The sequence below is a fragment of the Arvicanthis niloticus genome, chromosome 4 (assembly GCF_011762505.2).
Source record: "Arvicanthis niloticus isolate mArvNil1 chromosome 4, mArvNil1.pat.X, whole genome shotgun sequence".
Classification (NCBI taxonomy): Eukaryota; Metazoa; Chordata; class Mammalia; order Rodentia; family Muridae; genus Arvicanthis; species Arvicanthis niloticus.
In genome coordinates, this window is record NC_047661.1 from 76,944,217 (window position 1) to 77,409,295 (window position 465,079).

The 465,079-nt window shown below is 43.4% G+C and overlaps 5 protein-coding genes, 1 long non-coding RNA gene and 1 other non-coding gene across 37 annotated transcripts; 5 read left to right on the forward strand and 2 right to left on the reverse strand.

The window, feature by feature from the left end:
- Positions 1–24,322: 24,322 nt before the first annotated feature.
- Chd1l (chromodomain helicase DNA binding protein 1 like) lies at positions 24,323–75,331 on the reverse strand. 3 transcript variants are annotated; one of them, XM_034499466.2, is made up of 23 exons: positions 75,198–75,331; positions 67,813–67,925; positions 66,999–67,105; positions 66,446–66,560; positions 65,466–65,497; positions 61,809–61,890; positions 57,973–58,135; positions 54,835–54,990; positions 54,161–54,253; positions 52,840–52,936; positions 50,887–50,960; positions 49,744–49,854; positions 46,189–46,303; positions 45,152–45,305; positions 43,588–43,756; positions 35,142–35,290; positions 33,528–33,691; positions 32,796–32,998; positions 31,678–31,776; positions 29,343–29,413; positions 27,055–27,169; positions 26,144–26,252; positions 24,323–24,673 (listed from the first exon to the last, which is right to left on the reverse strand). In XM_034499466.2, the coding sequence occupies exons 1-23, from the start codon at positions 75,304–75,306 to the stop codon at positions 24,595–24,597; spliced, it is 2,679 nt and encodes an 892-aa protein (XP_034355357.1). In that variant the 5' UTR covers positions 75,307–75,331; the 3' UTR covers positions 24,323–24,594. The 3 variants fall into 3 exon arrangements, 2 of the variants coding, with proteins under 2 accessions (XP_034355357.1, XP_076789108.1); XM_076932993.1 differs by lacking the exon at positions 54,835–54,990 and having other exon boundaries at positions 24,447–24,673; XR_013109977.1 differs by lacking the exons at positions 24,323–24,673; positions 26,144–26,252 and having other exon boundaries at positions 27,098–27,169; positions 32,800–32,998.
- Fmo5 (flavin containing dimethylaniline monoxygenase 5) lies at positions 75,068–122,528 on the forward strand. Of its 4 annotated transcripts, none has more exons than XM_076932995.1 (9): positions 75,068–75,215; positions 90,598–90,774; positions 96,656–96,844; positions 98,643–98,805; positions 100,017–100,159; positions 109,546–109,745; positions 113,334–113,686; positions 116,757–116,829; positions 118,695–120,431. In XM_076932995.1, exons 2-9 carry the CDS (start codon positions 90,640–90,642, stop codon positions 119,038–119,040), a joined length of 1,602 nt encoding a protein of 533 aa, XP_076789110.1. In that variant the 5' UTR covers positions 75,068–75,215; positions 90,598–90,639; the 3' UTR covers positions 119,041–120,431. The 4 variants fall into 4 exon arrangements, with proteins under 4 accessions (XP_076789110.1, XP_034355358.1, XP_076789109.1 ...); XM_034499467.2 differs by lacking the exon at positions 75,068–75,215 and adding an exon at positions 75,389–75,407 and having other exon boundaries at positions 118,695–119,110; XM_076932994.1 differs by lacking the exon at positions 75,068–75,215 and adding an exon at positions 90,355–90,481 and having other exon boundaries at positions 118,695–119,110.
- A 3,459-nt stretch (positions 122,529–125,987) lies between these two features.
- Prkab2 (protein kinase AMP-activated non-catalytic subunit beta 2) lies at positions 125,988–142,084 on the forward strand. 3 transcript variants are annotated; one of them, XM_034500449.1, is made up of 8 exons: positions 125,988–126,152; positions 126,371–126,548; positions 130,079–130,245; positions 131,234–131,327; positions 131,528–131,648; positions 134,259–134,392; positions 135,027–135,095; positions 138,095–142,084. In XM_034500449.1, exons 2-8 carry the CDS (start codon positions 126,396–126,398, stop codon positions 138,170–138,172), a joined length of 816 nt encoding a protein of 271 aa, XP_034356340.1. In that variant the 5' UTR covers positions 125,988–126,152; positions 126,371–126,395; the 3' UTR covers positions 138,173–142,084. The 3 variants fall into 3 exon arrangements, with proteins under 3 accessions (XP_034356340.1, XP_076789112.1, XP_034356341.1); XM_076932997.1 differs by having other exon boundaries at positions 126,147–126,242; XM_034500450.2 differs by lacking the exon at positions 125,988–126,152 and having other exon boundaries at positions 126,413–126,548; positions 130,056–130,245; positions 138,095–138,319.
- Positions 142,085–150,476: 8,392 nt separating this feature from the next.
- Positions 150,477–150,548, forward strand: Trnaq-cug (transfer RNA glutamine (anticodon CUG)). The gene has a single exon. It is a non-coding gene; the product is annotated as a tRNA-Gln (tRNA).
- A 10,659-nt stretch (positions 150,549–161,207) lies between these two features.
- Positions 161,208–353,165, reverse strand: Pde4dip (phosphodiesterase 4D interacting protein). Of its 23 annotated transcripts, none has more exons than XM_034499719.2 (48): positions 352,582–352,780; positions 308,190–308,245; positions 307,208–307,359; positions 284,506–284,616; positions 254,259–254,335; positions 251,025–251,148; positions 250,664–250,839; positions 250,237–250,354; positions 224,266–224,397; positions 223,178–223,297; positions 222,864–222,956; positions 222,544–222,756; positions 221,091–221,249; positions 220,137–220,250; positions 219,812–219,949; positions 218,509–218,688; positions 217,275–217,469; positions 214,466–214,636; positions 214,208–214,289; positions 213,379–213,470; positions 210,185–210,301; positions 209,869–210,006; positions 209,217–209,329; positions 208,014–208,141; positions 197,696–197,784; positions 190,884–191,116; positions 188,217–188,649; positions 187,105–187,297; positions 185,955–186,071; positions 184,321–184,846; positions 182,698–182,933; positions 181,267–181,318; positions 180,060–180,283; positions 179,341–179,439; positions 177,062–177,247; positions 173,447–173,698; positions 172,565–172,696; positions 171,828–171,947; positions 170,137–170,326; positions 169,525–169,649; positions 168,251–168,484; positions 167,037–167,153; positions 166,002–166,228; positions 165,045–165,188; positions 163,947–164,085; positions 163,651–163,697; positions 162,836–162,887; positions 161,208–162,202 (listed from the first exon to the last, which is right to left on the reverse strand). In XM_034499719.2, exons 1-48 carry the CDS (start codon positions 352,761–352,763, stop codon positions 162,060–162,062), a joined length of 7,491 nt encoding a protein of 2,496 aa, XP_034355610.2. In that variant the 5' UTR covers positions 352,764–352,780; the 3' UTR covers positions 161,208–162,059. The 23 variants fall into 23 exon arrangements, 22 of the variants coding, with proteins under 22 accessions (XP_034355610.2, XP_034355609.2, XP_034355617.1 ...); XM_034499718.2 differs by having other exon boundaries at positions 179,341–179,442; XM_034499726.2 differs by lacking the exon at positions 352,582–352,780 and adding an exon at positions 329,444–329,818 and having other exon boundaries at positions 179,341–179,442.
- A 10,031-nt stretch (positions 353,166–363,196) lies between these two features.
- Sec22b (SEC22 homolog B, vesicle trafficking protein) lies at positions 363,197–384,817 on the forward strand. The gene is made up of 5 exons (XM_034500553.2): positions 363,197–363,416; positions 369,527–369,636; positions 375,126–375,286; positions 377,092–377,238; positions 382,822–384,817. The coding sequence occupies exons 1-5, from the start codon at positions 363,342–363,344 to the stop codon at positions 382,974–382,976; spliced, it is 648 nt and encodes a 215-aa protein (XP_034356444.1). The 5' UTR covers positions 363,197–363,341; the 3' UTR covers positions 382,977–384,817.
- Positions 384,818–416,435: 31,618 nt separating this feature from the next.
- LOC143442072 (uncharacterized) lies at positions 416,436–426,588 on the forward strand. Of its 2 annotated transcripts, none has more exons than XR_013109979.1 (3): positions 416,436–416,698; positions 417,526–417,707; positions 425,872–426,588. It is a non-coding gene; the product is annotated as an uncharacterized LOC143442072 (long non-coding RNA). The 2 variants fall into 2 exon arrangements; XR_013109978.1 differs by having other exon boundaries at positions 416,436–416,694.
- The last annotated feature ends 38,491 nt before the right edge of the window (positions 426,589–465,079 follow it).

The window sequence follows — 465,079 nt, forward strand, 5'->3', positions numbered from 1 at the left end:
CTATAGACCAGGTTGGCCTTGAACCCACAGATCTACCTGCCTCTGCCTTCCAAGTGCTAGGATTAAAGGTGTGTACTACTATTCCCTGTTTTCATATATGATTTGAAACCTTACAGTATTTGCTCCAAATCTTTCTCTTGTCCTTTATGCTATTATTATTATTATTGAAACCTTACAGTGTTTGCTCCAAATCTTTCTCTTGTCCTTTATGCTATTATTGTCTTGTATTTTGTTTCTGTGTTCTAAACGACACTACGTTATTGTTCATAGGCAGTTGTTCACTGAAGACCTCATATGCCTGTTTTAATTGCCCCACATGGACTCCATTTCTGAGAGTGAATACAGTGATGTCATTCTGGTTTCTCCTGGAAACTATCCTGGGTGGTTTTTCATCATGCAGTTCTGCGTCTCATTTTTAATTATCTCATCTTTTGTTTATCTGAAAATACGTTCAAATTTAGCTTTCATTTCCAAGTGATAATTTCACTAGATAGAAAATTCTAGGTAGACAGGGTATTTTCCCCCTCCTTTCCCCTTGTGAAAGCTGCTGTGTTGGCTTTGAACTGACAGAATTGCTGATAGTCTTTAGAAATTCTAATCTTTGCTTTTCCCATTTTTGTCTATGTGTATAACATCTTTTCTAGTTTCCCTCTTCAGGTTGATGATATGTCTGGTTTTGGGTTTTTTTTTAATTGTGATATGTGTTGAAGTGGCTCTGTGTGTGTGTGTGTGTGTGTGTGTGTGTGTGTGTGTGTGAGGTTCGGTGGGAGTCTTTTTGTTTTTAGTTTTTGAGGCAATATCTCACTATGTAGCCCAGGCTAGCTTGTAACTTTTGATCCTCCTGTCTTTGCCTTTTAGGTTCTGTAACTTCATAGCCATAACGTGTGTCACTTTCATTTGCTGCTGTTTATCTGTTCTGTGGGGCTGGGATCCGACCCAGGCTCTAGCACATTCTGGGCAATGCCCCCCCACTGAGTCACACAGCTCTCCCCTGAGACACTTCATTCTGTGTTTGCAGCCTTTACAAACACCAGACAATGTTGAGCCATTCTTTTTGGCACAGGCTTCTGAGAACCTCTGAGACTTTCACTGAGACTTGCCCACCTGATGCACTTGGGACAAGTCCTGCTGCGATGTCTTTCCAAACAACATTCCTTCCTGAGCTCTCTTAACCGTCTCACAGGAGAATGTTCATGTCTGATATTTTGCATACTGTTTCTAGGGCTCTCTTTGTATTTATATATTCTATTTTTCTGCTGTATTTGTTTTCCTTTACATTTTTGAGCACATGTGTATTTATAGCATCTGTTGTAACATTTTCCTGTTTGATCAACCTCCCGTATCCTTTGAAATCCTCATGTCAGAATTCCCCCTGGTAGCCTTGGTTTTCTCTTGAGTGTGGAGTATGTCCTGTTTTCTTAGAAACTGCAGACTGACACACTGCTGGTTGCAGTTTTTCTATTGGGAGGAAAACATTTTTGAACTATACTCTTAGTCATGGTGATTTGTTCAGTTTGATTGGTTAGTTGTTTTTTTGTTTTTTGTTTTTTTTTTGTTTGTTTTTTTTTTTTTTTTTTTGTTTTCGAGACAGGGTCTCATTATGTCACTCTGGCTGGCCTAGAACATTCTGTGTAGACCAGGTTGCCCTCAAATTCAGAAAATACACCCCTGTCTTTGCCTCCCAGGTGCTTAGATTAAAGCATGTACCACCACATCTGGCCCAGGTTGGTTCTTTTGAGGGTTTGATTTTATGTTCCTCCAGAGTGATTAAATTCTTTCATACTCTTTTCTCCAAGGCTGTACTGACCCCACTTCCAAGGCTGAGCCTGTCTAGAGTCACAACTGGATGCCGTGGGGCTCCCTAAGTGGCTTGTCCATCCTTCCATTCTCAGTTGTTGAAGAGATTGTGATTTCCAGTTCACATAGCATAAACGCAGCTATATGCAAGTGACATTTGTCTCATGTTTAGTAAAGAAATCAGCTTTTATGTGTTTATGTGCTCAAACCTATATTTTATATTCATATGATACATTCTTATATTGAGACCATGTGATCAAAGGACATTTGTGCATTATACTTTTTTTAAAAAATGACTCAGTTATGCCTGGGTATGTATGCCTGAGTGTATGCATGTGCATCATGTGCATGTAACACCCAAAGGAGGACAGTAAGAGGCATCAGATCCCCTGGAACTGGAGGCACAGGCCTCATGTAAGTGCTGGGAACTGAACCAGGGTCCCTAGAAAGAATGGCAAGCTCTCTTAGCTGCTGAGCCACCTTCTAGCCCTTTTGCTTTTATTACTATTGTCAAATGATTTTCAGAAGGGTTTGATTCCCAGCAAAGGTGTAAGAAAGCAACCGTCCTCTTGTCTACAGTAGACACTGGTACTCCCCTGGCAGCACAAGTGGGAATTACATATTGTGACTTTAACTTGTTTCCTTGGTGACTTGTTTCCTTGGTATAGCAGAGCAGTAGCTCTGTTTACTAGAACTTTGGATTTATTTATTATTTTCCCCTTAGAATAATGTCTTAATTAGGGTTTCTATTGCTATGAAGAGACACTGTGACATGCAACTCTTATAAAGAGAAGCATTTCACTGTGGCCATCTCACAGTTCAGAGGATTAGTCCATTATCGTCCTGGTAGCACACATCCCTACATGGTACTGGAGAGATAGCTGGGAGTTCTCCATCATATTGTCAGGCAGCAGGAAGAGCATGAGATGCTGAGTCTGATCTGAGCATCCGACACCTCAAAGACCACTCCCAGTGACACACTTCCTCCAACAAAGCCACAACTACTCCAGCAAGGCCACATCTCCTAATAGTGCCTCTGTCTATGGGCCTATGGGGGCCACTTATATTCAGAGCACCAGAGATACTTTCTTATCTGCTCTAGGTTTCTATTTGTTGCTTTTTAAATCAATATTTTAATCATTAACATTTTCACAAAAAATCATCCACTTCCCTTTTGCTATAAGCTTGACATTGTTGTGAGGTATCCACCAGAGAAGACTACTCGGACATGAGGTCAACCCAATAGAAAGTCTTTATAACCCAGACAGTGAGAACACTGGGTTTGGGATCTCAGTGAGGACCTGAGCCTTTCTCGGGGGTGAGCTTGTAAGCACAAAACATATACTGAGTGCCACAGAAGCAACATGTTTCTCTCGGGGTCTTACAGAGACATCCTTGTCTCATAAAGAGTGGGTCCAGTCCTTTGAATCCTGAAGAACAACCTCGGCTAAGGAATATAACTGGGCTTCCAGATAGGGAGAAGAATTTTCTTGATGGCCCAGGTCTATGTCTACTTGGGCACTGATTTCCTTAAAGTTTTATCCCCCATAACTAGGGATGAAGTTCCAGCTACAGCGAAGTCTGAGGTGCTTGTCCCACCAACAGTAGAATGACAACGGAGACAGCCTGCCGCACATGAGAAAGCCCAGAAACTACAGTTAGGTGAGCCACGCCCTTCTCAGTCATTATAGTTGAACACTTGTGGGATAGCACGCACAAAGGCATAAAGGAGTGTGTTCTCCTCCAGTGTAATCAATTTAGCAGCTGTGAAAAGGAACACCGTATAGTGGCCAGCAGGCTAATAAGGACATTCTGTTGGCTGGAACCTGTGTCCCAGCAGTCTCCCTGGTGGGTCCCTGACAGCAACACCACTCTGCTTGTCCTCTCTGAGTCTGTGGCTGTCTCTGCTTTCTCACGCTTGTTCCTCTTCTTTCTCAGTGAAGCTTTCTTTTATTTGTCCTCTCTACCTTTCATTCTATCTCATATTTCAACTTCGCCTCAGTCCATTCCTTCTTTCTGGTTACTTGGATGTTCACTTTAACCCCTTATGGTGAATACTAAATTATTTTACCTTTAACTTTTTAAGTGATAAAGATATTTAATGTTAAGTTCTTCTCGGAGAACTCATGATTGCTTGGCAGTACAGATTGTAGTGGAGAATGGTTCAGATTTGATAGAGGTGTGTGCGTTCATGCGTGTGTGCGTGTGCATGTGTGTGTGTGTGTGTGTGTGTGTGTGTGTGTGTTTATTCAAGGATTATCTTAAATGTGTTCTTATAACAGTTGGCCATGTGTGTGTCTGTGGGTTCAATTGCTACATATTCAACCAACCTCAGACCAGAAAAACTGTCTGCTGTGATCAAGTACAAACTTTTTCTGATCCCTATTCCTTAAGCAATGCAGTATAATGGCTATTTACATAATGTTTGTATTATACAAAGGTTTATATGAAGTTTAGACAGATTTAAAATATGTAAGAGGATATATGTGGTTTATGTCCAACTATGATGCCACCTTGTATAAGGGACTTGAGCATAAGTGGATTTTAGTATCCATGGGGATTCAGGGACTGCCCTGAGATACTAAGGGGTGATTGGGTTTTTGTTTAAGATTTATTCTTATATTAATTTATTCTTATATTAATATATATATATGGGGGGTCTGTTTCAGTGTGTGCCTCATGTTTTTGGTACCTGCAGAGACCAAACGGGAGTGTCTGATCTGGAACTGGAGTTCCAGGCAGTTGTAAGCCATTTCATGTGGATATTGGGAATTGGTACACTGAGCCATCTAGCTGGCCTAGAATGGCAGTTCTTAATTTATCCTGTCATGGTTTTTATCTCTAATTCCTGAGGAGTGTAGTCAGAGAAGATGGAGTATTTTCACACATCTCTTTTTGAAACAGGGTAGCCCACGGTGGTCTTGGGTGGCCCATAGCCAATTGTAGCTGAGAACTTCTGATCCGTCTGTTTCCACCTCTCAAGTGTTGGGATGATTCATGTCCCACCAGGACCAGCTTCTCATTCCTCCTTCTCTTCTTTTTTCCCCCTTTCCTTCTCTCCCTATTCTCTTCTTCCTTTTTTAAGTTTATGGCTTTCTCTAGGGTCAATTACACAATCGAAGTTTATAAACATCACAGAGTATATTCTGTATTCTCTTTTGAAGCACTGTAATTTCTAAGTAGTATCTATTAAAGTGAGTTCACTGGTCACATTACTAAATTTCTCCAGATTCTTTTTGTCTAGTGATTCCACTAACTCTGAAAGATTTCCCTTCTCCTTTCTTTCGTTGTTCTTCTCCACAATTATATTTTTACCCTATTTCCCTGCATTTCTTCTCTTTCTTTTTTTTTCTTCACATTTTTAGCTGCTGTTATTTTTGGTACACACTAATTTTCTTCCATAAAGTATACATTTTTATCTTTATCTTGTTTGGCGATTTTAATTTCAGTACTATTACTCTGGAACAACTGCTCTTCAGATGCCACCTGAGAGTTCTCACAGATGAGAATTAATGTCAGATACCAGGTATAAGTAGGTACCCACACTTCTCTATCTGACTTGTCTATAATATGGAGGTTTCTAAAACTCCACTTCAGGCTTGACAACTCAGGAGAATGACTCACAGAATTCACCAAAAGCATGGGTCAGCAAGATGGTTCAGTAGTTAATGGTACTTGTCACCATGCCTGACAATCTGAGTTCCAGTCCTGGAGTTTCCATGATGAAAAGAGATTGACTGTCTGACCACCACCTCTATACACACATGCACACACACAGGCTCACACACATATACATACATACACATACAAACATATACACACATATATACACACATATACACACAACATATATATACACACATATACACACAACATATATACACATATATACACACATGTGCATACATATATGTATGATGTATGTATATATATATATACTCATATATTTATATATATACACACACACATATATATCCATATGCATTAAGAAAAATAAAACTCTACACTTACACTTACATTATGACAAGAGACAAAAGATAGTCCAAGAACATAGCAAACACAGGGCCTGGTCTGGGAGGAGGGGCTTCTCTTGTGGTACCAGGCGTGTTACCCCTCACAATGACTTTTCCAACCAGGAAGCTCCTGCAAGCTTCAGTGGCCTGATCTTTTATTCTCCGTCATTCATTATATAGGCAGAATTGATTAAATCACTAGCCTTATGATTGAAGTTAATCTCTAGCATCCTTCCTCTCTCCCAAGGTCAAGTCACTGAAAGTTCCAGCCTTCTAATCATGTGATTGGTTCTCTGACAGTCCCCATTTTGAAGCTATCTAAGGCCTCCACCTGGAGTTGCCTAATTAGCATAACAAAGACATTCCTATTACTCAGAACATCTCAAGGGTTTTGAAACTCAGTGCCAGAAATTGGTGACAAAGACCTTTCTCTCTCTCTCTCTCTCTCTCTGTGTGTGTGTGTTTGCGTGCGCATGTGACATTTCTTTGTGCATGTCTTTAATTTTGCCTTTTTTTTCATATAAATGGTATATAGGGGGCATTTTAAATCGTATCTGACACTGTGTTTCATGGAGAGACTCAGTGTAGCACACACTGGCTGATGGGTTGACTGTCTTGCTCTTGTATTCAACAGTGAACTTGAATCTTCTTCTCTTCCTAATGTTGCCAGTTGTATTGAATTGTTGTTTGTTCTTTTTTTGTCCCATGTTAATTGGTTTTATTTTTCAGTTCATTTAATGACTACCTTTTCTTTCCCAGCACCAGTAATCAAAAGATAGTGTTCTATTTAATTTTCTTTGTTTAAGGAGAAGAAAACAGGCCTAACCTAAGGTTCTACACCACCTAACTAAGCCGTAAGGTGTTTACTTTGTAACGAATCAGCTACACGCTCTCCCACAGAGTGAATAATATCCTTTATGAGGAAAGCAATTTGGAAACACCAATCCTTAGTCCCCCTTGGTTTTGTTTTTTTTTTTTTTTTTTTCTTTAATTGAGAAAAGAATTTTTTCTCCACTATATTCTGATCACAGTTTCCCATCTTCCAGCCCCTTCCAGGTCCTCCTCAGTCCTCACCCACCCAACCCCAAGCCCTTTTTTATTCTCATTGGAAAACAAACGGCAAACAATAAAACAGAATTAAGAAGAAAAAAAAATTAAAAACACAAGAAGCACACACAACATAAAAATAAACAATATATAATATACAAATGGCAAGAAAAAAAATGCCCAGACAAAGCAACATGAGACCAAAATCTACAAAATATCGTTGAGATCATTTTGTATTGGGCATCTGCTGGCACAGTCCTGCACAGAGGGTCCTGGAGAGAACACACGCCTCCTTTTAAACAGTGGGCATGGATAGTGAGAGCTCACAGCGCCCTTGGCTTTGCTTTGTGCAACCTTTTCTGCATCTAAAGTGTATTTCCTCAGCTTCCCGGGGTTCAACCTTGTAGACAACATGTTTTCCAATGATGAATTAATTACTAATCAGAGCCAATTAGACCATTGAAGCTCAGTTTTTTTTGTACTTTCGTTCTCTGATACCCAGTGAACTGTTTGATTCTATAGTTTCCTCAGTCTTATCCCCAAGAAATATGAAAATAATATCGCTGCCATCATTTTTACCTATACCTCATAGGCCATCCTCTCTGATTTACTCAGACTATTCAGAATATTTTTTACTAGAATTTTCTTTGCAAAATGTCTCTTCTTTCGAATGTCCTTATCTATCCCTTAAATTGTACATTTCCAGAGATTACCACTGTTGTATTTTATAAGAGCCAGGATACCTTTAGTAGAACGTGGTATGGTGAGGTGGAGGGATGCCTCAGAGAGTCAATGCTGAGACTTCCCTTCCCCCTGAGGTACCAGCCACGTGACAGGTATAGTGTAGACTAGAGTTTATTAGACAGGGAAAGACACACACACAGAGAGGGAGGGGGAGGGAGGAGAGACTATAAGCTGAGCTTGCTTTCTCTTTTTCACTCTGTCCAGGAACCCAGCCCCTGGGATGGTACCACAAACATTTAGTATGGGACATCTCACCCCATTGAAGCTAATCTAGAAACACCTTCAGAGCCATCCCTAAAGGACTGTGGGCCTGTGTACTGGAGGCTTTCAGTGGAGATTTTCGGCCCGGTCAGGTGCTAAGGTTCAGGCAAAGGGGAGAGAGTAGCCCAGGGAGGAGGAATTGCCTCTGCTGCCTCCTCTGCTCCAGCTGCCTCCACCCCCATCTCTGCTCTCACCGCCGCCTCCACCCCCATCTCTGCTCTCACCGCCTCAGTTGCACCTATTGCTCTGCGCTGAGATGGCCAGGCTGAGCCGGTGGCCAAGTAGCCAGCACGGAGTGTGGGGAAGCTCCTGAAGGCTTTTCAGGAGAGCAGCTCTCATCCCAAGTGGCATTGTTACAGTTCTTATGACAGACGCTCTTAGACGACAGAGTAATTCTCTCACACCTTTATTCCTTCTGGATAGGATTCTTATATACAGTTTTGGGGTGGGTCAGGGTCTGGCAGTAGGTACTTTCTATTGGCTTGGTCTGAGAACTTGGGGATACCTTATCTACATGTGGGAGGGCCTGGGGTGCTGCTCCTGTATGACCGGATGGGCACAGACCTCTCTGTAGGTGGTTGTGGGGGTGAGGCTTTAGCTTTGTGAAAGGATCCAAGGGCCCAGGAGCTTGGCCAAACTCCTACTGTCCCTTGCAGGGGACCCTGCACCAAAACATATTACTTTTAAGACACAACTTTCTACTCTCTGTCCTCAAAGGTCAGGGACATTTCACAAAGCAAAATGAATTAAAACCATTTTTGGATTGTTTTGAAGGACAACTTCAAAAGTCCCCATAGTCTTTAACCATACTAATACAGTCTCTTAAAGAATTTAAAATGGTACAGAGTAAACAACCCAATTCCAAAAGAGAGGAATGGGGCCATAACTAGGAAAGATTAAAGCAAGATGAAAACCCAGCAGGGAAAACACAAATTTCTGCATTTCCAAGTCTGTCATCTAGAGCTCATAGTGGCATCATCATGGGTCCAAAGGCCTAGGGGCACTCCTGCCACCCCACCCTACCTCCTATAATGCATGTGGCCTCTCTCTTGGTTCATGCTGTGCTTGCAGCTTTCCTCAGAAGATGTCCCGGGATTCCGGTGTCTCCAATATCAAGGTTTCCATTGCGACTTACGATGTACCTTCACACAATGGCTCCTCAAGGACTCCATGCAGGATTCCAGCCTTGCCCCGCACCATCTTCAGAAATGTGGGACAAGCCTCCATGATCTCCATATTGCATCTTTCATGTCTACAAAAATCATGTGGATTACAATACCAGTTCTACCGCCAGCTCAGGATGCAGTCTGGCTCCTTTGGACCATAACAGCAATGGCGTTTGTGTGCTGACCCTGGAGAAGCAACTCTCTAGGAGTTGTTTTTAATCAGTGTCTAAGTCTCCTCTGAGTTTCTCCCACTTGGCCTTCTAGTATCTATCCCCATCTTATCCAAAGTTAATTTATCATAAAATTTTAGCTTAAACATTTTTTAGTTTTGTGACAGGACCTTCTCATGACTGATACCGTGTTAGAGGCACCATTCTGACCGTAAAACCCAGCATTTAGGCCTCAACACTTGCTGGAATGGGAACAGAGACCTAGTCCATAGTTCCAGGAAAGTCCCCAAGTAAAAAGGTCCCTACATGTACAAATCTTGCTTTTTGACTTCTGTAGTTCTGCTTCTTGCTAACTGAAATGTGACAACCATGATAGAGTTTTCGTGCATAAAAGACAAAGAGCTGTAGGGTTTGGGCAAGTTCCCTGTGCGTCTGCTGACCGGCGATAAAGGATTCACTGTTGGCTTTAAGAGTGAGTGGTCATGTGGTGGTCTTTGGTGGGCTCACCCTGAACAATTCCCCCCACTCCTCTTCTAATATCTTAACGCCCGTAATCAGCTTGAAGAAGCTAATGAAGAGTCAGCGCCCCTATTCCCTGGGTTTGGGGACTAAGGTGGTAAATGTTGGGCTGTCTTTCTAGGGAAAAGTAGTGGTTTTGTGGGAATAGAGAGGATTAGCTAGGGTTTATTGCATAGCCATAACCTAATGGTAGAAATATGTACAATTATTATCAAGATGAGGATATAATTTCTTAAATGGCACCAATTTACTTTGATTAAAAATTTTAAAGTTTTATTTGGTACAAACTTCTTATTGATATAAAAGTGAGATGAATATTATTACTCTCATAGGCATTGTACCAGTATAACACACTTAGGAATACAAGGCTTAGACCCAGTCCTTCTTTAACTTTTTTAACAGATTTGAGATGGTTAGCCTGTTAGTTAAGGGACTATAGCAAATTCATGGCTTGGAGTTTATTGTTAGGGTGTTTTCTGTGTTTTATTTAGAAATAGCTGAGTGGAGTTGATGGACAACAGTCCAGATTACCTCGCATGGATAGTTGGTTTTCAAAACGTCAGAAGTCCGCAGAATTGACATGACAAACATTTCTGTATTAATGTTCATTTTGATTAGAGACCTATCTGCTCCTGACAGCTTCCTGTATTGAATTCTAAGAAGAAATTGAGCATCTTTGGAATTACCTCAGTTGTGGTGAAACAGCCACTAGACAAGAATTGCCTCTTTCCTTCTACAGACAAATTACTGTCCAGAAAAGGACACACTTGCAGAATAGTCGACTGATTATATCTGCCTAGGCAGAGTAATTGGCCCTTAATAATTCTGCAGCACTAAGGTCTGTCAGATGACCCTGGGCCAGAAGGCGGAAGAACAGATGCTCCAACTTCTTGTAGTAGAGGAAGTGTCCAGGTGTTCAGCGGTCTCTATAAATTGGCTAAGGTTTAGAAGCTATGCTTAGTGCTTCCCACAATCATAATTAACACAGTCATTCTGGATTTCTGACGGGGTTGAAAACTTATAGTCTCATAGCCAATCCTGGCTATTTACCTTGAGAGAAAAGATTTGAGTGGATGGTTTTCAGCTGACATTCATTCTAAAGCCAAGGAAAAAGCCAGGTTCAGAAATAAGTGTTTTAGTTAGGATAGATGACAGAGGCTCTGGTTAGTCAACAGGATGATGGACTGGGTATTAGGACTATCTTGTACCTCACTGGTACAAATAGGCATAATTATGCTCTAGGTGTATTTTTGAGAGAAAAGTTTTATTTTAACAGGAAGGGTGCTATGTTGGAGGAGCTAAGGTGGGAGGAGTACTGAGAGGAAGAGAAGGAGTGAGGAGAGGAGGAGAAGAAGGAGAAGAAGGAGAGGAGAAGCTGGGTGATGAGAGAAAGAAAGAGGGGGGAGACAGGGAGGCAAATGTTCATGTGTCTCCACCAGTCAAAGATAGTTTTTATATCTAGGTTGGGTAGTGGGTTACACCTCTGATTAAGCATTACCAAACTTATAAAGCCTTTGATTAACATTTTGTAAAAAGTGTATAAATGCAAAAAGGAAAAGTGGGCATGGGATAGGGGTTTTCTGGGGGGGGGGGATGGGGAAAGAGGACGGCATCTGAAGTGTAAATAAAATATCCAATAAAAAATGGAAAAAAACATTTGGAGGTATAGTTTTTTGTATTCAAGTTGTTCTTTCTCTTTTCTTTACCATTTCTTTCTTTCTTTCTTTCTTTCTTTCTTCTTTCCTTTCTTTCTCTTTCTTTCTTTTTTTTTTTTTTTGCAAGTTGTGGTAACAAATGGCTCTTTCTGAATGTTTATAAATTCTTCCCTACCTCTGGTTTCTAGTTCCTCATTAGAGCGTTGTTCATTTCTGCTGCTCTCCTGAAGCTGGCTTATTCTCACTTTTATATCTGCCATTGTTCTAGTTTCATTCTGTGGTCGTGATAAAATGCCATGAGGGGAGGGAAGGGCCTTTTCATGCTATAGGCTGCAGTCCATCATTGCGGGAGGGCAGGGTGGGAACTTGCTCAGGAATTCATTTTGGATGGCTTTTACACAGGCTCAAACTTAGCTAGCTATTCTATCATCTCAGCCCACGGAACGGTGCTGTCCACAGTGACCTAGGTCCTCCTGTGTCAATTAACAACGAAGACATTTCCCTGGAGATGTTCTCAAGGCCAAGTGTGATATGACCAACCCCTCAATTGAGACTTCCTTCTCAGGTGGTTCTACAATGTGCCAAGGCTGTAGTAAAGCTAACTAGAACAGGCATTATGGGTGGAAAATTTGAGATCAGCAGGAGACAGGAAGGTTGCTGACACTTTGGGTTGGTGGAGTCGTTTGTATGGCAGCTCTCATCAAAGCACCTTATGACTCTCTTCCTGCTCTGAGAATTTTCCAGCCCCAGATTGGAGAGCATTCATCTGGGATGCTCAGCAATCTCCTGTTGATCCTGTTTGACAACCATCATGCTGTATGACAACCATCATCCTGTATGACAACCGTCATCCTGTTTGACAACTATCGTCCTGTATGACAACCATCATCCTGTATGACAGTCATCATGCCTGCTAGGTTATTAAACGACACAATTCCCATGTCCTGACTCATAACTAATAAGTAATTAGTAGCAACATTGTTGGTAGATAATTTTATTTGCTATTCTTTTTAAAACTTGAAATTAATTTTAATGACTGATGATTTTTTTTTCTGAGATAAGACTTCACTATGTAGCTCTAGTTGACCTGGAATTTGCTATATAGCATGGATAAATTTTGCTTAATTTGCTTATTTCTGTAATTTTCACAAAATGAGAATTTTGTGACAATTGTTCTTTTATTCCTTCCACAAGATTCTGAAGGAATCTTTCTATAGTCCATCTATTATTGGTGGCATGAAGAAAAGGGCATTTTAAAAGTGGGTCATAATCCATTACTATCATTATTTATTTTGATGTTCAAATTCAGAACGTGGCTATTGGGGGCCATTTCAAATTGTCTTCTGGAACCTTTTTGTGGGAAATATTTAGAAACCAAGATTTGACCTTTAGGCTTATTCACCGTTCTCAGTGTCATCATCTATTGGCCACACAAAGTGAAAAGTTGAGACAATGTTGAAATTCTACATATATTTCATGTATATAATTCAAAATCAAATATATAAGTATTCTATATTTTCAAACTGTTAATTTAAAAGGCCCCAAATAGTGAAAACAATCATTAGTAGAAAGAAGGACTGATTTCCAAGTCCAAATTACATTATAGAGCCATCATACGGTACTGGCACAAAATGGACACACAGGCCACCAACTGAGGAGAAGATCCAGAAACAAACCTGCACAGCTACAACAACCTAATGTTGTCTCTTTATAAAACTGTCAAAATATGTAAGTGGAGGATTCAGCTTCCATAGTAAATGGAGCCGGGAAAGCTGGATTTCCAAACATAGATGAGTGGAACGGACCCATATCTCTTACCGTGCAGAAAAACCAATTAGAAATGGGTCAAAGCCGTATTTGTAAGATGTGAAACTGTATGTGAGAGCATGTCAAGATATAGGCACAGGCTAGGATTTTCTGAACAGGGCTCCAATACTACAGGAAACAGCTTCCCCCATATACACACATATCTGCTCATTGACAGATGGGATTGTGTAAAATGAAGATGCTCCTAACAGCAAAGGAAGCAGTCACCTTAGTGAAGACAGTCTGCAGAATGGGAAGAGATCTCTGCCAACTGACATTAGATAGAAAACTAATATCCAAGATATATAAAGTGTACAAAAAATAAACACCCTCCATGATCAATCAGTAAGTGGTCATATGAATTAAATGGCAATTTTGCAAATAAATGCAAATGCTTAGTAACCATTTGAAAACATGGCTAACATCCTTATCCACCAGAGAGAGTAAGGTTACAACTGTTTGTGGATTTCATCTCCCTCTAGTCAGAGTGGGTATCACCAAGAAAACAAATGACAGCAGATGCTGGTGAGGATGCCGGAAAGGAACAACCTCTGCTCCTGTTGCTATGAGTGTGAACTGGTGCAGCCACTGTGGAAATCAGCAAAGGGTTTCTTCGAAGCACCACAAACTAGAACTACTATGTGGTGCAGGAGTATCAGTCAGGCATGCGTCCAAAGATTGCCAAGTCAGCAGTCTTCAGACATGCTTGCACATTCATGTTTCCAGCTACACCATTCACAATAGCCAGGACATGGAATAAGCCTGGGTGTCCATCAAGAGATGAATGAATAAAGAAAGGGTTCACATACCTAATGGGACTTTATTTTCACATAATGAAAAATGAAAACATAACATTTACCTAAAAATGGATGCCTCGAGAAATCACTGAATAAGCCAGATGCAAATACTGCAAATACTGTATTGCAAGTTTTCTCGTTTATGTAGAATTGATATTTTTTAAATTTTATGCATGTGAAATTAATTATATTTTATGTTTATGGGTCATGAGACTACAAAGGAGATCAGGAAACAGGAAGTAGAGCCCTTACAGATGTGGAATACAGTCTAAAGTACACACAATGAGGAAAAAGAAGGGGCTGTCTAGTTACTTTTTTTGCTGTGAAGACACCATAATCAAGGCAACTTATAGAAGACAGAGATGATTGAGGGCATAGCATGAGTCTATGACCAGCATGTTGGGGAACATGGCAGCAGGAAGGCAGGGCACTGAAGCAGCAGCTGAGAGCTCACAAAGCATCTGTAAGTAGAAAGCAAGAAGAGCTAACTAAGATTGGTGTGGGCTTTTGAAACCTCCCAAACAATATCAATGTCTGTCCTTTGCTGAATCTCATAATAGACACAAAAATGATTCTCCTTTTACACAGAGATCATTTTGTTGTCTTTGTGATTCTTGTGTCTCTAATTTTTGTCTTTCCTTTTACATTTGCTAAAACCCCCAGGACAGTGTGAACTCACCAAGGAGGTAGTATTCATACGTATCTTTGTTTTGTTCCTGACATACTGAAAGTGACATTAAAGCTTCCTTGCCAAATATTTATATATATATATTTGGGTTTTTGAGACAGGGTTTCTCTGTGTAGCCCTGGCTGTCCTGTAACTCACTTTGTAGACCAGGCTGGCCTTGAACTCAGAAATCCACCTGCCTCTGCCTCCCAAGTACTGGGATTAAAGGCGTGGGCCACCACCGCCCGGCTCCTTGTCAAAATATTAATAGCAGTGATGTGTATTTATTTCATTGTTTAGGCTGCAGCCATCAGTGTATATTTTCTTTCTTTCTTTCTTTCTTTCTTTCTTTCTTTCTTTCTTTCTTTCTTTCTTTTTTTTTTTTGGAAATAAGGAATGATTCATAGTTTGTCGAAATCCTTCTCAAAATCTACAGTGATAAAACAATTTCTCTCTCAGGTATGTTAGTAAAAGAGTTAATGTCGTATCATATGATAACAAACTCACCTAAATCTGCAGCTATGTGAACAAATGAGTTAACAACAATTAAATTTGTCGTATACATTTGTAAATGTGAGGTGGCATTCCTTGATGCTTTGCTATGTATTCCACCCTGTCTGGTTACCCTTCCCAGTTCTTGGCTCCTGCTGTGAGCAGGAGTATTATACAACAAGAGCAGTAATTAGTATTGTATAAGACAGCAGCTCTTCCCGGCTAGTGCAGGATTGCTCAACACATGTGCAAGCTTTCAGTGGTAGTAATCAAAATCACAAGGTATGTCTAAACCACATTGTGATTCTGGGTTGGGATAAAGATAGATGTATGTAAGAACTGGATATTCCTCCTTCTGCTCACGCTCATTAGTTCTCTCTCTCTTCCTCTTTCCCTCTCTCCCTTCCTTTCCCTCCCTCCATCTCTCTCTCCCTCTCCTTCCCTTTATCTCTCTCTCCCTCCTCTCTCTCTCTCTCTCTCTCTCTCTCTCTCTCTCTCTCTCTCTCTCTCTCTCTCTCTCTCTCTGGTGTGTGGTGTGTTTCACTAAGTAGCTGAGTTTGAGTTCATGATGCTATCTCCTGATTGCTGAGACTACAGGTATGATACCACCATGCCCACCTAGACATTCTATTTTTACTGTACCTAGCATCTATAACGACTGCACCGAAATGGCTGTTTTCTCACTGTCCATGTTAGTCATCTCTTCCTTCGTAGCAAACAGCAGTAAGATTCAGAGGCACAGAGCAGTCCAGATTTATTTCACTAATGAGTTGGTCTACGAGGACTCCCAGGAGGCTGTGCTTCAGCCTTTATGAGCTGGTGAAGAAGTTTTTAATATGAACAAATAATATGGCTGTACAAAGTACCAGCTGAGAATCAGCCCCTCTGCTCCCAGAATTACATGCACGAAATATCCAACTGATGAAGATGTGAAAATGAGAAAAGGTTGGTATCTTATGAAGGATTCACTAAAGATGAGTAAGAAAAAGTTTCCGTAATGGTAAATAGAAAAAAAAGATAATTGTAAAATGATTGGGGGAATTATTCTCTTAAAAATAGAAGGGGATAGAATATATGTAATATGAAAGAAGAGGGCTCAGAATACTGGGAGCTTAGTTAGGGATGGGGTGAGTAGATGAGAGAGAGGATGGGGTAGGGAGTAGGTTAACTAAAATATGTATATATTACCTTAGGTTTAATACCCAGTATAAATATATATATACTGATATATACAAATTATATATTATATGTAATATATCACATATATTACATATAATGTATGTATACATATATACCATAATCCATATATCTGGATATATATTCATATATATACACATATATATGTATATATGGATTTTAAACAGATGTACCCTGCATACATGGACAGTGCTGCTCCCAGAGACATCAGTTTTTAAGTGAATATCTCAGTGCTAAGCATGGAATATATTCCTCTGAGTTAATAGCCAGGGAAGCATCAGAGGTCTCTAAAACAGCTAATTATTGCATTGGTCTTAGCAGCCCATGTAACTAGATGTTTATATCTTATTGCTGAAGACACCACAAGCTTTGGTTACAGGACATAAAGAAATAAATCTTGAACTGACCAGGAAATTTCCTACCAGCTGAGTAGCTTTCATACTGCTAAAAGGTGTTATTCAGGCTACGGAGGAGAAAAGACATCAATGGTCTTACTCAGTGCTAGACCTGATATTCAACAATACCAGCTTGCTAGCAAGAATGTCCCACTGGTGCAGCAGTGGCATCAAAGGTTATAGAGGTAACCAACCTACTTTCTGATTGGATTTGAGTCCATAGGAGGGGAAACACATATGATATTGTAAACCTGGTCAAAAGCCCATGGTTTGCAGGTTCTAGGCCCCAGATGGTCATGTTGTCAAAATGTCTTCTAAGTATTTATGTTGCTATCCACATATCTGTGCTACTCTCAGCCTTAGTTAGAGAAGCTTTGTTTTGCAGTGAGCAGTGGTTAATGCAAAGACATGTAACTGGTTAGAGTGCTGAGAACAAATGACTGTTGTGTGTTCAGCACTAAGAGGGATAGTGAGAACTCACCCATAGCTAAGAGGCTATTGGCAGTTAGCGGCTGCTAGGGAACAAGAGTCTTTTTCCCTTGAGGGTATGTTAATCCCACCAAACAAGAGGCATCCAGTGCAGGAGACAGTGGGTTTCTATAGCCCCAACTACTGTAAGACTAGGGATTTTTAAAGGCTTGGGAGATTTCTAGAGGAATTTTTTGTAACAAAGAAACTTGGCTGGACATTTCAAAAGTATTTGGCAGAACATCTTGTCAGGGTGGGTGTTAAGGTATAGGGTACAGAACATGTCAAGTTCCAGAAAATGGGTCAAAAGCCAGTCAAATCCAAATTTTATAGAACACAGGAATGAACCTATTTTGACCTTGTAATAAGATGACTTCTAATCTTAAGATGGAGCCAGACTTGCCCATCAGGTGTAGCCAGTAGTAATTTGCCCGAGCTGCAGTGAACAGCCCCATGTCCGTTTGTCATGCACATATGGACAGGCTAAGTGGACTTCAAGGGACATTAAGAAGAAAAGATCGTGAAGTTGAGAGGGAGATGTGTTGAAGGGGCCTGGGGGTAAATGGAAGGGAAAATAGTAGGTACACATAATCAACATTCACTGTAAACATACATGAACATTTCAAGGAATAAATAATAGTTTTTCAAAAAACCTAGAAAATGCACTTGGTAGATAAACTTGATGCTCTGATGACTGGTAAAGTATGAAGATCAATTTTCTTTTTAAATTTATTTGGTAATTGGCATACACAGCAACAGACCTCCCTATGACATTTTCATGTGTACTTAGCTTTAATAGATTCCCACGCTGCTTATTTCCATCCTGGTCCTCTGGATTTCTCTCCTGTTCCCTCCCCCATACCTGATCCTGTTACCCCTTTCCCGTCCCCACCTCTCTCCTTCCACCTAAGTCCCTCCCTCCCTCTGCCTCCTGTGATTATTTTGTTTCCCCTTCTAAGTGGGATTGAAGCCTCCCCGCTTGGGCTTTCCTGCTTGTTAAAATTTGGATGATCTGTGGGTTGTATCCTGGGCATTCTGTACTTTTTGGTTAATATCCACTTATCAGTGAGTGCAAACCACGCATGTCCTTTTGGGTCTGGGTTACCTCACTCAAAAGTTCATTTTTTTTTATACGTGAATCAAATGCTATTGTGTATATGTACATCTTCACCATCTAGTCATCAGTTAATGGACATCTGGGCTGATTCCATGTCCTAGCTATTACGGTAAGAATAGCAACAAACATGGAGAATGTCTCTGGGGTAGGACACAGAGTCTTTTCAGTATATGCCTGGGAGGATGTAACTGAGTCACATTGTATTCCATTTTCCCTTTCGATAATTCTTCACACTGACTCCCTAGTTGCTGCATATGTTTATGCTCCCATCAACAGTGAATGAGTGTGTTCCTTTCCTCTGCATCCTCATCAGGGGTGTTGTCAATTGGTTTCCTTATGATAGCCATCCTGACTGGCAGAATATGGAATCTCAAATCAATTTTGTTGTGTGTGCACACATAAGCACATGGAAGTCAGGGAACAACCTGAGGTGTCATACCTCAGGAGATACAGTCTACCTTGTTTTGTTTTGGTTTTTGGTTTGTTTGTTTGTTTTTTGCAAGGGCCTCTCATGGGACTGAACCTAACCAGTGATGTTAGGCTGGATGGCCAATAAACCCCAGGGAGCTCTTCTCTACATCCCCAGTGCTTAGGTTATAAGTGTTTGACACATCTGGCCGTGTGTGTGTGTGTGTGTGTGTGTGTGTGTGTGTGTGTGTGTGTGTGTGTGTGTTTACTACTTGAATTTAGGTTCTTATGCTTTCATGGCAAGTTTTAGGTTGCAATTTCCTGATGGCTAAGGATGCTGAATACTTTAAAAGTAATATTGGCTGCTTGTAGTCCTTGGGAACTATCTTTTCAGTCCATTGACCCATTTCCTAAAAGGCAGTTTTGGGGTTTTTTGGTGCTTAGTTTTTGCTGTTCTTTAGTTGTTCTAGATACTAAACCCATATTAAGTATAGTGGGGAAAGGGGTCTTTCCCGTCCTGCAGGCTGTTTGCTGTTGATAGTTCCTTTTGCTTTTGCTATGCACAAACATTTTAACACCACGCGATCCTAATCTTGTGCTCCCGGAGTTCTCAACACTCTTGCCCGTATCTATATCTTGAAGTGTTTCTCATGTTTTCCTTTAGGTATTCATGCATTTACAGATTTAAATCATGTTCTTTGGTTCACATTGAACTGACTTTGCTAAAGTTGAGAGATATAAATCTAAACTGATTTTTCTACATGTGGAAATTCAGGCTTGTAAGCACCATTTATTTAATAGGCTATTTCAAGCGCATTTTGGGAACTTTGTCAAAAACTAGGTGGTCATAGCTATGTGGGTTTATTTCTGGGTATTTATTTTCTCTATTATGTTCCATTTACCAAGGTGTTCATTTTATTCCATTAATATATTATCTCTGTCACTAGAACTCTGTAATAGAGTTTTGTTTGGTTTTGGAGACATGGTCTTACTGTGCAGCCCTGGTTGGCCTGGAACTTCTTTCTTCTGTAAGTTGTTTTTTGGTCATGACCTTTGTTACAGCAATAGAAAACAGTTGGTCATATGTCTTTAGATGTTTCTAGGTTTTTCTAGCTCTTTGGAATCTAAGTTTTCAGCACATTCCATAATGATCTAGATTTCATTAGTTTGTTACAATGTTCCCTTTTCTTTCTCCTTCCTTTCTTTCTCTCCCAACCCTTTCTCTCATATATGGTGTATGTTATACAAAGTTGTTCTTCAAGACAAACAACTACCAGCATGTGGACTTCAGCTGTGTTAACTTGCAAAAAGATTAACCCCTCATAGAAGGGCAGGGGAGGTCACTAGACCCTCAAATAAGTGTCCAGCTGCCTCCTTCTATCTTTTGTATGCAACTCTGCTCTAACTACATGTGGCTAGACTAGGAGAGAAGGGCTCCATCTATGTAGCTATGGAAAAGCCATTACTCCTCCTAGATTAATATTGTCTGGTGTGGCAGAAGGGCACCAGCAGTAACCTCTCACTGTGCTCTGTAAGGCAAATAAACTCACTGGTTTCTTAGTGTCGTTGTACCTGTTTGTCATTAGAACCTTAGGAGGAAGGTTAGACATTGTTTACATCTCCCTGGGAAGACATTTTAGTAAACTGTGTGAGGAGTCTGAAGGGATGGATGACCATGCACACGCATGAAGGTCAGAGCAGACACTGGGTAGCTTCCTCTATTGCTCTCTACCTTACTGGCTTGAGACAGGGTTTCTCACTAACCTTCATTCTCAACATTTTGAGCTAGACTGGCTGACCAGTGAGCTCTCTGACCCTGCTTGTCTCCATAGCCCAATGGTGCTGCCTGCATGCACAGCTGTGGATGCCATCCTACATGGGTGCTGAGGCTCTGAGCAAGTTATCACACTTGCAGAACAAGCACCCACTGAGCCAGAGCCAGACCATGTGTGCCCTTTCACCTCTAAATGTAATCATTTGAGTCTTCTCTTTCTTTTGGTTAGTTTAGCTCTGGTTGTCACTCATTTATCTTTTCAAACAGTTCCTTGATCAATTCTATGCACTTATTTCCTGTTTCATTCATTTTGCTGTAATCTTTACTACGGCCTGAGGCATGTCACTAGGTTATTTAACATCTTTCTGATCATCTTACAGCTATAGACTTCTCTCTTGGGACTGACTTGGTTGCATCTGGTAGACTGTGATTCATTAGATTTTAGGATTTTTAAAAACACTCTCCTGATTTCCTCAAGGAACTACTGTTCATTCAAAAGTGTATTGTTCTGTCTCCAAGTATTTGTGCACTTCCCAAGTTTAGCATTGATGACATTGTCGGACTTAGTTTTTTGAGTCATGTCTTTTGTGAGTAAAGGGTCTTTGCATTCAAGGTTACTATTGAAAGAGGTTTGCATTACTGGTGATCGTGCTGCTTGTTCTAGCTGGCTGGTTTATTGGTGATTCTTCTTCCAGAATTGGTGGTTTCTCATTTGCTGTGTTGAATGTGCTTCTTTCCCATCTAGCCTCTGTTCATTCTTCTCGTGTGACATATTACCCTTTTTTTGTTCCATTGGGTGAACCTGTCTTTTTCTTCTGTGTATAGTACCCCTTTAGTAATTGCCATAACTTACACAAGTTACACAATTATTATTGTATGTGTATGGTATTTTGCCTGAATATATGTCTGTATGCACCTCACAATTTGCCTGGTGCCTTAGGCCAGGAAAGGACATTGGATCCCCTGGAACTGAAGCTACAGACAAATGTAAGCCATCATGTAAGTTCTGGGAATTAAATTCTAATCTTCTGAAGAACAGTGTTCTTAACTTCCAAACCATCACTCAAGCCCCCTTATGATTATTTTAAAATATTTTAATTTTTATTTCTCCACCAATCTAAAAAGATAGCTTCACTGAGTTGGTTATTTACTTTTAGTGTATGTAATATTCATGCTTTCCTGGTTTTAGGGTTGATAAACATCTGAAGTTATTCTGATATTTCCTTACATGTGAGTTGATATTGTCCTCTGATAGCTCCTGTAGTGTTTATTTGCTTATTTTTTACATACTGACTAAAACACATCATGCAGAGGTTCTTATCTGGTTATGTCTATTTGTGCGTTTGGATTCATCCTATGTTTGGATGTCTATAGGTTTGAGAAATCCTCAGATATAATTTCATTGAATAGGGACACCAGCAGCACATACAGTGTGACAAATGACACACAGTAGCCAAACCTGCCAAAACATAGAAGCCAAATCTGCCAATACCTTGATCTTGGACTTGTGACTGGCTATTTAAACCATCGAGCCTGTGACATTTGATCATAGAATCTCCCAGAAGCTAACACATTGGGGAAAAAAAAAAAAACAAAGCAAAACAAAACAGTGTGACATTAAAAAAAAAAAAGTAAATATGGTAAAAGATAAACAGATTATTTTGTCACGGAAAAGTATCTTATCACAGAAGCTAAGGCAAGAGTGGTTCAACAGGTTAAGAAATAGTTGCAGTAATGAACTCTACTGGGAGGCCATGGTGACACTCAAATAATAAAGGATTTTGTGACTCAGAAGTCACTGGTATCCTTTCTACTGATTCTCTGTTGGGGGAGTAAAAGGAAAACCTGCATGCATGAGGAGTGTGTGAGTGCGTGCATGTGGGAGTATGTCTATGAGTATGTATGTATGTATGTATGTATGTATGTATGTATGTATGTATGTCTTTGTGTGTGTTTGTGTATATGAAATGAAAATTTAATATAGGAACATTTATATTGAGGTATTACTGGAAAGAAAATGAGAAATCATTTTTCTTTCATTTTGTAATTAAAAAGTTTTAATGGGAAAGACAACTTCTGTGTATAGACCTTTGGAGATTTACTTTCTGGCTGGTGAATGTCCTTAGCTTTAACCACCATTTCTTCCTGAAACGAGATTTCAGTTAAACTGTACCTTGTAACTAGAACTGTTTCCTGTTGTGACTTCTATTGGGTTGGCTGGCCATCTATTTTTAGCATGATTATGAATCTGTACTTTAATGCCATTGATATGTTAATGAAGCACAGGGAGAAGTTTTAACTGGCTATTGCTAGTCAAGGGATCACAAAAAGTGACAAGTTTCTCTATTTTCAGGTTTTATACTTAAGTATGTAATCTGTTTCCAGTTTATCAGTGATGACAGAGGCCTAATGCATTTCTCATACTGGGGGCTAGTCATTTCCATACCATTTCAACCAGCACTTGTGTGCCTCAAACTGTTTCATATGATGTGGAAAAGGAGTAAGGAAAGATCTTTCTCAAAGCCCTTGGTGTATAAGTAAGGAGCTAATTGATACACCAGTATGCTCATTAGATGCCTATGAGGCGTCTGAGGAACCAGCCTGTCTCCATTTTGTAATCAGGAGACATTTTGATACTCTAGCTCAGCTAGGTTTCTCTTTACTATAACACTTATGTTTCTGATTCCTGGAATCTGACCACTTTGACACCAGCCCCACAGTGACAACAGCCCTGGCAGTTTATCTATAAACCCACTCCCTGGGGAGTTCCCAAAAGGTGCTTGTGTGCAAAATCCCTGACCCTGCAGTTTTGCCCTACAAAGAAGGCTTGGGAAACTAGCCCAGGGCTGATCTCTTGAGCCCCACTCTAGGGAGAGAAAGCTGCCGGTCGCCTCCCATGTGTACAAATAAAACTTGATTTGATTTGGACATAATTTGAGTTGGTGGTTTTCTCCTCACATCTGTGGGATTAACAGAGGTATTTATTTTTACTGCAGCACATATTAGCTGACATGTTAACTGGGGCTGGTATGCTTTTACATACATGTAGATAGGGTGCATTGATCAAACTCAGCTGCATATACCCTCTTGTCTATAATTATTATTCCACTTTTTATAGGGTGGATATTCTGTAGCTTCTGTCCCTGACAGAGAATAATGTACTTACCTTCTTGTGTATTGTTTACTTAATACAGTAACCTCCAGTCCCTTCCACTTTGCTAGAAAATGATAAAATTTCATTCTTCCTTATGGTGAATAAAATTGTATTCCTGTAATACACTGCATTTTCTTCACCCACTCACTTCTGGTCACCTAGTGTGAGTCCGCTCTTAGCTTGAAGATAGCTGTCGAAAGCCAAAGCTTCACATACAAGGTGTGATGAACCCCAGCTTACATGGCCTTCCCTCCCAAGATTCCTTTTCCAGCGGTTCTCTGTCCTAGGCCTTCTCCAGTACCACTCACAGGCCACACTGTGCCAGCCAGGAGCTTCATACTGAAACAAAACTGGATTTGCAGGTGGAGGAAAGGACATTCTCAGGGTTTTCTAAAGTTACACTTCAGGCCAATCAGCTTTCTTCAGGATCCCACGAGCAGTGGAAAGAAGGGCAGGGTCCTGCTGGTGCGGATGGATGGAGAGCCTGTCTCCGCCCTCTGCCCTGGTGTTCTCTTTGAAGGCAGGAGTTGGCTGAAGTGGCTTCTTTCACCCAAGGCCTCCCCGCTCTGTCTTTACTCAACTCTCCCTAATCACACAGCTAGTCCTTCCTTCGGTACATCAGTCTGGTGAAGGGTAAGAAAACTAGACTCAGTAAGAAAAAAAGCAACACAACTATTAACAATAGGCACTTTATTATTTTACAAACTTAGGCAATTTAAAGCCAAAGGGCTTTCTCATATAAGCTGTGCACTCCTGTATTACAGGTACTGGATCACAGGAACACTTCCAGGGGAACAAAATTAGAATTCAGAAAAGACTAGCCCAGAAACTCCAGAGTGGAGAATATGGCCAAAGACAGCCTTGTTTCCTGAAAGCTAACAGTCACTCTGGGGGCATGAATCAAACCAACTGGTTGCTAAAAACTGGACCTAATGCTGGACTGGTTGCTAAGGAACCAGTGGTGCTGAGGTGGGGGATGCAGGCTGTGGATGGCAGGCAGCAGCCTTACTTCTGGGAAAGTAGTATCTGCAGAGATGGTTAAGGAAGGCATATCTCACCATGATAACTCAACCTTGCCCTAACTATTAGTGCTCGAGTAATCACTGCAAAACACTTCATGCCTTTTCTTCAGATCAGAAACTCTTCTACTATTGTTAGAGCTCGTGACTGTCATGGATATGTGGTGTAAGTTCCTGACATTGAACAAGCACATAAAACCTGACTTCTTTATTAAGGTTTTATAGGGACATAAATCCTTTAGGGGCCACATGGAGTGCACATATTTCAGTAAGGATCTAGGTAGAAAGATAGACTTTCTGTATACCAAACCTAGAGGGTAATTCTGTTGTTTCTAGCCACTTTGGACACAGCTTAGTTTAAAATTGCTGGCCTATGGAGCCAGGTGTTGAGAAGAAATATGATTGTAGCAAACGCAGATGGAGACTTAATGCTCACATGGATTTCGCGCTGCCTCTTAAGAGTAAATCAGAAAGGGGTGGTGGTGTAGCTCAGTGGGTGGTGTAGCTCAGTGGATGTGTGCCGCCCTAGCATGTGTAAGACCCCGGGTTGGATTTCTAGCACTGTAATAAAAACAAAAACACAAAGAAGAATACATCAAAAAGGCTCTAAAACAAGTGCTCACTTGTTTAAGTTAACTTTAGTGAATAGAGTTAGGTGCTTAGAATTAGGCCTCTACTAAGACCTGAAGGGCCTCAAGAGATGTGACAAGATGTTATCAAATGTACTATTAACTTTCCCCTAATATTTACTACCCTATCTATCTATCTATCTATCTATCTATCTATCTATCTATCTATCTATCTATCTATCAAGACAGGCTTTCTCTGTATACCACTGGCTGTCCTGGAACTAGCTCTGTAGATCATCAGACTGTCCCCAAATTCAGAGTCGTCTACCTCTGCCTCCTGAGTGCTGAAATTAAAGACAAATGCCATCATACCCAGCTTCCATATATCCTATTTTACTGAGAAAAAACCCCACTTATTAAATATATTTATTTGTGTATAATATGTGTGGTGCACGTGTGGCAGTCAGATGGCTACTTTCAGGAGTCAGTTGTCTCCTTCCGTCTACTGTGCATCTGGGGACGGAGCTTAGGCCATCAAGCTTTGGAGCAAGCATCTTTATCTGCTGAGCCTTGTCTTAATCTATTTCAGCAAATACAGAAATGCTTGGGTATATTTATTTTCTTGGGTATATACTCTGGATCATACAAGTTAGAAAGTGTCTCCTAAAGGGGGGGGGGGGGCATGGGACGAGGTGTTCTAGGGAGGGGAAATGTGGAAAGGGGATGGCATCTTAAATGTAAATAAAATATATATTTAAAAAAAAAGTGTCTCCTAGTTATGTCTCACTGAAGAGGGACCGGGTGAAGGACAAGACAGAGACAGCCTTGGATTAAATAGCAATACCAGGAAATGCAGCATGATTTTCCTCATTGTTTGAAATATGTATAATCAGACCACAAAAGGATACATGTAAGTCGGGATGCCTCGTGTAGCCAAATGTTTCCGAATAAGTCTTTCGGTACCATACCAGTTAAAACCCTTTGTAGCATGTCCAATTCGTGGAAGATGAACACTTGCTATTGAAAAAAATAGATTATGATAATCATATGATAATTATGTAAAAACATGATAAAATAAAAATATATGCAGGAGAAAATATTGATGGTTTCATACAAAGTATACAATTACAATACCAAAAGTATTCTATGTAGGAAATGAAATGTAGAGAGAATATCTGATGTCTGTATGGATGTGGTGCCTGTCAATAATACAACTGATGGCCAATGGCTTAGGCAGGAAATAGGAGGTGGGACATCCGAGAGGAGAGAGAATTCTGAGACAGAGCCAGGTGGAAAGATTTGCTGGGAAGATGTGAGGAGACGGACACATGGTACCTGAGCACAGGTAACCAGCCACGTGGCAGAGTCTTCTCGGAACAAGAGTCTGGGAAGAAGAATCAGACCTAACATCTACATGAAAGAGGGGAAAAGCAGGTTTTTCTGTTGAACACAAGAACCCACAGGTTCTAGAAGTAAGTGGGTGGGTTGGGCACAGATTCTGACTGATGGGTAAGTCATAAATTAATTAGCATAAATTCTCCCAAAAGCCAAGGAATTCCACAAACACCGACATACACTAGGCTTGAGCAGACAGAGGAGGAAGCTAAGGACTGCTTTGTAACCATGACAACATTGCCCATTGGATGGACACAGCCCACAAAGGAAAGGGCTATGTAAATACAAAATGAAGTAGGTGAGACCTTTGGTTTGATTTTACCAGGCAGATCAAGGGAAGTCTTGACATTTCTTGCCTCCCTTCAAAAGTCACAGCACATGTCTGGACAGAAATCCTCATCCTGAGCACAGTGGGAAGGCCTACCTTTCTTTTTCTTTGCTGCTAAAAATATCTTCTTTAGGCCCTCTTCTAGGGCTGCCATCTTAATGCCAGACAGGACATTGGTGCGATCACGGTGCTGAGCCACAGCCAGGGCCAACTGCAAGAGGAAGCACAAGGCAGTCACACCGCCAGCAAGTGTGCCAGCAGCCACTGAGGAGCAGACTGTCACAGAGGACCAGCGCTCAGCCCAGCCCTCCTGGATGCTGCCTGGGCAGCAGTGTCCTACAACATATGGCACCTGTATTATGCCATGGTAACTTATGTAGGCTTTTCTTTCTTATTTCAAGATAGGGTCAAGCCAGAGTCCAAAACACAGACTTCCCTAACTGTTTTCCAGGAAAGAGAAACTGTGGAATCTTGGCTGATATTTGTCAGAGTTCTGTATTTCAGCCCTCTAACTGGGTGCCCATCAGTTCCACAGCCCCAGGACAAGAGTCATCCTATCTCCATCCTAACAACCCCTGTGAAGACAGTGACAAACCCTCCTGCCCTCCGAGATCCTCCAGGGAACTGCTGAGGCCAACACAATCCACCCGGACATGCGGCTGTACACTGCAGCATCCTTATGCAGTCCTGAGTGAGACTAAGCCCAGGCTGGGTAAGCATGCGGCCACCGCCACATTCACAGCCACCAGCCTGAGCCACTGGACTCTGTTTCTTATGCACAGATACCTTTGTCCCCTTTCTGCCCACTTCAAGTAGCATTGTAGAAATTACTGAGGTTAGTCACACAGGCCTTTGAGTGTGAGCATCTCTTGGCCTCACTTTCTAACTCTTTTTCTAAGTCAGCAATGATCTGGTTCAAACTTCATGGATTTGGCTCTCAGACAGAGTCAGGTGGATGTGGTTAAAAATAAAACTCACTACAGATACTCCAACTGACAAGCAAGGAGGAGACACTTAAGATGCAAAGCAGAGGAGGTGTGGGCTGCTTCCTATCTTCTGCTGGCTAGAAAGCATAATCCTTCACACAAATTTCTGTATAAACAAAAATGATAAACCCTGAGAATTTTACATCATACTTTCGTATTCTACTCAGGAAATGCTTTGGGGCATATTCTATGAGCCAGCACTGCATGGAGTACTAACAATAAAAAGAACAGAAAGAGGCTGCAAAGCCTATGACCCGAGCTTGATTCCCAAACATCCACATGGTGGAAAGAGAATGGACATCTGCATGTTGTCCTCTAAACCAACAGGCATGTGCACAGGCAAGTACACATGTGCGAGCTTGTGTGCATGCACGCGCGAGCACACACACACACACACACACACACACACACGAGGAAATTAGAACTTGTAGAAAGGCATCAAATATGTGCACACATAGAGGATGGACTCTGAGGGCACAGTGAGAAGGTGGCTGGTCATGCAATGCTATTAGAAAGGCCCCTAGGCTCCTGTCTGCAAGCATGGCAGAGTATCATTAATAGTGTCTCTCGCGTGGAATGTGTCTCGAGTTGGGTCAGTCATTGGTTGGCTGTTCCCAAAGTTTCTGCTCCATCTTTATCCTTGCACATCTTGTATGCCTGAAGACAGGAACCTCACATAATTGTCTCCTCAGAGGCTTCATCTAGAAGCAGATGGAGGCAGATGCAGAGACCCACAGCCAAATCTTAGGTGGAATTTGAGGAAGAGTAGAGATAGAATTGAGCAAGCCAGAGGGGTCAAGGACACAAGAAGACCTACAGAGTCAACTATGGACCCATGGGAGTTCAGAGCCTGGGCCACCAACTAGGGAATAAGCAGAGGCTAGACCCAGACCCCTACACATCTGTAGCAAAAGTGCAGCTTGGTCTTCATGTGGGACCCCAAACAAGTGGAACCAAGGCTGTCTCAGTCTCTGTTCCCTGTCACTGGATGCCCTTCCCTTACCTGGACTGCATGGTTGGGCCTCAGTGGAAGAGGATGTGCCCAGTCCTGCTGGGACTATTTGTCCCAGGGTGAGGAGGTACCAAGTGGGGTTCCCCTTCTCGGGGGTAATGGGGGAAGGGACTTGTAAGGGTGAGAGTGGAAAGGGAGGGTTATGATCCGGATGTTAGGTGAATAAAATCCAAAACAAAATGGATTGCTACCCCATGTAATCACGTTGTCCCCAGCAACACTCGCAATACATTTCTAAGGCTGAAGCCACCTAGTAGGTGGCATAGATGTGGCAGTCCTAACGAGCTACTGTGCTACTGCACAGGCTGGACAGTGGGCAGGCAAGGCTGGACAGCAGAGGTGTCAAGAGCAGCTTCAGTCCTGGCGTGTGACAGATTTTTACTTACCAGATCTTGTCCTTTGTCTCGTGACTCTTTATCATCGATAGGAAATAAAAGGACATCGCCCAAACTCAGGTCTGAGGTTTTTAGAGAGAGTAAAGAGAACATTAAGCTCTTGAGGGGTTCATTTTCTAACTCCAACCACAGTTTTGTTATTATCTTGCTTTCTGAAACATGATCTCACTGTAGCTAAGGCTTTCCTTGAACTTGCAGCAATCCTCCTGCCTTGCCCTCCCCGGTTCCAGGCTATAGGCATGGGCCACCATGGCTTGCTCCATTAGGTTTGGCACTGCAGCTCTGTCTGAAATTTTTTCAGCCTTTCCCCTGACTTGTCATCATCTGCGGCAGGTACCCAGCTGCTTCCCTCCAAACTCTGGTCCTCACACGTTACTAACCCGGTGCCTCTGTGGTCATCAGAGAAATTCGGAGAGGCATGAGGTTGGGGGAGTCCCTGTTTGTCTTAAATCACCCACACACTGCACTCTACCATTTCACCTGTATATTTCCCTCTCTCCGAATCAAATCAAGCCTATACTCTAGACAAATGGGCCAATTTAGTTCTGGGCTTTAGAGACTCAGTGTGAATTTTCTGTTCAAACAAAAATGATAAATAACCCTAATCTTTTAAGTCATTCTCTGGATCAGACTTCCCAAATAAGCAGGCTACCTGTGAACAGTCTCTATCGCGTGGCTAAGCTTCCCTTCCCCCTTGTATAGTGACTCTACCCTGGGCTGCCTGGGGCTATCACTGCCTAGATCCTGCAGTCATTGGGCACTGGGAATGCTAAGTCTGGGGAAGATACAAGAAACTGAGACAGCACTGGAAACTCTATGGTCACCTCTCTCCAGCCATGTGAACTCTACTCATCTTCTCAGACCCAAGGCAATGCTCTCAGCCTTCCCTGGTGGCTCTAGCCATGCTCATCGGCTCTGCTGCCCTGCTTTAACCCCTCTTAGAGGTGATGGCACCGTTCCCCTCCCCTCGAGTTACACTGAACATTATTCTTTAAGTCTGTGTCGCCACAATTTAGACTTCAAACTCCTCCCAGTGTTCCAAGGTAATATGGCCACTGATAGGGGTGAAAGCCACTAGCCATTCTGATTCTACTCCATTGATACTGTGGGTCTCTTTGACTCCATCACCATCTCTTTAATTGTGCAAAGTGGGTATCTCTAATCTAGAAATCCAAATTCTATGTGACAGTTTTGAATTCAGATTCTCATATGACACCAGAATAGGAAGTAGCCCACTTGACTTCCTGTGGTGGGTACATTTAAAACACTGTTGTGTGAAATTACCTTCATGTTGCTTATTAAATGTATGTGAAACATATGAACTTTTTACTTAGACTTGGATCCCAACACCACAGACTCATAATGTACACACACATATTCCAAATTATTTTTTAAATCCACAATTTGAAACATTTGTGGTCCCAAGCATTTTGGATGAGGTCTACTCAACCTTAGCTCAAAACTACATTCTCAAGTTCCCTCTTTTCTCTAACAATCCCTTCCTCTTCCTGCCTCAGTGACTAAGTGGCTACATTTCCCAGGCTACATTTCTGTGATCTCGTTTCTCCCTCACGACTACAATCCAGGACTTTTACACAGGGCCTCCTCCATCCACATCTCAAACTCCCCTCTCTCTGGTTCTCTGCTTTCCCAACTGTCAGGTCAGGATCCAGTCCTGGAATGAATTCTCTCAACAATCCGTCACTAGAGCCAATATTCACTCCATCTGTTTGCCCCCAGACAGGGCAGAAGCATGAGCTAAACCCAATCTCTAAGAGCTCTGGCAGGTGTTCCTCTTACCAGGGTTCTTATCCCCTCAGTTACCTCAGAAAAGAACAAGGAAGCCTTCAACCCTGCCACCACACTGTGACTGTTGCACATAAAAGCAGGTCCCTTTTCCCGCCTCTGGTACCAAAAACTGATACTGGCCATCAAGTCCACCAGTCCTCAAGTCCTCACACACCCTTACACTTCTGTCTTCAGGGAGTGCGCTAGCCCTCCTTCCCCACAGCACCGAGTCTGAGCTGCAGTGAACAGTTTAAAAGTATGTCCGATTTCTCTCTACTGGGTCTGATGTTCTTCTAGGGAGATGGTCAGGAGGGTGAGCAGAGACCTGGTCTTCAGCCAGAACACTTGCATCTACTATTCTTATAAGAAAATAAACTGACGGGATCTGCCTCAAAGCCACACACTATGGGCAAGCGATGGCAGGAGCCAGGCCCCTGCTGGCGTTTCTCATCCTGCAGGGCACCCTAACACGCCAGATGCATTGTTTTAAGTGTCCTCTCCTGCCCTTGAGCCTCTCCTCCTCTTCTCTGCTTCTTACCTTCCATTTTCCCAGCCAGTTCATATATTTTTCTTGGTTCAGCTGACCTTGCTTCCAGAGCTGTGAATAAACCACCTCTGCCCCAGCGGCCAGAATCATCTGACAGGAGAGAGAAAATGTCCATCTATAGGAGGCCGGTCCAGTCCGTGACTGCAAACCAAGGGCACCCAAATAGGCTTGGGGGAGAGTGATTCTGTAGACAAGGAAATGTATCTAATCTCCTAGGAATACTCTAGAAGGTATATAGAATATACTGTGCCAAGAATGGTCAAAACAGGAATGTCAGAAATGAAGTATGAAAGGGAAGTTCTGGCGCCTGTGAGGGATGCAGACTCCAGAGCAGACGGACAGAATGGAGTGGACACTGATAAGCCAGCCTGCAGTGCACACTTGCACATGCAGTAAGGAGGAAGAAAAGTGGAAGGACTCAATTCAAGCTGGCGCTAGTCCATCTGGCTTAACCTTATATTTATACTCACTTACTCTACACACACTGGCTCGTATATCTGACATGTCACCCACTGTTGTCACACCAGGCACCTACCAGTGAACCACAACAGAAGTCCCAGCCCCACAGGGCTCACTTTCCAATGCAATGAGACATTCAAATAAACCAATGGATGCTACCACATCGGGTGACGAAATGCATGCCAGAGGAGAATAGGACAGAGTAAGACAGAAGGCAAGGATGGAGACCTCTCCACTTAAGGGGCCAGGGAAGCAGGAGCTTGCACATGCTCAGTGTGGTTGCTGGGGAAAGAGGATTCCAGGTGGAGGAAGTTAAAGTGTGCCGGCCGCACGAGGAACACACTTGGAGTTTTGCTGTTCCTCACAGGATGGATTTACTTTCTGAGTGTCACCTCCTTCCACCCTCTTAAACACATAGTGCAGAGGATAAAGCTGATACCAATAGCCCATGTGTAAAAGGAAGCTGGGGCCTAAGGAGGTTGGATAATTCAACCCAGTAAAGAGTCAACTCTCACTGCTAAAAGCCACACCCCCAACCATACAATGCTGCACTGGGAGGACCACTTTTAGGTCACATTTGACCTTACCCTTCCAACTTCTGGGCATCATAAAGACAAGGTCTCCTCAGAGTCCCAGCCTACTACTCGTACCTACACAGTGCACAATGACAGCATCTTCTTCACCAGCCTGGGGGTGGGTGACGTCACCACTAACATAGTTAATGGCGGTTGAGTCTAGATCTTCATACTCTAGCTCGGCAGAAGGCTCATCTCTGTCCTCGAGGTCCTCGGGCTCACTGTCCTCCGAGGGCAGGCAGAAGGACTGATAACCATTGGATTCCCACCAGGCCATCCTGCACCAGACCAGAGAGAGGAATTAATGATCCCTTGGATCATCTACTCGCAGGAGGTGACACGTGAACTCCCTCTGACTGAAGTTTTCTCCCTCCGTGTAAATAAGCAAGGTTTACTGATTACTGGTCTAACTGCCTCCCTACTACACTCAGAAGAAGCCATCAAGTTTCTCAGAGCCTGACAACCTGAGCTCAATCCCAGGAACCAATAGGGTAAAGAGAAAGAAGAACTGCCAGTGAGTTGTCCTCTGTGCTGTGGTGCGCGCGCGCGCGTGCACACACACACACACACACACACACTATAGATAGATACAGATACACAGATAGATAGGCTCTTATCAGACAGAATGCATCCTCACCTTGGCGCTGAGGACTAAACGTAAGGCCTCATCTTTAAAACTGTACTCTGACTCCAGTAAGAGCTGCAGAGCAATCAAGGCTTCCTGGCCTTAGCACCATGCCAGCTGTGGGCTCACTGCACAAGACCCCCCTCTTAGCGACAGTGACCCCCAATATAATGCAGACAAACTTCTTCCTGTGCTCAGCCTCCTCCTTCTCCTTCTTCTTCTCCTCCATTAGTTTCTTTCTCTTGGCCGCTGCTTCCTGTCTTTTCTTCCGTCTGTCCTCCAGCTCTTCTGGGCTTAGAATCTTCTTCCTTTTGATGGGCCTTTCTGCAAGGCCTGGGATAAGAACCTTAGACATGAAGACCCATGGTCAGGAAGCTCAAGGCCTGCCTGCTCCTCTGCAAGCTCCATCTAAAGCACTCTGCATGGGTGCAACGGAAACAGCGCATCTCCACCCTGCCTGTGCGGTGGGCACTGGCTGAGTCACTGTGGTTTACTGCTAAACATGACACCTCACAGGCACCGTGGCCACTGAGCACCAAACTCTGCCAAAGCACTGAGGTGGGCAGAGGCAGTCACAGTCACTTCATGAGGAACAAAGCACTTTCAAGTAACTTTTCTTTCTCAACTGAAATCATAGCTTATAGAATGCCAGTCCTACCTTAAATAATTTTAGTGCAACTTTGTACAAATCATTATATGATTCCTTTTGAACCAGGTTGTTTCAGTAACCTCGTTACTTAGTGACAGCTCTAGAGAACATACATGAAGGCCAGACACTGGAACATCACATGTCGTTTATGACTGCCAACCTACTAATGAATGAATGAGAGCGTGGATGAATCAATGAATGAATGAATGAATGACTTAGGGTCACAAAGGCCAACAGCAGGCATGGCATCTTCTTGTAACAATGTGATTCCTACAGGGTGCCTTAGAGGACCAAGAGCTGCTTTTACCTGCATGAGGTCATAAAATATACATACTATCCTAATGCATATTTGGAGGCGGCAGGGTCTCCTGTAGCCCAGGCTATCCTTGAACTTACTTATAGAAATGGTCTGTCCTTGAACTCCTGGTCCTCTTGCCTCCAGTTCCCACATGCTAGGATTATAGGCATGCATCACAATGCTCAATTTCCAAACTTTTTGAATAAAATTTTTATCTATTACTTATGTGTATGTGTGTGAGAAAGGGAGTATATGTGTGTTTAAGTGTGTGTTCACACATGTATGAGTGTGTGCGTGCATGGCACAAGTGTGGAGGTCAGAGGACAACTTTTGGGAGTCAGGTCTCTCTTCTCCCAGGCTCCTAAAGTCACACTCAGGTGGTCAGGCTAGCACAGCAAGTGCTCTTACCTGCCGAACCATCTGCCGGTCCTTAATGTCTTTCAAAGACTTATTTATTTCATATTTTATGTGTATGACGGCTTCACTTGCATATATGTATGTAAACCATGTGTGTGCAGGAGCCTGTGGAGGTCAGAGGGGAGTGGTGGATGCCCCTAGACCTGAGTTACAGGAATGTGAGCTGCCATACAGATGCTGGGAATCTGGGCCCTCTTGAGAATGGTAATGGCTCCTAACCAGCGTGCCATCTCTCCAGTTCCTCCCCTGTCTGACCAATGCTTTTAGAGCATTTTACAGTCATTATTCCAGAGTGCAGTTCACTTACTACACTCAATCAGCACAGGCTTGTTCCTTAACAACCCATCCTAAGAAAACAGAGTGACTCCAGCATCATCCTTTGCCTTCTTAGGGACCACAGTTTGGAAGAATTGTAGACGTGCTGGTTCTTACATTGCCTTTATTGCGGAGGGTCCGGCCCCCATGACTTGCTTTTTCTAGAAGAGTTTTCTGAAGATTCACCAGCTGTTCAAATGACTTCCTGTCTTCCTTACTGGGCTCCTTAGAATAGTCTCTACCTTCAAATAAGTACATGTGGTTTTCTAAAAACACAAAACCAAAAAAATGGATGTCAGGCACAGGGAAACAGATTAATACTATTCAAAGCAGCTACAAGGGAGAACAAGGGAATGGGCCACATTCTAAAAATGAGACAAGACCAGCTTATGACCACACCGCTTCCTTTCCTGTCATGAACACCTTTGGGTCCTGCATAGCAATCCTGTATGTTCTCTTTTCATAGGACAGAACACAGTTCATGGCCCCGTTGGTCCATTCTTGATGACCAAGGACTGGGGAATCCCTTCACCCTGCCGAGCCTCCATCCAGAATGGGATGAATACACCATTCTGCTCCTCAGCACACATCCCACTGACATGAAGGTTCCTTAGTGAATCCCCGCTTTTAACGTCCAGCACACATTTAACACTCTGCCCACTCCCGATAACACTGAAAGAACAAAAGGCAGATCGTTGGAGAAAACGAAGCATCGCAGAAATGATCCCTGCATTTACAGCTCTGAAGCTCCCACACTGCACCTTCCTGCCTCGCATCAGCTCCCTGGCTAACAGAGGCTTGTGCGGGGACCCACAGTTGAGTACTGAAGGAGGAACCTGCTGATTCTGAGACCCGAGAGCTCTGCTCAGTAGATGACTATACAGAGAAGACATTCTTGAGCGGCACTCAATTCTGTGAGGTCTCTGTTCTGTTTTATTTTTAGGATTTCACTTTTAATTGTGTGCATCAACGCACATGTGGGTTTGTACACATGAGTACTGTGCCGTGGGTGCCAGAAGACGGTGTCAAATCCCCCCGAGCTGAGGCTGCAGGCAGCTGTGAGTTACCCAGCACAGGTGGCAGAAACCGAACTAGATGAGCAGCGAGTGCTCTTGACATTTGAGTTTTGTAACTGTGTAAAAGGACAAAGCACACATTTATAGGCCGTTTTACAGATAAACAGAGGCTTGGTGAGGATGGGTGAACATTCAAGATCAGGAAACAAACGAGAATCATCCGTGATCGGCACCCACAAACAGGTGAGGACAAGAAACTGAGGTGCACTTAACAGCACACGTTACCAAGCCATGTATTTTCAGAGCACTGGGAAGTCAGCGATAAGTATGTTTTCCCTGGAGAGTACAAAAGCAAAACATTTCCATCCCCAAGAGATCAATTGCTTCACACTTGTACCAAACTCTAACCAGCTGTAATTCTAATTGGCATTTGCTAATTAAATCAGCAGGGGGCTTTCAGAGAGATGCTCCATCAACAAGTGGAAAAGAAAATAAAGACCTGAGAAGTGTCAAAACACAATCAACATATGTAGCTGCATACACCATGAAATGCTAACTTCTAACATAAATGTGCCTTTTAAAAACCCTGGCATTCAAGATAAACCGATCATACTTGGGATTTTCTACTGGGGCTGCTTTAATGACTGGTCTTTCATATCCACTGATGCTGCTTTAAATCCTGCACCCTCAGGCTGCAGCCAAGAGAGGTTGAAATCACACCCCAGACCATCGGTCCTCAACCTGGGTCTCAACCCTTTTGGGGGTTGAACGACCCTTTCACAGGGGTTTCCTATCAGATATCCTGACCCTCAGATATGTATGTTACAATTCATAATAGCAAAAATTAAAGTTTTGAAGTAGCATCAAAAATAACTGTCCGGTTGGGGGTCACCACAACATGAGGAATTGTATTAAAGGGTCACAGCATTAGGAAGGCTGAGAACCACTGCCCTAAACCCTCATGTGTACCCGGCCAGTTCAGCCACCTACCACACAGGAAGTCTAGACCCATTCATCAAAGATAAGCTTCCAAATGTTAATTCTATGGGGGAATTTTTTTCCCTTAGCAGTTGGCCTGTCTAAAAATACATAATTTTTTAGCAGTCGGATTGACTTAGAAGTGTAATGATCTTTCTGAAAACATGGCAATTTTATTTTGTTCTGGCAAATGTTGGAAAAATAAGCTGAAATTAATCTAAGTGAGTGAAGAAATGGATGTAAGCTTTGGCATTCAAGGTAATCAAATGTAACTTAAAATACGGCTCTGCGCAGCTATTTCTCCCTTCATCTGAAACCTCTAAATGACAGTAACGGGGTTTTAAGAAAGATCTATGAGGCGATGGTAAATGGAACCGCTCAGCACTCTCCGGAGAGCGTGGAGTGGCTGATGGGGGCAACAGATTAACATGAGCCAGGGATGCAGAACAGGGGCGCTCAGCCAACATTACCCATGAGGACAGACCCTCCCGACCCTCCAAAAACTTAGAATTCACAAGTGCAGAGCATCACAGGTGGGGCCTTAAGAGAACATTTGCACACCCAAAACAGAAACACTCAGCCACGGATACACCCTTCTTTTCAGCTTAAACCAAAGACTTTATGTCAACCCTCACTCTTCAAGGATGATATTAGAGGATTTGTCTCTTCACTGGCCAATTAAACACTTCAAACATGAGTGTGTAGGATGGCTCCCTCTGTGCAAAATCTGGCTCACCCATGTTGGAGTGGGGTCCTGGCAGCATCACGGCAGGACTACCTGTTAGCCTCCTGTCACTGTACCAGCACCCCAGCTAGACCACCAATGGACACCAGGCGTGTTCTAGGAGACTATGAACAAGAATGAAAAGGTTCGAAAATGACAGGGGGGCAGAGAGAGAGGGAGACAGAGCAACAACAGGAAGAAACAGAAGCAATGCAGTGGACAAGAGGGTAGGGGATCTTTTTCAAAATATAACAAATGTCCTCTTGGTAATACACATTCTAGATCTGCAACAAATGTTCTCAAAGAAGAATCAGGGACAATATCACACCCTTGAAACGACAGCAAGATACAATTAAATTGGAGAACAAGAAAGCTTCTTGAAGATTACAAATGGGATGCTATCGTGTGAAATTTAAAGATCAAACAATGGCAAGGGTCAAAGAGCAGTGTCCCCTGGAGTGACCAGCTGTCTGAACTCTAATTTCTCCACACATCCCATAAGAATCTCACTAGTGCACACCTGATATGAAGTGAGGAACTGGGAAGTACTATAAACTCCCATTTGTGAGTCAACAGAGAAATGGCCATCCAAACCAGTGCCCCAGCTCCAAAGCCCCAGACACATACTGCAGAGGCCAGCTCGAGTAGCATCAGAGGTAGTGAGACAGACTGAGACCTGGAGCGGCAGAGCAATAACCACAAAGGAAAATTAAGAGACTATGAAGTAAATGTAGGCAGACAGTTTGGAAGTACCATCTCTGTGTGTTTGGAAGGCTATGGGGGTAACTGTCCCCTTCTCACTGTGCTGCAGCGAAGGGAGAGAGAAGGCAAGTGGTGGAAAATCAGCTTCTGGAGAAGCCAGAGGGGATGCCCAGCCTACCTGTCGCCTCAGTTTATAAGGGCCCAGTCTCAGGCAGAAGGCAACCTGAACTAGAAACATCGACTTCCCGTCGCTGCTGGTACAGGAAAACAGTGACTGAGCATAGCCATGAGACATCGGGGAGCATTCTTCACGCAGAAACACTTTAGTGGGCTAGAAATGTCGCTCAGTTGGCAGAGTACTTGCCCAGCATGCACAGAGCTCTGCATCCAATCCCTAGCAGCCCAAAAGCCAGCATGCTGGGACATGCCTGTAATCCCAGCACGAAGGTGGACGTGGGAGCATCAGAATTTCAAAGCTAAAGATCCTTCACTTCAATGGTGAGCTTGAGGCCAGGATGCTGGGGTACACTAGACCCCAAACAAACCAATGTACAAACACTTCAAATCCAAAAATTTGGAACACTGACCACAGTTGGAGTGGGGAGAAAACCATGCACGCACCTGTGTCTAGTGCACAGCACAGTCTGCACTGCTCATAAGCGCATGTTGGATTTACAAGGTAAACCTCAGGGCTGAGAGATGGCCGGCACTTAAGAACACTTGCTGTTCTTACAGAGGATCTGCTTCAGTCCCAACATTCACATGGAGCTAACAACTGTCCATAACTCCAGGAGGATTTTGTGACCTCCTCAGGCGGTGCATGCATGAGCTACACAGACATATATGCAGGCAAGACACTCACTCACATAAAATAAAAATAAACAAATCTTTAAAATAAACTAAAAAGTAAGCTATTCAGTTTGGGGTAAGATAATAGGCTAAAGGCTGTCTCTGTGTGACAGCAGTCATAGAAAAAGACTTTATCCCAAAGACAGAACTGGAGGAGGAGCTTTGGAAATTCAGGAAGGAGGTGAAAGCCTTCCAGAAAAGAGCTGAGAGAAGAAAAGCTGCATAGAAGAGAAGCAAAGCCCCCAACAGGTGAGGGGGAGGGAGGTAGGAAGGGCAGAAACCTCCTCACAGAGGTAAGCTAGCTGACCCTCCAGACAAGACTACAGCTCTTGCAAACTCAGCTACAGACTTTGGTGAGATGGTAACTCCTCCAGCCACAGCTCAACCTCAGAGAGAGACCATTATATCACACTTGGAAGGCAGCAACCTGAATGACATCTTGAGACTCCATTGATAAAACAAACAAACAAACCAACCAACCAACCAAAAACCTATTCGATGGGTTTGAGCTGAAGGAACATGCACAGGCGGGGAGCTTCAAGTTGGCTTGCCACAACCCAGGTGAGGGAAGGCCCTGAGAGGCAGCTATGGCAAGCTGCAGGGCCAGCCACTGACAAGCAGACCCATGCAGGTGGCAGAAGGCTGGTTCAATGTACAGGGAGAGACAGTCCTGCCCTCCCTCGGTGGCAGGACAGATCTCATCAGCTGAGCTTACCTTGGATCGACAGCTCTGAAGCCAGCTGCCAGATCAAACTCTGAAGTTACGTATTAGTCATCTACTACGCTGTGGCCCAAGATATCACAACATAGAAACAAGAAACAGAACAAGTGAGGCAGCATGAATCTCCCAACAATCACGAGTCAGCTACTGAACTCAAAGATACTAAACTACAGATATTGCCAGAGAAAGACTGCAGACGATCAATGGCCTGAGGCAACATTCAAATAGAGGATCCAGGACTGGAGGAGAGTCAGCCACACAGAGGGAAGGTCTCAAAACAGATGAGAAAAGCAGTGATGTAGGTTAAAAATAAAATTGAGGAAAGAGATTTTGAACAAGAAAAAAAAGAAAGAGAAATGTTGAAAATGAGAAATTCAATGAATCAAATAAAGACACAGAGGATTCAACAAAACACTAACCAAGCAGGAAGAATCTCAAAGATGGCAGACAGGGTCAACAAACACAACATCCAGGGTCTGGGGAGATGGCCCAGGGGTTAAAAGCAGCTGATGTTCTTCCAGCAGACCCAAGTTCGATCCCCAGCACCCACACGACGGCTTACAACCATCTATAACTCCAGTCCCAGGTGATCCTATACCCTTTCTGGCCTCCTCAGACATGTGCTACACAGAAATCCAAACACATAAAATAAAAATAAATAAATCTTAAAAAAAAAAAAAAACTACATTCAAGCATAGAGAGTTGAGTTTGATCCTCGCACTTACAGACAAGCTGGGCATGGTCCCCCGTACACCTGTCGCCCTCAACACTGTTGGGGACAGAGAGAGGAGAACTGCTGGGCCTTGCTGGCTGCCAGCCTAGACAGAAAAGTGAGTTCCAAGTTCAGGGAGAGACCCTGCCTTGAAGGAATAAGGCTGAGGGAGAATCAGGGAGACACACAACGCCCTCTTCTAGCCCCACATGTGCATCCACACATCCATGTGTATATACGCACCTGTACCCCCCCCACACACATCCATACAAACACACACACACCCATACATACACATACACAGTATACAGATCACACATATACACACACCACACACAGACCACACACACATCACATACACTCACACCACACACACACATACACACACCACACACATACACACACCACACACAGACCACACACACATCACATACACATACACCACACACACACATACACACACCACACACAGACCACACACACATCACATACACACACCACACACACACATACACACACCACACACAGACCACACACACATCACATATACACACACCACACACACACATACACACACCACACACAGACCACACACACATCACATACACTCACACCACACACACACATACACACACCACACACAGACCACACACACGTCACATACACACACACCACACATACACACACCACACACAGACCACACACATCACATACACACAACATACACCACATACACACCACACACACACATACACACACCACACACAGACCACACACACATCACATACACACACACCACACACACACATACACACACCACACACAGACCACACACATCACATACACACAACATACACCACATACACACCACACACACACACCACACACACACACCACACACACACATACACACACCACACACAGACCACACACACATCACATACACTCACACCACACACACACATACACACACCACACACAGACCACACACACGTCACATACACACACACCACACATACACACACCACACACAGACCACACACATCACATACACACAACATACACCACATACACACCACACACACACATACACACACCACACACAGACCACACACACGTCACATACACACAACATACACCACATACACACCACACACACACACCACACACACACACCACACACACACACACACACATACACACACACACACTACACACACACAGGTGTGGTGGAGTGAGGAGCGTGAAAGATGGAGGACACTTCAAGGCAAGCACAAACAAAGGTAGCTCATGACCACCAAGCCAGCACTGCAGAAGGTACTCACAGGAATACTCTACACAGAGGGGGAGGAAGAAAGCCTGGCATGAACACCAGGAATGAATAAAAGTCCTGAGAAGAAGAATAAAGGAGAGCGGGCGGGCTGGGGTGGGGGGGTAGGGAGGAATCCCTCACACCCACAGTACACAAGCAAACCCTAATACTAACACAAGACAGAAAAGAACAAAGAACCAAGAGCCAACAAAATTACAGACGAGTAACCATCTCAATAACAACCGAAAAGCAAATGAACTCAACTCACCAAAGAGTCACAGATGCGCTAGCGGGCAAAAAAATAAAATAAAATAAAATAAATCTAACCATCCATTGGCTCCAAGAAAACACCAGTCTGAGATAGCACAATTGTAGGTGGAAGTGTGGCAGAGAAGCCAACCAAAAGCCAGACTACAGACCAAAATCAGTCAGCAAAGAGGAAAAGATCCCACTGGATACTGAGGGAAGCCACTCATCAGAAAGGTAAGACGATTTCAATATGGACACCAACACTGGGGCTCCCAATTTAATATAAACAAACAGTACCAGACAGACAAGGTCAGTCAGGACCTGATCTGATAATAGTGGAGATTTCAGTAACCCACTCCCCTCTCCAGAGAGGTCAACCAAATTAAGACAGCAAAGAGACCTCAGAGTTGACCTGTTCCACAGAACAAATGGAAGAGTTCATCCGACAGGAGCAGGGTACATCCTCTGCAGCCCACGGGATGGTCTCTAAAACTAATCCACAAACCTAACCTCCCTGCTTGTTTGTGGTTGTTTTTGAGACCTTGCCCTTGCTATGTAGCCCAGGCTGACCTCTAACTCAGAGATCCACCTGCCTCTGCCTCTGCCTCCCAAGTGCTGGGCCACCACCACCTATTTAATCTTTTACATCTTACCAAATGTAAAAGAATAATAGTTATGTCTTGAGATCGTAGTTTGGATCTATAGACCTAGAACTCAAAAGCTAGAAAAGTAAACTACACAAATACATAGAAATAAGGGAAAGAACAAACCTAGCAAAAGAGGTGAAAGAATTATACAGTGAAAATGTACAGACATTAAAGAATGAAATTCAATAAACACTAGAAGATGGAGACCTCTTATGCTTGCAGATTGGTGAAATTAATATTGTAAAATTGGCTACCTTGGCAATCGACATATTCCCTGCAATCCCCACCAAAATTTCAATAACATTTCTCCCAGAACTAGCAAAAACTTACTAAGATTTATAGAGAAGCATACAAACCCCAAAGGCCTAAAGCAATACTTAGCAGAAAGAATGGTAAAGGTGTCAAAATACTCAAATCTTATTGCAGAGCCACCATTACAAAACCAGCATGGCACAGACTACAGAAGAGGACCCAGATGAAGCCAGTTACTGTATAGTTACAAAGGCCAAAAACACTCAGAAAAACCAGCCTCCATAACAGAACTCTGGGGAGACCAGAGTTCCACAGGAGGCCTGAGAGGTCCACACTTCTGACCCTGAACAAAAGTCAACTCAGAATGGATCTCACACTGTAAGACCTGGTTCTCAACTCACTTCCTTCTTCTTGTTCTCTGCTTCCTCCTTCTGCTGCTGCAGGCAGAGCATCAGGGGTCCACTGGCCATCTTTGGTTTCTCCCAGGATGGATTTGAGGTCTATATCCTCCATGGAGCTCCCCTCAGAGGACAGCAGCTTATCCAAGCCGAATTTGAGTATCTCACTTAACTTGAATGGAGAAAACAAAAGTCTAGTTAATTCTGATGAAAAGAGCCATGGAGATGCAGGTGAATAACTAGGACTTGTTCCTTCTGTGAGGGACAGCCAGCATTTCCTGTCCATTACAGGTGACACATACCAAGCTGGCTCTAACAGCTGTGTGATGGGTAAGCAGATGGGTGATACGGGACTACCAGAGTAACTGACTTTCCCAGCCTCCGTAAGGATATACTATGAATAAGCTTCCTATGTTCTTTGTAAGAATAATGGTCACTTAAAGCATTTCCTAGAGCACTTCCCACCTACTCGTCCTCACTGGCTTTTCCAGGAGCCTCAAGAGAAGACAGACTCAGCTGGCCTCTCCCTGCTAACACTCTGGATCTCATCCTTGGCTGACTCCTCTGGTGATCTGCTTTCCTACCACAGCGCTCCATGGATACCATGTAGCAAAGGCTGGTTCCAACACCTGGCCAGAGACTCTCCTCTGCTTCCTTCCTTCACCTTTCCTTGAGTCCCCTCATCCAGTCACTGTGACATCCACACAAGGCTCGGACGGCATTTCCTAGCTCGCAACTCTGCATACTCTCGAACAGGGACTCGGCTCCCTTGCCTCTTGCCCTTTGTGTACATTGTTGTACATAACCAATGCCACTGGCTTTGCATTTGGACTAAACCCCAAAGAAAGCCAACTACCTGTGACAGGCTTCAGAGGAAAGATCTGCACTCAAGCCTCCAGACACACCGGGAGAGCTCATGTTGGTTAGGGTCACTGAGATGAGAAGAGCTGCACCAGGAGTGGGCACAGCACTTCCTGTGTTTGCATCCTGGACCGTACAGAAAGGGGCTGTGCACACACATCATGGCTCCTGCCTTTTTACTGTAGATACGACGTCACCAGCTGCTTTGGGCTCTTGAGAATTTGGCTTCCCTGCCATGATGAATTTGAACTGGGAGCTAAAATAAACCTGTTCTTTAAGTTGATTTTGTCTGGTGTTTTGTCAAAGCAAGAAGAAAAGAAACTAAGACAGAGGTACAGAATTGATTGCTATAATTACCTTGGGTTTTGTTTGTAATCCTCTAGTTTTCAGTGTCCACAGACATAACTAATAGAACCCTCACTTTGACAAAAGCAAAGAAAATAAATCCCTGAGGTTATGGTATTTGCTTCAAGCCACACAACCAATGGCTGATGCGGCTTGGATTTAAATCCAGGTTAGACAGCCCGGCACCTGTCTTCCCCTACCCACGTGTGTGTGTGTGTGTGTGTGTGTGTGTGTGTGTGTGTGTGTGTGTTATGTTCATTTTTTACCTCCACAGTCCCCTGCACATAACAGGCACCAAGGCAGGGACAACTTAGCCAGATACGAAGTCCTGATGAGCCTAAGAATAAGAACAGATCCTAACCTGGAAGTCGGCCTCGGCTGAAGGTTTCTGGGCTCCTAGTGTGAAATGGCCTCCTTCTATGACCATGTTGGTAAGCTGCAGTTTGGAGGCCGCCTTCCTATACACGATTTCTTCCACAGTGTCACGGCCAATCAGCCGGATGACTTTAACAGACCTGTGAGCAAGTCAAACAACAGCAGTGTGACAAACATGTACAAAGTCAGGAAGAGACACCTGAATGGAAGTGAAAGCAAGCACTGTCCACGGGGCATTATTACAAGGACACTCTGATTGGGCCCTGAGTACTCGCAAGATACAGCTGGCCTACAGTTACCTCTGAACCTTTCCAAACAGTAGAGGCGAGGATGCTGAGGTAGGGAGGAAGGTATGCCATCTGTGGCCAAGGAAAACGTCTCAGGTGTGTTACCATCCTCAGGTAAACGTCTCAGGTGTGTTACCATCCTCAGGTCCAAGATCCTGTCTCCTCCCAGCTCCTCCCACCCATCCAACTCTAGGCCTTCTTTCTTTCTTAATTAAAAAAGGGAGGAAAAAAAAAACAGGAAAAAAAAAAAGCCACAAGAAACACATACATATGTGCGCATGCATACAGACACATAAACACACATAAGCAAATAAAACCCATAAAAACTCAAAATTGGAAACCATAACATATAAGCAAAAAACCAATAAGATAAAAAAATGCCCAAATAAAGCAATATGAGACGTATCTACGAAAACACTATTGAGTTCATTTTGTGTTGGCCTTGGTCTTATTTCTTTATTTAGTGAGGTGGTTCTTAGCTCACTGAATAAATAACTTCTAAAGATTCCCTCTAATCCTTTCATAATCTCGGTTTTTGTCCAACAAAATGAGTCTGGACTACAGTGTGACCCAACCAATGCAGTTGCAGGAGCCGGCAGCGATGCTAGGCTCACACTGGGGTCTCTCCATTCCCCATTTGGTGCTGTCACCAAGGACTATGTTTCTCCCTCCTGCCCAGCCCAGGAGTGTCTAACAGACCAAGAAGTGGAAAACCACTAATGCTCAACTCACTCACTTGTTCTGGCCAATTCGGTGAGCTCTGGCAGCCGCCTGCAAGTCATTCTGCGGATTAAAATCACTGTCGACAAAAATAACAGTATCTGCAGCAGTTAAGTTCATGCCCACTCCGCCTGGAACAAGGTGAGAATGGTGTCACCCAGGACACAGACAAGGACCGGAGCATAAGATGGTCCAGACAGGCTCTCACTGATGAACCGAAATCAGTCAGACAGATGCTCGCCCACAGCTAGAGAGCCTGGCATGGTCTCACTTGCTCCCTTTAACCTGCTATGGCCTGACTTGGGAGGACTGAATCATCACACACAGCAGAATAAGGGAGCACTGACAAGCAACAAAGGAAGATGCTAAAATCAGGAGCGTGAAGCAGTTCTCTATCACCCCTCCCCATTTAAAAGGTGGCTGCATTTTGCCTGGGACAGTCTGCAGAGAAAAGGACACATGCTCCTTTCTGAAGGAGCTGTGAGCACAGAACAATCTGTGTGAACATTTGTAAGGGAGAGCCCTTAACCCACATTCCCAAGCCAGGCTAGGTAGCAAGATCTCTGATATGCGGAGAAGGAGGGCTGTTGTTGCTCCTGGGCAGAATGAGAGACTGTGTGCTGTGCCCATGTCGGGTTCCCCCCACATCCTGTGCAGTGTCCCCTACTCCCTACAGAAAACCTTAGCCAGGTGTTCTGTAACTGTGCCCACTCTGACCAGACCCAGTGTGACAGAACCACAGCCACTTTCTGGGCTTTCTTTGGTGCTGCAGGGAAAGGGGTGAGACTCGACCATGGGCTCCAGGAATTAAGAGAATGGTGAAAGCACATTACCGCCTTTTCTCTTTGATTAATGTCAAACTAATACAATACTATTGCTCTTGTGGGTCATTAGAGAGCACAGCTGAAACAAGGGAGCTTGATGGGCTTATTCCGAGAGCTTGGATTAAAGGTTACTTCTCAGAAGGACCACTGACTCCCAGCTGGGTCTCAAGACAAGTCAGGCGGGAATACTTTAATTAAGCTTTCATATAAAATCAAACCTGGAATAAAGAGGGGATAATGACTGATCACTGAGTGGTGCCAGGTTACCAAGCAGGGCTAGTACACAGGCACCATTTGCTACTTCTGAGCAATGTGCACAGACCCTCTCTTAAACCGACACAACAACCTATGGGCTCCGGCCTTTCATCATCACCTGTTGTTGATACGGAGATGGAAACAGAGAAGTCAAAACACTTACTCAAAGTTGCACAGCTAGGAGATAAAAGAGCTAAGACTGAGTCTTCCATGCCTGGCTCTTGAACCTGTTATGTGCATTTTCTGGGCTTTTGTGGTTGCCATTATAGGTTTTCTTTTGGCCTGCCTTCCTTCCTTCCTTCCTTCCTTCCTTCCTTCCTTCCTTCCTTCCTTTCTTTCTTTCTTCCATTGTCTGGGCTTTTGTGGTTGCCATCATAGGTTTTCTTTTGGTCTGTTGTTTTCCTTCCTTCCTTCCTTCCTTCCTTCCTTCCTTCCTTCCTTCCTTCCTTGGTTTCTTGGTCTCTCTCTTTCCCTCCCTTCCCTTCTCTCTCTTTCTTTCTTTCTTTCTTTCTTTCTTTCTTTCTTTCTTTCTTTCTTTCTTTCTTTCTTTCTTTTCTTCCTCTCTCTTTTCTTTTTTGAGACTGGATCCTATTGTGTTGCCCAGGATTACCCAGGATTAGCTTCTGGGCTGAGGCAGTCCTTTATACTGAGGTTCCTGAGTGCTTCAGGCTGCTCCATGACGCCAGCTCCAGAGCCTGTCCTTGTTCACCACACTTTAAATACCTCCCAGGTACTTGTCTCATTTAGAAATTTGCAACATCACCAGTGGTGGTCTGGTGATTGGAATTCACACTATGCTAAGGTATGCTCCATCTTCCCTGGGTTAACTATCAAAATGCAGTTCTTCTCAACAAGGGTGAGTTCCCCTTCCTCTGCAGTGCCAGGAAGGCGCCTAGGGCCCTGTACCTGCCACACAAGCATGCAAGCTACACTCAAGCCCATGAGTGTTATCTTTTTAGTAAGTCTGATTGTAATTGTTTGAGACATATTCATGAGGTATCACTGCCCCCTGGTGGCCACATGACTCATTCACAGAGACACGTGAACACTGGACAGTGAACCACTAAGCAAAAAATGCTGCAGACCTGCAGCAAAAACATGACAGCGAGTCCCACTGTCTGCTTCTGCAAAAGGAAATGTCCAGGTGCTTCTGCTCCTACAGGATCTCCTCAGGGGCCTCCAAGGAAATCAATGACAATGTGTTTGGCTCGGCCTTCGTAACCTCGGACATTTCAAACAAAAAGCTGTTCTCTGAGCAGGGAAATGATGAAATCTTTAAATATCACAAATAGAACTGTGTTCCTGCTATGGTTGGCCTGACCCTTTAAGTTTCTCCTCAGACTACTAGAGACAGATGATGATATAAACGAAGGACTGAGATGCAGGCTGTGGCCTTGGGAGAAAGGGAGGCCCAGAGGATCTGATTACATTGAACACTGTCTTTATTAGATAGATTAGGCATACTCTGGCAAAATAATGTCTTTGCCATGGGTCCTATCTAGTGCTTTTTCTATATGCCCTTATTACACTAATCACCCAGCGAATGCTTCCTAGTAAGACTGACCCTTTTCACTGAGATGCTGATCACTCTCTACTAGAGGAACTTGCATCTCTGTATTCACATCTATTCCAGGAGGATTTCGCTTTGTAAGAATGAGGTGATGGGGGGCTGGAGAGGTGGGTAAGAATGCGCACTGCTTTGCAGAGAACACGCTCTTGCTCATGCATAGATGGTGCTCACACTACCTGTACCTCCAGTCCAGGGGACCTGACACCCTCCTCGTTCCTCCAAGTGCACCTGCATGTATATGATGCACATAGAAACAAGCAGGCATATGTACGTAAGTAAAACATTTCCTTACAGAAATAAAATAATGAAGCTAAGACTATGAGTTAAAGTTATTTAAAGATGATCCAAATCTGAAAAACAAATCACTTCCAAAAGCTAATGTCAAATTATTTAATAACACATAGAAAGCACCTTCTTCCTGATGACAAATGTGAGATAATATTTATGACTGAAGTTATATATATATATATATATATATATTCATAATTCTAAGTAGCTAGCAATTGCTATAATCGCATTTTAAGCTTTTGCTCTGTTAGAGAGGTATTCCTGGAGGAAGGAAACTAGGAGAGAGGCTCTCTCACTCCCCAGTCACAGCTGGGAAGAAGACACGCATCCACACATGTGGATAAAACTTCCCACAGAACTCTCTCTGGACACTCCCAGGCCAGGAGTCAAAGCAGGTTAGAATGATTTCTAAGGACCTGAGTCCCAGCTCTTTGACGGACCACAGCTTGGGTATAAGGTCCCATGCTAGAAGTCCAGCCCCTCCATCCCCCACGGCAACTGCCTCAGTTCCCTCCTTTTTACCCCTTACTAATGGCCGCACCTTTCAGAGATGTCGGGAATGTACTAATGGCTGGGAAGTAAAAGTTCTCTACCATATCAGTTGCCTGCTCTCATCAAGAGCTGTGTGGCCTACCTGCCCGGGTGCTCAGGAGAAAAACAAAAATGGGCTGTTTTCCAAAGTTCTTAATGGCCAGATGTCTCTCCTCGCCTCTCACAGAGCCATCCACACGCTCGTAGCTGTAGCCTTGACAAAGAGAAGAAAACGAGGTAACCTATTAATTCTTTTTCAAGGATTCTAGGAAACAAAAAAATCAGTCAATCTAAAAGCAGACATAAGTTTTACCCTTTTCATATACAGACAAAAGCCCTAATTCTAATAATTCCCATGGGAATTTAAGGAGACAATACTATCATTTTACAAGAGAACACATCATAACATATTCACGTTCTTTTAAATGCACTTGAAGTGGTGTGAATATGTAGTTTTGACAATTCCCAAGTGGTCCTGAACGGTCGCTCCATGGCAGACTGTGCTTGGTAAGCAGAAGTGTGGGAGCAGGTGAGGGAACGTGTCTGCCAGCTCAGTGTTTGCCTTTCTCTGAAACTGGAGGGGAGGTGGTCTCCTCCTGTCATCACACTCCAGACCCAGAGAGCACTCTGAACATGAACCCTGCTTGTACTCTAGGGATTCCTAAGAGCCCTAGGTAACCCACAGTATTTGAGGAGTATCAAGTATTTGTCAGAAGCTCGGTCTGGACTTAATTGCAATTGAACTCAAAACCGTAAGGTCTGGAGCTGACACTTCTTCACCGGGGGCTTGAGGTCAACCAAAGTTACAGCCATTTCCCATTAGCTCACATGTTAAGCAGAATACTCAGGCGATAACCCCACCCCTTAGTGTTAAATAGTAAGACCTGGCCCAGCCTCTCCCCTGATGATTTGTGGAATGTCTGTATTTACATCTGTCTAGTGGTTCTAGTAAGTGCTCAGCTGCTGAAATGAATGTTTCATGACCCCGAGTTACTGAAACTTGTCTATTATACATGTGGCACTTCCCCAGCATTTGCCCCAGTGCCCATAACCACAAACCACATGACCAGTGTGAACGTGGCTGATTTCCGGCCATCCATCTCCACATGCCGCAGTGTTTACTCCACACATCTCCTCTGCTTTTGATTCTGAATAATGTGTGGCGCCATTTTCTCTCTGTAATTCCCATGTCTTGTATGACTGTTACATATGTGATTCAGGTAATGTGGTGGGCAAGAGGAGTCACCTCTGTAATCCATGTAGTCTTGCAGAATATCCAGCATGTGGGTCATTTGGGAGAAAAGTAAAACCCGGTGGCCTCTGGCAAGAGAAAAAAAAAAAGGTGACAATTCTAGTAATATTTAAGGTACATTTCCCTCAAGCAAAATTCTTTGGTAAAAAAGGATCCCAAGTTTATAAATAAATGAAATACTAAGGTATAAACATAATTTAAAGCCTTCTTCAGAAACTCTAACTACTTTCTGTAAAGAACACAAGTAAACCTGGTGCTGTCCCCTACAAAGTGGCAGCTCTTAAACTACAGTGAAGGAACCCCCAGGGGCACTGTCAGTGCATCCCAGGCTATGGGAAGCTCCAGATGAACCAGGGACCTCACTGGAATGTCACCTCATTCAACTGAAAGAAATACAAGCTTTCATGGCAAAAAAAATAAAACACAGTATTTATAGAGAGCAAACTGTAAAATTCAAACACATATACACACACTCAAAGACCTTGAAAACCATGGTCAGTCACCTATCACTAATCTTACTTGGGGAGAAAATCATTTTTATTTAGTTATTTTGGTTGAAAATTCAGAGATGATTCCTTTAGAAAATGAGCAGATGACATTTTAGCTCCCAAGATACTTGACAAAAAAAGAAGAAAGGTAAAGGGTGGATTAAGCATGAAGTCAAGGGATAGAGAGGTGGCTCAGCAGTTAAGTTTGTCCAAGCTGGGCGGTGGTGGCGCACACCTTTAATCCCAGCACTTGGGAGGCAGAGGCAGACGGATTTCTGAGTTCCAGGCCAGCCTGGTCTACAGAGTGAGTTCCAGGACAGCCAGGGCTACACAGAGAAACCCTGTCTCGAAAAACCTAAAAAAAAAAAAAAAAAAAAAAAAGAGTTTATCCAAGAGGACCTGGGTTTGATTCCAAGAACTCATAAAACAGCTGACAACTGGAAGTAACTCCAATTCCAGGGGAGTCAACACCCTCTTTGGGCCTGTGTATGGCCACACCACTGCACATACATGGTACACTGACACTATAACATACATGCAGGCAAAACTGCCAACACATAAAATAAATAGACCTTTAAATAAATAAATAAATAAATAAATAAATAAATAAATAAATAAATAAGGAGAATGAAGTCACGGGCTAGGAGTGGGTTGCTGGGGGTGGGGCATGGCTCAATAATAAAGTACCTGCCTCACAAGTACCAGGACTGAGTTTTCTCTCTAGAGCCCATGTGAAAGCTGTTGGGAGTGGTGACACGTACAGCATCTCAGCACTGGAGCAGCAGAGGCAGAGGACCCCTAAGCTTGCTGGACAGCTAGTCTGGCCTAATTGCTGAGCTCCAGGCCATGGAGACTGTGTCTCAAAGGATGTAGGCAGTTTTCTGATGACCCTGAAGCTATCCCTTTTCTTCATGGAGAACAAGCTGAAAACCAAGCAGCCAAACACTACTACATAACATCTTTTGATGCCCAATGTTTGTCTCTGAGAAAATGTCCCCCAAGTGTCCCTTGAGTTTGAACCAGGACCCAAAGAGTACCTGAAAGGAGTATTAACTGAGCCCCTGTGACAAGCTGCCAACAGGCGACCATGGAAGAAAAGATCAGTGCTGTCTCCGTCCAGGTGAACAGAACAAGGTCACAGTGATAAGGACACAACACACTGGTGAGTCAGACAGCACATCAGAGGACACTGCCAATGCTGAATTAGGATCCTAATGGTTCCAGGAATCCTAACCAGAGGATGTCCAAGCAGGATGAGGAGGGATGGGATGGCAAGGGCCAGCACCAGCTGCAGGGATGGTGGAAGCCTCATCAAGGCCCTAAAGAAAGGAAACTTGGACCCATCTCAAGAAATGGCTCTTCACCATTTCGTTTTAAAAGTAGTAAATGTAAACCCACTGTCTACCCAGAATACAGAAATGAATGCCAGCAGCCTGTCCAGGGTAAAACCATTGCCTACCCAGAATACAGAAATGCCAGCAGCCTGTCCAACAGGTGAAGTTTCCCACTGGCCTCAACCAGGTGCTCTCCAACTTCAAAGGGCTCTGGTTCCACACCTAGGAAAGAAAGAACCCATTTCCAGGATTGTACCTGGCTAGAAGCAGACTCCCTGACAAGGAGAAATGAACTGTGGAGAAACACTGTGGGAAACCCAAACTGCAGCTCTGGAGGACCACTGGTTTTGATTCTCCAATGTCAATAACTATGAGAGAAAGAGAGAAAAAGAGAGAGAGCAAGAGAGAGAGAAATCAGCAGGAAAAAAGCTTAAGAACATGTCTACCTTCTCAGAGAATAGACAGGACGAACACAGGGTAGGGACTATGACTAGATATTGGAGTAAAAGAAAAAGAAAGAAAAGCACAATCTAAGAGGACATTAGAAGAATATAAAGAAACCTGCATAGATAGATGTGTCAGATGATACTGATATAACAAACTGAGCATAAACCCACCTCCTCACTGCAGACAAAGACACAAACAGCACACCTCACTGTGGGACACACCTAACTAAAGGGCACACCTCACTGAAGGGCACACCTCACTGAAGGGCACACCTCACTGAGGCACTGAGGAGCACACCTCACTGTGGGACATACCTCACTGAAGGGCACACCTCACTGAGGGGCACACCTAAATCAAGGGCACACCTCACTGAGGGGCACACCTCACTGAAGGGCACACCTCACTGAGGCACTGAGGAGCACACCTCACTGTGGGACATACCTCACTGAAGGGCACACCTCACTGAGGGGCACACCTCAATCAAGGGCACACCTCACTGAGGGGCACACCTCAATCAAGGGCACACCTCACTGAGGGGCACACCTCATTGAGGGGCACACCTCAATCAAGGGCACACCTCACTGAGGGGCACACCTCATTGAGGGGCACACCTCAATCAAGGGCACACCTCACTGAGGGGCACACCTCATTGAGGGGCACACCTCAATCAAGGGCACACCTCACTGAGGGGCACACCTCAATGAGGGGCACACCTCACTGAGGGGCACACCTCACTGAGGGGCACACCTCAATCAAGGGCACACCTCACTGAGGGGCACACTTCACTGAGGCACATCTCACTGAGGGGCACATCTCACTGAGGGGCACACCTCACTGAGGGGCACACCTCATTGAGGGGCACACCTCATTGAGGGGCACACCTCACTGAGGGGCATGACTCACTGAGGGGCACATCTGGATCAAGGGCACACCTTGCTGTGATTTTAGTGATGACTGTTAACAGAACAGTGAGGAGGGGCCATGCACTACCCTACTTACCATCAAACAGATATGGGTGGTCCACACACTTCCGAAGCTGTGTTAGGATATTCTGGAGTTTGACTTTCTTTGCTGTCTCGTTCTCAAATGCATCTGAAATCATAAAGACATGGAGACATATCTGATCACGCATGCCTCAGATCCGTGTGACCTCCCGCTGGACTGAACACATGTGTGAGGCTTGCTTAGCCATTCCTCTCGTTAACAAGGAACACTAAACTGTAAGATGACTTGAGCACCTCGACTATTCCTTTTCCAACCTTTACACTTCCCACTGTAACTGCTCCCAAGTCAGGGCGCAGACAAGGAGGAACTCAAGAGACCTCCACTTCTGCCTCTCCTCTCTCACTCCCAAGCCTCCTGGTGAGTTTGAGTCAGCAGCATTTTGCAGCTCGTTAAGTGTCCAATGGGCTGGAAAGATAGAGGATGCTCAGAAGTGCTTGCTTTAAGGCGGCAAGGGAAACAGGGCCAGAGGAAAGAACCAATCAAGCCTGAGCTACTCTTAAGAGCCACAACTATACACACTGCAAGCCCCGCCTACCTGAGAAGCCCTCAGAATCTAAGACTCCACCCCTTCTTGTACTTCTTGTACAGAGGGAGGGAGCCTGACTACTGAGCACTTCCTGAATGAAAGCCACAGTCTCTCTCAGCTTCTGACAGCCACAGCCCCATACCCAGATCCTTCATCAAGATGGCCTTGTAGTACTTTTTCTGCAGTGCTGACAAGCCATGGTATATCACGACCTCTGTCTTCTTGGGAAGCTCCGTGGCTACCTGAGCCTTCACTCGCCTCAGGAGAAACGGCTGCAAGAGTGTGTGCAGCTCACTTGCTGCATAAGAAAAGAGAGGTAAGAGTGTAGAACCGAGGCACTCCTCGGCTGGCTATCTGAGTTGGGGCGGTCATTGTTCATACTGCAGGTGACCCTAAGTTGAAAAATGCATTTAATATTCTGAATCTACCAAACATCATGGCTTATCGTAATCTACCTTAAAAAATGCTTGAAAAAGTCTTCAGTTAGGCTAAATAAAATGAATAAATACAGTGCTGAGAGCCAGCAAGATAGCCAATGGGTAAAGGTGTTTGCTGTCAAGTGTGGTGACCACAGCTTGATCCCAGAATCCACATGGTAGAAAGAAAACACTGACTTCCACAAGTTGTCCTCTGATCTCCACACATGTGCTACTGTACACACACACACACACACACAGAGAGAGAGAGAGAGAGAGAGAGAGAGAGAGAAAGAGAGAGAGAACAAATAAATAAATAAATAAATAAATGTAAAGCTATAACGCTGAGCGTGTCATATAACTCACTGGCAGCTTTCCTCAAGCAGTTCTGTCAATGCAGGCACCATGCAGCCTCACTCTCCTACTGACTGACTGGGAAGCTTTGAGTGCTGATGCCTGCCCAGCCTGACTGGAGAAAATCTTACCACATCACTACCCCAGGAAGACAGAATCTTTGATGGTTTTTACAGCTAAGCAGTATGCTGGTGGGTATGTGTGCCTTGCGACCTTTATCTAGTCATCTATGCTGGCTGCTTAGCTTAGTTCTAGCTTGCCCACTATGAGGAGTGCTGCGTGTGGGCGGAGTGCTGCTGCGTGTGGGCGGAGTGCTGCTGCGTGTGGGCGGAGTGCTGCTGCGTGTGGGCGGAGTGCTGCTGCGTGTGGGCGGAGTGCTGCGTGTGGGCGTGGTTCCGTTCCCTTTGGACATGCTGTGGATTGCTCTATGTATGGTAGCTGTGTTTTTTAGCTCTCTGCAGCACCTCAGGACTGTATCGTTTACACTGACTTCTATTTATCCCATCACTCTCCACGCCCTTACTGGCATTTCTGATTTTTTGTCAGGGAGGAGGTGAATGGTACTTCATTGTAGCTTTTTTTGTATTTTAATATTTATTTGAATTTTATGTGTATTAACATTTTGCCTGCATATATGTAAAGGCACCATGTGTATTTAGTACCTACAAAGGTAAGATGAGGGTGTCAGATCCCCTGGAACTGGAGTTACAGATGCTGGGAGCCTTCATGTGGCTGCTGGGAAGCCAACCTGAGTCCTCTGGAAAAGCAGCCAGTGATTTTAAACACTAGGTCCAATCTCCAGCCCTCACTGTGGCTTTGATTTACATTTCCTAACAATTATTGATACTGAGCACTTAAATATATATATAACAATAATATGTTTTATAGCTCAAAGTAATCAGAAGAAAAGCATTTTATATAAATCTTTACTGATTTTCTTCTTTGACAATGTCATGTACATATACAACGTACTCTGGCAGAAGACAGCATTTGAAAGCATTCATCATAAAGAGATGATGCTACACCAGTTACCTGGGCTGATCACTACCCAATGTATCTGTGAATCAACACACTACACTGTGCCTCATAATCTGTACAGATGCTGGGTGTCGACAGCAGGTCAAAAATTGTATACATTTTCCACTGAGATTGTACTGGTCCACAACATAAAAACCCCAAGCCACACCACAAAGGGAAAACCATCTGTACTCCCTCCTCCTCCACACAAGGGGAGGACCACCTGTACTCCCTCCTCCTCCACACCACAAGGGAGGGCCATCTGTACTCTCTCCTCCTCCAGCTCGTAACCCAGGAACTGGGAACACTTAAGAACTCTATTCTCATATTCTCTCTCTCTCTCTCTCTCTCTCTCTCTCTCTCTCTCTCTTTTAAGGTTTTTCAAGACAGGGTTTCTCTGTGTAGCCCTGGCTGTCCTGGAACTCACTCTGTAGACCAGGCTGGCCTCGAACTCAGAAATCTGCCTGCCTCTGCCTCCCAAGTGCTGGGATTAAAGGCGTGTGCCACCACTGCCCAGCTAAGAACTCTATTCTCACTAAGAATCCTGGGTTGGGAGACTTTCCTACTTTGAGGGTGTTTTGTATCTATCCTATTGATCAGCGTTAGAGCCTAGAAAGGTGAGCAAGCAGCTGTGCCCATTTTAATATCAGAGTCAAATAGGGCTCCAAGAGCCGCGCCCCTTATTCAAGGCCACAAAGCTAACCACCAATGTTGTCAGCATTCAAATCTGTTTCTTTTGGCATCAAACCCTTTGTTCCCTCACCAGGTATCTTGAACTTCAAAAGTCATCCTAAATCAGAATCACATGACACGTTAAGATTGCTGGATACAGAAAATAAACACACGGGATAAATAACCAGCTAAACTGGAATCTCACATAACAATAAGCAACACTGTAATACAGTATGTCCATGTAATACATGACTGGCTGTCTAAAACTCACCTGGCAACTCTAGGCATGGGAGTTCTGTGGGAGAAACTTGCAGTCCAGGATTTCTGCTGAGAAAAGCTCTTCCAACTCATACTTAACCAATACATACAAAATCATTATAGCATATAAGCGTTCTAGGGTACTATCACTGGGACATTCAGATAATTCTATGGGACAGAGGGGCAAACGTAAAAGAGAAAGCTGCCACATGCATGAAGGACTCGCAACACACAAACACACACTTCTCATCCCTTCTCTCTTAAACTCATGGTTTTGCTGCATGGTTAAAAAGAAACCCCAGCGCTATAGGACACTGAATGACAGTATGGCCTGTGGTAGGCATCCTCCAACCTCTTCCAAAAATGAATTAAATGAGGCCCAGAGAATCAAGCATAAGGGACAAATGAAGACAGTGAGGCATCTAGCGTCGGCCTCCTGCGTGTGGCTCCTTGCCTCCCGGGTCATCCCGTTGTCTCTCATCTTTTCTATCTACAACTGTTAGACATGACGGTAGCTTCTGTGCCAAAACCTCTTGAGGATGATTAGGAAGAGAGAGACCTGCCTGATTTGGACTCTTTCTCGATGTCCTGGTAGCGCTGAACAAAATCTTCCACCTGCTCTCTGCAGAAGAGATCCGGCTCCACTACACAGAGGAGGGAGTAGAGCTCTTGGAGGCTGTTCTGGATGGGAGTTCCGGTGAGCAGGAGACGGAAGACCACTGAGAACTCAAACACACAAAGCAATGAAACTAAACCCCCGACACCGGAGGAAAGACTGGGTTACAACAAAGAGCAGCCTGTCTTAGTGGGAATGACAAAGGTACATGACGCCGGCAGGCTCGGTGTCAGGCTGCATGTTCTATTTGACAAAGGAAGTGACTCCAGTTTCAACTATTAAAATAGTCCTACAAAGAAGACAGCACTATAATGATTCAAGCTACACCTCTTCCTGCATGAATATTACAGAATATAGGATACACTACTGCTACTCAATCTTACAGAGTTAAACTATGGGTTGCACCCTAAATGGGGGAGCTTACCAAGACACATGAGACACGTATGAGTGTGTACATGGAGATGGAGAAAAAAATGACACATCAAGCCCTCCGCTACAGGTAAGAAGCAAGAGCTACACTAAAACAGTGCCTTTGGTAAACCTTATGGCATATAAGACTTCTGGATGTTTCCAGATACTGCGCCACATGACAGTTCCCAACAGTCAGGAACAAATGAGAAAGCAAAAATTAAAACTTCCTTATCAGTAATTAAATGTTAGTAATTAGTGATGACATTAAAAGTTAAGAAAAACAGAACGTCAGACTAATCCTCCCTTGGGACACCTCCTACTCCTCAGAGTTCCTTTTCATGCTTCCTCAATAGATCGGCTCGCTTTGCTCAAAAAGAGAAAGAAAAACATTAACAAGAGATATTGAGTCAAGGATGGTCAACCCCTGAGCTGACATAACAGGAGCTATCAAAATTAATGTAATAAAATAGAAAAGCCATATACCATATATGTCTGTTATTTTAAATGTCAAAATACAGTGGGCACTATACAGACATTCACACATACACATATGTACATATAAGATATACTGAAGTGTTAATTCAGGAGTGGGTCATGCCATCTTTCCCTTTCCTTATCTTTCTAGATTTTGGCTGTAGGGGATGTAAGACACACTGCTTTTATAGTAAGAGAAGGTGATGTGACCAATTAAAACTTACTACAGAAGTCTTGGCAACCTCCTTGTGTTTTTCTGAAATGCTCTTTGACTATCTACCCATCTGCCTCATTCTGCTTGTTGGACAATATTTTTAAAGTACTTCAACTAACTGGACTGAGGTTTGGGTTTGGTTTTTTTTTTGTTGTTGTTGTTGTTTTTTGTTTTGTTTTGGTTTTTTTTTTTTATAGTAACCAGAATTCACAAGGTGTATTTCAGTAAAGAGTTGAGAAGATCAAAAAACACAGGCTCACACAGGTAACCCCTAGTCATGATATTTAGGTTTTCCTAGGACATGAGTAAAAATTTTGATTTAAAGTAGAGTCCTTTTTGCATCAAAACTTACAGCTGGGAAATAAAAATCAGAAACAATCTGCCTTTATAGAACTTCACAAGATTTGTGTATAAAATAGTATGTAAGTACATTCCTTATTAAATATTAAGCATTTTTCCACATAATGGCAACTTTGGTTGGTAAATGCACTGTAAGTTTGATATATAAATTCTGGCACTAACTCGGTTTTCACATTTAGATCACTTCTGACTTTTGTAAACAAACTGAAACCAGTATTAAAATAGACAGATATAAACCAGACAGAATCCCCTTTCTCACCTTTCAGTCCAATAAATAAATGGTTTTGTTTGTTTGGCTTTTTGTTTCTCTCTCTCTCTCTCTCTCTCTCTCTCTCTCTCTCTCTCTCTCTCTCTCTCTCGCTCTCTCGCTCGCTCGCTAAAGATGGGTTCTGACTATGAAACCCTGACTGTTCTGGAACTCACTCAGTAGACCAGGCTGGCCTCAACATAAGAGATCTGCCTGCCCCTCCTCCCAAGTGCCACCATGCACCACCTAAATAAGTGTATTTTCTTTTCAACCATCCACTGATCTGCAATCCAAATCTCACCTAAAAGGACCTAAAAGGAGCGCTGACACGTGCCAGCAGAGTTCTTTCACGCCATCCTCTGAGCCTTAGTTTCCTGATGAGTAACAACTGGGGGCTCTGAAGCCACAGCAAGATGGATCTTCCCTCGTCAAATCCACAAGCCCTGAGTTCTTTCAGTGCCTGTCTTTCTCACCGTATGTCAGTAAACTGACACATGAGTTTATGAAGCATTCTCTTACAAGGATAGAGACCTAGAATATGACTGACAATTGCTATCACTCAATGTGCTCCCTCCAAAAGGCATGCCACAGAGTGGCAGTATTAGAAGGTGTCCCTCTAAAAGATAATTAGGCCATAGCAGCTCCTTCTGAATGGAATCAAGGTCCTTTTAAAAGAATCATTAAGCTAGCCCTTCTGCCATATAAGAACACAGTACAAAGTCCCAACATCTTGATCTGACTTTCCAGCCTTCAGAACTGTGAGATAAATAAATGTCTGTTCGTTCTGACCCAGTCTGTGGTACTGTGTTAAAGCAGCACAAACGGACTAATGTGAAAACCTCTTGGGAAAGAGACACTGTTAAGGGTCCCTAAAACAAAGACAATGGTACCACAGAGCAAGAGGGCGCCCTACAAGGGGCAGCAATCTTCACAGAATGTATCTGCTTTTAAACATCCAAAACTGCAACTTCTAGGCCAGTAACTATAGAACGCTGATCAAAGGTTTTCTTTCAAATGCCTCTCTGGACAGGATTTATTATGGGATAGTACCAAACTTCATCACCACCAAAATGTGGAGTCTCATGAATGAACAAGCCTTTCAACTAGGAGAAAGACACTTTTCACAGGCATCTCTGTGAATCACAGCAAGTCATCCCCATGTTTCCAGAATGGTGTGAGAGGCCAGGAGAAGATGAGAGCAATGCATCATACTTTATAACAGCCAAAGAGCGCAAGCGTGCAGAGGACGAAGGTGACACTGAATGGTATGGAACTGGTCTTCCTGTGGGCCAGTAAATTCTCAAAACAGGCACAGTGGGAAAGAGGTACAGTAGGCCCAATGTATCTGCTAAGTAAACAAGTTTATAATGAGGTCCTTTCTGCAAAGAAACCAAGATGATCAAAGACAGGTGCAATGCTTCCAAAAGTGCAATGCACTTTCCTGGAGTAGGGTTGCATTGGATAACCAGATGTTAACAAACACTGTCTTACAAGAGATAAAAGGAAAGACATTACATATTCTGTCTGCCAACCCCCCTAACCCCCAAATAATCATTTAGCCCTGCCATAATCTGACTGAAAGAAAAGTTTCAATTATGTCTACACTGTTCAGGTCTAACTATTTTTTACAAAAAGGCCTGGCTACACAGCCCTCTTCCACCACTCTCCCAAGTACTGCCATTACAGGTTAACCTGGTTAACATTCTTAGGGGGAGGGATGAGGAAGCAGGGCTCCAGAGCATTGTCGGGGCAGTGACATCACCATGCATGATACTGCAGTGGTGGGTAGGTGTCATTATATATTTCTCCCAACCAAGCAGCATCTACAATATCAAAAGTGAGTCTGTGAGTTTACAGATTCTGAGTGATAATCTCAAAACTGTCCCAGCATTTGCAACAAATCCACTGCTCTGACTAACCGGGGATGTTAGTAATGAGGGAAGATATGAATAGAGGGGGTTGGGGGTGTCTCTGCACCTGCTGCTCGACGTTGTTGTAAAACTAAAACCACTCTTTAAATGACTATCTTAAACAGCAGGCATCTGGATGAAAACCAAGGCCGCCCCTGTGAACTTACCTCTGAAAGCGTCCTGTGCAGCAGGGAGCTCTGGTTTTTCAGTCTGTGAGCTTCATCCACAGCAAGAACACTCCAAGAGAAGCTGTGAGAGAAAATCCACTTTCAGCTTTGTGCAGCTCAGATGCAGCTCACAATTGCTACAGAACTGCAACTACTGTGAGAAGGCCTATCACAAGCCTGGCCTTAGAGACACGGCCGAATCACCTCCCTACTGACTGGACAGCAGCTGTTGCATGAGGGGTACATGCAAGGAGCCTCCCCACAAGACAGAAAAGATGGAGGGAAGGAAGGAGCCAAAGCCAGAGAGAGAAGAAACATTTATAACCAAGTGCCAGGTACTGAACTTGTAGCTCTGTGTGTTTAGTTCAAAAGAACACGATAAACAGACAGGACAGGGCCAATAGGAGATGAAGGCTCAGAAAGGTTAGGCAATTTGGTCAGGCTCACCAGAGCAGAACTGAGAGTCAAACCCGTAAGAAACATTAAAGAGACGGCTGTGCCACAGAAGACAAAAAAGCAGGATTTAAATAAGTCCTGAACAGAACCAGGCACAACAGAGATGGCCCTATTGTGTCCTCCTTCGTTGACCCTGAGGTCCTCTGTGACTACTGTAAAGAATGGTTTGCTGTGTGTACGTAGCTAGAACAATTTATCAGTAAGTTCCAGTCAAAAAGCACATACACATACAACATGCATGTGTATATTTCTATACTGCATGTGTCTTACTGTGCAGCTCCAACAGGCCTCAAATTTGTAATCCTCCTGCCTCAGCCTCCCAAGTACTGATTACAGGCATAGATCACTACTACACTTTGCTATAAAAGCACATTTTGACAAATACTTTGGGAAATCTGTTGGTCTTCCCCAGATATGGTAAATATATATTCATGAGTATGTTCTAGAATATATTAGTTAAAACTGCAAAAGGTGAAAATAAATATGTATTAATAGATGATAAACCATATGGCTATATGAAAAGGCATATATGGTCACTGTAATACAAATGTTAGCTGGGTGTAGTGGAACATATCTGTAACCCTAGCACTTGGGAGGTAGGCATACAAGAATACCACAATTGTGAAGCTAGCCTTAGCTACACAGTAAAGCCAGTCAGGGCTATATGCAAAACAGTTTCCAAACAAAAAAATTAAAAACCAACCAAACAAGACATGATTATTGTATATCTTTAAAAATTACAAAAAAAAAAAAAATCAAACATAAGGTAAAATGTAAAACATATTAATATTAAGACTGTTAATTTTGCTTGTAAGCACCACAGAATATCACGTTATATTTTTATTTTTTAGATGTATTTATCTGGGGGATGGCACATATATGCCATGGTGTGTATGGTCAGAGGACAACTTGCAGAAGTTGACTCTTTCCTTTCCCATGTGGGTTCTCAGATAGAGATCAGATCCTCAGGTTGGTCTGCATAGGAAGAGTCTATCCCAAAACCAGACAGATAAACCATGGGGATGGGAAGAAAATTCCCCAACAACAGACGGAGAAGAAATGCAGGGGCCTGTGTCCTTTATCTCATTTATCTTCCACAGATGGAGGAAGGACTAAGGCCCCAGGGAGAGCACAAGAAGCCCAGGAGCCCAGGAGCAGGGTGCACTCAACATTGATAAAGTGTGAACATTTCTATGGTTGGACAGTGGCCCTGAGAGAAGGTGAACCACTGCCCACAGGACAGTGTCACCACAAACGGGTAGCCCAGTTCCCTTTTTATACATGCAAATATCCAAAAACGCGTATTAAATGAAACAGGCTACAGGGTGGTGAATGTTACACATTAAAAGAGAGAGGGTCACATGACCATCAAAGGATGCTCTCAAGAGGCTCCTGGAGAGAAGAGGGAGTACAGGGAATCCCAGCACCCAGTACAGTAAAGTCTAATTCTCTTGATTCAAAGACTGTGTACGTCTGTAATCCGAAAGATTCCAAGCTGCTTCTGCTGCTCCCATGCACATCTCTGATGTCCATAATGCATCTCTGTAGGACAGACACTACAGCTCCCTGCCACTTCCAGTATGTACAGCACAGCAATGGGAAAAGTAATCTTAGCTAACGCTTTTAGGATACACCTGTGCTGTGGGAGTCAACATCCTAAGTGTCCCTCATTCATTATGTTCTTAAACCCTCCTACCAGTGTGCTTAGAACAGATGATGAGACAGAAAGGCAGCACTTCTCCTGAGAAATGCGACACTTGGTGCAGCTGCATACGTAAAAGGAGGGTTGACAGCTGAACGCTGGCGTTGAAGCCCTGCTTTGACATTTATTAACATTAGCTGTAAAAACAGCTAATCTTGGTTGTCAACTTGACACATCCAAGAAGGGGGAACCTCAACTGAGCCACTGCCCACATCAGACTGGCCTGTGGCCACATGTGTGATGCATTTCTTAACTGCTAACTGCTATAGGAAGGCCCAGCCCACCGTGTGTGGTGCCAACCCTGGGTCTGCTATATTAAAAACTAACATTTTCATCTGTAAAGTGAAGAACCTGCCTGCAAGGAGATTTACGAATATTTAAATATTTAAATATTTAAATTTGGTGGGTGGGTATGTGTGTGTGTGTGCTCACATACAGAGGTGTGGTGGTTTGAATGGGTATGGCTTCCATTGACTCACGTTTGAATGTGTGTGTGTGTGAGAGAGGGAGGCTATGTGCAAGCAAATCCATGCCATGGCAAACCCACGGAGGTCTAAGACTCACCAGGTATGGCCTAGGTTACTGTCCTTTAAGATTTCACATTCACTGCCTGTTTTTTAATTACATGAATGTGCACATGAGAACAGGCATGTGCAGAGGCCTGGGGCATCAGATCCCCTGCACCTAGAGTTAAAGTTATAGGCAGCTGTGAGCCAGTACTGTGGGTTGTGGGTGCTCACTCAGGTCTGCTGAAAGGGCAGCAAGCATGCTCACCACTGAGCCACCTTTTCAGTCCCTCTGTACATTTCTCACTAGTAACTGGACTCTGTCTTCCCAGTGACAAACCCTTAAAGGGGTCAGGGACCTGACTCGGCAGGTGAAGGCTCTTGATGGGCCTAAATTGGGTCTCTGCAACCCAAGTAAAAAGCCAGATGTGGAAGTGCATCTGTGGTCCCAGCACACCTATGGCAAAATGGGACCTAGAGAGATGAGAATCAGACAGAAACTCAAGGGTCAGCTAGTCTGGAGTGTGCTGCACAGTGGAAGAAGGAAAAGACTCTGCCACAAAACAGTGGAAGATAGAGAATCAGCTCACACACAGGCAAGCACACAGATCCAGACACACGTGGTAGGGGAGGTTAGGCGAGCAGGCACAGACCACTTAGAAAACAAAGAAGGGGTGAGACACTGAGAACTCACGGCAGCACACCTGCCTAGCATGTGCAAATCCCTGGCTTCAATCTCTAGGACTCCCTTCCAGTAAAACTATTAAATTAGACAAAAGGGAAAACAGAGAAAAGCACACATTCCTCTGGTGGAAAAGATACTATGCTCACTTAAATAAAAGAAAACGTTAAACAGAAGCCATAAAATCTATGTTAGCTATCAAGACTTCAAAATAAGACAAACACAGAAGAGGGCAGAGTTCCACAGTATGAGGGGAACACATGACTCTCACGGCTCATGCAATAGTTTCCGGGGCAGCACAACCTACTCACGATTTTAGAAATGAGGCATCTTTCAAGCAAATCTGAAAAAGAAAGGAAGACAAATTTAAAAAAGGCTGGTGCTGAGAAATTCCAGGGCTGACAAGCCACTTTCCTGTCTTGGGGACACTCTCCAATGACAACAGTTCTGCCTTTCCTTCCCTAGTGAGACACAAAGCTGAGTGTCCTTTAAGTCCAAACAAAAGAGAGTCTGGTAAGGGGAAGATCTCACTTACAAGGCCCAAGTCTTCTCCTAACAGGAACTAAGAGACTACAGCCAAGTGTGCTTTGAGGCAAGTGCACACAAGCCAGAGTCACTGGAAGGAGAGAACTTTAGCTGAGAAAGTGCCTCCACCAGAGTGGTCTGTGGCCAAGTCTGGGGAGTGTTTTCTTGATCGATGATTGATATGGGGGTGCCCAGCTCACTGTGCTGGGACTAACCCTGGGCTGGTGGTCCCGGGTTCTGTGAGAAAGCAAGCTGAGCAAGCCAGGGGAAGCAAGCAAGTGAGCGGCACTGCCCGGCGACCTCTGCATCAGCTCTTCCTGACCTGACTTCCCTCAGTGATGGACTATTACTTGAAGTATAAGATGAAATAAGCCCTTCGCTCCCCGTGTTGCCTTTAGTATTGCTGTCATCAGAGCAAGAGAAACCGTAACTAAGACACTAAGCGTCCCCCATTCCCATGTTACAGTTACAGACATGAGCGAGCCCCTTTCCCTCACACTTCTGTTCATCCAACAAGAGGTAGCTTGAGTGTCACCTCCGCAACCACTCGCCATGAAGCAGAAGGGACAGAGAGAAGGAAACTAACCAACACAACGCCCCACGATCCTTCACTTCTGCAGTCACAAAGTCCCTTTGAGAATGTGGTGAAGGGTCACTTCTTGCCCTCCAGACCCCCTAAAGTATGCTCTGTTTAAACAGAATCCGAGTGGTTTTAACCACGTCTTTGGCCCAGGTTAGGAGTTCTTGTAGAGAAGCAGATGGCTACCTCATAGGTCGTCAGCAGCGCATTAAAACCTGACTCCTGTTTTAGGTCCTGCTGAAGGCGGGCTCTCTCTTCCTTGTCACCTGTGTATGTCACACAGGAAAGACCTGGAGCAAATCTGGAGCAAAGAAAAGAGACAGACAGCACAAATGTTAGAGTGAGCCATGGGACAGTGTGGGTTACCAAGCAAACTACACTTCATAAGGCAATGCAATGTGCAGACCCTAGGAGGCCTGGCACCCAGAAAGAGTCCTGGGGCCTCCAAACCGTGCCTAGGGTCATGGCTAAGCCTCAGGTAAGGCCCTGATGAAGGATAGCTTTTCTTCAGTGCAATAAACTTCATTAAAAAATGAATACTTACCTTTAAGCTGCCAAACAGAAGTGATAAGACCTGGACCCTCCTATCCTGGATCCCCAGTATCTACCTACCTTGCTTCAATTCAGACCTTTCTAGAATAAACTCATTAACTGTATAAGACGCTATTATTTTATCTTATTTTTTACACCAGCCAGAATATCTTAAGCAATGCAAAGAATAAAAGTTCATCTAATTTACCTCCCCATCTCTTCTTTCCAGTTGCTCAAAACAGACAAGGGACAAAGAATCAGAAACGGCCCTTCGTCGTTCAGTCTCCCCACCAAGTAAATGAGGAGAGCGATAGTCTGGAACAGAGGAAAAAATTAGTTCTGATCACATTTCCTCATGAGAAATAACCACAGAGTCCTCACAACGACTAGAACACATGTATATGTGCATATACGCGCATGCGTGCATATGCACATATACATGTGATTAACTCACATGGTATGATGTAACTGAACTGTTTATCAACCCAAACCCACAAATGACATGTCAACCCAAGGCAGTTTTGCTCATCATCCTGATGTCACCTGCCTAACAGAGTCTTAACAACAAGACTCTCCAGGTCTCTATGCTTTGCGTTGCTTCCTTTAATGGCATTAGTTACCTAGTGAATTTAGAAACCTTATTCACACTAAGCTATCCTGAGAGAGACCCAGGAAGCAGATACCACACAAAACACTGCTAAGGAAGTCATAATTAACTTGATGCTAAGACAGGTAAATTATTAATTTTTTTAAATAGAGAAAAGCCCTGGACTAGGGCCACTGGCTACTCTAATTAAGCCATGCTTCTCTGAAACACATTTAAAAAAAAAAAAAAAAAGTCAAACAAGGGCAATGGTACAATTTTAAAAACTCAAGCTAGAAATCACAACTCTAAGATCACAATCCTTTAAGAGGCTACTTTCCGTAGTTTACGCCCTAGTAAGAAATACACTGCTGCGGTGAGCACGTAGAGGACCCTGAGCTGCGTGGAGGTGAGCTGCACGCCTTCTACAGGAGCATACCTGGCAGGTCTTCCCCAGGCCCATCTCATCTCCCAGGATGCAGCCATTCTGGCTATGGAAGCACTGGACTAACCAATTGACTCCCTCCAGTTGGTAAGAGCGTAGATGAATCCCTAGAAATAACAAAAAAAAAAAACAAAACAAAAAAAAAAAAAAAAAAAAAAAAAAAACCACAAGCCGGCGGAAGAGCAGAAATTCCAGCAAGCTTCAGGTTCTATGGTGGCCTCACCTCTCACACTGAAAATCAGGCCAGCCACCTCCCCGCTACTTTTTATGCAGACGTGGTCACCATTTGTCACTCATTCAAACTCCTAAGCATGTTGTCTTTGTCACCTAATCCACCTGACAGAAAGTCAACAGAGTCTCACATCCCTACTAGAAACGAGCATTCCTAACATAGCTCATCGGCAAGCAGCACACGGGATGTGCATGCTAAGGAGAGATGCAGACAGGACTCTGTCACACCTTCAACACGGTACAGTGCATCATCATGAAGAGTATTTCACAGTGTGTTGATGTGAAATGTCGTCCACTGGTTCATTTACTTCAACATTTGGGCCCCAGCTAGAGATACAATTTTTTTTGGTGGGGGAGGGGAGGTAGTTTTAGGGAGCTTAGCTGGAGGAAGTGAACCAAGGCACCTAGAGAGCAGACCTTGGGGCTACAGCCTGGCTCCACCTTTCACCTAAGCTTACCAGTGTCATAATACCCCGAACTGCCTCCTCCTACTTCCATCTCTGGGACCTGCTCCAACTACCAAGCATCCTGCAATGGACTTTTTCTCCACATCATAAGTCTGAATAAATGCTTCCTTCCTTAAATTACTTTTGTCAGATATTTTGTCACTGAAAATTGGCACCAAGAAATGGGGTCACTGCTATGATCAATCTGGCTTTGTGATTTATAGAACTGTTTTGCAAGATGGAGGTTAACAGCCTAGAGCTGTAGGCTAAAGAAGCCCTAGTACCCTGTAACCTGGATGCTGCTGGGCATTCAGAAAACCAGAATGCCAACAGGAGCTCAGGATATGGATCAGGGAATGGGTGTTTCATGGGGAGAAGACTTGACCTGGAGCATGCTGGTAAACTAACCCAGTTTCATTCTGCCAGGATCCTGAGGCTGGATCCCAAAGTAATGGTTTAAAGTGTTAACAGAAGGAATTTCAACACAAGTCAGCATTTAGACTGTGGCATGGACTCTGCTTGCTACTTTTAGTCAGATTTACACTAAGAATCCAGAGATGAGAGGTGCAGAAATATGAAAAAATACATAGTTTGGCAAAGGAGGGTGGGTGAGCAAATTTAAAGTTATAGATAAGACAGAAGAAGGTAAGACTAAAGCCCATTTGAAAAACTTTCATTTAGAGACTCTTGCCTGTAGCGACATAGTTTCCCCCTGAAAGTAGGGAGGAGCTAAGGTGAGAGGAGTAAGGAGAGGAAGAGGAGGAGCTAGGGAGGCAGAGATGGAGGAGAGATGGAGAACCACGCATGTATGGGAGCAGTCCTGGGTAACAACTTATATCTAAGTTAGTTAATTGGGATACACCTCTAATTGTGTGAGCATCTTGTTATTGAGCATTACCAAGCATATAAAGCCTTTGGATAATCTAAGCATTAGAGTCTCATTTCTACTGAGTACTGGGGATGCCTTGTGGAGATAGTGTGGTAGATTGGCAGAGCCATCTCCCACGCTGGCGTCTCCTGGGTGACAGGGCTGTCTCTGGCAGCCTGAGCCGAGCGGCAGCATATTCTCAGGCCTAGGCTAGCCGGGAAGATGGCGGCTGATTAAGAACAAGCAAGATCAGGCACCAGTGCAACACTTACCTTTCAGACCATTAAAAAACTTTAAAACTCTTTCAAACGAGAAGGCATCATTACTTTTTACAAATAACGTGCTTTGGTTTATCCTGTCAACTTGATAAGATGTGGCTAAATCTCTTAGAGTGTCTGTAAGGGATGATTGGGATAGGAAGATCCACCCTAGCTGCCACAGCAAATAAAAAGAAGAAAGGCTCGTGGGCACTAGCAATGGCTACAGAAGAAGGATCCAAGAGATACAATGTTGCTGGTTCTATGGATGGAGCCAGGGAGCAAGTCCAGAACCCACCAGCCTCTGGATGCTAGAAAGAGCAAGGAAATCAGTTTCCCAATCAGGACCACTGGCCTGCGGTCGCCCAACAGTGCTGAGTATGCATTCTCTTCTGTGCTGTGGAGTATCCACCAAACTGAAGGCAGCAGACAAGGCTCAAAGGATACGAAGGGGCTGAGCACAATGCAGCCCAACTGGAAACTCCAGACAGAAATGTAATAAGGACGGTTCCAAGCTCTTGGAAACTAAACAACAAACTTACAAATCTCCTAAACAACCCATTTCATAAGTCTCAGGGGAAAGAACTACACCAGTCTGAATGAAAATAGAAACCTAGTATGTTAAAACTTACAGAACAAAAATTAGGTCAAAAAAGATCACAGGCTCAAATGTAAAACTGAAAATATACAGAGGGGTGGGGTGGGGCACAAAGTCTTTAGGCTAAATAGACCACACAAGTTCTTTTTTTCCTTTTTAATTTGTGCATAGCGTACATGCGTGCATGTGTTCGTGCAGGCACATGAATGGCAGCACACTTGTGGGGGTCAGAGGGCAACTCTTGGGAGCTGGTTCTCCTACCACCTTGTGACACAAGGACCCACACTCGGGTCATGAGTGTAAGCACACTCACCCATTGAACCATCTTACCAGCCCAAACTGACACCAAACAGACAAACAAAAAAATTACATAAAATAAATCTGATAAACTTGAGCAAACTAATTGTTTTTGCAAAATCATACATGTAAGAGAAAATCCTACTATCTAGAATATAAAAAAAAAAATCAAAAATGAAGTGAAAAAAATGGGTGAAATTAAAAATTGGGTGACCAAAAAGATAAAGCAAATAGGGATATTCACATTCAAACCACTGAAAGACATCACCAGCACGATTAGGAGAACAAAACACCCGGAAAGGTAAAACAAACCGTGGCATCCATAGTGCGACCAGACTACTCCAGCACAGCTGGTAAGGGTAAGAATTAACACTGACACGTTCTTTAAATACGTAAGCAACCTCTGACCAGGCACAGCACCTCCTTGTGGTTGTCACAGGGAAATAACTTATCTTCACATACAACCTACTCACAAAGGTTCAACAATGGAGGAAGGTGAAAGCAAAAAACAAACAAACAAACAAACAAACAAACTAAACTAAAATCAGTGCTACAGAGATGGCTCAGTGGTTAAGAGCACTGGCTGCTATTCCAGAGGTCCTGAGTTCAATTCCCAGCAATCACACGGTAGCTCACAACCATGTGAAATTAGTATAGCTATCAACAGGCAATGGGAGAGGCTTACAGCAGTGGAAATGTTCTCCATCTTGGCTGTGTAGACAGACATCAACTCCTAGCTGACATCTTCGTTGGTATCACTGGGGAAAACTGGATAGAGCCCACAGAGAGCTCTCTGTATTTCTTCCTGCAATTGCATGTGAATCTGTGACTGCCACATTATAAAAGTTTAGTTTTCTTATTTTAAAATGATTTATTTTGAATTATGTGTGTGTTGTGTGGCTGTGTCTGGTTATGTGCACATGAGTGCAGATGCCCACAGAGGCCAGAAGAGGGCATCAGATGCCACGGAGCTGGAATCACAGGCAGTAGTAAACTACTTCACTGTCTGTGCTTGGAGAACTTGGATCCTCTGCTCTATCTGTAGGGGGTCTCTTCAGCCCCTAAAAGTTTAATTTTTAAAAAATGAATAAAATTATCAATACAGAGATAATGACACTAACATTTAAGAGTCAAATGCAGAGATAGAAATTATCCGAAGTTGTTTAGACAGAAAAAGAGTTTAATACAGAGAATTAGGTCCCTGTAACCTTGTTGGAAAGACTGGAGGACTGGCCTCAAGGTTGGCATCTAGATAGTCAGTTCCACAGAACTGCTGGCCCACCATGTCTACCTCCATGAATAGGAAGCCAGAAAACCAAAAAACAAACAAACAGAAACCCAGACCATTGCACAGTCAGCTCCAGAAACTAATCACCTTCCACCTCAATCCACACCAACCCAGATGCTCCACAGGTAAGAGCCCAGAGAAAAACTGGAAACACGCATCCGCCTCCACTCCAAACTGTCTGTGGCTCTCCTGCTCCAAATTACATGCTTCCTTTCGTACAGTCAAGTCATAAGGGAACCACGGGGATCTGAGAAATACACTCTGTTTTCTAATCTCTAGGGTCTGGGTTACTCTGTTGCTCTCAGTCAGAGGACCAAAATGACAGGCCAAACAAACAAACAAACACACAAACCAAAAAAGTCCTAAGGTGCTTTTTAATCCAAAGATACATAAACCAATTTCCACCATTACTAATCACCAAATAAACATTCTGGTAAACAATAAGCTATTTGAACTTCTCAAATTAGAAATTACCAGTGTTGCTCAGTGTAAAGAAACATACAAACATTTTGCACTCTGTATTCTAGATACACTATAATGAGGATTTTAATCCACAGCTATGAGTTGGACAGTTGGCTCGGGAGTTAAGAACACTTGTCGCTCTTGAAGAGGACCCAAGACTCCCAGGACCCATGTGGCAGCTCACAACTATCTGTAACTCCAGTTCAGAGAATCCAATACTCTCTTCTGACCTCCATAGATACCAGGCACTCATGTAGTACCTATGCATTCATGCAAGCAAAACACTCACACATAAAATAATAAATCTGAAACATTAAATTCATAACTGTAATAAGTATTTGGCTGTGATAATATCTACATTTGATATCTATCCCATGCATTCAAACCTGCAACCTCTTGTCTGCTCACTTTCTTTTAACAAGAATGCCCCTGCACATATGGCTCCTCCTGGGGTATTACATGCAGCTAGATTTGATCTGCACAGATTTAAATCAGATACAGGTGGGGGGGGTGGTAAAGATGGGGGAGAGTACTCTTTTGGAAGGGAGGGGAAAGACCTGCTCAACAAAAGGGAAAACATGCCCTTTACTGGAAACCTAGCTAACTACTCAGAAGGAAAAAGAAGGGTAAAATAACAGTACGGTGTCTAAAAAGGCAACAGAGAATCATACCATTAATTATCTAAAACCAAAACAAGCCCATAACAATGTAAATCTGTGTATATTTATACATATGTAGCTTTAACAAACGCTTCTCACCTGGGCTGACAATGCTCCCTCCCAGAGCCAAAGACCACCTAATAAAAAACCAAATATAAGACACGAGAAGCCCTCTTTTGAGTTGTTAGGACTGTAAACTAAAATTTCTTCTTCTTCCTTTTTCTTTCTTTCTTTCCTTTCCTTTTCTTTCTTTTTTTTTTTTTTTTTTTTTTGTAGGTATAAATTATTTTATGAGCACATACTGGAAAGAAAGGCCTGGTTTTCAATGGATTGGCAACTCTGAATACTGTATTTATTCTAGGGATCAGAAAGGGCAACTATAAGCTGCTGTCAGGGCTGTCCAGGGGATTCCCAAAACATACAGTGCTATTTATTGACCTTGGTTGCATGCCCAGAGGTGGAAGGTAAAGTCCCTATTGCTGAAACACTATGGACTTGAGAAACAGGAATCAGAGAGTCCTGAGCTGTGACTGGCCTGAATACCGCCTTCCTTAGGGCTGACTTTCATGGTACCAGGACACACCATGCGAGTGTCCAAACAGGGGAAGCTACTAACAGTCTTCCCCAATCATGACACCTATGAACCACATCACTACTACATGGCACACTAACCGTAAGGATGCAGTAGTGGCATGATACCTTGGTGGTAACAACAGCTCTCTAAGTGGACATAAGACCTGCCTCACCCCCATCAAGGAAACTTTTCTTTGCAATAAATTGAGATCAATAGAGAAAACCACAACCAATCAAAATGCAGAGTTTTGTACCCAGTCCCAATGGATACGTCCACAAAACACTCCCACACCTAAGGCTCAAAGGGCACTGTGGAAGAGGAGACAGAAAGCTTGCAGGAGTCAGTGGTGGAGACTTTGCTGTGAAATTGTATCTCCAAGGAACACCAGATGTTTCCTCCACAGTCTCACCAACATGACTGCCCACACATGTGGATAACACCAATGAGCATGCCAAAATGGGCAGAGAGAAGCCCTTGAGGCCTCAACCCTACACAAAGAACAATAGGCAACTAAGAAAAGCTAAGAGAAAAAAAGGGATCTTCTCTAGGGAAGAGTACACCAACTGGCTGTCCAGTGCCAAATGGTCAGCCCTGAAAACATACATACAAGTAACATTAAACACACTGAACAAGTTATATTTAAGAATAGTTATTTATATAGGTATATGCATACAAGTGGAGGGAGGAGCCATGGATTTAAAGGAGAGAAGGGAAGGGAGTTTGAGAGTGTTTGGAGGAAGTAAAGAGGGGGATGTAACTATAATCTCAAAAATAAACATTTTAAAGTTGAATATAAAAGAAAAATATTGATACGAACTGCTTGTCTTTCTCTTCAACCTCAGCGTCATCTGTCCCTCCTCTAAGCCGACAGAACTTTTTTTAAAGATAGGGTCTCTCTATTATATAGCTCTGGCTGTCATAGAACTAGCTATGTAGAGCAGGCTAGCATTGAAGATCCACTTGGCACTGCCTCCCAAGTGCTGGGTTAAAGGCGTGCGCCACCGCCTGGCAGAAATGCACATTGTGTTGCCTTTCCAAACCCTCACCTTTTGGTGGTACTTAGCACGTGTAAGTCAAGCGCTTCCTTATACTTTCAAAAGCACTTATCCGCTAGTTAAGAAACTGGTCCTAGGGCCGGTATTTATTTTGCTTATCTGCTCCCCATTTCCCACAGTACGCTCTCCACAGCAATAAATAACGACCACATGGTGACAACTGGTCATTCTAACTTTCCGTTAAACCAGCACTGCATCTGATACATAAGGAAAGGAGTCTAGGGATGTTGAATAAAGAGGACGCCGCGGGATGCAGTGGCTCCGGGTCCACTGGGGTCTGCACATCTAGGTCTCCACATCTGGAATTTACAAACCTGAGGTCTCCATATCTGGAGCCTACACACCTGGTGTCTGAACATCTGGGGTCCCCACATGTGGGATCCCCACACATGGGACTCGTAGTGGCAAGTGGGCTTAACACGAAAGCACAAGAAGTAAAGGACAGGACAAACTGTGCTGGACAGCTTTGAGAAGTCTTTAGAGCTGCAACAAGTGAGTGCGCATGCCCATCGGCGGGGAAACGGAGACTGGGAGGAGCTAGAGTGGCCAGGAAGCTCCTGGGTCCCGATCGTCCCCGCGTATGCCTGCGCCCCCGCGCACCTTCCCGGCTCCCGCCCGCCCCCGGGCCTCCCTGGCAGGCTCACCAGTCAAGCCCCACTGCTGTAAGTCCTGCTCCTGCACCCGCGTCCGCACCGGCTCCGGTCTGTACCCGGCCCGCAGCGCCTGCAGGAAGCGCGGCGAGTCGCTCGCCATCCCGAGAGGCCCCGCGCCTTCGTTCCCGCGCACGCCGGGTGCAGCGCGCCGCCGCCAGAGGGCGCAGCTGGCGCGCGTTCCCAAGCCGCAGAAGCACGCAGGTGCGGAAGACGCTGGTCTAAGTCCGCTTCTGCTACTGGGGCTTAGAGGCTGCTCTTGCTAAAAGCTCTGACTCCTAACTTGGGTTCCGTGGTAGCTAACAGCAGGCTCAAAGCTTGGCAAGCCCGCCTCTTAATTTCTTACCTGTCTCCTTTAAGCTTTGGGTAAGATGCCTGAGCAGCTTTCCATGTTTTCAGTTAAGATGCGTTATGCCTAAAATATGGTGATAAAAGGCCTCTGAGTCCTGCATTTACCTAACCCTTTTCCTCCTCATTTATGACTGAAAAACCCAAAATAACATTAACTTTATCTCTTAAGATACATTAGTAAAAAGAAAGACCGCGATGGTACAGTCCTATAATCTCAGACTGGGGAGGCTGAGGCAGGAGAATTTGTAAATTCAATCTAACCTGGCTTGCATAGCAGGAAGGTGTCAATAAATAATAAATATCAAATCTCAGTTAGCAGAATGCTTGCCTCGAATGTACCAAGCCCTCGGGTTGGTCTCCAGTGCCCTGTGAGTTGGGCATGAGGGTGAGCACCTGTAACCTTAGCTCTGCGGAGATAGCAGCAGGACAACCAGAAGCTCAAGGTCATCCTCAGCTACACAAGTTTGAAACCAGCCTAGGGTGCATTAAACTTTGTCTTAAAAATAAAGTGTGAGAGCTTCCACCCCTTCAAGATTCCAAGAGTAGCCATGCAAACAGAACATCTATGTATGATAAAAAATAATAATGGCCATATTGTCCTATGAAGGACCAAGGCTGGCCCCACTATGCAGAAGTAGCCCTCTAATGACTAAGGGACTTTACCCATCCCATTAAACAGACTTCTCCAGGAACACACAGAAGCAGACCAGAAGTACTTATCAACCAGATCAAGAGGTGGGATGTCAGATACACCAAAGTCACTGCATCCCTCTGGGATCAAGTCACCACTAGTATTACACTGATTACATTGGGGTTAAAGATTAACTAAACGCAGAGAAACCATTCTCAGTGGGTACTCAAAGATTTTTGTTTACAGTATGAAATACTAGTGGGATCTCACAAGAATATAGTGTGTTATCTGTCCCTTACCAGTGGAACTGAACACACTTGCCCCTGTTTTCCCAACAGAACTCTATTGAATACATTCCTTTCTTCACTGTTAGTTTTTACATTTGATTTTGGGGGGAGGGGCAAATGGCTGGGCTTGGTTTGTTGAGAACCCCCCAAATCAGAATGCTGAAGACACCTCTGGCCATACTCTTGAATCCCCAAGTCACCTGAAATGCTCACTGAGAGCTTGGCTTTGAGAGCCAGTTGTTTAACCAACACTGCGACCTATCATGTGCCAGATTCCCCTGTGCTGGGGAAATAGAATTCAGTTAACAATCCAGGCAGACAGTGCTGAAGCTGTAGCCTGAGGCACTCCAGGTCTCCTGAAGTGCTCTCCCCTCACTTGTAAGCTGGTTCTTGTCTTCACTTAAGTACAGAAAACAGGTTCAGGAAATGTCTGTATGAGTCGAAGTTTGAAGATTTGGGGTTTTTTTGTTGTTTGTTTTTATTTAAGAAAGTAGATGAGAGAAGAGTATCAATTTAAGGTTAAGATATTTTGGCCTTACGCATGATTTAATTAGTCGTTTGATGTAGTTCCCCTGGGATGGCTCAGAGAATAAAAATGCTTGACCTGCATGCCTGAAGACCTAAGTTACATCCCTGGGACCACATGGTAGGAGGAGAGAATTGACTCTCACAGGGTTAGCGCACGCACACACACACACTGTGTCACACTCTCTTCCTCTCAGTCTGATAATAAATAAAATTAAAATTCCAAAGTAGGCACTAGATGCCGAGCGATCAGTGTGGTGTATCGGGGCTGGACCGATCTGTCCGCCAGCCTGTCTATGGCAATGCTTCCTCAAACCTGTGTGAGGAATGAGTGACTTGCAAGGGCTTCTCTGGAGTGATTTTGCACCTAGTCTCTGTGTCTCACTTCATTCTTTCCTCTGTGTTCTAATCTGCTAAATATATCTGCTAAAGCAATGCTGTCAACCAGTTTCCCCTTATTCAAAAGCATTCCTATTTTTTCCTAGCTTAAAGTAATCCAGAGATAAGAATCTAGTTTTAAATGAAGCAGACTGCTGATACATTGGATCTAGCATTTAAAACACAGCTAAGGAAAAAAAAAAATGGCAGCTGGGAAATTCCAGGTCTGCGCATGAGGTAACATGAAAGTTTTACTCTGGATCGTATATGAAATGAACCTACAGAGGGCAAGTATAAGAATGGAGAATATCCTTTAATCCCAGCACTTGGGAGGCAGAGGCAGGCAGATTTCTGAGTTCGAGGCCAGCCTGGTCTACGGAGTGAGTTCCAGGTCAGCCAGGACTACAGAGAAACCCTGTCTCGAAAAACCAAAAAAAAAAAAAAAAAAAAAAAAAGAACGGAGAATATATGGTTAGTCAGCTTAGCCATCCACTCTTCAAAAATAAGACACAGATGATGAGCTGTTTCTTATTAAAAACAAATTGTCATCAGCTAAGCATAGGAAGAGCTTGCTTAAACTTTGTTATTAATTAGTAACAAAAAGAATTATTGCTTTGGGGTTATGATGAACTTGTAGAGAAGAAGATAGACGGGAGATGCTTAGTCAAGTATGAGTTTCAAAAGAATCATAATCAATAATCCTTTGTAATTCCTTTTGTGTAATGACTAGTCTGTTCTTGAAGAAGATGATCTTATGGAGATTGTTAGAGAGTATAACTTCTGGCTATGAGGCAATCTTTTGTCTTACATGGAGGATTTTTGTCTTAGATGGTATAAAAAGTCTAAGAGAAAAATAAAGTTGCTGAAGCTTTCCCCATCCACCAACATGCATGCTGTGTATCTGTATGTAAAACAGTTGGAGCTTTGCACCATCTGCCCGGTGTGAGTGTGAGTGTGTGTGTGTGTGTGTGTGTGTGTGCATGTGTGTGGCATATATACATACCTATTGTAATACATGTGCATACATGTGTAACATACAAATATAGATGTGTGCACATATACATATATGTACATATATATATGTGGCCTTTTGAGACAAAAGTCTTGCTGTGTAGCCTAACCTGGCTTTGAACTCATGATCTCACTTCCTCAGCTTTCTGAGTGCCAGGATTGAGGACATGTGCCACCACACGCATGATGGACTATCATTCAGTCACTAAAGGAAAGAAATTCTGTCCTTTACAACAACATGAATGAGCACAGAAGGCTCATGTTAAATAAAATGGATCTGGCACAGAAAGACAAATACTGAACATTCTCAGTTAAATCAGACACCAAACATCTTGGTGTCACAGATACAGAGGGAGAATATTGGATATGTGAGTGTCTTAGTTACTTTTCTGTTGCTGTGACAAGACACTAAGACCAAGGCAACATACAGAAGGAAGGCTTTATTTGAGATTCTGGTTCCAGAGGGATAGCAATCCCTTACCATCACGTGGCACTCACATCTTAAACTGAAAGCACAGAGATGGAGTTATCAAACTAGAAATGTGAGTCTTTAAGTTCTCAAAGTCTTCTCCAATGACTTACTTCCTACAGCAAGGCCACGCCCCCTAAGCCTCCTCACACCGAGCTGCCAGCTGAAAGCTATCTGGGATATCCCATTCCAAAGGGCACATAGAGAAGAGATGGCGTAAGGATGGACGGACAGGGTTACAGAGGCATAGGAAGAACAATCTTTAATGTTCTTCTGCACAGTAAGGTGCCAGTGCTTGACAAAAATTAAAGATTTCAAACGAACCAGTAGAAATAAGTATGAATGTTCCCAGCAGAAAGAACAGATGTTTGGGGTACTAGAAATGCAAGTTTCTTTGTTCTGATCGTTAGACATTGTATGAACAACTGAAATGTCTCAACATATTATGTTTGCATTATGGTTACTAAACAGCCTGTCCCGGTTAAGCCAGGTGCCTGGAAGCAATTTCAAATGTAAAACCTGTGTTTGATAAAACTTGGCACACAGGGAAGATAGTCCCTGGGTGGGCAAATCACGGCACAGAAAGCTTAAGAAATATGATGGTGAGATTCTCACGAGTCAGCCTTAACTGAAAGATAAGTCGAGTCCTAACCCGGATTATACAATCATATTCATTTTAATTCTTCCTCTTATTCCTCCGCTGATAAAGGCAAGCATCTGGCAACAGCAACTCAGTGAAATTAGCGGTCATTAAATTACCCCTTTGATAACCATAGCATTTGCAGCTCCTACAAAACAAGCATGATTAAGCACAGGTCATCTCCAGGTTATGTTTGCTCTCCGTGTCCTAGCTCTGTGGTGTAACAGTGGTGTCACTGGCAGCATCCAAAGAGGCAGACACAAGGCTGTAAAGGCTACAACCACAAACTTTGTACAAATCTTTACTTTTGGACTGAAGATGGTGTCAATGCCCTACAATGAATGAGATACTTCAGTTTTCCTTTTCCAAAAAAGGGAAAAACTAACTTTAGCGTGATTATACATTTGTGGCATCAAATAATATATAATAGTTTTTGAGGGTGTTTGGTTGTTTGGTTGGCTGGGATTTTTTTGTTTTGTTTTTGTTGTCATTTTTATTTTGTTTTTTGTTTGTTTTGTTTTTTGGGGTGTTTTTATTTTATTTTATTTTATTTTATTTTATTTTTGAGACAAGGTCTCACTACATAATCCTGGTTGTCCAGAAACTCACAATGTAAATCAGGCTTGTCTCAAACTCACAGAGATCCACCTACCTCTGCCTCCTGAGTGGTGGGATTAAAGGCCTGCACCACCACATCCAGCTAACATATATTTTAATAGGCTGTCTTTTATTTATCCTGTGATACTTTCACACACGTAAGCAATACACCTTAATCATATCCCCTCAGTACACCAAGACTTCCCCCTCTCTACTTCCTGCCCTCTTCTTCCTCCTTCTTTTTGAAATCCATTGAGTCTAATTAGTGTTTCCTGATGGAATGCAGTGACCCTGTTGACTTCATCTTGTGCTGGTCTTATGCAGTGAGCTCATATGACCATACCATACCCAAAAGACAGCATTTCACAGCACCCTTGCCCATTGGATAGAGGCAGTTTAACAATGTGAGCAGTTAGTAGGGCAACAGTTTCCTAGATGTCCCACTGGGGTCTTTGACATCCCAAACCACAGACTTTTGACCAAGTGTGAATTCCCTCCTGTAGAGCAGGCCTCAAATCCAATCCAAAAAAAAAAATCAGTTGGTTACTCTGGCAACCTTCATACCACTATTGCATCAGTGACCAAATCTTGTCTGTTGTAGAAAACAACACATAATACATTAAAAACCCAGTTACTTCAGAGAATCGATCCTCTTTAGAAAGGGCATTGCGCTGGAATATTATCAAGTAAATGTTTGAGGACATAGCCTGGATATTTGAGGCAGCTCTGAACTGAGACCTACCCTCCAGACTTTCATTTTTCTGGTTTCTTTTTTTCCCTTAATGCCTTTGACTATCATTCCTTGCCATCAAATCAGTTCTATACAGTTTCATGTTCTCTGTTCTTTGTTGAGCATCGGTCTGTGTGGTCCACTTTACAAGCTACTGAAAACGTCTGAGTTTGTTGACTTGGGAACTTAGCTTTCCAAGCATAGTTCCACATAAAGAGCAGGTTATCTAAATCATAAGGCTCAATGAAGGCAAATTGGTCCCCAAATGTCCTTGGGCACTTGTTTCTCTAACCAGGACCACAACCGTAAGGCTTCTTTCTTCCAGCCTTCTTTTTCTTTTTCCTAATCAACAGGAACCCTGAGATGTCCTATGCCTTTATTCCATAGAGCCTGAGTTTTAGGTTTGAAAAATGAACACACCTGGGACATACATTCCTATGACACAACTAGAGTGTGGAGCTCAGGGGTGCTCCCATCTTCAGCCCCAGAACTGTCCAGAAATGCTATGTACAAAAATCTTTATAATCAGGCAGTTTCAGGAATTAAAAAAGGCTTCACAAAGCCCATGTGGCATAGTCATTTAAATGAACAGAAATAATGTTACCGATCATATCAGGTGAAAATTTGTTTTACAAGAAACTAAAAGTGAATTTGAATGTCCAAGGGTAGTGTGAAGGACCCAAAGACTTCAGTTGAGAATCACTCAGTGTCTGAATTTCACCAGTGAAGGCAATGAAATCGGAAGTTAAGCCCCATTGTCGAAGTTCACTGGGAATCCCATTAGCTGTGGGATATGGGGGAGTGTCCATAGAGATAGTAGTTTCCCTATTTTTATAGCCTATAGGTATGGATGCTGAACACATGCACACTGATGGGGTCATGGATAGCCAGATTTGGCACATTACTTCTTTTCAAATGTCCACGTTCTTCTCTGTAATGTGGTTGAGCCTCCAAGCCCTCGCTCATGTGACTTTGATGACTTCACAGTGGGAATGAAGCTTCTGGGGTACTGCAGGTGTTCATGAGAGAGCCCAATGCGTCCAAACCCAGCTTTTCTGTGTTCATTTGTCTGTTGTTTCCTCATTCCTTCATCGCCCTCAGTCAGGTCTATCGCTGGAGCCGTGCTGGAGGCAGCAGTTTTTCTGTAGCATGAGTTGTAGTTTTAAATATGCTATCTTAGATGAAAACTATCCTAAGCGGTAAGGGTTATGCTGGTAAAACTTTCCTATGCCAGTATAAACTTATCTCACTAAAAGGTATAAATACATATAGCTCTGGAATTAGTATGGTTATCATACCATAAGAGACCTTTCCTATACTGAATATATATGGAACAGTTTCAAAATGTTCACTGCTAATGCCAATCTAGGTAGGTGCCAGCTCATATATTCACTTCAGGTAGGTAATAAATATTCTACTCATTTGCAAGGTTGTTGGTTTTGGCTCCTAACATTTATGTACTTATTTGTTTAATGTGCACATGCCATGGTACATGTGGAGGTAAGAGGACCACTTGCAGGAATCAGTTCTCACCATTTACCACATGGGGCCCAGCGATGGATTGATCTCAGATTGTCAGGCTCGACTGTGAGGGCCTCTAATGCACTAAGCCGTCTCCGTGGGCTCTACGTCTCGTTTCAGAAGTGATAAAATGAATGAGAAATGTTGACCTCCTGAAAACTGCTTAGTGGTACAGTCCTCATGGGCTGACAGCTGCGGCGAAACTCTAGCTCACTCGCAAGTTGCGATATATACAGTTTTGCTCACCGGTATGCGCAGCTGCTTCTGCAGGAATCTAGCGGGCAAGTTGATGGGCTTACAGAGCTTATGCTTGGGATAAAAGCTGGCTAGTCATGCTCCAGGAAAGCACACCGTTTCTCTCCACGTAGGGTGCAGGAGCGCTCTGGTTCACTTCCCCAGCTCTGAATAAACCAACCTTTTGGTTTGCAGTCTTATGAGGGAAACATATCTTATGGTATAAAAGTTCTTTGGCTACTTATCTAGTTGAATACCATTTGATAAACTGGTTGGCCAGCCTTTTTTTGTTGTTGTTGTTTAAAAAAATGGTTATCCATATACTTCATTTTTTTTTTGTTACGATCAAACATATTAGATCTTAATCCTTTGGTGAATATGTTATAAATATGTTTCCATGTAGAAAATCATGACATTGCCTTGATTTATCCCTTGTTAAGTGTCCCTTATGTGGAGAAGTTTGGATTTCTATGCGTAAAACTATTTTCATAGTTACTTCTTTTTAAAATCTTTTTATAGCTTTTATCTTTTAGTAATAAAAGCTTTTTATTACATCAATATTTTCTTAATTATTTATCTAGGGCTTTTTGCTTTAAACATCAGTCTCTCAGGTTTGATTTTTACTTTTTATAAAATCAAAATCTAATTTATTTCCCAAGTAGGGAGCAATCATCTTTTATCCCAGGGACTTAAAACCTTTATGCTGTCTCAACTCCCTTATGTTCGAGTGTGTCCTCAATAGTTTTATTATATGCTTTACTTTCTCCATACCAATACCTCATCATTTCAAACATTATAATGTTGTGGTTTCTTTTGAGACAGCTTTTTTCAGTTTTTGCTTAAAAAATATTGTAATACATTTTTTCTTAAATCTTCAGTATAAATTTGATAATCATTAAGGTACATTTTAAAAATCCCACTGGAATTTTAAGGAAGCCAACTTGACATTACCAATAATGTTAGAAGAAAGGGAGGCTTGATTGTCTTCACAGTACTGAAGTTCCTGGTTGAGAATACAGCACATCCTGCTCTGTGATTTTCCAAGTTTACTCTTTTCCTCATAAAGTTTTTTAGTATTTCTCTTTGGAATATCCGTAGGACTTTTATAGTTTTGCTCGCTATTGTCAACGATCCCCATGTTTCCTTACACTTTCTGGTTGGTATAGATGAAAGTCATAGAGTCATGTATGTTGGTGTTTTCTGTGATAGCTGTGGTTGGGGTATTGTCAGGAGTTTGTTGAGTCTACAGCAAGCAGCAGGAAGACAGTGGTGCATCAGATTAGACATTTGCATCGTTTAGCAGAAACTAGCCAAGGCTGCCTCAGGGACTAAAAATTAGTCAGCGCCTCTGAGCCACCGAGGGTCCCAAGCAATACACATTTTGGGGGAGTGTGGCTTTTGCAGAGAAGGTGTGTTTAACTGGTCTGTTGTTTCAGTACGTCTTTTTTTGTTTGTTTGTTTGTGTTTCTTTGTTTGTTTGTTTTTTGAGTGCATTTTGGAAAATAGGGTTTAATTTTGGACAAGTGAATCCAGGTAGTAACTTTATGGAATTTGACATATTGTCTCTTTCAATTGACTAAAAGTGGTACCTGAAAGACAGCCATCACTTGATTGTTTGGGTAGGGGTTTAGGACCATATAGATGGCCACAGATAAACTTTGAAAAGTCAGTTGAGACTTTTGAGTGTCACTCTCAAATATACTCTCTTAGTATCTTAGGTGCTTGTTGTTAGATCATTTGTAGGTGACTTAGGATCACAATTAGGGGACATTTCCCTCTCTATTGGCAATTCTCCCTGTATTATGTGCACTGATTAAAGTCCAGTCTTTGGAGACTCCATGATCTTCCTGATTAAGAGGACAAGTGACATACCAGAGAGGCCCCATAGTTCCCTAGGTCTTGATTGATCCCGGAGGGCAAGGGTCAGTCTATCAGCTATCCTTTTTGAGTGACTCATCTCCATGGGGTAAGCCTATAAGCTTTAGCAGACAGTTCTAGCAGTCTGTACTTTAACGTGTATGTGATATTTAAATAAAGCCTTGATTTAAAAACATCTTGATTTGTTTGTTGTTGTTGTTGTTGCTCTTGGATTGTTTTCCCAAGTGGTTAAAAAACCTAACACATTTAGCAAAAACACAAGTAATTACCTTTATTAGGTATACATTAAGTCCCTTTTTGTAAATGTTACCATGAATGGATCAACATAACCTTAGGAACTTTAGTAACCTTTAATCATTAACCATATCTTATCTTTAAGTTTCATCCTCTATAAACCTTGTATAACTTAGATTCCCTGTGAATCGGCTTTATACTTTTGGGGGAGCTGTTTTCATTTTTAATTTTTAGGACAAAAATCTTATATAAAATGTATCTTTACTTAAAATATTTGCCCTTTTCATCAAAAGTATAATCTTCTATAATACCCTTCACTATATCTCTCTTGCCTACTTACTTTTTTTAATTTTATTTTTTGTAAAGAAAAGTTGATTCTAAATTACATACAAAGCACAATGTAGCAAATTAAGAATATCTGCACATGTATTGCTAAGTCTATAAGATGCTATGTCAAATTTAAAGAAGTAACTCATAAAAAGTGAGGGATGGAGGCTAAAGAGATGGCTCAGTGATTAAAAGTCTGCTCTTCCAGAGGTCATGAGTGCAATCCCTAGCAACCACATGGTGGCTCACAACCATCTATAGAGCGACCTGATAGCATGCAGGTGTACATGCAGATAGAGCACTCATATACAGAAAACAAATAAATAATTAAAATGTTTTCTAAAAGTGGAAGGGGCTTTGTGGGGTGATGGTGAAGCTGGTAATGAATGAGCCTAGGTGTACCCACAGACAGTTATGGTCTGTGTGATCTGAAGAACGATTTATGATAGTCATTTTGGTTTTGATATGATATTTGATAAATTGACATGATAGATATTTTGGGTTTGAATGAGTTTCTCAGGTACATAGCTGATGTAGTGAATGTTCTATTTCTGTGAAGAGACACCATGACCAAGGCAACTTATAAAAGAAAGCATTTAACTGGGGGCTTACCATTTCGGAAAGATGAGTCCGTGACCATCATGGCAGCAGGCAGGTAGACATGGGACTAGAGCAGTAGCTGAGAGCTTATATTTGATCCACAAGCAGAAAGCAGAAAGAGAGAGACCGGATCTAGAGCTTGGATCTAGGCCCACCTCCAGTGACACACCTCCTTCAATGAGACCACACCGCCTAATCCCTCCCAACACTGTCGTACCAACCAGGAACCAAACATTCAAACACAAGAGCCCCTGGGGACCGTTCTCATTCAGACTTCCATAATAGCAAGCTGAAGGGGAAGAATGATTAGGGAGCGAGAGGTATAAAGATAGTAAAACATTGTCAAATTGGTTGCTCAAATATCTAGCAGAAATCAACTGGGAAGACCCATTAAATCATTTAATATTTAATTTAAATAATTTAACTGGAGTTTTCAGTAGGGTAAGGCTCTTAAGTAAAGAACAAATAACAAAAGAAAGTTAAGATCATCAAATTGGAGGCTTACAAACATCTAGCAGAAACTGACTGGGGAACCTCCATTAAGGCATTTAGCTGTCATTCCTGATAGAGTCTCAGACAGAGCAGGGTGTTCTTTATGCTGTCAAATAAATGAACAAATAGTAGCAGGGATAAGGATACAGTATAAGAATGTATGAGCAATTTAAGGGCCAAATATAATATTTGTTTTACTATATATTATGTGCATTATAAATTATATTCTATATTATTTATAATTATATTATTAAACTAAAAGGCTAACTTCCTCTAAAAACATGGTCCCCCAACTCCCATTTCAGACTCAAATGTGTTTGTATTAAAGTGTTCTCCAAGGCCCCTTGTCTGGGAATAGGTTGTTCCCCCAACTCTGTAACAAAACAACAACAACAATACCAGCCCCAAAATAAAAACACCATGCCTTTAAAACAACTTCAAGGGGCTTAGGAGAGGTTTAGTGGTTAAACCCTTGCAAAAAAAAAAAAAAAAAAAGCTAGAGGACTGGAAACCATGTCAATGCCAGGATGTCATGGTGGTCTGCCTGTATTTCCAGCCACAGAAAGCAGAGATGGGATCCCCAGAGCAAGCAATTAGCAACACTAACATAGCAGCAAACTGTGGTTTCACTGAGAGACCCTGCCCCATCGGATAAGGTAGAAGCGTAATCAAGGACAATTCTCAGCATCAGCCTCAGGCCTCCGCTGTTGGGGTTTGAACTGAGGATATAATGTATTTGTAATGGGTATGGATACTCTGATGTTGACAATCCTCAAGAAGGAATTTGGAATTGCAACAAATGTAAGGAGGAACACAGGAATGCCTGCGGCCTTCATCGATTTCTAGAGAATAGTTAGGGTAAAGGCTGTTCCTGTACCTCAGACTTCTTGTTTTAAGACAAATAGCATTGTTGTGCTTAATATCACCTTGAACATGCTGGCTATGAAGCTGGTTTCCTTGCTACTAACTCTGTAAATAAAGAACTATAATAATGAGAATGAGCCTTGTCGCACTAATTACACTCAAGTGTTTGGTTGTCTTGGGTTCCCTGGCTTCCCACTCCAGTCTCCTGGCATTAATCAGGAGAGGTGACTCTTCCACTCCATATTCACACTCGTCCAAGTGCGAGCACACACACACACACACACACACACACACACATGAATTTACATGTAAATATCCACACACAACATGAAAAATAAAAACTTAAAATATAAGCCATTTCTAATAAAGGTTCTTATTGTTCATCTCATAATATAAAAGTAAACTTATAAAAGAAAAGTTCAGCCATAAAATATTCATCTTTACAAAAAAAAGTTTAATAAATAACTCTAGTTATCTGCCTCAAAGAGAGCACTTTGAACTCTCAGTTGGAAACTCCAGCTGGCTAATTTAGTGGAGTTTTACCAGTCTGTTTCTGCTAGATATTTTAAGCATCCATTTTGATGGCGTTTTATTATTGTTCTTTCACTTGAGCACACTACATACTTGATATAGTTACTCATTCAAAGACAGCAGTGTGACTATTGTAAACCATTCTCCAGACCACACAGAACACTTGCTTTTATGTTCTGCCTCTTTTAAAAAATAAGATTTATTTTTATATGTTTGAATGTTTTGCCTGCATTTATGTAAATGCACCATGTGCATGCTTAGTATGGAGGCCAGAAGAGGTCAAGAGCAGCCAGTGTTCTTAACCACTGAGCTATCTCTCTCTCCAGCCCCTCTGCCTCTTTATTGAACCTTTTTTATAGTTATTTAGTTGACTTTGGGGCAAGGGTTAAAATTTTATGAGCACTTACAGTGATAGCCTTAGCATTCTCTCAAACTTAAAATATGTTCTTACCATGGTCAGCATCTCAGGGCCTCACTTCCTTGTCGGGGCTGCAGGAGAGAGATGTCTCCTTGTTTGTTCAACCCTCTGCACTGCTTTGGTTTCTACTGCTTTTCTTTGTCTTCAAAGCCAGTAACATAGCATCCTGCTTTCACTGGATGGTCTTCTGGTTCTCTAGTCAACTATTTCCCATGCCTCCTTTTCTAAAATGCATCCCTGTCCTGGCAGTGGGACCACTCAGGTTGTACACAATGATCTTCCCACCTCAGGAGCTTCGCTTACTCCCAACCAAGAGGCTCTTTGTCATATAAGGTAACATTCAGGTTGTGGGGAGCCGGGATGTGGATTCCTTTGAGGATCATGTTTTCAGCCTACCACAGTGTCCATGATGTATCTCTCTGTGTTCTTTACTTATGAGTTTTCTCTCCCCCTTCTCTGTGGAACCAGGTACCTACAACATGACATGCAGTAGGTATTTCGGGGTGTGTGTGTGTGTCCCCTGAACTACCCATGATTGTTACAAACTTTACTATTGTAACAAATAAACTTCCCGATGGCAAGTCGGGGTCATACCAAGATCAGTTTGCATGTGAGGCTGCTGGCTTCCACAGCTATCCTTCAGTCAAGACTCAGACTCACTTTACACGGAGACCAGCTTACAAGAAGTGGCCTCCGAAGGGGGATAGGTATTGAATGGATGTAAGCAAAATGCAGACTTAGCAAAAAGAATTTGGAAATAAGAAAGAATAATGGGAACCTGGGAGATGACTCAAAAGTCAAGAATACCGGCTACTCTTGAGAAGACCTTGGGTTCAGTTGCCGGCAACCAACCATCTGTAACTCCAGCTCCAGAGGATCAGGTATAGTCTTCTGGCCTCTGGACACACTAGGCATGTACATGCTGTTTAGACAAACATACTGTCTAAACACTTATACTCCTACAATAAAAATCAATCTTTTTTTTTTTTTTTAAAGATTACAACATAAAAGTGCTCTTTCTTTGACCTTTGTAGGTGAACACAGGTACTATGGTTAATCTTCATTGTCAGTTTGACAGGCTTTAGGAGATTTGTGGACACAAGCTTTAGGAGATTGGTGGACACAAGCTTGGGAATGTTTGTGAGAACATTTCCAGAGAGAATTCAGTGTGGGGCAAGACCCATACGGATTATGGGCAGTTCTATCCCATACGGGCTTGGAGGCTCCATACACCCACTATTTGGTAGAGTGTCGTAGGTTCCCAACTCTTCACCTTTGCTATGATTCCATACTTGGCAGGAGTATTTCTGAGACAGCAAAACGATTCTCCAAGTCAATGAATTATTTTCTTAAATTCATTTTAAAGTAGTTGAAATAAACGAAGTGATAGCTTAGTTTAAAAAGCAGTTCAACTAACATAAGAACGGGAAACAGCTGGTGTTAGGCAAAAAAGAACAACAACGAAGTGATGGAATGGGAGAAGGGCTTGTTGCTGAATTCCTCAGGCGAGAGCTGTTTGCAGAGGTGAGCCGGTGCTGGAGCCAGCCTGCTGCGGTTGCGTAGCTGACCTCTCAGCCTCGCTCCGTGTTTTCCAGCTGCACACTGGAGCCGATGATATAGTGCTTGCCTCTTGGGTTTGCTGAAAGAATTACATAATTGATTTCCTTTAGGTCATTTGAACCATGCACAGTAAACCCTCATGTTGACCCCTGGTCTGGAAGGGGGATACTGAATCGTCAGAGCCAAGGACCTGCGTTGGTTGCAACCAAACCATGTCGAGCAGAGTAAATACACGGAGTAGTGTTATACAAGGCCAATAATGACTCAAGGCTTCAGACAGGATTCGTGCTGTCTACAAATGTACATTTGTATGCTGCCGCAGTGCATGAATCCTATAGCCATTATCTTGGCAGTTTTACCCTATTTTACTTTTGAAATTTTTAAGTTACATTTCAAAATGGAAAATTCGGGCGAGAAATCACTTTTTCAAAAGTATGCATTTTATTGAAATTATCTGCATATGCGTTGATTTCCAACTTTGACCTGGAAGCTCTTCTGCCTAGGAAGCACAGTGCACTTGTCACTGTCTCCCAGCTGTCACCTAAGCACACGACAATCTCAAATTCCTACTGTAGTAGTGGGTTCAAAGATCTGATCTCTGAAGTAGGGAGAGAAGCCAGGACAGAGCATCTGTTTGAAAGGGACTCTGGGAAAGGAACTTTCTTCTTAACATTGTCACTTTGAAACAAAACCAGGAAGTTTAAAGTGAACAAACACTAAAAGAAAAGCAGGTAGACAGGGAGCCTAGAGGGTCGCTCTCCCTATGCGGGTGCTGCTGGGAAGCTATAGATTAAGACATATATAATATTATTGTGTTCTTCCCAAAGCATTTTGAGCTGTTTCCTTTGTGTTTACCGAAGAAGGGAGCACGCCCTTGGATGGGCGGGATAAGAGGTGGGACGGTACAGCCCCTCCCCATTGGCCACTGCAGTGTTTATCTGAGGCGCTGCTGCTCTGCCCTGAATTGGACTTCGAGCTTGTTGAGCAGCGCCTTGAGCTGGTATCTCCCAGGGCCACGGCCCAGACACGCCTCTTGTTACATTTGTTTGCGTGTCTCGCCCAGATCTTTCCTGTGGCCTGATGTATGTTCACTCTCTTTTGTCATTCTTTCTTTAGGACAAGTGCGGCTGATCCAACCAGCGAAGCACTCTGGTGACCATGGCCAAGAAAAGGATTGCTGTGATTGGATCAGGAGCAAGCGGGCTCACCTGCATCAAGTGCTGCCTGGAAGAGGGCTTGGAACCTGTCTGCTTTGAAAGGTCTGGTGACATCGGAGGACTGTGGAGGTTCCAGGTAAATCTCCTGAGCCCTTAAGACTGAGTTCCCCTTGTGGTCCCGTAAGGGCTGCTGCGCAAGGCAGTGATTTGAATTCCTCCTGTGGCAGCGGTCAGATTTTAGGTCAGCTTCTCTCTGTAGGCTGGCTGCAAAGTGAGATACAGATGGCACTTATTTTCCTTTTCTATTGCCACAAAAACGGCACACAGACCAGGGTTTTTGTTTGCGTGTGTGTTTCTGAACTTCGCTGCTAATCAAAAACGGGAAACAATCCGCAAAGTGGCAGAATAGCAAACGTTAGAAGTTCCCTGCTTGTCCCTGGCTCCTGAAATAGATACTGAGCCAAGTGTCTGTTTGCAACGCCTTCAATCTTCTTCTCTATTGTAAGCAATTCCTGGAATGGGGCTGGAGAGATCATGCAGCAGGTAAGAGCACTTGAGCTTTCAGAGGACTTGAGTTCAGTTTCCAGCATCCACAGGACAGCTCACCAGCACCGTAAGCCCAGCTCCAGGGGACCTGACACCCTCTTCTGACCTCAGACACCAGATGTGAACATATCACATAAACATGCATGTAGGCAAAACACTCACACATATAAATAAAAATAATTAAATCCTTTTTTTAAATCCTGGGGCTGAGGAGATAAATTTTTCTAGAAAATGCTAAGTACTTGTTGCAGGAGCAGGTAGATCTGAGTTCTATCTCTAGCACTCACAAGGAAGAAGGGAGGGAGGGAGAGATGGAGGGGGTAAGAAAGGAAGGAAAGGAAGGGAGGGGAGGGGAGGGGAGGGGAGGGGAGGGGAGGGGAGGGGAGGGGAGGGGAGGGGAGGGAAGGGAAGGGAAGGGAAGGGAAGGGAAGGGAAGGGAAGGGAAGGGAAGGGAAGGGAAGGGAAGGGAAGGGAAGAAGCCTATGGAGCAATATGCCCTTGCAATCCCGACTGTGGGGACAGTTGCAGAGATAGGAGGAGACCTGAGACTTTCCAGCTACCCAGCAAACCAGTCTTCTCGCTCCAAGCTCAGTAAAATGTCCTGTCTCAAATACATAAGGTGGGGAGCAGCTGAGGAGAACACCCAGCATTGACCTTTAGCCTCCACATGTACTGCAGACAGACAGACAGACACACACACACAGAGACAGACACACACACACACACAGAGAGAGAGAGAGAGAGAGAGAGAGAGAGAGAGAGAGAGAGAGAGAGAGAGAGAAAGAGATAGAGAGACAGAGACAGACAGAGACAGGGAGAGAGGGAGAGAGGACATGTACACACGCACACACACAAAGTAATGCAAACAAATTTCCTTCTCACTTGAGGTAACCCTGACAATCCTAATCTTTGAACAGAATATAAAAATAAGATTACCCTGTTTGCTTTAAACTTTCCCTTTCCTGGAGAAGAGAAGGTCAAATTCCTTGGCCTTTGCTCCTGTCTCTAGCTCTCTCCTTCAGTATACTAGGTTTCATTTGGACCCTACACATATACTACTGGGCAAAGTGCTAATACGAGTTTAAAATACCAGCTGGGCATGGTGCTGGATGCCTTTAATCCCAGCACTGGGGCAGCAGAGGCAGACAGATCCCTGTGAGGTGGAGGCCAACCTGGTCTACACATGAGTTCAAGGTCAGCCATGACTATGTAGACAGACCTTGTCTGAAACAAACCCTGTCATCTGGAGTGGCTGTTGTGCTTATTAAGTGACTGTCAGCCACCTTCTTGGCCTTCCAAGCTGGCACACTCTGGACTTGCTTCTTGAACTCAATTTCAGAGTAGTGTTGAAGTCCCATGAGTGTGTTTCATTTCTGATAAAATTTAGCAGTGCCAGCCACATCCTTAAGGGCCACTGCATGCTGCTCCACAGTGTGGCTCTGGACAGAGGCGCCATCCACTCTGTTAGCCATCACTCCTCATTCAGATGGGGAATGGATCCCCTAAGGAGACCCCCATTTCTCTATCACAGCCTCGGGCTGAAAAGCTTGTTAATTAGGTTGTTTGTTTGTTTGTTTGTTTGTTTTATAATCAATAGAAAAGTCTACTTTTGAAACCCAGTAAGATTTCAAAAGGATTCCAGTAAGGGTAGGGGTTGAGAACACTATTTTAGCCTCAAAACCTGTGTCTGTCATCTAGGAATGTGACTTAGGGGAAATCACTTAACTTCTTTGTGTCTGCTGTTTCTTCAAGAAAGAGTTTACATGGTGCCTACTTCATAAAGTTATTGTGAACAGGAAGTAACTAAGTGTGCCAGTCACTTTTGACAGTGCTGGGTAAACAGTCTGGCATGCCAAATATTACTCAGTGGGCATAGATTGGGACATACACACTTGGTACCTCTGCTAAGCACCAGTGCCAGGTTTAGTAATTCCAAAACAAGAATGAAATCCACAGATGAAGGGCGGAGGCTGGGAGAGTATCCAACATTATGCCAGAAAATCAGGTTTGTGATTTGTATTGCTAATGTGTCTTAATTGTTTTCTGAAGAGCTAATGACCTTTATTTATTTTCTGATTGTCCCCTTGGCAGAATTGTGCCACTTTATGTAAATCAGTAAGCCAGGTTTTGTCATAATGCCCTGGCTTCTGTTAGAATAGCCACATCTGCATAGCTCAACATTATAGTCCAGAGCTACTCATGATGCCTGGCATGTGTAAGCTGGCATGCATGATGCCTGGCATGTGTGAGCTGGCATGCATGATGCCTGGCATGTATGTATGAGCTTCCCAATATGTCTACATCGGTTTCTGAACCAGGTGCCATGGCCCATACCCCTTATCACAGCACTTGAGAGGCAGAGGCAGGTGGGTTTCTGTGAGTTTAAAATAAATAAAACAGACAGACTTTAAAATACTAGCTGGGCATAATGGCTCATGTCTGTGATCTTAGCACTCAGGAGGCAGGGACAGGCAGATGTCTGTGAGTTTGTGGCCAGCCTGGTATACACAGGGAGTTTCAGACCAGCTAGAGGTATATAGTGTGACCCTGTCTCAAAAACATACATACATACATACATACATACATACATACATGCATACATACATGCATACATACATGTTCCCAAGAGCACACTGTCCTGCTGTCTGCTTAGGATGCTCCCTGACACCACAAACCTTCATGCTCACACTTGGCCACCACATAGCTGTGGAAGTTGAGGTTCTAGACACTCATGGCTTACTAGACACTTCATATACTTAGTGATTTCCTGAGAATCCATCTACTGAAATCCATTTTTGTCACCCCTTGCTTATTATTTGGAGTCTTGCTGTTCTTCTCTCGATGCCATTAAGTTAATTGATCAATCAATTGCAGATATCTTATATAGACTTGATCTCAGCACTTTGGTGGTCTACCCTGGGTACCCCATATCCAGTTAAGAATGCTCGAGTTCCCTTTTTAGTGTTGAGACCCTGAGACTCGGGCGCTTTCTTTCCTTGTCCCTAACACTACTGATACTTCCCTACTCTTCCTTGCTTCTCCAGACACCGTCCTCCTGAGTCTCCTACTGCCGCTCTTCTGTCTCACCTTCACTAGTATTGCCTCCTTCGTGTTACAGAGTAATACTTTTTGATACTAAATTTTATGTTTTCTTCTGGTATGGTGGCTCACATCTGCAACCCCAGCTCTTGGGACCTTGCCTCATTTCTCTATTGTTAGCATCGTACACTAGTGTGACACATTTATCATAATCAGTGAGACAGTACCCATAAGCCCATGCTTTGTTGAGACTTACTTAGTCCTTCTGATGCCCTTTTTGTCTGTTTCGGGATCCCCCTAAGACTTGGTAGTTGTATTTCTCAAGGCTCCTCTTGGCTTGGATGATTTACCTTTTCTTGCTTTGTTCCTTTTCCTTCCTTGGTTTTGTTATCCATGGTGAGTTTGAGGAGGACGGATTGGGTACTTTGTAGAATTGCCTCCTTTGAGGTGAAGTCCTTCTTTTGCTGTATCGTGTCAAGGGTAACCATTCTTGTTATGATTGGCCCTGTTTGTGTTACAGCTTTCAGTGGAGTTGGTCAGGCTTGGCTGGTGTAAAGTTCATCTTTTCTGCCTTTGGAAGAAAGTTACTATGGCCAACCACACCTAAGGACTATTGGCTATTTCCAGAAGTCTCTAGAATCCACTTGTTGATATCTATACAGTGCTTGCTGGGATGCTGCCAGGGACTGCCCTGTGTTTTCAGGGCAAGGCAGGAGGAGCAGGATCTTCACAGTATTGACTCTTCCAGTCCATGAAGACAACAGCTTTCATTTATGTCTCTCTTTGATTTCTTTATCTGTGTTTTGAGGTTTAGTCATATTTCTCTAGTCAGCTTTTAATACCTTAAGCATTTAAGCATGGGCTTGTACATTTTTAAAGTTCAGTTTTTCAGGGGTTCATTTCTGACATTTCTGGCAGGTAGGTTACTACCTTGTTTATGTTTTGAGGGTCTTGCTCTGTAGCTCAGGATGGCCTTGAATTTATTATGTAGCTCATGCTGATGTTGAGTGTCGGCAGCCTTCAGGTCAGCTTCTGCGTACTGAGCTTACAAACATCAAGCGGGACTATGTAACCGGTGTGTGTGTGTGTGTGTGTGTGTGTGTTCGTGCGCTCGCGTTTGCATGTGTGTGTACATATGTGTGCTTGTACAGTTCATATGTATGCAACCTTAAGTGTTGCTCCTCAGTCATGGTCTAATTTTTATGAGAGTCTCTACTTGTTAAGAAAATGAGAATGTCTGGCAACAAGCCCCGGGGCTCAGCTGTCTATACCTCTACGGTGTTGCAATTGCAAGCATGTGGCACCACACCAGGCTTTTTCTTTTTCTTTTTTTTAAGATTTATTTATTTATTATGTACACAGTATTCTGTATACATATACTCTTATATGTATATGAGAGGGCAGATGTCATTATAGATAGTTATGAGCCACCATATGCATGCTGGGAATTGAACTCAGGACCTCTGGAAGAGCAGCCAGTGCTCTCAACCTCTGAGCTATCTCTCCAGCCTGCCCCACCAGGCATTTCTTAATGTAGGTTCTGGGGAGTAAACTTAAGTCCTCATGCTCGCAAGGTGAGCACTGAATCCACGGAGCCATCTCTCAGCCCTGCTGTCACTTGTGTTTGCCTGCTTTTGTGTGGCCTGTACTTGCAGGTTTAGAGTTTTATTCTTTGGGACTCGTTTTACGTAAACATTCATATAATTAGCCGCAGAATTGGTTTTCATTTCCTCTTTCATGACTTGTAGGGCACACAGCTAGGACATCTAGTACAATGCTCTCTGAAAGTGGCGCAATAGAACATCCTTGTGTTCCTACTCTAATCAAAGCACTGAGTCTCTTACTGTTAAGAATGCTGTTATTTACTTGCATGTTTTAAATTGTTTTTTATTGGCTTGAGGATGTGTCTCTCTATACTAGTCTGCTGAGAGTTTGACTTTCTCATGAGTGTTTTATATTTTAATAAAAATGAAAGTTCTACCTGTATAATAAACTATTTCCCTATTCAAACTACATGTATAAATTATATATAATTAATACAGTGTATGCAAAGGAGATATATTAAACAAGGGAGAGATTGTACAGTATGTAATTATATAGACATGGGTATAATATGTATATATATGTATATGTATATGTATATGTATATGTATATGTATATATATATGATGATTAGGATGAACATTTAATTTCATGGTACATATATTACTTTTTCGTTTAAAGTTATAAAAGGCCACTTTCAATGTTCATACATAGACTTAACATTGTAGGTGTGTGTGTGTGTGTGTGTGTGTGTGTGTGTGTGTATGTACGTGTGTTTCACTTAGATAAGTTTTAAAATCTTCATTGGTTACTTATATTTCATGTAGTTGATTCTCAAGTTACATAAGTACTTCGTATTTTTTTTTTTTTTTTTTTTTTTTTTGCCACAGGAAACCCCTGAGGAAGGAAGAGCCAGTATTTACAAGTCTGTGGTCATCAACACCTCCAAGGAGATGATGTGTTTCAGTGACTACCCCATTCCAGATCATTACCCTAACTACATGCACAACTCCCAGGTTCTAGAGTATTTCAGGTTGTACGCCAAAGAATTTGACCTTCTCAAATATATCCAATTCAAGGTAAGAGGTTTTGTTTTCTTCCTGTTTGAAATTGTTCCTTGGGTCAACGAATTACGAAGCCTCATTTATACCTGTGTTATCTGTTGAGACTAGCTTGAAATAGACATAGATTTAGACAACACAAAGACTCTACTCTTGCCCTTGTGGTACTTGGGAAATGTCCAAGGAAAGCTCTCTGTCATATACATCCTGCTGAAGAAACAGGAAGCCACCTGCTAGGGTGTTTACCATGCCTCCCTCTTATGCTGGCTTTAATAAAAACAGAGAGAAGGGCTGGTGGGAGTCAGACCTCTAAAATCTCCTTGTTCACCATCACTTAGCTCCTTGATGCTTTACGATGTGCTATTTTATGTGTCACAACAACCCAGTGAAGTGGTTATTGGGAAGCCAGCGGGGAAGCAGAGAAGTCCGCTTTCATGAAAGGGAAAAGCACTGAATGAGGAGCAATGCCTTGAATGGTGGATTTTGCTCTACCACAGATTAACTTGTGCTGTTAGGCAAGTGTGTTTCTCACCTTCAATTTCTATAAATTCCCTTGCTTACAAACCAACATGATTATCCCAGATTGTTTCTCGTTCCTTCTTTTTCTGAAGTTTCCTGGCATGTTTCTATAACTTTGAATTGTGCCCATTAAAAAAAAAAGAAACATATTTATTACGTCCGGCAAAAGCCCAGACCTTCCTGGATGTTCTGCTAAGTCATGATCAGTGTGACACTCAATGGCAACTTTCAAAGCCTGGCATTCGCAGCCCATGGATTGTCCTTTGTATAAGAGACAGTTCTTGTATAAGCTTGGCTCTAGGCTAAGCAGTAAAAATGCAAAGACAAAAAACCCAGAGAAAATTATATTATATACAGAATTAATAAAAATGAAGAGGCACGTGCTGAGAGCTCCCCATCGCTGCTCAGAGGCAGTGAATTCCTGGAGACATGCGGTATCAGGCTCCAGGGAAGGTTGATTTCAGAGCAGATTACGTCTCGGCTGAGTGAAGGATGAATAGGAGTCTTCTAAGTGAAGAAAGAACAAAAGTGTGATCCAAGCAGAGGCCCTGGCCTGTATAAATGCTCAGAACAGAGAGAATGCTGTGTGGGCCAAGATGGCGGAGCTAGTTGGGATCTCTTTCAGTCCACTGAGACTCTATGCCTGAGGCTTCAAGAAACTTGTCAGAACACATTCTTTGTGTACTTAAACTGTACAGAAGAACCTTTATTTATGTATGTATGTATTTATTTATTATTTATCTAAAAATTATGCCACCAATCATCTCATCTCACAGCCTCTTTAGAGCCACTATAGAAGTTATCTTTAGAAGGCAGAGGGAGACTCCATCACATACAAGGAGGGCTACTGGGATGGTGTTCTAGTCCCAGTGAAGGGAGACCTGTATCTTAGTCATGTGTTAAAAGGCCAGCCACTCCTGATTTGCACTGGGAGAAACAAAGATGGAGATGGTGATATCCAGGGTGGAGGAGGGATGGGCCATTAATGCATGCATCACTAATGCTTGGGAGAAGCCCCAAGCATTTTTTTAAGGAAACTATAGAGCCTTAGGGCATAGACCAAGAGACCTAGCAACTTATTTTTGTTCTAAGAGCAGAGGGCAGTGCATTAGATAACCTCTTCAGTTTCAGAGCCTGCCTCACTGACATCTGTGGAGTGTGTGAATCAAATATTCATACAGAAGCCCTATAAGTGATGGTGCCTGTGATAGTCCTTTGTGTAACATTCTGTAGGGAGTTGTCTCAGGGGACACGTACACTCTATAGGCTGTGGTTACAGATCTCTGTCACTTTTTAGACTACAGTGTGCAGTGTGAAGAAGCAGCCTGATTTCTCTACCTCAGGCCAATGGCAGGTGGTCACTGAGTGTGAAGGGAAGAAGCAGGTGGATGTCTTCGACGGAATCCTGGTTTGCACAGGTCATCACACGGATCCTCACCTGCCCCTGGAAAGCTTTCCTGGTGAGTAACCCACCCTGAGGGAAGATGTTGCAGCCATGGCTATGATAGGACCTCTGAGGATTGGGAGGGGTGTGATCTCAGCGATTCTTACTATGGGGTTTAAGCATAAAGTCTTACTCTAATTAAATACAGTCCCCTGCGTTTTGTAATTTATAGTGCTGCCATTTTGAAAGTGGAAAGGATTATAGTTTGGCAGGCTAGAGGAAGATCAGAGGTCAGTCTGTCGTCATGAGGCGCAAATGTCATCTTTGTCAAGGAATGACTACAAATACAACGTTAGCCCCTTAACACTTAACAGAGCTGAACTTGTCCTGTTGTCTAGTAAGGGTTTCCCACTGTGACACTGACGCACGAGACACTGTGTATGGTGAGGCTGGTGTACCAATCTACTACACTGTCAAATTATTTAAAATTATAGCATATATACTTGTTAACTACATAATACTGGGCAGTAAGTAACTTACTGGTTATACATTTACAGTACTATATTTTGCATAACCCTATGTATTTGAGATTTGTGCTGTACAATCTTAGACCATACTATACCAATAGCAGCCTCACACACTCATGTTTCCTGTATCTTTTGACTGACCTATGCCATCTAGGGTGTGTATAGTATCTGTCCAATGATGAAATCCATCTTTAACCTGCTTCTCAGAATGACTGTATTTCTGTCCAATAGCACACTACTGTGTTTAAACTCATGGTGATTATGTTTTTCCAAGGACCAAAAAGAAGGCTGGAGTCCTTGATTTTCACTAATTGGAATTAGAAATTTTTCTTCGATTGAAGTAGAAAACAATGGAAATATTGAATTTCTAAGAATGAAGCGAAAGCTTAGAGCATTTCATTTCATGTTTCTGGCCTGGACTTTTCCCTTTAAAAATACATTCTACATATGTTCAATGTGCACATAGGAGTGTGAGCTGAAAAGATAAAGAAGGGAGGTTTCTGAGGCCGTCTGGACTTGCCTCTGCAAATTCAAAATCCAGATGATTTATGGTAGGGAAATCGCCAAGGCAACAAGAGAAGAAAGAAGCAAACGTGTTCAGAAAGGCAAGAAGAGTTGCTTAATAAAGGAGAATGTGGGAAAATAAGTTTAAACTTTAAATTCCACGCAAGAGAACAAAACCCATGCTTTGACAAATAATATCCTTCGTACAAAACGCCCCCCCCCCCCCCAGCTGTGATTATTTTTTCTTCTCTTCTAGGAATTGAGAAGTTCAAAGGAAGGTACTTGCACAGCCGAGACTATAAGAACCCAGTGGAGTTCACTGAGAAAAGGGTCATTGTAATCGGCATTGGGAATTCTGGAGGGGACCTGGCTGTGGAGGTCAGCCACATGGCCAAGCAGGTACGCAGCAATGGCTGGTTCACTTTGCTTCACTCTTACCAAGGAAGTAGGCCCACCAACGAATATAGAGACCACACATGTCCCCACCAGGCCAGCAGAAAACACATGGGGCTTGTTCGCTGCTCAAGCTTCAGATTTAGGGTTGACGTGACATATATAGATTCTATAAATCAAACATTTCAAATGTTCTAATGAATTTCAATGTATTAAGGAAGTTAAAGATTTATTTTCATTATTGTGTGTGTGTGTGTGTGTGTGTGTGTGTGTGTGTTGTATACACGTGAGTACAGAGCCATCGGAATCTCCTGAAGCTGGGCACCACAGGTAACTGTGCACCCGACTTGGGTGCTGAGTGCTAAACTTGGGTCTTCTGCTACAGCAGCAAGTGTTCTTAACCATTGAGCCATCTCTCCAGCCCAGCACAATTTTGTGAAGAGAAATATCCTCTTGTGTTTATGTAATTATGTTCTAATAAGTGTAGCATTAACTCATGGGGTAACATGGGAAATCACCTCCCTGATTAACAGTGCTGAGAAGAGGTGTGATGGGGCGGAGTTGCTGAACAAAACTGTAGCATTGAGGATTTTCTTAAAGTAATTTGAAGCATATATGTAAAGAAAGATCATCATCAAATTTACTAAAAAAAAAAGTAGGCATTTCCCTATTGCCAATAAAGTAATAACTCGATGAAGGTAGACTATATTAATTAAATAATTTCCTTACATAGTCCCTTTAAAATAAGGTTTATAAAAATATTGGCTATTGTAAAAAGGTAAAGATGGGAAGCTGAAATTAAAGCATAACAGGCACTAAACATTTATCGAGTGCTTCCTGTATCTCACCGTTTACAAAAACACCATTTCTCACAATAACCTTGGGATATGTGTTTTTGCTGTCACTGTTGAGTAAATGGGGAGCTTCTTAATTCCACCTCTGAGCACTGACCTAACCTGTTCAAAGGCGTGCAGCTTACACACAAAACCATCTGGTTCCTAGGAATACGCATGTGCTTTCATCAGTGACATCCAGAAGCATTTGATACACGAGCTCTTGGGTGAGAATGTCCGTGTGGAGGAAAAGATCCTCCCTCCGCACACAGGCAGCCCACTGAGAGCCAACACAAAAGACCTTGAAGCAATGTACATTTCCTTCAGCTCTAGAAGCCACTGCAGGCCAGGAGAAGTAATAATCTTGCTGGCAATTGAACATAGCCTGCAGTCAGTTTTGAACCTGGACTTTGGCCAGTGGGCACAGGAAGGCTGTCTCCTATAGTTCCACTAGCAGTCTTCGTGTTTTCAACAGTCAGGGAAATCGTTCTTAGCCACTGCGGGAAGGTCAGTTTTACCGATCTCTAGCTAGCTCTCAGGCTGTGTGATTTGCTCTCTCTCTGTGCCTCTCATCCATAAAGTGGGGCTGGCAGTGCCTTCCTTAATAGTTACTTGGTTGATTAAATTAAAACGTGAAAGACTGGTCATGGCGCCTTACATACAGGTAGCAAACATCAATAAGGAGTGATGCAACATGCTGAGAGATGGTGCACAGGCTATACCTTCTGTGACGTGCTGAGAGATGGTGCACAGGCTATACCTTCTGTGACATGTTGGAGATGTACAGAAGGCTGTACCTTCTGCTCTGCAGAAACCCAAGAGCTTATAAATAAGCGAGATAGATATTTACAGTATTTCTAACAGGATTATTGGTGACAAACAATATAATATAAACTACATGAATGATAAACAAGGTTTTGTAACACTGCAAGCAATATCAGTGGTGAAAATGACGGACGGTTTTGGATTAAATGATGTTACTTTCAGCTTTACGGTTTTATAGCTATGGTTTTTCTTTTAACTGCTTTACAGTTATTTGTTCTGTGTGAGTTAGGAGTGGTACACGTGGAGCAATGCATGTGGGGGTCAGAAGACAACCCACAGGAGCTGGCTCTCTCTTTCCACCATGTAGCTCTTAGGTTGCTGGGCCTGGCCGCTGGTGCTTTATGCACCAAACCATGTCTCCAGCCCCACCTCTATACTTTCTAATGAGTTCTATAGGTGGCAGGTGCTAGGAAAAGTTCAGGAGATGAGACTGAAGACCCCCATACTCGGGAGACCCTTCCTCAAGCCTCCGGAATCGCGACCACCCAAAGATCACAAGAAACCATACCTGGATGCAATCAGCAGAGGTTTATTAGGGAAAGAGCTGGCAGCCAGCGGTCTGACCAGGTACTCGCGCTGGAGTCAAGGTCCGACCCCCTCGGCCAGTCCTTGGAGGGTTTTAAAGGGAAAAACCACAAACCAGGGGAGTGGGATGGGGTTGTTAAAGATACAAAACATGAAAACAGTGGAACAATTCAGAGGTATTCACTCTAAATGATTAGTGTCATGTGGAAATCGCCCTGCATTCTTCTCAAAAATGTGGTTTTTACCATGCCATTGTGCCCTATCCGGCCATTTCAGATTGCTATCTTTACTTTTTCCGGCTATAGGGCTAGGGCCCCACCTAGGTGGTAGCATCTTTATCTGTAATCAGGAATGCCTTCCTGCCTTGGGCGAGGCTTGAGGAATGTAATCCAGCAAGTGTCCTTCACCTGGAATGTGAAGGCCTGAAATCTTATTTTCAGTTCTGTAAGGCAAAAAATCTACACATATTTCATAAAATGGCCTTTATAATTTTTCACTCTACATTCCTCACTTTTTCCGATTTGGCTATGTTTTTAATCATAAAAACTCAATTATTAATAAGTCTATTCTCACCCCACTTTTTCCGATTAGGATCTTTAGAAAAGTTTAAACTCCAGTGTCATCATAATTACCATTTTCTTGACCCAAAGTCTTATATTGGTGGCGCAACACAAAAAGCTGAACAGCATTTATCCTTTCTCTAACAAAAGTTACTAATCTATTTTAAATGTAGGGGCCTATGGTTAAGAGCAAAAGTAAAATCACAAGGGGTCCAACAAGGGAGGATTGAACCAACTCTCGAATCAACGTTGCTGTGCCTCTCTATCTTGTCTCTGGTCTAACTTTTTTTCTGAATTTACTCTCTGGTCACTCTTGAATGGTCTACATAATAGTAACATTTTTTCTTAGAGCAGCACACAGACTTTCTCCTTTAAGAAACAGCAAGTTTAGTAACAACTTAACTTTGTTACTGACTGTTCTAGGGCTCTCAAATCCACATCAGTGGCAGCTCTCAGCTGATGAAAGTAATGAGGTGTCTGTATCAATGTAGTTACACCTGTCTCTATACCTATGGCCACTCCTAGTCACAATGTAACAGCTAGAGTCAAGGAAAATAGGCTGTCTGCAGAACCATCTAGGGTGTATCTCAAACTCAGTTCAAGAGTACCTGCGGGATCTAGCTGGACAAGTACACAATAATCTTTGTTTTCATCAAAGATAGCAGTGGAAACACATGGTGTTAACCCGGAGCTGTAAGTCTACCATTTATCAATTTTAGGCAATAGGTATCTGTTAGCAGGGGTTCTTGGGCTCTATTCTATTGACTAGGGGTTTCAAAACATTTCCTTTTCTTTGTAGCACACTTTCAAAGTTGTCTTCTGACTTTTCCACATTTTGTGGCACATAGCTGTCTACATATACATAAAATCACATATATAATAAAGAGAAATTGCAAAAGGAACAAATCTATATAACTCTAGATTCACATTTCAACTTCAATCTTGTAATCACAAGCTGTCATTTAACCTTGGGTGTACACACACTAAGTCCCACCCTCCAAGGCAGCATTTTCCCTGTGCCTCTGGGGTGGTCTCAGGAGTCAAGGCCTGCTGCTTCTTTAGCCTTGTAGAATAGCAGAAGACCTGGAGCCAAAGAGTAGGGGGTTGTTCAGGCATCTGGATCTTCTCCAGTTGGCATCAGTCACAGGTGGTGATGGTGAACTTCAAGGAGGTCGGATGGTCCACAGCACCAGGAACAGTCTTTTAGTAGCCTGAAAAATCATTTCTCACACAAAATGGGCATTCTGGGTATGGAGCAAGAACAAGGGACACTCTAGCCAGCGCCAGTTCCCAAGGGTAGTTTAATTTTAGGGTCCTGTATATTCTCTCTACCTGTCCTGAGCTTCGGAGACAATATAAACAGTGGAGCTTCTAATATCTCTGACAATTCCTGACTTACCTTAAAACTGCTATCTGATCTAATTACCTAGGACACTTGAAACCTCGAGAAGGTCCCTATTCTAGGCTGTTTTCTCCTAGGTATTTCTTATCTATTCTAAGTCTTATTATTTCTCTGGCTTAGAACCTAAGGTCCCTTATACGCTTTAAGTCTCTTAGCTGCTTGGTTGCACTCATATCTTAAGAGTCCATCTGTGTATTTAGCCTGGTAAATCCTTTGCTTTCTGGGGAGTATAGTTCTCTCTTCTTGTGTGCGCCATTGTCTATTTTAGGCCCCAAACCTGGGAGGGCTCCTGTATCAAGCCACTTGATCTGTCCGGTTGTTGCCTCAGGCTGGAGTCTCCTCCCTTTTTGGTATCCTGGGCAACAAATATTTACAGCTTCCGGTTTCATCAGGGTTTCCTCTCTTGGCATATAGCCTTGCAGGCATGGACTGTGGCAAAAGCATACCTGTTGTCCATGCAGATGTTGGCTTTCTTGTCAGCCCCAAGTTCCAAGGTTGTTCTCTGCACCGATGATCTCAGGGGTGGGGAGTCAGCCCAGATGGCATGTGTCCACCACAGTAGCGCTGGCTTGTCTCTGACCAGCATGGAGAAAACTGCTCCCGTCTGTAAAGCACGTTACCTCGGCTCCCGGCTGGAGTCAGTAGGAGGAGCCTTTCCTCTACCCGTGAGTTCTTGTCAGTTAGTTGCAGCCTGTCTGGGCCCCAATCCTGGGGAGTAAGTCTCAACCCGACAGAGGGTAGGAACAGTCTAGGATGACCATAAATGAATGGGATACCCAGCCCATCTCTTAGTCCACCATTTTCGGGTAGTCCATGAATACCTTTTGACCCATTGGCCTGGAGGAAGCCCCTGTGTCTATCAAAGGTTGGGTGGCTCCAAGCTGCCCCGTCTATCTCAATAGCCGTCTTCACACAGAGCTGTTATCTTCGCCACTTGGGGTGTTTTTCGAGGCCTGGGATTTTCTGGCCCTGGCTTCTATTTGTTAGGGCCCTCTTGGACCCTGAAGCTGGCTCCTTTACTTGCAATGCGCACACTGGTCTTTTTCAAAGAGTTTTATCTCTCTTTGATTGGAATCCCTTTTTTCTGCTTTCTGTAAATTCTTTCCTGTCACCTTTCTCTTTCTTCACCTCTCTCTAGTCTCCTCTATTCCTCTCTATTCCTCTGGACTCACAGCAACTGATCTCTATTCTTCTTCTCTACTCTTTTCTTCTAGACTTACACTAAACCTTCTCTATTCCTCTTCTCTATTCCTTTCTTTTAAATCTTCTCTCACTTGCTATTACCATCAATCATTTTAATATGTAGTATACTTCCTAAATCTTTCAATGACTTATCTTGTAGTCTCTGTAGCCTCTGGAGCCTTGTCTACACTGACAGAATGTCTCTATGAGCTAGTCTAGAAAGGCTGTGGGTAACTTATCTGATCTCTGCTTAACCTCATGTGTCCTGATCAAACTTAGTGGGGTCTCATATAATCTTCTCTCTCAAGACCTATCAGCGGAATCTGGCGTGGGCCTCTGGGTGTCCCTTACCTTCTGTCACATGGAGGTCTCAGTCAAATCTGCTCCAAATTGACCTGCTGCTGACCACGGCCTGATCAATTGACGGGGCCCCCAATCTGAAGACCAGAACCTGCAAAGGTCTTGTGAAAGCAAGGCTTTTACCTTATTTATTGCTTTGAACTCTGTGTAGACTGATGCATTTGTGAGGCTGCATGACTGCTGTTCACATCACACTAGAGACCATAACCTAATTCAGTCTGCAAACAGTACCTTGTCCACAGGTGTAATGTGAGCTCACCTCTGAAGCTCTAAGAAAGAAATCAAATCAGAACAAATAGCTTTATCTATAGCATTTCACAGTAAGGACTATTACGATGTTAAAGGTTTACACAGTATTAACAATTTTTAAAAGGCAACTCGAGTAACATTTGACACTTATTTGAATTTAACTTTTAACAAAATAGAAACTTTGGTCATAGTTCTATAAAAACCTTTTGAAGAGTTATTTCTGATTACAACAAGAACAATAAAGTAAACATTTTTTATGTCTAACGTAAGAGCACAAGTCTTCACCACTTCTTTAATTTTATCTTGTCAGAACTCTCATCTTTGAACCAAATCTTAATGAAAATCTCATACAAATAATGAAATTGTCTCAAACAGTAATGGCTAAAAAATTTATCAAAACTGAAGGAGATATATATATATATATATATATATATATATATATTCCTGACTCATATATATATATATTTCTGACTCAGGGCAGCCTATAACTTTTAAGCTGTAATTTTAGAAAAAAGCACTCCTTTACTTATAAAACTGGGAAAAATCATTATCAACTTCCTTATTACAGAAGCTAAAAAACTGCTGGCCCCCTTTTTTTTCTACTTTCTGCTGGTGCCCTTCTCCTAGCCACAGAGCAGGGCGAATTATCAGTTTTTCTTGTGTAAATCAAGACTGCCTCACAAGTAAGTTTTAAACTAAATTAAGTAAGCAGTTTTAACCAGTTCTTGTCTCTCTTTTTTTAAAAAAAAAAAAAAAAATTAACTCTCAGGTGAACAATCTTGCTGTGGCTGTTTGTCTAGCTGTCCTGGCTCCACTGCCAGGTTTTTTTCTTTTTTCTTTTATCACCTGGGTTCTCATCTATCTTCATAGGCGGCAGGTGGAAAACCGCCATTTGTTGCACTAGTGACCTCAAGGTACCCAGTACAGCCAGGAATACCAAACTAGGTAGCTGTTGCACGCTGTTGCTGTGCTGGGGAACCACGAGTTGTAGCCCGCCAAGTGCGGGCTGGGTGAGCGGGCTGGGTGAGGGCACCCTCCATGTGCTGTTACCTGAAGCATACCCTACATGCGGTAGGCGGGCTGTAGGAACACGAACCGCGAGCACGAACCGAGGTAGCTGCCCCTTATTAAAGGACCTGCCCGCCTTTCTGCAGTTGTATTCTTGTACCGGCGGCTTCATTTCTCTCTCTGCCGGCAATCATGTTACCTATTTTTAACTCAAGATGTTTAACACAGTAGATTAACAGCTAACACACAGATGATTTGCCAAGAAAAGACACACACATATAAAAAAACAACACAAATAACTCACCCCTCTCACGTGTAGTACATAAAACACAGATAGCTCACCCCTGCCACGGGTGGCACAAATAACACTTAACTACATTTGGTCACGACCCCAGATGGAGAAGGATTCCACGTCTTCTCCCAAGTAGGAGCGCTCAGTCTCTTGAAACCTGACAGTCAGATCCCCTGACCTTCTGGAAGGCCTCTCACCTTCCAAGTAAGACTCCAATAACCAGACAACGAGGTCAGTCTTCACAGATTCAGATTTAATAGATTCAGACAACTTGGTCAGCCTATGCTGGACCAAGTCTAACAGATTTCTAACATACCAGCAATGAACAACCCAAAAATAGACACACTGCCATGAGAGCACAACTACCACGGTGGCCATTTCTGACCTTTTCTCTCTAGTTTTCATTGTTAACACACAAAAAGACTAACAAAAAAACCCGTCTCAATCGCCAGTGCCAGCCAAGAGGGATTCCACGTCCTCTCCGGCACCTAGATGCAAACCTGTGCCAGCCTAGAGGGATTCCACGTCCTCCCCGGCACCTAGATGAACCCCCAAACATCTCTGGGGGTGCAGCAGCTAGTGACTCTCCAGCACGTCTGCTAATCACTCATTTGTCTCCTCTCGAAACAAAAATGGTTTACTGCCCCTCACGAGACAGAAACAGCTGCCAGTCCAAACCGAAGTGCACTTTTCAGAAACCAAATAATTCAGACAGACGGGCACAAACAACTTAGAAACCAAATAACTTAAACAAACCTAGACAAAACAGCACACGATTTAGGCAACCCTAGCACACGAGAAATCAGACGATTTAGGCAAACCCGCACATGAAAAACCAGAAATCAGTACATGAAAAACCAGGCAATTTATACAAAAGGTCACACAACAACCAGACAGAAAAAACCGCGGTGTCCCTTTACCTCCCAGTGTGGTTCTTGGATTAAGGTGGTCGCATATCCCGGACGAGCCCCCAAATGAAGACCCCCATACTCGGGAGACCCTTCCTCAAGCCTCCGGAATCGCGACCACCCAAAGATCACAAGAAACCATACCTGGATGCAATCAGCAGAGGTTTATTAGGGAAAGAGCTGGCAGCCAGCGGTCTGACCAGGTACTCGCGCTGGAGTCAAGGTCCGACCCCCTCGGCCAGTCCTTGGAGGGTTTTAAAGGGAAAAACCACAAACCAGGGGAGTGGGATGGGGTTGTTAAAGATACAAAACATGAAAACAGTGGAACAATTCAGAGGTATTCACTCTAAATGATTAGTGTCATGTGGAAATCGCCCTGCATTCTTCTCAAAAATGTGGTTTTTACCATGCCATTGTGCCCTATCCGGCCATTTCAGATTGCTATCTTTACTTTTTCCGGCTATAGGGCTAGGGCCCCACCTAGGTGGTAGCATCTTTATCTGTAATCAGGAATGCCTTCCTGCCTTGGGCAAGGCTTGAGGAATGTAATCCAGCAAGTGTCCTTCACCTGGAATGTGAAGGCCTGAAATCTTATTTTCAGTTCTGTAAGGCAAAAAATCTACACATATTTCATAAAATGGCCTTTATAATTTTTCACTCTACAAGACAAATGATAGGCCTTGAAAAATCAGCGGTGTCCTCGTGGAGGGAGCAGATTTGATGTGAGACCCAAAAATGTATAGATGTAGGAGGGTTCATGACAGTAGTCCTCTTCCTGTGGGTCGTGACCCACTTTGACATCAAATGACCCTTTCACAGGGGTCATTCTAAGACTGTCAGAAAACACAAGAGATTTACATTATGGTTCATAACAGTAGCAAAATCCCAGTTATGAAGTAGACACAAAAATAGTTTTATGGTTGGGGGGGGTCACCATAGCATAAGGAACTGTATTAAAGGGTTGCAGCATTGGGAAGGTTGAGAACCACTGCTTTATAAGAAAAGGGCTTGTTTAGCAAGTAGCAGGAGATCACAGTGAGATGTGTCCGCGGCCAGATGTGTCCATGGCCAGTGCACGCACCAGCTGACCCGTAGGAGTGCATAGGAAGGAAACAGCAAGGTGTCTTGCTTACAGGGCTACATGGGACTAAAACACTAGTGAGTTTGAACTTAACTTCAGGAGAATGGGGCTGCTCTTGAAGGACTGTGAGCCAGACTGATCAAAACAAACTGTTTCCTTTGCCCCAGGTATTCCTCAGTACCAGGAGAGGAGCTTGGATTTTGAACCGTGTAGGGAAACATGGATACCCTGTTGACCTGATTCTCTCTTCTCGAATTATGTACTATTTGTCAAAGATCTGTGGTTCATCAATAAAAAACAGATATATGGAAAAACAGATGAACCAGAGGTTTGATCATGAAATGTTTGGCCTGAAGCCTAAACACAGGTATGTTTCCAGGATGGGAGTGGGGCTGGAGATGGCCAAGGCACAATGACAAGGGCCACTGGCATGGGCTCATAGTAGCGCTGCCTTTACACAGGCTTTAAGAACATCCATAGAATCAGAAATCCTTTTTCACACTTGATGCTCTGTAGGATTTTAAGCTTATTCCTCTGACAGCGGCTGTTGTGTCGAGGTGTCAGTTCTTCACATATGTCCCTCAGTGACAACAAAACAGTAGTGGAGGGTAGGACATTGTTTGCTCACTCATCCAACAAGCCTGCTGTAAGCCGGGCATTCACCACCCTGTGCATGAGCTAAGCAGGGAAAAGAACATATTGGTAACCCTAATACAAACAGTATCACCTTGCCTTTGGAGAACTTTCTGTAAGCATAGCGCTAAGTGAGTCCTGTGCTCTCTTTCCAACCTTTCAGCAGGCCTATTTTAATGCCCATTTTCTAAGTATAAAATACAAAATAGAATCTTATGAAAACAAAGTAACTTGTCCAAGGTCAACACAAGAAATGACGTGTACTCCAGAAAATTGATGCTCCCTCAAAAACACCAGTAAGGAGAAAAATAACAAACATGATTTTTGAACATTCATACAGAGACAGACCTGGTGGTGTAGGATTAAAATCCTAGCTACTGAGAAGGCTGAGGCAGGATGACTCCTAGGCCAAAACCATCCAGCCTGGGCAACTTAATGAGAAGAGGTGAAAACTACAAACTGGTTGAGAATCTAGCTTAGTAGTGGATGACTCACCCGGGATGAGTGAGAGTCGGCATTCAGTCTCCAGGACTATAAGGTGTGTGTGGAGTAGGGGGGCTGTGTGACAACAGCAAAGCCTGGAATACAGTGGAACATAGAGTGAAATTATAATACAAAGAATGGACTTGGAGCAGTGACAGAGTTCAAGAGTAAAGGCACTGGCTGCCAAGCTTGTGATCTGAGTTTGACCCCCAGGACCCACACGGTGGAAAGAAAGAATTGGCCCCTACAAGTTGACCTCTGACTTCTATATGCCACTGTGGCACACACACACACACACACACACACACACACACACACACACGCATACAATCACTCGTTGTTGAAACTTTTATGGGAGCATTTCTAAAGACTAATTTTAAATGCTTTATTTTTGTGCCTTCTTTTAGCTTATCTATTTATTTGGGGAAGGGGCAGAGTCACATGCAAGGTGCACACATCTGGGCCAGGACACAGCTTGTGAGGTGCACACATCTAGGCCAGGGCACAGCTTGTGAGGTGCACACGTCTAGGCCAGGGCACAGCTTGTGAGGTGTACATGTCTAGGCCAGGGCACAGCTTGTGAGAGACAGTCCTCTCTTTCTACTGTGTGGGCTCTGAGGATCCAACTCATGTCATGAGGCTTGCCCCAAGAGATATTACCCACCGAGCTGTTCCACTGGCTTTTGTTTTATTTTTGTTTAAGTTTTCAGATCTACAGAAAAGTTGCACAATTAGCAAATACTCGTACATACCTCTAACCTAGATTTCCTATTTGAAGTTTGCTGTATTTGTTTTCTTTTCTGTCCCCTCTTGAAATATCAATAGATCCATGTCTACACAACATACACATATACCTAGGTGCATATTTTTTAACCACATGACAGTAAGTTATAATCATTAAGGCATGTTGCCTAAAATATTTCAGCATGTATCACATAAGAAAAAGAACATTTTTGGATATATCAATAACACAGGTATCAAAGTCAGAAAATTTAAAATTGATAAATGCATTTAAAATATTGGCATATTAAAATTTCAACAGTTCTCCCAACAATATTATTTATAGACTTTTAATGCTTTCTAAAATGTATTGCTCACATCACTCCAGCCTGTCATATATTTATAATTTCTCTTACTCTGAAATAATAATTCCAATTCTCTTTTTTCAACATAGACCTTTTAAAAAACAATAGTGATCACTTCTAAATTATGACTTGCATAGTGGTTTTTCCTTTGTTATATTACGTTGAGTATACTCATTTTCATTTCATGAGTCATGAGAGTTTCTTTGGTTTTCTAAATAAGGCTCAGAATGAAGCCAGTACAAAGCCATTTGATCTTTTTTTTTTGTTTGTTTTTGTTTTGTTTTGTTTTGTGTTTTGTTTTTTGAGACAGGGTTTCTCTGTATAGCCCTGGCTGTCCTGGAACTCACTCTGTAGACCAGGCTGGCCTCGAACTCAGAAATCCACCTGCCTCTGCCTCCCAAGTGCTGGGATCAAAGGCGTGCGCCACCTCTGCCCGGCGCCATCCACATATTTTAAGTGGCACTGGAAAGAGATGATGGGGAGGTTAAGAGTACTTTCTGCTCTTGCACAGGACTGGGGCTCTGCTCCCAGCACCCACATCAGAGGCTCACAACCCCTTGTACCACTAGTTCCAGAGGATCCAATGCCTCTGGCCTCTACAAGAGCTAGGCATACATATGGTGCATATACATACACACATGTCCTCACACATATACTTTAAATGATAAATAAATCAACCTTTAAGAAAAATATCGAGAAGCAGGTAGCATAATAGTATCTTTAAGAATGTCCATTCTGTGGGCTGGAGAGAGGGGTCAGTGATTAATAGCACTGGCTGTTCTTCCAAAGGACCTGGGTTCAATTCCCAGTTCCACATAGCAGCTAACTATCTGTAATTCCAGTTCCAGGGGATCTGAACCCCCTTACAAAGCCATGCATGCAGGCAGAATACCGATGCGCATAAAGTAAAAATACATAATAAATTATTTGAAAGAATGTCCATTCTAAAGAATTCTAAAGAATGCTGTGGAAAGCCGATGGGATGGCAGTGTACAGACAACTGAGCATTCCAGGGGGCGAGAAGGAAAAAACTGCCTGGGGGAGGTCAGAGGTGCATATGGAAGTAATAGTTTTGTAGTTTACACAATTGTGTAGATGGCTGATTTAGAGACACGGATGGGAACAGTTTGGAAAGAAGAATGAGAAAAAGATGGTGTAATGTAGAAAAGAGTCTTCATAAACGATAGAATCTGCAGATTAACTAAAGCAGGTTAAAATAAAAAGACTCAAGAAGAGGCTGGAGGATGGCTCAGTGGTTAAGAGCCCTGACTGTTCCTCCAGAGGTCCTGAGTTCAGTTCCCAGCAACCACATGGTGGCTCACAACCATCTGTAATGGGATCCGATGCCCTCTTCTGGTGTCTGAAGACAGCAACAGTGGCCTTTGGAACTGGAAATGGGACTGAACCTAATATTCACGGTCTATCTCTGCCTTTTCTTGAGCGTTGTCTGAAAACTGTTGGTCGGTATTCTGACCATGCCTCAGAACATGGCTGTTACCTGAAAAATCACTTATATACTCCTCAGATAATTTTTTTTGCCTTTCATTCCTTTAATACCCTCCCATCCCAAGCTATCCAGCACTAATGTCCTGATCTCTGCCAAGCTAGTATAAGGTAGACCTTCTGCAGCTCCCTTGGCCAGACAGAAGGATGAGCAGGTGTGCCTTGACCACAGAGCAGAAGATGACATGCTGACTTCTCCCTTCCCTCCTCCTTGCTCACCTCACCTCCTTGTCTGCCTTACCCATTTACAGGGCTCTGAGTCAGCATCCAACGGTAAACGATGACCTGCCCAATCGTATCATTTCTGGCTCCGTGAAGGTGAAAGGGAATGTGAAGGAATTCACAGAGACAGGCGCCATATTTGAGGATGGCTCCAGGGAGGATGACATTGATGTGGTCATCTTTGCCACAGGCTACAGCTTTGCCTTTCCTTTTCTTGAAGACTCTGTTAAAGTTGTCAAAAACAAGGTGTCCTTGTACAAAAAGGTCTTTCCACCTAACCTGGAAAAACCAACTCTTGCAATTATCGGTTTAATTCAGCCTTTGGGAGCCATTATGCCTATTTCAGAGCTCCAAGGACGCTGGGCCACTCAAGTGTTCAAAGGTAAGTGATGATACACACGGACAGCTTGGTGAAATGCATTAGCTATACCTATAGAACCGCTTTTAAATACCTACAGGGCAGGTATGATTTTAACAGTGCCAGGCACGAAGCTAGTGCCAGAAAACTCGTTTTCAATGGATCTAAAGTAGTAATTTATCTGCAGATACACATCAAAATCACATCAGAAATGTTTCTTAATTGGGCATGCTTTAATCCCATTCCTTAAAATGCTCAGTTCAGAGGTGGGGTTGGTTTAAGATCATTGAGAAAACTGTTCTCCAGGTACCTCCGATGTGCACTGAAGACTAGAATCTACTCATCTAGACTGTAAACAGCTGGTATATATGTGCAACATTAAATGATTCTTTCATTAGAGATAAAGTCAAATATAGACTAGCATGACTTAATTTCAGCCATAGACAGCAGTTCTTAGCTTGTGGGTCAACCCCTTTGGGGGTCAAATGACTCTTCCACAATAGTCTCAAATCAGATATTTACACTATGATTCATAACAGTAGTTAAATTACAGTTATAAAGTATCATCAAAAATAACTTTATGGTTGTGGGTCACCACAACATGAGGAACTGTCCCAAAGAGTCACAGCATTAGAAAGGCTGAAACCACTGAACTAAGAGATGCTTAGAGAACCCTCTAGAATGTGGAATATTTGATTTCTCAAATCCTCGATCCCCATCCCCTTAGGCCCCTCTTCCAGCTTCAGCTCTGTGTGAAGAGGCTTCAGAGTTTAGGACAATAGATTCGGTGTGAGTCAGCAGGGTGATAAGCCTTTCTGAAGACCTCCTGAAATTCAGCATCATTATGGAATCCTAACGTCCGAGGATAATAGAACTGTTCTTTTCTATTCGGATTAAAACCCATACCTGAAGATACATTTTGGGAAGAAAACAAAAAGCAAGAACATAATGAACAGGGGAAGAGATAAAAAGGGCCTAAGCAGGGCCAGAGAGAAGGCCCAAACGTTAAGAGCATCTGTTGCTCTTGCAGAAAACTCCAGTTCATTTTCCAGCACCCACATGGTGGCTCACAAATATCTACAACTCCAGTTTCAGGAGATCTGATGCTGTACCTGCAGGGACACCAGGCGCACACATGATGGATGCAAAGACGATAGACAGACAGACAGACAGACAGAGAACAATCAGACGCATAAAATAATAGGACATAAGGGATTTGAAAGCACACCATCTGAATGCATATGAAGTAGCTAGAGATGTTTAGGCTATAGAAGTTAAAACCTGAGGAAGGATGAAAGTTTTCCTTTTAAATATTCAAATGGATGGCCCATAGAAGTGGATTTACTCAGTATTGTTTTGAAGGGTCAAACCAGAACCATGCGGTGAAATTATGATGGATGCATAATATCAGTCTGAGAAGAAGAACCTGTCAGCCAGTACCATTTCAGAATAAACAGATGGCTCCTGAAATTGTGAGGCGTGCAAGGAAACCAGAAAGGAGCCTCTGGCTGGCTGGCTTAATTGGGTGGGCGGATGGTGCAAAGCAGTACAGAAGAGGGAGGAAACACTAAGGTTCTTTATATGGTTGCACTATTAGAACTTGCTGCTATTGCTGTTTAATTTAAAATAGTCAAGAGTTTTTGTTGGAATTGCAGCTTTCTCTCCCCACTGAAAACTCCTCATGGCTGATGGTTGACCAGGTTTTCCAATTCTATTGTTTCTCAGTTTCTCCCAGTTCTATCCAGTGGGTCCTATGCTATCTGAGAACACTGGATGAGCAAAGTTTAAATACGGTTTTTAAAATTATGTTTAAACATGGGAATGCTTAGATAAAAATAGAGGTAATGAATCAAGAAAGAACTACATCAGATTATTCTACACATCTTTGTCTGTCTCAGCTACAGAGTTTTTAAAAATGAGCTGGCTGTCTCTCAGCCAAGAAATAGGCCTCTGCTTTCATAATGTGTGACATTATTAAAAGTAAAACTTTTGGTTAAATCAGGAGAAGTGACTCGGAAGTCAACTCTTCACATGAGTTTCTTGAACACCCTAAGAACCTGTGGTTGAAGCAGGAAGCATTACAGTGTCTCTTTGATATCTGAACTGTAAGGACCAAATGAGAGGACACATGGAAAACACAGAAGGGATACTGAGTTTCTGGATCACATGTTTAGAGAGACTACCAAAAAAAAAAAAAAAAAAGCGTTGGGCGTGCTTAGAAAAGGGAAACCCCCAAGATGGCAGAGGATGTGAACCCTGGTATACAGGGACTTAGGATTGACCTAATCATGAAATGACATAAAAGAGTTGTTGTTTCTTGTTTTAAGACCTGCCAAGTGTTGAAACTCAACCCTTACCCCAGAAGCAGAGTTAGGCCCAGTGTTTCAAGTTGCATAAAAGTAGATTTGAGGGCTATTACAAAGAATATTCCAGCAAAAATAAAGCACACAAACAATTGTGCCATGTTTTTGGAATAGATAAGGTCTCCATGACCACACATGTTTATGGAGAAGTGAGATAACTGCTTGATACCAGTCTTATAGAGGAGAATATTGCATTAGGGAAGCTCTATTTCAATCTCAAATTAAATGTTTCAGAGTTTTATGGAGTGTGCCTAGTGCCTACTTTTCTGTGAAAAAGACTGGTTGGTCTGGAGTTATTTTGGCTTAAATAGTATTTTGACTTTATCTAACTGGTACCATATATAAAATGTATACAACATTCTCTCTGCACATATGCCTGCAGGCCAGAAGAGGACATCAGACCCCATTACAGATGGTTGCTGGGAATTGAGCTCAGGACCTCTGGAAGAGCAGTCAGTGTTCTTAAACTCTGAGCCATCTCTCTGGCCCCTTAAGGCATCTTTTTAGTGCCTGAAAGAACTTTGGATTTGGGAGCATTTCCAATTTCTGCTTCCCAGACTTAGGGTGCTCAACGTTTACCATCACATTTTGACAGACAGGACCAAATGCATTTTATAATCTCTCCTGAGGCCCTGTAGCTCTTTGAATTCTCCACAGTGTGGTGACTGCCATCGGAATTGCTGCTCATTCTGAAGTAATTAAAGCTTCTATTGTAATGTTTTTCTCTTTAGGGCTAAAGAAATTGCCCTCGCAAAGTGAAATGATGGCAGAAATAAATAAGGCTCAAGAGGAAATAGCAAAAAGGTAAGAAATCCTCCCAGGAAGACATATGGTCACTTTATGTATTTCTCAGTAAGGAACATATTGTGCTATACTTAGTTTCCGTGTGTGGGCTTAAGGATTTCTATTACACAGTGACACGGAGGGAATGGTGGCACCTGAGGTTTGCATGTACACAGGAAAGGAGAGAGATTCTGATGGGGCATGTTTAAAGGTTGTGTTTAGGGCCTAAAAGAAGTTGGGGAGAAAAAAAACTATACCCGGAACATTGGATGTATTGTTTGGTGAGGGTCACTTAAATGCTCACTGTGCTGTCAGCTGAAAGAGGAGATTATACTAGAATAACCCTTCCCTATCTTGAGGGGCAAACAGTAAGCCTTTCTTTGACAGCTCTCTTACCAGGGGCTCTAGCTCCCACCTGCTGACTTGTGAGGTGGAGATGCTGGATCCTCTGCTCTCATCCTTTGTCCTAGCTCCCTTGCCCCATGCCCATTTTAACTCCTTTGGCAACCCCTGAGGCTGCTCTCTTGAAGGGCTTCCACCACCCACTTCCGGCAGCTCTGTCCTCTCAAGACTGAGGTGGAGACTTCTGAGTGTCCTTTCTTCTTGGAGTGTTTTCTCTCCCTTTCGTGGGGAACACTAACCTCTTATTTCAACTTTCCTGCTCTCTTTCCTTTGGCTTGATTTTTCTCACGACCATCTGGCTATGTGCAGTCCCAGGGATATCACTTAACTGATACTGAGGGTCAATTTTATGCCCACATGTAGCATGGGGATGATTTGCTCCTTGTGACAACCCTGCAAGGTGAAGTTAGTGATTTCCCTTCCCTGAACCATTGTGAGTGCTACAGCTCTCCAACTCTGGGGTAAGGGAATGCTTGCCCATAAAGTCCGAGCTACTGGAGCACCCAGGGAGCCAAGTTCCCAAGTCCTTCCCTGTATCTTCTCTTCCAAAATGTAGTCTCATTTCTGTAATTCCTACGTGGCCATCCAAGTGGCCCTCTGACATTCTGTCTCACTGGCTCTACTCAAATTTATTTCCTGTCATTTGTTTCTGTCCTTCCTTCTGAATTCCTCAGTCTTTGTTAGCTTGGCTTGGCTTTTCCCTTACTCTGCTCTGTCTCAAAAAAAGTTGGTTTTCCATTCGCTCTCCAGATCCCCTTTGTTCACGTTGATATCCCTGTTGGCCACATTTCCCTACGGAGAACTTTATAACCCTTTGTATACCTTTTGTATAATCACTCCATCTAGAGGAGCAGTTACTCTGCGTGGAGGGGGTGTCATCCCCTCTCATCTTGATTTCCAAATCAACATCAGTCCAGAGAAGCCTTATTCTGTGCACCCTGCTAACTCTTGTCCTCATTAAATAACTGAGGACCCCATGCTTAAGGAACTGTGTGGCATTCCATGCCACATAGCATAGCACCCTCTGGACCTCCCGGGCTTGCCTCTCCGTATCCATCCGTCTCCACTGCAGTAGGCAGTACCTAGATTTGCCATGCCTGTACTCTGTGCCCATACCTTCCTTACTCCATCACTGAGCTGGTGCCTCACTCACAATGCTTCCTTTGTTCTTCCGTTAGCTTGGTCCTCCGGCCACAGCCCTCTTATCTACCTTCTCTCTGGAGTTCCGTTTCCCCATCCAACCGAGAACATTTTCCTGAAGGCTTATCCATGTCTGACCTTCTTGAGCAGTGTTTATGCATTAGAGTCTAGTGCATCTTAAGGTCCTTAAAGAAGGTAACATATGCCCTACCTCTTTTCACAGTTGTCAGCACAATATCAAACTCCCAAATAGCTGCTCACAAAGCACCGATTGGCTGATTAGTTGCCATCTAATTTTTGCATGAATTTCTGACAGCCTGGGACTTCTGTCTTCTTTGCTTTAGGTATGTGGACAGCCAGCGTCATACCATCCAGGGAGACTATATAGACACCATGGAAGAGATTGCAGATTTGTTGGGTGTCAGGCCTAATCTCCTGCTTCTGGCCTTCACTGACCCCAAGCTGGCATTACAGTTACTTCTGGGACCCTGTACTCCAGTCCAGTATCGCCTACAGGGCCCTGGAAAGTGGGCGGGAGCCCGAGAAACTATTCTCACCACAGAAGATCGTATGCGAAAGCCTCTGATGACAAGAGTGGTGGAAAAGGACAGCTCTGGGGCATCACTGGTGACAGTGCGTGTCCTCATGCTAGCTGTCGCTTTATTTGCTGTCATCCTGGCTTATTTTTAGATGTGGCAGCACAATGCTCCAGCTTCCACTGGAAAGCCCCACCTAGTGACACCTTCAGAACCTCACAAAATTGAACACTCAGCACCATACTGCACAGGAATCAATCAAAAGCTCTCTCTCCTCCCGCCCCCTCTCTCCCTCCCTCAATCACTAATCTTTCTTATTTTTCCTTCTGTGATACCAGGTTTTCATTAATTAATTTATCTCCCTCCCTCTCTTGAGCCTCTCATCTCTCCTTCTGGTAATTCCCAGACCGTGAGCTCAGGTCCCCTTCATCATCTTTGTAGGTCATTAGCGGAGTTCCCCACTGCTTGACTCTGTTGTGTTTCTAACATTGCACAGCTAGCCCTCCTTGAATGATAACCCACCTTGAGCATTATCAAGCACATACTGGCTAGAACTTGACCTTGTAAGCAGAGCCCACATGTCTATTTCAGGAATTCCCACAGAGGGCAGTCCAGAAAGAACCATTTAGTGCTGAGGGCTGGAAGTCCAAGATCAAGGGTGTAGACTGCCCCATCCAGCAGGGCATTAAGCAGGGGTCCGAGGAGGTCACTTGAAAGAGAGAATGGGGAAACAGGCAGATGCAAAGAATGACAGCTTGCTATAGGCTGATCAAACCGTAATTTTTACTTTTTCACACAGGGGTTATATACACAAAAAGGCAGGATGTGGGGAAGGGGATGATGCAGGAGCATAGGTGTTCAGGGGAAGTACAGATATCTTCCAGAACAGGGCATCGGCTAGGTGAAGGTTCAGGGAACAGGACACTATGACTCTGCCTATGATTCACTTGTCCTTATCTAAGTCGGTACTATCCACCAAGGCTACCCAAGGTCTATGACTATCCACAAGACTATCCATAAGAACTACTTGTTTTTATCCAGGCTGGTAAATTTCCACCAAAGCTGCCTGTTAACAAGATCTTATAGCCGTCTGTTCAGTGTTTTTCCATAGAGACCAAGACTTTGTGTGAGCAGGCTGACTTAGGCCTATGGCTGATTTTAGCCCTTCAGTGTATAAGCAAGGCTGTTCCTGACAGCAAACAGTGAAAATTTCCTGGCTTCAAGATTAATACATTGAGGGTATGATATAGGCAAAACAGAAAATACATTGTTAGCCGACATGGGGTACATGCTGAATAAGTGCTCGTTGATATTGATGAAATAAGGTGGCATCTCTAAGTCAATCTAATAAATGGCTGACTCCATAGAACTCTTAATGTGATCCATTATCAATTTTAATAACATTAATTTTATAAATTAACTATTAAGTTTAGTAACGGAATACACCCATCTTTAAGGTGGGTGCTGGGGATTTGAACTCAAGTCCACTTGCCTTCACAGCAAGTGTTCTTACTGACCAAGACATCTCCCTACCTCCTGCTTCTATTTTCTTAAAAAAGAAACTACCAGACTGAACATAGTGGCACATACCTGTCATTCCAGACCTGGCAAGGGGTCACCACAAATTCAAGACCAGCCTAGTCTACATAGTTAGTTCCAAGCCAACCAGATTTGCATAGCAAGAACTTGGCTCAAGCAACAACAAAAAATACAAAATGAGAAAAGAAATTGCTCTTCTAGGTTAAAAGTCTTTTAAATAATTTGCAATAGGTTGGTTAAAGAATTTGAGGCTTTTAGTTAGCTGTCCTGGCCAGATCTTGAAGGGCTAGTATTAGGATCTAGCTGAGGAAGTAAGTAAGTGCCAGCGGTTGAGGTGAGGTCAGCAAGTGTGATTATCCCCGCCCAGCTCCTTCCTTCCTTCAGAGTCTACATGATAAGAATCAATGAGCTCTTCCACGTCTAATATTAGATAGAACTAATATTAATGAATATTGTTACCTAGGGGCATTTTGCCTAGACCAGTTCTTCCTATGTGCTACAGTGTAGTTCAGAACGGCAGGAGCGGAACTGAACTGCAGGATTTAAGAAGCATTAGCTCTCAGAAATGCTTGAATTCCCTGAGGATAGGTACTGGATGTGCCAGGCAGTGTATCTTCAGAAAAAAAACAAAAAACAAACAAAAAAAACCCTGCGGTGTAGTGTGTCTATAAATGGACTGTTACCAGTTATTAAAGTGGGGGATAATTTGACCCGCTGCAGGAATAAATAGCATTGGAATAGCACAAATACTTGTGAGCAGCTGTGCGAGACTTCAAACTCTTCCCTAACTACATACGGATTTGGACAGCTGCCTAATATTTCACCCAGCATACTCTCCGAAAACTTGAGCACTGAGCCCTGGCCTGGTTTCTGGGACCCCTTTCCTTCCCCAATCCTTTAGAAATGGAATGTTAGTTATTATTAAAATGGGTCTGGGATTTTTTTTTTTAAATCTGAAGATTGATTTTGTTCAAAAATAAACTGAAGCCCTGAATCTTAACTTTTCTTCTTTTACAATGTAAAGTTCTTCTTCTTTGGCTTGTATAGATATAGAAGCACTACACACACCACCAGGAAAGTAGTCTCTACTTATGGGCACTGATACCAGAGGCTTCTTTCTAAACCTGTACTTTTAAATCAATTCTACTTTCTCATTCCACTTAGAATATGTAAAACTACAAAAATCTCATTGATTTCTAAACCAAGCTGAAGGTAAGACTAGAATAGGACCTTGAACTTAAAACAACTGAGGATACAAAGTGTAGTTACTGATGAACATGTACTGGTTCATCAATTTACACATTTTTGCTCTTCTGGCCATATTAAAAGATTACATCACTTACCCAACCGTGATAAATCTGATGAACCAAAAGATATATTCTTGCAACACCACAGAACAAAGAAATGGCTCAAATGGACTGAATAACCCATGTCAAAGGGGCATAGGAATCATTTCAAAGTGGCCCCAGTGGCCAAATTAGAAAAAAAAAAAAAAGATTGAGCAATAAATAACCTTCTATTGGATTATAACCTGAAACACAAAGATACCTCAGTCTATGCTGTTACAAATGATTGGAAACATTACTGGGATGGGATACGTAAAGCTCCCACACAGAATTTCAAATAATTTATATTCTTGCCCCTCAAGGAAATGAAGTAAAGCTCTCTTAGATGCACCGCATAGATTAACTTCCTTTAGAATTCTAGTGTGTGTGTGGGGGGGTAGGGGGTTGGGGGGGGTGAGGGATAACTGCAGAGGAGAAATCAAACTACCTCAGTCAGGTGTTCACATCAATACACACATTAGCAATCACTGGCAGTTGTATGCATGAGGTGACCTCTGTGGTGTTTCTCCTTCAGATGATAGCCCAGCCTAGACATGAGAAAAGTACCAGGCAACCTCAGGATGATCTACAAATACCTTACTACCTTCTAACTGTTGAAATCATCAGAAGCCAGTGTGAGAAGGCTTCCTAGTATACCGGACCCTTGAGGGAGGTGGTATCCATGGCGAGAGTCCAAGAAGAGAAAAAGAGATACTAAGTAAAAATTGGAGGGCTAGTAATAATTGTGTGCTCTGGCTAAAAACTGATGTATCAATATAAGTCTTAAATTGATAAACACACCACCATGACATGTTTCCATGAGGAAAACTGGGTGTAGAGCTTGCAGAACCTCTGTTGTCTTTGCAACTTAAATCTAAAACTGTTGTTCAAGATTTTTGTTTGAGTTGTTTTGTTTTTAAGTTCAGAGTTTGACCTGAACTACACATGAGTACTAAAAATTTCTCAGATGAATGTTGTATAGTCAGAGATGTCTCGGTGGTTAAGCGTTACTTGCTGCTCTTGCAGAGAACCAGGGTCTGGTTCCCAGAATCCACGTGGTGCTTCCTGTCTGTAACTCCAGCTCTACGGTATCTGACTCCCTCTTCTGGCCACCATGGACACTGCATTGTGTGGTGCACATGCATGTATGCATGCAACAATACTCTTAACAAATAAAATAAAAATTAATAAATATTTTTTTAAAAAAGAATATAGGCTGGGACAATTTGTTTAAATGATTGTTTCTTCAACTGTGCTCGGATTAAGTTGCTCTAATAAACCATAATATAACTTACTACAACAATTTTGTTTCCTGTGATAGGTAAGTATAAATTATAATTGGGGGCTTTGGTGGTAGAATGTTAAGACTTCCTAAAATCACTTAGATGAGTTGCTCCTGGAGGCTGAGCACATTAAACCAGTAGTCCCCAGCACAAACAAAACAAAAACCAGACACACATGAAGGACAGGTTATACATAAACAAGGTATTTACTATTAGTTTGTCTTGCCTAACAGCAGGATGGACATAAATCTACTCCAGACTTTCATCCTGGAACTCCCCAAGGCACGATGCACTCATTCTCTGCTGTACTGTTTTTAATAAACTCCCACTTTTCAGCTGAATAATGCTCAAATGTCTTCAAGACATTCAGTTCATCTGTTATCCCTCCAGGAACAGCTACCTGACCCAGGATGTGGCCTCTGTGCTCTCACCTGATATTCAATTCCTCAGTCACCTTTTTTTCCAAGTTTTTTCTTTTGGTTTGGTTTGGGTTTTTTCCAGACAGTTTTTTTTCTGTGTAGCCCTGGCTGTCCCGGAACTCACTCTGAAGACCAGGCTGGTCTCAAACTCAGAGCTCTGCTTGCCTCTGCCTCTTAGAGTGCTGGGATTAAAGATATGCACCAACCGTCACCCAGCCCACAATCACATTTGTTGGATGTCCTTATCACATAACACAAAGACAGAGATTCCTTTACGTCATCCCTCTCTGAATTAGAAATTAAGACAGATGCCTTGTCTTTAGTCTTATTCCCAGTGCCCAGTATAGTGCCTGGAGCATAGTGGGGCCTTAGTAAACTAATGATAATTAATTGAATGAACATACTTAACAAGAGAGATAAAAAATGAATATGTTTTAAAGGATTAAATTGAATAATGAATTTCACTCTTCTAAAAGATTAAAGAGTGCTTAGTGCCATTTAGAATCAACTTTGGGGCAAACTGTTTTTGCAGAAAACTCTCTGGAATAAACCACTGATGTGAATCTGGGTAGGTCTAATAGACTGTATGGCTTGAAACAGGTGTTGGTATACAACTTATTTCTTCAATCAAGCAGGTCTTAAAAGGTCAAGACCTTAAAACAGAAAACAGGACTTGTCTCCTCCTCGATTCTCACGATGCACCGATTCCTGCTGATGGTTCTTCTTACTTTTCCAGTTCTCCAGCCCCCTTGAAGCACCCACTACCTCTCCTGGCTGGAGTTATTTACAGAGCCATTTACTCCCCTTCGTCCAGTGGAGACTTTAGCACCTATCTCAATGCTGTGTCTATAGACACAGTCATTCCTGAAGGTGATTTTACTAATATCTACGTAATTAGTACTCCACCAGTCCAATGTATTAAGTAGGATTAAGTTCAGCTACATTTAATAGAAAAGTGGTAGACAGTAATAAAAATATCTAAAATACATCATTTATGATATGATTTGATAGCTGCATAGTTCCTTTTTCTTTTCTTTTTTGGGGAAGGGGGATGGGTGAGACAGGGTCTCACTATATAACTTTGGCTGTCCTGAAACTTGTTCTTTAGAGCAGGATGGCCTTGAACTCACAGGCATCTGCCTGGCTCTGCCTTCTGAGTGCTGGGATTAAAGACATGCACCATCATGCCCAGCTTAGTTCCCTTTTTTAAATCCACTGCTTTTAGCTACTTCATAGTCTAAAGTGGCTGCTGGAGCTCTAGCCATTTTATGGACATTCTATACACAAGGAAGGAGAAATTCTACTTAACATTTCCACCTATCTACTACCTATTAGGGAGGCTAAGAAATGCATCACTGTGGAGACTCGAAGGTTAGAGTCAGTGCTTTAGTAAGGAGGAAGGAAACTAACTCTCTTTGCAATCTCACTGTTCCTTTTTATTATTTAATTTTCAAAATTTTTAATCTATATTTGAGTGTTTTGCCTGTGTGTTTGTATGTGCACCCGAAGGTGTTGGATCCCCTGGAACAGATGGTTGTGAGCCACCTTGCCCTTGCGGGTGCTGGGAACCAAACCCAGGACCTCTAAAAGAGCAGCGAGTGCTCTTAACCACTGATCGATCTCACCAGGCTCCCCTATGACTTTCTTACTCTAATGGCTTTATGGTCGGCCTCATCTCTTGATCTTGTCTAAGATACTGCCAGTGCTAAATGACTGCAAGACAATGAAATCCCAGTGGCAAGCATGCTACTCTCCAGGACACCTCTCACTGTCTCAGCTCACTCACTCAGCTTCTCCTGTGCCTAGAGTTCTTGACCCCACTGGGCCCTCCATCAGCCTATTTTGTCTTCTCTTCTAGCTGACTGGTTTCAAATAGTCCAACAGTATATTCCCAGCCTACCTTGTGCACTCAATTCCTGTTGCCTCCTCGACTTAACAAACTTCACCCATTAGCTGTATGCATGCATCCACACAGCTAATAACAGTAAGAGAAAACAGCACTTTGATGAGTTGGAACCATATAGAAGTAAGCCTTCTGCATTACCTACCATCACGTGTCTAGTCAATTCTCTGTCCCATTCTTTACTTCATACCTCCTGGGATAACTAAAAAGAGGTTGCTTTGTAGAGGTGTACGTGGAGTATGAAAACCATTCGAATGTGGATCCGCTATGCACCGCTGTCAAGCCGTTTGAGGTGTCATGTTAAAGTGCACTTCTAATTCTGTACCTAGGGCACGAGGAGGCCTCGGATTCGGCTTTTCTAATAAGCGCGTGTCCCATGAATAGACAAACTGCTTAGGAAGACAAAACGCCCCACTATCGATCACCGGGCGGGCTGTTCACAGCATTAACCCCAACCCCGAACCCGACCCCGACCCCACCCTCGGTCCCGCCCCAAGCCGGAGCTGCGTACGCACCCACCACAGAGGTGGCCGTGGTGCTGGTGCCTAGAGAGGCAGGCGACCCAGGCTGGAGAGGGGGCGGGGCTGGAGCCGGAGCGCAGGGGCGGAACAAGAGGCTCGGTGGGCGGGGCCAGAGGCAGAGGCGGTACCGCGTCGCGGGCCTTGTAGCCATTTTAGGAGGAAACCCAGTTCGCTGGCTTGGGGCGCGGTTTCAATTTCAATAACTTTATTGGTCTCCTTGTACGCCGAACAGCCGGCGTGCGTGTAGCCACGCGAGCCCGGAGCGCATCCCCAGAGGTGAGCAGCGTGGGGGGGTTGCGGGACCCGGGCTGTAAGGCAGCGAGGGCTCCCGGAGCGGGTTCTCCGAGTGAGGCGTCCGCGAAGCCGGTAAGGGAGGGGACCCCGGGCGCGGTCTCCTGCGGCGGGGATTCCCTTCCCGGGCGCAGGGGCGGGGCCGGGGCGCCCCTGACGCGGCCGCGGGGGTGTTCCCCGCCTGGTGTCATTCCCCGCTGCAGGTTGCCCCCGACTGGAGCTGCAGCCATGGGAAACACCACCAGCGAGCGGGTGTCTGGGGAGCGCCACGGTGCCAAGGCTGCTCGAGCTGAGGGCGGCGGCCATGGCCCGGGAAAGGAGCACAAGATCATGGTGGGGAGCACTGACGACCCCAGCGTCTTCAGCCTGCCCGACTCCAAGGTGAGGTAGCGGGGCTGCCGGCTGCTCCGCCCTTCTTGATTATTCCTCCTCATTCTCAAGGGTTATGGGCTTTTTAATTAGAAGGCTATTCCGCGGACAGAGATGTTGGGTGCTAATTCCTCCTAGATACTACCTCAAATTAGGATAGAGGCGCGGAGTTGTTTTCCTGCCGCTCTGAGTAATCTGTGGGCCAACCTTTTAGGACGAATACCAAAGACCCATCCCCTAGCCGCCCCATCCTTGGTTCTACATGCAGGCTGCCCTCTTCTAGAGCTTGCAGGATGTATAGGTTGTGAGCGCGGGTGGAAACTTCGGAGGGTGCGTTGTCTGAGCTATTGATACGGGCTCAGTTTCTCACATTGGCCTCAAGATAGCTAGATGATTTCTTCTTCCTGAAAATGTCTCTGGGTAGGTCTCATTCTGGCTCTCAAGTGCTCTGCACCTCCTCTTCGATCCTTGTCCACCTTTGTGTGGCTCTGAGCAGCCATCACTTGATTACTTGACTACTTTCCCCTAGTCTTGAGGGTCACTACAGGGCCATCATTTGGTTAATGGCTCAGATTTTTTTTTTTTTTTTTTTGAAACGTGGCGTTTTAAAACGTAGCTGTGCGTTTTGCACACCTGGCTGCGCTTCATAGGAGAGCAAGTTACTTCCCTTCACTCCTCAGAAGTATTTCAAAATGTTGCTCGAGGCTCAAAACCACCCTCTACTGCCCTGAAGACTTTGTTCTTAATTCCATAGACTTTGAGCCAGAGGCCACTTTTAGTCAAAAAAAAAAAAAAAAAAAAAAAAAAAAAAAAAAAAAAAAAAAAAAAAAAAAGCCAGATGGAGCTGACAGCAGTGTGATTGCTACCCTAATGTTCCTAATCACTTTTAGAAATGTCAGCATTAAATACATTTAATTTCTCCTGGTAGTGAAAAAGAAAAACCTGCACGTGGTGATGGGGTGGTGGAATGTGTCTGACATTCATTACTTCCCAGTAAACTGAGGCTTAGGATAGTAAATACTTTTATTTACCACTTTGACAGCACCTGAAATTTGGATTATACACCTTATTTTCTTGGATCCTGATTGAGCACACCGTTAGAAAAGTGAGAGTCATTGAACCGGCCATTTCTTGGGGTTCTCTTTTCCCCGTTTCCTCTAAGATTCCTCATCATTTGGGCCCTGAACTCAGCCTAGGTTTTCTTCTCAAAGCGTATCCAGGTGACAGACAGGCCTTGTGTGTTTGCTCATGCCTACATCGATGACTCAGGATTTGGGTACAGTCAAACTGTGACTGCAGTCCTGAATAAGAGCCAGGCTGCTCTGTGTGAATTTAGGCCTGTTCTAGATCATTCTTTCTCTCACATCTTGCCGTTTGTGAAATGAGAAAAGTAGTTCAAACAATTATCCATGTCTTATCCAGATTGAAAACTTTATCGTCATGTATTCCCCCCAATCCCCCCCCTCCACTGAATTTCCTTAAACATTTGCAGGCTGTAATTTAAATTGCTGGTTTGCTGCTGTTCCTGATGGTTTCACTGATGGTTTAACTCGAGTAAACAGTTTTTCTGTGGTCAGCTGCAGTCGCTCCTACCACAGAAATGTCATGTCATAAGTGGAAGGGCTTTGCTCCAAAGCCAGGCATATTAATAGTTTGGAGCTTTCAAATCCTAAACTGAAAATCCTGAAGTCATAAAAGTAGTTGGTAGGAGCAGTGGGGTTGGGAGCATCTTTGCTTCAGAGGTCAGGCTTATTAAAGTGGTTCTCAGTCCTATTTGTACGACAGGATCCCCTGAGAATGCTTTAAAAACCTTATGGGAAATCTGACACACTTATACAGTGAACAGTGTGATGAACTGTGTATATGTCACCCGGTTTAAACGGTGCTGAAAGGTCAGGAAAGACTGTTCCTCTGTGATCCAACCACTCCCCTACCAGCCACTCTGAAACAGATTTCAAACAGGTGTTTCTAACATTTAGGACGTACCTCAAAAGGTGACTGCTTAAAGTTGACACGGAGGTGGTTCACACCTGTGCTTTCAGCTGTTTCAGGGGCAGAACAGGAGGATCCCTGCCAGCCTGGACTAGAGTGAGAATTTGACCCCCAGAGAAAGATACGAAAGGCTTTTCCTTGTTAATTGCAATGTGATAGGAGTGTTGTTACCTGAAGGCTTTTAAAAAATATATTCCCAAAATCCTTTGGGGGAGTCGGAATCTGAGGGTTGTTTTTGGGCATATGTAAACATTCCCAATCCAACTATCAGCCCCCTTTGATAGTATGGAGGCCACAGCTTTGTCTAATCCAGTCCCCTGAGTAATGTAAAGGTCCTTTCCTTTTCCTTGTCCATTTGCCTTGGTTTGTATTTGTACTGTAGTCCTAAGGACTATTGAGACACAGACTGGAGGGTAAACTTTTTTCATTTTGGAAAAAGCAGGGGAAAGCCCATGAAAATAAGCTAGACTTTTGTTACTCTAACCCTCATTATTTCATTTGTAATGTCTGACCTGCTACCATGCAGTCTTACTTACCGGTCAGTGAAGCCATCCCAAAGGAGGGATTAGCAAACTTTCTGTAAAAGGCCAAATAATACAAAGTTTAGAGCCTGTGGGCCGTGCAGTCTGCCGTCATTTCCCAGGTGTACACAGTAGCAGTGAGCTATAGATGTCAGGTAAACATGAGGGTGGCTGTTTCTAAACAAAAGCTTTGTAAAAGCAGCATGGCTCGTGGCTGCGGTTGGCCCACGTCTGTCCTGAAGGATGGCCTTGGAAAGAAACTAAGGGATTTGTTTTTCTCAGAATCCTATAAACCCCATTTAGTAATGGATCTGCTTTTGCTCAAGGAAGCTGCTTTTGATGTTGTCCTCCTAGAGCTCCAGAATGTCTTGTATCCTCCTGAGGTGATTTTATGACCTGGCATAGGTAAGCTAGTCAGGTTTCATAATCATTTCAGCTGTACCAGGTCAGTGATGCGGTTTCCCAATGTGTGTCGACTGACGGATGATGGTGCTGGAGATGAAACTCAGGGCCTTGTGCCTGGCAGGAAAGTGCTCTGCACTGAACTACGTCTCTAGCCCTTAAAATTTTAATGTCCTATTGTATAACCAAGTAGCTAAAACAGTGTTGTTAATTACTTAAGAATTTTGGTATCTTTAACTTGAATTGTAATTGCCAGAGACAGTTTGCCTCTGAAAAACATATAGCTGACTTAATTTTTTTTTTAAAGAACCATACTTAGCTTTCTACAGTTTCTTATGAGGTGTTAAGGAGCGTATCCTAATTGCTGCATACAAGCTAAAACTGGTAATATGGAAGGAAAGGTTTGGAGGTACTTGTTTGTTTGAAGGTTGATCCAGAGGTTCTACAAGGAGAATGATGTGTGCCAAAGTTCTTTTCTATAGTTTGTTCATACCCTGATTTAGTTGTTGAATTTGGGCTGTCTGACTTTAGTTGAAGCCTAATTTAATGCCCCTTAAAAATCTTTGGGACCTCTTAAAAACCCTTGGGTCATAATTTATTCTAGGGATGACCTACTCCTTCTTACAGCTCCCCGGGGACAAAGAGTTTGTACCCTGGCAGCAGGATTTGGACGATTCTGTGAAGCCCACCCAGCAGGCCCGGCCCACCGTTATCCGATGGTCCGAAGGAGGCAAGGAGGTCTTCATCTCTGGGTCCTTCAATAATTGGAGCGCCAAGATCCCACTGATTAAGAGGTGAGGACAGGCATCTCTGTGGAGTCTACACCGTGCAGGACTAGATACCTGACTGCCTTTCTTATGGAAGAGAGTGGGCCTCAGGGGAGTTTCTAACAGCCTTGTGTGTGCACGCTTCAGGACTGTGCTTCTCAAGCCATTTCTTGTCTTCAAGAAATCTGGAAATAACTAATCCTGTTGCTTTGATTTCTGTATTAAAGCAAAATACATTGTGACATTGTAGGTATAAGGCCAGTTTATTGCTGGCACAGCAGTAGGGAATGATTTAAGTGATTGTCAGAGTGACCCTTTATGTAACAGGTCATTTTCCAGAAAAGGCTCACCAAACTATGGGAAGAGTACCCTGAAATATTTCCCAACCCAAACCTACTTTTTATGTTATGCATACTTGTGAAGACCCTGCTTTGTGTGTAACGTGTGTTTGTGTGTACATGTACACCCATATGTGCATGTGAAGGCCACAGCAAGACGTAAGACCCAAGTATCTTTCTCTATGGCTTTCAGCCTGTTTCCTCAAGACAATCTCACTGAACCACAATTTCTCCATTTCAATTAGCTTTACTGGTCAAGAGTTTCTCAGGTCTGCTTGTCTCTCTCCTCTCCCCAGTGCTAGAGTTACAGGCGTGTGTAACCATGCCCAGCTTTTTCCGTGGGTACTGGGGATCCACACTCAGGTCTTGAAGCTCACAACAAGCACTCTTAGTGGCTGAGCCCATCTCCCTAGCTCTAAGAAATCTAAACATTTTGTCAATCACCCCCCCGCCCTCCCCCCAAGTGATCAAGAACAACAGTAGTGGGAGAGGTTGCCAAGCACTTGTGTTGACTGATACAGAAGAGAATGGATTTGTACTGTGCAGGGGTGAGGTGAGCACAAGAGCTGTAGCTTAGAAACATACGAGGTCATTGCAGTGGCCCCATCGCCTCCTCTTACTTTTTCACACTCTGTCTTCTTTAAGGAACTTGACTGGCCTTCTGTTTTCTTCTCTAGTCATAATGACTTTGTGGCCATCCTGGATCTTCCGGAGGGCGAGCACCAGTACAAGTTCTTTGTGGATGGACAGTGGGTTCATGATCCATCCGAGGTAAGGCCTGGATTTGCAATGGAGCCTCAGTGGCCTCCTTATGACTTACTGCCCTCCAGTTCAGTGAGCAACAGGCTCCCTACTAGAGACTTGTTATAAAAGTAGGGGTGCAGTTGGGTGACAATGTAAATTTAAAAGGGAATCCAATTTCATTTCATTTTATTTACTTATTGTTTGTTTATATTTCTTCACTGTTTCAGCCTGTGGTTACCAGTCAGCTTGGCACAATTAATAATTTGATCCATGTCAAGAAATCTGATTTTGAAGTATTCGATGCTTTAAAGTTAGACTCTATGGAAAGCTCTGAGACATCATGTCGAGGTAATGTTGTCCTATTGCTTCCTCTTGCTGTGTCTTTCTTACAATGCATATTCCTTCCCCAAACTGGTTTCTTGCTTTATTTTGCATTTTCATGTTTTCTCAGGAATCTTATAAGCTCACACACACGTGTGTGCACATGTTTGCACACAAATCCTGTGGTATAATGTCTGCCTTTCTTACTCTGATAGACTGTTCTCCATTTTACCTTTATGTAACCCACCAGTAGTCTGCAGTCTCAAATGCTGTTTCCAGTAAGATTTCCCACTATCTGTGAGCATCTGGTGATATTACCTGTAGAGGCTGGGTACGTCTAGTTTGTCTTATTAACCTGAATCAGCTAGTTTGGGAGTTCACCTGGCAATTATGATTTTATGAGAGCCTACAACCATAATTGTCACTGAGGGTGTGTGAGAAAAAAAAAAAACCCAAAACAATAGTTGTTCTACATAGAATTGAATCTACAGAGAAAGTACTGTGTGTTTTTGTTTTATGTATACTACTTTCCCCGAGGCCTTTCTTAGTGCTTGCTCACTCTAGTAGCAGAGGCACGTTGTGCAAACTCACCATAGTCACTGTCTTGTTCCTGGATGATGGGAGATGTGCCTGCCTAGAGAACTGCATACTTTATCCACTGAGCAGATCTCTTGTGTGCAAAGAGAATGAAACAAGGACTCTGGTTTGCACTGCCTGCCTTGGCTACTAGTCATGCACTGTGCACCAGCTCCCAGCAGTAAACACGAGGGCTTAGACCCTCAGTGGACCTCAATCATAATAACTGAGGCAGGCCCCATAGCAGAGTCTCTAGGACAAGGGACAGATAGTCCATAGCACAGTAACTACCTACTTAGAATTAGTGCATAAACTCAGACCGTTAACGTGAGCATTCTTACTGGCGGGAGTGGCAATGATCTTAAAAGCTTTAAGTTCTGAGGCCGCTAGATCTGTGCTTACATTATGATCTGCAGAGTAACCAGTGAGCATGCGACAGTCAGTCATAAATATGTAGCTGAAGGACAGCACACCTTAGCCTCGCCTGGTTTCCTAACCCATAGAGCGTTTATTAGGAATGTGCACATAGTGGGTGTGGCCATTTTGTGATTTTTCAATGTCCAACTTGTATGTTTTAGTGTAAAGGACAACTTGTGAAAATTGTCCTGTGGTAGTTCCCAATAGTGTTTTGTGGATAAAGTGACCAGAACAACCGAACGTGCTTTGAAAAGTTTCCTGTTCTGTTTTTGAAGTTTTGTTTAATAACACAGCATTGTTTTGCCTTATATGTTGAAGCAAATCTGAGTTATTAAAATAAACTATTACTAAAATGTTTTCTCTGGAGCTGTAAAATGTAAAAATTTTAAAATAATGAAAACATAGTTCATTTAATTTTATAGATTTTACCCGAATGCTTTTCATCTTTTAAGTATAATCCAGAAACCACAAAACACATCTTTTTAAATTGTTCAATTTATCCTTTTTTTTTTTTTTTTTTTTTTAGTATATTGAGTTTTAGAACCATTGTCACCTCAAAATAAGGACTATCTCCATCCCTTTGCCCTTTGCCCTTTGTCCGTCATAAAGCTTCTGCTATGTGGATTTGCCTGACAGTTTGTATCAATGTAACCGTGCATTGTGTGGCTTCTTTCACTTTACCGGCTTCCAGGGCCCATCCCTGTGGAAACATGTATCGGCTTCCAGGGCCCATCCCTGTGGAAACATGTATCGGTACTTTGCTTCTGTCTATGACTGAGCAGAAGTCCCCGGTATGACAGTTCCTTTTTGCTTCTCCCTCCGTTGTTGGCAGACATTTGGGTTTTGCTTCCTCTTTGGAGCTCTCATAGGTACTGCTTATGAGAACTGTGGTCAGGTTTTTGTGTGGCTTATATTTTATGTAAAGTGTTACACCCAGTAATGGACTGTAATGACTGGGTTACAGAGTTTGTTTAGCTGTTTGAAGACAACCAGACTGTTTCCAAATAGTGTCTGCACTATTGTACATTTCTGTAGTTTGAAGCTTGGAGTTCCCCTACATTTTTGCTAGTACTTGCCATTTCAGTGGCAGCCATTCCAGGGAGTATGAAGTGTGGTACCTCAGTGTGTGGACATCTGCACTTTCTTGACTATAGCTGCATTCGTTCTGTCTGCTGTGATCATTATAGACTTAGAGTGTGTAACATTGTTGTCTGTCACTTTGGTAGGAAAAAATTGAAATATAATTTTTTCACACTGAGTCCACATCATCTTAACCACTCTCATTTTTATTTCCTCAAAGCATTGTAAATTAGGAAGATATTTACCTGTGGATGAGCAAACTGACCGAAACAAAGGATCTGTCCGAGGTCACATGGCTGACAAGTGTTGTTGGTTTCCTGGAGCCTAGGTCCTGGCCGCTCAGCTCTTCCGTACATCCTGCTGCCTTGTTGGGAAGCTTCCTGGTCCATGTTCAGACATTTCCTTTCCAACCTGACAGCCCCAGCTCTAGCTGCAGTAGGCCACAAGCCATTATGCTCCAGGACTTGTGCTGCGTTTAATATTAATGACTGTGTGATGACAGCTTCCCCATGCATTCTCACTAACCCTTCAACTTTCCTTCACATTTGCATAAATATTTTTCAGACCTGTCCAGCTCACCCCCAGGGCCTTATGGCCAAGAAATGTATGTGTTTCGATCTGAGGAGAGATTCAAATCCCCACCCATCCTGCCCCCTCACCTACTCCAAGTTATTCTTAACAAGGACACTAATATTTCAGTGAGTATCCTGAGCAGGTTGCTAGATCATCTGGGGGTCTCTAGGACCATCAGTGTCAAAATTAGTAACCTTGGGCTAGAATTAAGACACGCGTGTCATTAGGATAGTAACCCATGTGCACAGCAGCAGCACGATGGAGTCCTTTTTCCCAGATTGAACTGTAACTTCTTTAGGTACCAATAGCAGAATTTATAGATGTCTGTCTTTCTAGCTAAATCAAAACCAAACTGTTAGAGTTGATATGTATTATGACTTCTATTACAACACAAGATAAAGGGTACTCTCACTGGGGAAATAGAGAAATTCACAACTTATATTAAATATTTTTAACCACGATTTTACTTAGTTGATCGTTTTTAGGAAGATTTTTTTTTCCCTTTAACCCAAACCATACATATTTCTAAGCAAGGTTTTTCTTTTAATTCTCTTAAAGAAAATTAGTGGCTGTTGGGGCTTAGCATTTCTACCCTAGACTGGGGAGTTTTAGATTTTATGATCTGGGAACGTGTGACTTGTAGGAGACAAAGTATTCCTAGTTAGAGTTCTCAACAGTCCAGAGAGCTCTGGGGAAGAGTAAGCTGTTTGTTTTGTCTGCATTTAATCACATTTGGCGGGGGTGTGTCTTTTCTCCTAGTGTGACCCAGCCTTACTTCCCGAGCCCAATCATGTTATGCTGAACCATCTGTATGCACTGTCCATTAAGGTAAGTGGTGGCCCTGGTCTTCCACAGCCTCCCAAGTGGAAGGGTCAGGGTCCCTCAAGCTAGTCAGTGGTAACTCATTTGCTGCTGCTTTTAAAGCTACACTTAGCACTGATGGTCAGATTATAGACGAGCTGTCTCTTCCTAACTCGCAGGCTGTTGGATTTAAACCTCAGTCTCTGGTCTGTGCTCGGGCTGAGCTGTCAGTAATGGGTCCTTTCTGCTTTTGAGTTCCCTCGGGTGGCTGAACCCTTTGTCTCATCTGTTTACTTAAGCTTGAGTTCATAGTGACTGGATTCAATCTGCAGAAAATCAGGTTTAGCTTCCTTCAACAAATGCCTGAATGAGACATAAAACTTTACCTTTTAAAACAGGGAGTCAAGCTCCTTGCCATGTCCTAGTTGTATATACCCAGGTGTTCCCATCCTTATGTGTCAGGGGCATCTCTGTCTATACACTAAAGGCCTGGAATCAGCCATAGGCCTGAAGACAGCGGTAGGCCTAACATGCATGCCTGCTAACACAGTCTTGGTCTCTGTGGAAAAACCTTGAAACAGCTGGCTAGAAGCTATTGTAAACAAGCAGCTTCGGTGGACAGTTGCCAGGCTCTAGCCATAGACCTTGTAGATAAGTAACCTCGATGGATTATTATTATTATCCCTAACTTAGATAGGGACAAGTGAATCATAGGTGGAGTCAGAGTGACTTGTCCCTTGAAGCTTCACCCAGCTGACACTCTGTTCTGGAAGATATCTGTATTCCCTCTAAACACTTATGCTCCTGCCTCATCCCCTTCCCCCACATCCTGCCTTTTTTTTTTTTTTTTTTTTTGGTTTTTCGAGACAGGGTTTCTCTGTGTAGCCCTGGCTATCCTGGAACTCACTTTGTAGACCAGGCTGGCCTCGAATTCAGAAATCTGCCTGCCTCTGCCTCCCAAGTGCTGGGATCAAAGGCGTGCGCCACCACCGCCTGGCTGCCTTTTTTGTGTATATAACCCCTGTGTGAAAAAGTAAAAATTGCAATCTGATCAGCCTATAAACAGGTTGTCGCCATTCTTTGTGTCGGCCTGTTTTTCCTTCACTTTCTCTTTCAGGTGATTTCCCTGGACCCCTGTTTGATGCCCTGCTGAACACTTATGTAGTAGGAAGGGAGTCATGTGACTGGAGGTTTCCTGTCTTCCCACCCCTGCACTAGAGTCCTTAGTGTCTCCAGTGCTTTAATGTCTTTGTGTCTTGGCTGGTGACATAAATGTGTAGTTCTATGACTGTCTAAGCTGAGCCTCATGAGAACTACTTGGAGCAGTGAGCCGTCAGATTGAGTGCTCCCATCCCCAGAGAGTGTGCATAAGCACATACAGGGCACTCCCAGTAGTCTCCCTATAAGCTGCTCGTGTTTCTCCGATGTGCAGCTAGAGCAGAGAGATCACGGATGGGGCTGACTTTAATAGACTGGCTCTATAGAAAATCTTAATTCGCTGAATTTCATCTTTATGGGAGCCTTGAGATGTTAAGTATTGTTTTTAACCCCTGTTTCATAGATAGAGACTAAAACTCAGCGAAGTCAGATGGCCAGTGAGTATAAGACAGGCCTGAGGTTCTGTCCTCTCGGCCCTTGCCTGTCTGTCATCACACAGGTCTTCTCAAGGGTGCCTTTCTCTCACCTGCTCGCCAGTCTACAACTCTCCTGAACAGGGCTGCATCTGCTGGCTTCCCCCTTGTTAGGCCATGTGTCAGCTGTCATCACAGTCTAACCAGAGTGCGTGTGTGGGACACGTTCATCAGAGACAGTACAGGATGAGTAAGACAGCAAGCCGCACTGGTCTCTGCATTGGACTTGGGGGGTTCTTAGAGATCTGATTGTGTTTTGTCTCCTGTGACCACTCTGTAACTTTCAGTTGATGTCCCTTGTCATTTGTCTCTTCTGTGGCACACGATGCTCTTGAATACATCTTGACAGTTGGTGTCTTTGCTCCTTTGAATGGCTTCTAGTACAGGTGACAGTCCTGTTGGGTCTTCTTGACTTTGGGTTCTCTCAGTTGTTTGGCCGTTTGGAATTGACCCAGCAGACTGGATGTCTAAGAAAGTCTTCTTTTCCTTTGAGGGTGAATAGGAAATTCCACAGTTCTTTCCGGGTCAGAGAGGATGTTTGCAGTTCGTCCTTGGCATTAAGTGGTGATTGGACCTGCTTTGGGGCTCACAAATGAAGGTTGAGAAGGATCATTGTCTTTTCTTACTACAGTTAACATTTCGTTCTGGGAATGGTTGCCAGCATGTTTGGTTTTGTTGCTAGGCTTGCATCCATTAGTATAGTTTGGAATGAGAAGGGGAATAAAGCAGTAAGTCAGTATTTCTTCACGACCTTGTATGTGTTGGATACTTTGTCTGGTTTCTATTGTAAGCCTCAGAGCCATCAGTTAATAGCTAATGCCAGCTATTATCTTTTGTATGAAAAAGTTAAAGGTGGGGATGGAGGGACAGAGAGACCATTGTATAAATTATTCAAGGATACCAACCAACAGGATCTAGATTGGAACTGAGTTAGATTTGACAGCAAAGCCAGCCTCTTTTATTTCAAGTTGTCTCTTTAAAAGTAAATGTGTTGGTTAATGTTGTCAACTTAGAAAAAAATTAGGACAATCAAAGCTATGAGTCTGAGCATACTTATGGGGAATTGTATTGAATACATTAATTGGCATACGAAGACCCATCTTAAATGTGAGCACACCATTCCCTGGACAGGGTATCCGGGACTGGATAAAGTGGGGGAAAGCATGCTGACCCAATATACACCCATGCGATGTGCTCAGCTGCTTCAGCTTCCTGACGACTTGGCTGCCCTGGCATGATGGACTGTAATCCAGAATTGTGAGCCAAAAATAAACCTTCTGTCCCTTACAGTGTTTTTGATGGAGTATTTTGCCACAACAGTGAGTGACTGAAAGAGTGAGAGCCAGCAGCCACCCAAATTAACAGATCAGCTGTGTGTGCTTCTTTTCTCTGCAGGACAGTGTGATGGTCCTTAGTGCAACCCATCGCTACAAGAAGAAGTATGTCACCACGCTGCTCTATAAGCCCATCTGAAGAGGACATCACTCCTTGCCGCCAAGGATTCTGGAGAAGCATCTCCCTTGCCTTTGAACTGAGCTGGCCTCCTCTGAGGCTGGCAGGCTGATTTGTTTTGAGGCTGATGTGTGTGTCAGAGCCTCTGATAGGGTGCTCTGCTTTGCATTTGATTGCAGATGAGAGCTTTATGAGTTCATGGAGTTTATTTTAAGAAACACAAAACCATATATATGCATATGAGAGGACGGTTACTGGAAGCCTCCTGGCCCAGCTGTACACGTTCTCTCTGCCCATGGGTAGTCGCCAGGGCCTGCCTGGGAAGCTGTGGCTGCAGGAATGGGTATACCAGAAGCTTCTTTTTCTAAAGTGAAAGAATAGCAAACTCTTAGGATCCTTGTTGGGCAAAGGTTCTGGACCACTGGTGTCCAAGGGTCAGCTGTGTGCCAGGCTGCTGCCCTACTTAGAGCTGCCTCATTTCAGGGTGGCTTTCCTTGCATGGATTGATTCTGTATTCCCACACTATGTGACACAATCTACTGTGTTTTTATATGACACTAGATGCCCCACAAGAACCCTCCTCATTTTATGTACCCCATTTAATAGCATCCCTCAGATCTCATACATGATCCAGTAATGCAAAACTCACTGGGCGAGGAACCCTTTTGAAAAGTTTGTGGGATTAGACTCACCTTAGAGGCTGGAGGTGTCAGGGTCTCCTTTTTAGCTCAGCAAAGGCCTAACCCAGTGTGTTACAATTTATTTTAACATCTAGAAAAAAGAAATGCAGATCTTTGTGTTTCGGTGTGGTCCTGTATTTTGGCTGCATGGGCCTGTTTCCGGTTTTTCTTTATCAGAGCAGTCCGTAGATAGGCTTGGAATTAGGGAAACCTTCCATATCTTTGATCCCTGGAAGATTTTTTTATGTGCCTACATTTTTTTAATTAAAAAACAAAAAGCATATCCATCCATTTTAACAGGCTATTAAAGAACCTCAGGCTTTTGACAAATGGTCAAGATTTCCCTCTCTAGTCTAGGCAAGTCTACAGTCTTGGGTTAATATGGCCAGCCATGTGTACCTCGCTACCCAAGCACGACTCTAGACACAAGTTCATACAGGCTCATTGGATGCTCATGCTAGATTTCCCTACCTTTAAAGATGTGTAAGGCAAGGAACTACTCCCGGTATTCATAACCATGTACAGTATTGCTCTTTGCACCAAATATTAACGAAGTTTTTTTTTTTTTTCTTTTGCCTCTTCCTTTTAAATGTGTTTGATGATCGAGTGGGGTCACTGATAACCACTGAGAAGTATTCCAACCTACTCAGGATTCAAAGAAAATATTTTTCCAAGTATCTTGACACTTCCATTTTACAGATAAATGCAAGTCAAACATGAAGCACTGTTTATGGCTGAGAGACTTCATGTCTCCCGAGATGAGCCAGCCACATTGAAAGGGACCTCTTGGTCAGCTCAGCTACCTCCTGGCTTTCCCACATGTTGGTGGCACAGCAGTCCTCTGCACACCTTTGAGACCTCTGATCACAAGCGTGACTAGGAAGATGGGGTGTTTCACAGGAAATACAGATTGTTCAATGCCTTGATAGATGAGTCCCAGGAGTACATGCAACTTCAGCCATCCAAGCTGCCTCCTTCGCCTGAGACTTGTGGAGAACCCTCGTGGTCCAGTCAGCTTTCTGAATAGTGTGCCATTTTGAAAACCAAGGTCTCATCATGGTTCTTTATCAACTCTAAAACTCTTCAGTTACACTGGAAGGTTTTATTTATTTATTTTCTGCTTTTCCTCAGTGCTGATTTAGCAGTTGGCCACCTAGGAGGATTCAAAGCCTTGATTGTTTCACAGTGGAAGTGTTTATCTGCACTTCCTGTTAACAGTGGGAGCTGGGATTGCCTGTGCATTTGTGTATTAAGTTTTTACTCCACACAGTTGAAGCACTAGGGGGTGGGGGAAGCTGTCTGCAGTCTCTCAGGCTGCTGCTCCTCAGTCAGTGAGGCTGTGGTGGTAGATCAGCCGGTGCCGATAACCTTCACATTCTTCTCATCTGGAAGTGAAGGAGACAGTTAGAAGGGCTGGCTGGTGACTTGCCAGCACTGGCTCTGTCACCAGGAAACACTTGTGAAGGGACAGAGGAGGGTACTGCTTTTCTCTTACTTTAAGAGACAGTTTGTTTTCTACAGTAGAAAGTTGGGCAGAATTCAGAAATAAATCAAGGCAAAACTTTTTTTTCTTTCCCTGTCTATGGGAATTTTGCAGGGTCAGTTGGCAGAGTAAAACAGCACCTAAGGAGGGCTAAGACGGAAACACTGGTAGTGCAATCGGTAGCTATGGGGAAAGGAAGGCAGTGAGGAGCCAGAGGGTGTGAGAAGGAACCTGAAGGCTCAGAACCCCTGCGAGAGTTCAAGCAGACACAGCCTGGATGCTTGGAGTTCATTGTACAAACAGGTTAGCAGCCCAGAAGCTGTCTTTCTCGTCCTGTTGCCCTGTTCTCTACCTTTCCTCTGCATTCTGTTTGACTTTTCGTATCAGTAAGACAGGTTCACCAGGGTCTCAAAGCAAATGTGACCTAGACAGTGTGAAGAGCTTTTGCGCCATGGTTATTAGCTTCCTGTCAACTAGACCTGAGAAGGATTTAGCCAATGTAGGCCACACCTCTGAAGGGCACAACTAGCTTCTTCAAGAGCCCTGGCCTCTTGGGTCTGAAGAACAAAGGAAGAATCCCCGTTTCTGAGAGGAACCTTGACCCACCCATCCCTGTTGGTTTTGGCTTCTTGTAGATCTAACAGATCTTATGTAAACCTTTTGAAAAGTGTCACTATTGCATGCATGCTGCTAAAGTGATGTGACGTGAAAGTGGGGAACAGGGCTTTTAAATGTTTGACCTCAAAACAATATGCAATAGTCCCTGTGTGTGTGTATGTGTATGTGCACGTGCACATGTGTGTATGTGATATTCACTCTGTTCTCAGAAATACTTTGTCCTCATATTCTTGTGATTTGGGGCTTAAGAGCAGATAAATATTTTGTTCCTGTGTTATAACTGATCCTCAAAGCCAAGTTCTTGCTGACTACTGTTGGCTGCAGACTCCAGTTACTCATGAATATGAGACTTGGAAGAAGGACGGACTCTGGGTCTAGGCATTTGTCTTTAAGTGACAGTCACGACTGGAGATTGAAGGACTAATTTCTGCAGTGAACATAAGTTTGGAGTAAAAAAGCCAATTATTTTTTTCAATTATAGGAAAGGAAAAAATTACAAGTCTCTTGTAGGATTCACTGCCTCTAGGATTTGAAACTGGATCTGTCTCAGCTTGTGCTTTTTCTTACCATCCTTTGAAGTAGCTTCATTCAAAATTAAAATAGTAATTCCAACATTATTGGGGTTGGTTTGAATTAAGTGTGGCACAGAACTTTTGCAGTAAGTTTGATGTAAAATGCTAAGTATTAGGGATTTGTAGGTGTCGCGTTACATACTCGAGGGACACTTACAGTAAGTGTTGTAGCAGGTGTCGGTCATGTTGGGTTCTCTCTGAGCACTTTCCTCAGCTTTGTAGGACAGCCAGACATCAGTGTTAATGTGTCCTAAATTCTGTGCTGGGAGGCCCATGTGAGGCATATTTGAACTTGGCAGGTGCTGGTTGTTTACACGAAGCACTTTGAGTTATAAAGCAGGCTGACCTAATTTGAAGGCAGGTAAGTGAGTGTGAGTCTCCAACGGTGCTGTTGGTGATCTTCGATGCTCACATGCAGAGCTGCTTCAGTGTCTCACAAACCGGACACAAGTCAAGACTTTAAAGCTTCTCTCCACATGTGTGACTCAACACCAGACTCTGCCTGAAAACTGTTTAACACACAAAAATGTTGGTTTGTTTTTCCATAAAACTGTTTAATAAAAGTGTTATATAGCAATAATATTTGAGTTACTTACTGATTCTATTGTCAGAAGCCTGATAAAAACCAAGGTATTATCAAAACCTGAAGAATGTGAATTGTCATGATGAAGTCGAAACCATCACTGGAGGGACACGGCTGCCATTTGTCCCCCTTTTTCTGTCCCAAGCCATGCTAACATTAATTACAGGACTACGACTCTTAAGTACTTGTTTCCAGCATTTTCTACAAACTGTGTTTAGCTCTCATCCTGTGCTGGATTACCTGAGATCTTAGGCCAATGATTGTTACCCCTGGATGCTCATTATATCCCCAATGGAGAACCTAAGCCTATTAATGGCTGCTGCCTCCAACTGAGTTAAGTAGAAATCTTAGGTGTGAACCCCACATGGATGAACTTTTAAAATTCCCAGGTGATTCTAATAGACACAGGGCTGGGGACCACTCTCCTGACACCTCCCTACTTGTCTACTAGATTTTATACTGTATTCTAACAGCAGGTCTCTGATGTGGTTTGTCTTAGGGTTTTACTGCAGTGAACAGACACTGTGACCAAGGCAACTCTTATAAAGGACAACATTTAATTGGGGCTGGCTTACAGGTTCAGTGGTTCAGTCCATTATCATCAAGGTGGGGAGTATGGCAGCATCTAGGCAGGCATGATGCAGGCAGAGCCGAGAGTTCTACAATTCATCTGAAGTCTACTAGTGGAAGATTCCCTTCCAGGCAGCTAGGTTGAGGGTATTTAAGCCCATCCCCACAATGACACACCTACTCCAACAAGGCCACACCTCTTAATAGTGCCACCTGGGCTGAGCATATACAAACCACCCCATGGTTTTTTGTTTTTTTTTTTTTTTTTTTTGTGGGGGGGTGTCAATACATAGACTACAATGTTTGCTTTCTGTCCTTTCATACAAGTAAGTATATAGGCACATTTTTTTGCAACCTACTTTAATAAGGGTTCAACCTCCCCTCTAGCCCACCACCCACTAGAGATAGTGGAAAAGAAAGGTTATTGGGACATGGGGGAAGTGGACCTTTTAAGAAATAGTTCTTTGGGGGCGATTCCAATCTTTGATGTTCTGTTTAGTCCATTAGCAAACACCAAACATGAATCAGCAGCTGCAGCCCAGTCCACTCAGCAGATATCACACATGAATCACCAACAGTAGTTCAGTCCAGAAGAAACTGAGCCCCACCAGTCGGCTGAGTCTGGAAGCTGCAGAAATCTCACAAGAAGTTCTTTGGTGAACTCTTTGTGAAGCCCCCACAATTGAGCTCAGTAATGCAATGCAGAATGAACCAATACATGCATGTAGTCAGCAAAGACCAGCAAGGTGGAGCAAAGAAAACCAATGCTCGAGCTCCCACTCTCTGTGGGTTGTGTTTATATTCTTTCTAAACATCATGCATCCTTTCACTTGTGTCTGCTTCAGCAAAATATTCTTTTACCTGTCTGCCTCAGCAAAACATCATTACAACCCAAGTCTCCAGAAATTTCCACTGGGAAAGGGGTGTCTGTGCATTATCCTCAAACTGAGTCCCCCTACATTGAGTCAACTAAGGTCAGCTTTCTTAGGGAGACAATGACATGGGAGTGAAGAGAATGAGGGAGGAGCAGCGCATGGCCAGGTATGGAAGGCAAACCTACACTAATGAGTGTAGAAACCTACACTAAGAGTGAACTCAGTTAACCACATAACAGTCCATTCCAGAGATGGCCTACAGACTAGACAGCAGGGAGTCTTGCTTGTGAAAGAATGATCCTAATGTCGTATATCCTGGTATATAGAAATGACTTTAGGTGGTGCCAAAATTCTGTGAGGGCCAAACTTGTGATGCCATGTGCTTTCTACATTGTCTTTGACCTTTGTGGCTTTCTTTTGTTGTATCCCTTCTGTCCCCACCCCACCTTTGGTTCTGTGGCTCAAAGGTATCATTAGTCCTTTTTTTTCCAGAGGTGTTCTTTCTTAGTGCTATTCTGGACCAGGGAGATGGTTCTGCAGGTATGGGTGCTTGCCACCAAGCTTGGTGACCTGAATTTGGTCCTCAGACTCTACATGGTGGGAGGGAAGAATGAACTCCTGCAAGTTGTTTTCTGATCTCAAAATATTATTTTGATCTCAGCATACTTTTTTGGCAGTTCTGAATCTCTCATGAAGGTCTGTGTGAATGTAACATGGATTTTTGTTTCTATTTCTGAAAAAAAAAAAAAAATGGGATTTGAGAGGTTGCCTTGAACCTGTCCGTCACTTTGAGTAGTGTTGGTCACTTGCTGGTAGTGTTGGTGACAAGGTGACAACACATCATGTTCATCAGCATAGGGTGACCTCGCATTTCTTCCATGTCTCCCAGCATCATTTTTTAGGTTCTGTGTTATAGATCTTTGGAGTCTTTTAATTCATATTTTATTTATTTCATGCTATCGTAAGTGGACTTATTAATTTTATATAGTAAAATATGTATAAAATTTTTATATAGTAAAAACGGTATAAAACTGGGTTTTTTTTTTGGTTTGATGATTTTTCTGTCTTGTCATTTTATTGAATTCTTTTGTGCATGTATGTAATCCTTAAGATTTTCTGTATTTTACATTACATCATCTATGAACAGGCAATTTCACTTCTTTTCCAGTTTCTCTTTGATTCACTCCTTCTTTCCCTTCCCTGTCTCCCTGTCTTCTCCTTAAAAAAAAATATGTGTACACACACATGCACACACACACACACAAACAAACACACACATTTTGTATGAGGCTGAAAGACATCTAAGGAATATTTTATTGTTGTACACAGGGTGAAATAGTATATATGGTGGTAATCAAGGAATGTAATCAAGGAAATCAATAAAATAACTTTCAAGGAGTATTTGCTAAATTCATCTTTTTGCTTCAACTTGGCTCCAATAGGTTTGGTGAGAAACACCTAAGGAATGCCAGTAGAAATTAGTTCTTAGTGTAGGAGGTTGGTGCTCTTCTGCTTACATTCAAATGCTAGATTTCATACCTCAAGAACCGATTTCTCTCAGTATATCAGCTTTTGTTGTGTAAATCGTGCCCCCCAAGTTATCCATGATTGGCTAATAAAGATGCCTACAGCCTATAGCTGGTCAGAACAGAAGTAGGTAGGGCTTTAGTTCCCTTGCTTGGAGTCTCAGGCAGAGACCACAAAGAGAGAAGAAAAAGTTGGAAGAAGTAAGAAGGGACCATTGGGTAGGTAGATCATGAGTGCATGGCCATGAGGACTGGCCAGTTGGAGTAGGAACGGCCCAGGCAGAATCTGACAAGTGATATCTCAGGGTTACTGACAGGGAAGCAGACAAAATAGCATAGAGGCCTGATACCTGCCCAGCTCTAGTTCTGTAAGGCTTATTATAAGTATAAAGGGTTTGGGAATTGAATGACCTAAGGTGGGGTAGAAACCCCCAATTAATATTTACCACAACAAATTAGTAATGACCTTTCATTTTGTAGAGTGAAAAATTATAAAGATGATTTTATAAAATATATACAAGCTTTTTCTTTACCCCTAGACCTGAGCAAAAAGAATGCAGGTTCCAGAAAGCAGAACTGAATGTAAGATTTCAGACCTTCACTGCCCCGGGATACATTAACATTCCTCAAGCCTCAGGGAAGAAAACCCACCTGTGGGTGGGGAAGGCCCAAAGCAGGACCCCTCCCCCCCTTGAGGTCTTCCAGTGTTACAGCCTGCTGATGTTCAAAATTTGTAAAGCAACCAATCATGTGTAACTGTGTGAAAATTCTTCCCTTTCCCCACCCTGTGCTATAAAAAAGCCCCTCAGCTTGCTGGCCTTTTGTCAAACTCTACTCCTGCGTGGGTGAGCAGTTTGACCGTTGGCTGCCAGCTCTCTTCCCTAATAAATTTCTGCTGATTACATCCAGGTACGGTGTCTTGCGAGTTTGTGGGTGGCTGTGACTTCCCGAGACTTGAGTAAAGGTCTCCTGAGTTTGGGGGTCTTCTACTTAAGTAGTTACTGAAGTCTAGAAGCGTGCTTACAGAATAGAGGCTTTAAAGAGACTGGGTGTGTTGTAGAAGGAAGGAGAGGTTGGGACAATACTCATCTTAGTGTCTGATATAGCAATCAATAACATTTATACTCTAATCATTATGGTACTGGATGCAGCTCTAAGAGCTAATCTTACACTAATATTATATACAATGGGTTTCTTTTAATGTAAAAGGTGGGAGTTTTGGTTTTGGTTTAGGTTTTATATGGAACACTGCTTCTATATCATCCGCACTCTCCATCCACCCCTGGCTGCTTTTCAAATTTCATGACCTCTTACTTTATTATTGTTACAAGTATGTACATGTAACACACACACACACACACACACACATTCTACTGAGCCAAGTTATCTTTTTTTCTATCTTTGTGCTAGGGACAACCACTTGGAATTGGACCACCCATGTGGAAACTCATGCCTGGAAGAAACTGACCTTCCCTCTCTCAGCTGCCACTGACTACCCGTAGCTTCTCATCTAGGGGTGAGACCATGTGGATCTGTGTTGGCATGTCAACTGGTGTCATTATGTTGGCTCTTGTTCTGACAACCATATCGATAGTCCTGGGTACATTTTCTCTGTCATGTCCAGGGGATGCTATCTAATGGTAGACACCCTGGGCCTCTGTTTCTTACAACCAATTGTTCTGCTCCCTGTTCTGTGATCTCCATTGAGCCTTAAATGTAGGGGTGGTGCTGCAGCTGTCACCAGAGGACACCACTGTCCCTTTCTCTCTTCATTTTCACCAACTGTATATCTCTGTAATTGTCTCCATCTTTTGCAAAAAGAAGCTTGTTTGAAGGGAGTGTGTGAAAGCTATGCTTACCTGTGGGTATAAGGACAGGTAATTTAGAAAACAGTAACATTACATTAGTTTAAGAAACTGGCAGTAGTGGGTCCTCTGTGGTCCATGACCTTTCCAGGCATGAGTAGCTAGCTAGATTTATAATACGAGGTATGAATACCCTCCTGATGATTGGGTCACATGTCCAATCAGACAGCTGTTAGTTAGCCCTAGATAAAAGGGCCACTTCTGCATCACTGTGGACATCTTGACAGGCCAGTCAGACATTTCTCTCTATAGCTTTCCCCTTTAATATTTCAGACTGAGTCTCTTAGTGAACCTGGAGCTCACCCGTGGCAAAAGACTAGATGGCCAACAAACCCCAGTGGTCATCCTGTCTGCCTCCCCAGGGATAGAACCCTGGAAGGGAACACACTGTCATGACAGGGTTGTTTTTTTTTGTTTGTTTGTTTGTTTGTTTGTTTGTTTTTGCTAGGGATCCAAACTTGGGACTTCAATGTACTTCAGAAGCCCTTTACCAACTGGGGTTCTCTTTCCAGCCCTGGGTCATGCTTTAAAATAATATTTTTACTCTATAGAATTTCACACATGAGTATGACATATTTTGATCATATTCATCCCCAGTGCTCCCAGATCCATCCCCAACTCCTCACTCTCTCCCAACTTGTCTGTTTTCTTTACTCTCATGGCATTTAATTTGTGCCGCCTGTATACCTGTGGGTATTTGGACCATTCAAATGAGTGTGGTAGATCTCCAGGAACCATACCCTTAAAATTGGGCTCCCAACTGCCAGTTGCTTCTCAGCCAGGGGTGGGGACTCATAAGGCTGTCCCATTTCATTCCGGAATGCTGCCTGCCTTGATCTGTTGCTGGCAAATACAGCTGTCATGAGCTCATGGGTTCTGTCATGTCTGGAAGACACTTTTGGTCTGGTCCTCCCTGTCCATTGGCTCTTATGATCTTCCTGCCTCCCTTCCTCAATGGTCCCAAGTTTTGGGGGCAGCTAAGTCATCATAGATGTGGGAAATCAGCTCCAATCATGACATCAGTAACTCAAGCCCCGTTTCTCAAATAGAAGAAGACAGTGGCTTTGAGAGGTGGGTAGAAGAAGGCTGGGGGGGGGGGGGTTCCTATAGAGGCTCTTTAGCCACGTGGCTAAACCATCTTTTGATGCTCCAACTGGCCACATGAAGTTAAAGGTGTGCTCCCCGTGTCTTCCCAGCAATCTGTCACATATTCAGGATTTTCTCCTTGGAGAAACTCTTCTTCCCAGATGAAATTATTTCCATATTTGTGAACAATTAAGCCACCTTTGTTATATTTTCTTATTTTCTTTCTTTCTCTTTTAAAATACAACACGTAAATCTATTCGCTTTGTTAAGTCACTCATATAATAAAATAATACTTTGAGAAAAATTGAATTTGCCGGGCAGTGGTGGCTCACGCCTTTAATCCCAGCACTTGGGAGGCAGAGGCAGGCAGATTTCTGAGTTCGAGGCCAGCCTGGTCTACAGGGTGAGTTGAGTTCCAGGACAGCCAGGGCTACACAGAGAAACCCTGTCTTGGAAAGCCAAAGAGAGAGGGAGAGGGAGAGGGAGGGGGAGAGGGAGAGGGAGAGGGAGGGAAAGAGAGAAGAGAGAGAGAGAGAGAGAGAGAGAGAGAGAGAGAGAGAGAGAGAGAGCACGATATTGAATTCTACTCCTTTATACTTCCCCAGGTCAACCACTGTTGACCAGATAAAAACTGTAGCTGTGATTCCCTGTTGTTCCTGTTTTTTGAGAGAGAGAAAGAGAGAGAGAGAGAGAGAGAGAGAGAGAGAGAGAGAGAGAGAGAGAGAGAAAGAGAAGCAATTTAAGCATGGAAGGTTTTCTTTGGTCTAGTGGTCTCAGAGGTTCCAGCCCCATGGTTAGCTGGCACCTTGCTTTCAACCCGAGGTGAGGCAGGATCATTCCAGCAGTCAGTGCATGATGGAGCAGGGAGCACATGGCCCTGTGGAGATGCTCAGTCTATGGCCATCAGGAGGCAGAGAGCTGAGGGAAGGGGGAGGGGAGGGAGAGGGAGAGAGAGGTGGGAGAGAGTCTTCACAAGGCATACCATTCAAATTTGCCCCTCACTGACCCATTTTCTCCCACCAGGCTTCATTTCTTAATACTCCCTTGAAGAAATTCATATCCTCAGGATCCCTAGGGTCCCAAGTCCACCCCTCAAAAGTGCTAGAGCCCAGGTTTCCCGTGAGCCTTAGGAGAATCGAGGGGTAGATTTATAGTCCAAACCTTAGCACCTATTGAAATTGACTAATATAACTCAGTCTAAGAGGAAAATCGATAGCCTCAGTGTCTACTCCCACACAGACTCTAAAACTCTGTCCTCTATTCAAGAATTAGGCAGAGGCAGGAAGTTCAAGGCCAGCGTGGTCTACAAGTTCCAAAACGGCCCTGGCTGTTACAGAGAGACGCTGTTTCGGGGGAAAAAAAGAGTTAGTAGTGCCCAGATGTTGGCCGTGCACAGGTCTGGGTGGGAGAGACTGTGCCATCGGGTGTTTACAGGTCTGGTGGCAGCAGTTTGAGGGTCTGTGACCTCTAGGACTGTATTTGGAAAACTACCCACATTCTGAATACTAAAATGTAGATGCTTTCTCTACTACCACCTGGTGCCAGGAAGGAAGCGCATGTGCCCCTCCTACATCGGTCTTAGGTGTAGTTTGCTGACCTTTTCATTTTAAAGTGGGAAGTATCACCCAGTTTTCTCCCCATCTTAATGGCATCACAGGCCCCACTGGCCCCGCTCTGTACATGTGCTCATGTAGCCACCAGGGGGCGCTGAGAGGAACTGCCACCAGTTTGAAAGGCACACTGCTCAAGCACAACTCTGCAGTTCTAGGCGATTTGGCGAAGTGTCACCGAGTCCCCAGCTCTGACTCTGTCCCGTACTCACCTAAGGCCAGTGCTGCCCTGGCCCCAGGGATGCCCAGATCGTTTCGCTCTGTCTATTGAACAAACCCTACGGTGTTCTGACCAGAGATGCAATGATGCTTCTCCAGTGGGTGCCCCGCCTTTCTTTCTTTCTAAGGTTACAACTTCCCAATGATTTGTGGCCTGGGCTGCGCGAGGGTTGGGGAGCACGAAAGACAGGGACAAGGACTGAAGAAGCAGAAAAGAGGTGGGGGCTGGAAGAGAAATTAGGGGGTCGGGAAATAAGTCATTGGAGCTTTCTGGACAATATGGGGCGGGGGACTACAAACAAAACAAAACCTTTTTCAGGGGTGGACCCGGGAGCTCCTGCTCAAGGGATTGTTTGTCAGAACTAGAGACCAGCAATACAGGAACAAAAGGCCGTGAACTTCCCTGATCTCAAAGTGTTAAATCCACTTTCTCATTCTCTGAGAGCTTCTTACCCTGTCACATCCCACTCGCCAAGAGCGGAACAGAACGAACGTGAGTGCGTGCGATCCTTCCGGTTGTGAATTAGGGTGCTCATCCTGACTGTAGGAAAAGTGCTTGAGGAAAAAATCGTGGGGTGCTATGGAGGCTGAGAATGGATTTGGTCACCTATTGTGAGTCAGAGCATCTCTACATATATGGTTCCATGGTGTAATGGTTAGCACTCTGGACTCTGAATCCAGCGATCCGAGTTCAAATCTCGGTGGGACCTTTCTCTTTAGTCTACACAGGATCCATTTTCATTCTGCTCATAACCCCGGCTTAGCACAGGAAGGAAAGGGGAGCAGGCTCTGGGCATCACTCCTGCTCTAGGTCACGTGCAAGTCGCATTTGGGTCCTATCTCTCAGCTCAGATACAACAATCCACATCGTAGCTGCTCGAACTCGACACCACAGTAGGATAGCTAGTCCTCTGCGACCAGATTGGCCCGGGTCTCGCCGTATCGCGACTCCGCGACCCTCAGGTCTGCCATGTTTTCAGGTGAGCTGGGGCCGAAAGGGCTCCCATCCCTCCTGGCTGCCGGCACACCCGCGGCTCTCTCTCCTGTTCTTGCACTGGATGAAGGGAATTTAAAGGAGCTAGCCCTTAGCTCCGGTCTTGGGTTTGAGCAGTTTCAGTGCATTTCAGTTCATTGAACTTCTGAGATTCTTTTGAAACCAGCAGAGGCCGCTGTTGTCTCCTAAATTGAGACAAAAAGAGCTGAGCTTGGATCGCAGCGCCCCAGGTGGCTCCTCCCTGCGCCACCAGTCTGAAATCAGTAACAGCAGCTTCTGCCAGAACTCTGCCCCAGGAAAATTCATTCCGAGAAGGCCGTGGGAATGTTAAAGGAAGATTTAAATAGCCGTCAGCTGTAGGCGCCTGGAGAAATTTAAGTAATCGATTTCCTGTGGTTGGAATTTGGGGTAGTTACGAAGTACTGAAAAGTATAACTGCTGTTATAGAGAGTTCAGTCAGAGGATCAGAAAAGAAATGGGAGGTCCCAACAAGGTGGTTGAGAGAGCTGGGGGAGATGTTTAAAAAGTCCCAATACTTCGGCCAAGAGAGCAGAAGACTGAGTCCTCTCCCCCAGGTAACCTGGAGCGCAAGAATGGATAGGTCTCCTTACCGCAAGTAAACCCTATTCCCCTATATAATCTGACCCAGGGCCCAGAGTCTGTGAAGATCCGAAGTAATGATACAGGCCAGGTCCTCCTGAGACAAAAAGAGAGAAACTTCGAGAAGATTCCGGAGGCCCCTTACTTGCCCCATCTCTGCATGAGATAGCTTAGGACACTGGTAGAAAAAATGTAGCCAATAGTTACGAAAGATTTTGCATAATCCTCATTACAGGGTTTGGGGAACAGCCTGCTCCAGGACAGACATTTTGAGGGTGTTCTAGTTTGCTTTTCTGTTGCTGGGATAAAACCGTTCTAAATAAAAGCAACTAGGGGGAGGAAACGGTTTATTTTGTTTCATTGATCATGGAGGGAAGTCAAGATGGAAACTTGAGGCAGGAACTTGAAGTAGAAACTGTGGAGAACAGCTTACTTGCTGGCTTGCTCTTGGGCTCTTATTCTGCCCAGGCATACCTGCCTAAGGTATGAGCCATCATCCACTGTGGGCGGGGCCCTCCTACATCAACTGGCAATCAAGAAAATGATTCACAGACACGCTCACAGGACAATCCAATCTAGGCAACTTCCCAAATGGGGTGGGGGTGGGGCGGGGTAACCTCTGTCCTCCTTGACACATTGTCAAATTGACTACCAAGATTAGCCATCACTGGAAGACACTTGAAATAAACGTGCTGGAGTCTGGGACAAGAGAGCCCTTTTCACTCCCATGGTCCCATTCAACAAGTATAAACAACACAGTCGCTTCACCAGTATAGTGTGTACTATAACACACGCCTGCTATGGTCTGCAAAGATGTCCTGGCCAGCAACTTTCTCCATGGATCGCTCCTAACTGAGAATCGTATTTCTGTGACTCCCGACTCCTGAGGAACAAGAACTTGGGTATGCAGTTGTGGGTCACAAATAGGAGAGAGGAGCAGCAAGGACACCGGGACCACATGGGCTCCGGATCTGGGAAACTTCTTTACCTCCTGAACCACGGGACTCTGAAGGGAAACAATGAGCATGCCTTCAAGTCCAGTCCAGGCTTCACAATAAAAGACAGCAGCTTCAGTTTCCACTAAAAGAAAAGGTCCTACTGAAATTTGAACATGGATCGCTGGATCCAGAGTCTAACATTTACACCATTACACCAAGGAATCACAGTCGCAAGTAGCTTCTGATTGGCTGTAGGTATGCAAATCTACCCCTCACCCCACCTCACCCCCGCCCTTAGGAATTTCCTCCCCAAGCACTTAGCCTGGTCCAACTGGATCCAAGCGCTACAGAGACACAATAGTTGTCAGCCATCCCGCTCTTGCGATCAGCATTCCTTCTAGGCTCCGCCCCACAGTTACCTGGCAATGGCCAGGTATGCCTGACTCAGAACAAAAGGGGCTGTTTGCCTCCTCATTCTCCACTCTCTTACCCTTACTCTCTTCCTTCTCTGTCCCTTCTCTCCCTATTCCCCTTCCCTCTTTCTCTCCCACTGTCTCTACTTCCTCAACTCTCCTCCCCATGGCCTAAATAAACTCACCGCAGGGGGAAGTGATGCCCCAGCATGGGCCCGCAGGGGCACCCCCTTCCACCTCACCATACCACGCCTCTACCAAACATATTCCTGGTTCTTCCTGGTTCTTCCTTCTTTTCTTTCTCTTTCTTTCTTTCTTTCTTTCTTTCTTTCTTTCTTTCTTTCTTTCTTTCTTTCTTTCTTTCTTTCTATTGTTGTGTTTTAAAACGCAACACTCGCTGCCTGTTCTTTAAGTTTGCCTCTCCGCCCCCCGAATGAGAACAAATACTTTTTGGGGACTGGACACAAAGAAGAGTGTTTTAGGACGTTAGCAAGGCTCCAACCTGTTCATATTGCTGGAGCTTTCTGATGTAAAATTCCTGCCCCAAGCATCCCTTGCTTTTTCTTTGTAGTTGTCCACTTCCCAACCCTCAAATGGCCGCTGATAATTTTCGGAGCAGGACTTGGACTTTACAGGATTCCAGTCTCCCCATCCTCCCCACCTCATTTCCGGTCTTTTATTTCCGCTTCCACGTTCCCCACAGCTTCGGGTCCATCCCCTGTCCTCCTGTTCTTTTTCTCCGAGAGACCCTGTGGTGAGGTGGGGGAAAGGGCTACAGGAGAAGATGGGGAAGAATGTGTGTTCTCTTTGCCCTACCTTTCAGGTCAACCCCAAACAGGCAATGTGCTGTCATGAAAGGCGAAATCAACTCTTAAAATTTTAGGAATTTCACAACCACAGAAAACTCCTTGCCCTGCCGAGTTCTCGGGAAAGAGTATGGGCGCCTACTGTCGAACAATTGGGGACAGCGCACAAAATGTGGCTTCACCTGGGCAGGTTCCCATGGAAGCCCGCCTAGGGACATATCCAAAGAAAAAGGCCTGGTCGCCCTTATTAGAGATGAAGGTAGGAGGAGGTGTAGGCACTCAGCTAGCTATAGTCTCTTATCCTGCCTCCTGGGGCCTGCAGCCTTCATGCTGCTGACCCCTGGGGGTGCGACGGTGTGGGGACGGCAGTGGGTGTGGGTGTGTATACAGTCGGTAGTGGTCACAGCTCCTACACATCACACTGTGTCCTTGGCATGCCACCCATGACATTCAGAGTGGTGGTCAGGAGCAGGGCATTGGACCTAAGGAAAGAGTAGTGCTCTTTACACACTTGCTGCCTTCCCTGTCGCCCCACCCCCAACACAGACACACACACAGACACACACACACACTATTGCCCTCCTATTTCCTTTTCTCTCTCTTCTCCATTCAGAACCACTCTTCCTTCCACCTGCTGTCTCCTCTAACTTTCTTGCTTCCCATCCACCCGGCACTCCCGGGCTAAGGACACAGACGAGGTGGTAGGCACCTTCCCATTTTAGACAGCATCCTCTAGATTTCCCAGGAAAATTCGGTTCAACCGCTGGTAAGAAGGTTTTAAAGAATACATTCTTGTGAAAACTTTCACATCCTCTAATTTGGAGATTCTTAAGAATTAAAACTTGGAAAGACTAAAGTGGGAATCTGTTATTTTAATATTTATTATTTACATCTATGTGCAAGATGGTGTCAGGTCCCCTGGTGATAGAGTTACCTGCAGTTGTGAGCCCTCTTACATGGATGCTGGGAACTGAACTCTGGTCCTTGACAAGAGCAGCAAACACTCTTAGTGGCTGAGACATCTCTTTAGCTCCTTTAGCGGCATTTTTGATCTCCCAGGACCTCGGTCATAGAACACTTGCTGGATGTTAGGTGCTGGATCCAAGTTGAGGAACACATTGAGCTGTCTCTCCCCAATGCAAAGAATCCTTATTTTCTCCCCTAAGATTCTCCAGTTCCATCTAATCACGATATCATTTCAAAGTAGGTGGCAGATACAGCACCAGATCAGAAGTCCAAAATCTCATCAAAGCCATCTGTATCAGGTATGAATGAGTTTTTCTGAGGGTATGTTATAGTTCTGTCCTGGAGAGGGACTACTTTTCTTGACTACAGGCTCTCTCCTTTCTTCTGACTTTTTCTTTTCTTTCTTTCTTCTTTCTGTCTTTCTGTCTGTCTCTTTCTCTCTCTCTTTCTCTTTCTTTCTTTCTTTCTTTCTTTCTTTCTTTCTTTCTTTCTTTCAACTCTGTTAAGTCCAGTGTGATCCCAGCCTCACTGTGCCGTCAAGGATGGCCTTAAACTTTTACTTTAAGATCCATTTGTTATGATTTTGTGTGTATTTTCAAAGTTTAGATCAAATAAGTTATAAAAAATTAGATAATTTTTAATACCTGCAGTGAAAGCAAGACCAGAGGATGGTGACAGGTATGTGGATATAGCTAAACTCTTGGCTCTGTGACAGGCAAATGATTGACAAGGAGTGCCCTTTGTCCTGGTGGAAATAAAGCAAGGCCTGTTCTGCTGATCTTTGTCCTATCCACACTCTCTAAATTAATGAAGCTCGGCGGGTGCAGGTGCTGAGCTCTTGGGGTGTAAAGAATTCACCAGTCCACACTGAAAGGACCTTAAAGTTCTAAATCCTGCAGATGAGACATTAACAGCAGGCCCAACCAGTAATGGGAGGATGGGGATGAAGGCTGGAGACAGTGCTGGACTCTAGATCCTGGAATTTGGGGACAAGAATCTGGAAGAATCTCTCAAGACAGTACCCCACAGTTGAAGGTTGCCAAGCGCTGAGTTGTATTCACAGATCATCTTCAGACAGCCACACAGAGAGGAGCTAGAAAAGCACGAAGGATACAAAATCGGGTGGTGTGAAGGCTGTTCCTGGTTGTCAGCTTCACTAGATCTGGAATGAACTAAAATCCAAGTGGCCAGGTACACGTGTGAGGGATTTTTTTTCTCTTTGTTTCTTTTTGTTTTTTGTTTTGTTTTTTTGTTTGTTTTTAGAGACAGGATTTCTCTGTGTAGCCCTGGCTGTCCTGGAACTCTGCAGACCAGGCTGGCCTCGAACTCAGAAATTCGCCTGCCTCCGGTTCCCAAGTGCTGGGATTAAAGGCATGAGCCACCACTGCCTGGCCCGGATTTTTTTGTTGTTGTTGTTCTTAATTAAATCATTTGAAGTGGGAAGACCTACTTTCAATCTGGATTTTTTTGAAGAGGGAAGATCCACCTTTAATCTGCACCACACCTTCTGGTGGCAGCTCATATAAAGAACATGTCACTTTCCCATTAAACTTCTCTAGAAAACTCCCGCAGTGGCAAACCCAGAAGTGTGTCTTCTAGGTGGTTCCAAATCTAGTCAAGTAAACAGTGAAGATTAACGACTGGAAAGGCTGAGGCACTCAGCCTCCACTACAGGTTCTTAGTCCCTCGGGCCTGAGCTATGGTTACTGTTTTAATGTACGCCAAAATAATAAACTATATGTGTATATTATGTATTCATCCTATAGGTCCTGTTTCTCGAGAGAACCTTGACTAATGCAGGGGTAGTATTCAAAGAAGAAAACCTGTAGAGTACAAGAACTCTTGCAGTCCACTACTGGCCTCCCGGACCCCACCCTATGTAGTACAATTAACAATCAAAATTATTGTACAATGCCAAGAACTTACTTTTGAAGACTTAAGGAGATATTCTCATAGTGGAACTGTCAATGTTTTTGTTTTGTTTTTATTTTATTTTTTTTTAAGTAACTTTTATTGGCCTGATGATGTAATGTCATCTGGGGGCTTTCCGCCTCCTTCTGCTAACCTAGGCCTAGTCCTGGAGGCTTTTAGCCTCTGTACAATCTAGTCTAGGCCTAGAATTGGTCTAGCCTCTGAGACTTACTGCTGAATAAGTTCACCGCTTCTTAACTCTGAGTTCTGTCTGGCTGATCTTCAACTCAGCTGATCTGGCTCAGACTCTGGCCAAGCTGACTGACTCAATCTAGTTTTCTCTCTGCCTCTTTTCTAATCTTCTGGCTCCTCATTCTCTCACTTGTTCAGTCTTTACCTGCGTCTAGCTTGTTCTCTCTTCAGTCTGTCTCTGTAAAACTCTCCTGGTGAAATGCCTCCTCCCTCTCTGCTGCTCTACTCTCCCTCTCAACTCTACTGCACTGCTCTCCACTGACTGGACTGTACCCTGTCCTGCACTCTCAGTGTGCTGTCTGTCTCTCCCTTAAGCAGCTTCCCTGTCCTCTCTTCTCATGAGAGTTGAGCATATTCTAATCTGTCTAATCTTTCTCTGATTCGTCACTTTGTCTGCCACTCAATTAGACATCACTTTTAAACATGGGTGCTTCCTTCTACAAACTAACTTTACCTTCATTGTTTGGGATTAAAGGTGATTATTAAGGGTGTGTCTATATTCTAGCCAGAACGGGGTTTCTCTGTGTAGCTCTGGCTGTCCTGGAACTCTGTAGAGCAGGCTGGGCTCGAACTCACAGAGACTCTCCTGTTTCTGCCTCCTGAGTGCTGGGATTAAAGGCATGTGCCACCACTGCCGGGCTTCTGTTAATGTTTTAATAACCTTTTATTCACTGGGCTTTAATTTATATTTTTCTTTCTTTCCTACCTTGGGGAAACCTGAATTCAGTTTTCCTACTGAAGCTCAGGAGGTTAGTTAAGAGAAGGGAGAGAAGTATTCTTCTTAAGTCAGAATTTAAAGGCCCTTCTTACCCAAGGGTGGCCCTGCCAACCTTCAGATAGGGCCACCAAGAGCAATTGTCAAGGGCACAGAGCAGCTGAGCTTCTAATCCTAAAGCTCAGCTGGGTGAAGTGACCACAGGATTTTTTACCCCAGGCTGCCTCCAAGTACTCATCTCACATGATACTCCACCAGGAAAGGGACTGCTCTCCTGCTGTCCACTGCATCTGGAGCCTTCAGGAGGAGAGGAGAAACACCCTGGGGAGAGGCTAGGGTGTTCCTGCTCTTGCCTTCCTACCTGATGTGACTTAGCATCTGGGCAGCAGGCAGTGGCTTCACAGGAAAGAGAGTGTCATGTGGGACACTTATTAGAATGAATAGAGTCTGGGCTAAGAATAGAAGTTTTCCATATTTCCATACTCTGGCCTTGCTGAGGGCAAGGAATTGAACCATCTCTTCTTCTTTGGCCTCTCTAAAATGGTTCATGCATGTATTGCGTAGAAGCCATAGCATTCTGACAGTCTGTTCATGAACACACTTTAAGAGAGAAAAATTCAAACACGGCAGTGGGATTAAGGATTTGAAAAACCCAGTAGTGGGATGGGCTAGGATGTCAGACATGGATGGCTTAACAGGTAACACAGTATTTCCCCTTATTGAATAAGAGCCAGATGGTTGTTAAGTGGCTCGGCTTCCCTCGTTTCATGCAGTGGTCTATCGAAGCTTGAAGGTAAGCTGTGTGTATGATGTCAGGGTGTGCTGGGAGGATGGAGCATACTGATCGATTCCATGTGTTGACACTGATGATGATGATGAAGAAGAAGAAGAAGAAGAAGAAGAAGAAGAAGAAGAAGAAGAAGAAGAAGAAGAAGAAGAAGAAGAAGAAGAAGAAGAAGAAGAAGAAGATAATGATGGGTTCTGGGTAACTCTAAATGACCAGGGACCAGTGAGCCCACGTGAAAGATTGGGGAAGGGTTTATACAAGTATGGACCATGAGGTTAGAGCAGCTGAGATTTCAGAATCAAGGGTCAAGGAAGACGGCTGATTGCAGGGCTCCAATGCTTCAAGCACAGGTGGTGTGGTCTTTCTGCACTGGTGAATCGCAGGAGTCTGATTAAGGTTGACAAAGCACTCACCCCCTAGCTAAAATCCAGAGGGATGGCATTTCTTCCTCTTCCTCTTCCTCTTCCTCCTCTTCCTTTTCCTCTTCTTCCTCTTCTTCCTCTTCTTCCTCTTCTTCCTCTTCTTCCTCTTCTTCCTCTTCTTCCTCTTCCTCCTCCTCATCCTCTTCCTCCTCCTCCTCCTCCTCCTCCTCCTCCTCCTCCTCCTCCTCCTCCTCCTCCTCCTCCTCCTCCTCCTCTTCCTCCTCCTCTTCTTCTTCTTCCTCCTCCTCTTCTTCTTCTTCTTCTTCTTCTTCTTCTTCTTCTTCTTCTTCTTCTTCTTCTTCTTCTTCTTCTTCTTCTTCTTCCACCTTTGGCCCAAAGCCATGGAAAAGTAAATAGATTTTTTAAAAGGCACACAAAACCCCCCAAATCCCACACTTGGTATATGGACTTTTGTATCTTTGCTATATGCTTCATATTTTTATGCTATTGTCAATATTTAACTATCTTGGAAAGGTTTTATATTGAAATTGAATACATTGACGGTATACCTATTCTGATATGTATATACAGGAGAACTATTGCTACAGTGAGCTATTAGTATGTCTGTTTTTTTATCACCTTTATTTACTTACTTATTGATGTATGCATATGATCTTGTGCTTGGAGGTTAAAGATAACTTGAAGTACAGTTCTCCCACCATGTGGGTTCTGGAGATGGAGCCCAGGTTGTCATGGCTTGTTGGCAAGAGCCTCTACCCACTGAGCCATCTTCCAGACCAGTATGTCTATTTTTTTTTTCAGTTGCATTGTGTGTATTTGTTAAGAACACTTTGACCTAAGGTCTGCATATTTTGAATGGAAAACATTAACTCTAGTCCCAATGCTGTCCTATGGATCTCTAGAACTTGGTTTTGTGAAACTGAAGCTGTGCATCCTTCTGATGAAAATTTCCCTGTCCTCACCTATGATGACCAACACTCCATGTCCTTGGGTTGTGAGTGCTGAGGTCAATGAAGTGCTGGGTACATCAGCAGTTACAGAGACAATTAGAATTAGTCAGGGGGCTCTGATGTCATGAGTGGACTGGCTCCTCCTCAATGGATTCATAATTTCATGGCTTTTTGGGGGAAGCTGCAAAGGGTCGGAGGTAGAGCCTAGTTGGAGAGAGTGGGTCATCCATTTGAGTATTGAATCCCTTGGAGCTTGCACTGTGGGGGCTTGTGAGCCATCATGTGGGTTCTGAGAACTGAACCTGGGTCCTCTGCAAGAAAAGCAAGTGCTCTTAATGCTGAGCCATCTCTCCAGCCTCTGGTGTTTGTTCAGTTAGTTTTTTAAATTTATTTTTATGATTTTAAAGTATGTGGTGCAGGGGTGGCATGTACACATGAGCCTGCAGAGACCAGTGTCATTGGATGCCCCTGGAGCTGGAGTTATAGGCAGTTGTGGGCCACCTGACATGGATGCTGGGAACCAAATGTATGCCCTCTCAAGAGCAGTGCATGTTCTTAACCACTGGGCATCTCTCCAGCTCTGCCTCTGGGTTTCTTAATGATAGCTTCTCTCCTCTCCCCCTCCACTTTCTCCTCCTCTATTTCCTCCTCTGCTTCTTCTTGCACTTCCTCCTCCACTTCTTCCTATTCCCCCTCCCCCTCCCTCTTTTTACTAGGCAAATAATTTTATTAACCCTTTTCCAAACTTTATTCCCAGGCTTCTTTAGCTTAATTTGCCCCACAGAATAAATACAAATTTTATACACAAAAATTGAAAAGGGTGGAAGTGTCCAGGGGCTTGGGCTTAGAATACTAGAGATCTAGATTTTATCAGATCCATAAGACAATTTTAGAAGTCGTCATGATTTAAAATAGCAGCTCCTATTGCTTCTGAAAATGAATCCAGAAGTTGCCTCCATTCAGTTTGTCTCGTTCTTAGAAGTCTCATCAAAATTCTCCACAAGATCTGGAACTACTATAACTACTTCTCCTCCTCCTCCTCCTCCTCCTCCTCCTCCTCCTCCTCCTCCTCCTCCTCCTCCTCCTCCTTCATCCGCATCCTCTCCAGTAGCAAATGGTGCTTTTCCATCAGCGGACTGCTTGGGCAGCTTCAGTCAGTCAAACTGCACCGAGCTGGTTTAGGGTGCTGGGAAGCACTTCTGTCATCTGCTCTGTCTCTGAGGAGCCTGTAATGGTGAAGGCTGAACTTCAGGGTTGTTAAAATGAACCACTGATCCTTGCTTTTTAACCATGTTCCCCTCCTCAATACCAGAGATGTATTCATACCTAACTTCTTTAAGAAGAACTGTGATTTTTTTTATTGCCTACTGCGGCTGCTCTGTGGCCCACCTTCTTCTTTCTGTGGATGGTGCCTTTCCTACCAACACACACTTGTGCCTGCAGTTTGGTGCATTTTTCCTGGTTCCTGATTGTTTATTTTTTTCTTGTTAAAGTGGAATCCATGGGGGGGGGGCACTAGGGTTCACACTTGAGGTCTCCAGCAGACTCTCTGAGATAAGGTACACGCTGGGGGACACAAGATGGCAACATGTCTTTCATATTCTGTATCCTTGTTCTGAGGACTGGTACAGAAATGAGAAGCAAAGGAAAATAATTTCTTTATACACAGTTTGCTTTAATAGCTATCGGAAAGACTGCTTAGCGTCTTCCCACCCACCGGTCTGCACATCATGTTGGCCTTCAACACACAGCCATAGCAACATATATAAATCTATATTATACATTTATACACACACCCACATCCTATGAGCACTGTGGAGACAGAGTCTTCAGTACAGAACAGGCCTGACCCATGCCATTAAAAGAGGCACTGGTGTGCTGTACGCTAGACATTCAATCAATAGGCATGATATGTGGCCACCAGTCCCCAGTTCCCCTGAGGGAAGTTAGGATTACAGGGGACAGCAGACTTAAGGAAGTCGGTTCAACTGGAGATCGAGTAAGAAACAGAAGGTGCTAGGCTAAGTGCAGGGCACCTAGAAGTTACCACGTTCACTATGTAGACTCAAAGACTTCTGGTGTGGTGGTAGAGACCAACATACTACTGGGCTTGGCCCACAGGGCTGGCCTAGCTCAAGAATGAGTCTCTGAGGGGAGTTTGGTGAACCCCAACAATGTCTGGCAGGGCACTGTCACTCAATGGTGTGTGCTTTTACAACTGTCTGAGGAGCATTGGTGTTGGGACCACACATTCTGTTTGTAGGCAGTGAGGTCCTAGTTCCCCTGAGTTGGCTATCTTGAGGACAGATGCTGAGGTGGGCATTGTGCCGCCGAGGCTCTCTAGAAGCAGTGCCAGGAGGCCTTCTACACAGTCTACATGAGTTTTGCTCAGTGCTGGGCCCAGTGGGCCTTAGCTAACTGTATTCATTGCTTGCCAGGATGCCACTTTCTTTCCTGCCTCTCCCATGTGGACCTCCAGCAGGGGAGGAGTGGGACCAGGCATTCCTCAGCAGACAGGCAGCTGCACAAGAAGCGGGCAGGCCCACCCTTCCTGCTCCTTTAAGGGCCTCTGGCTCTGCCTCTTGCGTGGCTCCTGGAAGGCAAGGGTCACAAGGCTGGAGTGCACATCAGAGCCCTGAAGGATTTCATCTGCAGACAAGAAGAAAACCGACCTAGTCAGCATGAGTGTTCAGGCCTCACTGGAGACAGGAGTGAGAGGCAAATGTGGCTGGAAGGCAGGAACCTGGTTAGGAGGGCAAGCACAGAGGGTGGGGTGGGAGTGCTGGCCTGGAGAAGCTCTTAAAGCCCAGATTAGAGGGAAGATCTCACACTCCTGGACTCTTGCTGCTTATACCTCTGTACACTGAGTGGCCAGACCCCACCCAGCTCCCTTCAGGAGACAGTTCATGTTCCAAATCAAGTAGTCTGAAGCAAATAAGCAAACAGAAACCAAGAGGGTCTTTAATATCTCCCAAGAAAGAAGTGCTAAGCAAGACAGGAGCCCATGCGGGAGGAGAGACATTCAGCAGGAAGCCCTTCTGGTAAAGTGTATGTCCCAGTTATCTGAGATAGGGTGGAGCCAGCAGGGCCTCTGGAGGTGAGCTGAGCTGAGTTCTACCATTACAGACTTGGGGCAGAAGAATCACAGAGATGAAGGGGCCAGCCAGAGCCACACAGGCAGTTAGCAACAGGCCTAGTGCTGAGAGCCTTCCCAGGGGCCTAAGGAAATAGAGAGGAAAGCTTCTACAGGCTGAGCCAGCGTCGCAGAGGATGCTGGGTTACCTTTGCTGGGACAGGAATATGGCTGCACAGAGGCATTCTCGTAAGTGTTGTGCTACAGAGGCTCGGGAAAGAAAGGAGTCGTCAGAGAAGGAAGGGAAATTAGACCAAGACAAAAGAGTGCTACATCACAGCCCAGCCCCCTTTCCTTAGCACTGCGGCAGATTCCATTAGGAAGGTCTGAGCAGATGCTCAGTTGCTCTGGCAGCGGCAAGTCTACCCTTAGAGAATAGCTTCTGATCCTTAAGCCACAGCATTTGCACCAAGTCATCCCTCTCACTGCTTCTGGGGGAAGAGGCTGCACTTAACATTTGTGATAATCTCACAGAACTAACTCCTGCCAGGGATTGGCCATCTTTCCCCTTAAGAGGCAGTGTTTATTTTCAGGTTTTCTTCTACATCAGTGAGACGAGATAAAGATTGTTTGTGATCTTTACAGACAAGGATGCTTCCCACCTCACAGTGCAGTGGGGGCAGTTTGTAAGGCTGTACTCTGCTTTCTTTTCCATAGAGCCCCTGAGGAAATGTGAGTGCATAGTGGGTCTCACAGGCAGACTCCAAATGCCTCTGCCCTCATGAGGCAACTGCATTCCATTTGCTGGCCTACCCATCCCACATAAAGGGCAGAAAACTAGAGAGAAAGGGAGAGAGGACAAAAGTTGAGGGTAAACAGAGAGGCCAGGGGAGGGAGGTGGGGCTTGCTGAGGGACCACACCCTACACCTCTTAGAATGTCAGCTAGCTAGGGGCCCACAGACAGGATGAGAGTGGTGGGCTGAGGGCAGACTCTCTGGCTGGGAGCTACAGTGTTGTCCTTACCTCTAAATTAGTCCGTGCTTTCTTCAAGACATCATGGGTCTTGGTCACTGGAAACATAAAACAACCCCACAGACATGGAAATTACCAGATGAGTCTGGCTTGCTTGGTGCATACGCCCTAAAGCACTTTCTCTGCTACTGGGTGTGGCCTGTTGCTAGCCACGCCCCCTCTATCCCCACCCTTACTTCTCAGTCCCTCCTCTCTCAACAGTCCTGAGTCCCCTTGGTCACTGTTCATCTGCTGCAAGACTGGGTGTCAGGAAGAGCCCTCCCTTAGTGTCCTCTAGGGACACCTACGATGGCTCACGATGAACTGTTCCATGCTTTTCTTCCTCTGGTTGGCCCTCTTCAGGCGCGCAGCCGTGCTCTGAAGGAGCTGTTCCTGTTGGGATACTTGGGTTCTCAGGTCCAGGAGTTCTTTCTCCATCAGTTGTCCCTGAGGAGAAGGGACAGACTCAGACAACATTCACCAGGTTGAACATACCCTGGGCTTGGCAACCTTTTGTCTTCTCAACCTTTTGTATTGAATTCCTGTCATTAAAACTCCCCTAATGCCAGCTGGAGACAGCTGGGGACCAGGCCACCAGACAGAAATGGGGAGGGAAACTGAACCCTGCTGGGGAGAGCCTTGCTCTAGGCCAACACCAAATCCCAACTGCAAGCCAGAGCTCTGTTCGGTCCCGTAGAATAGCCTCAGTTCCTTATCATGAGAGTGACACTCAGGGATATTATATCTGAAGACATGGGACTGGCCAGAGGACAGTGGGACAATCTGCAAATATCTGCCATCATGGAGATATGAAAGCACCTTGAATTAGCACAGTTGAGTCCATAGAGACACCAGTAACAGTTATCTGCAGCTGGAGCCTAGGGAAGATCCTGAAATACCTCTGTCCAACAGTCTGCTGGCCACAGCCCACCTAATAGACAAGCAGACCTCAGGAGGTGGCTGGCTTTCCCAGCCTGACCCAGAGACACAAACTGTAAAAACTGTTGAGATTCCAGAGCATGACTAAAAGAGGCCATTTGCTCACGGTGGTGTTCTATGGCTTTTTGATCAGGTGCACCTTAGGGATGAAGAGTGCCAAATGGTGACCGACCAGCCAAAACAGGATACAAGACCTGGAAATGTCTGCATGTCTAGGCTGACTGTAGCTACTTCTCATACTCTTTCCCTCTCTCTGATGTCTCATCAAGAGTTGGAAGGTGGGAAATGAACGTGTTTGAGCTGCAGTGACTGAGCCATGATGGCTCTGAGGCTCCAGGATGCTCCATGAAGATTCTGCCCATCCCACTTTGCCATATAATCCCAGACCACCAGGAAAGCCAAAGGAATCAGGAGCAGGGCAGGGCCATACTGGCATGGAAAAGTAGGTTTTAACCAAGGTCTCTTACCTCTTTGCCTACCAGTACAGGACCATGCGAGTTTGGCAAGGCTGCTCTCCAGAACATGGTGAGCAGGGATGCTGACTCTTCTAGGGTGTGGCTCAGAGCCCTGGAGCTGCTCCAAAGCTCATGGACACTTGTGTTACCTGGTACCTGGGGAAAGAAGACAGGTAGTTGTGAATATCATTGGAACTGAGGCATCTTGTTGCTCCAAGCATGGGGCTCAAATCTCCTGTGTCACCAAACATAGGAGTCAGGCCTGCTGGAAATCCTGGATTTTCCTTACAGTTCCGGGAGAGCTGGTCCCTTTACCTGAAACTCTTACCCCAGGATACCCTACAAGCTTTCAAAACTCATCCCTATGTTGCATCCTCTAAGAAACTGCACCTTCCTTGTCGGTAAGGCAACCACAGAGGACAGACTGCTCTTCATACTGTGTCTATGGTACTCTACTGTACATATCAACAAGGGACTCTATCTTGTTCTTCAGTACTGGATCCTTGTAGACAAGGCTTATCCTACACAAGCACCCATGAGTGTCCAGCTTCTCAAACAACATCGTCATTGGTGCCTACTCTGTCTCAACTACTAAGCGCACTATAGAGCTTTGATGGCTGCCTCCCCAGCTTCGTGTGAACTCCGCTCAGTGTGAACGGGGAAACCTGGGTTATCAGGTTTGCTCCCTTACATATATGTAAGTTCATATGGATGCCTGTCCACCGGACTGACTTCAGTCTGTCTAGCTGTGGCTTTATGCCAGCATTCCTATTATAAAGCACAGGGTTTTCTGGAATTCTCTGTCAAAATATCAAGTCAGCAGAGTGAAAATGGAAGACAGAGAAGGGCCTGGATGGAATAAGCATAACACTTCCCCCGCTGCTGGGAGATGGAAAACATAAAATAAGGGCTGTGCAAAGAAGGTGCAGCCAGAGTGCAGGAATAACTAAGAGGTTCGGGGGTAATTACCTCTGTGCTCTGAGCTTCTCGTCCAGGGATGCTGCATGCTGGCCTCATGAGAGACAGTATCTTTTGGACCAGCAGCTTGCCTTCCCCAATCTGCTGTTGTAGAGCATTGTAGTCATCAACATGACCGATGACATATCTGCCATGTTTGTTGGCAAATGGGCCATCAGTAGCCTCATCCTCCAGCCTGGGAGGGTTCTTCATCACTGCAGGTTCATCTGGACCTAGCTCTGACAAAGAAGCAAAAGTAGGATCCATTGTTACATATAATAACAACCTCAGTTCGAACTCCAAAGGGATAATGAAAGAGGCAAGAAGCAAGTCATCCTTCAAAACTACAGGATGGCAGAGTCCACGGAGCAGTCAGTGTTCTGTATAATCATTCTTATGTCACTTAGACACATCTTTACTGGGTTGTGGTAGTGCCATCAGACAGAATTTAAAGTTACCTGGGAGACATGGCCTCTGGGAATGCCCGTGGTGGATCATTTTAATGACATTAACTTATGTGGGAAGACACATATTAATTGTTGTTAGGACCATTCCCTAGACAGGATATCCTGAGCCAGATAGAGTGGGGTAGGGGCTCTAAGTGCTAGCATACATGTGTTCCTGGATCTCTGATTCTGATGTCAGATGCTATACAATCATCTCCCTTAAGTCCCTGGGACACCCTTGCTCTGGTGGCGTGTAATAACCTGCAGTGGCAGTGAGCCAGAAGCACACTGTTCTTACCTGCTTTGCTTTCTCAGGAAACTTTGTCATAGCAAAAAGAAAAGACATTGTAATATCTTTCAACAGGTGAAATATTAAGGGTAAATACTGTTAATGAGTAGGTTTCTGGGTAAAGGATGACGAATACAGGAGCCCGACTCAAGGGCAGGGCAATGGCAGAGCAACCAAGGCAGGGGACTGTGCGTAGCATGAGGCTGAGAAAGATCTCTAGGCACAGGTGTGGCAGGTCCAGAGAGTCAACCAAAGGTTATTTGTGTCAATAATTTCCCATCACCACCCGAGTCCTTTCGTTGCTGTATTTACCATCTGTCCTGGTGATGATGGCAGGGTCTGAGCTAGGAACGGAGCAAGAAGAGCTGGAGAGGACCATGACTGGAGAATTCAAGCCAACATCCCGGACCGGAGGGGAAGCAGCTGAACCTAGGGGAGGAAACAGCTACCATGTCAGGTCTGCCAAAATGCTGCACACCGAGCCGCACAGCACATGCACAGCCCAAGACCAGCCTCAGGGAAGCAGCACTCATAGGCCACAGCACAGGGAGCCGGCAGAACACCTAGCGAGTGCTCGTCTATTGAAGTGAATGTTTCATGAGAACGTCACTTCCAGTTGAAAAAAATGGTAGGAATTTTGTAAGTCTGATTTTGCATATAATTTTGCATGTAGGGTCTAGTACCATTATGACTTCAAGTGAAATACAAATATGCATTTGTGCATAATATAGATGTTAACATGTTGACACAGGGCAGGGAGAAAGGCTCAGTAGGAGAATACTTGACACAGAACTGAGAAAACAAATGGCTTATTTCCTGAAGAATGATGGGTTCACAAAGGTGCAGTCAGAAGTCTGGTTGTCACCCTGGATGTTGGTAACTAGAGCAAAGCCCAGTCATCTGGTCCTGATCCTGACCCCTAGACCCACTAACTCCTGCTTGCCTATTAAATGCCTTGGGAGTCAATTTTCTCATAAGAAATATTTCAATGAAATTCAATCCTGAGAAATATTTCAATGAAATTGCATATCTGAGAAAACTAGTAAATTTTAAAGCACTATATAAATATAAGGATTCAATCCTTATTGTTTCAAGCCCTTGACAATTTTTTATTCAATGCTACAGATACTCTCTCTCTCTCTCTCTCTCTCTCTCTCTCTCTCTCTCTGTATACATACACACACACACACACATATTATGTATAATAACTCCCATTTTTCAAGTGGGGAAAACTAAGAGTTAAACACTTAAGTGTTTGAATACTTTGCCCAAAGTTGACAAAGTAAGCTTCAGACATCATTACCTCTGTGCCCTGAGCTTCAAGTCCAGGGATGCTGCATGCTGGCTTATAAGAGGCAAACTCAGAATCTGGAGACAGGTCTGATCCTAACTCTCAGGCTGTCACTCGAGAGACCCCAGAGCATCTCTAGATTCTGCCTGACCCTCATGGATTGGTTCAGCAAGACTGTCCCCTGTCCCAGGGACATCCCAGAGCAGAGAGCTCTGGCTTCCCTCTTCTTCCCTACCTTGGAAGAGTGGCTGTGGGTTTGCGGGCTCCACCTTGGCTGAGAAGCTCTGGCCAACAGGGGAGGGGCTGATGTTGGCTTTGCTGGCCCCACGATCCATCTGCTGTTCCAGTTGCAGCCTCAGGCGGTTGTTCACTTGAATGCTCTGCTCCAGCTGTCCTCTCAGCGCTCGAATCTCTGCCACCAGGCAGCTTAACTCACCCGGGACTTGATGACAGGAATCTAGGCTGAAAGCTGAAAGAAGGGAGGGAACCTAGTGGCACTGACCATGCATGTCCATGTAATAGTCAAATGTCGCTCTGTGACATTTCTTTCTGGCAAGGGTCCCACTGGAGTCTCAGGAGCTTGGCCACACGTCTGTGAGATGCAACCCTTTTCATTCAGCACCGGGGAACACAACAAGGTGGCATATAACTAGCCTGGGATTTCTCTGAGGGTCAGATTAGTCATGTATGCCCAAGGGGGTTTGGACTGGCAGGTGAGAATAACTACTGTGTTGTCCCCCTGTTAAACTTTGTCCTCAGACTAGAAAGCAGGTCAGCACTGAACTAAAAAGGAGTGAATGTTGAGGGAGGAGATTTGACGGATTCCATATGCAGAGAAGATAAAGCGAACACATGGGGCTTCTGGGAACAGAACACGGGAAGTCAGTCAGGTCTTAGACCTGGGCTCAAAGTTCCTAGGTGAAGTTTCATGCCCTGCTCTCTCTCTCTCTGTGTGTGTGTGTGTGTGTGTGTGTGTGTGTGTGTGTGTGTGTGTGTGGTTATAGTGTGTGTGGTGATAGTGTGTGTGGTAGTAGTGTGGGGGTGTGTGGAGGAGGGGCAGACAGGATGAAGCAGCTTCAGAGATGAAGGTTCTAGTGTAGTTTTTCTTCCTCTAGTTAACTTTTGATTGTTTTTGGGGGAAAAAAATCCCATCACCCATTGCCCTTATCTTCCTGTTGTATCTTTTACTATGATTTTTTAAATTTTGAGATTATATTATTTCTCCCCTTCCCTTTCTCCCTTTCAACCATATAACCACCCCTTCCAGTTCATGACCTAATTGTTGTTACACACACACCTGCTCAGTCCACATAATGTTACTCATGTGTTTGCATGGCTGACCGTGATGTTGGATAACCAGCTGGCGTGTTCTTCCCTGGGGAAGACTATACCTTAAGTAGATGAAGTGATTCTTGCGGTCTGCCCTTATGCGTACCCGGGCTTGATCTGCTCATGTCAACAGTGCCTCACCCTCGGGCTTTCCCAAGAGTGGTGAGAGGACCCTCATACCTTTCAAGCCCTTCTTAGGATTTTCGCAGAGGGACTCGTAGATCTGGAGCTCTGACTGCAGGGACAGGGAGAGCTGCTGTTTCTCTTCGCACTGTTGTTGCAGGAGGGCCAGCTTGTGCTGCAGCCTGCCAAGGAGAAGCAAGGGTTCACTGCCCATGTGGGAGAAATGAGCTGTAAAGTAGGTTAGCCTGAAGTCGGAGCGTTAGCTCTGTGTGAAGGCAGCAGGGTCAGCACACTACAGGCCCCTCTCTGCTCTACAGCGCTCTCCACGCTGACAGGCAGATGCAGGGCTTCCACTGGATAGCAACTTGCAGTTTATGGAGAGAGTGATGTCATGCATCTAATGGGAAGCGTGGGAATGCTCTCCTGCCAGTCTCTGACAGATGGAAACATCTATGTTAGGATTTCATGTCTTTACTTTGTAGTATAAAAAAACCTAGACTTTTTTTTTTTTCTTTCCCCCAAATAGTCTTCCTTTTGTTCCAAGTAACCAGTGAGGCAGGAATAGTGAAGGAGAAACTTGGGTTTCCAGAGGAGGAAACTACTAATTTGTCAATGTTCCTTCTGCACTGAAAGTGGGGCCATTCCTATCAAGCCCCCCCCCCCCCTTACCTGGAGTTGTTTTCCTGGAGGGACAGCCTCTCTTCTCGGAAATGCACGATCTCAGCCTGCTTCTCCTGCAAGTCTTCCAGAAGCTGCTGCCGCTCAGTCTTCTGCTGTTCCAGCTCCTTCTCCAGCTCTTGAAGCTGGGATCTTGAGGAGAGCAGAGCCTCCCGCAGGTGGTCCATTTCCTGGGAGTGTCCTGATGAGCAGGACACAGGGGTATTTATGTCATGGCCTAAAGCCCATTAGAAAAACAAACCCAAACACACGTGAGGCCAGGGGAAGGAAGGTCCTGTGTGGCTGTGCAGTCTGGCTTAGTGAACCCCACATACTGGGGGTTCAGTGGGAGTGGTGTTTCTTTGTGGTATCTGACCCTCCGCTGAAGAACACCTGCCCTGGCTCCTAGAGGAGACAGCATGTTCCCGAAGCTCAGAGTTTTCTAGGTGCTCACGTGTTCAACTGTACATCTTCAGTCTTATCAAAGACCAGCACTGATTTCTTGTTTATGGTTTTGAGAATATACTGTTTTTGGCATTTTAAAAATGTAGACAGTTGGTGTTTTCTGGCCATGTGACATCTTTCTGGTCAAAACTCCTTGAAGAAGATCTATAGGGACTCTTTATATAAGGCTGGTCCTCGGGTACAACTGTGTTCATTTGGAACTCTTAGTATTTCCTATCAGTGAGGCTGTCCCCCTCTGTCCCAGCATGCACTGGTAGAGCAATCTCTCTGCCTTGCCCTCATCCGTCAGTCTTGGTGATCTTCCAGCAGGGGCCCTGCCTCTCATGTCTTCTTGAACTGACTTAGTACAGAAGTACTAAGAAGCTTCCTTAGGAATGGCTCTTCTCGTCCTTTGCCTGCACAAGGATTCTTTCATTCTGGACCTAATCCTTTCATATATCGCTCTTAGTCTTTTAATGGCTGTTCAACAGCTATTTGTAAGTAAGAATCCTTTGTTACTGGGTACACATTGATTTAATCACACCAATTACTACTATGTAATTTTCCTCCCAGGCCACATGGGCAATAATGCCCACTTACAGATGACCACTAAGTAGGATTGGGAAAGTTCTAGAGGACTCAGAACCATAGGAGGACCACCCGAGAGCAGCCTGCAGGGGACTGGAGGGAAAGGCAGAGGAACAGCAGAACAGGGCTCAGACAGCTGCCCAGAGCTGCACTTGTTCCAGGATGCATGAGAGAAGACAGACACACATGATCCCTGGTTTTGTGGCTCCAATCAGCTGTAAGCAGACAGAAGGGGGTAGATTCCAAACCCTGGAGGCCAGGGTTATCTTTTATGGCTGTGGTTCTCAACCTTCTTAATGTCATGACCCTTAAATACAGTTTCTCATGTTGTGGTAAGCCCCAACCATAAAGTTATTTCTGTTATTACTTCAACTGTAATCTTGCTACTGTCATGAATCATAACATAAACATCTGTGTTTTCTGATGGTCTTAGGCAACCCCCATGAAAGGGTCATTAGACCCCCACACACACAAAGTGTCTTGACCCACAGGTCGAGAACTACTGTCTTAGGAAGTAGCCCTTTGTAGACAGATTAGCAATGTATATATTGGACTGGTAAATTAGAGGAGCTGTTAACTAAGCCTTCTCTTTGCTTTTTCCAATCGGTGATTGCCCTGGCGAGGGTAGACAGTCCTAGGAGGAACTGTAAGTCTGCTTTTGCACAACCTACCTCTGGAAGCGTGACTGAGCCGTGTCTGCAGGCTTTGGTTTTCTTCCCTTAGGGCTCTGTTCTCACTGAAGAGCTGAGGCATGGACTCCAGTCCCTGACCATAGAAGTGAGAGGTGGAACCTGTCCAGGACAACACACACATGTCCCGTGTAACAGGTGCTTCTTTCCATTCCCTCAAAGATCTGCTGTCGCAACCCAGCAGCAATCTCGGCCCTCGAGGCCTGGGATTAACTTGAATGCAATGGCTGGATGCTGAGCAGTGTGTGTCTGTTTTCAGAGCATGCGGTCTTTGTGTGCACCCAGCACTTGCAGCCACTATATTTGTGTAGGAAGCTTCTCCTCCCTCACTAGCCGGGGCTGCTGTGTGGAAGGAGCAATTGCGTGTACAAAGAGTGACGTCGTGTGGGGTGGGGGAGGTAGGGACCAATGGCCTTCTGAGTGAAGTGGGTGTGGGTGGCTCTTCATAGACCTGCCTCTACTGGTTACCAATCACAAGGACATAGTGAACCAGCCAGCTGCATGGAAACAGATTAAGAACAAGAGACCAGATCTTTGCCTGAGGAAAGTCAGTCTCTGAGCTCAGAGTGCAAAGCGGAAATAACCGCTCCCCATACCCTCCAACCCTCGCCTGGCTGTGACAAACAAGTTAATTAAAGAGCATCAGACTGATTAGAAAAGTGCGTGGCTCTGTCTGGAGACATTCCCTTCAGTCGGGACAGAGACTGGGCCTTGCCTACCATTTTCTCGGGCAGTGGAGCTGAGCCTGTGCTGCAGCTGCTCCCGTAGCCGGTCATTGACACATATGGACTCCTCCAGACGCTGGCGCAGGCTCCGGATCTCACCTAAGTGCTCTTCCAACAGGTCGGCTCCTGCAGCCATCCCAGGACAGGGCAGAAGCAGGAGACACAAAGCTGGTTACTAGGGTGAGGTGAGCTCTGCCGGTCGACAATCCAGCCTGCCCCTAATGTTGCCTTCCTTTTGTCCACAGTGTGTCCTTCCACACAGTCAGTCAGCTCCACTTAGTGAGATGGGAGCTTAGAAAGCCCAGGGGCCTCTATCCACGGCGAAAGGGAACTCTGTATGACCGAGAAAAATAACTGACAGATCTAACTGAGCCCAACTGCCATCTGGAAAGGCAGATTCGCCTCTCTGGGGGTGACAGGGAGGCCTTACTGCCTTTTTTTCAGTCCCTTTCCCTGATTAACAAATCAATAGTTTTTAGCAAAATCCGCCCTTTTCCACATAGAGAGAAGGCCTAAGGTAAAAACCACATGTCTTCAACCTACCAAGCATAGCTAAGGGTTGATGCTCAATGCTTCCCCCTGTCACTTTTTAGTCAGGCAGGAAGAAGGAATCCCCTGCATGGATCTAGGACCCCGAAGGACCCTGGAGAGGCAGCACTGCTAGCTTACAAATGGAAGGGTTCACTTCCGGCTTTCTCCTGAAAATTCAGTTTCTTGCTGTTGGGACCGCGCTGCATTGTGCTTTTTGCCTTAGTTGCACCCCTCTACTTATGATGACTGGGTTTTGTACATAGAACATATTTGAGGGGTAGAGAAGTTGTATCCTTTCTATTTATTTCCTGACTGAGGAGAGAAAGTCCGAGCTCTGTACACTACCTGTGGGTTTGGAGTTTAGCTGGTACATCGAGGAGCCTGAGGACAGCTCCCCAGAGACACTCCCTTTCTGAGGCCTCATCATGTCCCACTGGCCGCTGCTACCCAGGTATCCAGGCTCCAGGATTCTGCCCAGCTCTATGGTTGCCCTTGTTGGAGAGTGGGGCTGAGCAGGGTTGACGTAGTGAGGAGAGCTAGCTTCTGTATGGTTGCTGAGCAGCGTGGATGTGGAGGCGGGAGGAGCAGTGCTAACACCTGGGCAGACAGAAACACAGTGAGAGATGGTATCAGCGGCCAAGAACAGTAAGGACATCGAGATGGCTGAGAATGGACCAGTAGCGGTAGACACGGGAGTTAGGAGGGAGGTTAGTACCCCAGTTCATCACAGAATATCCGTTAGAAGAAGACTCAAAGCCTCAAAGCCTGACTTTCACCCTCTGCATTTCTGAGCGGGAGACACCCAAAGGCAGAGGATGATGGAGGGTCTGGAAAGCCCAGGGACTACACTCCACATTCCTACTGTTATTCCTCATGATCGAATCCAGGAAAGTTCTGGAAGTAGGAATCATCCCACAGCTAGAGATAAAGAATGTGATAGGCTATCTAACTGGGGACACCTCCAAATGGTAGCAGCGGTTTGCCTGTATTTTCCATTGCCCAAAGCTAAACCAGTCAGTCTTTCCATGCCTCCTTCAGGGAGACAGGGGATATGACTTTTCCAGATTGAAGAATTCTTTGTTCAGGCTTGAAAACCCTCTGTGTAAGAAAAAGTATGATCTGTATCCCCTCCAAAGTCATCAAATCTCAGAGCAATGGTTCTCAACCTGTGGGTTGCAACCCCTTTGGGGATAAATGAGCCTTTCACAGCGGTTGCATATCAGATACCGTGCATATCAGATATTCGCACTGTGGTTCTTAACAGTAGCAAAATTACAGTTATGGAGTAGCAACAAAATACTATTTTATGGCTGGGGTCACAACAACATATGTTAGGAAGGATAAAGACCACTGCCTTAAGGAATCATCAAACATATCCTAAGGAGGCAGTGGGACCTCCTCTTTCCTGGGATGATGCCTTCAAAGACCCTGTAAAAACACAGGCCTCTCCTTGAGCCCTTTAAGCAGAGGCAGGAATTGAGGTGATGTCCTATATAGCCTGTTTCTGGTCTATCTAGGGAGTGTCTGAAAGGAGGGTCCCCATGTGGGGCTTAGATTACTGCTTCTGTTTTTTAAAGCCAAGAATAGGGAGGGAGTGTTGGGGGAGGGGTGCCGAGGGATGCACAGGACCATAGCTCACAGTGTGGAAGGCTGGTCCTTCAGTGGTTATCAACACAGGCAAAAGCAAACAGGAGTGAGTCCATCATTTCCTCCAAGCACATCAGACTCTGGCAAGGATTAGGACAACTACCACTGCAACTGACACATTTTTATCCTCAATTAGAACTAGTTCTCACATTGGGCTACCTGCTAGAATCACCTAAGGTAAACACACACACACCTGGGCTACCACAGATAGGTGTAAGATACATATTGAGTACTGGACATTTAGGGAAGTCATCTCAGGAGATTTTAACAGGCTGAGAAGGATTGTGGTAGGCCTTTCCTCCCCCCGTTATTCTAGCCACTAATTAGGGTTAAAGCAGAGGAGACTAAGGATTTAAGCATTTATACTTTTTAGTGGGGACTTAACAAAGATATGATTTCCTATTCCTTTCATACCTGATGCTACCTTAGCCCTAAACAAGGCAAGGGTCATGAGACGTTTTAAGTCGATTGGTACCAGTGATCAATATCCTTGTGATCTAGTTTCCTCTGATTACACACCCAGAGCCCCTGCCCTGTCGCATGCAAAGACATCATGCTAGGAGCTCTTAGCCCCACACATACCTGGGAAGCTACTGTGTGCCAGTGTCTACATGGAAAAGTGATCCACAGTAGACAGTGAGCACTGGGTGATGTTCCCTCAGACATGGTCCCATGCCTTCAGATTGGAAAAGGAAGGGCTAAAGTATTCTTTACAAAGGCTGGGACCATCTGAACCAACATCAAGGGCCTGAGACTGTAACTCCAACCCACAAAAGACCTGTTTTATGCACAGGGTTCTCTTTCCATTTTCTTCCTTTCCACAAAGATCTGTTGACAGTCATAGAAAGGTACAGAAAAGGGGGATGGAGAGAAGGAAATAGAAGCCAAAGAATATTTATGCCATCTCAACACGAGACATATTGCTGTCAGAACTGCTAACAGAACAGTCTTAGGTCATAAATCCTAGACCCTCAGCTGGTCTCTAAAGAGAAAGGGAACTCAACTCTAAAGAACCGCCAGTGTTTCCACTGCACTCAGCCCATAGCCTAAGCAGCAGGGCATCTAAACTACCCTAGTGCAAAGGTGTGGGGGAAATCATACACCAGGAGCAGAAGACAGGCTCCAAGCCCATCTCTCGTCTCTCCCACTGGCCATTACCTTGAGTCTTAGATGCCTGCTCTAACTCCATGCACTTCATGGGACTCTAGTGAGGTTCAGGCAAAACTATAATAGTGTTAGGTAAGTCCTACACTGTTGTTTTAGAGAAATCTGGTAACAGAAGGTTTATTCCCTTAGATTTCATAGGCTACAGAATTGGCAATGTTTCCTGAATTGGCATTTTTGTAGTCCAGTGGATTCTGCAAATCAAGCTGGGTGTGCATTACACAAACTATCCATTTTGGGGGTTGACAAAAAACAAAAACAAAAACAAAAACAAAACAAACAAACAGAACAAAACCCAAGCTGATCCAAACTCCATTAGTGGTTTTTCAGATTTAAACTCCAGGCTGTGATCTGTGGTCAGTCAATACCCCAGCTGTGGAGACCCTGCTCACTCAAGCTCTGGCACAGGCACAGAATGTGACTTGAGCATAATTCTCAAACTCTTTCTAGTTGTTTTTAAAAATCATTCCTCTTTCTACACCTAAAGTGATTATGTGCATCTTCTTACACTGAAGCATCAGTGCACACACCCAGCAGATCCTTCTATGAACTCTGCAGTCACTTATGATTAACCTCCTATGGAGTCAAAGGATAATTCACAACAACTGTCACAGCTTGAGCTTACAAGTCTATCCATCTCCATGTCCCATTTCCTTTTGGGGGATGTAGAATGAACCTTGAACAACAAGAAAAGAGGCTCTACCTAACTCCTTCACCTCTGAATCTTGACCTCACCCTTTGTATGCTAAGTTGTTGGTTTTGGACACTTAATTAAGAGCAGCAAGAGATATGACAGTCCCCATATCTTTAATAGCTATGTCACCCCACAAAGGCAAAGCATAGCTTCTTTTTCCCACCTGCCAGTAAGTATTTCCCAGTCTGCCAGGGATGCACAGTAACACATAGTGTTAGGCCAACTGTTAGCAGTCTGTGGGTGCCAGGTCTCTGAATACCTCCCGTAGCTGATGTGCACACGCCAGAGACAAGAGCAGACGCATTTCAGACAAGAAGCAAGCGAGCTTTCCCTCAATGTGCCACCTGTGACACATGCCTCATTTTCCCCCTTTGCCACCATCAAGCCAAAGCCATGCGGAGCAACTTCGAGTGGGCCGCCACTCATAAACACACCAAGGCAACAACAGTGCTCACTTTCTCCCAGCTGCTTCTGCAGCATCTGCAGCTCTTGTTGAGCCTCTGCCAAGGACACCACCGGTGTCTCACAGCAACCAAGAAGGGGAGGCCCAGAGAGGCTAAAAGGCAGGAAGCTGGGCAGAGTGGAGTGCATTGGTGCCTGGGAAAGGCTAGCCGGCTTGGGTATGGAGTTAAAGTGAAAGCCTGGAAATAAAGAGTTAGGGAGAGGGGAGACATCATTAGAGAGAAAGCAAGAGAAAAGCAGAGAAGGTCAACCATTCCCTAATCAGACGTGGGCCTGTCATGTGGCCAGCGTTTGCTGTGGTGTGGGCTAAGCCAGCAAGGCAAAGTTACTCTTAAGTAGCAGCCTGGTAGGTCTCTCCTCCTTATCCCTTTGCCAGGCTCACCTGCATATGTAGCCTTTGTTCAACATGGAGGCTACAGAGGCATGACTCATCCCTACCAAACATCAGGATGGCTATGCTTATTTCCTGAAAGGCTCCTGTGGTGCTGGTCCTAGCATGTACTAGCGCTGTCTGGGAAAAGACTATCCATTCCATTTATCTAGAACTCATATTCTCTCTCTCTCTCTCTCTTTCTCTCTCTCTCTCACTCACTCTTTTGTTCTCTCACTCTCTCTCTCGCTCTTGTAACTGCATCAGGATCATCCTGGGGAGGGCAGACTAGACCAGGCATTACTATTAGGTATAGTGTGGGGATTTGGTGGAAACAAACTTTAGAAACCTAAAGCAGTATGTTCATTCATAAGATGAGAGATAGCCATGGGGGCATGGCTGAGTCAGTAGACTGCAAAGTTGTCTGAGAGAACTATTTATCATTTTTATTAGCTTATATTCATTGAGTAGGGGGTGGGCTGCATTGTGACATGTCTACATGTGTGTGATATACTTTGGTCATATTCTCCCAGGATACTGTCTTGTTTGTCCTCCTTCCTTTTCCCAGCTCCCTTCTTCTTAAAAGGTTCCACCCCTCCTTTTTCTCCTTTTCTTTCTGCCCCTTCCTTTGATAAGACCTTACTATGCAGTACAGACTAGCCTCAAGTCATCATGATACTTCTAAGTGCAGGATTAAACTTGTGCATCACCCACTCGTAGTACGTACAGACCTGCCTTAGTGCAGAGCAGAAATAGAATGATAAACCCTGGGAGTAGAGCCTAGAAGTTTAAACACAAAAACAAAACTACAAAACAACTTTTCCCTTAGAGATCTATGTAGTCCAAATCTTTAAAAACACTGTGAAAATCTAATCTTTTAATCTAATGTTTTCCCTTTGCAGTGGGGAGCAGGGCAGAAAGCAAGACTATCTTGAGGAGGAGGCCTTATGTACAAGACAAGACTACATCTATAATACATCATTGGTCCCATGGTGCTGATACTGCATTAGAGTGATACTGCACACAGCCAAACTGCCTAGAGATACAGCCCAGGGATCTTTTAGGAAGGCATTGTGGTGTTAAAAACCAATGACCATAGGCTCCCTTTGAGCTGAAAACATTTCAGCAGGTTGTCTGTGCTGGGGGATCTCTTGGTCCAGCTGCTACTCTCTCAGACCCAGAAGCCCATAGCCCAGGCGCAGGTATATAGCCTTCTTGCTCAAGACTGTGGTTGGACTGCCCTTGGGAAGGGTGAAGGAGTCAGAAAATAGGACCATGCTTTTCTGGGACTCAGACCTCATCACATACTACATGAAGGTAGCCAGCCATGGAGGAAGGCAGGGAACAGGGACTAGCCTTTCTCTGCCATCTCTGAAGCAGAACTGTGAGTGATCAATGAAACCTCTGACAGCTATGCTGGGATGCAGAGTGAATACACCCCTTCTGTTGTCACCAAAATACACATGTACCACTCACAAAGCCACTGGTGGTGACGTAAATAAGCAGCATTTAACTCTGAAGTCAGCATCACCCATGGAAAAAGCACCGGACTGGGTAACTGGAATATGTATGAAAGTAGTAGATCTTTCTTTCTGTGTTTTGGCTTTGTAATCCTAGAAAAATGTTGGCCTCTGCTCCCCAGGGTGAGTGAGAGAAAGAAATGAAGGTGCTTATTTGAAAAAGCCAGCTATTAGTCAAAACCAGTCCCAGATTAAAGCTTATTCCAGATGTCTTACTTTGTAATTTTTAAAAACCAGACACAGCTGATAAATGAGAATGACCTCCTGATTTGGGTAGGACGTGGTAGATTTCAGCTCCTAGCAGTTTCCACCCTTCTCCCTGAAGGAAACCAAGCAGGCAGCTGAGAGGGATGAAGCTACCACCCCACTGGCTTTTGCATACCTGGATGGGCCTGGCTGGCCTCCTTAGGGGGATTCTGGGGAGTTGGCAAGCTGATGGGGCTGCTGCTGGACTCGCCCTTAAGCCCCTGAGATGCACTGGCTGCTGATGGGTTAGAAGACAACACAGTAGAATGACTCAAGAGATGGATGGAGTCTATAAAACCCATGAAGGAAAGAAAATGCTTGGTGTTCTACAGAGAACTGGAACCCAGGCCTTGTAGTATCCAGGAGTACCAGAGGCTGGCTGTCATGGAAGGCCCCAAGGACAAGGACCTTTTGCAGTATTCATTTTCTTTCAGATAGCTCCTTCAGTAAGAGAACACTGCCTTTGGGGGACAGACAGAGTTCAGAACCTGGAAATCCTGACGGAGTTCCCGTGGCAGAGGCTGTGGGAGCCCACGGATACTCAGAGGCCACTGCAGAAACTGCAAGGACATAAGGCACTCCATTTTGAGGAGGTCTATTAGACAGAACTGATGAGAAGTAAAGGGTGGCCACCATCTTCTCACTTAGAATTACATGTCATCATGTGGCTGATGGCAGGACTCAGAGTGACAGAATTACTGGTAGAGTCAAGGACAGACCCTGGGGAGCCTGTGCTTGGGACTTGGTCCCAGAGCCATTCAGCCTGCTACACACCAAAGTGAACTATAAGGCCTGGATCCCAAGGTCTCCTCTCAGTCTAGACTGCAAAGGTACCACTCTGACAGTGGAGGCTACCTGAGTGACTGGGTGAGGATTTCTTCTCTTCATAGTGTGTGTACTCGCTGGCTACATCCATGTCAGAGCAGGCTTCGATGTCATCTGACAGGAAGGAGGTGCTGCTGGCAGAGCGGTGGGAGTCAGACACGGCATGGCTGCTGGGGGGTGAGAGAGACCGGGTATCCAGCTTGGCCTGCAGGACTTCAATCACTTTCTCCTTCTCCTGTAGTTCCCTGCTGAGCCTGGTATTGGGGAGGAAGAGGCCACAGGTGAAGCCAAGGTGACCCAGGCCAGCTAGTCTTCACTAAAGCCCACAGGGAAACCCACACGTGCCAAGGGCACCATTCTGGGCATAGAGTGTATGTGTGCCATAAATGGATAGGTGGCAGAGCTATGCAGTAGACAGGCCACATGCTGAGCACCAGCGGGGGGGGGGGGGGGCACAGCTAGTCCCTTAAGGTGTGGCAGCATAACGGGTGGCCGCTAGACAGCGGCAGTCTGAGGACTATTAGCATTTCCAACATGTGTAAGAATCAATGGGAGCCTTGAAAAATGGAACAAAACATCGGCACAGTATCTGAAGCTAGGACAAATGGTGTCGGTTGGTTGGCTCAAGTGTAGGCCCTTTATGTGTCGGTGACAGATGAGAAACAAAACCAAGAGCAACAGATGATGTCCCTTCCTTACCGCAGGCATTTTGAGAAGGGCTCTCAGGGGCTAAGGCATAATCATGACACAAAGAACTCAGACCAGTGGCCACAAATGACCCTGAGCCAGAGTTCAAGGACATTACAAACTGAATCTTTCCCCTGAGGACCTGCTGCCTTCCAGGGATCTACATCATCTGGGCCCCTTTCTCTGTATACTCTCATGGGATTCTTCTTTCTCCAAGGACACCAAGTGACTACTAAGCTAGCTGTCATTAAAACCCAGGTCAGGCTGACCTTGCAGGAAACTCATGGGGTGGGAAGCAGGAAGAGGAAGTGGACTCTTGATACACACATGGTTCAGTCATGGGTCAGAGTGCTTCTAGCTTACCATGCCTGAAACATCACTGCGGCAAAAAAAAAAAAAAAAAAAAAATCATATCAAAAGAAAAGAATCTGGAAACTAGTGAGTGAGTGTTCAATGAACTACTGCATCAATCTCGTCCACTTCCCCGCTTCATCTGTGAGCGTGGGGCTCCCCTGACTGGATCCCTTTACCAGACTGCCTTCAAAATTACCTGAGGGCCAGTGGCTCAAGCCCAGCTTCTTCTTTTTCACTCTTATGATCCTCTGAAAATCAGATTTAAAAAGTAACAAGTTAAATGGATTTCATGTCACATCTTAGAAAGCACGGGTCCCACTAGGACACGGAACAGCGACTATGGCACACGTAGGTTCAGGAAAGTTATTTTCTGTCTCTGTGTGTGCACATGTTTACATGCACATATGTACGTGTGTGCATGTATAAACATACATATGTGTCATGTATGTGCACATCCATGTGTATGCATGTACATGCATATGATGTATGTGTACACATGCATGTGTATGTGTACATGTAGGGTTAGGGTTAAAATGTGGTTTATGTGTGCTGTGTGTGTGCATGTGTATGTGTGTAAGTGTGCATGCTTGTTGAGGCTGGGGAACAAGCTTGGCTATTATTACTCAGAAGAGCCATTCACCACTTTTTTCTTTTTTTTTTTTTTTTTTTTTTTTTGTTTGTTTGTTTTGAGACAGTTCCTTACTTAACTTGGACTCATCAACTAAGCTAAGCTATCTGGCCAGCAGGCTGAGGGGACCCATTTGCCCATTTGTCTCTGGCTCTTCAGGGCCACGGTAACAAGTGTGTGCTACCATGTACAGGTTGTTTATGTAGATTCTGGGGATTGAACCCAGGTCTCCTTGCTTGCCAGGCTATTTATCCAGCCCTGAGTTATGTCCTTTTCATCAGCATAAGTTAACTATACAAATGATAGACTTCATCATAAGATTTCCATAGATGTACATAAGATACTTTAATTGTAAAGTCTTCTGTTGCCTACACTTACCCCCACCCCTCCTGCTGGGCCATTTTCTCTAATCTCCTCCCACTGCTATGCTTGCCATTACTAATATTTTTAGACTGTCTCCTGACTCCACTTGTGAGGGAACACCCATGATAACACTTCTTTAGGGTGGTGAGCAGGTAGTTCACCTAATCTCACCGGGAAGACTACCCATGACACAGTGGTCACAACCATGACTTCATACGTCTAAATTGGGGCTAAAATCTGAATATATTTTTCCCACTGATCACAAGATACTTTCCCAGCTGTTCTCTGGAGTTTTCCAGCCTCCGTTCTGTGGCAGACTGGCTCCCATATTCAAGGGCATGTAACCATAAAGTCTTTCATATCAGCCTTCTTTTGTATCTAAGATGACAAGTCCCTTTTCCTGTAGGTTGACCCAAACTCCTGATTTTTTACCCTAGCTTCCTGAGTCCTGGGATTTCGGAGCATGCCAATATGCCTGGCTGTATAACTGTAGCTGCCATGCTTGGTGCTGCTCACTGCAGTCCTGAATCAGACATGGCCCTCAAGACATGAAGGGACTCTGGACTCTGGAATAAAATGCTGTTGTGGACAAGTGGTGGCCGCCTGAGCCTAGGACTGTGCCAGGGGCTGACTTACTTGTGCTGAGTTTGCTGGTGAGCCTCTCTGTCAGCTGACCTCCTTGGGCTAGCTGCTCCCGGAAGCTCTGGCCCAGGTAGTAGTCAATGTCGTTGCTCCTCAGGAGGTCCTCAAAGGATTTTACAGTGTCTTTTGCATGTTGGGTGAGAAGGTAACATATCCCTCGCCCTTCTCGTATTTTTTGACGCAGATATGACAGTTCTCGGGCTTGATCCTGAATCAAGGAATCATATTTTCTAGTTCAGGAAAGAGAAGAGAGGGGAAGAATGAAAAACTGTGAATGATAAGTTCTCGGGGCTCCTCAGAGTCCTCTGTGAGAACATACCTAAGAAACTCCTGGCTGAGAATCGTACTATCCATGGAAGATTTTTAAAGGTAAATTTCATGCTGAGAAGCTACTGCACCCAAACACTCAGAGGATGTCATTGGTCTTAGCTACTCTAGAATGTTACCTTATGCTCAAAATTAAACCATAAATTCCATGGGAGTGAAGAAACCCCCTCATTTTATGTCTTACGCAGCTCCAACATGGTGTGGACACACAGTGGCTACTCTATAAATATTTAGAATTTCTTAAATCCTGGGCCTCTCTAGCGCCTTCTCTATCTTCTGGTTCAAATCTCATCAGATACATGAATTTCTTTTATGTTCTGATACTGTGGCAGATGGCATTTTGCAAAGATATAATTACAGTCTCTCATGCTATCTGCTCTCGTTGAACATGGCTCTGCCAGTCCTCCACCATCGAGAAAGGTTATTCTCTACATAGGAAGGTCTGGAAGGTTCTGTCCTGCGTTAACTTAGATAACTCAATGGAGGCTTCACCATGCCAAGTTGAGGAGTAGATCTCCACCTGCCTGGCAAGATCTACTTCCTGTTCTAGATACTAGCTTTCACACAGAAGCAGCACCACCACAGACTACCATACTATGAGAAACCAAAGTCAGAGGAGAAGTTGTCGAGGCCAAAGAGAGAAGCCAGAAGCCTTGTCATGGATAAAGAATCCATGCTCACCTCAAAAAGGCGTTCAGAGCACTCTGGCCTCAGCATCTATCTCATGGCAGCCACGTGGGAGACTCAGTAGAATCAAGTCAGCCCAGAGAATCATGAGAGACAGTAAAGAGACAGTCTTGGAATTGTTACTTAGTCAGGACAGAGGCTGAGCTATATGCCTGCTAAGTATTTTTCAGCATAGTGTAAATTGTGATAACTGAAGCTAGCATTGAGAGCTTACTATATGGCAGACACTACTCTAAGCCCTTGCAATAGTTCAAGTAAGCCCAATGACTGTCCTGGAGTTGGGTTCCCTTTTCTCTCTACTTTGTAGGTAAGCCAATAGACTGGGAACTGTTGCAAGCTTTGCACAGCTCCTAAGTTGCAGATGTAGGATTTCAAGTCAGGCATCTGGGACAGTTTCACCACTACCCTATACCTTATACCATTGTCCTGTTGTTAACATCTGTAACAGGACAGCCCAGAGATCTGCCACCACCATCCGACGTGGCCCATAAGTCCTCTTCTGGTTACCTGGATGCATGCCCCCTTACAACTGCCAGGGCTGCCCTGGTCAGGGTACAGACTTAGACACCACTCAAGTTGAAGGCCTGAACAGTTCCCTCTTACCCAGGCCACGAGGCAGATCTCAGCTCCTCGGCCAGCTTCCCCTCTAGTCCAGTTTTGGGGAGCTGGGCCTCCAGCTGGGACACTCTCTGGATGAGATTCTCTAGATCCTTTTTGGCCTGGAGCCCTGGAGGGTAAAAAGCCCCAGTGCCATCCGACAGCCACCCCTCATCTTCATCAGTGACGCTGTGGGGTGACGCTCCCTCAAGGGTTGCCACAGCTCTTAGCTTTCGGGGTCTCTCCAGACTCGACGAGTAATCGCTTGTGGCAGACAGGGACCGGACCCTGCTCCTCAGGTTCTGAATGACCTTGTTGGCATTCTGTAGCTGGGCTTTCAGATCTCGGATGTCCTTCCTCAGGAGAGAACTGTCGTCTGGAGTTCCTTGGGCCTGGAACTCCTCTTGCTCCCCCAGCTTGTTCTCCAAGGGCTTCTTTGCAGGTGGGCTGACCACAACAGGGGCCGGGTACCCCTGCTCAGAGCACAGCCCGTCCAGGAGCATGGGCCTCAGGTTATTGTGCTCCTCGCACTCTGAAAGAGACAGAAACATCTTGAAGAGAAGCTGGACATGCTACTGTGGACGCTCTGTTGAGGGGGGCGGGCTGGTCACAGGAATAAGTCCTGGGATAAAACCTGGAGCAGTGCTTTCTTTAAGTCTGGCTGTAGAGAGACATTCACATTTAACATTTCTTGCTGAACAGCCCTGTGAGCAAGGTCTAGTCATTTTTGTAATCTTGTTGGCTGGAGAACCCCAAATTCAGTGGCAGGGCGGTGAGTGGGTAAGCTAGCTAGTCACAGACCATGTACACTGAAGGCCCAGGATTCAAACCTTCTGGTGTCCTGTGTCCTTAACACACGAGTCAGTCAGCATCTCTTAAGTGAGACATTAACAAGGCCTCATGTATGTAAAATGACCACAAGGCCTAAAGAACAAACCGTTTCTATAGCGTTTCCTGACAGTGCTATGATTTAAAACCATTGGGTCAAGACAGTGTGGAAAACAGGCCTAGAAAAATGTGACCATCAAAACAAGTTAGGATAATTATTGCCACAAGGTGGGCTAGGGTTGTGGCAGCCAGTATGACAGGAATAGTCAATGTTTTACTAGTAAAATGTTGGTCAGGGTGTTTTACTAGAGTTCATTCGTTGGCGTGAGGACCCAGTAAGTAGAGAGCTGCTTTATTGCTGTTTCAGCAGATGAGGAGTCTGAGGCACAGAGAAGTTCATCAAAGAGGGTTTGCACCAAGCGGGCTGATCTCCAAACCCCTGTTTCTAACTGCACAACCACACTGCCTCAGCTGCAATTCTGTAGGAACCCTGTAGTTCCTAATATCCCTTTGTGAATACAAAATTACAGCTTAGATATACATTAAAGCTCACAGATCTCTAATCAATAGGCCTAGGTATTTTTTTTCTATAATACCAGTTGAGTTGATTTTTTTTTTTTTTTACTAGCAGTGTGTCAGAAACCATAGAAACTCAAACTGATGGCCTCATTTTGAAGAGTTCTCCAAAGTTCCTGTCCTTCTGTGGCCCTGGGTCTCCTTCAGCCCCAATTTCCTTGACCCGGCGCTCATCACAGGTGGGAGTGGCACTGCGCGACTCTGGGGAGAGAAGGCAGCCCCCACACTGCACTCACCGGGGCTGGTGGTCTCCTCACGCTCAGCTTCATTCTCACTCCGACCACAAGTCTCGTAGCCCAGGTCTTGAAGGTCCACCTGGATCTGCTTGCTGTCGTGCTTCACCAGGGATTCGCCTGTGTTCCGAAAGAGACAGTGGGTGCTACGAGGTGTCTGGACATCCCACACGTTCCTTCAACCTCAGTGGCACATTCTCCAGTCAACAAGTCAGGGGAAGACTTGGAGAGATGCCTTCTGGACCCCAGTGAGAGAAGATAAAGCCTGCCATAGCTAGTTGGCACTCTTCCCACCAGGGTGAGCCTGTGCTTGCCCATGGAGATTCTTCTGAAAACCGAAGCTTAGTTGAGAATAGATGTGGGCAAGTCAGGAACTGCATGCAATCATATCAGGAAGCCCCCGTGAAACCATGAGGCCCCTTATCCACAAGGTCTTTAGTTTCAAAGGAGCTAAAGCGATTAATAGTCCCAAGACATCTAGTCCTGCCCTGTCCATTAAGGTAGCATTATAGCGAATGAACCAAAATTAGACTTTCTAAGTTCACATGCCCAGTATCTCTGTGAACAAAGAGTGCCCTGTCAGTATAGCAGTTTCCCTTGGCTGAGTCCAGAGCAACAGACTCAGGATTCTGAAGAATCTGTTATGGTACAAAGGAGAAAAGAAACCATCACATGGAGATCCAAGTCAGTTACCGACAGCCCGGAGATCAGCAAGCCCAGATGTTAGTATGTTTTTATTTTACGTGTAATGAGCACTTTGTCTACATGTACCTATGTGCACCATGGCCATGACTGGTACCCTCAGAGACCAGAAGAGAATGTTGGATGTCCTGGACTGTAGTTACAGAGGGTTGTAAGACACCTTGGAGGGGGGGTGCTAGGAACTAAACTGGAATCCTCTGAAGAATTACCAGTGCTCTTAAGTCCTGAGCCATCTCTAGCCCCTTCACTGTAATGTTAAAATCCCGTATTCTTCCTTTATCTTTTATATCCGTCCATCTACAGATTGGAGTAAAATATTCACCACCACAAATCTAAGACTGTGTATCATGGCTGAAGTGTTCACAGGTTGGGGTTGAAAGACAGAATGTGAGAAGCAGGTGATTTCATGGATAAAGGACATGGAAGGTGACAGTGAGCTGGTGACACTCACTCAATACAGCCCTGTACTTCTCCAGCTGGTTTGCCTGGGCAAACACGGTGGCTTCTGAGATGAGCAACTTCTCCTGGAGATCTTGGTACCGTTGTCTGCACTGAGCCAGCTGGGAGCGCAGGTGTTTGGTGGAGCCCGGGAGGCTAAATTCTAGCTGAGGTCCAGAGTCTGGGGCCTGGGACTTGTTCTTCAGCTGCAAAAAGACCCAATCAAGGATCAGAACAGTCTGAGGTTACCCTCTATGTGGTAACAGTACCCCTCTGTATGAGTGCTGTGGACTGCGTGCATCCACGTGTTTACCACAGCAGTTCTCCTGCCATCAGGCAGTTCTCAGTGCCAATCAAATCCAAAGCATCTTGTAATAAACATTTACTCAATTTCTTGAAAGAAAAAGTTGGAAGTTTCTACTCCACCCTCTCTACATTTCTGTCCCAAGCATCTTCTCAGAAGCCTCTGAATTCTCCATTTCACTGAACGTAAGGCAAAGTTCCTTCCCTCAGAAGGATCCCAGTGATCTCGCTCAAGGACATGACACATACCACTTTGGAACGGTAGAGGACGCAGTGGTAAGAAGATAGCATTGAACACCAATATCTAGGCTCCATCAAGAACCAGAGCATCCCAACAGCAGGGCAGTTACATCTAGTGAAAAGCCACCATGGCTGGTCTGTGGTGGCACATACCTTTAACTGCAACACTCAGGAGGCAGAGGCAGGTGGGTCTCTGAGTTTGAGACCAGCCTGGTCTACAGAGCAAGACACCCAGAGTTACACAGAGAAGCTCTATCTTGGGAGAGAGAGAGAGAGAGAGAGAGAGAGAGAGAAGAAAAGCATTGTCCCGGTACATTGAGTGCCTGGAGGGCAGACATCCACTTATAACATTTATAACTGCCATCGCAGTCTGTAACATGGAGTTAAATGCTCAGACACACTCATGAGATAGTGTGAAAGCCTTTCTGATGCTGAATGGGTGCCTCTGATTACAGAGCCCTGCTAGTGGCCGCAAGGCACTTCCCCCCTCGATACTCCCTGACCCACACAGAACAGTGTAAGGTAAAAGCCGAAACCCCCTTCCTCCTTTGAGTCTCTCACCTCACCCCTGCCCACACTTACTTGGTAGCCATCCACTGAGCCAGCTGCCCTAAGCGCGAGGCTCTGGGGTCTGGGGCTCGGCCTTGAGGTCGGATTCTCCTGCTCTTGCTGCTGCTGCTTCCCTGAGGAAGGCAGGCCTGTGTTCATTCTGTCCACCTCCCTGGCCAGGCGCACGAGGAGCTCTGGCATCTCTTTACTGTTCCCTTCCGTGCTGCTCAGGACCAGCTGTTCTTTGAGGAGGTTGATGATGTTGTGGGCACTCTTGAGTTTCCCCTGGACTTTCCTAAACTCAGCCTGAAGGCTGTTCTCGTTCAGACCCCCTTTGGCGACCACAGTCTCCACCATCACCTCGCCCTTCTCCTTGTCTTCCTCGACCTCCCATCCATCAGACATTGCTTCTCCCATCTGCTCTTTCAGCTCTGCATTCTCAAGGCAAAGGCTCAGCATGGTGTTCCTGTGAGAGACACACGATGAGGGGCCAGGTTTGTCAGGGTCTGCAGCTCTTCAAAGACCTTTCCACCCACATCTGAGTGCATGAAACACCCAGAGCCATTCAAGTACATATAACTGAACTTCAGAGACTTGTAACAAGCCCTCACTTCATACATGAGAAGACCCAGTGAGGGGATGTGGGAAAATGGCTTACCAAATGCTTCCCTAGCCATTTGATGGCAGCATTACTAAGAGATTGTAAAATAGGCTCCTGGTCTATTTGTCTTTACTTAGCCATATAGTCTCACATGCTTAGTGACCTCTGGAATACATAAGCAAACTTACAATATTAAGGTTTTTGTTTTTAAAGAAAATAGATCCTATGACAAATTAGTATCATGGATTTCATCATTGCCTTAATTATCACTGGTTTAAAATCACTCAGTGGTAGAGAATACAAAAAATAATACTAATCAGACTGAAACAAAATGTAGTTATTTATTTGCTCTATGTCTGGTCCATGCAGTAGGAGATGACCTTCCAGAGGGCAGATGTTGCATTTTTTCCTATTCATCCTATTCTTCTGGGACTACCACACGTGCCTGCTACATAAAACATCTGTATTTACTGAGGTAATAAAACTGACTAAATTGAGAGTGTTGAGGTAGAATACATAGAATACATGGTGGGGGGCGGTAAGAGAGAGGGAGGACTTACAGCCTAAAGATTCAGTACTTGGGTGTGCACCTAGACTAGATTTCTCAGAATCCCAGTCTTGGAGTTTCAAGCAGAAATTGTTAGGTGTGGATTCATGGGAGAAATGAATGGGACATAGAACTCAGATTTTCAAAAGAGAAAAAAAAAGTGTAGGTGCATTGCCAAAGTTGGCATGCAGAAAAGAGAAAAAAGGAACATGTATAGAAAAGAATATTTAGTTACTTTTACATATTTACATTTTGGGGTGAACGCTGATGTTTTCACACTATAAACTAATGAGCTTAAAGCTTAACAATAGACTGAGTGTTTAAGAATGAGTGGAGGCTTTAAACAACGTAGACTTTCAGGTTAATAACTCTATGGAAAAATGAAAATAACCTGTGAGCATATCTATACATGCATATATAGAGAGAATTAAGAATTAATTATTATTTATTAATTATTAATATATCTACAGAATTAAGGGATGCCCTGTTGCATGACATCACAGCTAACTTCACACACATAAATGCCCAAGGAAAACTCACATTTTAACTTAGGTAAAGCTTAAAGAAAGAATTATCAGGATAATTTAACATAAAAGAACTGATGTCTGGAATGACAACAGATTTAATAATAAGTGTTGGGTACGGGGGATGTGACTGCATGTGTGCGTACCCAAGTGGACCTGGAGGTTGACATCTGGTGTCTTCCTCTATTGATCTCTGCCTTATCATTTCTAGACAGGTCATCACACTGAAACTCTACAGCATCAATGTGCTTTTCAACATTACAAAAAAAAAAAAAAAAAGTCTCCCTTCAACCAAAGTAGCCAATTGATAGGTACTTGTCATTTTTATAATATTCATGAAATGGCAAAGATTACTTACTGAGGTCTGCATAGCCACTGTGGAAGGCACTGTGTGACACAGTTCTTGCCCCTGGACCAGAGCCAGCAGAGCGTGGACTTCCACAAGTGTTGACAGCTGCTAGGTATGAGGCTTGTTTGTATAATAATGTACATAATCTACTTTATGTTCCTCCTTTCAGGAGATGTTCTCTCTCTAAGGTTAATGACTCCATGATAATTAGAAGCAGCATGAGTCCAGGAGGCAAGGGTGTGTCTATATCCTTAGCAAAATGGTAAATGCTGTGACAGTTCTTAAGGCTGGGGGAAAGAACTGAAAACATGAATTCAAGAATGTGTAATTTCTCAGCTACGTAAAATATAAGGATGCAATATGAATTATATGAGAGGCTTCATGGACCTAAAAGATGAGAGGCAGCTGCTCTATTAGCCAGCTTGTCAGGAAGATATTAAAGGAGATAAAGAGATTTTGGGAGTGGTGATCCCAGGGCAAGATCTCTGAATTCATTTGCCATTAAAAAATGTATTTTCGGTCTTCTTCTAAGAACCAAGGGGCTAAAGTCATAAGTGCTAGTTCATGGGATACTCAAAAGGGAACCTAGATGACACTGGTGCAGCCCCAATGCTTTGGGTGCAGAGAGTCAAGTTCTTGACTGTGGTAGCACATGGTCTGAGGGAAAGTTGGGACATACCTGATGTGGGACACAGAGGAGAATCCTGCTTCCTCAATTTGAGCCTTTAGCTCCTTGAGTTCTGTCTCAGCTTTTCTCTTCTCCTCTAAGTGCTGGTGGATTTCAGCCCTCAGGTGGAGCATTTCCTCCTGAAGACACCTGTTACTGTCCTCTCCTTCTGGGGAAGAAGGCTGAAGACATATGTTCTGGGTCTCCATGGTTGCCAGGCTTTTCTCCAAAGCCACCTTGATGAGCTGAAAGAGAATCAGTTTTTAAAGAAGTTAGGCCACTGGAGTTCACCCAAGAATACAAGCAAGGGCAGCTCCTAATGGAAACAAAAGACAAAACTGAATGGCCTCTTGTTTAAGGCAGTCATAAGAACCCTGGGATTGGCCTGGGATGCAAGGATACAAGTAGGAAGGACTTGTTATTGGACAAAGAAGAGAATCCAGAGATGGTTAGATGCACACATGGACACACACACCCTGAATACAAACAAATGAGGGTTAACTTGGTCTAGCAGATATCAATACTGCAATGCTTGTCTTCATAGAGGTTGGAGTCTCCTGATAGTCTGCATCTACATCAGGGTGCTTTACTGACCCTAGAGCACAGCACTCACACCTTGACTGTGAAGATCATGGCCCAAGATGCCAGGGCTCGATGGCTAAGTCCCTGCCTGCAACTCAGACTCTAAAGAGAAGATGAAGACTCAGGGCTCTAAGGAGGCAGCCAGCAGCCAGTTCCAGAATTAAGGTCATGGGGCCATAGGCAGGGGAAGCAAGGCCAGTTCTACCAACAGCAGGAGAATCACACTGAGGGGTAGAGGGAAGCCACCCTACTGGGTACCCAGTTTCCCTTTTCTATTATCACCCTTGTGATAATGAAATTAACTAAATTCTTTCTATAAATCTAAGTATGACAGAAGAAAACAAAGTGGAAATTTTTACAATGCCTTTCTTCTTAAGGATTCTCTTGATGATGTTCCAAAATGTTTCATTTAAAACTGACCTTAGGGTGCCTTTTCTCAAGTGAGAAGTTGTGAGTGTTTAGACTTTCTTATCATACACGTGGGACTTATCTCTATTATTCCTACATGTTTAAAAGGGCATTAATACAACTCAAAATCTGGGTGTGATAACCTATGCAGTGTATGACTACTTTAAAGTAAGGACTTCCTCTTCCCTCCCTCCTTATTTTTTGCCTTATAGCTCATATTGGCCTCAATCTCATTAATACCCCAGGCTGTCCTTGAACTTTGGGCTTTCTTGGTTCCTCCTCCCAAGTGCTAGGTTTACAAGCAGGTGCCACAACACAAATCTTAACAGTACTTCCCATACTTCCCAGTCACTCTGGCTTCTCCTTCCTCTCAGTGACACCATTTGGAAGTTATACTCAGTTTCAGACCAATCTCCACTCCTACTCCCTATCACCCCCACAGTAATTTCTGTTTTCTTTTAATATCGTGATTCATGTTTGTCACTTACAAATTTATTCTGGTTATACAGAGTCATATCTGGTTATACAGAGCCACTTACAAAACTATTAAAATAGTTAAAATGCCTCTCTATAAACCATGTAGTGCTCACCTGACTAAAGATGATTCATGTAATTAATTATGTTTTATGCATTCATTTAGGTCACTAACATATTGAACAGAATAAGGCCAGAGCAAGGTGTATGGGTTAGTGATTGATGAAGCAGCTTGCGTGGTCTGGGAGCTCTTGATCTAGGCTGGTCCTCTTAATAAAGCTAGGTTATACCTATGCTGCAGGTTTTTGGTAGCAGTCATATATAGCATACATGTAATGCTATCTAGTACCACCGCAATTGAAATTGTCGAGTGATATGCCACCATGTAGAAGAGAGGCATAGACACAGCTATAGGCATTCAATCCCATCTGGGCTTTCTGAGTCCAGTTATGACCAGACTACAGACAATATCTGTCTCTAAGAATGCCGCCAAGTGTAGTCAGCTGCAGCCATCTCTACAAGTACCACCCAGGGTTTATAAAAAAAAAAAAAGGATTAGGTATTGGACAGGACACTTTTGAAGGCTTATTACCATGATCTTCATGTCATAACCATGTGCAGTGCTGGGAGTGGTAGCCCATGCTTGTAATTACAGCACTTGAAAAGCTGAAGCAAGAGGACTGGAAGCAAGGCTAGCCTGGGCTAAATAGTGAGGCCATTTCAAAGGTCCCCAAAATAACTAATAGGTAGGCAAAAATAAATAAGTAAACTTTGTAATCTTATCTCTTTATATAAATTATTTGCAATGAACATAACAAAAATCATCATTAGAATTGAATAGGGACAAAATAATCACTCTTTTCTTACCCTTATGCTTAAAAATAGTGTCCAGCCTTAATGAGGCCTATCCATTAATAAAATAATTTCCTCTGTGTGTGTGTGTGTGTGTGTGTGTGTATTTTATTGAGTTCAGCATAGAAATTTCAGCAAAGAAAGCATTGATTTCATGCTTTCTTTCAAAGAAAAACATTTTGGCTCATGAACTATGGATGCCAGATGGCCCTTAAGGCTCATGTGGTCTGATTTCTCATTTTAAAATAAGGAAATAAATTATTGCAAATGATTTATAGACCCAGAGGTGTCCAATACTACGATATGGCAATGTGACATATTATAATCTACAAATTTGCAGGGCTGCACTCACGGCTATCCTAGGGCGTATGTATGGGTACCGGCAGAGTGCATTAGGTAGAGCTCTGGTCACTGTCTGGCCTAACTTGGGTTTTCACAGCTCAGAAGGAAAAGGCTTTGCTTGTTTGTTTTACTTACTTTATAATTTAAATATAAATATATGGAAAGTGCATTGAGATCTAGACTCCTTATTAGCGTTTACCATCTATGAAATGGAAGTATTACCATTCTTTTCCTCAAATAAAACTCGTTGTGTGTGATACTAGTGTGACTCCTCTGGGTCCAATTTTAAATCATAATCCTCTTAGTGGTTTTTCATATCATCTAACCCCCTTGTGCCATCGCTTCTCTGGAATTTAACATTTTTGAATGTTTCATAGACCTACTTCAGATCTGCGCTTTTGCTTGAATGGAGCTGCTTGGCTTTCACCTTCTCACTTCATATTTCTCACAGAGAAGGTCAATTCTCAGACAATATTAAAGATATTAGGAAGCCATCATTTTTCAAATCAGTGTTGGTCATCATTAGGGAAAGTACTGCTATGAGGAGCGATCACCTCATGTGTATCAGAATGTTGATGTGTATATTTTAAGAAAGACAATGTGCAGGAGGTTCTGGGTTCTTTCCTCAGAATCACACATACACACCACACACATGCACGCACATGCACACGCACTCACACGCACACCACATACACGCACACACAAGAATATGGAGAAAAGAGTAAAAAAAGAGCACTCATTCATTATTAGGACGATAAAACACTAGACAGAACCACTCTGAGGTCCAGGATCTCTACTTGTGGGTATACTTCCAAAGGAGCTGAGGTCAGCATGTGAATTGATATGGGCACTCTCACTATTCACAGATGCTACAACATGGAGCCAATCTCGGTGTCTATGAATCCAAAAGCAAAGACAAATTAGTAAGTCTTAAAAAGAGGGGGCTATCCTGTTATTTTCTTAAATCTGGAGAACATTAGGCTGTTTCGGTAACTTCTTACCCCAATAAGCCTGTATAAAAAAACACACAACTTTGCGGTAATTTCTAACTTCAAATAAACAAACACACAACCCAGTTGTTATATGTATAAGCTATATGCCTAGATTGGGCAGATACATCATTATACTAACTTATTCCCCAGCTATGAGACCCCTTGTTACTTGTGGCTTCTCCAGGCCATGTGGATCTGCTCCATATTGACTTCCACCTTCTCTTCCTCCATTCTCTTTCCTGCTCCCTCTCCTCTAAGACTTCTAGTCCCACCTTTCCCTTCCACTGCCCTGTCACAAGCTCTAGCCTTTATGTGACCAGTTAGGATGGGGATAAGGGTCACATGAGATCACCTGAGTACTGTAATCCACTCCTAGTTGGGGAAGCCCCTCTTGAGGATGCAGAATTAACATCAGGATACAAACAGCACAGGGCACCCACAACATTAGGCTATGTGAAACAAAGCTGCTCACGGAATACAAATACCACCCCATCTTCCTTACATGACTTACACGTGGGGTCTAACACAGCTGAGCCAAGTGAAGTACAAAGAACGGTTGGTGGTGGCCAGAGTTTTATTTTCCTCAAATAAAACTCAGTGTGTGTGATACTAGTGTGACTCCTCTGGGTCCAATTTTAAATTACAATCCTCTACAACATGTAGGGAGGACGATGCAGTGGGGACATGAAAAGTCACAAGGCTTCACCAGACAGAAGGAATGGGCTTTGGCATCAATTGTTCAACACAGTAACCATAGTTAGCATCAAATATAAAGATAACTAAGTAAATTTCAAATATCTCATTAAAAACTAAAAGTAGATGAGGTATTGATTAACTTGGCTTAATTATTTTACTATATATGTGTATATCAAATCATTACATTGTACTCTGTGTATTTCATATGATTTGATGATAAAATATTACTACTTTAAAATAGCTTTTCTGAAAGAAAAGGTCAGGTCTAGTTTCCTGTCCTCTTTGTACGTGGACTTGACTACTGATAAGCTTTTTTCTGCATTGCAAATGTCCAAATGAACATCAATGGCTGACTCCTCTCCAGTGTCCTTTGTGGCATCCCCTAGGCACTGATTGCAGACTTTACATCTTTTTGAGACTGTAATTTTGTGAGTAATACATCTTGGGAAGATGACTATCGTGGCCAGGCTTTCTGAGTTAATTGACTTCCTAGAAATGAGGAAACAAACTTGGCTTTCTTTGATTCTTGCCCAGGAACACAAAGCCAGCTGTGTTTGTTAGGGAAAGTGTGTAGAGCTAAGTTAAGAGGAGTGTGAACCCAACAATAAAGTTTATCTCCTAAGGATACAATAAGAAAGAATTCAGACACTAATCTTAAAAGGACCATTTCCCTGGAAACAAGCAAACAAATCTTTAGAATCTGGACACAACGGTAGTTACGGCAAAGCAAGCTTTATTTAATTGGTAACAGGAGAGTCACAACTCAAACCCCACAGAAGATGAACTGAACTCACAAGGAGCTTCATATACAATGTTGATCACCAAGGCTCTTCCTACCCAAAGCTGGGAATCAGTTTTCAAGAAAAGGTGATAGGAAGAAAATGGTGCTTACCCAAAGATTCCTCATCCAGAAGGCATGCTTGTCTGTCTGTTAAGAATAGGGCCCTGATCTGAAGGTTTGCTAACTTACAATTACACTGAGCACTTCCTGGGCCAAGTACTAAGACAAGCGTCAGAGTAAACGTCTACTCCAGGGTGGGTGTAGAAGGTACTGACCTTCTCAAAGTAGAGCCCGGTCATCTTGGTGTGAAGCTACAGGAAAGAAGACTGTGGGAGAAATGGCTTTACAAAGCGGTATGCCTGAAAGACGTGCAGCAGCAGGAATAGTCAGAGCACAGCAGTCCGAATCTGATGGTCATAACATCAGTGTCTTCTGTTTATTTAATCTGTTGCTATTCCTGCCCCACAGCCATTATAACCATTGTGTCTGTTCAACATCCCAATCAGTTTTAGCGTAGACTTCTGTCCATCTTGTATATTCTCTCACCCAAAGGTCCTTGATGAAACCGGGGAGGGAGGGGCAGAGACATCTGTGCACCCAGGCAGTGGTACATGTAATTAAAACTGCAGCCCATTAGTCTGTGAGGAGGACTCAGAAGAAGCAAACCGAGAAGAGCAGTTAAAGCAAAATGTTTGAAGGAAGAGTAAAGGGTTGTCATGGCTACAGCAACCTAAAGGAGATCTTGATAGAAAGTAAAGAAACTCGTGATGATGCCTGGTGTCCCAGACAAACTCAGATCCTCAGGAGACCCAAAGGGTGCCAGATCTTATTCAGTTAGGGTCTGTGCACATTTGGCCTCTTCTTGTCAGTTTAATGGATGTCTCCTTTTGTCTCACACAGAAAATGTGCAGGCAGACTTGCAAGCCTCATTTCTCCTGTAAGTGTTTCTAGTAGCCCCAAGGAAGATAGCACTAGGAAAGTCCAGCTTCTTTCTAGCAACGGTCCTCTATCACTGCCACAACTTAAGAGCCACAGGCATTTAGATGTGACTGTTAATTGTCACCAGGCAAGGGAGAGACACTCAGTTCCAATCATCACTAAAGGTGAATTAAGCTCTGAGGTCTGGGACATTCAGTCTTGGCCTTGAGGCCTTAGACTTTCTCTGATGGTGGGCCAGTGCCAAATTCTGAGGCTTGGCAGGGCTGGCTATTGGGTAGCCTGTCAGAACACACAGCAAAACTCTCTTCTATTTCACTGAGAAAGATCCCTGCCATGGAGGCATTCCAATCCTCTGGGAGTTTCAGCCAGCACTCTTGTTAGACAGGCTCGAGGCCTTGCTGTTCCCCAGACAGCTCTTCAATGCCTCCCTGTCTTCTGTTTCGTCTTTTGCTCATAAAAGCCAAAGAGGTTTGGAAGCATCCATTGTCTTGTAAGTAAGACTTCTTCTGCAGCTAAAGCTACAGACAGTAAATAGGGACAGACGTAGGTAGGAAGGGATAAGAAGCAGAAATAAGAAATAGGGGTAGTAAAAAACAAATAGACTGAACAGAGAAAGCGAGGGAGAACAGGGAGCAGAGCGGGGAGTGGGTTACATAAAAGATGTCCTCTCACTCCCAGCGCACAGAGGCTGAAGGTGAGAATCAGATCCGAGACTGCACCTTCCACCCTGGAAACCCTCACACCTGACACTGACTTACTTGCTGGTGGCTGTTGTGTGCAGCCTCCTCCTCAATGCTGTCTGTGAACTCCGTGCTTGTATCTTCAGTCTCATCGCCTGCAGTAGCACCTGGAAGAAAGTCATGAAGAGAAAGGTGACTCCTTCACAGATGGCTCCCAGACAGCAGGTACAATTACATGCTTTGCCATCTACCTCTGATTTCTTCTGTCCTTCGTACTCTGGGCCCTTCAATGGAAGGGAAGACGGAACCAGGCCTTCTCTTATGTCAATGTTACTTTCTTTCTAATACTAAGGCCAAACCTCAAAACAAACTCGCTTTGACTATCCAGCTACACTTCAGACACCTTTAAAGTAGCTCTTCCTCTCCCCTGTTTGAATTAATTCTTCTTCATTACAGAGTAATGTCCTCTTAACATGGCCAGACATTGCTAACCTTTCTCCCATCACTGACTGCTAAGCAGAGCCCTTGTTTCCTGAGATGGGGGCAACTCCTCTCCTCTCACACTCCTCCACTGTTGGGATGGTGTGTGTGTGTGTGTGTGTGTGTGTGTGTATGTGTATGTGTGCGCACGTGTGTGTGTGTGTGTGTGTGTGTGTGTGTGTGTCTGCATAGGGTGACAGTATCTCTGAGGAAGTCATCTCTGAGGTCCTGTGTCTCACAAAGGTCCAGATCAGGATGTGAGGCACAGGGTGACCCAGGGCTTTCTAATTTTTTCCTCTAACCACCCCTCCCCCACAGTGCTCTCTCTCTCTCTCTCTCTCTCTCTCTCTCTCTCTCTCTCTCTCTCTGTCTCTCTCGGTGCTAACATCCTTTGCCTGGAAAATTCTCTGCACTGCTCTGCTCAAATGCTATAGAGTCCATCGTCCAGTGATGTGCCTGTCACCCTAGAGCACAAGCACCTATATCCTGCTGCAAGGAACAAGAAGTTGCAGTTAGAAGTCTGGGCAAAGGTCCAGGCTGGTGCTGGGCAAGACAAACTTCACTGAGGATGATGGCCTTGTTCTGTATCTGCACTGCTTAAGAGAGAAGATTGTGGTCAGGAGTTTATATTTAAATGGCCACATGTGACTAGTGGCTACAATATCGGATGGTAAAAACATGTAGCATTTATTCCTTTTAGAATTGATTATAATAAAAGATCATCAATGAAATTCTACATTGAGAACTGTGATCCACACTGCTGATTTTTCCCCCTCAGAACATCAAAGAATATCTATTTTGATACTTTTGTATCTCACAGAGTTTGCCAAGTTAGGAAACATTTAATATCTAGTTCTGTCCCACCTCAGCAACCAAACTGTTAAAATCCTCTTTTATCTACTGAGTGACCTGGGGCTCAAAGAGACTCTATGGTTAGTCTAAGGTTACAAAGCTGGCTCTGTCAAGATTTGGGTCAGTCAATCAAGTGTCTGGACTCAGGATGGCAAACCTGAATTTCTTATAGTGGCAAATCCAATTGCTTCTTCCATGACCAAAGAACTCGGTCCCAAGCTCAGATACTTAGCGATGAAATGTGGACACGAAGGGTGCCATTCACAGCTAGAGTGGCTGTACTTCTTACCTATCTCAGGAAAGCCCAAACTACTTCTACACACCAAGCAGAAAGTGGGCATCTCACATCTACCTTCCAATTCTTAGTGCCTGCAAGTCTGTGCAAGTGCATTTTCAATGGCTTGCTCATCTCATCAACAGACTAAGAGGTAGGTGGTAAGTGTGCTGTTCTAAGAGCCTAAGGCCCCAGGCTTCACTGTGAGTTCTGCTATACTCTCACAGGAGAGAGAGCAGGATTCTATTCGGTAAAACAACCAACCAGGAGGCAGCTATTCCACTCAGCATCTTTAGAGACCTACTGCAGCCAGCATACAGTGAGGTTTTTCAACTACTCCCTTAAACGGCAGGACCAGCTGGTAAATAGAGGTGAATGAACATCCTCCCTAAGCCTGAGCTGCTTCAGAAACCCTCTACAACCTGAATGCCAAGCTATTGATGACATCTGGATCATACTCATTTTAACAAAATCTGTCCCTGTCTAATAGTTGATGTGGCATTTCTCCTCCTGCAAAGAAAATAAATTCTCCTACTCAGTAACAGATCAAGAAAGGAACTTTGCTTATTGTTTCCATTTAGAGCTAGAAAATTACTCTGAGAAGCTCTGTGAGGTCAGCATTCCCACCTCACTCTTGCTGGGCTGGGCTGTCTACTCTGTGCTGAGTCCATATCCCTAAGTGACCATGCACTAGGTTCCAGGAGGAAGGTGCGGAAACTTCCAGCGGCTAGAGCCACATTTTGACTACTTCTCTAAACCACTGGGACAGGACAGGGTGCCTTGTTTCTGCCTTCATCAGAAATTAAATACAAGTGAAAGAAAAATATGCCTGAGGCTAGAGAGATGGGTCAGTTGTTAAGAGCGCTGGTTGCTCTTCCAGAGGTCCTGAGTTCAATTCCCAGCAACCACGTAGTGGCTCACAACCATCTATAATAGAATCTGATGCCCTCTTCTGGCATGTAGGTGTATATGCAGATAGGGCATTCATAGACATAAAATAACAAATCTTTTTAAAAAGAAAATAGAGAACTATGCCCACTTACACCAACCCTCTACTACATGTAGGTTTTGTTTCTCTCTCCTGTAGTGGAGTTTAATGGTTACTCTGCTCTTTGCTGAAACTAAAAATGCTGGAAATGTGTGTTAGAGAATAAAGCCAAAACCCAAAAGAAAATGAGTAAAGTGAGTGTGTTGTCTCACATAAGGTCCGACTCAGAAGTGGCCATTAGACAGCCCTCTTTCTGTTATGAGTTCAATTTTTTAATGGATGAAATTTTTTCAAGGCTGCCATGTGGCTCAGTGTTAAGAGTCCTTGCCTGGTAAGGCCTAGGTTTGACGCTTACCACCACATAAAACCAGGCCTGGTGGCACACACCTGTCACTCCAGTACTTGGAAGGTGGCAGCAGGAACATCAGGAGGAAAAGGTCTTTCTCAGCTATACAGTTTGTTTGAGGCCAGTGAGACCCTGCCTTCACTCCCTGCCCCCACTTCCAAGAAAAAGAGAAAAGAACGTTTTGTAAAGGAATCCCTTTTCCAAGCCTTTTTACAAGGCAACTGAAGACTACTTTCATGACTCTCTTGGGAGAGTTCAACTTTTTTAACTTTTTAGTTTAAGTGGAAGAGACCAACACTTTCCAAACTGAGCATCTACTCAGTTTTGATAACGTGTGAGATTCTGAGAGCTAATGACTTGCCCATTTCCAGTAACCTTGCCTCTCTGAGATGAAGCTTGACATGGCAGCACATGCATGTGACCTCAGCGGACGCTCTCAATGTGCGCGGACAATCCTAGGCTCCAAAGCACAGAGTGGAGGCGACGCCGCGCTCTCCATGTGTACTTATTTGTTTTCTACCAGCAATATGATTTTACAAAGTACGCAGAAATAAAACAAGGCTCTATAAGGTAACACTTTCACTGTTACTGGAAGTTTAAGCAGTCTGCAAACACAAGGTATTCTCATCCGTGAGGCAGAAACTCACACTTTTGTGGTATTTTTAAAGTGAAGGTGGCATGGTGATTAAGAATGTGCCAGACCATCTGTTGGAACCTGCTTTTGCCTCTAGTTGTGTGACTTTAATTAGGGATAGAAGTTGCTATCTGTTCCAGGCAGCTCTTGTGAACTTCAAACAACTTCAGACGTCAAAGGGTTTGCTGATGCTGCATACTTAGAAGAGTGCTTGCCACACTGTGTAATCACTAGGTATCACCCTTAAACAGTATCATTTTGCTATTGCTGGTGAACTGAAGTGGTCCTTGGGCTGAGAGGCTGAGGGCTAGCAAGGCTGGAGGCCACAGAACCTAACTAAACCTAGGCAGCAGGGCTCAGTTGTAGCCCTGATGTTGCTGATTCTACCTGCATGCCTTTCTTTCTGAATTGCTGCTTCACAGGATGTGTGGGAAAGCCCAAGCTGTCAGGGATACAGTATGATCCCTTTTGAAAAGCTGCCATCGTCAACCATCATCAAATTTAGAACTGCCTTGAAATGCCACTACACATGAATAAGCTTCATAGAGAAATTTATGCATTTTCCTTTTAACTCTTAGTCATGTGAAAACTGGAGAGGGTCAAGGCACTCTCCCCAAATTCCAGTCTGTGGTCATTATTTCCCTGAAGTTATTTATAAGAGAACAGCAGGAGTGGTGCCTTCCCACAGTAACTTCAAACATGGCAGGGTCACGTGTAACTTATTTTGAAAATGAATTTGCAGAGTTGACGCTCCCAGTCAGCGTTAAGTGTGCAGGCCAACTCTTTCCCTGAGGAGCCTGCCTGGCCCTCCTTGGCCCACCTCACTTTTGGTCCCAGGCACTCTGCCATGCCTGGCAAACTCACATTATTGGAAAACTCACATTTTCATGTCATGCTGAAAATGTCTTGCTGGCTCAATATCATGATGCTGCATGAGAATCAAAACTAAGATTCTCGATAAAGCTGCAGTTTCTCCTGCATCCATCCCCTTCAGCACAGCATTGATGTCAGGATTTTTTACAGTTCTTAGCTTCTGCTGAGACTTTTTTTTTTTTTTTTTTGACAGATGCTGGTCTTGGAAAATAATTAGCAGAGCTCTTAACAGCAGCCAAGCCTCTTTATAATGTACCTCTGTCTTTCAAATGTGTGCTTCCTAAGAGGGCTGTCCAGCGTGAATAGTACTAAGAAGCTGTGTTAAATGACTGAAAAGCAAATTATAACCAAATGACTATCCAGGGTACAGAATCTCAGTAGGACTTCTGTGTCTTTTTCATTAGGTTGTTTATTCAATGTCTAACCTATCTCAAACTACCAGGACATGTATAAATGAGGGGCATCCTGATCAGAAGACACGCCCACAGTTTCTGTCCTATAAAGTGACTATCCTGTCAAGGAATTCTCCGTATGTGGTGTCTTCTTCAAGGAACAGAAGAAGCATGCTCTTGGGACGTTAAGAGACGGTGCCACCCACTACAGCAACTGGCCCTCAAATTGGCCTGCATTTACTACTTCTCCTCAGCAAGGAGGGTGCGAACAGACTTTTAGGGTTTAACAAACCCGCTGCACGGTTACAGAAAAGTGCAATGCTGGGTTGTTTGTTCGTTTGTTTGTCTCGCTTTCTTGAGAAGAGAAAACTCAGGTTTCCTCTTCTTTAAACAAACATGCATGTATGGGATCTGGTTCAGACTTGGAATTTTAGTACAATGATCCATAGACTGTCTCCTATAAAGGAAAAGAGAAAAAAGATAAGAGCTTTCCCTATCTTTTCTCACAAATCTTTAAGAACGAAACCAAATAGCTTCTTTGGCCTTTGATACTTTTATTGGATCAGTAACAAGTTTTGATGTGTCTCAACTAAATCACCTGATATCCTAACACACATATAAAAAGCGGAGGCTCCCCAGCCCAGCCATCTACAGTTGACCAGCACAGTTACATGAAGACTGGGCTGAGTGAGTGAGCTTAACCTGGCGAGGAAAGACCTGGAAATAACTGAGTGCCAAGTTTCCTGATGATGTGACACATCCTTCATCTGAAGTTGTTAATCATATTTCCTCAACAGCTCCCAGAATCTCATGTGATAAAAGCAAGTAACATTGCTTTTTATTGTTAAATAATACCTCACACATTGAAATGCACGGCCTAGCGAGCAGACCCGTCTGTGTCCGTGCTCCCAAAGCTCTTAGCTGAGCAGTGAATCTCAGCTGTACAAAGCAGGTAGAGTCTTAGCCACCAACAGCAAATCTACCTGTCTCTGTCAAGGTCTAAGGAGCAGGGCTCAAGTGTCTACCACTCCTGCTTCTCAGACTACCTCAGAGTAAACATTTTGCGATTCTGTTGGACATTCTATTATTATTTTTCCAACTTTAGCATAAGGAAGGCAGTATAATAAAGACTTTAAATTCTGAAACTTGATTTTAAACAATGAGAAAGGAAAAAACCAAGTGTATCACTTTGTAAGTTGAATTATTTATACCTGAAATCTGGCAAGACCTCGGTTGTGTAGTTTTTGATTTTCCTTCCATTTCTCACTCTCTGCTGCTGGTGATGCCAATGCTAAGTTTTATTTGGAAAACTCATCCTGGCTTGTGTGATTATATAGAAAAAACTGAGGGGACTTACCTTCTGTCAGTGCTCGGGGGGCATACAGGTCATATGTTCATGTTCTAACTATAATGAAATGCTTTAATTAAACCATTGTTGCAAATGGCAATAGAGCAACTTCAGTCCATAAGCCACAATGTAGTGAGATCTGAAACTCCTACCCTAGAGAAATCATTGCCATGTTCAACCTACTCATGCTTCTTTGGTTTCTGTTACTGGATTGCCATAGATGGACGTTTCCAGATGCATTCTTTTCTCTAGAGTATAAATAGGTCTAGACTACCAAAAGGAGGAGAGAAGTTTGCTGACCTTCTACCTAAGAGAAATGAGGAAATACACGCTTGCAACTCTAAACAGGCACACTAACTCCATTTGGCTCATGACAGCCCTTGAGTTACAACATGGCTTTCCTAGTGTCATAGGAAGTCTGTCCCCTTTTCCTGGAGGCCACTGCCCATGAACCTGTTAAATACAGCTGAGGGTTTGGGGGAGTTCCGAATGTGAAGATTTTGTGACTCCTATAAAAAGATCATGAAAGCAGAAATTTCTCACAGGAGTTTTCTGAGTAGGTAGGCCTAGTTTTGAGAACTGCGGCATTCAAAGGAATGTCTGAGCAATGGGATCAGAGTTTTGCAGTGACAGCTTGAGAAAAACAAACTTGGCTTAATAGTCAGGTGCGTCAGAGAGCCAATCAAATGCTACTCCTGAGAAGGAAGCAGGTGTCACTGCAGTGTGACCTGAAGCTTCTCTTTCGGACTATAGATCTAGTGTGCGGATTAGAAGGGAGAGAGCTGAGTCAAATTTCTTGAAGTATTTTCATTCTCTGACCCCAGCTCTCACTACCTACATACTGAACTAGGCACACAAACACAGTGGTCGGACTTTATGCATCTCCTCCTCAGAAGCCATGCACATAGAAACTGTAAGTCCAACCTACTAAAAACCCTTCTAAGAAGACTCTTTGTGAAGAAGGTGGGATGCTATGTGGGTTGATTTCCTTTATCCTTAAGAGGTCTCCTTCTGTAGATCATATAGCTGAAAATGTTTTAAACTATAAACGAGGATGATGTGCTTTCCCTACGACCAGCTGCACTGAACATTTGCTGCTGCCTTTACCTGAACAAAGGGATGTGGTATGGAGGCAGATGAGGCAGAAGTGGGGGGTGGGGGGTGGAATGAAAAGCAAGCATGCATCATGCCAAAGCGGAGGAGGGCGTATTAAATAGACCTGTTATAACTTGGCTAAGTTGCTAAAAAATGGGGTGTCAGAAAGACATTGAACACTAGAAGCCCACCAACAACTGGATTTATACCTGCAGCTCAGTGGTCCAGCACTTGCCTAGCATGCACAAAGCTCTGAGTTTGATTCCCCCCAAATCAGATACACAGCAACGAAAGGAGAGAGTTTAGAGAAATCATGTCAAAAGGACTTACATTTTATTCCTTAATGAATCATATAAGCCATTTTCAACCCAATAGTTCTAAAAACTAGACTCATCTACCTGACCCTTCACAACCATTACTCTGCAGATATTCCCCACTATTTATAAGGAAATATGAGAGAAGTGGAATCTATCAATAATGGATTTTTCTTAATTAAAATTCTATGGTTCTAATTAAACAAAAGCTAAGAGAAAAATCTACTTCATTCTTTTTCTTTCAAGAAATTTCTTATTGGAGCACAAACTTCTATAAGAACTTAATGCTTTAAAACTAAGTTTATTTTATTGTAACATTTAAAAAATTCAAACAAAGGCAGACAAACTCAGCTAACAGTCCATACTCCTACAGAGAACTGAAGATTATAGCATGCTAAATCCAATTATATGATATGAATGACGTGTAAAATCAGTACCATACACCTGTGGCTCACACAGTACAATTCATCCGAATTGTAGTCGGTAGCCAGGTGTCAAATTATTGCACAAGCTTGTGGGCCCAGCACGTTCCCTCCAGGCAGCAAGGTCTCCACCCCATTCTAGCAACAGGACCAGAAGGTCAGTACCGGATTTTATAGTCACATTTATGGAATCAATAACAATTTACTTGTCTATCAGCCTACTCTTGTTAGAGGCTGGCAGACGCACTAATTATTAACCTTCATTATTATAATCACTGTGAACCCTTAGAAGCCTAGAGTTACCTACAGTTGAAACTTAATAGCAGCTTTGCAGAACTTTGTTGTCTATTGGTAAAGTTGGGTAAACAGGTTTCCTAATTCCTAAGGTCCTTGTAGTGACCTTACAGGCTGGTCTTTAATTGATTGACATGTCTAGAGCTCAACTCTATTATCCTCTTCCTTGTTAAAGTTTTGTTCAGGCAGGCCTTAGAGTGACTTAGAATGGGGGACTAAGAATATCTGATGGTTCTGCTCATACTTCCTCTATCTTTAACATTAAATAATCCCTTCTCCCCGTAGGGGCTGTTAAAACTGTAATAGCACATCCACTATAAGGAAAGGCATGGCTATCAATCTCTGTGAACCAGTCCATCAGAAGAGTTCAAGGTGCTTCTCTGGTAGAATATTTTCTTCCTGTCCACTTCAGACTGACTGGTACTCATCTGTTAAAGACACAGCTGAGGTTACAGAATCTTGAATAGAATTTGGAATGTAACACATGCCATGTCAACACAGGGATGTAATGTCATGTCAAAAAAAAAAAAAAAGAAAAGAAAGAAAGGAAGGAAGGAAGGAAGAAAAAGGGAAAGTTCAGTCTGTCTTAGGAAGGGACTCAGTCTTTCTCAGGGTGCTGGAAAGCCTGAATGTTACCTCATACCCTTCAGCAGTAGGAAAGGTTCTAGTGCAGAATCCACAGCCCCTTGCAAGTAACCTGTTGCTTTTCATATTCTTGACATTTAAGATGCTAGAAATGAACTCTTCAGTGTCCTTTCTCTATCTGTCATGCTGTCCCAAGAAAGTAGAGATGGTCAGTAAAACCTATGTGTGGACCTCTGAGGCCTCCTTCTGATGACCTGAACATGGCAGCATCTCACGTCAACTTCTTACTTCACTGTGAAGAAATACTCCCACCAAAGCAGAGGCCAATGAAGGATGCCTCCCGGCTCACCTCCTAATGAACATCCAGGAATTATACTTTCTCTAATCTTGGGATACTGGAAACCATTGCTCTTAAGGGGGATGCTGACAGGCAGGGGTGGTAGCCAGGCCTCTAATCCCAGCACCCAGAAAGTAGAAGTAGGCTCATCTCTGAGTTCAAAGCCAGCCTGGTCTACACAGTGCATTTCAGGCTAGCCACAGTGAGATCCTGCTCCAAACAAACAAATAAAATACCAAAAAAAACAAAGCCAAAATTAAAAAAAAAATGGAGGGTGGGAAATATCACATAGAAGATGATCTTTGTAGTCCTGGCTGTCCTGGAACTCACTCTGTAGACCAGGCTGGCCTCAAACTCAGAAATCCGCCTGTCTCTGCCTCCCAAGTGCTGGGATTAAAGGTGTGCGCCACCACCGCCCGGCTGGGAAACTGTTTTTTAAAGTCATGTTCTGACTAACGTGAATTAGTATAGGCTTTTATGAACTAGAACGTGCTGTTCACTGATCTGATTTCATCTGTGCCTCTGAAGAAGCCTTTTTGAGGGCAAACTTTAGGAACACTAATGTTCTCTGCTTCTGAGGTCCACCCACATCCTCCCTCCAGTTCTGATTTTCCTTACTAGGGTTCTACCCCTCTCCAAAGTCACTCTCATGGACTCTCAAGCTCTCCCTCTAAACCTAAAACTCATACTTGATTCCTTTATTTGATTAAAAATTGCTTTCAAAGAGTAGGGTTTGATTGGATGGCAAAAATAACACACACACATGCATTTGATGACATGGGACGTGTGGAGTGGGTGGTAAGATGGGGGAATAAACTTTATTGGCCTATGGAAGGGGTAAAGGAATGAGGACAGGCCAGGGAGAAGAGCAGTGTGAATGGGAAATTAAAATGGAATGATTTAAGATGTGCAGTATGCTGCATGACCTCTGTTTAACTAAGAGCCAAGTCTGTGCAGGAAGTAAGGAAGACTACAGCTGCTTCCCTTTGCCGCCACTGACAGCAGTCCTAGCATTACCATTAGTAAGTCACACTCAGTTCTGCCAAGTCAGATGCAACTTTCTCTGGTTAGTATAAACGGTCTCCGTCCCGGGCTGCAGTGTGACCCGCCAGTGCTCAGAAGGCATGCTTGTGACGAGCTCGCACACTTTCCAGTTCCCCACCTCCAATGGCGGCCAGGGTCTCCAGCCTGCTTAAGCGCTCCAGGCTTCTTCCAAGAACTTCTTCTAGTCGACTGCGTAATACCTGGGCCCCTTCCAGTTCCACCTGCAGAGTTCGGTCTCTCTCAGAGCTGATTAAACATGCCACATGGAAGGAAAACGGGTTAGCCATCAACTATAATGAATCCATTCATTTCAGAAGAGCCACCTATGTCACTCCGGCTATGAGACTTCCTAAGGTAACTAGTCTCCAGGGCACGATCAGTGGATCAATGTAGCCTCGGTGTGGCATCTGTGTTCACTGCTGGGGGCTAAGCAAGGCCTGTACCTTTCTACAAAGCTTGTCCCTTCAGCTAGACTCTGGGCCACTTGCACACAGAAATATAGCAACAGAAGAGAAATTTTATTATGTGACTGAGAGCTTTGGACTGGAAAACTAAAAACCCAAGAAAAATTAAATGTCAACTGAATCAAGAATGAGCTGAGGCTGGGGAGGGCTGTTCTGTCACCTGCACCACACTGATGCTGCTCTGAGAGACCAGTTCCAAGGACGAGCAGTATCTCAGGCGCTCGGTGACACCTTCCCTGGCTTTCATTTTCCTGAGGTGGAAATAAAACACTCCTAAAGCCCAATGAGAAACTAGGGAAAACGGAATAATGATTTTAAAAAATGTTGAAAGAACAAAAAAGGCCAGGAAGGAAGGAAGGCAAGAAAAAACCCTGAAGATGCTCTGAAACGAGCCACAAAGATAAAGCACACATATGGCCAAATTGAGAAGTGTAAGAAAATATGGCCATCAGGTGCTTACAGTGACGCTGGGTGGAGTCACCCACAACACACACAACTTCTTCACTGTCATTAAGCCAGTGTTAGTGCGCTGACACTAGCTGCAGCAGAGCAGGTGTTAGAAGGGCACGGAACAGAAATGGGAAGGCGCCCACAGAGCGTCCTCTCTGTATGCAAGGCACTCGTCCATACCCCTGACCTATCTTCTTGGGTAATCTTTACAGTACTAATGGGAAAACCTATTTCTAATTTAACACGCAGATGCTGAGGCTCAGGCCAATCCATACAACAAATCACAAAGTGGGTAGCGTCCTTTCTTTCTCTCTTTAGCACCTTAAACATCTGTACTTAATAAAAAAAACAAAAGAAGGAGAAAGAATGACAGTTGAGAGTAAGTGAGCCAGGCAGCCCTCTCTTACTTCTCTGGTTGGGCATGGAACTTGACCAGGCTGCTGTAGAGTTGCCTCTCAGCTTGCAGGGCCTCGTTGAGCCGACTCCGTTCATCCACTAGTCCTTCTAACATCAGCAGCAACTACGGAAGGAAGAGAGGCAGCAATGTAGAAATGGTAAAACGAGACCTGAAGCCACAGTGAGTCCCGAGAGACAAAACACGGGACGTTAGCACACACTGTGAGCAACTGTCATCATTATTACTCCAGCTGTCTATAGTTTCAAATCAACAGTATACCCATTATCGTTTTATATCTTAAAAACTATTAGTCAATTTTAAACATGAATGGGGGTGGGGAGACAGACAGACATAAAGAGAGAGAGAGAGGAGATGCAGAAACACTGGGAAGGAGCTAAGCTGCAGAGGTGAAGGAAGGCACCGATGAGCAAGAGGGAAGCAGTGAGAACTTAGAGGCAGGTATCATTGTGAGCCATAAGCCATGCCAAAGACTAGCTGTGGGAACATGTAACAAGCAGAGAGCTGTTAGTGCCAGACTGGCATGGGGTGACTCAATAGACAGAGTCTGGCAGGCGCAGCCCAGGTAGACGTTCGGAAGACCCTGTCACTGAGAAGGTTAGACATGGAGAAGCTACAGAGGGACCTGTGTTCCAATAACTTACCTGCTGTCTCTTGTTCCCTGATACTTCCTGACCCTGGGATTCCACTGAAGCAACTTTTTCCCGAAGAAGTAAGACCTCTTGGGTCAGGCGCTCCATGGCTGGTATATCTTCAGGGTCAACCAGTTGCATTTGCAGGTCCTAGAAGAAAAATAAGCAAATGTAAAAACTGTAATAACATTACTCAGCAGAGGACCAAGGGCCAGATCTTTCTGCTCTACTTCAAGGCCAAAGAATTCAATGTATTCCCATCTGAAGCTGCCCTGTAGACAGCCGAGCTACAAATTACTCTAGTGGTTTGTAAAAAGCTTCAAAAGACCTTTATGAGGTCTTCTTTTATCTGTATCTTCCTGGTCAGGGACTCCAGGTCAGCAGCCTGCACCTGCAGCTCCTCCTCTTGCACAGCCATCATGGACTGCAGGGCAGACAGTTCTATCTGTGGAGAGAGGAAAAACCAGCATGAGAGTCAAATGTTTTCTCATGTCCTATTACAGTCAACCAGTACTACAAGAGAAAACCGAAAAATAGTGCTGTGGGTCAACTCAACAAAGCATGAGTGTGGGACAAAGGTTGCTCTAAAAGAAACTGCAAGAGTGTTTTCAATAATGTCTTCTATTACTGTAAGTAACAACTTTAGTTAATGGCTTCACTGGGACATTTAGAACTTGGTTACAACTAGCAGAAGCAAGAAGAAATAGAGTTTATGTTATGTAAACACCTCTGCTAACACAAGAAAACATGGCAGACTTAGAAAGCCTGCATTTTATACCCTTTAATGATTTACTAAGGTATTAGGCAGCTGCAGCTGCTGACATCATCAGGGATCACCAAACCACAGGCCTCCTGGTACAGAGCATGCAGCCAGTACAAAGAAACCACCACCAGTTACACTGTAGACAAAGAAACCTCACCACCAGTTACACTGTAGACAAAGAAACCACCACCAGTTACACTGTAGACAAAGAAACCACCACCAGTTACACTGTAGACAAAGAAACCACCACCAGTTACACTGTAGACACTAAGCTCTCAGTGTTGCATCCCTTCCCCCAAATGACAAACCTGATAACAGAGGTCATTAAACTCCACAGTAACAGCAGCCCCTGATAACATTCACTGTGCACCTCCTACATCCCAGGCATTCCTGCATTCCTTGCATGTAGTTCCCTCAACACACCTACTGATCTGAACTCTAGTACATTCCTACTTCAGTACCTGCCACTTGACTGCACAGCACCCAGCTCTGTGCTGAGCAGGAGCCTCCACTCCTACTTCTCTGTCAGCCTGCAGTATCTTTCCCAGGCCTGTGGTCTCTGAAGGGCTAGCCTGCTCAAAAAGCCTTGGTGCCCCCATCTAAGGTGATCCTCATGTATGTTACTTTTTCCTTGTCATGTACTACAATGTTACCTTGTATTTAAATTAAATTAAATTACCTTATAATCTATAATTACTACACTTAAGCTATTCATTTGTTTAGTGTCTGTTATCATCCTAGAGGAATTAATTACACAGATTCCCTTCTGCTTCCCTCAGGGCAAGCTGCCTGTGACTGGATAGGTCAGTTCCAGTAATTCAGAAATACCTGATGCTGGCGGCAAGTTCTGCTTCTAACACTTTATATCAATGGTAAAGTTGATAAAGTGTCTGCCACTGATTTTATTTTTCAGAATTTAGAAATGGAGGCATGTATGACAACTATTGGGCCCCCTTCAGAGATTACCGTGATTACATATTTCAATATTCACATTGTTAAAGAAAATAACAGGGCTGGAGTGAAGGCACACTGGTTAAGAGCACTAGCTGCTTTCCTGGATGACCCAGGTTTGGTTCCCAGCACCATCATGTCAGTTTACAACCATCTGTACCTCCAATCCCAGGGGACCTGATGCCCTCTCGTGACTTCTGCAGGCTCCAGGCACATATGTGGTGTACAGACATACATGCAGAAAAAAAGTACCCATATAAAGAAGGTAAAAAAAAATTAAAACTAAAAAGAAAAAGAAAATGATCAACAGAAGGAAGAAAGTATTCAGCAGCACGCCTGAGGTCTGCAGACAGACCGACATGGCTTTAAGTCATAGCGCAAGCTGCCGACAGGTTTTGCATTGAAGTTTCGTTTCCTCATCTGTAAGTGAGAGTGTTTCCAGGGCCACAGAGGACTACAGAAAATATCTTTAAAATTCTTGGCATATGGCAGAAAAGTCGGTGAATGATGGCTCCATTGCTGTCACCAGACAGTAAGGGAATGTTTACAGACAGTAAACATGGCTGTCAAGTGCTCACTGTCAGAGGAGATATGTAATGGTTTTGGGCTCAGAAGTAGGTGGTTGACTAAGGATACATAAATTTGAGCAATAGAAAGTATTTATTCAAAATACATATTCACAGTTTCTGCTTTTTTATGACCCTCAAAATAAGTCAGAAGCAAAAAAGAAACATTAATCTAGATTGGAAATGCACAAGGAAAAGAGAAATGGTGTGTGGGGACCGCAGTGCCTCACAAAATGTCACAGAGTCACAGCAGAACCAGAGCAGGATGGGCATCTAGGGGATTCTTAAAGCGGTAATTCTAAAGTACTACATCCTCATGCCTCCAAAACTGAGTTATGTAATATAAATCTGTGAGGAAAAGACACGGCAATGAAAGCAAGAGTCACAATCCAGACATTGGTGTTACAGTAGAGATTAAGTCATGACAAAATCTGAGAAGCCGAGCTTTCTAAAGTCACCCTAGGGATGCAGGACCCTCACTGACCTAACTGGATTCCCACATGTGAGTATTCAGTTCAGTCTGTCTATCTGTGCAGGGCTAAGCTGTCTTCTAATGAACACCACAGCTGGATATGCAGCTGTTTGCACCAGGAAGACTGAGGGTTCTTCTAAGAACGTGATTGACAATGCCACTGACAGGCAGATCACAAACAGAAGGGGGCGGGGACATCTGTTCTAGGAAATGACTCCTTAGGAAGTATCTGGGGTATTAAGGCTTGAGTTTAAACTTCAATTTAGGCATTATGCTAAGCCACTACATCAAATTTAAAATAATTCACATTTCTATCTTTTTACCCATAAACTAGGGATGACAGCACCTATTTCACATGGAGTTGTGAGCTCGGGCCCTTGAACAGCACAGTACATGAAGAACGCCCAGTACACAGTGTTGCTTGTGCTCACACACCCCTTGTTTACTGTGTGCAAAACTCACGGGTCTGATGTCATCCTTCTCAGCAGGAATCACAACCTGTCTGTTTGGCACAAATACTTTATAATTATTTTATTTGCTTCCCGATAGGAGGGACAGACAAAAAGATATGGCGCTTCCCAGGACAGTGAGAGCATGTTGTTGAGGGAATGAGGGGACATACAACAATTCCTGTTTCTCTCCAAAGGGAAGAAAGAAGCACCTTGAATTTGGAGTCAGGCATTCCATGTGGAGAACTGCAATGTTTACAACATAAACCATTTGAGAGAAAGCCTAGGGATCGGTGAGCCGGCCTCGCCGGGGAGGCTTACCTGGCTTTCTCTTTCTTTTTTGGCCATGAGCTCGAGCTCCTCCTTGGCGTTGCTCAGTTCTTTCTCCAGCCCTGCCACCGTGTCCGAGTCTCCTGAAATGAATGCACAGCCCTAGATTTAACCACTGAGACATGCTGTGACCTCTGCTGTCCCATTTCTGAGCGGCTTACTCTAGAACACATCTCGGCACTAAAGACAAACGTCATGTAGCCACTTTGATCTGTAGCAGTATTTGTAATGGAAAACCCACAGTCAACCAACATGCTAAAAACAGCAAGCAGAAAAGACCATCATGTGTTCACCCGGCACCCACTACAAAGCTGAGAAAGAACGAAGATGAAGCTGGTGAACTCACTCAGATTTCAAGGATTGTAAATCTAGATGGCAAAGACTGCCATCTAGGGGAAGGGGGAATAACACACCCATCCACCCAAATCATCTAAAAAAAAAAAAAAAAAAAAAAACATACACAAGAAGGAAAACCCAAAACCAAAATTTATTATCCTCAGAGGGTGAGCAGAAATGAGAGAGAAGCAGGCATGTGTATATGTGCCTCCTGAGTATATATTTTTATATATTTAATTCTGGAAGTTAACACTTAATTTTTAATATATAAGTTGCTTTAACAATGAGTGTAAAAAGAATTTTAAAAAACTCCATGTAAGTTTGGACAGTTATTCTTGGAAGTGATGTTGTATGTGTCTCCAGATTTCAGGGGAATCCAAATTGGTTTTCTAAACTATCATGACGTGTCCTGGCCAAATCTACTAGACAGCAAGGGAGTGCAGAAAAGCAAAGGGAATCTTCATGAAGCAAACCTGGCACTTACCCAGTGTGGACCGGGGTATGCTGGCTTCCTCTCTGGCAGTCAGCGAGGTGCTATCATCTCGAGAGGGCATCTGCATAGAACCCTGAAAATTGGAAGGGTCGCATTACATGTGGGGTCAGAAAGATACAGGGACTCTGATCATGGTGGCAGGCTTGAAATAGTCTCACGTAGTTTGCAGATGAAATGCCCAAATGGCTGCCTTAGATGCAGCAAGGACCTGTAGTCGCCATGGCTAACAACAGAGCCTACAATTCTTACTTGATCAGTTTGTTCTCCATGGTGGGGGCCGATGGAAGTCACTCCAGCTGGCTGGTTAGAGATGAACGTCTGTGATGACGCCATTAACTCTTTGCCTCCTAAATACTGGCGCAGGGCCTGCAATTCCGAGTTTCTTTCCATGAAGGCTTGTACCATTTTTTCTGCAGCAGCCTGGTAAGAAGGAACCACAATGAATGTTACCAAACATATTATAATAAAATAAATACAATTTTAAATTTCCCTACACATTTCTCTATTTTTATTTGATATGTAGGAGTGTTCTGCCTGCATGCATGTCTGTGCAGTCATGGACGATGGTGAACCACTTGAAGGTTCTGGGAACAGAACCCAGGTCCTCTGCAAGAGTAGCAAGTGCTCTTAACCACTGAATAACTCTCCAATACCCACTAAATATTATTTCTTATAAGCCAACCATTTATTTAAAGAAAAAAATCGCATGGGACAGTCAATGGGCTACTAAAAACAAACAAACAAACAAAGTTGGAAGGAGATGGGGATACATCTGGAAGGAATCAGGGGGAAGAGTAAAGGGTAAATATAATAAAAAGATGTTATTACATTTTCAAAGGGAGAGATTACATTTTAATATTTTAGAAAAAGGGTAGGAAAAAAAATCTCCTCAAAAGAATAAGCAAAAGAAAAAAAAAATTGGGCCTGTCAATACTTTATCACAGATTGGGGAGGGTTGACAGTTAATGCCTACTTGGGAGATGAGATACCATTTCTTTCATTTCTTTGGTGCAGTTACTGATAAACTGCCCTTGCTTCATTAATCAATCTCCCACAATTAAACTCAGTAGCCACACACAACCAAGACTTGAAAGTAGGAGGGGGGCTCACTCAGAAAACGGTACTGGTGGGAATGGGAGGTGGAGAAGAAAAGAGAGTAAGGGGTGAGAATGACTAAAATTCACTATATAAATTTATAAAACTACCTACCAATAGAAAGAGTAAAATCATCAAACTAGTTTATTTCTAATCCCAGTGGCCTGAGACGATGACGAGACAAGGAAAGACCTGGACTTCTTTGCGACTGTTATAGTACAGAAGTGCATTTACAGCTGGCAAGAGCCCGGTGACCTGATTCTGATCTCTGGAACTCATAGAAAGGTGGCAGGAGAGAAACTACTCCACAGAGTTGTTCTGTGACTTCCATACATGCACCACAGCACATGTGCCCACACATAGCTCGTGCATACACCCAGGGACACACACAATAGCCATTGTAAACTTTCAGGGGTTGAAATAATGAATTGAAACTACAGTGGCTAAATTACAGAACCAATTTCTCTCTGGGAAGAAACCAACTGTTTAGATGAAAAGCTGTGCCGCTATCATAATTTCTAAATGAGAATTAAAAAAAAAAAAGACCTTTTTTCTGTATGTAAAATTTTAAGGTATGGACAGAATCACTTGAGAGGTATCAACATACTGCCAATGTTTCCTATGAAAAGTCTCCCTGAAAACATAACAGCACAAACAAGGTATGTGGCCAGTACAATCCTAGGACAGTGTTTTGTCCTTGCTCCAAGTGTGCTCTGTGAACCACATTAGAATCACAGGTTCTCAAGCCCCTCCTGTCACTTAATCTCCTTTTTGAAAGACTTTTCAGGTCAATCTTTTGCTTGGGCAATCAGAAAGGCAGACCCGCATGGACACCACTAGAGGAGCGGCTGAGATGCAAAGGCTGTGTATGTCTGTGACGTCCTCAGAGCCAGCAAGATCAGCTAGCCATGGAGAAAAAGATATGCAAGAATCAGGAAAAACTAGAAACTGACCTTCAAAACTGGGTGTGGTAGATCACACCTGTAATCCCAGCACTTGAGAGGCTGAGGCAGGAAGACTGCCAGGAGTGAGGGCGGCTTTAGCTATATATAAGCTCCAGACCGGGCTGGACTACAGTGGGAAACCTTATCTTTAAAAAAAAAAAAAAACTGACTTTAAAATAGTGTGCACTGGTATTCTGAGATTGATACAGCCTTTATCATCCTGATATTACCTTCTCTCATAATGGCTTTCAAAATATAATTGTTTCCACCTAAAATAACTCAGATTTTATAAGAATTAAAAGAAAATGTGGGCCAGTGAGATGCCTTAGTAGGTAAGGGCTGCTGGCTGCCAAGATGATGACCTTAGTACAACACTTGGTTTCCAAACGGTGAGGGACAGAACCGATGGCCCAGATTTATTCTTTAAATCTGCACCAGGATACATGCTCCCCAACAGACAAATAAATAAAAGTACAACGTTCTAAATTATGGACTGGATGTGGTGATAGACACCTGCAATCCCAACATTCTACAGGCTGAGCCAGGAGGATTGCTAATTTGAGTTTGGCCTGTGCAGTGAGTTCCATCCAGCCTGGACTACAAGTAAAACTCTGTTTCAGAGAAAGAGAGAGAGAGAGGGAAAGAAGGAGAGAGAGAGAGAAGAAGAGAGAGAGCAGAGAGAGAGAGAATATATGTGAGCATGCTGAGTATAACTTTTCCTGTATCTTAGATAATATTTCAGTATTCCATTCCCCTTTCTCTCAAAACAACCAGAGAAAGCCAAAATAATGAATACATGTACTATCTAGGTCACTTTCCAGACATAATGTTCAAAACTATTTCATTCTTACTGATGTGGAACTGCAGTTCATGGATTGAAGGCAAGAAACTGAGTTGACTATAAAACGAGTGTCCAAGTCAAATGCTTCGGACACTTCCTGTCTGCGGGCCACGAGCATCACTTCCTGTCGGCCGGCGAACATCACAGGCTCCTCATCTGGCTCTGCACTAGCGCTCACCTGTCTCTCCTGCTCCCTGGTGCCCATCGACTGGAGCAGTCCCTGGATCTCTGTCTCATGCTCCACAGCTTGTTTGTTCCGGTCACTCAGAAGGTCCTGCAGCATCCTTTCCTTTCGCTGCAGGCGTTGGCACAGTTCCTCAGCTACTTCACTCTGACCAGGTCCAAGTTTACGGAGCAAAGTTGCACTGAGATCCTAATGTGAAAGGGACAGCATGAATTTCTGGAGGACAGAATTTTCTGTACTTCACGTTGAAGCACCCACCATAAAAACATTATAAGGTTCTTGGGAACAGTATAATGTCTTATCTTGGTTGTTTCCTCAAACCTACAACAGGCCCAGGACTTGAAAGGCTGGAAATACATACTCAATGAATGAATACTAACAATACAGAGACTCCCTCCCACCCCCCAGACTGCTTATGCCATCATTTCTGAAATAAGTAGTTTTCCTTTTGCTCAGCATTAACACACCAGTTAATGTCAGATGGAGCCACACCAGTTAATGTCAATCGGAGCAAGTGGGCACTTGGCTCAATTACTTCCTCTGCAGTATAACTTTAAAGAGGGAGTTAAAAAACACCATGGGCCAAAGGGAATGATAATTTGGGTGAGGCAGCACATGCCTCCTGCAAGCCCAGGCTCTTGTGAGCCTCAAGTAGGAGGCTGCAAACTTAAAGCCAGCCTGGCTATAAAGCAAGACCCTGTCCAGGAAAAACAGAAGAGGACCAAGGAAACTGTACTCATAAGAGAGTAATGCCACTACAGCTCCTAGTCCACACAGAATTACAATATATGGTGCTTAAACCGTAGGGCCCTACAGGCTGTCCTGAAGTGGCTATGTCTCTGTGATGCTGCTCCGACAAGGTAGTTAACCTCAAGCATCTAAGTCCTTGCTTTGAAAGTGGAGTATGACCCATGAACTTGTGAGGTTCACTAAGTTAATTTCCATTAGGCTCTTAAACCAGTGTCTGACCTAGCAAGTACATTCTAACTATTATAATATACGTAAGTTACAATACAGATGCATTTTAAGATCTAATTAATTTCCATATAGCTTCTGTGACAATGATAAATGACATGTTAAGTTTATAGTTGTAAAAAGAGTTCCCAGGGAAAGGTAGCTACTCGCCCAGGCATAGAATATAATTAAAGACTTGGGTTGCTGGCTCTGCAGGCCTGAGGGTCCTGACTATGCATCCCAAGCCAATGCCTTCCGGTTAGTGGAGCCTTGCCTCTACTTCTTTGTTCCTGTCGTGCAGAGATGTCTGCAACTGCTGAATGATGCTCTCCTGTTCCTTCTGCCAATGGCCAAATTTGGTTTCCAGTTCTTCTTTCAGCCATTGGAGGTTTTGGCAGGTGGCAGTTAACTGCTCCACTTCCAGTCCTCTGGCCCTCAGGAGACTCTCCATGCTCTACAAGGACAGACACAGCAAACATAAGCCAAACGGGCACCCCACGCTCCTCAGGATAAGAAATTAGTCCCTCTGGGTGTGGTGGCACAAGCTTTTAAACCCTCATTCCAGCCCCTAGGAGGCAGAGGCAGATGGATCTCTGTGAGTTCAAGGCCAGGCTGGTCTATAAAATAAGGTCCAGGATAGCCAGGAAAGAGAAGACAGAGAAACCCTGTCTTGAAAAATAAAAGCTTTTAAACCCTCATTCCAGCCCCTAGGAGGCAGAGGCAGATGGATCTCTGTAAGTTCAAGGCCAGGCTGGTCTATAAAATAAGGTCCAGGATAGCCAGGAAAGAGAAGACAGAGAAACCCTGTCTTGAAAAATAAAATCAAAACACATACACACACACACACACACACACACACACACACACACACACACACACAGAGAGAGAGAGAGAGAGAGAGAGAGAGAGAGAGGCAGACAGAAAGAAAAAAGACAAAAGAAAAAAAAACTGAGACCTGTCTGATACTTTTTGGAAGAAGAGAAAACATAGACTGTCATATTGTCATACCAGTACTTTTTTTTTTAAATCTGGTTTGTGGAGAGGTAAATGTAGAATGCATGATAGAATAGGATTGTGGGAGTAGTTTCTCTAACAAAAAAGTGAATGGCCTCTTTAAGAACACACAGATGGTAGGTACATAGGATCTAAAGTAAGTATGCAGAAAAGCTACAAGTATACATTAAGAAACCAAGCAGTTATGTGTACACAGGTATCTACATAGTATCAATGGGGGGAACACAATATAAAGTATGTGTGTATACACTTGCCCCCAGCGGTGCTCATGGAACAGTGTGTGTGCACATCCACATTAATAGTCAAGAATGAGAAGTCAGAACCACCCAAGCCCCAACCACCATCCACTACTCCCATGAGTCCGGAATGAAAATGGAAGAGAAGGGCCAGAAGCCTCCCACCAGCGGTGGAGCATGGGTGAATGCTACTTTTCTCTGGTTTTTAATTTTGTTTTCCTTTCAAAGGAAAACAATACTCTGTGTTACAGAGAATGATGGAGGGGCTGCTGCCTCAGGCCTAGAAGGCATCGGGAGTGGGGAGAGTGGGCTGGGTTTGGCTCTTACTTGCATGGTAGCTTCATTGGCGGACAGGACACAGCGCAGTCTCTCTAAGTCATGGTCTCGGTCTCTCACAGCGAGGCGAAGCTGCCGCAGCTCCTTGTCCTTTCCTTCTAGAGCAGAGAACTTTTCATCTATAACGCGCTGCAGAGAAAGCAAGGCTCCTAAACACGGGAGGGTTCGCCAAATGACCACCTTCATTCACTTAGATCCCAACTGTGAGAACTGGAAGCTGAACCCCCAAAGCAGTCATGTGTCATGTAGACACCATCACAGCTAGAAGGAATGGCAGTGGCGGGCGGGGGGTGGGGAGGCACGACTGGCCACGTACCTCTAGAGCAACAGCTCGGTCTTGTATTCGTTGCCGCAATTTCTCAAGAAACACCTCATTTGTGTCTAGAGTTTTGTCTGTGTTATCCCGATACTGTAGGAGCTCCTGAAGTTCCTAGTGAGACAGAAGTACTTTCCTTTATTCCTTTATCTCTTAACTGAATTTCTTCATTTTCCCAAGAAATTTGTTGTTTAGTACACACTCACAAATGAGTCAGAGATAACAGAGATGTAAAGTATTAATAATTCTGCAACAAATGGATTAGCTGGTGAGCCAGCCCTCTCAGGGAAACAGAGGACACACTGCTTAAAGGTGTTAGTAAAGAATTTGAGTCAAGCCTGGTGGAACACACCTGTTAGTTATCCCAGCACTGAGGACACAGAGGCAGGTAGATCTCTGTAATTTGGAGGTCAGCCTGGTTTACATAGCTCTGGGTCAGCCAGGGCCACATAGTCAGATGCCATCTCAGAACAAAACAAAACTACCAACAGCAAAAATATATTTCCCAAATGAAGGTGTGGCATGAGTACCTCTGTGAGGGAGTGGGAATCATATACAATAGTATGTAAAAATTATTTACTCTGAAACTTAGAAGATTCAGTGTCCCCAAAGCTTAGAGTAGGTGACAGAGCTGATCATGCCTCTTAGTGCCCTATTTCCCCCCCAATTTTCGTTTGATCACTGAATTCTGTGGATGTTTCTGTAAGAGATCTCTCCTGCCATGTCTTCATGAAGCAGAGTGTCCACCTCAGAGGTGTTGTGTTTGCTGAACTCTGCCTGTGCTGTTTACATTCACACAGTTCCGTGCTGGACAGCACGCTGCTCATGGACTGTATTTTCTTCTCATTGTGTTTGTTTCCAACTCCAGCAGTCATAAGTGGGCACAGGTGGGCCCTGAGGTGGTATGAGCAGGCATTTGAGAGCCCAGAAGGCTGCTTTCATCTGAGGACTTACCTGAATTAGCTGCTCTTTGTGACTCAGACTGTGACTTAGGTGTTGAATGTTTTGTCCCTGGGTTCGAATCTCATTATATTTTTCCGCCTCCAGAATGTGGAGCTGTTGGCTCTTTCTGTGCAGTTCTCCTTGGAGATGTTGTAGAGCCTTTCGTAATTCCTGAAATAAACAGAGCATGTTTTTACGGTAACCTTTCCATGTGACCATTAGATGTGAAGGTCTCAGCACTCTCAAGGCAAGTTGGGCGTGATGGCACCTGCCCATAATCCCAGCCAATGTCTCAGGGCAGAAGGATCTCAAATTCAAGGCCAGCCCGGGCAAAATAGCTCTATCTCATTTCCAAACAAAACAGACAAAACACTTCAAAGGCGTATAATAAAATATAACATAGCAGAGGATACCATCATTTAAATTGATACAGCAAAGGTATAGAGAATATAAATCAAACAGGATATGAAAGCTTCTAAAAAGTATGGAGGTGAAGGTAAATTTGGTATCACAGTTCAGTGATCCCAGGGCAGTGTGTGATTTCTGTCTTAAAAGAACAGCTCTGTCATCTACTAGGTGAGGTCTGAGCTGTAATCCCAACCTTTCCCTAACGAACTCAGCTCCTGAGTCTGCACTATCGCTTACCAAAATATCTGGAACTTTAATATTTCTAAAGAAAATCCAGGGCTCGTAATTAATTTCTGAACTACTAAGATAGCACACAAAAAGGATCTTTTCAATGCAGAAAACAAACAAAGAAAAACAGCATGTGCTCCACACTAACAAGACAGAGGACTATTTAAGGATTGTCTAATGTGTATATATATTTACATTCCATGACTAATTATGCACGTAAATACCCTTCTCTACTTTACCCAATGACTTTTCCAATTTAATTTAATTAATTTATGTATTTACTCATTTATTTGTGTGTGTCCTACTTATATGAGTGCAGGCATGCACGTGTGGAGGTCAAAGGACAACTTTCAGGAAGTAGTTCTCTCCTTCCGGCATAGTTCTGGGGCGGAAACCCTTGTGAGTCAAGCATGTTTCACTTGCTGAGCTACCTCATTGGCCTCAGCTGACTTTATCCTTTCAGAATAACCTCAGCGATCTCCTCCTTCATGAGGCTTTAAGCCCTCTGACTTCTTTCCTCAGACCCTCCTGGACATAGCTATGGGAACATAAACCAGAGTCTTTGGGAGTATTTACCCTACTAACATTCTGTCGTGTGACTGCCTCTCCTACTAAGTATGTTAGTTAAGAGGCAGGGTCTCTGATATCCACCTTTGTACTTCCAGGACACAGTCTGTTCATCTGGTGCATGACCCGGGGGCAACAAATACTGACCACATTAGACAAGGCCACCGATGCAAGGGTTTCAGGTTCAGCACAAACTGTCCTGCTCACAAGTCACTGTGGGGCAAAGTCAGCCCTGAGGGCAGTAGAACGGTTAATGATTTACCTGGTTATGTTTCCAAGCAGCTTCCTTCTGTTGCTCTCTCTCCTGAGCTGCAGCCTCCACAAACTGCATGCATCGCTTGCCATCAGCCAGCTGGCGTTCTTTCTGGCGTACCAGCCTCTGGAGCTTCTGTATTTCAAGCTGGCTGCAGAATAGAGCACTCTGCAGATCAAGCAGGGCCACTTGTTGCTGAGCAGGGGCAATGCCCTCTGAGCTCTGAAAAGAGCAGAATCATAATCACAATGACAAGGAGGATAGCAGGGAGCCCCCAAGAGACCTGTGCAGCCAGGGCAGCCCCACTCCTGCCTGTGGCCCTGACTTACATGGAGCTGTCCGAGCTGGCTCTGGTGCAGCATTTCTCGAAGCTTTGCCATCGTGTCGTTTTGACCTTCAATCACCTGGTACAGCTCCTCAGTCTGAAAATGAGAGGATAGCGTGCTAAGGTTAGCCCACGACTTATAAATTACTTTTCTCTCCTGTGCAGATGATAGTAACAGAAGCTTTCCAAAACACCTACGTAGTGGACAGTTTTCCATAGTAAGATTTGTTGGTCTGACAATAGTGACATCTACAAAATAGTGAGCACTTATCTATGTCACTAGTTTCCCCACAGGTCTGGGACCACGTGGCATCTTACCTCACTTTCCCTGCTTTTTAGCATTTCCTTGAGGCTCTGGATTGTCGTATCTTGCTTCTGAGATGACTCCTGTGCAGATTTTAGCTCACAGCTCATGTCATTTAGTTTCTCTTGAAGAATCTGGATTGGGCAGAGAAATACATTAGCTCCATGATGACTTGTAACCTCGAGGGCCATCACACTGTCCGGCCTGTGCACCTCGGGTTTAAAGAACGACGTAGGGTGTATTACCTGACTTCTTTCCCGTGCATAGTAACCATGAGACTATGAAGAGAGGCAGCAAATATGCACTGCTTCCTTTAATGCTCAGACACCTCAGTTCTCATGTATTGCACACATTCTTTATGTCAACAGCCATAGTATTCTCTTGACGCTCCCATATGACCAAGGAGTGCCTGCTATCTAGTACAGGACGGACTATTATAAGAGCAGATATTCAAGAGCCCCTTTGGGACAATTGCCTTGAAATCAGACATTAAAATCTATGAGCTAACAAGGGTAAGAAGTTACACTAAAATTTAAAGCACAAATTTAATGTGTCAGAGCCTTACTGTAGAGTTAAAAGTTACATGGAAGATCTGATCTCATTCCCATAAGGCATCAGAAAATGTGGTATGTATGGGATAAGCTAAAATCCTGATAAGACAAAGAGAAGGGTTGGGCAAGCTATGAGGATCTGATTTTAATCCCAGCAGCCACATAAAAAGCCAGGCTTGGAGCTGTGTGCTTATAATCCTAGCTCTGGGAACAGATGGATCTCTGGCTAGCCTAACTTAAGCCCTGGGTCCTAGTGAAAGATGGTCTCCAAAAATACCCCAAGGTAGATACCTCCTGAGGAACAATACCTGAGACTGATCTCTAGTACACATTCACACACACACACACACACACACACACACACACACACACACCCCTACCTATCTGGATACATGCAACTCACACATACAAGAAAGGAAATAAAGATACAAATGCAGAACTATACTTCTAAATGAGCCTTTCTGTAGAGAACTGGGGATGCCCCAGCATCCATCTCCCAGACTACAACACAGACTCGGGATGGAGCTGGACTACAGCCAGTTCTGACATACCTTGTTGGTGGCCTCTGTTTGCTGGATTTTGTCCTGGAGTTCTGCCAGGTGGGAATCAGACACAGATGGCTGGGTTGTAGGGGTCTCATTTAGGTCTGGCTTTTGTTGCGTGGGTAACCCTTTAGGCATGGGCTAACAGGGAAGACAAGCACACTGAGTAAATGCAGACAATAAGCCATTTGACTTTCATGTTCAAACTGGGCCTTCTTTTTCTGAAAGTTGGAAACCACAGTTGGGGCATAAATGATCAGGTGACTTCCTGAAGACAGTCCTGCTACTTGCTGGTAATGCCACTTCACTACCATCCCAACATGCTCCTTCCCTCCTGTCCTTGACCTTCCCCACCCATTCACAGGTAAAGCAAGTATCTCAGAATTTAAAGACAAGGGGGGACTTAATAGAGAACACAGCTACAACCAAATATTTGCCTCATTCTATGCTTAACCAGGAGATTAATGAAGGCATCAAAGGATCAAAGTTATAGTCCAATTACCTGTCCTACAACAGGCCTATTTCCATTGTTGGAAAATCTGGCAAACTTTTATTTTCTGATATGGGTCATACATTAAAGAACAGCATTTCTGGTCACCAAATTTCCTTTGTTTGTACTGCAGTTGATAAGAGATGTCTTTGTCCTTAAGAAATACATATGGTTATATCTAGAGTAAATGACTTATTTGGAAGTTAAAAAAAAAAAAAAAAAAAAAAAAAAAAAAGTAATGTACCCAGGCACAGAGCAGGAGTAAAAAGGGAAACTGTAACAAAAATAGCAGCCCTCGCTAAGTCTAAGTCTGGGTGAGGAAGCATGGGAGGTTTTCATACTTTTTTTTAATTGTCTCTATAAACCAAAATTATTAAAAATGGAAGGGGAAAGTAAACATAAAAACATAACCACAACATTCTGGAAGGCAGTGTACTTTCTAAGAATACTCAATACTTTAATGCTCTTAAAGGGCACTGGATGAATTATATCAAACTCCACCTGAAGATCACAATGAGCTAAGATAGTGGTACCTAAGGAGTTCCTGGCCGCACTAAATCCTCCCTCCTCTGCCAGCCCCTTCTTCCTTAGGAAAAGAAGTGCTTATTTATGTTTTTCTTTTCCTGGGCTTTCAAACTTTCCGACCTTCCAGAGCCTGGGGTTACAGCCGACTTTAAATACCTTCCTGCAAGGGACTGAGCAGAGGAAGTGAGGAGTTTTGTTACCCCAGTGCTGGTTACTACTTTGTTTCTAACACTATAAACTACAGAGTGCTGTGGGTGGGGAGCACGATGCAGGAGGATACTTAGTTCTGGCTCCCATCAGTCTTGGTTTATTGAGGAAGTAAGTGGTCATACCATTAGACTACTCATTTTGACAGGTCATAAAAAAAGGCTCTTGACAGAGATGAAATTTATTTGGATCTGCAAAGGATGAGAGCTTTGATGCTAGCTAGGACGAATGAGGAAGAATGTTCTAGCAAACCAGAGGAATGGGTAAGGTTAATGGATACAAAATATCGACTCTGTTACTTTTATAAGCAATGTAAACTTAAAATTGACAATTCACATTGAAAAACCATTTTTTGTTTTTTGGGGTTTTTTTTTTCCTTGTTTTGTTTTTGTTTTGAGACAGGGTCTTATAATCCAGGTCTGGCTTCAAACCCCAGAATCCTGCTTCAGTTTCTCAACTCTAAGATTACAAGCCTGCATCACTGCACCCAGCTTTGAATCATTGCTAAGAATTAAAAGGGTGCAATGAATTCAAGAAAAACAGGTACAAACAAGGATGTTTTATTACCTTCATAAGCCCATAGCTATAAAAGTAATAAAAGGCTATTTTAAAAGGCTATTTTGTCCCTGCTAAATGAATTGATAAAACAAAATCTTAAAATTAAAAGGCAAGATGATCAGAGAGGTATTGAGACATAGTCTCAAACATAAACAAATGTCAGGAAATGGAAGCAATCTATAGAGTTCTGGAAGCTGGTGGACTGACTCACAAAAGCACAGAGACTTCTGACAGCATCCTCCAGACGCTGGACTTCAATGCTTGCTTTGACAAGAAATGGGAGTGAAATGGGCCCATTTTCCCTGGTTATGCCTACAGCACATTCAACTTCATCTACTCCTTCCACACAGATGTGCTGAGCACTAACTAGCAGATATTATGTTGGAGAAGGGAATATTGTATAGGACAAAGTGACTTCTCTTGAAGATTCTTCAGAGCTTGGGTTTGGTGGCTACAAGGTAAATATGGAAAGATGGAGTAGACTGTAGGCTTGGCAAGTCCTATGCAGTAACATAGGAAACCATACAGAGAATTGGTGACTGTTACTTTATATTAACTAGAAAGAGCCTTCCTCCTGAGACTTTATATCAACTAGAGAGAGTGGTCCTCCTGAGACAGTATCTGAATGGAGATCTGAAGGGGAAGTAGCCAGTTATTCTAAAAGAAACAGAAACCAAGCCAGGCAGACAGAAGAGCTGATGGAAAGTGAGCCTGGCAAAGGAAAGGCGAATATCTAGAAGGGTACCCCAGGAGAAAACCACTATGAGCCACCTGTGTAAATTTTCATTTTCTCAGAGCTTCCCTGGATAAAAGGTTTTTTTTTTTTTTTTTTTTTTTTTTTTTTTTAAAGTGAACTTAGTTTTGACAATTTGTCTATGCAAATATTTCTAAAACATTACAAATGCGGTCAATATAAAAATAAGATTTTTTTCAGTATTTCAAATTGGAGGTCTATTTTATACTCAGAGCACATTTCAACTCAGGCTGGCCACACTTTTGAGTGTGAAAGGGGAGTCACAAGCTGGTGGTGGGCCTTATTAGAACACACTTGGCAAAGGGGAGGGTAATGGGGTTCAGTGTGAAGGGAGGCACAGCCCAGGTCTTAACCTCCTGCACAGCAAGGGTAATCAAGCTGGATTCATCCAAACTGGATAAGACCTGTCTACAGTGTTTTATATACTTACATTTTGGTTTTGGTGCTGCTGGGTATTGAACCCAGGGCCTTGTGCAGCTATGTCCCCAGCCCTGACTGCAGTGTTTTCTAACAGAAGAGCAACCATATTTAAGTTTTTAGAAGCTCACTGCAGCTGCTCAGTGGTGAGGGGCAGTTACCCGGCAGAAGAGAGATCAGCCAGAATGCAGGTGAAAGGTGCTGGATTATGAAGACAGCAATGGAAGAGATAAGTGGATGGGTCTGGCACAGCTAACATGCTGTTGCTCCAGACAACTGGAGGTAGGAGAAGCAAGGGGGATGACTCCCAGAAACACTTGAGATATTTGTTGTGGTGAATATAAGAAGTCTCCCCCGAAGCAATGTAGATTATGTCACACACATACCACAAGAGATGACTGAAACAGATACCATTCTAATGGACAAATAAAATCGTCAGTGATTCAATGGAAAAGCAGCATCTATAAGACCTGGTTCTTGTTTCCCCCGTGTAAAATCACTCTCCAGTAATGTCATGCTACACATTTGAAATCTCACCCACAGCAAGCACAACTGAAGACCCAACTCCAGGCCTGGAGACAGAGCCAAGCTGTAAGGCATGGCTATAGCATGCACCAGACTGCAAGCTCAGTCCCTAATCTCTAGTGCTGGGTATCAGGGAACAGTTTCAACATTAAAATGGCAGGAAGACAGTGCTATTTGTCCACTTTAAATCAGAGATCTCAGAGCTCTGAAGGGAGCAACAAACTAGCCAGCCACCCTGATTCCACTTCACATACAAGGAAATGGAAAGCTATTAAAAGGTAGATTAAGCTTTCAAGTCACACAAAAAGTCAAGAATTACCCAGGGAAAACTAAATTACAGTTAGTGATGCAGCTTTTATTCCCATAAACCCAGGGCTCCCCATAAAGTTAGGAACATTTTAGGGAATCAAAGGCTTGTGCTTAATGACTAAGACCAATAAAAACAAAACCAAATTAGACCAGGCCTGACTCCTACTTCCCCATCCAATGTTCAGCAGCTGTCTTAGAAGCAAGATCATTTACTTGTGTATGTGTATATATACATACATGTTTATATTCACATATACATCATTTCTCTGCTTATGTATACATAAACACGAGGGCATAGAAGTGGCAATTTTAAAGCCAAAGAATGCCACAGGCAAGGAATCTGCATCTCATGTGAACTATCTCAGCATGAGTCACAAGAAACTTCAGATTCTGTAAATGACTTACTTAAAACATGAGAGGTCTTCATTTCGCCTTTCTTCATAATATGTTCTTTTATTGCAGAGAAAATGCCTTTTCAGAGACACCCAAAGGGCCTTTACTAGGTTCCTCTGGGTCAGGAATGTCCACTAAGTTCTTGTAAAGTACCAAGCACATAAGCTTGGACCCCGGACAATTTACAGAGCCGGAGGTCAGTGGTCCTTAGTTTAGTAGCATCAGGGTCACTCCCAGATGCTTGGCTTCTAAGACCATGACCTAAGCACAATGTCCTTTCAGATTAATCATTTTCAAGTCAGAGTTGGTATGCATGCTTTATCAATCTGAAAAGGAAAGCAGAGTCCAGGCCCAGTGCTGCCCGAGGCTGAAAGGCATGTTTTTACCTCTGGATTAACGGCATTTGCCTGGCATGTTCTTATCCTTACAATAGTGAGTCACAGATCTCAAACTGCTATTGTTTTCTATCCTGCTGTTACTCATTAGAGACAAACAAGAACCATCAGCTAGCATAAAATTAAAGGCCCAGCCTATGGCTATTATCTAATGTCTACATTTTCTAAAGGGTCTGATCTGCCTAAATAAACAACTAAGGTATTAAGTGGGACAAATTCACCATAGTCCCCCAAAAGCAGCCCTTGGCCTTGTAAGGTCTGAAGCAAAAGTGTGCTCCTTGACTTTAGATACAAGGAGCCTGGTAGCTCAGAGCTCTTCGTGAACTGCTGTTTACTAAGGGACCACACCCCCCATCACAGCTTTTCTATCTCAGGGCAGGACAATAAAGAAGGAAATTACTACCCAGAACAAGACCTCAAACCTTCGCACAGATAATCTGAAGAGCTTGGGTCTTCCAGGCATAAAGTCCACAAATGGCAAATAAGTGATTTGCATATATCAGTAAGCAAGACAAATATACCGTTGCTATTTAGCTTAATATAAGCAAGGAGAAGTGGGTCTGGGGTTAGAAGGAAAGCAAAGCTCTCGGGAAGAATCTTCAGGCTGGTAGCTAATACACATACAAAGGGTTAAGTGGAAGATTAAACAAAAGAATCAAAATGACTAACAGAAAGGTCTACCAGGTTTCCTTCCCACTGTAGGAAAATTTTGCTTTTGAGGCTCTTGATTCTACCAGCTAAAAAGAAAACTACCCAAACCATGCATTTATTACTCTTCATACATAAGCTCAGAGAAACTGATAAAAGCCGGTCTGCCCTTGTCCCACCTGGCTGTGGTTTTACCGAACACCATAATAGCCCTTAAGGAGATTAAAAAGCAATCGGACTTAATCAATTAGATTAAGATCCAGAACAAAATAGGTATTTTGTTTACAAACACTTTGAACTCCGTGTAACTATTTTGCCCTGCATCTTTAGTTATTGGAGACAACATAGTAAATAAAACTCTTTCTTGAAGTTCAGTGCTATTTTCTCTTACCTCCCAATGTCTTATAATTCACAGAGTAAAGAATGGAGTCATGTGACGACAGAGAGGCACTATCCCATTAGGCTTAACGCTCTAACATTCACAGTTACTGTAACAAAGGGACTTGATCTGAGAGTATAATTACTATAGTTTGCACACTTATTCAGTTTTCTTTACGGAAACCCTGAAAATCCTCCTGGAATCCTTGGATACAGAAAGCAGGTTCTTGGTTTAAAATAGGTTAAGGTGATGTGCTTCGGGCAGTGGAATTAAATGTACAGAATTAAAAGGTCTTGACTGAAACTAGTGAGGGAACTTTGGCTCAGCAAGGCTCTTATTCAAACAAACTTTCCAAAATTCTTAATGAGGGGTTCTTGAAAATTCTTCCCAACTCCAAAACTGGCTAAGTCTGGGCAAAATACCAAAAGATATTTTTTCAATTAAATACGGAGTAAACAAAATCTTGTCCGAGGAATCTTCAGGTCTTCAACTTGCTGTGGTATTGGCCATGGTTGATAGACGAAAATATCTTAGATCCCCATCGTAACCAGTCTAGTTTTAGATATTAAATTGAGATTTATATGAGTGTTCAATTTATAGTATCTATGTCCAGTCACAGATACACTGTTTGAGCCAAACATAGCAGTGGGGATCCATTGGGGGGAAAAAAAATACCCAAGTGCTGGGCATATATAATGCTTAACATTTCACACAAATGAAAGTACTTATTTTTTCTTTTTAATAACACTTTCATATGTGTTATTTCTGATAATTTTGCATAAATTAAAAAAAACATTTATTGCACTTTCTGCTAAAGTTCTTATTGGTATACAAAGTTTACATGCAGCCTAAATATGCCTCAAAAATCTCACTTAATTGGAATCTCAACTTCATTCATTACCAGACTGTAAGTTTCTGAACCCCTGTTGACTGAGGACTAAGCTTCCCTAGTGACTTCTAGATTGTCCACCTTAACAGTGAGTAGTTCTACAGAATGAATGTGCCGGGATATTTAACAAAGTTAACTGAATCTAGCATTTACTGTTGCTATAGAAATGGAGGAGCATCTGCCAGGTCCCTGTAAATAGCTGAATTTAAAAGGGCGCTGTGGAATCAGTTGGGTGGACATGGATAGCTTAAATTGAGTTCAACTGCCATTCTCTAGTCATTGAGAAAGTCAAGGCTGGGGTGAGTGAACCCTTCCTTAATAACAAATACCGTCCAGTAGGGCTCAGTAGAAAAGCTGCCTGTACAGTTTTCAGCATAACTTTACAAGTGACAACATTTGAATCCTAAGTATCTTCCATGCACAAGTCACCATTAGCTCTCAGATGATTGTTAACTATAGCGAACACTGCCAGGATGTTCTTTCTAATGCTTTCCTGATGATAGGTTTCACTCTATGTGCTAACCATTTTAAGGCATCTGGGGGATGAAAAGCTTAAAGCTCCAGGGAGAACTTGCCAGGAACCTAACTCCTTTACAAAAAGACAATGGAAAGAATATCATCCACAAATCTAAAAACAAAACCCAGCATAAATCAAGGGGTGGCGTGGGGGATGGCTTCTGGTGCCAACAGTGAGACAAAGGTCGTCTTTCTGCAGAAAAAGAATCTTTACCTTTTGTTACATATAATTCTGACAATAGGAACTGTTAAACTGATCACAAGCAAAAAGTATAGCCAAAATAGGCTCAACGGTTAATTTTTGTCAAACCTAAACCACTATTATCCTATTATCTTCAGAAAGGCACTATCGGTAGCCATTGTGTATACCTGGAACCCGATGGGCAAATACTCATCACAGAGATCATCCCACAGCTCCTGTAGGTCTGAAATCTCCCAAGGATAACTCACAGGTGTCCTGTAAAGGGGTTTCAAAGGCCTGTTAAGGAAACTGGAACTAACTCCATTTGTCATGATATGGCCAGGCTTGGCTCCAGGTAGGATGGATTTCACTGGAATAGGAAGCTTGCTCCCTCTGGGACTCTGAATGGGCTTATAATCAAGACCTTTAATCATGCTAAGAGCTAGCTCCAGTTTGTGGTTACACAAGTGCTGTGGAGCCTGTTCATCAGAACAGTAGTCACATTTTACAAGTTCTTTCGGACTCCTCTCCGTTTCCTCATCTTTCTGTTGTGGAGGACTAGCCTGGACACTAGCATCCAGAGATTCCACAGAGGAACCTGGTGTCCCTTCCTCCATGCTTTCTCCATCCGGGGGTACTTTTGTGCTTGGTAAGTCTGGTGGCCCAACTTCTGACAATGCTGGTTCTTCAGTGCAAATGCTGGTAGACCACCTGCTAGAGGGGGCATAAGAAATACTTCTGGCCACTTTTCGAGGCACCTTACAAATGGCTTCATAGTCGGAATCTGCAACCCGCAAAGCTGCACAACCACGGCATCTCCTGGGTCGGTTTCCGGGCCCTTCAGAAGCATGACAGCTGTGTGAGTCGTTAATCTGATCCTCATTTTCTACCCAACACTCAAACCCTGAATAGGCAAAGTCTTCTTGAAGCAGTGCAGCGTACCTCATATCTGGCAAGCCGGAAATGTCTACCGTCCCACTCCCCGCCTTGTTCTCCTCGCCAGAATCATCATTATTCTTCCGATACATACTGGCAATGCAGAACTTGAGGCGATCCTTTTCCAGAAGCAGCTTCTGTAAGCGCTCAAGAGAAAGGGCTTCGATCCTAGCAATGACAGTATCGAATCGATAGATGCGATCGAGCATAAAAGCACACTTGCTGCAAGCAAACTCGCCTTTGCCATCACGAGAGACATCTTTGCCTAGGACGTGCGAAAGCAGAACCTGGAGGTTGAGCTTGGACGCGGTATGGAAGATCCAACGCCGCTGGTTTCCACACAGCTCCCGGGCACAGATCCTGCAAATCTCTTTCATCTTCACTCCTGGAGGGTGCGGAACTTCTCTGTAGCGGCCACAGCTGCGGGTTGCTCACCGGCTCAGGGATGCGGTCCTCTTCCCACCTGGATGGTCTGGAGCTGGCATGGCCCAGTCCCAGGTCCTCACTGGGCAGGGGCACAACTCAGCGCGCGCAGGCTCTGGGTACCACAAGAGCAGCCCCGCCCCTCGGGCAGGGGGCGGGCGCGGGCGCAACACCGACGGGGATGCTGAGTGACAGGGTACAAGCTGCGCGAGGTCGCTGCCAGGGCCCCCACAGCTGTCTCTCCCGCGGGCCGCCTTGTCCTCTACGTCCTCCGGGGCGGGCAGGCTAGGCTCCAGGACAGTAGTGTCGGCTCAGAGCTGACGCAAAGCCCGGGAGATGGAGCATCAGATTTCAAGATGGCGCCGGGGTAGGCGGCCTTACCAAGACTCCTCTGGGAGTTGTAGTCCGACCGCTGCAGCTCCGCGCATGCGGGCTGGCGAGTACCTCGCTTAACCCCCAATCCAGTCTCTCCTGCTAGCCCGGTAAAGCGGACTTTACTCGGAGTGGAGAATGCAATGTGAGATATAAGGCCAACGCCTGGCTTTACTCTGCTAAGATCTCTCCAAAGACACGCCCTGATCCTTTCAAGGAATCTCCCTCCTCTGCTGGATGCCTTGAGGCTCCTCCCAGGGAGGAGAAAACCCAGTCCCCTCCCTGTCTGTCAACTGCCAGTGCCACGTACACTGGATGTGGCTTGGCGGTGCCACTAGGTACCGCTGCGCCACCGCCTTCTGCCGCCGTCCCACCTACTTTCCTAACTCTGTCTGACTCTAGGGTCAGAAGGCCACAGGCTGCAGAGGTGGTTAGGGAGAGCCTGATAAGTAGAGGCGGATTGAAAGAGCTTTGCCGAGGCCAAGCTAAGGTTGGACCTTACCTACTACTGGATTGATATAAGAAAAGAGACTAGTGTTTCTATCAGTGTCTATCAGGTGATGTGTGGATAGCCTAAGTGTTTTGTCCTTTAATGAACTGGTGAGTGGGGAATGGACAGTGTACTACGCAAGCACCCGAGAGTCCAGAAAACACCAGGTGACTGCATCTGATGATCAAGGTTTTAAAGATAGCCAGAGAATGGGCTTTGTCAAGCTTCAGGCCTCCTGAGAGATTATCACAAGTTCTCTTTCAGGTTCTGGTCAACAACTTTTTTTGGAAATGGAAGAGGGGAGACAGACACTTCTTTGAAAGTGTTTTCTATTCAAGAACTTCAGAATTAGGGCTGGAAATTCACTGGCATAGTTAGTACCAGGTTTTACTACTATACAGTTAAGTCTCAAGTCTCCTGACCCTTTCCTATAGAACTTCATGCACATAAGAGAACCTGGAGCAGCAACTGGATGAGATGCAGGTACACAAACTGTTGCCAGTAAGAAATTCACTTCCTGGCTTTAGAGGCAAGCACCAGAAGAAGAACGGTATCCCCAGCAACCACTTGAACTTCCTCCAGAGCAGGAACTCTCGGGTCCCTAACTAATGACTTTTAGATTCAAAAATGTGGGGCTGGGCCTATCATGATTGTTCTAATCACCTCAACAAAATCCTGTAGCTTTGTATGCTGCATAACTTTGCATATACAATTTCATCTAAGGACACAGACTCTGATCCTCTAATCCATCCCGTAAAATGGGACTCCAAGTAAAAGCAGCTGCATTTCTTTTTACCCTTAACTTATGTGAGCTTGAAAGTCAAAAGAAACTGAGCATCAGTCTTTGAAATCTACAACAATCTATTAAAGACAGAGTTTCTGAATTTACTATGACCGGTGGACAGGCAGAGAGCGCTCTACTTCCTCCTACACAAAACACTCCAAAATTACCCTGAAAAAACGATAGTGAGCTTTCATAACAGAACCAGCCTTCACATGATCATTGGTGTTTAAAATAACTCGATCATAGTCAAAAAGAGGTCGTGCTGTGTAGATAACAGAGCTAGAAGCTAAAATAAAACTTAGAAGAAACATTACAACACGTTTAACAGTTTACGAGCCTTATCATTGTCTTCATCACAATTTGTAGTCACAGTAGCTCCTTTAAGTAAGAAAACAAAATGGAGTAGAAGGAACTAGATGAAGACATTTTATTCTATGCTACGAACCATTTGAATTTAGGCCAATAAATATTCGGGTATCACCTTTAATTTTTATTTCATTGAATTTTTTTTTTTAGATTTAAAAAATTGTTTGTGAGTGACTGTTTTGCCTGCATGTATGTATATGCACTACAAGTGTGTCAGCTGCCCCAGGAGTTCAGAAGAGGGAGCTGGTTTCCCAGAACAACACTTCCAAATGATTATGAACAGCATACGGGTGCTAGGAGCTCAACCCAGGTCCTCTGCAAACACAACAAGTACTTTTAGTACTTGAGTCATCTCTCCAGCCCTAACCTTTACATTTAAGATAGATGCCACAGGTAAAGCCAAAGGCTGCATCAATGTAGCACATCAGGTTCTACTTAGATCTAAGCCATAGAACTTGAAACTGAAGGGAAATGCTCGTAACTTGCATGATATACATATAGTATGGACATCTTATGAGCAAAGATTCAAATAGGGATCTACAAATTAATAATAATGGTTATATCTGGAGAATAAAAAGGATACTTATGTTCCTTTTCCATCATTTGGAGTCTATAATTTTTTTACAATAAATATATAACATTTTGTGATTTAAAGAACGTTTCTTTAAAACAAGGTCGGATACCAGGTTTGGTGGCACATACCTTTAATCTCAGCACTTGGAGGGCAGAGGCAGGCAGATCTCTGTGAGCTTGAGTCTATATTTTCAAGTTCTAGGCTAGTCTGGGCTACATAGGGAGATCCTGTCTTAAACATGTTCTTACATAGTTGTGAAATACTATCCAGCAGTGTAAAAGAATTGGCTATGATATGTGCTTCATGCGTGGATCTCAAAAATGTGGTAATGAGAAAAGCCATATACAAACGAAACATTCTGTGTGAAATGTAATTGTTTCAATCATTTGAGGTTTAAAAAAAAAACGAATAGAAAAAATCCATCTATTGTGGTAGAGGTCAGGAACGATTTCAGGATGAAAGAGTGAAAAACTAATTTCAAAGAAAAATGTGCTGGTTAGTTTTATGTCAGCTTGGTACAACCTACAGTTATTAGAGGAGGATGCTCAATTGAGAAAATACCTTCATAAGCTCTGTCCATAGGCAAGACTATGGGCTATGACCCTTTGGGGGTCAAATGACTCTTTTGCAGGGATCGCCCTAGACCATCAGAAAACACAATGTTTACATTATGATTTGTATAATGCAAACATTATGTAGCAAAATTACAGTTCTTAAGTAGCAATAAAATAATTTTATGGTTGGGGGTCACCACAACATGAGGAACTGTATTAAGGATTGCAGCATTAGGAAGGTTGAGAACCACTGCTCTAGGGCATGTTCTTAGTGATTAATGGGGAGGGCCCAGACCATTGTGGGTGGTCCCATCCCTAGGCTGGTGATCCTGCTTTGGAAGAGTTGCGGATAGAATTGAGCTAGCATGAGGGGTCAAGGACATCACAAGAAGACCTGCAGAGTCAACTAACCTGGGCCCATGGGGGCTCACAGAGACCAACCAAAGAGTATGCAGGGGCTGGACCTAGGCCCCCTATGCATTTGTAGCATGCACAGCTTGGTCTTCATGTGGTGCCCTAACCATCGGAGGGGAGACTGCCTCTGACTCTGTTGCCATTGGATCCCTTCCCCTAACTAGATTGCCTGGTTGGAACTCAGTGGGGGACATGCACTTAGTCCTGCTACTACTTAATGTCCCAAGGTGGATGGTACCCAAGAGAGTATTCCCCTTCTCTGAGAAGAAAAGGAGGGAGTAGTGGGGGAGGGATCTGTAAGGGTGGAGCTGGGAGGACAGGAGGGATGGGGGTCCTGATTGAGATGTAAATTGAAAAAGGAAGGAAGGAAGGAAGGAAGGAAGGAAGGAAGGAAGGAAGGAAGGGAAGGAAAGGAAAGCTGGCTGAGTACACCATGGGGAGCAAGCCAGTAAGCAGCACTCCTCCATGGCCTCTGCATCAGTTTCCGCCTTCAGGTTCCTGCCCTGACTTCCTTCAGTGATGAACAGAGATGGGGAAGTATAAGCTAATAAACGCATTCCTCTCCAGTTTGCGTTTGGTCATGGTGTTTTATCACAGCACTAGTAACCCTAACTAAGATAGAGGACGAAGTTTTCTGGGGCAGTAAAGATTTTCTGTGCCATGTGAGTTTGTGCGGGTTCCAAAGCTCATTGAGCACTTAGAGTTGTAGGTTTTTATGGTAGTAAAATTTCAGCTATGCATTGCCTAAATAATTTTAAACTTTTAAACAGAAAACAATCTCTTTAGCACAGAATAGCTTTGAAAATTGGGAAGATAAAAGTTCGGAAGACATTCTATAAAGGACCCAATCTAAATTTTAATTTCTAGTTCTTGTTTAATATAAATTTTAGAAAAGAATTTCATATATACACGTATCCCATACATATATGACTGAAGCAATGTATGCGATTAAGGTGAGACGGAAGATTTTTGTGATGCTTTAATATAGGATGATTACTTCTAAAATTTACAGAAGGCACATAATAGAAAAATTAGAGAATGGGTTTCCTAGTATGCAGTTTTAAGTATGTTATCAATGGGTTATATCAGTAGTTTGTAACTACTGATATAACAAACTGGGTGGGGCGGTCCATGCCTACAATTCTAGCAGATAGGAGATAAAGGCAAGAAGATGAGGAGTTCAAGGCAATCCTCAGCTACATAGTGAGTTGGAGGCTAGCCTTGACTACATTAGAACCCTGTCTCCGAAAAAGAAAGAAATAATTAAAATAACTGATGAACACATTTATAAGCACTTAGTAACTTAAAAGTTACTACTTAGATGACTAACCTTAGGTGAAGTCACTTACATCTGTCTGGACCTTAGATTCCTAGTGAACAATATTTTTCAGAAGGTATCTAGGAAAGACTAAGACATGCAAATGAGTTTTCTGGAGATGGCCCACCATTTTGCATGGTCTTCGATGGGTGAGCTCTGTGATGCAAGGTCACCAGAGACTTGATTCCAGGATTGCTTCTTGCTGTCAATATGCCCTTTCTGTCACTATTACAAAGCCTAATGATTCCTGGGCATTAGCCCACCCTATTGAGCAAATTTCCTGCAGAGCTGATATGAAAATGTACTTCATATAGTAATAGATAACTTGATGATTTCATAATTCCTGATAATGGTTTTATAAAATTCCTAAATTTATACAAGTAATTTCAAACCCTCTATAAAACAAAGCTACAAATCGAGCTCTGTAAACCTTCCTGTGTCACGGGCTAATTGCACTAGAATAAAAAAGCAAGACTGAAACAAATTTGTGACCAAGAAAAAGCATTTCTTGTAGTCAGGTTGAAGGTGAAGCCATAGGTATGCACTATGATAAAGCAAGGCCATGTGAAACTGTTGCTTTGAATGTATAATGTGCCTATAGAATGAAACACTGCTTTGAACTTACTATCAACATCCTTCTGTAACCCCTGTTTTGTATAACATTTTATTTATGAAGTAATTTTATAAAGAACTTTTATCTAAGAAGGTATAAATTGACAGAGAAAAGAATGAGTGTGCATCTCTGGCTCTGCTTTATCTACCAAATATATATATATGTATGTGTATCTGTGTGTGTGTGTGTGTATGTATGTATTGTGTGTTTATATGTATGTATGTATGTATTATGTATGTGTGTGTATTTGTGTGCGTGTATGTTTTTGCTGGGCATTCTTGCTAGCCCCAGATAATTAAGTTTAATTCAGTCAGTAGTGTTGACCTCATAAATCACCTGTCACTTTGGGGGGGGGGAGGGAGATCTGCTATCAGCATGATCCCAATAGCCAATGACATATCCCCTTTTGCAACCTGCCTCTGTTGACTCTCTGATGTCAAACCTGGCTTTGACAAAAAATGACATTTTTAATAGAAACAACAGTTTCACACTTTAGTGTCTATCAGATACATGGGGTGTATGGGGAGAGATGGTATTAAAATCCAGATCAGATTGCTTGGACCTAACCCTTGGTGTTTGTATTCAGTAAGTAGATCTGGGGTGGGTCCTAAGAACTTGCATTCCTAACAAATTCTGAGATCTTGCTGCATTTGGTGCTGCTGCTGGTGCTGCTGCTGTCTTCTGAGAGCTGTGCTTTGAAAAATCACTGAAATAGAACTACCTTAAATTGGATTCAGGTTTAAAAACAAACAAACAAACAACTTCAGTAAAAATATCAGAAGTTCTATGGGGGCTGGAGACATGGCTCAGTGTTAAGAGCACTTACTGCTCTTGAAGAGGATTCTGGTTCAGTTCCCAGCACCCAGATGATGGCTCACAACCTTCTGTAACTTCAGCTCCAGGAAATCTGTTGCTCTCTTCTACTCCCCATGGGCACTGCACACATGTAGTGCGTAAATATACATTCAGGCAAAACACACATACACATAAAAATTTTTTTGGTAGAAAAAAAGGTCAGAAGTTATAGAGGTCAATGAAAAAATTTATCAAAAAATACTTATAAAATTAATGTTGAATTAAAAAAAAAATACCCCTGTTGAGGATTGTGGCTCATGGCAGCATGTTATCCTAATACGCATGATGTTGGAGCAGGAAGTTTGGCACTGATTGAAAGCCAGCCTGGGGTTACATTGTGAGTTCAAGGCCAGCCTAGGCTACAGGGGCCAATCCTGTCTCAAAAAATTATTAAAAAATAAAAGGGAAAAAAGGAAAGAGGGAGGGAAGGAGGAAAGGGGAGGGGACTATATTACATTGTGGTGAACAAGTATTCTTTTGTGTTAGCATTTTATTTGTTTTGTTTTGTTATGGGTCCCTCCCCATTTATGTACTAGAGTCTCAGAAGTTTCTCTTGGAACCAGTGCCATTTTGTATCCACTGTGTGGCAATAGAGCTGTCAAGTTTCTAACCTCTAATTTTGGCTTAGGAGGGAGTTTCCAAAGAAAGGAGAAGTGGGAAACCCCCATGTTCCAAACCAGCTGTACTGGGTTCCACTGCCCTAACGGTTCTAATCACTAAAAGCTCTGCCCTGCCCCCAAAATGGTTCAGGCATATAAGATGAAACAAACAGAAAAAAGAAATTTGATGTGTCCAAGGAAAGCCACAAAAGTTAAGCTTTGTGACAACACACAAACTGGTACATGGCCTTGAGGTGCTAGAAATACAAAACAATGCTGCTTCCCAGCAACTAAGGTAACATTTGGAAACTCGGACTTTAAAAGCAGGAGACTTCTGGTCTGTCTGCGGACTGCAGTCACTCATGTTAGCATTCCCAACTAAGAGAAGTAAGTTTCTCTTGTTTTAAAGCTATCCAGTGTAGCTTTTCATTACAGTAGCATAAATGGATTCAGACAGCACTTAGATCAGTATCTGTCTAGATATTAGTAAACAGTCATTGAATGAATAAACCAGTGTTTTCCCTTTTTGTCTCCATTTACTTAAATCATTTGCATGCTTTACAGACCAAGCTCTTGGCTGCTTACCGCAGTCCACAGTCTTCCTCCTTTCTATGTTGCCTTACATTTTCCCTGCTTTAGTGATTTTCATGTGATAATTTCTGAGAGACAAAGACATACAGTTTGTGTATCTCTTCGTGTCAGAGCCCTGGGCATTCCATGCCAATCCTGCTGATGGCACTGTGTGGAATCCCCCTCTCTACCTCCTCTGCAGCTCTAAGTATCAAAGCTATGGTTGCTTTTGCAGAGAAAGTCTTACTCCTGAGACCTGTTACTAACAAAGGTTATGACTGGAAGGGTGATGTGGAATGAGGGTTTATATATGAGTATCCAGTTCAACATTCATCAGCTTAACAAGAGGAACTAAAAAGCTTCTCGAAACACACACACCCCCCCTTCAAAAAAAAAAAAAAAAAAAAAAAAAAACCAAACCTCCTTATATGAAGTTGTCTGATGTTCTCCTAAGCTATGAATCCCTGTAAGGGTTTCCTTCTCCTCCGTGAGCATTCAAAACACATTCTTGCATTAGCTTCCACGTCAGATCTCTCCATGGAAACACTAGAATGTTTACTATTTTAGGAAACACGCCAGGCTGTAAGCAGTGCTGTTTACATTAGTGGAAAAGAGGCATGAATGTACAAGCTTGAGTGTCTGCAGATCCGGGTGGGAAGGTCCTGTGTGATTAGTGAGCACACCTCCCCAATTCTGCTGCTCCGTGTCCACAATGAAATCACGTGCCTACAATGTGCTTATCTGTTATTAGAGAAAATATGGGAAAAACAAAGCAAGAATTCTTTCCAACCTCTGTTTGCAAGCACACGACTTTCCTGCTTCTGTAGCCCCTGGTTCTGGTTTGTTTGTTTGTTTGCTTGTTTGTTTTTGTTTTTTTTTCAAGCTTTGGAACGAAGCATCTCCTGTTCTGTAAGAAAAAATATCAATTTCTGGAATGGCTAACAGATTTTCCCTATGACTATTGCTCCTTTCACTGAGAAAAAGAAAGGGGCTCTGTTAACTGTCTTCACTTTCCCAACTGCCCAGGGAAAAACAGGTGGGTGAGGTACAGCAGCTACTGAGTACCCTGGCTCCAAGCTGTGGCCCTGAATGAACACCCAGAAGGACTAGAGGCAAACCTGGAGGGGTGCCATACTGGCTTGTCACATTTATAGAATTATAAAATAATAAATAAATGGATAAAGTTAATAGATTATCTAATAGAAGTTTATAAATATTGTGGTAAATAATTTTACTAAATGGCTGTCATGGGACAGAAAGGAAACACAGCTAAAAAGTTAGTAAGATTAATGTAATCAAATAATAAGCTGCAGAAGCACCTGTCTTTTTATTTATTTTTTTTTGTTTTAAAATTTATTTATGCATATGAGTGCTCTATTTATTTGCATGTGCACCTGTGTGCCAGAAGAGGGCATCAGATCCCATTACAGATGGTTGTGAGCCACCCACCATGTGGTTGCTGGGAATTGGACTCAGGACCTTTGGAAGAACAGTTAGTGCTCGTAACCACTGAGCCATCTCTCCAGCCCCAGAAGTACCTGTCTTGGTGTGATGTAATGCACATTATATTGGTCAGTTGACACATACTATTTAAGTGTATTGAACATGAGCTCAGAAAAAAGAAGCCCTTCTTGTCTCCTCCTTCTGTTCCTGGGGCAGGCTGACCCCACAACTCTGTAGTGGGAAGAGAGAGTGAGCAGCTACGGATGCAATGGATACTGTGTCTGAGAACAGCTAGAAGAAAACCATTTCCAGCAGAGGTTATTATTGTTTGTCCCATAAAAATGGAGCTTGGAGGCACATTTCTAGAGAGAACCGTCTGCTCTCCCCAGGGCCTTTGCTCAGAAACTCTACCATAACTGAGCAGGGCACCAATTTCACACAAATCTAGCACATCTGGGAAGAGAGAATCTCAATTGAGAAAATGCCACTAGAAGATTGACCTGTAGGGAAGTCTATCAGGGTGGTTTTTCTTGGTTAATGATAATACTGGATGCCCCAGCCCATCGTGGGTGGTGCTACCTGTGGGCAAGTGGTCCTGGGGTCTATAAGAAAGCAGGCTGAGCAAGCCATGATGAACAAACCAATAAACAGCATTCCTCCATGGCCTCTGCTTCAGATTCCTGCCTTGACTTCCCAAAGTGAAGTTCTGAGAGTTGTAACATTAAATTAACCCTCTCTCTCCCATGTTGCATTTAGTCACAGTATTTGTCACAGAAGTGGGTTTATGCTGGATGCTTCAAGTGCTTAGTTAATTGGATGGTGTTTTGTTATCTACCCACTACTTCTATTGATTTTTTTTACTCTGCTTACTATGTACTTAGTAGATTCATTCATTCACAGCCATGGTAGATCATTCTTAGGACCATAGAGAACACTAAAAGGACTAAAGGTGTTAAAGTGAAACTTCTTGTACTCACATGGTACAAATCCACCCTCCCATGCTGCCACGGTACATGAGAAGTGCTTACGAATGAGAGCTAGGGTACCAGAGCATCCTTAACCCAGACTATTTAACCCTAGAAGTGCAGGGCTGTGGACTCCCCTTTCTTCTAAGGGCCGCATGCCGACCACAGTGGTTTCGATTGTGAAGACCAGGAGAACTGTGGCAGGGATGTGGACACCAGCTCAGGACTAGAGCATCTTTGTCCTTCAGCATCAGCTGGAGATTATGGGATGGCTTTTCTGTCAATGAAGGGGATTCTTTAGCCTCTGGAAATCAGGATCGAAAGTTTAGATATGAAATTTTGGCCTCCTTCAGAGCACACTGTCATGGTAGACAGAGGTGTGGGTGTAATACAGTGGAGTTGTGACATCACTGCTGTCAGCAGGCAGGAGAACAGCCACAGCACAGGCTTCAGACATCATAAATAACAGGCAGGGGTCAGTGCATGCTACGCCGAGAAGAGGGAAAAGGTGGTTATAATTATTGTATCTTTTAACCCTATCTAATTCACAGAATGCACTTGGTGAAGCAGTTAATAGCCATGGGCAGCCATCCCTTGCTCTCATGAGGCTGCATCAATTACCTGCATTCATCAGGGCTGCCTTTACTAGAATACATCTATGTGATTCTTATTTTCTTGCTTAAAAAAAAAATCCTACTGCTTTTCTCAGTGTTTATGGGGTTTTTCCAGCTATGTATCTCAGCCTTCTGCCATCCTTATGAAGTGCTTGCTAACAGCAATTACTCTTAAATTCTTAAATCCCTCCCAAGCCACCTTACACATCTGCCCTGCCAAGAAAAATTATAGCAGTTACTTTAATCACTGCCGACAAAAGCGAGTCAGCAGAAGACGGATTTATTTTGTTTCAAAATGGAGTTTCAAGATGGAGAAGGTATAAAGGCCGGAGTGGCTCTTGCCCATGACAGTGGGAGCATTAAGCAGTTTGCTTACATCTTAGTGGGGTAGGAAGCAGAGAGAACTTGGCCAAAGGGTGGGCCAAACTATAGCTGAAGGCCTGGGCCCACAGTGGCCTACTTCTGCTAGCCAGGCTTTACCTCTTAAAGGTGCTAGAACCTCTAAAAAAAAAAAAAAAAAAAAAAAAAAAAAAAAAAAACTCCACCATTGGGAGACTGTGGGGAGGAGGCAAAGCTTCGTAAGAATCTGTACTGTTGATATGCGTACAGCCATGTCATAGTTGCCAGCATCTCAGACTCATGAAAATGGCAAAACCTCCCCTAGGTCAGGCTCACAAGAATGACAAGGACTTCCCCTCATCCTAGTATGAATGTTGATGAAAGATTGACCTTTAGCTAAATCATTTAAGTAGGTACAGAAAGTACCAGCCATACTTCGTCACCCTAGGTGACTGTAGCCCAACACTGCTCCCTTCAGCGACCCATATGAGACTAGCTAACCTAATTCCTTGATCATGCAGTATATAAAAACTGCACCAAGTGTCTAGGCAGCTACTCATGCTGCTCTGTCCAAGAGCACAGCTAGCTTCATCCCAGCTTCATGTCACTGTGTCTGCCATGTCTTCCTTCTCTGCCATCCCAGTCAGGTCTAGTCCAAAGCTGTATGGGTCTCAGCAGGAGACTAAGAGTTTAAAGCCATGAGCCTGCTGGAGATAGTTCAGATTCAAACTGTACCAATGGCATCCCTTCCCCCCCTTCCCCCACCTGGTGTATTTAGCCTTCACAGCCTGATTTAAGGGGTTTCCAGGTGATTGTCTCTTCCAGTCCTGAAGACAGAGCTGACTGACCACAGTCACTTGTGGGTTCTTTCAGAACCATGTTCATATTTCTATTCCTGTTTATTTTAGTATTACATGCCTCTAAAGCTAGCTTCCCTAGACTCTAGGACAAGCTAATGTGCATTTTGGAAACCCACGGGGTTGTGGGGCTTGCTGTAGTTGTTATGAGGAGGAAGAGGAGGCAAGAGATTCCCATGACTTGTGTGGACAACCCCTTGATTCAAATTCCAAACGACTCGACTGTTCCACTGGCCATTGACAGAAGCATCCACGATGTTTGTAATCACCTGAAGCCAAAACTAGATTTGGTTGCATATGTGAACAGAGCGCAAATAGACATTCAATTTCCCATTAATTACTCTACCAAGCAAATCAAAGGAACTTTGTGCCTTTATTTGAAAATTTGCCACTTTCTCACATAATCACCTGTTACTTTGGGATCCCCAACATAGCGACCTGGGTCATGTGGCATCTGAAGCTTTATAACTACTAGGTAGTGTTTCAGAAGCACATCAAGATGGTCCACATTATGGGATTTAATTCACTTTCCTACCAGTTGCTGATGCCATTGTGTCTTAGGACGCTGCGTAGCCTTGTTCTAAGCATGCCTTTAGAGTAGACTACAAGTGATTTTGGCTTTTTGAAATAACAATCTGCTGCTTTTAAAATCCAATGTAAAAACTGGTACCCAGCCAGTCCCCATCACTAGTGTTACAAACCACACATTCAGCTACAGAATTGTTCTAGGTAATAAATAGAGGTGCCTTTTAGTGATGAGGGAAATACTTAGTTTTCCATGAATTTAACATAAAAAAAACACTTTAAGTTTGTCATGTTTAATGTGTAACTTTAAATACATGTTTTACAGGAATCTACAAGCTTTTGATCTTTAAAGTCACTTTATTTTTAGAATTCTTACATTCTTCAAAAGAAATGGCTCATAGTTTCTCCTATAAGCTTCAGACTTTCTTTTTCTTTTTTTTTTTTTTTTTTTTTTTTTTTTTTTTTTTTTTTTTTGGTTTTTCGAGACAGGTTTTCTCTGTGTAGCCTTGGCTGTCCTGGAACTTACTCGGTAGACCAGGCTGGCCTCGAACTCAGAAATCCGCCTGCCTCTGCCTCCCAAGTGATGGGATTAAAGGCATGCGCCACCACTGCCCGGCCGCTTCAGACTTTCTACGCTCACTACGGACTGTCCCACAAGACTCCAGACAAACCTGACCTATTCAAAGTGTTACTCGTCTTCCTCAAGGGAAGGGCAAACGGCAGATTGTTATAACTGCGGATTTGTTTTTATAGAAGTGATAGATTTATTATGATCATTTAACATACATTAGCTTAACATTGCACATTGAAATGGTTGCTTCAAGGACTAGATGGAAGTATTGTCTGTCCAGGCCAATGTTGCTAAAATCGATTTAAGAAATATTATTGAATACAAATAATTGCCTTTCAGTTGGTCTCATAGATATTATTATTATTATTATTATTATTATTATTATTATTATTATTATTTTGATTCTGAGGCTGGCTCCAAGTTTGCCAAAGATGGCTTACAACCCCATCCTCCTCCCTCCTTGTCCGAACTTCTGAGATAACAAGTATGTGCAATCAGGCATGACTGTTTTTGATCATATTCTTGAAACAATCCGTGAGACAGAGCTTTTTGGAAAGTAAGTATTGATAACCACAAAAGCTTTCAAAAGATCATTTCTCTTGTCATGTTAATGATTTAATCCTTTGTAAAGGCAACAAAGAATTACAGAGCATAACACGGGGCTCCTTTTAACTCAAGATGTTGAATTACTCCAAACAACAATTAACATCTTTAAGAGTGTAGCAAAATGGGCAGAAAAGAGCCACAGCTGGCCAAGTATAGATTAAATAAACTAGAGACTGTGCTTTTGTTTTGTCTTGCTTTGTTTTGTCTTGTTTTGTTTTGACTAGAAAGCATTGGGAGCTTAGGAAAATCTCAAATCAAAAGGCATGTCCTTGGCTTCAACTATTCCATTTTCAATATTGTCTTGGGCTATAGGATGGAGCTTTTTACTGTACTCTGATTCAGCTATAATGGGGAGAAGGTGTCCTGCACTGATAGTCATAATAAGCATACCTGACAAGCCCTCCACCGGTTTCTCTATCATAGTAAGAATCCTGATGTCTACCCTGCCTCCAACCTCTACCACCAGAGTTGGTCCATCCCTGTAAATGCCTGGGGTAGACCTGTACTCTCTTGCCAATTGACTAATCCACACAAGTTCTTCTACCATGCAGCTCCATTCCATATGTTTTATCCATAGCCCACTTAGAGCCATCTATCCTCTTACAAAAGCAAGTCCACATGAAAGCCCAGTCCATGGATCACAAACCACATTGATACTGATCAGCCATCCATATTGAGAAAATACTTCCCCGGTGGTCTCTCTGTGTTGTGTCCTCAACAGAGAGTCTTAGTCAGACCCTCTCAGGCAAGTGTTTGGATCTGGATTTGTCACCTTGCCAGGCGTCTTCTGTGATTAGATGGCAATATGCTGCATGCTGGATATTCTAATGTATAGGACCCACTTCCAATCATGTCCTAGGAAAGCAGTATGTGGATCTAGTGTGGTCTGTGAGAGTGCCTCACTGGCATAGACCTGGCTTCAGAGCATCTGGAAACCCCTGATGGCCTGTAAGATCCCAACCTGATCTCCAATTTAACTTAGCAGGAGTTTCCATTGGAGACTGTGACTTAGAGAGGAACTCTGTGCCCTCCAAGTCATCTTCTACATCACCCACCTCAGCCATGTGCTCCCCAGAACTAGACCGAGGACAAGTCTGGAGATCAGGGCTGAGGCCTAGTCACCTGGGGTCTGGACCATGAGGAGGAAGAAAGAGGAGAGTGCTGTGCTTTGCTTGCACTAGCTGGCAGGCTCCAGCAAAATGCACATTTTGTGTTTTGTTATCCCAAGAACAATGTAAAGCTATGAAAACGTCCAGAGATTGTTTATATTGCTGAAGCATAGATACATTCTAGAGCTCACTTAGAAAGTCTGGCTTTAGTAAATTGAGGCCAAATGGAGGAAGGGTGCCAGGTCTGTGGTTACTTCCAAGAACAACAATGTAGTTGATGTTGCAATTATTTTCTCCATAGTAGAGGCATGCTCTTCAACCCCAAAACCACATGCTATGTTCTAGGTAGTTAAAGGCACTCAGCATAGCTGTGAGAATTCTAAGACTGTCCCCATAATGCTCTGGTATCTATCTATACCTTTGTGTAATTGTCATCCTTTTGAAACATTAAAGGGCAAGATTTGCTTCTAAACAACATGCAGGGAAAACATTCTCAGAGTCTTAGCTTCAGCAATTGGACAAGAGAAAGACATAAAAGAAATACTAATAGAACAGGAAGAAGTCAAACTATCCCTATTTGCAGGTGGCATCATTCTTTACTTAGCAGACCCTATTGAGTCTTAGAAAACTCCTGAACCTAATTAACACAGGAAAGTTGCAAGATGCAAAATCAATACTTAAAAGGAAAAGAAAAGAAAACCCAGAGGCTTTTTACAAAGTCTAGTCCCTAAAGAAGATTTAGGAAAATTATTCCATTCCACCACCTTAGAAAGCAGGTATTTAGAAATAAATATAACCAAAGAAGTGAGACATCTATGATGGAATTTTCAAGTTATTGAAAAAAGAAATCACAGAAGATATTAGATATTGGAAAATATTACATGTTCCTGGATAGAATTAATATTATGATAATGTCTATACCACCAAAATTAACATACAGAATTGATCTAATAGCTATTAAAAAATTCCATGTTATATCACACAGGTTTAGAAAAAATAAAAGTAGAGTTTATATAGAATCACAGAAGAATAGACAAAGCAATCCTAAAGAGTAAGAGCAATCAGTGGTGGTGATATTACAGTACTGGACCTCAAATTATACCATAGAGCTATAGTGACAAAGACAGTCTGGTCCTGCACGAAAAGACAGTTCAACCAATGGAACAGATTAGAGAACCTGGAACCAAAATGGTAAGTATATGCTTACTTAATTTTTGATAGAAGGGGCAAAAACTAATTAGGAAAAAAGATAACCTATTCAACAAATACTGGCAACCTGGATTTCCACCTGCAGAAGAATTACATTAGATACTTATCTTTCATATAAAAATCAATTAAAAATAGATCAAGGACCTCAATTGAAAACCTGAGACACTGAAACTTTTAGAAGAAAACACAGGGGTACTCTTCAATATATTGAAATAGGCAAAAACTTTCTTTTTTTTTTTTTTGAGATTTACTTATTTTTACTTTGTGTGTGAGTGTTTACCTACATATATGTTTGTGTGTATATATGTATGTGAAGTGTGCACAGAGGCCAAAACATGGCACTGGATCCATCCCTTGTAAAACTGGAATGGTTGTTAAGCCACCATGTAGGTGCTGGGAACTGAACGTGGGTCCTAGGAAAGAGCAGTCAGTGCTCTTAACCATTCAGCCATATTTCCAGCTTCAAGAACATTAAAAAAGAAGAAGAAGAACAACACAGGGACTAACCCTAAATATCAACAGACAGAGCAACATGAAAATAAAACTGGCCCAAGTCATACGAGGATGTGAAGCTAATTGTTCTTCTAGTTCCAACTCTGTCATGGATAATTTGGGTTTGGGTGGTGGATAAGTACATAAAATATATTCAATTCTGAAAGTGTAAAACTTTGGAAGCTTCACACTTTCTTTTGAATGCTAATTCTAACCATATATAGTTTCGTTAAGTTGTATAAACTTTGGTTTAGTTAGTTTTGATATGTAATGTTTTATTTATTTGAAAGTTTTTTTTTCTTTCTTTTCTTTTTGCCTTTTTTACAATAAAGCTTATTTTAAGAGCACATTATTTATGGCAGGAAACCACTCGGCATTGATGAGAGAATTCTAAAGTTTTCCACATAATTCCCTGGTATCTATCTATCTCTTTGTGTAATTTCCACCCCCTTGGAGTGCCATAGAGAAAGATTAGCTTCTAAACAACACCGTGGGGCAAGCACAGTGGAATGTCACTGCACAACTGGGCTACAGTCCATGACAAACGTGAATTTTCAAATATAATGTAGATTCCTAACCAATTGGCTTTAAAAACATTTGTTTATTTTTCATTATGTGAATCTGTGTGTGTGGATGAGCGTGTTAGAGCAAGTGCTCACAGAAGCCAAAGGAGTTCTACTTTCCTGAAGCTAGAGCTACCGGTGGTTGTGAGCTGCCTGACATGGGTGCTGGGAACCAAAGTCTGGTCTAAAGAGCAGTGAGTACTTTCAACTCCTGAGCCCTCTCTCCAGCCCCATAATTAGCTGACTTTAAATTAACCAAAAGGTGGGCCTGTCCTAGTCAGGCGAGCCCTGGAAAGAGACAAAGGAGCAACAGTCTTTACTCTGGCCGGTGATTGCCGATACCTTACAGAAATCAATTCTGCCAGTGACACATGGAGCCTTAGACACACATCCTTTCCAAGTTTGGCCTCTAGATAAGAAACCCAGCACATATCTGGATTTCAGACTTACAGGATCCTAAACTGAGACCCAGCTGAGCTACGTCTGGGTTCCTGACACAAAATCTTGCAAGATAAAGGTATGTTGTGATCTAAGCTGTGCAGTGTGTGGTGATTTGCTGTGTACCAGTCAGTAACAACATGGTGCTTAATCAACTCCGAAGCTGGTGCCCAGGCTACCCAGCCTGAACCTTACCTGCACTTCCATGCTCCCTGGCTCCTCCAGCAGATGTAACAGTTGTTGTTTCTCTTGAGAAAGCTGTTCCACAAGCCCCTCCTGGGCAGCCAAGCTCTGCCTCAGCTCTTCAATTTTCCTGGACCAAAGAAACAAAAGGAATCTCTTTTTGCAATCATTCAACCATTCCATTATTTACCTGTTTCTACATAGGCTCCTGCCACAAAAGTGTTCCCACTGGATACCATTGAAGAGCCAACCTTAATAGGCTCCAATCCTATTAAGCCTATAAAATCTGGTCCAGAGAGACATGGCATTTTAGAAATGAAGAAACCCCCCCCCCCACTATCTGTAATCAAAGGGGAGCAGCATGGCTATAATGTGCTCCACCAACTTGGGGAACATAAAAAAGGCAGCCCAGGAAAAGAAGACCACCAAAAACACCTACCTGTCCCTCTGAGCCAGTGCCTCAGAATATTGGTCAGGCTTCACCTGGTCTCCTGATGCATCTTCCCTGTTCTTGGCAGCATCCTTCCACCTCTCTGAGAGCTCCAGATTACACCCCTTCTCTGCCTCCAGCAGAGTCTCCATCCGTGTGGCTTCATTCTTTGCAAGCCTGGATTCCTGAAAAACGCAGGGAAGCTGAGTAGTGGAAAGTCCCATCCAGGACAAGAGCTCTGAGACACAGGGACATCTGATAGACTAGAGAAGCAAAGTAGAGCAGACGGGCCAGAATAGATAGGGTAGCCCAGAGGAGGCTTTAGGGTCCCACTTGCCCTTGTCTTTGTGACCCTGTGGACACCGCTCACCTCCTGTAGCAGCTGGATCTTGTTCTCCAGGAGTTCATAAACGTGTTCTGTCTCCTGCTGTCGGTCTTCAACCTGGCATGGGAGCTCTGCCTCAGTCTGGCTGTTGAGATCCTCTGCATCAGCCCTACAACGACAAAGCATTTGCTAATTTGAGCAAACACCAAACTTCATCTGCAGACTCAGATCACTCCAGCCATTCACTTGGACCGGGGAGGAGAAAGAGAAACACTTGCTCTGCACTGTTCCCAAGAACTACTCTGCCCAGCCTTTTCATCTGACCTTTTAGGACCTCTAGCTTCTTTGTTGCCTATCAAGGAGGGGAGGCCTGCTGCCCTGAGACACCATGACTGCTATAACTTCAAGAGGAGGAGCTCATGGGGAAGGTAAGGAGTCAGCAGCTAGGGCCACGGTCATGGACTTTCCCGTTGAACTGCTCTCCTAGAGGGATTTGCCAGCAGCCTGCTTCCTTGCTGTTAAATGTTCATTCCATTAGGTTGCCAGGACGTGATGTCCATGTCCACAGAAATGCTTTCCTTTACAACCAGGAATGCACAGAGGACCTGTCCTGAGTCTGGGCCAGCTCTATATAGTTCTATCTAGTATTCATGGTCCCAGGCAGAGAACAGACATTTAATCTGCATGCACTCAAGTTTTGACTGCATGTGGCTTCTCTGATATCCCTAGGAATGGCTGTTCAAGCACCAGCATGAATCGGGTAAGGTATCAACAGTTTATTTATAGTGAACAACAGCTGTCCTTGGATATCTGAGGATTAGAAATTTGGGGGTCAAATCAGGTGCTGAGTTATCTTAATTCCAGTTAGGTTTTGTTTGTGTTTTAGGTCATTTTGTGAGAACCACGAGCCATCTTCTTGCTCTTAGAGTGAAGAACTGCATTAAATCACAGGCTTATAAACCACCACCAAGTCTAACATATTTTAGTATATAGATCAGGAGGTTGTCTCCGTGGAGATGCATTGGACGTCCCCAGATATTATGAAGTTCCTTGATTTATCATCATCCTTGAGATGGCTGATCAGTGCCATCTCAGAGGCTAGCCCCATCTTCTGGTGGTGTTGTTGTATAGCCTTTGTAAAGTAGGAAGGGACAAAATGCAAAGAAAGAACCCAAGGATCCAACAATGGCAACTTTTGTGAATCAGCTTTTCTTTTGGCTCTGGACTATATGTTTTCATTATTTTGAGATCAATTCTACTCCCCACATCCCAGCCTTTCATGTTTCAGAATACTATGCCACCTTTATCATAGTAAATATAAGAATAATATAAAACTTTGAAGCATAACAGAAATCCCAATATGCATTGCTTTATTGTTATTCAAAGTTTTCTAGAGCCTACAACAGCAGGCAAGTTTTCTTACTGAATACTGCCAAAGACTCGACCTTCACAAGAAAAGCCTTTTATGTATTATTCAGGGGGCTTATTTATTATTTATTTTTGTTATTTATTGCCAACATCTTGCATATATACGAATATAAAACTCTGATTTCTATCTTATTTAGCTATTCTAAAGTCCACGAAATACTATAGATACAAAAGGTAGATCAGATCAGATCAAACATATTTGGATTACAGGTTATATTATAACACCATCATTTAAAACTGCCCTTTAGACTATAACAGAAACTACACAATTATAAAATTAACTTTCTTTCCATTTATTGAGACAAAGTTTCATTGAGTGGTCTCCTTCAACATGAATTTGCTACATGGTCTGGCTGACCTTAAACTCCATATCTCTTGCCTCAACCATCCCAGTATTAAATTCACAGGTGTGTACCATGGCACTTGGCTAGAGCAGCCATCTTGACAGAATATACAAAGGGAAAAAAGATCACATTTTCTTCTTGTCAGACTCTGATCTTACTCTCCTAATGAAAGCGTGTTTTTAAGAGTTTGGTAGCAACTCTCCAAGTTGGTTTGATTTTTTTTCCCCTATGCATAATAAAGCAAACATACTGTCATAGATGGCTTCAGTTCTCAGCTTGACACACCTGGGAAAAGTAAATCTCAATTGAGGAATTGTCTCCATTGGATCAGCCTGTGAGGATGTCTTCAGGGACATTTTGTCCATTACTAATTGATACAGGAGGTAGGTGGTACCATCCCAAGGCAGGTGGTCCTGGGTTGTATAAGGAAGGTAGCTAAGCAAGCCAGTAAGGAGTGCTCTTCCATGATCTCTTCAGGGATCCCCAAATCCCTGCCCAGCTTCCTCCAGTGCTAACTGTTGCCTGATAAAACAAATTTCTTCTGATCCACAATTTATCACAGCAATAGGAAAACAATCGGACACACGTGTTTGCCCCACGAGGCTTGTTCTATGAACATTCACTTAGCATTCATGTTTTTTTTTTTTTTTTTTTTTTTTGAGACAGGGTTTCTCTGTGTAGTCCTGGCTGTCCTGGACTCACTCTGTAGACCAGGCTGGCCTTGAACTCAGAAATCCACTTGCCTCTGCCTCTCAAGTGCTGGGATTAAAGGCGTGTGCCACCACTGCCCGGCTCAGCATTCATGTTTTTTCTTAGCTTTTTATAGCAAGAACAATATGGAGTTTATTCTTTTTAACAACTGTGTAATAGGCCACAGGACAGATACACTGAAGTATCTTCAGCCATTGCCTTATTAATGGATGATTGCTTCACATTTTCTGTCATTACAAAGAAATGATGCAGATATATTCTTGGTTCTATCCTTTCATGAGTGTCTTCAGTTACAAGGAATAGAGTTCCTCTAGGGATTATCTGATTTTTTTTCACTTTGAAAGTCAATAAACCACACCAAAAATGATGTCATAATCCCTATTTTCACAGAAGAACATGAGAGTAGCCATTTTCCCTGAACATTGTGCTTTGGATCTTATTAGACTGGTCATCTCTGATAAACGCTATTTGCTAATATCTTAACATTCACTTCCTCCTGCTTAGTTCTTTCCTATTTAACAGGACACTTACAGTCTTGGGTCTGGGAGACCTGCTCATTAGTGGCAAGGTGTGTCTGACCACAGCAGACGCATCTGAGAAACAGACACACCCAAGGGAAAGAAAACATGAAACCCATAGCTTCAGATGGCAAATTAGAGCCTACATTCAAATGTGAGGGGGAAGGTCCAGGGCTTTGGTTCCAAACTTGTTACTCTCCAGTGAGTGAGTTGGAGCGTGGGCAGGACGGAGCTTGTGCACACACACTGCTCTACACAGAGCTCAGCTCACAACTTACCATGTTTTATCTAGATGCTGTTTCCTGTCCTGGAGTTCTCGTTTCAGGCTCTCCAGTTCAACCTTCAGCTCGATGTTCTGAAAAGCAGACAGACACTCACCGTCATTAGCTGCTCTCTATCCTGATTCCTGTTTGACTTTGGCCCTGGTCTACAGCATCTCATCTCAGTCCTTTCCAGAACCTCTGACACATGTGGAAATCCAGACAGATTAGCAAATGGACTCTCGAGTTTCAAGATTTCCTGTCTGTCGGCCACTGCCTCTGGATAATCAATGCCCGCCCCCAACCCCAGACCATCAGCTGTGTATAACACTAGAGGACAGATGTAGAGCAAAGCAAGATTTCCTACTGATATAGAGGCTACATTATTTTTTTTTTTGTTTTTGTTTTGTTTTGTTTTTTGTTTTTGTTTTTGTTTTTTTTTTTTCAAGACAGGGTTTCTCTGTATAGCCTTGGCTGTCCTGGAACTCACTCGGTAGACCAGGCTGGCCTCGAACTCAGAAATCCACCTGCCTCTGCCTCCCAAGTGCTGGGATTAAAGGCATGCGCCACCACTGCCTGGCCTACATTAGTCTTTAAAATATAAGGGGTCTAATTATGTGTGTATGTGTGTTCATGTGGGTAGGTGCACAGGTATGTGCAGGTGCACATGCATGTAGAGGTCACAGGGCATCAGGTGTCATTCCTCAGGAGCCATCTGCCTCCTTTGAGGTAAGGCTTCTCACTGGTTTGGAACTCTCTACTAGGTTAGGCTAGGCTGTGCGGCGGCTGGTCTCCAGAGATCCACCCGTCTTCACCTCTCCAGCAGTAGAATTATCAATGTAAGATGCCACACATGCCATTTTAATTTTATTTTACTTTTTGGCATACATGCTGGCAATCAAACTCAGGCATCATACTTACATGATGAGTACTTTCCCAACTAAGCTGTCTCTCCAGCTCTGGGTTTAATTTTTTTTTTTTTTTTTAAGGAAAAAATGTTTGTATGAGTTTTAGAAACAATATTATAAAAGTTTATTATGAAATTGGACTTTTATACATATTAAGGTGAGAGTGGTGGTAAATCTATGTAGGGAGCAATTGTTATTAGGGTAAGTCAGCTTGTTTGGCTTTGGTCCCTGGGTCAAGCGACTGAGGTGCATAGTTTATGTATCAAAGTGGACCTGGCTTCCAGGTTCTCCCAGCATCCCTTAGTCCCCAGGTATATCCTGCCCCCAACCCTGAACTTTCCAGCCCAGGGGCTGGACTCCTTTTCCTCTATTGGCTTCTCCCTATATAATCCAGACATATTGGTCTCTCCTTCCTCTCCCTCTTCCCTCCCCATCTTTCTTCTCTTTTGCTTCTCTCTGCACACGCTTCCTTTCTTTCTTTCTCTTTTCCTCCCCCCACCCCATTTCTTCATGACTACTCCCCTGGTCTCAATCCTTGAGGCCAGTGAGAGCAGTTTCCCAATAAACCTGCCTTTAATATTATGTGATGTGGCTTGAATTGGTTTATTTCACTGGCAAAGAAATAACCTATCAGCAGCAACCAGCAAGATTTTGGCAAACAAACAAAGGAAATAAAGCTATGCCTGTAAAGTATGAACAAGGATTTGGTGATGCTTGCACAGTGCATCCCTGTAAGTTAAATAGCCTGCTGTATTCGAGGAGTGGGAAATCAATACAGAAAACATTAGCAGAAGCAGGAGGTGGCTCAGTTGCTAACAGTGTTCACTGCACAAACATGAGGACCTGAGATCAGATCTCCAGCTTCACATAAAATAGCTGATGTGGTCATGTGTGTGCCTGTGGCCCCAACATGGGCTTAGGAGGTGGAGGGCTGAGAGAGAAGATCAGAATGGAAGCACAAACTTGAAGATCTTGGGACTTGCTGCCAGCCTAGCCTGAATGGTAAGATCCAGGTTCAGTGAGAAATCCTGTTTCCTCCAGGGACTAAAATATCATAAAAATTTTATTTGATATTTTAGGGAATATCATATCACTGATCGAGAAGGACAGCAGACTTTCTCCTTTGACTTCCTTATAGGGCATGCACTCCCACATATACACACATACACACATACATGGATCACACATGCGCACATGTGGAATACACAAAAGGAAGAAAGCAAGCAAGCAAGCAAGCAAGCAAGCAAGCAAGCAAACAACTGGTTTGTGAAAGCCATACCAAGAAGACAGGAGGGGAGCTATTGCCAATCAAAGACTCTCCAGTGATGTCGGAAGATACGCCCATACAGTCTCACCAACACGTCTGCCTAAGCATGAGCTGAACAAGGGCAACACAACAGACATGCTAACAGGAATAGAGGGAGACCACAGACCTCTCAGCTCTACACAAAGAACTACAGGAAACTAAGGAATGCAGGGAGCTGGAGAAATAGTCTTCCCCGGGTAAGAGCAAACACCAACTGGTTCCCCAATACCAAACGAGCAGTCCTAAAACATACATATAAATAGCATTATATAGACTGAACAGATTGTGTTATTATAGTTAGGAGCTGCTGGACTATGTTCCTAGCCTCTTATAATGGTGTGTTAACACATATGTCATACATATGATATTTATAATTGTAACCCCCAACAGTGGCAGCAATATCATCAGGGGACCGTGGTAGTGTTTTTAATGACATCATAGTATTTCAAGTCGATTTGGTACTCCGAATGTGATGCTGAGAGACAGGACCCCTAAATTGACTATTATTCCTGCTAACAGCAGACCCAATTGTTGAACTTGCTCAATTTTGTTAATGTTTCTCTGTTCAGAAAAAGACAAAGAATGTTTAACTCTTCTTAAAATGTTTGTATTATTATTAATGTTTGTGTTTGATGTGTGTATGGGCATGCATGACATAATACACACATGGAGGTAGAGGACAATTTTGTAGAGTTGTTTCCTCTCTTTCTACTTTTACATGGATTCTGGGGGTCAGACTTGGGTCTTCAGGCTTTTGTGCCCAGGGCCTTTACTCTATGAGTCATCTTGCTAATTTGACTTAAGTCTAATACAAAGAAAACTTAATCTATGTTTTTTGAGGTACTGGCAAGGTGGGTTTTCTGTTTGTTTTGTTCCAGTTTTTTGTTTTTTGAGACAGGCTTTCTCCCTGTACTCCTGGCTGTTCTGGACTAGGCTGGGCCCAAACTCAGAGATCTGCTTGCCTCTGCCTGGGCTTAAAGGTGTACACTACTCAGCTGAATAATGCTCTTATCTCTGGCTAACTTAACTAAGTCAGGGAAGTCTAGATGTTTGCTTACCCACCTCAGATAGATAGGTTTAAAAAAGCTTAAGAAAATAAAGTCTCATGGCTGGAAAACTGAGGTAAATGTCTGGTATACATAAATAACCTGACAGGTTCTCTATCTCATAATGTCTGTCACAGAGTCTGCCACAGGCATAAACTGATCAGCGGACAATCCTCTAAAACGTCTTTTGCAAATATTTTCCACGAAATCTCCAGATTCTAAAACAAAACACACCCACAAGGAATGCAGGAGCGTGGGAGGCCCTACAGACACCCAGTGGGAAGCCACAGAGCACCAGCTTCACACAGTGACTAACTAATCACTCTGGGCCTCGGTTTCCTTCGGGCTTTCGTGGGTGCTTTCTTCATCAGTGACTACCCATGTGAAGATGTTCACCAACCAAGACTTTGGCATCTATCCCCTTTGGGTCCTTTATTTTAAATCTAGGGGATTAGAAAGCCAGGAGGGTAGCCTCAAGGTAAAGGCAGAAACAAATGCAGTTCTACACTGGCCTCACTATTTCAGAGATCAGCTCTGAAAACAATGCTCACTCTTGTCTGGTTTAGTTCACTGTGGGAAACCATAATTAGAAAGTGTGCTGTAGGGAGTCCAGCCTTAAAAGTCGTCATGGAGGCAGCAGGTATGATGGCCAAAAGCCAAAATACTTATAAAGGCCAGAAGAGAGCTGGGCAAAGCACCCGGCCTCAAGTCCTCATAGTCTTCTCTGTCAAAGGGACTAGAGTGGTCCCAATCTCATACAGATATTAACACGACTAAGTGAAATAATGTATAAACAGCCATAGTACTGGCATGCTGTAAACATTCAAAAAATGTTGGCTATTACCAACAATAACTTAGGTAATGAGATTGCTGAAGCTGTGGTTCATAATCACATATTAGATTAACATTGCAGCATAGAAAGGAGGGGAAATTAGTCCACTAAAAGCTGGATGCCCCTGGCACAGGTTCCCAATCTGAACACTGTCCACTTTAGTCTTTTAAGATAAGTAGTGAAGAGAAGTTAAAAAGGTGGGGAGAAAAAAGACATAGAATTACGAGTCACATGTAATTCATGGCGTGGTTTACTATATTTGTCTACACTTCATGAGTAAGTATTTTGTATACTTCCTATTCTGAGTATAGCTTAAGTGGGTCCCAAACTACACTTGCTTATCAAACAGCAAATCTTGTCAGCACTGTATTAAAATATCTAGGCAAATTTATGTACTGAAGAAAAAGAAACTGGGGAGGAAGGCACCTCTTTTACTGTGTGCTCCAAAAGGAATATCCACCCAATTAGCTCAAGGAAAAATGTCAGTGCTAAAGCTTACGTTAAATGAGAAAGGCACTAAACGACATCACAATGTCAGCATTGAGAATCAGAGGCCAGGGCTGACACACTTAGCAATGACTTCAATGACGCTTGCCGTGACCTGCAGAGTGTGTGTAAGATGAAGCTTCAAGACCAGAGTCTCAGCAGCAATCTACCTTAAACACAGCACTCTCTAAAATGACTTCCCTCACTGCATTTATTTCCTAGTTCAACCAGGACTAAGTTAAAAACACAAGAGACCGGTCAGCTGACTCTTTCCACATTTTCAATTTTAACTTTAAATGGATTTAAGTGCTCATAAAATTCACAATGTAGTGATCTCTCTTAAAAATAATATTTTCAAAAACTTTCCCAATACCATTCAGGGCAGAATAAATCCAACAAACAAGCCAGCTAACAAGGGATAGATGGACAAAGGAAAATTACCTACCCAACAGCCATTTTCCCCCACTCCCATCCCTACCACGCCTACCTCATACCCACTCCCCACCAAGGATCTAGGGAAGGCTACTTTGTTTTAAAGATGTAAGGTTTGTTATGTTCCCACATGTTTTTCTATCCATGCTTCCTTGTCTTTGTTCGCCCTAGTGATCTATAAGCAAAGTCTTCTACTCCTTGCAAACATGATATACTGACTATATAGTATCTTTGCATGAAATAACACCTATTTAAAGCTCAGGGCAAGAGGCACCCTGGGTCCTTAGAGTTTCTTGCACAACCAGTCTCCCATACTAAAAATTCATATTCCAAACTCAAGTTTTGTTTCATGAACTAAGCTCTGCTATGTAAGGCAGGGATATAGGGTAATGCTTTGAGATTGAGTGAAAAACTTTTAATATGAAGTCTTTTAACAATTTAGGGCCAGGGAGATGACTCAGTGGTTAAAGTGCTTGCCTTATGAGACTGAGGACTAACTAAAGTTCAAATCCCTAGACACTCATATAAACCATAGTTGGGTATGGCGGCCCTCCTGTAATTTTAGCCTCAGAAGACAAAGACAGGATTTCCCCAGAGCAAGCTCACTAACAAGACTAGCCATATGGGTGAGCTCTGTGATTGATTGAGAGACCTTATCTCGATGAATAATGCAGAAGAGTGATGGAAGGTGATTTCCTACATCAAATGCAGGCTTCCATATGCATGTCCAAGCACACATCCATACACACACATACACACACCCACAACCCATATGCACACCACACGCACATACATAAAAAGTGTAAAATTAAAAAAATAAAAAGACTTTCTGTTTTAATCTGGGAACAGTCTCTGGGTGGTGCCCTACACACTCACTAAAGACAGAAGGATAAATAAACAGGATTCCAGAGTCTCCTTCTCCCTCTCATCTCCCTCTCTTCCCCCCACCCCTTGAAAGGCCCTGCTCTCCTTCTGTGTACTACATGGGATCTTGAGGCACCGAGGTCTCAAGATCTGAACATGAGAATTTGACAGGAAATTGAATATGAACTGGATAACAACTGCCATCAACGAAACCCTTTTTAAACTCTCCAGAGATGATGATATTATGGTGTTTATGTTTTAAAACAAAAATCATATCAGAGGTCCACTCTGACAGGTTGCCAGGCAAGGTCAAGCAATGCCTGCGAGCTGCTTTAGGAAGTTGAGAACAGGAGACATAACATTGTAATGAGACCAGAAGAACAAGGTCCACTGGGGAGTGTTGAAGCTGAAGACATGGGACATGGCCCCTGTACATGGGGCAGGGACAAAAAAAGCTATTTTTTTTTCTTATCTTTGTGCACATTTAGAATTTCTCATCAAGTCAAATGGCTGTTTTCACTACAAAAAGATAAAGCACTTAAGATTCTTTCCATTTTTTTTTTTTTTTTAATTTCTGGAATAACCTAAACTAGAGTTAAGGCAAAGAACGTTTGGCTCCCCACATCAGTATCTTTAAACCCTCTGAGTTACATAGAATGGTGGCACTGAGTCTATTTCCTAATATTGGTGAATAAAAAGAATAAACCTGCCTCTATGCTCCATGGGGCTACCTCCTCCAAACATGAGGGCTTCTACCGACTGTGAAGCCAATCATGCAGCTGTCCTTGGACGCTACCAGGGCTCTGCCTGAGCCCCCTGGGCTGTGGTGTTTGTCTCCTTCTAAACCTGACCTTACTGGGATTTACCTCAAGCTTCCTCCTGTCCAGGAAACTTCCTGCAGTACAAGCAGAGCATAGTTCAGTATCCACACTGAGGATGGTGTCAGAGGCCACATGGGCAGCAGGAGAAAGCCAGGACCTGTGGCTGTCCAACGCCCATTTCTAGACTGTGCCCACCTCAGTCTTCCTTTTGTCAGTTATTTTAAACATCTGACTTTCCCTCTAGGCTTTGACAGAAGTTCTTTGCCCTTGGTATCTCTCCATGTAAATTTAGGGAATGAATACTTAAAAAATATTTTGTCATCTGTTTTCAATTGTATTTTTGCTTGGGTAGTAAACTGTAGTGTCCTACATATTTGTGTGTGTGTGTGTAAATAAAGATGCTATCTACAAGATCCTAACCACAGGGACCATGTGATCACACACACACACACACATATGTGTGTGTGCATGTATACATATATAAATTACATAATATATGTTCTATTTCTCTATGTACATAATACATAATCTTATATATAATTATTATACAGTAATATATGTAATACACATGTAACATATGTTATATACATGTGTGTATATGTTTATACATGTTTAATATGTTATACATGTGATGCATATAATAGATATAGCATGTAATATATATAAATAGCATATGTTACATATGTATGTATGTATATTTGTAATTTACTATATATGTGATACATGCAATATAAATGTAACATGTAAATATTATAATATATGTAACAACATGTCAGTGTACAGGATAAAATCAGTGAGTACGTTATTCACTGATGATTAAAGTTGCCACTTTCCTTGGCCTCACAGTTGTGAGCTCAGGGAGTTCTCTGTGTAGTACAAGGTAAGTCAGGGTCAGACCGCAGGGAACCTACTGCACATTTACAGACAGGAGAAGCCAAAGAGGAGCAGGGCTTCCACAAAGTGTCTATTTGAGATAAAAATAAGCATAGCAGAAATCCCACCCTAATCAATTATTTAAATTAAAGAAACTCAAAAAGAAATATTGTAGTGGTAAGAAGAGTTTAGGGCATTTATGAGACCCTCCCACAGGTCTGTCCACCCCGGTGAGAAGTAGCCATGAACTGTGAGCTTCCCCTCTCTAGAAACGTAAGGTTCATAAGAGCTCCTCATACACAGAATAATTTCCCTTTTCAGACTTCTCTGATCACACTGGGCAGATCATATCTGCAGAATGTGGTAAAGCAGACGGCATTTTCTTACGGAGTTTTATCCTCCTGACCGACGTACAAGATTTTAGCAGTTTCTGAAGGAATTCTTTTATGAATAAAATTTCCTTCTATTCACAAATTTTTTAAGCAAAACAGAACTCTCATAGGTGCAGATATCTAGTTCTGTTATTAGTGGTGTGACATTAGTCATCCCAAAGCTTTGTTTGTAAATGTTTGAGTCATTCAAATTGCAACCGAGGATATGTAATATCCTACTTGAGACATAATCCCACCTGCTCTCCCTGTGACCTCTACGAATGTGAGACATCCAGGCAGCTGGCTTCATGTACAGAACATTACGTTTCTAGACCTTAACAGAATAGAAGACTTGGTTTATAAAGTACAACTCCTGCCTTCCCACAGAGTCTATGTTTACCATCTTTCAGTTGTATACTAAGGTCCAGGTCAGGCATAGAGGTTGCTCTAACATGGGACAAGTCTCCTTCTTTGCCAGGGAAGGGACAACAGTGCACTGTCTTCAGGCACAGTCACACTGTGCAATACCAGGGTGGTGCCCAGCCAGAGCCGGCTTGAGTATCCAGTCTCCCAAGGAGATGGAAAAAAACAAGTGGAAAGTTTGCTTTCTACAACAGTAGGCCCTGTGTCCAAACTGTGACACTCTGTTCAGGACACCGTCTCTCAAGTCTGCCAGTTCTTCCTGGGGTCCTAAAGCCATGCTGACTGGCTTTGATTAGATCAACATAGATGTTTACATCCAAGAGCACTGACGTCCTAAAATTAGGTGCTTGGGTAAATGTGGCTAGGGATTAGGGTGTGTGTGTGTGTGTGTGTGTGTGTGTGTGTGTGTGACGTGTATAGAGACAAAGCAAAAGGGAGAAAGCAGGGGTAGGGGAGAGAGACAGACAAGACAGAAAAGTGGCAGGGGGCAAGGTAGCTGACTTGTAAGATGTCAGCATTTCCTTATTCTCCTCCCCCACCAAATACTTAATCAGCTTTTAGATATAACAAGTCTGACACAGCCCTCACAGAGTTTACAGCCTAAGTCTAATTAAATAGTTGATTTATAGTAGAACTCAATAAGCCAGAGAAGAGCCAGCATCAAACGGCTGCACAGAACGGTGCACAGGTGGCAGATACAAACAGCAGCAGATACACAACTTAAGGTGAATTCACGTGACTCCTGACTTCATCCTCCAACGAGACACCACTAACCCACAGATGAGGTATCATGCTTGGGCTGCTCTCCCTCCCAGCTCTAGTTTGGGATATAAATATGAACTGCAGCACCATCAAGGGAAGGTAAGCCTCCAGGGCTGAGGCAGAGGCATGGAAAGATGGCTATCAACTGGGGTGTAAATACCGACTCTCACAGATTCTACTACATTGAACCACAGAAAAATGTAGAGTCAGCCATTGTTCACAGCTATCTCTCCTCTCTCCTCTAGAGATCACTTCAGGGACTTTAGTGCAGTCCTTCAGGTTTTAATTTCAGGTATATCTAATTAAATAGGATGAAATGAGAATATTGGCATATTGAAGGTATTCAATAAATGTAGTTTCCACATAGTCAGAGGCATGAATCACAGGTGAAATAGCCAATTCTGAGCAACACCCAGTTTGGGAATCCAATTAAAAACAGATTAAAATGAGGTATGCTTGGAATTTGATGGTAGTAGAAGCTACACATGTAGGGTATACATACATGTACATATACGTACACAGTATACATATATGTATTTTAGCTCATAATAAAAAATTGGACAGGACACTCAAGGATTTCTTAGCTACCCTTTGGCCCATGTATATTGCTCTAAAACATAAGTTTACTTTTAATGGAGAATACATGAGGAAAAGTGAGATGCCCTGATTATTTTATTTAGACTCTGTACCCAGAGGTCCCGAGATACATGCCATCTTTCTCACACTGACTGGTATGTCACGGTATGTCATAAGCTATTCATTTTCTCTGACCACTCTGTTAGCCTCTTGGTTAAGTCCCAGAGCCTTTGTTGATCTGTCCCAACCAAGCTGGCAGTGAGAAGCCGTGCACACAAATACCGATGACCTCAGTGGGCCTCTCCCCTCCCCAGCACATTCCTTAGCAGGATAAACCTCCCTGACTTGGCTGGAGTCTATGTTCACAAATAGGCCCAACTGGGCTTAACTTAGTAACTTGCAGGCCCCTGGTAAGGGCTGGGGTGAGGCTGGAGCCCCTGCAATCCCCCAGGATGCTTCACAGGAGACAGGCGCCTGGCCCCAGTGCAGGAGCTGAAAGGGATGCTCGCAATGATGTATTTCTCTCAGCTGTTTAAGAACTGCATTTCCCAGGAACCACCCTTTGTTTTCCTTTTATTTCTCCTCAGGCAGTGGGTTTAGGACTTACATGGAGTATAATGATTATGTTAAAGGCTGGGCAAATTGGCACGTACCTCTTATCTCAGCACTCGGGTGGGCAGATCTCTGTGAATTCGAGGCCAGCTCGTCTACATAACAATTTCACGCTAGCCAGGTCTATGCAGTGAGACCATATCTCAAAAACTGAAACAACCCAAACGTAAATAAATTGGCAAACATGGCCGGCTGAATACTTTTAAGTTCTTGATGGGACCTGATAGGATCTAATGTTGTACTCTAATCTCTGAGTCCGGCCTTGAAAGCATGGCCTGGCCTAATGCAAATCTTCTGTTATCTATCAGGCAACTTTTCGAACTCAAGCCTCTCCTGGAAATCTGGGACAGTGGTTACCCTACAGATGACCCACAGCTGGGCCACTCAGCATGGCAGGCACAGGCCGCCCACGGCTAATAGTACAACTAGTAACTAGTAACTAGTAACTAGTGCAAATTGTGTGAGGACAGTTCACAGTGGATTTTTAATACTAATTATCACAAAGGAATATGCAAGCTTAAAAAACAATTAAGAATTTTTGTTTTTTGATCTTACATTGAACCTTACGATATTTAAATACATTATTACCGTTAATTTTACATGGCTCTTTCCAGTGTTTTATTATTTTTACTTTTACTTCATGCACATGTGCTTTGCCTGCCTGTATATCAGATGAGGGTGTCAGAGCCTCTGGAACTGGAGTGACAAACAGTTGTGAGCTGCCATGTGGGTGCTGGGATTTGAACCCGGGTCCTCTGGAAGAGCAGCCAGTGTTCTTAACTGCTGAGCCATCTCTCTAGACCCCTCTGTTCAGTTTTTTAAAATGTGGTCACCAGAAAATTTCAAATGGCATGTGTGGCTTCTATTGTATTTCTTCACATCTGTAAGTACATTGTGTGTGGCCATGTTTGGTGCCTTGCCATTAATCCTGTGGTCCGATCACACCAGAAACAGTTACTTATATAACTTATTAAGCACTTTGTGCCTATTAAGTCTTTGGTGAAACATAAATAAACAAATGTTGCCACTCCACCACTCCCGCTGCTGCTTGTCCTCTGCCCAAAGAGCACCTCTTCTCTGACTGCCTGTCTCTCAGTGTTGCAAAACAGGTTAAACAAGTGGGAGGCTTCCAGGGTCTCCAAAGGCAGCAGCACCCTATCAAAACAGTCAGTTCGGTCAACCTACACCAGGCCTTAATAGTAAATTCCTTTCAACCACCACTTACAGAAACAACTCCAGCTCATTAGGAATGAGGCAAAACTGCTGGGTGACAGCAGAGAGGGCCATGACCTCCCTCTCAGTGTTCGGACACCGAGTCTGTGTGAGCATAACATCCCTCTCAGCCTCCAGTTGCTGCTTCACTATGACTAGCACATCCAGTCTACAGAAGATAATGACATATTTACCAAATGAGCGGCTGTTGCTCAAACTCTGTCAAGTCAAGGATTTCCACTAGCTAGTGGCCCTTTTCTCAAGTTATTCGCGTCCTAAATCTACCAGGCCCTCTCGGCGCATTTCCAGGAGAGTCAGGTTCTGTTGGACTTCTCCCAGCACCCAGGGACAGGGGAGGACATAACAAGATGGAGAAGGCAGCTTCTTGCCCACTCTTTCTACGAAGCTGTGTCACCTGCAGCTTACTGGGCATTTATAACCTCGCCACTCAGATCAGGGGTTTCTCTTCTGAGCTTAGTAAAATTTATGTTAAAAGCTATTGAGGATGCTTGGTGCTGATCTAGCCTGCAAAGTATAGTCTGTGGGGAGATCTAAGAAACCTATACATTTAAAATAATAATAATAATCACCATCATCACAACCACCAACCCCACCACCACTACCATCATCATTATCTAGGGGCTGAGAGCTCAGCGGTTAAGAGCACTGACTGTTCTTCCAGAGGTCCTGAGTTCAATTCCCAGCAACCACATGGTGGCTCACAACCATCTGTACTGTGACCTGATGCCCTCTTCTGGTGTGTCTGAAGACAGTTAATAATATATATATATATATATATATATATATATATATATATATATATATATAATTAATTTAAAAAATTTAATTTAAAAAATCTAGCAGCTAGAGGTTAAATGATATGTGCCAAATAGTTATTCTGAACTGTAGTCAGTTGAAGAAATTAGATGGAGAGACAAGATTTGGCACTGTGTTGAAGAAGAAAGGCCCACCTGGGCAGGTGTGGTCTGGGCTGGACTCTGTTAGGTAGGATTTGTGCACACAGAGAGAGAATGTACATTCCAGATGTGAACAAGGATGTTTCAGCTTGGACGAGTCCCCAGAAGGAGGAGGAACACCTCACTCTAGGAGTGTTTTTGAAAATACATTTGGAGGAACAAATAAACTTGTGACAGGTCTTGTCTGTCACATCTGCCCATGTGCCAATACCAGCCCCTACATACCCTTTCTCTCACCACAATCCTTTTCCAAACCTGAGAAGTCTTATCTTTTCTCTTCTATTAATATTTCTACTATCTACTGATAAATTCTATTGCCATGTGATATCTGGGCTCTCTTCACATTTTATAAAAACACTTCTGCTGACCCAGGACCCTTACCAGTTACAGTCGGGTTCTTTTGTCTCCTTGAAACACAACTCTTTAATGTACCTGTTCATTTTCTCTACCTCAGCAACTCTTCTTTCATTTCTTAAGTGCACTAAACTTAGGCTTTGCCTGCACTGCTTCGCCAAGGCGGCTCTAGTGGAGATCATGGACGGTACTAAAGCCAAAGGTGAGTTTTTAGTCATCAAGCCTCGAAGTTTTTCAAAGCTTTGAGCCCTCCCTCTTCTCAGTTTTTTTTTTTTTTTTTAATCTGGCTCCAAGGACCACACCCCGGCTACTGGCTTTTCTTCCCACATGTATTTTCTTTTTCTTCCTTTTCTCCTTTTTGCCAATGCTTATCAATGTGGGTGGCCTGGAACTTAATCCTGGTTCTTTTCCTCCTTAGATGCGCCCAGTCCCTTGGTGACACAACAAAGTCTCAAGGCTTCCAAGACCATCTGCATGCCGACAACATCACAATTTGTGTCTTTAGCACAACCCTTTCCCCTGAAGTCCTGACATAGACCCAAGCACTTGCTTGTTGTGTGAAATATCTAACAAATATCTCAAACACAAACATTATAAAATTGAATACCTATGCTTCTACCTCAAACCTTCTCCGTCTACAACCTTCCCTGTCTCAGTTATGGCAGCTCTGTCATCTCTGTGGTCCTCATCAATTTCTGTCTCTCTCTCATCCATGTAAATCCCACCGGTTCTGCTGCCTTTCCCACTTCATCCTATGCCCAGTGTTGCTTTAGTTTGAACACACCATCAGTTCTCAGAACGGGCTACAGCAGATGTTTCCCGGTTGCTCTCCTGCATCCTACCCCAGCCCTTCTATACCCTGCTTACAAAGTTAGAACCAGATTTTATCTTTTCCAAGGTCAGAGTCAGCTGCCACTTGTTAGATTAATCCTCTCCCTACCCTATGTGACTCAGTAAAGTCTAAAATCATTAAAATGATACAATCGCCACCAATCTTTAGCAGCCCCATCTCCTCTGAGCTCACGTTCTTTCCCTGCTCACGCTGCTTTGGCCACGATGACTTGTCTGTTGTTTACTAACCTGGAAAATTCTTCCCTGAGTCATCTGGTCAGCCAGCTTCCTCATCTTCTTCTAGTCACTATTTAAAAGTCACTTTTGGGGCAGTATCTTATAAATTGGAATACGCAGACATTCTGTGACCTACAGTTCCATATCCAAGTGAACCAAAAGAACATGATGTTCATAGTAACCTTATCTTGGTAGGCAATCACTGGACACGCCCTATATGATCGTTAACAAACGAATAAACACATCATTTGCCTTTATTTTTCAGAGGACGCAATGAGAATGAACGCACTATTGATACAAATAACATTAACGGATGACAGGTTGGATGAAGGAAGTGAGAGGTGCTCTTAGTGACGGATCAGGGACTCCCTGCAGCCTAGTGGTGTAAGGGGGTTAGTACCGCTGGGATGTACAGCAAGTGGCCATGGATGATGGGAATATTTGATACTCTCATTGTGTGATGGCTGCTACCCAGTTGTTAACACTTGTTAAAATTCACTGAACTACATCCTTAATTTTAAAAAAGAAAGAAAGCCAGATAGTGATCTCTGTGGGTTGAGGCCAGCCTGGTCTACAAGTTACAGGACAGTCAGGGCTACAAAGAAAAACCCTATCTCAAAGAAAGAAAGAGAGAAAGAAAGAAAGAAAGAAAGAAAGAAAGAAAGGAAGGAAGGAAGGAAGAAAGAAAGAAAGAAAGAAAGAAAGAAAGAAAGAAAGAAAGAGAGGGGGGAGGGGAGAGAGGAGGAGGAAGAAAGAAGGGGAAGAACAGGAAGAGGGGAGAGAGAGAGAGAGAGAGAGAGAGAGAGAGAGAGAGAGAGAAGCAATGGATAAAGGAAGTGGACATGCAAACAGCCAAGTACAGAGGACAAGGAGCTCAGAATGAAGACCACCCAGGATATCCTCCTTGTCTCAGATCAGGCTGGAACACTATAAATGCCATGCGGTAAGCCCAGGGACCAGGCCCTCCACTGGCCACTCACTTGTATCTTTACTTCCATTTCTAGCCTAACTCTACAAACAAGTAACAACAACAGACGTGGATGGCAGGAGTGTTGGATAGACTGTAATGAGGGACCCACTGTTCTCAACTCCCAGAGTCATGCTCCCAGTCTCATGCTTCTGTGTAATTCCCTCCCTTTTGTCCAGGCAAGACCTGGGACTCGTTTCTTAGCCAACTGGATATGGCAAAGTTGAGGGAGAGATACACTTGGGACTTTGTTAAGTTTTTAGACCATCATGACTGCAAATGGAGGCTTAAGAGCCTCTCCTTTGAGACTTGAAATAAGCAACGATGGAGGGTGTGCACACAGGACAAGACACAATGAAAGTCAAGGAACCTCCAGGCAGCCTTAGCCTTCCTCATGCTGCGACCCTTTAATACAGTTCCTCACGTTGTGCTGACCCCCAGCCATAAAATTATTTTTGTTGCTACTTCATAACTAATTTTGCTGCTGTTATGAATAGTAATGTAAATATCTGATAGGTGACCCCTACGAAACTGTTTGACCCAAAGGGGTCACGACCCACAGGTTAAGAACCACTGAGCTAACATTTAGGAAGAAGCCAAGGGCCTTGACTCTACAGCCACAGGAGATAAATTTTGTTGACAACCTGAAGGAGCTCAGAGGATCCTTCTCTAGACAACACTGCAGACTGACCAAGTCTGTGGCTGTTAGGACACTAAGCAGAGAGTTCAGCTAAACGTCCAACCAAAGAGGACTTTCAAGAGCTTGCACATGAGGTTTAGACTCTGAACCTCTGAGACCTGTAATCTAAGTAAAGCTCTTTTCATTGTAATGTTCCAGCCTTATGTATTTAGTTACAGTAACAGAAAAGGGACTGGTATCAATACAGAGCCTTTTACACTGTGCAACCCCCCTTTTTTTCTTTTTCTCCCCTAAGAGGATTTTCACTTTCATGGTTATTTACTTAGAACATTTACTGTACATTGCTCATCCATGATAGACAAACTCGATGAGGTATTGTCTGCTTAGTGCATTAGTATCTACCAACCCTCTCCAGCAGAACAACTGCTTTGTTTGTGTGTGTTTTGTGTGTATGTGTGCATATACATGTGTGTGTGTGGATGCACACTTTTGTGTATGTCAGAAGACAATCTCAGGGGTCATTCCTCAGGTGCTGCACACACACACACACACACACACACACACACACACGTGCACAAACACGCACATGCACATGCATACACATAAAACCCTAATGTGCCAACTTAAGTCATCTTATTTTTATCTTGGCAGGGACAGGAAATAGCTAATTACTACCTGTCAGAGAAACTGAAATGTACTCTAAGCTCAAGACGGAAAAGAAAAATCCCAATTCTACTATCCTTTTCTATTTTGTTTGCTTGCTTGGTTTGGTCCAGGCCCTGGCCAGCCTTGGTTTCTTCTACCTCAGTTTCCAAGTAACAGGGACTGTACAGGTACACTGTCACCCCACTTTGTGATCCCAGCTTCTGTTTGATTTTAATACAGTTTGAACCCTTCCTGTTTCCTCTGAATTCAGGGTACATAGCCATAGCAAGGACAGCCCTGGCACTATTACATTCCATTTCCACCTGATTCACAAGGTAAAATAAGGCCAGCACCATCTTTTCCCACAAACCCATGACTAAGATGTCCACCTCCTCCTGCCACAGTCCTGGCAGAAGCCACTATGTCACAGGTATCCCCTTACCAAGCTCTTTCTCTTTCAGTCACTCTTGATTCAATGTGAGCTTACCAATGAAAAACATCATTTGCATTTGAAAGAGTGGCAAACTTTAAATTCTAAATAACTCTTAGCTTATTAAAGTGTAGAATTAGGTCGCGTAGCTGCTGGGATACAGGCTGCTATGTAGCTGCGATTAAATATGGATAAAATATATAAGCGGGAGCCTGGCACTTAGTATTCTCTAAACCCCCCTACTTCCACCCGTGGAGTTAAAATGAAAAGTATTTAGCATTTTGAGGTGGCAATGAAGCACAACCTGGGTTTAGAAACCCCTTCTGGAGCTGCAAAGATGCAAATGGGTCATTTTCTACCTGACTGCTTGTTTTCTTTCCTTTTATATCCAGGCCCTTAGGTACGAGCTAAAGTCTCTGGCTTCTTTAAGAGGTAGAAAGAAAAGAGAGAAATTAGGAAGAAGTTCAGGACCACATCCCAAAGCCTGAGAAATAATCCAATTGTTAACTGATGATACCACTTTGAAAGAGCAGCAGTTCATGCAGGGCTAGCTGTGGCAAACCTAGCTTTCCCAGGGATGAAGGAGCCCCTTCTACTCTTCCCTCCTCCTTTGCAGACAACACAGGAATGCTACTACAGTCTCAGCTATAGAGTGCTCCAAGGCACCAATGGTTGGGTGGCAGCCTGGGCTTCCTCATGGCCCAGGTTAGGAAGGGTTAGAAAAATAGGGCTTAGAGAAGACACTGTTTCTCACCTCTTTGTTCCTCACAGGTTTGCTACCTTCCTGGATTTCAGAGCCAGGAAGACTCTAGATCCAGCTCTGGGCCCATTTATTTCTGGCTTGGGAGCAGAGTGATGATGTGGTCCCCTGTGACATCAAGTGTGGACAAAACCAAGTTTGCACCTATGCTGAACAGAGATATTCAGTTTGACAGGAGAGTGCCAAATGGGGATGTGAGCTGGAGCATGGTTGAGAAAGGAGAGGACCTGAGACCTTCCAAGGAAGGTGATGTGCAGAGGAGCTGACCTCAGGTCCTCTAGCAGGCCCACACTCTTTGTGCTAAAGATTATAGCATTGCGTCTGTCTGCTTCCCCAATATTAAAGATTTCCAAACCTCTCTTGGGCTGTTTAAGACCTTATGGACATAAAGACATGACTCCTATGAGGCAGCAGAACTTTCCAGAGAGCTGGGGGATGGGAATCTGGCATTACAAGGTAGCTTGTGCCTTTTATTCCCTCCCAACTTTCTCAAGCCAGGTTTCCAAATAGTGGGTATGGAAGTTGCCCAGTGAGGCCCAAAGTCACTTCTACAGTTGCTTGGCTAAAAGCCACCTGACTAACGCTCAGCTATCATCAGAACGCTATGTACCATGCCTGCCTTCCAGTATGTGATCGGATTAGCTGCTATCTGGCATGATAGGGTGTGCTCATTTCCAGTGTTCACCTCCCCCACCTATCCTGCGCTTTCCCCATGTACGATGTAGCCTCATTTCTCTGAGCAGTTGAACTTGTTTAGATGAGGTGAGACTAGCCAAAGCAAAAAAGCAAAGCCCACATAGCTTTTGAAAAAACACGGACAAAAGCCCCGGGGAGAGGCCACACAGGTGAAGAAACTACAATTTTCTTTTGACATCATCTGTGAATGAGTCTAGCGCCTGTTGTGTGTGTTCTGTTTTGGCCTGTGACAGGCAAGGAGAAAGAAAAACTAACTTCTCACAAGCACAGACATTTCTTGAACTTTTGTTGTAGATTGAAGAGTTTGTTGTAAGCATCCTGGCCAGGAAGGAGCTTGTGTCTCCTGGATTTCAGTCTCAGCTTGATGCCTAAATAGTCCATGTTGTACACCGTGAGGACATGATCGCTCTAAGGTACAGTTGAAGAGAAGGGTTTTAGTGAAGATGTGAGAGAGAGTACAGCCAGAGGTATGAAGTCTAGAGCAGGGAGAGAAGGTAACAGACCAAATCTGGCCATAGACAGAACCAGGCTGTGAGAGGAGAGACGGAGACAGAGAGGAAGAGGAGCGAGAACACGGAGGAGAGAGGGCCAGCAGCACATGACTGAATGGAATCAGAAGCTGTGGGAAGGGAAGCCTGTGAGCTGGAGAAGTTTAGGGTAGGGGTGAAGTGTGAGGAACTGAGTGAGCCTGGAGGCCCGTATGCGCTTTGAATGCCAACAGACACCTCAGTTAGCCATTTGTCCTAAGTCTTTTGAACCTGATATATGTGACATAAGGCAAATTACCTTTGTCTCCTTATCTTTAAAATGAAGGGTTCACTCATCACGGGGAAGCTGAAAGCCAGGCAAGTGGCAACTCTTGCTAATATTTTTATAAGGAAGTTTTTCTGCAACGTGGAGAGTTCCTCTGGACTCTCTCTAGCTCCAAACAGCGGTCATGTGCTCTTCCTCTCCCATCTTCCTGGCTATTCAAACATACCAAGGCAGCCTTTTCTCCCTCTTCCTCCTGCCTAGACAAGATGGTGATCAGCAAGACCTCACTTCCTGCTCACAACAAAGCATCTACCTGTGCAGCACCGAATCTCCCAAAACCACATTAAAAAGACCCAGCTCTGCCCACCTTGTATTACATCCAATAGGAAAAACTGCTTCTGAAAGCGCAGGCTCACAAACCCCAGGCTTTCTCCTAGTAACGATACTAATTATAACTCTGCTACCTGGTAACAGCACTGGCTTCCCCAGCATTGGCTGAAGCCATCCCAGTCCTGCTGGCACCACCTATCCTAAGACATTAGTGTGTGTGGGAGAGAGGGAGGGAGGGAGGGAGAGATGAAGGGAGGGAGGGAGGGAGGGAGGAAGGGATGGAGAGAGAGAGAGAGAGAGAGAGAGAGAGAGAGAGAGAGAGAGAGAGAGAGAGAGAGAGAGCCCTGCTAGGTATCCAGCCTCACAGATCTCCAGATCTCCAGGCATCAATCCGGGTACAGCCCAGGGAGTTAAACACAGAAATGGGGGGGAGGGGGAGCGGGCTCAGAAACAGTGGTTTGACCTAGCTAGGCATCTCACTCCTAGCCTGTCCCTCCTCCCAGTCAAGCATGAAGTCCTATGGGTAGTTTATGTCCTAATCAGAGGTCCCTTCCCTCTGTGCCCACTGCCCTGCCCTCACTTGGCCCCTCCCTTTTGTCCTCCTTTTTTTCTGTTTCATCTCACTGAATTCGACATCCCCCCTTCCCCCAGCAGGGGCATCAAGCATGGTCCCTGCAGTTTACAACCCATTACAGGCTCCTCTAAAAAGGCACAAAAGACTGCCCTATACATACACATTTCAGTCTCATCCTGTGCCTACTACTTAAATCCGGCAACACAAAATGACTTAGGATTCTGTCCACACAGCCAGCAATCCATTTGCCTCCAGCTTTAGCTTGTGGCAGATCCTCTTCCTTGTACCCCACCACTGACGGACTAACAACTTTTATTCCTTTTTGAAGTTCAGGGGTCATCTCCCCAGAGAATCCTTTGTAGATTTCCCCTCCATCTTCTCTGTTCACTCGGGGTAGCACTGCCTTGCTTGAATTCCTTTGCGCTTTGTCCGTTTACCATCTCATCTCGGATGTTTACTTGTCTTCAAAGTCTTAATGCCCGGCTCAGTACCAGAAGTATAGTAGACGCCTTATAAAGTCTTACTGAAGAGGAGACTGGTGGACTCACGGGTCCCCAGGTTTGTCTTCTACCTGCCTTTCCAGTGTCACCTTCAATCACCACAAGCCCTCCCTGCCTCACATTCCAGCAACACAGAATGCCTGGAAGTGAGCCACGCACAGTGTTTATTCCTGTCTCTGCCTTTGTCCATTGCCTCTCTGGTCCAGAAAGCCTTTACTCCTTCATGAATTACAGATAGTTGTAAGCCACCATGTAGACCCTGAGAATCAAACCAGTCGTCTGCTCTTAACTACTGAGCCGCCTCTCTAGATCCAATGTTTGAACCCTTAATCTACCTTTTCCTAACTGCAGAACCTTGGCCAATTCCTGTGAGCCTGAGTTGCCTAACTCATCTCCTTCCCTTTCCCAGATGTAAACATGCTGCAATGGACTAAACAGAACTGGTTATTACTGTCATGGGTACCTGTAGACAGTGCTAGGGAGAGCCTACCTTCTCCTCATCTACACTGACCTCTGTGGCCACCATTGCCAAAGTTAATGCTTTTCTTCATATATGGAGCAGAGTTGCCAACATTTTTCTATTCTATTGTTTGTATGTATGTAGTGAATGCTGTGTACATGCTCATGTATATGTGGATAAACAAATGTGTGTTCATGTATGAATGTATATTTTGCATGTATGTAATGTACGCTTCTGTACATGGACATGTGTACGTGGATAAACATATATGTATGTGTGCATACTTGTGGAGTCCACAAAACATTTTCTTTATTTACATCTACCTTATTCTTTAAGATAGGGTTTCTCACTGAACCTGGGGCTCACAAATTTGACTAGGGTTGGCTAGCTAGCAAATCCTCTAGTCTCTTGCCTCCTCAATGCCAGGAGTACACTGCAATGCCCAGTGGTTTCTTTGTGTTTGTTTGGTTGGTTGCTTGGTTCTTTGGTTTTTGAAGACAAGGGTTCTCTGTGTAGCCCTGGGAACTGCTCTGTAAACCAGGCTGGCCTTGAACTCAGATCTGCCTGTCTCTGCCTCCAGAGTACTGGAATTAAAGACATTCACCATCATGACCAGCCATTGTTTTAATGAGATTACTGGGGACTGAGGTCAGGTCCTCAGGCTTGCATAACAAGCACTTTACTGACTGCGCAATCTCTCCCAGACACTCTTAATTTTTTTTTCTTAACAACTTGCTTAATTATTGTTAACTTTTGGAAAATGTTTTAGTTGTAAACATTTTAAGACATGTGTATGACAATGAATATGTACCATTAAAACTTTTAATAAGGAAAATATGTGATAGAAAAGAGACAAAAGGTTATCGTAGCTAAAGGTTTTATCTACTTATTTAGTGTGTGTGTGTCTGTGGGCGTGCGTGTGCACGTGTTTGACACACACACAAACACACATGTCAGCATATGAAGGCCAGAGAATGACATTGGCTTCTTCAGTCCTTCTTCATCTTATCTTTTGAGGTCTCTTTCTGAACCTAGAGCTCACTAATTGGTCTAGACTGGCCATCCAGAAAGCCCTAAGGGTCATCCTGTCTGCCTTCTCAGCATTGGGAGTACACATGTGTGCACCTAGCCAAACTATTTAAAGACAATTTCCTGGAAAAGCATCCATTTTACATGTGTGTTCTGCTCCATGCACTCTGTGGGCTGACTCTTGAAGACATTGGTATCTATTGATCATCTTTCGGGGAGTAAAAGTTGGAGGAGGTAGAGAGTATCCATTAAACAAATATCTATTAAATATTTGTAACTGATATTTGTGTCCTTGGTTAAAATTTTTTTGGAGCTTCATCCATTAGGACTGCACATGTGTGCACACACACACACATGCACACTCACAGAGAGAGAGAGAGAACAAATGTTCAATGAAAAGTTGGAAGCCATACATATTGTAAAATGGTTCATCTGTATGAAAATAGAATTAATCAATCTAAAAATTACACATAGAATTACTACATACTCCAACAATTCTTGTCTGGTCTGGAAACCCATCTCAAGCAGACATTTACCAGCCTGTGGTCACAAGAACCTTATTTACAATGGCCAAATGGTGGAAGGAGTGGGCATGGAGACATGACAAATATGTAATGAACTGGTATTTAGCCTACAACACAAGGAAATTCTAACACACGCTACAATGGATGAGCCTGGGGGGCATTACATGAAGCAGTCACAAAAGGACAAATGCATCATTTCCCTTATATGAGACAGTTGGGAGATCATGAAGACTGAAAGCACAGTGAAGATGGATGGAGAGACCAGGGAATGGGAAGTTGATGTTTGATAAAGACTGTTTCAGCTGGAGTCAAGTTCAGCTCTGCAGATGGGAGGGTGATGTTTGTATGACAAATAGTGTGATGGCACAAACTGCATACTTAAAAGTAGTTGGAAAGCTCAATCTTGTTACATATTTTACTATTATACATTTGTGTGAGAGAGAGAGAGAGAGAAAGAGCATGCAAGAGAAAGAGAGCAAGAGAGGAGAGAGAGAGAGAAAGAGAGAGAGAGAGAGAGAGAGAGAGAAAGACAGAGACAGAGACAGAGACAGAGACAGAGACAGAGACAGAGACAGAGAGTGAGTTTAGAGGCCAGAGATAAATGTTGGGCATCTTCCTCTATTGTTACTCAACTTATTTTTTTCAGAAATCTCTCATTGAACCTGACACTTACTAATTTGGCTAGACTGGCTGCCGGTGAACTTTGGGAGATGCCTCGTACACCAATTCTTTTCATGTTGCTCCCAGCACCTCTGCATCCCCTCATCTGCCACTACTATCACCTTCTACCACCCCAACCCCAACACTGGAGCTACAAACATGGGCCTTATCAGAATTTTTCTTGTAATCACTGGGAAGCAAATCCCAAACTAAATCCTGGAGCCTAATATAATTCAAACCCCCGTTTACTCGCCCTCTTGGCCACAGTTACATAATTTACACTTCTGACTGCACTTATTCCAAAACCATTCTTCCTAATAGCTGTGCGCATCAATAGCTGTGCGCATCCAGATTTGCACAGCAATAGCCAAGGGATGGTAATGTTGAAAGAATGGCTGGTTCAAGTTTCTAGCTCGGATGCTCACCTTGTTAACATTGCCACTTTTGCTGTGTGCCCACAGACATTCCTGCATTAAGTCAAACATCTCTTGATACCATACACTTTCTACAGTGTTAGCTGCTAGTGGAGAAAGGCGTTCACACATAAATAAAGATGATAGTAATAGAGCCTACTGCAGATGTGTGCACGGGTCTCTTGTAGTAATAAGAGTGATAACCTGCACCAGGTGTCATGATGTGGTTTCACAACTATGAGACCAACACAGAACAGACATTCTAGCTCATTACACTCCACAGCTATGGTCCAACAGGCTGTGGTACTGAATACCAAGCAACAGAAGTACAGCGTACCTAAACATCCAAGCAGAAGATACAGTCCAAAGATAGAGAACAGGAATCTGTATAGGGCCTTTATTGTAAGTGGAGCTTGAGGGGCTGGAAGGTGGGTGTGGTCAGTGGGTGAGAGGGAAGTCACTGGGAAGGCCTGACATGCTACTCAACACCATTGTGGACTTTATGAACTCTATATACTTGGGTTACACCAAATTTACCTTTAATTCTTTTAATTAATAATTAGCCTCAGCTTATTCTAACTACTTTATAAACTTTTAATTTGTTTTATTTTGCTCTTTTGTAATAGCAAGGTAAAATATAAGCCTACTATATGGTTGTACAAAAAATTTATATTGTTAGTCTAAAAGCCTTTTTCTATTTTAATTGTTTTCTTTTTAACCCTTTCTATTTAAAAAAACAAACAAAGAAACTAAGACAAAAGCACACACATTGGCCCAGGCCTACTGGAGTCAGTACCATCCATATCACTGCATCCCATCTCCTCCCCACCCCCAGCTCCCACCCCACCACCCCACACCCCCATCCAGCCTGTCCTTCTGGAATATCCTCAGGGCAATAGTGCTAACGGAATTATCTGTCATCTCACGATAAAGGACTTCTGACATCATCCCTGCAGGACCTGCCTGAGGCTGTTCTTAAGTTAACCTTTCCATTTTGGTAAGTAAAAGGAGATTACTTAAAACCAATGGTAAAAATTATAGTAGCCAAGCATTGTGACCCATGCCTTTAATTCTAACACTCAGGAGGCAGAGACAGGTGGAGGTAGATCTCTGAGTTCAAGGCCAGCCTGGTCTACGCACTCAGTGCCAATTCAAGGCCAGACTGATCTACACAGTTCAATTTCTGGACATCGAGGGCTATACTGAGAGATCCTATCTCAAAAAAAAAAAAAAAAAACAAGAAATAATAATAATGATAGTATAATTATATTATATCATTATAATATGTAGTATATTACTATCATGTATTACAGTGCAGTAAACACACAAGGTAAAGGATGATCTTCTGTTACTCTAGAGCATCACTATGGCACAGGATGCACGTGCTATGCTCTTATACACCTGGCTGTGTCCCAGGTTGGTTCATACCAGCATCATTACGAACATGAAGTATCATCTTAAACTACCACAGAGTCTATGACTTCGGTAGGAATTGCTTAGCTTCATTCAAAGCTAATGGTGTGTATTTGTCTAGGTTAAATCAGGCAGAGAGTAGCAGATCCAAGGTTCCATATCAGGAGCGTCACATTCACAGGTCAGTAATATCGTAATAGTAGGAGAAGGACAATTTGGTGAGCAATAAAGTCAGGAGGTTGCTCACCATAGCTATAAAAATGTGCTATGTACAAGCCTCTAAGAACAGGGTCATTCCATCTCAAAGATGAGGAAACTGGTCTATCAAGATGGCTCAGCCAGTGAACGTGCTGTCACTAAGCCTGACAATTTGAGTTCAATCTTTTGGACTCACATGGTGGAAGGAAAGAACTGAGTCCTGCAAGCTACACACACACACACACACACACACACACACACACACACACACCAAAATATCATTTAAAAACTTTAACAGTGAGAAAACTTAAGAGGTTTAGGTCTGGAATCAAGTAGCTCAAAGCTCATAAAGGAATGAGACACAGCTTGCTCTACCTCTCTCTAAAGGCCAAATTCACTCTCATCTTTCAATGTTATTAATACTTTCATTTTGGGAGAACATCTCTTGACAAAGGAAAGTATAGCTGGTCAGATGGCTCAGTGGTTTAGAGCACATGCTGGTCTTCCTGGGGACCCAAGTTCAGTTCTCATCACCCAGACTGGGTGGTTCTCAGTTCTAGAGGGATCCAACATGGGACCGCTACTCATGTGTGTGTGTATAATAATATATAATATATTAGTGTATAATTAAAATCATAAATAAATATTTTAAGAGATAAAAATAAAAGTGCAAAACCAAACTTATCTGGGTGTAGTTAAGTTAGATTATCTACAAAAATGTGCAAGTTGTACAATAATTCTTTAAAGAAAACCAATGATTATAAAATAAAACGTATGTACTTTGGAATCTGTAGTTATACATTGATTCGTTCTGGTCCAGGATGACAATATTCCTTTTCACTTCACTCTCTACTCTTGGACCCAGCTTTGTCACATTTGAAATTTCATCTGTAAAATATAACCCTCAGGCTTTTGAAAAGCACAGAAGTCTGAGCAAGAAAATAATCATCACGGGACCAAGTACTGGAGAGTTTCAGAGTGCCGTTGGGAGACCACATGTTGATCATACAGCAGTGGATCTCACACATTCCAGGGCTGGGCACATTTCTAGTGGCTGCACACTCAGCTAGTAAGAGAAGATGCAGGATTAGGTAATAAATGATCAGGTCAGCCACGATGCCACCCAGAAATTACTTACACAGCAGGTGTATCCAGCAATGCCACGAAGCTGTCCTGCACAGAGCAGGTCATACCCGTCTGTGGACAACCTGCAGTGTCATCGCTCTTTTCTTTGATCTGATGTTGGGAGCTATATGCCTTAGTGGTTACTCCTTAGCTCGATTCATATAGTCAAAATAGTAGCCCACTCCTTTGCCTGCAGAACTGAACCTACAATTACTACTGGCTACCATGAGGGGGCAGTGGTCCCTAATCCCATAGATGTTTGTTCCTGTTTAATCTGTACTAAGGGTAAATAGCCTCTTAAAAATGTTTGGGGGCTGGAGAGAGGGCTCAGCAGTTATGAGCACTGACTGCTCTTCCAGAGGACCTGGGTTCAACTCCCAGCAACCACATGGCAGCTGACAACTATCTGTAACTCCAAGATCTGTTACCCTCACACAAACATACATGTATGCAAACACCAATGCATATAAAGTAACAAATATTTTTTAAAATGTATATATGAAGTTAAATTATTATTAATATTTACAAAATCTTAAGCTTCAAGGATACTTTACTTAATATTCAATCCATAGTAGCTAGTTTCAAAGAATCAGGTTTTTTATGTGTAACTCAATACTCTTTAATAAATGTATGGTTGGTATAATTTTTAATTTTATTTTCTCAGTTCTTTAATAGGCCTAGAGGAGGGAAACGCTAGAGCACTTTTAAAATTTGCTTTTAGGTTGATAATTTTAGACTTTGGCATAACAAGCTTTTACAACTAATCTTACTGAAAAAAAAAATCCATATAACTTCCTTCCCAATAAAGCATTTATCCATTTCAGCCGCTCCCTCACCCTGTCTCTGTCTCTGTCTTCTTATCGTTGCCTTTTTGCCTCTCTGTCTCTTTGTCTCTCTGATGTCTCTGTCTCTCTGTCAACTACCTAAGGAAGACTTGCCACTTGGAAAGAGAAACATGGACCCTCTTCCCAGTCCTGTTCTCCCTGTCTCCCAGAAGTTGTCATGGTGGAATGTTTAATCATCTCACATTGAGATAGTAATTTTTCCCTCTTCAGTACCAAAATCTAAAATAAAAATGCAATAGACTTGTAGTACATATGTTCATAAGCACTGGTTTTCTTTAAAGAATTTCTTGTGCAACACTCACAAACTTTTGCAGAGAATTTAACTTAAATGGGTGTAGTTTTATATTTTTATTTTTGAAGAAATATTTGTCTAACATGAGACAAAAATCAAGCTAAGTACAGTAACAGATGTCACCAGAACCATGGTGACTTACCCCGTGGTTCTAGTTACTTAACTACCAATTAATCTTCCCGGACTAAAGGAACTGTGATGCAAATAACAAGCATGAACATAAGAGGCACCATTACGGTCATATTATAAAGAGCAAATCTTTATTTCATTCCTAAGATACCATAATAACTACTAGCAAGTATACAATGGTTGTCCTCTTCTGGAAGTGTGATGCTATTAAATTTAGAGAGCAGTTGATAAAAATTTTATGTCATCTTCATGGCTGTTATTTATCCATACAACAAATGTGTCTGAGTGCCTACAGCATTATTCTGAATGTCAGTTCTATGGAGGCTGGGACAGGCTTGGAGAAGCTACATAGCTTGTTTAGTGGCTGCCTGGGGCTCCTGGTGCAGTGTCTCTGAGTCCCTGGTTCTTCTGTCAAAGCAGAACTTTGCTGTTTTCTATCACTCCCTCATCACTACAGACTGGGCTATACTCTTTTTCACCTATGATGTTAATAATTTTTAAATGGCAAGTTTAGAGGCTGGAGAGATGGCTCAGTTCAATTCCCAGCACCTGAGAGCTCATAACTGTCTCTAACTCCAGTTTCAGGGGATCTGACACCATCACAGAGATATATATGCAGTCAAAACACCAATGCAAATGAAATGAAAAGAAATATATATTTTTTAATGGCAAGCTGGATACCTGGACTCATTACTACATTCCCAGCACTCAAGGGGTTGAAACAAGACAATCACAAGTTTGAGGCCAGCCAGGATACACAGTGGGATCTCACCTCAATGTGTTCTACCTTCCAAATAAAAGGACATTTAACTGAAGTCTTCTTTTAAAAGCAGGATCTCCTATAAGCCAGGTTGACTTCAGACTCTCTATATAAACAAAGATTATCTTTTGCCTCCACCCCTAGAGTACAAAGATGATTGATACGCACCTCTATGGCCAGATTATGTGGTGCTATGGCTCAAACCCAGGACTTAATGCAGGTTAGGCAAGCACCTTACCAGCTAAGCTGTCTTCTCAGCACTTAGCCTAGCCTTTAGGGCAGTGTTTCTCAGTCTGTGGGTCTTGACCCCTTTGGGGGGATCAAATATCAGATATTTACACTAAGATTCATAACACTAGCAAAATTGCAGACATGAAGCAGCAACAAAATAATTTTATGATTGGTGGTCACCACAACATAAGGAACTGTGTTAAAGGGTCTCATTATCAGGAAGGTTGAGAACCACTGCTTTAGTGGTTTCAAGTAGCTGTAACCAAATGGGAAGGGTAATATGACAGGCAGGTTGAATAAAAATTGAGGAAGATGGGGGGGGGGGGAAGGAAACACAGTGCTTTTAGGTTGCCGGAACGATGTGAAACAATGGCTATCTGCCCACTCTGCCCTCACAAGACCAAGTAGAGATTGGTCATAGCTACCTGCATGGGATCCACCAGAAATTGTCCTCTCCATCAGTGACTTTGTATTGTGACTCTTTACCCGTACCCAGTGGCAGTTGCCATATCCAGTCAATCACACTTCTCTACACCCAGAGGATTACTGAAGAATCATTTCTCCTTAGCCAGTGCAGAGCAGAGAATGAAGCTTGATGATTCAAGCAGCCATCACCTGACTGAGGGAAAAACAACCCTTTCCCTCCAGGGATCTAGAAGTTGCCACTTCTGCCTTGTTTTGGGGACAGTTCAGGCACGGAAAGACTTCCTCCTTCTATGCAGTGAAGAAATCTGTTCACTCCTCCTACCCCGAGGACCACACAGCCATGCATCCTTCCCCGTCTGCATTCTCAAACTATCAAGTCCCCTGTACCTCTAGCAACTTCCCGGGAGACACACTCACTATACAGCCATGGGCAAAATGGAGGGGAGGTTGGAGGGGGTCTCCAGGAGAGTAAGAAGGGAACATGGACATTTTAAAAAAGGAAAGAGACTAAAACCCCCAGAATCAATCAGTTTGCGCTGACCAAACTGACCATAGACATCACTCAGACATCACCTCCACCCCTTCTCAGATTCACCAGTCCATATTAACTGAATTGACCAGATAATCATGCGTGCTCTCACACAGTCCAGCTGTTTCTCAGATCTAAATGCTTAGCTGGTGGCTTCTAGAGCTTCCCAACCTCCCCAACAGGTCAAGGCAATGCCCAGGTAGCTCTCTGATGTGGACAGGTGGGTATTTATTGGGAACTCTGGTAAAATCGGAGGCAACCAGCACTAGACACCCAAATACTTCAGATCCTCTTGCTTAGACCCCAAGAGGCCTGAGGAAATCAGTGTAGGGACCGGCCAAGAAACTTAATCCTTGTGACCCATCAGGACTCGAAGTTCTCTTCCCAACATGCTGTCTCATCTCACCCTCAGCTCTGCCAACCAGCTCACAGCAATCATGTCAGCCCTCCACCAGGAGGCCAACTCTCCCTCCTCCCTCCCTCCACTGTCCCATGAGCACCCCTTTTTAACCATTCTACAGCAAACAGTTCCTAGGACTAAAATGTCTAATACTCTTTCAAAACGTGGATCTTGCCTGACCACCTTCAAATGAAAGCATGAATTTCTCAAGGAAAAATTCTCCTTGGTGGTTTCTCCACACCACCATATTTTCTCCCAGGACCCAGACAGAGCTGGAAGAGGTCTTTAGGAGACTGTGTGGCCTGAGTCACTTCCCCCAGGCTCATTTTAACATGCAAATTTCTGGGCCTCCCCACCCAGCCCCTAAAGGTGAGTGTCTGGGGTAAACACAGGATTTAGCCCAGGTGTGTTGCAACAGGGTTTGGAGCCTCTGGCTTTGCGTGGCCCCCTCCTGCAACACTGAAAGAAGGAAGAAAGCCGGGCCCCAGGGAGGGCAATGGGGCTGTCCGAGGTCACAGGGAAAATACCCAGATACAGAGCCTTGTCCATCGCGGAGCAGCAGGACACCAGTCCTAGACAAGCAGTCCCAGGTGCGCTCGACTCACTCACTCACCCGCTTGTAGACGTCCTCCCGGCTGACTTCATACTTCTGTTGCATGCGCTCCTCCAGGAAGTAGATGCGCAGCTTGAGGCTGAAGTTCTCCTTCTTCAAGTCATTGAGGTGCTGGGACAGAGTACGATATCCATTAGACATGGTGGGCGACCCATGGGGAGGAGCATGCCCGATCGCCCCCTTCACCCCAGGAATACGATGCAGCCTTGCCGCGGCATGGAGCGAGCAGGCTAGGACGCTGTTGAGGCTGTGGGACCCCCCGGAAGCTAAGGCGACATGGCCGTTGTTGGTGCGCTCCAGGACCTGGGACTGGGCTCTGGACTCTGGGTGCTGGAGAGCAACAAGCTTTCTTTTTTTACCTCGGGGAGATATTTGCGGAATCCCTGACGGAGGAACACGCTGTGTGAACTCAGACACAAGTGGCAGTAACCCGACTCCAAGTCAGGACAGGGCTGTCAGCTCCCTCTCCCCCCCCCCCCCCGCCACACACACACACACACACACACACACACACACACACCTTCCCTTCCCCCCCCCCCCCATGCCCCCTCCCGCAGCCTCAAGGCCCAAGGGGCAGTTAACAGCTTTTTGGAAATAGAGGGCCTGGCAGCTTCCCTCAAATCCTTCCCAGAAAGAGGGAGGTTAAGGTGGTATAGGGGTTGCAAAGGCAAGAGGGAACTGGAAGGGCAGTGGCCTGACGGGTGGGGGGTGGGGGGGAGCAGACTGAAACTGTGGAAAGAATACATGTCCACAAAATGGCCCACAGAATAGTGACCAGAGCCAAGCGACGTCTGTCTATCAGGTGTAAATCTTTAAGTGCTATGGACCGGAGAGGCGTCCAATTCCCTTTGTGATCCAGAGCTCAGCCCCCAGTGTCTTCAGTCTTTCTCCCTTGCCATTTTCAGTCCCCGGCTGTAGGTTTTCAGTCTTTATTCCCTGCTCTCTGCTCCCCACACACATCACACACCCGCAAAAAGAAAGGGTGGATTTTAGCTGAGAGGGACCTTTACTTTTTCAGTGAGCAAAGGGAGGGAAGCCCAAGGCGTCCTCCTTCTGAGGGAGGGAGTGTGGGAGTGTTTGGGGGGGGGGAGGCAGCAACATCCCAACTACATCCCAGAGACCAGAGATTTCAGCCACTTGCTGGTTCCCAACTCCCGCACCTGCCTAATGGAGCCGGGCCATCATCACCAGATCCTGCTCATAACACCAATTAAGATCCTTGAGTGACAGCTGCAACATTAGCAGGAAGTGTTATTTATATCACATCACATGGGACTTTGAAGGTGACTGGGAGACAGCCCCATAGCCCAGGTCCCAAAAGAGGTTTTTGATTTGGTAATACCAAGTTAGAAAATTACAGTTAACATCTGAGATAAAGGAAATTAATTTTTTTAATATTTATTTCAAGCGTCCACTTCTTCCCTAACCTACCTACTCTCCATCTTTCCCGTTCTTTCTGGACCTTCATAATGATCTCAGTCAACCTTTCCCAAGTATCCAGAGGTCACACACAAAGGTGAAGACAGCCCCCCAAAACAGAGTGGCCACACAGTTGGTCACCACACGTTAAAGTGTATTCTATACTGTAATCTTACAAATTTGTGCCTTTCAAACTTTTTATATTTTGCATTGCAACACACACACACACACACACACACACACACACACTTATTCAATTATGTACTATAATCTGACATTTTCGATTTCTCTTTCTGGGAGTGACCTGCTGAGCTAACTTACTGAATAGTGGATAAGTCTTACCCTGTAGTTTGGAAAACATTGACTCTAAGGGAACCTAGAATGAAGAATGATTAATTACTACTGAGATGATAGCAGCGAATGCTTCACCAGCAACTGAGCTTACACTTGGCCATGAGCAACAAAGCTTGAGTAAATCAGGTGGCTTCGGCAGTGCAGAATTAGAACTGTGCAATGGAATTGTCTACTTTTCTAAAAAGACAAGATTGTAAGAAGGGAACATGGGTCTTAATAATGGTAAGACAAAAATACTTCATATTAAGAAATCTACTCATTTAAAAATCTGCACATAAAAATTCTACATGTCCATTAAATTTTTAACGTTCAGAATAAATGAAGTTCATTGAGATTTAGTAACGATGAGGATAAAAGCCAAAGCTCAGAGCACACTTTTCTGAGCACTGTGCTATGTTCCTGTAATCTCAGCTTCTCGGGAGGCAGAGGTAGGAGGATTACTGCTTCCCAGAAGTTTGAGGTCAGCCTGGAGAACATAATGAGGCTGTGTCTCATAGACACTAACAAACTTTCTGGGACTAGTTCTGTTACTAAGTATCTGTGTGACCTGAGGGTGTACCTCTCTTGACACAGAACTCTCCTCATCTAGAAAGTGAAATGACTGAGAAAAGGTGGGTAATGGTTATTATCACTTTCATTTTGCTCAAAGGGGTCAGATTATAGACAGTGTGTAGTTATGTTTTGACTGTCTACTTGAATCCTTTTTCTTATGGATATAAGATCTCAGACACACCAGAAGAGGGCATCCAATCTCATTATAGATGGTTGTGAGCCACCATGTGGATACTGGGAATTGAACTCAGGACCTCTGGAAGAGTAGTCAGTGCTCTTAACCACTGAGCCATCTCTCCAGCCCCTGAATCCTTTCTCTTGAATCACATACAATAATTTCATAAAAGGCTTTAATTAAACAAGTTAAGGTATGTGAGACGTCAGGGTATTCCACTGGAGCTAAGATGTTTCCAGCACTTATTTCGATTCCCTTTGCTCTCTTTCCACCCCTCCTGCCCCTTTACTGGGTGGGTGGGTGGTTTGGTTTGGTTTTGGCTGGTGCCTTCATGTCAGTACTTTCTTACCCTTCTAGGTTTTCTTTCTCTACAGGCTTTCTCCCTTAGAGAGTTTAATCTGTTTTTAGTGTTATGCTTTTATCTCCCAAGAGACCCCTAACTTCCTCTTCTTGCCCAACACCTAGCCCACACACCCAAAAGTTTGCTAGAGAGTGCAACTTGAACCCCCCAGCCTCACAACCAACTTCATTACAAACACACTTCTGTGTGAGTCCAAGCATGTCAAACAGGCTTCAAACTGTAGCCAAGGAAATGCCTTCGAAACTCAAATCTTGTCAGAACCCTTCATGGGCATCTCACCCATCTCTTAGGCAAAAGAGAAAACTAGATCACATTTCTTTAAGACACTCTACCTCTTCTTTCAAGTCTTAGTTGGAATTCCATCAAATTCATACTTTCCCTACCCTGACTGACTTCTTTCAAACTCCCAGTCAGGCAAACACTAGCATTCACCAAGTGTTCATATGCTGCCTTTTGATGTTGCTTTTATCCTCTTGGTGGATCGTTGAGATTATTTAGAACCATCTGACTTCCCACATAAACTGTAATCTCCTCCACTCATCTACAGCCATCGGAGTAAATGTCTACTAGTTATATGTCTGTTCTTAACTCATGCAACCACTGAAGAGCGCTTCTGCCGAACAGTCATCCCACAATGAGGCTACAGGCTGCTTACAATCATTTCAATCGGAGTAGAGTGGTTTGGGGGCTGGCAAGGACTATTTTGAGTTTGCGCCTGTACTCTCTTGGCTTGGTATTTATAAAGTACTCCCTAAAATAATCGATGAAATTAATGACTAAATATGTATTCTCTGTTTTGTGATATGATTTACTAACCCACTCTCTTATCAACGAGTTACGTTGCCTAGATTTTCCTCCTAATGTAGATTTCAGGAGAATGACAGGTGCCAAGAACTTTCCTACTTCAAGCATAAAAGACTAGGACACACTGCTCGCCTCCAGCTGACCTTATAATAAATACACCTTAGCTAACCCTGCCCCTCCTCCATGCCTCCCTGACTCCTCTAAGTCACACATTAACTAGACCTTCCTTACTTCTCCACAGTGCCAGACACTGTCCTTCCCCTTCCCTCAAAGCCTTAAAATAGATCCCATTGCCCTACTGAGTGGTTTGAAGCCCACCCCTCCCCTTCAGATCCCAGTATGCTATCTTCTAGCATTAAAGAAATCTTGTGACCTCAAGAAAATAATCTGCCTCCATATCTCCTGTTGAATTTGAAACTTGGTAAAAGTATTTTTTAAAAATAGTTCTGAAGAAACCACACTTTCTTAAAATGGTAGTTGTAGGAAAATTATATCTTGTTCACTTACGTTCCGAAGTTCACAGGCCCACAAGACCTTTTTCTGTGAGGTTTAGATTAGCTCACTGGTAGAAATCACCACATGAACATTAACATCTCATACTTGTGACATCTAAATTTGAATTCTTTATCATTTATACAAAACGTTCTTTCCTCATTGGAACCAATTCCAATGTGTTGCAAGTCAAGATTTGCAGTTGGTGAGACTGAAGCTTTGAGTCGCTCCTGGCTCATTCTCTTACAGACACCATCTCATGTGACTGCAAATCTCACTGTCTATAACACACATGTATTATAAATACAGATCACAGATGCCATGTGCCTCCACCACAACATCTCTTCCACTGTGTCCCAGATCCCATGACCTGTCCCCTGAGTTACTAGAGCAGCCCCCTTTCCCGGTGTCCATGACCTGGTGATGGTGGGTCATCTTTAAAGTGCAGGCCCAGGTGGATCTGGGTCCCCTCCTCTCCCATCCCCTTCCCTCCCCTTCCACCATTCCCTTCCCTTCCCTTCCCTCTGCTGAGTTCCCACATGTACATGCTGTCCCAGCTACACTGGCTCTTCTTGTTCTTCCTCAGGGCTTCTGAGATGGCTGGTCCTTCAGTGTGGTGTGCTCCTTCCCTAGATAGCTGTCAAATCTTCTGCCTATGACATGCCCCATTTAAGACTAGAGCTCACCCCACCCTCAGACCAGCTCTCCTTATCACCCCAAGAGTCCATTCCATTATAATCTCTTAGATTCTGCATTGACCCATTTACCTTAAATTTCTTTCCATCAGCATGCACTCTCCAAGAAAAAACTGGGGTGGGTCTGCTTTACCCCCAGTACCAAAAATGATGCCTAGTATACAGGAGGCACTCAATACACGAGTGCTAATGAAAGAACAGACTGATAATTAAATTACTAACTTCTATGTTCTCAGTGGGTTTGATTAGTCTTAAATTCCATCTGCATCCCTGACATCATTTCTCCTTAGAAATAGGTTGATATATATATCTCCAAGAGTTCTGAACCCATGAGTATGTGAAAATTACAACCTAAGGACACTGTAAGCTCCACAAATAGGAAGAACAAAATGAAGTAGTCAGGGGAGCTTGTCCAGGAAGGTTCCACAGAGAACTGACACACCATTCTTCTTAAAAAAATAAATAGTCTGATCTGGATGGACTGAGGCAGCGTGGAGAAGCCAAATGTAAGAGGACAGAAGGCTGTGTAGGCTCAAATCTAGGACCCCCACACCTCTAGGAGAGAACCCTGCTAAGGAGACTAGAGCAGTAAGTCAGGCGTCAAGAGTTTCCTCTTTGAGGCAGGTTCTAATGGGGAGAGTTCTAATGAGGGGATGAGAAGAAAAATGGTAGGTTAGGGAGAGCTAGGAACTGCAGGTCAGCAGGCTCTTTCCTTTTCTGTCTGTCTGTCTGTCTGTCTGTCTGTCTGTCTTTTTTCCTTTTTTTTTTTTTTTTTTTTTTTTGCTTTTTGTTTATTTGTTTACTGCTTTTGTTTCATAGCTTTTCAAGTAAAACCCCACATACCAGGCTGTACTGCCCTAGTACTTCAGGACCTCCAGGCTAGTGTGTCTGGAGAAGGTCCATGTTGCTTAGGACAGAAACCACAGGTTCTAAGCATGTCCACTTAGCTCTTTCTTTTGCCCTCAGTACACTTCAGATGCTTTACTCTTCTTTCAAAACATTTTCCTTCCAGAGATAAATGGGTCTCCTCTGTTCCTTCCAGAGTTTCCTCTTTCTGTATCTTTCAGAATATATTGGTCCAGTCTTGAAATAAGACTGTAATAATGACTCCATCGATGCCAGCAGTAGGAAGAGGATTACCACCCAGCTGTCGTATGTCATGCTCCATTAACATAACCAACTGTCAAGTCAGCCTTTAAAAAACTCAGCTTGACATTTGCTTAATCATATTCAGACCCCCCAGATAGCTCCTATAATGGAATTGCTTGAAAACATATTATTCTCTTAGCAATTTTTATCCTAAAAACATGTTCCTCTTCACTAGGATTGATTGAGCATCTGAATAGACTTATTCTTTTCAACTGTAATATAAATTCTATAATTTAAACTCAACTAACTGGATGTCAGTGATATTTCATATTTTGTGTTGTTTGAGGGAAGAACATAGCCTTAAATGGCAAACTAAGAAATGAAAAAAAAAATGTTTTTAGCATCCCTGTGTGATGTATTTAGATTACCTGGGATATGGTGTGGACCAGCTTTTAAGGGAATTTCCAGAAAGGCTTAACTAAAGAGGGTAAACCTACCCTGAATGTGGGAAATACTACACCCACCATGTTCTGGGGCCTCAGTCTGACTGGAAAGGAAAAAAGTAGGGACCAGCTGAGCAAAGCATCCGTCTCTCTGCTTCCTGCCTGTGGGTGGTGTATAACCAGCCACCTCATGCTCCCTTAGCAGCCAGGGCTGCTCTTATTGCAACATCCCCTCTCAAACTGTGAGGCAAACTCTCCTTCCTTCATTCTTGTCAGGCATTTGGTTATGGCAACCAGAAAGGTACTTACTATACCCCTGATAGCTAATTATCTACTTATTAAAAATAATATGAGATCATATGTGAATAAATCTATATGTAACACTATGAAACTGTGCAAAAACCAATCACTTTAGAGCCAAGGACACCTAAGTTCAAATCTGGGCTTTGCTATTGTGTGAGTTGGGAGAGCCTCAGAGAGGTTGAGAATGGAAAAGCTGTGTGTGTGTGTGGGGGGGGTCCTCAGGGGCTCCCAGGAGGATTGCAGCCATGTTTGCAGTGGTAACTTCTAGAGGATGGTTATTTTAACAATTATCTCATTATCCTTTATGCATTCTTGTTGCTTGTGAGACAGTTTATAAAAATAAAACTGCCCTAAAAAAAGCAAAACTAGGAATTACAAGGAGGCAGGGGCAGGGAAAACATCCATTTTATAAGGATCCATTGTCTCTTTAGTAGCATTAGACATTGTGAATTTATGGCCATATATCACAAGTTAGTAAGTATTTCTGTTATGAGAGTAAACTTCCTGTTTGGAGAAGGACTTTGATGGGACCACTGATTACTTGCCAGGGGCATTGCTCAAAGTCTTCGAAGATCAGAAAACTTTTAAGATCTCTGACCAAGGCTGGTGAAATGGCTCAGTGGTTAAGAGCACTGACTGCTCGTCTGGAGGTCCTGAGTTCAAATCCCAGTGGCCACACGGTGGCTCACAACCATCTGTAATGAGATCTGATGTCCTCTCCTGATGTGTCTGATGACAGACACAGTGTACTTACATATAATGAATAAATAAAAACCTTTGGGCCGGAGAGAGCAGGGCCAGAGTAAGTAGGAAAAGGGAAGGGGTGGGGAAGATACCTTTGGGCCGGAGAAAGCAGGGCCAGACTGAGCAGGAAAAAGGAAGGAATGGGGAAGAACTCTGGCCAACTTGATTCTTCCGTGTTTGAATGTTTAATTGCTGTGATTCCTTAGATACAATTATACAGTGTCTGTTACAACAATCGTCTTGCATAGGATTTGTGATGTAGATAACATTTTTGTGAACATTATTTCATTACATCCTTAATACCACCTTTGAGACACAAAAGCAAGGATGACAACTCCAGACCACATTTCCCACAGTCAGGCTGCTCCTTATTGCACAGTTATCAGGACCTCAGCCAGGACACCTGTGACCTCTGTGAGCCTATGACACACCTGTGACTAATGAGATACTTCCTCTTCTGCCTCAGGCCTCCAACCTTTCCAAATTGCATCTTAACTGTAAGTAATTGCCTCTGTGCCCTTGGGAGAATGTCTTGAGACTGTTCATATTTTTAAAAAGAAATTCTTCTATTTTCAAGATGAATACACCAATGTCAGCTCTCAGAACACTGTACAGCATTACTGTATAACCTAGAAACCCTCTCCTCCTTACAAATCCAGAGAATTAATACAAATGGCTCCATAAAACATGGGCATAACACTTACCCCAGCACCGTTCATGATAGTTCAAAGTGGGAATGTTCAAAATGTTCTTAAACTGACAAATGCATAAGAAACTTAAGATATCCTATAACAGAACACTATTCAGCTGCAATGATGCACTACCATATGGGCCAGTCCTGAATGCACTTACTGTTAGCATTTTGTCTAAGCTCCGCCCCACAGTTACCTGGCAACAGCCATATATGCCTGACTCACTATAAAGGGGGCTGCTTGCCCCCTCTGCTCTCTCTTGCTATTCCGTTCTTGCTCCTGCTCTGCCCTCTTGTCCCTTCCTCCCTTCCTCCCCATTCCCTCTCCCACCTCTCTCTCCATTTGCTCATGGCCAGCCCTCTACTTCTCTACTCCTCTTCTCAGCTCTCTCTCTCTCTCTCTCTCTCTCTCTCTCTCTCTCTCTCTCTCTCTCTCTCGCCTTTCTCTGTCCCTACTATCCTCTCAACTCCTCTCCTCATGCCCTAAATAAACTCTATTCTATACTACACCATCTGTGGCTGGTCCCTCAGGGGAAAGAGATGCCCCAGTATGGGCCCCCCAAGGCAAACCCTCCCCCACATCTGACTATACCTCCACCAAACATATCCCCTCTCTATCTTTTTTATAAACACATCACTTACTAATGGGAAAAGGCAGGCACAGAAGGCCAGATGTTGTATAACTCCACTGCAGGAAATGCTCAGAATGGACAGTTCTAGGAGAAACACTAGACTAGTGGTTTTCATGGGGCAGGGGCAGGGGCAGGGGCAGGGGCAGGGGCAGGGGCAGGGGCAGGGGCAGGGGCAGGGGCAGGGTAAAACATGGAGAGGCTCTAATGAGCATGAGGCTTGTTTCTGGGAAAATATTCTGGAATTAGGTAACAACTGACAACTGCACAACTGGAGTTGTACACTCGTCAAGGATAAATTTTGTGTAGTACTTAAATTGAGTTTTAATAAAGCTGCCATTCCAAAAAAAAGAAAGAAAGAAAGCAAAGCCAGAAGAGAAACTTGCCGAATTCTTTGCATCTTAGAAAAGATTCTTTTATTAATCACAAATAAATTAATTTATTGGTGATAGATAAAAGATGTTAAGTGTTATTGGGGCTGGAGAGATGGCTGAGCAGTTAAGAGCACTGACGGCTCTTGTATAGAACCTGGGGTTTGGTTCCCAGAATCCACAGGTGACTCAGAACCATCTGTAACCCTAGCTCCAGGGGGTCCAGCATGCTGTCCTATAAGGGCACTGTGTGCACTTGGTACACATATATAAAATCAAACCCAGTGAATACTAAATAGTTGATCCTAAATGGCTCACAGGCTCTAACAGAAAGTCTACCTACATATCCTTAAGTGGCCTTCAATATCCATTAGCTATGATTTAGTTTTATCATAAGGAAGTTTTACTGTAATCTTCAGATAAAACAGTCTAAAACAGAAGCCACTCTACATTTTGACAAGAGAAAAACATACCCACTAGGCAATCTGCATGAACATGTAAGGCATTTCCCCAGGACTAACAATCTAACAAGGAGAATCAAAATCATGTAATTTGTTCTTGCATTCCCCAAACCCCTTCACAGCAACACATGGTCTCTGCTCAGCATCCCAGATACCAGCTATGAATTCTACAAGGACCAGGCTTCTTTTCCCTTTGAGACTGAATAATAGGCAAAGAAGAGATTGAAGCCACCATATCATTCCTGAAGCTCCAGAGTCATTTAAATGCCAAACTCTGAAAACCATTCTGCTTTCTGCCCTACAACTCAGAAGCACACTGGTGCCCACGCTCAGCATCCTTCTCCAGAAATAGCCAGCCTGAAGCCAGGAGAGCTCATGCATAAGCCCATCTCTGGCAGCGTCCTCACTTGCATAGAAGATGAGGGTTCAGATGATGTCCCTTATGCCATCCCCTGCCACGCTCACACACCCATGCCACCCACAGTCCTGGAATAACACAGTGTCATCAATCCCCTCACACCAGAGCACTGGGAACTATATAAAACAAAACAAAGCAAACAACTTCCCTGGCCACCAGAAATAGATGGCCCAGCCAGAAATAACGCTGCCAGAGACAGTAAAGTGAGCAGCTCGGCAGAAGTGACAGGCGGGTTGCAGTGATCTAGCAGTAATCAAGGACTCTGGCTCCAAACTAGATCCTCTACCAGTTTAACCCCGTCAACGCTATCAGGACTTGGGGTGTGTTCACAGTGGGCTCAACTCAGAGAGCTCATTTGCTGAGCTTCTGCAGTAAAAGGGAAGCTACCAAGCAGTGCTCTCACTTATGCCTCAAGGTTTTCAGTAACCTTGGGGCTGAGGAGGTAGTTCAGTGGGTAAGAGCACTGAAAGGGAGAGGACTTGAGTTCAAATCCACAGAACACATGTAAAAGCCATGTAGATGGCTCTGTGTGCCTGTAAGTTTTGGGTTCATTAAGAGACCATGCCTCAAAAGTAAGGTAGAGAAATAGATACCCAACATTCTCCTCTGCCCTCTGCACATGTGCGCGTGTGTGCACACACACACACACATACCACCCACATTGCATCGAGATTTCCAGTTGCTCTCTTTCTCAGTGGCTGGTATAACCTAGCACAGCATGCCTACTGTATATCAGATGCTCTTAATCTCCCTATCTGGCAGTGAAAAGACAGAATAGATTTTGCTACTCTACCAGAGGAGCTGGGTTCAATGCCCAACACCCACATGGCAGCTCATTTTAGCTTCATGTTCCAGGAGCTCTGACACCCTCACAGGGACATACATGCAGCAAAATACCAATATATATAAAATAAAAATAAATTTAAAAAGGGGAGGGAGAAGCAAATCTGATTTCAACATTTCCCTGGTAAACCATTTTAAACACTTCCCAATTAAGACTGGGTAAATGTCAGAGTCTTTAGATAATCAAGGGACACGCAGACTTTTCTGTTTCCTTCTCTAGTTTCAACTCCTCTCCACATCCCCTGTCAGCATGCTCTCAGGCTGTTGACTAACTCTAGTTCCTTCCTTCATCCACAGCCTGGCTCATGCTTTTTCTTCTGGAAAATTCCTCATTGGTCCCTTCATAATCCACATCAGTCTCTAACCTGCCTTTCTCCTGTTGAGCAAAATTAAAACAAAGAGCAGGCCCAGAGAACCCAGGCACAGTGACCATTGGGTCTCCCGAGCAAAAGTAACCTTCATTTTCAGATGTAGCAGAAGCTTAGCTTTTGTAAAGGCCATTATTAAGACCAGAACCGAAGCTCACCCAATCAGAAGTGTCAGTCAACCAAAATAAATGTAGGAAACTATACACATGGAGACTTTCTAATGGAACAGATCAAGCAAGTTAACTTTGTGACTGCAACTAATAAAAATAACTTCCTTCAGTTCGAAATCACTTGGTTTCCATATTCTCCTTGTAAGCATTTCTTTGACATTTTGCCTCAGGAACAGGAAACCCCTTATACCAGGGTGTTCTCACAATTGAGAATTACTCCAAGAGAAAGTCAAATTTTTGTTGTATTCTCTTTTTAGACAGTCAAGTGCAGTTTTCTCTAGGAATCTTCCCCTACACCATGCAGAGATTCATTCTAAGAGCTCAAACTACTTTGGTTGAAACTATTGACTTCTATCATAGCAACGATTACATTGCAGTGTGTTTTAATTTGCACACCAGACTATTGTGTTTGCTCTGTAGTTCTTAAGAAAAAAATTGAATAATTTTATATGTAGGATAGAAGCGAAACTTTGCTGAAGGTCTATGGAATGATCACATCACATTTGAAAAGAAAAAAAAAACAATTATGCTTGTGGATATTGAAAGTTTAGAATTTTCTCTTCTCATCTAATAATGTTCCAGATGTCTGAAGACATCTGTGGAAACTAAACCAGTATAGTCGAGATGCTGTAGTAACGAAAGCGTAAAGCCCCTTTAGAAAATAAAATGCAGTTTTCCAGAAGCATTAATGTTTCAAGGCTGTGATTAGAGGGAAACTGCAGACTTTAGCATGACCCAGATTCACCTAAATCAGCACAGGATGCTCAACTGTAGTAACACAATTCCCTGGATAAGATTCCTTCCTATTTTGGTTTAGTCTTTCTTCTCTCTCTCTCTCTCTCTCTCTCTCTCTCTCTCTCTCTCTCTCTTTCTTTCTTCCTTCCTTTCTTTTTTTCTTTCTTTCCTTCTATCTATTTTCCTGCTATAGATTTTGTGACTCAAGAGGAAAAGCTTGCCAGGATGGGTGGAACCTCATGAGGCAGACTCACTGTGGTTAGAGCCAGCAGCCTGCCAGAGAAAGCTGGTCTCAATGTACAGCTAGAGAATACTGTTGGTGGTTTTGAGGGCATGTTCATATTAAAGACATCATGGTTGGAAAATAGGTAATCAGGGAAAGGCAGTGGAGGCCTGCTCTTGATTTTATAGCCAAAAACACACACCCTTCTTGAGCTCTTTCATAGCTCAGACTGTAGCAGCATATTTTTCCTGCAAGTTGGGAGGAGCTAAGGTGGGAGGAGTAAGGAGAGGAAGAGAAGAAGGAAGAGGAGGAGCTAGGGAGAGGGAGGACCTGAGAGAGAGGGGAACATGGCTGCAGACATGCGCATGTCTCTAACAGTCAAAGATAGTTGATATATCTAGGTTGGGTATTGGGTTACACCAGTAACTGTGTGGGCATCTTGTTATTGAGCATCACCAAATATATAAAGCTATTGGATAATTTTTAAACATTAGAGTCTTATTTCTGCCGGGTACCGCGTGGATGGTGGGATGGTCTGGGCTCAGCTCAGCCTTGTGGAAACAGCATTGGTGTCTCTGGCCGCCTGAGCTGTCAGCTTGAGCCTGAGGCTGGTGCAGCAACAAGAACACACCACTGCTCATAACCTCAGGCCTAGCCTAGTCAGGAACATGGTGGCTCAGTAACTACAAGCCAGATTGGATGCCTCCGATTTGAAATATTACCTCAATTAGTGGCAACCAATGTTTGGCACAAATTCACTAGAAATTAAAGTTTATTACACCTGAGAGTAAACGTTGTATTTTAAAGAAAGTGAGTGAGTAAGCGCTGAGATAAGTCACGTGGCTCCTAGCACAGGAACCCTGAACAAAAAAACTGCTTGTCCCTTGCTGTGGAGAAATTCAGGTTGCTTTTTGTTAGAAAAAGAAGGAAATAGCTTACCTTTAGGTCAGAGAGATTTGAACTGTTAATTAAAATTGAGATTATTTGTTTTTAAGATAGATTTAGAAATAGATTTGTCCAAATCATGTGGGTATTATCACCCGTGGTTTGGAACTTAGGGAAAATTGTCACTGACTCTAGAGTAGAGAGTACAGTGTATAAGTGGAGGCTGCTCTGGAGTGCGGAGCCAAACAGATAGATGATATAAATAAAAAACTGTTCTAGGCAGAGAGCCAAACAGAAAGATAGCGTAAATCAGGTGTATTCAGATGATATAAAATTTTATTACCTCACAGGAGACTCGGGTTCAGTCTAACGTGGGCCCCATGGGAATTCTGGGTTCATTTCCTGCTTGGCAAAATAGGGAAGGCCTAAGAATAGGCACATACAGTATTTTAGTTATTAAATTGATTTTATTTTCAAGATGGGTGTGACTTCCAGTTTTGTGGTTATATTTTTCCTCTGGGAAAGAGGTCAAGATAAAGTTTTTTCTAGTTACTGGCTCAAGGATATCTGCTTTGAGAAAAAAAGGTTTTGTCTGTGTGTTTTCAGAAGAGACAAATAAGATATTTCTGTCTTCCAGAATTATATGGATTAGACATGACAGAGGCAGGCTGCCAGAAGACTAGATTCCAGAATTCAAACACAAAAATTATCTTGATACTAAAATTTGTTTTGAGAATCATATATTACAGAAATACACAGCCTTGGTGTATATACTCATCAAGCAAGCTGAGCAGATCTGCTCGAACCTCTGATGTCCTGGAATGTCAGCTGGATGCAGTGAAGACACAGACGACAGAGGCTTATCAATTTATCGTTCTCCCTGCCCCTCTTCTAATATCTCAATGCCCATATTAAGCTTGAAGAAGTTAATGGAGAGTCGGCACCCCTATTCCCTAAGCTTGGGGACTAAAGTGGTTAATATCAGGCTGTCCTTCTAGGGAAAAGTAATGGTTTTATTGGAACAGGGAGGAATAGTTAGAATTGATTACATTGCCATAACCTATTGGTAGAAATCTGTATAATTGTTATTAAGCTGAAGTTATAGTTCTTAAATGGTACAACATTTATTTTGATTTCAAATTCAAGGATTTCATTGGTATAATTTTCTTCTAGTAAGTCAAAAATTGGTAGGTACAAGGCTTAGACCCAGTCCTTCTTTAATTTTTTTTTTTTAATGGATCTGAAATGCTTAGCCTGTGAGTTAAGGGCCTATAGCAAATTCATGGCTCTGAGTTATTGTTAGGGTGTTTTTTAGATTTTAATTAGAAATAGCTGAGGGATTTAATGAACAACATTAAATCATCAAAACATCAGAAGTCCACAGAATTGACTTTACAAACATTCCTATATTATTGTTCATTTGATTAGAGACCTGTCTGCTCCTGACAGCTTTCCTGTCTTGGATTCTAGAAGAAATTGAGTATCTTTGGAGTTACTCCAGTTGTGGTAAGACAGCCACTAGGCAAAAAATGCCTCTTTTCATCTATAGACAATATACTGTCCAGAAAAAGGACACACTTGCAGAATAGTCAACTGATTATATCTGCCAAGACAGAGTGATCAGCTCTTAAAAATTCTTCATTACTAGGTCTGTCAGATGATCCTGGGCCAGAAGGCTGAAGATCAGATGCTCCAGCGTTTTGAAGTATAGGGACTATCTAGGTGTTCAGTGGTTTCTATAAATTGGCTAAGTTTTGGAAGCTATGCTTTGTGCTTCCCATATCTTCAGTTAATTCAGTCATTCTGGATTTCTGATGGGGTTGAAGACTTATAGTCTCATAGCCAACCCAGGCTATTTTGAGAGGATGGTTTTCAGCTGACATTCATTCTAAAGCCAGGTCATAAGCCAGGTTCAGAACTAAGTCTTTTAGTTAGGAGAGATGACAGAGGTTCTGTTTAGTTGGCAAAAATGATGGACTGGGTATTCAGTTTATCTTGAACCTTACTGATACAAATTGGTATAGTTGTGCTCTAATTGTATTTTGAGAGAAAGTTTTTTTTTTTTTTATTTTAACAGGAAGAGTGATATGTAGTGGCATATTTTCCCCAGAGGTTGGGAGGAGCTAAGGTAGGAGGAGTAAGGAGAGGAAGAAGAGGAAGGAGGAGGAGGAGCTAGAGAGGCAGAGATGTAAGAGGATAGAGAACCATGCTTGGATCGAGAGCAGTCCTGGGTAACAACTTATATCTAGGTTAGTTAATTGGGAAACACCTCCAATTGTGTGAGCATCTTGTTAATTTGAGCATTACCAAACATAAAGCCTTTGGTTAATCTTTAAACATTAGAGTCTCATTTCCACTGGGTACCGTGTGGATGGCAGGATGGTCTGGGCTCAGCCCAGCCTTGTGGAGACATCACGGATGATTGGCAGAGCCATCTCCCACGTTGGCATCTTGTGGGTGCCAGGGCCGGTGTCCTGGCTCACCTGAGCCGGCAGCCGGAGCCACGGCAGCAGCATGTTCCCACTGCAGCTCATGACCTCAGGTCTAGCCTAGCTGGGAACATAGCTGCCTTGTATCACAAGACAGATTGGGTGCCACCGTTTTAAAATATTACCGCAAGATCAGACCATCCTGATTTATGTATAAAGGCACACTGTACACTCTCACCAATGGAAACCCCTCTCTGAATGGTCCTCACATCTCCCAAGACACTTGGAGCCAGTGGCATTATTGCAGCTCTACATGATTTGGGGCAAGTTATTTGAACTTTGGTCTCTTCGCTGGTATAATGGACTTAATATGAATATCTATCTCCTAAGTTAAAAGGACACTGTCAATAGGACAAAATGGCAACCAATAGATTGGGAAAAGATCTTTACCAACCCCACATCCGATAGAGAGATAATATCCAATATATACAAAGAACTCAAGAAATTAGACTCTAGACAACTAAATAACCCTATTTAAAAAATGGGGTACAGAGCTAAACAAAGAATTCTCAATGGAGAAAACTCAAATGGCCAAGAAGCACCTAAAGAAATGTTCACCATCCTTAGTCATCAGGGAAATGCAAATCAAAACCATCCTGAGATTCCACCTCACACCAGTCAGAATGGCTAAGATCAAAAACTCAAGTGATTGTAGATGCTGGCAAGGATGTGGGGAATGAGGAACACTCTTCCATTGTTGGTGGGATTGCAAGCTGAAACAACCACTCTGGAATCGGTCTGGCGGTTCCTCAGAAAATTGGACATAGTATTACCTGAGGACCCAGCTATACCTCTCCTGGGCATATACCCAGAAGATGCTCCAACATATAACAAGGACATATGCTCCACTATGTTCATAGCAGCCTTATTTATAATAGCCAGAAGCTGGAAAGAACCCAAATGTCCTTCAACAGAGGAATGGATACAAAAAATGTGGTACATTTACACAATGGAGTATTACTCGGCTATTAAAAACAATGAATTTGAGAAATTCTTAGGTAAATGGATGAAACTAGAAATTATCATCCTGAGTGAGGTAACCCAATCACAAAAGAACACACATGATATGCACTCACTGATATTTGGATATTAGCCCAGAAGCTCGCAATACCCAAGATTTAACTCACAGACCACATGAAGCTCATGAAGAAGGAAGACCAAGTGTGGGTGCTTCAGTCCTTCTTAGAAGGAGTAACAAAATACTCAAGGGAGCAAATACGGAGACAAAGTGTGGGACAGAAACTGAAGGAGGGGCCATCTGGAGACCATTCCACCTGGGTATCCATCCCATGTGCAGTCACCAAAGGTAGATGCTGATGTGAATGTCAATGCATGCTGACAGGAGCCTGATATAGCTGTCTCCTTAAAGGTCTGCCAGAGTCTGACATATTCAGAGGCAGATGCTCACAGCTAACCATTGAACTGATCAGGGGGTTCCCAATGGAGGAGTTAAAGAGAAGGAGCTGAAGGAGGTGAAAGAGTTTGCGACCCCATGAGGAGAGCAACAACGCCAACCAACCAGAGCTCCCAGGGTCCCCTGGGAGCACATAGGGAAAGACCATGGCTCCAGCTGTATATGTAGGGGAGGATGGCCTTGTCAGGCATAGATGGGAGCGGAAATCCTTGGTCCCAAGAAGGCTGGGCGCCGTGGGGGGGGGGGTGGAATTCAAGGGTGGGTGGGGGCACATCCTCATAGAAGCAGGAGGAGGGGATGGGATAGGGTGTTCTTGGGCAGGGGGGAAATCGGGTAAGGGGACAACATCTGAACTGTAAATAAAATATCCAATTAAAAAAGAAAGAAAGAAAAGTGAGCCAGAACTAGTTGAAACAGCATGTTACAGATCTTGAAAAATCTTGAGTATATAGAGAGTACTCCATGAACATCAGTCATTATTATTTGCTAGGGACATAATTCTCTTAATTAGTCTCATCAAAAAGTATTTTTAAAATCTCTGTTTCCTTCTCTTCTTCTATCTCTCTGGTTTTGTCAGTGCCTGAATGACGTTTTCCCTCCTGCTCCATCATTAACACACAGATACCTGCTTTAAAATCTGTCACTCATGATAGATACAGGGTCACTGCAGGAGAGCCACAGATCTAAGGGAAAAGTTGATCTTCAATAGTTTTCAACAAATTTAATGCTGAACATTTATTGAATACACGTTGTATGCTACATTACTCTAGATGCTGTAGACTGGCTGAGGGCAAGCACAGAGTCTGAATTAGAATATGCTTTACCATTAGAGAAACCATCCTAACAAACAAAAAGGAGAAACATGATGCCTTAGTCAAAACTTGAAGGATAAACAGGTGTTAACCAGGTGGAGAAGGAAAGAAAGGTTTGCAGGCAGAGAAACGACCAGAAACAAAGACATAGAAGAAGACAGCTGTGCATCACACACATGGTCGGGACTTTGATTCACACAAAGAATGTGTGAGATGATATTATGATATGAAAGGAATTTCCTGCTTAGCTGGGAAGATCTGATAGAATTCTAATCTGTATCAGCTTTAACAGAGAAACTTAGAACTTCATTTCCAGGTGGGACCCTTCCTTAGCACCTGATACACAAAGTCAGGATGGGCAGTTCCTTTCTGAGCCCTCCAGGCAGTCATTATCCACCCCCAAATAAATTCCCTTATTATTGATGGAAAGTAGAGAATGAACACACAGAAAAGAGAGCCCCTGGCTCATCCATCAACTCCTTCTGCCACATTTATACATTAACATCTATGATGGTTTGAATAGGAATGGCCCCCGTAGATTCTTTTGTTTGAATGCTTGGCCCATATGGAATGGCACTATGAGGCATGGCTCTGTTGGAGGAGGTGTATCACTGTGGGGGCAAACCTTGAGGTCTCTATGCTCAAGTTCTGCCCAGTGTGGAATCAAAGTCTTCTCCTGGCTGCCTTTGGCTCACAATGTAGAACTCTTGGCTCCTTCTCCAGGACCAAGTCTGCCTGCAGGCTGACATGCTTCCCACCATGATTATAATGGACTAAACCTCTGAAACTGAAAGCTAGCCCCAACTACAGAGTTGCCTTGATCATGGTATCTCTTCACAGCAATAAAACCCTAAGACAGAGTAATTGTCATTTTCCCTGACTAATTATGTTCTGGCTCCATAGCACACCAGTGTTTACATTTTGGGTCTGCTGGATCTTACTTTGTGTCATGCACAATTATTCGAGTATATTTCATGTGCAGTTTGAGCTTACTGAGACGTTGGCTCTGGAAGTGGGGTTGCTCCCCCACCCACTTCAGACCCAAACACATTCATCATGCCAGTTGTCCTCTGAGGGCCCTTGTCTAGGTTTATCTAGGCCTCCCTGACTCTGTGACAGGGAAGGAGAAGAATAGCAAAACAGCCCAAGAGGAAGAACACTCTGCCTTTGAGAGCAGCTAGAAGATAAACCATCTCCAACAGAGGTTATGATGGTTTGTCCCTTGTTATAAAACTCCCCACAGAGGGAAAGAGAAGCTAAAAATGTATCCATGGGAAATTCCTATGTGAGAAGCTCATCCCTAGAGAAAGCTCAATCAAAACCCCCAGCTTATTGCCTCAACCTCCCCAGTCAGTTTCTGCTGGATGTTAGAGCACCTGAGTTGATGATCATATCTCTAGCTGTTGTTATTTGTTCATTTACCAGGGATTCTCATCCAGTGTGCTCTGCCAGGGATCAATATTGGGAACTCTAAGACCACCTTAAGGGGCTTCCCCACTTGACTGCTGCTGGATGTTTTCAGCATCCAATTTAATCATGTTTGCTCTGTCTGTCTGTCTGTCTGTCTGTCTGTCTGTCTGTCTATCTATCTATCTATCTATCCACCCATCCTTCTACCTACTTACCTATCTATTAATCTATCTATTGGTAAATCTCTCTTGATCTATCTCTTGATCAATCTATCTATCTGTCATCTATCATCTATCTATCATTGATTTATCTATCTAATTTATCTATCTATCAATCAATCATCTGTCTCACTTGCTATTTTTCTCTTTGGTCTCCTGTGTATATAATAAATATAATAAATTCACTCATTCAAAACAAAACTATGGCCATCAGATATTGTACTGGCTACTTTTACATCAACTTGACACAGCTATAGTCATCTGAAAGGAGGAGACTTCAATTGAGAAAACATTTCCAGAATATAGGGCTATAAGCAGGCAAGTCTGCTGGGCATTTTATTACTTGGTGGTTGATGGAATAGGGCTCAGTTCATTGTGGGTTAGAATTCCCCTGGGCCGGTAGTCTTGGGTTCTACAAGAGGGCAGATTGAGCAAGTTATCAAGAGCTAGCCAGTAAGTAGACTCCTCCATGGCCTCTGCATCCGCTCCTGCTCTATTTGAGTTCCTGTACTGACTTCCTTTGAAGATGAACAGTGATGTGGAAGTGTAAGCCAAATAAACCCTTTTCTCCCCAAATTGCTTTGATTGGGGTGTTTGATCACAGCAATAAGTAGTACAGAACATGTTGAAATCAGAATAACTCCCGTGTAACTCCCTAGAATTCTTGCATCAGAAAACATTTTCAAAGGAACCACATTACTGGTAAATCACTGTTTACTGAGCCAGCTCCTTTAATGTTTCTTCTTTTCTTGTTCGGGCTCTCATTTCTTACCTCCTTCTAGCCTACCTCTCATGGACTCAATCTATGTATAGCCTTCTTCCTTTCCCCTAAATGCCCTCTTCATTTGGAATTTTATATCTCTGACCTGAAAACTTAAACCCAGTCAGTGTACAACATCCATAACAGGTGCCCTCTGTGAGAAAGCCCTTCCACAGTCCTTTAATAAAATTTGACACACTCTCTCTGTATCTCAAATTACATGGTCCTTATTGTTAAAGACCATATTGTTAATTGCTGCATTACTATGTTGTTAGTCATGCAATGCATGGACTTCCTAACACGGGAATGAAGGGCAGGGACACTATCAAATGCTTCGTGTTCAAATCAGGATGACTCCTAGCTGCTCATACCAAGCCTGTGCTACTTTGACATGTTCCACAAGCTCTAGAGGGATGAAGCCCTGTCTGGTCCAAAAGCTTCCACATAGCTCTCTCAGGAAGCCCCTACCCATCCTTTATGCCAAGGCCATGAAATACATGTTTTAAAACTTACAGAACACGTCCTGATGTCCTGATTTTTTTCCATTTTTAGGGTAGGGCACTAGAATGTGTCCCTAACTTTCAGCAATGCTTTCCAAACTGATGATTCCTTTGATTGCCAATTCCCCGTGGAAGTGCTCAGATGTACAAAATAGTTGTGCGTGTTTAAGGGCGAACACACATATTAGCACTCCATGAACCAGCAATTTAGTTTTGCTATTTCTTTCTTAACACATAGAGGCAAGGGTTTTAAATGCCTCTGCTTGGCCTTTTCTTTGAACCACAGCCTTATATACCTGTCAGTGATTCTCAGAGTTGAGAAGTAAGGACTGATCCCTTATATAAAACCTGAACTCTAAAAGCAAAGGACTCAGGCGTTATATCTGGAGTTCAGCTGACCTTGCTAGTCCCCCAACTCACAACATCGGTGATCCGACATCCTCACTCCTAAGCTCTCCACTACCTTTCACCAAAAGGAGTTACACCACACTGAGCCTTTCAGAGGTGCCCTCACAGCTGCTGAGATGCTCTGCAAAAGCACCTGCCCTTTGAGCAGCAGCAGATCCAAAAGGTGAGGGAAAGGAGGATGTGAAGGTGCTACCACGCCTACTCCCACCACCATTATCACCCACAGAAGTATCTGGAAGGATGTATTTGTGGTCCTAGGGAATGTCTGTAACTATGAGTTGAGGAAGGACAGAGTAATGCATGGTAACACAATTGCTTTTGAAAGCATAATTTTATTGTGCTATGTTCATAGCTATCCCTTGTGGACTAAAAGGAAACCCATTGGTTTCCTGAAAACCTATGTACAAGTACTCATGAGATGCCCGCTCCCTGGGTATCCCCCAGAGGGCACCAAAGACCTGTTTCTTTTTTTGGAACATGGGTATGAAGCTTTCTGAGTGCCTCCTCTTGGGTGGTATAAATACAGGTTCTATTGTACAGACTTCTGAGGGCCAACCTGGCTTGCAGGGAGCTGGGAATCTGCATTGTAGCGTTGATTTTTGCTCTTGGCCAAATCTATGGATATTTAAGAAGTCCATCTTAGGATTTCTCTGTTGCTGTGAAGAGACACCATGACCATGCCAACTCTTATAAAACAAAACTTTGACTCGAGACTGACTTACAGTTTCAGATGTTTAGTCCATTATCATCATGGTGGGAAGCATGGTATCATGCAGTGCCAGCAGATTTGGTGCTGGAAGAGCCCAGAGTTCTACATCTTGATCCCCAGCAGTAGGCAGCAGGAAACTGAATTTGTTTCACACTGGGTGAGCATTTAAGAACTCAAAGCCTGCCTGCCTCCATATTGACACACTTCCTCTAATAAGGCCACGCCTCCTCCATTATGGACACACCTCCTTCATTAAGGCTACACCTTCTCCATTAAGGCCACGCCTCCTAATTTTGCCATTCTAGTACGGCCAAGCATTCAAAAACATGAATCTCTGGATGCCATAGCTGTTCAAACCACACAGAGTCTGAAGCAACTATACCTGATTTTTGTTAGAAAGCAAATGGCTCTCTTTGAGCTCCCTGAGAGAACAGACAGTATCTAGCTTTCTGGCATTGTCCAAGCTGGCAATAGAGAAAATTGTCCTGGGCTCACTATGTTGCAAGTACAGCTTTCTCCAGGTGTCATTTCCCCTTCCTGGGTTCATCTAATAAATGAACTAGAAAGATGACCAGTAAAACAGAATTCACTAGTATAAGCAATTGATCTTCCACGGGCTCTAGCAAAGAGCAAAAAGCATATACTTAGGGTGCATACATTCTTGAAAGGGTCACCATTATGATTACTAAACCATACTCCAAATATAGATCATATTTTCTTTTCTTTATAAAATCCTGATTCCATGCTTCTGTCTCACCTTCTCAAAGTCTCGAAGAGCCTGGGTCTGCACCAGAGGGGGCTTCTCAAATGCTCTTAAGGAGTGTGCCTGCCCAAAGGGGATCTTCTCAGCACTTCTCCAGGTCTGCGACTGAACCGGAGGACCTCGATCTTTAGTGTCACTGAGAAAGGCTGACAAGGAAACAGAACAGTAAGAGAAAGAGCATACATAATAAAGGCAGCATGGCTGTTCTAACTGGCACGTTCCAGCAGAAGTTCTGCAGAACACAAAACAACTATAGGTCATATGGAGAGAATTCACACACGATATCGTACGTGGAGCTTATTATTCATGGTCTCTAGTGAGTCCTGAGACATAGCTTATGTCCATGCCTCTTTGTGATAAGATGGCCATACTCCATCTCCACCCAAGTTGACCAAGTAACATGAACTGACCAAGAAATCACACAAGAATTATACTACATGCATCAGGAAACGAGGCTGTCTGTACTTTGATTTTACAACTGAAGCATCTCTGACTGGCACATGTGCAATAGTGAGTGTGCTGATGTCATGATAGCATTAATAAGAATAGTAAATGAGATTTAGGAAGTGCTTATTTCTAGACAAGAATTTTGATCATTTAATCTTATCTCCGAGAGTGACATCATTATTATACCCATTTTAATGGGGGCATCAGAGTAAAGATTTCATTTTGATGGCATGATTTATTTTACTCATTTGCAAGCAACTTTAATTTTGCAATCCTAGCCTCATTAAAAGTACAAAGAATTCACAGAAGTATTTGCATTATGATTGACTACACTATAATATATGCTGTTTCCTAGCATATATAATTACATACAGGGGATTTCCATCTAGGGAATTATATACTTCAGTGATGTGTGCAAATTTGGAAATGTGTGGAGACTCCCATTATGAACTGGAAGAGCCCCAAATCAAGGGAATGATAATCAGCAAGAAACAGTGATGAGAAAGGGCACAGTCCACAGCATCCTTACCTGCTGCACTGCTTGTTCTGGGTACCATCTCTCCATCATCTTCTCCAAAATAATGTCTGTGAAAGAAAACATACATTAATTCATGTAATTAATAAGGTACGTGACACAAGGCTCACTGTATTGCTGAGATACGAGACATCTGTGCACTGGCCTCACCCATTCCTTCACCGGTACTCATTACACTCTTGCCACAGGTCTTAACTGCTGTTGTGGTCAGTGATGGCAAAAGCATAGAGAACTTAACTAGTGTAAGGGATTGGTGAGAGAGACCTTTCAAACCAGATAAGGAGGATATCAACCCCGTGAAGAGCAGGAGCAAAAAGAATATTCTATCAGGAAGCAACAGCAAGGGTTCAAGGCCAACACATCTCTGATGTGTTAGAGGGATGCAGGGAGCAACCAGACCAAGTCGAACCTTCTTAGAGAATAAATAATGATAAAGTATCAAATACTTAGATTTCACATAGATTGTTCTGGATACTGAGTGAGGCTATGTGAAGTGAGAAAAAAGAAAATGGTGTTCTAGTTCAGCTCTCTGCTGCTGTGATTAGATAAGTTGTGTCAAGTTGATGAGGAAAAGTAGCCAAGGTCATATGGGGGGGGCATTGATACCTCAAGTAAGAAGTGTGAGGGTTTTATAGGAAAAAGGCAGTGGTGAAGGAAACCCAACACATAATGTTTACACAATAGAACTGACACAAAGGGGGCTGGGATGTAGCTGAGTTGGTAAAATGCTTGACTAGCATGTATGAAACCCTAGATTTGCTCCCTGCACCCAGGAACAAAGCACAGTGGCTCTTGCTTGTGATACCAGAACTTAGGAGGTAGCAGCAGGAGGATCAGAAGTGTAAGGCTATCTGCAACTGCATAGTAAGTTCAGGGCAAACCTGGGCTATGTAAGATCCTGCCTCAAATAGAGAAAATAAAATACTCAGCAGACATTCTCTCTCTCTCTCTCTCTCTCTCTCTCTCTCTCTCTCTCTCTCTCTCTCTCTCTCACACACACACACACACACACACACACACACACACACACCACACACATGCACACCACACACAACAGACACACACCACACACACACACACCACACACACTACACACACACCACACACACACCACACACACACCACACACACACCACACACACCACACACACCACACACACACACCACACACCACACACCACACACACACACACACACACACACACACACACACCACACACACACACACACACACACACACACACACACACACACTAAAAAGCAAAGTCCATTCATGGAAACATTAGTAATGATATGATCCAGGAGCCAGAGCTTTATCTGCAAAGTACAGACAAGCACTGTCATCCTTTACACAGAGAGGACAAAGATCACAGAGAACAGTCAATAAGAACTTGCCAAATGCCTACTTGCTGTTAGGTGCTGTGTTTTGTTTGAGTTTTTGTTTTGGGTACTTTAGGAAGTACTAGAGATTCAGCCCAGGGCCTCCTGCCTGCTGACTTAGTGAGCACTGAGCTATAACTCCCAGCTCCCAAAGATCAGAGTTTTATTGAAGCTGAAGAAATAAAAACAATATCAGAAAATAACAGTAAACAAGATTCAACAATAGATTTTAGTTTTCAAAAGGGATGACTAGTCCAGTGAGGATAAAAATATTTAATTTCATTTAGGGGTAGCCTGTGAAAATAGAAAGATTTCTGTTTTAGTGTAGGAGTACTTGGGGACAAGTTCTATAAAAGGGCAGTGTAAACGGAGGCCACGGCCACTCGGAGGTGTGGTTGAGGGGAAGGTTTCTATTGTAGCTATGAGGGAGAGCACAGCCAGAGGCATCTGGAAGAGTCCAGAGCAGAGAGAGAAAGTGCTAGATTGCACATGACCAGCAGGCTTGGGAGGAGAGGAGAAAGAGGTAGAGGGAGGGAGAGAGGAGACAAAGGCAGAAGAGGACCAAGAGAGAGGGGACCAAGAGAGCCCACAGCCAAAATAGTGGGGTTATGAGGGAATGAGAGCCCGGGAGCTCATGAGCTGTAGAGGTTTAAGGTAGGGAACATGCAGGGGTGGGATGGGATGAGAACAGTTGGGAATTACCACAGGTACTTGTGTTGTTGAGAGAGCCTGGAGGCCACCACCCACATCTGGTATGCTAATACCACAGAAATGCAGTGATAAGGATTGGGCTGCTTTGCTAGAGGGGAAGGGAAAGGGTACCAGAATGTGGGGGAGTGGACTTTTCTTTGGATGTGACAGCGAGGAGACAGAGAAGATGGATGTAGGGAAGAGGTGGGTGAACAGGTAAGCAGAGGCAGAGGAGGCTGCAGTATTTAGTAGACAAGGCTGCTCTGTGGAGCACTGAGTAGCTGTGGGGGTATATGAGAAAAGACTCCTTGAAGTTGATAGCATCAAATGCAAAGGCCTTTTCTGGGAGCAACTAGAATGCCAAACAGATGCTCAGAGTGCTGGGCAGAGCGAGGGGAGGGGTCACGGACTGGAGAAAGCCTCTCAGGACACTGGAAAGCATTAAGTCACTGGGGTTTTATGAATCAGAAAGATCATGGATGGGTGGCAAAAGGTTTAAAATTGCTGTTGGCTACTGTTTGGACAGGCTGGGTGGGCACACAAGTAAGGCAGGGGCGGAGATGGCTACAATTGTTCTTCGGAGAGGCGCTTTGATATTGAATGCATTATTCTTTATGCAGTTGGGCATCCCCAGACAGTTGTAAACAAAGGGACTCTATAGACAATGCTTTCCAGGGTTTCTCCTTTTAGAAACCAGACAATAGTCAGAGGGAGACAGAGAGGACTCTGGCATTTGTTTGAAAATTGGTATTTGCCTCAGGGAAACATCACATAAATCTTCACTCTGTTAACCAGATGGGCATGATATCAGACATGACACATTTGGAATGCACACAACTGGAAGTTCTCTATTAACCAAAAGTAGATCACCAGCCTCAGTCTTCCCAGCCCTCTGCCTTTCTTTTATCATTATTAAAAAGTCTCCCTTCCAGGGAACCACGCCATGGAAGAGAGGAATGTATGCACCACTTTTAGATTCCTTCCTGTCAAAGTGAAGCTGGAAAAAAGATGTCAAAACTATTAAGCAGAATAATGGCTTGAGATTTGTATAAGGGGAAATTTATCATTATTGGTTGCTACTCACTGAGCATGTGCGCTCAGTTCAGAAAGGTGGCTGTCCTGCTTTCAGAGGCCCAATCAACCCTCAGGCCAAATCCACCCATCAACCTCATTGAGGTGACCCACTTCTACATTCCCTTGAAAAACAAAGGGTCTACCTCTTCACACAGGGGCTAAGGTCCCCCCGCCCCCCCCCCCCACACACCACCTTTAAATAGAACAGACCAGGATTTTCCAGCTTGCCACAGCCCTGCTCCTCCCAACCTAGTCCCTCACAGGTTCCTAAGGCTGACGCCTTGGTGCAGACAAAATGCAGATGGAGTTTTACTTCTGCTTTCAGACAAATGAGAAATCTCTCCGCTTCAGCACGCAGTTCATTAGCTGTGTGGAAAGCCGCTAGCTTGCTTATATGTCATTTTTACCTTTCTGGGCTTTTATTTCCTCAAATAATTCACACAAGCAGAGTATTAGTTTCTATTTTCTTATCTAATTACGGAGTCTATTGTGACAGCTTGGATCTGAACTGCGCCCCCCTACCCTCCCCCAGACAGCTCCAGTGGGTGGCAGTACCAGAAAGAGACATAAACTCTAGGAGGTGGGCCTACTTAAGGAAGTAGGTCACCCTGCATATATCTTGTCCCCAACTGTCTCTCACTCTTTCCTGCTTCCTGTCCAATAAGAGGAAGGCAGCTTTCTTCTCTCACACCTTCATTCTGTGATGTTCTAGCTCACCAGAGTTCCACAATAGAACCCATCGATCATGAACTTAGCCTCGGAATTGATTAACCCAAATAAATCTTTCCTTTTTAACTTGTTTTTGTCTAACATTTTGTCTCAGTGATAAAATACTGACTAGTGCAAAATTTCACAACAAAACTCATTTTAATTATTTTCAAGGATCTAAGGTACTTTCCAGACATGCTCTTACCCAATCCTCCTTGCTCTGCACAGTCCAGATTATAGACCAGGGGCAGGTTGCAACAAAGCAGTGGGTATCACCCCTCTCCAATGCCTCACCTCCCCCACCCACATGCACACACTCGACTCGATGCCTGCCTGGATGGATCAATAACTGGAAGGATGGAAAGGCCAGCTTAGATGGGACTGAGTTAAAAGGCATACGCGTAATCTCTCAGGAGAGTTTTTTAAAATCACTTTAGCTCTATTAGCAGCTCAAGTTCTCTCTTGTAAGGCCAGACAGGAGGCACTCTCCACTGCTGGAAAAAGGTTGGGAAGGAATTTGATGCTTCCCAAGGGAAGGAAGGAACCCACAGGGCAAAGACACTGAGTATGTGTCTAGAGGGTCGCCATTGGAGACATCTGATAAGCCCAAGTGCAGAGAGAATCGAGGGAGAGTAGAGACAGACCCCAAGCCTGCACACGCATGCAAGCGCACGCACCAAATAATAAACTACACAGGTATGTTCTTCTGTTTCAGCCAAGACTAAAAAAAATAAAAAGAAAGAAAGAAAGAAAAAATGTGTATCCCTTCTTCTAACTTCTTAAATCAAATTGTTTTAGATTTAAAAACAAAACACAAGTCCAGGAATGGCTCAGGATCAGCTAGCATGCTGTTCACCAGGGCACTGAGAGCTCTCCCACACAGATATCCATATATCATCATTTCCCTGAGATGCTTCGATCTTTTCAAGAGAGTTTACTTTTCTGTGTAAGTGAAGAATACCCCCACCTTTCTCTTTCTCCCTAACCTCATTTTTCTGTTAATAACAAGACGATTCCATGAAAATCACGTGCACTGGTGACTTGCCAAGACAATGTCCTGTTTAACTGGAAGAACCAAGAACCTCTGAGCACAGCCCACTCACGGGCTGTTCAGTTCCTTGATTTCTGTGTGCCATCTCACCCAAATTTTCTTGATCAGCTGATAAGTAACTGGTGTGATATTAGACTCAAGCAACTCAGTGGTTTTCCAAGGCCATTAAGGTTGGAGATTATCAGGACAACTATCTGCCACTCCCTGACACTCTGATGCTGTCAAGTTGAATGATGGCTCTTTTTAGTCATTTTGGGGAATGGTAGCTTCGTTTACTTGAAGGAATATCCAAGATGCTTTACTTGAAGGAATATCCAAGATGCTTTACTTGAACACAGCTCCTTTCAAGATCCAATAACACACTGGCCCACTAGTGTAGTTTCTCAGGATACTGGGGAGCAAGGTGGGGGCCCAGGATCCTTCCTCCATAGCAAAGAGCAACACCATGATGGAATCCACTGTGCTGTATTTCCTACGGAGCAGATGAACCCTCATTTGCCAACTGTGCTCTTGGTACAATCATCTAATCCCATTGATCGAATATTTAGAGTGAAAGGATTTTTAGTGTTTTTAGGGTAACACCATCCTGTTACCCATCAGCTTCAACAACTAGTTTCTTTTTCTTTTTTTCTTTCTTTCTTTTTTTTTTTTTTTTTGGAGACACAGCTTTATTGTATAGAAGCTGGGCCAGTAGGTTTAAAATAGGGACACATTATCAAGGGCACAGACAAGTCTCCAGTTCATATGTGAGCCAGTTACCCATATACATTCATCTACAGTTACCCATATACACCTAGACCTCTCCTCAACTTCAAATGTGCTCATCCTCTTCACATCAGTCATTTCCTTTTAGGGTCTGCCACTGTCACAAAACAGAACCCTTTCCAGAACACGAGTCACCAAACAGCCCTAGACAGCACTCCCTCAGTCGGACTTCCCCAGGTTCCCAGAGTTCCACACGGGTATCATCTTCCATGCCCCATACACAGGGGTCTGTATGAAGCAGCACAAGAAGCTGACCCAGGCCAGCCAGAAAGCCAGGGAGTATGGTCTTCTCAGTTACTATGTTCCCCAGGTTGAGCCCCGAGATGCTGACTTTCGTACTGTGCATGGAGCTATCAGTGTGACTCCACCAGCCCCTACATTGTTATCAGGTGAACCTTGGTACCCATGGTATAGCTGGCAACAGCCACCGGAGAGATAACTGTCTCGTCTTCAACAACTAGTTTCTTAATACACAGGAAATTGTATTTGGGACTAACCAAGATCGTGTCCAAGCCCACTTGGAAGGTGTTGACGATAGTCTAGGTTCCACCATCCTCTTCTCTTCACTCTAACCTATTGGACTAATTACCCTAGGGTTGATTTTTCTTCTCATAGGAGTGGAAAACGACCCCAAATATGGCTGTTCTCAAGCTCCTTCCCCCAGGCCATAGGCTTGGAGGCAGTCCTCAGTATCTATCTTCCTGGCCCTCCCCTCACCATTCACCACCACCTGTGCTCAGCACCTCCAAGACAAAGGACAAAGACTAGCTTTTCTGACTTTCTGGTTCAGTTTTATAAACACATTTTGGAAGCAGAAAAGTAATATGTACAGCAGAAGCCTGGAACTTGGTTGCTATTTCTTACAGGAATTTTGTGTATATGTTGGTGTATGTGTGCAGGTAAGAATGGCTTGTGCACATGTGTGTTTGCTCATGTGTATTCGAATGCATGCGCGCGTGCGTGTATGGAGAGCAGTGGAGTTCAACATCAGATGTTTTTTTCTCTATTTCTTTCCAAATTTTTTAGAGAAAACAAGGGGCAGGGTCTCTCACCGAAACTGGAACTTGCTGGTTTACTTCATTATACAACATGACTAGCAAGTCCCAGGTCATGTGTTCATAAAAAGATAACAAGATAAAGAGAATATGTTCTGTGGAGGTGTGGAGAGGTGTGGGGGAAGGGGATGTCTCAGTGGGCCCATGCTGAGGCATCTCTTCCCACTGAGGGACCAGCCACACACCAGTATAGTATAGAATAGACTTTATTAAGGGCATGGGGAGGGGAGTTAAGAGGGTAGGTAGTAGAGACAGAGAGAGGCAGAGAGAGAGAAAGAGAAAGAGAGAGAGAGAGAGAGAGAGAGAGAGAGAGAGAGAGAGAGAGAGAGAGAAATAGAGGCTGGCCATGAGCACATGGAGAGAGGGGGAAGGGAAGGAGGAAGAGGTGAGAGAACAGGGAGAAGCAAGAGCAAGAGAGCAAGAGAGAGAGGAGGGGGGCAAGCAGCCCCTTTTATAGTGGGCCAGGCCTACCTGGCTATTGCCAGGTAACTATGGAGGTGGAGCTTAGACAGAATGCTGTCACCAGGAATCCTCCAGTCTGCATCTCCGGCTGGTGTTATGCCATACCAGCACACTTGGCTTTTACATGGGTGTTGGTGATCCACCTGAGGCTCTATGCTTCCACAGCAAGCATTTCCCAGTGGAGCCATCACCACAGCCCTGTCTTTAGGGTTTCCAACCTCATAAGCATTTGTGGAGAAGTCTTTTCATGCACAGCACTAGAAATAAAATAGAAAATATGGATCTTGTCATCCTAAAATAGATTCTGAGAGTAAGGCACATGATTCAAAGAGATAACTGAAAATAAAGTCTGTCAAGGGATTTCAGAACAGAGATGAGGCAGAAATACAATCTTCACAGGGACAGGTGTCTAAGAAAGCCATAGAAAGCAGAGAACATGGATTGAACCTAGGTCTTAAAGGACAGCTGTGTGTGAGGCAACATGAGAACAGGCTAAGGACAGGAAGACGAAGGGGGTGCTCAGTGGTTTGGTTCCCCGGCCTATCCATAAATGGCTCTCTAGGGCTCATTCCCACCTCTGTGCTACCTTTCCTTTTCTTCAAGCCTTTCTCTTGACTCCATGTTGATGGAAACATTAATGAGAACCAAAGGCAGAAAACATTACGAGTCTCCACTCACATACTGCATCTTTACCTGACCGCTTCAAACATTGCTGTGGTTTAGATCTCAAAGGCCTGAGAAAGGTCAATATGCTAAATTAATCTTGCTCACCAGCTTGTGGCACTGTTGGAAGGTGGTGAGATCTCAGACAGGAGGGGCCTGGTGGAAGGGAGTAGTTATATTGTATGCCATACGGCAGTGGTATGAGTGGGGAAGGACTCGGTTTTCTTCAAAGGGCTGGCCATTTTGAGTTTGAACATGTTCCAGTGAGTATCTGGGCAACACAAGTTGAATTTTTTCCCTTGTGTGTGTGTTTGGGGTGGGGGGAGACCTAAGAGAACTCAAATAACCAATAAAAAATTATACTGAAAAAACTGAAGACCTTGGCTTGCTTTCTCTCTGCACCCCACAGTGAGCAACTTTCTCTACTATATACTCTCACTGTCCCCAGGCCTAACGCCCTAAATAATCACAGATTAAAACTACTGACGTTGGAGCCAACATAACCCTTTCCTTTTTAAAGGCTGGTTAGCTCAGATACACTGTCACAACAGTGCAGTGATTAACACAGAAAACTGATGCAGGGAGTGTGGTCATTAACGTAGCAATGTCTGATGATGCAGCTCAGAAGCCGCAGAGAAGTTCTCGTGAGAGTTTAGATCAGGAATGCAGTCCATAAGGACAGTGCCGACTGGGTTCCAGGTGAAAATAAAGACTTTATTGGGAATTAGAGACTGTCGATATTCTATCAAATAACGTGTGCACTTACATTTTATCAATGGCCTGGGACTCTGTGAGAGGCTGAGTTTAAAAACTTCATTTTCTCCTTGAGTAAGTTTCAAGGCAGTGCAACAGTTGCACGGAAGCATGGGTAATGCTGGCTGTTTCCACCAAGGTTTACAGCATGAACTGGGACCAAAAACCAACTCAGAAAGATCTGAAAATTTTATACTTATTTGAAGAAAGAACAGTTAAACTTGTAAAGGGTTCCCAAAACTGTAAGTCATAATAAACCTTTCTTGCTTTGAAACTGATTTAAAGCACATATATGTGTGTATGTATATATGTATATATATGTGCATATATATGCATATATATATATATATATATATATATATATATATATTTAGTGGAATTTGCCACTATAAAACTAAAGCAACATAAACTTTGAAAAAATATTTTTAAATGACTTTTTGAGTAAGAAAGGATCGGCATAATATTTATAGTACTATAAAAATGCCTATAAATATAAACTAAAAAAATTCCCTTTGCTATGTCTTGCTAGATTCTATCTGGTTCAAGTAAAAGAAACTTTTTAAAGGTCAACTTTTCATATTTTTATTTATAACCACATTCAACCCTGCCAAAAGCAAAATGGTTAGAAAGAAATAATATTTGTGCTCTGGGTTTGTGTTTTAACATATGACAGGTTCTGGCCCTGAAAACTTATAAATGATAGGATTTTACAGTTACTGCTAACTTGACAATAAAGACACCTACAGGTAATAGTCTTTGAATTGCCTGTGCATAACTTTACAAAGCAACACATTTTCTTACACTGGAATACTGCTTAATGACCATGATAATGATGATGGAGAACCGTCACACCCATGGCTAAGGCTGTGGCTACAGGTTAAGGGGTGTCATCCAGCCACATGCTGTAAAGCAGACAGCCTCACTCTGCTTCTACAGGTGAGGAAGAGGCCTGGAAAGTAAGATGCATTCAGCAACACCATGCTGGGGCATGAACTTAAAAACTGAACTGGTATGACTCCAGACCTTGAAAAAGTATCTAACATAAACATAAACTTATGTTATTTTCAATTATGTGCATATCCATGTATCTGTGTGTGGGTTTGTGCGTGTGAATGTAGTTGCCCATGGAGGCCAGAAGAGGGCATTAGACTACCTGGATCTAGATTTACATGTGGTTGTGAGTCACCCAAAATTGGTAGTGCAGTCTGAATTTGGGTCTTCTGCAAGAGCAGCAAGTGCTCTTAACCATTCAACCTCTCCATCTCCTCCAGATTTTTTCTGTGTGTGTGTGTGTGTGTGTGTGTGTGTGTATGTGTGCCCTATTTATATCCATGCATGAATGCTTCCTTTGTGCTTGCTTTAAGTCCAGTGATAGGAATCCTGAGCAACTAAGAGAAAGGCAAGTTGAGCTACCTGCTGTGCCAAGAAGATACAATGGAGATTCAAAACAAATTTGTTTCTCGGGACAACAACTTATCTATGAAAGACAGCCTACACTTGTATCTGTTCTAACAAATGATATATAACAAATAAATTAAAATCCTAAAAGAGAAGTGCTGAGCATGACTTACATGTCTTATCCTGAAAAGTGTCTCCAACCAAATTTCTCTGGAGTATTTACATCTTCCCTGAACCTCCACATGATAACACTGGGTCTCATTTCCAGCAGTCAAAGAGAAGGAACTAAAAGGCATTAAAGTTGATGGAGACAGACATAATCAAAGTGGAAAGCCGTTAGTGAATGTCATCTGAGGCCCCCTTTTCACATGCTAAGACAGACAGCAAGTGTATCCTCTAGGCTTCAAATGTTGCCAAATACTCCTACCCCACAATTTGGCATGGGAATCACAAAAAGACACATTCAAATGCAAATAGGACAGAAGTCACAGATGCGGAGCGAGGGACTATTGTAAAATAAACACACTGAGATCATCATTTTTCTTATCTCCAGACCCATCATTATAATCTCTGCAAGCGAGGATGCTGAATTAGCAGAGCCCCTCACAACACACAGCACGTTAGTGGGAGCGCCCCAACATGTTACACATGGACTGACTTGCAGAAGCATCCGCTTCTCTCCAGCACAGGCTGCAGTTACAGCCTTCATTTCATACAGTCTCTCCATGAAAGTGCCCATGACCAAACGCATCTCCAGGAGGCGGTGTCTGAGTGCCCATCCTCAACTGATACAAGTATCACCTACAGCAGCATGACTGTATGACTGCACACAACCTCCATGACTTAGGATTTGTCTGCCTGCCTGCCTGCCTGTCTGTCTACCTGCCTGCCTGCCTGCCTGCCTGCCTGTCTGTCTCCGTCTCTCTCCCTCCCTTCCTCCATGAAGGGCAGTATATTTGCATGCTGTCACCTGTTGCAGTTCAGAGAAATGATTTAATACGCAGAAGGTGATTATTTTCCTCACTTTGCCTTATAAGGCCATCAGACATTCAACTATTTAACATGTCCCCTTTCTCTTTGAATCAGCAAGGAGACAGGTGACACATCTGGACATTCTTAACAAGATGCATTAAAATCACCGCTTTGGCTTTGGCCAGATCACCAGGGATGGTCTCTCTGCACACTTCCAGAACCTACCTTCTGATTTCTCCTTTAGGTCCTGCCAGCGAGTTCTGTGGTCCTCAGTTTTCACTAATGACTAATATTCCCAGGCCCGGGCTATGGCAAGGGAATTGGTTCACAGTGTTATGCTGGCTGGCTGGTTTTTTTTTTTTTTTTTTTTTTCTACTTACTTTTGATTCATGTGATCTTTCAAAGTATAATTTCTTTGTCAATCTTTAATGATTTTAAAAGATCTACATCATCCTTATAGAAATCTCAAAAAAGAAAAAAAAAAAGAAAACAAAAGTCATTTGTTAAATGACTATGCACAGACCACATCATTTAAAAAGATTTTTGTGTTTAATTGTTCTTCAGTTTTGCTCCTGTAAATCTATAAATGAAAAATCACAAGGAGCAGATGATCCCTAGATAGTTTTTACTTTTACATTTGTGTGTGTGCATGTGCATATATGTATGTGTGTGTGCATGTGTACATGTGTGCATACTATGGCACACTTGCAGAGATCAGCGCACAACCTACAGGAGTTGGCTCCCTCCTGCCACCATGGGTTCCAAAATTAGAACTCAGGTTACCAGGCTGAGTAGTGAATGCCTCTCCTACCCTCTGAGCCACTCTCCAGTCCTTGCTTTTATTCTCATACTATTAAAATAAAAGGTTGTAAGGAGAGGCTGAAAAGGAATCAAGAATGCTTGTTCTTCTTTCAGAGGACTCAGATTCAATTGCCATTCCAGTTCCAGGGGATCCAACACTCTTCTGGCCTCTATAAACCCCAGGCACATGCATGATGCACAGACATACAGACATACATGCAGGCAAAACACCTATGTAAAAAAAAAAAAAAAAAAAAAAGGGTTTTTTAAAAGACTGTTCTAAGGGATGTTCTTTCACAGGAAGAATCCAGAAAAGTAAGAGAAATGAAGGGAGCAAGTAGGAAGATGAAGGGGATGTTTAAGGAAAATTATAGATTATTCTGAAATTATAAAAAATAAAACTAGAGTCTGTTATCGCCATAGGCTTGATAAAGTACTAAGACAAAGTTTATAGAGTTCTAAGGGGAATTACAACATTCACCAAGGCTTATGGACTATTAAGGTACTAGAAGTTCTAAAATAGTACTGAGAAAATGACTTTCACAGTTCCTTCTGAGTGTAGGCTCACAGAGAAATTAAGGAGCAAGATAGCCTGGGTGATATGGGGGAACCAAGGAGCTGAAGTAAGCAATGAGGTAAACTCAGTGTCCAGAGAGACAGGGAAAGGGGTCAAGGGCAGGGAGGCTAATGGGTGTCAGGGACTACATCATTGGGGTTAAGCTTCTTTTTTTTTTTTTAAGTATTAATTATGTACATTGGTGTTTTGCCTGCATACATATCTGTGTGAGGATGTTGGAGCCTCTGACATTAGAGTTACAGACAGTTGTTAGCTGCCATGTGGGTACTGGGAATTGAACCCATGTCCTCTGGAAGAGTAGCCACTGCTCTTAACCAATGAGCCATCTCTCCAGCCCCCAGGGTTGAGATCCTTAAGGAGAGACACTATGGGATAAGGATGCCCACAAAGGATGCCAGTGTTTGCACGATATTCAAGCAAACTCATGCTAAAGAACTGTTATGGGAGGACCCAAGCAAGGTGTGCCTGGGGACCATACGAGAGTCAGTGTCAGCATCATTCACTGGCAGGTACCCAGCTCTAAGGAAGTGTATATCATAGAAGCACAGACTTCTTAAACTTCTTAAGCAATGGCATCCAACCTTATCACACAACGGTGCCAGGCTTTGCTATCTTGTGCCCATTTACAATAAGGCAGCACCTAAGAGATACATCAGGCTCTCAGGGAATGTTATCTGGAGAATTCTTAACTGAAGATTTACTGATGGCCCAGGCACAAATAATGAGTCTATTGTCCAATCAAATAAGATCCTGGAAAATACCAAATAAGTTAAGTAGGTTCCAAGTTATACAGAACAGGCAGAACTGACTATAGAAAACATCAAGAACTTGCTTCCGAAAATACTTCCCAAAGAAGGCAGTGATGAAGCCAACCACAGAAGGATAAACAGTTACCCTAGCGAAGGCAAGGCTAGGTGTGTGGGTGGGAACAACTGGCATAGAAAGGCCCACACATAATAATTTTAGATCAGGGTGCGTAAAGTGGCAATCACTGTATAACCAGCTCCCTGGGGCTGCTGCTGGCAGTGTTATGCCCATGAGGCCCAAACCTGGAATAGGTCAAGTGAGGCACAGAAGACTCTTGAAACAAACTCAGTTGAAATATTACATGTAGTCACTTGGTGCACACAAATGCACACTTCTTTCTGTTATAAAGCATACAAGACTTAGCTCAAAGGAAGTAGGTAAGGAATGATATGCACGTGTAATAGGCATTCCTTGCCCTTGCAATAGGCATCCTGACACATACTATGCATAATTTTGTTGTAGCCCAAATCTACTTCTTATAGACTCATGTCCTATGTTATATTTGTTACTACCTTAGAGCACAATACGGCTAGAGATTATCAACCACATAAAGCATTCCCCTCAAGAAGAGTAAAGTAGGAATGTTGGTACTGACTTACCTAGAGATACACCACACCACTTTATGTCATATACTCAAGTTACATTCTCTCTCTCTCTCTCTCTCTCTCTCTCTCTCTCTCTCTCTCTCTGTCTCTCCCTCTCTCTGCTTCTGTCTCCCTGTCACATGGGGATTCAGGTCTTGAAAAGACATTTAAACTGTAATATATCCTTCTCAAAACTCACAGGAATGTTCAGTGGATTTTCAAAAACTGAAAATGTTTAATCTTGCTGTTCTACTACTGAACATCGATTGTTTTGTTTTTTTAATTCTATGGAAGAAGATGCTTTCAGCATCCAGATATCTGCTGGGTATTTATAATAGTTGAAGGTGGGAGATTGCAAGGCTACAATGCAGCCAACTCACAAAAAAAGCAAAGCAAAGACAGCTTTTCTGGGTTTTGGTACCCAGCCTTAGTAGAAGCGGGGTGAGTTCTTGGCATTTAGAACAGGCAATGATGAAGCAATGTGTTATGATCCCACCACACAGGATGTTATAGCACATGACGAATACAACACATAGAGCAACAAGCAGGAGAGCAATGGGTGGCGAGATAGGTTAACTGAAAGTTGTCACAGACTGTTACAGTACTGCAAAGATGCAGGTCATGATTATCATGTAAACATTCATTATAAATAGTCTATGAATAACAATGATTTGGCTATGGGGGCTCAGGAAAGAAATCACACCATATTTGCCCCACTGAGTAGAGAACTCAGAAGATGCTGTGAGGCAGAGGGAACATGGCCCCATGTCTGAATGTTTTTAAATAGGATTGGGTAAAGTCACCTTGGGTCATCATGACATCTATTTTTTATTTTGGACTTTTATTCTAACTTTAAATGTTATTTGAATTTTTGCCCGAGACAGCACGTGAAATGTCCTGAGCCCAGTTGGGAATCTTATTTATAAGATGGATAGATTTTCATGTGGGTGGTGTCTTAAGACATCCACTGAGTGGTCAATACAGCCACAGTGAAGGGAGCTTCCGGGATGAGGAGGATGCTGGGGTGAAATGCAGTCAAGTCCTGCTTCCAGAGGAAAAGCAACGTTCCCAGTTTTCCTAACCCAGCCTTTGTGGCTGAAAGGAGTGGGGGCCAGCAGTCTACCCTGATCTAGTTTGTGGGAATAAGGCATGAAAGCAGTGAGTGAGACAAAGTCCCCAAGCTGCAGCCAAGTGCAGAACACTGTTGCCAAGGCAGAGATTTTCCTTCTCAAAATACAGAAAATTAATTGCTAGCACTGATGAATATTCAACAGGACTTTACTGTCTAAAGATGTCTAAGTAATAGAATTAGGAAAGCAAGCATTTTTTCTGCTACAAAATGCTACATGCAAAATGCCAGTCAAGCAAGACAGTGGCATCATCTGACTGCCATGCATACTAATTTGAACAGTAAAAAAAATCACATAACTTCCCTGGCCTCAGCAGCCACCTCTCCAGCTCTGACTATCCATTTGTCAACAGGACTCTCTAGTAGCTCCCATGAATTCAACCAGGCTGAGTTAGCAAAGACAAATACAAAAAGCTACCAATGAGATCTGGTAGGTGCCACACACCTACAGCTGATGAACACCAATGTGATCTGGTAGGTGCCACACACCTACAGTTGATGAACATCTCATCTTACTTGAAGTTTCGCTTCTGACTATATAGCAAAGAAGTAAAACTAAATCCAGAACCTGGACCATTGATTTTCTTGGTTCATTGACTTTCTTGATTCATTGATTTTCTTGCCTTCTCCAGATTTTCACAGCCTCAGAAAGCAGATACAAATAATGTTTACATCTTATTAAAATCTAATCACACATTATGAAACAACAAAGTAATATATTTTTCTCTCCTAACCTTCCATCTTGAAGGCTGCTCTTGAATAAGCAAATGGTTCTTTGTTCAGGCAACTTGTAGAAAAGTCACATATGACTTGCTCCACTTACTCAGAGTCACCATATGCCACAAACAAGAATATTTCCACCCAAAAAAGGAAGAGAATTGGTAATGACTTTTCCAGTATTCATCAGTGTGCACACTCAACAATGACATCCCGAGGGGGTCCCCATCTCTAGTCACCAGAGCATGTGAACACGCCACTTTACACAGCAATAGCAACCGCTAAGATATGACTGTGAGAAGAGATGATCTTAGATAATTTGTTTTACCCCAAAGTGGTCTCAAGGGTTCCTATAAGGAGGACACGGGGATGTCTGAATGACAGGAAGAGTTGTGGTGTTGGAAACAGCAGCCAGAGCAATGCCATTGCTGGATCGCTGCTCTAGGCCAGGAATGCTGAGGGTCTCCAAACGCTGGAAAAGGTAAGGAATGGGTGCTCTCCTGGAGCTCCAGAAGGAGCACGGACCTGATGTACCTTGAGTTTAGTTTCAAAGGCTGATTTTTAGACCTTGACCTCCAGCATTGCATACTTTCTGCACCATAAGCCACTGTTTTGACAGCAGGAAACTAATACAAAAGTGGCCCTGGATCAAATACCCACAATCTCTAAAGCAGAGGCACAGTGCATCTCCAGTCCAGGACACGGAAGATTCAGAACAATAGCCTCTCTACCATTAGATTCACCACACGAGGAAACTTAACTTCACCATCAAATTCTCCATAATCTATCCCCATGGACTAGTTGTTCAGCAGCTCTTAACTATTCAGGCACATTAATCTGAAGAGAGGGAAACCAATGTTTTAGATGCCCAATATGTTCATGGGAAATTTGCTATTGGAGAACCAACCATGTTCTCCATACGTGATTCAACAAAGAACGACAGCAGTCAGGTTAGAAGCCTCGGTAGGAGACAAGGCACACATGTGCAGCTATAAGGGCATGTCCAACTGAGATCTAAATGCCCAACACCCTAGCCCTCTGTGGATACACTGAACATGATAAAGAGCATGAAGAGGCTGAGCTTGTGGGGCACACGCCTGTAATCCTGGCATTTGGGGGCAGGAGGAAGGCAAGAGGCTAAAAAACTCGAGGCCAGCCTATAGGCTTCAGGAAACCACGTCAAACCACAAAAGGAAAGAGCTCGGGGTTTGTGTGAAGCACCTTTCAGGCAGGACACGTTTCAGGACTTTCTGGAATGAAGCCTGGGGTTACAAGGCCAGACTTCAGCGTATCTATAAGTTTCAAGAAAGCCAACATAAGTACAGCTTTTCAAAACCAACTCAGAAACCAAGTCACTTACAAGACCCAACTCAAAGAAAGCAATAAAAATCTCAGGTTTGGGAGTTAGATCGTCAGAGTTTCCATTTCTCCCTTAGTTTTATGTGTCACACTGGACAAATGAATCATTCTCTCAGAAGTTTGATTTCCTTGTCTTGAAAACTGTTCACAGTGTAAGTTATGAGTGTTAAGAGAAATCACAGATGCAAAGAATCAGCACCCACTGAAAGCTTAATAAATGTTAGCAATTTCAAACTTATCTTCTCAGCATCCTTCACGGTGTACTTTTCCAATGTGCTCCCGCAGGAGCTGTCCTAGACTGCTTCTGTCTCTGATAAACACCACGACCAGAAGCAACTTGGGAGAGTGGGGCTCATTCTACTTTACAGGTCATAGCCTATCGCTGACAGAGGCCAAGACAGGAACTCAAGGCAGGACCTTGAAGCAAAATACAATGGAGACACACGGATTATTGGTTTGATCCTTTTGGTTTGCTCAGTTGGCTTTCTTATGCAGCCCAGGCCCATCTGTCTAGGGATGGCACTGCCCTTAGTAGGCTGGGCCTTCTTACAAAAAAATTAACAATTAAAAAAAAATGTCTCCCAGATATGGTACCTGGCCAGTCTGATCAAGGTAATTTCTGTTGTGGTTCCTTCTTCCCAGGTGACTCTAGGGTTCTTGTCAAGTTGACAGTTAACACTAACTAAGACAGTAGCTAATGTATCTTTGCCTTCCCTACACTTTATTAAAATTTTAAATGCTGTAGGAGGAAGTAGGACAGGGGTATCAAGGCCAGCCTGGATTATATAGTGAAACTTTGTAATAAACAACAACAACAACAAAAAACTATAGGTGATTTGGATATAAAACCCTCAAAGGCAGAACCAGTCTCATTCATATCCGCTTAGCCTCTAGCACAATGTGTGGCTGTTTGGGCTTCTCCTCTTCAATGGATGTTTATAAACTGATCTGCCTTAGGAGCTAAGGATCTGAGTCACCAGGCATCATCTTTTTGCCATGAGTTTTGCCAACTGTGACCCTTTAGTTGATAAAATAAATTGAGTCACAATCAGCATTGATTTTCTAAAGAAATAACAGAAAACATCTGAGGTCTAAAACCCATGATGAGGTTAAGTATTGTTACATGGAGCTTTTTACAACCAAAGTGTATTTGTGGCTTGAGTTTATTAATAGTGAGGTTATCCATTTTGCCAGCCATTGGTGTTTTCTAAAGTCTTAGTGTCAGCCATTCTGATATGGATGTAGTAGGCACAGGGCACTCAGTTCTGCCATTCCCTAATGACTAGTGATGTGAAGCACTTTTCACCATGTCCCCTCTGGATGTCTTTTATAACCATTTATAAAAAAAAAAAAAAAAAAAAAAAAAAGTTTGGTAGACCCATCACATGGGCAAGCTTCGATCCCTGACACTACTAATGATACTTTGTTAGGCTTGCAGACAGGAGCCTAGCATTGCTGTCCTCTGAGTGGCTCCACCCAGCAGCTGACTCAGACAGATGCAGAGACCCACAGTCAAACAGTGGATGGAGCTTGGAGACTCTTATAGAAGAGTTGGGAGGAGGATTGAAGGCCCTAAAGGGGATAGGAACACCACAGGAAACCCAACAGAGTCAACTAACCTGAGCTCTTAGGGGCCCTGAGAGACCAAGGCACCAAAAAGCATACACAGGCTGGACCTAGCTCCCCTACACACACACACACACACACACACACACACACACACACACACACACGTGCAGCTTGGGCTTCATGTGGGTACTGAACAATTGGAACAAGGGCTATCCCTAAAGCTGTTGCCTGTCTGTGGAATCCATTCCACTAACTTAGCTGTCTTGTCTGGCCTCAGTGGGAGAAGAAGTGTGTAGCACTGAAGAGACTTGATGTGCCCAGGTCGGGGAATATCTACAGTGGGCCTCCATTTTCTCAGTGGAGAAAGGGAGTGTTGGGAGAGGGAAGGACTGGGATGGGGGACAGCGATCGAGATGTAAAGTGAATACATTTAAAAAAGAAAAAAATTGGTAGTATTCCTAAAGCTGACCATGCATTTCCTGTTTTTTAATGATTCTATTTCTATTTGTTTACCCAGTAGAAATGCACACACACACATTCACAAATGACATGTACAAAATGTTTATAGCAACACCCTCTTACTCGCTGCAAACTTGATAATGCCCAAATGAAGTGACATATTAATTCTCAATAGAATCTTAATTAGAAGAATAAGTCAACTACAACAGTACACACGTGTTGAAGAATCTCAAAGCATAAGAGTAAGCAAAAGAATCGGGATGCAAGCTCATCGTGTCTAACTCTAGTTACATGAAGTTTAAAACTAGGTGAAATTGGTCTATGGGGCTAAAGTCAGGGTAACAGTAACCTGGGTGTCATAAGTAGGACCAAGTTAGTAAGTCTGGGATGGTTCTTAATCTGATTGCCCATCACATTTATACACTCTGTGACTTATGAGGCCTTGACACAATTACTGTGTGTGTGTGTGTGTGCGCATATGTACGTGTGCATATTTGCATGTGTGTGAATGCACACTTTTGAGTATGTCAGAAGACAGTCTCAGGGGTCATTCCTCAGGTGCTGCACACACACACACATTGAGACAGGGACTTTTACTGGTCTGTAACTTGTACCATAGCACCTGGTTGGGTTTTGTTTGTTTGCTTGTTTATGTAGGTTCTGGGGAAGGAACTCGGACCCTCATCCTTGCAAGACAGGCACTTTCTTTATTGGCTGAGTTATCTCCCCAGCTCCACAATCACCTTGCTTAAGGTGTGAGAATGTTGACAGAGAGCCACAGCCCCTGATACCCTCATGCTTCTCCCAGAGGACACTCACCCAGCCTTTGCGTGAATACAGACAGGGTCAGTAATCTCCCTGAATCAGGTAGGCCAGTATTCAGAGGGCGCTTCCTGCCATAGAGCCATACCTTGCCTCTCTGAGACTAGCTGTATCCATCAGTCAGTTGTTCTGTCCTTTTAGGAGATTCTAAACTCATCTAATCCCCCTACCACCAACTGCTCTTCAGATCTTTGAATAGTGTTGGCATGCCTTCCCCCTCTCCAGACTTAAGGGCCCCAGGTCCCTTGGCCAACCCTCAAAGCATGGCTTTGAGCCCCACCCTGTCTCTTGACTGAAGGTTTTTTTTTTTTTTTAAATCATGTGAAACCCCAAACAGAGCACAGTTCTCTAGGAGAAAAGACTAAATAGGAAGATTGACCCTTCACATGGACAAAGTCCACTTCCTCCAGCAATGCACCCTGTGTGCAATTTGTCCTTTCTTCAAAATTCACAGTGAACTGTTCACTTTGTTGAGCTTCACAATCAACGGCAAACTCCCATATTTTGCATAATTATTGAAGAACCCCAATTTACTTTCTGTGTTCGTAGTCTTCACACTATCTCAGGGTCAGAACAGTCACTTGTCCACACTCTGTTCCCCAAAGCTAAATTCTGGGGGTGAAGAGCATCTATCTGGGATACAGTTTTCTCACACCCAGAGACTCTCCAGGGTGGGGGGGGGGGAGAAAGAGAGAGAGAGAGAGAGAGAGAGAGAGAGAGAGAGAGAGAGAGAGAGAGAGAGATCTTTGTCTCAACACAGGGTCTCTAATCCTTGCCAATCTGTGAAGGAGCTCCGTTTTAAAGAATATTTAGGGAATGGTGTAATGGAGGGCGAAGGAGACAGAATTCTGCCATCACCTCCACAACCCGATCTACCCCAGACCCGCCCTGGCCTCGACCTGGGCAGTGGAGCGTGCCCAGAGCCCTTTCCTTCGCTTTTCACAGTGAGATCAGACCCAAGGCTCAAGGAGCTGAGCGTTACTGGCCTCTGTGGGTTGCTGCCGTGTGACTAGGGCAGTGTGAGGTTGAGGTGGAAAACGTGGCAGCATGAGAATGAACCAGACACACTAAAAGTATCAGAAACTAAAGGTATCCCCTTGGGGCGGGGGGGGGGGGCGGGGGGGGAACTATCGGAGTCTCTCCAGCCTCTTGAAAAAGAAGCTCACAAATCAGGAAAAGACAGGCGGACACCCGGCTACAGGAAAAACTTCCAGGCAACCCCGGGGCGGTTTTGACGTCAGGGGTAGGTGAAAAGGAGAGTCACTGAGCTGGGAGCAAGCTTAAGAGCAGAGCGCATTCCGGAGTCTGAGAGAGGTGGGCTGGGAACCAGGAAGGCGACAGGACAGAAAAGGGAAGAAGAGATCAGAGGCCTCTAGTGGTGAGGGGCGACCAGGGGAGGGAATAGGGCTGGGACCCCAAGTCCATAGGCGGCAAGGGAGAAGCCGCTCCCTACCTGGCCCAGGTCTGCTCCATGATCCAGGCACGCTCCTCGCTCTCGGGGTGCCGGTCACCCCGGGGTGGCCGCAGCCCGGGAAGATGCCAAGCCTTGCCCAGGAGTCTCCAGCGCAAAAAGCCGGAGTCTCTTCCTCCTCCCCAGCTCCTCTTGGCGCGGGTGCCGGGTGAAGGAACAAGGTCGCTCTCTGCTTTTTGAAGAGAGCGAGCCGATCGGCCTCAGCCGCACCCTCAGCTAACGGTGCTCTGGGTACAAGGCAGGGACTGTTCTCGGGAGGTGGCTGGACGCCGCTGCCGCCGAGCCCAGGCCGCGGGCGCAAACGCTCCCAGGCTGAGACGCGACTGGCTGGCACGAGCTGATCCTCACCAGCTGAGCTGTCAACCGCGAGTGAGCGGAGGCGGGGCTCCGTGCAGCCCGGGACCCGCCCAGGTGACACGCCGCGGTACACACCCTCCGGCCTCCACAGCCTCCCTAGAAGGCCAGGAAGACTGATGCCCTGGAGGTGGCCATCGATGACCCTTGTCAGACTCTCAAGTCCCTCGCTGATCCCAGTGAGGAAATTTGGATGAAAGCAACCAACTACAGGAGAGCATCTTGGAGAAGTGGTCCTCCCGTACGCCTGCATCACCCACCCACAGGTAACCTCAGTGGCAGAGATGGAATCTGAGAACGATGCAAACCTGAATGTAGGTTGTACTTCCTAGGGTGTCATAGGGCACAAGGTGATTCTCTGAGAGATGAGACCTGTTAGTTTCACCATTAATCCATGAACACAAACTTCATCAGGATGAAGCCTTCTTAACCAAACCTTGTAGCCTTATTCGCTGGCTCCATCTCAATCAACCCCTGGTTTAGCTTCTTTCCCTTGTAGTTTCCACAGCAACTGGGCTCTACCAGAAGCTGCTAGAAGGCAGAGGGTTCCTGAACATCCTAGAATGCTCCAAATGCCTTAAGAGACCTACAAGTGGCGCCCAGGACGTGGACTCTCCAACCGTGGCTGTTCTGAGAGCACGCAGAAAGCCTTTCCTTCCAAGGAGGGGGCTGCCCAGACCCTGTTCATCTACTTATGTACAGTGTTTAAACAAGACAGACATGCTGTAATTAGAGGGCTCACCTCCTGGAGCTCCCTTTTAGCTCTGAAGTAAACCTTTTTATTAAGTCACGTGATCACTGTTATTAGCTTTACCGCTGGCCTTTTAATTTTTTTAAAAAAGCTATATATTACAAGTGCTTATATTTAGCGATGACAATTCAGTTAGATTTGTTTGAAGACGGCATATTTGAAAATAAGAAGACTCGACTCAGCCCGGACTCTGATAAAGCCATTGGCATGGTCCAGAGCTATGGGTCTCCAAATTTCCAAAGATAGACCAACAAGGTTTCTTCAGAAGGAATCCATTCTCTCCAGCAGCCTTGCAGTTAGACTCCAGAAGAGACCAGGCACGCCTGAATGCTGGTGGAACAGCAAAGAACCTGTCCAGCTGCAGGAACTTGTCAACTACCTCAGTTTCTTGGATTAGTTCTGATCTTCAATAGGAAACCCGGGAGAGGAGGACAGCATAACAAACACTGAGGTTTAGAGGAGTCATTTGAAAATGACCTAGTTTAGAATCTCCCAAGACCAGTGCTTAGTTTGTAGCTAAAATCACTCTTGAGATTAAAATATTCCCAGGAAAGGACAAAACTAAGGTCCAATTTGACACTGGGCAAGACCCACAAGCCACCTGTCTTGAAAAGAATCCACTGTTGCTTTGGGGGAGGGACAGGGAGCTCGGGTTTCCATCCCTCATACCAAAGTTGATGCTATATTTAGTTGTGTCTGAAATCAAATTATGGGCTGTTGAGTTGTGGAGAGAGATTCTGTCTACAGTCAGAAGTGCTTCAGGAGAGATATGAGGTGACCCGTGGCCTCCCAGAAGCACGGCTGAAAAACAGGCTTTAAAAAAACAAACAAACAAACAAACAAAAACCTCTTGTTCAAAAGTTTATACTTACTGAAGGCCATTTAGAAATTGCAGAAAACTATGTAGAAAATAAAATAATTCTTAAAGTCTAATAATAATTGGTGTTTAAAGCTTATGGAATCTCTTCCTTGTCTTTTAAAAATTGGACGTATTTACTTACTTACTTACTTACTTACTTACTTACTTATTTGGTTGGTTTTTCAAGGCAGGATTTCTCTGTGAAACAGAGCTCTGGCAGACCTGGAACTCACTCTGTAGACCAGACTGGCCTTGAACTCACAGAGATTCATTTACCTCTGCATCCTCCTACCTCTGCCTTCTGAGTGCTGGGATTAAAAGCACAAACCAATATGCCTGGCTAAGTATTTACTTAGTTACGTATGTATGTATGTATGTATGTATGTATGTATGTATGTGTGTGTGTGTATGCATGCATGCATGCATGCATATATGCATGTAAGTGCTCTATCTGTATGTATGCCTACATGACAGAACAGGGTATTAGATCTCATTGTAGATGGTTGTGAGCCACCATGTGGTTGCTGGGATTTGAACTCAGGACCTCTAGAAGAGCAGCCAGTGCTCTTAACCACTGAGCCATCTCTCTAGCCCTAAAAAGGACTTTTTAATGAGAACACAGGCTCAATTACAGAATGGGTGTACTTGTGATGGAAGAAATTAATGTCTAAAAACTTTTATATGTATGGTTAAAAACAATTTCTTCTTAAATTTCAAAAGAAAAATACTTTTCTAAACAGAGCAAATGCAGCACAAATGCTTATGTTTCTCCAGGTTCCTGTTAGTCATGGTTGGAACATATTTACAAAGCTAGAATTGCGGCTTAGACCTGCATGCTTAGTCTCCCACCTTCCACCTGCTATGTATTTGTTCGTGTTTTCAGATAGTGTCCAAAGTTAAACTTCAATGATTATGCAATGCTTTGATATATGTTTCAATAGAGCAGCAGCCTAGTTAATAATATGATTTTGTTGCATAGTTATGACATTTCTAATATTACTGTCAAATGATATTTTTGTGAACATTTTTCTGCCTGTCTTCTTTTTCTCTTTATACTCTGCTTTGAATGTATGAAGCCCTCTAAAATGCATATATTGGAATCTAAATAATGGGCTTAAGGAATAAGGTCTTCAGGGAATAATGAGGTCGTGGGTATTTTACTCTCAAGAATGAGATTGGTGTTCTTATAAAAAGAGGCTGAAGAAAGTGCCCTGTCTCTTTTTATCCTTCTGTCTTTCTCACCATGTCAGGATATGGCCTTTGTTCCATAGCGGGACATAAGGGACGGTAATGATTGGAGCCTCTCTGTTTACCTAAATTGAGCTAAGATAAAAAATACATGACAAAAACTATGTTGCTGAGGGGCTAGAGTGGACTCTGGGTTAAGAGTACTTGTTCCTCTTGCAGATGACCCAAGTTCAATTCCCAGCACCCACATGGTAACACTCAACAACCAGTAACTCTAGTCCCAGGGTATCTAAACACCCTCTTTTGGCCTCCAGGTGTACATTTGCTGCACAGACATACATAAGGGCCAATAACTCGTGCATACAAAGTAATAAAATAAATAAGTCTAAAGTGTTTTCAGTAAATTTTTAAAAAATAATTTTAATCTAAAAGATAAGTATGTAAGTTACTGAAATTTTGTGACTTGCTTCCGCAGCGCAGCCTGGCCTATTCTGATACTTGATGCCACTCCTACTGTGAGACTGAGATTATTTTATCAGTATCACATATGGTCCTTATTATAAAGTTGCTTCAAGTTTTTTGATTTAGAACAGAGGTAAACTGAGATGGTGGTGATCAGTTCAAACAGGTGTGCTGTCCTTCCCCAAGTACAAAGCTTAACTTTTGGTTGGTCAGCCAATTGAATTGATTGTAAGTCTGTCCAATCATTTCCAAGCACCCAGTGGCTCCTCCTATTCAATTTTTTTTTTAAAAACCCTGCCTTTCTTCTCCTTGTGTGAACAGTACTAATGATTTTGAAGTCGTTGTCTGTGTGGTTTAAGTGTAATAATAAAATATCTATGTCTAGTATATTAGATCAGACTTTCTTCTAAACTAGTTTCTCTTATGGATACAATAGTTTTATAGGTAGGCTCTAGTTATCTCTATTTTATAACCATTACTGTGGGGCATGGGGAGATAGAGCATACTGCCTAATCACAAAGTTCATAGCTGAGATCTGAGACTACTCAGTTTAGTTCCATAGTGTCACAGCTGCCCATTATGTGTTACACATCCTGATTTTGACATCTAATGTTCTCTGCACACTTAGATAGGAGAACAATATACCTAAGTCCCTGTCACTTCATTGATCATTGTGGTTCATTCCACTGACTCGTTTAGTCAACAGGTATCTTCCTGATCCCTCGTAGTGCCATGTCCATGCCCTAACTTTGAGTTAAAATAAATATCCTTTCTGGATAGAGTAAATCAACCACAGTTTCTTATCTCTTTTTCCCATTCAGGGGTAGACTATAATATTTCACTCTTTAACCTATATTTGTTAGCATTCTGTCTAAACTCCACCCCCACAGTTTCTGGCAACAGCCAGGTATGCTCCTCCCTACAGTTACCTGGCAACAGCCAGGTAGGCCTGGCCCACTATAAAAGGGGCTGCTTGCCCCCTCTGCCCTCTCTTGCTCTCTTCGAACTCTTGCTCTCTTGATTCCTCTCTCCCCTTGCCCCTTCCCCCTTCCCTTCTCCCTCTCTCCACGTGGTTATGGCCAGCCTCTACTTCTCTTCTCTTCTCTTCTCTTCTCTTCTCTTCTCTTCTCTTCTCTTCTCTTCTCTTCTCTTCTCTCTTTCTCTTCTCTTCTCCTCTCTCTCTCTCTCTCTCTCTCTCTCTCTCTCTCTCTCTCTCTGCCTCTACTACCCTCTTAACTCCCCGCCCCATTCCCTGAATAAACTTAATTCTATACTATACCATTGTGTGGCTGGTCCCTCAGCGGGAAGGATGCCTCTCGGCATGGGCCCACTGAGACAACCCTTCCCCCACACCTTACCACACACACACACCCATAGAACATATCCCATATCTCTTTATCTTTTTATAAACACATCAATATTAGCTTCAGGAACTTACTTGACTAGTAGAAACCTGTTAAGATATATAACTTGGGTCAATAAGAAGCCTGTAGTAAGAAATCAAACCAGGGTGCTAGATAAACAATGTAGCAAGGCCCTGAGACTGTGAGCAGAACAGAGGCTTCGCAGAGCAGAACAGCAGCTCCCATTGCACTGCTATCAACTGAACAAAACTCAAACAATCCTCTGCTACCACAGGGGGTCCACCTATCTCGCTGAACCACACTAGAATATTGACCCCCTAAACCACGATATAAGAAAATGCTGTGTGAAGTCTGTAAATTGGAGAATAGTTTTCTAAACAACAATAACAGTTGGAACTAAACTTTATACCTGGAATTGAGGTGTTGTAACTGGGCAGTGACTGTAGTATACAGATGTGGCAGGCGCCATACAGATGTGGCAGGTGCCATACAGATGTGGCAGGTGCCATACAGATGTGGCAGGTGCCAGCAGGTCTCTGGGGAAGGACCTTGAGGAGCCTGATGGAAAGCTGGGAAGACACTGCAGAAACTGTTACATGGGACTGGGGGAAATAACCTGTATTACTTTGGCCAACTCATGCCTTCAAAGAGGATACTGGGGCAGAGACTGTAACAGCAGAAAGAGCACGTGAACTTCCACCTTTGGTAATGTAGAAAACAGAACATGTGGTGTAGATAGATGCTCAGGCAAAATTTCAAAAAAAACGCTAACAGGCTTCTTCTTCAACCTCCCACTAACAGACCTTTAAAAGCCACATTATGATTTTTAAAAATATGGACAAAAAGATTAGCATTTTTAAAAGAGCCGTTCAAGTTTTGTTTCTTGTCTTGTTTTTGGCGACAGGTATACCTTAATGGCTTCGAACTTCCTATGTATAAGTCTGTGCCGATAGGCCTGGCTCAAGCCGTTCTGTTTTTTAACAGGCTGTAAAGGCAATGTGAAGACCCAAACTTGTTAGATCTAAAAATCAAACTGTTTCTTATCTTTTCAGACAGTTAAAGCTTTCCAACTAAGAAGTGGCTGCAAGACAAAAAAAAAAAAAAAAAAGAAAAAAAAGAAAAAAAAAAAAACAAACAAACCTAAGATGTGATTGTTAGAGCCATGGAGAAGGCCTCCAAAAATTTTCAGGGGAGAGCCTCATATGTTTAAACAAGCAGCCTGTGGGAATCTTTAGGGTGGGCCTCTCCACCGAACAAAGAAGTTCCTAAAAACCTGATGGGTCCATTTTCCCCTCATCAGATGTAGAGGCAAACCAATGAAGTAAAAAAAGAGTAGTTCTGAAAAGAAAGAGGGTTTGGCTTTTGTCCTGTGGGAATAATTATAAGATAGATAGATAGATAGATAGATAGATAGATAGATAGATAGATAGATATTATGCACATATTAATTATAAGTTAATTCATATGACACCCTTTCAGCTCCTTATGGAATGGTATCTGCATGAACTACACAATATACACAATATAAACAACTACACAATATGCACCATATACACCAACTATTTGCACAGTATATGTGTACAACATCGATGTTATAGTTTGGATCTAGAATGTCTCCCAAGGGGGCTGGAAAGGTGGCTGCTCTTACAGAGAACCAGGTTTGAGTTCCAGCACCCACATGGCAGCTCACCGTGCTCTGTAACTCTGTACGGGCGGCGTATCTGCTGGGCTCTGTGACACTGGATACTCAAGGCACAGGCACACACAGGTAAAACACCCCATACACATTTAAAAAATTAAATAAATAAAAGTCTGTGCTTATTCCATAGAGAGTTTTAACCCTCACCATTCTGATGAAGCCAGTTGAATCTGTGATGGTGAAGGCGGCAGACACAGAGAGCCAAGTCTACATGAACTTTCACATGGTAAAAAAAAATCTCTTCTACTGGATCTTACCAGCTCAAGGCTGCGATAAGTTTTAGCCCCAGGGAGGATCTCATGATCTGGATCGTGATCTGGACTGGTGTACCTGCATGGAGAGAGGTGATTGGCTCTGAAGGGATGGGAAGGCTGGCCTTCCGGAGCTGGAGGGGTGGGGGGCCCTGGGGCGGAGGGTGTGTGCTCCAAAAACTGCACAGCAGGTGAAGGGACAGCTGTGTCCCAGAACAGAGCTCCAGGCCAGGAGCAGTTAAGAAAATGAAAAACAACCTTGGGGATTAAAAAGAGTGGGGCCTTTGAAAGGGACATTTGTCTTAATTGAAGAAGAGGCAGTTCAGAAGTAGCTAATGCTAATGGGACTGAGTTATTCCTAATACAATTCAAGAACAAATTTAGTTACCTACGTTTATTCAATTCAGCCAAAGCAGAACTTGTGCTACACACTGGGTGTGTGATTGAAAGCTGATGTACAAAGAGGCACACATACACTCCTTCCGTCATTCAACAGACCTGACTGTACGGATAGCTAAAATAAACACAAAGAATAGAAGGAGAGCCCTTAATCAAATTTGACTTCGAAAATCTTTTATAAAGAAGATAGGCCCTGTGTAGGCACCAAGGATAAATATAACTTAAAAAACTCTTATCAGAAATTGAAAATTCAAACTTTTATTCAAAAATTGCCAGCTTGTTTTAATCGATCCACAATGTCTGCATATATCAGAACAGTACATTTTATCCCAGAAGTTGGCACAGTCATCAACTAAATTTTTTTTAATTTAAAAAGAAAGTATGGTTAAACAAAGTTTGCTTTCACTCATAGAAGGAAAAGTGTCCCCATCCTCTCCTGGGTGACTACAGAGGGTGTCACACCCGGGGAAGGACAAGGCGGCAAGGCCAGTGTCACACACTGTAGAGTGAAAAATTATAAAGGCCATCTTATGAAATATGTGTAAATTTTTCGCCTTAGACCTTGGGCAGAAAAGCACTTGCCAGCAGGTTTGGGTTCATCTAATTAGTTACAGAGGAGGGGGAGTTACAGGACAAAGGCCTGTTAAGAACATCCCAGAAACTGACTGGCCAAGGGAAGAACTACACCCTGCCCCATGGTATGGCCTACTAGTGTTCAAAAAAGGTAAAACAACCAATCCCGTGCACCCGCTCGAAAGTTCGCTTTTTCCCTACCCCGCCCATATATAAGCGCTATGCCCCTGAGCCACGAGGTCAGTCCCTCTATCCCCTATGTGAGATATGGGGATATGGGCTGTCCCAGAGCTCTGATTTAATAAACCACCTCATGTGCTTTACAGCAAGACGGTCTCTCGTGTGTCCTTTGGGTGCGTGCTATCCTGTGACTTAAGTGGACCCCCTTTCTGGGGAGTCCCAGACCTTTCAACACCAGCTAGGATTGGTGGCTCTATAGTCCAGCCCTGCAGGTTTTTGGTCAAGCTATTTAATGAGTCATTATATTTTCTAAACTAAGGTTAATGACAGTAGATAGTTGACAGGCCACTGCAAGAGCAAGACAGGATCATCCCTGACTAGCATTTAATTCATTGTCTGCTGTGTTTCAAAAAGCCAATATATCACCATTGTTTTTAAATTAATATCTGTATACCACCCAGGATTCCTTGACTCTAAAGCAGCACTTCTGAATTAATTTCAGTTCTGCTACAAACTGTTCCCTAGGCATAGGCCAGTGACCCCAAATTTCCATTTATCAGCTTCCTGCCTTATCATAAGACCCAAGTTCTGAAATTGAATAAACAGGTTCCCTAACTTCCTTCTCCCTGTATTTCAGGAGTGTGTGTGTGTGTTTCTCTGTGTGTGTGTGTTCAGAACCACCCCCTTCGTTGGCCAGCCTTATCTGTCAGTTGTAACAAAAACCTCAAAGAAGGAAATTATGAGCCAGGCTTCAGACAGCTGGTGGTAATTTACTCTCACAACCCCCATCCCAGCCTTTCAACACCACTGTGAATGTGCATCTGATGTTGGGGGAGGGGAAAGCGTGCAGTAAATGCGGTATGTAAATTTCTCAGAGGGGCTTTGGAACAGTAAGACCTGTATGGATTTTCTGTCATCCTCCTTACGTCAAGCATACTTAATAAGCCTTAAAAATTGTGAAGCCTGATATTATGGTCAATAAATACATTTCTGGAAACAGAAACAATACCAACATAAATTCCTAAGAAGCTTCCAAGCATTCTTGACAATCCACCATCACTAAAACCCATGTCATTTTCCAGGATGTGGCAAGTTGTTCTAGGACTAGCATGTCAACCAATCCAGGATGGCTTGCAAGTCATAAGGAGAATAAGTGAGTGGAATGGCAAAACCTGGTTTAAATCTGAGACTGGATTTTTGAATTATGAAAAAGTTTGCTAAGAACAATATAGCCATGTGCATCCATGGTCCTTACCTTTGAATGTACCCATCTACTACCTTATCCCCTGAGGACAGGTAGATAAATGACAGACACAGAGAGAGATGGAGAAAGAGATTGAGAGAGAGAGAGAGACATACATATACACTCACCTATCTTTGTTTTTTAAACATATTTTCATTCATAATTGTTTCTCTATGTTTGATAAGAGCTGCAAAACAGCACAATGAAATCTTATGAATCTTCTACTTGATTAATTATTCATTAACTGTTTTCCACAATTTTTCCTCTCTCCTCACACATATACACAATCATTGCTGCCATCTAAGTGAATCATTGAAAGGATGATGTGGATTGTTCACTACTAAAGATTTCAGTATTTCCTAAGACTAATTAAAATTATTAAATAGCCTGGCGGTGGTGGCGCACGCCTTTAATCCCAGCACTTGGGAGGCAGAGGCAGGCGGATTTCTGAGTTCGAGGCCAGCCTGGTCTACAGCGTGAGTTCCAGTACAGCCAGGGCTACACAGAGAAACCCTGTCTTGAAAAACCAAAAATAAAAATAAATAAATAAAATAAAATTATTAAATATTTGTGATTGCGCCCCTTCTTGTCAGGTCAGCTTTTGTCCCTGCTAAACCGAAATCTTTGCTCATCTGAAGTCCCTGAAGCCAAGTTCTTGACATCTAACTCTCCCGTAGCCACCCCTAACTGGTACTTGGCTCACATCTGCACAATCAAGAGGCCTCATCAAGTAGTCACTCCCAAGACAAAGACAAAGCCCCAACAAAGACAAATTCCCTCTAGAAGCCAGATTCTTGGCAGTTTAAAACAGTGGGGTTTCCCCTCCGCCCACTTCTTTCAGCTGGCAGGGGTTCAAAAACATCAAGTTGCAACCCCAGAAGCTTTATACAATTAAGAAAGTTCTAATGAGAACTCACTTCCTGCGTGCATTTTCCCCATTTCAAGTTAGCCCCAATACTATTGCATTTCGTAACAAGCTTCTGGCAATTCTAGCCAAAAGAGGAACAAATCTCTAACACTCATTTATCCTGGATATAAGTTAATTCCATTCTCCTACAGGGCTCATAAAGCAAAATCCAATAAGTGGTATCTTAATGCAATATTTTAGGAAACAAAACGAATGTTAAAATTTTCAGGATGGCTGGGAGGATGGTTCAGGTGGTACAGCGTCTGCTGTGCATGGGTAAGGACATGAGTTCAATCCCCAAGCTCGCTAAGAGAGTCTGTCTCAAAAACAAAGTGAGGACTTCTGAGGAATGACACCCAAGACTGACTTCTATCCAGCATACGACACATGCCTGCAAGCTCACATCTGTGATGAAATAAATCCTGGGAGGATCACCGTGTTTTCTTCCTCCTACCCTTGTCCCTAGTTATTCATTCCTGGACACCGTGCTAAGCTGCATCAATAAATGTCAAAGTCCTAGCTGCATCCCTTTGGTACTATCTTGTGCCAAGATCCTCAGGCCTTGTTGGCCACAGCTCTTGGCCTGTGTATTGTCCACCACCAGACAGCAAATGGCCCCTTTAGATTCCATAAAGTACAAACAACAAGCAACTGGAAGGCAGATAGACCAGTGCATGATGGCACTTGCATGCAAGCCTAGCAATGTGAGTTCGATCCCTGGAACCTACATAAAGATGGAAAGAGACAACTGACTCTTGGTATGCCCACCGTTCTGAGTCCCAACTCAGAAAGGTATAACTATTTCTTTTTTTTCTCCTGTCTTTTTCTTTCAGATGCTGGCCAAAACCCAAGGCTGTTTTGAATTCCCTGCCTAACACTGTGGGCTTCCTTACACCTCTTCCTATGTTCTCTCTCACCTTGTGTCTGCCTGCTGCCCAGTGGCTGACTCTGTGCTGCCTTAAATCAAGCAGCATGACTCTTCTTCCTTCTCTTCCTTGATCTCCTCCTCCCTTCCAGGCAGCTGCAAGACTTCCATCTTGTCTGTCCTAAGGTTTTCCTTTTAAACACTAACAAATAGTCCTCAATCTTTTGTTTGAGTCCATTCTTAAATTCTTTTATTAAGGAGACTAGGAATGCTGAAGAAGACCCTCGAGTTTCCAAGGTATTGCATGGTGGCTCCCCTGGGACACCCCAAGCTTTCTGGTGGCTTTCTGGTGACTTTCTGCATGCATACTGTGGCTCATCCCACAATAATTTTGAAAGCAAGTATGAGTCAGGGCCAGCTTCTCTAACCTGTTTCTGGTTTCAAATCTCAGTTGTAAGTTGCTGTGATCTCTACGGTTTGGGGAGACAGTAGGAAAGGGAAGGGGGTAGAGGTGATGAGAGGAAAGAAATATCAAGTTACTTCAAAGGTGGCCTTTTTGTTTTGTTATTTCTGTTTTGGACTTGTTGTGTTCTGAGACAGCGTCTCATAGAACTCAAACTCCTAACCTTTCTGCCTCTATCTTCCCAAGTACTACAGTAATGACAGGTGCATGCATGCATGTACACACACACACACACACACACACACACACACACACACACACACCATTGAATTTCAAGTATTTGACTGTTCAACTCAAAACCAAATCTTGTTGTACATTGACTCTTCTGTCACACGACTGGAAGCAGCCACGTTTCCTTTATGCTTTATGCGGGCTGTAGTGACTTCTAGCTTTAGGACACTTCCAACCTGGAGCCTCTCTCCACTGGTAACAGCTGCTCATTAAAACTTGCTATCAAAACTTGGATGCTGTGACAATAAAAGCCACCTTCATGCGCCCCCTGCTGGTAGAATCTATCTTACCACTGCAGCCTCGTGGGTGTATTTTATTTAGTCCTAAATGTTCCCTATAGTTCGTTTAACTATTTTCTATGTGTTTGTACTCACCTGTTGTATTGATTTTTGCTACCTACCACACCTCTATAGGCATTTTGCTTATTTCCTAGTGCTAGGGCATCATGGGCCTGCCTTCTTACATCCTTATTAATGTCTGGTTCATAGGGTCACCATTTCTTTGGTCTTGTGTTTGATTCTTTTACCTTTGTGGGGTTGTTTGTTTGTTTGATTGATTGATTGGTTGATTGGTTGACTGATTGATTGATCTGGGGAAGGATCTCACTTAGTAGTCCTGGATGTCTTGCAATATAGATCAATTAGCCTTGATCTTGTGGCAATCCTCCTGCCCCATTCCTAAGTTCTAGAATTGGAGGCATGCACCACTGTCTGGTCCCTGTACCATTTCTCATCTACCCTCTGGGGAGAGCACTGGACTCATGGTTCCAAAGCTCAGCTTAGTGAGGCAGACCACTGGCCACGTGCCTGGCCAGCCCTCCGCCAGATTCTACTCTCAGATTGCTTTGGGTGAAGTACTTATAGCTCAGAGCTCATTCGATTGAAACCAAGGTCAAGATCTTCAGCTCAGACTGATTTTCAAGGATCTTATATGGTCTTTCTGACAGCCAGTTCTGTCTGTGAGGATGGGTGGAAGGGACAAGATGTGCTGAGACCAGCTGAAACAGGAAGGAGGTGAGACACACAAAAGCCCTTGAAGCTCCTGGATTGTTTGGGGGGCAGAACTGAGCAAGTGCAACTGGAGGTTGCTGTGATTCTGTTTTTGCTGTGAGGGCTTTTCTTGTTTGTTTATTTGGTTCAAGTTTTGTGTTTGGTTTGATTTGAGACAAGGTCTTATAGACCTGGCTGGCTTCGAACTCACAGAGACACTCCTGCTTCTGCCTGTTCGGTGCTGAGATTAACAGTGCCTGGCCTAACTATTCTGAGGATACAGATAAATGGCTTTACAGAGATGCACACAGCACAGTGCAGTCTCCAGCCCCAGCTCTGGCTCTACTCCCTACTTGTGTTTTGAGTTAGAGTCATCCTAGCTTCACTCCCAAGGAGGAAAGGAATCCTGCTGCTCCCCTGCTTCACAGGAGCTCAAGCAATGGGTATAGACTGGGGTAGATAGCCTCTAAAATGGCCCTGGATGATTACTATTGATCAAATCTGTGTTTGATGTCTGAGATGGATAGATGACTTACTTCCAAAGAGCAAAGTAGAAGTGAAGGTATACCCCTTCAAGATGATGATTATGATTATGATTTTGATTTTGATCAGAGGCTCCCATCTTGAACACGCTGGCTTTCTTTCTCTTCAATTATTCTGCGAGGGGAGACAAGCTACCACAATGCACCATACACATATGGTGGGCACAGAAACTTAGTCTGTCATACCTGGAAGGACTAAAGTCTGTACCCATCACAAGAGCTGATGTTTGCACACCCAGGTGGCAATCTGTCAATCTCTATCAAGTTCTGAGATGACTGCAGCCCTGGGCTACTGTTTGACTAGCCACACACTGAAGCCCTCCCCAGCCCTCAGCCAAGCTGCTCAGACTCCCTGTCCTTAGAGCAGTAGTTCTCACCCTTCCTAATGCTGTGACCCTTTAGTATAGTATAGTCAGTATCATGCGATGCTGACTCCAACCATTGAATTATTTTGGTTGCTACTTCATATTTATAATTTTGCTACTGATATGAGCAATAACATAATTATCTAACATACATGGTTTCTGATATGCAACTCCTGTGAAGTTGTGGCTTGATCCCCAAATGTGTCACAAGCCACAGATTGAGAACCACTGCCTTAGAGACTGTGAGACACGAAATGTTTATAGTTTTTAGCGATCAAGGTTTGGGCTGGTTTGCTATGTAGCAGTTGCAACCTAATATCAGTAATAAACATCCTTTCTGTCAGTCAGTCCAAGGTCAGTGCTGTGTCTGTCAGTCCAAGGTCAGTGCTGTGTCTGTCAGTCCAAGGCCAGTGCTGAGTCTGTCAGTCCAAGGTCAGTGCTGTGGATGCATTAGCTACTCCCATTCCTAAAGAAGCTGTTATTCTCCCTCAGTAAAGAAGAACAAAAAAGGCAGAGCAGTTATTTAAGAATTCACAGTAACATCTAGATTTTCTATTGCTATACTAAAATACTATGACCAAGGCAGCTTAAAGTAGAGGGGTTTGGAGGGGGGGCTTATGGTTTTGGAGAGGGGGTCTTGGGCCAGGAGGCCACGAGGCAGTGCAGAGGCATAGTGGCTGGAGCAGGAAGCTCAGATCTTACATTTTGAACTACAAGCAGGATGCAGAGAAAGTAAAACCTTGCTTCAGTAACACACGTCCTCCAAGATCACATCCTCTAAAGCTCCCCAAACAGCACCACTAACTGGGAACCAGATGCTCAAACGCCAGAGCCCATGGGGACTGACCACGGGGACTGATCTCATTCACTCTGCCACAGTGGTGAGGACAAGTGAGTAGAAGAGTAATCACTGATGGTCATTTTATAATCAGTGTCCCTCATGCATGTTCTCTCCAGAATGTGTTTTTAATCGTTTACCAAGAACATTTTCAGTTAGAAAATACATGAAGTTCAAGAAGATCAATCTTATTGAAACCCCAGTAAAGCTATACGTTTTAGTTGCAGAATATCACTGTAGATGAATACAGCCAGAGGTGTTATAGAGTGAACTATACTGCAGACAATATGGATGCTGTGGTAGTTTAAATGATAATGGCCCCCCTAGGCTCATATGTTTGATTTGTGCTTCCCCCCCACCCCCCCCTGGAGGAGAAGGGATTAGGGGGTGTGGCCTTGGGGGGGGAAGGTGTGACACAGGGGGTGGTCTTTGGGTTTCAAAAGACTCATTCCTCCCCCAGAGTACTCTGCCTCCTGCTTGGAGATCAAGATGTGAGCGCTCAACTGCTGCCTGAGCCATCTGTGGCCATGTCTTCGTTCCAACATCATAAAGACTAACCCTCTGGAACCATAAGCCCAGTTAAACTTTCTTTTTTAAACTGTCCTGGTCCTAGTGTCTTGTCACGAAAAGTAATTAATATAGATGCTGAGAAAGGATGCTGTTTCTGCTTGTTCACCAGGGTACCAGCTCCACGCCAACATTCCTCCTCGCTTTCTGCCAGTTGGTGTTAGGAATTGTATGTGGGGTGGATGAGGACACATAGTGGGCAGACTTCGAATGTGTGTGCCTATTATTCTGAGCAGTAGGCACCACTTGCTTTATGTCTTTGTGGTTTGAACAGTGTCCCAGATTCCCCTTTGAGATTTGCAGTTCACCCTTTTATTATTATTATTAACCTAAATATGGAGTTACCCTGATGCTTTTTGATATCACCTCAGTCATTCATTTCTCTGTGATGACCTTCATAGGTTTTACCATATGAATTAGAAAATAAGTCCTCACAAGGTCAGACTCTGTAATGCAGTTTATTATTTTAAAGCAAGTGGGCTATTTAAATGTGTGCTGAGTTGGGGACCAGGTCATTTTTGCCTGATTCTAGCAAAGGACTTTATAGTTGATTTTTATTGACACATAGTTCTGTTTAGAGTTATTCTTTTAAGGAAATATAGCCTTCCTGGCATCACAAAGGAAGAGCTTTTAAACGTAGACAAATGAAAATAATTACTCTGCCGTGCATGACATAGATATTTAGCACCTGCTCATTAGGCATGACGTCTGCTACTTTACAGCTGTGTGACCTTGTCAAACTGCTTAACTTTTAAAATGCAGTTGGGGATAATAATTAATATCATTCTTGCAGGGTCATAAGGATTGAATGCTTATTTAAAAACACATAGAGCCTGGCATATAGCATGTGCTCAAAAGGACTGTTTATGGTGAAGGAAGAGATGGCTCCGTGGTGAAGAGGACTTGATGTGCTTCCGGGGGACCCAGGCTCTGTCTCAGCACCCACATTGTGCCTCACGGCCTCCAGCTCCAGGGGCTCCTATGTCATCTTTTGACCTTCTTGGGCATAGGCGTGTGTGTGTGTGTGTGTGTGTGTGTGTGTGTGTGTGTGAGTGTGTAAAACACAACTCACATACATAAAATAACTCTTTAAAAGCCTAAAGCATTATTGATAATACGAATTATAAATGAGCTAACAGTGATGACTGACTGTGCTGTTGGCCACAGATAACTATACAGTCGTTACAGGAGTCTCTTTAGGTCTAGCACAGATCAACTTATGAAACTGTTCTCGCAAATAAGACCCAGAGAACCAGAGATTTGAGGGGATTGAAGTGACATTTGGACATACCTTCCCTGTCTGTTTCTCCCCCTCCCACCATAAACACCATCACCATTTGGTCACCATGTGCAGCCTTCCAGGAAGGTAGTCTGATATTAAAAAGGCTCCTCACCATTTGTGCTGGCTAGTTTTATGTCAGCTTGACACAAGCTGGAGCCATCTGAAAGGCGGGACCTCTACTGAGAAAATGCCTCTATATAATTGGGTTGTAGGTAGGCCTGTGGGACATTTTCTTTATCAGTGATTGATGTGGGAGGATCCCACTCATTGTGAGTGGCTCCACCCTGAACTGGCAGGTTGGAGTGCTATAAGAAAGCAAGCTGAGCAAGCTTTGAGGAGCAAGCCAGTAGGCAGCACTGCTCGTGACCTCTGCATCAGTTCCTGCCTTTAGGTTCCTGCCCTGACTACCATTAATGATGAACTATGATATTGAAAAGTAGGCGTGTCCATCCAGCAGCTGCCTCAGACAGATGCAGACACCCGCAGCCAACAGTGGATGGAGCACGGAGAGTCTTATGGAAGAATAGGAGGAAGGATTATGGCCCATAAGGGAATAGGATCTCCATAGGAAGACCAACAGAGTCAACTAACCTGGACTCTTGGGGCTCTCAGAGACTGAACCACCAACCAAAGAGCATACACAAGCTGGACCTAGTGCCCCCCAACACATATGTAGCAGATATGCAGCTTGGTCTTCATGTGGGTCCCAAACAACTGCAAGGGGGGGTGCTATCCCAAAAGTTGTTGCCTGTGTGTGGGTTATGTTTTTCTAGCTAGGCTGCCTTGTCTGGCCTCAGTGGGAGAGGATGTGCCTAGTCCCACAGACGTGATGTGCCAGGATGGAGGAATACCCAGGGGAATCCTTACCAGTTCAGAGGCGAAGGGAAGGGGGATGGGGGAAGAGTTGTATGAGGGGGTGAGGAGGAGGGGGCAGTGAGTGGGATATAAAGCGAATAAGTAAAACAAACAAACAAACAAACAAACAGAAGAGTAAACATGATAAACTCTTCCTCCCCCAAGTTGCTTTTGGCCATGGTGTTTGGTCACAGTAATAGAGACCCTGATTAAGAGTTAGAATAATCACTTTCTTTTTATGTTCCACCCCCCATACCCTAATAAGTAGGAATTGGGCCTCAGCTAGAGCTAAATTAAAACTAAACCAACCAAACAAACAAACAAACAAGCAAATAAAAACCAACCAGAGATAGCAAGCACCATTTAATATAAATACTCCAACAATGGAGTTCTGTCTCTCAGTCACTCAGTCGTTGTCTCTGTTAAGTTTGCTTTCAGTAGCTTGAAAGAGCCAAATTATCTGCCAGAAGGCCAGGCTGATATTGTTCAAACATGATCAGAAGCTCCGCTGTCTGTTCCAGGACATCCTTACAGAATCTCACTTTGGACTTCCTTTGGGCACCAAAATCTGTAGAGCTTAAGTCTCACCTACAAGACAGCTTTGTATCTGAATATAGACTACACGTATCATCCTGAACACATCTTCACACTGCTAGCTGGCCTACACCATCTAATACATTTGAAAGGTAACCGGATTTTCTTTGTATTGTCTTTATGGGTGCTTTGTTTTGCATTGAAATCTCTCTCTGTCTCTGTCTCTGTCTCTGTCTCTGTCTCTGTCTCTGTCTCTGTCTCTCTCTCTCTCTCTCTCTCACACACACACACACACACACACACACACACACACACGTCCTTCCTAGGATGAAAGAAAGGAAAAGGAAGGTAGAGTTTGTTGTGATGCATGCCTTTTTTCTCAGCACTGGGGAGGCAGAGGCAGAGGCAGAGGCAGAGGCAGAGGCAGAGGCAGAGGCAGAGGCAGAGGCAGAGGCAGAGGCAGAGGCAGAGGCAGAGGCAGAGGCAGAGGCAGAGGCAGAGGCAGAGGCAGAGGCAGAGGCAGAGGCAGAGGCAGAGGCAGAGGCAGAGGCAGAGGCAGAGGCAGAGGCAGAGGCAGAGGCAGAGGAGGCAGAGGCAGAGGCAGAGGAGGCAGAGGCAGAGGCAGAGGCAGAGGCAGGACTTGAGAGGCCAGCCTGGTCTGTCTAGTTTGTTTTGACACCATGTAGAGAGACTTTGTCTCTTTGATCCACAGTTGACAGAGCCTGCAGGTCAGAAGATCAAGTGCATTTTTTCTACCTTCTCTCTTACTTCCTTTGTTCATCTCTTCCACGAGTATCTTCAGTCCTAACTGAGAAATCCTTAAATCCCACATTCTCACCACCATGGCCTGAACTCGGCCCTTGCCGCCTCTGCCATGAATTTCTTCCAATAGCCTTCCCGTGATCCCATCTCTTCACTCAGCTTATTTACACCCATCTCCCATATTTGTGACTCACACAAAAAGTAGGGCAGACACTGTTTCAACACTTGCCATGGTGCCAAAGTGGCTGGGGAGGGGAAAAATGGTAGGATCTCGGTTCCTTGAGCAAGAGATCACAGTTTTTTTCTTTAAAAACTTGTTTAGAAATGAACAGTTTACCTAATGCAGAGGTTCTGTCACCCAGACTGAGAAGCACAGCTGTCTAAGAGTGTTTCTAAAGAGCTCTGGTGCTGAGCCCCAGTCTAAAAGAGTCTGCCTGCTCTGGCCAGGAATGGAATCTCTAGGTCAAGTTCTTAAGCCTTACCAGATGCTTCTAACACATAGACAAGACTGAAAACTACTAATTTACAGTATGGATAGACAGGCACTTCTGCTTTCAAAGAGCGTGAAATAACAGGGTGTATGGTGGTCTTATTCTGAAATGCTTCTCCCCCAGGCTTATGGTTTGAGTCCGTGTTTCTCAACTGATAGTGCTTGTCTGGAGGCTATGAGGCCATTAGCTTTAGAGGGTAGTGCCTGGTAGTGGAAGTAGGCTACTAGACAGGTAGCCTTTTGAAGGTCCTCCCCAGTCCCTGGTACCAGCCACTCTCTGCTTCCATGTAAATGGCGCTCTTACACATGCCTCCACTTTCACAGACTGGATCACACAGTTCTGAAGTGCTCACTGTGATGGACCACATCCCTCTGAATGAGTCTGAATGAGCCAGAAACTCCCATATGTGGTTTCTGTGAAGTATTTTGCTTCAGTGTTACAAAAGTAACTAACATGGGGTGTGGATCCATTCTCCCTAATCTCTGACAGAAATTACTAAAAACTCTGACAACATATGAAATGCTGGTTTCCAGGTACTACAAACTGAACAACCTAGGATGGCAGCCCCAACGAATAAGACAGATCAGTGAGTGTTTTAAGACGAGGTTAAAGAGGTTTTGATAAACTCCATCTTAGAATCACTTTTGATATCCCCAAACATTACAAATTATAAATAAACTGAGTATGCCTAACTACTGGCTCAAACTATTTCCTGTTAGGGGTTTGCCAGTCCAATGGCTCTGGTATCTGGTTGATACGTTCTGGTTAGCATTTGGCTCTTTACCTAAATCTGTACAACAGAATACCACATGCCCCCCAAATAATTACAGCAAGAAGGCAATCCCCTGCTGCTGCTTCCTTGACAGTGGAATTCCCAGTCTCATGGCTCAAGGAAATAAATCTCTGGACTCTATAAATTATCCAGTCTTAGGTAATATGTTCTAGCACTGAGTGAAATACAGACTACGAACCTTGTCATTTGAAACTTAATATTTACAGTTAATGCCAACTGATTCAGAGAAGAAATGTGTAGATACAAGAGAGCCTCAAGGGTTTCCACCAAAATAGACTATTACCTGGTTAAAATTGTTTACCTAATACAGATAGAAAAAAGGCATACAGAAGAGAGTGATCATCAATGGACGTTTACTGTTCAAGGAAGAAAGAGCTCCTTTGTGTCCTTGATACTTTGAACTCTCATTTTCCCCCCAAAATTAAAATCTACTAATAGCTCTTGCTCTTCAAATGTTACAAACAAATGTAGCAAGTATGTCACGGGACTTCCCTGAACTAACAAAAGAAAAACTGCATTTCTGCATATATAAAAAATTCTTATTATAAATTAATAATTTGCTACTAAAGGTTTGGGTAGTGGTAATGTGGATTCATCAGCCTAAGAAACAGTTAAGTTGAAGGGATGATTCTGACACTTTTTAAAAGTAATGCCACATGGGGCACAGCCAGACAGCTTTCCAGGAAGAGACCATCTTTAATTTTTTCCTCCATCCATCCATCTGGTTTAGCGTTTGCCCCATACTATAATGTTATGTCCATAGTTGAGAGCCAAGGCTCTGGAGGTCACTTGCATCAAGTTAAGTTCTAGCCATCACTGTCACTGCTCAGTGAACAGCACACACTAAACATAGGTAGAAGCCTCTGACATTGACAAGCTGAGAACCAGGCTTCCTGTCAGGAAAACCATGACTTCCCCACCCACCTTTGACACAGTAACATCCATTAGACCTCTGCTCTTACAGCTGCTGGGGAAGGTTGGCACCAGCTCCTAGGACGGTTATATTTTGGTTTGCTTTTGTTTTGTTTTGCTTGTTTGTTTCTTTTTTTCAGAGGCAGAGTATCTCTGTGTAACAGCCCTGGTTGTCTTGGAACTCACTCTGTAGACCAGGCTGGCCTTAAACTCACAGAGATCTGCCCGCCTCTGCCTGATGAGAGCTAGGATTAAAGGCGTCCACTACCACTGCACAGCTTTGATTTGGCTTTTTATTGATTTTTATTTGAAATTACAGTTACTTACTTTTTAGTTAACATAAACAATGATGGGATAATTAGGATCTCTATTTATTTATTTATTTATTTATTTATTTATTTATTGGATTTAGGGTGTTGCGGTAAATCTCTTGCCCATGGGGAGTCCATAGAAGAAAAGACACAACTCAATTAATTACAAATGTATGCTGCATGCCTAGATTGGGCAGATTTACCATTAAACTACACTATTCCCCGGCTATGAGAGCTCTTAACAACTTGCAGTTTCCTAGGTCAAGGTCTTCTTCATCTTCTCTGCTTTCACCAACTGCCCCCACTCTCCAACGGCTCTTTTTCTCTCTCTTCTCCTCTTCCCCTGCCTCTGGCTCCTCCCACTCCTCTTCTACTGCCCAATCACTGGCTCTAGCCTTTATTTAACAAATTTGATTGGACAGAAGGTTCACAAGATTCACTCCTCCTTAGCGGCCCCTCCCAGGAGTGGAATTACCATGACAACAAGAGGCTAGGGCTATCCACCACATTAGGGTTTTGTTTTTTGAGGCATAGTTTTGTCCCAGGCTGACTTTAGGCTCATTACTTATGTCTGAATAGCAGGGTGAGAGCCTAGCATATCAGTTGAGGCAACTGAAGAGTCTGAGGCATGTCTCTGAGGCTAGCCTGGGCTATGTAAGAAGACCATATTACAACACCTTACTGCCGTAATTTAGAGAATCATATGTTAGTTAGCCCTACAAAGTGTCTATTGTCAATGACAGTGAGACAGATCATCCTTTATGATGAGTGTTTCTTTACAGATAAAAACTTCAACTGTTATATAGAGAGCAGGCAAGACGCTTTGAAATGTTAGAAGCATGTGTACATGAATATGAAGATTTATTTTTGTTCAAAGTTCACTCATATTTTTAAAACATAATTATATTTGGGCTAAAGTTTCACTATATATGTATGTAAATGTTCCTTGCTTTGTCCTTTAATTTCCAGTAATTTATTACACATTTCTTAATAGAAACAGGTCCCTTTAACTACTGCATAATTGAATCTTTGACTACATTTTCTTGCACAAACAGGGGTAGTACAATGAATGAAAGCAATTAAGTTTCTTTGAATAGGCAGACTCCCTTTTCTAGTTCACAGATCCAGCAGACTCTGGAGAGTGCAATACAAACCCAGCAACACTTCCACTCTGAGGTCAAACTATTTAATCTGATAACTCTTTCCAATCCCATTCACAGGAAACTGAGGCCTAGAAAGGTCCAGTTTGTTAAAGGCAAAGCAAAGACTTGAACCCACCATTGGCTTGAGTGATAAATACTGGCTTCCCACAGTGTGTGTGTGTGGGGGGGGGTGAGGGAGGGGGGGGAAGAGCACAGAGGGAGGAGCTAAAAATTCTATGTCAAAGACATGCTTACTTTAAAAATGGCAGCCATACAATCTGTCCCTTCCTTTGGAAACATTAATATGACAGATTTTCATCTTGCTGTTGCTAAATGAAGAACACGGCGCCTAATCTGCCGGGTGTTTTCTAGGCCAGAGTGGAGGAAGGGTCTGGGTTCAGATGAAACTAACTGGCCCAGAGCCTCGAGCCAACAGGCCCAGGCCAGGCTCCAGTGCTGCAGAGGAAGAAAAGCATCACCAATCTCCCTGCTGTTTCCAGTTAAAGCAAATAAATAAATATCCAAGAATCGAAGAGACTATGAAAGGGCAAAGATGTGCACTCAGCGAATCCCCCTACTGACCGGGCTCCTGAGTCACCTTTGATTTGGCTCAGCCCAGCAGGTGTTGCCTCCAGCCTCACCCACACCGGTACAGATCAAGACCTTAGGATAGAAACCTGGATTCCCACCATTTCTCCTGTACATCAGCGCTGCACCTTCCTGCTCTACTCAACCCTGTCCTGTGGATTCTATTTGCTCCTGGGGCCCCAATCTCTTGCGTGCTCGCCAAACCTTCCCCAGTAATTGTCACTGGGTGACAACCTTTCGTGACAGCCTCCTGCCACGACCCCAGCCCTGTCCAGCGAACAGTGCACCAGCACCCATGTACCACAGCACACTAGTACCCTCGCACCGCAGCTTCCCCGGCTCCAGCGGCAGAAGTCTTACCTCATCCAGGGTGCCGCCGAAGCTGCCTCCTCCTCCTCTGCCGCCACCGCCCAGCTCCCAGCCCGTTCTGGGGGTCGCCGTTCCCGGCTGGAGGGCTGCCGTGGAGACTGGCGAGGTGCGTGGTGAGCCCAGCACGGCGGCGGCGCATGGTGGCAGATGGACCCGCTGTCCGTGCGCTTCATGGGACCGAGGCCTGGGCACTGCGCCCTAGCTATGATCTCTGCTTGGTTTCCCTCGGTTTCACCGGCTGCCCAGACGCGTCCTCCCCGCGTGGTAGAGCATCCAGCCCAGATGCTGCGGCTGTGCGGGAGATGCGGCCAGGTTCGGCCTCCCGCAAGGCTGTCTGCCAACTGCTCCGCCCAGGCGCTTTTGGTCCTGCTACACACGTAGCTGCCCGGCATCCTCTAGCATCTCTGCTTCGTTCTCCATCTGTGACCTCAGCCTGGCACTCCTGTCATTTCTAGACCTCACTACTGCCTTTTCGTTCTGTGCATTTCAATGTCACCTTCCCCGATTTCTAAGCTAAAAGAGGTCTCTGACTGGCGAGATGGCCCAGAGGGTAAAGGCATTTGCTGCTAAACCCTATGACAGAGTGTTCAGTCCTGGGAACCACATGATAGAGTCTGACACCCTCAAGTTGTCCTCTGACCTTACGCACACACATGGAAGAGGGAGAGGGGGAGGGGGAGGGGAGGGGGAGGGGGAGAGGGAGAGGGAGAGGGAGAGGGAGAGGAAGGAGAGGATAAATAATAAATAAATGAATAAATAAACTGTGGTGTGTTTTTTTATTGAATATTTTATTTACATTTCAGATGTGATCCCCTTTCCCCATCACCCCCCCCCCCCGTGGTGAGATTTTTAAAGTTCCTCCTGTTCTCACACCTCTATTTTCTGGGTTGTCTCTCTCTTTCCCTAAATTGGCCATCCTTTTATAATTTAAACTGTTCCTTATTACTGACTCCTGAGAATACTGCTCCAGCTTGTTGGCTATCCTCTTCTTTGCCCAATCTTCTAGAATCTTTTTTTTCTTTCAGCTTTTTCTTTGGTTATTCGAGGTAGGGAGCACTGTCCTGAGCAGCTGTTATTTATTTATTTTTCCTAGTTGGGATTTTCTGATGGTCATTTTCTAAGAACTCTTAACAAAGAGTATCTGCCATTAGCCCAAGTGAGTGTTGTTATCTAAAAAACAAAGAAAACAACACACACATCTGTGAGCACACACACAGACACAGACACACACACACACACACACACACACACACACACACAGACAGAGAGAGAGAGAGAGAGAGAGAGAGAGAGAGAGAGAGAGAGGTGGTGGAGCAGAGCAGACCTTTAATCCCCACCCCTGAAGGCAGAGGTAAGTGGATCTCTGTGAATTCCAGGCCAGCCTAGGCTATAAAGCAAGTTTCAGGACAGCCAGAGCTACATAATGAGACCCTGTCTCAAAACAAAACAAGACACACTGGCTTATGCCTGTGATCTCAACTATTAGGGAGAGTGAGGCAGGAGGATCAGAAGTCCAAGGCTAGCTTGTCACAATACAAAATGAAATGGGACCAGGATATAATTCATCAGTAAGCACTTGAACACTGTGTACAAAGCCCTGGTTCTGTCCCCAGCACCTACCTAGGAGGCTAAGTATCCCCCACCCCTGTTTTGGAAAGGGAGAGAGCATATCGAATTGTTTCATGGCCTTGTTTCCATATTCACCTTCAGCACTTTCGGGTGGGCTCAGAAAGGAGGGGATGCTGAGGCAACTGTGTGAGTGTGACCCTGGCAGCAGGGACTTGAGGACAAAAGACTGTGAAATAACACAAGTAAGACAAGTCTGAACAATCTGAGCATATAAAATCAAATCCAATTAATCAAAAAGTATGCAAGTGTAAAGCTTTACGAGGCAAGTATCCAAATGTCAACTGGATCTCCACAGACTCATTTTTTTCCCCACAAAATATAAGACACCAAAAGCGTAGGAGATGGCTCCGTGCGTAAAGATGACAACATAGGCTCAGATCCCTAGGACCTGTGTCAGCCCAGCATGGTGGCAGGTAAGGGCTGTGTTATGCCGAGTCCTTACAGGATCTCTGCATTTCCTGCAGTCAGCCTCCTAATCTTCTTGCTTAAGCTACAGCTGCTCTGCCAAAGACCACGCCAGATACGTTGCCTGCATCTTTTTTTAAAAAAAAATCCCCCTCAAGGAATTTAGTTCCAAGGCCAAACATTGACACTGACATCCGACTTCTCGGGTATCACTAACATCGCTAACCAGAGCCATCCATCTAATCTGCTCTGGGTGCCAGAAATAAGGAGGGCCTTGGGGAAGTGGAAAGTAGTAGGTTTGATTATGATGACAGAAAATCAAAACCAAAGTCTTTAAAGCCATATAGTTAGTAAGAGTTTCAGCCATAATATCAGATGCTAAAAAGCTGAAAGACACAACTTCCAAAAATAAGATTCTAGAAAAGATAATTTAAAAATTATTTACATGACATTTATTTGCAGGCCATGAATGTATCTTAGTAGAAGAGCAGGTATTCAGCATGCACAAGGCATTAATTATAATAACATTATTATAATAAAATAATATATTTATTATTATACAGAAAGACATATTTTCAAAAGATTTATTGAAGAAACAAAAAAAAATGTTAGAGCACTTCATAGTACACTTAGTAAAATAGACGATAACAATTAACAAGTTTTGCAAGGACAGACACTTAGGCAAACTAATGATAAGCACATGCATGTGAGAGCTATGAGCACTCACACTCAAGAGGAGGGGAAAGGTTGACAAGATGGCTCAGTGGGTGCAGGCCCTTGCTGCCAAGGCTGATGACCTAAGTTCGATCTCTGAGACTCACGTGATAAAAGGAGAGAACTGATCCCCTCAGTTGCTCCTCTGATCTCTGCATGTATGTCATAGCACGAATGCATGTGCTGGTGCCTACTCAGGCACGCGCACACATACACATCCACTATTATAAATAAACGTGTAAAAAGTGGCACACACACATATGTGTGCACCATGCTTTTTGTTTAAAAGATGTGTTTATTTCAATGTATGTTTGTGGGCTCACATGTGTAACAGTGCACCATGTGCATGCAGTGCCCATGGCAGCCAGAAGAGGGCGTTGTGTCACCAAGAATTGGAGTTACAATCCCCGATATAGATGCTGGGGATTGAACACAGATCCTTTGGAAGAGAAGCCAGTGCTCTTAATTACTGAGCCATCTCTCCAGCCCAGAGTCCTGCTTTTTAACTCTGAAATACTGTGAGAAAAAAAATCTAAACATTTAATAAAATTCATCAAAACCCTAACAAACAAATCACTATGTATGTAGAGGCCCAAAAGTTGAGCATTCAAAATTTTACTTTTTACAGAAAAAAAAAGATATCCCTGTGTTTTTTAAATTTTTAATTTATTTTTATTTTTTACTTATTCACTTTACATCCCACTCTCTGACCCCTTCCTAGTCATCCTCCTCCCAACCTTCCCTCCACTTCCCTTTCTCCTCTGAGTAGAAGTCCCCCATACACACCCACTGTGGCACCACAAGTCCCTGTGCGTTTAAGTGCTTCCTCTCCCACTGAGGCCAGACAAGGCAGCCCAACTAGTAGAACATATCCCACAGACAGACAACAGCTTTTGGGATAGTCCCACTCCAGTTGCTCAGGACCCATGTGAAGGCCAAACTACATATCTACTACATGTGAACAGGAGGCCTAGGTTCAGCCTATGTATGTTTTTTTGATTGCTCAGTCTCTGAGAGCCATAAGGTCCACATTAGTTGACTCTGTTGGTCTTCCTATCCCCTTCAGGGCCTGCAATTCTTCCAACTATTCTTCCATAAGACTTCCTAAGCTCCATCCACTGTTTGGCTGTGGGTGTCTGTATCTGTCTGAGTCAGCTTCTGGGTGGAGTCTCTCAGAGGACAACATACTCCTGTCTGCAAACATAACAGAGTATCATTAATAGTGTCAGGGATTGGAACTTGCCCATGGGATGGATCTCAAGTTGGGCCCATTATTGGTTGGCCATTCCTTCAGGTTCTGGACATGCCTGCATTTTAAAGGAAGTTCAAGTACTTCACACACACACACACACACACACACACACACACACACACACAAAAGAACCTAAAAGACATAGGTAAAATGGAGCCTGTCTCTAATCACCTAAGAGTCTAACATGTCTCAGTACCTAAGAGTTGGTGGAACAGGAATTCAAAATGAAATCTCAGCTATATTGTAAGTTTAAATCCAGCTTAAGCTATATGAGATCCTGTCCTAAAAAAAACAGAAAGCAAGGGTTGGAGAGATGGCTCAGTGATTAAGACCACTGACTACTCTTCCAGAGGTTCTGAGTTCAATTCCCAGCAAATACATGGTGCCTCACAACCATCTGTAATAGGATCTGATGCCTCATCTGGTGTGTCTGAAGACAGCGACAGTGTACTTAAATATATAAAACAAACAAATAAATCTTTCTTAAAAAACAAAAAATCCCTAAATTTAGAGTCCAAGACACAATTCAATAATTCTAGACAAGGTTTTTAGCATTTATAGCAACAAAAGTAGATGCAACATAAAATACATATCATATCCTCAAGGAACATACAAATCATAATTTTCTGTAAAATGATACACACAGAGAATGAGGATACCAGTAGAATAGACATCAGAGGGCTGCAGGTGAAGGTGCTTGCCAACCAGCCTCACAACAGTAGTTCGGTCCACAGGACCCAGAGTGAACGGAGAACTCCCGCTGTCCTGACTTCCACAAGTGCACTGGGGTATTTGAGAGCACACACACACAAACACAATGAATAAATATCATTTTTTACATTACTTTTTTATTTTCTGAGATCATAATATAGTTATATCATGTTCACCCTCCCTTTCCTTTCTCCAAACCCTTTCATATACCTCACCTTGCTCTTTCAAGTTCACAGCTTCTTTTATCATTGTTGTTATACACACACACACACACACACACACTCCTAAATACATAAATACATCTCGCTCAATCTGTATCATGCTACATATATGTGTGTATGTATGTATAGATATATAATTTTTACAATTTAAAAAGATAGGCATTGGATCATATAAAATCCATCCCTGCCCGCCCCACCCCCACAAAGAATACAGTGATAAAACTTCTTCCCAGCTAAAGGCTGACAGAGAAGGAACAGCTAGCCCAGATCTCAGCTGCTGAGATCACCATGACAACACAGTAGGCCAAGGTAGGCAAAGGGACCAAGATCACTTCCACCTCCTGGAAGGGCTTAGGTTCTCCTAAGGGTTCTGTTGTACCTGCTCACTGAGAATCCAGTGACATGCTCACTAGTTCTGTGTAGTAAGCAGCCTGTCGTCCCATCTGGGGAAAGCCTGTTGTTTTGTTTGTTTGTTTGTTTGTTTGTTTTTTCAAAGGGGTACACCTGCCTATTTGGGGAGATGAGATATGAGCAATACCTTTGGGTTAACACAGATCAAAATCCATTTTCCCCCTGCTTAGTTTGACAGGCAATGAAAGTTGTATCCATCTGGGCATGGAAGCACACACTGGTTACACCAGCACTTGGGAGGCTAAGGCAAGACAGACAGTGTTCATGTAAAGACTAGCTTGGGCTACATAGAGAGATTCCTTGTATAAATCAATCAAACAAGCAAACAGGCAAGTAGTCAGTTGATCAATCAATCAATCAATCAATCAATGCATTTTTTATAAAGTGGTATCAATACTTCTCAGATTAACTCTTTTCTTTTTCAATTAAAAAAGAGAGAACATCATTGTACCTTAATCACCTAAAATCCTCACTCAAACCTGCTATCTTAATATCCGATAGAAGTGACAAGATACACAACAGATCTTTTAACATGCTTTTAAAAATGTGTATGGGTGTTTTGCCTGAATATATGTCTGGGCACCATGTCTATCTGTGGTGCCTTTGGAGGCCTGGTCCTCTCTGCGAGAGCAGCTGATGTCTTTAACCCCTGAGTTATCTCTCTGGGAGCTGCTTCTAAAACTGGACTTGGGTTATGGCTGTCCAAGGGCTTTGAAGAAGGCCTCCATAGAGAAACAGCACATAGAACTTTGTATTTGTCTGTGAGGCTTGAAAAAGCAAAGGACCACACTCCCTAGTGACCATGAGAGAAGAGAGTAGGCATGGTTGAAAGATACAACCTCAAGATATCAAAAAGGAATTACTCAGAAGTAATTCAGTAATTTCAGCCACACTAAACCACTAGATGAGTAAAGACAGTGGAATAAAAGAAACAAGAGATGAAGACTGGGAAGGCAGGCATTCAAGGAAGCTTCTGAGTCAATAGTAGTTGACATGGGGAACTTGGGGCTTCGAGAAGTCACTAAGTCCACTGAAACTAGGAAAGCAGAGACGCAGGCCTAAGGACAGAAGAATGGGTATGTGGGGAAATCTACCATCTAACTCCTTTATTAATTCAGACTTAGGCATGGAAAGCAATGGGATTGGTTGGCAGTGGGTGGATCTGCAGTCAGAGGAGAGAGACAGGGCCAGGTAGAATTTGACTCCTGTCAGCAAAGCACTGTGACTTGTTTGTTTTCTCTACATAACCCAGTGTCTGTTACTGCTTAATTGAGCAGTAAATATTTACCTGTCACTAGTTGGAAGCATGAAAGAAATAGTTGAAGAACAAGTCTTTGTTTACTATGAATTGGGTTGTATAGAGCCAGTGAGGATTTTCTTCAGCCTTTGAGACATACCAATCATTCATCCATATTATAAACACTGAGGTGGTGGTAGGTTCCAGATGCTGTACCCTAAAGGCTAACACTCTTTATTCTGTTTAGAGGCTTGTAGTGCAAAATGTATGTCTGTTCGTTTTTAAGTTGAAGTTCAACCTTTCTTTGGGGTCTGCCCAAACCTATCCATCTTTTTCACCCAAGAGATGAGTGATCTGGTCCTGCTTTGTACCTTGTTTCCCTGACAAAACAAGGAAATCAGATAGACACCACAGCTATCTTCTAGAAAGCAAAGGGCAGCTTTGCTATGGTCCAGTATCTGAACCATGCTATTGAAAGTGGCAGTTATTTTAAACAGGGGCTCCCACCTGACTTATAGCACACACCTCATTTCTTTGCCATTCAGCTTTTAATTTCCACTTCAGTGACTGTTGGGATTGTGTACATGAGATTGTAAGGAGCTTTATCGAGGGAAGACAATTCAATGTAGCCTGCGCTTAATGACCACTACAGATTGGTGTCTCTGCAACCCCAACCCCAAGCCATGAAACATCCCCACAAGCCTCCCACATACACCACACACCCTACATACTCAGAGTCTGCAATGCCTGGAGGCATGTCCAAAGGGATATAATACAATATAATATAATATAATATAATATAATATAATATAATATAATGGAATTGACTGACATGGAAAAGGAGCAATCAGAAAAAGGCTGACTTATGTGGGCCAGAATTAACTGTTCTTCTGAGGTTACATTTAGAAGTGGAGACACTCAGCCTGGGAGCTACATACTAATCTGTAAGAAAGTATTCATTAAAAAAAAATCATAAAGAGGCACTAGTGTGTATGGGTGGATAACAAGCTGAGTACACAGCTGTACTGCTCGCTTTGATGGCACCTGTAAATATCTGTGCAAATGTCACTGCTCTCACCAAGTCTTCCACCACAGCAGCTTAATATTCATTAATTTAATTTGGATATGTACATTTTTCAATTGCTTGGTATGTTTCAAGAATTTTCTGGCATGGCTAGCTGCGAGTCATTCCCCTGCCTCCTCTCACTCCCACCGCCAAGGTTCTGGAATTTTACTCCTTTCATAACGTGTGTCTGTTGTCAGGTTTTAGGTGGGTGAAGGATAAATACGAACTTTAGCAATTTGAATATCATCTCTCTTTTTTTTTTTCAATGTAAAATAGTCAAGGAGGGCCTTCCCTGGACCTAGCACAGAGTTGGTCATCAATGGGTCTGTGTTGCTCAAAGGATCAAAGATCAAGAGCTCAAAATCACTAACAGATATGCACAGTATGATGTGCATCGAGTTGGAAGCAAAGGTGACTCAGATTCCAGAGTTCCTAAGGTCTGAGTATCTGATAAGATACGGTACTAGCTTCTTCTGGTTGCCCATTGAGCAACCTTAGAAGACCACACCCTCCATTGAAATAACAGTTCCAATGTCTGAGGGCACAAGAATCACGCTATATGTTTAAAAGGAAAACATATGAATGTCGTTTCAAGAAATGGTTGGTAAAGGATTGGAGATGTAGCTCAGAGGATGAATGTTTGCCTAGCTTGTGTAAGGCCTGGGTTGGCTCCTCAGCACTGGGCGTGGGGTGGGGGTGGGCAGGACTTGATATGATAAAGAAATTTCATAACTAAAATTAACCCCAAGAACCCTAAGCAAAAGGAGTGGAATTTATCATAAGGAAACAATGGTGAATGGCAGATGTTCATGGAAAGCCCATAATTAAACCCACTGGTTTTTGTGTGCGTGTGTGTTAACATACAAATTAAAAAATAAAAAAGGCATTTAAAACAAGCAATGACATCTGAGAAACACTCAGGCAATGTGCACGTTGGCCTTGGGGGAAGCTGGGAGCACAAACTGGAAGAAACCCGAGGCTCCCACTCCAAGGCAGCTCCTCTGAACATGCCTTTTACTGCATCTGCAGGCTTTTCCACCTGCACCTAAGTTCCCTGAAACAACTCTGAGACTGAATTATCTATGAATAATTATTCATAAATACTGCTTTGGCCAATTTCCCTTAGCTCACGAGTCAATCAACCCATTTATTCTATTCTAAGTCCTGCCACATGGTTAGTTACTCTCCATCAGCGTTCCAGCAAATCTCTTCCCCCACCCCATTTTATCTAAGAAATCTCTCTCCCCATGGAACTCCTATTTCCTGCCTCAGCTAATAGACCAACAGCGTTTTATTGACAGATGATGCTTCTACAAGAGATTCTTTCTACTTTCAATGCTTTGCTTTCTCTGCTCTCCTGACCCACATGGCCGTAGCCTTGTTGCCAATATTTGTGTCATTATTCCCTATTACTAGAATTGTTCTATTGGGATCAATGACAATCATTTGAGATTGTCGTAGAAGGCATGTATCTTTGTTGAGTTAGAGACAGTGGTATCTGTAGACTATTCTAAATGTATTATGTTTTTACCAAATTAGGCATTATACGTTCCAAAATTGCTTTCCACTACATATTGGCTCAGGTTGCCATATGCTACGTGTGGGCTGTGGCAAGCAGGGGAGGGTGTGATTGTCAATACAAGGCCAGCATAGCTGAGTTCTAGGCCAACCAGAGCTGCACAGCAAGGCACTGTCTGGAGGGGGGGGGCATTATATATGAAAGAGAAGAGATAATATGAGAGAATGATTATCAATCAGTAGCTAGAGCTGAAATTGAGCTCAAAGCCTGTTCACATCACTTCTAGCTATGTGACCTGCTTGGAAAAATCTCTGAAGTCTTCCCCAACTATAAAGTGAGGGCCTTCAACTAACAAATTTTACTAAGCTGTTTAGCTAAATATACAGATAATCATCAGATACTAACTATAAGCTTTTAGCAAATAGTTATTACTAATGTAATAAGTATATTTGTATGATTTTTTGTCTTTTTTTCTTCCTTTCTTCTTTCTTTCCTTCCTTCCTCCCTTCCTTTCTTTCCTAAGTTTTACAAAACCCCTGTACTTCAACATTCCCATTTAATATTCAGAAAATCCCTTTAGAGACCAAGAATATCCCTTTCTCATTGATAAGGACACCAAAGAACAGAAAGATGAGAACCCTTCCTTACAGGTGATTGTCTAGAGGTTGCTTCAAAAGCAAGTGAAAACTAAGTTACTGGAAAGCCTGGTAAGATTGCCCTTTCTATAACATGACAGAGGCAACCAAGAACCTAGATTTGGGGAGGCAGAATGATCTATGTAATGCCCGAGTCCTGTACGTCTTCATTTATTCATATATAATATATATTCCTGATCTCTTTTTAAAAATTTCATTGTGTGGGTGGTTTACTTCCACTTCTGTCTGTGCGCCACGTGCATGAAGAGGCTGCTTTGGCCAGAAGAAGGTGTCAGATTCCCCTGGAACTGGAGTTACTGATGGTTGTGAACCACCACGAGGGTGCCGAGTTGAACTCCTGTCCTCTGAAAGAGCAGCCAGAGTTCTTGACGCCTGAGCCATCTCTCCAGCCCCTATTTGCTGATCTCTTACCACACACTGTTTAAGAACCTTGTGACAGCATAAACATCCAGGCCAGAAAACCCTCAAGGAAAAAAAAAAAATCTCTGCCAAGACATACGCAGATTATAAAATAGTATACATAAAATTTTCTGTTAAAAAAAAAGAATCTGAAAATATATAGCTTAACAGTTGCTTTATACTCCATCCGTCTAAAAGCTCGCTCTCAGTCAACTTTCGAGCCCTTTTTAGCTTCAGTGCAACTCCTCTTCCAGAGACACCACTTAGTGAAAGAATAAAAATTCACAAACGTGGGCGGGACTTGGTCGGAGGAATGACTGCGGAACTAAATTTCCGGTGGTTGTGGTTCTCGATGGGAAGCCAATTGGAAGGACCGGTAGTGGAAAGCTCTGAAGCCGTTTCCGGCCACCTCAGCGGGAAGCGGAGACGCCAGCAGCTAGCTGTTGGGGAGCTCAGCCGGAGGTATAACTGGCCACCGCGGGAGAAGAAGGAGCAGTGACTGAGGCGGTCGGGCCTCCGTAGCCAGGGAAGATGGTGCTGCTGACCATGATCGCCCGCGTGGCGGATGGGCTTCCCCTGGCCGCCTCGATGCAGGAGGACGAGCAGGTAAGCTGCTACCGGAGCCCCGAGCTCGCCCTGCTCCAAGCTATGGATCCCTTCCTTGGAAGTGAGACCTCACAGACTCTCCTTCCCCTTCCCCTCGAGAGCTCTTACGGTTTGCTAGTGGAGAGACTGCCTGTGAGGAGAAATCTTTGTCGGAGCAGTTAGAGTTTGGTGTTAACTGTTCCTCTTTACACAGAAGCTATGGAGAAAGCTTATCTTTGTTTAATTTGATCACCCAGTTTGTGATGACTTTTTAGGGACCTTCTTAAAATTTAGGACTTTTATTTTAGGCTGCTATTAAAGCTGCTGACTAACACATCGGGGGAAATCAACCCCTCGTTTCTTCACTTCGTTTTCCTGTAGCACTTGATCCTTGACCTAGCTTGATGACATATTTTGATAGTGGATGAGGTAATATTGCCACTTATATAGTTGTCAAGGTTCAGTAAAGTGCTTTCACGGTTATGCTCGATTTCCACCTGCTCTAATAAAGTGTATTATTCAAATGAACCCAAGAATGTGATTTGAACAAAGGAGATGGGGGATTGGGGAGGGAGTCATAGAGAACACTTACGTTGAAAAAGATTTTTTCCATGGGGGTAGCAGTGAGGTAGGGGTGGGCAAAATCTGGTCAGTTGCATTGAATTCTAATGGAGGAGAGGGACTAAAGTGGATTTGAAATGCCATTTAATATTAGTGGGCTCCTACTCTCTCCTTTGAAAATTTTCTGAAAAATTCGTGAATTTTTTCTTAATTTTAAACTTGGTATTTATTTGATATTGGTCTGCCAAAATGGGTTTGTTTCATTGATGTGAAATTCTCCACAGAAGTGGTTTTTTTTCTGATTGTGATTCTATCATTTCTCTCTAGAAATTTTGATTTTAAATAATAAGCCTTTCTGAACCTTTAATGTCTGCAGAAGCATTGGTCTTAGACTCATTTTTACCATCATAATAGTAGACAAAACATTATAGATTGCCTCATACACAACAGCACTGTCCTGAGTCTGCTAAGGGCAGTATTTCTTTGGTCCTCCTCATACCACCCATGCTGGAGTGTGTGCTCTTATTGCCCTTCACGGAGGCTGTTAGGCTTACAGAGAATAGGCCACTTGCTTAAAGTCACACAGCTAGCAAGTAGGGTAATGGAATGTGTATTGGGTTTTTTGGTGGTGGTGTTGCTGGTGCTGGTGGTTTGCTTTGGGGGATTGGTCTGTTTTTATCAGGGACTGTTCCCATTTAGAGCTGGAGGATACTTTTTTTGGAGAGGCTGTCCTGCGCTTTGTAAGGTGTCTATCCTTGGCCTCTACTCCCAGATGGCAGTAGCACAATTCCTGTTCTACTACTTACAGACATTTCCAAAAGTTCCTTTAGGGACAAAATCAGTCCTGATCAAGAATTGCTGGTTACAGTAATCAGTATTTTATTAAGCTATTGTTTTTTAAATCAGTATCAGTTTGGCTCTAGACCAAAACCTTAGTTCCTAACTGTTATTCTGTACTGTCTTGTCTAAGACTTTTCAACCATGTATTTACTTCAGTAATCAGTATTTTATTAAGCTATTGTTTTTTTAAATCAGTATCCGTTTGACTCTAGAGCAGAACCTTAGATCCTAACCTTTATTCTGTATTGTCTTATTTAAGACTTTTCAATCACGTATTCACTTCTTACTAATGTAGAAATAACTTTAAAAAAAAATTGGGACAAGTTCTTGATAGCTAGAGCTTGCCTTGAACTGATCCCTCTGCCTTAGCCTTTTGAATTCTAGAGCTATAGGTGTACATCACCACACCAAACTCAGAAATAGCTTTTCAGACATAGAGTATCTTGACCAAATAGTCTTATATTAAGTACTCTAATTGTCTAAGCCAAAGTAATTCATATACTTTTAATTGTTTGTACTGATACAACTTGTGTTATTTTTAGATATGTACTAGATGCCAGTCACTGTATAAGCTCTTAACTGTCTTATTATGAAGATGACTGGTATTCAGTAATACCAGTAAGGAGACAGTAAGGAGAGTAATATGCACATATAATATAGACTGTTTTATACAGTGTTGACTGCTTACCTAGTAATTTAGGCTTTGGTCAGGTAGGGAAACAACCTTTTCTTCACAACGCAGACTCACTTGACTGATAATTCTGTCCCTCTTTCTTTTCTTTTTATTTGTTTTTTTTTTTTCTTTTCTCTATAATGACTTTTTCCCTTTGCAGTTTCTTTTATCTACCTTTGTATTGTGTCTCAAAAGTATTGTATTTGCTTTAATTTTGCACTGGGAGGTCAGTTCATATTTGGAAAAGGTGGTGGAGCTACCAGGTAGGTGATAGGGAGCTCCAGAAAAACAAGTGACCTGTTGTGCAGTTGAGCTGCCTCACACACCTTAGCTTCTCAGGACGGTTACTGTAATTGCCTATAGAGGAAAGTGGCTGGTTCTTGGTCCAACTGGCCCTTGACTGACTGAGTTCATCAAGGATTTATCAATGATCAGGCCTAGCTAAACATTCTTGGAAAATGCTAGTGATCTTTGACAATACTGATGTAGGAAGTGGGAGATAGTGGAAAGGGGACGCTGATGCACCTTCATGAGGTCATCATCCATGATGTCCATGATGGGGTGGAACTTGGCTGTTGTGCTCCTGTAATTAACCTCTTACTTGTGCCTGTTAAGTAAACCTGGTATACTCATTGGTTTGTAAAACAAAACCAAAACTGAAACATTCTTAGAAACGTTAAAAGGTGATATTTGGTAGCACTAGTTGTCCACTAGGCCTAAGAGAGATGGGAAAAGTCCTGAGGTTCTGAGGAAATCACTGCCTTGTACCTTTTGTAATACAGAGACGATCTTCATAGCAGTGGATAATCCTGTTTACCTCATGGCAAATCCAGCTGTTCTCACTCTCTTCGCTATTGAATCACTAACACCTCTTATAGAGTGGACTGAGATGTGCTGTTACATGAAGTAGAAGGCACAAGCAGGGCATCTAGGTATTTTTAGCTGGGCTAACTGACTGTGAGCCCTTTGTGACTTTGACATCGAAAGCAAGCTATGTCTGTCTGTAAAGCACTGGTTAGGTTGTTTTTGTGGGATCTTCATCAGTTCCCACACAGCTCTTTGAGCATTTCTTGTGAATAACGTGATTGACAAGACTTTGTTTAGAAGGTGGATCTACTGTTGAAACAATTTTAATATTGGAAATGGAGTGTTGTAGTGCTTGAAGAGGGACTATATGTGGTCAGATTATTTAAGTCAAACCCTGCTCTTCCCTTTCTAGCCCCATTGGGTCCTTGGCCAAATTCGGTTTCTAAAATATAATATTGACAGAATAATTCTAATCACCTCCTAGAGTAAATATGATGATTGTGAGTTTAATTATGTAAAGTGTTCAGAATAGTCCCTGACAGAAAAAGAGCATTAACTTTATTTTTGAAGTGTTTTTCTAAACTCTAGCCTGTCTTTAAGCTTATAAACTAGAATTGCACCTAGTACTCTTTATACAAAGATGCAGTGAACAGGGATGGATGAGTAATTTTATACTGTAGAATTAATCCATGCTACTTAGAAAGTTTGGAGACTTATATAACCAAAAGTTCAAGATGCTAATGATGCTTATTTCCTATAAATCTTTACTAGAATATTCTCATATTTTCCTCTTCTCCTTCCCCTCCCCCATGTATGTGTAAAATTAATATGTTACACTGCAAGACTGACTTCATTTTTCCACTTAACAATTGTACATGTTGAATATTGTCTCACACCATTAAATATTTTAATGGCTGCCTAATAGTCTATTATGAGAATATGCCAGAAAAATCATTATTTAGCCAAGACAATTTTGTTCTTAGGTGTGATAATGCCAGCTGAACCAGACTAGTGTTGGCTGTCATACTATAATCTCTATGTAGATTTGTCTCAGTGTATGACACTACCTTTGTTCCTTAGCGCATTCTGAAATTGTAGCCTGCTTCCAACCATAATATCTTAATAATTGGTATGACTTTTAGTTTTGTTCTCACAGGTTGTAGTAATATTTATATTATGTCTTATGAAGTTGGAAGGCTTGTGCTAATCTTTATTTGATTGGCAAGGTTGTGGTTTTGTTTTTGTTTGTTTGTGGATTGGGGGTTTTCCCCCCATCGTTTTCTTCAGCTTTACTTTTGAGGTAAGGTATTCATCTGCTTTTAGCAATTGAAAACAATTGCTATTTTATTGGTTTAGGAATGACGATTGCTCATTAAGTATTTTTTAGGACCCCTAGGTGACTCCAGTGTGGTGCCAGTGTTGAAATTCTTCTTCGTTGATCTTCGTTATCACCTTAGGACACTTCTAGCGTTAGCTGGGTGCATGTGCTGTTGTGGGCTCAGATCTCTTCATGCCACATGATGGCATGGTTAAGCAAACAGATTGATAAATACTATTCACATGTCAAAATAGGATATTGTGTATTACTTCTTAGTGCCTGAAAGCACGTGACAATATTTATAAACATGTACTTACCACAGGCATGGATGCATGCATGGATACATACTGCTTAATACGATAATGCCAATATAATGTTGTTATATGGTAGTAGTTATTATAAGGTTCTGTTTAACGTGAGAATTGATATAATATCCACATGCTTCCGTACATATATTGACACAGAAGCATTTTCTCAGATGAATAGTGTTATAACAGATCATTGCCCTAACAGCAGTGCTAACATGATGAATGACCCACAGTTATGCATTGAGTGGACCCTGCCTGACTCTCTTGGCTTACATTATGCTTATTTATTACTTCATTTATTTTTGAATTTCAGGTCATTTTTCTGCATCTGTACCTTTGCTGTCCTGCCATGTTTTAACTGCCTCCTCCTTTGTGCTGTCAACTCTGTAGTATCTTGTCTAGAAGCTTAATATTTCATTAGTGTGCTGCCGCAAAGTTAGACCTCAGACCAAGACTCTGGGAAAACTAATATAAGCACTTTTATTTTGTTATATCTGCCAGAGGCAGGCTAGTCTATCTTTCAAAATAAATAATTCTAAAAATGGAATAATTAGGGCTTTTTGTTACATGGCGGAGTGCATAAACTAGGTGGCTTATAAGCGACAAAAGACACTGAGAATTCCAAGATGACAAGGTTAGCAGATTCGATGTCTACTTCTCATTCATAGATAGCAACTCTGTGTGAGTCTTCATGTGGTACAGGGGCCTATCTAGCTTTCTAAGATTTCATACAGGGACGTCAACCATTAGCACTCCATCATCATGACTGAGCATCTCCCAAAGGCTCCACTTCCTTGCATCAGCTTGGTGGTGAAATATCATCAGCTTACAGATCTGGGCAGTAGAGATTTTCAGGCCATAGCTAACAGGATGTCCTCCTTTCCTCCTTCTTCTCATTCTTCATATACTTTTCTCCTTTGAATCTAGTAGGTTAGTAAAGTATGACGTTTATCCTTTGAAAATGATGTGACTACAGAATACCTCCTCCTTTTCTTTTTAATAAATTGTTCGGGGAGATACATACTAACCATTTGAGTGTTGTCCTTTTTGTATGTATCTCTTGATTCCGGCTTGCTACCTACACTGGATCAAGAACCAGATAGATTGATGTAATAAAGGATACTTGCCCCTTTTGCCTAGCTGCAGTGGCAGTGTTCATGGAGTTTTCAAGCACAGGCATGCACATAGAGTTTTACTTAAATGCTCTTCCACTTTTGTGGAAGATTCTGTTGATACTCCAGCATTTAAACAGAATGATGAGATTCATCAGTCTTTGGTTCTCAGAACTTTGTCCTGAGTGTGCACAGGACGGACAGTTTCCTGCCAATAACTGTGAGGGAAATGGGTGAGGAGGGGTTGTTGACCTAATAGTAAAAATAAAAAGCACACCGAGTGCCTTGCATGTTGTTGACAGGCACACTTTTCCTTAGCAATTACATGGTGGGATCTAGGAGTTAGGTTTTCGCATTTGTTCTACAAGTAAGACATTTTATTTTTCTTTATTGAAATTAATCTTAATAAGTGCTAAATGAAGGACTTTGTTTCTTGTGATATCGTGATGCTTCTAACTGATACAGCTTTGTATGTATGTATTAAATTCTTCAATGAAGTTATCTTCTTTCAGTCAGGCCGGGACCTTCAACAGTATCAGAGTCAGGCTAAGCAACTCTTTCGAAAGTTGAATGAACAGTCCCCTACCAGATGTACCTTGGAAGCAGGAGCCATGACTTTTCAGTGAGTATAGCTCTGAATTTTTTGTGTTCGTTCAAGTATGAAATACAGCTATGTAACATCTTGTAAGGATATCACAGTAGGGGCTGGAAAGATGGCTCAGAGGTTAAGATCACTTACTCTTCTTGTAGCAGACCCCAGGTTCAGTTCCCGGCACCTATGTAATCACCTTTATTTCTAGCTGTAGGGCATCTGATGCCCTCTTGTAGCCTTCAAGGTTTCCTCAACTCACATATATATCCTCCCAAACACACATACTCTATTTTTAAATGTGTATTTAAAAATAGATGAACATACCCATATTTTTAAAATCCTTTAAAAAATAACAGTATGGTGTTGTTTCCTTATGCGATACTTTGTGTGTGTGCACGCAAGCATGTGTTTGCATGTGTGCACGTGCCACCAGTGCCAGAAGACAACCTCGGGTGTCATCTCTAGGCTCCATCTACCTTTCTCTTTTTTCTTTTCAAAGCCATCTCTATCTCACTGGCCTGGAACTCAAAAGTAGGCTAAGCTAGCTGGCCAGTGAGCCCCAGGGATCCCTGCCTGTCTCCTTCTCCAGTGCTGGGATTATAAATGTGTGTCATTACACTTGGAACTTTTATGCTCTATTTCTAGAAAGGCAAAATCTTAATTTTTTTAAGTTAACATGCTTACAGTGATTTAAGTTGTTAACCTGTGCCCATTCTACACCTGTTATGCAGTAAAAGATAACTTCGTGCTTTAGGAACATCTTGGAGGCAGACATAAATGGGCTATTACTCCTGCTCAAAGGCTTACTAACAGGGAGACAGACCAATTCCCACAACATCTCCAAGCTGTTGTTTTCTTTTCAAAGGATTTCTCAACAAGGACTTTAAGGGGATACATACTTATTTAGCATCTGGCTTTATATATTGGAGAGAGACAATAAGTATTTTATTACTATAAGAAAATTGTGATGGTTTGTATATGCTTGGCCCAGAGAGTGCCATTATTAGATGATGTGGCCCTGTTGGAGTAGGTGTGGCCTTGTTAGAGTTGGTGTGTCACTGTGGGCGTGGGCTTTAAGACCCTCATCCTAGCTGCCTGGAAGCCAGTCTTCCACTAGCAGCCTTCAGATGAAGATGTAGAACTTTCAGCTTCTCCTGCACCATGCCTGCCTGGATGTTGCCATGCTTCTGCCTTGATACTGGACTGAAAGCCTGTAAGCCAGCCCCAATTAAATGTTGTCCTTTATAAGACTCGCCTTGGTCCTGGTGTCTGTTCACAGCAGTAAAACCCTAACTAGGACAAGAATTTTAAAGCATCTAAGTCAGTGGCTGTAGAAGTGGTTGGTTTCTGTTTGGTTTTCATTACTGGAGATTGAACCCAGTGCCCTCATGCATGCTCAGCAAGTACCCTAGCATTGAGTGATATCCCTAGCCACTCCGTAGTTATGGACTATACACAGAGCTAAGAGCGGGATGTAAGGCATAGTGTTATTTGTGTCAGTGCTGTACCAGAGTACTTTCAGACACAAGGGCGAAAAGGTTTGTTTTTGTGTCATAGAATGTTTAGTCCATTACAGCAGGAGAGTCATAGTGAAAAGGACTTTAGGTAGCTGGTCCTGTTGTATCTGTAGTTGAGAAGGGGAGAGGAACACTGCTGCTCAACTCACCTCATCAGTCCTGGTTGTCAGTCCATGGAACACTGACATTTAGGGTGGTTTTCTATGTCAGTTAACTCAGTGCAGAAACTCTCTCAAGGATGTGCCCAGGAATTCTCCTTGGCAGTTCTAGGTTCTGCCAAGTTGACAGTCAGTATTAACCATCACAGGAACTTTATTGGACTTTTAATTATCTACAGATAATTGTTGTTAAATAATAGCATGCCAAGTTGAATCTTTAAAAAACAGAAAAGGTTGAAAAGGAAAGATATTATAGAGGGACCACAGCAAAGGAAGGCAGGAAAACTAAGTCAGCTTCGCTGTGACAGCAGCACGGTGATGCGGTCTGTTGGGACAAAGAAGTACTGCCTGGGTAACTGAAAGCCAAGCAACCTATAAGACTGTCAAACAAAAGCACTTCAGCTTATCAACAACAATATCCTTTAAAAAGAAAATGGTAGACACATTTTATAAGGGAGTTACATATTATCTAAGGCATTTTTTTAGGCACTTTAATTTAAGCACCAAAAAAGAAATATAGCCATTTGGCCATAGGAGGTAGTGTGCACCTGTAGTCTAAGCTATTCTGGAGGCTCAGGCAGGGGAGCCACTTGAGCCCATGAGACCAGCTTAGAGAACTTAGCCAAAAGAATGCATATATATGTTTAATTTTACGATACAGTTATCTTTCTTGCCCACAGGTTCTGCCTTTGTGGAAGCCATGTCTGTAACCAAGAACCATGCATTGAGAATATTTAAAAAAATAAAAAAAGTATCTGCATGAAACGTGGGGTTTGTGGGACTTTTTAAAATCATTATTGCCTAAACAATTCAACAACTATTTACAAGGCATTTATATTCTATTAGGTGTTTAAGATGATTTGAAGTCTACAAAAAGATACACATGGGTTTTATGCAAATATTATTCCACCTTATATAAGGGACTTAGACATTTTTCAATTTAGGTATCTTAGAAGTGACCCACTGCAGATACAGTGGGAAGACTGTATCTCCACAGTGGATAGAGAATGAAAGACCTGGGAAGAAAGTTCCTTCTGATTCCTGTAGGACTTGTATGGTCTTTGGTTTTTCCTACTGAAGAGCTGGTAAAGTTTATTCTTTGCCAGACCTTGTGTTGTCTTCATGAATGCCCATCCTTTCTAATGAGCCAGTATTCTTCCCAACAGAGGCACACATTCAGACAAGCACAGTGCTTTAGAGCAGGGCTTGTTAAACTTTTCCACTTACTATACTTTCCTGTCCACAGAATTCTTATATGACCCTGGGTATGTAGGTACATAAAATGGGTGAGCAAACTTAACATTTACTAAACATTTATTTAAAAATCATTTTTAAATAATTCTTTGGTATACAAATAAATTTTCTGTTTAGTTAAAACATAAGCAAATTTGCATGCTCATGAGATGAATGTGTTTTACTTTTACATAAAGGGTTAAGTCTGGACTGAGTATTTGATTCTATGGGGTATAGAACATCTTCAGTATTTTTCAGAGTTTATCTTCATTTGATTTTGTAATCTTCATTGGTGAGGATACTGCTTTGCATAATTCTATAGTGCAAAATGGCAAAAGTGTGGCTAAGGCCATTTCAGAAGCTGGTGGAAATTCTGTTCAGATCTCAAGGCAAAATTCACTTAATGAAATTTACAATACAAATTTAATGCAACTCAAGACAGCAACTCAGACAGTAAATTTTAAAATCAAACATGCTAATAATAAAATGTATACTTCTTTGATAGCTATGTAGTGGAGAATGATGGCAGGAAAAGGTCTTTGTTTTCTGTCATCAAATCATCATTCTTTCTTTAAGAGCAGAAAACTTGATATGTACCACATGGGAACATTTCAGTCATGATGCAGAGTGTGCTCAGGTCTGAGCACAGGTGTTTGGGGCTTTTGTCGGCACGTGGCTTGACATCCTGCGCAGGGCAGAGTGTGCGTTCAGAAAGCAAGCTGTAGTGAAGCACACTGGCATCATTGGAAAGCCCTGCTGGAAACACCTTGGACTCATAGTTTTGCTCATTCAGAAACAACCAACTGTTGCCAGATTTTCTGCAGTTCCCACATTCAACTGCACAGTGCTGTAGGGGGTCACAATCCTCAGCTTAAAGAAACATAAATGAGGTACTTTGAGAAAACAATAAATCCCTATTTGGGTGTTTGAAGAAAAGGACTAGAAAAAAGGGAATATAAAAGTTTCATAGGAAAAAAAAAAAAAAAACAGTTACAGAAGCTTGAACATAGAGAACAAATGGGATTTCTCCGGATGTGCACCCCAGTGAGAAAGAATAGCATAAACAGGTGGGGCCTAGTTTGTTAGAGGAACCGTGCCATTTGGCTATATGTTAAAGTGTGACTTAACATTTCATCTGAAAGGCTATAAATACTATGCCAGAGTATGATTTTACTTTGCTGATATTGTGTGCCCCTGAAGCTTTAAGTAGGGCAGTAAGTCCTGTTTACTTCTCTGGGAATGAGACCAGCATTATAAATGACAGTGCGAATTAACGTCAAGGAAATCCATTAATCCAGTGCCCAAGCAAGTGATTGGACAGCAGTGTTATTAAATGTTACTCTGTGCCTGGGAGAGTACACAAGGCTTTAGATTTTCCTTTGTGGGGCTCTAGGATGTCTCAGGAATCAGAAACAGAAGGCAGGAATGTGAGATCATATCAGACTGTCTGCTTTTAAACCACCTAAACCAAAGAACTTCTGTTTTATTCACTGTATGTAGCCCTATTGGTGTATATCTTGTTGGAAGAACAAGTACTGTGGCTAGCTGAGCAATGGTGGTACACACCTTTAACCCAGCACTCAGGAGGTAGAGGCAGGCTCTGTGAGTTTGAGGCCAGGCTGGACTACAGAGTGAGTCCAGGATGGCTAGGACTACACAGAGAAACCCTGTCTTGAAAAACAGCAGAAGAGTACTGTGGCTAAAAGGTATGAGAGGCTCTTAGTAAATTTTCTTTTCTCGAAGAATATCCCAGTCACAAAGCCCTTTCCCAGAATGCCAGAGAGCTCATTGTCACAAAAAGGAGTTCCACAAAAATTCCCTTAGTGAATGATTTCCAGTTGGTTACGGTTCTTCTAGCCAGAAATGGGCAGCATGACTATTTTTGAGGTGGCTTTTTCTGTGCCAGTAAACATTTTCATTTAACTTCTAATTTCTTTTGCATAAATTTTTAGTTTTTTTGTTTTGTTTTGTTTTGTTTTTATGTTATGGCTGGAAGGACTTTAATATCTGTTCATTAATATGTTTGTCATACAGGGCCAAGGGTAGGATGGTGTCTTCATACCTGTAGCTTTCAAAAATGACCTGTTAGGTATTAATGTATATTAATTGAAAATGTGTAATGAATAAATGCCTACAGTCTTGGATATTTTTTCTATTTACTTTTATGTTGATGAGTGTTTTGCCTCTCTCTCTCTCTCTCTCTCTCTCTCTCTCTCTCTCTCCCTGTGTGTGTGTGTGTGTGTGTGTGTGTGTGTGTGTGTGTGTGTACTGTGTGCACTGTATGCATGCTTGGCCCCCACAGAGGTCAGAAAAGGGGTTCAAATCCTCTGGAACTCAAGTTACAGATGGTGTGGCCTGGGTGCTGGGGATGAACTCAGGTCCTCTGCAAGAACAAGAAGAGTTCTTAAGTGACCATCCTTGCCAGCTCAGGTCTTTTGGTATATGTTTAATAGTGGGGTGATGGTTGCTTTCTTAGTTCTAACAATTTGTGATCTGAAATGAACATTTTGACTTAGATGGAATATTTCCCAAGCTGATTTAGGACTGAAAGTGAGCTTCAACCTCAAGCTCTATTACTTCATAAATAACCTTGTCTTGCTTTTTCCCCCAGCTACATTATTGAGCAGGGGGTGTGTTATTTGGTTTTGTGTGAAGCCGCCTTCCCTAAGAAATTGGCCTTTGCCTACCTAGAAGACTTGCACTCAGAATTTGATGAACAGCATGGGAAGAAGGTGCCCACTGTGTCCAGGCCCTATTCCTTCATCGAGTTTGGTAAGATTAGACCCTGCATTTCTCTATTCAGGGAGTAGCACTTTGGAGAAACTTTGATACACTCCTTATAATTATTGCTTAATAATGTTTCCCTGTGGAATGTGCCTGGGAAGGTTTGATTCGTTCCTCTCTCCAAATTTACCTTTTCTTTTCTTTTTGAATGGAGAAGGCTTCCTTCTTACCGGTAAATTCATCCAGTCTGTCCTTTTTCCTGTAGAACATGTACCTTTTTGTCGTCTAGTTTGATTCCTTATTAGGGTTATTTGTAACAAATGAACATTTGTTACATGAATTCCACATGAAGTCTACTTGATTATCTTATAACTGAATTCTATTTTCCAATCTAAAGACTCTCACACTAAGACTAATTTTATGGAAATCAGAATTTGGAAATCAGGAAAAATGATTGTTTACTTCAGTAGAATAAGAACGTCTAATTTAAAATGTATGGTATTTGAAAGCCCTCTTTACTACATTTAGAAGTAGCAAGCATGAGTATCTGTATATTTGCACAGGAGTCATGGGAAGGTTCAGTACCAGTAAGACTTGTAAAGATTGTGCTGTCAGTAGGTCAAAGGGAATGGCCTCTGTATGGTAAGCCTCAGGAGCGAGAACAGGTAGAGTCAGAATACACTGAGTGAAATCTTTAGTCAAAAGAGAAATGTTCTTATGCCTTAGAATTTCTAAAGTTTTAGGTTTGTTAGGTGCATTAACTTGCTTTATTGTAATAGTAAAAAAATGGCCATATACTAATTTATATGATATATAGGGTTTTTAATGTTTTTTTTCTGGATAATAAGTTTAGTAAATCCAAGTGACTAATAAGATATGTATATCAAGGTCATGTATATAAAGGAAATAGATGGCTCACCCAAATTAGCTTCAGGGGAATAAAGATGGGAAGGACTGTAAGTAATATCAGGCATGCTGACTTGGACCATAAACAGTAGTTGTTCCTACCCTCAGGCTGAAGATGGGAAGGAGGGCTCAGTTTCTGAACTGAAAAGGAGACTATTTAGGGGGCAGGCCAACCTGAGAGGGGCAGAAGCTTTAGTGGGGGTACTGCTAGCCCACAGTGAGTGCTCAGGAAAGTGGGAGTGGGTGTAAACACCCTGAGTGCACTGCCTACTCCCTCCTGCTGCTGCTGGACTTGCTTCATAGCCAGAGCCTGACTAGAAACAGGAGGGTCAGGAGCTCACTGATGTGCTCCACCCAGGTCAGCTTCCCAAGTGCAGGGGAACGAACTAGGCATTGTAAGCCAAGTCACAGGTGTCAGCACACGCAGCAGTAGATTGTTTTGGCAGAGGTTGAAATATTTCTGTAGTAGGTCATCCTACAGTTTTGAGAAATCGCACATGTAGGCTACAGATGAATGAGGCTGCAGCTCTGTATTGGTATTTTTGGAAGCTTTCTATCATGTTTGGTTTGAAGTTGAGGTATAGGATAAGTTTGGAAAGTAGTCTGCTGGTCAGTCACTAACTCTTAATAATGCCAGCATGATTTTAGGGGCTGGGTAGATCTAACTAAGTAATGAAGCCCAAAGTGTCCTCTGAATACAGGTTGAAATCTTTCTGTCTTCAGGAAAAGTTTACTATAGTGGGTCTGGTTATCTTTGAGGATTCTGATAGTAAATGCCTCAGACTCAGAGATGTTCAAGGGACAGTTCTCCTGAATGGTCATCTTTACATTTTACAAATGAAAAGGTCAGAGCCAACAGTAGACAGATGTAGGACTGAGTTCTGATTACCTTCAGTGGCTTGAGGAACAGGAGGAACGTTGGTAATGGTTACCTGTCCTCACTCTAGATACCTTCATTCAGAAAACCAAGAAACTCTACATTGATAGCCGTGCTCGGAGAAATCTAGGCTCCATCAACACTGAATTGCAAGACGTGCAGAGGATCATGGTGGCCAACATTGAAGAAGTCTTACAGCGGGGAGAAGCACTCTCAGGTATCTGAAAATCACATCAGAGATCAGCTTGTCAGTCTAGAAGGACTAAAGAATTCACTTACGAGAGATTAATTACTCAGCAAAGCTCCCGACATAATGGGGATTTGTGCCTTGCGTGTTTCGTCTTTGTGCACTAGAACAGTGTAAAGCACTCACCCAGAAACAGTTACTGTTTCTAAGAATTTGCAAAACTAAGCACATTGAATACAGAACATGTATATAAACTAAGTAAATTAAAAAGAAGACTGAGAGGCTGTTGCCAAGGACATGTTTCATGCTGTCTCTTTGGGAGGCATTACTGCTGCTAGGTCAGGGGTATAAAATGCCATTTTCATCAAGGCAGTCCTCTTTGAGAAACATTTAACTCTGAGACTATGAAGAAAGATCTAGTCTGCTCTCAGCTTCCTTCATTCAGTCAGTTGAGTGTCTGTTATATGGAACGTGTGGTGCTCTATTCATGGAAAACGAGACTGTACATACATGTCATTCGCCCTAGTTTGCAGGCACTGTGTCTCAGCCAGGTCTTTTTTTCCCTTTCTATTTTTTTTTTTAAAGATACTCCTCTGAATCACAATGTTGTGCTTTTTTTAAAAAATATTTATTATATATACAGCATTCTGCCTGCATGTATGCCTGCAAACATACCAGAAGATGGCACCAGATCTCATTATAGATGGTTATGAACCACCATGTGATTGCTGGGAAGTGAACTCAGAGCCTCTGGAAGAGCGACCAGTGCTCTTAACCACTGAGCCCCTCGCCATTCTTAACAGTGTATTGACTAGGTATTACCTGTCCTTTCAGGAATTGAAGACAACTTCCCTGGTTCTTGTAGCTCAGATCACACTGGTCTCCTACTTTGAACTCTTAAAATACTTCATTATACAATCTTTAGCATGTACTGTGTAGTATGTCTGTTTATTTGTATGTATGTATTTTTATGTGTACACATGAATATAAAAGCAAGGTCAGCTCTCAGTGCTGTTTCTCAGGTGCCATTCACCTTGGTGTTTTGAGGCTGTCTGTCCCTGGACTGTGGTTTTCAATGATTCTAGGCTGCCAGACCCATGGATCCACCTATTTGACTCCCAGTGTTGCAGTTATGAGCATATTCCTCCCTACCCCAGACTTTGTTATGTCAGTTCTGGGGACCTACTCAGGTCTTCGAGCTTGCCCCAACGAACACTCTACTGTCTGGGCTGTCTCCTCGGCCCTGTTTATTAATAGATCTATTTGCCAGATTTTTTTTAAATCTTTGTGTTTTATTATGTATGTGTGTGTAATTATGTGTGCACACTTGCTGTGGATATATATATATATCCATCTATCTATCTATCGATCTATCTATCTATCTATCTATATATATATATGGAAGTCAGGAGGCAGCCTCAAGAATTGATCTTAGTCGTCTGCATAATTGATACTCCATGGAATTTTATGTGTTTGTTTGTTTATTTAAATTCAGATAGTGTCTCACTATGTAGCTCTGATTGACCTGGAACTCATTGTATAGATTAGCCAGACCTTGAACTCACAGAAATCTACCTAATTTTACCTCCCTAGTTTTAGGACTAAAATCATGTGCCACCACACCACAAGATAGTGTCTCTTGTCTTTTCATATGTCAAGCTAGCTGGCCTGTGAGCTTCTGAACATTCTTACGTCTTCTCTCCTCATACTTCAGAGCTACAGCATCTGGCTTTAAGTGAGTTCTTAGGATCTGAACTAAGGTCTTCATGCCTGTGTGGCAAATGCTTTATCCACTGATCCTTCTCCCTAGCCTATATCAAATACCTGTAAAAAATATATTTGTTACTAATGTGTCTTATCAGTATACTTTATCCAAGTATATATTAGCATAAAGAGTTAAATATATTTTTGGCTTTGTTTTATGTTTTTGAGATGGCCTTTTAACATTTTTAATATTCATTTATTTTATGCTTATGAGTGTTTTGTCTGCATGTGTGCACATTCACAGAGATGAGAAGAGACCATCAGACCCCCTAGAACTGGAATTAGGAATAGTTGTAAGCCACCATGTGGGTGCTGGGAACTGAATCTATGTCCTTTATAAGAGCAGCACCTGCTTTTTAACCACTGAGCTAGCCAGGCCCTTGAGACAGAGTCTTACTGTGTATCTGTGACTTGTCTGGAACATTTGCTTCTGCCTCCTAAATGCTGGCATTCCAAGTCAGTATGAAAAATGAAGTAGAGATTTTTTTTTCAGTGCTAGTGATTGTATTATCTAAAATAATTTTGTTATAGATAGCTGGATAAAATTAGATCAAAAAATATATATGTAATGTTATTAGAACATTAGATATAGACATGTAAGCTCTTCACTTCTTTGTGCTTATATGTTTGTATTTGTATTCGTGTGTGTGTGTGTGTTTTGTTTGTTTGTGTGTGTGTGTGTGTGTGCGCGCGCGCGCACGCGCAGTTGTATGTCTGCTTGGGTGTATGGAGGCCAGAGATTGATGTCTTACCTCTTTTTCTGCTGCTCTCTACCTTATTTATATAAAGTCAGGTTCTCACTGAACTGGAGCTCCCTGATTCAGCCATGCTGGGCAGTGAGCTCCTGGGATCTGCCTGTCTCTGCGCCCTAGAGTGGGCGTACAAACTTACAGTGCTGTGCTAGGCTTTTATGTGAGAGATGTAGGTCTGAACTCAGGTCCTCAGATCTGAGTGGCAGTTTCTTGCAAACTAAGCTATCCCTCCAGCCCTAGGCTCTTTGAAGATAGATTTTTATGAGTGTTGAATGTCTCCCATACTTTTGTGTTTTTCATCATAATGATTACAGATAGATTCCAGGGAGGGGGGTGGCCTGTAGTAATGTATGTAGAAGGAGTAGAAAAATATGGGCAGGTAGGAAATGGCTTCTGAAAGAAGTTGTTTTAAGTAAGGGAAAACATACCTGAATAAAATATGTTTCAGGACAGTAAAAAGATTAGTGTCTTTAAACAGTGTTTTCTTCTTTTGTAACATTGATTTCAATCCACTTCTCTTTCTAAATGCTTGTTTTATAGCTCATCCACTTTGCATGTAATGGACAATCTTGTGCATTTCAGCAAGTTCTAATTACCTTTTGTTATTGCCTAATAAGTGATAGGTTGTATTTCTTTATTCAAAGCTGTTACCTCTACAGAACTGCGAGTTCCACAAAGACCAGGGTCATGAGTGCTTTGACTATTCTCTGGCACATCCCATGGTCCTGTTGTGTTGTAGAATCTGTCACATGACTCTAAGGAGAATCTTGTCTTTATATACCATGTGTTTCAGAAGGCTCCTATACAGAGAGATTCTCTTAAATATTATTTAATCCAGACTGGAAGTGCTGGTGCAGCCATACTCTGGCAGGAGGATTGCAAATCAGGGCTAACCTTAGCTACACAACAGTACCCCGGTCTTCAGCAAACAAATCATTGCTTAGTCTATATTGCCTCATGGGATACGTCAGTAAACACATTAGTTACAAACCCCTGTCCAGCTGGACACCATTATGTTAAACAAAATGAGCCAGACTCAGAAAGACAAATACTGAGTATTTGCCCTTATATATGTTAATAAAACTAGGAACGGGGCAGCGAGAATTTTAAAAGATGGGGAGAAGAGAGAGAAGTTAATGGAAATCCAGTGATGGCAAAACAGAAAGGGCACTAATGAAAGACAGGAAGATGAGGGCAAGGAGGGAGGAAGTTGAAATATAAATAGTGTAGTGATACATATATCTAAAGGGATAATGCAATTCATTACTTTGTATAATGTTCAAAATTAAAATTAAATGGGAGAAAAAGATACCTGAGCAGTTGAAATAGCTTCTGGTAGATGGCCCAGAGACAGCTTCAGCATCATTATGGGGATTTTTCTCCTCAAACACTTTCTTTTGTGATTCCTAGGACCAGTTGTTAATTTAGTAACTGTTGCACTTATGTTAAGTAATACCATATTTCTCAATCAAAACCGGTCTGTTAAGTAATTCAAAATATTCCAAAGCTGTTGCATGTAGCTTTTGCTGTCCTGCCTTAACTCTGGGAACAGCCACAATACCAGCCCCGCCCAGCTTTCCTTGAAGCTACGGATAAACAACACATAGTTGTTCAATTTCAACTTGCCCTTTTGGTACAATTGCTGGGCACTACTATCTCCTTCCTGTAAAAGTGTGCCCTTACCAATATTCTTATCTCTGTATCTCTCTACCTATCCTAAACTTTAGTTGCTCAGTTACATCTAGTCCCAGCTAAACATCCCTGACCACCCACCTGTAGGAGTGGCATATATGGCCACTCCATTTTGAGATCTCACATGGCTGGTCAACTTTTCTCCATTAGAAGCATGGTGAACTGTCCTTTCTTCTACTTGCCTCCAGGGACCTGGAAGTCCCGCCTATCCGTCCCTCCTATCCCTGCCGCTCAGCAATTGGCCCATGGCTTCTTTACTGACAGATCAAGAACCAATTGGGAAACAGGGCCGTAGCATCAGAATTATCCCTACACGAAGTTTTGTCTTTTTTTTTTTTTTTTTTTCTTTCCTTTGAGAGGGTTTCATTACACAGCAGTGGCTGGCCTTAGACTCCTGGTCCTCGAGTCTCTGCTGCCATGCTCCTGGGACTATAGGAGTGTGCCATGTCCACGGAAGAACAAACCAAGATTAGGAAACAGACTTTCAAAACTTGGAAACAGTGAAAAGTGGGAGTAGAATTCATTAGTGTCAGTTGGAATGTTTTTTTTTTTTTTTTTTTTTTTTCATAGTTAAGTTACATGTGAGACAGCAGCATCACAAACGTTGGGGGCAGTCTTCATGCAAATACTAAAGGCTTAACTTTCTAGGCATTTGTAGGGTTTTGGGTTTTTTCTTTTAGAAACCGTCACTCTATTTTAATTACAGTTTAACTTTCGAATGTGTATTGAAATGCTATATATAATAGCTTTGATTTTGTCAGAGTCTTTAGTCTGTGAAGAATCTTGGAATTAGCAATCACCATGGAAGTGTAGCTTAGTACTCTGTCTGATGAATTGAGCGTTTTTGGTTATCCCAGTCTTCTTACGTGTGATTTAGACCACTTAGCATGTGAATATGGTAATTAAGGATAGAGCGATGGTTCCTAAGTTAAGAGTGCTTGCTGCTCTTCCAAAGGATCCAAAGTTGTTTCCCAGAACCCACATCTGGTGCGCACAGTTGTCTGTGACTGTAACACACAAGATCCAAGGCCCTCTTCTCACTTCCAGGGCATCACGTGTACATGTGCATACACATATGTACATAAACAACAAAACACTTAATCAGGTAATGCTGGGCATTCAGCTCTGCATACCCATCATGCTCCAGGCCCTCAGAGTCACACCAAAGGGGGGGAGGGGCAAAATATCTACTGCTACTAACCAGATGTTTGTCCTATGCTGAAACCATCGCTCTAAAGCAGTCAGTGTGTCTACTCAAATTTTGAAAACACAATTATTATTTTATTGTTAAACATACTTTAAACTCCATGGTTTGTTTATTCTGCTAGTCATTTTTGTTATTTTTATGCCTTAATGTTTTGATGAGCTACTTCAGTAATGAATATTTTCCCTTTTCTCTTTTCAGCATTGGATTCAAAGGCTAACAATTTGTCCAGTCTATCTAAGAAATACCGCCAGGATGCAAAATACCTGAACATGCGTTCCACTTACGCCAAGCTTGCAGCAGTCGCTGTATTTTTCATCATGTTGATAGTGTATGTGCGGTTTTGGTGGCTGTGAGATGTGAACCTGGTCACTAGGAAAGGAGAACCTAGAACCCAGCAGGTGTGTGTTTTCAGGAAACTGGGCTCACAGGGCTGTGTATTAGAATCCAAGTGGAACTTCTGCCTCTAAAGACCTTGCAAGAAAAGACCTGTCCTGAAAATGAAAGATGGCGCCTCCTTTAAGGAAGCTTGACCCATGTGGAAGTCTCTCTGGGACAGAGGCTTTCTCTGGGTGCTAAGCCATATGTATTAGGGAACAGTAGTTGTCTGTTTTGTTTTTTTCCCTCCCAGTACATTCTTGAGACAGCAGAGCTGGGGTATTCTCTCTCTGATGGAGCAATCAGTGAGGTCTAAGGTAGCCAACCCATTCTAGCAGCGTCTGTCAAAGAAGGTGGCCCTTTGGGGAGTCCTAACTTTAATCAACATTCCTTTGTTGGTAACGTGATTGACTTTCAAGGAAGACTCAAAGTATGTGAAGGTTAATTGCTTTGATGCACAGATCCTGTGTGTTGGCCACTGTAGGAAGTTAACTTTTGCTGTTTTCCTTTTATATTTTGCTTATTGCACAGTTGCTTTGGAATTAAATCAATTATATTAATATGCCTTGAAATTATATAGTATTGCTTGACTAAAAGGATGAATTTTTCTGTCATTTACTCTTTGTTGTTTGTTTTTCTTTTAATTTTTTTGTTTTGTTGAGACAGGGTTTCTCTAGCCTCAGTTGTCCTGGAACTCATGTAGACCAGGCTGGCCTTGAAATTACAGAGACCCACCTTCTTCTTTGTTTACTTTTTAACTCTCTTGGGACATTATTATTTGGAACTGTTTGGTCTCTGTAGAATTGGTGTAGCGCAGGATAGTCAGAGGCTCTGCTTTCTGAGAAGAAAGGCCCAGCTTAGAGCTCCAGCTCTGCCTGCCCCTTGCTCCCACTTTGTCTAAACTTTTCCAATTCTCAGTTTTCTTTATGACATAATTTGCTTAAATTCTTAGTCTCCTGTCCCATAACTATTTTATCAGGATATTCACAAATTGCAAATGTGATGTACTCAGCCGTGTAGTTAGTTAAATTTATTATTTTTGTAGATCAGCTGCTCAAACACAAATACTCACATACCTTACGGAGAACATCTCTGAGAGTCAGCCCTTACTACTGTTTCAGCTTATGTAAATTCTGCGAGAATGTTTTAGAGACAGATGACTCAAGGACAGTGTGACTTCTGTAACCAATGAAAGTATATCAGACTTCTTTCCCCTTTTTGCTCAGGGATAATGGGGATTTCACCTTTCACCTTCTGAGGTAGAATTTTATAAATGGGAAGAATAGGCCTTTTGAGTATTATCACAAGGGGCTACAATATAACCTCCAAGTCCTGCACACACTGCAAACATTTCTTTAAATTGTACTGGAAAATGAGCCAACTTCTTATTGACATCTTTGGAAAGACCTTTGGTAAGCAGTTTTATAACCCCAGGGAGCATCACTGCTGCCCTATTCCTGGTGGAGGACAACAGTCTCACTTCCTTATGAGAAGCCTGGTAAGGATGCTTATTGTATTCCTAATAAGTACAGAACTAGAATAAATATTCTTCTATTATGATCGTAAATCAGCCAATTAGAGTTTTGTGCATGAAATACAAAATGACTTTTTATAGAGAATAAGTGCTTTTAAGTCTTTAAAAGGCTTAGCCCATAAATAATGATATTGGTAATAAAAATCTTTGGAAGACTGAAAACCCTAAGTAGTTGCACCATAGCGCTTGGTGCTGCTTCTCTAAAATGGAGGGTGGCAGCCCACTGTTGGGAGTTGCATGCTGCAACTTAATGGTCAGGATGAAATAAATACTTGTAGAATGTTACCTTCAGTGTGAAATTCTGTCGTTGAGTTAACCTTCGTACACATATGCTCTTCTTGCTGCATTCTACCTCATCTCAGTGGGCAATGAACTCGGGGAGGGGTAATTGGTGAACAGAGGAACAAGAACGTGGTAAAAGCCAGGGCAATGGACAAAGGGGAGACAGGATGCTACCTCTGGTGTGGGTTCTAAGTAGCTGGTAGCAGGAAAATCCGAGCAGGCAAAACAGGTCAGCAAGCAAGCACGATCCTAAGTAGGAAGTATAGCAATGGTGCTGACTTGTTTCTAGAGAAGTAGAACTCGCGTTCTAGACAGAGATGGTGGTGTACGAGTAGTAAGAGTGTAGGCACATTTGGTTTATCTTAGCTCAGGATAAACAGGAGGAGAACTAGGCTGGGTTACTTTGCCTGCTGAGGGATTGTCCCTACAACAGAAAGATGCATTGGATTAGACGTTTGGCGATGGAACTGAGCCATGGGGGGGAATGGGGGGCAGTAAACAGACCAGTTTCAAGAAAAGTGATCAGAGGGTCCAGATAAGAGGAGCTTATTGAAGCATGCTTCCAGCACTCTGCAAATAAAGACCTGCTTGATGTACAAAAGAGTGTAAACATGGTCCAAAGCACAGAGCAAAACGATGTAGGAGCCAAGATTTGAACCAGACAGTTGGGCTTCAGAGTTTGGTTTTGGTGTTTTAATTTTTCAGGTAAGTATATGAACTGATGGATTTTATCATGGTGTCTGCATACACGAGTCACTGTAATTTGTTCTCTTGTTCCTCTCCCTCAGGGTCTGTTTGTGTGTGCCACCAACTCATCAAATAAAATAAGGACTAAAAAAATATATTTTGAGTTTAGCAAGTTTAGAAGTCATTCTGGAAAGCTGAATACACAGGACAGGTCACTGCAGGTGCAGAATTGACCTACTGTGGGGCAGACAGCAGTGCCCTTGAGAACAGCTGTCTTGGTTATTGTGACACTAAACTTCATTGCCTAGTTTATTAAAATGCTTCATGGTGTCACAGTTCAGAAGTTTTGACACATTGACACATACCTGGTTATCTTAATATCTAACAGTGGTTCTTGAGCTTACTGAGAAATCTTTGTCAAATGGGTGAAAGTGTCTTTACTCCAGGAAATACGTGCCACATCCATCTCTGGCCAGGCAAAGCCACAGCACTGTTCATGAAATTACAGTCTTTCAGTTTACTGTAGATGCATAGCATATAGAACTCAAAAGTTAGGTACCCAGAGCCCTGGAAAACTGCAGTGGGTTAGAGGAATTCTGCAGACTGAACTATAAGTTTTGAAGATTATTCTTTCAAAGCTATTATGCACACAAAAGCATTCCTGTCAAATATTTTCTTGTAATATATTTAGAGATCTGGTTCTACTGAAATACTGTTTTATTTTCAGTTCTAGTTACTTCAATCACGTGTAAGGAGTTAAGAATTTCTATTTGTAAATTTTCTTACAAATGCAAGTTAAGAAACAAAGCAGATGAACTAGGCCAGAAGTTGGCTCAGCCAGTTAAAATGCTCACCACTGAGACTGCCAACATGAGTTCAGTCCCTGGACTCAGGTAGTGGAAGGAGTGAGGAGGGACGCCCACACGTCTCCTGACTACATGCGTGCTGTGGCACATACACATACAATAAACAAATATTTTAAAAATTTTATGAAGTTGATATTTTCTGTGCATGCAGGATTTAATAAGACACATACTAGGACACCTCACAATTTAAACTCTAAATCCTAACAGAAATTTTCACTATTAAATCCCGAGTGTTCTTGACCATAAAAATAACACTGTGGATTTCATGTACTTAACACTCCTGGCTGAGCTGAACAATGAGTTGTTTCTTGTAGCTCAGCAGTATGCCAGTAGTCGGGCTGTGGAGGTGATGAGTTGGAATCGCTCATTAGTCCACCAGACACCAACTAACCTATGTGATGGCCAGGTTTTGTGTGACTTGGACAGAGGTCAAATAAGCAAATTGAATCTTATATTCTATCACTCACTGACTGGGTCTCCAACTGGATGTTGGTCTGGACACAACATCCCCTGGGTCTTCCTCACGGTCCATTTTAGCCTTTAGCCCATCTCCAGTCCCTTGTGACTCATGCCAACCTACAAGGTAGGTGTCTACCTGGGACCTCACAACCACTACACATGGCTGGGATTCTGGGACTCCACAGCAGCCACATTTGTCCAGGACCTAAAGCAGGCAGTACCAACCGAAGACCAGAACATCCAGCCAACAAAGACAAGGACTGACATCTACACAGGAAGCACTTCAGAAGTCAAAACTCCGGATGCCTAGATCCCAGTACAGAAACTATGAACATGAGCAACTGAGACAATATGCCTCCTTCAGAAACCAGCAGCCCTACTGAGTTAGTCCCTGAGAAGAGCGATTTAGCCAGCATAATTTTTTTTTTTAATTTCAAGTACTATAACAGTCCATGTTTTAGCTTTGAAGAATTAGAATTCTGACTTTGATGTAGTAGCATACACTGAGCTCTCCTTGACAGCTGATGGACCGCAGAGTCCTGGGCATTTTATACATGCTATTATAATTTTATACCTTTCGTTGTTTGCTTGCCTAAGGTTGCATAGGTAGCTCGTTGATCACTTAGGTGAGTCCAGGGCTGCAAGATCACACTGTCCTCTTGCTGACCCTGAGGGGTGCTGCAGGCATGCTTGTCCTCCTTGTTTAGTTTCTGCTGGTGCGCTTGCTTTGAAAGCTACATATGTTTAAGATTTCCGTTTGAGTTCTCTGCTGTTTATCCCTTTGTTCCTGAGATAGCGTTTGCCAGTTTTCACCCTCCGCATGTGTTGTGTCTGGTCTCCTTGGTTTTGCTCTGTTTTTAAGTCCAGTCTCAGCATCACTTCAGTATTTTCTCTATCTGATTCACTAAGAAGTTAACAAAATGAAACTTAAAAAAGAAAGAAAGAATAACTGCCCGGCTTCCTGTGCCCCTTTGTCCATCCTCAGTCTTCCTCCCTCCTTTTCCATTTCTCAGTGCTGTTTTTGTTGATAGAATGCTGCTGTTGCTTCTGTGAGAGCTTTGAAATTCACTATGTTTTAAGTTTACTATTTTTAGTCCTAGTTTTATTTTTGATTGGTTTTATGTTTTCTCTCTTTTTAACTTACCATTTCCATGAACAGTGATAAGCTCTTCTTTAAGGAAGCCCTTTAGAGAAAAAAACATGTATACAGTACAAGAACTTAAGGCACAAGTGTCTCTGGTTTCCCATAGTGAACTTCAGCTATTGTGTGAATGATGGTAATTCTCTAATTGGCTTATCTTCAAACTTGAGTTTGGGGACTCTGCACCCCATTTTGCTGCTTTTGTTTTTAGGGTTCTGTAAGTAACTTAAGTATATCTACAGCGTTTACCACATTGTTCTTGAAGATAGACCTAACCAGCTTCCTTTATCCGCCCTGCATTGTCAGATCATGAGCTGCCTCTGACCCCTTGTTTGCCAGCCTCCAACTCAACTGTTAACCAAACTGTTTTTCATAACTTTCAGTCATTTTCTGTGTGTCTCTTCCTTTCCCAACGTTTTACCTTGATTTAAGCACTTGATAACATTAGCATAGGCGCTTGCATGGGCTCTTTACTGCCTTTCTTACACATCTCCCAGTACTGCTGTGATTCCAGGAGTCTTCCCAAGGATTAACTACAGTACCTCACTTCCTATAGAGTGTAGGATTACATACTAGTTCATACCCTGGTGTCTGTACTTTTCTGGACTCCTCTCCCTGCACTGTGAACACTTACTTTGTTTCAGTCACAGCATAGGTGCTTGTAACCAGGCATTTACCCCATGTCTTGGCTCACTTAATCCTTTTGCTGTAACTTCTTCCTATCCTTTTTTGTCTTTCTGAGTTGGTTTTATATAGCCCACCTCATAGTGAGGCCTCCACCTCTGTTCCTGAGGAAGACCTTGAACTCTTGCACCTCTTGCCTGCATCTCCCAAGTGCTGGAATGACATGTGCCTTCATGCCTGGCCTTTCCCTTTAAGTTTGCTAAGATTCTCAGACCCAGCTCCAGTGTCACCAGAATGAAGCATTCTCACATTCTCACACTCTTTCCCACAGGCCTAGGAGAAACTAGAGTTTCATCCTCCACAGTAATGTGCTCACATTTATAGCATATGGAACCAAGAAACTCAGTATCTGTTGATGTGTACTTTGTGTCTTTAAATGTTTGCCCTGTGAGATCCCTACAGGAGAAACCAGTTGTTACTCAGGTGCTTGAATCCTTGGCACTCAGTACTGTGACTAATTCATGGGACATACTCAGCATGTATTTGCAGGGTCAGCACACTGAATTATAAAATCAATGCACACTCTGGGGAAATAATTTTGAATGAAAGGTACTAAAATACTTGGAGCAGGGGAGAAGTTCATGAAAGAAACTAGAACAACATACCAGTAACATGAATGTATAGTGAGCACTCTGAGGAGGAAGTTAGCAAGCTAAATTGGTTCTTTGGGAGAGAAAGGATTGGAAGGTAAGTAGAGAAGAGAAGGAATGGGGCAGATTAGGAGGAAAACAATACAGGTAACCGGCTGATCTGTCAGGAGCCTTCCAGGGGAACATCACACCTAGGGCTTTGACATTGCATAGCTATTTTATTGAACTTTAGTATCAGCAAGTCATATAACCGTTCTTTTTATTTATCTGAAAAGGTGACTCCAGTGATAAATGCCTTGGTCAGTATATCATACAGTGTAAGTATGTTTCCGTGCTAAGCGTGGTTTAAGGCTTATGACTGACTACGATGGTAGACTCCACGTGCTGTGCTGAGCAGGTTTTTCCTTGATGGTTATATAGGTACACAGTGAGGCCATTGAACTAGAAGCAGATGCAAACCCGCATATCTATCTTTCCGGAACAGTTTTGTAAAATAGACATTACTGGAACAGGATAGAGATTTACATGAAATGCAGTAGAGATGTTGCTTCTAGCAAATGTGGCAGGTAAATTGGTAGGAAAAAACAGAACCGTCAGCCAAAAGGCATGACTTCTGGGTCTAGCTTGACATTCCAGCAGTAAGCCTTTAGGTGAGTTGTATAGTACCACGTGCCTCAGTTCCCACATGGGGGGGTGGGGGGGGGGGCTGAGAATTACAATCTCTTCCCATTCGTGGACTCTGAGGATTAAAATCCAGTTCTGGCTGGGGAACTTTACAAACTTGCAGCAGTCTGTAAGTACACAGTGTATCACCTTGACTATTATAAATGTTCAAGAAGAGTGTGGCACAGCGGCCCATGCCTAGCACTGCAGGTAAAAGTGAGATCTGGAATTCTAGCCCAGCCTTGGGCTACATGCTGAGACCCTGTCCCGATATACTGAGTACTGGTGATGTAGCCCTTTACCATTCACGCGGTTCTGACTTTGATCCAAGTACTTAATAAAAAGATCTGTGTCACCTGAGCATTCTTGCCTGTCCTCTGGACTCTGAACAACCTCTTCAGTGGTTCTCTTAGTCATGCTAAGGAAGTGTTCTGCTCCAAGTGTTCAGACGATCTGGTTCACATCTAAGACCATGAGTATCCCCAGCAGAGGGCAGCAAAGCTCCAAAGTCTGCTGCTTCCTCAACAGAGAAACCACACGTCAGCAGAGAACAGTGACAGTTAAAAGTATTGGCTGATCTAGAAGATCTAGGTTTGATTCTCAGCATGCACATGGCAGATCACAACTGTAACTCCTTTTAGCCCCCAAGGGTGCCAGGCATGCTTGTGGAAAAACAATAAAAAAAAATCAAAACCACCAAACAACAACAAACTGGGCATGGTGGCACACATAATCCCAGCAGTTAGGAGGCAGAGGAAAGTGGATTTCTGAATTCTAGGATAGCCTGGTGTACAGAGTGATTTCTAGGACAGCTACACAGAGATGTCTTGAAAATGTTAAAAGGCTGGTCTTTAGTCAGTCTTACTGGCCAGGCTTTAAGCCCTAGTAACCCGCCTCTGTCTCCCCAGCCTTGCAGTTAGAAGCGTGTGTAATCAGCTTTGATACCAGTGTATCCTGGGGATCAGGCTCAGGTCCTTGGGCTTGAGCAGCAAGCCCTTTACTGACTGCACTAGCTTCTCTTCACCTCACCCCCTAGGCCCCGGTTCCACTTTATTTTTTCAGTGTTGGAGATCCAGTTCAGGGTCCCATGCATCCTGGGCAAGCACTCCAATACCATGCCCTACCTGAGGTTTTTAGACTTAACTTACACTTAGTTTCATTTATTTATTTTAAATTTTATTTGGGGTTTTCTGAGACAGGGTCTTACTTTGTAACATTGGTCATCCTGGACCTCCTTATGTACACCAGGCTGGCTGTCTTTGCCTTCTGAGTGCTGGTTTTAAAGACATCTGCCTCATGCCTGGTTGAGTTTTTAAATATTTGTAGGAGGAAATTGAAATTCTCAGCTCTGATTTTTCTAACCCACGATGCCTCCCTGAATCCAAAGGATAATTACCAGTGGTTTATATACATATTGGTGCTGCCACGGTGTCTCCATCATACAGAGAAATTAACTTAAAAATACTCTTGTGGTTTTAAACTTTAATCAGTCATCTTGAGTATCATAAGCAACAGACATTTGAACTGTTCTCAGTAGTGTAAAATTTACTTTCAAAGAAACACTGTCATTTGATCTTCATTGGGGCCCTATGGGCTGCTTTTTTCCTGTTTTATAGATAAATTTTCTCATCTGTTCTCAGAATAGTTGTTCTCTGATTAAGGGAAAAAGTTCAGGGAGAAGCCTTATATGTCAAGAGGACCCGAGGGGTGAGTAATTTCCCTCTCATAATAAGTACCATAAGAGCTGAGCTGATTTTGAGCGTGATTTTTTCTGCTGGCTGTTTTGAGAGACATGATAGGAAGGCTATGAGACAGCTTTCTGATTCCTTCTGTCCTTGCCTGTTCATTTCTGGGTTTACTCTTTTGAATAATACTGCCTTGGTTTCCACTCCACCCCCCATGTCAGAATCTTCTTACCATTTCGGATAAACCTCTTCCTGTTCTTGAGAATTTCATCACTCTTGGCATAATCTAACCAACATCCCCATGCTGGCACCAGGGAGCATATAGGCCATTAACTGGCTGGCTGAATGTTCTCCTGGGCATGGAATAAATTGCTCAATCCCTAGCTTCAACCCTATCTTTGGAAAAAAATATACAGACGCCTCAGACTTTGTTTATTCATAAATCCCCTTCATACCCACACCATCCTGAGATGAACAAAATGTGCAAGTTGGGGATAGAATGGAAGGGAATTGTATGAGCTGTGTTTCTTTGCTGTTTCTAATGTCACTTGTCTTTCATTCTTCAACTCTGTAATGACACTGCCTCATAGCATATTCAGAGTGCTTTGCCTAGGAATAGTGAGGGCACTACCTTACTGCGATGGTGAAAGTCAGTGAACACATCAACCTTTCTCTTTCCTCTAGGCAGTGTTTGATGCTAATGACCTCATCTGCCTTGACACACTCGCTGCTTTCTTTTGATTTCCATGCAGTGTTGTTTCGCTTTGTTTTTGTTGTTTTCTACCTTAGCCATGGCTCATCCTTTGCAGGCTCCTCTTCCCTTACGAGCTCCTACAGTGGTATTGCTAGAGATCCAGTACTGCACCATGTCTTCTTGTAGTCTGGCCCTCTCGTAGCGCTATGAGACCTATATAGCAATAGTAACCTCCCAGATTTCCACATCTGTATATTCAGCTGCCACCCACAACCCCATTTAGGAATTCTGAAACCTTATTAGCCAACTTGTTCCCCCAAAGCTGTTCCTCCTATAGTGCTAGTCACCTAAATATATGCAGCAACAGTTTACCTAGCAGCCTGGGATTCACCCTTGATTAGTCTCCAAATCCCATCAGCACCACATTCAACAAGACATCCTCCTTGAATGCCCACATCTCCCACTCTCACTGTCACCATCTGGTCTGTGTGTGGACTCTGCACGAACTTTGGGTTCTGCCTTCTGTCAGCCTCTTGGCCGTTCTTTTTCTCTGCTTGCTTTCTATCAGCCATCAAGATGTTTCCATAACTGATAAATCTCTCACTTATAGCCCTTTGGCTTCAAACTATCCTCTAGATCTCGTCTGAGGTTAGCAGCTCATAGCCCTTCGGCAGCAAAACTGCCGCAGCTGGACTGCACCCTGCTTCCTCTTCTAGATCTCCACAAATGTTCTTTCCTTTCCTGGACACACTCTCCTACAGGGTCTCAGATGTATCCAGACTGAATTCTAACCTCGAAATAACATTGATCTGGATCAGAACTGAACCTGGACATTGAATTTTTAGATAATTCTGTGTTAAGATCATAATTTAAACTGGGTGTGGTGATATATGCCAGTAATTCCAGTTATTGGTGGGGGGGGGGGGGGTTGCTGGATTGCAGCTAGCTTGGGGTACATAAGCAAATCTTGACTCAAAAAAGAAAAGGAAAGGAAACCCCTACTATAATACACATGAAAATGTATTTAAACAGGTTAACTCAGGGTTGATGTTTATATAGCTGAATGTGGCCTGGGAGGTATTTTTAAATTACATTCGAAGGCGTCCTTATTACTCATCATGACATTTTATCTTGGGAATTTTTCTTCTTTCCAGCTAGCTTCTACCCCTCTGCTTCCCTCCTCACCCTCACCCCCGTTGTTCCACACTTAGCCCTACATGGATCCAGTTTGCATGCTGTGGGAGCCGCTGTGAGGCTGTGGTTTATTAGGCTCAGACTGCAACAGGAAGGCATTGAATCGAAAGCAAAGGGGAGGAAGCACAAACCGATACCCACCACAAAGCTGCTGAGTGCCCAGCATGACCCAAGGCGCACCCTCTGGTGAGGGAGCAAGAAGCCACAGAGTTTAATAACATCACCCTGATCTACTTCCCTCACACAGCCTTCTTGGGTCACCATGAGTATCTCTAGGTGCCGGCCTTAAACAGGTGGCAGAAACAAAAGGCCACTGGTGTTGGGGGAGGGGGCTGGAGAAATAGCTACATGGTTAAGATCACTGCTCTTGCAGAGGACTGGCACCCATGTCGTGGCTCACAACCATCTATAAATTCAGATTCAGGTGATCCAACACCCTCTTCTTGCCTCCACATAGTACACATACACCCCCGAAAATCTGGGGAAGGTATTGGTTAATAGCTCTCTGCCTGTGCTGACTCCCATGTCCCTAATGTACCTTTGCTATCTGACTGCCTGGAAAGCTGTTTCTAGTGATGCACAGACTCTTTTTTATTGGGTTTCATGACTAACGGAACTGCCCATTGAATGTGTTCCATTTGTGTGCTACCCTGTGAACTAGGTGAGAACACTTAGTTCCAGGCTCCTACTTCAGTGGAGAGAGAAGAGAAATGGGAGAACCAAAAACATTTTGCCTCTGATTTTGCCACAGCCCATCTATTTGTATTTCTTCCCTTTGCTATCAAAAGTGATCATCCCAAAGCCTGGATTATACAGGAGGGCATGAAAGGTATGGAGTGTATACTTTAAGCACAAGGAAGGCTGGGAAATCCCCAGGGCACAGCACAGTGTCTTAGAGTTCACCTCCCTGGACTCACTATCTTAGAATCTAGAAGGTGAGAGATGGCCTCTGCTTTTGAAGGGTCAGAACTCAGAGAATTGGAACAGCCTTCTCGGTGTGGAGGAAAGGTTGCTTTGCTTGGCTAGAAGTAAGTTCTTGAGTCTTCACAGGGTGCCAAGCTCACACTTCAGAGAACAGAACAGGAAGTGCTGTTCGTGCAGCTGGGAGGAGAGCTTGCCTGTGCCTGAGCCTGTTAAGTTCCCCACTCACCCTTTCACCCAAACATGGCTGACTCAAGACTCCCTGGGGAAGAGATGTGGTGTGCCCTGGGGTCTCTTCCCTTAGCTCAAAACATGGCATGTTCTGCTTTTAGTCGCTGACCCCTGGTCCGCCAAGACCCAGCTCAATGCTGAAACTAAAACAGAGGCATCTGGGACATGGCAGTGGGAGGTACTGGAGACATTTCTGGAGAAATGGACTTGCTTTTCTGGCAAAGCCTCTTTGCAAGTGGTAGAGATGTCTTGGTTTTAGCAACTTTGACAGCAGTAAGTTATAAAGGCTCTAATTAATGAAAGAATGGAGTTTGTAGTCAGATAAACATTTGAAACTTTCTTTCCCTTCCCCTTGCTTCCCTCCTTCTCTCTTCTAGCTTCTTGTAGCTCTCTTCCTGTCTTTCCACCTTCCCATCAGGGAAGACGGGACTGGTACTGGGAGGCACTTTAGAGCACAGACAACAACTCAGCAAGCCTCCGTCTGGGTGTGTGCCTAGGGTTTGCCCACATGCCGCAATAGTCCAGGACATTCTTTGGGCAGTGTGTAAGAGTTACGAGTGCTCCAAACCTCAGTAGTTGGGTGACTGATTCTGTCACAGATTGTGACCAGATGAATCCATTATGTTCTTTAGAAAAGAAAAATTTATATGAGAACAGAGAACTCCTGAGCTGCTCATGGAGGTAAGGGGTTAGGTGGCATGCATGAGCAGTAAAGAATAGATTTCACTTTTTGCTTTTTAAAGCACACACACACACACACACACACACACACACACACACACACAGTACATGCATGAGTTGCCAGCAGAGGCTAGAAGAGGACATTGGATCCACTGGAACTGGTATTACAGGCAGCCGTGATCCATCTGATGTGGGTGCTTGGAACAAAACCTAGGTCCTCTGTAAAAGCAGCAAGGATGGGGTTGGAGAGATGGCTCAGTGGTTAAAAACACTGCTCTTCCAAAGCACCAGAGTTCAATTCCCAGCACCCACATAGCAGCTCACAAATGTCTATAAGTCCAGTTCCAAGAGATCTGACATCCTCACACCAATGCATTTAAAATATTATTTTTAAAAAAGCTGCAAGTACTTTTAACTGCTGACTCATCTTTACAACCCACTACCTTTTCTTTTCTTTTCCTTTCCTTCCCTTCCCTTTTCCCTCCCCTTTCCTTTCCTTTCCTTTCCTTTCCTTTCCTTTCCTTTCCTTTCCTTTCCTTTCCTTTCCTTTCCTTTCCTTTCCTTTCCTTTCCTTTCCTTTTTATATGGGAGAGGTTTGCCTTTCTTCTTTTGACATCTTAACAAGTCACCTCTTACCTAAGGTTTGATCCTCACATCTGGCAAGGGCAGGCAGGGTTGAGTTTCTATTAAAATTAAAACCATGCTCCAATGTGGCTTTTACAAAGGTTAAGATTACATGTGGCCCTTACATGTGTTGTATTCTTAGCTGTTATCATCTAGTAACTGTACAGATGAGTAAGCCCTAGTCACAGCTGTTCTGTCTCTTCTACCCAGTGTCACAGGGCTGTCAGAAAAAGACAGACATTGATGGGGAGAGGATAAGACATGTAAGGAAGAGACTCATTGTGATGCGATTTGTGTCTGGACATGCTCTGAGCATTTAAAGGCTGGTTGTGTATGCGCGTGTGCGTGTGCGTGTGCGTGTGCGTGTGTGTGTGTGTGTGTGTGTGTGTGTGTGTGATTGTGTGTGTCTGATTAGATACAATGAGACAATGAGCTATAATAATACTATTATATTCTTTAACTTGTCCTGTATTCTTGTTTGTTGCATACATTAGGTCAGGGGTGCACCCCCTATGGATTCATCTTGAACCAGAGGCGGATGTCTTTCAGTATTACTCTCTTCCTTAGTATCTTTTACTGAGCTCATCACTTTTGCTAGGCAAAGCTGGCCAGGGTCAGATCTTGGGATCTTTCTGTCTCCACTCCCCAAGGCTCAGGTTACAAGCATGTTCAGACACACCCTGCTTTTTTTGGTTTTGGGGGCGTTTTGATTTGGTTTGGTTTGTCTTTCCGAGAAAGGGTTTCTCTGTGTAGCCCTGGCTGTCCCTGTCCTGGATAGTGCTCTTCTCGCCCTCCCTCGCCTCAGCCTTCTGAATGCTGGGATTAAAGGTGTGAGCCCCCATGCCGGGCCCCATGCCCTGCTTTTTCTGTGGGTGCTGGAAAGTTCAAACCCCATGCTTACACAGGAAGTCCTGTTACTCGCTGAGCCATCCCCACAGCCTCTTTTTCCTTGAAATAAACCAATAAGTTGTCTTGGTTACCCTTGGGTTACTACAAAGAAACATCATGACCAGGGCAACTGATGACGGCATTTAGTTGGGGGTTTGTTTACAATTCCAGAGGGTGAGTCCCTGAAAATCGTGGCAGGGAATATGGCAGCAGGGGGACAATCAGGCCTGGCACTGGAGCAATAGCAGAAAGCTCACGTCTGATTCATAAGTTTTAGGTAGAGGAAGAGAGAGACTGGGCCTGGCACGAGCTTTTGAAATCTCAAAGCTCAGCCCCATAACATACCTCCTCTAACAAGCCCACATCTCTGAATCCTTCCCAAACAGTTCCGCTAACTAGGAACCAAGCATTCAAACATACGGGCCTGTGGGGCCATCCTCATTCAAGCTACCGTACACATGTAAAAGCAAACCTGACTCTAACTTGGGGCTTAAAATTTGTTTTTAAATTACTGCCACATCAAGCATGGTTCCATGGACAGACCTGACTGAGGTGTTGAAGGAATGAAGAGAGACGAACAGATGGATCCATGGGCACCCAGAGAAGCTGCATTGTGGGGACTGTGGGATCCCTGATGGAGAAACTGCGACCCTCCCCAGAAGCTCAGCATCTTTATTATACTGAGTTGAACAGAGAGGCAAGGTTGTTACACAGATAAACAAGGAGGCAGGGTTTATGGTACCCAGTTGGATCAAGGAGACACTTAGCTAATCACTATAGGAATGGTCTCTGCAGAGAGCAATCTTTAGGCTGTAAACATGGGGGTGGAAACTATGGTGGACAGTTCTTCACATGCTGTCACTATCCACATGCACCACACTTTACCATTTCTCTCTGAACTTTTCTTTGCCGTTCCTACATGAGCCTTCAAGGGTCCCTGACATGGCTAAGCCCACATCAACAGCACACCATCATTCAAAACTTTACATACTCAGGGCTTTCTTTGTTCCCTACAGTTACCATAAACACACACACACACACACACACACACACACACACACACACGCAAGATCCAAGGGACTGATTATACGCATGACCTTCTGCTTAAATGAAGAAGCAGTTTCATAAAAAGTTACCTGGTGTTGATCCACATTTCATTTGTGGAGAGGGTTAATCTCTTGCCTTTTGTAGCTAGTTTCATTTTCCTTTGATAAGATTTGTTGGCATGAAGCAGAATCTTTGTCCAGCTGACTGCAATGCATGCATGCTCTTACGGAATACTTGCTGTGAGCTGAGCATGGCATTCTACGTGCTCAGTAAATCAGCCTTGTCCTTCCCTCTGCCCAACTGCTCGCTGGGAAGATGTCTGAAGACCCCACTCTCTATCTCCTCCGGCTTCTCACCTAGTCTGCCGGCCATGAGATGATTTGTGACTTCCTTTCTGGGAGCATCTCTCTGACCAGCCCTTATTTCTACTCTCCTCCCTGTACCACATCGTCCTCCTTTCTCTGGCCCTTCTCCCCCTCAGCTTTTGTCACCAGCAACCCCTAAGGCCAATCCCATAGCATGCTCCTTCATGCATTACATGAACGAATTTCTTGAGGGCAGTGAACCACACAATCCGCTGTCTCTTTTCAACAGTGAGAAACGAAGCCGCTCTCTAAACACATCTTTATTGAGATGTGATTTATGGACTACAAAGCGACAAGTTTGAAGTCTACAGTTTCCGTTTTCAGTAGATTGTAGACCATTCCCTCCACCATTCTAAGTAATGGTAGACATTCTTTTCATACTAAAGAGCAACCTTCATTTGTTTATGGTAACTCGTTATTCCTGTGCCCTGCCCCAGCCCTATGCTCTCCTTAATCTTTAGAAGATCTACTTTCCTATTTCTGCTCCATTTGCCTGTTCTGACATTGTATGTAAGCGGTGCCACACCGTATGTCATCTTTAATTTCTGGCTTCTTTTACTTACATTTACTTTACTTTTTACTCATCCTCATTGTATCATCTGTCTGAACTCAATTCCTTTTTTGTTACTAAATAACATTATACCGGACAGATGTGTCATGCCTTATCTGTTCATCAGCTGGTGGACAACTAGGTTGTTTCCACTCTGTGCAGACTCTGTATAGACTTGTTTGCATCGCTCTGGGGAACACACCTAGGACTGGAATTGCTAGATTGTGGTAACTCCATTCTCAGGGTTCAGAGGGACTGTCAGGCTTTTTCAAAGAGAATGCTTCCATTTTATTTTCCTGCCAGCATCAACAAGGTCTATGATTCCTTTCTCCTCAGCAGTAATTGTTTCTCTACGTGTTTTATCGTAGTCATGGTGGTGAGCAGAGCTCTCTGACCCAGGAGGCTTTTGCTTTATGTGACCTAATGACGTCTCACGTGCCATCAGCCATTTCTATAATTACTTTGGAATAAAATTATAATCTTTTGCCCATTTTTATTTGTATCTCTTTATTTTGTGGTGCTAGAGGATAGACCCATGGCCTGGTGAGCTCTAGTTAATCAATCATTCTTCTACTAAGCTACGTCCCTCATCTGCTGTTGTTTTTAAATTTGTGATTATTTGGCTTCTTATTATTGGATTGTGAATATTCTAAGTGCAAAAGCCATATCTGGCATAGAATTCACCAGGTTAGTCTCAGGTCTTAAAGTCACTGGGACCCACCTCCTTCTGCTTCCTGAGCACTGGGATTACCACCTCCAGGCTCCTCTGATTTCTTTCTTGTGTCCTTCAAAGCACAAATGTGTTCAGTGTTGATGAAGTTTAAGATGTCACCTGTTATTTTGTCTTTTTTATCAGCTCGTGTCTTCCTGTTGTTGTGAAGATCATCATACGACTCAAGGCTGCTCGACATTCTAAGTTGTCTAGTTCTAGCTCAGATACTCAGGCCTGTGATCCACTGGGAGCTTATTATTGTGTGCGATTAAGCATTCGTCCAAATCGATTCTTTTGTATGTGGATATCTAGTGTTCCAGTGGCTTTTCATTTGTTTAAGAGACCATCCCCCACCCTGTTGAATTCTTTTGGTGCCTTTGTAAAAATTCAATTGAGCATAGCTGTTAGGGCTTGTGTTTCTGTCCTGCTGATCTGAGTGTGTTTACACTGAATAGGTCTTGACTGCTGTAGCATTGCAGTAAGTTTTTGGATTGGGAAGCCTGAGTCAACCAGCTCGCCACTGCGTTTCCCCATGAATCTTAGCATCAGTGCCAGTCATGGGGAGACTCTAGAATTCACCAGAAAGCCCCTGCTTTTAATAAGGAAAGTGCCCACCTCACACCTATCGTAAAATTGAAAAAGGAAGACTGAGCAGGTATGCTTAAGAGTTGAAGGAAAGACAGGCCCTTTGACAGAGCTCACACTGATGGAGGCTGGGAATAAAAGAGCCAAAAAGTTTAGCAAACCTCCCACCCGGGAGAGGAATGTTTGTTCAGAGAGGGCAGTTTGAGCTAGCACCAGGGGATATTGTGAAAGATAATTGAAATGGCAAAGTCCATTGATCTCCCCAGAAGGCGAGAAAGTCTGAGTAAGCAGGCCCTCAGTCTGTTGATTGTCACAGAGGATTCTCTTCAACCCGGGAAGCAGCTGCTGCCTGCTTTCTGCAGCTGAAAGACAAGAAACAAATAATAAAGAAGAAATGTCCTCTGCCTTTTCCTGCCTTCCTCTGTCCTGCTTTGTTAAGCTTTCCTCTTTATATGGCCCCTGAAAAAGAGGAGAGAAGGAAAAGAAAGTCAGAGAGAGAGAGAGAGAGAGAGAAAGTTAAGAGATTCTGGGGATAGGTGAGGATTCTGGCTCTCTAAAATTTAAGAGGCCTGGGTAGGTGAGATTTGCACAATAGGCAAAGGCCTACTTTGATGACTTTGATGACTTGAGTTCAATCACCAGGACCCAATAAAGGTAAAAGGAGAGAAGCAGTGCTGCTTCATCCTCAGAACACCACAAAAGTCCTGTGGCATGAGCCAATGGCCCCAGCCACAGTCAATCAATCAGTCTCTCTCCCTGTCTCTCTCTGCCAGTATCTCTCTGTCTGTCTTTCTGCCTCTGTCTGTCTCTTTCTTTTTCTCTGTGTCTCTGTCTGTCTGTCTCTCTCTGTCTCTCTGTGTCTCTCTGTCTCTCTCTCTCTGTCTCTCTCTCTCTCTCTCTCTCTCTCTCTCACACACACACACACACACACACACACACACACACAAAGGATCCCTAACCCTACTGTGTAGTATAACAAAATGTTGTTAACATTATAAAAACGACACCCTGTGACTGTGCAATCCAATTTCTGGAAATTTGCCCCAAAGAAGTAAGATGTGCAAAAATAGGGAGTGGGAATATTAATGACAGCATTCTCTATAATCATCTGCAAGTCTGGAAACATCCAAGTCTCCAAAACAGGAGCATGTTTCATGATACCATGGCATGTAAAAATTATAGCTAGTAGTACCAGGCTCACAGAACTGCAGCTGTGTCCGCTGCCCGGGGCTCTGTCAGTATCATTCTTGCCTGATTGATTACAGTGGACTCCCAGCTAGGGTTTCTGCTTTTCCTTGTTCTCAGCTCAGCACACTTATAATCCTCTAGAAACTTTGAATTTGTCTGTCTTGTGCTCCAGTGCTTCCCTGGCTCCCAGCTCATTCAGGAGAAAAGCTGGTGTGTTTGCCTCAGAAGGAGGCCCTACCCAGCCTGGGCTCCGAGGCCATCCACCTCATGTGCTTCTGTTTTCTTGCACACTCCTTTCTGCCCCTTCCCTGACTTTAAAGGCATCTCTTGCTTTTACCACTGGTCTGTTCTCTCAGGCTCCTTGAGCTCTCTGTTCTAATGCCACCCACACAGAACACTTCTTTTGGTGAAATCTCTGTCTTTCCCCAACCCCAGATTCCAGGATCCCCTACTCCTTTTCCTGATTCATTATTTATCGGCATGTCTTACTTCATGGGACTTATTTTAAGGGTTACTGTCTGCTCCCCTAGGGGACTGTGTTCTGGAAAAAAGTGTTTGTGTTGTCTGTCCACAGTTATATCATCAGTATCTCAGCTGTGCCTGGCAAAATGAGCTTTCTAATATGTATTAAATGACTATAATTATAAAATTAAAAATTTGGAAAATGAGGCCTTGGCTTTGAAAGTTGAAAAGTATCGACTGTTAAGTGTGATGCACATAGGAGCAATAGAGCAGAAGAAACGTGGATTCTGGTCCTGATGCTGCATCGTTCTAGTTGGGCACACTTGGGCAACTGTACCTCTCAACTCCATCATCTATGAAGTAGGCATAACAAGGTCTCCCTCACAGGACTGTTGTGAAGATGAGACAAGGAATATATGCAACTTCCTGGCACACAGTAGGCACGGTGTGAACATCAGGCTTCTCTTCTGAATATCCATGGGGGAAACTGCAGAATTGGAAGTAAGTGAGGGCCTCAAATACACGGGTTGTGCATTTTACAGTTCACCATTTAGTACAAAAGTCCTCCTAAGCCTAGAGTGCTTACAGTGGAGAGCAAAGGCAACCTGGCGCTGGTTCACCCTAGACATGAGCTCTCTGACAGTAAAGTTCTCACCTCTCTGGCCTGTTTCCATGTTATTAAAATTAAGAGGTTGTATTAAGTGACTTTTAGTCCATTAAGACTCAAGATGCTGGTCTCTTGCTCCTTCTCTCTTACCCTCTTCACCTTCCCCCTCCCTCTCCACAGTCAGCCTCTGAGCTCTCTCTCTCTCTCTCTCTCTCTCTCTCTCTCTCTCTCTCTCTCTCGCTCTCTCGCTCTCGCTCTCTCTCTCCATCTATCTCTATTTCCTCAACTCCCCGCCCCATGCCCTGAATAAACTCTATTTTATACTATTAAAAAAATTAAAGAAAAAAGACTCAAGATGCCATAATTCAAAAAGGCAAGCCACCTTAGTCTAGGCAAGCTGCACCCTACCTTAGTCTAGCCTTCCCCAGACATGCAGACCAGATGTTTCTAATCTTAGACATAAAAGACTCCATTCTGTGGTATCTGAGAGCTGAAGGAAACTAGAGAATTTTTAAGAAGCATACAGTAAATGAACTTTCCTTTTTCCTGATTTCTGCATAACCGAACAGATGGTGTTCAACTTAAGTCATGAAAGAAAAGTGTATATTACATACCTCTGAGTTGGGATTTACTCTGTGAATCTATAGCCCTGAAGGAAAGTGTTTTTGTTTTAAGCCAAGAAGCAGCTCCCAGCACTGGCCCAGGCACCTGCACCGATGGGACTGGTAGTCAGAGCTCAGGGGAGAGTGGCTGAGAGGGACATGGCTAACTTCTTCCCTCCCGTGGGGATAAGATGTCTGCTTTACAGGCCCATAGCTGCAGTCAGCAGGTTAGCAGCCCTGGCTTTGCGTCTCTGGGTGGGGGAGGGGTGTCGGCTGCCCAGGACTCCCCCTCCAGCAACTGACCACAAAGCTTTCAAATGCCCGTTGGCAAGGCCCCTGACTTTACTCAGCTGAAAACTGAGGATCTCATCTGGGAAGGGTCAGTTAAAAAAATGACAGCACTGCCCAAAGTAAACAAAGGGAACAACCACAACAAAATCCCTCTCCGCAGCGTTTCTTTACAATTCCCAGCCCAGCCCACCGGGGCTCTGGCTGAGGTCCCCACCCACTGCCTCTGATGCCCCCGTGAGGCCTTGTCTGAGTAGGCTTAGACTGCAGCTTGCGAGCATGCCCTCCCTGCCCTCTCCCCTGAGCGCAGAGCTGGTGAGACTGGCGTTTAAGGCTGCAGGCACGAAGACTGGCTCATTCATCAAGATCACCGACCACAGAACACAAGAGTTAAGGAAACGCTGCTTAGTGAGGTGGATCCAGAGGAAGTTTGGGGCCTGAACCGCTCTTTTTCTTCCTGATCCATTCAGCACTGAGGTCACCTGACACTGTTCCAAAGAACTATGAAATGAGAGAATTATTTTTGAGGTTCTCTGTCCACTTTTTCTTTTTTGTTGAGACAGAGTCTCTCTTGGAACTCACTATGTAGACCAGTCTGGCCTTGAACTCCCAGAAATCTGCCTGCCTCTGCCTCCCAAGTGCTGGGATTAAAGGTGTGCACTCTCAGACCCTGACATGTTATCTTTTTTTGAAAGTTTTATTTCTTTTATTATTTCTGTTATGTGTGCTTTGTTTGTATATATGTCTATGTACCACATGTGAGCATTGTATCCAGGGAGGCCTGAAGAGAGTATCTAATTCCCTGAGACTGGAATCGAGTCACAGATGATTTGGGTACTGGGAATTGAACAGGAGCAGACAGTGCTCTTAACCTCTGAGCCATGTCTCTAGCCCCATCTGTCCTCTTCTTGATTCTAAGCAAATCTTACTCTGTTGATCTTGAAGCCTGTCTAGAAAACAATTTTTGGATTTAGACTTGAGCAAGAGGCATAAGGCTTCCACTTTGTGTGCCTTGTTCACAAGATGTATTCAGGGTACTCAAAGTTTCTTTCCAGCATTCTGAGGTCAGCTGCTGAGTGAAGGAGAAATGGGCTTTCAAGTCCAGAAAACCCTGGAATCCTGTCACTACACTAGCTGTGTAGATTAATACACAAATTATCTGCTCTAAGAATTAGTTTTTTTTTTGGGGGGGAGGCATTTTTTTTTTTTCAGTTGAGTTTCCTCCTCTCTGATGACTGCACTGGCTGTGTCAAGTTGACATAAAACCAGCCAGTGCAGTATCTTCATTATAATATTATGATAGGGAGGAGGGTGCCTCTGGCCTGTACCACAGCCTGTGAGAAGCCACTCCAGCTTACCCAGCGCCCAGCCCTTGGGCCCTGCTTGGCTCTGCTAGACAAGATATCGGGCTCTGGACCTACCAGCCCTGGTGGATGTGGCAGAAGAGTGAGCAAGGAGGAATCCTAAGGAGAAAAAGTCAGAGAGAGGATGGCAGAGAGCCACCAGGTGTCACACAGGGTTGGAGACTTTTGGCTTTTGAGGATGGAAGAATATTCCTGAACATGAGACAAGAACATGTGGATCCAAGACTCAGATGCCTGCGAGATGCTCCGCCTGGGGACGATACCTTTGCCACAAATCAGAATTTAAGCCTCTCTAAAGTGTGTGGTAGAACTAAAGAAAAAGACATCTGCCAACGGTCCTCTGAACTGTGATTGGCTCCCTCGATAATCCTAGGTAAAAAATTAAAGATCACCACTGCAGCCCAAGATGCTTGACATGAAGGCCTGGTCTGAAAATGGCGTGAGCTGTGGGGAACCACATGGCTTCCTTGAAACAATGACTTGGCCCTTGAGCCAGGGTTCCTAGCTTGTGCTGGATTGCCTTGGAATTTGGCCAAGATAACTGAAGCCAGGGGGAAGAAGCAAAAGAAAAAAAAGTATTGCAAAAGCAGAATGAATGAATGAATGAATGAATGAGTGAATGAATGAAAAGGATTGAAGGAGTGCACAGGCTCTGTAACTAATGAAAAATCATCTGGAAAATCCTACGCTTTGGAGGGACTCCATGTTTCCTTGGATTTCATGATAGTGTGTTTTAATAAATTACATCTGACTGTGCACTGCATACAAGAATCCTATGCTGACCGCAACACTGTAGCAACTTCTGGACTTGGAAAAAGAAGTTTGTTGGTTGCTATTGACAAGTGATATAAGTGAGCATTTATCATACAGGTGAAGCACACCTAACAGAAAAGTTCTGCTGCAAAATTCCACCCTTGGGTTCAGCATGAAGCTGAGACTACAACATTCCACACCAGCCTTCTGATGGGTCTCAGTCAAAATACAGGCCACTGAAGAGCTTATATAAATTACCTTTAGCTACTAGAAATATAAATGAACTCTGTGTTCAGACTCGGATACATCCTTGGGGTATTATAAAGTACTCTAAAATCTGAAAACAAAATTAAAACATTACTGGTCCCAAGCATTTTGTACGCTCAACCTGTAATAAAAATTCTCAAAACTGACAGCCATTTGCCATTTGGGAGCTTATGTATGCACACAGAAAATATCATGTGGGAAAAAATGGCTTCAGATTATGAATCCTATTCAAACAGTGGCTTGAATAGAAGTACAGAAGTACAGATCTGGACAGAGGATATTAGGACTGTAAAAGAATCACCTCCTGAGGTGAAAAGCTTACTTTGTCTTAAAAAAGGTATAGATTATTTATCCTGATTTTAAAATCATTATTTCTTGGGATGGAAGCATTGCTGATTACCCAGAGGAAAATTGTATTTTTGTAACAACTGCTATAAACCTGTCTAATACCACCCACTGAACAGGAAAATTTCTGTACTTTAGGCACATGAGTTACTAAGAAGAGGAACATGATGTACCGTTGATAGCTTGGGTTGGGTTTTTTTCTTAGACTCACTAGGACAGTGAAATAGTTAAATGCCACCAGATAACTTGCTGGTGACATAGATCCTGACTAGGGTTTTATTCTCTTTGTAACTAATAATGGTAGTAGTGTCCTGTTACTTTTTGCTCATGTGGATTCAAAGTGAAAATTAAACATTCAAATGTATGAAGTCATACTTCATAAATGATAAAGGTCTAAATTTAGAAGCCATTTTATAGTAGTGATTGCAGAAGTTGGATAAAATGGCAGTTAGAAGGACAGAGCTGAGGGCCGTTCAATGGCAAAACAGACATCACACTCTTAAATGTGCTTTCTTAGACTTTTTGTGGGGGTGGGAGCTTCCAAGACAGGGTTTCTCTGTGTAGCCCTGGCTGTCCTGGAATTCACTCTGTAGACCAGGCTGGTCTTGAACTCAGAGATCTGCCCGCCTCTGCCTCTCCAGTGCTGGGTTATAGGTGTGCAGAGCTTTTCTACATGCAATAGCTCTATGCACTGCAGTATTTAATGACTTAGTAACATTTTCTGTGCTTCTGGTAATGAATTTGAAGTTACAGTATTTGTCAAATAGTCTTGATGAAAATGAAACTAAATATTGAAATAAATTTGTAATTTTTTTATTAACAGGTATTACGTTGGTAATTTTGTGAGAGGATCCACATGATACGCTTAGCACAGAAACATTAAACAATTATTAAGTATTGTCCCAATTATGGGACAATTATTGTTCTCTTCCAGATGAGAAAATTAGGCTCAGAAGTTTAAAGACGATGGTCATGTAAGGACTAGGAAGTGAGTTAGAACTCTGCAGCAGCCTCCTAATTCCATGTCGAGGGCATTGGCTGCTTTGTCAATGCATGTGGACACACAGGGTGGGTGGCTCTGGGCCACTGTCAGATAAGAGTGTGTTCTTTGTTAAGCCCACACATGTGGAGGGCAGGAAATGGATGCCTCGGGGGTGAGGTCGCTTTTCATGTGCTGGTTTTTTTTTTTTTTTTTTAGTAAACCAATAACAAAGGCTAATCAGATACCAGTCAAGGGCATTAAGGCTGCCAGTAATCTCTACCACAGACCAAAGGATGCTGACTGGTCCTCAGGGGGTAGGTCTGGGATGCTCAGAAATGCTCCTTCATCCTTTTCTCTGGGACTATTTCCTACTTCCTTGATGCTCAAGAAAGCGTTCCTTACCTTGATACTGGAGCCTTCTTCACTCTCTGGGGCTACACTTTTGGGGTTATTATCTGATTCCCCTAGGGACAGTGAGCTCCAAAGTAGGGCACCCCAAATGATGAGCTGAGGCACTAGGAGGGAGTATGTGAAGGTTTGCTTCTATTTATTTTAAAATCTAGAAATTCAGCATTACCAACACTAAAATAGCGCAGCAGTGGGTATGTAGACAGCCGTTAGTAAGTGTGAGGGGGCTCGGGTGTGCACTCAGTCTTTGGGTTTTGTTTGCTAACAGCCTTTGGAGCTAACTCTCGGAGAGAAAGCTCCTGTGGGCAGGGCATATCTTGTTCTAACTGAATCCCCCACTCCCACTCCTGAATCCTTTGCTAGCACTAAATGATCGGTCCCTGGTTAAAGGGATTTAACCCTTAATGAGAACCTGATTAACTCTGTTTTCCCTTCCTTGTGCCTTCTACCTGGCATAAACCTATGTCTTCTTCAGTAATTTGCTAAGACCTGACTAGATAATAAAGCTGTTTGAGAAGTATAAAGTGGACGTTACCATGGAGAGGAAGATGGAAACACGTGAGATAGGTGTCCCCTAAGCAGTAGTTAGTGTAGGTGGGAAGGTGTACACTAGGCAGAGGCACAGCCAAAGGGAAGCACTGAAGGACTCACGGATGTGACAGGACACACTGAGCAAAAAGCTCTGCAGCCTGAGGGATGGGGGCTGTGTGAGCTTAAGTACCTTCAAAAGGCACTACCCTTCAGCTCCCCCTCAGAGCAGCAGGAAGCAATGCAGTGAGTCAGGTTTGGGGAGAAAGAAAACTCAACTCAGCTACTGTCCTGGTCGGGTGATCTTGGGCAAGTCCCCAGTGATCCCCACCTTTTACCCCAGGAAAGCAGCTTTCCTCCTGCTCATTAAGTGGGACTGGGTGGTTTTGGAGGATTCTACATGTTCTAAAGCAGCCCTGAGTGTTAGGCTGCTAACACTCATACTCCATAATATGTGTCAAGGACAAACAAGTAATGAAATAGTATACAATATCATACAGATATCTATAAACAAGAATGCCCATGCACACACATATATGCATAGAAAAGATCTGAAAAGAACCCACTATATTTTTAAGAAACCCTTAGATGTATGTATTTTATGTATATGGGTGTTTCACCTGCATATATGGCTACGCACCACTTGCGAACCTGATGCCTGAGGAGGCCAGAATGGTTGTGAGCTGTCAGTGGGCACTGACAATCAAACCTGGGCTTTCAGAAGAGCAGCAAATGCTTTTAACTGTGGTGTCATCTCTCCAGCCTCTTTAAATTCTATTGTGTTGTTTGTTTGCTTTTAATAAGCTATTCTAGGAATTGAAAATTAGTGTTTTTAAACTAAGCATTAAATTCTTGTAAAATATGCCTTAATCTCTGTAATAAGGGGCACTAGAGTCTTCAGGAGGCAGCTCTATCAGAGACAAACCTCTGAGCTCTATACCGGAGCCTTTGTAAAGGCTGCCAAGGCCCAGAGACTCTGTACAGATCAGGGCTAGATGAGGGCACCTGCTTACATCATCTGAAAGTTTCACTGAATTACCTCAGGGAACTGGGGTTTCCCCAGCACTTAATGAGTTTGGTTTTCTACACAAGGCTTTTGAACTAAATGATCTATAGGGACCTTTCTACTCTAGAGTCCAATGAGTCTGAGTAACACTCCATGCAAAGGAGCTGCATACAAAAGCAGACGTATCATATGGAGGCAAGGCGGCAGTTTCAAACTCGCCCCAAAGAAAGTGAAAGTTAATGTAGTCCCCCTTTTATCCCCCCTCTTCTCTCCTCCCTCTTCTTTCCTCCCTCTTCTCTCCTCTCTCTTTTCTCCCCCCTTCTTCTACTACTTAAACTTATAACCTTCCACTTTAGAAGCTGGTAATTCAGATCTGCATTTCCTAGCCTCCCTTGCAGCTATGAACAGGCATAAGGATCTGCCTTGGATTCTGGCTCAGGAACTCGGACCCAGGGCTGCACTGGTGATGGCTCGGGCGTCAGAGACTAGCAGCCAGCAATGCCCATAGGCCCAGCAGTGCTGGCCCTGCCATGCCGGCCTTGGTATCTTCGGGGCTCTTGTACCTGTATTGCTTTTAAGCCTAAGTCTGCCATCCTTCCTCGCTTCTCATATTCTCTAATACATTCTCTCTTGGCTTCAGTTACCCAGACTTGTCTTGATTTCTCGCTGCAAACCCCCCTGACTGACATACTCATTATTTTTTTAAAAGAACATGGACTTATTGCCCCCCTCACGCGTACTCCCAGACAGTGTTTCTCAGTGTAATAGCCCTGGCTCTCCTGGAACGCACTCTGTAAATCAGGCTGACCTGGAACTCATAGAGATCTGCTTGCCTCTGTCTTCAGAATGCTGGGACTAAAGGCATGTACCACCAAGCCAGGCTCAAACTTGTACTTGTTTAACAATAGAAAACAGATAAGACCTTTCTTGACCCCTTATCCTCCTAGGTCCTTTATTTAGAATGCATTCACCATGACTTGTTCGTACGGCTTCCACACAGACTGTATTTCTTTATTCAAAATGTATACAACATTACTAGTTATTACAGTCTTCACACATACAGTAATACTTTCACTCATTCGGAATGTATACATCACTAGTTCTTACGGCCTCCACACATACTGCATTTCTTTCACTATGTATTTTCATTGTACCTATTATAGGGTTATGTAAGGATATTTTCATATATGTATTTAGTATAATTTAAGCATATTCTCCACAGGCTTCTTTCTCTCCCTTTATATTTCTACTTCCATGTCATATTTACATACGTGATGTTACAGAACTACATAAAGTCTGGGAACCACTTATGAGAGAAAACATACTTGTTTTTCCAAGACTGATTCAATTCACTTAATGTGATTATTTCCAGTTGCATTCATTTTCTGGCAAGAGGCATAACTTTGTCCTTCATGGCTGAAGAAAAATTCTGTGTATACATTTATCAAATTTTTTTATCTGTTTATTTCTTCCTCCGTTGTTGGAGCCGAGGCTGACTCTGAAATGTAGCTATTGTGACTAGCACCATGCAGACGTTTCTACAGACTACGTGAAGACACTGGAGTCCTCTGGGTATATAGCCATGAGTGCTACAGCTAGTGTGTAATCTAGGCCTGTTTTTAGTTTCCTGACAAACGTCCATGCTAGTTGGACCAGTTTGCATTCCCACCAGTGATATCCAAGACTTCCTGTTGTCTGTATCCTCACAACATCTGTTGTTATCTTGTTTTCTTAACTGTCACTGGGACTGGGATGAGATGGCCTCTCGTGTTCTCCTCTGATGGCTGCTGATGCTGACACTTACAAATGTCTACTGGTCGTTTGTAGTTGATCCTTTGAGAGCTGTCCATCCCTTGTATTAGCCCATTTGTTGACAGTTTTGTGAATTCTTGTTTCTCCATGTTTTCTAGAAATGATTCCTCTGTCAGACATACAGCTAGAAAGACTCCCTCCCATTCTGCAGGCTGACTCTTCTCCTGGTTAATCCTCTCCTTGGTTATGTGGACATTTTAACTCAGGAGTTTCTGTTTAACAACTGTTGGAATTATTTCCTGAACCACTAGAGTCGGAGAGCTCCTGCCCAGTTCATAGTCTGGAATATTTTTGCACCTTTTTCCTCTAACATTTTCAGAGGTTTGGGGTCTTATTTTAGGGAACTCTGTCCATTTGGACTTGATTGTTGTGTAGGGCTATGGGATCTAGTTTGACTCTTCTTCATGTGGATTTCCAGGTTTCCCAGAGCCATGTTGAAGAGGCTATGCTTTTGGTAGGCACCTTTGTTGAAGCCGCCTGGCTCTGTTCTGTCTCTTAGTCTATTCCACTGATTATCTAATTGTTGAGATCTTTCACTTTCTTGGTTAAGTTTATGCCAAGTAACTGTTTCTGTTTTTTTTTTTTTTTTTTTTTTTTTAGACAAATTTGAGTGGGGTTGTTTCCCTAAGCTCGCTCACTTTTTTCCTTCCTTTCATTTTTTTCTTCATTCCTTCTTTTTTCCTTCCTCCCTCCCTCCCTCCTCCCCCTCCCCTCCTTCCTTCCTTCTTTCCTTCCTTCCTCCCTCCCTTCCTTCCTTCCTTCCTTCTTTCCTTCCTTCCTTCCTTCCTTCCTTCTTTCCTTCCTCGTTTGCTTACTTGCTTTTGAGGACAGGCTCTCTCTAAGAAGCTCTTGGCTGACCTGGAATTCACAGAGATCCCCTGGCTTTCCAATTTTGGAATTTAAAATGTCTGCCACCAACCAGGTGGAGTTGTTGATTTTTGTATGTTAATTTTCTTATCCTGCTACTTAGATAAAAGTATTGATTTGGGGGGTTTTGTGGGGAGAGAAGTCTTTAGGTGGTCTCTTATGTTTGGAATCATATTATCTACTAAAAGGGATATTTTGACTTCTTCCTTTCTTGTTTGTTTTTCTTCTGTTTTCTTTTCTTGTCTTGTTGCTCTAGCCAAGATTTTAAGCACTCTATTGAGTAAGAGTTGAAAAATTCAGGGACTGGGGAGATGGCTCAGCTGTTAAAAACATTTGTTACTCTTTCAAAGAAAGTTTTTGTTCTCGGCACCACATGGTAACTCCAGGGGAATCCAACACCTTCATCTTTCTGGGGCAACTGCATTCATGTGCAGATCACAGAGACACAGACACAGACAGACACACACAGACACAGAGACACAGACACGGAGACACAGACTCAGACACAGAGACACAGACACAGAGACAGAGACAGAGACAGAGACACAGACACACAGACACAGACACACAGATACAGACACACAGACACAGACACAGAGACACAGACACAAACAAGTTTCAAAACTTTAAAAAAGTAAATCTTTTTTTAAGAAAAAAGTAGAGAAAGCACACACCTTGTTACATTCCTGATTGTAGTAAATTACTCTTAAGTTTTCACCAGGATATTGGCTACACATTTGCCTATTAGCTATACATGGCTAGAGCATGGTTGTGTTTTCTTGAGATATGTTCCTCTGCTCCTAGCATCTTCAGGACTTTTGTCATAAAAAGATGTTGGATTTTGGCAAAAAGCCTCTTGAAGTATTAAGATGATGATGTGATGTCTGTCCTTGAGTTCATTTATGTTATATATTGCATTTCTTGTTCACACTGAACCATCCTGGCATTGCCCTAGAGATATTCTGTGTGAACACAAGCATGTCCATATTTGTAAGAAAAACAATACAAGTCACCATACATGTATATAGTGTCCTTCCATCCCTAGTTTTCCATAGGTTGTCCTTTACAATTAGCGTGTATTAATTGTACAATCTAACAGGTTCCCTGTGACATTTTCAGGTAAGAGTACAAATATTTTGATCAGATCATGTCTTTCTTTCAAACTTAACAATACACATTAGAAATAATTACATAAGTATAAAGTTGCCTTGTTCTTTTCAATGATGATCATGATTCATATCTTTTGATGAATACAGTATAATTTATGCAGCCAATCTGCTACTATGAATGGTTGAGTTGCTTACACTCTTGGGGACTACAAGAAAATGCTTCAAGGATTTCCTTGGAAGCAGGCCATGGTGTCTTGTTCAGTGCAAACAAATTTATAGGATAAATTTCTGATAAAGAAGTTGTTTTAGTCAAAGAGTATAACTTCTTAATTTTGACAGTACCAAACTGTGAATGCAATAAAAATGTTTTAGAGGGTGGGCATGGTGGCTCAGGCTTTTAATTCCAGCACTCAGGAGGCAGAGTCAGGCAGATCTCTGTGAGGTCAGAGTCAGCCTGCTCTACAGAGCCAGTGCTAGGACAGCCAGGGCTACCTAATGAAATCCTGTCTCAAAAACAAATAAAAAAGCAAACAAAGCATTTTAGACTTCTCTTATCACCAAATCCTTACCTAATCACCTGTATCACTGGAGTTTTGTAATTTGAAGTTTTGATTTTTTAATTTTAAATTGTATTTGAAGCTGAACACTTTTCAATATTTAATGGCGTATTTTTCTACACTTATGACTTTTATCACTAATTTTCTATTGGATTTTAACATGTTTTAAGTTGCTTTATAAGAAAGCCATATGTCATTCCATTTTATTTCATGCCAATATTTTTCCTAACTTATATTTTGTCATCTAGCTTTGTTTGTTTTATTCAATTTTTCTTCTTTGTCTTGCCAAAAATCTTTTAATGCATTTTGGCTCGTTGTTCTCAATTAGATTAAGAGAGTTTTTAGTTGAGAAACCTCTTGTTTCTAATACTGAAGTTACAGTTACAAAAAACCCAACACTTGATACTTCTGGTTAAGGGTAGCAGATTCAACAAGTACACTGTGTCCCACTTTTTCCCAGACCTCAACCAAAACTTAATAGTTTGCTTAAGCATGACACTCTCAAGGTATTAAAGCCAAGAAAAAGAAAGAAAAGAAAAAGAGAGAGAGAAAAAAAAGCACAGACCAAAAAAATGTAGTCCTTCCTTCCTGTCCATATCTAAGCACTGTGACTAGTGTTTTCAGTGTGTTTCCAGGATCTCTTTATGCACATTTAAGCAAATAAGTAAATAGGTACCAGTGCTTTATATGAAAAGACTACAAAGACAAACAACATGCAGAGGAAAATAGCAAGCTGTGTTTGTTTGTTTGTTTGTTTGTGTATGCTGGCTTTGTTTCATTTGGATTGGTTTGTTTGTGTTGTTTGTCTTAGTTACTGTTCTATTTCTGTGAAGAGACACCAGGAGCAAGGTAACTCCTAGAAAAGAAAGCATTTAACCGGGGACTTACAATTTCAGAGGGTTAGTTGATGATCATCACGGTGGGAAGCAACAGGCATGGGGCTGGAGCAGTAGCTGAGACCTTTATATCTTGATCTGCAGGCATCTGGTAGAGAGACTGGGCTTGATGTGAGCTTTTGAAACCTCAAAGACCACCCCCAATAACACACCTCCTCCAACAAAGTCACACCTCCTAATCCTTCCCAAACAATTCCACTAACTGCAACCAAGCAGTCAAACATATGAACTGGTGGCGGCCATTCTCATTTGAACCACCATACCCAGACTGGCCTTAAACTTGTAACTCTCCTGCCTCTGCATTTGGAGTGCCAGGATTACAGTTGTTCATTACCACTTCAGTACAAGATCATTTTTCTAAAAAGATTTTATTACTTTATGTATGTGAGTACATTGTCACTGTCTTCAGACACACCAGAAGAGGGCATCAGAACCCAATACAGATGGTTATGAGCCACCATGTGGTTGCTGGGAATTAAACTCAGGACGTCTGGAAAAGCAGTCAGTGCTCTTAACCTCTGAGCCATCCCTCCAGTTCAGCAAGATCATTTTTAAAGCTAGACATAGACACATGGGCAGTAACTAGATCAAGAGACCGGAGCAAGTTGAATTCTAGGTCTGTGTCTGAGGATATTACAGTAGCACACTTTACCTTTCAAAACCCCTGGATGCTAGACAGTTTATGGACTAGGTACTGGGAAGTATGGATGAGGTTATAGCCAAAGCAAGATGAATTGGAAGTTATCACAGGAAGCAATGAGACTGCCGAACTGCAACTTCTAGCTGTTGCATGGTGGTAGACTGTGCCTTTCATGCAGGCTCCAGTGACTAGAAGTTTTTCTTCTAGCAGAAGAGCAAAAGAAAGGGAAAGCAAGCCTGGCTGTATGGAAAGACAAGTCTCTGAAAATGCTGACAAGAAATTACACAAAAAATTACTCTGAGGTGTATCTTAGTTACTTTCCTATTGCAACTTACAAAAGAAAGTCTTTAATTTGGGACTTATTGTTTCAGAGGGTGTGTCCATTATGAGCATGACTGGGAGCATGGTAGCAGGCAGCCACCCATTGTGCCAGAGCACTAAGTGAGAGCTCACATCTTGAAATACAACCATGAGATGCTGGGAGTGAGGGAATGCTTTGAAACCTCAAAGTATGCTCCCAGTGAAACACTTCCTGCAATAAGGCCACTCCCCCTAATCCTTACCAAACAGTTCCACTAACTGGGGATCAGGTATTCAAATAAATAAGTCTATGGGGGAAACCACCACAGCCACCAAATGGAGACCTTGACTTCTACCTGCTTCCCTACAATCCTGTTGTAGCACTAAAAACATGGATGGCCCTCCCGCAGTTAGCAAAGCTTTCTTGGGGGAGAAACACAATGGCATGTTTATCAAAGAAAACCAAGTTATTGATATCCATAGAAAGATATATACATATACACAAAGTAAGAACACAATGTTTGTTGTTAGGTTTCTTTTAATGAACTTTTTGGGAACAATAACAACAAAAACAAAATACCCCAAGATTTTAGAAAGGAAAACAAGCAGAAACAAAAGACTCATATCTGGAAAGTAGGCAAGGCAAAAAGATTAGAGACAGACAATAGGGCAAAAGTGATTCATTTTGTGAGGTCAAGTGACCTCAATGAGTATCTGTCAGGGGTGAAGTGAGACCAGGAAGCTGCTGTATCTGACAAGAGGACTCTCTTATGAGTCGTGGCTTCATTGGAAACTCTGGCGAGAACTATGCAGAAAGTGTACCTCAGGTCTTAGAGGATGAATCAGTGGGTAAAGTGCCCGGTGTGTAAGAATGAAGATCTGAGTTCAGATCATCAGCACTGTGGTGGCAGTGCCTCCTGCAGCCCCAGTACTGGAGGGGAGAGAGGAGGCAGACAGATGGGGGGACGGGGATTGCTGGCCAGCAGGTCTAGCTCTAACAAGAAGCTCTAGATTCAGTGAGAGTTCTTGTCTCTGAAAGAGAGGGTGGAGCGCAACAGAGAAAGATGCCTGACTTCAGTCTCTGGCTCCACAAATGCATGCAGGGTTAAGTACATTGCACTACTCCATCATCTGCAAGACACACACACACACACACACACACACACACACACAGAGAGAGAGAGAGAGAGAGAGAGAGAGAGAGAGAGAGAGAGAGAGAGAGAGGGACAGAGAGAGAGAGAATCTGCTTCAGAGTTATCACCTTCAGGGCTGAGGAAGGTATTTATTTTATCTCTGTTTGGTCATTAGATAAGGGTTGCTCTGGGGAAAAGGGCATTAATTTCGCAACACTTCCTGAATGAATCTTCAGTTGCTAGGGGAAAGGGCCAGACAAAAAGACAGATGAGCTGGGAATTTAGAAGACACTGATATGGTAATTGCCAAGTGAACAAGAGGAGGGCACACAGGGCAGTGTCTCTGCCAGCCCTCTGCTTTCTTGCTCTGGAGGATGTGCTCCCAGCAAAACAATGGAGTAAATCCAGAAAGAGGAGGAGGTGCTCAGCACAGGGAAGGAAATCCCCAGGATGCGGTAAAGAGATATCCCAGCTTGATAGCCGCCCAACAGGCCTGGTGGTCAGTGAGTATGGAGGGGAGTGAATCAGAAGGCTCTAGATCAAGAGCAGCTCTTTCTAATTTACAGATGCCACATTGTTTAAACAGCTAGGGGAGAGTACGGGGTGTTAGTGACATATACACATAAACAAGAAGCATACGGAAGCGAGACAGTCGATGCCAGAGAGAGCAAAGCATTATTGAGGAGAGGAGATGTCATCAAAATGTATTCATAACATAGGTGCTTTCTTTCCTTCTTCTCCTCCTCCTCCCCTTCCTCCTCCTCCTTCTTCCTCTTCTTCTTCTTTCCCCATGGTGATGTAAATACTGAGTATTAGGCTAAAATAATGCAGGTGTAGAAGGGCAGGAAACACATGTGTCATGGATTATGGGTAGGGGTGAAAATTAAATCCCCACCTTCTTCAGTGAAAGTCAATAGAGAAGAAGACCGAAAAGTAGCTATTTCAAGATATGCTAATTACAACAAGCAGAGTTAGCTAGAGAAGTCCCTAAAAGAGCACTCCTCTGGGTGGGGGGTGGAGGGGGGAGCATAAATGAAACTCTCCTGCTCTGCTGGTCCTACAGTCTGGTAAGCTGGTGTCTTTCTGTCTCCTGTTGGGGCAGAAGAAAACGTAAGAGCAACTGGGAAATTTGGACTTTAAAATCTTTAAAAGACCTGTTAATGCAAAACTGACCTGGAATCAGGGCTCGCAGATTCGATTTATAGTCGTCATTTTACATCACGTGGACATACCTTGTACAGTCTTGGAACTAATGTATGTATGGCTGAAGTTGCTTCACTTAGATACTTGGTCCTTTTGAGACAATAGACTCTGCCACTTTCTCTTTTAGATTTGCTTATTCATCTGTTGTATGTGTGGTGAGGGAGCATGCAGAGGTCAGAGGATTGCTCCCAGGAGGCACATCTCCCCCTCTTCCAAGTGGATTTCCATGATGGATGGATGGCTGTCAGGCTTGGTAGCAAGCACCTTTGTCTGCTGGGCCAGGTTCTCCCTACCACCTTCTACTTGTAGGTAAAGTACCCCTGGGAGTGAAGCCTCTGGAAGGCAGATTAGTTCTACTTTCTCTTACTTAACTTTCTAGGCATCAGATTCTTCCTACCTTAGAACAATGATGCTCACAATTTCCAATTAAGGATAAAATTCAAGAAGCAGTTTTAGTAGTGCTCCGTCCTTTCCTTTTGTTTCACAGTGCAGTGGTCCCAGCTTCCTTCCCTCTCTTCCTGTCACTGAATGCAGCTTCGGTCAGTCCTGTGGCCCACTGGTCTATGCCTGTGACACCAGCCCTGGGGAGGCTGAGCAGGGGGATTGTGAGTTCTCAGCCAACACGGGAGATAAAGAGAAAGGGGTGGTGTAGTCACCTTGCTAAATGACTGGAATCTCCTAAGTCCCCATCTCTGTCAACTCCCCTCAGCCTCCCCCCCCCCCACTCATTCTTCTCCTTCCAGCATGCCTGACACCCATCTTCTACATCAGTCTTCTGTCTTTCTGTCCTGTCTTATTCTTGTGTGGCTGACTCTTTCTCTCTCGCTCTTTAAAGAACACCTGTCCACTGAGTCTCTGCCCTCTGCCCCACCTGCTGCTGTCTCCAGCATCATTCAATATTCCCCTTGCTCACTACTCTCTAGTGACAGTGATGTTTCAGTTCCTGCACTGTGCTGAACTCTACATTGCCTTAGGACCTGTTCCCCTTACCTGAATCACTTCCCCTGCCACACCCATACCGCCCCCACCAAAGCCCCCCATCTGGCTGCCCACCCCCAACTCCTCTTTCAGGTCTCAGCGAGTCACTTCATCAGAGTGGCTCTCACCAAGTGCTTTATTTTCCTCCCTGTTCCCTCCTTTCTATTTTAAGTTTTTCTTTCTTTATTTATGTGGGTTAAAAATGATAAAATTCATTGTTATGTGAATATCTACCTTTCTCTTTAAAGAGTGCATTCCATGAGGACAGGATCCCTGTTGGCTGTATTTAACATTGCTTTGGTAGCATCCAACAGCCCTTGAAACAGTAGGTAAAAGATAGTTCTTGAATAATCAAAGTGCCAGGCACTTGATGTAGATCACCCACTGCCTTACACACAGACAACTTGTTCGTGAGGAAACAGAATCTCACAGAGACTAAGAAACAGGCCAAGATCTCACAGAAAATGGCTATGAGTGTCTACCAAGCCTTGGCAGGCTACAGAGGTATCTTAACTACTCATCTCTAACTAACAAACAGCAGCCAGAAAGACTATGTATGAACTAAATAATTCCAAGTCTATGGCCCTCTGCAAACACCCAAACTGTGGAGATGATGAAGGATTGCTGACGGCTGACAGACCCGTCATTGACTCCAGAATGCCCCTCACAGCCCCATGTTTTGGGCTTGGACTCAGCTTGAGACCCTATTTTGTAATTTGTGGAACCTTTCAGAGAAGGGTCCTAGCTGCTGGAAGTAGGTCACCAGGAACAGCTCTTTAAAGGTTATCTCTGGGAAGATGGATTAGTCTGTAAAGTGCCTGCCATGCAACCATGAAAAGCAGAGTTTGGGTCCCAGAATCCACATTAAAAATAAGAGTTTTGATCCTCAGTATCCACTAGATAATAGCATGTCCAGTAACTGAGGGGAGACAGGCAGGTCCCTAAAGTCATTGGCCAGGCAGCCTAACCTTAATGAATGAGATTCAGATTCAGATTGAGAGAGAGATATCTCCATATAAAAAAAAAAAAAAAAAAAAAAAAAAAAAAGTAAGGTCAAGAGTGATCAGGGAAGATACCCAATGTCCTACCTACCTACCTACACACACACACACACACACACACACACACACACACACACATACAGACACACGCTTGTGCATCTGCATGCACATGTATGTGCACACACATGAACATGCACATCTCTCTCTCACACACACACCCTTAGCCCCATCCCTCCTCTCTGCTTCCTGGTCCACTTGACATAAGGACCCTCTTGCCTCTCACTCCCAAGACCATGAGCAGAGCTGGTTCCACTGTTGTGCTTTTCTAGCTCTCAGAGATGAGAAGCCTCTGAAACTCAAGGATGAGAAGCCTCTGAAACTCAAGGATGAGAAGCCTCTGAAACTCGAAGGCTCAGTAAACATTTCCTCCAGGAACTTGTTTTTTCCAGCTGTTTTGGTCACTGCAAAAGTAATTAATACAGTGGGTCCCAGGAAACCAGGTTGAGGGGGAGAAACAGGAAGAGCAGGGATGTTTAGGGGAGTGAAACCACTCTAAGATCCTAATGCTGATTACATGTCATTAGACATCTGCCCAGATCCACGTTCTGTACAGCATGGAAAGCTAAAGTCAAGGCACACTCTGGGCTTGGGATGATGGCCGATGTCAGTGGGGCTTTGTTCCTTACAGACACTCCTCTGCTTGGGGATGCTGATGGGGGTTGGGAGGAGACATGGGTCCTATGGTGAATCTCTATGCTTCCTGGTCAACTTTTCTCCTCTGAAAAATGAAATCTATAATTTAATTTTTTTCTTAAAAAGGGCTCAGATCTGGGATTTTAAAATGTATTTGCCTCTTTCTCTTTTCTTTTTTTCAGATAGGACCTCCCTTTATAACCCTGGCTAGCCTGGAACTCACTATGTAGACAAGCTGGCCTCAAATTCACAAAAATCCATCTGCCTCTGCCTCCTCCAGATTACAGGTGTGTGTCACCATGTCCAGCATATGACTCTTACTATTATTGTATTATAGTGCTTCTCAGTTAAAAAATCCAATACACTCAGCTCTCACAGTGTGAGTGGCCACATGTATTTCCTTTATAATCTCCATGGTTTCTCTATAGCTCCTTCCAGCATTCATTCTACAAGTGTTCCAAGCTTGCTAATGGCATGTAGCTGAGGAACTGGGGTCACGGTGAAGACTGAGATATCCCACAACTTCCCCTGATGCAGGTTCCTAAAGAGCCCTTTTGTGTGAGGGAAGAAAAGTCTGTGTGCACACACTTGTGTGTGTGTGTGTGTGTGGTGTGTTGTGTTGTAAAGTTGGCCTCTCTCTCCCTCTCCCCAAGTCTGTGGGCTCCCACCTCGCCATCCTGCAGCTCCTTACAAGGCCTTCTCTTTCTTCCATTCACATTCATATCTTTGTTTCCTCAACAAAAGTGCACACATCTTAGAAGAGGTTCCTAATAGACTTGTAAGCAAGAAGCAGAAAGATGCAATAGAGCATAGAGCTGCATTCTGTTTCCGAATCACAACCCAGTCCACATGGAGAAGTCCACACTCCCAGAGCCTCTAATGCTACTGCAACCCTCGTAGTTACGGTCACTGCATTTAAGGTGAGGGCATAGGGAAGGAGAGCGGTGCCCTGCGAGTTATTACTGTTGCCTTATAGTGAGACTGCACCGTGAAGACACAGGCATGTGAGTAGGGAGAGCACTGTGATGATGGAGGCAGAGACCAAGGCCACACAGCAGAAGCCAGGAGCCCCAAAGACCCCCAAAGAGAGCCGCAGCCGCTCGATCTCAGAGCCTCGTCTGTGGTTCTCCCTGCTCAGCTGTGATGCCTCACTGAGGGAGCCCTAGGGAACTAAAGGAAGGATATGATCCCAATGGACAAAGTAAAGATATCTGGAGCGGGGCGAGAGAGAGGATGACAGAAGGATTCAAATGGAGCTAAAGATGCAACTCAGTGCTTGCCCAGCATGCGCAAGACGGTATGTTCCCAAACCCAGGAGAAAAACAACCAACCTCCCAAACTACCTCAAATGAAAGCAAAAGAAAAGATTAAGAATGATTTTTTAAAATTCGTTCATTAATTCATTATTGAGATCAGGTCTCACACAGTAGCCCAAGCTAACGGGGAACACGTTATACAACCCTAGCTGGCCTCAAACTTGAATTGACCATCCTGCCTCAGGCTCCCAAGGGATGGGATTACAGGCTGGAGCTGCCATTCCTGGTTTCCCAGTTAGTCCTTTGGGAAAGTGGATAATACACAGTTTTACCTTGTTCTTTGCTTGGCACATTTGGTTTATCCCATCCTGTTATACCCCTGTGAGTGTATTATTTCATAAACAACAATCCTCACCTGCCACTGAAGAGCAGCTGCAAAGATGAAAGCGCCTGGCAGCTAGTAGGTCAGCTGGTTTCCCGGTGGGAGGCAGAGCAACTCCAGAGCAGAAGCACTGCTGGATGCAGTAGCCTGTATCCTCCCTCCATCCTTCAGCTTTCCAGGGGCTACAGGACAGTGTGCGGATGCTGCCGGGTGCTGGCTCTGTGCTGAGTTCGTTGTGCAGACACAGCCCAGGAGGAGAGCTGGTGTGGCGTGTTGGCTTTGGAAAGTCAAAAAAGGAGAGCAAGAAACGGTTGCAAGTTTAACTGGAGGAAGGATGGCTGGATAAGGACAATATAACCCATCTGGGAAATGGGGCTGGGGGTGGGGCAGCTGAGAGGGAAAGAGGGGCCAAGATAAAGTAGGAAACATAGCAAGGATGTACAGTCCTTTTCAGCAGGAAGAATGCTCTGCTTCCTCATTTCACTCTGGAAAAGCTCCGGGAAGTGCAGTAAGCAATGTGACTTACTATCCTTTTCCACAGCCCATGGGAAATTGTTCTTTCCCAAGGGTGGGGGTTGGGACTATGGTGAGCCATTCTCCCCTGAGGTCTGTTTAGGTAGATGTTACCAAAATGTGTAGCCTTGCCTCTAATTCATCTCATCGGGAAAAATGTCTGGAACCTCCTGCTTATTTGTGGGTCGTTTTGCCCCTCCCCTTCTGCATGCCCCTGTGTCTTCTCTAGGAAAATTTGGGTCCCCACAAGACTCATTCACAGCCCACTGCTTTATGGAAGATGGAAGCCCCCAAAGTCCTTCTCCCATTCAGTGTCTCCTTTCTTCCTCAAGATACGGTGGGAGCTTGGGTATGTCACTAATCAGCCAATAGTAAAGACTAGTCTCTTATAAAGAGAGGAGCCTTATTCTGGCACATGGTTCCAGAGGCTTAAATCTGAGGGTGATGCCAGAGCCCCAGGTTAATACAAATCACATGTGTAGGTGTCTGGTCACTTTCCCTCTTTTTTTATTAAAATTTTTTCTTGAAGATTTTTTTTAACTCTATGTATGTGTGGGTGTGTGCATGAGTGCAGGTACCCACAGAGGCCAGAGGTATCAGGCAGTTGTGAGCCAGGGAACCTAACTGTGTCCTCTGCATGAGCAGTATGCAGTCTAGTGACTGAGCCCTCTCTCCAGCCCCTTCTCCTCCTTTCATAAAGCCACCAAGAGTCAGCGATGGGGCTCTATCTATCTATCTATTATCTATCTATCTATCTATCTATCATCTATCTATCATCTATCTATCTATCTATCTATCTATCTATCTATCTATCTACCTACCTATCTATCTAATTTTAATCCTTCCCAAAAGCCCCACCTCTAAACTCCACAGTGGGGTTAAGTTTCTCCCACCTTAATACATCACAATGGGGTTTAGTTTCAACACATGGAGGCTTGGGGGACACTGGAGCCAAATCCAAATCACAGCAACAGGAAGTATTTATAACGTTAAGTAAGCAAGAGAGCAGGACAAAGACCTGCCTGTGGATTATCATTCTCATTGTGTTAAAGTAAATAAATGAACAAAAATGTATAAACCTGCAAGGAAAACGGGATGGGAGGGAACAAAATAATGAGCTGATGAGGCGGAAGAATTGTGGGGTTTGGGACTGTTTGTTTGTTTGTTAAGATTTATTTATTTATTTATTTACTATATTTATATGAGTACACTGTAGCTGTCTTCAAACACACCTGAAGAGGGCACCAGATCCCATTACAGATGGTTGTGAGCCACCATGTGATTGCTGGGAATTGAACTCAGGACCTCTGGAGGAGCAGTCAATGCTCTTAGCTGCTGAGCCATCTCTCCAGTTCCCGCCCCCTCCACTTTTTTTTACTCTTCATGTTCTTAATATTTTTTATTTAAATAAATTTGAGGGATTTTTGTTTGTTTTGATTTTGTTTTTTGAGAGAATGTCTCCAGGTTGGCTTCAAACTCATACTCCTCCTGCCTGAGTCTCATGAGTTTACAGGTGTGAGACAAGCATGCACTGCTATACCTGGATATCTCCCTTAGAAAATTAATGTAATAAAGAATACTTTTGTAATTAAGGAAGAGACTTGTTACAAAGAGGTCAGGACAACATTAGTAATACCATTTGCTAAAAGAAACAGAATGGAGAAGTCTGGAGAAGCCTGTTGTTGATAAGGTCATATGGATGTAACGTGTGAATCATTAGGCTTGTATGTGAGCTGATGACAAGATCTGCTCCATGGACCCTTAGGGAAGGCACAAAACCACTCCTCACTCTTGCCATCCACAGAAGGGAAAGAGGAAGACTTCAGACGTGGTAGGCATTCATGAGCTGGGGCACGGGCCTGTGGAAGCCTGCAGAGAGGCTCTAAGTGTGGGGGTTTCCAGCATGCTTCAAGGATGAATGCAACTGTGTTACCATTTATTTTTAGAAGTCCTGTCGGGAGGCGGGCATGCTGTTCACCTCTCCCTGAATTAGCTGTGTTCCATGCAGCCTTTGGACATCTTTCTGCTGTAGCAGCAATTGGATCAAAGCACGTGTCAGAAAGAGAAGTGAAAAACACCAGATGTGAGCGAAACCACAGGGGGAGTTTTCAGCCAGGCGGTGTGCACCGGATGACCCCGTTTGGAATGTGGCCCAGGAGCAGGATAGGCAGCAAAGGATGAGACTAGACACACAGCCGTTATTGATCCCGATTGGAGCCAAATGTGGTTAGCTTGGTCTATGACCTTGCTCAAGTCATTGACCTCTACACGACTTTCACCATCTGGGTAACACATGGGCTGCTCGTTTCCTCTCAGGAAAAACTCATGGCAACCATGCTAGTCACAAGAAGTATGAATGAGGCAGGACCTGGTGACCTGGTGAGTGGTGACATATTATATCCAAGCATGTGAATACCACACTATAGATGTTGTGCAGGTACATATTTTATAAGAAAAGTAGGTATGAAACTACAGGATTAAAGACCATGCCACATCAGTTCAAAAGTAAATAATCTTAATATTGACAATCGAAGGGTGTAGCTGACTTTCTATTCTTTATTCTTTCTTTGCCTAAGGCTCTTCAGAAATCCTGGGGTCAGACTAAAGCCCTGGCCTGGCACTTACTTAGGGAAGTAAAGGGTAACACAGAATGGAGCTTACTCCAAATTCTCACTCTTTGCCACTTAGATGCTGTGTGACCTTGCAGAAATTGTCAATGTCAGGTTCCTAATCTAGTATATGAGGCCAATGCTAAGATATACCTCATGGGCTTGTGAAGACTGAGTAAAGTAATAACTCAAGAGAGCTGAGGAGAGCACTGAGTATGTGTTTGTTACCATTATCCAATAAGAATAAAACTGCTTAAAAACCTTTTTTTTTTTGTAATCCTAGGGAGTCAAACCTTGGACTTCACACATGCTCACTAAGCACCATAATGTTGACCTACATCTGAGCCCCCTTTTGGCGTTTTATTTGTCACAGTCTCACTAGTTTGTTTTGGCTATCCCTGAATTCTTGCTGTCCTAAAAATTGTCATCCTCCTTCCTCAGCCTTTTGAGTAGCTGGGATTACAGGCCTTTCCCGTCTGGCTTGGTAATCTTTGTACTTTTAATTTTTGTTTCAGCTTTGTCCCACATGTTTCCCACTTACTTGCTTTATTTAAGAATATTTCCCAGATCAGACGAGATAGGATGTGTTCTGGGTGGGGTGGTCTTTTTGTATCTTGTTATACCACGTCCGGTTGATATCCCTGGGAGACCTGCTTTTTTCTGAGGGGAAGTAAAGAAGCAGTGGATCTGGGGGAGAGGGAGGGTGGGGGGTGCACTGGGAGGAGGAAGAAAGGGTGGGTTCTGCTCTTGGGATGTAACATATGAGAGAAGAGCAACAACAAAAGAATATTTCCTGTCTTGATCATCTGTGCAGAACCCTGGTTCCTCTAGGTTTTAACTAAGCCTTAGTCACTCAGCATCAAAGCCACTTCATTCATCCATTCCTGTCTCAGCTCCTCTGAGTCAGGTTGATGCCACAGCAGAAGCCTCTGAAGCATCCATGAGTCCTCTGCTCTTTCACTCATGGGCCTCTGATGTATCAGGATCCCTGTCACCACTAAATGCTTAAAAAGTCTGATTTGTTTTCCTTCTCTTTAACAGGGTAGCTCACAGCCAAGGCCTCACAGAGACACATGAGGAATTAGGAAGAAGAATCCTAATCCAGAGATGAATTGCTGCCGCCTCCCAACCCTTCCAGGTGGCAGAAAACTATAGTGCCAGGTCCAGGACCAACATGCTAGAATTCACCTTAGGTCTTCTACTGAGAAAATGACTCTACATAAGAATATGAGAGAGGAAAAACCAAAGTGGATTCATGAGAAATGCAAATATTTAAGATTCAAGCCTGTTGGGGAATGATGGACAGACCTGAGTTTCAGAATGTTGGGAGTCACATTTCCTAAAAATCCAACAGGAAATTGATTCCAAACAGGAGAAAGAGGTGCTGGGAATCATGGAGTTGGCCTGGTCTAGTTGCCTTGAGAGGTGTGGGTTGTGAGGTTTTCAGGTTAGAGCTTGTGGCTCCTAGGGCACTGTGTGCCCCCCTTCAGTTCCTGAGAAACTGAGGCACACTCCCTCGGGTAGTGAAATATTCAGGCTGCCTGAATTCTCTGCATTCCAAAGAAGATTGTGAAGCATATGAGAAGGCTGCACAACCAGTCTTGGACATTAAGCTTGTGTAGCCTGTATAGCTTGCAAACACATCATTGTATTCTGGCAGTTATAATTCTATTCCTCCTGGCAACGGCCATTATATCTGTGTCTGATAAGGGTATAAAAATCTGAGTGCTTGCAATAAACTTTCCTCAGTCTTAGGTATGCAGAGACCCCTCCAACCGTAGCCTGGTCTTTATTCTTGCTGTTCATTTCAGGAGATAAATGGTAAATAAGCACTTTCCAAGAGCACTCTTTAAAAATATACTTATTTGTTTTTAATTCTGTGCATGTGTGTATGGATGTGCATGTGTGACTGCAGGTATGCTTGGAGTTCAGAAGAGCACTTCAGTTCCTCCTGTGGCTGGAGTTATTGGCAGCTGCGACCTCCCTGATGTGGTTGCTAGGAACTGATCTTGGGACTTCTGCAAGATCAGTTCACACTCTTGATCAATGAACAATCTCTCCAGCTCCACAAGACACACTTGACATCCAGCCCTGTCACACTTGATTGTGTGAATTAGGGGAAGAAAGGCAATGCTCCATTGCCAAGTCGGTAGCTTGTAAACCGGGGGCCGTGTTGCTTCTATGCTCCGATCCTGTGTGGGTTAGAATCTATAAAATATATCTATCTTAGTCACTGTTCTAGTGCTGTGAAGAGGCACCATGACCAAGGCAACTCATAAAAGAAAGCATTTAATTCAGGGCCTGCTTATAGTCTCAGAGGCTTAGTTCATTATCATCATCATGGTGGTGGACATGGGGCTAGAGATGTAGCTGGGAGCTGCATCCTGATCTGTGAGAGAGAGACAGAGAGAGAGAGAGAGAGAGAGACAGAGACAGAGACAGAGACAGAGACAGAGACAGAGACAGAGACAGACAGAGAGAGAGAGAGGTGGGGGCTAGGTAGGCCTGGCATGAGCTTCTGAAACCTCAAAGCCTAGCCTCAATGACACACTTCCCCGAACAAGACCACAGGTACTCCAAGGCCACACCTCCTAATCCTTCTAATCGTCTCAAAGAGTCACTCCCTGATGACTAAGCAGTCAAATCTTTGAGCCCATGGCAGCCATTTTTATTTAAAATACCACAATATCCTTGTGAACTACCCTTGGTCTGTCAATTAACACTGTTAAATAAATGAAAATTGAATATTAAGCTCCTGGGCATGAATACAAGAAGATTGTCTCAGAATTTTTTTTTAGTCGAGAAAACATTTCAGATGGAAGTAAGCATTTTATTTTAATTGATGCTAAGAAGAAGATGTTTCTTTATATTATTAAGGTCTACAATTGATATAATTAGTAAGGAAGGGCTGAGGTGAATCTTCTCAGTGCTTCATCCCCCACACAGAACCCAAGGCATGGCAGCGTGAATGGATGACTTGTTCACACTTAAAATTTGGACTTAGATAGTCCTCGATTCAAATTCCATCTTAAGTTCCTCTTTAACTCTGTTGAGGTCTGGGCAAACACAGTAGGCATGATCATTTATCTTCCCATTTGTACAACACAGATAAGCATTGCTATCTAGCAGGGTTCTTGGTATGAAACAAAGTGATATGATTGAAGGCACTTAGCAGGATAGGTACTCCATAAACCTGCCAGTCCTCTTTTCCTTTAGAGATAAGGTCAGAGCCTGAAAGCCTGGGGACCCATGGTCAGCCACAGTCTCTCCCAGATCAAAGCCCTGCTTCCCTGACTCCTATTTTATCTGCATCTCCACCATTTCCAGAATGAGTTGTAGAGAAGACAGTTGAAACCATGTTTATTGGTGGCTCCCTAATGCTGGAGGGGATCAAATAGGACAGAGGCATAAAAAGCACAGACGCCTCCTGGGCTCGTACAAGGTTTGCCCAACTTCCCAGAGTTTACACGGCCTGAGCATAGACCTACCGTGGTAGGGAAGTGGCAGAGTGGTGCCAACATGGGATTATGATCATATCGCATCAACCCACAAAGTAAATAATCCTCCTGTCCACAACTGAAGTGGGTGTGATGAAGCATGCCCCCTCCCCTTGATCTGGGTATCCTAGGGTCACCCCATATTTACTTTACCAGAAGTTTTGATATAAATCTTTTCATTGGAATTCTGAACTTACAGATATGCAAATTTTTTGTATTTTGTAGAGGATCTACAAAAGAAATCATTTGAGGCCTGAATGTTACTCCAGGGTAAGACTGGCTCTCTGTGGGAATTAGGAGTCCAGGCATGACTGATGCCTGACTACTCCCCAGCACTGTCAGGAACTAGCTGGGGCCCTAGAGAATTATCTGCTCTGAATATCTGCTTTGTCATCTCTGAAAGAGCATCAACTAGCAACTTAGCAAACATTGAGTGCAAGGCACCTCTAAAGTTTTCTTTTATCTTTGAGGGACCTGCAGGGGACATGCAGTAGCCCTCTTGTGTACAGATGGAGAGCTGAAGGTGGAGAGATACTGTGACTCACAGAGCTTCAATCAACTGCTGAAAGATACTGACTGTTCTGCATCCAGATTATAGCTAACCCCTAGGCTATTCTACCTACCGTGTGAGGGGCAAGCCGTTGCTGAAACTCAGAGTACTTTGAAAGAGTTTAGGCAGATGTTGGCTCCAGTCCCTTAGAGAGAACATCCTCCCACAGAACGCTTGTGTTTAACTCCTGTTCGGCTCACTGATTCTCTTAGTCATTGCTTCCCTCTGATCTGTGAGCATCAAACCACGGTTGTCTTTCATCTCCTCTGTGTTTGCTGTCTGTGCTTTAATACATGCCACTTCTTGCCAACAGGGATGTGAGTGAGAGAAGCCGTGAGTACACACACACACACACACACACACACACACACACACACACACCCGTATTCATCTCTCCACATGTACATGCCTATTCATGGTAGTGTGGTATACCAGTATGTATTTTTAGAAATTGACAATTTAAGAGTATATAATTATTGTACCATGTATAAATGACACCCGGAATTAGAGTTTGGAATGAAAATAAAATGCTGTGATCAAATGGCAGAAATGGAAGATGCGTTTACTAGGGAGAATAACATGAGCCTGGCAAGCAGGGTTTTCATCCTTCCTGGTGCCGCGACCCTTTAATACAGCGCCTCACACACTGATCCCGACCATAAAATTATTTCCATTGCTATTTCATAGTAACTATCTAATTTTATGAATTGTAATGTAAATATCTGTGTTTTCCAATCATCTTAGGTGACCCCTGTGAAAGGGAGGTTTGCCCCACTAAGGGGTCACGACCCACAGGTTGAGAGCCACTGTGTCAGAGCTTTCTGAGTTTAGTTCCAATCTTGACTGCTGTTGCAAGCATAAGCAGACCCTTCCCCTGAGTGGACCGTGAGTCAGATCTGGACGTTTCTTCATCTGCTGACTCTCACTCCAGGTGCAAGTGGTCTTCAGACTGTTATCTCTGTAGCCCCTGGTCACATCTGTAGAGTCCTCCCTCTCATGCTTGGGAATGGCCGCTCATTTGTTCAGTTTGTGGTGGATGGTAAGTTGTTTTATTCTTGCTCTTTTGTTCATTCATTCATTCATTCATTCATTAATTCATTAATTCAGGCAATGAGCAAATGATTTTGAGATTCCTGTAATCATACATACTCCACACCACTGGGACACCGTACAATGAGTGATTTAGTTAAGTGATACTTGCTGAAAATTCTGATAATATTGTTCGGGTATTTCCTCTACCTTAATAGTTAGTTATAAAACACATCCATGGTGAGTGTCATACTAAGACTTTCCAAGAAACCTTTGAAGAGAATAAGAGGGACCTCACAAGACACATGGGAATCAGTTGTAATAAACAATAGAGAGCACTTTCGGGCCTTTGAGTAAATGCTCATCGTGCATTATTATCAGACTGATTATTGATCACGTCGTTTCTAGAGCCGCCGATCAGCAAGCCAAGTCCCTCGCTGATGATTTCAGAGGAGGGTGGAACTGAGCTGAGCGTTTCAGTTTTTATACTTCAGATCCATTTTAGGAAATTGTCCCTTGAGATTGAAATCACAGAAGGAAAAAGGAAGTGCCTCAAAGGAAGGATCTATGTGACAGGTTTTATGGTGGGTGAGTAGGGCAGAAGTCTCCAGCCGCAGCAGAGCTCTAGGGAGAGGGCAGGGCCTGGGCCTGGACCACAAGCTGCTGTGCTGTTCTCGTTTGCTTCCTCAAATGCTCTGCCTCCCCTCAGCCCCTTCACAGGGCACATTTCCCTCCTCCTTTACCTTCCGCTTGCCCAGTTCTCCACCTGTCGCTCTCAAACCCACCACCTCATCTTCATGCAGGATGGGTTCATGGGCCTTAGCTACACCCACTGACAGGCACTGTGGCACCCTGAGAAGATATCCCTTTCAGAGTACTTGTTGAAAATCTAAGGTCTTCCCAGCCAGACCACAGTACCCAGAAATCACCCACTCTACTGTATGTACTGAATGGTGCAACCACTGCACCTTTAAGGCAGCCAGTGAATGTATTTGTCAAATGCAGAGCAGGTATGGCTGACATTAAAAACGGAGAGGAAAATGTTTAAGAAGATGGGAAATCTAAACACAGGGGAGAAAATGCACTTCCATTTTGCTTGAGAACACTCTAAGTAGTGCGGTTGGAGACATCAGGCATCAAGGAGATGCAGGGGCAGTAGCAGATGCTCAGACACATGGAGAAGCCCTGTGCAGTTAACACGGGACGCTCAGCATGCATTCAGACAGCCCTGAGCTGTGATGAACCTCCAGTAGCTGAGCCTGTAGCCGTTCTCCTTCTGTTTACTGTGTCTGTAGGCCCTCATTTAGGAAGAGATGCAGAGGCCCTGCTATTCATAGGGACTGGGCTACATGACAATGGAGGGAACACAACGTTAAAGAGCCTGAGGAGGGAAGGAAGGATTCCACCAGGATGATTGGTGTCTGCCTCCGCCTCCTTCGAAAGCAAAGGATGCCAATGGCCGGTCTTTTGTCAGGAAGTGTCCACCTTTAAAGGAGTTAGAATTGTTTTGTATTCTGAACCCTCCCCCAATTCCCCAACTGCCCACTGCCACCCTCCCTTACTCCCTATCCCGTGCCCCAAATCCCCTTACCCCACCCCCCCCACCAACACATACACACAAACCAAGCTCTCTTCCCTCTGCAGAACTACACAGCATGCCTGGACCATATGCTCTGTGCTTATGCCTGGACAGGGCAGCACTGAGGGAGGACAAGATGCCCTTGCTGGAGCCACGTTGTTTATGTTCCCACTCCCTCACCCTGGGAAGCCCCGAGTTCCCACACTCACTGAGGCAGGAAGGTCACCATGGACACCTCATCTGTCTGGGCTGCTGACTAACTAAAGATAAGCAGCAGCTGCCGTCCTCAAGTTAGGGTCCCCTCCCAGATTGTCCACTCTGATTCCAGGCAGCACACCCACCCTTACGACCCAGAGCCTCCTTTGTGCCCCCAGCTTCAGCTGACCAAGGACATGGGATGGCCATGTGGGGATTCCGGACACACTTACTTTTGTAGGAGAAGCAAGACATGACCCAGGGATCAAGGGGTCTTGCCATGCCTTCTAACAGCTAGCTGCAGAGAGCAGCTGCCACCTTCCTCACCTGGCCTTGCATCTCTCTGTCTCTCCCCTGCATACATTTTCTCACAGAGACTGTGACCACGCTCTGTGAAGTTCGGCAGGTGGCGTGTGTGTGTGTGTGTGTTTGCGTCCATTCTGCAGATGAGTAAACAGCCTCAGGATGTTCAAGAGACTTGCCCAGATTTGCACAGCTAGTCAGGGGTAAAGGTCGTGTTTCTGCCTCCTGTTCACTGGGGCTTTCCACTACCCTTTGCCATTACACAAGCCGAGTGGATACAGGTCTCCATTCCTACCTCTGCAAGCTGTTCTCCTAGACTCATCCTACATCAGGGATGCAGTGGGACATGCTTCAGGCTTTGGAATTTGACTTTCAATGACTGACCAGTTACAGGATTTGAGACTTGTTTTCTCAGACTACTTGTTTCCATGTATGTGACACAGAGAACATTGCCAAACTTGCAGGGTGGTGGAGTGGGTAAGGAAACCAAGAAATATCTCCTGTGTTTCCTACTCTTGGGTAGTTGAAAGCACCTTGCATGCCTTGACTCACTGAACTGTCACGACTCCATGTTATTTCACGTACTCTACCCTTGTCCAGAAAACAATTGCAGGAAGGTAAAGAAACTCATCTCAAGTTACACAGCAAACAAGTGTCAGTCAAGAGCCCAGCTCATGTTGTCTGATCCCAGAGTCTAGGGTTCAGCCTCCATGCTATATGGGCTATGAAAATTATATTTACACTTCACATTAAGTAGAGAATTGGAACAGGCGTGGTTCGATTCACAAGCGAAGTAACAAATGGATTAGCAAATCAAAGGCCTCCTCAAAACTACCCCCAGCTTCTTCTCCTGCTGTTGCTGCTAATTTCCTGGCATTACACTGATTCTTTCAGAAGTCACTCTGGAAACTTTCCAATATCTGGAGATACTTAGTGGTACTGCTGACCTCTCAGGTCATAGTGTAAATGATGTTCAATATGTCCCAAGGCCCAGGATAGTTCCTCACAAAATGTCAACGTGATGGGGTATAGAAACTGCTTTAATATTGAGTATTTTAAGTGGAATCAAGAGTACTTTGAATGAAATACCCCATGATAACCAAATTTGTCACACAGAATGGAAAATAACACCCTGCTTAAAATCTACTGATAAATTAACATGGCTCAAGCTGTGTTGTTTGTGGCCAGTGCTGTTGCCAAGCAGAAGAAATGTGGTCAGACGGAGTTGTGACTTGTGGCAGAATTAGAAAATTGAAGCTATTTTCTCTGTCAAGTTATGTTACCAACGCCCAGATTGCTGACATCTTCCGATATGGTGATGTAGATCCTAAGTAAATTCACAGCAATGCCATTTCCTCTCCGCATGGAACTCTGTGATTCCCAACACCTCTCAGTCAGGGGGCTCTTGCTTGCTTCTGTTTTCTCCTTCTGTACACACCAAACCCAAGGCGCAAGTCTCACCTTCTTGGCTCCTTTTGGAAACCCGTATTATTTCCAAAACAGTAAAATTTTACTTTGCAAAATAGAGCTTTGGCCAGTAGAACATTCTCAGTGCCCCCTGCATATCTGAAGCTCCAATGGTGCTCAGCAGAAGGTCGACTTCCTTCCTTTGTGAGAGAACACTGTGGCCCACTGATTTCACATGACACCCTTCATTAGCTCAAAGACTCCATCTATAATCCTGCAGGAGTTGGATCACTTTCACATAGGATGTGATGTAATAATGACCCCACATCCTATGTAAAACATATTTATCTTCTGTTTACGTTTTGCACATCATAAATTGGTTGCTGTCCTGTCTGAGCCGTGGGACGAGTACAGCCAGTGAGCCAGAGATGATGGGATAGCATCGTAGCTCCCAGAGGTTCTTGTCAAATTAAGATGTATCCCATATGCTTATATTCTATTGTCCAGTGCAAGTCAGTGGCCATGATAGCTATCAATTTCTTCTATGGGCCCCACAAGCTGAGGCAGCCAAACTTCTAAACAGAAGCTGCCATAGGAGTGTGCCTTTGCCACGAACTGCTTCAGAGCCAGAGATTTGGACTTGAATTATTATACATTTAGGAGATTCTCAGCAAGATGTACGACAAAAATATAAAATGGAAAGGAGGTGAAAATTTCAGAATCTAATGATGATTTGATAAGAGGCAATAAATGTCAAGGCACAGACAAGGGTTAAGGATCGTGTCTCAGATTCCCCTGGTGGCTAACAAATGATAATGCCAGCAACTAAGCTTATGAATAGAAGAGGGAGAGAGTTTTATGGAGAAAGAAAATGCCTATTTTTAAGCAACCTGTTGCTGGCTCATACCCTTTGAACTCTGCCTTGATTTTGATCTGTTGGAGCAAGTCTTTGCTTCTCAGTTTCTAAGTGTCTGGTCTCTACCTGCGTGTAGCTACCTTTGAGCATCCGTGTAGAAGGAGACAAGAGGCTCAGAAGGATTACTGAGCTGGATCAAAAACCTGAGACCTGAAAGCATTTAAACAGTAACAACAGCTGCTTGGGTTGTGTTATTATTTACTGTTAGGTACTGTGCAAATGTTTATTATTTTTTTAATTTAATTCTCACAGGGGCCCTAAATGCTAGCTGATATTATTTAACCTTATTTGGTAGCTAAGGAAATGAAGCTTTGAGAAACTTAAAAATGCAAAATAAAAGCTCCCCTAAGTCTTCTAACTAAGAAGGTGCATAAATGACCTTTTATGGTACCAGTTCCTTTTCTGGTGCCACTATAAAATATCAACCACCAACAGCAACCTAGGGAAGAGCTTATTTGTGCATGTGGCACCACAGAAAGAGTCCATAATAGCCAGGAGCCGGCAGCAAGCAATCAGAGCAAGAAGCTGAGAGATCACATCAGGATTCAGAGGATGAGACAACTCTCAAAGCTGGTGCCCAGTGACATAATCCCTCCCGAAAGGCTGCACCATCCCCCAAACAGTGCCGACAGCGGAAGGACTAAGTGTTCAAATGCCTGAACCTATGGGAGACATTTTTCACTCAAACCACCACAGGAGCTGAAGGTTTTGTTGTGCACGTCCATCTGTCCGTGTGTGTGTGTGTGTGTGTGTGTGTGTAACTGCCCTTATAATGACCTCCTAAACCAGAGAAGGAAACTGGCTTTGTCTACTAAGGCTGACACTATGTTCACGTAGCTCAGGACTCACCTCACCTCTGCTTTGGTAGAAGAGTTGCAAATCGGGCAATGTTCTCAGAATGTGGCTATATCAACTAATTCAAACCTATGCTAATAAGAGGCATATGGTGTTATTATTGCTGTTTTACAGGCCAGAAAGCTAGAAGCAGAGTTAGATGTTAGCATTTCATTAAAGTAACAGATTTTAAAGCTTGCAAGAACTAGGAGCTGAGAGTTGCATGCAGACAGTTTGACTCTTTCCTGTTCACCTGTGTGCCAATCCATACAACCAAACCCAGATTGGCTAATCTGTGCTATTAAGGCAGACTGGTGCTGCTGACAATGGCATGATAGCACACACCTTTAATCTTAGCACTTGGAGGCAGAGGCAGGGGGTCACTTCGAGTGGTGAGCTCTAGGCCAATATAGTGAGAATCTATCTTAAAACAAGCAAACAAAGAAATGAGGTAAAATAAAAATAAATAGAAAAGAAAATAGAAAAAAGGTTTTCTGCCAGGATGTCATCAAACCCTTCTTGCAGTCTAGGTGTGAAATGTCTTCTGAATTAGTCATCAGCTAGGGAGGCCGTACAGCCTTTGGGCAGTGAGGCTAACTGAAGGAAGATGGTCACTGGGGGCTGTACTTGAAGGAGTCATTGGGACTCTTGCCCCTCTTTTCTCTCTTCTTGGCATCTTTGGCTACCATAAGTGAGCAGCTTTCTTTCTTCAGGAGCTCCTACCTCGAGGAACTCTCCCCACAAGCCTAACAGAAGCTCCATCAGGTGACTGAAGACTGAAGTCAAGAGACAAAATAACCCTTTTCCTCCTTTAAGTTAATTTGCCCCAGATACTTTGTTACAAAGACAGAAAGCAAACAGCCCTGGGGGCTCTCTGGCTGAGGATGTGAACTTCAGCCTCCTAGTCTGGAAGCTCAGCTGTGTTCTGCAAGTCAGCTAGTCAGCTGTCAGCTATGTAACCCGCAACAGGAATTCCCAAGTAGACTCTCTATCCAGGAAGCTGCAGTACGTGAAGCATCAGGCTCACCGTGGAAATTTCACTTGAGTATTTCTTAATTGTTCTCTTCAGATAACAGAGCCCTGCATTTACATGTGGTCTAGCCCAGAGCCATTGCTTCTGGAGAGGGAACACAGAGCAGAGTAAGAGGGCCAGTGCTCACTCCTGCCAGGAAGGCCTGAAGCCTCAGCTCAGTCACCTACTTGTGTAGCAACACCCAAGTGTTGCCTTCTGTGCCACCTAAGAGGGCACACTGTGCTTTTTCTTCCTTACAGAACAGCTTTTCTAATGACAGCAGCTTCCTTCCTAACCATGCCCTCGCTCTTTTTATCCAGTATGGTTTGCATCCCTGTGGGTAGACAGTACCTGGGAAGTGGTGCACCAAGCAAAAAGAGCTTCTGTGAAAGTTTCCAATTCTGGATGGCTTTGGCCTTCAGAGAGATTTGGGTATAGGATGCCTCGGAATTCTTGCCAACATTCAATGATGAGGGTGCTGTTGTATCATCTGTTCACAACCGAGAGACTGCCAAAGGCCAAATAAGTCAGTGACAAAGCCAAGTTTTAAAGTGGTCTTTTGGCCACTCTGCTACAAAGCACTGTTTCTAACTTTCCAGCCACCAGCAATGTGAGCAGATGAATGGGAATTGAGTTCCCAAGAGGAAATAGAACCCCTGATGTCACCATGATGGAGCCAGCATGAGACAGCTGAGGGCAGGAGAGTGACCCCCACCTCCACCTTACCCCTCTCCCCTCCCCTCCCCTCCCCTCCCCTCCCCCTCCCCTCTTTCCTGTGGTGCTTTCCTCATTCCTTTGGTTTTTGAGATAGTATAGTCATACTCTGTAGCTGTCACAAAACAGTCTCCGTGGCCTTGCTTGGTCTCAAATTTACAGCGACCTTCCTGCTTTAGTGTAGAGACTAGGTACAAGCCATGGTGCCCAGCTAGAAGATTTTTTAATTTGGTCCTTTTGAAACAGAGACTGTTAGGGGTTGGTGTGGTGCTACTATGTATTCAGATGCTAAATACTGCCTCTCCCCTCCAAGATCTGGTTGTCCCCCCCCAGAGCAGATCCTCACACAAATCAAGTGATGCTATGTAAACCTAGCTCCCCAATTTTAAGCTATTGATTAAATAAAACTGGCTACAGTCAATTACTAGGGAGTAGAGGGTAGGTAGAGTTTCAGTTCCAGGTGTGGGGATGGAAGATGGGGGATGGTCACAGGTAGGGACCATGAGGAAGAAAGGAGAGTGGAGGAAGAGAGGACAGGAGGTCTCAAGTGGCCGTGATGGACTAGGGACATGCCCGAGTTAAATGCTCCTCTAGGGCCGACTGTTGGAGCAAAAGCAATCCAGGCAAGATTCAAACAGCAAGTATCTGGGGAGCACAGCTGGGAAGTAGACAGTCTGTTGATAGAAATATAGATTAGGGGTATTCTCCCAGTAATTGTACAAGAGCTGATTAAATAAGTCCACAGGCCCCTGTTTTTGTATGTATCCATCCCATCTTCTATAAGCGTTTTTCAGCCATCCATTCACTGATGGATCCCAGATATCTGGAACGTTGTGTAGTTCTTGGTCGGTGCTCAGCACATAGGAACTGAGCATAGTTGGGTGTGGCCTCAGGAAGGGCGCAGGGTTTATTAAGGCAGGTGCATCCAGGTGAGAGGGAAGTGGCTGTCACGGGATCAGCTGACAAGATCTTCAGGATAGAGGTGCCCACTGCTCAGCCTCCTTGGGTAAGTTTTCTCCCTTCCCACCTTTTCCAGCTAGCAGACTCTGCTGACTCGGTACGTTTTCTGTACCTCACAGTTGCTGCTTTTTCATGAACACTGTTCTGCTTTCTCACAGACTTGAATTGTTACCATCATCTGAGGGTCTACTCAACTATATGGCATCCTTTCAGCTTTGTTTCCATAGACAAACGCTTCTTTATATCTTGCCTTCTGATCTATGTCCTGGAAGGATGGAATCCATTGATGAAGCTCATCTTTTGCATTCTGTTTTGGAGAAGCAGCCCTCAGGTGACAGGCAATCCCTGGTCCAATCAGGAGCCATTCCTGGGTAAAGAACAACCTAGCTCTGCTGCACAGAACAGGGGGCTGTGGGTGGGGCAGTTTCATCTCAAAGAGGAAGTTGGGTGTGGCGGGGAGTTTGTTGACATACTATCCAGTACAGGAGTGCCCCTGGGAGCCATCTCTCATCTCTGACAGAGATAACTGTGGATTTACATCTCTCACCAGAGATTCCCAGAAAAAGCACAGCCTGACACACTGTTGGCTTTGTGAGTTTGGATTTCCCATCATCCATTCCTTGCTGTCTTCTTTCTGGACCTACTGTGATCTTCAGCCTGTACCTGTTTGGAGTTCATTTGGGCCTGGAGTCTTTTCTCTCTTTAGGTGAGTTGGCTGCTAACTGGACCGCCTGACTCTTGGGGAAAAGTGAGTGGTTGGATCCAACATTGGTTCTGGATCATTCTTTCACCTTGGAAAACAATGGTCTTACTTCTTGTCCCCTCCCATCCACTCTTGTATACTCTGCTCCAGGTTGTCATCTACCTCAGAGTACCTTCCCCTTCCAGGCCCTCCAATCTTCTTCATAAGGAATGACATTAGCAAGTAGTTAGTGGCTTCAGGGAGAGCAATTATAGAGAAATAGTTGGGGCTGTAACAAGGCAGAGGCCATGTGTGGAAGTGGCTTCTTCAATAAGTGAAAGACTACTGAAACAGCTGTAGTCAAGAATTTTGTTGTCTTGTTAAATAATTGTGTTTGTGATTATTTAGTACATGATTTTATGCAGTTTCAAAGAAAAGATATGAACAACCAATTTATTTTTCTTTTAGGATTTATTTTTACTTATGTGTACTTGTATGTGTGTGGATGGGGGGTGGCGTTTATGCACATGAGTGAAGGTTCTTGTGGAAACCAGAAGAGGACATCAGATCATCAGATTCCCAGGAAGTGGAGTTACAGGCAGATATACGCTACTTGATTTGGGTGCTGGGAACCAAACTCGGGTCTTCTGGGAGATAGTAAGTGATCTTAAGTATCTCTAAAGATGTATTTTTATTTTATTTTGTATAATTTATTTTTATTTTATGTGCATTGGTGTTTTGACTGCATATATGTCTGTGTGAGGGTGTCAGAAGCCCTGGAACTAGAGTTACAGCCAGATGTAATGTGCATGTTGGGAATTGAACCCAGGTTCTCTGGAAGAACAGCCAGTGCTCTTAACTGCTGAGCCATCTCTCCAGCCCTTATTTTTATTTTTTAAACTTATGTTTGTGTGTCTGTACAAGTATATGCTGCTTATGCGGGGGGGTGCATGCCAGGGCCAGAAGAGAATGTTAGATTCTTCAGAGTAGGAGTTTCCGATGGCTGTGAGCCAACTCATATGGTGCTGGGAATGGAGCTCTGGTCCTTGGAAGGAGGAACTCTTAATCACTGAGCAAACTCTGCTGCCCATAGATTATATTTATGTTCTTATTAACAGCAAATGTATAGTGTTTCATTAAGGCACTAGCCGAATGATTATGATAATTTCTAACTTTTGAACATCTACCAAATAGAAGCTCTATGCTAAGAGTGTTATACAATTTCTACTTCTTACACAGTACAAAGTTCTAGCAGAGCAGACTCTGGACAACAAGATCTTTCAAGAGAAGGTCAGTATCCCTTTTCCTTGGGCATCATTGGGTATCCATTGGTTTAAAGGGGACTGAGAATTCTGCTGGGGGAAAGCCCTAGATCTTAGCTCCACTAGAGTTATGTCGGGAGTAGACATACAGAAAGATGTGAGATTTCCAAGATAGACTGATGGCTGGCAGATAGAGGGGGTCTCACAAAGGGCACAGCATGCGGAGGAAAGAGTCTTAATGGCATGGCTAGTCTTTGGCATTAGAAGACCACACCTATGGCCAATTCGTGTCAAGACTAAGCCATGACCTACTATGTATCTTCTCAGAGAGAAATAAACAAAAACACATCTTTGTGTAATATGAAGTTTTCTGCGGCCAGAGTACCTGAACATGCTGTGAGGAAGAGAGCATTCCATTTCCTGGTTTGAAAGAGATTGCTGTCAGACACCCCACAGGCTGCCATGGTCCTTGGTACCCTATAGAACCAATAACACAGACCAGCTATGATGGCAGGAGAAGCTTTTTTTTTTTTTTTTTTTTTTTTTTTTTTACAAGGCACTAGCCTTCTTACAAGACGTTAGCAATTATTTCATTTAATTGTATGAAAACACTTCACGTGAGCATTGATGCTGAAAACATAGACTGTTTTACTTCCTGTTTTAGAAAAGCATCATTGACTAGTGTAGCCACAAGGGCTCCCTGCTCATGCACTGATCTGGGTTTCTAACTCATACTGGAGCTGTCAACATGGGTCCAGCCAAGCTCACCAATCGTGATGCTAATAGCTCTGAGTTTAGAACACAGGTCAGCTCTGGCTACTCGACACACACAGATATCTCAAAGGGACCTCACTGTTGGCCTTACCCTAGTACTCCTTCCTTTGCCTTCCATAGCACTCAGCCATTTTGTTTTCTTCAATCTTTTTGATTCCTTGATTTTTATTATTTTTCTTTTATATTTTATTATTTATTTATTTATTTTCTACATGCGTGTTTGTCAATGAGTGTGCATGTGCATGCCAAAGAACACATTGGGCAATCAGAGAAAAAAAATTCAGTTATTCATTCTCTCCTTCCGCCATATTGGACCCAGGGATGGAACTCTTAGTCAATGTTGGCAGCAGCTACTTTTACCTCTGAGCCATCTATCTTACTGGGCAGTTTGTTTTAGTCAGGGTTCCTATTGCTGTGATGAAACACCATGACCAAAGAGACTTGGGGGCAGGGAGGATTTATTTAGATATGTTTCCATATCACAGTTCAGTGTCAAAGGCAGGAACTCAAACAGGGTAGGAAGCTGGAGGCAGGAGCTGATAGAGCCATGGAGGATGCTGCTTACTGGCTTGTTACTCATGGCCTGCTCAGCCTGCTTTCTTATACAACCCAGGACCACCACCCAGGGATGGCACCACCCACATTGGGCTGGGTCCTCCCCCATCAATCGCTAATTAAGGAAATGCCATATAGTCTTGCCTGTAGCCCCGTCCTATGGAGACATTTTTTCCAATTGAGGCTTCCTCCTCTCTGATGACTGTAGCTTGTGTCAAGTTGACATAAAACTAGCCAGGACACAGTTGTTGTTCTTTTTCTTATCTTATAATGTAAATATCATGGAAGGACTGTCCTGATTTGTTTATCTTTGTGTGCCTTGAATCAGTGTCAGGCACAGAGTGTTCATTATACATTAAGTTAATCAGAAATATTTGGATGGGAGATAAAATCTGTCAGAATCTTTACTTATAGACTAGGGAAGCTTAGGATTTTTCTTTATGTTGTAACAACCCTACAATGAAGGTACTCTGATATGCTTAATTTTTTTTATATACTAGGAAACTGAAGGATTAGAATAAAGAAGCAACTTGCCTCTGGCCCCATAGATATTAAATTGACCACAGCTAGTAAAACCACTGTAAGTAACTGGAGAATGTATACCTTCTATAGCTGAGGCAGGAGCTAGGGAAAGTCTTAACTGGTGAGGATGAAATGGAGGCGGGGGAGCAGCAAGCAAAGCACAGTGGTGCACACATGGCAATATCAGTATTTGGGATGCTGAAACAGGACGGTCATGAACTTGAGGCCAGCCTGGACAACAAGAGAAGAGTGCTTTCTCTGGCACCTCCTAGGCAGTCTGCCATTTTGAGATGAAGCTGAACATCTCCTTCCCACCCTCTGGCCGCAAGAAGCTCGTTGAAGTGGATGATGGACAGAGCTTTACACGTCATCTAAGAGCACATAGACAGCAGGTGCTGCTGTTGAGCGAAGACTAGAAGGATTATGTGGTCTGATAAGTCACAGGAACAACATCGAGGGCTGCCCCATGGCGGAGTGCGCCTGCTGTTCACTACAGGCATTCTTGCTATAGAATGAAGGGAGAAGAGGGGAGTGCAAAGCTGTTTGGGGAAGCATTGTGGATGCCAACCTGAGTGTCATCAACCAGGCTATTGTACAAAACAGAGAGAAGGGTAAAGTGGAAGCTTCTAGTTCTTTGGAGAGTCAGTTATGTCAAATGATGTTTTGCTGGGGCACACAGGTGAGCTAAAGCAGACACATGAGAGAATGCTTTCCTGAAGCAGACACGAGTGAAAGGATGTTTTGATACAGCAAACACATGAAAGGATCCACACTGAAAGAAGTATAAATGTGACCCCACAGACAGTGGGAGCTGAGCGCTGAGCATTGGTTTGCTTTGCTCCGCCTTGCTGTTCTTCACTAATGGCATGCATCTATTGGTTCCCCTTACATAGCGTTGTGGAGCTCAACCTGTGGTAATGATGATGGCATTGAGAGAAACTCAAAGAACTTCTTGTGAGGTTCCTGTGGCAGCTTGCTACTTCCCCAGCCTCTCCTTGGGCCGGTTGGTGAGCCTGGTGGTTTCTTTAGGATTGAACTACAGCTGGTGGTTCATGCATGATGTCTGCCTGCCTAGAGGACTGGTCTACAACTGCTGAGACATAGTTGGGGCTTGCTATGGAACTGAACTGCTGCCAAAGAAGATCAAGCTCACCCCCAAAGAACTATGGCTGAACAGGTCCACTTCCCCCATATCCTAATAACTTTTCTCTTCCACTACCCCTGCTGGGTGGTGGGCTAGAGGAGAGGTTGGAACCTTATTAAAAGTAGGCTGAAAAAAAAATTATGCCTACAGAAGGGTATTTGTGGACTAACAGATATTACTGTGCTCCAGGGGTTGGGAACCAAGAGAGCTAGCAGAATCTGAAAGTTTTCAATATCTCTGAAGAAGATGATGTCCACCAATGTGTTGTCAGAAAACCCCTAAGCAAAGAAGGTCAGAAGCCCAGGCCAAAGCACCCAAGACTTGGTGTCCTGTCATACCCCTGTCCTGAAACACACGTGCTGACCCAGTGCTCTGAAGAAAAAACATGGTCCCTGCATGAAGGTCTGGCTCCCCCTGTCTATCACTGTCCATCAGCTGCCGTGACAGGCTGTACTTCAGCCTTCACAGGGTCACTGGAGTAGTGGACCAATGATGATCCGGATCAGAGGACCACTTAGGAGGGTCATCCAGATACAGAGCAGATGCATGCAGTGAGTCTCAGGAGGCTGAGTTCATCCCAAGTCATATTGGCTTACAGGAATGGGTGGCAGTGTAACTGTCCGTTCAATCAATGTTTTACCGAATGCTGGTTATATCCTGGGCAGTGTGCCAGGGATTGAGCTGGGTCTGGCACTGTAAATAACAAACTATTTTCTGATTTCTCCCCTGGAGAAAGAATTAGAGATGTGGTTTTCATTGACCTAGGCGTGACCAATACTGTGCCTACAAGAGGCAGGCCTCTATTTGGACTGTAGCATTAGCTTGAGTTAGAAAGGCTTAGACACCGTTAACATTACTCGTGGGATATGTGTTTCTTTCTGTGTGGGTGTTGGTGTGCGCATGTGTATGCATGCATCTCTGGAGCCCAGAAATTGATATTAGCAGTCTTCTTCGGTTGCTCTCCACTACTTTCTTTAAGATGGAGTGTGTCTCACTGAATCAGAAGCTTGTTGATTTAGCTAGACTGACTGGTTTGTACACCCCAGAGATTTTCCTGCCTCTGCCTCTGCCTCTCCAGGGCTGGACTTTAGGTGGGCATCACAGCTCAAAGTATTTTTACTTGGGCGCTGGGCATCATATTGAAGTCCTCATATTTACACTGAGCCATCTCCTCAGCTTGTTGGGTTTATTTTCTATTCTCAACGCAGAATCATTTATATTTGACAAATTATCTGTTTTATAAATATTTCCTACAAATATAGTTATGGCACAGGGTGATGTGAAAACTTGATTTTCATCTCTCAGAGTAATAGTGTATCCAAATGAACTTGACTTAAGAAGCACATTTCAGGTCACAGAGGAGAAGCAGCCAAGAGAGAGGGAAGAGCATGGCCCACTTCCACATTATCATATAGTCGCAGTGAGGAAGCCATCTTGCTTGAGGAGGACTCTGCACCATTGCCAGGGGAGGGATCAGGCAGGCAGCTGAGTCTGCAGGGAAGATCCCATCTCTTACCCTCTGAGATGCCGCGCTTAGCAGCTATCTAACTCAGAAGCCTGTTTTCTTTCTGGGTCAGGGTGCATGCTCCACTGACCCAGCACAAGAAGAGATGTAGGGTCGTCACTCCAGTTCTCTCTGGCAAAAAGACTCCTCTCCATTATTGAAAGTGAACCAGGAAGCAGAGCTGATGTGATCAACAGTCCTGGCCCTTGACTTACTGAATGGAATAGAGATGAATCTCCTAAGGAGCCTTGCAATTGGAAACCGATTTTCTTAGTAACAATTTGTGTAGTTAAGAGTCAATGGCATGCAGCAGCTTCCCTAGTTGCCTTTGAGGTTAACTCCAGTTGTTCTAATTGAAACATATGTTCCACCAGTAGAAAAAATGGGAGAATGAATGAGTCCTGGAGGAAGAAGAAAAGTTCACCTTTAAACAAAACCAAATTTGCATATAGGATAACAAACATTGTTTCTAGTTGGGAAAATGTCAATTTCTGCCTTAATGCAAACTATATGAATTCCAGGAGACAGATTTTAGGAATCACTTAAAAGCATTCCAGATCTGTCCCCTCCATTCAGTGGAAGTCCCATTCCCAGTATGAACGCAGAGAATCTCATGGCCAGCGTTAACACTTAGTAACTGCTCCTGTGTGCCAGACATGTTATAGTCCCTTTACACGCTACATGCATTAATCTGTTCCCTGTTCAACCAAGTCTATGAAACAGGTGTTGCCACTGTTTCCATTTTACAGGGGGAGGAAACTGAGGCCACAGATTGTCTAAGAACTTATAGGTAGGGAAGGACAATCAGGATTCCCACCCAGGCAGGCAGGCTTGCAGGCACACACTGCAGGCTCCCCACTGGCGTGGTGAGCGTGGTCTGCATTCTCAGAGCAAATGGTTTACTAAAACAGCACTTAGATCTGTTTACATGTTTGGCACCCCTCTATTGGATGATTGTGTATTGCCACTGGAACTTGTTAGGTTTGTTTCTAAAACTGACAACTTTAGTTTAAAAAATGATTCGTCTTTTTCTGCTCTGTTTCTCCACAAGCTGCAGTTGTTTGTACAGTTCCCTTTTAAGAACACAAGTGAAGCGGAGCTATGTTTGTGAAGATGCATGGCTCCTCATTCAAAAACTTTGGGTTTTCTTTAATTAAAATGTTAATTATTATATTTATTTGCATCTACATCTCTGTGTGCGTGTGCGCACGTGTGTGTGCTCGAGTGCATAGGTGCCAGCAGTATAGAGGTGCCAGATGAGGACAGATCCCTTAGAGCCGGGGTTACAAGTGGTTGTGAGCTGCCTGACATGAGTACTGGTGTTAACTTGGGTCCCCTCCAATAGCTGTAAGTGCTCTTACTACTAAGCCATGCCTCCAGTCCAAAGAACCCGTTTTTAGCAAGTGTGAGTTACATAGAGCAAAGGCAAGGCACGGCCAGTGCCGCTGGGAGTCCACACTGATGCCTGGGCATCAGAACCTTCCTGAATAGCAAAAAATGTATCTTTCCTCTACTGTTATTTTTTAAAATCTATACACAATTCCCTTTATTTCTTCAAGGACTGATAGAACAGAGGCCTTTTCACACTCAGTATCACTAGGGGAAGATGGGAGAACACTGAGACATTCATGGCCACACCATACTTGCCTATAATCCTCACACCAGTGAGGGAGGACAGAGGGTAGAAAGTTCAAGGCCAGCCTCTCTGTACAGTGAATTTGGGGCCAGCCTAGCTTACATGAGACCTTGTCTCAAACAAACCACACACACACACACACACACACACACACACACACACACACACACACACAATCTTTTATTAACTCATAATGCTCTACAGCCTTAGTGACTCTTTGGGTGTTTTACCCCACTTTTGTAGGGTCTAAAAGTGGGAAGAGAAACTCATTTCATTGTTATTATATTTTGCCTCCGTGCCTGGCTTATGCGATACTGGGGACTGCACCTTGGGCCTGTCTGTGCACCTAGGCTCGCACTGATGACAGAACTCTACTAATTTTTGTGTACAACACGAATACTTTCTTGTAATCTTCAGCCTTGGCTGACAGGGAAACAGGCGCTGAGGATCAGCCTGTGGGTGGATGATTTTCTTGAGAATATTATTTTGTTGTTTCTTATCACTGAGAAGCCAGAATGATATTCAGATAGTTGTGCTTGGGTGAGTTCTGGAACAAACTATAGGAGTTTTGGAACATATCATTTAGAACTGTATCCTGTATCATTTAGAACTCAGTGTCCTGGTTAGGAAACTCTTGATTCTTAGTTATTATCTTTTAAAATATATTTCATCACATTTATTTTTTGTTAGTGTGTGCGTGTGTGTGTGCGTGTGTGTGTACAGAGGTCAGAGGGAAACTTGTGGGGGTTAGTTTTCTCCCTATACCCTGTGGGTTCCCAGAATAGAACTCCGGTGGTCAGGCTTGGCAGCAAGGGCCTCTCACCCCTGAGTCACACCCCCATCAATAATCTTATACCCCCATGTTTCTTTCTTTTTTATTATTTTGTTTCATTTTGGCTTTGAGAGTAATTAGTAGCCCAGGCCTCAAATTTACTATGTTGCCAAGGATAACCTTGAACTCCGGTCCTCAAATTCACTATGTTGCCAAGGATAACCTTGAACTCCAGTCCTCAAATTCACTATGTAGCCAAGGATAACCTTGAATTCCTCCCTTTTTTTCAGCCTCCACCTCCCAAGAGCTATGAACAGGCATGTGCCCTCCAGGCCTAGCCTCATGTTTCTTGAATATGCAGCTTAGTAAGTGAACTCTAGGTGCTCTGAATGGGATTAGAGGTAACTGTCCATGTAACAACAGAGACCTGCACTTTTACGTGAGCCCAAGATGCCAAAGCTGGAGAAGGAAGCTGTCTCTGTGGGAAGGACCCCCACATAACTCCTCTTGGTTTTTTTAGGTGATAGTCTAGAGCCAAAACCTCTATTCCTTACTTTCCAGAAATAAAAAGTCTCTGAAAAAGAGCTGAGGCCTAGCTAAGTCAAAGCCCAAAGGGCCACTGCATGGCAACCCGACAGCCCCACAGGAGCCTGAGAGAGGCAGGAAAGAGGGAGAGGTGGGATGGAGGGGGTGGAGTGTATGTGTGTTTCTTTCTTTTCTTTCCTTTCTTTCTTCTTTCCTTTCTTCCTTCCTCCCTTTCTTCCTTCCTCTCTTTCTTTCTTTCTTTCTTTCTTTCTTTCTTTCTTTCTTTCTTTCTTACTTTTTTCTTTCTTTCTTTCTCTGTCCTCCAAAGAAATAACCAGGTCTCCCTCCCTTCCTCTTGATTTAAGAGAAGTTCTTCCCAGTGGAAGCATCTCCACATAGCTGCAGCTGGCATACAAGTCAACCTAGAGAATTATACCCTGGCACAAAATTAGCAGCTTTGTTTTTCAGTAAAAAGAAACCCAGGGGCATAGTTTATTATGAAAATATGGTGCAAATGAGACTTTTCTTCATGGGTTTTTTGAGTAAATGTACATCTCATGTTGAGGAATTAGACAATTAGACACATGAGCTCAGTAATGGAGAGTGACTAGCATTCCTTAAAAAAAAAAAAAGCTAACAATCATGGCATTCTAAAAGTTGAGAAGAAACATGTCTAATAAGTTAAATGTAAATAATTTTATCTCAATATAGATGGAGATCAATTATGACAGAGAAATATACTAAGAAATTTATTATTTTAATTAAGAAAACTCAACTGTGGAATGGCCTATGCCTGTAATCTAGTACTCTGTAAGATGAGACGTGTTAAGTTCCAGGCCCTATCCTCAAACAGATAAATTATCCTGTCAGTGGAAAAAAATTTTAAGCTATCTTTTACTTTTGCTAAGTGTGATGGGGCACACCTTTAATCCCAGTGCTCAGCAGGCAGAAGCAGGAGGATCTCTGTGAGTGTGAGGCCAGCCTGGTCTACATACAGAGTTCCAGGACATAATGAGACTCTGTCCAAAAAAAAAAAATTGTTTTTTACTTTTGCCTGTGTGTGTGTGTGTGTGTGTGTGTGGTGTGATCACACACATGTGGCTGTGAAAACCGGAGCAGAGTACCAGTTTCCTTGGTGCTGGTGTTATGGACAGCTTCGAACTGCCTAACATGGGTGCTAGTAGCCCAGCGCAGGTCCTCTACATGAACAGCGATGGCTCTTAAACACTGAGACGCTTCTCCAGCCCCTTGTCTACTGTTTCAAGACAAGGCCTCACATAGTACCCTATGTGAGGTGTCCTTGAGCTCACTACACAGCAAGGATGGCCTTAAATGTTGGATCCTCCTTCCTGCAGTCTGAGAATTGTGATCACAGGTGGATGTGTTCACACCTGGTTTGTGTGGTGCTGGGGCCTGAAGCCAGACCTGGGCAAGCACTCTGCCAAGTGGGCCACCCTATCCACAAAAGGTGTTTCTCAAAGGGAGGGCTCTCATTAACGTAAAAGCCAAATAGCTCCAAAGTTAAGAGAAATATTTGCCTTTTTGGCCATAGTAGTAGGTCTGATGTGGATTTTTATATTCTGGTGGTCAGGCTAGTAATACGCCTATGTCTCAGAAATATCAAAACATATTCTACTAAATCAATTGCAGGCAAAAAAAAAAAAAAAAAAAAAAAAAAAAAAAAACCCAAAAAACAAAACAAAACAAAACAAAACGCATGGTTCGTGGAGAGTCTGACAGAGCTTTATGTCCTCTGGAGAGCTGGTAAAGACAGAACTAAGTGTTTAGGGAACACCACCACAGGGTTTCTCTCAAGCCCCTGGTGTTCTCAGAATGTATTGGCCTTACTACTTACAGATACACAGTAACAGTATTCAAAGTTCTATTTGTTTTATTTCAAAAGGAAGAAACCTCAGAGGGCATAGCTCTTTATCCAGCTGCAGGCAGAGATTAGCCAGGGTTACTACTCAAGAGACAATTTGTGCCAGTGGTTCTCAACCTTCCTGATGCTGTGACCCTTTAGTACAGTTCCTCACGTTGTGGTGATCCCCAACCATAAAATTATTTTTCGTTGCTACTTCATAACTGTAATTTTGCTACTGTTATGAATCGTAATGTAAATATTGGTGTTTTCCCAGGGTTTTAAGCGACCCCTGTGAAAGGGTTGTTTGAGCCCCCAAAGGGTTGAAAGCCAAAGGTTGAGAACCACTGGTTGGTACAATGTTTCTTTTTTTTCAACCTGTGCTTCATGGTACACTAATTTCTTGACACCTCTCTTAAGGGTTATTTGTATTGCCAAATACTGGCTGCAAACTTTCAAAAAAAAAAAAAAAAAAAATAGGGAAGCTCCCTTATACAATCACAGAATGTTAGAGCAAAGGAGAACTGAAAGATGACTTTGTATGGGCCTCCATTTTAAAGATGAAGAAACAGAAGCACAGAGTGATTCCCTGATGCCTCACGGAGTGGGGGCACAGCAGGCCTGGGGCACGTCTCCTCACTCAAACCCACACTCAGCACCAGTAGCACCAAGCCTGCCTTTACTGGCCAGCGAAGGAGTGAACGAGCCTGTGAGAAGCTGGGGAACTAGAAATGAAAGTCACACAGCACTTGACACCAGGGAGCTGCAAATCCAGGAGATGTTTACACCGTGCCTCAAGCTGCTGTTGTTCTTTGTGCAGCGCTGGTAAAATGATTCCCCTAAAAACACTGATTGTCCTATTTCGGTGCTGGCTTAAAACCCCAAAATGGCTCCATGAAGCCTATAAAACATCCTTTCCAACTTCATGTCTGTGCTGATGCCCAAGCCTTAGGCATGAGTTGCTTTTTTTCTGGCTTGGCATGCTGTGCTGCTCCACCAGGCCTTTGCTCACAGTGTCCTCCGCCTGTTATAACATCTTCTGTCACTCTCTAGGAAGGTTGTGTCCTTTGTAACGGTAGCCTTCCATCTCTCTGCTTCCTCTTGAAAGCTGAGTTGACCTTGCTTCCCTTGTTTTGGTCTCCAGTGCATTCTGTCCATGCTTCTAGAGTCAGAAACTGCAGGATTTTTTTTTTTTTTTTTTTTTTTTTTTGGAACTCTGATTGTTTTTAGATGCATAAGCACATTTATTATTTATACAGCCATCTTTCTCTGCCATCCGATTGGAAGACCTTTGATGCCAAGGTCATTTTTTGGTGCCCCTAGACTCTAACTCAGTGTCTGACTCACAGAACCTCTGTTGAATGAATCACCCATAGACGTCATTGAAACGTTGCACAGATGCTCTAGATGATGCTGTGGTCTGTGTTTGGAGGGCAGGAGTCTTCCCAGAAGTGTGAGCATGGGCTTCAAGGTGGTGAACATCAGTCGTTCCTTGGGGTAGAGGGCAGGCAGGGGTTGACTGCAAGAAAGGAGTATCACAAAGGTTTGGGGTGCTGAGAAGTGATGGCATGTTTGGGAAATGTTGAGATTCCCAAGAAGATGCATCTTGGTGATTTTTACTGATGTTATTGTTAAACTGAAGGTGGTTACAGAGTCTAGTCAGGTCCTGTATGGGGAAAAAAAAGCCTGATAATCCTTGTTAAGAAAGGGGAGATGTTTTGAAGGTAGGTAACATTGTCTCTGAATGCTAGCAGAGCCTATGGGGGAATGGGCTCTGGGGTACCTGGGTTCTGGAGTCTGGAAGACAAGTAGCTGAATCCAACCAAGTAAGACATTGCTATAGTAAGGACCAGAGAGCTAAGGCTGGTCCAGGGGAGAAGGAATGAAGATTGGAAGAGAGGCAGTGGAGATGGAGAGAAAAAAATTGCTGCCGAAACAATATCAGTGGTGATGGGACCATGATGGCAACTGGCTGAAGATGAGGCCTGGTGGGAAACAAGGGGTCAAGAGTGACTCCAAGAGTTTATCGTGTGTGTTTACATAAATAGTGTTGTCCTGATGTGGAATGCATGAGGAACATTCCATGTGGGGCTACAGAAGCCACAGAAAAGGGTTTGTTCACAGAGGATAGTGATGAGGGCTGAACTGATGTCCCAGAAGAGCTGTAATATAAGGCTGTGACGGTGCTCATTGGGGCCTGGAGGGAGTCCAGCACAGGGCAGCCCTGAGTTAGCCAGTGAACCGGAGACAATGGCTCCTCTCTTTCCTCATCCATCCAGTACACAGCCTGAGCTTGATTTGAAACTGTGATTTATGCTCAGTAGCTTCATCTAATTAGGGCTGGCAAAACCGAGATGGCTGGACTGACTCTTTTGAAAGAACTTGATAAAGAATTCAGCCTTTAAAAAAAAAAAAAAGAAAAAGAAAAAAGAAAGAAAGAACTGAGAGTCTCACATTAATCTTCATATTCATTTGTGTGAGTTGAGAGGAGGATAAGGAAGTAGCTGATGAAAGAAATGGACGAACAGGAAGTATTCATTCTTTGAAAACAGATGATCTGTCAAACATTCTTCTGCCTGTAATAGCCCAAGGTCTATTTACAGGAACAGTATCAACTACCAGGGCCAATATAGACTTTAGTGGGCTAGCAAAAACCAAACCAAACCTCAAACACCAACTAGCATATAATTAGGCACAAGCACAAGTGCACGCATCATGGGTACACACACACACACACACACACACACACACACACACACAGAGGCATATAGGAGTATAGGCCTATATATCTCTAATTTCCTTTAAATTATCCCAGTGAAAGAATAAATAATAAGTGTGAGGACCAAAAATCATGATCTGTGAAAGTTGCTTAAATTGAGAGTAAGCATTTAGAAATTTTAGAGCATAAACCAAGATATTGTGTCAGAGAAGCACCAGGGGCTTATGTCACTGGACTGGGTGTGGGCCAGTTCGAGTGTTATGAAATTTACATATGAGTCACATGTGGTATGACCCATGCACAAGTCCTGTGCAGGACACTTAGTGAGTTTGAAAAAAAATTAGAAAAATATATATTATAAATTTAAACCCCATGGACAGTTTAAGCAATATTGCTTCAGTTCTCACATGTAACCTGAGAGCTCTCATTGCTGGTCTGGGATGAGGAAGCTGACAGGGAGCCTGAGGACACACCCAAAGTTGTACATAGAAAATGAAAAGAAATGGGATGTCATTACAGAAGATGCGCACTCAAGATGCAACGGCTCCAAGTTGCCCTGGATCCTCTAGATTCAATTTCAGCTAGCTTATTTCTGTCATTGTTCCATTCTGTAGAGTAAACCCCAGAGTGATTGCTGTCTTGCAAGCTGTAAGCACTAAGTAATATCAGTGGGCATTGAGTGAACTGTTCTAACTTCAAGGCAGGAACTGCAGTGAGAATGGAAAGCTGAGACTTTCTAGAGGCCAGGAGATGGAAAAGGCATCTACTCAAAGGGTGGAGGGTGTGCTGTCTGGGTGGATGTAGAAATGGAGATTCTAAGCCTGGAGCTGAGAATGTTAGTGTTCACTTATAATTCCTGTGCTTGGGAGCCCGATGAAGGGTGAGCATAAATTCTAGGCCATCCTAAACTACACAGCAAGGTCTTTGTCACAAACAAGCAAATAAAGGGACCCGAGATGTATTTGGTGGAATCTCCACTTTTCCCCATTCAGTTAGACAGCAAGGTTGTCCAAAAGCCCAACCAGAAACCTTGGGTCACCCCAGACTCTTTTCTTTTTCCTTGTCCCCAATATTCTGTCACTCTCTGGATCCTAAGTCCCATTATTCTGACTTTTTCTTTGCTCACATTGTGTCCCTTGTGCAGGACTTGTGCAATCACTTCCTAAATAGTCACCCCACCCCAGGCTCTTCCCCATTCTCTTTCTTTCAAAATTGAAAATCTAGTAGCCTTCCTGCTCTGCTTGAGACCATGAAATGGCTCTCAGTTTCACTTCTAAACTGAAGCAATACCTTAGCTGCATCTATGGCCGTTCATGGCAGCTCCTCACACAGCTTCTGTATGGCCAAGAGTTGTTTACAGTCTTGTTTTCTCTTTGCTTGTTGACCCCAGGGATGTGCCATGCTATCCCAGGCCTCTGTGCCTGGCGTCCTCCCCTCTCACACCCGGCTGGCCTGGCTACCCATGTGAGATTTTTATTTTTGCTCTTATGGGTTACCACAATCTCGATGGTTCAAAACTAATTGAACATCTTATTCTTTGGTGATAGAAGCCTGAAATGAAGTTCAGGCCTCAGCAGAACCAATCACCCTCCAGGACTCATACAGAAAATCTGCTGTTCACTCTTTTCTCATTTTAGTGAGAGACGGCCCCCACTCTTTGCCTTTTTCTAAATGGTTGTCTAACTCCACCCTGTTTTCTTTCCACAGCTCTCCCCCTCTCTTTCCTGCCTCTTTTCTTAAAAATAGAAGACCCCGTCAGGCCCACTTGAGTAGTCTAAGTTTCCAATCTACTTTGAATTTGTCGCATCTGAAAATTCCCCAGTGCCTGGTAACCTTACATTTACAGATTTAGAGTGGGGACTTGCGTGGAAAGCCATTACCCAAACATCCAACTCCAACCGTTCTACAGCTCAGCTGGGATGCTTTCCCTCTGCAGCACACTCTCTGGATGTGTTTCCTTCGGGCTGTCACACACATGCCACCATGGTCCACTTGCCATGTGTGCTTGCTTTTAAAGCAGATCTTGTTTCTCTGCTGTGCTCTAGCTTCCCCGGGGTACAGCTTACTTGTCTTCATCCCCCCTCCCCGTACCTAGTTCATTACAACATATGTTAAGTGTGAGCTAATTTTATTTATCAAAAGTCAAAGTGCCAAGCACCAGGATGATTCATTTTCGTGTTACTTCAGCATGAAGATTTAGTTAATGACTAAAGCTGAAATAGCTTTAGATGGTAGTGCAGGCCTTTAATGAAGCATAAAGGTGGCAGAAGAAGGTGGAGCTCTGTGAGTTTAAGGCCAGTCTGGGCTACATAGGGAGTTCTAGGCCAATAAGGGTTAAATAACAAGTCCTTGTCGCTAAATAAATAAGTAAATAAATAAATAAGAGTTAGTGATAAAAACTCTTTCCCTCTTATATACCTTTTGTAATCTTCTCAAGGCAGACTCAATTACTTTCTCCTTTGAGTTACAAAGGTATCTGGTCTATGTCTACATTACATGCTTTATGTGACATTTTACTTTGTTACTTTGCATTTGTTCCTGCTTGTTTAAAACATGGAGAGTGCTCAACACTGTTTAGTAAATGACACTGAGCATATATACAGAGGAGCATGAAGGGCAATAGAAAAAAAGCCAAAGATCAAAAGGCTACCTTTGATGACCAGCAAGGAGGAAGGAAGAGACGGAGGAGACACTTGCAGGCTATTTAGAAGACTCTAGGACACAGAGCGATGCTGGCTGGAGCTAGTAGTTATCCTCTCACCAGAGAGCAAACGGATCCAAACACACCCCTGAACTCTAGAATTAGGCAATTAACAAGAAAGGCCCCTGGATCTGACCAGGAAGCAATTCCAGGGTTCTAGGAAGGTCTGGGAAGGTCCTTTCTGATCTTTGGGTCTGCTTCTGCTTTTAAATATATTACTCAAAGAAAAGGAAAACCAGAGCTCACGTGGGGTCATGCTGCTTGAGTCCTGGTGATGTTGACCCTAGCCACTTCTGTGTTGGGGTGGAAGGCTTGCTTCTTTTGTGTGATATAGAGGTGTTCAAAGTACTGGGAGGTAGGAACAGCTCTCTGGAAGACCCCCTTTCATTAGTCGAGACTTTAGTTATGGAGCACAATCTGGCTATCCAAGCTCCTAGCATCAAAATGAATGTACTAAAGCCTGGCTTCAGAATTAAGAGCAATTTCTCTTCCATAGGATGTTTTCGGATGGGGTGAGGTAGTTCTCCCATTCAGAGGATGAGTGTTCTCCTCTGCCAGCCTTGAGCTTGGCTCTTCTGTCTTTCATTAACACTGTCTTCAGCCTCATATTTAACTTATGATCTGCCTGGGTTATAACCCTCACAGTCTTACCTACAGAAACTCCTATATCTGCCATTCTCTTGGAGTTTTGCTCCCCCAAATTTTGCCTATCATATCTTCCTATCATTTGCACATGTAGTTCCACAGACTACAGACATCAGATATGTGAGGCATTCCCCCACAGGAGTGAGGATGGTTCTTGAGGAATAAGATAATTAATTGAAAAATTGTATAAAGTTCATATATCTGTGCATTCACATAGACTACCAGCATAATATATCTGTGGAAAGCTGATCTTCATGTTCCAATCTGCTTCAGAGGTCCGAGAACCGGGAACACTGCCCCCCCTACACTGGGGGAAGACACTGTCCAAGCTCCAGAAGAGAATATTCACTCTTCCCCAACCTGGGTGTTTTACTGGAGTCCTCGCTGGGTTTACAATGCTGGTGGGTGTGATTAGCCATTGCAGTCTTATTCCAGGAACACAGACACACCCTAAATCAGTGTATCAGGATTTCTGGGCAATCCTTAGCCCAGTACCATTGCTGTCCCAAATCAAACCCCACAAAGTAGTATTAAAATTTTGTGGATGAGAGAAAAATAAATTTAAAAAGCTCCTCAGAGCAGCAATAAAGAAAAGACGGTGGATGCTGTGTGAGTGAGGAGGCTGCGGTTCAAGCTACAAGAAGAGCACCAGAGAGCACTTTAGGAGGCAAGGGAGCAGCCATCTTGGATTAGGTGAATGAAAAGCAGCTTGGGGAGAGATTGCCAATCAGCAAGTGACTGTGAGCACTTAGGGGCAATTAGCTAGCTGTCTCTTAGTTTAGCCTCAATGTTTATGCTTCCTGCAGAAAGAGTACCAGTGTCTTCTCCTCCTTTACAACTTTTCTTCTTCCTCCTCCTTCCTCTCCTTCTTTCTTCTTTCTTTTGGTTTCAGCAGTCTTAACTCTTCTGATGTTTGACAGTCCCCCTGCTTCAGGCTCCCAAGTATTGGACGGCCTGAAACCGTCACAGCTACCTTTCGGTGCGAGCAGCTGCCCTCTTTCCTCTCCTGCTTCAGCAGCTTTTATGCTGATTACACACCTGCAGCTAACTCCTCCCCCACGTTTTGCAACACAAGACAAGAAAAACAGTGCCCAGATTGTGTTTGTGGAAGCTTCTTTCATGGCATCCTTTCAACAGGTTGGGCAATTTAAATGATGCAGTCCTCTTGTGACTAACTCATTACTACGCTTGAGGGAAACCTGAACGTCTTTAACCTACTTCTGAGAGGAGAGGCAAGAAAATTATAGAAGAGGAAATAATCCAAGGGGAATGTGCTTCTTTGAATGACAGACTCTACAAGCTCCTTAGCTGAGGCCAGGGCAACATAACAGACAGGAGAGCTCAAAGGAAGCCCAACAGTCGTTTGTCTACTCGGTCCCTCCAGCCTGTGGCTTCTTTGACTTTTGAATCCTTGCATGTCTGTTCAGATAAATTACACACAGAATGGGGTCATCTTCCATACTTGATTCCTGTCGTTTCTCTCTCTCCTAGTCTCCTGCTCCCACCCTGAGTGCTGAAGCCAGGGTGATGTTGGGCTGCAAAGCTGAAGAGGGAAGATGAATGAGCCACAGTGTCCACTTAGAACCTACAGCCAAGTTGTGGCAACTTATCCATGGTAAATCTTGCTTGCTTTCAGCTTTCTGTTGACTTTATCATCTACTCTTGTAATGATAAAGCTGAGCTCTCTGATGGATGTCATCTTCAGCTCTGTGTACCCATAATGCCCAGGCTAGAAGCAGCATGCAGGAATACTCTAGATCTTTTTAGGTGTCATGTTGACAAGGAAAAAAAAATAGTTGTTTTAGTGGATCTGACATCATTTTAGAAACGAACAGCATTTATGTCTTGCTAAAATAGTTGGACATGTAGACACAACTTTAGTCTTGCTTTCTGCCCATATTTGGCACACTAGAGAGAGGATGAGGAAGAGGGAAGATTTTAAAAGCATTATTCTTAAGTAAGATGTAAATCGGGTATGAATATTTGACTTTAGGGCCCACAGAATTATCTCTACCCGACTCAGAGGGCCCTAACTATGGGAATGTAGAGACAAGGATAGGTCGTGAGTCATTAAACAGTTCTTTCAATTCCCAGTCATTTGCACATTATAATATCATTTTAAAGCCTTAGAGATTCTTACAACATTAAACATATCCATCCAATTCAATATAGTGGGTATTTGTGGACTGCCCTGGCAAACGGGGCATGTGGATTTTAATCCTTGGTAACACACTGGCTGATGTTGCCATTTTCAGTCTGCTTACTTCTCCAAGACGTCTTGAATGACAGAAAGCAGCCAAGCTGTAGAATTGTTGCAGTATAAGTCCAAGCTTTACCTACTTTATGTTAGCTTTAGACCTTGAACAAATCATTTACCTTCTGTAAGTCTCCATGTCTTTGTTTGTTGAAAGGAAAGATGGCGCTCTGAAAGAACACGATGAGATTATGTATACAAAACATCTAGCACTGAGGAGTCACTCTGTGAGTGGCTGCTCTGCAGGAAAGTCAGGAAACATGAGGTGAGCTCATTGGCTAACATGCTCTCTAAACTCACAGGATCTAGAGAATGAGAACACCATCCAGCCACACAGTAACTCAAGTTCCTTTGGTCTCTGTAGTAACTGGCCAATACAAAAGTCAGCAGAGGCATGTATAGGGCCGGAAGGCAAGAGAGAGAGAGAGAGAGAGAGAGAGAGAGAGAGAGAGAGAGAGAGAGAGAGAGAGAGAACAAGGAAAAAGGCAGTGGACAGAATCTGTTCTTCCTCTAGACAGAATTTCCTGGCACTCCTTCCTTCAGTGGTGGAATATGATGGTTGCCTGCTGGAGTGTGTGCACCAAGCCAGGCTACCAAAGTCTTTTCTATCCAATCTCCACACATGTTGTTCCTTAGCTCTGGGCAACTGTGCCTGCAAGTATTTTGCCAAAGCAAGAAATCAAGCTGCATAATCAACTGTTCAGTCCACAGAGCTGACAAGCCATTGTGTCATCAAAGAGAGAGTCATACAAAGCAAAAGAGAGGCTGTGACTCCACCTTTCAGTCAGGGAGTTGGGTGTCTATGAGGTGGCAGACTGACTCTTGCTTGCAGCCAAATTTCCCTTTATGGCCTCCTCCTCCTCCCATTTGCTTGCCCATTGCTAGGTCCCAGTGAATGAACTGGGAGTGCCTACTCAAATCATCCTGTATTGGGTAAACACTGGGTTCTTAGCATTTGTTCAATAGACGAAATATGGAAAGTTTTCCATGAGAATAACAATGATAGGAGCAGAGAGTCTAGGCCCAGTATATTGGTATTATTGTTAGATGGTATATAGTATGTTGAGGCCAGCTATGGAGAAGCTCAGGAGGGGAACCACGAGGCTAAGGAATGCTTCAGGAGGGATTAGACTAGGCCTGAGCCAGGATTCCACAGGTGGTGGAGAGATAGGCAGGAAGAGGAAGGAAGAAAGGCATTCTGAGCAAAGAAAGTATATAGAGAAAGGTCAGGAGAATGTAAGTCCACATCCTGTCTTGGCAGTTCCTGGTAATATGATGGCACCAGGACACAGTTTGTGTGCTGTAGGACAGCAGCAAGAACGGAATGAGTATGATCGGAAGTCAAGGAACTGCTATGCCAGTCCATGGTGTTAGGGCATGAACCAGTGGAGAGTAGTGGATTTTAAAGTTCGGAGTCATAAAGTACACTTGTGTTTTGGGAAGTCTTGTGGGATTAGTGTTTCAGTAAACTAACCAAATGTGAGACTGGCACCTGGGGACTACTAGGTTCAGTGAGGTTGGTGGTGCTGTTAAGTGGTAATGGTGTGAACAGGTCAAGAGGGGGTAAGGATTAAGAATCTGTCTGTTACATTTGGCAGTTGGAAGTCTGATGACACCTAAAAGTAACTTCATCCAAACAATTTTAATAGAATAAAGATAATAAAAGGTTCCAGACCAGGAACCCTCACACCACTCACCACATCCCAAACTAGATGAACTGCAAATTACCTGGGTCACCAAAAGCTGTGACTTGATGTTCTCATATACCTTTTGAGGATGCTGATGTATACTGAAGGTTGAGAACCATTGGTCTAAGCAAATCTGTCTCTCTTCCCTGTGCATTCTTTATGAAGGATCCAGTTCTTAAAAGCAAGGCCTTTGGTATCTGCTCATAAGAGACACAACAAAGATATCTACTCACCCCACATAGAGAACCTATATCAAAACAAAGAACAGATACAGCCAAAGTAAAACTTGGCAAATCACTGGGTTTTATTGGGGTTACTTACAGAAATATGGGCGATGGGTTACTTACAGGAACATGAATGACTCAAAGACAGCTGTATCACCAAGACAGCTAAAAAAGCTGGTAACCTGGCACAGACAGCACAGCCTGCAGGCAGCTCAACAGGTTGGACGGTGTCTTTCCAGGTGCCTCAGTTGGTCTAAACCTCCTCATTTAGGCAGCTTGGCTGGTTTCTGCTTCTTCCAGGCAGATGGTCTTCTTTGCTGCTTGATTTTGCTACCTTAGACATGGACTCTCTGCTTTTATTGTTCACTCTGTCAGGTAGGGGCCTAGTGAATCCGGTCAGTTTCAGGAACTTCCTGAAGCTATTTTAGGTTTACCTTTCTCCTTAATGGGCTTCCCTGAAGAATGGAATATTTCAATTTTAGAGGAAACATTCACATAACAAGTCTTTCCCTCTTTGATTGGGTACCCATTAACTCAGTATACTTGTAAATACCAAGATTGTTGTTTGATGTTACCTCTGTAGGACTCCATGCAAGTTCCTTTGAATCTTTTTTTATATAAATTTCCATTATGACACCTCTTTTAATTTTGTTGAGCTGTTTTGCTATACTACTTGTCCTCCCAAGTACCTAGAAGCTTCTTAGGAACAGAAACTGCCTCGTCCATCTCTATTTCAAAATTGCTTTTACATGATAGATACTTGCTACTATCATGTGTTGGGCATTATCAAGGAATAAAGTGCCCCTTTAAGAAAGTTGGGTTGAGCTGGGCAGTGGTGGTGCATGCCTTTAATCCCAGCGCTTGGGAGGCAGAGGCAGGCGGATTTCTGAGTTCGAGGCCAGCCTGGTCTACAGAGTGAGTTCCAGGACAGCCAGGGTACACAGAGAAACCCTGTCTCGAAAAACCAAAAAAAAAAGAAAGTTGGGTTGAGTCATTGAGTCAGTGGGTAATTCCCACACTTAGGCACAGGCAGGCAGATCTCTGTGAGTTTAAGGTCAGTATGGTCCACAAAGTGAGTTCTAGGACAGCCAGGGCTGTCTGGCTGTCACACCGTGAAAACCAGTCTTGAAAAATCAAATAAATAAATAAATAAATAAATAAATAAGAGGGTTGGGTTGAGTGTAGTTCAAGGCTGAGGGGAGATCAGGGGAGAGGCTGGGAAGTCCTTAGATAGCTGGCTAGCACAGATATGAGGGCTACAGAAGACTACAGAGGAGGTGATGGTTGCGCGGGGACATGTCTTTGTAGGAAGTGAAGCCTTTTGCTGGGAAGGGACAAGGAACAGAAAGAAGGAAAAGGCAGCATGGTAAGGCCCAATTACCCTGTGGAGGGGGCAGAGAGTGCGCTAGGGAGAGGGCGTCAGGGCATTCTTATCTCTTCTCACTAATTTGAGGTGATGAAGGACCCACGCCATTGACCTTGGCAATGAAAGCAGAGGGCAGGCACTGTCTCCAGGGATTGACCCTTCAGTAAGGTAGAATACTTTGGAACATTGATCTCAAACCACAGAGAAAGTATTTGACATTCATGTATCAACTAAAACAGGAGTATTTTGTAGACAGTAACAATGTTGCATATGACATTTGTGTAGCCACAAGGGCAAACAGAATCTATGGGTTTACAGATGTGGCAAGAAAAAGGCTAGGAACATGTCTGAATTACCACTCCATAGAAATGCACACGAGTGGGCTGCCGAGGTGACTCAGTTGATAAAGTATTTGTTGTACAAGCATGCATGTCTGGGGTTGACTCTCCAGTCCCCCATGTGAAGAGCTGTGTGGAGTGGCTGTGTTTCCTATCATCCAGTGCTAGTAGGGGGAATCTTGGGACTTCTGACCAGCTAGTCTACCTGAGTCAGTAAGCTCTGGGTTCAGAGAGAGACTGTGTCTCAAAAAGTAAGGTGGGGAGTGAACCAAGGAATGCACTTGACTGTAGTGAGAATTTTGGTTTCTTTAAAACATAGAGAATCGTTATAAGAATATGTTTTTGTTTTAATCCCAGGTGTGGAATATGGGGATGCCTCAGATTGTCCACAGCAGCTGACTATGATTTGTATCTTGCAGGGATGTGATTTTTTTTTTTTTTTTGCCAGCAACAGATAGTTTCTGCAATTGTGTGACATTTGGAATTATGGGAACTTTTCACAGGGTGTATAAATGCTGGGGCCTCAAGAGGCAGGGTAGGTTGCTGGTAGTGGGTTGGTTGCTGTTGGTAGTGGTTTGTTAAGTAGTCGTGCACAAAGAAGAAACAAGAAGAAATTAGATATCCTGATGGTGAAGATCAAACTTGCCTTCAAGGAACTCAATACCCCTAATCAGCAGGAAGTAGTCTATTGATAACATCACCCTTTTCCCCTCTATCCTTTTTCTCTCTTATCCAGTGTTAGGGGGTCGAAAAGATGGAAGAAAAGGGGGGGGGGGAGAATGGAAGAAGAACCCATGAGGTAGCCAAAGTCTGACTACACTTGGCATCATTCTGATGGATGCACAAACACATGAGCACCTTCCCCACCCACACGCAGGGTGCCTATGAAGAACAACTGAATAAATACCCCCAAACTATCAGTGGTAATATTATTATAGAAAAATTAAAATAGATATCTTTATGTTTGTGATTTGTTATGGCAGAAAATAGAATTGATTCTTTATTGGATTTATCTCCTTTTTAGGTAGAGAATATTAGAAGAGACTACTTTAAAATTAAAAGTTGTAGCATATAACCAATCATTGAAGTCTGGGCTTCCCTGTGGCAGACACAGTAGGGAAGGTGGCCAAGCCTTGTTTTAGCATTTGAGGCGGATGAACAGAAATGTAGTTGCCATGCTTTAGTGGAGCACAGAGGCCTGTGGTCTCATAATGCCCTTAGGATACCTGGCTTAAATAAGTGAAAGACAACATTCTTAGTGCTCAAATGGGTCCTCTGATCAGGGGTGGTGTTTTAGGGTGAGTTGCTGTGGTCATGATGCAATAGAACAGAGACTAACACAGGTGGCTTTGGCTTTCTAAGGCAGAGACTTGTGGTCTCTGTGTCATGTAGAAGCTGGAGGATCTCTGGCTACTTCTCTGTGAAGTGAGAACAATACGTACTTGTAAGCTAAGGTTGGAGAGTTATACATGACAACAGGTAAAGTATTTAGTGTGACACTCAACAAGTGATAGCTACTGCATCATCACTGGCTGTCTGTGCCATTAATGTCGTTAATGCTAAAATCTATGAAGATTCACAGTGTGTGTGTGTGTGTGTGTGTGTGTGTGTGTGTGTGTATACACCAATTTGGACTTCAGATACTTTGAATTCAGAGAGGTGGCCAGAGACCAGTCTCTCTCACTGCCAGGACATTGCTGTGGTCCCATTTGGGAGGAGAATGGGGATGTGCAAGGGGAACTCCATTGTTGGTTCTTCTTTTGCTCCTGTTCATGCTACTTCCCCGCATCTGAGCAGGTGCACATTGCCCCAGAACAGCCTTTCACCTTCCTGTGCATGCATTCTGTGTTTCTTCTCTTCAACTTTTTCTTACTTCCCTTTTCTCCTCCAAACCCAAAGAGGATAGATGACTAAGGAACAATTCTATCATCTTCAGGGTTGCCTCTTTTTTTTTTTTTTTTTTTTTTAAACTGAAAAGCTGTTTTCCTAATGCAAATGCAAACACTTGGGGTTTGCCTGAGTACAGCATGTCCACCCTGCTATTTCTTCTCTTCCTTCTAATGATGCCTAGTCTCCAGGAGGAGGGTGGTTCTATGGGTAAAGGCACTTGCTGCCAAGTCTGAAAACCTGAGTTCAATTCTTGGGACCTCCAGAGACTCTTGAAGGTTGCCCTCTGACATCAGCAGACACACACACACACACACACACACACACACACACACACACCACTAAATAAATGAATTAATAAAATATGATAAGAATGTCTATTCTCCCAAAGATCGTTTTCAGTAAGTGTCAAAAATGACAGTGACAGTCATCAGAACAAAGACATAGAGTTCACTTCAGGTAATTCTGTCTTACACACAGGCATGGCTCTTCCTCAGAGCTTTTCTGCTCTCTGGTTGTGCCTTCTTAGACTCAGACATAGATCTCAGTGTGAGAAACATTCTCTGTCTTGGCACCATTGCCTTTTGATTTCTGCTTCAACCTCCAGCAGCTGTTATGAGAAGGAAAGATACACACAGGCATGAAGGACACACGGCCAGACCAGGGAGAAGTCACAGCTCAGTGTCGTCACCAGATCAAAGTGATTATAAGCAAAACCAAGCCAATATCCAGGATACTTGAGTGCAAAACACCCCTCACCTGCCAAAATCTAACCCTCTCCACCTTTGCCAAAAATACAGGGGTGCCCATGGTTTTACTAGAAATTCCATTTGCATGTTTATAAGCCCATTATCTCCAGAAGCGCATAACCATCTGGGTCTAGCAATTACCACCCCTGTCTCTTTGCATACATTAGCAAACATACACACCGCCGATTTGTACTTTCCCATAAAATTACTCTTTCCCTTTTTAATTAGGGTGCTTTCAGAGGTACCTCCATCGTTAAGGCGGTGTTCGCTTCCATTATAAATACCTGTTGCCAGCCAATAATTATCCCCTGATGAATTACTCACTCAGGAGATTTTAAATGCTCTTTTTTTTTTTTTTTTTTTTTTTTTTTTTTAATAAACAGGGATTCCCCTTCATTACTTCTGGGGTCTCTGCTCTCGTATTTCATTAATTACTTTGGAATTCTGCATAATAAGAAAATGTCCCTCTTTACTTCAGAAGATGCAGACATGGATCTGCACATGGAACAATGATGGTCCACCATAGAGGAGGGAAGCTGTCTGAGAGCTTGGACCTCAGTGGTCAAGAATGTCTGGGCTACTCATGAAGCTAAAATGTAAGGATGTGAGTAGAGACGATAGAATCGTCTCCAGGAACGTCTCATAAATATCTGGAGTTGCGTAACCATTTCGGTTAGAATGGTTTTTAGTCAGACTAAAGCACTGAGACTTATCCAATAATATAGTGGGTTGATAATTACACGCTTATGGGTTTGTGCTGCTCTTGAATGGGGAGCTGTCTTGGTACACATGGGTCAGCCGTTCCTGTACATTCCTATTTTGTATTTGTGAAGTATGTGTACCCACTTAGAAAGTGAAGTGTATTATTTCTTAGTATAAAATATGTAAGAGAAGTTTTTAAGGTCAAGTGTTACTCTGGCAAACATTCTCATGCTAACCTGTTAATTTTTAAAGTCACGTGATGCTCTGGCAACCTTTCCTATGCTAACATATTAGTTCTCCTCACCTCTTGAGCAGCACAGGATCCCTAGTTAAGTTTTCAAGGATACATTTGTTTATTATGTAGCACATGCCTAAGAGGGAGAGGCCCTCCTAAAGACATCTTCACATCTGAGATACCTACGGTTGTAAAAAAGGAAAAGAATACACCAAGACACCAAAATGATAGCAGCTTTTATTATTTGCATGTTTCATTAAAGCGGGACAGTTGGGTTTATATTCAGAGCCGGATCTGATCAGTGTATTGACTGACAGCTAATTAGAATCCTGAGGTCAACTCTTGCCTCCTGTCATCTGTTGGCTGAACTATGCAGACCACTTCGAATGTGGAGTGTTTTGGTTTTGTTTCATTTCGTGTTTGTTTTTAAGACAGGTTTTTGCCTCATAGTCTGTGCCAAAATTGAACTTACTTTGAACCTTGAGTTTTCTTGCCTCGGCCTCCCAAA

Excerpts from the sequence above, each read along its gene's own strand:
- Pde4dip (XM_034499720.2), bottom strand. The coding sequence starts at position 232,755 with ATGAAAGAGATTTGCAGGATCTGTGCCCGGGAGCTGTGTGGAAACCAG. Across the intron at positions 210,302-213,378 it reads AAAAAGAAAGAGAAAGCCAG|ATAGAACTGTCTGCCCTGCA; the intron begins GTAAGCCTCCCC and ends CTCTCTCCACAG. Across the intron at positions 173,699-177,061 it reads GCAGAAGCAGCTGGGAGAAA|GTGTTAGCACTGCTCCTCCC; the intron begins GTGAGCACTGTT and ends CTGTCTGCCCAG.
- Chd1l (XM_034499466.2), bottom strand. The coding sequence starts at position 75,306 with ATGGCGAGCGACTCGCCGCGCTTCCTGCAGGCGCTGCGGGCCGGGTAC. Across the intron at positions 67,926-75,197 it reads ACAGCAGTGGGGCTTGACTG|GGATTCATCTACGCTCTTAC; the intron begins GTGAGCCTGCCA and ends TGTTATTTCTAG. Across the intron at positions 24,674-26,143 it reads CGAGGCATCCCGACTTACAT|ATACTACTTTCCCAGAAGTA; the intron begins GTATCCTTTTGT and ends CCATCTCTGCAG.
- Fmo5 (XM_076932995.1), top strand. The coding sequence starts at position 90,640 with ATGGCCAAGAAAAGGATTGCTGTGATTGGATCAGGAGCAAGCGGGCTC. Across the intron at positions 96,845-98,642 it reads TCAAATATATCCAATTCAAG|ACTACAGTGTGCAGTGTGAA; the intron begins GTAAGAGGTTTT and ends GTCACTTTTTAG. Across the intron at positions 113,687-116,756 it reads GGCCACTCAAGTGTTCAAAG|GGCTAAAGAAATTGCCCTCG; the intron begins GTAAGTGATGAT and ends TTTTCTCTTTAG.
- Prkab2 (XM_034500449.1), top strand. The coding sequence starts at position 126,396 with ATGGGAAACACCACCAGCGAGCGGGTGTCTGGGGAGCGCCACGGTGCC. Across the intron at positions 130,246-131,233 it reads AAGATCCCACTGATTAAGAG|TCATAATGACTTTGTGGCCA; the intron begins GTGAGGACAGGC and ends TTTCTTCTCTAG. Across the intron at positions 131,649-134,258 it reads CTCTGAGACATCATGTCGAG|ACCTGTCCAGCTCACCCCCA; the intron begins GTAATGTTGTCC and ends AATATTTTTCAG.
- Sec22b (XM_034500553.2), top strand. The coding sequence starts at position 363,342 with ATGGTGCTGCTGACCATGATCGCCCGCGTGGCGGATGGGCTTCCCCTG. Across the intron at positions 369,637-375,125 it reads GCAGGAGCCATGACTTTTCA|CTACATTATTGAGCAGGGGG; the intron begins GTGAGTATAGCT and ends TTTTTCCCCCAG. Across the intron at positions 377,239-382,821 it reads GCGGGGAGAAGCACTCTCAG|CATTGGATTCAAAGGCTAAC; the intron begins GTATCTGAAAAT and ends TTCTCTTTTCAG.